A 576,716-nucleotide genomic window follows, 5' to 3' on the forward strand; every position below is an offset into this window, starting at 1 on the left:
CCTATTCTTTCTAAACACTCTCTTTAGTTGGGCGAGCTCTTTAGGTAAACCATCTAGGTCTGAGAGAGTGTGAGCTATGTGTACGAGTGTCGTAAGCACGGTGTCGTTTGCGACGGGTGACGACAACTTGACGCTTGCAAATACAAATAAGTGTGAGTGGACTTACGATAAACTGAATTCCCCAGAGAACCACCACTCTTCCGTCTAACCAAGACATTCGAGAAAGTCAGACCACAATCTTTCTCTATGTCTATGGTGAAGCGAATGGTGTTATGAACAGAGTTAAGGTGTTGACGAAACTCCGTCAATTTATCTTCTCCACGAGGCCACAATATGGAAACATCGCCCACGTACCCCCAAAACATAGTTGGTTTAAGCGCAGCTGATTCGAAGTTCTCCATAAAAAGGTTGGCCATCAAGGGAGACAGAGGGCTGTCCATGCGACCTAGTCAGTTTGTTCAAAATATCCTTGGTTGAACATAAAATAGGCTGAAGACAGAGCATGCCGAAATAAGCAATGATGTACGGTGACACCACAGCATGACAAAGTTACACAATTAGGATATTTATAGATATATACGCTTGTATGGAAACTGTCCTGACTAACACCAGCATATGAGCAGAAAAGTCTGTCCTTGATACAGTCTGATCGCGCCAAGGGAAACAACGCCGAATGCCGAATACAGCAGCGGCAGTCCCTATGGTGGGGTGAATAGCACACACTTGGAGGCTAGGAGAGGCTCTCGAAGCCGGAGAACTGAATGGTACTTTTTTTTTTCTTTTGTGGTAGGGTGTGGTACACCATCATCGGCGGATGGCGGCCTTACTGTCCTAGTGTAAGGGTAAAATTTTTCTGTCTTACAATGACATCATTGCAATGACATCATTGGAGTGTGCGTTGAAGGTGTGAAGGTGGGACTTGTAATCCCGTTCCACCCTCCGACGGTGAAAGTTCGAGCTTGCAAGCAAGAGGGAACACATCTGCTTAGGTAGTGATAATAGTGGTCACACTGTGGACATTACATACTGAGTGGCCATATTAAGACTGAGACGTTACTAGTGGTCGTACAAGTTCTATCCCTAGCCATAGTCCGAATCTGATTCCTCGAGGATGGTAAGAGGGACAGGATAGTGGTGCAGTGCTTTGGAGTCGTGTGCCAATGTGGTGAAAGCCAATGACTATGTCAACTTAGTCGTAGAGATGCCTTGCCTTCTCTCGAATGGACGACTTTAGAGTATTGGGATAATAAATCTAATAAAAATTATCGCAGAAAATACTAGGATTGTTTTTCTTGATTTATATCAATCTTTCTCCATGTTTGTCTATCTGTGGAGGTTAATAACCCTCGTGAGCGGAGAGGCATGCAGGCTCCACTGAAGCACATTATTCTGCAGGCGCCGGAGGGGCTGCATCCAGGAGGCATTAATTGTGGCCCCTGTGGGGGAGCCATAGGTGATGGAACGGCGGACAGCCGTCTGGTACAGTCGGAGCCTGGTATCTATGTTCAGTTTCCTACTGTCGAAGAGCGGGTACAATGCTTCTGTTCTTTTTGGGTGACGTATTCTGTAGGCCGATGGGAGAGCAATCTTTTTATCCATCTGGTCACCTAGATATTTGACATCTGGGGACCATGGGACCTGCACGCTTGCATAGTGATGTTGTGACGAAGGATTGGGCGCCGTCTGGTGAACTAGACCGCCGTAGTTTTGTCGGCATTGAGGGAAATCTTGTTCGAACGACACCAGGTCACTGTTGCGTCCACTTGCCTTTGGAGCCGAGCAATGAGCTGATCCATGTTACAGTAGGTCGTATAGAGCGCCACATCGTCGACGTACTGCTCCAGCTGGCAGTGTGGGATGACTCACATATCGTTAACATAAATGTTAAAGGGGATGGGAGACAACACAGAACCTTGAGAGGTACCCATCGACATGTGATGTAGGCTCGTGCGTTTTCCTTGCTGACTAACCAAGAAGGTTCTATTGAGGAGGAAATAATCCACGATCTTGATATAGATGTATGAGACGGTCGTCTGTCTCAGCATTTTGCACACGACATTGTCCTGCCAAATCTTGTTGTACACATTTTGCAGGTCGAGGAAAACAGCTGGCGTCGACATGGTGGAGTTAAAGGCCTTGCTGACATGTTCTGTGATCCTAAGAATTTGGAGTTCGACCTACAGGGAGGAAGCTAATCCGAACTGTTCCAGACAGATTGTCCGAGCCACCGCCAGAGGATGGGAAATGTGGTGGAGGATCAAAGGTTCTAGGATCTTTGCCATGGTATTCAGAAGGTTAAAGGACCTGTTGTTAGTAGGGACCATAGGATCCTTCGACGACTTGGGGATGGCAGTCAGTTTGATCTGCTTCCACCGTGGGGGGAAAAGGCCGGTTATTAGACAACAGTTCAGGGTGATGGTAAATAAGATCCGTGGCTTGCATGGGAGCCGGTAGAGGTGTTCATTTAACGTGCATCCAAACCTGGAGCCGACTGCCCACTGACTTGTACAGTTTATTTTCTTTATTGCAATTTCTTTCCCCTGCCCACCCTTCAGGGGAGAGCTGGCAGCAGCACAGTCCACCGCTCTTCAGCCAAATGGCTTTACAAAAATACAGAAAGGGGGATTCTTACATATAAAGGGGGGATAAAAAGAGGGACATAAAAAACACAGTAAATGGAAATGATGGGAGTGAAAATATACATTAATATGGGGACATGCACTGGGGGCAGTTGAAAAGTCTACATAAAGTTAAAAGAACACAGTTGGTAATTCAAAGTGCACTTAAAAACACTGGAGGCAAATACAAGTTAAAAGTCTGCCATAGGATAAAACTCAAACAGAGCGAGAAACATAAAAAAAACACTGGAAACGACAGAGCACTCATGAAGAATGAAAACCGCTGGTAGGGACCTGCCGCGGTTCTGGAGGTTGGAGAGGAGTGAAAAAGAGGGGAGAAAGGTGTGGTGGAGGGCTGGGGGAGGGGAGGAGGAAGAGGAAAAAATGGGGGGCAGGAGGCGCACCAAGAGGCAGGAGATGGGCGGGGCAGGTGATGAATAGTGAAGACAAGGCAGGAGGGAGTGCAGAGACACAGTAGGGGGGGGGGCATGGGAGAGGGAAGTAGTGGGGGAGGGGGAAAACCACTCAGGGGAAGGGGAGGGGAGAGGGAGCTCTGAGGAACAGGGGGGAGGAATGTCGGCTTAAGAGTTGGTAGGAGGGGTAGATGTCAAGTTGAAGCTCATGATCCAGGAGGGGTAGGTGCTGGAAGTTACATTGGGAAAGGAGGTGGAGGGTGTGGCGATGGAGAGAGGGCAGGACACAACAAGACGTGGCAATGGGCTGGGGGTGGATAGTTAGGGGGACAACAGAGGGTGGGGGGCATCAAATTGGGAGATGATATACAGGGTACAGATGTGTTCAAGGAAAAGAAGAAGGAGGGGGAAGGGGATGAGGTCGTAGAGGATGCGCGTGGGGGACGGAAGGCGGATACAGAACGTGAGGTGGAGTGCATGGCGTTCTAGGTCTTGGAGGGCTTTATAGAATCTGGGAGTGACGCTGGCCTAACAAAGGATGGGGTGGATCAAGGATTTGCAGGTGTGAAGGACAGTGGAAGAAAGCAGTCCCCATGTCCAGCTGGACAGGTGTTTCAGGAGGCAGACTGTGTTGTGGGCTTTGTGTTGGCTTGTAAGGAGATGGGGAGCCCAGGTGAGGTGGCAGTCAAGGGTGAGGCCAAGGTATTTTAGGGTAGAAATGAGGTGGATAGGTCGACTGTAAATGGTTAGGTAGAAATCATGGAGATGGAAGGAGCAGGTCGTACAGCCTATGGTGTTCGCCTGGGTCTCGGAGGGGTTGATACAAAGGAGCCACTGGTTGCACCAAGCGGTGATCTGGTCAAGGTGGGTTTGGAGGGTACGTTGGGACTGTTGAAGGGTAGGATACAGGGCCAGGAAGGCAGTGTCATCAGCAAATTGGAGGAGATTAACAGGTGGGGGAGGTTTGGGCATATCAGTAGTATACAGGAGATAGAGGAGAGGGGGAAGGACGGAGCATTGGGGCACGCCAGTGGAGGGATAGAAAGTACAGGAGTTGGAATTGTGGATAGTGACATAGGAGGGACGATGGGAGAGGAAGGAAGCAAAGAAACGGACGAAATTGATAGAGAAAGCACTGTTCTGAAGTTTGAAGAGGAGCCTGGGATGCCAGACACGGGCGTAGGCGTTCTGGAGGTCAAGGGAAACAAAGATAGTGGAATGACTGGAGTTGGGCTCCGAGCACTTTGGGACTTAACTTCTGTGGTCATCAGTCCCCTAGAACTTAGAAGTACTTAAACCTAACTAACCTAAGGACATCACACACATCCATGCCCGAGGCAGGATTCGAACCTGCGACCGTAGCGGTCACGCGGTTCCAGAATGAAGCGCCTAGAACCGCACGGCCACACCGGCCGGCAATGGGAGTTAAGTTGGAGGGAAAGAAGATGGATAAGGTTAAGGAGCTGGACGTTGGCCGAGAAGGAGGGCCAGAAGCCACACTGGGTAAGGGGAAGGAGATGGTGCTGGTTAAGGTGGCGGTGTATACGGCAGGAGAGGATGGTCTCGAAGACCTTACTGAACACGGAGGTAAGGCAGATGGGAGGATAGGAAGAGGTGTCAGAGGGGGGATTGTTGGGTTTAGGGAACAGAAGGACACGGGAAGTCTTCTGCAGGTCGTGGTAAAAGCCAGTGGAGACGTGGACTTTATATAGGGTTTCAAGGACAGCCAGGAAGGATGGGGGGGGGGGGGACTTGTGGAGCTCTGGCGCCGACCTATATAGTGGCCGGCGGCGGAATACTCGTGGCACTGTTTTAAGGTCACGTGTGTGGCGGACGCGAATAGGTCCCTTGGAAGTGGCAGCCTCGGCTAGCGCTCATACCGTCGCGTGAAGTCCGTCCGTTACTGCGGCTAGACGCTGAGGCGTGCAGGGGCCACGTAGGCTGCACGCGTGACTGAGGTGCCCGAAGGGTTGACGATCACTTTTGCGGAGATCTCCGATATACACTCCTGGAAATGGAAAAAAGAACACATTGACACCCGTGTGTCAGACCCACCATACTTGCTCCGGACACTGCGAGATAGCTGTACAAGCAATGATCACACGCACGGCACAGCGGACACACCAGGAACCGCGGTGTTGGCCGTCGAATGGCGCTAGCTGCGCAGCATTTGTGCACCGCCGCCGTCAGTGTCAGCCAGTTTGCCGTGGCATACGGAGCTCCATCGCAGTCTTTAACACTGGTAGCATGCCGCGACAGCGTGGACGTGAACCGTATGTGCAGTTGACGGACTTTGAGCGAGGGCGTATAGTGGGCATGCGGGAGGCCGGGTGGACGTACCGCCGAATTGCTCAACACGTGGGGCGTGAGGTCTCCACAGTACATCGATGTTGTCGCCAGTGGTCGGCGGAAGGTGCACGTGCCCGTCGACCTGGGACCGGACCGCAGCGACGCACGGATGCACGCCAAGACCGTAGGATCCTACGCAGTGCCGTAGGGGACCGCACCGCCACTTCCCAGCAAATTAGGGACACTGTTGCTCCTGGGGTATCGGCGAGGACCGTTCGCAACCGTCTCCATGAAGCTGGGCTACGGTCCCGCACACCGTTAGGCCGTCTTCCGCTCACGCCCCAACACCGTGCAGCCCGCCTCCAGTGGTGTCGCGACAGGCGTGAATGGAGGGACGAATGGAGACGTGTCGTCTTCAGCGATGAGAGTCGCTTCTGCCTTGGTGCCAATGATGGTCGTATGCGTGTTTGGCGCCGTGCAGGTGAGCGCCACAATCAGGACTGCATACGACCGAGGCACACAGGGCCAACACCCGGCATCATGGTGTGGGGAGCGATCTCCTACACTGGCCGTACACCACTGGTGATCGTCGAGGGGACACTGAATAGTGCACGGTACATCCAAACCGTCATCGAACCCATCGTTCTACCATTCCGAGACCGGCAAGTGAACTTGCTGTTCCAACAGGACAATGCACGTCCGCATGTATCCCGTGCCACCCAACGTGCTCTAGAAGGTGTAAGTCAACTACCCTGGCCAGCAAGATCTCCGGATCTGTCCCCCATTGAGCATGTTTGGGACTGGATGAAGCGTCGTCTCACGCGGTCTGCACGTCCAGCACGAACGCTGGTCCAACTGAGGCGCCAGGTGGAAATGGCATGGCAAGCCGTTCCACAGGACCACATCCAGCATCTCTACGATCGTCTCCATGGGAGAATAGCAGCCTGCATTGCTGCGAAAGGTGGATATACACTGTACTAGTGCCGACATTGTGCATGCTCTGTTGCCTGTGTCTATGTGCCTGTGGTTCTGTCAGTGTGATCATGTGATGTATCTGACCCCAGGAATGTGTCAATAAAGTTTCCCCTTCCTGGGACAATGAATTCACGGTGTTCTTATTTTAATTTCCAGGAGTGTAGCAGAAATATCACGTGATCAGTCTCTAAAATCGGTTTTTGAAGCAGCGCCATTGGCCTCGTTCTGGATAAGTGCTCGGGAAGAGTATCCAGCTATAGTCAAAACTGTACTGAGATACTTGATGGGCTTTTCGATAGTAAATCTGCGTGAACGAGTCTTTTCAACTTCACTTTAAAAACTAAGTACAGGAATAGATTGAGCATAGATAGTGATATGAGGCTAAAACTGACAGTTTTACTCCAGATGTTGATTCCCTCATGGGGGACAAATACTGTCAAGAATCCCAATGAATTCTTGTTAACAATGACCACAAGATTTTGAGTATTTGCATGTAGTTGTGACAACTAAGTTAATACAATGAAACTCTTTCCTCGATAAAAAATTGATATTTTCGAATCATCCTTCTGCAGTATTTGTTATGAAATAGGCCTACTGGATTATGCGCTTATGATATATATACAGGGTGTATAATAATTATGGCGTAAACGCATGCAGTTGAAAGTACACGCGGCGCGGGATTAGCCTAGCGGTCTGGGGTGCTGCAGTCATGGACTGTGCAGCTGATCCCGGCGTAGGTTCGAGTCCTCCCTCGGGCATGGGTGTGTGTGATTTTCCTTAGGATAATTTAGGTTAAGTAGTGTGTAAGCTTAGGGACAGATGACCTTAGCAGTTAAGTCCCATAACATTTCACACACATTTGAACATTTGAAAGTACACGATACTAGAAGCAAAAAAGTTTCAGTAAACATAGGGGCGAAAATGCATACGTTAAGACCTACGTGCAGTTTTCAACTTCGATACTGAGAAACAAATCTCTTCTATTGCAAGTTCTTTGCTTTCCATATTTTGGGAAGTGGTAGTACGGACAAAAATAGGAAAAAAAATGTCTAGCAAACATGTGCTCTAAAACGCATACCTTAAAAGTTACGAGCACTTGATCATTAGAAGAGTTGTGTTTCAAAGTAGCAAAGTTAAACAAGTGCTCATAGCTCTTAAGGAATGCATTTTAGAGCATATGTTTATTGGTCTGTTTTTTCTTGTTTTGGTCCGTACTACCAGTTCCCAAAATATGGAATGCAAAGAACTTGCAGTAGAAGAGATTTGTTTCACAGTATCGAAGATGAAAAATTGCTCGTAGCTCTTAAGGTATGCATTTTCGCCCCTATGTTTTCTGAGACTTTTTTTGGTTCTGGTATCGTGTACTTCCAACTGTATGCAGTTTACGCCATTAATTATGATACACATTGTATATATAGTATATGGTATATGTGTGTACTCATTTATTTACTTTACTTGTATATTTACGCTGAAGAGACAAAGAAGCTGATACATCTGCCTAATATCGTGCAGGACCCTCGCGAACACGCAGAAGTGCCGCAACACGACGTAGCATGGAGTCGACTAGTATCTGAAGTAATGCTGGAGGGAAGGGCTACCATGAATCCTGCAGGGCTGTCCATAAATACGTAGGAGTGCGAGGGGGCTGCGATCTCTTCTGAACAGCACGTTGCAAGGCATCACAGATATGCTCAATAATGTTCATGTCTGGAGAGTTTGGTGGTCAGCGGAAGTGCTTAAACTCAGAAGAGTGTTCGTGGAGCCAATACGTAGCAATTCTGGAGGTGTGGGGTGTCGCATTGTCCATCTGGAATTGCCCAAGCCGTCGGAATTTACAGTGTACATGAATGGATGTAGGTGATCAGACGGAATGCCTACGTGTTGCCCGTCAGAGTCGTATATAGACGTATCAGGGGTCCAATATCACTCCATCTGCACACGCCCCTCACCATTACAGAGCCTCCACCAGCCTGAACAGTGTCCTGTCGACATGGAGGGTCCATGGATTCATGAGGTTGTCTCCACACCGGCTCGATACAATTGAGACGAGACTCGTCCGACCAGGCAACATGTTTCCAGTCACCAGCACTCCAATATCGGTGTCGACGGGCCTAGGAGAGACGTAAAGCTTTGTGTCGTGCAGTCATCAACGGTTCAGGAGTGGGCCTTCGGCACCGAAAACCCGTATCGATGATGTTTCGTTGAATGGTTCGCACGCTGACACTTTTTGATGGTCCAGCATTAGAATCTGCAGCAATTTGCGGAAGGGTTGCACTTCTGTCACTTTGAACGATTATCTTCAGTCATCGTTGGCACCGTTCTTGCAGGATTTTTCCAGCCGTAGCGATGTCGGAGATTTGATGTTTTACCGGATTCCTGGTATTCAGGTATACTCGCGAAATGGTCATACGGGAAAATCGCCACTTCATCGCTACTGCGGAGAAGGTGTGTCCCATAGCTCGTGCGGTGACTGCAATACAACGTTCAAACTCACTTAAATTTTGATAACATGACAGTGTAGAAGCAGTAAGTGATCTAACAACTGCGCCAGACACTTGTCTTATATAGGTGTTGCCGACCGCAGCGCCGTATATTGCCTGTTTACATTACACTATATGTGAATACGTATGGCTATGCCAGTTTGTTTGGCGCTTCATTGTAGTTACTGGGTCTCTCTGAGTCTCTAAGCTCTTTCTCTCTCTCTCCTTTTGTTTCTTTCTTTCTTTTTCTTTTTTTCCAAAATAAGGGTATCCACATCTAAGAGTGCTGTTCTAGGTCATTTCGAACTTGTACAACTACACCTTTCTTTAGAATCAGGAAAATAAAACAAGGTATGTCATTAATTACAGCATTAGTGTCTGGGATACAGTATTCCTGTATCCGAGTCCTATTCAAGAAGAATGCTATTAACTCTCAACTCGTTTTTTAGTCTTCAGTGATGAGCTGTAATAATTCTAGCATGCCTATAGTTTGAGTTGTTTCCTTTGATCTAGTTCCGTTATTTAACACAACATTCAAATTACTAATTTCCCCTGTGATTTGATACGTTACTTTCCGCCCCACTACGATTAAGATCTACCGCAAAATAAGTGGAATAACTACATGTTATAAATGTCAGTGTAATTGTTGTGCTATCAGCCTGAGTACTGTCTGAATGCTTGAGAATAAGCATGTGCTGACACGAAAGAGAGTGAATGCGTCATTGTAATTTAATTCTTTTTCATATTTTGATTAACTGGCATTGGTTTGTTGTATCTTTGATGACAAGGATTTATCATCTGTCGTTGCTCTGTCGATGTCACTAGTTATTTCAGTTGACTGGGCTCACGAAGAATAGGTAGAGAAGTTTGATAATTTACTATTTGTTAGTTAATTTTGCTACATCATTATTATGGAGAGTGCAGCGTCGCGTGCTGTAGCAATCAGATTCCTTTTCTAATAATCGGATTGCCGTTTATCATAGAGAAAAGGCGGTACATATCGAAATATGTGTCTTCACAACTTTATTGAATCAAAAATACAGGCTGAACAAACTAAACATCGCGAAGTGGACCACCTTTGTTACGATGCGTGTAAGTTTCTGATTGTAAGTGCTATTACAGTTAAGACACGATCCAGGGATGCTAAATAAACTATTTTGTAGCTAACACCATGTATTAGAATAAGACAGAATGGAGAAGTGGATGCCAGCTCATTCAGAAATACTTTTTAATGAACAATTTGACTGTTTAGCAAGGAACGTTTCAACGACAGGAATTCTTCGAAATACACAGTCCAGTCACATTAATGTGACCACCGCCTACGTTCGACGTGAACATGCAATACCCACTCACAGACGGCATGTGGCAGCACTAGCAGTGGGGGATCTGTGAAGCGTGTCGGGGGACGCGGAAAACAGTGCAGTCTTTGTCGTGGTGGTAAATGGAGCGATTTATGTGACGACTAAAGGGACCTGATCACTTGCTTTCTGGCCAAGAGTGGAAGCATTTCGGAAACGGCTAAATTTGTAAACGATCCACGTGCCGCCGTGGTTAAAGTACACCGTGCATGGCAAAATGGCGGTATCTTCAAATGCTGCAGAACTGGCTCCTTCCACAACTTCAGGAGGACTCCGATGATTTCTTTTTCCAACAGGATGGAGCTCCACCACATTGGCAGAACAACATACGTCAGTTTCTCAGTGGCACTCTGCCTCATCGCTGGATAGGGCGCACAGGAACCGAGACATTGCCCAGTATTCGTGGCCTCCAAGATCGCCAGACATGACCCCATGTGATTTTTCCTTGAGGGAATATATGAAGGAAAGTGTGTTCCTCTCCCATTTACCTCGTGACGTAGAAGAAGTGAGGAACAGAATAACAGCCACCATTACCTCTGCCAAAGCAGATATATTAAGCAAAGTTTGTAACGAATTTAGTTATTGTCTAGATGTTGTTCGTGCTGCTGCTGATGAATACATAGAGCATTTGTAATAGCACTGCTAAAACTTTAAGATTTTGATCCCTTGTTTGTAGTATGTTTTCATCAATAAATATGGAGTTTTGAAATTAGGTCATTCTTTTTGAAACATCCTATACTGCGCGGTCCATTCGCCTGGATGGCGATATATCAGGACACGACCATCGAGCTGTTGAAACAAAAAACGCGATTCACCGAGCGTCTGACAAGTTTCCATCGATCCACTGCCCAATCTCGATTATCCTGTGCCCACTGCAATCGTGATCAACGATGTCGTTGGGTTATCATTGGAACACGTAGTGTCCGTCTGCTGCGTTCAACAGTACTCAACGAACGGTGTGCTGCGAAACACTTGAATCGGCACCAGCATTGTACTCTGCTATCACATCTGCTTTGCAGAATGGACAAACCTCCGATCCCGTGTTCTGTGATGAGGCGTGGACGTAGAAGCAAGCGAACAGTCAATCAGCTCCGCCGTTCCAGTGATCAACGTTCCCAGACGCCGGGCCATGAATCTGCCCTCCGTCAAAGTCACTTACATCAATGGATTTCCCAATTTGCAGTCGGTATCGTTGATAGAATAATTCACCAGTCATCTCTGACCCGCTTATATTCTTTCATTGTCACACCATGTGCCCTGAACGCTAACAGTTGGCATTCAAACTTAACAGTGAGCAGTGGTCATAACTTTTTAGCTCATAAGTGTGAATTATACGAGTATGTACATTCTATATCATATCATACTGCTCACATGATGTCGTCTGTAGTAAGGATGGCTGTTTTGTGTACTATATACCAAACTCAAATAATACTTATACTCTAATTCAGTAATAACAACAACATTTTTAAGAGTTTTCTAGCTGTTCTGATGCGGTTTGTCACATCTTGCTCTCCTGAGCCAACCTCTTCACCCCAGAGCAGCGCTTACATTCGTCGTCCTGTTTGATTTGCTGGATATATTCCATCCAGCGCAAAAAATGGGAATATGCTCATCTTTAATTAAAAGATTCTAACTGAAAATCTTCTTCAGCACCTTTAAACATTTTCCCAAAAATTTCGCATGCGGACATTTTTGCCCCTTTTTTGAATATGCAACTCATCTCTAACTCCCACAAGCTCTCTCACACCCACTAGTTTATCGCTGTAAGTCTCTCACACCCACCCACTCCCAGTTGCCAGTTGTCACTCACATATTCAGCCCAACTGATTGTCATGATCTCTTTGTGTGTCTCTGTCACTGATTCCTGTCTCACAATCACTGTATCCGTTCTGTCCTACCACTATTACCTCCTCTCACTGTCGCTGTCTAACTCTTGCTCTCTCTTATTATTACGACCTCATTAATTCCTTCCCACTCATGCTATCTATTCTTACAGCCACTATCTCCATCTTCATAGTTGTCACTGTCATAGATTACAACAGCTCTCACCTACTTCTAATTTCTCCTTTTCTTTATTCCTCTCCCACTGGCGCTATTTCCCTCATACTTTTCCCAGCACTGTTCTGTCACTGTCATCTACAGGGTGTTTCAAAAATGACCGGTATATTTGAAACGGCAATAGAAACTAAACGAGCAGCGATAGAAATACACCGTTTGTTGCAATATGCTTGGGACAACAGTACATTTTCAGGCAGACAAACTTTCGAAATTACAGTAGTTACAATTTTCAACAACAGATGGCGCTGCGGTCTGGGAAACTCTATAGTACGATATTTTCCACATATCCACCATGCGTAGCAATAATATGGCGTAGTCTCTGAATGAAATTACCCGAAACCTTTGACAACGTGTCTGGCGGAATGGCTTCACATGCAGATGAGATGTACTGCTTCAGCTGTTCAATTGTTTCTGGATTCTGGCGGTACACCTGGTCTTTCAAGTGTCCCCGCAGAAAGAAGTCACAGGGGTTCATGTCTGGCGAATAGGGAGGCCAATCCACGCCGCCTCCTGTATGTTTCGGATAGCCCAAAGCAATCACACGATCATCGAAATATTCATTCAGGAAATTAAAGACGTCGGCCGTGCGATGTGGCCGGGCACCATCTTGCATAAACCACGAGGTGTTCGCAGTGTCGTCTAAGGCAGTTTGTACCGCCACAAATTCACGAAGAATGTCCAGATAGCGTGATGCAGTAATCGTTTCGGATTTGAAAAATGGGCCAATGATTCCTTTGGAAGAAATGGCGGCCCAGACCAGTACTTTTTGAGGATGCAGGGACGATGGGACTGCAACATGGGGCTTTTCGGTTCCCCATATGCGCCAGTTCTGTTTATTGACGAAGCCGTCCAGGTAAAAATAAGCTTTGTCAGTAAACCAAATGCTGCCCACATGCATATCACCGTCATCAATCCTGTGCACTATATCGTTAGCGAATGTCTCTCGTGCAGCAATGGTAGCGGCGCTGAGGGGTTGCCGCGTTTGAATTTTGTATGGATAGAGGTGTAAACTCTGGCACATGAGACGATACGTGGACGTTGGCGTCATTTGGACCGCAGCTGCAACACGGCGAACGGAAACCCGAGGCCGCTGTTGGATCACCTGCTGCACTAGCTGCGCGTTGCCCTCTGTGGTTGCCGTACGCGGTCGCCCTACCTTTCCAGCACGTTCATCCGTCACGTTCCCAGTCCGTTGAAATTTTTTAAACAGATCCTTTATTGTATCGCTTTTCGGTCCTTTGGTTACATTAAACCTCCGTTGAAAACTTCGTCTTGTTGCAACAACACTGTGTTCTAGGCGGTGGAATTCCAACACCAGAAAAATCCTCTGTTCTAAGGAATAAATCATGTTGTCTACAGCACACTTGCACGTTGTGAACAGCACACGCTTACAGCAGAAAGACGACGTACAGAATGGCGCACCCACAGACTGCGTTGTCTTCTATATCTTTCACATCACTTGCAGCGCCATCTGTTGTTGAAAATTGTAACTACTGTAATTTCGAAAGTTTGTCCACCTGAAAATGTACTGTTGTCCCAAGCATATTGCAACAAACGGTGTATTTCTATCGCTGCTCGTTTAGTTTTTATTGCCGTTTCAAATATACCGGTCATTTTTGAAACATCCTGTATGTTTCACTGCCACTATTTCTGTCTCTTTCTCTCACGCTGTCATTCCCTCCTTCGCTCTTTCTATAAACACAATCACTGTCTACTATTTTCCAGTATTTATTATTTTACGCCTCTATGCCATTGCCATTGTCTTCTTCTCTCTCAGCATAAAAAAGTGTGAATATGTTCGCCAGCCAAAATTTTTAGGAAAAATGTTAGAGGTGCCGAGGAAGGTAGAATATGGCAGCTGGTACTCCACTTGTCGGTCAGTCTTTTAAATAAACAGGAACATATTTGCATTTTTTTTGTGCTGCGACAGGAGCTTCTTCCGCTGGTTCTCTTCTTTTCTCTGCTGCGGCGCTGCATGTAACGTGCAGGAAAAGAAATGTATAGGTTAGTAAATTTGGTTCGTTTAATTACGTGAAATTAAAATAACATAAAACTAATTTTACCCCTAAGAACAGATTTTACGTAAGGAAAAAGTTTTGCTTGTGCTTCAGTACTGCAATACAGGGTTCACACAACCCTTATGATGATAACGGAGACACTTTATAGCATATTTCTCCGTGCTATGCCACTTTATAAACTATGTTTTCGTCTCACGTCGAATTTTACGTGTGTGTTTTAAGTGTACACAAGTAGGGTAACTTTGAATCACTATATCTTAGAAACGGATAAATATGTCAAGAAAATTTTCAAGATTGTTCGAGATCGGGATCTTAGAAATAACTCGTAAAAATTACAGATATTTGCTGTGCATAGCCGTCCAGCAATCCGTGGCTCGGGTTTGCTATGAAAAAATGCTAAAGAACGCTTTTTTCAGGTTTTCTAAGGAACCGCCCACGAATCAGTGGTGCATCCATGTACCACCTGAGGCCTACCGTTGACCACACGAAATGCAAGAAGAACCAACCGATTTGCTCGATTTGTCTAAGCTGTAGGAAGAGAGTAATATTCATATTTGACCCTGTGCTGCAGGATAGTGACACAAGATCGGTCTGTTGGGTATACAAATGGTCCCTAGCCCGAGTGCTATCCAAAACACTTGACATTACTTTTATATCATCAACAGAATCCGACATACGAACCTCGGAGAAATCCAGTTTTTATGCGCGGCGTTTGGAATATATTGGGGAAAGAATACTGTTGCGTAGGTACCGATATCTGTCCTCTTCTACAACTTCCCTCCCCCCCCCCCCCCTCTCCGGCACCCTCAGGTGCTTCGGAAACTATTCCCTGATCTCTTAATATGTGTCCTATCACCCTGTCCCTTCTCCTAGTTATTTTTACATGTCCTATTTTCCTTGCTGATCCTGCGGATGACTTTGTTTAGCGTTTCATATCCATTATTCGATCATCAACAGTATCTGTTCTTTCGAGAACAGTTACTGTCTTCATATATATACACTCCTGGAAATTGAAATAAGAACACAGTGAATTCATTGTCCCAGGAAGGGGAAACTTTATTGACACATTCCTGGGGTCAGATACATCACATGATCACACTGACAGAACCACAAGCACATAGACACAGGCAACAGAGCATGCACAATGTCGGCACTAGTACAGTGTATATCCACCTTTCGCAGCAATGCAGGCTGCCATTCTCCCATGGAGACGATCGTAGAGATGCTGGATGTAGTCCTGTGGAACGGCTTGCCATGCCATTTCCATCTGGCGCCTCAGTTGGACCAGCGTTCGTGCTGGACGTGCAGACCGCGTGAGACGACGCTTCATCCAGTCCCAAACATGCTCAATGGGGGACAGATCCGGAGATCTTGCTGGCCAGGGTAGTTGACTTACACCTTCTAGAGCACGTTGGGTGGCACGGGATACATGCGGACGTGCATTGTCCTGTTGGAACAGCAAGTTCCCTTGCCGGTCTAGGAATGGTAGAACGATGGGTTCGATGACGGTTTGGATGTACCGTTCACTATTCAGTGTCCCCTCGACGATCACCAGTGGTGTACGGCCAGTGTAGGAGATCGCTCCCCACACCATGATGCCGGGTGTTGGCCCTGTGTGCCTCGGTCGTATGCAGTCCTGATTGTGGCGCTCACCTGCACGGCGCCAAACACGCATACGACCATCATTGGCACCAAGGCAGAAGCGACTCTCATCGCTGAAGACGACACGTCTCCATTCGTCCCTCCATTCACGCCTGTCGCGACACCACTGGAGGCGGGCTGCACGGTGTTGGGGCGTGAGCGGAAGACGGCCTAACGGTGTGCGGGACCGTAGCCCAGCTTCATGGAGACGGTTGCGAATGGTCCTCGCCGATACCCCAGGAGCAACAGTGTCCCTAATTTGCTGGGAAGTGGCGGTGCGGTCCCCTACGGCACTGCGTAGGATCCTACGGTCTTGGCGTGCATCCGTGCGTCGCTGCGGTCCGGTCCCAGGTCGACGGGCACGTGCACCTTCCGCCGACCACTGGCTAAAACATCGATGTACTGTGGAGACCTCACGCCCCACGTGTTGAGCAATTCGGCGGTACGTCCACCCGGCCTCCCGCATGCCCACTATACGCCCTCGCTCAAAGTCCGTCAACTGCACATACGGTTCACGTCCACGCTGTCGTGGCATGCTACCAGTGTTAAAGACTGCGATGGAGCTCCGTATGCCACGGCAAACTGGCTGACACTGACGGCGGCGGTGCACAAATGCTGCGCAGCTAGCGCCATTCGACGGCCAACACCGCGGTTCCTGGTGTGTCCGCTGTGCCGTGCGTGTGATCATTGCTTGTACAGCCCTCTCGCAGTGTCCGGAGCAAGTATGGTGGGTCTGACACACCGGTGTCAATGTGTTCTTTTTTCCATTTCCAGGAGTGTAGTTAAAGACTATCCAGCCATTGACCTTCGTCTGTGCGAATGCGCACAGGTTGCCCAAACTCTTCCGGGAATCGTCAAAGCGTGCGTGAGTAATGAGTGCATGGGCAGATGTCTATAAGGTACATTACTTATGTAGAATTGTGGACAGTTGGGAATGTGAGTCTCACGGGAAGCGTGCAAGGGATAAGCCCCTGCAGTCGCGCTATTGATCTGTGTCCTCGGTGGCTCAGATGGATAGAGCGTCTGCCATGTAAGCAGGAGATCCCGGGTTCGAGTCCCGGTCGGGGCACACATTTTCAGCTGTCCACATCGAAGTATATCAACATCACCTGTCAGCAGCTGAGTGTTTCAGTTAGTCATCATTTATTACAGGGAAAAGCTGCACGGTCATCAAGAGTATCTGTTCTTTCGAGAACAGTTACTGTCTTCATATATCCATTATTCGATCATTTGTGACTTTTCTCTCGAGAGAGTTTGTATATGAGAAATTTCAGAATTCGGCTGCTGATGCACCTAAGGATTTTCGTTCTGCTTCTCGCTTGGTCCACAGAGAGCGCAAGTGAACGTTGTACGCAGATCGTAGTACTACGCAGACACTGAGGGCGGCTGCAACGTTGTCCTGAGCAGCGAGGTTAAGTGGCGTCTGGCAGGCACTGAACTGGACGCGCCGTTCCGTGGTAGCCGGACCTGGCCAGTTGCAGGCTGTTCTCATTTCGCCAAATGCAGGCTCGTTTCTGACGAGGCTAATCTAAACAGCGCGTCTGGCTCTGATCAGCGTAGCCAATGACGTTCCTGGAACAAGCTCTGTCCATCACCGTTACGTAACATTTAATTCTGCACCGACAAAAGTGGAAAACTTTGACCGGACGCTACCAAGCTGATACTCTAATGTTGCCACGTCTATAGGATACGTTCATAAAATTTGAAGCTTATGTGAGTTTATTTTCAGTAGTTTCGGTAGGGAAGAAAAGTCATCCCTAGAGAAGAATGGTGTGACTACATAATTGTTACTGGGTGTGTCTAAAATTACTGGAATATTTCCGGTGGAGACCTCAACACAGCATGCCCAAAATACGTGCACCTGCAGTTTATTGCCATCTTTACGACTTTGAGAAAGGTCGGGTAATTATCGTGAGGGACACAAAAGCGTCGTGCGGACAGATCGCACAGGCAGTTGGCTGTTCTGCAATGGCTGCATAAGTGACTACCAAATGGACTCAGGACAGCAGTACGGTAAGAAGAATAGGCACAGGTCCGTCCAGAAGGGCTACATCACGAGAAGATCGTAGGATCGTTCTGCTGGTTCTGAGAAATAGGCGCATGGGGACAGCTGTAATCCGAGCAGAGGTTAGAGACAGCGTGTAATCAAGAATCATCGGTAAGATATTACTGGAAGCTGGGTTGAGGTTTCGAGTTACCATACATCGTTTACCGCTGACGCCTGACGCCTGACCTGCGTGATGTGATACTAAAGTCAACAGGGACTTGAATGCATTCTACAGCGCTGACCGGTTTGTTTGTAGCGTTCAGGTTGGTTCTAATGTGTACGTAGGTGATTTGGTGAAAGGTCACAGGAAGCAGCGATTCTCGAGACCCATACCTCTTCTATTTATGGGATCACGTTGTAGGCAGTTCCCGGGTTCCCGGGTTCGGTTCCCGGCGCGGTTAGGAATTTTCTCTGCCTCGTGATAACTGGGTGTTGTGTGATGTCCTTAGGTTAGTTAGGTTTAAGTAGTTCTAAGTTCTAGGGGACTGAAGACTATAGATGTTAAGTCCCATAGTGGTCAGAGCCATTTGAACCATTTCATAGGCAGTTATTCGACAACTAGCTGTTTATTCTCACGAGGCAATGGGCTCTATCGACAGGGGACGTCAAGCTGATTCCATATTTTCAGATTTCCAAAAGGCTTTTGACACCGTTCCTCACAAGCAATTAATTAAATTACGTGCCTATGGAGTGTCGTCCCAGTTGCGTGACTAGATTTGTGATTTGCTGCCGGAAATGTAACAGTTCTAAAAAATTGATGAAAAGTCTTTGAGCAGAACAGTAGTAATATCTGACGTCCGCCGAGAAAGTGTTAAAGGCTCTCTGTTTTTCCTGATCTGCATAAACGATATAGGACACAATCTGAACAGCCCTCTTAGATCGTTTGCAGATGATGCTACTATTTACCGTCATGTAATGTAATCGGATGACCCAAAACGAATTGCAGAATGATTTAGACAAGATATCTGGATGGTGCAAAAAGTGGCACTTGACTCTAAATCAAGAAAAGTATGAAGTCATCCACATGAGCACTAAAAGGAATCCTCTAAATTTCAGTTACATAGTAAGTAATACGAATCTAAAAGCTGCAAACTCAACTGAATATTTAAGGATTGTAATTACGAGTAACAAATTGGAACGATCACAAAGATATTGTTGTTGGGAAATCAAACCATAGATTGCGGTTTATTGGCAGAACACTTTGAAAATGTAAAAGGTTTACTAAATAGATTTCTTGCACTACGCTTGTCCGCCCTCTTCTGGAGTACTGCTGTGTGGTGTGGGATCCGCATCATATAAGGCTGATGGAGGACATTGAAAAAGTTCAAAGAAGGGCACCTCGTTTTGCGTTATCGCGAAGTAGGGGAGGGAGTGCCACAGATATGACACACGAATTGGGGTGACATTAAAACAAAGACGTTTTCGTTGTGGCAGGATCTTTTCATGAAATTTCATTCACCAGCTTTCTCCTCAAACCTCGAAAATATTTTGTTGCCGCCCACCTACATAGGGACGAATCATCATCATGATAAAATATGAGGAACCAGAGCTCGTACGGAAAGATTTAAGTGTTGTTCTTTCCCGCTCGCTGTTCGAGAGTGGAACGGCAGAGAACTAGCTTAAATGTGGTTCAATGAACCACAGAAGCACACGGAGGGAGTACGGCGGTGAACTTTCACGAAAACGGGAATAGCAACAGGACGGAAATGCAAAATTCTAACCACTTTCTGCAGCCGGTCTGGAACTCAAGGCAAACGAGGAATAATAGAGGGATTGGCAGGCGAAGCCTGCATCGTGATCCCCAGAAAAACGTAGTGGAAATCAAACTATCTAACCCTTCAAACAGGAACCGCAGCAGAAGTCCGCGTAGGATCTGACAAACGGCCGCTGCGGCCTTAGCCCAAAACATAGCCGCACATAATATCGGTACGGGCAACATTATCTTGTTAAAGTATGCGGACATAGGAGAATTTTTGCGTGAGAGGGAAGAGGTGATCGGCAGACACGATTTACACACCATCATGCTTTTTATCGTAGGTGACGTCGGGCTGGCGGGAATTATTGACAGTGCGAGCCACATTACGGCTTTATCAGAGAATGCATATAATAGACGCATAGAAAAGCACCCTTGGCCTGCTCTCAAAATCACTAAAACAAAAATAAAAGGTGCCTTGACCTTCAGACTCGACTGGTGGTTAACTAAATGGCTTTCAAATGGCTCTGAGCACTATGGGACTTAATATCTATGGTCATCAGTCCCCCAGATCTTAGAACTACTTAAACCCAACTAACCTAAGGACGTCACACAACACCCAGTCATCACGAGGCAGAGAAAATCCCTGACCCCTCCGGGAATCGAACCCGGGAACCCTGGCGTGGGAAGCGAGAACGCTAGGTGGTTAACTGCCAAGGTATATGCTAGAGAAAAACTTCTTAGTCGTCCCCGCTCCGTCTATCGAGATAGTGTTTAGAATAGACTTCCTAAATGAATAGCAAACCGTTTTGGATGAAGGAAGAGGTGAACTAACACTGCAGAAAGAGGGCGTGGCCAGATTGTCATTTGCAGATCGCGCTGTCCGGACACAGATCCCGATAGAGCGTTTAAACCAGAGATACACAACCAATGGGGAAGGAGCCGTAGGACCACCACGTCGATACGATAGTAGATCGACAGCATGCGGCGTGACACAAATTCGACAAGAGGTGCATAAAGCAATAGATTGCATGTTAAGCAACCTAGATAATTTCCTAACGCGCGACAAGGAGTCTTTGGGGACTCTGTTAAGAGAGAACCCCGGTGTAAACTTGCCAGAGACAGGTGCAATTACAAATTTCGAATGTGCGTTTCGGGTACGGGAGCATAAGAAACTTTTTGTGCCTCCCTAGACGATATCACTGACATACCGGCAGAAAGTCCACTTTGAGATTAAGAAAATTCTGGACGATGATGTTATCGAACCTGCGACCTCCACCTACGATAATCCAATCACTGTGGTTGAGAAACAAGACGGCTCGATTCGCTTTGGTACTAGATTCGCGCCAAATCAACTCGATAATTGAACTGGAAATGGATCGAGCGGAAAAACTAAAAGAACTGCCACAAATTTTCCATGGAGTTATTGTTTTCTCCACGACTGATCAAGCTTCTGGTAAATGTTATCAATTCAAACGGTTATCATTTGGTTGGAACGTCTCTTCGGCTGCTTTCATTAGAGTACTAGACAGAATCCTCAGTGACCTTATTAAGCGGGAGATCACCAGCTATGTGGACGATCTACTGATTGCTGAGCCGGCGTGGAGGCAACACAGCATGATGTCAGGGGAAATCCTCCATACATTCAGAGTGTGTATAATATTTCTGGCATTTTATTTCTGGCTTTGTAGCCTTCATATTCAGCTACAAGAAACTATTCTCAGAGCAGTTGAGAAGGCAGAAGTGGCAAAATGACGTAATGTGGTGTGAGGTTTCGATGGCAGATGGTTTATTCGGTAGAGGCATCGTGAAAAAGACCGTCTAAATTGTGGTCTTCTCCGCGATTGGCTACAGCGTTCGGAAGTTGCGCGCCAGTATGATAATCTTCTGTTATTAATATTAGGCAAACTAAACAGCGTCTTCACTTGCATTTCAAATTAAAGCATCTTTCAATAGCGTGCTATCATTCCATTATTTCACAAGTATTAATAACTAGCAGAATGATAAACGACTGCTAAACAAAATGGCAGATGAAGCACTTCGGAGATCTTCGGATCGCACCGAACTTGGATGGCGGGTGAAGGGGTTCGGCTGTAAGATCAGAGCTGGTTCGGCAGCATCAGAGGACAGACGTGTTGTCTGCCATGGTATCAGTTAAGACTTAATTTACAATGTCTAGTTTGTAAATGTGAGAGGCGGTGTCAAGACTTTATTAGCAATGTATGGTTATTAGGACAAGTAGTTGAGAACAGTGTGATAGTAATTACGAAAATACGCAGTTCATTATTTTGTTGAAGAATGGAAATTATTTGTGACTCTAAAGTGGGCAGTTTCTCTTGATATGCTAATAAAAAGCGAGAGGCGTCCCATATAAACAAAATAATTGAAAATTTAATTATTCACTTAACATTAGTTTCTCGCTAAGACTTTCTTGCAGCCTCAAGATTACCGTTTCACGACCTATACGCTGTCTTCTGTGCAGGGAACAACTACTACAGAAGACTCCAGGTTGGTGAACATTTATAAGAACTTATGCATTGCACTCAGGGCAGGGGAAGCAAATAGGCACCTCACGTGTACTGCAATCTTAGTACAAATGAGATCAGTGACACGTCATCTGTGGAAACACAGAGGAGGTATGAAGCAGAGAAGTCATTGAGGTAAGGGGTTTATCATATGCTCGTGTACATAATCACCCTCTCACCTACCCTCTCTTTTTTCAACGTGCTGTAGGTGGAGCCAAATCCACAGAATTGTATTTTGTTTGGAACTGTAGAAGATGTGGAGTTAATTTGTAATTAGAAATTGTGATGAACAAATTTTTTGGTTTTTGGAAGGATAATAAAGAAGATTGTACTCCTACAGGACCTCTCTTTCAGTTAGGAAAAATAGACAAAATTTTACAATGACAATGGGAACACACCACATAGTTCAGAGTCAGAGCAATGAAACTATCAGTCCCACTGTTCACAGTTACAGACACAATCAAAATTTCAACACACTGCTGTAATGCAGCTTCATTACTCCGTGCTTTTCGTATCATTTGTGTCACTACATTATGCCAGTCTTAGGATGTGAGTTTTTCAGTTACCTTCTTCGAAAGGGGTTCTTCAATCTATCTGAAGTATCTGACACTGAAGTTGATGGACACGCTGATCTTTTAACACAGTTATAGTAAAACACATGAAATAATTCGTAACTTGTCCATGCCAAAGGAAAGTCCACTAGAGTCGACAATAGAACAGTATAGTTTAATCAAGGATCCAAGCCAAGTTGCTATAAATGATAGCAAATCATCCACCTTAGTAATATGGTTGTTGTTGTTGTTGTGGTCTTCAGTCCTGAGACTGGTTTGATGCAGCTCTCCATGCTACTCTATCCTGTGCAAGCTTTTTCATCTCCCAGTACCTACTGCAACCTACATCCTTCTGAATCTGCTTAGTGTATTCATCTCTTGGTCTCCCTCTACGATTTTTACCCTCCACGCTGCCCTCCAATACTAAATTGGTGATCCCTTGATGCCTCAGAACATGTCCTACCAACCGATCCCTTCTTCTGGTCAAGTTGTGCCACAAACTTCTCTTCTCCCCAATCCTATTCAATACTTCCTCATTAGTTATGTGATCTACCCATCTAATCTTTAGCATTCTTCTGTAGCACCACATTTCGAAAGCTTCTATTCTCTTCTTATCCAAACTATTTATCGTCCATGTTTCACTTCCATACATGGCTACACTCCATACGAATACTTTCAGAAATGACTTCCTGACACTTAAATCTATACTGGATGTTAACAAATTTCTCTTCTTCAGAAACGCTTTCCTTGCCATTGCCAGCCTACATTTTATATCCTCTCTACTTCGACCATCATCAGTTATTTTGCTCCCCAAATAGCAAAACTCCTTTACTACTTTAAGTGCCTCATTTCCTAATCTAATTCCCTCAGCATCACCCGACTTAATTAGACTACATTCCATTATCCTTGTTTTGCTTTTGTTGATGTTCATCTTATATCCTCCTTTCAAGACACTGTCCATTCCATTCAACTGCTCTTCCAAGTCCTTTGCTGTCTCTGACAGAATTACAATATCATCAGCGAACCTCAAAGTTTTTATTTCTTCTCCATGAATTTTAATACCTACTCCGAATTTTTCTTTTGTTTCCTTGACTGCTTGCTCAATATACAGATTGAACAACATCGGGGAGAGGCTACAACCCTGTCTTACTCCCTTCCCAACCACTGCTTCCCTTTCATGTCCCTCGACTCTTATAACTGCCATCTGGTTTCTGTACAAATTGTAAATAGCCTTTCGCTCCCTGTATTTTACCCCTGCCACCTTTAGAATTTGAAAGAGTGGTACACATCCAAATTGCAGAAAACTGCAGGTTTTTACTCGATTGGTTTAGGTAATGATTTGAAGTGTTGTTGCATGGCTGATGCAGTTGCCATACACTGGCTGCATATTGTAGTTGAAGGCACTATTCTGAAATGTTGCTTCTAGCCCAGGTTGACAGTTGTATTGTGTAGATGTCAATGTCAGAACGTGAGTCCGGTCCGCCTTTAGACGAGCATACATGATTCCTCCTTGGACGAAAACGTTTATCTGGAGGTCGTGATGTACCATCAGCGGTGAGCTGGTGACAGTTAGCCCAGCCAAAAGCTGGCAGAAAGGCAAAAACTATAATTTCAAGCTGTGAACAGAGAGAAAGAAATTAGCAAAATTTTATAAAATGGACAATAATTAGACTTTTCATCCATAGACCGATACATAAACAGTAGTCTCCACACAGGAGAGAGTGATTAACAAACGCAGCACCGAATTTCAAAATGGCTCCAAGCACTATGGGACTTCACATCTGAGGTCATCAGTCCCGTAGACTTAGAACTACTTAATCCTAACTAACCTAAGGACATCACATACATCCATGCCCGAGGCAGGATTCGAACCTGCGACCGTAGCGGTAGCTCGGTTCCAGACTGTAGCGCCTAGAACCGCACGGCCACTCCGGCCGGCACCGAATTTCAGACTGGGGGAATGCGCATATCAACTTGCAGCAATAAAGACATTGACGTAATGTTTAAATGAATTGGCCAAATTTGTACAGCTGTATTTATAATTTGTTCGTAAGATCAGTATTAGAGGCCTAGTAGAACAACCACTACACTCCAACTTGTTTTAGAAAGTTAGGAGCATGAGTGGAAGTATCTATTTTCAACAGTCGTTCGAAAGGTAGTGTATTGTATTCTGTAATCAAATAAGCTAATGATTGGACAAGGGCTGTGTGCAGAGGAGAAGAAAAATTATCATTTGTAATAACGTTAATGAACAAAGGTAGCAATGTCTTCCGTACTTAATCGATAGCAGGTGTTTGGGCTTTACTTTGCTGAGTAACTGTTGATGCTCCTTCAGCCATTCTGGTGGTTTACCAAGTGGCCACTAGGCTATAACACTTTACACCACTTATTTTTAAAAGTGGGTTCTTTTTATTCATACTTTACACCAGCCACTAAATTATCTCCTTTCTTTGCTTCCATTTAATCAGGAACACATGTGTAAGATTACATATAATTATCCATTGTACAATTATTCACAATATGAATGTGAGTCATGTTGTTGAAAAAAACAGGCAACAACCAGTTCAAACAACAATAAATTTAAAATAAAACGAACAGCGGTTTGGTAACGGCGCTGTTTGTGTAAATAAATTGCATTATTAACAGTGACTGGTTCCTTTTTTCTTCTTTGCAAAAATCAGCTTGTATTTTGTAAAGAGATATGGTCTAAAAATGGCATTTTTTGACAAAATGGGAGGAAGAATGTTTTTGTTCCATTGCTATTAATACTGAGGCATTACGTTTTATTTTTACAATACAAGTGCAGAAATACAGCATTAGGCTTTTAATTCGTAGAGCTTTTCATATATTTTAAATTTTGTATTTTAAATTTTGGACCTCCAGAGGGAAGCACAGCTTGGTACAGATACAATGTGGCATCTAATAATGCATATTTGAAAACGTTTCCACAATTATTTTCTTGTGGTATGCGTCCACAGTTTCTATAAATTTATTGAAGGATTTCATCTTGCTTTCAGCTGTTAGAATTTTATTTTGCAGTTGGAATTTCGGCATTAAGCCATTTTCAAGCATCAGCAAAACTCAATACGACGTGACGAGAACAATATACAGTGGGATTAGCAGTAGATACAAGCAATTCTGTCGTTTTTGCCATCCATATGCCGTACTTCCAGGCAGAGATTACAATGTAATATACACATCCGCACATCAAAGGACAACTAGTCAGTGTTACTAGTCAGCATTCCATTTTATGTGCTGCGGTTCTGAGTGCAGACTTTTAGTTTGTGATATCTACAATTCACCCAAAATCGAAGCACATAAAATGGAATATTGACTAGTATCGCTGACTAGTTGCTCTTCGAGGTGCATATTACGTTGTTATCTCTGCTTAACATAAGCCTATATGTGAAAATCTTGTAAGTATGGTATACGAATGTCAAAAAACTACGAAATTGGTTGTAGCTACTGTTAATTCCACTTTAAGTTGTTCTCATTACGTTGTATTCTGTTTTGTAGATGTCTGAAAATGGCTTAGTGCCGAAACTGCAATCACAAAATGAAATTGCAACAGCTGAAAGCAAGATGAAATCCTCTAAAAAACTTCACCATTGTTCGGCACCTGGATCAAGTCTAGCGACTTGCAATACAGTACTGAGAACACAGTAACACTAAAAACGTGTTTCCTGAAAAATGGTTTTCCGTTTCCTCTCTTCAGATGTTGAAGTCGAAACACTAAATATGTGTTGTGACATGCAGGGACTACTGTAGAGTATTGAAACTCGATGTAGGGACTGTAAGTTGAACCTAAACATAAAGAAATACATCATAATGCGCTAACATAGGTGGCAAGATGCATTATTGGTCAGTAATATCATAGCCGATCAGGCAGTGGAAGCAGTCACAGTTATAAAAATATAATAACGGATGTGAGTCATCAGCGATTTTATGTGAAGGGAGGGCACACAACAAGTCATAGGAAAACCAGTTGCCTGATAGATTCATTGGAGGACACGCAAGGAACTGCAGTTCATCCACCAAGTATACAAAAATCTGGTTCAACAACTTCTTGAGCACTGCTGAAGGACCAGCAATACTTAGGATTAAAAGCCAAGATCGTATGTACATCTTGTCACTGATTTGGTTAAACAGTGGAAGAGCGTCATAGGGAATCATGCAGCAGCTGTAGTGGCAGAGGCTTCAAGAGAGGCGTCGTGCGTCACAGAGAGGTTGACTGTGAACATCAAGAGTGTGCACATTCCAAGAATGCACAATGTACATATTGTCTCTGTGCTGTCATAAGCTGTCGCCAGCACACCGGTTGGCAAAGATGTAGCAAGAAGACCGATAGCAGGCGCTGGATCCAGCGCTCCTATCAGAAGAAAGGCCAAAGACAGACTCGAAAGCAACGCGCCGCCAACGCCCTTTCGACCGCAAGTGTTTAGATCGCCGTTGCTGACCGGAGGGCTCAGTCTCACTCAGTCAATCTGTCCAGTCACTAGTGCAGGTCTCTAGCTGAGTCACTGGCTCACTAACTCGCATCCTAGTTTGGCGTCTGTCATTCATTGCATAGTGGTACTTTACCAGCTGTGAGGGTAACTTGGACTATTAGTGATGAGCTTGTACCAAAATACATGGACTCTTAAAGCTACGTAGCTCGCTGTTTATGTAAATAAAGAACCCTCTTAATACATGTGTGCAGTTGTGTTGTAGAAATAGGATACCAGCCACCGAACAACGTCCTCTCCCTTGATCCCTATGATACAAGACACTACAGTCTCCTCCCATTCAATACTAGATTCAAAAGAAATAAGGTTGCACACGTTATAGGGAACTATTTATGCCGCGCGGGATTAGCCGAGCTGTCTAGGGCGGTGCAGTCATGGACTGTGCGGCAGCTCCTGGTGGAGGTTCGAGTCCTCCCTCGGGCATGGGTGTGTGTGTTTGTCCTTAGGATAATTTAGGTTAAGTAGAGAGTAAGCTTAGGGACTGATGACCTTAGCAGTTAAGTCCCATAAGATTTCACATATATTTTTTGAACTATTTATCGTGATTTACTACTGTGCGATGGAATTCCAGTCTCGAAGTGTGTCTGAGCACAACGACCAGTTTCCAAATCGATCAGCATAGCGCCAATGGTCGAGCAGTTTACTGCAGACGTGTTCCTGACTTCCTGCAGAGGGCAGAAACGGCGAAGCTGTTACGCAGCCTAACAGAAAACGAAATGTATACATGTCTTGACACCTGGAAGGAACGAACGCAGATATGCCTGGACTCAAATAGATTTTAGCAGGAAACTCGTCATGTCAGGTACACTATCTGATGAGAAATATCCGAATACCGCTATGTAATACGAAGTTGAGCGCTGGATGTCACGAGAGGCGGAGGAGTCAGTATAAAAGGAGGTGGGGAGTATTGTGTTGTCAGTAGAGAAGCAGTAACAGGGAATGGGTCGGTAAATACAGCTCATTGACTTCCAGCATGGGCTAGTCATTGGATGTCACCCAAGTCACAAATCCATCAGGGACAATTCAGCCTCTCTAAAGCTGCCCAAGTCAACTGTTCGGGATGTGACTGAAGTGGAGACCCGGAGGAATAACGACAGCTAAATCAGGACCATGCCAGTCTCATGTACTGACGGACAGTGACCATCGGACGTTGCAGAGGGCTACCAGCATTTTATCTAGTACAATGATAGTTCGCAAGGAGTTAAAAAGAATAGGTGCAATGGTCGAGAAGCTCTTCATATGCCACATATTTCTGTAGTCAGTCCTAAGCGACCATTCAGGTGATGTGAAAAGCAACGCCACTAGACAGATGGCTGGGAACAAGTAATTTGGAGTGATGAATCACTCTATGCCTTACGTCAATCCGATGGAAGGGTCTGAGTTTGGTGAATGGAGAACATTATCTACCACCATGTGTAGTGCCACCAGTGACATACAGAGGAGAGTGTGTGTTGTGGAGGGTGCTTTTCGTGGTTTAAGAAACGACTAAATGTTGAATGATATGAACATATTTTACAGCATTCTGTAATGTAACCCGTACAGGAACAGTTTGATGACGCTATTTGTTTGTACCAGCATGGCAATGCACCGTGTCACAAAGCCTCGTCTCGAGGCAACGGTTGATGGACAACGACGTTATTGAAATGGACTGGCCTGCCGAGAGTCCCGACCTAAACGCAGTGGAACACCTTTGGGATGAGTTAGAACGTCGACTTAGGTCAGATCCTAGCATCCAACATCACTACTTTCACTGATTTCGGCTCCTGAGGAAGAATGGGTGGCCATTCCTCCTCAGACATTCAGGCACCTCATTGAAAGGGTCCCGAGAAGAGTTCAAACCATCACAAAGGTGGACACAGCCTCTATTAATTCAAAATGGTTCAAATGGCTCTGAGCACTATGGGACTTAACCTCTCAGGTCATCAGTCCCCCAGAACTTAGAACTACTTAAAACTAACTAATCTAAGGACATCACACACATCCATGCCCGAGGCAGGATTCGAACCTGCGACCGTAACGGTCGCGCGGTTCCAGACTGAAGCGCCTAGAACCGCTCGGCCACTCCGGCCGGCCTCTATTAATGTCCACTAGTAAGTGTCCGGATACTTTTTGATCAGACAGTACACGTTTTTCAGGAAAAGACCAAGAGGGTAAGTCAGGCAAATTAAAAAAACGCCGAAAGCCTTTCTTCCGACCCACCATTGGTGAATGGAAAAGTTGTGAAGGACAGGGAGGCACGGAGGCTCGTGGAGATTGCGATAGTGAGTCATTATGTATCGTCCACCTCACGTTAAAAATTTGATTGCGGGGTGTAAAAGTAGATATCGATAGACCATTCCATGACTTTTATTCTATCAGAGTGGGCAAAAGAGTGCGGAATCAACATGTTGACATAATTGCACAAAATGCGAACTGATAACTCATGTGAACGTCCACACAAAGGTCGAACAATGATGTTTGTAATTTTGTGTGTTTCAGCAGTCCTTTGTACCTTTTCATTTCAACCTAAAATCTGTAGTTGCCGCAGTATGCTGATGTTAGCTTGTCACGCCTGCTCGTTAAGAAGAGAGATGCTGCAGAAGTACGCATTTCCAGCGAGAAGATGTTGACAGTGGCTGATCATTAAACAGAATCAGCGCTTGTTTGGCGCGTGTGCATTTCTCAACAGCCGGCAGCTGCGGCTCGCGGAGGTCAAGGAGACGTTTGCGGTCCTCTGCTGCGCCAAGCGCGTCATTGTTGTCCGCCTCGCTTGCACATCACGCGTTCCGAAACGGGTGAAGGAGCTTTCTCTTAGCTTCTGCAAACTCTTTAGCCCAGCGATATCTTGCGCACTATGATTTTACGTCTGTGCTACAAACTCATAAGTTACGAGGGTGAGTCAAATGAAAACCTTAAATTTGTAATTATAAATCGAAATTTCGTGTCATTATCCTGTAAGTTGGTAAGAGTGCTACAAACAGCGGGCAGAATGGCCTGTTGGTGGCAGCATAGTGCAGATGCACACATACCGTCGCAGTATCAGTATAAAAATGGCCACCCCACTTGGCACTTGCACCAGGGAAGAACAGCGTTCTGTTATTCGGTTTCTGCGTAGTGAAGGTGTGAAACCTATTGCAATTCATCGACGAATGAAGGTTCAGTACGGTGATGCATGTTTGTCACAGCGGCAAGTCTACGAATGGAGTAGGAAGCTCGCAAATGGTGTGACTTCAGCGGAAGATGCCCTCGTCCAAGTCAGGCACGACGAGTTGTGACTCCACAGAACATTGCAGCAGTTGAAGCCATAGTGAAGGAAAACCGCGGAGCGACACTGAATGACATTGCAGCATGTTTACAGATCAGCCATGGGTCAGCACACCACATTGTGCATGGTGTGCTCCAGTTTCACAAAGTGTTTGCAAGATGGGTGCCACGGCAGCTGACTCCTGAAATGAGAGAACGGCGTGTTGATGCTTGTGAAGAATTTCTTCGGCGCTTTGAAAGAGAAGGTGGTGGCTTCCTTGCAAGAATCGTTACTGCGGACGAAACCTGGGTTCACTTCCACCAACTGGAAACGAAGAGAGTGAGCAAGGAATGGCGCCATTCCTCATCAGCAAAACCCAAGAACTTTCCAACAGAACCATCAGCAGGGAAGGTTATGCTGACTCTCTTTTGGAAAGAAAAAGGCGTCATTTTGGAGCGTTATATGCCTAGAGCGACCACTGTCACCAGTGCATCATGCACAGATCTCGTAAAAAATCATCTGCGGCCTGCAATCAAATCAAAGCAACGTGGATTGCTGTCAGCAGGTGCCCTATTGCAACATGACAATGCAAGGCCCACACTGCCCGTATAATAGTTGCAACAATCACAGACCTGCGTTTTGAGTGTCTTTCTCATCCACCATACTCACCAGACGTTGCCCCAAGTGATTTCCGTATGTCTGGACCACTCAAAGACGCAATGTGAGGAAAGAAGTTCCGTGCTGATGAAGAGGTACGCCACGCGGTGCACGAGTGGTTGCGCGGACTACCAAAAGAATTTTTTCTAAAGGAATTTATGCAGTTTGTAAGCGCTGGAGGACTTGCATTGAGCGTGGGGGAGATTAAAAGTGCTACAGCTTTGTACCACTTCTGCACAATAAATAATATTTAAAAACAGATTTAAGGTTTTCATTTGACTCATCCTTGTGCATTTACTCTCTGGAAATTTCGATTAATGTTCCTGCAGAGGCCTTATTGCCGTACCAAGCATTTGTTCTTGTTTTTTTAAATTTTTTTTTTTAGCGAGACATCAATGGTATAATAAAATGACAGTAAATTTTCCGATTTTGCGCTTGGTTTTAGACAGTAGTAATGGATTTACTGTTGTTTAATTTTAAATGGTTTCTGAGGCCGCAAACAAGCTAAGTTTGCCTCGCTATAAATCCACTCTTGTGTCCACGTTCTTCATTGCACATTTTGCAACAATTTTCAAAGTAAATAGTACGCTATTATATAAATATATAGACGAATGCTAGGGCGGCCATAAGATAGTCTCTAGGCGGGGCATCTAGACCTGGAGGCATGCAGTATTTTTAATGTTTTGGAAGACGAATGGCGACTTGTATCTAGCCATAAAAAGTCCCATTTCCGAACTTGCTAAAAACCTGCGTAATACAGACTTTTAAATAATTTTCTTGAAAGAGGAACACTTGATTACACTATATTTTTTGCAGTCTCTCAGAGCTAAGGGGGATTGCCCCCCTCCCTCTTTGTTCACTGGTATGGGCGCCCTTTCATGAGTGGGAAGGTCAGACAACAAAAACACAAAGGATGCATTCCTAAGAAAGCAGTGGCGGATATGGCTATGCTCTCTTGTGATGATGATTTAAGGCAGTTTTTTAAATAGAATTTCGACCAACCCAGGAGTAAGTACTGTACTGTCGAGAGATGTGTATCTTCTATTTCAACTGGAGGGAAGGTATTTTTATCTGGGAAGGCAAAATTTGGATTCACTGATGGTAGGATATACTTTTAGAGATTTGTTCAATGATTGATTTATTGTTCCACGATCACAATATGTCTACCATGACTGATCAGACGGAATGACGCAACCTGCTGTTTTAAATGGAGAAATGCACCAGTAAAATACCAATAAGGGTGGTAGTTACGTCCATTTTGTTTCGGTCCTGTTTGGAAGTTGCTATATATGATTCATAGTTATCTTGAAAGAACTGCACCTAAACTTTTAGTTTTATGAGGTATTTATTATGATGCTCTCAAGGATGTTTGTGTCTTACTGTTCAGAACTATACTGAAGAGCCAAAGAAACTGGTACACCTGCCCAATATCGTGTAGGGCCCCAACAAGCACGCAGAAGTGCCGAAACACGACGTGACATGGACTCAACTAATGTCTGAAGTAGTGCCGGAGGGAACTGACACCATGAATCCTGCAGGACTGTCCATAAAACCTTAAGAGTACGAGGGAATGGAGATCTCTTCTGAACAGCACGTTCAAGCCATCCCAAATATGCTCAATAATGTCGCCAGTGGAAGTGTTTAAACTCAAAAGAGTGTTCCTGGAGCTACTGTGTAACAATTCTGGATATGGGTTGTGTCACATTGTCCTACTGGAATTGTCCAAATCTGTCGGAATGCACAATGAACATGAATGGATGCAGGTGATCAGACAGGACGCTTACGTACGTGTCACGTGTCAGAGTCGTATCTAGATGTATCAGGGGTCACACATCAATATCAGTGAGACTGTAGACGCCCCACATCATTACAGAGCCTCCACCAGTTTGAACAGTCCCCTATTGACATGCGGGGTCTATGGATTCATGACGTTGTCTCCATATCCGTACACGTCCATCCGCTCGATACAATTTGAAACGAGACTCGTCCGACCAGACAACATGTTTACAATCATCAACAGTCTAATGTCGGAGTCGAAGGGCCCAGGCGATGAGTACATTTTTGTGTCGTGCTGTCATCAAGGATATACGAGTGGACCTTCGGCTCCGAAAGCCCATATCGATGATGATTCGTTGAATGGTTTCCACACTGACACTTGTTGATAGCCAAGCACTGAAATCTGCAGCAATTTGCGGAAGGGCTGCATTTCTGTCACGTTAAACGATTCTCTTCAGTTCTCGTTGGTCCCGTTCTTGCAGCATTTTCTTGAGCCGCAGCGATGTTGGAGATTTGATGTTTTACCGGATTCCTGATATTCACGGTACACTTGTGAAATGGTCTTACGGGAAAATCCCCACTTCATCGCAACGTCGGAGAAGTTGTGTTCCATCGCTCGTGCGCCGTTTATAACACCACGTTCAAAGTCATTTAAATCTCCATAACCTGCCATCGTAGCAGCAGTAACCGATCTAACAATTGCGCCAGACATTTGTTGTCTTATATAGGCGTTGCCGATCGCAGCGTTGTACTCTTCCTCTTTACGTATCTCTGTATTTGAATACGCATGCCATGCCTATACCAGTTTCTTTGGCGCTTCAGTGTATGTACTGCTCTGTTCTGTGTTCGTCTTTATCCAGGTGGGCTGAGTGCGGCGATGACAATTATGCGATTATGTTTACAGTGCGTAATTGCAGGACACTAGAAAGATACTGAATTGTTATGAATGAAGCGCAGCTACCCATAGGAGCCCAGTGTGGGGCCGGCCGGAGTGGCCGAGCGGTTCTAGACGCTACAGTCAGAAGTTAAGTCCCATAGTGCTCAGAGCCATTTGAACCAACCCAGTGTGGGCTGCAATTATTATCGTATGGCAGCGAAACTTGGTAGACAAGCTAATGCGTTAATGGGGAACCGATTTACTCTTAAAAAATTGATTCCAATTTTGGCCATCAGGTGTAAATATGGGGCTGCACAGCATCTCGTCGACATGTCCTGTGCTCATATTAAACATATCGTGTTAGCGGCGGTTAATAATAAAATTAACATAATGCCTTTTCACTTGTTTGACCTGTTCTTCCCAGGTTCCGTTCCTAGTCCGTTACATACGGAAACATTTCTGTACGTCTTACTTGCATTCACAGCGCCAGATTTGCAACTGATGGCAAAATTGGAACTAATTATTTCCAGCTTAAAACCGTTCCGCATTAGCGCATTAGAATATCTGCTACCATACGATAATTACGGCCCACACTGGACCTCCACGAGCAGCTTTGATTAGAACCACCCGGTATTAAATCCTTGCAAAACTAAATGGCATATACAGCCATGGAAATAAGTATTAGTACGGTAGGTGGTGACAAACTACGATGGTGTGTTGGGACAGTAAATCACCCACAGCGCCCATACGAGTAAGTACGATGATGTAGCGTCAGATAATCATGTTCTTAGTAATGAAGCTTCCTGTATGCCATGAAACTATTCTGGGAAAATAAAATATGTTACATTCCGCACGGTCTACGACAGGGCAAAATCTATTCATACAGCCGACTACTTTCAACCAAACAAACAAACGGCTGACGCAGCCCCTGAGTGCATGCCACATTTGTGTAGTCGTGTGGCGGCCGCGAAGCAACAGCACGTCGGACGTGGGTACCGTGGAACGGCAGAATGGGCCGCAAGGGGAAGGAAACGACAATTGAGGAACGAAACAATATCTTCAACACAAGTCGTATGCCCAAATTGCGAACATCATAGGACGAAGCCGAGTGACTGTGCAATCTATCATTAAGCGATATAAGGACAGACATGTAGTAATAAACAGTGAACGACACGGTCATCCACAGAAGCTTACAACAAGAGAGACCAGAATGCTACTAAGAATCATCAAGAAAAACCCGAAAACGACAGTGTCGGCACTATCCGCATATGTACATGACCACTTCCGAAAGGACATCACTCCAAGGGCAGTTCGTAATATTCTCAATCGTTCGGGCTACAGAACCAGGGTACCGAGACGAAAGCCCTACATCAGCAAAAAGAACAGGAACTGACGGATGGAATTCGCGAAACAGCATGTATCCAAGACAGCATACTTCTGGGATACTGTATTGTTTAGTGATGAAAGCAAATTTAATATCGTGCACAATGATGGTAGGATCTTGGTCTGGAGAAGACCGAATACAGACCTCGACCGAAACAACATTCAACCCACGGCGAAGCACGGAGGTGGTGGAGTGATGGTATGGGGCTGTATGTCAGCCTCCAGTGTCGAAAAATTAGTGCTTGTGGAAGGTACCATGGACAGATTTGTGTATATGAACGTTCTCAAACCGAACTTACAACAGAGTGTTGACGCCTTGGGTCTTCCTAGAAATTATTGCTTCCAACAGGACAATGATCCCAAACATCAGGCGCAAATTGTCCGGCTGTGGTTGCTCTACAACACTCCACACACTCTTAAAACACGAGATCAGAGTCCGGACCTGAATCCCATCGAACACTTGCGGAGTGAGTTGGAAACACGAGTGAGAAACCACGACATCCGTAGTAAGGCCTCTTTGATACAGGCTCTCCTTCGAGAATGGGAAGGTATCACTTCGGAAACTGCAAGAAAATTGGTCCATTCCATGCCACGGAGGTTGCGAGAAGTAATACATCGGAAGGGTATGCATACGAAGTATTAAACATGTTCTGGCTTTGTTAGAAGTGTCATTTTCTGTTGGTGTATGAATACTTAATTCCCAGCGCAGTAGAGAACTTGGCAGACGTTTTTGTATTTTGTTTTGTAAAGGCTTGTTCATTCTCGTTCTATATACCAGCATAGCTGCATTGCCGACTGGCCAATGTGTATAGTGCACATCCAATTAGTGTTTTTGGTTTTGTATTGTCAATAAAGGCAGTTTGCTTTTCCACGCTCTAGTGTATGAATACTTATTTCCATTACTGTAGGCGATATACGCGATGAGCTAAAACATAATGGTCACATCACTAACAGGGTATCGTTACAACTTTGGAAAGCAGCGATTCTGTGTGATATAAATTTGGCAGGCCTCCGCAGGTGTGCTACCAGATGTCTACACGCAGTTCTCGTAAATTACGAGCCAGTTGTTTGTGAGTGTGTAGCTAATGTCCGATAGCGTGCCAGATGTGCTCCCTCGGGTTCAGCTCAGGTGAATCTGGTGCCAAAGGGATTAATGTAAGTACACTATTACGCTCCTCAAATCATTATATCACATTCTGGCCTTGACACGAACAATTATCCTGTCAGATGTCGCTGCTGTCGGATAAGAAATCAAGCATGAAGGGAAGCAGGTGGTCGGCCGTAGTTCACAGCAGTCATGGTGCCTTCGATTATTACCACAGGTTCCATCAACCCTGGCGAGTACCCTCATAGCATAACATACTACCCTCGCCGGCCAGCGTCTGTGGCGTGGTGTACATATCGCGAAGCCATTCCTGAATGAGTGGCGTATCCGGACAAAACTACCGATATGATGTCACTAGCAATGTGATTTATCCCACCAACCAACACGTTTCCATTGATCCACACGGTCCAGTACCGACGATTCCGTGCCCACAGATATCGTCATTGACGATGAGGTTGGATCATGTGTGACTTATATGAAGGGCTTATTTCAATAGTGGTACAAGTCCACTTTTGTTCATTCAGAGATACAGAGTCCTGAAGTTAAATGAGCGCTGAAAAATCTGCAGTTGAGATACCAGAAATATTCAAGCATATGGCTTCTTGCTAGAGATTAACCTTTCTTTCTGTTTGTTTGGACCTACAATGTCAGAAGCATTATAGACAGAAAAGTGGATGCAATAGACTTGTACCACTATTGAAATAAGCCCTTCATATGTTGTATAAGCTGAGAGGCTGTGTAATTGAAACTCTGCTGTTGTAGACATTCTTTGTTTTATTCAGATCCCATCTGGCATATCGAATTTTGTTGTTGGGAAGTCATCTACATCTGAGAGTGTGTGTAAACGGCAAAAAAAAAAAAAAAAAAAAAAAAAAAAAAAAAATCGGACTCACTCCACGAGACCAAAGAAAACCCGAATAATTTGAATCTTATGATGTCAATACACCATCATAACACTAAACACAGAGATACAATCGACAAGCCACATACTGGAGTAGCAAAAGTCCACAACAGCTGTAAATATCCTGAGTATCTTGGCCTCAACATATTTCAACAAACTACCTAAAAATGCCCACTGAATGCCCCTGAATAAATTTAAAAGTAATAACAAAAGCGTGTTCTAGGCGCTCCAGTCCGGAGCCGCGCTGCTGTTACGGTCGCAGGTTCGAATCCTGCCTCGGGCATGGGTGTGTGTGATGTCCTTAGGTTAGTTAGGTTTAAATAGTTCTACGTTCTAGAGGACTGCTGACCACAGCAGTTGAGTCCTATAGTGCTCAGAGCCATTTAACAAAAGCGTGTAAAAAGTGAAACCTATACAGTAAAGGAACTTGAGGAATTTGAAATATTGTTAAAAGGGGAAAAAGGCAACCGAAAGCATAGGAAGACTGTATTTCTATCAAACTCAGTGAAAAATTTGTTAACAAAATGTCAGAAATAGAAAATATTTTTAATATTGAATTTAAGTGTTGCAGAGAAAATAGGATTCAGCTATTCATTAGAAAATGCAAGGCTATATATGGAAGAGGCAACACCTATGCAATTTGATAAAACTGAAATTCCACCCACCGCTCCTACTGACATTAGGAAAAACATAAATTGACTCAAAAGTAAAAGCTCACATGGAATTGACGGAATTTCCAACAGAGTACTAAAAGCTTTGCATGGGGGCTTAATTATTATTATATTTGAAAATCATTTTTTATTTTGGTGGCTGTATGTCCGATTACGCTGTGTCGTAAACGGTTGGCCCTGACTAGTTTTAGTACGCAATCTGACTGCATAGAACAACAACAAAGAATGAAATGAAAATTTCTTGTTAACAAAATTAATTAATTAAGCCCCCAGCAACTATAAAACCTACGAAACCAAAGCACAAGTGTAATTGTTCTGTGTGTGGGAGTGTGACTCAACGTACACATCTGGCACGGTTCTTCTTCAACAAGACAAGAAATTTCAAATACCATTTATACTGACGTGATAGAAAAAAAATTAGAAAGACTATAATTGCGCAAGAAACCCAGAATTACACTCTAATACAAGAACACACGCCAGATGCTTTGTTGACGGAACCTGTAATGACGCATTATTCAGGACGCTGAAATAATGAGAGAGAAAAGAAAAAAATTTTTTTTTACCTTCGTTTATATTGATGAAAAGCACTCTAAACATTACAATCTCTCCACACCGACTCGCCACTACGACATCTCAGCAAGCACTTACTACCACGAGTTCTCAACAAGCACTGACTACTACGAGTTCTCCCCAAGCACTGCCAGTGGAGGCGGCTGAATAATACTCTTTGGCGCAATCTCTGGCGCTGTGGCTCAGTGTAGCCACCTTTCAGCTTATTCCCAACAGATAAGTAGCATTCTCAGCCACATATGCAGTAGATCACTCAAAAATGGCATTTTTCCAGATAGACTGAAATATGCTATTGTTAAACTATTGTATAAAAAAGAGGATAGGCCTGATGCTAACAACTACCGCTCAATCTCACTTCTAACAGCTTTATTCAAAATTCAATAGTAACTTTACATATTTGTGAAAATGAAGTACTAACAAAATGCCAGTTTGGTTTTAAGAATAACTTTCCAACAGAAAATGCTATATATACTTCCACTGATCAAATATTAAATGCTCTGAATAACCAAACATCACTCATTGGGATTTTTTCTGATCTCTCAAAGGCTTTGACTGTGCATCATGAAATTCTCCTAGAGGAGCTTATGTATTGTGATACGAATGAGACAGTGTACAAATTGTTTAGTTCATATTTAACTAGAAGGGCACAGAAGGTTGAAATTAACAGTACAGATAATCTGCAAATATCAGCAGAGCCCTGCAACTGGGCAGATATCATCAATGGTGTCCCATAGGGTTGAGTCTTGGTCCCTTATTGTTCTTAATATATATTAATGACTTGCCACTCTATATTCATGAAGATGCAAAGTTAGTTCTTTTTGCTGATGATACTCACCAAACAAACAAGAATTAGCTGAGGAAATTGTAAATAATATCTTTCAGAAGATAATTAAATGGTTTTCTGCAAATGAATTCTCACTAAATTTTGGGAAAACACGGTATACAAAATTCTGTATAGTAAATGGCATAACATCATTAACAAATATTGACTTTGAATATAAGTCTGCTGCTAAGACAGAACGTTCAAAATTTCTTGGTGTGTGCATTGATGAGAAATTGAATTGTGAGAAACATAAAGATGATCTGCCGAAACTTACGTTCAACTACTTATGCTATTAGGGTTATTGCAAATTTTGGTGATAAACGTAGCAGTAAATTAGCCTACTATACCACTTTTAATTCACTCCTTTCCTACGGCATCATATTTTAGAGTAGTTCATCATTAAGAGAAAAAGTATTCATTGCACAAAAGAGTATAATCAGAATAATAGCTGGAGACCACCCGAGATCACCTTGCAGGCATTTATTTAAGGAACTCGGGATATTCATAGTAACTTCTCAGTACATATATTCATTTATGGAATTTGTTATTAATAACCCTCCCAAATTCAAAAATAATAGCGAACTGCATATCTACAACACTAGAAGAAAGGATGAACTTCACTATCGCGGGTTAAATCTGACTTTGGCAGAGAAATAGGTGAATTGTGATACCACAGAAATCTTTGGTCATTTGCCAAAAAGCATTAAAGGTCTGACAGACAGCATATCTACATTTAAAAGCAAATTAAAAGAATTTCTCAATGACGACTCTTTCTTCTTAATAGATGAATTTTGATGTGAAAAACTTGTGTTCCACATCATTACGAAACGCCGTATTCATGATCTGTGGAACAAGTATTAACGTAATGTAATGTATTTCATTGTGGCATACAGTATTAGGTTTGCAAAAGGTGATGGGTCTTTATAACAATGTACTTTTCTAAATTAGTTACTTATGTAAGATCCTCCTTGTAACGTAATGAGGTAACGATTCATGTAAAATCACTGTAATGTCGTAACTATAAGTGTATATAAAGTTTATATGGCGACACCGATTGCATTTGAATATGTTAAAAGGTGAATAAATATTCTGTTCTATTCAAGATAGGAACACAGAAGAGTTGACTGCTGTGAAACCCCACGTTCAAGAATGTACGCTGTGTGGTGTTCTCTAGAACACTTGTTCTTGCAGTATTGTACTTTGTTGGCAGGCCTGTGACACACGGCCGCCTATGATGTTTCCCAGAGTGGGTAAGCCTCCCACTTCCACATTCTGTGACGAGGCGTGAACCTCAAGCACTTTCGTACCTTCTCGTGATTTCATTGTTCTTCAACCATTTTCCACAAATACGTAAGTTGGTAGCACACAAATTGATAATTATGTGTAGAATTCTGGGAGGAGGGGGGGGGGGACTAATGTGATAAAGGCGAGATAGATTGCGACTGCTCTATTCCAAACCGATTTCTCTAGTTGAAAAGTGCTTCGTTTGTCACAACATAACCTCTATATAATGTTGATTGCGAGGCAGCGTAACAGACACTTTCATCCACTACATAAAACTACTTTCAATTTCTGTCCCTTTACATATCGATCTTCTTATTTGTATTTATTTATCAGCTTTCTTCCTGTGGTTCATATTTCGTCTTTGGTTAGTCTTTTAGAAATTATGCTTAGTTTTACTTGCACGATTGGAAGTCAGAACCACCTCTTTTTCGCCGTGACATAACAGGTTTTGTGGAGGAAATCTTCCGTCGACTGATATTGCAAAGCCTGATTTGAGAACAATGATCATCTCAATTTTGATACTTCATGAGAAAAACCTCTTGACGTAATTTTTGTATTTCAACCAAAGCACGAGATCAAGATATCTGCTTCCCTTCTTTTCCATAAGCGTATGTCAGCGGTTTCCAGAAGCGTATGTCACTGACATGAAAAGAACTTTAAGCGTCAGAAAGATTTTGACAGTTTACTAATGTGAAACTGAAATAACGCAAAAATAATTTTACATCTCACACTGGATTTTATATGCATACCAATTTTGCATGTGCTTCAGTACTACAACATGGGGTACCCAGAACCCTTCTGATGATAACTGGGACTCTGTACAGCATATTCTCCGTGCTAAGTCGCTTTATAAAGTACATTTTCACGTCACGCCGGATTTTACGTACGGTTTTTACGTGTACAGGTAGGGTAACTTGAACCTCTATATCGGAAACGGGTAAAGATATCAAGAAAATTTTCAAGGTCGTTCAAAGACGGAATCTTAGAAACATATTGCAAGAATTTCATCCATTTGCTGCACATAGCCGTCTTGGAACCCGTGACTCAGTTTTAGTACGTAAGAATGGTGAAAATCCTTTTTTTGGTTTTCTAAGGAACCACTCATGAACTAATGGTGTCTCCATAAGCCTCTTAAGCCCCACCATAGGTCGCATCAAATGCAAAAAGAACCAACCAATTTGCTCCGTTTGCCTAAGTAGGAGGAAGTGTGTAATGTTCACAGTGTGACCCTGTACTGTAGGATAGCGACATTAAGATGATCCTTCTATTGGTTTAGAAACGGTCCCTAGTCCAAGAGCTATCCAAAACATTTGACCCCACCATTCTGTCACCAATAGAACCTGAGGTTTGAGCCCCATAAGAACCCTGTTTGTATGTGTAGAATATAGTAGGTAGTACATGCTATTGCATGCGTAACGATCAAGTCCCAACTTATTCTGTTTGATAATTATTTTTGCAGTTTTCTGGTGATTTTTCTTCTTCACATTTTTAGCAGTTCCGTCTCCTGTTCAATTAGCGTATTTTAAACACGATTTACATGCTATCGGAAGCAGCAATTTGCATGGGACTCTCAATGTCATTTGGATACATTAGACAATCGATATAACTAGCCATCAAAATAACTTAAAATTACATGAAACTTGATTTGAGTTGTAACACACTTCGTAATTCTGATGTAAGGCTTGTCTGGAACCTTGGGAACGTCGTCACTAGGCACTGGAATAAACACATTAGCGTACGTTGAAGGGAAGCACTTCTGCAGTATGGTGAAGTCTTGACACACTTTGTAATTCTGACGTAAGGCTTGTTTGACGCTATTGGAATGTCGTCGTTGGCCACTGGAATAAAAGCGTTGTCCTCAGTTGAAAGGAGTCACATGGACAGCTGTGGTGATGTCTTGACACACGTTGTAATTCTGGTGTAAGGCCTCTCTGACTCTCATCCATGGCAATGTCGTCGCTAGTCACTGGAATAAAAGCATTAGCCTAAGTTGAAGGGGAGCAATCGGGCAGCTTAATACAGGTCGTAACTCTGATCTAAGGCTTATTTGACGCCTCTCGAATGTCGTCGCTGGCCATTGAATTAAAAGCGTTATCCTCTGTTGACGGGAGGCACTTGACACACGTTGTAATTCTGATGCAAGGCTTGCCTGACGCCATCGGTGCCCACTAGATTAAAAGCATTAGCCTCAGTTGAAGTGGGGCATTTGGGCAGCTGCGGGGAAATCTCGACACACGTTGTAATTCTGATGTAAGGCTTGCCTGATGCCGTGGAAACTTCATCGCTAGTCACTGGAATAAACTCGTGAGTCTCAGAGGAAGCGATATCGACAGCTTTAGGTAGCAGCCCCTTTGACAGCTGCATATGTTGATGGCATTATACTGTTTTTGGCTAGGGCGAAGATAGTAACAGTGAGACACTAGCTCCACAGACGATGAACATAGTGAAGAAATGTAAGATGACGTAAAAGAAATTATACAGATACTTACGGAAGAAGAAATTTAATTGTGATGGGAGGGGGGGGGGGGGGGCTGGAATTCGATAACAGGGAAAGGAAGAGAAGAAAAAATTGTAAATGAATACAGACTGGGTGAAAGGAATGAAACAGGGGCATAATTTAATCATTACTAACACAAGGTTTAAGTATCATGAAGAAGATTGTACACGTGGAAGAGATCTGGAGACACTGGAAAGTTCCAGATTGATTATATAATAGTAATATAGAGATGTCCGGAATTAGATTTTAATTGGGTAACTTCGAAAGATGAAATATTGAAGGCAGCAGAGGGTCATATAGGTAAAAAGAAAAGATCTAGTGGAAATCCTCGGATATCACAGGACGTATTGAATTAAAATGATGAAAAGAGACAGTATAGAAATGCAGCAAATGAAGCAGGCGAAAGGAAATCCAAACTTCTAAAAAGTGAAGGTGACAGTGAGTGCAAAATGGCTAAGCAGGAATGTCTATATAACAAATGTAAGTATATATAAGCATATGTAACTAGCGGAAAGACAGATATCCTCTACAGGAAAATTCAAGAGGCCTTTTGAGGAAAGAGAAGCAGCTGTATGAATGCCAAGACCTCTGATAGAATACAAATCCAAAACAAAGAAGAGAAAGCTGAAAGGTGGGAATATGCAGGGGGCTACACAAGGGAGATGAACGTGAAGGCAAATTATATAAATGGAAGATGAGGGGGAAACATGATATGCGAGAATAATTTGACAGAACACTGAAAGATCTAAGTCGAAACAGGGCCTTGAGAGTAGACGAAATTCCGTCAGAACTACTAATAGCCTCGGGAGAGCCAACTATGACAAAGCTCTTCCACATGATGTGCAAGATGTATGAGACAGGCGAAATACCCTCAGATTTCAAGGAGAGTGTTAACAATTTAAATTACAAACAAAGTTACTGAACTATCAGTTTAATAAGTCATGATTGCAAAATACTAACACGAATTCTTTAGAGGAGAATGGAGAAAATGTTAGGATCTCGGGGGAGATCAGTCTGGATTCCGAAGAAATTAACAAACAATACTACCCTACAACTTCTCGCAGAAGATGGTTTACGGAAAGGCAAACCTACGTTTACAGGATTTGTAGACTTAGAGAAAGCCTTTGACAATGCTGACGGGAATGCTATCTTTGAAAGTCTGATGGGAGCAAGAGTTAAATGCACCGAGTGATAGGCTACTTATAATTTGTACAGAAACCGGACGGGGGTTGTAAGAGTCGAGGGTCGTGAAAGGAAAGCAGTGATTGAGAGGCAGTGTTACAGGATGAAACGTCCCCATAGAAAAATTTATGAATGACTGTGCTGATAAACCTCTTACATTATTTGCTTTTCAAACAGCTGAGCAAAACTGAACGTACTCATGCATTACTCTCTTTACCTATTCTGATCAACACTAGACTGACACACAATATTTTTAGCGCAACACAATCTGACTTTCAATAATCCCTACAAAAGAATGGCCCTGACTAACATTAACCTATACCTTTCACAAATCACTTAGCTCACAAAAATCTTTGTTACTCGAACTACTGCAATACAGCGAGCGCCACTACTGCCAGCTAAATAAAAGATTCAAACTACTGAAGGCACTAACTACTGATAGCCATAGTTAGCAAATGAAAGATTTTGATAGAGAACAAACAATGTATTCACCTTAATAGTGTTCAAAAGCCATAATATACATAGCAGTTCATGGCATCCAGTCTTACAAATTTACTGTCTCTGATGGACACACGTCCAGATCATCCGCTCTCAAAACTCCGCCATCTCTCTCCCCACATCCACCACTGCTGGTGGCTCACCTCCAACTGCGCAACGCTACGCGCTGTTAACATCCAGCTGCCCAACACTACAATAACAAATTCCAACAATGCCACCCAGCCACAGACTGCACACAGCACAGCCAGTGATTTTCATACAGAGCGCTACGTGGCGGTGGCGTTACCAATATAAGAACCTAAACAGCCTACTTACAAGGGTTCTAGCTTATACTTGATGTCTGTACATTGAGCAAGCGAAATGGAAAACAAAGGAAAATTTGGAGTAGGAATTAAAGACCGCGGAGAATAAATAAAAAAACTTCTAGGTCTGCCGATGGCATTATTATTCTGCCAGAGACAAAGAAATTGGAAGAGAATGGACAGTGTTTGGAAAGGAGGCTACAAAATGAACATCAACAAAATCAAAACAAGGGTAATGAAATGTAGTCGAATTAAATCAGGTGATGCTAAGGTAATCAGATTAGTAAACGAGACGAAGTAGTAGATGGGTTTTGCTATTTTGGCAGCAAAATAACTGATGATGACCGAAGCAGAGAGGATGTAAAACGTAGACTGGCAAGAAACACGTTTCTGGAGATAACATCCGTAGAAATCGAAAGGTGTCTTGATAACAGGGGAAGGAGATGAAACGAAAGTCAGTATCTTCTTGAACAATACACGAATGACGCAAGTTGACTGACAAAAATATAGTGAGATAATTATTGACAACGAGTTCAGATTCAATGACAACACGTCACTGATCGATGTACAAAATTAAGTACAGGCAGCCCGACTCATCTGGGCCGGCCGATGTGGCCGAGTGGTTCTAGGCGTTTTAGTCCGGAACCGCGCTGGTGCTACGGTCGCAAGTTTGAATCCTGCTTCGGGCATGGCTGTGTGTGATGTCCTTAGGTTAGTTAGGTTTAAGTAGTTGTAAGTCTAGGGGACTGATGACCTCAAATATTAAGTCCCATAGTGCTTAGAGCCGTTTGAACCATTTCGGCTCTTCTGGCAATTCGACTCTGAGGTTCTAACAATCATCTGCAGAGGAGGATTATTATCTTTCTTGTCGTATGCGTCACCAATATGAATTAATGCTCTAACAAGACAGTACAACTGTAAGTACAAACTAGCACACCGATTAATTAATATCTGTATCGTCGTAGTCTACAGAACAGCTTGGATCCAAGCGGTGTGTATTCTATCGCACTACCAACAATAATGATTAAAACCAAAGAAACAGTGGCTGAATAAATAAATAGAAACAAAAGTAGAAAAACTTGACACACATCAGGAACTGCAAAAATTGTCATTATCAGGGTGATATTGTCGTCGTTAGCGAAAGTAATAATAGGAGACAGTGCTTGATGGAAGTATTCACTGAGGCGAGTAAAACTGAATAAGTAGTTTGGTAAGGAATATATATTTCAGTTAATGAGCAACCACCCTACCTAAATGCACATAACTTTTATAGTGAATGTTAAAACTATGAAGGAGAACTGTTTGCAATTGTAAAACTTGTCGACAAATGTAATATATTAGATGCCCTTCCAAACAACGCCATTAATACCCATCGATAATAAAACTGCACTATATTCATTGAGGAATCCAGAACTTTTAAGGTGAGCAGTTAAAAAAAATAAAATGCAAGTTTTAAATGTGCAATTGTCTTTCTGGCGAATTCGTTGGTTACCAGAACTCACATTTGAGCTGCAGCAGGAGATCCTTTCCAGTTCATAAATGCGCGAAGTTTGTAATCCGTTCTTGAGTTTGTGAATTACATACACAGTTTTTTATCTTTTTTATAGCTGAAAAGCTTCTCTCAAATGAGGCCCTGGATGCAGAAATAGTCATAATAAGTTGAGGAAGTTTTTCTGTTTCACAGTATGCAGTCTGTATTCCATTTGACGAAAAATTAAAAATAGCAACAACACTCTCATCACGCATTTTTCCGGGATTATACTGTGTACCTAATCACCATCTGTGATCTTAAACAGGAAAAAAACAAACAAGGAAATGACCCATAGCGATCTTTTATTCACTGTGTAAGTTCTGGGTAACATTGTTCAAATTGATCAAAATTAAGTGCCTCTAAATGTACCAAAAGTAACAAGTCCATGGTACTGAATCTATCTTGTAACTACCCCATCACCATGAGCGAAATCTTTCATTAGATTCTCACAACGTTTGTTTCGAAACTGAGCGCAGGTTAATGCCCTGGACATTTAGTTATTGGTTCATCCATATGTTGGCCAGGGTTGACTCTTTCCCAAATTCTTTCAAATGCATCACGTTTGGCTTCAAACATTTATTAATTCATTAATTTTTCTTACACATTAGCCAATGTTATAAGCTCAGACTCGCATATTTCATTTCTGGTACAGGTTTCTGCTGCACCATTGATTTATTTAATCGTAGTGATTACCTAGTTACACGACGAGCTCGTTTCGGTTTTTTGCCATTATCCAGCGTACCTGTGCTGATGGTACTTCTGAAAGAAGTGTAACGGTGTTCCATATGTCTGTATTAGTTTCTATGTCTACGTGTGCCACATTATGCTCGTGTCTTAGCTGGGCGGTCCATATTGCATCTTGATGCGTAAGTATCAATTACTTTTGTGCTCACTTTTATTTGTGTGATCTCGGTCACTCTATTCTTGGTAGCTATTTGACGGCTCCGACTCCAGAGATGCTATATGTTCACAACGGAAGTTATACTTCGCGGAAAGTCAGTGATTACGTTTAATTTTCAGAGATAGTAGTTTTTGGTTTTAACTAAATAATAAGAGCTGTATTGTTGTGCTTGTCTTAATAATTTACTCTTTTTCCTTTATAATGTCAGTAAAATTTTCCAAGTGTTTTTAAACGTAAAATATACATGTCTTGTGCGTCATTTCACGCATGCCCAGCTTGTGCTAGAGATCTGCTTGGGGAGGGGGGGTTACTGTCAGGGAACAGGACTGGCTATATTGCGGCCTGAGCTTTGTAAATGTGCTGGACGGCGGATATTTATTTTGGGGGGCACGCCTTCGCATGCTGGAGAGTCGCTACTTCCATCTGGCCTTTCGGTACTGTGTCGTACACTGGAATTCGCCCAGACCTGTTTCTTGCTGCCATGCTTGGTGGATGTGGTTACGTACACTGTTCTTAATTTTCCAGGTCCAGCGCAATAATAAAGAGTGAGCACCATGTCTTGTGTACAGTAAAGCGTCAACCGCAGTTCGTGGAAACGTCTGCGCTTTTGCTACTGAGTTTCGTTTGGTGTTCTTACCGTAAGATGGTCTGGCTTAGACCACTAACCGTTACTTTGGCCCATGCCCCTAACACTAGTAAGAATGTGCGCGAATTACACACAGATTCAGTTGTAAGAGGGCTTGCTTGCATTTTACCTGATTCTGTTTCGTGAGAACCTGATCAAGGAAGATCAGAAATGCAGATGACAAATGGGTGTTCATTGGACAAATATATTATACTAGAACAGCTTCAACACGATACCACAGTTCATCAAGAATAGTGACTGGCATTTGTGACGAGCCAGTTGCTAGGCCACCATTGACTAGACGTTTTCAATTGGTGAGAGATCTGGAGAATGTGCTGACCAGGGCAGTAGTCGAACATTTTTTGTATCCAGAAAGGCCCGTACAAGACCTGCAACATGCGGTCGTGCATTATCCTGCTGAAATGTAGGGTTTCGTAGGGATCGAATGAAGGGTAGAGCCACGGGTCGTAACACATCTGAAATGTAACGTCCACTGTTCAAAGTGCCGTCAATGCGAACAAGAGGTGACTCAGACGTGTAACCAATGGCACCCCATACCATCACCAGTATGGCGATGACGAATACACGCTTCCAATGTGCGTTCACCGCGATGTCGCCAAACACGGATGCGACCATCATGATGGTGTAAACAGAACCTGGATTCATCCGAAAAAATGACGTTTTTCCGATCGTGCATCCGGGTTCGTCGTTGAGTAGACCATCGCAGGCGCTCCCGTTTGTGATGCAGCGTCAAGGGTAACCGCAAACCATGGTCTCCGAGCTGATAGTCCATGCTGCTGGAAACGTCGTCGAACTGTTCGTGCAGATGGTTGTTGTCTTGCAAACGTCCCCATGTGTTGACTCAGAGATCGAGACGTGGCTGAACGATCCGTTACAGCCACGCGGATAAGATGCCTGTCATCTCGACTGCTTGTGATAGGAGGCCGTTGGGATCCAGCACGGCGTTCCGTATTACCCTCCTGAACCAACCGATTCCATATCGCTAATACATTATCACATTTCTTTGTCAAAGTTGATAAGTCAAATACTTTGTTGTTGTTGTGGTCTTCAGTCCTTAGACTGGTTTGATGCAGCTCTCCACGCTACTCTATCCTGTGCAAGCTTCTTCATCTCCCAGTACCTACTGCAACCTACATCTTTCTGAATCTGCTTGGTGTATTCATCTCTTGGTATACCTCTACGGTTTTTACCCTCGACGCTGCCCTCCAATGCTAAATTTGTGATCCCTTGATGCCTCAGAACATGTCCTACCAACCGATCCCTTCTTCTTGTCAAGTTGTACCACAAACTTCTCTTCTCCCCAGTTCTATTCAATACCTCCTCATTAGTTATGTGATCTACCTATCTAATCTTCTGCATTCTTCTGTAGCACCACATTTCGAAAGCTTCTATTCTCTTCTTGTGCGAACTATCTATCGTCCATGTTTCAATTCCATACATGGCTACACTCCATACAAATACTTTCAGAAACGACTTCCTGGCACTTAAATCTATACTCGATGTTAACAAATTCCTCTTCTTCAGAAACGCTTTCCTTCCCATTGCCAGTCTACATTTTATATCCTCTTTACTTCGACCATCATCATTTATTTTGCTCCCCAAATAGCAAAACTCCTTTACTACTTTAAGCATCTCATTTCCTAATCTAATACTCTCAGATTTCACCCAATTTAATTCGACTACATTCCATTATCCTCGTTTTGCTTTTGATGATGTTCATCTTAAATCCTCCTTTCAAGACACTCTCCATCCCGTTCAGTTGCTCTTCCAAGTCCTTTGCTGTCTTTGACAGAATTACAATGTCGTCGGCGAACCTCAAAGTTTTTATTTCTTCTCCATGGATTTTAAATCCTACTCTGAATTTTTCTTTTGTTTCCTTCACTGCTTGCTCAGTATAGAGATTAAATAACATCGGGGAGAGGCTACAACCCCATCTCACTCCCTTTCCAACCACTGCTTCCGTTTCATGCCCGTCGACTCTTATAACTGCCATCTGGTTTCTGTACAATTTGTAAATAGCCTTTCGCTACCTGTATTTTACCCCTGCCACCTTCAGAATTTGAAAGAGAGTAGTCCAGTCAACATTATCAAAAGCTTTCACAAAGTCTACAAATTTTAGAAACGTTGGTTTGCCTATCCTTAATCTATTTTCTAAGGTAAGTCGTAGGGTATGTATTGCCTCACGTATTCCAACATTTCTACAGAATCGAAACTGATCTTCCCCGAGGTCGGCTTCTACCAGTTTTTCCATTTGTCTGTAAAGAATTCGTGTTCGTATTTTGCAGCCGTGGCTTATTAAACTGATAGTTCGGTAATTTTTACATATGTCAACACCTGCTTTCTTTGGGATTGGAATTATTATATTCTTCTTGAAGTCTGAGGGTATTTAGAATGTCTCATTCATCTTGCTCACCACATGGCAGAGTTTTGTTAGGGCTGACTCTCCCAGGGCTATCAGTAGTTCTAATGGAATGTTGTCTACTCCCGTGGTCTTGTTTCGACTCAGGTCTTTCAGTGCTCTGTCGAACTCTTCACCCAGTATCGTATCTCCCATTTCATCTTCATCTACATCCTCTTCCATTTCCATAATATTGTCCTCAAGTACATCGCCCTTGTATAGACCCTCTATATACTCCTTCCACCTTTCTGCTTTCCCTTCTTTGCTTAGGACTGGGTTTCCATCTGAGCCCTTGATATTCATACAAGTGGCTCTCTTTTCTCCAAAGGTCTCTTTAATTTTCCTGTAGGCAGTATCTATCTTACCCCTAGTGACATAAGCCTCTACATCCTTACATTTGTCTTCTAGCCATCCCTGCTTAGCCTTTTTGCACTTCCTGTCGATCTCATTTTTGAGACGTTTGTATTCCCTTTTGCCTGCTTCATTTACTGCATTTTTATATTTTCTCCTTTCATCAATTAAATTCAATATTTCTTATGTTACCCAAGGATTTCTACTAGCCCTCGTCTTTTTACCTTCTTGATCCTCTGCTGCCTTCACTACTTCATCCCTCAGAGCTACCCATTCTTCTTCTACTATATTTCTTTCCCCCATTCCTGTCAATTGTTCCCTTATGCTCTCCCTGAAACTCTCTAAAACCTCTAGTTTACTCAGTTTATCCAGGTCCCATCTCCTTAAATTCCCACCTTTTTGCAGTTTCTTCAGTTTTAATCTACAGTTCATAACCAATAGATTGTGGTCAGAGTCCACATCTGGCCCTGGAAATTTAAATTTCTTACAATTTGAAACCTGGTTCCTAAATCTCTGTGTTACCATTATATAATCTATCTGATACCTTCTAGTATCTTTAGGATTCTTCCATGTATACAACCTTCTATTATGATTCTTGAACCAAGTGTTAGCTATGATTAAGTTATGCTCTGTGTAAAATTCTACCAGGCGGCTCCCTCTTTCATTTCTTAGCCCCAATCCATATTCACCTACTACTTTTCCTTCTCTCCCTTTTTCCTACTACCGAATTCCAGTCACCCATGACTATTTAATCTTCGTCTCCCTTCACTACCTGAATAATTTCTTTTATCTCATCATACATTTCATCAATTTCTTCATCATCTGCAGAGTTAGTTGGCATATAAACTTGTACTACTGTAGTAGGCGTGGTCTTCGTGTCTATCTTGGCCACAATAATGCGTTCACTATGCTGTTGGTAGTAGCTTACCCGCAGTCCTATTTTCCTATTCATTATTAAACCTACTCCTGCATTACCCCTATTTGATTTTGTATTTGTAACCCTGTATTCACCTGACCAAAAGTCTTGTTCCTCCTGCCACCGAACTTCACTAATTCCCACTATATCTAACTTCAACCTATCCATTTCCCTTTTTAAATTTTCTAACCTACCTGCCCGATTAAGGGATCTGACATTCCACGCTCCGATCCGTAGAACGCCAGTTTTCTTTCTCCTGATAACGACGTCCTCTTGAGTAGTCCCCGCCCGGAGATCCGAATGGGGGACTGTTTTACCTCCAGAATATTTTACCCAAGAGGACGCCATCATCATTTAACCATACAGTAAAGCTGTACGCCCTCGGGAAAAATTACGGCTGTAGTTTCCCCTTGCTTTCAGCCGTTTGCAGTACCAGCACAGCAAGGCCGTTTTGGTTAGTGTTGCAATTCCAGATCAGTCAATCATCCAGACTGTTGCCCCTGCAACTACTGAAAAGGCTGCTGCCCCTCATCAGGAAGCACACGTTTGTCTGGCCTCTCAACACATACCCCTCCGTTGTGGTTGCACCTACGGTACGGCCATGTGTATCGCCGAGGCACGCAAGCCTCCCCACCAACGGCAAGGTCCATGGTTCATAGGGGTAGGCATATAGCGTACCAAACATTTATTTCTCTTCAGATATCCCTCTTTCAGTGCTTTATAAATCGCTTTACATGTATCTGGAATTGTTTTGGTTAATGTGGTATTCGAGTGGTGTATTCACCCCGTTTACATGGAGCTCCCAACTCGGATTTCGTAGATCGATTTGCCAACACCGCTTCTGGTTGGTCATGTAAAGACTTCAAAATCGAATCTGGAGATCCGCTTCTGGTTGCCGGTTTTCCAATTCCGCAGTTGATTTTCGCTCCCATGCAAACGCAACCAGCTTTGAAACGTGCTCGGGCTGTCAGGTTTCGTCTTGTTTTTACAAATTTTTGGCTAATACGGACGCAGCGACTTTTCGTACAGCGAACGATTTCTATAAATATTAGACTGAAGCTGTTCACACCTCGTCTAACTTAAGATAAATAGCGATTGTGCTGACTAAATCACAAACTGTAACAATTGTTTTCCAGGCGCCATATTTAACTGGGCTAACAAATCCGCTTCAGGCCTATACATGTAAACGCGACAGCGAAAAACGGTTTCCGAAATTCGGTTTTCGTCTTCCGGTAGATGTGTCGCATGTAGAGGTAGTGATGGTTAAGCTGAAGTAGATCTCTCCTGTAACAGTAAATCGAATCACAGTGTTACAGTGAGCCTGTCTTCTGCCATATATCAATTCTCATCTAAGTATTCTGCTTTGTAATATCAGCAGACACTTTACTGACCAAATACTGAATTTCAGTCTTCCATTCGTGAGTAGTTTATATAAGATTTGACGACCTCCATTACAGCTCTCTGAACAAATTTTGCTGAATGCTTTCATAAGTAACAAATTTTGGCCGGCTCTGTGACCGAGTGGTTCTAGGCGCTTCAGTCCGGAACCGCAATGCTGCTGCGGTCGCAGGATCGAATCCTGCCTCGGGCATGACTGTGTGTGATGTCCTTAGGTTTAAGTAGTTCTAAGTTCTAGGGGACTGATGACCTCAGATGTTAAGTCCCGTAGTGCTTAGAGCCATTTGAACCATTTTTTTAACAAATTTTGCTGAATGCTTTCATTAGTAACAAAGTTTCCTGAATGCTTTTACTATCTAGAAGTAAAACCCACGGGTTCATCCAAGTATGTTTCCTTCTTTTCCGCCGCTTCTCTTCCAAATGCACATACAATCCAATTGTGGTACAAGCTACTGCAACGCACTGTAACAAGTCGCTGTTGTTGCTGTTCGCCATCTTGAACTCTGACAAAAAACATGATGACCGTGTAATACCTCTTTTTAGCAGCACGACAAAGATCTTTCTCAAAGAAATTTGACGAAAATTTGATCATAATTCTTTGTCAAAGAAGTACGATAGGGTAATACCGGCCTGAACGCAGACTGCAGAGTCGGGCAGAGCGGCACTACGCTCTGACGTAAGTACACTTCCAACAGCGGCGGCATAAGGAGCCTCTTGACGGCGTGTCCACTCCGACGTCTCTTATTCGTTGCTGCGTCTGGCAGCGATTGTCCCTATTTGCGGTTCCGTCGCGAGGGCCAACTTTGACGTACAACATCGTTCCTCGGACGACACCACACGGTTCAAAATGGGGGATGGTTGAGTGTGTTGACACTGCAAAGTGACTCGTCGAAATTAGGACTATCGATATTTTGAAAAATATCGGGAATCCGATATATCAATATTTAAAAAACTCATTATCGCGCTGGATATATCGAAAAATGTATCGCTATATCGACGGAAAAAATATCGAGGTACCGGCATATAAAAACATTGCCTGCACAGTGTAAATATAAATTTCCTTTACTTCATGTCTATGGTCACAAATTTTTAAGTTTCGCTCTGTAATGACCATCTTCAGATCTGTTTCATGAAAACATATCCTAATATACTGCCCGTTTTAGAACTGTATATTTAAGTATTGATTTATTATTAGATATTCTGTACATCAACAAGGTAGCAGCCTGACTATCCCACTTACAGCAAGAATTGAAAGGAAAACGACGCGCGTTCGCGCTTGGCGATAACCACTATGCTAACAGTGGTGACTGTATGTACACAGAAGCGCCAAAGAAACTGGTATAGGCATTCATATTCAAATACAGAGATATACAGGGTGTTTCAAAAATGACCGGTATATTTGAAACGGCAATAAAAACTAAACGAGCAGCGATAGAAATACACCGTTTGTTGCAATATGCTTGGGACAACAGTACATTTTCAGGCGGACAAACTTTCGAAATTACAGTAGTTACAATTTTCAACAACAGATGGCGCTGCAAGTGATGTGAAAGATATAGAAGACAACGCAGTCTGTGGGTGCGCCATTCTGTACGTCGTCTTTCTGTTGTAAGCGTGTGCTGTTCACAACGTGCAAGTGTGCTGTAGACAACATGGTTTATTCCTTAGAACAGAGGATTTTTCTGGTGTTGGAATTCCACCGCCTAGAACACAGTGTTGTTGCAACAAGACGAAGTTTTCAACGGAGGTTTAATGTAACCAAAGGACCAAAAAGCGATACAATAAAGGATCTGTTTGAAAAATTTCAATGGACTGGGAACGTGACGGATGAACGTGCTGGAAAGGTAGGGCGACCGCGTACGGCAACCACAGAGGGCAACGCGCAGCTAGTGCAGCAGGTGATCCAACAGTGGCCTCGGGTTTCCGTTCGCCATGTTGCAGCTGCGGTCCAAATGACGCCAACGTCCACGTATCGTCTCATGCGCCAGAGTTTACACCTCTATCCATACAAAATTCAAACGCGGCAACCCCTTAGCGCCGCTACCATTGCTGCACGAGAGACATTCGCTAACGATATAGTGCACAGGATTGATGACGGCGATATGCATGTGGGCAGCATTTGGTTTACTGACGAAGCTTATTTTTACCTGGACGGCTTCGTCAATAAACAGAACTGGCGCATATGGGGAACCGAAAAGCCCCATGTTGCAGTCCCACCGTCCCTGCATCCTCAAAAAGTACTGGTCTGGGCCGCCATTTCTTCCAAAGGAATCATTGGCCCATTTTTCAGATCCGAAACGATTACTGCATCACGCTATCTGGACATTCTTCGTGAATTTGTGGCGGTACAAACTGCGTTAGACGACACTGCGAACGCCTCGTGATTTATGCAAGATGGTGCCCGGCCACATCGCACGGCCGACGTCTTTAATTTCCTGAATGAATATTTCGATGATCGTGTGATTGCTTTGGGCTATCCGAAACATACAGGAGGCGGCGTGGATTGACCTCCCTATTCGCCGGACATGAACCCCTGTGACTTCTTTCTGTGGGCACACTTGAAAGACCAGGTGTACCGCCAGAATCCAGAAACAATTGAACAGCTGAAGCAGTACATCTCATCTGCATGTGAAGCCATTCCGCCAGACACGTTGTCAAAGGTTTCGGGTAATTTCATTCAGAGACTACGCCATATTATTGCTACGCATGGTGGATATGTGGAAAATATCGTACTATAGAGTTTCCCAGACCGCAGCGCCATCTGTTGTTGAAAATTGTAACTACTGTAATTTCGAAAGTTTGTCTGCCTGAAAATGTACTGTTGTCCCAAGCATATTGCAACAAACGGTGTATTTCTATCGCTGCTCGTTTAGTTTTTACTGCCGTTTCAAATATACCGGTCATTTTTGAAACACCCTGTATAAACAGGCAGAATACAGCGCTGCAGTCGGCAACGCCTGAATAAGACGGCAAGTGCGTGGCGCAGTTGTTGGATCGATTACTGCTGCTACAATGGCAGGTTATCAAGATTTAAGTCAGTTTGAACGTGGTCTTCTAGTCGGTGCACGAGCGATGGGACACGGCATCCCCGAGGTAGCGATGAAATAGGGATTTTCCCGTACGACCATTTCACGAGTTTACAGTGAATATCAGCAATCCGGTAAAACATCAAATCTCCGGCATCGCTACGGCAAGAAAAAGATCACGCAAGAACGGGACCAACGACGACCGAAGAGAATCGTTCAACGTGACAGAAGTGCAATCCTTCGGCAGATTTCAATTCTGGGCCATCAACAAGTGTCAGCGTGCGAACCTTTCGACGATATGGGCTTTGGCACCCGAAGGCCCAGTCGTGTACCTTTGATGACTGCACGACACAAAGCTTTGTGCCTCGCCTGCGCTCGTCCCGTCAACAATGGGACCTCGCGGGGTAGTCGTGTGGTCTGAGTTGGCTTGTCACGGTTCGCGCTGCTGCCCCGTCGGAGATTCGAGTCCTCCCTCGGACATTCGTGTGTGTTGTCCTTAGCGTAAGTTAGTTTAAGGTAGGTTAAGTAGTGTGTAAGCCTAGGGACTGATGACCTAACCAGTTTGGTCCCCTAGACCTTACCACAAATCTCCAGATCTCAGCATTAGGCTGTTGATCACTGGAAAGATGTTGCCCGGTCGAGCGAGTCTCGTTTCATATTTTATCGAGCGGATGGACGTTTATGGGTATGCAGACAACATCATGAATCCATGGGCCCTGCATGTCAGCAGGGGACTATTCAAGCTGGTGAAGATTCTGTAATGCTGTGGAGCGTGTGCAGTTGGAGTGATATGGCACCCATGATACGTCTAGATACGACTCTGACACGTGACACGTACATAAGCATCCTGTCTGATCACCTGCGCATCCATTAATGCTCATTGTGCATGCCGACCGATTCGGGCACTTCCAGCAGGGCAATGCGGCACCCCGCACTTCAGAACTGCTACAGAGTGCTTCCTGAAAAACTCTTCTGAATTTAAACACTTTCGCTGGCCACGAAACTCCCGAGACATGAGCATTATTGAGCATATCTGTGATGCTTTGCAATGTACCGTTTAGAAGAGATCTCTACCCTCTCATACTCTTACGTATTTATAGATAACCCTGGAGGATTCATGGTGTCAAATGCCTCCAGCATTACTTCAGACTTTAGTCGAATCTATGGCAGGTCGTGTTGCGGCCCTACTCAACATTAGGCAGGGGACCAGATTCTTTGGCTCTTCAGTGTAAGTGGCAGTGGCACAATAAAAGGTGTCCGATGTGTCCGACTTCGGTTTCGTCACATATCGGATTTTGGCAGAACAATTCTTGTCGACTTCCCTGTTTTTCATTTCTGCCAACGCCAGCTACCTAGTAGTTGCAGTGTCAAACCTGCGTGGTGAATTTGAACGTTGCAGTTTCGGTTGGTAGCGCCGACCGCCGATTATGTCAGCATTTCCCTCTCACACGTCTCCGCCTACCGCAGTGATCAATCTTGTAATTCAGATTTTTGTTCATCATTTTCAGCAACTGTTTCTGAAGAGTGCTGACGTGAAGAAACAGCACACTAGTCGCGTTAATTTTTTTTTAACGCAACTGGTGTTCTATTTCATTACATCGGAAATATTGTTATTCTATTCGCACCGCCATACCCCAGTGCAATCGGACTTCTTCTTTGTGCCACCGCCGGCCACGGTGGCCGTGCAGTTCTAGGCGCTTCAGTCCGGAACCGCGAGACTGCTACGGTGTGTGATGTCCTTAGGTTAGTTAGGTTTAAGTAGTTCTAAGTTCTACGGGACTGATGACCTCAGAAGTTAAGTCTTATAGTGCTCAGAGCCATTTCAACCATTTGTGCCATCTATATTTGCTACAGACTCTCATAGAGCGAGATTGGACGTGATGAAAGCCCAAAAGATAATTACTCTCCTTCATACAGTAAAAATAAAATTATATTCTTCTACAGTTTCAAAAGAACAATGCCAAACATTTACCGAAAATTTCCAAAAGAATATAATATACAACAAAAATGTATGCTCTCGATATTGCCATTTAGATATCGACATTCCTATACGTTGCGATACCGCCGTTATATATCGATATTTATAGAAAAAATCACTTTTATCGATATTTATCATCAGCCGTACTGAAAATACTGTATCAATACAAAGCATTAGATAAAACACTAAGTAGAATAGGGAAAATACGACGCATCACCTCCAGGCTGAGAGAATCTCAACTCCGGCTTGCCTCTCTTATATTCCTAACAGCCAAGGGGGCGACCCAACGGCGCAGCAGGAAATGTGATATCTTAAAGTGAGACGAGCCAGTTGTATAGCAACGAAATACATCCCTGACGAAAAGAGAAACAAGCAAGCAATGAATAGCTGACGATGACCAATTTAGAAGCCCAGATGGACATTAAGTGATTAACCCGGAGGACGGGGGAAGAGAAGGACGAAGAGGAGGAGGAGGTCTCCCGCTCTGGTTCCAAGCCCGCCGTTGCGACGCCACTGTGAGGAGGATGCGGACTTGCAGATAGAATGTCGGAGGTCGGGACGGCAGCAGCAGATGGCGGAAAGCCGATCCCGCGGCGAGCGCTGTGGCCGTGTCAAGGCCCAGGCGTGGCGCCGCTGTCGCAACAGGCCGCCCGCCCTAATTGGGCGCGCGATCCGCTCATTACGGCGTCTCCTCTGAATAACTCCGTGTGGTCGGGACCGGCCACTCTGCACGAAGGGCCGAGGCCGGCGGTGGACACACAGAAGGGCTGGATCGCTGGTCGAACGTCCTTTGGATGTGTGTCCGGCAACGCGCCGTTGCGACGGTAGATGGCGCTGGCTAATAAAAGTTCCTCTGACCACGTGCGGTGTGTTCCTCGTGTGTTGCAGGCTGCGTAACTGACGCAGCGTGCTGTAAGCAGCAGAATGGCACGGTATTAATATCGGGAACGAACTGAGATGGTGTTTGTGTAGGACCAAGCAGATGGAAACGGTCGAGAGGCAGAACCCGACCGTCCAAATCTGGGCCGGCCGGTGTGGCCGAGCGGTTGTAGGAGCTTCAGTCTGGAACCGCGCGACCGCTACGGTCGCAGGTTCGAATCCTGCCTCGGGCATGGATGTGTGTGAGGTCCTTAGGTTAGTTAGGTTTAAGTAGTTCTAAGTTGTAGGGTACTGATGACCTCAGATGTTAAGTCCCATAGTACTCGGAGCCATTTGAATCCAAATCTGGTGTACACATAGTCCAACGCCACCCTGCACGTTCGTCTGTCTGAAAGGACCCATGATCACAAAAACACCGAAAAGAATGTGAAATCTTTGGAGGACTTCACATGGGGTCGTGGCCAATATTAAACATGAATAAAATATGTTAATGTGACAGTGACGACTAACTACTACTACTGCTGAATCAAAAGCGATATTGTAAATAACTTGTATTTATTGTAAATTAGCTCTCGATATAAATTAGATCATATTGAACAAATCATGAATGAAAACAAATTAAACAAATTGTACACTGTTCTTAGATATACTACACTGGTAAGATTGGCTCTCAGCTCTTAAGTTGATGCGAAGTTAGATTTAATTATGCCCTTGGATAAGCAAATGGTAAATGCGATCTGACTGCGTTCCTATAATCTCTTTTGTGTCTGAAATAATACGTACTTCGGACACCACCACCAAGAAACAAACCAAACAACATGCAAAAAGACAAATAACCAATAACAAATCATAAGCAAAACTGCACGGATGCTCAGTGGATTGCAAGAACACGACCCAACAACTATTTCTGAACTTTACTGCCGCTGCTGCAAGTTTTACAATACCGTCTACCAGCGTGCTGGCTCTATCGATACTGCTGGGGCGACGACTGCAGCTGCCTAGTCGCTGAATTAAGATAAGTCTCTCAAATATCTTGAGCAGAATAAACTACTCAGAAACTGTTAATACCACAAGCCCTATATTTCCTCTAAATGGTATACAACGCTTTCAAGACTGGCTCAACAACATTTAAGGTGCAGCCCAGTGTGTCTTGTACTAACGTGCAATACCAGTATGATAGCTCTGTGCACTGGTTGACTACGTTCAATGGTGACTGCCAGCCTATAAGGCGGAATCAACTGCAATGATACTAGTAGTCAATGCAAAGCCTATCGTGGACGCCGATGTCCTACTGTAGCTGCAGACTCTAGGTCATACACAGCACAGTCTTCAGAATCTAAGTCGCTATCTCAGAGCGACCGAACTTTGCGACTGTCCGCTTTCACAGCACCAGACGCTCTCCACTCCTGCCTCGCTCTCTCACGATGCTCTTGCGACAATCTTGCCGCCAAACTCTAATCAGCCAATTCCGACGCTGCAAAGGCCTCCCACATCTCCCTCGTGGAGTGATACAATGTCTCCACCTATCAAAAAAATTTTCTGTTCAAACAGCGGGCGTTGACCCTCAGCGTTTCCCGCACTTTCTTATGAACTGCCGAATCAGAGCTCAGCCCATTTGCCGCTAAAACAGCGCGCGACCGGGCGGCGCCAGCGTGTACGTTGGACGCTTTCTGTCTGCTCGACATTTCCCCTCTCTCTCTCACCTGGCACCCGGCGGTGTTCCTTTTTTATGCTTGCCGGTCAGTGACCCCATCCCCTGGGACCCCTGGCCCCTGCACAATGCTCTTCCGGCGCTCGCCGGCCGTCGCCTCCCCGGCTGAGCCTGTCCACTCCTCGCCTCCACTGGCAAATTTGCTTTGCTTGCACCTACAGCATGCAACTAAATATTATCATTACCGAAGCCCGTATTATTTCAGACATGTGTTTAATCATCCCGTATCTCTCTTTCTAATCCACCTAATAAGACTAATTAACCATTATATGGGTTTATTTACTTCAAACATGCAGAATAATCTGCGAAATGAACGTCACCAATGAAAGCCACCTTTCATCTTGTGTTCGTTGTTGATGTCTGTGAGAGAACTTGTTTTGGTATAGCCATGTTGCCTCTCGTCCGTCACAGCCTACAACACACAAGGAGCACACAGCACGTGGTCAGAGGAACTGTCATTCGACAGCGCCATCTATCGTGGCAACGATGCACTTCTTGCAGTTTGTCGATTTTATTAACGTTTAAACTAAAACTAAACTAAACTCCTCCCGCATAGACCATGAAGACCCAAAGGTACCGACTGGCCGCCGTGTCATCCTCTGCCCACAGGCGTCACTGGATGCGGATATGGAGGGGCATCTGGCCAGCACACCGCTCTCCCGGCCGTATGTCAGTTTACGAGACCGGAGCCGCTACTGCTCAATCAAGTAGCTCCTCAGTTTGCCTCACAAGGGCTGAGTGCACCCCACTTGCCAACAGCGCTCGGCAGACCGGATGGTCACCCATCCAAGTGCTAGCCCACCCTACAGCGCTTAACTTCGGTGACCTGACGGGAACCGGCGTTACCACTGCACCGAGGCCGTTGGCTTTTATTAATGTTTACCCTTTATAAATTGTGAAATGCACATACAGTGCATTGAAGCAAGAATACTTTATAACTGAATATCTACGTCTATTAACCAATACACAGATCTTAGTTTCACCATATGCAGTTTCCTGAGTCCACCGAGAAATTTTCGTAATAGACACTCTTCAATCAAATGCTGCGTAGTTTGCACAGCGACTTCACAGTAGCACGTTGGGGAATCCTTGAACTCCCAGTCATACAAACAGACACAGCGCCTTCCATTCCGTCTGTGCAATCGATTCAGAGCTGTCCATATTTTTCTGGGAAGATCAAACCCATTTACACGTTTCGTAGGAACAGTAATGATGCGAGAATTTGCTCGAGCCAACTTCTGCCTAAATTTCTCTCCAGTCTTGCCACGCATCGAATACACTGAAGAGCCAAAGAAACTGGTACATCTGCCTAATATCGTGTACGGCCTCCGCGAGCACGCGGAAGTGCCGCAACACGACGTGGCATGGACTCGACTAATGTCTGAAGTTGTGCTGGAGGCAACTGACACCATGAACCCTGCACAGGACTGTCCATAAATCCATAAGAGTACCGGGGGGGGGGGGGGAGGAGGTCTCTTCTGGTCATCGGAAGTATTTAGAGTGAGAAGAGTGTTCCTGGGGCTACTCTGTAGCAGTTCTGGACGTGTGGAGTGTCGCATTCTCCTGCTGGAATTGCCTAAATCCGACGGAATGCACAATGAACATGAATGGATGCCGGTGATCAGACATGATGCTTACGTATGTGTCATGTGTAAGAGTCGTATCTAGACGTATCAGGGATCCCATATCACTCCAACTGCACACGCTTCACATCATTTCAGACTCGCTTGAACAGTCACCCACTGACAAGCAGGTTCCATGGATTTATGAGGTTGTCTCCATACCCGTACACGTCCATCCACTCGATACAATTTGAAACAAGATTCGTCCGACCACGCAACGTGTTTCCTGTCATCAACAGCCCAATTTCGGTGTCGAAGGGCCCAGGCGAGGCGTAAAGCTTTGTGTCGTGCAGTTATCAAGGGCACACGAGTGGGCCTTCGGCGCCGAAAGCCCATATCGATGATGTTTCGTTGAATGGTTCCCACACTGACACTTGTTGATAGCCCAGTACTGAAATCTGCTCCAATTTGCGGAAGGATTGCACTTCTGTTACGTTGAACGATTCTCTTCGGTCTTCGTTGGTCCCATTCTTGCAGGATCTTTTTCCGGCCGCAACGATGTTGGAGACATGATGTTTTACCGGATTCCTGATATTCACGGGAATCTCGTGAAATGGTCGTACGGGAAAATCCCTATTTCATCGCTACCTCGGAGATGCTGTGTCCTATCGCTCGTGCCCTGACTATAACACCAAGTTCAAATGCACTTAAATCTTGATAACCTGCCGTTGTAGCAGCAGCAATCGATCTTGTCTTATATAGGGGTTTCCGACCACAACGCCGTGTTCTCCCTGTTTACATATCTCAGTACTTGAATACACATGCCCACACCAGTTTCTTTGACGCTTCAGTGTGTAAGAGAGGCATCTTGCGTTATCCCAGGTGGCTTTCTGGATTTAAGTCTATTGAAAAGTATATTCTGTCGCTGGTTGTACAGAAGTGAGCTCTGATGAGTACTTTGGGAACTCTCTTCCAGTTGCTGCTTCTCGTCTAATTGTGGGGTGGATACTGGCAGGCATGGAAATGGTGTCGGTTTAGTAATGCCACTAATTTTTCTCACTGCATGAGTTAGCATCACATCAATTTTGTGTGCACGTGAAACGATTTCGCTTAGTGGAGCACAGTACTTTACCGTAGAGTAAACCAACGCCAGTGTATCAGTAGGAAGGTTGTCTGTGTTTGCACCTCATCCTGACCCAGTTACTTTTTTGATGATATCAGTTCTGGTGTTCACGTTTTTTGCTGTATTTTCTAAGTGGCTCTTAATAGCAAGAAGACGGTCCAAAATGACCGCCATGTATTTTGCGCATGGGTTATGTCCCAGAGGAACATTCTCAAATACCACATTAAATACGCGATCCGCATCACGGTTATTAAGGTGGGAAATATTTATCTCTGTTTTGGATGGGTTTGGCTTCAATCTCCATCTTTTGCAGTAATCACCCATTATGTTTAAATCTGTAGTAAAAGCTCTTCCGCTCTCTGGGTTTCCTGCTTGATAAGCTAATGATAGATCGTCAGCAAATCAGATTTTTCAGTGTTAGTAGTGTTGAGCATATCGCCAGTAAAAAGATTAAAAAGAGCTGGCGATAGCACAGAACCTTGCAGCAGTCCATCATTAAGCCCAGCCATCTAGTACAGTTTTCTCCAAGGAATACTTGGAATCGCCAGTTGCTTAACATGCTATCCATTAGATTAAACAGTATTTTGCATGATATGATTTCTGAAAATTTAGGTAGCAGGCCAAGGCGCCATACCGTATGCGGCCGCAAGATCAACAAATGCTACTGCAGTTTATAGTTTACGCGGCACTCTGCTTCGATAGAAGATGTAACCAATAGCTCCATAAAATAAATTGTTCCAAAACAGAGGCAATAACCGAGGCAATAGCGAACCACCAACAGCTATTGTGCCCATGACTTTTACCAGGCTATTTACGACCGTCCTCAGGATTAAGTAGCCAGGCCACGAAAAGCTCCATTTCCAAAAACAATTTTATTAGGCTGGTCTCCTGCAGAAATAAAATTTCACAGCATAGAATTTCTCAGAAAATATTTTTCAGTGTTAAACAAGAGAATAATATTTCATAAACAATGAAGCGCTCCAGACAGCTAAGCGAAATATGTAAACTTAGCCTCAAGTAAAATTAATGTTCTTCAGAATCTAAATTTGATAACAGGGAATTTGTTAAAAAACAAATCTCACTATTTAATAAAAAGAATAATAAGCAATGAAGACCTCGAATGACGAATTGATGTACTTCAGCACAATTCTGAAGCGTTGACATAAAAGCCTAGTGTACCCTTGGAATAGTAATTGTAATTATTCAGGATAACAAACAATACAGGACTATAACAGAGAGAGAAATACAATTTAAGAAACCAATTATATCGTTAAACACCAATTTATACAACCAGTAAGGTTTGGCAAAAAAAGAAGAATAAACTGGAGAGATATTATGAAACGTACTCCAGCTGAGATTGTAACTTAAAACATTAACCACTGTTCCCAGCAATAGCAGCCGACACAGGGGAAGATGAATATACAGGTAAAATATTAACAATGACAGACAGAAGTGTTAATTTTCAAATGAGACCCTAAGCAAGTTTAACACAAAGTTCTCACCGAATAATGTGATCGTCCTGGAAGAGTCATAGTACTTCATTGTCGTGCGCCAAACTTAATGAGCTTCAGCTAATTTCCATCTCTAGGTGCTCCGCTAACAGCTAGGCCTCGACTGCGGGAACGCATCAGAAGTAAAAACGCGCCAAGACTGGTTTGCTCACTCGGTCACAACATAGAGTCAACTGCTGTTCTTCATCAACATCTACAAGAGTACTCTGAAAATCACACTTAAGTGCCTAGCAGATGGTTCATCGAACCACCTTCACGGTAATTCTTTATCATTCCAATCTCAAACAGCGCGCGGAAAAATGGTTCAAATGGCTCTGAGCACTATGGGACTCAACTGCTGAGGTCATTAGTCCGCTAGAACTTAGAACTAGTTAAACCTAACTAACCAGAGGACATCACAAACATCCATGCCCGAGGCAGGATTCGAACCTGCGACCGTAGCGGTCTTGCGGTTCCAGACTGCAGCGCCTTTAACCGCACGGCCACTTCGGCCGGCAGCGCGCGGAAAAAAGACCACCTATATCTTTGCGTGCGTCTTCTCATTTCCCTTATTTTGTTACGATGATCGTTTCTCCCTATGTAGGTCGACGTCAACAAAATATTTTCGCATTCAGAGGAGAAATTAGATGTTGATGGAATTTCGTGAGAGGATTCCGCCGTAACGAAAAACGCCTTTGTTTTAATGTTCTCCTCGTTGAACATCTCCTTCTCTCCTACATCATGTTCAGATTCGAGTCCAGCAATCCAACTGTTCTCCTGCTAGAACGGGGAGCAAGATTTATTCACATAATCTGTGGAGAGTTTTAAAAATGTCCCATTGGACTGTAAAGATCCAAGAAAGACTGTTTCTTTTTCCAATTGAATCGATCGATGCCAGTCTCTATCTATGAATCGTCCGATACCAGGTGGGGTGATATTTGCGTGGTTTTTGCAGAGGAGGTTGGTATTTTTATTGTATTTATCCGTTACTAACATATCTTTATCGTTTTTTATATTTAAGGGAACATTCAGTATGCTTATTTGCAAGAATATGTTCAGTCAAGAAAGCTAAGCACCCCGGTATTTATTATGATCAGTTTAAGTAATAATGAATCGAATGTTGTGTCTCGTAAAAATAATGTAATGAAACAAGTTACTGCAGTAATACAATAATCTAATGAAACAAATTGTTGCATGAGTACAAAATTTTATAGACAATATCGAAAAAGTCAGAGAACATTTGTTTCGGTTTAAATATCCAAATATGTATCTTTGGTGTAAGATTGTCTTTGGATTTGTGCACGCGCCATGTAGGTGAGTAACTCAAAGTTGAAACTGTAGAAAGTTTTTACGAATGCAGATTGATATTTGTTAACGTCTGCATTGTGTAACAATACTTATTTTTACTGGTGTTTGAATGAAAGTTAACACAGTAAGTTGTCAAGTTAAAAGCTAAAACTATATTCCAGTCGTTAAAATGAGAAACCCGGACCTGATTAATGGAATGTTAGAATATATTATTGCTGACCATGAACTGTTGAATATAAGTATTTAAAAATTTCTTTTTACCGTTTCCAAGAATGATTGCCTACATCTACATCTACATCCATACTCCGCGAGCCACCTGACGGTGTGTGGTGGAGGGTACCCTGAGTACCTCAGTCAAGAAAGCTAAGCACCCTGGTATTTATTATGATCAGTTTAAGTAATAATGAATCGAGTGTTGTGTCTCGTAAAAATAATGTAATGAAACAAGTTACTGCAGTAATACAATAATCTAATGAAACAACTTGTTGCATGAGTACAAAATTTTATAGACAATATCGAAAAAGACAGAACATTTGTTATTGCCTATCGAAGTCGCGGGGGCAAACGATACATATCGAACGTGCGATTGTAAATCGATCATGCGAGTCTCGTGGCAGGTGTTACGATCAATTGTTTGTGATCGCCATTTTTATCCGTTTTCCGTCGTTCCTTTAGTTCGTCTACATTACATTTCCGCCCTAATTATTTGTGAATTGATTGGGAAACCCAGACGCTTTCTGTCGATAGCGAGTGTAATGTCTGGTGTTCCTGACGCTTCTTCCGCAGATTCTCTGATAGTACCAATTGGTGGAGCGAATAAAGTTGTAGAAGTAGACGAATCTCATATAGCTAGACGGAAGAACCAGAAAGGACGACCTTCCAAATGTGAAATAGATCACATATGGCTATTCGGTGGAATAGAAAGAGTGTCCCGGAAGTGTTTCGTTGTCAGAGTATTGTCCCGAGACAAGGTCACTTTAGTGGGTCTCATAAAACACTTCATATTGCATGGTACTAAAGTTATTTCAGACGGGTTTCAGTCTTACAAGACTCTGAAAGCTGAGAGGTTCGACCACGAATTCGTGAACCATTCTGTGGAGTTCGTGTCTTCGGATGACCCCAGTGTCCACACCCAGAATATTGAGCGGCTGTGGAAATCTGTTAAGTCTTCCATAAAAAGAGAAGAGCGTCCCGGACAAAAGGGTCGAACTGTACTGGTTTCAGTACCTATACTTCCACAACTTGCGTTTGCAGGGGAAAGTTAACGCATGCGACACTCTACCGATATTCTTGCGTGATATTGGCAGAGTCTACCCTGGCCATGGGAAAAAGGGAATTGTCCCTGTAGCATAATGATCGATTTACTATCGCACGTTCGATATGTATTGTTTGGACCCCGCAACCTCGATAGACAATCATTACTGGAAATTACCCTTTTTACCATCGGTACCATAAATAATCTATACCACTGCTAAAATAAGTGGTTTTCGTTTGATGTGCAATTTTGACTTCAAATTCAAGTTTGTGAGAGGTCCCTTTAGACGGTCCAGACGGCCTTTCGCTTTTGAGCTTACTATTGCACGGAGAGACCATATTCCGATCTTCCCCGTTGTAGCAGTTTCAGAAGGCCGAATTTAGTATTTCGACTGTCTCTCTAACACCTTCTGTTAAGGTGTCTGCAAGGGCAGTGAGCGTCTGATTTCGATCCGTTTACTGGCTTTACGTAAGACCAACAATTTTTAGGATTTCTTGCAGAGTTCTGTTCATGTACAACGCTCAAGGATGATACGTAGACGAGCAGGAGACCGCAGCCACTTTCAGCTATTGGAACACTGTTAGCAGTACGTATCTGATATCGGATTGCGATAAGTGAAAATTAGATTCTTTTATCTCTTGTAAGTCAGTGTCAGAATATAGCTCCAATTTCCTCAAATTATACCTTCTTTTATGAAATGAATGTGAGGGAAGACAAGTTAGGTGAACATTGTCCCCTGATTAAACAGTTTTAACGATATTTTTGGATGGTTAAGGAAGAAAGGCTTTTGGATTCCCTGGTGCAATTACTTGCTCACCGAGCTGCGGAGGATATAGAAGTGTTTCTCGATGCACTGTGGGAACGTGATGGTAGGGATGTACAGTAACTTGTAGAAATTTGCTGTTAATGCCTCATGAATAATGAGTTGCCCTCAGTGACAGTTCAGTATGCAGAGAATTGTGCATAGTTTACGTAATATTATATGCTTGGATTTAACATCTACTTGCTAGTGATTTACATATTATAAATAAATAATCGAACTTTGAATTGTATATCAGCATGCTTTTATTCTGGGTTTAGCCAAATGTTGGTTGACCTGCTTTTCTAATGTCCGTTCACTTTGCGGAGCAATATTTCTCCTCTCCCAAGTGGTTACTGTTTGCTGTATGTTTACTGAGACACATAGCAGCAAACATGTCTTTCATAAATGATGACCTCATCTATAAACAATGGGAGGGAAAAGTTCGTAGTTTTGAGAAATTTCACGGTAAAGTTTCAATAAAATCTCACAAATAACATATTCAAGCACACGCAGAACAATTTTTTAAGTTCAGGTAAGTCTTAGTTTTTAAATATAAGTACAGTAACGACAAATCTTTGAACTGGTAAATTGTACCCCAAATTTTATTCTTAATAATTCGTCAGGGGGTACTTAACATTGTTTACTTGCAACTGATTGCATTTAATGATGGTTAGGATTTACTTAACGCTGCTTAATTGGTAGGTGAATTAACGAAAAAATACTGCGCAACCTCCAAAAATACAGATTTAAAAGATCCGGATTGTTTCAGTATTTTGTATTAGGATTTGCAATAACTGCTTTTACAACAATGGAGTACAACAACCCCAACAATTTATCAATGATTCAGCAAAATATAAAATTAATATTAGCTTGGACCTTACTACAGCGCGTGAACAATGTTAAGAATAATCCTAACAGTTGTTTAGTCATCCTGTCAAGTAAATTCACGTAAATTATGATAAGCCACAAACATTGTGTACTTATTCGAATAAATATTCACATTAACCTAATCAGCAACTACTTTTGTGGTCTATTTGTTTTAGCGAACATGTTCAGGATCTTTATCTGAGTTTTAGTGATCTACATCATCCTGAAATTAGTATAAATCGCCTCTGAAAAGTGATTTCCTGGCACGAACGCCGCACTTTTTACTGCTGTTGGCAGCTATGTTTCTAGCACTTACTGCTGTTTACACTCACTGCCATTAGCGAGAATTTGAAATTAGAGATAGGGCTACCATTTCTCGGTTTATCGTGGAACTATCAACCAATATGAGTAAAGCACATCACGTACCCTGTTTTGCCTGCAGTAACTGTTCCTCATCGACTGTTGCTTACAGTTGTTTACGGCCAGGTCTTCAAATGTTCTAACAAGACGACATTTGATCTCTTTAGACATAGGCCAATAATGAGTTGTAGCAACTAATGACAATCAGTTTCTAGGGAATTCAGAGCACTTGAACTATCAGAGGCTGGAAAAACTTGATGATCTGTCGGGCGCATAATCTCTGAGCAACGCAAGTTCACGCGCTATTCATCAGCACGTGTGTTGTGGAGTCATAGACCGACAGTGGTTCACTTGGCTGCTGCAATACCAGGACTTCCGGCTCCTCGAGGCGTAATTGCGTTGTGGATTCCCGCAAAAGCGCCCGTCTTTTTCCTGCAGCGATTTTCCTTTCTGCCCGTCGTCAGATAGTTGGCTGTCATCCTGTTGAGATAGGCAACATTCCGCGAAACTCTGTGGCGTGACCGAGCGACCACTTTCCCGGGAAATATACGTTGTTACAGTACACGTAGCGTTGGGGAAAGAGTACATTGAATTCCGGACAGACGCTGGAGGCCCCGATGCGCCATCCCACAACGATTACGATGATGCATGTGCCACAGGAGTGATCTCAGGACGTCTCTCCGACTCTACTCCGCTTAGAATTACTTGACAGTTGACACTTCACACGTTGGAACTGGCTTCCTCCAGACAGAGCGCTCAACGTCACTCCCGAACCGTTCGCCTTCGTCAAACTGTCACAACGATTAGTCAGCTCACTTCCAATTCCTTGTCCGACATTATTTATTGATGTGTCTGGATCCCGAATCATGAATCTGGTAATTTTATTTCGTATTTAATCACAAACGGTAACCACATCAAAAACAACAAACACGCACAAGAACGCTAGTGAAATACACACGTTTCATAGACAGCGCTAACCAAACACTACTGGATCCTTCCGCACAGGAAGTGGTTTAGCGTCGCATATGCCATAACCATAGTCATAGAGGCCGGCTTACATTAGTTAAGCTTCGCACGACATTGCGTGAAGCCGATTTTTTGAAGGCTGTAATTCATCGTGAGACCAGGACACCACCGTCATAAATATTACCACTTAATCTGATTTTGTCCACTGTAAATGTTTTTTTTTAACTCCTTCGATTGTGAAAACGATGAGTTTGTTTATATCAACTTTCTACTACAATTCACGTTTTTCTTTTATTTGTTTTATTCGACGCCTTTTGGAAAACGATTCCCATTTTCAAGTGTGTATTTCTTTGTGCTGTGCCATTCTAATGTTTTCGCTGTGTGAGGTTCTGCTTTGTTTCGTTCACAGCAGTAAATAAAAAGGCGCAATTTTTTGCTAGTTCACGATTTTTCCGTGTAATTAGTGACGAAATTGGGAAAAACTTGTACTTAGAGTTTTCTTATGGTCCGTTTGTGCAGAGTCTCACACATGTTAAGCGTCATTACAACTTTCAGCGCACAGTACACATCGAGAATTACTTACATAAACAAATAGTTACAAGGGTGTTTTTAGATGTAGTTGACAGAGGTAATGCTACAGGTCCTCCACAGATATGGTTTTGTACAGAAAGTATTTACCTTAACAATATGAATTACAATTTACTTACATCTGTAGATCAGAAATCAAACCCTCGTGTACTCTGAGACATTTATTTACACTGAAGCGCCAAAGAAACTGGTATGGACATGCGTATTCAAATACTGAGATATGTAAACAGGCGCTGGCCGAAGTGGCCGTGCGGTTAAAGGCGCTGCAGTCTGGAACCGCAAGACTGCTACGGTCGCAGGTTCGAATCCTGCCTCGGGTATGGATGTTTGTGATGTCCTTAGGTTAGTTAGGTTTAACTAGTTCTCAGTTCTAGGGGACTAATGACCTCAGCAGTTGAGTCCCATAGTGCTCAGAGCCATTCGAACCATTTTGAGCCATATGTAAACAGGCAGAATACGGCGCTGCGGTCGGCAACATCTATATAAGACAACAAGTGTCTGGCGCAGTTGTTATATCGGATATTACTGCTACAATGGCAGGTTATCAAGATTTAAGTGAGTTTGAACGTCGGCGCACGAGCGATGGGACACAGCATTTCGTGGTAGCGATGAGGTGGGGATTTTCATGTAAGACCATTTCAGAAGTGTACTGTGAATATCAGGAATCCGGTATAACATCAAATCTCCAACATTGTTGCGGTCGGAACAAGATCATGCGAGAACGGCACCAATGACGACAGAAGTGCAACCTTTCCTCAAATTGCTGCAGATTTCATTGCTGGACCATCAACAAGTATCAGCGTGCGAACCATTCAACGAAACATAATAGGTATGGCCTTTGGGAGCCGAAGACCTACACGTATACCCTTGATGACTGCACGACACAATGCTTTACGCCTCGCCTGGGCCCGTCGACACCAACATTGGACTGTTGATGACTGGAGCATTTCGCTTGGCCGGACGAGTCTCGTTTCAAATTGTATCGAGCGGACGGACGTATGGGTATGGATACAACCTCATGAATCCATGGACCCTAAAAGTCAGCAGGGGACTGTTCAAGTTGGTGGAAGCTCATTAATGGTGGGGGCGTGTGCAGCTGGAGTAATATTGGACCCCTGATACGTCTAGATACGGCTCTGACAGGTGACACGTACGTTAGCATCCCGTCTGGTCACCGGCATCCATTCATGTCCATCGTCCATTCCGACAGACTTGGGCAATTCCAGCAGGACAGTGTGACACCCCACATATCCAGAATTGCTACAGAGTAGCTCCAGGAACACTCTTTTGAGTTTAAACACTTCCGCTGGCCACATTGTTGAGCATATTTGGGATGCCTTGCAACGTGCTGTCCAGAAGAGATCTTCATTCTCTCGTACGCTTACCGATTTATGGACAGTCCTGCACGATTCGTGGTGTCAGTTCCCTCCAGCACTACTTCAGGCATTAGTCGAGTCCATGCCACGTCTTATTGCGGCGCTTCTGCATGTTTGCAGGGGCCCTACACGATATTAGGCAGGTGTACCAGATTTTTTTTGGCTCTTCAGTGTAGTAGCCTTATACTCGGAAGTAACAATTCTACAGAAAATAAAGAATAAAAATCTAACTCTCAAAATCAGTTACTCTTCCATGGAATAAACAATGCACCTCACTGGTCGGTCTCTTGTTCAAAAATGGTTCAAATGGCTCTGAGCACTATGGGACAACTTCTAAGGTCATCAGTCCCCTAAAACTTAGAACTACTTAAAACTAACTAACATACGGACATCACACTCATCCATGCCCGAAGCAGGGTTCGAACTTGCTACCGTAGCGGTCGCGCAGTTCGAGACTGTAGCGCCTAGAACCGCTCGGCCACCCCGGCCGGCGGTCTCTTGTTCCCATACATGTATTTTATAATGGTGTTTATTTTTGTGTGCTACTAATTTTATTTAAGTATATTGTCGAAGCAGCTGAAGAAATTCATCGACTCACTTTCTCGTTTTACGTGTACCATTTTGTCTTCCTATTTTCCGTAATGTGTATATATCTCCAGTTGTTCTAGCGAATCCAGTTCATGCCCTTTATTTAGTTGGTGGAATACTTTGACATTTTGCTCTACTTTTGGAAATGGGTGTCCTCTACTGTGTGTGTGTGTGTGTGTGTGTGTGTGTGTGTGTGTGTGTGTGTGTGTGTGTGTGTGTGTGCGCGTGTGTGTGTCGCTACATCTATATCTACATGGTTACTCTGCAATTCACACTTAAGTGCCAGAGTGGCAGAGTGTTCATCGAACCATTTTCATATTACTTCTCTACCATTCCACTCTCGAATGGCGCGTGGGAAAAAGGAACACCTAAACCTTTCCGTTCGAGCTCTGATTTCTCTTATTTTATTGTGATGATCATTTCTCCCTACATAGGTGGGTGTCAACAAAATATTTTCGCATTCGGAAGAGAAAGTTGGTGATTGAAATTTCGTAAATAGATCTCGCCGCAAAGAAAACCGCTTTTGTTTCAGTGACTGCCACCCCAACTCGCGTATCATATCAGTGAGACTCTCACCCTTATTGCGCGATAACACGAAACGAGCTGCCCTTCTTTGCACTTTTTCGATGTCCTTCGTCAATCCTACCTGGTAAGGATCCCATACCGCGCAGCAATGTTCCAGCAGAGGACGGACAAGTGAAATGTAGGCTGTCTGTCTCTTTAGTGGGTTTGTCGCATCTTCTACTGCTGATGTTGTGTGTCCGTTGTGTGTGTACCTGGTGTTCAAATTTCAGCTTATTTGTCCTAGGTAGAACATGGAGCATTCCTGGAACGTTACTTTGTATATTACAGAGTCTGAGTGTGGGTCATGATTACACTTTTAATTATGTATTCGTCTTTTGTAGTTTATTTGATGTACAAAACCCAACTATTACTTGTTATGTTTGAGAATATTTGCTATCTTTTTCGATGTATTGCCAATGATGGTAGATATACATTTGTGTTTGTCTTTGTCTTATGTGGGGCACTTTGTGTTTGGGTCTTCCTTCACTTTGTTTTGGACTGTGTCAGCCATGGAAACAGTATAACCATTAGCAACTGGAATCTGTTTCACTATATTTATTTCTTGTTCCATGTTGGGTCACAGGTATTTTAGTTGCCCTATGTAGTAATGATCTGTATGCTGCCTGTTATGGATGTCTCGGCGAAATGAGGTTTCAGGGATTGTGGTAACGGTCATTGTATTTTTCCTGTCAATTTTGAATGTGCATGTGTTGTTGGCTCTAAATGGCTCTGAGCACTATGGGACTTAACATCGGAGGTCATCAGTCGCCTAGAACTTAGAACTACTTAAACCTAACTAACCTAAGGGCAGCACACAACACCCAGTCATCACGAGGCAGAGAAAATCCCTGACCCCGCCGGGAATCGAACCCGGGAACCCGGGCGCGGGAAGCGAGAACGCTACCGCACGACCACGAGCTGCGGACAACATGTGTTGCTGTTTCTGGTAATATTTAGGTCCGTTTAGTTAATGCTTTTGTTTTGATCGTGTTCCACTGTAAATACAATTTTCTCATGTAGATTACTGAAGCAGTTCGGAATGTCTGTTACTTCCGTGGCATCCCCTTTCACTGACAGTAGTGTGTCATCTACTTAACCCAATGTTATTGCGTAGCGCAATGGTTAGTACGTAATTCTGACAGGCAAAAGGTCGTACGTTCGAATCTCATTAGATGCTGCACATTTCTTTTTATTTCTAAATCTAAACAAAAGAGTTTGGTTATTATTTTTGTTCAGTTTAAATGATATATTTTTCTAATACTTCACCCCGACATTTTCATCATCATATTCACGTTTTTGTTTGCTCTTATTTTTCTTCCTACCATTCTTCTCTCATTCGGAATCTGCCTGTGTCACCCAAAATCTACATCCAAGTGCCAACACGGAGCTCAGCGGTTGGTAACGCAGCAGCTCATGCACCCAGTGATAGAGAGAAATAACCGTTTAATTTTAATGAATTTTTTCTGTCTTGTGTTTGATCATAAAGGCTATGTTTAATCACCGTGAACAAAGCAATCGTGATTTTAGTTCTACCGCAGACTGTCCACAGCCGTTTGCTCGGACACATTGCACATCACGAGTTTGTGGTGAGCTCAGGAGATGAGTTTAAATTCACGACTACAAAACGCGTTTGACTGCTGTATTTCAGTAATTGATCACTACAATGAGCCGTCTACAGAGCTTCTCGCATTTCCGTCATACCTAGCGACGGCCACTTGCTCCGCGTTACACATTAACAGCATTTGTGAAACTACCCGTCGCGTTTGTGTGTCACCTATAACGGAGCGGTAGCGCACAGACGATGTGGCGACAAAGTGGCGGCAAGTGACTGCCGTCAACCATCAAGTAATTTTAATCGGACTGTAGTTGCACGTCGACATCATATGTAGATACGCCGCGATATATCATTAGTTCCCGTCCAGAATCTTGCCCCCTCTTGTCGAATGAGCATTTAAGGACTGTAGTAGAGAAGGCGAGTGGTCGACATCGGTTTAATGGGAGCAAAGAAAGATCCCATACCATTTAGCTGCAATATAGCAGGTCAGCAACCGGAAGCAGTTAATTCCATAAATTATCTGGGAGTACGCATTAGGAGTGATTTAAAATGGAATGATCATATAATGTTGATCGTCGGTAAAGCAGATGCCAGACTGAGATTCATTGGAAGAATCCTAAGGAAATGCAATCCGAAAACAAAGGAAGTAGGTTACAGTACGCTTGTTCGCCCACTGCTTGAATACTGCTCAGCAGTGTGGGATCCGTACCAGATAGGGTTGATAGAAGAGATAGAGAAGATCCAACGGAGAGCAGCGCGCTTCGTTACAGGATCATTAAGTAATCGCGAAAGCGTTACGGAGATGATAGATAAACTCCAGTGAAAGACTCTGCAGGAGAGACGCTCAGTAGCTCGGTACGGACTTTTGTTAAAGTTTCGAGAACATACCTTCACCGAAGAGTCAAGCAGTATATTGCTCCCTCCTACGTATATCTCGCGAAGAGACCATGAGGATAAAATCAGAGAGATTAGAGCCCACACAGAAGCATACCGACAATCCCTCTTTCCACGAACAGTACGAGACTGGAATAGAAGGGAGAACCGATAGAGGTACTCAAGGTACCCTCCGCCACACACCGTCAGGTGGCTTGCGAAGTATGGATGTAGATGTAGAATTTTAGAAAACTGCGGTATATCTATAAAGGAGACCGCATAGAAGACACCAATACAACACATTCTTGAGTATTACTCCAGTGTATGGGATCCGTAGCAAATTGAATTAGAGGCAAACATCGAAGCAGTTCAAAGCTCGGCTATTATTACCGGTAGGCCTGAACAACATACAGGCTCTAGATACCGGCTCCTATGTTGATACCATATTTATCGACTTTCGAAAGGCATTCGACTCAGTTCCGCACTGTCGCTTGCTCCAAAAAGTGCGCGCTTACGGTCTATATGATGACATATGCGGGTGTATAAAAAGTTTTGTAACAGACAGAGAGCAGTATGTCGTCCTGAATGGGGTGACTTCAACAGAAAGAAGCGTAACTTCAGATGTGCCCCAGAGCAGCGTAATAGGTCCGCTGCTTTTTACGATTTACATAAACAATCTGGTTGATGATATTGACAGCGGTATTGGGCTGTTTGCCGATGATGCTGTAGTCTACAGGAAAGTAGTATCACACGAAAGTTGTGAACAAATCAATGAGGATTTGCAGAAAACAAATGCGTGGTGTAATGACTGGCAGTTATCTCTCAATATTAGTAAGTGTAACCTACTGCGTATAACAAGGCAAAAATCCCTATTAATGTACGAGTACAAAATAAATGCCCAGTCTTTGGAAGCGGTAACATCTGTCAAGTATCTGGGTCTGACTATTCGAAATGATCTCAAATGGAATGATCAGATTACACAAGTAAGTACTAAATGCATTAAAAACAAGATTTTCATCAAGCTGTATGAGCACTACCGCTGATTCACCGTAATCCTTGTAGTTTAATTTATGGGAAAGGCCATTGGAACATAAATCAGAATACAGCGTCCACATGGCAGCGTCCACAGGCCACTTCAACAACCGTGAAGATCCAGAACAGAAAGTGCCGAAATGCAGGAAGCAGAAAGTCCTCAGCAGAATGCTAGAAACTGAATGCCTTTGTCTCGCGTTCAACATGGCACACTTTCACCCACCTCTGCCTCACTTGCATCCCGTTGGTGGGCCAATTATACTTCCAAAGTATCAGCGACAGACATGCCTCCACTTTGCCAACCAAAGACTGTAGTATGCGTAGCAGTCGAGAACCTGAATAAAGAATGTCTTTGCAGTAGCTTACTTGCATAAAAGTAAGTAACTTGAAAGATGACTATTAAATAGAGTATCTCATTCATAAAATAAGGAAAATTTCGGTATTTTCTGTTCTTTCTTGGACAGTTTCCAGCCACTGGCTGGGTCTGTCGGGAACACAAGCCTCTCCATCGTGTTCTGTCTTTCCACCATTCCCCCTCTTCCACCTTCGTCCAGTTCTCTCCTCTTCTCGTCACACATTACTTCACTCCCTTCACCCATCTATCTCTTGGTCTTCCTCTGGGCCTCTTCCCCTCCAGTTGCAGATCAAACATCCTCTTTGGAATTCTTCCCTCATCCATTCTCTTCATGTGTCCATACCACTGCACTCTTGATTTTTCTATCCTGTCCTGTACTGGTTCCTCCTTTAGTCTTTCCCTCACATACACATTTCGCAATCTGTCTCGTCTTGTTACACTCAACCTGCTCCTCTGGAACTTCGTTTCACTAGCCTGTATTCTACTTTTGTCGCTTTTGTGCATTACCCATGTCTCACTTCCGTATGCCAATATGGGGACAAAGTAGGTTCGGTATATAATTCCCTTGGATTTCTGTGGCACCTCCTTGCTCCAAATAAGCCCCCTAATGCATTTGTAGAACTGCCCTGCTTTTCTGCACCTTTCATTTATTTCCATTGCGTTTCCCCCCTTACTTTCAATCATGCTTCCCAGGTACTTGAAGTTCTCTACCACTTGTAGTTTTTCCCCTCCACAAGTTATATCCACATTTGGCCTATTCTTCTTCCTTGTTGTGACAATTATTTCACTTTTCTTTGCAGAGAAATGCATTCCATATTGTGCTGCCGTTGCCTCCCATACATCTAACTGCTCTTGCACCTCCTTCTCGCAATTTCCCCATAACATCAGGTCATCGGCAAAAAGCACTGCTTTCATTTTAGGATCTCCAATTGCATCTGATACTTGCTGTAGGATTTCATCCATAACAATAATAAACAATAAAGGCGAAAGTGCACTTCCCTGTCGCAGCCCATTTTCCAGTTTGAACCATGCAGTACGTTCCCTCCCCACTTTCACACAACTCTCACTTCCCTCATACATTTTTCTGACTTTTCGTGTTATCTCTTCATCTATCCCTTTTGCGTTCAGCACATCCCAGAGCTTGTCCCTACAGATACTGTCATACGCCTTCTCAATATCTAAAAAGGCCATGATTAAGTCCTTCCCGTACTTATAGTGCCTTTCCTGCAGTTGCCTTACCGCAAATATGAGGTCCGTTGTTGATCTTCCCGGTCTGAAACCATACTGCTCCTCTTGCAGTCTACTTTCAATACTGCTTCTTATTCTCTTCTCCAGGATCTTTTCATAGATTTTTCCACAGTGGCATAGCAGGGTAATTCCTCTGTAGTTCTCACATCTCCTTTTATCCCCTTTCTTGAAGATCGGGACTATAATTCCTTTCTTCCAATCCTCAGGAATTCTGTTCTCCTTCCACACCACCCTCAGCACTCTGTATAGCCACTGGGTTCCTACTTCTCCTGCTGCTCGTATCATATCCAGTGTTACTTCGTCCCAACCTGGTGCCTTGCCCCCTTTCATCCTCTTTATGGCTTCTTCCACTTCATTCCAAGTTAGATCATCAATTTCCCCACTATTATAATCGTCTGCTGCCTTAGGCTCTCCAACGCTGTTAGTTACCCGCTTGGCGGCATTCAACAGATCTTCAAAGTAATCCTTCCAAATCTTTTTGAGCTCATGCATTTCCTTCACGACTCTTCCATTATTATCCATGATCCTCAGGCACTCGCTTCTGTCGTTCCTCTTATTTCTTACCATGGTGTAAAGTACTTTTTTGTTTCCTTCACTGTCCTCTTCTAACATTCTTGTCCATTTTTCCATCCACTTCTTCTTCTCCGCCCTTACTATGGTCTGTGCCGCTTTCTTGCTTTCCTTATATTTTACCCTAGCTTCCTCTGTTCGGGTCTGGAACCATTCTCTGATGGCTTTGTTCTTTCGAAGTACTGCCTCTTTACATATGTTGTTCCACCATGGGGTTTCCTTACTTCTCCTCTTTGTGCTAGTTCTTCCGCACACAGTCTCAGCTGCCTCAACTAGAGCCCTCTTAAAATCTCCCCATTCTTCTTCCACTGTTCTCTGATCTTCCTTTGGCAGCTTCTTCCTGATCAGTGTTTGGTACTGGGTCCTCCGTTCATCCTCTTTCAGCATCCATGTCTTCAACCTTTTCTCCTGTATATCTGTTGCCCTCCTATCTTTTTTCTCTCTCAGGGTGGCTACCAACAGCCGATGATCACTGTCTAAGGCCTCAGATGGAATGACCTTAACATCTGTGAGGCTGCTCATCATCTGCCTGTCCACTAGTACATAGTCTACTACTGAAGTCTGGGACCAGTCTCCACTGTACCAAGTTATTTTGTGGCTACTTCTCTTCTGTTCTTTCTGCTCTAGCAAATTTAATAGTCAGGCTTGTACATATGTACTCATCAAGCTGTTGTTGCTGTGGTCTTCAGTCCTGAGACTGGTTTGATGCAGCTCTCCATGCTACTCTATCCTGTGCAAGCTTTTTCATCTCCCAGTACCTACTGCAACCTACATCCTTCTGAATCTGCTTAGTGTATTCATCTCTTGGTCTCCCTCTACGATTTTTACCCTCCACGCTGCCCTCCAATACTAAATTGGTGATCCCTTGATGCCTCAGAACATGTCCCACCAACCGATCCCTTCTTCTGGTCAAGTTGTGCCACAAACTTCTCTTCACCCCAATCCTATTCAATACTTCCTCATTAGTTATGTGATCTACCCATCTAATCTTCAGCATTCTTCTGTAGCACCACATTTCGAAAGCTTCTATTCTCATCTTGTCCAAACTATTTATCGTCCATGTTTCACTTCCATACATGGCTACACTCCATACGAATACTTTCAGAAATGACTTCCTGACAGTTAAATCAATACTGGATGTTAACAAATTTCTCTTCTTCAGAAACGCTTTCCTTGCCTTTGCCAGCCTACATTTTATATCCTCTCTACTTCGACCATCATCAGTTATTTTGCTCCCCAAATAGCAAAACTCCTTTACTACTTTAAGTGCCTCATTTCCTAATCTAATTCCCTCAGCATCACCCGACTTAATTAGACTACATTCCATTATCCTTGTTTTGCTTTTGTTGATGTTCATCTTATATCCTCCTTTCAAGACACTGTCCATTCCATTCAACTGCTCTTCCAAGTCCTTTGCTGTCTCTGACAGAATTACAATGTCATCGGCGAACCTCAAAGTTTTTATTTCTTCTCCATGAATTTTAATACCTACTCCGAATTTTTCTTTTGTTTCCTTTACTGCTTGCTCAATATACATATTGAACAACATCGGGGAGAGGCTACAACCCTGTCTTACTCCCTTCCCAACCACTGCTTCCCTTTCATGTCCCTCGACTCTTATAACTGCCATCTGGTTTCTGTACAAATTGTAAATAGCCTTTCGCTCCCTGTATTTTACCCCTGCCACCTTTAGAATTTGAAAGAGAGTATTCCAGTCAACATTGTCAAAAGCTTTCACTAAGTCTACAAATGCTAGAAACGTAGGTTTGCCTTTCCTTAATCTTTCTTCTAAGATAAGTCGTAAGGTCAGTATTGCCTCACGTGTTCCAGTGTTTTTACGGAATCCAAACTGATCTTCCCCGAGGTTGGCTTCTACTAGTTTTTCCATTCGTCTGTAAAGAATTCGTGTTAGTATTTTGCAGCTGTGACTTATTAAGCTGATAGTTCGGTAATTTTCACATCTGTCAACACCTGCTTTCTTTGGGATTGGAATTATTATATTCTTCTTGAAGTCTGAGGGTATTTCGCCTGTTTCATACATCTTGCTCACCAGATGGTAGAGTTTTGTCAGGACTGGCTCTCCCACTGCCGTCAGTAGTTCCAATGGAATATTGTCTACTCCGGGGGCCTTGTTTCGACTCAGGTCTTTCAGTGCTCTGTCAAACTCTTCACGCAGTATCATATCTCCCATTTCATCTTCATCTACATCCTCTTCCATTTCCATAATATTGTCCTCAAGCACATCGCCCTTGTATAGACCCTCTATATACTCTTTCCACCTTTCTGCTTTCCCTTCTTTGCTTAGAACTGGGTTTCCATCTGAGCTCTTGATATTCATACAAGACGTTCTCTTATCTCCAAAGGTCTCTTTAATTTTGCTGTAGGCGGTATCTATCTTACCCCTAGTGAGATAGGCCTCTACATCCTTACATTTGTCCTCTAGCCATCCCTGCTTAGCCATTTTGTACTTCCTGTCGATCTCATTTTTGAGACGTTTGTATTCCTTTTTGCCTGTTTCACTTACTGCATTTTTATATTTTCTCCTTTCATCAATTAAATTCAATATTTCTTCTGTTACCCAAGGATTTCTACTAGCCCTCGTCTTTTTACCTACTTGATCCTCTGCTGCCTTCACTATTTCATCCCTCAAAGCTACCCATTCTTCTTCTACTGTATTTATTTCCCCCATTCCTTTCAATTGTTCGCTTATGCTCTCCCTGAATCTCTGTACAACCCCTGGTTCTTTTAGTTTACCCAGGTCCCATCTCCTTAAATTCCCACCTTTTTGCAGTTTCTTCAGTTTTAATCGACAGGTCATAACCAATAGATTGTGGTCAGACTCCACATCTGCCCCTGGAAATGTCTTTCAATTTAAAACCTGGTTCCTAAATCTCTGTCTTACCATTATATAATCTATCTGATACCTTTTAGTATCTCCAGGGTTCTTCCATGTATACTTCATCAAGCTATTGTGCGTTTTGTGGCGGACGTACATATTGTAGCAGTCTCAGTTAACATTCTTTGACGGTTCACGGGAGGATAGTTTATTGCTACCGCTCCGTATGGGGCCGTATTCTGTATTATTATTAGTAGTAGTAGAGGGTTTTTTTGGGCGCACGACAGCTAGGTCTTCAGTGTCCTGTATTATTAGCGTCGTGGTCTTTACACGAGATGTATGTTGCAGGAAGTGTCCAGTTTCTTGATTCATTTCGGAACGGGAACTCCGGTATTTTGAAAGTAAGGTTTCCAACCCCCCCATGAACCATGGACCTTGCCGTTGGTGGGGAGGCTTGCGTGCCTCAGCGATACAGATGGCCGTACCGTAGGTGCAACCACAACGGAGGGGTATCTGTTGAGAGGCAAGACAAACGTGTGGTTCCTGAAGAGGGGCAGCAGCCTTTTCAGTAGTTGCAGGGGCAACAGTCTGGATGATTGACTGATCTGGCCTTGTAACATTAACCAAAACGGCCTTGCTGTGTTGGTACTGCGAACGGCTGAAAGCAAGGGGAAACTACAGCCGTAATTTTTCACGAGGACATGCAGCTTTACTGTATGATTAAATGATGATGGCGTCCTCTTGGGTAAAATATTCCGGAGGTAAAATAGTCCCCCATTCGGATCTCCGGGCGGGGACTACTCAGGAGGACGTCGTTATCAGGAGAAAGAAAACTGGCGTTCTACGGATCGGAGCGTGGAATGTCAGATCCCTTAATCGGGCAGGTAGATTAGAAAACTTAAAAAGGGAAATGGATAGGTTAAAGTTAGATATAGTGGGAATTAGTGAAGTTCGGTGGCAGGAGGAACAAGACTTTTGGTCAGGTGATTACAGGGTTATAAATACAAAATCAAATAGGGGTAATGCAGGAGTAGGTTTAATAATGAATAAAAAAATAGGAGTGCGTGTAAGCTACTACAAACAGCATAGTGAACGCATTATTGTGGCCAAGATAGACACAAAGCCCATGCCTACTACAGTAGTACAAGTTTATATGCCAACTAGCTCTGCAGATGATGAAGAAATTGATGAAATGTATGACGAGATAAAAGAAATTATTCAGGTAGTGAAGGGAGACGAAAATTTAATAGTCATGGGTGACTGGAGAGAAGGAAACATAGTAGGTGAATATGGATTGGAGGGAAGAAATGAAAGAGGAAGCCGCCTTGTAGAATTTTGCACAGAGCATAACTTAATCATAGCTAACTCTTGGTTCAAGAATCATAAAAGAAGGTTGTATACCTGGAAGAATCCTGGAGATACTAAAAGGTATCAGATAGATTATATAATGGTAAGACAGAGATTTAGGAACCAGGTTTTAAATTGTAAGACATTTACAGGGGCAGATGTGGATTCTGACCACAATCTATTGGTTATGAACTGCAGATTGATACTGAAGAAACTGCAAAAAGGTGGGAATTTAAGGAGATGGGACCTGGATAAACTGAAAGAACCAGAGGTTGTATAGAGTTTCAGGGAGAGCATAAGGGAACAATTGACAGGAATGGGGGAAAGAAATACAGTAGAAGAAGAATGGGTAGCTCTGAGGGATGAAGTAGTGAAGGCAGCAGACGATCAAGTAGGTAAAAAGACGAGGGCTAATAGAAATCCTTGGGTAACAGAAGAAATATTGAATTTAATTGATGAAAGGAGAAAATATAAAAATGCAGTAAATGAAGCAGGCAAAAAGGAATACAAACGTCTCAAAAATGAGGTTGACAGGAAGTGCAAATGGCTAAGCAGGGATGGCTAGAGGACAAATGTAAGGATGTAGAGGCTTGTCTCACTAGGGGTAAGATAGATACTGCCTACAGGAAAATTAAAGAGACCTTTGGAGAGAAGAGAACCACTTGTATGAATATCAAGAGCTCAGATGGCTACCCAGTTCTAAGCAAAGAAGGGAAGGCAGAAAGGTGGAAGGAGTATATAGAGGGTTTATACAAGGGCGATGTACTTGAGGACAATATTATGGAAATGGAAGAGGATGTAGATGAAGACGAAATGGGAGATAAGATACTGCGTGAAGAGTTTGACGGAGCACTGAAAGACCTGAGTCGAAACAAGACCCCGGGAGTAGACAACATTCCATTAGAATTACTGATGGCCTTGGGAGAGCCAGTCATGACAAAACTCTACCATCTGGTGAGCAAGATGTATGATTATATTCAAGAAGAATATATTATATTCAAGAAGAATATAATAATTCCAATCCCAAAGAAAGCAGGTGTTGACGGATGTGAAAATTACCGAACTACCAGTTTAATAAGTCACAGCTGCAAAATACTAACGCGAATTCTTTACAGACGAATGGAAAAACTTATAGACGCGGACCTCGGGGAAGATCAGTTTGGATTCCGTAGAAATGTTGGAACACGTGAGGCAATACTAACCTTACGACTTATCTTAGAAGAAAGATTAAGAAAAGGCAAACCTACGTTTCTAGCATTTGTAGACTTAGAGAAAGCTTTTGACAATGTTAACTGGAATACTCTCTTCCAAATTCTGAAGGTGGCAGGGGTAAAATACAGGGAGCGAAAGGCTATTTACAATTTGTACAGAAACCAGATGGCAGTTATAAGAGTCGAGAGGCATGAAAGGGAAGCAGTGGTTGGGAAAGGAGTGAGACAGGGTTGTAGCCTGTCCCCGATGTTATTCAATCTGTATATTGAGCAAGCAGTAATGGAAACAAAAGAAAAATTCGGAGTAGGTATTAAAATTAATGGAGAAGAAGTAAAAACTTTGAGGTTCGCCGATGACATTGTAATTCTGTCAGAGACAGCAAAGGACTTGGAAGAGCAGTTGAACGGAATGAACAGTGTCTTGAAAGGGGGATATAAGATGAACATCAACAAAAGCAAAACAAGGATAGTGGAATGTAGTCAAATTAAATCGGGTGAAGCTGAGGGAATTAGATTAGGATATGAGACACTTAAAGTAGTAAAGGAGTTTTGCTATTTAGGGAGTATAATAACTGATGATGGTCGAAGTAGAGAGGAAATAAAATGTAAACTGGCAATGGCAAGGAAATCGTTTCTGAAGAAGAGAAATTTGTTAACATCGAGTATAGATTTAAGTGTCAGGAAGTCGTTTCTGAAAGTATTTGTATGGAGTGTAGCCATGTATGGAAGTGAAACATGGACGATAACTAGTTTGGACAAGAAGAGAATAGAAGCTTTCGAAATGTGGTGCTACAGAAGAATGCTGAAGATAAGGTGGGTAGATCTCGTAACTAATGAGGAGGTATTGAATAGGATTGGGGAGAAGAGAAGTTTGTGGCACAACTTGACTGGAAGAAGGGATCGGTTGGTAGGACATGTTCTGAGGCATCAAGGGATCACAAATTTAGCATTGGAGGGCAGCGTGGAGGGTAAAAATCGTAGAGGGAGACCAAGAGATGAATACACTAAGCAGATTCAGAAGGATGTAGGTTGCAGTAGGTACTGGGAGATGAAGAAGCTTGCACAGGGTAGAGTAGCATGGACAGCTGCATCAAACCAGTCTCAGGACTGAAGACTACAACAACAACAACAAGGTTTCCAAAATGCTTTATCTCTCTTGTAGCGCCTACCACTGCAGTTTGTTGAGTTTTATCATGCTGACTATACAAAGCCACGACAGAACAAATGTGATTTAGTACCTGCCCTCACTGCAGCTGAATTTACGAGGGCGAGTCAAATGAAAACCTTACATATTTTTTTAAAATGTTATTTATTGTGCAGAAGTGGTATAAAGCTGTATCACTTTTCGACATAAACTCCCCCCACGCTCAATGCCAGTCCTCCAGCGCTTACGAAGTGCGTAAATTCCTTTCGAAAAAATTCTTTTGGTAGTCCACCTAACCACTCATGCACCGCGTGGCGTACCTCTTCATCAGAACGGAACTTCTTTCCTCCCATTGGGTCTTTGAGTGGTCCCAACATATGGAAATCACTTGGAGCAAGGTCTGGTGAGTATGGTGGGTGAGGAAGTGGTTGGTCGATGTGAACCCAGGTTTCGTCCCCAGTAACGATTCTTGCAAGGAAACCATCACCTTCTCGTTGAAAGCGCCGAAGAAGTTCTTCACAAGCACCAACACGTCGTTCTCTCATTTCAGGAGTCAGCTGCCGTGGCACCCAACTTGCAGACATTTTGTGAAACTGGAGCACATCATGCACAATGTGGTGTGCTGACCCATGACTAATCTGTAAACATGCTGCAATGTCATTCAGTGTCACTCGGCGGTTTTCCTTCACTATGGCTTCAACTGCTGCATTGTTCTGAGGAGTCACAACTCGTTGTGCCTGACCTGGACGAGGAGCATCTTCCACTGAAGTCACACCATTTGCGAACTTCCTACTCCATTCGTAGACTTACTGCTGTGACAGACATGCATCACCGTACTGAACCTTCATTCGTCGATGAATTTCAATAAGTTTCACACCTTTACTACGCAAAAACCGAATAACAGAACGCTGTTCTTCCCAGGTGCAAGTCGTAAGTGGGGCGGCCATCTTTATACTGATACCGCGACGGTATGTGTGCATCTGCGCTATGCTGCCGCCTACAGGCCATTCTGCACGCTGTTTATAGCACGCTTGCCAACGGCGCGAAATTTCGATTTGTTATTACAAATTTAAGGTTTTCATTTGACTCACCCTCGTATGTTGTTGTTCCACCTTTAATCGCTAGGGACAGAAATTCCTAGAAACTTCAAGATTGAGACTGGTTTCAGTAACTTATCGCTGATCGCGTAGTCAAACGATATCGGATCTTTTTCTCTGTTTGCGTGAATCATACTGTAATTATTTACATTGACTTTGTACCAAGCCCCGATAATCTAGAGGTACCCACAGTAGGTTTATAACTGTCACCTTCTAGTATACGTCTGTGTCGTCTGTGAGACAATTAAAACCTGTGAGCCTCCCAACAGATAAAGATTGCGTACTGCATTGGGATTTGAGTCTGGCTCCTTGATTTCGTGGGCAATGATCTCAGAGACTGAACTGTCCCAGACAAGACTCAAAAGGAACCCCTTGTGTGCGAGATCGCAAGTTCAATCTCTAGTAAGACTCGTTTGAAAGTGTTGTGTTCATTGAGTTCTATTATTTTATTAAAATTGTCTATGTAATCCATATAAACTGTAGTTCCAGTTGTTACGGCTTTCTTTTAACTGGCACTTGTACTACTTCCCATGTTTAATACCTGTTGTAGTTGTCTCATCAAGTATTATTTTTATTTTACTTGGTTGACTTGTTTAATGCAAACTGCTGCATAGGCACAGTTTTGAGTACAGTGTTAATGTTTTTCCTGTTTGCTCCTTTCGTATTTGTGTATTGTTCAGCTTTTTTACCTTTTAAAATGCAGTACCATGACACTCTAAAAGATTGCATCTACTGTATTTTCCCTCACACTTCTCTGTTTTCCTGCATTTCTTCATTTCTGTTTATCTTATTGGTATTGCTTAAGTTCCTTATATATTCTGTAGTTACATTGATAATTTCTTTCTTCTTTTAATTGGTTTGTGTATCACTCTCCATGTTTTATACCTCCTGAGGTGGCCTTGTCAAGTATTGATGTTATTTTATTTTTTTAGTTTTATTTATTAATATAAACTGTTATGTAGGCTTGCTGATCCTGTTTTGTGTTAAATTTTTTTCCTGTTTACTCCGTTTTTATTTATTTGCTGTTAAGATTTTTAATTTTTACATTGCATTGCCACCACACTATCAAAGATGTTATTTACTGTACGTTTCTGCTTCAGTCTAGATGTGTAACTTCACTTCCAATGTTGTTTACAAACATTGTAACTCCTATGCTAATAATACCTAGTAAATGCCTGAAGATGGCCTTGTAAGCCGAAAGCCGGTTAATACAATAAAAGTAATACCGTAGAACAAAAGCAAACTAGCGCTTTTCGTTTATTATATGTTGTTCTACTAAGATCAGACGGAAGATTCAGCCGACGTGCCGTGTTAACAGTTATGACAGGAAAAATATTAGCTGCTAACGACTCACCGTGCGCATCAGCAGGGCGACGGAAAATGAGTGTCCGAGAGGTGCAGAGATCAATCTTTATGGGACGTACGTCACAAAATGAACATCGTCAGCGTCCAAGAAATGTGCGAAACAAGTCATTAAACTGACCGTGGACACCGAATGAAAAATAGTGCGCCATAGTGGTCACAAAGGTTCGCGCCATCAAGATCGAAAGCGAACTCCTTGGGAGTTATATAACTGTGCAGGTGGTTCAATTAGGTATCCACTCTTAAAGAATGCATATAGAAACATATTGGTGATGAGAAATGGCGGAATGTGATGGCATGCAAGCACACGGTCTGTCATGGAGCTTATCGTAGGGGGCAGAGCACCTCCAACTTCTCACAAAACAATAAATAACTTACCAGCCAATTCACCATCCAGATAAACAGTCGGCGTAATTGTGCGGAAAGCGTTAGGACACTGACGTTAGTTAATATTGATACAACTCTCTTAGTAGATCTCATTTCCAGGGTTGCTTTCATATGCATTGCCTCTTCAAATTACGACTGGTTGGAGTTGAAAACAAATGCCTTTCTGAAATGTTCAAATGTGTGTGAAATCTTATGGGACCTAACTGCTAAGGTCATCAGTCCCTACTCTTACACACTACTTAACTAAATTATCCTAAGGACAAACACACACACCCATGCCCGAGGGAGGACTCGAACCTCCGCGGGGACCAGCCGCACAGTCCATGGCTGCAGCGCCCCAGACCGCTCGGCTAATCACGCACGGCCAAATGCCTTACTGAACGATGGGATAAGCTTGCTTATCTCATCTACAAATTTGCGGGCTGATTCCGCAGTTTGCTGTGCATCGTCAAGGTGGCGTTTTGTTTGAACTTTATTATCTTTCGTCTTCCACTTCTGTAGCATTGTTTGAAGTTCTGCAACATCCATTGCTTCTCTTGAAATCGCTTAAATCTAGGTCGCGTGCAATTTGATGTGCATAACATAGTAGGTCACTATCATACACATCTTGCAAATTGTATTGAGCATCCTTGAAAGGCGCAAACACCAATGTTCGTCACAAGTAAGCCTTGTCCTCTGTTGAATATCTGTGGCTTTTCTTATGCAGTACACGGTCATAATGCTGCTGACTTATTCGAGGTCTGTTTGTAACTGTATTTTACTATGCTGCGTATGATCTTCCATGTACGTATGTATTTTTAGAACCCGCTCCTTAGACAACAATTGCCCTTTATTAAGTTTCGCTCGAGACAGAATTTGTGGCTCCCTGTTCGACGAGGATGATGAACTACATGGCTCGACAGCTATTGAAATATCACTTTCACTTAAAAAGCGCGTATCATCATTGTACTCCTTGGTAGATTGACCGCATACTCGAGCGTATACGACACTACACATTCCACTGACTCACCTGGCAGAAACGCTAATATTTCATCTTCCACTTCTTTCTCTTTCGGCGAAAGTCCTTGGGTTCCTTTCTGACGAAGTGTCAATTTCAATGCATATAATGCAGTGTTTGCTTTGTTTATCGTTGCTATTGCTCTGCTTTATATCAACATCTATAGCACTGTATCACTATAGCAGCGTTGTGAGTTACTCGACGACTAAGCAGTTCAACTACGCTCCGTAGCCTCAGGCTGTGCTCACCATTGGATGTCTTCAGACCCGCTCCAGGTTTCTATTGGCAGCTGATATTGTGTTTGCGTGGTAGACAATGTGTGCGGCGTCGAGTGCCATAAACATCATTGGCCCTTTTGTGACTTCGCGTTCAAGGAGTCCTTTGTAAGAACGATGAAAGTTTGTAAGTGGGCTGCGTCTGTGTTGGTACAGCTGGTTAGCGCTTTGCAGTGGATCTCTGACTGCGCTTTCTTTGTAAGAGACTCTGCGGCTGGTTGGACTCATTGGAAATTAATCGCCAGTAGTGTTGGGCAGTTGGAAGTTAGTCGCCAGCAGTGATGGAAGTACTGTTGGGCAGTTGGAGGTGAACAGCCAGCAGTGATGGATGTTACATGTGAGAAGTTAACATTGATGGAGGGTAGAGGTCTGAAGTATTAGAGTAGGCTAACGATCTGTACATGTTCAACTTGGAGATCGAATATTATTCGTGAATATATATACCTTTGTACTAGATGTCAATGACGATTTATACTCGCATTTGAACTGGATGTCACATTATTAAGGTAAAAAAAATACATTTGCAGTAAAATCTTTCCTTTGATAACTACATGCCTATTAGTAGTTAGTGGCTTTAGTAGTTAGAATCTTTCATTTAGCTGGCAGTACTGACGCTGTATTGCAATAGTTCGCGTAATGAAGATTTTTGTGAGGTAAGTGCTTAATGAAATCTATAGGTTATTGTTAAGATTTCTTTTTAGTCAGGGCCATTCTTTTGAATAAATTATTTGAAGTCAGGTTGTAATTTTTTTGAGCTGTCAGATTGCGTTGCGCTAGAATATTGTGGATCAGTGTTGACATGATAAGAAAAAGTAAAGGGAAAGTAGACTCAGAACGTTCAGTTTTACTCAGCTGTTTCAGTATCAAATAACGTAGAAGTTTCATCTTCTCAGTCATTCTGCAATTTAAGTACAGACACACTCATTTAAATAAAGAAGTTTCAAGTTTTGAAGTCTGGTGGCCGTTCTACACGTCACAGAGAACTGCAACCCAAATCATTGACATTCGATCGTGTCTTGTGTACTTCCGGTGCAGGGTTTATCAGAATAAGGTGGGAGAGTTGAGAGGCCGAATGCAGGCATACAGTGATATTCCCTTCTCCTCATACGAGAACAGATGAGGATAGAGATTAACTTATACACTATTTTTGGACACAAAGGCATATGACACTGAATAACGAAACCAATGTAAATGGGTTTGTTTCTGGAGAGCGGTCCACAATTCCTATTACATACAAACATCAAAAAAAGTTCTGCATCAGCCCGGTTCCCAGAAATTCTAAAGATAGATGTTGACTGCGGATATTGTATCACAGACACATTCCCTTTGACTATTCAGAAATGTCACTAAACCCGCCCAAAGATGTAAACAACCATGCTTGAGCAGCGCCTATTAGACGGAGGGAATCCGACAGCCGACCAGTTCCAGTCATTCCACCAGTAAGGAGGTACACGGCTCGTGTTGTCTGTAGTTCAACCATGCCTAGACGGTCAATACAGCGGTTCGATCGCGTTCGCATTGTTACTTTGTACCAGAAAGGGCTCTCAACAACGGGAGAGTCCAGGCGTCTCTGAGTGAACCAAAGCGATGTTGTTCGGACATGGAGGAGATACAGAGAGATAGGAACTGTCGATGACATGCCTCGCTCGGGCCGCCCAAGGGCTACTACTGCAGTGGATGACCGCTACCGACGAATTATGGCTCGGACGAACCCTGACAGCAACGCCATCATGTTGATAATGCTTTTCGTGGAGCCACAGGACGTCATGTTACGACTAAAACTGTGCGCAATAGGCTGCATGATGCGCAACTTCACTCCCGACGTCCATGGCGAGATCCGTCTTTGCAACTACGACACCATGCAGCGCGGTACAGATGGGCTCAACAACAGGCCGAATGGAGCGCTCAGAATTGCATCACGTCCTCTTCACTGATGAGTGTCGCATTTGCCTTCAACCAGACAATCGTCGGAGACATATTTGGAGGCAACCCGGCCATGCTGAACGCCTTAGACGCACTGTCCACTGAGTACAGCAAGGTGGAGGTTCCCTGCTATTTGGGGTGGCATTATGTGGGGCCGACATGCGCCGCTGATGGTCATGGAAGGCGCCGTAACTGCTGTACGATAAGTGAATGTCATCCTCCGACCGATAGTGCATCCATATCGGCAGCATATTGGCGAGGCATTCGTCTTCATGGACGACAATTCGTGCCACCATCGTGCACATCTTGTGAATGGCTTCCTTCAGGATAACGACATCGCTCGACTAGAGTGACCAGCAAGTTCTCCAGACATGAACCCTATCGAACATGCCTGGGATAGACTGAAAAGGGCTGTTTATGGACGACGTGACCCACCAAGCACTCTGAAGGATCTACGCCGAATCGCCGTTGAGGAGTGGGACAATCTGGACCAACAGTGCCTTGATGAACTTGTGGATAGTATGCCACAACTAACACAGGTATGCATTAATGCAAGAGGACGTTCTACTGGGTATTGGAGGTACTGGCGTGTACAACAATCTGGAGCAGCACCTCTGAAGGTTTCTCTGTATGGTGGGACAACATGCAATGTGTGGATTTCATGAGTAATAAAAAGGGCGGAAATGATGTTTATGTTGATCTCTATTCCAAGTTTCTGTACAGGTTCCGGAACTCTCGGAACTGAGCTGATGCAAAACGTTCTTTTGACGTGTGTATTTCTAGACGTTCCAGAGGTGACTTAAGAGAATATTTTGTAGTTGAGCATATTTTGAGAAAATATTCGTTTACATGTTACAAGGAAAAGAAAAGCCACTCACGAGTACATCTAATATTGATGTCCTTTAGGTAGTTAACTACAAAAGCAGTTGGAAAAGGCACTTACAGTTTACTATGCATGTTTACATTAATGTCCTGACACATTCAGTGAAAAGTAAGGGGAGGAGGATAAGTCATTTCTGCTGGACTCATAACCAATGCAAGGAAAGGAAGGAATGTTACCACTAAACCGAAGACGAAGTCATTAGAGTCGGGTCCAGGTCCCCATCGGGGGATGGCCGGAGGAGGAAATTGGCTGTCTCCTTTTCAAAGGAACCATCTATGCACTATCCTTGAGCGTTGTAGTGAAGCCACGGAAAAACTAAATCTGGTTGTGGTTGCAGTACACTGAGGTGACAAGTCATGGGAAAGCAATATGCACATAGTATCGCGTACACAAGATATAAAAGTGCAGTGCATTGGCGGAGTTGTCATTTGTACTGAGGTGATTCATGCAAAAATGTTCTAGACGTGATTATTGCCGCACGACCGGAATTAAGACTCTGGACGCGGAATAGTAGTTGGAGCTAGACGAATGAGGCATTCCATTTCGAGAATTGTTAGGGAATTCAATAATCCGAGGTCTGCAGTGTCAAGAGAATACCAAATTTCAGGCATTCCCCTTCACCGCGAACAAGGCAATGGACGATGGCCTTCACTTAAAAATCGAGGGCAGCGGCGTTTGCGTAGTGTTGTCACTGATAACAGACAAGCAACAATACGTGAAATAAATGCAGAAATAAATAAGGGTCGTACGAAGAACGTATCCGTTACGACAGTGCAGCGACATTTGGTGTTAATGTAATGGAGTATGGGAGCAGACAACAGCACGTCATCACCTGCAGAGCCTCTCCTGGGCTCGTGACCATATTGGATGGACCCTAGACGACTAGAGACTGTGACCTGGTCAGATGACTCCAGATTTCAGCTGATAAGAGCTGACAGTAGGATTCGAATGCGGCGCAGACCCCACGAAGCCATGGACCCAAGTTGTCAACAAGGCACTGTGCAAGGAGATGTGGACTGTATTTACATAGAATGGACTGGGTCCTCTGGTCCATCTGCACCGAACATTGACTAGAAATAGTTATGTTCGCCTACTGGGAACCATCTGCAGCCTATCATGGACTTCACGTTCCCAAACAATGATATGATTGTCATCCAATATGGATGACAATGTGCCTTGTCACCGGACCACAATTGTTCGTGATTGGTTTGAAGAGAATTCTGGACAGTTCGAGTGAATGATTTGGCCACCCAGATCGCCATACATGAATCCCATCGAATATTTATGGGACATTAACGAGTTTGTGCAGACAACACGCAATTATGAACGGCTATAGAAGCAGCATGACTAAATATTTCTGCAGGAGGCTTCCAACGACTTGTTGATTCCATGTGACGTCGAGTTTCTGCATTAGACCCGGTAAAAGGAGGTCCGACACAATATTAGTAGGTATCCCATGAGCTTTGTCACCTCAGTGTAAGTTACCACTGCGTCGCTACAACCGGTCCGTACAACGAGTTCTTCCTGCTTGTGCGCAGGAGTGTTGCAAACAAGAGTCGTCATGCACGCTTACAAGTAAAAGCCCGAAGCCGTTGAATCCCGGCATCTCGACTTATTCACCTTCCCGCGAACGTTGCGTTGAGGTATTCTCGAACGGGAATTGCAGAATATGCTGACGCGCCATTTGTGTTAAAACCAAGTTTCGTTACGAATGTTCAGCAGTACATCTTTTAAGAAATATGCCGTTGTTTCTTGCAGGAAAGTCTTGTATGCCTTACCCACTAGGTGAGGAAAGAGGCCACTACCACAACTGAAAAACAGGGATGCAATCAACGCAGTGCTCACTACGTCTCTTTCATGCTTCTAGTCATCTTGCAATTTTCTGTAGGTTTTCTTACAGCTATATCTAGTATACGAATAATTAAATAGTGAGATTATACTAAACTTAATTATTCAGTGGTTTTCGTATGCGACTGCGTTTAGCAATAGCACTAAATAGGAATGAATTATTCTTAGCTTGATAGAAAACGAAAGCGAAATACGAGGGTTGGAACTTTAATAGTGGCAACTATTGATTTACAGCTCGAACGAAGTAGAAACGTGTGTCAAAGTTTCACTGACCTTCAAAGTAGTGACCAGCATTCTGTATAACCCGTTGCCAGCTATGTGGAAGTCGTAGGATACTCTTAGCAGTGGCAGTTGTGTTGGCAGTTCGAGCGGCGCGGTCTATTGCCCGTCGAAATTTTAGCAGTTCTGAAGCGAATGCCGTAAAGTGTTTCCTTCAGTTTAGAAATCGAGTTGAACTCACGAGGGCTTAAGTCAGGGGAGTGCAATACGTGGTATAGCACTTAGCAGCTGCATCAGTCAAACAAATCAGTAACAGCTTGCACTGTACGTGCTTGAGCATTGTCCAGCAAAATGATGGTCAGGTCTTGCAGAAAGTGTCATCACTTCTGTTTCTAAACTTGTCGTAGGTTCTGTTCCTAAAATGAACAGCATAGAGACAGAAGTGATGACACTTTCTGCAGGACATGACCATCATTGGTCAAGCACGTACTGTGCATGCTATTGTTGATTTGTTCGACTGATGGGGCTGCTAAGTGCTATACCACCTACTGCACTCCCCTGACTTAAGCCCTCGTGAGTTCAACTCGATTTCTAAACTGAAGGAAACACTTTACGGCGTTTGTTTCAGAACTGCTACAAATTCGTGGGGAAACAGACCGCGCCGCTCGAACTGTCAACACAACTGGCACTGCTAAGGGTATCCTACGACTTTCACATCGCTGGCAGCGGGTTATACACAATGCTGGTGACTACTTTGAAGGTCAGTAAAACTTTGAAACACGTATCTATTTTGTACGAGCTGTAAATAAATAGTTGCCACTATTAAAGTTCCAACCCTCGTATTTGCAGATCTTGGAGCTATGTGCTTGGTAGGAGCTCGTACGAGTACTGTAGACGGAATAGGTTCCGCGACTTCGTTAATCGTCACTAGGTCCTTTTCATAAGTGCAATTTTTTATTGTGCAGTGCTGAAATTCTTCTGGTTCCGGTAAGCACCAGCAGATGGTTTGCCACTTCCCTTTTGGGATCGGCGAGTACAGTCAGAGACCGCAACATGAAGATAAACTAAGCGTGATAACTCACCTGCGGAGTTCTGAAACTGCTCTTCGTTATTCAGAAACGCTCTTAACAGACAGGAACAGCGTCATTTCGGAGAGATTGCTTCAACCAACGAGACAATGCGTGACACGTAAAGGAACGTACACAGAGATGCCGACAAGAAAAAAATGGCCCTGAGAACTATGGGACTTAACATCTGTGGTCATCAGTCCCCTATAACTTAGAACTACTTAAATCTAACTAACCTAAGGACATCACACACATCCATGCCCGAGGCAGGATTCGAACTTGCAACCGTAGCGGTCACGCGGTTCCAGACTGAAGCGCCTAGAACCGCTCGGCCACACCGGCCGGCTGCTGACAAGAGCTGGTGACTTATTTAATTATGCATTCTTTATATTATGAAGTATTATGGCATCAGCATCTGTATACAAGGACGAAGGCCGGCGGCACTGTAACGAGCCGCCCCTTCCCCCACAACTTCACACACACACACACACACACACACACACACACACACACACACACCTAGTTTTTTCGGTTCCGCGCCGCAATCGGCAGAAAGGGAACCCTTACAGTATCGGTTTGTTGATCGTCTGTCTGTCTGCCTGCCCGGCTGTCGAAAACCCTTTTTCACAGGAACGAATAGACGTACCGATTTGAAGTTTTTGCTACTATTGAAATCTATGGTCCATTGGAGGTATAAAAAACTGAAGCTGCAAGTACCTGATGGAGCCACACTTGCCTCATTCGACATACAAAACCTTTATTCATCAGTGCCAATAGATACCACACTACAAATAATTAATGCCAACCTACATAAACACAAAAAAATCCCCTCAACTCACATTAAATAACTAATGGACCTGCTTGAATTCACACTTTCACACAACTATTTTAAATTTAACAATAAAATCTAGAAACAAACAGATGGTCTGACAATGGGCTCAAATCCTTCCGGATTGTTAGCAGAAATACACTCCTGGAAATGGAAAAAAGAACACATTGACACCGGTGTGTCAGACCCACCATACTTGCTCCGGACACTGCGAGAGGGCTGTACAAGCAATGATCACACGCACGGCACAGCGGACACACCAGGAACCGCGGTGTTGGCCGTCGAATGGCGCTAGCTGCGCAGCACTTGTGCACCGCCGCCGTCAGTGTCAGCCAGTTTGCCGTGGCATACGGAGCTCCATCGCAGTCTTTAACACTGGTAGCATGCAGCGACAGCGTGGACGTGAACCGTATGTGCAGTTGACGGACTTTGAGCGAGGGCGTATAGTGGGCATGCGGGAGGCCGGGTGGACGTACCGCCGAATTACTCAACACGTGGGGCGTGAGGTCTCCACAGTACATCGATGTTGTCGCCAGTGGTCGGCGGAAGGTGCACGTGCCCGTCGACCTGGGACCGGACCGCAGCGACGCACGGATGCACGCCAAGACCGTAGGATCCTACGCAGTGCCGTAGGGGACTGCACCGCCACTTCCCAGCAAATTAGGGACACTGTTGCTCTTGGGGTATCGGCGAGGACCATTCGCAACCGTCTCCATGAAGCTGGGCTACGGTCCCGCACACCGTTAGGCCGTCTTCCGCTCACGCCCCAACATCGTGCAGCCCGCCTCCAGTGGTGTCGCGACAGGCGTGAATGGAGGGACGAATGGAGACGTGTCGTCTTCAGCGATGAGAGTCGCTTCTGCCTTGGTGCCAATGATGGTCGTATGCGTGTTTGGCGCCGTGCAGGTGAGCGCCACAATCAGGACTGCATACGACCGAGGCACACAGGGCCAACACCCGGCATCATGGTGTGGGGAGCGATCTCCTGCACTGGCCGTACACCACTGGTGATCGTCGAGGGGACACTGAATAGTGCACGGTACATCCAAACCGTCATCGAACCCATCGTTCTACCATTCCTAGACCGGCAAGGGAACTTGCTGTTCCAACAGGACAATGCACGTCCGCATGTATCCCGTGCCACCCAACGTGCTCTAGAAGGTGTAAGTCAACTACCCTGGCCAGCAAGATCTCCGGATCTGTCCCCCATTGAGCATGTTTGGGACTGGATGAAGCGTCGTCTCACGCGGTCTGCACGTCCAGCACGAACGCTGGTCCAACTGAGGCGCCAGGTGGAAATGGCATGGCAAGCCGTTCCACAGGACTACATCCAGCATCTCTACGATCGTCTCCATGGGAGAATAGCAGGCTGCATTGCTGCGAAAGGTGGATATACACTGTACTAGTGCCGACATTGTGCATGCTCTGTTGCCTGTGTCTATGTGCCTGTGGTTCTGTCAGTGTGATCATGTGATGTATCTGACCCCAGGAATGTGTCAATAAAGTTTTCCCTTCCTGGGACAATGAATTCACGGTGTTCTTATTTCAATTTCCAGGAGTGTATTTATTAGTAACCTAGAAGACAAAATCTTGAATTCCAATCACCACCTCCTCAAAAATATCATCTACTACTACAGATATGTAGATGATATCATAATTTTAATCAAAGGCACTAAAGATGACATCAGTGAGTTGAATCAGTTTTTCAACAACTCCCATGAAAGCATAAAATTCACAGTCGAACGCCAAAAAGATAACAGTATAAATTTCCTAGACCTTACCATTACAATAAAGAATAACAGACATCAGTTTGAAATTTATCGGAAGCCTACCACAACACATACTACAATCCACAACTCCTCTTGCTACCCCACAGCACACAAAATGGCAGCATACCGGTACATGATTAATAGAGCTATCCAACTACCACTCTCAGAAGATAAACGTGATCAAGAAATTGAAATAATAAAACAAACAGCTATTGAAAATGGCTATAACAACTCCATAATAGACACTCTATAACACTCAATAATGGCAAAGCAATCACAACACAAGAAACAAAAAGAAAATAATGTCTTGCATACAATCCCCTTTCTGGGTAACATTTCATACCAGATTGCTAATGTCTTCAAACGGAAAGGCATAAGTATATCCTTTACAACAGACAACAAGATTGGACAGAAGTTACCCCACAACATCAGCACACGAAACCCACTTCATCACACAGGTGTGTACAAAATTGAATGTTTGGACTGTGACTGCTTCTACATAGGCCAGACAGGCAGATCATTTGAGATTAGGTTCAAGGAACACAAGGCAGCACTAAAAAACAAAACATACCACACATCAGCAATAGCTACCCACCTACATGAAACAAAACACCATGTTAACAACACAAGTATTAGCATCCTACACATCCAACCAAAAGGCAGAAAACTAGACATCCTTGAAACACTCCAAATATACAAACACCAAATGAAACAACCAGAATCCATCTTAAATGACAAAAATGACAATATTTACAATAGTATCATCTCTGTTTTCAGCAACTGCCTACACTCTTAAAATACACACACACACACACACACACACACACACACACACACACACACACACACACACACACACACACGTGCACATATCCTAATATTTACCATAAATATTGACAGCCGCCAAGAGTACAAGAGATTGACCTCATTCACTGATAATCCATCACCCCAACAGCTTGTACCCCCTGTCAGCTTAAAACTGTATGTACATCATCTACTGGCACAAATGTATATCTATCTGCATATTTTTTAACATTAACCAGTGTATTACCCCAACCTTTAGGCAGCTAATATATGCAACATGTAATCTTAAGACTCCTTGCCATGTAAATGTTTGCTCTCATATAATCACTCCTTCCTCTCTCTCTCTCTCTCTCTCTCTCTTTCTTCAAAGAGTGTCATCTATGTATGATTTTACTGCTGTAGCCAATATGATCATTGTAATTGAAGCCTATAACATTTTACATAATTGTTTTTAGCAAGTATGAAGTTTAAGCCATTTTAACATTTCACCTGATTGCATAAACGAGTACGAATGTTTAGCTGTTTTAACCTTTCAAAATTGGATTTATATACCACCTGAAGTACACACACATATATTTGACACCTCAAAACAAACACCTCCAAATGGTTTAAACGATTATTCTGTAATAATGTTGTTACAATGTATATTCTTTGCACTTTGCGATTATGTCTTCTCTTCTGCTGTACGAACCTTGCACCCAGCTGATTCCAGACGCCATATTTGTTTACAAATGTGGCAGTATACATGTGAAGTGTTACGACAGAAAAAGGAACCTGTGACCACTGGAGGTACTCTAGTTTACTTATTAAAGTTTACCATTAAATATCAGTTTAATTTTTTTGTCAAAAGTTATCCAAAACCATATTCTGAAATAGTGTCTTGTTTCTCCACTAGGCAGTGCCACAAGTTCCTCCAAATGTCGTAACACAACATACACACATATGTAATACTAACTAATGTAAATCCACCCGATGATGGAGGTTTAAACCTTCGAAACGCGTCGTGGAAAAAATAAAACGGTGACTGGTAACAGTAAACTTGTTGTTTCATTTAATGTCAGTACAGTCACGGTAAAGCCTAACCTAAAAATGTTCGCATTTAAAGTTAAACTGAAGTTTCTAAGTCAATGTTACTATCATTTATGTCACATGTCGCAAACTCACTCATCAAACCCTATAGGCTACTTCCCGTTGGCCTAGAATCATGAAATTTGGCAAAAAGTAAGATTTCACGGTACAACCAAAGAAAAAATCCTAAAACTGTCAATTTGTAATTACATCATACGAAAAAAAATTTTTTTCTTTGCTGTCTGAGGGTCTGTATTTCCATCCTCCTTTGACCAGTTTTTTTCACTAGCGGGTGGACATATCAATTTGAAATTTATGTCCCATACAGAGGTCTACAGGCCCTAGGCGGTACAAAAATTGTAAGCCTCGAAGTGAATATAATCAAAAGATACGGCCATTTATATTACACATATTTTGATATTCAAAAACGCACTCCTCAAAACCTATAGGGTGTTGTCTGCTGATTTACAATAATGGAACTTGGACCTCAAACTTGAAATTTAACATTCTCGAAAGTTTTGGAACACCTGGGAGCGATATCTTGCCAGTATCAGTGAAGATAACAGCAAAAAATCGTTACTGCCCTCGATTAGTTTCATGTAACATAACTAGTAATTCCTCATCTGTTAAGGATTTAAGATTCAGTTGGGGTGACATTGTATATCCCTGGTTTGACAGCGAAAGACACATTAGTGAGGGACAGTTGGTGTATCTGTAACAGTTACATCTGAGGATGAGGGTAAAAGCCTCGAAGTCGATCATAGTGTAATAAAATGAATAGCATTTAACTGCAGACAGAGGGCAATTTATTTTTCAAATCAAATGTGTGTGAAATCTTATGGAACTTAACTGGTAAGGTCATCAGTCCTTAAGCTTACACACTACTTAACCTAAATTATCCTAAGGAGAAACACACACCCATGCCCGAGGGAGGACTCGAACCTCGGCCGGGACCAGCCGCACAGTTCATGACTGCAGCGCCTCAGACCGCTCGGCCAATCCCGTGAGGCTCCTAATTAGTCATATAATTGAAAGTGACTGAGTTAGCATTATGCAGTGTGAAGTGAGGAGACGATAAATCTTAAGAAGTATTTCCTTATGGCTGTAGTGTTATTTTGAACGGACAACCGAACCACAGTTTTAAGTGCTGAGGAGCCTGTGGGGTAGGGGATTGGAGGGTGGGGGCGGGGGGGGGGTGGGGTGGGGTGAGGGGGTGGGGGGAGTGAGTTGCGAAGCCATTGACTCGTTCCCTTCTTAGTCTGCAAAAGTGGTAGGGACAATAGTTACGGGTTGCAGATGCAATAATATATCAGCTGGAATACTCCCGTGTATTTCGTTTCCGCAAACACATGAGTAGCCGGTCGCTGTGGCCGAGCGGTTCTAAGCGCTGCAGTCTGGAACCACGCGGCTGCTACGGTGGCAAGTTCGAATTCTGCCTCGAGCATGGATGTGTGTGATGTTCTTAGGTTAGTTAGATCTAGGGGACTGATGACCTCAGATATTAAGTCCCATAGTGCTTAGAGGCATTTGAACCATTTTGAAACGCATAAGTTTTCCGAAAATCGAATGCTGTGAATATTACTGCAATACTGACTGGAGAAAGAGAAACTCCAAGATCAAGAGATATGATCACAATGAAATTTATTCCACGTATTAGGGACATGACACTGCACAAATCATCAAATTTACAAACCTGTACATGCACTGTGTCTCTGGAAATTTAGTACGGAGTAGCGGCACAGTGCGCTCCAATCAGAACCGTTAAGAGGTCATGGCGTGGACTCAAAGAGCGCCTGATGTGCTGGTGGGAAGTACTCTACCACGCGGTTTGTAGGCGCGTCCACACAGCATCAACTGTGCCTGCGGCAGAACCTGAACGAACAAGATGGCGACCGACTATATCCCAGAGATGTTCGACGGGCGACATGTCAGGCGAACGGGCTGGCCAGGTAAGCAGTGACACCCGTCGTTCTTCGAGGAAGGGTTGCACATTCCTTGCCGCATGCGGCTAGGCTTTGTCCTGCTGAAATAAGGCATGTGGATCGACCTGCAGGAGAAGCAATGCCTCAGGCTGTAAAACCTCGTTAGAGGCAATAGCGCCCCAAAGTATCACAATTTGTGTTTGTCCACATCTGTAGCTTCGCGCACACGTTGCCTGCGGTGTCGGCAAAACGCAGATGCTTACAAGCTGTGTGTACCCGATCACTTACGTCACTAAGACCAACAACCTTCTCTCCAATTACAGCTGCAGCATTTTAATTGAGACGTATATTGCGCTGGGCGGAGTTCTGAGTGCTGCAGAACGTTTTGGCTGAACCTTCGTTGGTAAGTTCAGTAATCGGTGCACTCATGCAGTGTGCTGAAAAAATAATAGTTCCACTTTCTGCCACCAGATTAAAATATGGCGCTTAAGTAATCAGAATAATCAAACACATGATAACGGTGGTTCTGGTACGTTTATTAGGATATGGTCACTAGTCACAACATGTGTTCAGTATGGTCTGATCAGCAACATGCTGCCTCAGTAACATACATTGGCGACAGTTGCTCAGAGCACATCTTATATAATCAGAGCGACATGTCACTGTATGGTGTACTTCAGCTGAGAAAGATTCCGGATACATCCCTGACAGACATGAGCTTTCAGGTATCCGCAAAACAGAAGTCGCATGGATTTGGGTCTGGTGATTTGGAAGACCACACATCTTCAAATTTCCTAGAGATGATGCGTTCATTACTGAAGGTATCTGGAAGCAAATATTTCACGTGGCAACCGACATATGGTGTCGCCCCACCTTGCATGAAAGTAGTGGTGTGGACACAGCTGCCTTTTTGCAAAGCTGGAATCACATCCTTATAACGTGCAGATGTCACATACTCACGAGGTGTCATTGCCTCGGAGGAGACTGTGAAACCGCACCACACCGTCACATAAGCTGGAAGTTACCTGTACAACATTCGGCGCAGTAGCACCCCTATGCGGCAGTTCCGTGCATTCACGGCACGGTGCTGAATAAAATTTGCCTCGTCTCCCATAAGAATATTTTCTGGCCACATGTCATCCATTTCCATAAGTGTCAGAAACGGAGGGCAAAGTCATGGCATTGAAAGCTAACTTGGGGCTTCATTTGATGCAGTTTTGAAGTGTTGACCAGGGGAGAGACAATTGGCGGAGACTGTTCTAGCATTGGCTGCAGAATTTGAATCATGCGCTGGCACGGTCGGCTATAACTACAGCAACTTCATCAACTGCTACCAGGGAATGAGCCGCCTCCCTTTCCTTGGAGCACCTCTTAACTCGTCTGTTTTTACAAATTGTTCGACCGTATTCTTTAGCCCATTTATTAACGTGGGGCCTCTTCGTCGGTGATATTCCCGCAATGCAGCGCTGATATTGCTGCCATTCTGATAAAACAACTTTACCGGCAACGCCGCGGCCATTTTTCTCAATAAACATTGCGTGTTGCATGGAAAACTTACATCTCCTTAAGGCTTTACACCAACAGTCACTTCAAAAAAGAAATCAACACGTGTTGCATAGCGCACTGACGTCATAAGAGGAAACACTTCATATTTTAACTGTTTACAGACCCATATTTTCAGCCAATGGTGGAAGGTGGAACTATTATTTTTCTGCATATTCCAAGAGTGCACCAATTAATGAACATACCTGCGAAGTTTCGGCTTCCTAAGATGGACACAGCCTGAACTGTAACACTCGGAAGACCGTCAGTTTAACTATAATAACCCTGTGTTATTATAAACAGGGATGGTTTATTAACGATTCGGCGTACGATTCAATTCGCTACCACACCCGTACACATATCCAGGCGGGAAGATGGCACTCCATCCTAATATGCCATCAACCGGCTCACACACCATCGTGGGGATCATGTCCTGCGCATTGCATAGCACAGCAAGTCATGTAACATGATTTTGTTTACGTTTCTGTGTCAACGCCTCAGTGTGACCGCACTTATAGTTCGTTATGGTTTTCATCCTGTGTCGAGGCGCGATTTGTTCTAAAGGTCTGTAAGCATGTATTCCACAGATTCTATAGATGAGTTCTTGGCGTTTATCGTGAAGATGGATTCGGTAACGGAGGAAAGACATGTTTCGTAGAAGGAGCTATGTTGAAAGGTCAAGCACGCTAATTTACGTACAGATTACGCGCTTGGGTACTTTGAAAGGAAGAGAGACAATGGTAGACCTTTGATACCAGTCAGTAGAATCATCGGTAGTATTTCAGAAGAGCTGCATTTCTGTCCAGTAACGTTGGGAAGACTGACAAATGAGAAGGCGACTGCAAATTAAGCCCGGAGCTCTTTTCTTGTCACACACAGAAAGGCATGGGAGAAATCGTGTCGAATGACAGACACTGTCAGCTTTGATAAAAAAGTAATTAGTAAGCATTTATCTGCATACTAGCTGTTACCCGCAGCTGCACTCGCATTTCAGTAGTTTCGTTATGATGAGTAAGCAAGCAAGTAACTTCTGGATGTTTAGTGCTGTAACAATGTGCATAGTGCCGGTAATAGGGACAAATGAATGTGTTTGTGTTGTTTTGCTGTAGGTAGAAACTTAGTTAAAATAATGAAATCCATAAAATTGTTTTTTTTTTCTTTTCAGTTATTTATTGCACAGTCTTAACTGAACACAGTTCTATAAATAAAGGTTATGGTCTTCTTTTGGAAGAACGTAAAGCTTTTGTGGATTGGACGCTGAAAGAAACAAGACGGAAAAAATCGGAACACAAGAAAATAATTAATGTGGAGTGACGAATTTTCGAGAATACGTTTGTCTAAGTGACATGTTCAAGTGATAAACAATAGAAGACCACCGGTTAATGTAAGTTCTAGGCAAACCATTGCAAATGGGAAATGCAGATACATTAATAGCCGGTGTAACCGCTAGAATGTTGAAAACATGGATGCAAACGTGTATGCATTGTGTTGTACAGGTGGCGGATGTTAGTTTGTGGGATGGAGTTCCATGCCTGTTGCACATGTTCGTTCATTACAGTGATGGCTGAAATTGTCATCCGGCGATATCCCATATGTGGTCGATTCGAGGGAGATCTGGTGATTGAGCAGGCCAAGACAGGATGCCAACACTCTGTATAGCACGTTGGGTTACAACAGAGGTATGTGGGCGAGCGTTATCCTGCTGGAAAACACCCCTCTGGAATGCAGTTCATAAATGGCAGCACAACAGATCGAATCACCAGATTGGCGCACAAATTTGCGGTCAGGCTGCGTGGGATAACCACAAGAGTGCTCCTACTGTCATACAAAATCGCACCCCAGACTATAACTTCAGGTGCATGTCCTGTGTGTCTAGCATGCAGACAGGTTGGTTGCAAATCCTCAACTGGTCTCCTTCTAAGCAATGCACGACCATCACTGGTCTTGACATCACTGAAGTCGCAAATGGCGGTGGTTTGGAGTCAGTGGAGCGCACGCTACGGGGCGTCTAGAACGGAGATTTCCTTGGAGTAACCGATTGTGTCTCTGTGTCTCTGTGATGACACCTGCTGCTCAAATTGCTGCTGCAGATGCAGTACCATGTTCCAGAGCCATACGCCGAACACAATGGTCTTCCCTGTCGGAAGTGCCTCGTGGCTGTCCACAGCCAGCTCCTCTTGCGAGCGTACATTCTCGTGACCATCGCTGCCCAGCAATCATGAACAGTGGGTACATTCCTGCCAAGTCCTTCTGCACTATCGCAGAAAGAACATCCAGCTTCTCGTAACCATATTATAGGACCTCGTTTTAACTCAGTGAGTGCCGATAATGGCTTCTTTGTCGTCTTAAAGACATTCTCGAGTGAAATCAACTCACCATATCCTATGTCAAAGGTAACTAACGCTCACGACCGTTACAGAGTGTATTTAAAGCAAATCTGATCTGCATCCCCAAAGTGGCGCTACTATTGCCATTATTGTGCGACTGGGGCGAAATTTGAATAGACATCATTTTTCAGGAGAAACACACTTACCAACTTTCGTTTGTTTTGCACAAATCCTTTTTGTTGTGGTTTTCTCCGTCAATGGAATTTGATGTCAGATGCAGCGTAAATTTCGTAATATTTCTACGTGCAATAACATTAGTTGCCCTCATGTGTCTGCATACTGGGTAAGCATAGCTTGTGTTGTGCGGCCCATTCCCTCCCCTCCCAAGTGTCCCAACGCACGACGCAACTGCCGAGTGGTGCGTGTGGAGGACTGTGGTCAGGAGCAAGCACCTATGCATTGTGCTACTGAGGTAGCTGTACACCGTACATCATGCACATTGTACAGCAAATTTAATAACTTTTTAACGAAGTTCATGTTCAGTGATGTAAAATAGTATGTTCCATTTCCTCCTTCACTCTCTCAGATATCCTTTTTTTTATCGCCTTCTAAAGTGGTCTATATTCTTCCTCAGGGTTCAAGTTATCTACATATCAAATTTCATCAAAATCTGTTCAGCGGTTTAGTTGTGAACTGGTAATAGAAAGAGTCACTTTCAAATTTACGAGGGTTGGAACATTAATAGTGGCAACTATTTATTTGCAGCTCGTACAAAAAAGATACGTGTTTCATAGTTTTACTGACCTTCAAAGTAGTCACCAGCATTGTGTATAACCCGTTGCCAGTGAAGTGTTTCCTTCAGTTCAGAAATCGAGTTGAACTCATGAGGGCTTAAGTCAGGGGAGTGCAGTAGGTGGTATAGCACTTAGCAGCCCAATCAGTCAAACAAATCAGTAAAAGCTTGCACTGTACGTGCTTGAACATTGTCCTGCAAAATGATGGTCAGGTCCTGCAGAAAGTGTCATCACTTCTGTCTCTAAGCTGGTGGTGGGTTGTGTTCCAAAAATGAACTGCATAGAGCCAGAAGTGATGACACCTTCTGCAGGACCTGACCATCATTTTTCAGGACAATGCTTAAGCACGTACAGTGCAAGTTGTTAATGATTTGTTTGACTGATGGGGCTGCTAAGTGTTATACCACCTACTGCACTCCCCTGACTTAAGCCCTAGTGTGTTCAACTCGATTTCTAAACTGAAGGAAACATTTCGGCGTTCGCTTCAGAACTGCTACAAATTCGTCGGGCAATAGACCGCGCCGCTCGAACTGCCAACATAACTGGCCCTGCTAAGGGTATCCTACGACTTTCACATCACTGGCAACGGGTTATACACAATGCTGGTGACTACTTTGTAGGTCAGTAAAACTTTGAAACACATATCTATTTTTTACGAGCTGTAAATAAATAGTTGCCACGATTAAAGTTCGCCGGCCGTTGTAGCCGAGCGGTTCTAGGAGCTTCACTCTGGCACCGCGCCAGCGCTACGATCGCAGGTTCGAATCCTGCCTCGGGCATGGATGTGTGTGATGTCCTTAGGTTGGTTAGATTTAAGTAGTTCTAAGTTCTAGGGGTCTGATGACCTCAGATGTTAAGTCGCATAGTGCTCAGAGCCATTTGAACCATTTGATTAAAGTTCCAACCCTCGTATATTATTAGTATGGAAGCCTTCATTATAGCAGAAAAATATAGCAGACACTTAGAAAGTTGATATTTTCACTGTGCTATGCGATTTGTTTGCAGGAAAAATGATAATCGTTTCCATGTTATCCAATGCCTACAAAAAATAGGGGAGGGGGTGCTTGTATACAGGTACAACCAAAACAAGAACAGATGTATAAGCATTTACATCTTCATAAAAAATCTGTGGAATTGGAGTATTTGTTGGGTTGTTATCATCCTTCTTCCTATATTAATTTTTCAAACGAAGAGAAGTGAATACACAGTTCGCGATTTACAACGCTGTACCCAGAACTCAAGGTTGTGCTGTGATTTGAAACCACGTGGAGGGCATGAATTAACGGTTCCATCGTTTCTGCGTTTAACTGTGATTAAGAGTTCTTAGCCTACTCTACAGGATGAAGAATAGCAGACTTAATTTGTAAGGTATACAGTATATGCAGCACATAGCTACTCTGATGACAAAATAAATGTGAGTACAAGCTGTTTGTGTAGACTAGAGGAACCTGTCTGTAGATTTTATGAACACTTACGTCTGATGATAGCCAGGGATACTATTAAGCCACACAATAGCTTCCATAAAATTATTCTGTGTTGTTTTACATAACGACGTTTTCATAAAATCAGAAAAATGCGTGCAAATTGACAACGACTGCGGAAACCTACGGACCAGTAATATTTATTAACTATTGGTGGAAGCATCTCCATAGCTTAAATAACGTCTTCATCGAGTTCGTCTAACAAAAGCTATAGTGGATGTTCTCCTTTTGCATGACTATGCAAGACCACAGACCAGTCGTTACCCAACCGGTCCTTGTGAAAATTGGATGGGAAGTCTTGCCTCATCCCTCAAACAGCCTTGGCTTTTGCACCATCAGACTCACATCTTTACAGGTCGCTAACAGAAGATCATTGTGGAGTTCTACTTCGAAGATGAGAAAAGTTGTGAAAACGTCGTTACGTCTACGGCTTACGGTGCAGGACTGTGTGTTTGACCAACCCAGAATACACGGTCTTGTTAAAAGACGCACAAAAACTGTAGAAACGGCGCAGATTATATTGAAAAGTTGTGTATTAATCGTCAATGTTATGGTTTTAAATCTATGTAGCTGCATTTGAAATTCTTGACAAATAAAAAAATGGGTGATATTTCTTTTTGACTGACCCTTGCACATGATTTCACGCTGCTTCAGTTGTATGCTATAGTTTATCAATCAGAGTGATAGATGTGGCGTGCCAGTGTCTCGGCAACCAATGACAGGTTGTTTTTAGTGGGTGAAATACACTGCTCAGCCAGAACAATATGACCACCTACCTAACAGCTGGTATGTCCACCTTTAGCACGGATAACAACGGCGACGTGTCGTAGCATGGAAGCAATGAGGCCTTGGTAGGTCGCTGGAGGGAGTTGGCACCACATCTGCACACACAAGTGACTTATTTCACGTGAATTCCGGGGAGTGGGGCGGCGAGCTGTGACGCCCTCTTCAGTCACACCCCAGATGTGTTCGATCGGGTCCAGATCTGATGAGTTGGGGTGAGGGGGGGAGGGGCAGCACATCAATTGGAACTCGCATTGTCTTCTTCGAACCACTCCATTACACTCCTAGCCTTTTGCCTTGGCACATTATCTTGTTGAAAAATGTCACTGCTGTCGGGAAACATGATGATCATGAAGAGGTGTACATGGTCTGCAACTATTTGTGACCGAGCGAGGTGGCGCAGTGGTAGCACACTGGACTCGCATTGGGGAGGACGACGGTTCAATCCCGCGTCCGGCCATCCTGATTTCGGTTTTCCGTGATTTCCCTAAATCGCTCCAGGCAAATGCTGGGATGGTTCCTTTGAAAGGGCACGGCCGACTTCCTTCCCCATCCTTCCCTAATCCGATGAGACCGATGACCTCGCTGTTTGGTCTCTTCCCCGAAACAATCCAAATCCAATACAACTATTTGTGATACTCCTTGGCCGTCATGGTGCCTTGCTTGATCTCCACTGGACCCATGGAATGGTCCCCAGAGCATAATGGAGACGCCACCAGCTTGCCTCCGTTCCGCAGTGCAGGTGTCAAGGAGTTGTTGGCATGGAAGATGACGGATTCGCACCTCCCATCGACTTGACGAAGAAGGTATCAGGATTGATGAAACCATGTAACGTTCTGCCACTGTGCCAACGTCCAGCGCTGATTGTCACGTGCCCATTTCAGTCGTAGTTGCTGATGTCGTGGTGCTAACATTCGCACATGCATGGGTCGTTGGCTGCGTAGACCCATCGTTAGGAGTGTTCGATGCACTGTGTGTCCAGACACACTTGCCCTTTGACCAGCACTAAAGTCTTATATTAGCTCCGTCACAGTTCGTCGCCTGTCCTGTTCTACCAGTCTGCCCAGCCTATAACGTCCGACGTATGTTAGAGGTGTAGCCACCCAACCCCACGACATCTGGACGTGGTTTTACCTTGGTTTGCCACGTTTTGAAGGCACTCCTCGAACATCCGACAAGTTATGCAGTTTCTGAAATGCTCTTGCAGAGCCTCCAGGTCACCATAATGTGCCTTCGATTACACTCAAATAGATCGCGCGCCTTCCACATTCTACACATGGACAGCAAGCTTACTGGTACTCCATGCACTGTGCTCGTGTGTCAATAGTAGTCATTCCTAGCCGGACGACGTTGCTATCGCCTGGACGGGCTAACATCGATAGTAGGCCGGTTGTCACAATGTTCTGGCTCATCAGAGCATGTGCAGAACGTGACGGGCGGGGAAATTGTCGAATTCTCTTTATATCTTGATAGGTCAGGAGAGCGGGGGTAAAATGCGGTTGAAACATGGTAGTCGAGGGAAGGCAGGATTCGGTTACGATTGTGGACGGGGCCGTAATCAGTTACTACTGGTTGCCTTTTACAGTTACACACAGTTATTTTTGAAACAGTAATTCCAGACTCAACAATACCACACGTTATTAATGAAGGAACAATCAAATGTGTAAATAATAGTGTTTTCAGTGCTTCACAATTTAGCAAATCACCATAAAATACAGATACAGATAATGTTAAAAAAAAGCCACTGTGATCACGGCTGAAGGCCTTACACGCCAAGAATGGCAATAAATTAAGAATGTTTAAAAACTCGCTGCAATTACAGCTTACAGGTATTGAAATATTAAAGTAAGTGGCCACAAACACAGCAGAAGGTATCAGACGCCAGGAATGACAGTAAATAAGGTTTCAAGGCTTACTGCTAAAAACAAATATCGAATTTTTTTAAGCAAATCACCACAATCACGGCTGAAGGCCTGACACGCCAGGAACGGCAATTATATAAAAAATTTAAAAACCTGCTGTAAAACAGCAAATACACGCAAAGGTTAATTAAAAGAAACAAGCAACTGACCACCGAGCGGGTGAAATAAGCTGACGGTAACGTTGTAACACAACCCTTACACTGCTAGATTTATACCAGAAGGCGACCGGAACTATTAACTAGACAAGCATAACATTTAATGTAGCCATTACGGGGTATGGTAATAAATAATACAATAATAAAACAGATGGACCAGTCACAGACGGTGCGCCAGGAATCGACCTCTGAGAAGGTTCGGCAACAAACACTTTCTCGAGCGATGAGATGGGCAGCCAAGGGTTGTATTCACTTCACAAGATGGTAACTCAGACTAGTGGCAGTCTAATGAATGACTAATGATAATCTTGTTGAAGCTACCTGACGTCCAATAAACCAAATGCAAGAATGGAATAACTCTCCAAATCCGGAACCGGCAGACTGCACTACGCCCCTAGAATACTGTGCTTAGAGCGCCCGGAACTACCACCAGAGTAGAAGAATCACAAACAGCCTACAATCAAGAAAGCTGTCAAAACTCCACGCCTTACCAGACAGCAGCGGCAAGTAACTCAGACTAGTGGCAGTCTAATGAATGACTAATGATAATCTTGTTGAAGCTACCTGACGTCCAATAAACCAAATGCAAGAATGGAACAACTCTCCAAATCCGGAACCGGCAGACTGCACTACGCCCCTAGAATACTGTGCTTAGAGCGCCCGGAATTACCACCAGAGTAGAAGAATCACAAACAGCCTACAATCAAGAAAGCTGTCAAAACTCCACGCCTTACCAGACAGCAGCGGCAAGGCGAGAAAACGTACACTGCCGTTACATACACTAACCCCCAGGGCAGGTAACTGGGGCGTTAGCGGCCACCGGGCAGGGAAAATACCGCTGGTTGAGCTTAACAAATTGTAACAAGCTGGACGCAGTAAATAGTAATAAGAAGTCGAGGAAAGCTTTCCCCAAGCACTTCACCCACTGCTCTTCGCCACAGCGACACTACAAGCAGCAACACGAACCCAGGTCACTGGAGAATCGCGAGATATCACAATGGTGGAGTTTTCTCTACTTGGGTTGAAATGCACTCATCTAGAAGCCTGCAGGATCTGGTTTTCGACGAGGTCGTGCACCCTCGTGAACACAATCCTTCCATCCGCAGTCCATGCACGCCGCCAGCGGTCCCGGCGTGTTCTGGCACTGCGCAGACCTGGCTCCTCCTGAGTCCCCAACCGAAGGGCCACACTCACACGACACGGAAAAACAACGAGGTCTCCGCAAAGATAGGGTAACGGTTACTACATATCGATAACCGCCGCTGCTGCCACTAGCGGACAGGCAACGCTTGCGAAACGAGTGGTGCTAGTCAAGGCGAGAAGAAGATAAACAACTGCAACCATGTCAACTAAAGGATACGGCCTGGCCTCCGACAGAGGGCGGAAACCTACAGACAACAGCAACGCGACCCGCAACACGGCTCAGCGGTTTTACTTTTCTTGTTGAAACATAACGTCACTTAAAGCTTGTAGATAGAGCAGAGCCACAGGTATTAACACTTTGTACAACGACCGTTTTCCGCATTGCCGGCTGTGCAAGCCATAAGTGATCGTGTTGTGTACCCATTGACACTCCATATCATTACTCTCGGTGCTGGGCGGTTATGACGATGACGAATTCAGTGTGGTTACGCTCGTTCTGCAGGGCACCTGCACGCACAGATACGTCCATCATGATGCTGTACGTAGAGCTGGAACTCATCTGGAAAGACGACATCGTGCCGCTCCAGTGCATCAAGTGTTGTTTGGTGCATCACTGTCAGGTACACACCTCTCTACTGCTGTAGCTAGGGAAGCCGTGGCAATGGTCGCCACGCAACCAGTACATGGTGATCCACATGTTGTCGCATCTTCCGTGTGGCTACGTGCCTTGTCGCAGAAAAGCACACGTCCTGACTCAGGTTACGTGACGTGTCTTTACCATCCTCTCGGCCGCTGTTCCCTTGACGCCATTTAGTATGATCTTCGTGGATGCATCCAATCTACATTCACACAGCAGTCCTGTTGAGCGATACAATGTAGTCTCGAAAGGCCATGATCCTGCCGCTGTCGAATTTCGAAACGTGTTGGTACATGTTTCTTCTTCTTACATGAGGAATAACATGATCTTCTTACAAACGAACCATAGTGAAATGCGATTTCTGAATGAGAAAACTGCGCACAATGTTTCGTTATACACAACGTAGATGGCCTTACTCCCACCTACTTTGTACGATTGCTCTGAAATGTTAGTCAGTTGCGTATCCAAGCATATAGTAAGTACGCTTCATGTCAAGCACATCCTTGTTACATGCCGTCTTCTAGGAGTCGCATGTTTACTGGTCACCGTCGTATCTTTTATACCTGAAAGTCAGCAGTACGCCTAAGCTAAAATGTTCACTTTCCTTTTCATGTCGATGACTTGAGCAAAGCATTTTTCCATGAATTCCTCGATGAAGTCCATTAGACACTAGAATAATAGTAGGATCTAGAGGAAATTCCAAGTTAATGTGTTTTCTGTAAAAGTGCAGACTTCATTTAACGGTAAAAATAATTTGTGATTGCAGCAGGCTGAAGTATTTACGAGTAAATACCTTCCCAGTACGATATGGTTTTAGCAAGTCAGACTGCACGACTTGTGAACAACGCTGCATACAGCATTAAGTTACCCATTGTTGAACACTGAAATCCACACAACTTTCTGGGGAGAGCAACCGTAGCTCAAAAACATTTTGAACAACACTCAATAACCAACCACTGAAATAAAAAATAAAAATTATGTCAATTAAAAAGACAAGAATGATGAGATTTGTTAGTAGCTTCCAGGAGCTGCTTGCGCCAAATATGCCTGTTAGCTATACAGTGGATATACGCACATTACGCGGAATTTTAAATTTTACCTCACTGATTTTATACAGCTGTTATCTACCAGATCTTATAATAATACAAAAGTGATTTCTGGTGTTCCCCAAGGTAGTGTTATAGGCCCTTTGCTGTTCCTTATCTATATAAACGATTTAGGAGACAATCTGAACAGCCGTCTTAGGTTGTTTTCAGATGATGTTGTCGTTTATCGATTAGTAAAGCCATCAGAAGATCCAAACTAATAGCAAAACGATTTAGAAAAGATATCTATATGGTGCAAAAATTGGCAGTTGGCCCTAAATAACGAAAACTGTGAGGTCACCCACATCAGTGCTAAAAGGAATTCGTTAAACTTCGGTTACACGATAAATCAGTCAAATATAAAGGCCGTAAAATCAACTAAATACCCAGGAATTACAATTACAAAAAGCTCCAATTGGAAAGAACACACAGAAAATATTGTGGGGAAGGCTAACTAAAGAGAGTGTTTTGTTGACAGAGCTACTAAAGAGGCTGCGTGCACTAGACTTGTCCGTCCTCTTTTAGAATACTGATGCACGGATTGACGGGGTACATCGAGAAAGTTCAAAGAAGGGCAGCACGTTTTCTATTATCGCGAAATAGGGGACAGAGAGTCACTGAGATGATACAGGATTTGGGGTGGACATCATTAAAACAAAGGCGTTTTTCGTTGCAGCGGAATATTCTCACCAAATTTCAATCACCAACTTTCTCCTCCGAATGCGAAAATATTTTGTTGCCATCGACCTAGATAAGCAGAATCGACCATCATAATAAAATAAAGGAAATCTGAGCTCGCACGGAAGGATATAGGTGTTCGTTTTTTCCGCGCGCTGTGCGAGATTGGATTAATAGAGAGTTATTATGAAAATGGCTCGACGAACCCTCTGCCAGGCACTTAAATGTGGTTTGCAGAGAATCCACGTGGATGTAGATGTATGAGGGTTCGAACTTCAATAGTGGCAACTATTTATTTACAGCTCGTACAAAAAAATGTGTTTCAAAGTTTTACTGGCCTTCAAAGTAGTCAGCAGCATTGTGTATAACCCGTTGCCAGCGATGTTGAAGTCGTAGGATACTCTTAGCAGTGCCAGTTCTGTTGACAGTTAGAGCGGCGCGGTCTATTGCCCGACGAATTTGTAGCAGTTCAGAAGCGAATGCCGTGAAGTGTTTCCGTCGGTTTAGAAATCGAATTGAATTTACGAGGGCTTAAGTCAGGGGAGTGCAGTAGGTGGTATAGCACTTAGCAGCCCCATCAGTCAAACAAATCAGTAACAGCTTGCACTGTACGTGCTTGAGCATTGTCTTGCAAAATGAAAGTCAGGTCCTGCTGAAAGTGTCATCACTTCTGTCTCTTTGCTGTTCATTTTTGGAACACAACCTACGACCAGCTTCTACCTTATTCCATCTTAAGCCTTCCAAAATTCTGATTCTAGCACTAGATCCCCAATCACTTCCCCGTCGACTCTTATTTTTTCTGCTATCACGTCATCGGACAAGTCCCTCATGAGGCATTCAATGTACTCTTTGCACCTCTCCGCCCTCTCTTCTGCATTTAACAGTGGAATTCCCACTGCACTCCTGATGTCACTGTCGTTGGTTTCAATTTCATCAAAGTTTGTTTTGAATTTTCTATATGTTGAGTCAATTCTTCCGAAAATCATTTATTTTCAGGTTTCTTCACATTTTTCTTGCAGCCATTTCGCCTTAGCTTCCTTGAAATTCCTGTTTATTTCATTCCTACGTGACTTGTGTTTCTGTATTCCTGAATTTCCGTGAAATTTTTTGTACTTTCTTCTTTCGTCGATCAACTGAGGCATTTCTTCTGTTAACTATGGTTTCTTCGCAGTTACCTTCCTATGTTTCTTCCCAACTTCTGTGATTGCCCTTATTAGAGATGTCCATGCCTCTTCAGCTGTGCTGCCTGATGAGCAGTTTCTATAGCCTCAGAGAATTTCAACTTATGTCTTCTTTCCTTAGTACGTCCCTATCCCACTTCTTGACTAGTATTTAAAACTTCAGCCTACTCTTCATCATACTAAATTGTGATCTTAGTCTGTATCGCCGGCCGCGGTGGTCTAGCGGTTCTAGGCGCTCAGTCCGGAACCACACGACTGCTACGGCCGCAGGTTCGAATCCTGCCTCGGGCATGGATGTGTGTGATGTCCTTAGGTTAGTTAGGTTTAAGTAGTTCTAAGTTCTAGGGGAGTGATGACCACAGATGTTAAGTTCCATAGTGCTCAGAGCCATTTGGACCATTTAGTCTGTATCTGCTTCTGAGTACACTTTACAATCCAATATCTAATTTGGGAATCTCTGCCTTGCCATGATGTGATATAACTGAAATTTTCCCATACCTCTCAGCCTTTTGCAAGTATACTTCCTCTTCTTGTGAGTCTTGAACAGAGTATTCGGTATTACTATCTGAAATTTATTGCAGGACACCATTAGTATTTCTCCTCTCTCAGTCGTACTACCAAGTCCATCTACGTTCATTAATGTGCGACGGTCACGTGCAACCTATTTACGATATATTAGACTGAGCTACCTTCAACAATCAAAACATCTCTAGAAATTGTTTTCAACAGCCTTGTTACCTTAGTTTGTATGCAGTTTGCAGCTAACTGATGTACACGATTTTCAGCCCTTACTATTCTGTTTTGCAACAAAAGGAATGCTATATTTACACTGATAGGTTGTGTTAGAACAGTCAGAAGATCTTGCAAATGTATCTTGATTTGACTTACGTTGAGATTCCCTTTACTGTTTCTGATGCACTGTGAATATTGGTCCACTACCTCATACTTGATTGAAATTGATCAGATCCCATTACTGTTCATTTATGAAAATATAAATTGTATACAAAACGTAATATTTTCAGGGCATTCATGCCAAGGACATAAATTGTTATGCAGTCACAGGTTAAAGTTATAGACAGAAGAAGCGCCTTTCTCTCTTTCTCTAGCAACTCTCTTCCAGGATACTTTCTCGTTGTCAGTATTCTGACTAATGGAATAATACAGGCAACGGTAGTCTTCAATTTATTCTACCAGTGTAAGTATGTTCAGTTATTGCCATGGTGGTACGTGAAATATCCAATACCTTCACAACCTCTCAGATAGTGTGCCTCATGCTGTAGTCGCACAACTTTCCCATCTTGAACTCACTTGCCAGGTGACGGCCGTACCAGATCGAACCACATCCCAGTAACACGGCGAGCCTAACCATCCCTGTGACGACAGGTGGCTCTCCCTCCTATACAGTACTACCTAGTTCCATTTCAGTTTCTTTCAACTACTCATGACTTTTAACAATAATTCTTTATCGTTATCTTGCATTAAAATCTTCTATTCAACCACCTGTATTTTTGGGTTCCCGTCCACCTACGTGGTGTCAGAACGATTGAGAAAGTAAAGGTAAAAGCATGCCTTCTTCATGCCACATTAAGTTCCTCTTTCTCTGTTACGGCCCTGCCGCTCCCTAGAATGAATAAGTACAGGACTATCACTATTCGAAGCTGCTTTATAGCCGGAAAAGTCTTTGTTTTAGCATTTACGATACCAACAGAAAAAGCAAATTTACTTCCAGAAAACAGCACAGAGGACAGCGCCGGAGCGTCGTGACGGTATGCTAATGAAATTTGGAAACTTGTGATAAGATCTTACGGGACCAAACTCCTGAGGTCATCGGTCCCTAAGCTTACACACTACTTAATCTAACTTAAAATAACTTACGCTAAGGACAACACACACACCCATGCCCGAGGGAGGACTCGAAACTCCGAAGGGAGGAGCCGCGAGGACTGTGACAAGGCGCCCTACACCTCGCGGCTACCCCGCGCGGCCGGTATGTTAATGACATGTGTATCCTAATGTTCTGTATTTCACAGAAAAGACATCGATTCCGAAGAATAAATGCTAACCGAATGAATGCCACCAGCATTATAACTGACTGTTTTAGAATACATTTTTATACCGAAAAACAACGATCGGTAACAGATTTTGTGTTCCAGTTAAATAATTTATTGCACCCAGTTACTTATATAATTAATTGACTGAGATTACTCGAATGTTGGTTAGTAAATAATTATTTATGATCGCCAGCTCATGCTTCAGCCAACTGCCTTGCCGCAGTGGTAACACCGGTTGCCGTCAGATCACCGAAGTTAAGCGCTGTCGGGCTGGGCTAGCACTTGGATGGGTGACCATCCGGTCTGCCGAGCGCTGTTGGCAAGCGGGGTGCACTCGGGCCTTATGAGGCAAACTGAGGAGCTACTTGATTGAGAAGTAGCAGCTCCGGTTTCGGAAACTGACATACGGCCGGGAGAGCGGTGTGCTGACCACATGCCCCTCCATATCCGCAGTCAGTGATACCTATGAGTTGAGGATGACACGGCTGCCGGTCAGTACCGTTGGGCCTTCATGGCCTGTTCGGCAGGAGTTTAGTTTAGTTTTAGCTCATGCTTGAGCAAAATTTATGAAAATACCTATGTCTGTTTGAAACTGCTGTTACGTAAAAAACACTGCAAAGTATTTTGGCGACAACAGTAACTACACAAGTGGAGATAAACACTTTAGAATCGGTGAAAACCTATATTGGTTAGCCACTAGCAAAAGTAACGCGGCATCAATAAGTAACATCACTCACAATAATGTTATCTGTCGCCGGCCGAAGTGGCCGTGCGGTTAAAGGCGCTGCCGTCTGGAACCGCAAGACCGTTACGGTCGCAGGTTCGAATCCTGCCTCGGGCATGGTTGTTTGTGATGTCCTTAGGTTAGTTAGGTTTAACTAGTTCTAAGTTCTAGGGGACTAATGACCTCAGCAGTTGAGTACTATAGTGCTCAGAGCCATTTGAACCATTTGTTATCTGTCGCCAGGTTTTGTCGAACAATACATACAACTAATTAATGTTCCATAATAAATTTCCTGGTAGTTATTCTCAACAATGGTTTGCAGATCGCAGCAAACACAATAAGAAACGCCGTAATCGCGAGACATAAGAGTACACAAAATATAAGCGGAATGCATAAAATATAATCAGTTTTGTTAACTGTTCTGCACCACTACACTTTGTCAGTAATTTCGAGTTACTTTCTTATTATGCACTGAATTCCTTGATCATTGCCGGCCGGTGTGGCCAAGCGGTTCTAGGCGCTTCAGTCTGGAACCACGCGACCGCTACGGTCGCATGTTCGAATCCTGCCTCGGGCATGGATGTGTGTGATGTCCTTAGGTTAGTTAGGTTTAAATAGTTCTAAGTTCTAGGGGACTGATGACCTCAGAAGTTAAGTCCCATAATGCTCAGAGCCATTTGAATCATTTTTTGATAGCAGAGTACAATGCTGGTGCCGATTCAAGTGTTTCGCAGCACACCGTTCGTTGAGTACTGTTGAACGCAGCAGACGGACACTACGTGTTCCAATGATAACCCAAGGATAGGAAATTAAAATTACTGTGGCTTAACTTCCTGCAGTACTACAGGATTAAATAGTGTTCATAAATGTTTCCCTTATGACCGATCTTAGTTCCGCCATATTTAATACTGCTATGTCTTGTTGGCCACAAACGGATTCTATTGGTTTTCCACAGTACTGCGCTTAGACCTCAATAGACAATAGACGCCTCTGAGTTACGCCCTGTGCCTTTCCCCATCTCGTGGTGAATCTGCGCCCTTTGTGGCATCCGGTCCTGGACGACAGGGTTCGTTTCACAATTCCTGAATGCTGACTCTTTCGGCCATATACTTAAATAAGAGCGAAACGCTCGTTAACTCACATGCTCTGGCAGGTGACCCTGAGAGTAGGTAAATGTAACATTCAGCGCACACACAGAAGAAATTCACTACCGCACAACTACACTGTTGACTAAGAATTACTGGAAACAGTAACTATCTTGAAGTATCTAGGAGTACTTATCCGTAGCGTCCTTAAGTGAAATGACAACGCACAAATAGTAGGAAAAGCAGATGACATATCGAAATTCATATGAACAATGTTAAGGAACTTTAATTCATCCAGAAAAGAAGTAGCTTACACGACTCTTGTTCGACCGATTCTTGAGTATTGTTCATCAATCTCGGACCCTTACCAGGTAGGACTGATTGAAGAAACAGAGAAGATCCAACGAAGAGCGGCGCGTTTAGTTACGGAATCGTTTAGGCGGCACTAGAGCGTTACTGATATTCTTAACAAACTCCATAGGCAGACGCTACAAGAGAGGCATTGTGCATCATTGAGAGATTTACTAACATTTCGAGAGATTACTTTCTGGAAGAGTCGGGCAGCATATTACTTCATCCAATATACGCCTCGCGAAATAACTACAGCTGAAAAATTCGTGAAATTAGAGCTAGTACAGACTCCTACGTACAATCATTCTTCCCTCGCGCCATCCGCGAATGGAATAGGGAAGGGAGTATCAGTTAGTAATACTAGAAGCACCCTCCACCAAACACCGTCAGGTGGCTTGCTGAGTAATGATGTGGATTTAGGTCTCTGTAAGGCTTGTCGCCACTATCGAGAATTCGGATAAACGAACAGTTTAGTTATTTGTAGTTATTTTGTTACTGGTTTATCAATGTCATCAAACACAGTAGGTACCTTCCCTGTCACCATTATTATAACCGAATTTCATGTTATTAAGAGAAATATTATTTGTTTTGAATGAGAAATACATTTGCCATTTAAAACTTGAAGTTAACTAATTCAAAACCGGAAGCAATGATGGGGAAGTGAAATTCATAGCTGTTGGTAAACCTGTCGAGGTATAAGATCGTCGTTCACGAAACTCTTCTGTTCCTAACGTTTCGTGCAGAACTGCGCTGGAGATATTCAGAGGCGTTGGTCCTTCCCTGAGTCGGTAACAAAGCCTTCATTCTGTCAACTGAAATTCATGATACATTGTAGCACATTTAATTGCACTGCATAATGATCAAGGTTCAAATGGTTCAAATGGCACTGAGCACTATGGGACTTAACATCTGAGGTCATCAGTCCCCTAGAACTTAGAACTGCTTAAACCTAACTAAACTAAGGACATCACACACATCCATGCCCGAGGCAGGATTCGAACCTGCTACCGTAGCGGTCGCGCGGTTCCAGACTGAAATGCCTAGAAACTCTCGGCCACCACGGCCAGCTCCTGTGAAGAGTCGTGGACATCCAACCATTTAGGGCCTAGTAGTAGTTTCACTGTCCTTCTACCTCTTTCCGTAGATGCTAACGACAGTAATCATGATCATTCTACCAGCTTCGCCGTTTTCGAGATACTCGTCCACAGGCTCTGCGTAATAATAATATTCCCTCTCCCAAAGTAGCTTATCTCAATGGATTTCCCCACTTGCAGCCCATATCTTCGCTGGTCTGATCCCTCGTCCGTGGCTGCTCAGCTTACATAGTGCAATATTCCTAAGAAACGCTTTGGATCTTGCTACGCAAAGTCCCTGACTTGGCCAGCGTTCGGGTAACACTCATTTGACAAAACTTCCTGCAAAGATGACTTGTTTTTGACATCACACACAATATCGACAACCGTAGGAACTCCTATCTACTTTCGTTAGCGTTCGATGCAGGCTCCTGTTACACGGGTAACAGCTCACAAGACTTCTTGCACACGTGACGCAATTCTGACTTCACACGCATTAATGAAGATTTATGAAAACACGTCGTTCATGGTACGATTTATTATAATCCAACGTCAGATAATGACTTATCGGCGGTTAAAGCTTTTATGAAGCCTAAGTTAAAAGCACAGAGGCTAAAATTCCTCAACGTCATCATGCTGCAGCCGATATGAGTGGAATTGCGAAGTGGAAGATTGCTGGTTGCTGGTTCATGTCATGGCACCTCCAAATTTTCTTCCCCTTTCTAAAAGATTATGTGCCTTCCTTATTAAGTTCTATAATTTTCGGTATTATGTACAGTACATATAAGAGTGCTGTCGCAGGAGTGAGTCGTCATTGTCAGTAACTTACAAATTAAGCGTGAAACACGCAAATCCAAGTAAATATTCGAAACACGTAGCTCATCTGATAAAACAAACTACCATTCAGAATAAAAAGCATGAAAAGGACTGACATGTTTGCAAAAGAATGGAAAGGAAATTTAATATCAGCCATTAATAAGTATAAAAGAAAATTTACGAGCTAATTCCTTAAGGACACTTATTTGCCAAACAATAATGTCTTCAATGAAAGTGCTCCTTTAACCACAAATATCAGGTTTTTCGTTATTTTATTACATCAAATCGCATCGATACCGACGCGTTTTCGAGAGATTCTCGATGTGCTGGTGTTTTGGAACCGTGTTTATTCATAGACCATACGTTAAGCGAGTTGCCGCTTGAATTCGTCTTCCAGAATAGCTAACCATCCTTTTCACCTGCAGACCAACTCCTGGAATTAGTTTTCAGAATTTCTGAAAATAAACGATATTGAGAAATCTTAACGAAAAGTGTTGAGTATACTGTATGTTTGAAATGGATTCAGTGCTGGCTGGTTTCAGCTTGTTTTTTGCTTGCAAATTAGCAAGTCGTCTCACATTCGTGGTTGATTACGACATATCAGGAAAAATAGTTAGTACACTTTTTCAGTAAGTTCCTGAATTAATTCTTGCAAACACTTTAATCTCTACCTTGTCCACAGTCCAGTCCACGCCAAAGTAGAACATTACACATTCATAAACAACGTAACTTCCAGGTTTACGTATCCTGCAGTAAAGAACCAGCGTAACCTCTAGTTCTCTCTATCTCGGGCGAATGTTATTGTTTTGAACGTCATGTTTGCCTCACGTAGTGTGAACCATACGATCACGGAAGTCTACAGTCCGTCTTCGATAGACGTCTAAATGACGTCACGCCTAGTCTTATGAGATGAGTGTTACCCTGCACGTTCCTACTACAGAATTTTTCAATACTGTTTTTGAATATTCCGTTACAAATATACATTATAGTTATTCAGTTAATGATCATTGCTCGTAAAATCCTCAAATACGTACTTTTACATCCAAAAAATGATATTAATATTGCAAAGAATAATCGCAGCAACAGTTAAGGGATGAAGGTGAATGGTGTACTCTCCTATAAGAATGCCGCTCTATGCTTTTCACTGCTACGTTTACGGTGCCCTACGTCCTCTGTGACCCACATATTATAACTTTACAGAAAGGTAACAAAATTACACAGTAATGACACGACGTAGCAATTTTACAAATGCAAAGTACTTGTCAGAATTTGAACTCGATATTTGATAGTGGCAACATATACTCACATCTGACCGCTTTTCACAAAGAACATTATCAGCATTTAATTCTCCCATATAAAGATATACATTCAGGGTGTTTCTAAATCCCTTAAGACACTGAAGGCGAGAAGTGAGTACAGCTTGGCATCAATTTGAATATGACCTCATTCTGGCAACAATGTTTACTTACCATAGTAAGATGACGTGTCCCACACCCTCCATATGCTGATTGTACGAGCAGCAATAGTTCACTGTGAGTCTCACAATCATTAAATTTGTTGTAAGCAACTATCTAGAGTGCTAATGCTGCCGGGTTTTAAAATACAAAGGAAATGAGCGTTTGGCGTCATTTGCCGGAGCGTTTGGCGTCATTACGGAGCAGGTACGGCCGCCTTGGTGCAGGTCTTATTATATTCGACGCCAGATTGGGCGACCTGCGCGCTAGATGGGGTTGAAGACAACACAACACCCACTCCCGGATCGGAGAAAATCCCCAACCCAGTCAGGGATCGAACCCAGGTCCCTTAGGACGGCACTCCGTCACGCTGACCATTCAGCTATCGGGGCGGACAATACAAAGGTAACAGAATGGGTTCCAATTTCCAGCAGTACGGGTTTGTAGTCGAGTTCTGTCCTTCGATTCTGCAGAAGGGAGTGATATGGGTCGGTAGGCGAAATAGTGTTCACGAAAGACAAATCAGGCGCCTGCGTCTTAGGGAAAAGCAGCGTGGCCTTATCAGAGGAGAGTGGACTTTGCAGCTACGACTCTGCTTCTGAGAACGGCCACGGAGCAGCGTCCAGCGGCCACGGCCAGCGCTGCGTCACCTCAACGGCGGCCGGAGCAGCGGAGGCGACCCGCGTTGTGCTGTACCACTGCGAGGGGCCTTCGTAGTAATCGTAGGCAGGCGCGGAGCTTCGGCGAAGTACACTGCGCCTCGCCTCGTGCTGATTCCAGAAAACTGTTAATATACGATAACACGCAGAGCCACGTTCATATTATTGACAAAGGCTGGGCACACGCGACTCCCATCCCTCATGTTAACTTACACCTGTAACGACAGGTGGGCCATCTAGTCACTAATTCAAAATTAAGATAAATTTGCCATATTAGGAATACAGTGGACCCTATAAGACAAGATAGATGTTAGCAAATAGAAAGAGAGAGAGAGAGAGAGAGAGAGAGAGAGAGAGAGAGAGAGGGAGCGAGGGAGATGCCAACTGTTTGTTGGTTGGGTTGGGTTTTTTGGGGAAGGAGACCAGACAGCGAGGTCATCGGTCTCATCGGATTAGGGAAGGACGGAGAAGGAAGTCGGCCGTGGAATTGCAAAGGAACCATCCCGGCATTTTCCTGGAGCGATGTAGGGAAAGCACGGAAAACATAAATCAGGATGGCCGGACGCGGGATTGAACCGTCGTCCTCCCGAATGCGAGTCCAGCGTAACTGTTTGTTTCAATATATAAAACCGTTCTGCCTTTCGCAATCTTTTCCATTACCTCTTGCTTGCATCTGGCTTCCTTGCCTACAGTTTGGTCGATTGATAGTAACCGGGCCAAATATCTCACGAAATAAGCATCAAACGAAAAAAACTACAAAGAACGAAACTTGTCTAGCTTGAAGGGTGAAACCAGATGGCGCTATGGTTGGCCCGCTAGATGGCGCTGCCATAGGTCAAACGGATATCAACTGCGTTTTTTAAAATAGGAACCCCCATTTTTTATTTCATATTCGTGTAGTGCGTAAGGAAATATGAATGTTTTAGTTGGACCACTTTCTTCGATTTGTGATAGATGGCGCTGTAATAGTCACAAACGTATAAGTACGTGGTATCACGTAACATTCCGCCAGTGCGGACGGTATTTGCTTCGTGATACATTACCCGTTTTAAAATGGACCGTTTACCAATTGCGGAAAAGGCCGATATCGTGTTGATGTATGGCTATTGTGATCAAAATGCCCAACGGGCGTGTGCTATGTATGCTGCTCGTTATCTTGGACATCATCCAAGTGTCCGGACCGTTCGTCAGATAGTTACGTTATTTAAGGAAACAGGAAATGTTCAGCCACATGTGAAACGTCAACCACGACCTGCAACAAATGATGATGCCCAAGTAGGTGTTTCAGCTGCTGTCGCGGCTAATCCGCACATCAGTAGCAGACAAATTGCGCGAGAATCGGGAGTCTCAAAAACGTCGGTGTTGAGAATGCTACATCAACATCGATTGCACCCGTACCATATGTCTATGCACCAGGAATTGCATGGCGACGGCTCTGAACGTCGCGTACAGTTCTGCCACTGGACACAAGAGAAATTACGAGACGATGACAGATTTTTTGCACGCGTTCTATTTGGCGACGAAGCGTCATTCACCAACAGCGGTAACGTAAACAGGCATAATATGCACTATTGGGCAACGGAAAGTCCACGATGGCTGCGACAAGTGGAACATCAGCGACCTTGGCGGGTTAATGTATGGTGCGGCATTATGGGAGGAAGGATAATTGGCCCCCATTTTATCGATGGCAATCTAAATGATGCAATGTATGCTGATTTCCTACGTAATGTTCTACCGATGTTACTACAAGATGTTTCACTGCATGACAGAATGGCGATGTACTTCCAACATGATGGATGTCCGGCACACAGCTCGCGTGCGGTTGAAGCGGCATTGAATAGCATATTTCATGACAGGTGGATTGGTCGTCAAAGCGCCATACCACGGTCCGCACTGACTTCCCCGGATTTCTTTCTGTGGGGAAAGTTGAAGGATATTTGCTATCGTGATACACCGACAACGCCTGACAACATGCGTCAGCGCATTGTCAATGCATGTGCGAACATTACGGAAGGCGAACTACTCGCTGTTGAGAGGAATGTCGTTACACGTATTGCCAAATGCATTGAGGTTGACGGACATCATTTTGAGCATTTATTGCATTAATGTGGTATTTACAAGTAATCACGCTGTAACAGCATGCGTTCTCAGAAATGATAAGTCCACAAAGGTACAAGTATCACATTGGAACAACCTACGTTCTGTATTTTAATTTTAAAAACCTACCTGTTACCAACTGTTGGTCTAAAATTGTGAGCCATATGTTTGTGACTATTACAGCGCCATCTATCACAAAGCGAAAAAAGTGGTCCAACTAAAACATTCATATTTCTTTATGTACTACACGAATATGTAATAAAAATGGGGGTTGCTATTAAAAAAAAAAAACGCAGTTTATATCCGTTTGACCTATGGCAGCGCCATCTAGCGGGCCAACCATAGCGCCATCTGGTTCCCCCCTTCAAGCTAGACGAGTTTCGTTCTTAGTAGTTTTTTCGTTTGATGCTTATTTCGTGAGATATTTGGACCACCCTGTATAAAACTGTTTTACCTTTCGCAATATTTTCCATTATATCTTGCTTGCATCTGGCTTCCTTACCAATAATATTGCTGAAATACCAAAGCTAGTCCGTATTTTCAATAGTTTTTTGTACACGTTGAACGTTTAATCATTTAGGGTGTTCACCTGTTGCACACACTGTAGTGCTCCGTCCCGCTCCTGATGTCAGCTATAACGTTCCTACCACGAATTATTTAGTGGATAAGGACTTTTATTTGTTATGCAGTGATCTGGCAAAAGTCATACACATGTACAGATGACGGTGGTATCACGTACAGAGAGTATAAAAGGGCAGTGCATTGGCCCAGCTGTCATCTGTACTCAGGTGATTCACGTGAAAAAGTTTCCGACATGATTGTGGCCGCACGACGGGAATTAACAGACTTTGAAAGCAGAATGGTAGTTGAGAGCTAGACGCATGGGATATTGAGTTTCCGAAATTGTTACGGAATGCAATATTCCGAGATCCGCAGTGTCAAGTGTGGCGAGAATACCAAATTTCAGGCATCACCTCTCACAACGGACTACGCAATGACCGATGGCCTTCACTTAACGACCGAGAGCAGCGGCGTTTGCGTAGAGTTGTCAGTACTAACAGACATGCAATACTTGGTGAAATAACCGCAGAAATCAATGTGGGACGTACGACGAACATATCCGGTGGGACAGTGTAGCGAATTTTGGGTTAATGGGCAATGGCAGCAAACGACCAACGCGAGTAACTTTGCTAACAGGACGACATCGCCGGCAGCGCTTCTCCTGGGCTCGTAATCATATCGGATGATCCGATGGACCCTAGACGACTGGGAAACCGTGCCCTGGTGGGATGAGTCGGGATTTCAGTTGGTAAGAGCTGATGGTAGGGTTCGAGTGTGGTGTAGAACCCACGAAGCCACGGACCCAACGTGTCAAGAAGACACTGTGGAAATTGGTTGTGGCTCCATAATGGTGTGGGCTGTGTTTGCATGGAAAGGGTTATGTTCAGCTGCTTGGAGACTAATTGCAGCCATTCGTGGACTTCATGTTCCCAAACAACTATGGAATTTTTATGGATGACAATGCGATATGTCACCGGGCCACAATTGTTTGCGATTCTGGACAAATCGAGCGAATGATTTGGCCATCCATGGAACATTTATGGGACAGAATCGAGATGACAGTTAGTGCACAAACTTCTGCACCAGCAATACTTTCGTAATTATAGATGGCTGTAGAGGCAGCATGGCTCAATATTGCTGTGGGGGACCCGAACGACTTGTTGAGTCACGACATGTCGGGTTGCAGCACTACGCCCGGAAAAACGAGCTCCGACATGATATTAGGAGGTACTCTATTACTTTCATCACTTCGGTGTATAACTGATGTGAGCGTGTGTTCCATGGTGTAGTGCACAATCGTAGTCTAATCCGAAACAAGAGGAATTCACATCAATTTTCATGTCATGAATTCTCCTTCCATTAACTCCAATTCTTCAATATCACTCCCCTTTCGCTAACAAGAAGAAGAATCAGGAATATGTTGGACGTAGAATGTTGAATTCCGTTCGTGGGTAGAAAGATTGCAATTTTATGAAACAAACAAAGTCTCAGTAAATCGATGTTGAAACATTTCGTTAATCTCTGGTTGCAATTTCTTCTTTCCTGCAAGTTTATGATTATAATTTCTCCCGATAAGTTTTTCCAGAATGAAGAAAGGTTCAAATAACTGTCTCCATTTGGAATCACTTTCCCAACTTAATTAAAATAAGGTTAAATATCAATGTTGAAATCAGATACGAAGTGCAGTAAAAGATAACTACGCCGCCAAGAATCGTAATAATGCATACTGAAATATCTCTCCCTTATTCGTTACAGATAAATTAAAGATCTGCAACTTTCAGAATTAGCTCATATAAATCCCTTATCAGAAACTGAAACCCATTAATAAGTCAATTTAGGACCATTGAGCCTAAATATTCGTGAACTGAATTCGAAACCTTTTATAACATTGTTCACTGACTCCCTTTGACTAGCATATTGTTATTAACAACGGCTAAATGAGCTGCAATTGCTCACAAAGCTTCATTTAAAGTTCAGTATACGACTGAACACTGATGTGCCTATTAATCATTCAAGTCCTTTCACAATTAACACTCATAGTTATTGTTATCACTGTCGGTCACACAAGTCCGCAATAAAATTTATCGTCAATTGTCTTCAAATGAAACTTTCTTAGACTTCACCTGCGCTCTCAGAAATTTCCTTAAAGGGCTTAAGAAAGCTTTCTTTAAATAGAAGCCCTCAAAATTACATACGGTACCTTCTTATTGCCGGCCAGGGTGGCCGAGCTGTTCTAGGCGCTACAGTCTGGAAACGCGCGACCGCTTAGGTTAGTCAGGTTTAAGTAGTTCTAAGTTCTAGGGGACTGATGACCTCAGAAGTTAAGTCCCATAGTGCTCAGAGACATTTTAACCATTTGAACAGCATTTTCCCATTTTCGAAAATCTGTATCTGTTGTCGATATACATCCCGAAACCATGATTTTTGGGTACCAAAAGTACCAACTGTGGGGACTGTAATTGCTATTCATGAAAAATCGTCGAAATTTTACCCTGTGTTCTTAAGATATCCTCGCGGAGCGTCGAATATCCTTATCAGTTACAGCCATCCAGACGTTCAATGTTATCGTACTTCTGCACGTAAAATATGCATGTAATATTCGCTACGAGAAGTAAATGTAGGTAACTGGCGGACTGAACACATAGCAAGAATTATAAGGTCATCACAAGGGTTTTGAGGTCACCAAGTCCCGATTTTAGTTGGCTTTTATTCACCAATATAATTTTATTTCACGCAGTCTCTATACAGGGTGAGTCACTAACTATTGCCACGTAGAATAACTCCGAAAGTATAATAGGAGCAGAAACGTTTGTGGGACAAAAGTTGCATGAGACAAAGGGTGCCATTATATGACGTTGGTGTTTTGTTGCTAGGTGGGGTCGCTTCAGAGATATGAAGATAAACTATGTTTTTTTTTTTAATGGGATGCTATAGTTTGGTACTTATTTTCTGATAGCGGCTATTTAGATGACTACAGTGATGTGTAACATTAAGGTCCTTGATGGTCAACGAAAGTCACAAAGGTGGCATGAGCGTCCATTTACAGAAGGCGTTCGAAGTGATGACCACTGGTATCAATACTGTGCTGCAACCTACTTATCATGGATTGAGTGGTATTCCTTATCATACTGGCGCTTATAGAAGCACATGCTCTGACTATTCTCTCTCGCATACCTTCAGGTGCAGTTGGAACATCTTTATAAACAGTGTTTTTTTACGAATTCCAGCAAGAAAAAATCCAGAGGCGTCAAGTCTGGCGAATGGGCTGGCCACGATTCATTTCCTCCGCGGCCAATCCAGCGATTTGGGAATTATCACTGCAACTCATTTCTAGGCATCAGCGAAAAATGTGTCGGACACCCATCGTGTTGATATCACATTCTGTCCTTGTTCCTAAAGGTATTTCTTCCAATAACAGACGTAATGTTTCTTGAAGGAATGTGGTGTACTTCCTACCATTTAGATTTACTTGGATGAAATAGGGGCCTATAATTCTGTCCTCCGAGCGGTTCTAGGCGCTTCAGTCTGGAACCGCGCGACTGCTACGGTCGCAGGTTCGAATCCTGCCTCGGGCATGGATGTGTGTGATGTCCTTTGGTTAGTTAGGTTTAATTAGTTCTAAGTTCTAAGGGACTGATGACCTCAGATGTTAAGTCCCATGGTGCTCAGAGCCAATTCTGTCCTCGAGAATCCCACACCATACAGTCACCGACCACGGTTTTTGGTGTTTAACTTTCCGCAGCCAACATGGATTTCCAGTTGCCCAATAATGTATGTTAAACAAATTAACGTTTCCATGGTTCGTGAGTGTAGCTTCGTCAGTAAAACAAATCAAATTAATAAATGTGTCACCCCTCTGAATCTGAAGTTGAGCCCATCGGCAGAATACAATGCGACGAATACAATACACACCAGTTAATTCTTGGCGGAGACTGATATGGTAAGAATGATATTTATGGCGATGCAGAACACGAACTACACTACTCTGGCTCATGTAAGATTCCCTTGCGATTTGGCACGAACTAACAAAAAAATGGTTCAAATGGTTCTGAGCACTATGCGACTTAACTTCTGAGGTCATCAGTCACCTACAACTTAGAACTAATTAAACCTAACTAACCTAAGGACATCACACACATCCATGCCCGAGGCAGGATTCGAACCTGCGACCGTAGTGGTCGCTCGATTCCAGACTGTAGCGCCTAGAACTGCACGGCCACTCCGGCCGGTACACGAACTAACACAAGGATCTCGAACCACAATGGCAGGAGTACCAATTTCCTTTTCCTCGTTAGTAAGTTTCCTTTGCCGGATATGTTTCCGATGCGTTAAATACCCAGTTGTTTTCAATTTATCATACACATATTTAAGTGTATGACGTGTAGGGTGAATACGTTGAGGATATCTTTCAGCGTATAAGTCTTTAGCTCTCACTGAATTTCATTGGCATTCTCCGTAAATGAGAAGCATATCGACTTGTTCTTCGAAGGAATACATCGTTCACATTCGATTGACTCGACGATACTAGTCTTACCGTTCTTATTAGTGTCGCATTGCGAAACCGTCGACTGTTGTTTACATGTCAATGGCACGTTAGATGGATACACCGTATTCGGAATATTTATTATTTGCACGATATATGAGAGAGAATTGTCAGAGCATGTACTTCGATAAGTGCCGAAGTGATAAAGAATACCACTCAATCCATGATAAAAAGATTGCAGCACTGCATTGATACCAATGGTTATCACTTCGAACACCTTCTGTAAATGAAATTACAATTAAATCAATACCATTAGCTGCTGACAGGTGTTGAAATACATCAGCAGGGACAGTTGAAAATGTGTGTCCCGACTGGGTCTCGAAGCCGGGATCTCCTGCTTGCATGGCAGACGCTCTATCCATCTGAGCCACCGAGGGCACAGAGGATAGTAAGACTGCAGGGACTTATCGCCGGCACGCTCCCCGTGAGACCCACATTCCCAACTTAAGAGTCCACACAGTACATTCGTAGAGCCTCTGCCATTATACGCATTACTCGCGGCAGACAATCCACTGAGTCCCGTCATCTTCATACCTTCTGGAAAGGGACGTTCATGCCACCTTTTTGACTTTCGTTGACCTTCAAATACCTTCCTGTTACACATCATTGGATTCGTCTCGATAGCCGCTATCAGAAAATAAGTACCAAACTATAGCATCCCATTTAAAAAGAAAACAAAGTTGACCTTCATATCTCAGACGCGACCCCACCTAGTAACAAAAAACCAACGTCATATTATCACTCCCGTTGTCCCATGCAACATTTGTCCCACAAACTTTTCAGTTACTATCATGCTTTCGGAGTTATTATAGGTGGCAACAGTTAGTGACTCACTCTATATAATGGGCACTTCACACCTGTACGTATATGGCTTAAGTGGTACTGCAGTGACATAAAATGGGCTAAAAAGTCATAAGAGGACTGAAAAGAACTTAAAACGCCTGCCAAAAATTAGGTAAAACTGGAAAGCTGCAAATTCAATAAAATATTTCTAATAACATTTTTTTCTCTTTACTCCTGGTATACAATACTTTTTTACAAATAACTTATTAAATAATGTAATGCCACAGTGTTCACTCATATCTCACTATCAGTCACTGCGCACACTATACACACATTGTTTCATAACACTTCACTCACTACACACAAACACACACACACACACACACACACACACACACACCACTGGTGATCTCTGGGCCGTTTTCTGTGCCACCACTTCCCATTTGCTATCCTGAGAAACCGAGTCAGCACCCCTCTACAATAAGTGAGATGTTGAGCTCAGAAAGAGGAAGAGATGTTAGTATTGGGAAATGCATAGATTGGGGGTAAGTTTGTCAAGAAAAGGAAAAAAACATATTGTGAAGATGTTATGTGGAATGTTGCATGTCTTATAATCATTATTATTATTTATTTGTGTAACTTTTTTTTTACCAAACCCCTACTCTGTTTTATCTAAGTAATCCTTCAATGTATAAAATGTATTGAATAACAGATGCTTTTTAGCTACCCTTTTAAATAAGTGTATTTTTGCAATTTCTTTTATCTCTTTTGATAATTTATTGTACAGATTTATTCCTTGGTAGAAACTGCTGTTTTGACTTTTTTGTTTATTTTTTCTTGGAAAATGTAAGTTGAGTCTAGCTCGTGTTCCATGGTCATGGACAGAACTGTTTGTGCAGTAATTACCAATGTTATTTTTGATGTGTACAACTGACTGGTAAACGTATTCACACGGAGCAGTTAAAATTCCCAGTGTTTTGAACAGATCTTTACAATGAGCGCGACTACCATTTTTGGTTATGATTTTTACAGCTCTTTTCTGGAGTTTGAAAACTGTGTTAATATTTAGTGCATTTGTTCCCGAAAAAAATAATGCCATAGTTAAGAATTGAGTGTACATGTTAATAATATGTAACTAAAAGATACTGCATATTACACACTGATGATAGGATTCCAAGGGCATAACATGCTGATGACATTCTGTTTGCAAGTACCTTTGTGTGTTCACACCACTTCAACTGAGAAGCAATATTCATTCCTAGAAATTTTGCATTTATTACACAGTCTATAGAGGTGCCATCTACATTTAATTTAACACGGTCATTTTCCCCTCTTCAAACTGAAATTCAAGGCATTAGTTTTCTTTATGTTCAATGTCACTTTATTGCTTATTGACCAATCATATACTTCCTTGAGAGCTTCATTTGCTGTCTCGGCAAGGAGTTCTCTTGTTTTCTCATTGACTATAATATTGCTGACATCAGCGAAAAGAATTTTTTCACCATGAGTAACACTACTGGGAAAGTCATTGATGTATATCAGGAATAGTCTTGGTACTAATATGCTACCTATATGCCGTGTAGCTGCCGAAGGGAACTAATTTGAAGCGTACAGTACTGTTGTTTGAAACGAAAAGCTTTGGTAGATAAAAAATCAGTCTCATTACTTTTCTCATACACACTCTATGTGCCAAAGTTTATGAACGTGTAAAGGTGTATAAATAATCTCCCAAAACTTTACTGACCTATAGAATTCGTTTTATATAAGCAACACTTCCTGTTGTAGCCAGGGAAAGAAGGAAACCTTCCGCACTTTTCTGTCAGAGTCCAGTAAGGAGGAGTAGAAAGGGGAAATATTTCGGTGGAGTTTAAAGGTAGGCCCTTTGCAATTGACAGAGATAGTTTTCACAAGATGAAAGGAATGCCTCCATTGGTTTGAAAAAGCCCTGACGTGAAGCCCAAAAGGACACAAGTGGGGGATAGTCTGCTACGAAAGACGCAAGACCGAAAAGGGGACCTGCAAGACTCTAACATTGCAATTTTCGATGTAAATCAATTATCAATTTTGAGACGTATCATGCAGCGAGAACTAAATTTTATGGGTGATACAAAAAACATTGTATGCCAGAGAACGGATTATTACTCATCCAGTGTTTGCGATATATACACTCCTGGAAATGGAAAAAAGAACACATTGACACCGGTGTGTCAGACCCACCATACTTGCTCCGGACACTGCGAGAGGGCTGTACAAGCAATGATCACACGCACGGCACAGCGGACACACCAGGAACCGCAGTGTTGGCCGTCTAATGGCGCTAGCTGCGCAGCATTTGTGCACCGCCGCCGTCAGTGTCAGCCAGTTTGCCGTGGCATACCGAGCTCCATCGCAGTCTTTAACACTGGTAGCATGCCGCGACAGCGTGGACGTGAACCGTATGTGCAGTTGACGGACTTTGAGCGAGGGCGTATAGTGGGCATGCGGGAGGCCGGGTGGACGTACCGCCGAATTGCTCAACACGTGGGGCGTGCGGTCTCCACAGTACATCGATGTTGTCGCCAGTGGTCGGCGGAAGGTGCACGTGCCCGTCGACCTCGGACCGGACCGCAGCGACGCACGGATGCACGCCAAGACCGTAGGATCCTACGCAGTGCCGTAGGGGACCGCACTGCCACTTCCCAGCAAATTAGGGACACTGTTGCTCCTGGGGTATCGGCGAGGACCATTCGCAACCGTCTCCATGAAGCTGGGCTACGGTCCCGCACACCGTTAGGCCGTCTTCCGCTCACGCCCCAACATCGTGCAGCCCGCCTCCAGTGGTGTCGCGACAGGCGTGAATGGAGGGACGAATGGAGATGTGTCGTCTTCAGCGATGAGAGTCGCTTCTGCCTTGGTGCCAATGATGGTCGTATGCGTGTTTGGCGCCGTGCAGATGAGCGCCACAATCAGGACTGCATACGACCGAGGCACACAGGGCCAACACCCGGCATCATGGTGTGGGGAGCGATCTCCTACACTGGCCGTACACCACTGGTGATCGTCGAGGGGACACTGAATAGTGCACGGTACATCCAAACCGTCATCGAACCCATCGTTCTACCATTCCTAGACCGGCAAGGGAACTTGCTGTTCCAACAGGACAATGCACGTCCGCATGTATCCCGTGCCACCCAACGTGCTCTAGAAGGTGTAAGTCAACTACCCTGGCCAGCAAGATCTCCGGATCTGTCCCCCATTGAGCATGTTTGGGACTGGATGAAGCGTCGTCTCACGCGGTCTGCACGTCCAGCACGAACGCTGGTCCAACTGAGGCGCCAGGGGGAAATGGCATGGCAAGCCGTTAAACAGGACTACATCCAGCATCTCTACGATCGTCTCCATGGGAGAATAGCAGCCTGCATTGCTGCGAAAGGTGGATATACACTGTACTAGTGCCGACATTGTGCATGCTCTGTTGCCTGTGTCTATGTGCCTGTGGTTCTGTCAGTGTGATCATGTGATGTATCTGACCCCAGGAATGTGTCAATAAAGTTTCCCCTTCCTGGGACAATGAATTCACGGTGTTCTTATTTCAATTTCCAGGAGTGTACATTACTTCGATACTTAACGCAACAAGCCATTATACACCAATTGCTAGAGGCAAGTATTGCCTCACTGTGGTAAGCTACATTTGGCTAAGCTTTTAGGTTTGGCGGAATCATGGGAAATAACTTCTACAAATGTATAAGCGTTTTGTAAAAGTAAAAATACCAGACTCCAGATACCAAGGAGCTTGGGGTGGGAGGGGGGAAGGAGAAGCAAGTGCCCATGCACGGAGAACAACAATTCCAAACCGAGCGAGGTGGCGCAGTGGTTAGACACTGGACTCGCATTCGGGAGGACGACGGTTCAATCCCACGTCCGGCCATCCTGATTTAGGTTTTCCGTGATTTCCCTAAATCGCTCTAGGCAAATGCCTTTCAAAGGGCACGGCCGACTTCCTTCCCCGCCCTTCCCTAATCCGATGAGACCGATGACCTCGCTGTCTGGTCTCCTTCCCCAAACAACCAACCAACCAACAATTCCAATAATGTATAGATATTTGACCATCAGCACATAAGAGATTATGATAATCTTCTTTTTCATTCGTGCAATCTCCAGTCCTCTTAACAACTTCTCGTAAGTGATCTTTGCCGCTCCTTGACCAAATTTTTATCCCCATGGTTTTCCTGTTGCAATGAAGTTGTGCAGTTATCCCGGCAGCAGTGTCTTTATCGTCAACATTCCGACCCACAATTTTATTGCACAATATTATTGGGCATTCTGGGTGGAACGTCAATAACATTGGACAGTATTATTCTGCAGTACTATTGACTGTCTAGAGGCCGCTTTAGAAGACTGTTAGAGGACGCTGATGGGCTTCCTGGCGACTCAGCATGTGACATGCGGTAGGTGTTTGCTTGGCGCCAGGCCAACGAGAAGCGATCAGTATTTACGGTGCCGCGGAGAGGTTCGGGTATTCCCAGCGACAAGCGGCTAAGAGCTGTTTTGTCAGCACAGAGCACCAGGAGAGGCGGGGTGTGGGCGTTGTTCTGGCCAGCGCAGCCCATCTCAAGGGCGCCATCAAACTGCTGAACTGTCTCCCAGCCCATTTCCTTTTGGTGCGGCTGCGTCTGAACGAGTGTGCAAGAGACCTAACTGTCGTCCTTTCAGTAATAGTTATAATCTCTTTGATTTCTTTCCTTCTTCTCCACAATAAAATGCTGATGCCTGGCAAACAAATACAGTACAAAACTATTTTATTGCATTTTCCAGCCTCAGTTCACAGAAAATAATTTCATTACAGGTTTCGATTACTTAGCGTGTCACCAACAGATGACATGTTTACAAGGAAACAAAATGGGGGAACTAAATTCCATATTGCTAATTAAAATAACATCTATACATAACTACACTCACCTGAATACATTACATAGTTAGTCATCAACCGAGCAGGTTGGAGAGGCGCTGACAGTGCGATCTGAAGTTGGAACTGGGGGCTACGGTTAACAACGGAATTATATAAAGTTGGCAACCCTTCAACCACAAATACGAGGGTTATTAAGAAATGAAGGTCCGACTTCTTATAAAGCATTAGACCATTACAAATTTTTTCAAGAAACTGTTTCTACCAGGTGTACCGGTATGAAATTAGCGTTAAGATACAAATGTGTCGATAGGGAACATTTGTTGTGAACGAGCCTTAATTTGTGTTTCTTTGGTTGGTATGACATCTGTCAAAGATATTTAGTATACATCAAGTCATGGAACAAACAACATCATATGTTTTCATTGTGTTAACAATGCCGAATTTTGTACCAGAAAGTGATGATTTGCGGAAAGCATTAACTTTTTGTTTTCATTTGAGAGAATGTTCTGTAGAGTCGCATCGAATGCTTGTCGAGGCATATGGTGTTCGTGCTCCATCAGAAGCAACATGCAAAAGATGGTTTCAACGGTTCAGGATAATGATTTTGTTGTAAGAAATGAAGAACGTGGAAGACCACCAAAAAAGTTCGAAAACGCCGAATTACAAGCAATATTGGATGAAGATGATACTTTGAGTCAGAAGCAAATGGCAGCAATGATAAATGTTGCACAACAAACAATTTCTGACCGTTTGAAAGCTATGGGAAAGATCCAAAAGTGTGGAAAATGGGTACCACATGAACTGAATGGAAGACTGATGGAAAACCGAAAAACCATTTGTCAAATTTTGCTTCAAAAACGTGAAAGAAATTCAGTTTTGCATCGAATTGTTACTGGCGATGAAAAACGGATTTATTTTAAGAATCCTAAACGGGAAAAATCATGGGTTAATCCGGGACAACCATCAATTTCGACTGCAAAACCAGATCGATTCGGCAAGAAGACAATGCTCTGTGTTTGGTGGGATCAGAAAGGTGTGGTGTATCATGAGCTTCTAAAACTCGATAAAACTGAATACTAATCGCTACAGACAACAAATGATCAATTTGAACTATGCATTGATCGAAAAAAGACCTGAATGAGCAAGAAAACATGGCAAAGTAATTTTTTCACACGACAATGCACCTGCACACAAAGCAAAACTGGTTCAAGATACAATAAAAACACTTGGCTGGGAGCTGCTACCCCACCCACCGTATTCACCAGACTTGGCCCCTTTCGACTAGCATTTGTTTTCATCAATGGGACGCGCATTGGCTGAGGAACACTTCGATTCCTACGAAGAAGTCGAAAATTGGGTGTCTGATTGGTTTGCTTCAAAAGACGAATATTTCTATTGGCGTGGTGTCCAAAAATTGCCAGAAAGGTGGTCGAAATGTATAGAAAGCAATGTTCAGAACTTTGAATAAAATGTTTTTACTTTTCAATTCAAAATTAGTGTTTCATTTTCACAAAAAACGGTCATTTCATACCGGTACACCTTTAATTCTTATACGTTTCTCTCTATTTTTCTGCATTGTCTCCATATTTCTTCAACATTTGTCATAACGTTCTACAAGCTTTTGTACCTCTAAGTCATAGCCGCCTGCCGTCTTTGAGGATACCCAGTTTTTAACTGCTTCTTTCACCTCATCGCCTGTTGTGAAGCGATTGCCGCCGAGAAACACATCTAGGTAGCGGAAAAAGCAAACATCGCTCGGTGCCATGTCTGGACTGTGTGATGGGCGCACAATGGTCCCACGCCAAAGATCTGATCAGGTTTCGGGTGTGAATAGCAGAATGGGGTCTGGGATGCATGCAGCAACAAAACTCCACACGGCAGAAGGTCACGTCGTTTATTCTGTTTAGAACGTCGAAATTTAGTCTGGGTAGCGCGGTAAGTGGCTTCGTTTACTGTTGATCCTTGCTGCATAAACTCGACTAACTAGACTCCATGTCTGTCCCAAAACACGGAAGCCATAACCTTGCTGATAAGATTGCCTTCTTGATCTTGATTTTGACTGGAGATGTGTGACAGTATCCCATTGTCTGACGTTTAGGCTTAGAGATCCTGCGAGAAACCCACGTCTCCTTCCCTTTGACAATGTTTTCTAAAAACTGACCATCTTTCTTGTGACATCTGTCCAAAAAGCAAAAGCATAAACCATTGTTTTCATTTTATGTTTCTCATTAAGTTTCGCCGGCCAGAGTGGCCGAGCGGTTCTAGGCGCTTCAGTCAGGAACCGCGCGACCGCTACGGTCGCAGGTTCAAATCCTGCCTCGGGCATGGCTGTGTGTGATATCTTTAGGTTAGTTAGGTTTAAGTAGTTCTAAGTTCTAGGGGACTGATGACCTCAGATGTTAAGTCCCATAGTGCTCAGAGCCATTTGAACCATTAAGCTTCCTGGGAACTCACCATGGGCAAAATTTGCGAAATTGCAACTTATCAAAGACACTTTTGTGCGAAGTTTTTTAACCTACGTTCGGGAATTCAAATGCTTAAATTGAGACAGTGAGTCGCCGGTCTTCACGAAACTTTTCGTCCGCGGCTTTGACCAAATATCGCGGTTCATAATGGATACTTAGCTGTCCATCCTTGAGAGCTTCCACCCACTTACCCAATTTGCTGTCACTCATGATGTTGGGCTCATACACTTCACTTATCTGTCGATGAATTTCAGCTGCCGCAATGGTCCTTGCTTTCCAATTGTTCTAGACACTCTGAATGGACACTGTAAAGAGCACACTGCGACCATACAAATGCAAATGGCGTTGTTTAAAGAGCAAACAACGCCAGAAATCTGTGCGCATGCGCGTATTAAAGATCGCACTAGTCACGAGGGTGGCCTTCTGCCGATTTTCTTCTTCTACTAAGCGCTTCAGTTTGGAACCGCGCGACTGCTACGGTCGCAGGTTCGAATCCTGCCTCGGGCATGGATGTGTGTGATATCCTTAGGTTAGTTAGGTTTAAGTAGTTCTAAGTTCTAGGGGACTGATGACCTCAGATGTTAAGTCCCATAGTGCTCAGAGCCATTTGAACCATTTTTTCATTAAGAGTCATTCTTTTTTTGTATATCTATGTTTTGATGGATGGGAAAACATTTGTTGTAGTGTGATCTATATTTTCAATTAATTAAAGCGCAAATATTCCAAAAGATAAAAATTTATTTTGCGAGCACATTCTGCTGTCCTTGTTAGTATCTATGACCGCTTTTCAGAGAACTGGGGAAACCGCACTTAAAATCAATCTTTTTTTGCTGTATTTTTTTTTGGGGGGGGGGGGGGAGGGGGTCAATGAATGAAACATTTAGTAGTTAAAATGATAGAACTGTTTTAAAAACAGGATTGTAGAAAATTAATTATAAGGTTTTTTTGTCTTGGTAGGAGCAGGAAACAGGTGGGGAGTCAGTTGGTTTAAAATGGGAAAACCTGACCAGTGTAAAAACGGATGGAGCCCCTGCGCTACAAGTAATACGCACTGGAATCCTGGGTTACGTCAGGTCAAAAATGGCTGAAATCGGCTGTTCCTTATTCGCGGCAGTTCATTGTCTGATGCACCAGGAAGCGCTCTGTGCACGCTCTGTGCGAAGATTGTCAACATAAAAAATCTTATGGACACAGTTGTTCGAACAGTTAATTATGTTCGCTCGTGAGGACTCCCACATCGCCAGTTCAAAGAATTTCTGGCTGAAATCGAAGCGGAATACCCGGACATCCCCTACCACGCCAAAGTAAGATGGCCGAGGAGAGGAAAGGGGCATCACCGATTTTTCTCCTAGAAATCAGTTCCTTTTTGGACATGAGAGGACGTCCAGAAGAATTACTTCGTGACCCTAAGTGGGTGGCGAATTTGATTTTTTGTGACATGGCGAGTCATTTAAATACTATAAACATTTCACTCCAAGGCGAAAATCACTCTGTTGTTGATTTAATGCAGACGATTCAAGCATTTAAAAAAAAAAAAAAAAACTTATGTTGTGGAAACCCCAGTTGCGCGAGGAGAGTTATGGACACTTCTCTGCATTAGACAGCGTAAAGGAAGATGTGGAGTTTTCAGATTATGTTCAAATAATTTGCGAATTACAAGAAGAGTTTAAAAACAGATTTTTGGATGTAAATGATCTTCAGCCGGGCCTAGATATCTCTGTTCGTCCGTTTTCCCTTCGGGCAGGGGACGTCTCACAAGCGTTTCAACTACAGCTGATTCACCCGCAGCGCTAAATCCGCCTGAGGGAACGCTTTGGTATGTGTAAAACTTTGGATGACTTTTACAGCTGTTTTCCATGAGAGAAGTATCCTTTACACAAGCACGCGGCGAAAGTTCTCTCAGTGTCTGGTTCCACGTATGTTTGTGAGCGCTTTTTCTCTGTTTTAAAGCTTGCTAAAACTAAGAACCATTCACTACTTAGCGATAAACATTTGATTAATTCCTTGAATTTAGCAGTCTCCCGGAATATTGTACCAGACCTAGACAAAATCATTTCCTCAAAAAGAAAAACGTGTAAAATGTTAATTGTCTTCTTTAACAATGTTGACTGTAAGGATGAAAGGTCTTTATAACCGTAATTCTATTTTTTAAAACTTTTCAAACTTGATCAATTGAAATTATTGCGTACAAAACAGCAAACTAAGGTTCAAAAAATGGCTCTGAACACCATGGGACCCAACTGCTGAGGTCATTAGTCCCCTAGAACTTAGAACTAGTTAAACCTAACTAACCTAAGGACATCACAAACATCCATGCCCGAGGCAGGATTCGAACCTGCGACCGTAGCGGTCTTGCGGTTCCAGACTGCAGCGCCTTTAACCGCACGGTCACTTCGGCCGGCAGCAAACTAAGGATCCGATGTCTAAACGCTGAAAAGGAATACAAAAAGCTGTAGGACGAAGTACAACAAAAAACTTTACTTGTAACTACTAATAGTAAGAATGAGACTCTATATCCCTTACGTAAAATTATTTCTAAAATAGAAGATTTATGACAGTAGTTCATCTAAGAAATTCAAATATCTTTCAGAAGACGCCTACTGTACGTATGACGAGTCTGTATGTGCAATACTAATAGAATCAACCTGTGGGTCGTAAAACTACTAAGTTGTTCTTCGATTCTCATTTTGGATATTGTTTTCTAAAGCTCTGCTTAGTAATTCTGACACTCGAACACTAGTTGTTACCTAAACAGTAAATAGTTTGCTTGTTTTACCGCTCATCGACCTCTTTCACGGAGCTGTGCTTCCGCTCTCATATTGTTTACGTTGGATCTGACTGCGGAACAGTCCAGCGCTGAGCAGTTCTGTGCGGTCTCAGTCCCTCCGCAGCTTTCTCTCTCGCTCTCTCTCTCTCGCTCCTATGCCGGCACTAGCGACACACGGTCGCGTACGGGGCGCCGAAGTACACTGCTTTGCGCCCGCGGAACGCGGACGCGCCCGTCTGGCTCAATTTTTGGATGAGCCTGATTAACTTGAAACTGTAATTATTGCTACGCACAGCCATTTCACAATTCCGTAATCCTCAGAGTACACTGTCCATTGTCACAACTGTGCCATTCTGTAATACACTCCTGGAAATGGAAAAAAGAACACATTGACACCGGTGTGTCAGACCCACCATACTTGCTCCGGACACTGCGAGAGGGCTGTACAAGCAATGATCACACGCACGGCACAGCGGACACACCAGGGACCGCGGTGTTGGCCGTCGAATGGCGCTAGCTGCGCAGCATTTGTGCACCGCCGCCGTCAGTGTCAGCCAGTTTGCCGTGGCATACGGAGCTCCATCGCAGTCTTTAACACTGGTAGCATGCCGCGACAGCGTGGACGTGAACCGTATGTGCAGTTGACGGACTTTGAGCGAGGGCGTATAGTGGGCATGCGGGAGGCCGGGTGGACGTACCGCCGAATTGCTCAACACGTGGGGCGTGAGGTCTCCACAGTACATCGATGTTGTCGCCAGTGGTCGGCGGAAGGTGCACGTGCCCGTCGACCTGGGACCGGACCGCAGCGACGCACGGATGCACGCCAAGACCGTAGGATCCTACGCAGTGCCGTAGGGGACCGCACCGCCACTTCCCAGCAAATTAGGGACACTGTTGCTCCTGGGGTATCGGCGAGGACCATTCGCAACCGTCTCCATGAAGCTGGGCTACGGTCCCGCACACCGTTAGGCCGTCTTCCGCTCACGCCCCAACACCGTGCAGCCCGCCTCCAGTGGTGTCGCGACAGGCGTGAATGGAGGGACGAATGGAGACGTGTCGTCTTCAGCGATGAGAGTCGCTTCTGCCTTGGTGCCAATGATGGTCGTATGCGTGTTTGGCGCCGTGCAGGTGAGCGCCACAATCAGGACTGCATACGACCGAGGCACACAGGGCCAACATCCGGCATCATGGTGTGGGGAGCGATCTCCTACACTGGCCGTACACCACTGGTGATCGTCGAGGGGACACTGAATAGTGCACGGTACATCCAAACCGTCATCGAACCCATCGTTCTACCATTCCTAGACCGGCAAGGGAACTTGCTGTTCCAACAGGACAATGCACGTCCGCATGTATCCCGTGCCACCCAACGTGCTCTAGAAGGTGTAAGTCAACTACCCTGGCCAGCAAGATCTCCGGATCTGTCCCCCATTGAGCATGTTTGGGACTGGATGAAGCGTCGTCTCACGCGGTCTGCACGTCCAGCACGAACGCTGGTCCAACTGAGGCGCCAGGTGGAAATGGCATGGCAAGCCATTCCACAGGACTACATCCAGCATCTCTACGATCGTCTCCATGGGAGAATAGCAGCCTGCATTGCTGCGAAAGGTGGATATGCACTGTACTAGTGCCGACATTGTGCATGCTCTGTTGCCTGTGTCTATGTGCCTGTGGTTCTGTCAGTGTGATCATGTGATGTATCTGACCCCAGGAATGTGTCAATAAAGTTTCCCCTTCCTGGGACAATGAATTCACGGTGTTCTTATTTCAATTTCCAGGAGTGTAGTTCCAACATTTGGTATGCCCTTCTGTATACTCTTTCTTTCAGCATAAAAAGTAAGTCTGCAGTGCATGAGTCTGCGAGATGCGGGGCAGGTGCGCTGGGGAATTCCGTTGCACAAATCAACGGTTGATCCATGTAATAGCAATGATTCCAGAACTATAAGAAGAACTGTTAAAGCATATAAGTCACAGGCCTCACCAGCAGAGGTACTGTCTATTCATAGTAAGCAAGTTTCACCAGCAAATAAAAACACGAAAGTTTCAACGTGGCCGGCCGAAGGGGCCGTGCGGTTCTAGGCGCTGCAGTCTGGAACCGCGAGACCGCTACGGTCGCAGGATCGAATCCTGCCTCGGGCATGGATGTGTGTGGTGTCCTTAGGTTAGTTAGGTTTAACTAGTTCTAAGTTCTAGGGGACTAATGACCTCAGAAGTTGAGTCCCATAGTGCTCAGAGCCATTTGAACCATTTTTTCAACGTGTTTGACTTGATACATAAATTAGAAGTAGTACATTAATGAGGAGAGCCAAAGAACATCGCTGCCTTTACTAAGTGAGCGAGCTGTTCGTGGAACTACAGTGGCAGACGCTATATGATAGGCATTGCGCATCACGAATAGGTTTACTATTGAAATTTCTAGAGAGTATTCCAGGAAGAGTAGGGTACATATAACCTCGTTCCGTATGCATCTCGTGAAATGGTCTTGATGGGAAAATGAGAGGAATCAGACATCATATGGAGGCTTACCGACAGAAGTTCTTGGCACTTACCTTTCACGAACGGAACAGAAAACTGGGTCATGCACTGCTATCGGAAGTACACTCTCCCACAAATCGAAACGGGACTTGCGGCGCATAGATGCAGATGTAGAAGAGCCTATACCAACTTCAGAGTATTACAGGCTCGTAAGAACAAAATAAAGACAAGTCAGAAGCCAACAAATATTAACGTGCTTGCTACTAGGTAGCAATTACCGAAAGTGTGCACGTCAGATCTTACAGGAAAATCTAGGTGTAGGATCTGTTTGTAATGACCTTTTCATCGAAGACAAGCCAAATCCTAACCTTCGATCATTTTTTTTATAATTTCGAAAGAGATCATTTCAGTTATCTGTGAAAATATACACAAAAGCCGAAGAAACTGCTATAGGCGTGGGTATTCAAATACAGAGATATGTAAAGAGGCAGACTACGGCGCTGCAGTCGGCAACGCCTATATAAGACAGCAAGCGTCTGGCGTAGTTGTTAGATGGGTTACCGATGCTACAATGGCAGCTTATCGAGATTTAAGTGAGTTTGAACGTGGTGTTACAGTCGGCGCACGAGCAATGGGACACAGCATCTCCGAGGTAGCGATGAAATGGGGATTTCCTCGTACGACCATTTCCCGAGTGTACCGTGAATATCAGGAATTCGGTACAACATCAAATCTCCGACATCGCTGAGGCCGGAAAAAGATCCTGCAAGAACGGGACCAACGACGACTGAAGACACATGACAGAAGTGCACCTCTTCTCCATATTGCTGTAGATATCAATGCTGGGTCATCAGCAAGTGTCAGTGTGCGAAGCATTGAACGAAACATTATCGACATGGGCTTTCGGGGCGCCGAAGGCCCGCTCGTGTACCTTTCATGAGTGCGGGACACAAAGCCTTACACCTCGCCTAGGCCCGTCAACACCGACATTGGAAAATGGCTCTGAGCACTATGGGACTTAACTTCTATGGTCATCAGTCCCCTAGAACTCAGAACTACTTAAACCTAACTAACCTAAGGACATCACACCACACCCAGTCATCACGAGGCAGAGAAAATCCCTGACCCCGCCGGGAATCAAACCCGGGAACCCGGCCGTGGGAAACGAGAACGCTACCGCATGACCACGAGCTGCGGACACCGACATTGGACTATTGATGACTGGAAACATGTTGCCTGGTCGGACGATTCTCGTTTCAAGTTGTATCGAACGGATGGACGTGTACGGGTAAGGTGACAACCTCATAAATCCATGGACCCTGCATATCAGCAGGAGACTGTTCAAGCTGGTGGAGGATCTGTAATAGTGTGGAGCGTGTGCAGTTCAAGTGATACGGGATCCCTGATACGTATAGATAAGGCTGACAAGTGAGACTTAGGTAAGCAACGTGTCTGATCCACCTGCATCCATGCCCATTGTGCATTCCGACAGACGAGTGCAATTTCAGCAGGACAATGCGACACCCCACACGTACAGAATTGCTACAGAGTGGCTCCCGGAACACTCTTCAGAGTTTAAACACTTTCGCTGGCCACCAAACTCCTCAGATGTGAACATTATTGAGCATATCTGGGATGCGTTGCAACGTGCTGTTCAGAAGAGATCTCCACCCCCTCATATGCTTATCGATTTACGGTCAGTCCTGCAGGACTCATGGTGTCAGTTCCCTCCATTTCCCTCCAGCACTACTTCAGACATTAGTCGAGTCGATGTCACGTCGTGTTGCGGCACTTCTGCCTGCTCGAGGGGGGCTCTACACGATATTAGGCAGGTGTACCAGTTTCTTTGGCTCTTCAGTGTCACTCACTAACAACTATTTCTTTCTCTGATAATGTTATTTCTGCTGTATCGGGGGGCCTAGCCGTACTCTGCCAGCAACCCACGTTACAGTGAAGTTACACAGGCAGCCGGCTTCCTAGCTGTCACACTCATGGCCTGCCCCACTGCACACGGCCACCTGGCAGTGAGCAAAGCACAAGCAGAGGTCGCTTGTCCCGTGACAGGATCCTAGATCGACTGTATCCTTGATGCTGAGGGCTGTACTTATACGGATGCCGGACCCTAGGAAGCTAGTTCGCACGGCATGAACTACCTGAACCAGGCACCGAATGCTTATGCATTTCTTCAATCATAGACCCACTTTGGAGCCACTGAAATGACGACGGAAAGCTTCGTGTTAGTATTTTTGCGAGGGAATTTGTCTTCGTTTGCGATACACTGGACTTACTATGTTATCGTCGTACTGGAATCTTAAACAGTTGGGACTGCCCTGTCAGGATTTGAACTTTTTTCGCAGAGATCTTTGTTTTATTACTAGTTACTAACATTTTCCAACAGTATTTTTTTAAAAGAAGCCTTATTGATACAATACAGTAATAATTATACAACATAGCCGATTAACTAAACTAATTTGAGCCGGCCGGGGTGGCCGAGCGGTTCTAGGCGCTACAGTCTGAAACCGCGCGACCGCTACGGTTTCAGGTTCGAATCCTGCCTCGGGCATGGATGTGTGTGATGTCCTTAGGTTAGTTAGGTTTAAGTAGTTCTAAGTTCTAGGGGACTGATGACCTCAGAAGTTAAGTCCCATAGTGCTCAGAGCCATTTGAACCATTTGAACCTAAACTAATTAGTGCGCCTGATAATTAATACAACAACAATTGCAGCTATTTACTTTTATTAGTGGCTATTACTATTGCTATGGACAAGGTAATTGCAAATCTATACGAAGTCTAATTCTGCAGCATTACAGGTGTGCCAGAAGTATTACAAACCTACTATTGCTGACCTGCCCACCGAGCTAATCCCAGTTGGGCGTGACGCTGGCTCAAAATTTCAACAGTGGTTGCTTTATGAAACTTCCTGGCAGATTGAAACTATGTGCCGGACCGAGACTCGAACTCGGGATCGTTGCCTTTCGCGGGCAAGTGCTCTTCGCAGAAGAGCTTCTGTGAAGTTTGGAAGGTAGGAGACGAGGTACTGGCAGAATTGAAGCTGTGAGGACGGGTCATAAGTCGTGTTCGTGTAGCTCACATGGTAGAGCACTTGCCCGCGAAAGGCGAAGTTCCCGAGTTCGAGTCTCGCTCCGGCACACAGTTTTAATCTGCCAGGAAGTTTCATATCACCGTACACTCCACTGCAGAGTAAAAACTTCGTTCTGGAGTGTTTGTTTTAGTTCTAGAGGCCTTGTGCCTCCGGATTATATTCATGTTAATTTTTCCTTGTGATCGGCTGCGCCAAACTTACAACATTCGCGCACTTGTCATATTTCTGTTTTTGTCTTTAAATTGGCTCCTCCGGGATTAGAAATTTTTTCATTATGATCTTGGACTGTAACTGGTTCTTTTTAGACTTTGTTTCTGCACTAGCTGTACTACGAACTTTTAATCCAGAAATTTGTTTACTCCATTACTAGTCCTTCTGCCTGAAGTACTGTTTTGTGTTCAAGCCAGTAGAGTTTATTTTGCTCGCGCCTAATTCAGGATTCACTAACAAGAAGAGAGTTCGTGTTCTTTTAATTAATATGAATTTAGTGATCATTGTATACCTTGGGCCTTTACTTCTTAATTTTAATTTTATTTGCGAATGGTGGAGGGAATAACGATACTCGACAAGCTGCTGTGATCTTTCTATCGTTGTAAACTGGCTGGCCGAGCGATTCTAGGCGCTTCAGTCCGGAACCGCACGACCGCTACGGTCGCAGATTCGAATCCTGCCTCGGGGCCGCATGGGATTAGCCGAGCAGTCTAGGGCGCTGCAGTCATGACTGTGCGGCTGGTCCCGGCAGAGGTTCGAGTCCTCCCTCGGCCATGGGTGTGTGTGTTTGTCCTTAGGGTAATTCAGGTTAAGTAGTGTGTAAGCTTAGTGACTGATGACCTTAGCAGTTAAGATTTCACACACATTTGAACCTCCCTCGGGCATGGATGCGTGCAATGTCCTTAGATTAGTTAGGTTTAAGTAGTCCTAAGTTCTAGGGCACTGATGACCTCAGATTTTAAGTCCCATAGTGCTGAGAGCCATTTGAACCATTTGTAAACTGGCGAGCTTTACATAAGAGAGATTAATAAATGCTACGGGATTCAAAAAGTAAGTTACACATTGTTATCGCACCGCAAGTAACTTTTATTGGATGCTGCACAACACTTCAGAGTGACATAGATACGTGACACAATTCTTCAGCATAGACACCAAATCTCTGTAAGCAACGGTCGGAAAGTTCTGCCAGTCACTCATTTCCTCGACTATAAAAATTCGGTACTTCGTCACGTAGCCATAAAAACCGCTGCGTGAACTTCATCATCGTTGGAAAATTTCTTTCTCCCACATATTCTTTCAGCATTCAGAAAAGATGTAAATCGCGTGGCGCAGGATCGGGACTTACCTGGTCAGCACCATCCACGTTTGTGCACCCTTTGTCAAATTGTGGGCACTACTTCACTACGATTGGGTGCGATACTGCGTAAGGTCCATATACTGCCAGAACTGTACGGTGAATCTGCGGGCTGTTTAAACGTTTTACCACACGTACCACACTGCGCCGCATACTACTCTAGGATTACGTTTTCAATGCCTAGCAAATTCACTTCCACACTGTTATTCGTTATTCGTACCGCACCAGAACTGTGTCTGGACCGTGTCGTCTCTTTTGAGAGTGCGCCAGTATTGTTGCACAGTAGTCTTGGCGTTGGACAACATGTGTGACTTACATTCTGTAGTTCCTACGTACAAAATTGTTAAGGCTTTCGTGGCCACTTGTTGACAAACTGCGTATTGGCTTCTGTCTCGGGTTCTTCGGCCGACGTTCGTCTAATGATTTTTCTGACATTTCGCCAGCACGAGTGGCTGGCATTGTCAAAGCTTCACCCTCCATTGCCGGTGGTGAACTGGAGCCGAGCTCGCGGCCGCAGACTATATGTACCTGGCGCAGCCAACGTCCGAGGGCTTCTCAGCGGTCATTTCCGGCGCGGTTCTCCTCTTGCTACCTGCGACGGTCGTTCGCTGCAGTACGGGCAGCCAGGATCCGTTTACCTTAAGGCTTTCCTCTTTCTTGTTGAAACCCAAAAACACGCGAACAGTTTCAACAAGAAAGAGGAAAGCCTTAAGGTAAACGGATCCTGGCTGCCCGTACTGCAGCGAACGACCGTCGCAGGTAGCAAGAGGAGAACCGCGCCGGAAATGACCGCGGAGAAGCCCTCGGACGTTGGCGCGCCAGGTACATATAGTCTGCGGCCGCGAGCTCGGCTCCAGTTCACCACCGTCAATGGAGGGTGAAGCTTTGACAATGCCAGCCACTCGTGCTGGCGAAACGTCAGAAAAATCATTAGATGAACGCCGGCCGAAGAACCCGAGACAGAAGCCAATAGACAGTTTGTCAGTTCCTACGTAGCTTGACTCTAGGACCGCGTACCTCTACGCGTAGCATGACCATTGTATTGTAGCGTCAGCAGCTGTAGCTGGGTGGACATTTCTACGGCACTCTCGCGCCAACTGAAAGAGATCTTGGTGAAACGCACGGCTCTTCGACGATTTTTTCCTGTCTCTTCTATTAATATTACCTAACTGAGGTTCCCGAATACGAGCAGTACACGATTATAAATGGTATGAGGAAGAATTACTTTAGATTTTTTCAATGACAGTCTTTCATACACTTCTGCCACAACCAGTTTTATGTGACTGTTTTATCTTACATGGGTCTAGACGCATACCGCTCTATTTTTTACGTTTGTGATAATCACCAGTAACTGATTTCCAGCGCTGTAGCCAAACAACAATTGATCGCCGCACGGTCTCAGGCGCCTTGCCACGGTTCGCGCGGCTCCTCCCGTCGGAGGTTCGAATCTTCCCTCGGGCGTGGGTGTGTGTGCTGTCCTTAGCGTAAGGTAGTTGAAGTTAGATTAAGTAGTGTGTAAGCCTAGGGACCGATGACCTCAGCAGTTTGGTCCCATAAGACCTTACCACAAATTTCCAATTTAAAAACGGATGGAGCCCCTGCGCTACAAGGGATGCGCACTGAATTCCTGGGTTACGTCAGGTCAAAATCGGCTGAAGTCGGATGTTCCTTTTCGCGGCAGTCCATTGTCTGATACTATAGGAGACGTTCTGTGCGAAGAATGTCAACATAAAAAATGTTATGGACACAGTTGTTCAAACTGTTAATTATCTTCGTTCGTGTGGACTTACACAACGCCAATTCAAAAATTTTCTGGCTGTTATCGAAGCGGAATACCCGGACATCCCCTACCACGCCGAAGTAAGGTGGCTGAGCACGGGGAAGTAGCTTCATCGATTTTGCTCCTTGAAATCAGTACCTTTTTGGAAATGAGACGACGTCCAGAGGAATTCCTTCGTGATTCTAAGTGGGTGACGAATTTTTTTGAGTCACATAGATGGTCACTTAAATACTTTGAACATTTCATTCCAAGGCGAAAATCACTCTGTTGTTGATTTAGTGCAGATGATTCAAGCATTTCAAAAAACTTATTTTGTGGAAAAAACAGTTGCGCGAGGAGATATGGACACTTCCCTGCATTAGACAGCGTTAAAGAAGATGTAGATTTTTCAGATTATGTTCAAATAACCTACGAATTACAAGAAGAGTTTGAAAGATTTTTTGAGATAAATGATTTTCAGCCGGGCTTAGATATATCTGTTCTCCCGTTTTCCCTTCGGGCAGAGGACGTCTCACGAGTGTTTCAACTACAGTAGGTTGACCTGCAGCGCTATATTCGCCTGAAGGAACGCTTTCTTTTGGGTAAAACTTTGGATGACTGTTACAGCTGTTTTCCATGAGAGAAGTATCCTTTACTGAAGCACGTAGCCAAAGTTCTCTCAGTGTCTGGTTCCACGTATGTTTGTGAGTGCTTTTTCTCTGTTTAAAGCTTGCTAAAACTAAGAACCGTTCACTACTTAGCGATAAAAATTTGATTAATTCGTTGAGGTTAGCAGTCTCCCGGAATATTGTACCAAACCTAGACAAAATCATTTCCGCGAAAAAGAAAAATGTGCAAAATTTTAATTCTCTTCTTTACAAAGTTGACTGTAAGGATTCCATTTTTTTAAAAGTTTTCAAACTTGTAACCTCCCCGCGGAAATTGTGTAAGACTAACAAAGTTAATAAAAATGGAGCCACGAAGCAATATCGTCCCCAGAGAAATATTTAAATAAAAAATAATAAATGGGAGCCAAGTGCAACCTCCCCACAGTGATATCTAATGACAATGACAATCAATCTGTAAGAATCGCAATCTGACCCAAGTGTAAGCTGCCTACAAAAATGAAAGACATAAAAATGTTCCAAAGTCAGTTCCCCACAAAAATGAAAGGTAATTCAATGATAATGAAATTTCAGTGACAAAGAAAACTCAATTAGACCGAAAAGTCGATCTTTGGCCCTGTTCTTACCTCAGTAAAATTGCATCTGCTCTTATTTTTCGCCATAGCTTGGAGGAAATGCATCGTAAAAATTCTTTGAACTTAAGTAAATTTTTTCTTTAAGGAAATGCATGGGAAATTTTCTTTCAATAAAATGTTTGTTTTGTTAAAATCCTTGGTTTGAAAACAAAATTATTATTGGGGCACTTGTTGAAAATTAATTACAATAAATATACATTACATTATCTGATGTGCGCAATGCAGCTTCATTACCTTATTTAACAATATACCTCATTCAGCATCTTGACCAGAGACCCATGTCGACGCCCGCGGACTCCTCACACACACCAACGACCGGCTACAACTCGCAACTGTACTAGACTACTACATGCTCTCGCGACTCGCTACGTACAACAACTGCCGACTCCTTACATGCATACCCTGCATACACACGTGTTTCAAACTTGATCAATTAATATTATTCTCCAGGATAGCCACCAAACCTCTGTAAACGACGGTCGGTAAGTTCTTGGAACTTACCACAAATTTCCAAAATACAATTGATGATTCCGGCTGTTTACACGCAGTGCTTTCCTTATTCTGTGAACTACTGCCATTCTCTGCAATAAGTGTCAAGCGTCTGCAATTTACCGCAATATTCACCCGTTGCGACTTCCCCATACGTACGTCGTCGTCCGCGAACGGCGTCATCATGCTTACCACCGCTTTTCACACGTCCAGTGGAAACTCACCTTCGTGACCTTTCCTAGAAACTTGTAGGACAGCCATCGAGTGCATAACTCGCAGTGCCCCAAGAATATTTTCTGCGATGGTCTGCTATGACTAGAAAATGCCTTCTCTCAACACTTTCTGCGTAAACGTTACTAGGAAAAGCAAAGCTTTTTTTAGTGTGCATTCGCATGCCATGAGGACATAAAACAATTCTGTAGGAATTTTGACCATGAGATCTACCAGTTTACTCAGCAATGCTAGGTGCGGTATGTGCCGGAGTTAGCTTTATGTGTGTTTCCTCCTTCCCTCGTTCAATTTCTGGAAGGGTGACAATCAGTATTTCTGGGTGCATGACAAAATTTCTCCACTATTATAGAAAGTAATATATATCTTTATCCTGGAAATGAAGTAATATGTTTCTTGCGTCATTTCAGAAATGTATTTCACGGAACGCTAAGAGTAAATGTTTCCAGGATGGCCTAAATGTTTCTAACTGACGAACAATATTCAAAAATCATTTGAACCAGAATTTCACCATTTCTACCAGACACCAATACTCTACTAGATTTCTTGATGAACTTTCTTGCTTTCGCCGGCCGCGGTGGTCTCGCGGTTAAGGCGCTCAGTCCGGAACCGCGCGACTGCTACGGTCGCAGGTTCGAATCCTGCCTCGGGAAAGGATGTGTGTGATGTCCTTAGGTTAGTTAGGTTTAAGTAGTTCTAAGTTCTAGGGGACTGATGACCACAGAAGTTAAGTCCCATAGTGCTCAGAGCCATCTGAACCATTTTTTTTCTTGCTTTCATCACCATCGTCGCTGTAGTAGCATCACCACCATCGTTAATACCTCTATTTCATCCACATCTACACAAATACCCCGCAAGCCACCGTACGCTGCGGGGCGGACGGTACTCTGTACCACAAGTAGTCGTTTCGTTTCTTTTCCTGTTCCACTCGTTGAGAGAGCGAGGAAAAAACGACTGTCTATGTGCCTCCGTATGAACCCTAATTTCTCGTGTCTTATCTTCGTGGTCGTTGCATGGAATGCATGCTGGCGGCAGTAGGATCGTTCTGCAGTCGGCTTCAAATGCCGCTTCTCTAAGTGAATGCCTTCTTCCCTCCAGGGATTCCCACCTGAGCTCCAGAAGTATATCCGTAACACTTGCACACTGATTAAACCTACCAGTAACAAATCTAGCACCTCGCCTCTGAATTACTTCGATGTCTTCTTCACATCCGACCTGGTGTGGGTCCCAAAGACTCGAGCAATACTCAAGAACAGGTCGCATTAGCGTCCTTTACAGATAAACTACACTTTCCTAAAATTCCCCCAATAAATCGAAGTCGGCCATTCGCTTTCCTTGCCACAATGCTCACAAGATCGTTCCATTTCATATCGCTTCTCAACGGTACGCCCAGACGACGTGTCTGTATCAAGCAGGACACTAATTATGCAGTATTCGAACATTACAGTTTTGTTTTTCCTATTCACCAGCTTTAACTTACATTTTTCTACATTAAGCGCCAGCTGCCATTCATCACAGCAACTAGAAATTTTGTCTAGATTATCTTGTTTCAACCTATAGTCAATTATCTTCCACACCTTCTGGTACACTATAGCATCATCAGAGAACAACCGTAAGCTGTTGCCCATCCTGTCTGCCAGATCATTTATGTATACAGAAAATAGCAACGGTCCTACCACACTTCCCTGGGGCACTCCTGGTGTTACCCCTGACTCCGATGAACACTCACCGTCGAGGACAGCATACTGTGTTCTATTATTTGCAAAGTTTTCTAACCAGTCATATATGTGGGAGCCTGTTCTGTATGCACGTACCTTCGTTAACAGCCTGCAGCAGGTTACCGTGTCGAATGCTTTTCGGAAAACTAGAAATATGGAATCTGCCTGCTGCCCTTCATCCATAGTTTGCATTATATACCGTGAGAAAAGAGCAAGGTGGATTTCGCACGAGAGATGGTTTGTAAAGCCGTGCTGATTCATGGACATGGGCTTCTCGGTCTCTAGGAAATTTATTACATTCATACTCAGAATATGCTCTATAACTCTGCAGATAACCGATTTTAACGATATTGGTCTGTAATTTTGCGGGTTCGTTTTTTTATCCTTCTTATGTACAGGAGTCAACTGCGCTTCTTTCCAGTCGCTTGGCACTTTGCGCTGGTCTAGAGATTAGCGATAAATGCAAACTAAGTAAGAGGCCAGTGACTCAGAGTACTGTTTGTAAAAACGAGCCGGGATTCCATCCGGACCTGGCAACTTATTTGTTTTCAACTCATTTAGTTGTTTCTCTACGCCAGGGATGCTTATTACTATGTCATCCATAAGGGACTCTGTGCTATGGTCAAACGACGGTACGTTTGTACGATTCTCCTGCGTGAACGATTTCTTAAACGTGGACTTCAAGACTTCAGCCTTCCATCTGCTGTCCGCTGCTGCGAAACCACACTCGTCAACGAATGACTGGATGGAAGCCTTAGACCCGCTTAGCGATTTTACAAAGGACCTGGTGACACTCCTCAAAGTGTAATCAAAGGCTTAACACACATGTCTGGGGTATGGGAAGGTCAAAGATAAAGGCCATAAATTCAACTAAATACCTAGGAATTACAATTACGAACACTAAATTGACACACAGAAAATGTTGTGGGGAAGGCGAACCAAAGACTACGATTTATTGTCAGAACACTTAGAAGATGCAACAAGTCTACTAAAGAGACCGCCTACACTACGCTTGTCCGTCCTCTTTTGGAGTACTGCTGCGCGGCCTGGGGTCCTAAACAGACAGGATTAAAAGAGAACATCAAGGAAGTTAAAAGGATAGCAGCACGTTTTGTATTATCGCGAAATAGGGGAGAGAGTGTCACGGACATGATAGAGAATTTGGGATGGACACTGTTAAAGCAAAGGCGTTTTTTGTTGCGGCGAAATCTTCTCACGAAATTTCAATCACCAACTTTCTGCTCCGAATGCGAAAATATTTTATTGACGCCGAACTGCATAGGGAGCAACGATTATCGTAATAAAATAAGAGAAATCAGAGCTCGCACGAAAAAGGTATAGATGTTCGTTTTTCCCGTGCGCTTTTCGAGAGTGGAATAATTGAGAATTATTGTGAAGGGACTGATGACCGTAGATGTTAAGTCCCATAGTGCTCAGAGCCATTGTAAGGTGGTTAGATGAAACCTCTGTCAGGCACTTGAAGTGTGATTCGCGGAATATCCATGTAGATGTAGATGTCACTCTAGATTTTCGAGGTACTTGTCCGGCGATGCGATTTGTACTATTTCGCAAGACTGCATCTACATATATACTCCGCTAGCCACCAAACGGTGTGTGGCGGAGGGCACAATTCGCGCCAAAGTCATATTCCCCCCCCATCTGTTGAGGGACTGCATCGCTTCAGGATTCTACCAATAAACCGCAATCTAGAGTTCGCCTTACCCGTTGTTGTATAATCTGATCATTCCATTTGAGTTCATTTCGAATAGTCACACCCAGATACTTGACGGATGTTACCGCTTCAAAGACTGGGCATTTATTTTGTACTCGTACATTAATGGGAATTTTCGCCTTGTTATATGCAGTAGGTTACACTTACTAATATTGAGAGATAACTGCCAGTTATTACAGCACGTATTTATTTTCTGCATATCCTCATTGACTTGTTCACGAGTTTCGAGTGATACTGCTTTCCTGTAGACGACAGCATCATCGACAAACAGTCTAATGCCACTGTGAATACCATCAACCAGATTCTTTATGTAAATCGTAAAAAGCAACGGACATATTACACTGCCCTGGGGCATACCTGAAGTTATGCTTGTTTCTGTTGAAATCACCCCGTTCAAGACGATACACTGCTCTCTGTCTGTTAGAAAACTATCTATCCAACCGCTTATGTCATCGGATAGGCCGTAAGCGCGCACTTTTTGGAGCAAGCGACAGTGCGGAAATGAGTCGAACGCCTTTCGAAAGACGAGAAATATGGCATCAACCTGGGAGCCTGTATCTAGAACCTGTTGTATATCATGCACAAAGAGGGCTAGCTGTGTCTCGCATGACCGCTGTTTCCTAAAACCGTGCTGGTTTTGCGGATGAGCTTCTCAGAGTCTAGAAAGGTCATTATGTCTGAACACAAAATACGTTCCATGATTCTACAACAAATCGATGTCAATGAAATTGTCCGGTAATTATGTGCATCTGATTTTCTACCCTTTTTATAGATTGCTATGACGTGGGCCTTCTTCGAGTCCCTGGAACTTTCCACTGTTCCAACGATCTCTGACAGATGATGGATATGAATGGTGCTATATTTGTAGCATAGTCAACATAAAATTTTACAGGGATACCGTCTGGGCCAGATGCCTTCTTGGCGTCTAAGGATCTTAACTGTTTTACAATCCCAGATACACTAAACACTATATCAGTCATCCTTGCGTTTGTTCGATAATTCAAAGGGGGAATGGTGCTGCAATTCTCTACATAAACGAGTTTTTGAAAACTACTGTTTGTCACGCCGTCAGTAAAGTGCACTATCCGTTCGGAAGTATCCGGACACCCCTATTTAATGCGGAATTGATTACCAAATGCCACGAGAGGCACACCCGCCAGCATAAAACGTGGCGAGAATACTGGTCATCAGTAGAGAAGCAGTAACAGACGAATGAGTTGGTCAAGAGAACTCACTGACTTCGAACGCAGACTACTCACTGTATGTCACGTGAGTAACGAATCCATCGGAGACAAAATGGCTTCAAATGGCTCTGAGCACTATGCGACTTAACTTCTGAGGTCATCAGTCCCCTAGACTTAGAACTACTAAAACCTAACTAACCTGAGGACATCACACACATCCATGCCCGAGGCAGGATTCGAGCCTGCGACCGTAGCAGCAGCGCGGTTCCAGACTGAAGCGCCTAGAACCGCTCGGCAACCGCGGCCGGCGACGAGGTAGACTTCGCGTACTGACGGAAAGTGACTGTCGAACTTTGCGGCGAGTGGTTGTAAGAAATAGCACGAAATCAGCGGAAGGAATCACGCGTGAGTTCCAGAGTGGCTGTTCAGCTAGCGCAGTAACCCTGTGGCGGAAGTTAAAAGGGTTGGGGCTCAGTCGTCGAGCATATCCTTACAAGCTGCCCATTTCTGTAGTCGATGCTAACAAGGAGAGCTCCCTAGCGGTGGGATCGACTTTCTGATACAATCGATACGGTGTAGTACATTACACTGCAACCATTCACCCTAGTGGGCCCCCGTTGACGAGTAATCTACAAGATAATTTTCTTGTTGTGGTCTATAAGTTTAAACACAGGAATAATCTACAGACGGGTTGCATAGCGTAATGGTTAAAGTACAAACCTCGTATCCGGAAGGTTGTCGGCTCAAATCAGATACATTCAAAAATTTTAATTTCAAATCTTTATCAAAGTGACTTCTATCACTAATTTTATTCAGTTAATCACTTAACAAGCAGTTTCTTTTATTTGCATTCGTCACTTCACTGTAATAAAAGTGTCCGCCTGCTTAGCTGGGCAGTAACGTGCTTGTCTCTTATGCAAGCGGGCCCGGGTTCGATTCCCGGGCGGGTTGGAGATATTCTCCGCTCGGGGACTGGGTGTTGTGTTGTCCTGATCATTATTTCATCCTCATCACCGGGGTTCAAGTCACCCAATGTGACGTCGAATAAAATAAGACATGCACTTGGCGGCCGAACTTCCCCGAATAGGGGCCTCCCGGCCAACGTTCATTTCCATTTTTTTTTTCTGTAATAAAAGTTTTAACTTCTTCAATTCCCTTTTTCCTTCCTACCATTCCTTTTGCCCTTGGACTCTTCGTGTATTTGAATTTAATCGTTTTTATTTATCTGTCACAATGTTTAAACATTTGCAAATGCCGATCCGTCGGTTAAAAAACAAAAAATTGACTTGTATAGACAGTGCAGTGGTGTCAAGAATGTATTTTTGTTACAAGATGTACATCTTTCTCGATGGCAGCCGTTATACAGACATTTAAAATATAAATTCTTATTGCGCTACGGACAAAATAACGTGTGCGATGATTTAAACTAAAGCAGCAATTATAAGTAAAATGAAATTCAAACAAAATGATAAACAGAAATAATGAAATCAATAATTTGAGCAAAAATGTAAGACGACAAAATGGAAGGCAGTTAAATCAAAATTTATACATAACAATAATGAAAGTCACATGAACAAGGATTTCAAGTGGAAATAGACATGCAAGAAAAACGAGAGAAAATGATGTATTTCGTACGATGATTAAGATGACGTGACAAAGGAATAGAAAAGAATTGCATTTAGATCAATTATTAACTGAATGAAAATAATCATTAAGGCCATTTCAATAAAGATTTAAAAACAAAAAAAATTTGACAGCACCCATCAAGATTTAGACGCATATCCTTTAGCATATGATCTCAATACCTTAAACATAAAGCCATGCAGCCAGTCTGTAAACTGTTACAATTTTTAACGTTATACAGCATCACGTGAAGTTCTGACATTTTTCGTTGATTATTCGCAAACGTGGACCCACCAGGGTCAGTGGCTGAAGGATGTGATTTTTGGACCTTAACCTGCATCACCGTATAGATTGCTTCAAAAAGTCCATCCCACCGCTGGGGACCTCTGCTTGTGAGCCAAGCTTGAGGTGGCGCAAGCAGCGACGCCAACGGACAATGGATGACGGAAAAGGAGTGATTTGGAGTGATGATTCACGCTGTACCCCGAAGCATTCCAGTAAAAGGGTTAGAGTTTGGTGAATGCATGGAGAGCATTACCTCCCATCATGTGTAGTGCTTACTGCCAATTACAGGGGCTGCCAGGGGCATGGATGTGTGTGATGTCCTTAGGTTAGTTAGGTTTAAGTAGTTCTAAGTCTAGGGGACTGATGACCTTAGATGTTAAGTACCATAGAGCTCAGAGCCATTTGAACCATTTTTTTTCTGGTGAATAAAACTGGTCCCCTGTATTGCTGCTTTGATTCTTGCTCTGCCCCTGAGGCGAAACGGAGAACCAACATCTTATTGGGCCGTTAGTTAATCTAGGCACCCTACCCAATTACCGTGACTGATCGTGCCGTTACGACAGGAGTTCAGGTATAAGCAAAGGTTCATCCATTTTAACATATTAATAATATAGTTTATTCATTCCAAAACCAAATACCCCTCCAAATTAACCACTATCTATATATTCTTCAGAATAGCAAACCGATATCCTTCAGAGAAGAAAATCGTTACTCACAAAATATCAAGCCAAGATGTCTTTAACATCACAGTAACTGTGCAGTTCACAGATACTGGCTAATATCTTTAAGAATGCATACCTTGCCAAAACTCAGAAAAAAATCTCACAGTGTCTCAAAAACATTAAAACAGTTTCCCCACATGTAATTACAGTAGACTGTCAACACAAATTTTCAAACAAGATGTAAGAGGTCCATGACTCAGGAATTTATTGCTAGCGCACTGGAGCACATGTAATTTCGATGGATTGCTCAGGCGCTGCCTGCGATATGTAAGCTATAAGAGAATCTCAGACCAGAGAGCAGTGTTGACTGCAGTAGGAACTGTGTAGCAGTAGTAGTAGCTATCAGTAGTGTGTATGAAGTTGGCTGGGCCGGTCGTGGGGAGCGATGGCGGTGCCTGAGGGTTATAGTATAAGGTAAAAGCAGCCTCGCGCATATATACTATTGTTATATCAAGTCCCAAAAAATGTTTTTAAAAAATCTCTTAGTAATAATCTTTGTTACAAAAATTAACTTTTGAGAATCATTCATCTCAATTTAAAGAAAATGCTGATTTCTCCAATCCGTGGTCATCCCGATTATTGTAAAGAAAAATCAGTTGTTTCTTTTTATACATGACAAATCTAGTGGCCAGCATTGCACTGAGCTGTACCAGAAAAATTTCTTATAGGAGCAGATATATACGCGTTATACGGCGACATTATTGAGGTAAGAATTTACAATTTTATTGAGAGATTAGTCACGTTATTATTGTGAGATTACGGAATTTGTCTGTTGGGAGTTTACAAAGAAGCATAAAATCATTTGTTTCTTTTTATACATGACAAATCTATCGGCCAGCATTGCACTAAGCTGTGCCAGAAAAATTTCTTATAGGAGCAAATATATACGCGTTATCCGGCGACATTATTGAGGTAAGAATTTACAATTTTATTGAGAGATTAGTCACGTTATTATTGTGAGATTACGGAATTTATCTGTCGGGAGGTTACAAAGAAGCATAACAATTTTACAAAAAATGCAAAACTTTCGGTAAAGACTGTTCGGTCCTGTTAATGAAAATAATATAACCATTCAGTAGAACAGTAATAAGTTTACAAAAAACGACAGGCTGGCTTAAAGGTAATTTGATCTGTTGAAGACGCATCAGCCTTTACGTCATACATTCTACATATGCTGAACATCTCTTCACGACCTGTGGGGCTACTGATGTCCGCTTTCATTATAACATATCTCAACTTCAAAGTATACCTTTAAACATAGTGCAGTCCGTTTCCTGAAATTTGCATACTTCAGACAGAGGCTGATTGTAGATCATCCACGAGCAAGAACTAACAGTAGCGCTTACTGCGAGAATTAACGTTTAAATCTCGTCCAGAATGGTAAAAAACTCTTCTAAAGTCAGGTGCGGTAGTTCAGATAAATCACAATTAAGTTCAGTGAGACATGCAGTCTCGCCCCAAAATATCTACAGTGGAGACTCAGCCGACACGCAAGCCTTACATTAGCTGCGACAGTAAAATCATAGACCACAATTTTACCTGGTGGCACAAACAGAAAACAAAATATTCAGCATTAATGAACAAGACAGGCACCGCAATGTTCGTAACATCATCCCGGACGAACCACCGTAATCCTTGTATATCTCTAAGCAAATGGCAGAATAGTGGTTGAAAAGCAACATTCTTGTCCATCCGACGAAGCAGATATGCAGATTAAGAAACGAATGCATAACTGCAGAAAAAAAATCAAGCGAAAAAAAGGCAGTGCCTGACAAGAACCTCAAGACTTTTTGTAAATCAAGAAGCGGACCTACTGGAATGACTCAGAATCCTGCAACTAGTTTTCTAATTCAATTAAGTGAAGTCATTTTGAAATTAACTACGGGAGATAATTTTCTCAAAATTGACTATGAACCTGTTGTTGATAAAAGAATCCTTGTGTTCGGATGTGTAGAAGCGGAGAAAATCCCATGTAGAAATGGAACTGTCCACGTGGACATGACGTTTGATAGTTATTTGAAACAACTGAGACAACTGTACACTATACACACTGTCATCGGAAGCACAGCAGGATAGACGAAGCTATTTCCTGTTTTATTCGCTTTGGTCCCAGACAAAAGTCAAAATACACATGAAAGTTTTTTTTTCTGGATTGAAAAGTAAGATGTCTAGTCGATCAACGAAATCTTCACTGCTAGACTTTGAAATAGCCACAATTAAAGCTATGACAACAATGTTTTCTGAAACATCGCTTTCAGGCTGCAATTTTCACTTCAACCATCGTCCGTGGAAGAAAATACAAGAATTGCAATTAACAGAAGAATACAGGAATATAGAAGTAACCAGACTCCAGAATGAGATTTTCACTCTGCAGGGGAGTGTGCACTGATATGAAACTTCCTGACAGATTAAAACTGTGTGCCAGACCGAGACTCGAACTCGGGACCTTTTCCTTTTGTAGGCAAGTGCTCTAGCGTCTGAGCTACCCAAACACGGCTCATGCCCCCTCCTCACTACTTTACATCTGCCAGTACCTCGTCTCCTACCTCCAAACTTCACAGAAGCTCTCCTGCGAAAGGCAAAGGTCCCGAGTTCGAGTCTCGGTTCGGCACACAGTTTTAATCTGCCAGGAAGTTTCAGTAAACAGATTGTTTTGCCACATGTGTGCTTCAGTGACATATATTCCATCAAACAGTGTTGTGCAATGTTTTTAACCAGGGTATAAGACCACGGGAATGCTGTGGAATTTCGTCATATGAAACTTAACTCCTCAATACATCAGAAACACCAGAACTTTTAAAATGAAATGTCGTGACTGACTCATCATCAGCCAAGCCACGTCGCAAAGGACAGATACCTAAAATTTGCAGATGGTTTCGGTCTTACACTGTAGGGATCGTTTATGAAGGGATTTTTCGAAATTCCACCCCTAAGGGGGTGAAGTACAGGATGACTAAGAAGGTTAGCAATTGGTTTCTCGGTCAGAAATAAAAAAAAAAAAATATGTGTTTCAGTATTTTTGGAAATTAAGCCGCTAAGGGGGTAAAATAAAGGGTGAAAGTTTTTTGAAGTTGAATAATTATTAAAGTACTATTAAAGCATTTGTAAACCTAAGTCTACGAAAACTGCTATTTGACTTCTCGGCTAGAAATAAAAAAGTACGTGTTTCAATGTTTTTGAAACTCAATCCCTAAGGGGTAAAATAGGGGATGAAAATTCCTATCGAAATATTTATTTACGTAAGCATTTTTGAAATAAAATCTCTGAAAATTTGTGTGTGGTTTCTCAGTTAGAAATAAAAAGCTACCTATTTCAAAGTATTTTTTTTTTTTGGGAAATTCAGGCCCTTAGGGGGGTAAAATAGGGGATGAAAATTTTTATGAAAATATTTCATTATATTAAAACCTTTTTAAAGCTAAACTTTTGAAAACTGGTATTTGTCTTCCAAAGAGATATATGTCGGAGGAGGATAGTGTCTTTGGAAATATCACAGGATTAACGAAGACCTCCTATTTCAGCTACCAGAATCGCTTTTTGACAGAAATGCCATTCGGGAAAGACCATGATTCTGTGGCAGTATTAATATGGAAAGCTTAGAAGATGTTGCAATTTGTGAATAACATAAAAATTCAACTAAACAAAAAAAACATCTGCGCTTGCCATACAGTCTATGCGTGCGAAGCAGCGGGCGCTAAGCTAGTGAGAGCATAAAGATTCGGGTGATGCAAGAAGGTTTTTTTAAAATCTCTGGCATTCTTACCAAAAACTGATCTAGAAATTTAAATTCATAAAATAATTCAGCAATGTTGGACAGAGAAAAAAGGAAAAACTAAAAAAAAATGTAAACTCGCGTATGTAGTACGTGCATAGCCTGAATAAAATGTGAAGGGAGGCTCTTATTACAAAACGGTCGGCCAAGCCAAAACCACTGTTGTTACTTTCTTTGACGGTCGGAAAACCCACAGCTAAAATACTTGTGGTCGAAGACATCAGTTTGAGTTCGCAGGTCGCAAACCAATGGTCGTTAAGCCCACGACGCCGAATTGCAGCCTTATTGACCTCTCAGGGATGCAAATAAACACTTGAAGGAATTCTACGTGGATTTTATAAAATAATCCGACGTGGAAGCCAATAGGGAAATTGTAACCCATAGTGTGATGAGCCACAGCACGAAACAGTCTGCGAACGATGTGACAGTTCCCATGCTACACGCGAGCCGCTGCACAGGGCCTTATGACTCGCAAGAGTAGAAATTTTGGGGCCCTGCAGCAAGACTGCCTGTAGTTCGGTAGGTGAGGCTGCAAATCGAACCCGTCAATGATAAAGACGATATGATGGGTGATCCTGCTCGGACAATCAGGACAAAAATGGGGGAAAATGTATAAAACTGCCAAGCAGGGGCAGGGTAATGATCAGGCCGTGAGAGAAGGACCCAGTCATTTGCATGCTGCTTCGCACAAAGTTTTGTAATTTTATCTTTTTGAGGCATGTTAGCCTATTGTACACTTATTTTCAGACTGTGAGCCAGATCGCTGTGTTTGCTCCGATGCATATTGTCACTTTGTGACATCCTCATTCTCCATACCAGATTAAATGGACTTCGTTACGCTCCGATGCCTGATTGTTCAAGTATCAAACTGTGTTCCTTATGTGACCTCATCTTCCAAATATTACGTTGTTACCGCTGTGAGCTAATCACTGCAGACAATAGACACCGTGCACGCAGATAACAAACGGCTGCCGTTCAGACTACTCTCTAGAGGCGTTAGCTCTGCTGCGTCACCGGAAGAGGGTAGGAGTTAAGCTTCAGAGAGCATCATCTCTGAAGTGCGGGAAACGGAAGATGAAGATTGCCGGCTGTCTTCCAGCAGCCACGCGACATCACAGGAAATCAATGCGTCACACTGACATTTCACCATCCACATACATCTGCATGTAACACCGACTCCTTCAAATGGTGACGTGAAGTAGCTAATACACGCCAGCCCCCCTCCCCTCCACACACAATTATTTACCCCTTGTCAGATTACTAAGTCGTATCGCTGCCCAGTCAAATCGGTTCTGAGAGTATATTTGCATTGTTTATCTGCAAATTACAATGGTAATAAACCTTTTTTGTATTATAGACGTGGAACACTGCAACTGTTATGGATAAAGGTTTCCAGAAATTACTGCAGTACACTGCCGCACTCCGTTTAAAGAATTCAAATAAATCAAGCTTTGCCACCCACCTAGCACAAAATTACAGACTTAAAAACAAACCTTCATATTCTATGCAGTGCAGACAAACAAATGAAGATGGTCTTCCTGAAACAAGTTTCCACTCATAACAAGAAATCATCCACAACATCGTGAACGAACAAATTGACTTAGCTAAAGACGCACTTTTTCAGAATTTTAAAGAAACTTTATACTTCAAAAACTAAACAACCCAGGGGAAAAAACTACACACACAAACACGCACGCACGCACGCACGTGCACACGCACGCACGCACACGCACGCACACGCACAAACCCACCCTCTCCCCCACATAGAACCCTCCAAAATGCCAACATAACTTAATATTTGATTAAAACAACCCACATGCAAAGCTCTAATAATTAATTCATAACTAATGGTCAACGTTTATTAAGCAAAAAGCAGTACGCCAAACGTAATTTCAATACTAAAATTGTTGATGAAATATCATCCTAAACTCTTAGTTTTATATATTTTGTAAACAGCACAAGTCAGTTTTGCACCGTGAATAAATCTTATTTTTGTAACAATGAAGTCAACGGTCTTGCCGCCGCGGTAACACCAATTCGCGGCAGATCACTGAAGTTAAGCGCTGTCGGGCTGGCCTATCATTTGGTTGGGTGACCATCCGGTCTGCCTAGCGCTGTTGGCAAGCACGGTGCACTGAGCCCTTGTGAGGCAAACTGAGGAGCTACCTAATTGAGAAGCAGCGTCTCCAGTCTCGTTAACTGACATACGGCTGGGAGAGCGGTGTGCTGACCAGATACCCCTCCATATCCGCATCCAGTGATACCTTCGAGCCGAGGATGATACGGCGGCCGGTCGGTACCGCTGGGCCTTCATCGCCTGTTCGGACGGAGTTTAGTTAGTAACAACGAATATACTGTAAATCGATACACACAGCGTGTTTATAAGAGGAGTTCAAGTTTCAAAACATTGTAGAAAGGGGACCACCACTCATAATGTCCGCCCAGCTAGCCGTGATGTCTAACGCGCTTCTTCCCGAGTGGGAAGTGGAACATGTCCGGCGGATCAGCGTCGAGGTCCGGTGTGCCGACCAACCTGTGGACGGTTTTTAAGAGGGCTTTCCATCTACCTCGGCGAATGTGGGCTGGTTCCCCTTATTTCGTATCAGTTACATTATGTCGGCGATTGCTGATCAAACACTGTCCCCACGTATGCGTTCACGATAATTACTCTATCACGCAAACATTTGCGGTTACACTCGTCTGGTATGAGACGTTCCTGTGGGGATCCACTGGGGGCCGAACCGCACAATAGCCGTGGGTTCGGTGTGGGGCGGCGGTGGGGTGGATGGACTGCTGTGGCCTGTTGTAGGGTTGTGAACCACTGAGGGCTACGGCGGGGACGAAGCCTCTCCATCGTTTCTAGGTTCCCAGTTCAATACACAGTACACACACCACTCAATTATTGAAAGAGGGGGAACCGACATGGAAAAAAAACTAATGAAAATTTTACCCATACATGGTGCTGCAAGCGTCTTAACATGAACGGTAAATGAGGTCGGCTACAAATGACAGTTCAATTTCGGTACGACAGCTATGGTTTGAATTGCATATCACAACACCAATACTGTTCAATGTGCATAACTGTACAAGTTCGGCAGTCAACAGTTAGGTAAGCACATCCACCACGGCAAGGTCGTATCACATTGGATGAGAAAAACCGGTTTTTAACTATCCTGAGGCCAAAAATCACATAAAAAGCAAAATGACGTCGATTTTTAACTGTCCTGAGGCCAAGCATCGCATAAAAAGTGAATGACATCGGTTTCTAACTGTCGTGGGACTGACGCAAGATATGTTAAATATGGAGTCCACCGTTTTCTGTCACAAGCTGAAATCGAGAGACAGCACGTTCCACAACGGATCGGAGTGTCTCAGGGGACACGTCAGAATGCGTTGCGCCACGCGTGCGTTCAATTCAGCTAAGTTCGTGATTGGAGCACTGAATACAGCACCTTTCAGATCATCCCAGGTGATCCGGACGGCCAGTCTGTAGGGCAACGATGGCTCATAATTGTAGCGTTTCCGAAATGTCTCTGCAGCAACTGCTTCACTGGATGTGCAGCGTACATAGGAGCACCGTTTTGCATAACGGTGATCCTTCTCACTCATCCACATTGTTGAAGGGTAGGAATGACGTTGGTGCGCAACAGACTGTCATAGCGTTTACCAGTGATGGTACAGGTAACAGCATCTGCAGGACTAATCTCCTCGAACGAATACGATGTGGAAAGGGAACCACCACTCACAATGTCCGTCCGGCTAGCCGCGCGGTCTAGCGCTGCTTCCCGAGTGGGAAGGCGTGCCGGTCCCCGGCACGAATCCGTCTGGCGGATTAGTGTCCAAGTCCCGTTTGCCGGCCAGCCTTTGCAGAATGAAGTGGTATCGGGTGACGTGCGTGCGGATTTTCCGTTGTCCATAAACTGCAATTCTGCGTATTCCCATGTCCTTGGAGATGAAAATGGGCTTCTTTTGTCCACAGAGTATTCCATGTCCATTCATTGTTTACTTTCATGCGAGCAACATATTCCAGAGCGAACGTTTGTTTTGCTGGGAAGTCAGCGGGAAGCAACTCCTGAACCTGGGTGATTTTGCATGGATACTAATGCAGGATGTTTCGTAGAATTTTATACACCATGCTCATAGGTACGTCCAACATTCGCCCAACTCCCCGTGCCCTGTATGTTTACACGCCACAGCTCGACCCCTCCTGCAGTGTTGTAGCCGCATGTCGGCAGTCGTCCGATTGACTTCTTCCCTCCCTCTGATGGTTGGTTGGTTGTTTGGGAAAGGAGACCAGACAGCGAGGTCATCGGTCTCATCGGATTAGGGAAGGACGGGGAAGGAAGTCGGCCCTGCCCTTTGAAAGGAACCATCCCGGCATTTGCCTGGAGCGATTTAGGGAAATCACGGAAAACCTAAATCAGGATGGCCGGACGCGGGATTGAACCGTCGTCCTCCCGAATGCGAGTCCAGTGTCTACCCCTCCCTCTGAGACAATGCACTTAAAAGGAACCTATGTTTTTGAATTTTATAATGTTTTGCCCAGACCCATGGCAGATAGTGACCAATACCTTTTTCCAAACTCCCTGAGTGTGCGGAACTTCAATAGTACTACTGGCGTACAGTCACCATTCCTGTCAAAGAGCCTTACCAGCAGTGCGCGATCTTTCATGGAGACAGTGACGTTGGACGTCTCAGACCAATCTAAGGAACAGCTGGGTGTCTATTGGTGTGCATATTCTAATGCTTATAGTGCTATCTATTGGTCAAATTTTCATTAAGTTTCTTTTTTCCCATGACGTTTCCCATAGCGTCGATAATATGCTGTTCAAATTTGGCATTATTCTGAGCAGTGCTTCTCTTTCTACAACTTTCTGAAGCTGGAAATTTATAATCTTCACCCTGAACTTACTGTCACAAATGTCAAAAGCGAGTTCTGAGCAAAGAAATTTTCTGCACCAACACAAATCTTTGAACGCAACTTTGCTCTTGCTGTTTGCTTTATTTATATTCTGTAAAACACACGGGAGTTGTTACCCGTCACAAAGTTGGTGAAGTGCTATAAAATTTAACATTTCTGGAAAACATACTTTATATTTTCGAGAATAATGTGTCACCAAGAATAAACTAAAGGATACTAATAACTGTAAGTAAGGCATATAAGTCGATCTCGTAATATGAATAGTTCTTACCGCATTCAGTGCTTAAGTGTTTCGTTTTTACGTTTTGCCATAGCTACACGACCTCCACAATGCTCGAACATGCAATAAATGTGTACCATCTGACGATGAACGCCTAGGTAATTCTAAACCAGTCATGGGAAATAAAAATTGAAGAATTACAAAAAGCGACTGTTTGTAGTAATTTCTGGACACTTTCATAATTATAATAGTAAACGTAAAGAATTCCATGCACTTATCAGTACTGATTTACTGCAACATAAACTGTAAAAATCCGGAATGGGTTAAACCTACCAATACCGGATGTCAGCTTTGACCAATGATATACGATGATGTGGCGTGTGACGGCGTACAAGCGCAAAAGTGTATAAAACATAAAAGTGACATTATCTTGCTTGTATATTATTTTTTGGAATGTAGTTTGTGGTGTCAGAATGATGTGTAACGTAGTTCGAGGTCCAGTTTAGACTGAGGAAAGCTTCTGTGAAGTTTGGAAAGTAGCAGACGAGGTACTGGCGGAAGTAAGGCTGTGAGGACGGGGCGTGAGTTGTGCTTGGGTAGCTCACTTGGTAGAGCACTTGCCCGCGAAAAGCAAAGGTCCCGAGTTCGAGTCTCGGTCCAGCACACAGCTTTAATCTGCCAGGAAGTTTCATATCAACGCACACTCCGCTGCAGAGTGAAAATCTCATTCTGGAAGTTTCATATTTCCGAGTGCCGTAGAAACAATACTGTTTCGAGGATAAAATTGAAACTTGACTTAAATTTCTTCAGAATACGTGTTAACACCAAAAGACCAAGTTTCATCAGCATCATCGCCATCGCTGTTCCTAGCGGAGAAAATCTGACCTTCTCTGATAGAACCATGTGAGTAAAAAGACATTTAATCACCGTGCTGGCATAAGCTGCAATAAAAGCATCAGTTAAAAACGTGCTCTGACTTACTCTAAATATAAATTGCAGGGGATCGGATGATGTCTACATTTTGTTGCACCCACTTCCCAACCCCTCGCCCCACACTCCACATCCCAATGCATATTCCGTGACTTTCATGATAAAACTGCCACTTGCTCGTAGAGGAACTGGAAAATGCAGTAAGTGTCGGCACCCAGACTGATGCCATATTCCTGTCCTGGAGGATTGCCATTTCGAGTGCATCGTGCACAAATATCATTGTACATGCTGTTGTGCTAATTCCGCTGGAAGGCCGACAGACGACTACAGCTGGAAGCACTGTTGAAGAATTGTGGGCACTGTGGGGATGAAACAGTACTGCGATGTACTTCAAAGGACACAAGCTGACGAACACAAACGTAAAACGAGTACTTTCAGTCCCAATCATTTCACCTCATGACTATGTAAGCTTTCTAAATGAAAATGCTGAACATTTTTTTTCAAAATCTTTCTCCTCGAGTAACATGGATATCGCATTCAGTTGCTGAGCACTACTCACTGCTGGTTGGCATGAGCTGCGCTTGTGAACAGTGTCGTGAAATAAAACTTTAAACTAAGTGAAATTTTGAATTTGAATTCATGAAAATAGATCTGATTAATTTCCAAAAGAAACTAATAGTGTACTTCGTGAAAATTATTTAACTGTAACTTAGAACTGAAGTATGTAATGAAAGTTGCCTAACATGAAGTGCAAATTTTTAGTTCAAATATCCACGAAATAAAATACTCGTGAATTCGGTAGAAAATAACTGTTTGATATTACCTACACTCTTCAATTAAAACTAATCTGCTTAACAAAGATGTAGGCAGAGAGGGGGGAGGGGGGTCCAGGGTGTCCAGACCCCCCCCCCCCCAAATAACCTAAATGAAATTACGCACTACCTAGTTGCTGTGTAGTGAAATTGAAAGATACTTTTGATTTTCAGTCATATGACGAAAAAGGGATATGCAGTATCGATAGTCAGCAAGTCCAACTATAGATTCAAACTATCCATAGCACTATCGACTATCGCACATCCCTATTTTAGCCAAGACCAAATTGTAGGCCTTACTTGAGCTCAGTTGCTGTTTTATTAATCAGTGCAGTTATTACATGCAGCTGAATTTAATGTAAGTGCTAACATTTATTGTTCTTGTGCTGTGTGCTGTTGTGATAGTTTCTAATTATTCATAAGTTTGAACAAAAGAAGAAGGAAAACAATTTTGTTTCGACCGCTAGCGTTCTAGTAAGTTAGAAATATGTAGCCACTGCTATAATAGCCTAATTATCTAGCTATCAAAGTTTAATGTCAGCATTGGAATCGTTATTTGGAGGCTTGTGAAACTTTGGGATTGCAGTATTTCAGTATTTCACGAGGCAGCGGAGTGGTAAATATCTTACAAATAACACTTAATTAAAATCAATGCATAAAAATACCCTTGGATTCGTCTGTATCGCCCAAAAATCGCGTTGATCAACAAAAGTATGTCGCAAACGATGACGGTTCCATTTATTTAAAAAATTTCGTCAATTTTCTATAATCAGTAGCCCAAATGGCAAAATATCACCCAATCATCCACCTGTGGTGTACCCAATTATGAAAACCAGTTCCGATGCGGAGCGGTAGGGACGGGTTTGTGGATAGCAGAAGGGGTGTGTGATGGCACCACATTCTATAGTTCGTTCGTTTGTAAAAGATTCAGTTTTGAGTGAACAGTGAGCACGTAAAGATGCGCAGGAAATAGCGCCTCCCGCCAAGTATCAGGGCCTGGTTAGAGATTTCGCCTGTGCCATGCAGCCCACATAACTGTCGAGCAGTTCCTTCTTTATGACAATTCTCGGTCGCACACTGTAGGGGCAATGAAGAAGCTCCTGTAGCGTTTCCGATGAGAAGTGTTTGATCACCCTCAATACAGTCCGTCCCCGGTAGCTGAGTGGTCAGCGCGACAGACTGTCAATCCTAAGGGCCCGGGTTCGATTCCCGGCTGGGTCGGAGATTTTCTCCGCTCGGGACTGGGTGTTGTGTTGTCCTAATCATCATAATTTCATCCCCATCGACGCGCATGTCGCCGAAGTGGCGTCGAATCGAAAGACTTGCATCAGGCGAGCGGTCTACCCGACGGGAGGCCCTCGTCACACGACATGTATGTACCCACAATACAGTGCGTAATTGGCTCCCCCTGACTCTCATCGACAAGAACCGCTGGCTATGAAGAGAAAATTTTTCCACAGACAACGAGCTGCAGTCTAGTGCAGATAACTGGCCGAAAGCACAGGCATCTGCTTTCTATGACGAGGGTATTGGAAAGTTGATACAACACTACGACAAAACTCGAAGTTGGAGCGGCAACTATGTAGAGAAGTAGGTGGAAGGTGTACCTAACTGTTGCAAATAAAACGTTTCGCGACCGATCGGAGCTTACTTTCTGGACAACCCTCGCATTTACGCTCTTGGCTCTTGTAAAAGTGTGTGTGTGTGTTTATTTGTGTATTCCATATCTCCTCCTGAGCCACTGGATCGATTTCAACCACGTGCCCATCAAAATGTACAAGAAAATCTAGTGTACCTTCACACGATAATAGATCTCATATTATATAATTATTCAGAAAATGTGTGGGCACACAGATCTAACGGCTATTAGGTAAAACATAGGAACAGTGGTAATAAAAATACATACTTGAAAAACGCGCACACCTGAGGGTAAGAGCAAGAAAGTGTATAGGCCAGAAATGAAGGACAAAGAAATAAATGTATCGTAGTTCATGTAAAATAAAAGGAAAAGGAATTGAGTCTACTTCAAGTCAAAAGTCTCAGTCAGTCTGTTGTGATATTTTATCCTAGCGTCATGTACAACTCTAATGTACTGATCTGCTTTCTAACGTCTGTACTGTATGCATACTTCATGGGTTTTATTTACCCTGTAACCTCATGCTTTTCTTATAATATCTTTTATCTTATTGTACCTGCCAAAAACATTACGTTTCCATACTAATACGTTTCATGTAATTTTTCCTGCCAAACACATCATATTAAAACTTCCTTCAACCATTTCGTTGCCACCTCATCATAAACATATAATATAAACATTATTCTACCTGCCTGTACTCATTTATACTTCCACCTTGAATCAACATCTTTGTTAACTAAATCATATACGCAATTTTATTCGACATGCCTACTCACACATGTTACTACTTCTATTCCTCTGTACTCAATTCTTTCACATTTCTAGGTGCACCTGCTACATTCTCGATTTCTTGTCTTCTTATATCCATTTTTCATATCTCTCTTATTACTCATGACATTTATTTTATGTACAACACCTAACAGTAAATGCTTTCCTAAATGAGCTTTCATAAAACTATGGGCGCCGTGATATACAAATATTTCCAAAAAAGTTTCATCAGAAAAGCAATGCAGCCACATTCAAGCTATTTTATTTTATGCATATGCATCAAAAAATCGTCATCGTTAACAAGTAAACAAAATGAAGTACACATTTTTAGGATAAGGCAAATCATACACAAAAAGATTCATTATAAATACAATGCAGCAACTAAAGCAAAGTTTGTTATCACAAAAATGTAATATACCAGTGTCATCACAAAATGGCAATAACAAGTCGGCGTTAAAAGGTATTTTGGTGCACCAATAAATGTATTATGCAAAAGTTAACATAAGGCAATGACTGTGTTATGCAATAGTCACATTATGCAACAAAATTATATACATTTCGCAACATTACCCAAATCCATGGCAAGGAAATTAATTTACAAGTGCTAAAAATGTAAATAACGGAAACATAATTATGAATTGGTAGCATACTTTTCATTAAAATACTCATTTTACCAAAAGAAAACATCTGTATTTCAATCAATAATCTTCTCATTCATATTTCCCATCTTTGTCTAGTGTCATCTTAAAGTAGCCAAAAAAAAATTCATTCAAGGTGCATTTCCAAGTGCAAATATGTCCCATAAATCTGGAATATATGCATTACAGCCACATTCGTTTTAATATATGTGTATCTGTCTTTATATAACCTGAAACAAAAAGGTGTATAGTTAGTTACATGATCAATAGATTGCAGTGCAATAAAGCAGCTGGGGTGGATGAAATTAAGTCGGAACTCATCAAATACAGTGGAATGTCAGGTCTTAAATGGCTACACAGGATAATTGAAATGGCCTGGGAGTCGGGACAGGTTCCATCAGACCGGACAAAAGCAGTAATCACACCAATCTTTAAACATGGAAACAGAAAAGATTGTAACAACTACAGAGGTTGTGGGTAAAATCTTCTCAGGTATTGTTGACAGGAAAATGCGAGTATTAGTTGAGGACCAATTGGATGAAAATCAGTGTGGGTTTACGCCTCTTAGAGGTTGTCAGGACCTTGCGGCAAATAATGGAGAAGTGTTATGAGTGGAACAGGGAATTGTATCTATGCTTTATAGATCTACACTGCTGGCCACCGTAAATGCAACACCCTGAAGGAAGCATCCGAATCGAGTGAAATTTACACCATGAGTTTGCAGCGATGAGATATGCAACTGATTAGAATTTCAGCGCAGACGCACATCACGCGCGCCTGTGGCTTGGCGATTTCGACGAGTGTTCGTTCGGCACGTGTGTTTACGTTGTGGTTGTTTCACAAGACGATCAGTTATGCCTCGTAGACAACAGCGAACATCTTTTGATCAAGTATCCGAGTTCGACAGAGGAAGGATAGTGGCTTACCGAGATTGTGGATTATCATACAGAGAAATCGCTAGTCGTGTTGGACGAAACCAAACAACTGTAATGCGGATATGTGACAGTTGGATGCAGGAGGGTACGACGGACCGACGTGGTCGATCGCATTCACCTCGGTGCACCACTGCACGTGCTGATAGGCAAATTGTGCGCATGGCAGTGACGGATCGCTCAGTGACATCCCGAACCATAGCACAGCACATTGCGTCTGTAACGCATCATCCAGTGTCTGCGCGTACCATTCGACGCCGTTTACAGCAGAGTGGTCTGTCCGCAAGACGTCCATTGCTTCGTCTACCATTGACGCAGAACCACAGACGTCTCTGTCGCCAATGGTGTGATGACAGACGGATGTGGACGGCAGAATGGAATGACGTTGTCTTTACTGACGAGGCACGCTTCTGTGCAGCACCACGATGGTTAGATTCGAGTGTGGAGACACCGTGGAGAGAGGATGCTGGACAGCTGCATTATGTACCGCCACACTGGTCTTGCACCGGGTATTATGGTATGGGGCGGTATTGGATATTACTCTCGCACGCCTCTAGTACGCATTGCCGGTACTTTAAATAGCCGGCGCTACATATCCGAGGTGCTGGAGCCAGTTGTCCTTCCTTAACTTCAGGGCTCGGCCACAGCCATATTTCAACAGGATAATGTGCGACCACACGTGGCACGCATTGTCCAAAGGTTCTTCGTCAATAACCAGATTGAATTGCTTCCCTGGCCGGCTCGCTCTCCGGATCTTTCGCCGATAGAAAACATGTGGTCCATGGTTGCCCAACGAGTGACCCAGATTACATCCCCAGCTGCCACACCAGATGATCTTTGGCAACGTGTGGAAGCTGCTTGGGCTGCTGTACCCCAGGAACACATCCAACGTCTCTTTGACTCAATGCCGAGACGTGTGGCAGCGGTGATCTCCAACAATGGCGGCTACTCTGGCTACTGATTCTGGCAGGAACCACATGTCACAGACGTCTGTAAACGTAATCATTTGATACTTGGTCAACATGTTATCTACAAAATAAATTTTGTTGTGCTACCTCTTGTCTTTCATGGTGTTGCATTTACGGTGGCCAGCAGTGTAGAAAAGGCATATGACCGGGTTCCTAAGAGGAAGTTATTGTCTGTTCTATGAGATAATGGAATAGGAGGCAATCTTTTGCAAGCAATTAAAGGTCTTTACATGGATAGTCAGGCAGCAGTTAGAGTTGACGGTAAATTGAGTTCATGGTTCAGAGTAATTTCAGGGGTAAGACAAGGCTGCAACCTGTCTCCACTGTTGTTCATATTATTTATGGATCATATGTTGAAAACAATAGACTGGCTGAGTGAGATTAAGATATGTGAACACAAAACAAGCAGTCTTACATATGCGGATGACTTAGTTGTGATGGCAGATTCGATTGAAAGTTTGCAAAGTAATATTTCAGAGCTAAATCAGAAATGTAAGGACTATGGTATGAAGATTAGCATCTCCAAAACGAAAGTAATGTCAGTGGGAAAGAAATATAAACGGATTGAGTGCCAAATAGGAGGAACAAAGTTAGAACAGGTGGACGGTTTCAATTACTTAGGATGCATATTCTCACAGGATGGCAACATAGTGAAAGAACTGGAAGCGAGGTGTAGCAAAGCTAATGCAGTGAGCGCTCAGCTACGATCTACTCTCTTCTGCAAGAAGGAAGTCAGTACCAAGACTAAGCTATTTGTGCACCGTTCAATCTTTCGACCAACTTTGTTGTATGGGAGCGAAAGCTAGGTGGATTCAGGTTACCTTATCAACAAGGCTGAGGTTACGGATATGAAAGTAGCTAGGATGATTGCAGGTACTAGTAGATGGGAACAATGGCAGGAGGGTGTTCACAATGAGGAAATCAAAGAAAAACTGGGAATGAACTCTATAGATGTAGCAGTCAGGGCGAACAGGCTTAGATGGTGGGGTCATGTTACATGCATGGGAGAAGCATGGTTACCCAAGAGACTCATGAGTTCAGCAGTAGAGGATAGGAGGAGTCGGGGCAGACCAAGGAGAAGGTACTTGGATTCGGTTAAGAATGATTTTGAAGTAACAGGTGTAACATCAGAAGAGGCACCAATGTTAGCACTGAATAGAGGATCATGGAGGGATTTTATAAGGGGGCTATGCTCCAGACTGAACGCTGAAAGGCATAATCAGTCTTAAATGATGATGATGATGATAATGATGAAGGTGATGAGTTAGTTACAAAAGAAAAAGTATGTACTTTAACAGAACAGTGCTTTCATATGTCACATACAGTAAAGGAAAAAAAAGAACATCATAAAGAATATAATAAGTCAGAAATGTATGCCATACCAGTAACAATTCAAGGCAGTTTTCAACACGATCTTACATGATCAAAATATAAATATCACTATTCTGGAAATGATTTAATACGTGTTATATGATGTAGTCCTTTGGTTGGTATTGTTTCCATTTCTACTGCATTGTCATGTACTATTCGACGAATTCTGTATGGTCCATTGTACACTGTAACCTCCCCACAAAAATTTACAAGACAGAAATATTATTTATGAATGCCGATGGACATTGCGCTAAGTGTAACTTGCCCACAATGAAATGTACTGACAATGGCAACAAAAATGTGAAATTCGCAATCTGACTCAAATATAAATTCCTCACAAAAAATTAAAGTCTATTCAGTGATAAGAAAATTCAATTAAACCGAAACATCGGTCTTTGGCCCTGTGTAAATCAATCAGAATTAAAGTCTTACCTCAGAATAACTGGATGTCAAATTTCTGCTCTTATTTCTGCGCACGGCTTGGAGGAACTGCATTGCAAATAATAATATTCCTTTTTTCTGTGAATTTACTGAAATTTTTCTTCAAAAGAAGTGGAATGAAATGGGAAGTGCAACGAAATCTTTAGTTCAATAAAAAATAAATTTTTTTGAAAAATGCTTTTGAAATCAAAATTATTATTGGGGGGACTTGTTAGAGATTGATTACAATAAATAAGTTTTACATTGTCTAATGATTATATTAATTAACAATATACCTCATTCAGCATCTTGACCAGTGTTGCCGACAGACTACATCACACAACCGCACTGGGCTGCTACTACTGACCGACCGCTCTGCATGACGACTACTGACTGAGTACTGCTCTGCAACTAAACAGAGCTACAGACTCGCAACGACTGCTGACAGACTCGCAACGACTACTTGACAGACTCGCAACGACAGACTGACTGACTGAGAACCGCTCGCAACACTCGCGCGGTCAAGCGCATACTCTCTGGTCACAGATGCTACAATGCCTCGCCATCGCTGCTATGTTACATACGTGTTTCATAACCCTCCACTGGGGGGGCAAAAATTTGGCAGCGATGGTGAGTCATTTGGACTTGCCAAGCGCGGCAAAATTTTTCTTTAATTAACAAAATTCTACAACTTACAGAATATTTAAATGTTGTGCACACGCACTAAGTACAAAAGACAAAATGTGAGTACAAAACATAGTAGCAAATCAGAAAAATGTATATACAAATTATTTGACAGATAACAAAGTGCACAGGCACTGAGAAGAAAAAAAAAATTCTTTAGCATATTCAGAACAAATAAACAGACTGGTAAAAAATATTATGTTGACAAGTGACATGAGTGCACATGCACTGTAGTTCAGAAAATAAAAAAATGTATATACAATATAGAAGACAAGAGTGTACATATACTGTACTTCAGAACAAATCGAAAAATGTCTTTAGCATTTTCGCAATAAATAAACATAATGGCAAGAAAATCATGTCCAAAGTGCACATGCACTGAAAAATGTCTTTAGTATTTTCACAACAAATAAACATAATGGCAAACATCATGTCGACCAGTGACATAAGTGTACTCGCACTGGAGTTCAGGAATCGAAAAAAAATGTATAACCTACGAACAGAAATGATGTTACCAAAAAAATGATTTTCATTATGTGACAAGAATTAGGATAGGAAAGGGAAGGATTGCATCATGGTTGTAGCACTTTAGATTGCACACAGCTGTTCTGAAAGTCCATATCTTTCCACAGAAGTACAACACCAAGTGACACAACTTGAAGTTCTTTTCCCATCAGAATTTATCAGTGTAGCCAAGACACTGAACTGTCGTAGTAATGTTCCATGTTTTCATTTTGGCAGTACATTAGGTACACCAAACAGTGGGACCATAATAACGTCTTCATTGCTCACGGTGGTGGACAGCATGTCGTGTCAACACCACGCTCTTACAAGGCACACCAACGTAGAATTAGTGCAAAAACCAAATATAGTGCTCCATGATCACTAGGATAAACAGGACAAATGGACATTGCAGTAATTCAAGGTAGTTAGCTTATGAGGTGAAGGACATCAAGTCACATAATATTGACAATTACAGACTTAATTAGCAGTTTGTGGCATTCATAGCCCAGTTATTGAACATTTCTGTACCAAGTATGTAGTATTACAGAAAAATGTTCATTAATTGTTTTACATAGAATCAGTAGCCTTCTTTTCCTAGTTACAAAATGTAGCATGGTTAATTAATCATTTGTCATTCCAATATAGTAAGAATCATTAGCCTTCTCCTGATTACAAAGCATTATGAAACAATCACATTCTTTTCCAGTTACAGAGTATAATTAAGAATCATTAACCTTCTCCTAATTACAGTTAATTAATCATTTGTCATTCCAATAATAATCATTAGCCTTTTCCTAATTACAGGTAATTAATCATTTGTCGTTAATTAATCATTTGTCATTCCAATATAGTAAGAATCATTAGCCTTCTCCTGATTACAAAGCATTATGAAACAGTCACATTCATTTCCAATAACAAAGTATGAACATTGAAAACAAGAGCTAATTAATGGCATAATTAATAACATAATTCGTTGATTGACATTAATTATTGGCACTCAGTGGCCAGCAAGTATTGAATAGAATAAAACATAGTTCATCATTCAGTATTATTCAGATCATTACAAAGTCATTATTAAAATCAGTTAATTACAATCATAGCATTAATAATCGTGGGCATTATAAGTAGTCTCATTACAATAAACAGTGTTTCTCCTTCAGTAGTATTTAGATCATTACAAAGTCATTATTAAAATCAGTTAATTACAATCATAGCATTAATAATCGTGGGCATTATAAGTAGTCTCATTACAATAAAACATTGTTCCTCATTCAGTAGTATTCAGATCATTACAAAGTCATTATTAAAATCAGTTAATTACAATCATAGCATTAATAATCGTGGGCATTATAAGTAGTCTCATTACAATAAACAGTGGCAGTTATTAGCTGGTGACAAAGCATTATTTTATATATATATATATTTTTTTTTTGTCTCATTAGGAAGTCATTACTCAAGTGACATACTATTCAGAGTTGATCAGTATTATTCAGAATTATCATAAACTAATGACATTATGTGGGACTGGCAATACATTTTTTTGGTAGCAATGCATTGCGTTGGGATCGATAATTAATTGCTGAAACATAACACTATTTGCTTTTGACCTATTGCAGCAAATGAGGATAGGTAACGTCATTCGTCATGAGTCAGCTGTAGCAAGATTATGTAACAAGGCAGTACATGTGATCACATTTATAAACGATAGACACAAATGGGTAAAAATATAAAAATGCAAGTACTAGAACAGGTATAATAAGTAACAGGTTTAGTAAGTATCAACAAAAACGGATTATTGACCTGAAAGAAGAAACGCACACTATGCTGAAAAGTAGTGAACTTCGAATTAACAGGTAGTGAAATGTGTATAAAATGTGTTCCATAGCTGTCCTTTCCAAAATTTTCCGTCATTCTACTATGCAATATAACACCTGCTGTCAAAACAAACTGCAACAAATACTTAAATAACTACGTAGCATAAATACATAACTTCAACACTATCCTCATCTGTAAAGAAAAAACTTCATTATCAATCACTTCATTATCCATATTATCATAACTTCATTATCATCATCACCTGTAAAGAAAAAAAAAACTTCATTATTCATAACAGCATATCCTTCATCATCATACATCAGTATTCATTATCATCTGCAAAAAATCTCTTCATTACTCATTATACAACTATTCCTTATCTCTAGCATATTTCATCACTAAAACTAAGATGTGTAGTTCTCTCTGACAGCCTGCATCAATCACCTTGTATTCTGAAAGAAAAAATTAGTTAAGACTGCTATTCTACGATGAGTATAGTATATTCTTGTTAATGCTTGTTAATCCTGATCCATTTACTCTTCCTCATAAAGTTATTGCATCTTCTATCGTTTATTCCGTAGGTGAAATTCCATTTCTGTTGAATTTATTTCTTACACGCACCATTTCTTTCTGAAATTGATGAACAAAGATTAATGTCCTGCATTTAAATCATATACCCACTAGATAATGACTGGTTTATGGTGACATAATTAACCATACAGCATAACATGACAGAAAACGTAATATGTCAAAAACATTGACAGTGTTCAAAGCCAAAAAGTACAGAGAATATCACAATGCAGCAGCAAAAGAAAAATGTAAAACAATCACGATGTTGAGATGTCATAAGGCAAAAAATATGTCAAAGTCAACTGGTGTGTGTTATATCTTAACTATTTCACAATACATACAAACAAAACTGGAGTACAATCATATACACAAAAAAGTGGAAAATGTGCACGGTCTGATGTGTAACGACAAGAAAAGCGACCTGCTAACCTTACCTTGCCGGGCACTTGCCAAGAAAAAATACGATAATCATCAGTAATTAGTCAGGTGAATTAATTGCATTAGTAAATGACATCATAGTGTGTTGAATCATACAGTGGTTTCACTCAATAAACGGTTTAATGTTTGAGATATGGTGATTGCCTTTCGATTTTCTGGTTCTCAAAGTTTCGACGTGTACAACATTGGGGTGAGGGATGCTGCGAATCCGATATGGACCTGCGTATAGAAGTTCAAATTTACTGCACTTACCTTTTAATTTACTGGATAAATAGTGTGTACGTATCAATATCTTCTGTCCAACGTGAAAGTCGCGGCGTGTACAAACCTGTTTTTGCTGTCTTCTCCGGCGCTCTGCGGCACGTTTGATGTCGTTCAGCGCAATGTCAATTAATTCGTGGTGACGTAGGCGACGACTTTTGGGAAATTTTACTAATTCTTTAATTTTGTTTGGTGGTTCAACGTTTTTCAGTATAACAGACGGAGATAGCATAGTGGATTCATTTGGAATGGAATTAATTACATCTTGGAATGAGAGTATGTGTGTATCCCAATCAATATGTCTTTTGTGGCAGTATATTCGGCACAGCTTACCAATTTCTTTCATTAATCTTTCACAGGGGTTCGAAGAAGCGTGGTACTTGGATATATAAATCGGAGAAATGTTTCTGGCTCGTAACATGCGTGTCCATATGCTACTACGAAATTGAGATCCATTGTCAGAAATTACTTTCATTACATGCCCTACTTGAAATAGAAAATGTTTTACAAATGCTTTCGAAACAGTTTTAGCAGTAGCTTTGCGTAACGGAGTGAAAGTAACAAATTTTGAAGTGAGCTCAACAGCGACAAAGATGTAGCAAAAACCTCTGTTAGTTCTGGGAATCGGACCAAAAATATCTACAGCAGCCATGTGTCTTAATTTAACAGGTATAATGGGATATAATGGAGGAATATGTGAAGTGGTGTCTGATTTAGCTTTCTGGCAAATTTTACAAGACGCTAAAACTCGTCGTATACGTTTCTCCATGTTGGTAAAATAACAGTTCTGTCTCAGTATAAGAAAACATTTTCGTGCTCCGTAATGTGCGTAACTTAAATGAGTGTACCAGATTAGTTTGTTAACCAGTTCGTCAGGAATGCATAATAACCAATTGTTGCTTTCAGGATGAGAGCGGCGAAACAGAATGTCATTGCGTACAGTGTAATGGTTTCTAATCGTTACATTATTCATATCTAGCCAAAGGTGTTTAATTTCTTTCCACACATTGTCCTTATTTTGCTCCTTTGCTATGTCCTGTAATGACGATGAAATAAAGTTTTCAAATGCAACTTGCTGAATGTACATGACACTGAAATTTGTTTTGCAGAAGTTGGTTGCTACGTCTTGCTGATTGTTGCCGAGAGAACGCGATAGTGCGTCTGCTATAACATTTTGTGTGCCGGGAATGTGGACAATCGTAAAATTAAATTCTTGTAAATATAGTTTCCATCTACTTAACCTGTATCGTACGTGCTGTTATTTACGGGAGAATATTGTGGCATATCCACTATATGAACTGCTTTGTTATTTCTTACTGACGTGTTACGCTATGGATGACACCTATTGTCTGTTTCATTCGTGATAATATGTTGTTGCTGATGTTCTTGCTGCTGAAAGGATCGACTGTTATGAAATGTACGCTGAAAATTGTGCTCATCATTCTTTTTACGTCTGTCATGATAGTAATTTCTATACGGCGCATTGCGATACGAGTTGAAATGGTGTGTTGTCTGTACGTAGTTATTTCTTTGCTGCCATGCGTTACTATTTGTTGGAGCTGGGACTATACGTGCACGCGGCGAAACATTAAAGCCTGGTTGACCTTGTAGACTGCATTGTTGGTTAGGTATGCTAAGCGGTTGACTTTCATGCTATTGTGGTGGAAAACGTCTATTGTTACCAAAATGTGGTTGCGACTGCCGAAAATTTTGTACATACTGATGATTACGATTTTATCTGTTAATAAAGTTACGGCGGTAGTTGTCATTACGGGAGTGCCTGCCGAAAATTGTCACATTCGGTAAAAGATTTGTCATATCGGGTTTTCAGTACAATATTTCTTAATTCTAGATAGAGCAATAGTTAAAGAGCTGTTTTGATAGATATATAGGATAGTAGAAGAGAAGGCAGCAGTGCAGAAAACTAAAGATGCAACAGCACTACTACAGCTCGGGGCCCTATGCTCGCTACGGCACATATTCATTAAAGCGTAATGAATCCCCTGAGGTCAATCACGCACTGCAAATAAACTTCAGCTTTTGTGTTATACGCAATGGCGCTACAAATTCAGAAATAAATTGCTGTCTGCATGCTAATTCTAGTTTCTTCATTATAGGCAATGCTGTTGTAAATACAAAAATACATTGTCGCCTCAGGTTCAAAGCTAGCTTCTGCATTACAGGCAGTAGCGGTGAAAGCATAAAAACAAATTGTCGTATACAGCGCAAATCGTGTATCTGTGTTCTGCCATTATTAAATTCCTTACACTTCCTTACAAATGCAAACTGCTTATTATCAACGTTCTCGTCACTGAATTTGAGAACACGTTCGGGTTTGCGTGAGAATTTGTTTGTCTGTGTCATTTCGTACTTCAAGTTACGTAGCTTTTCAGATTTTAAGTCGCGTGTCTTTTCGGATTCTAATTCGCGTATTCTCTGTAAATTGTTCACATGATACGCGCTGCGTGACTCTGACAAATGTTCGTAACGTGGCGGATTCTGTGACGTATTGGTGACTGAAATAATTGTTAATTCTGTTACTTTAATACTTTCGTCAATTTGGTTGTTGTGTCGTTCACTTTTATTAACAACTTCCGTATTAACAGTGTGTAAAACTTCCACTGACTCTAAATTAACTTCGTCGCGAATCTGTACTGCGTTTTTAGGGCATTGTTTGGTGACTGCATTAATCCCGTCTTTATGTGATTCTGTTGTGTCTACACGTGTGCTACTTAATTCTTGTGCAACAGTGCCAACTTCTTCATTACTGTTATTAGCACAAGTCTTAGTATCTACACGTAATTGTACTTTATTGTCCCGACATTGCACGGTAATATCTGTATTCTGTTCACTAACTTGTTTATTCTGTTCTTTAAGATCGTCTTGTTTTTCGTTTGTGAGTTCGAAACTTTTATCAATTGTTTCGCTAGGTTGTCTGAAATGGTTGTCGAAAATTTCATCAAGTTGTTGTTTGAGTTTTTCGTTATCTTGTTTGATCTGTTCACTCCGTTGTCTGATCTGTTCACTAAGTTGTTTGAGATTTTCGTTATTTTTATCAAATTTTTCATTAAGCTGTTTGAAATTTTGCCGCAAAAATGCCATAATCGGATCCGATTCAAAATTACCATTTCTATTCTCTGTGCTGTTCAATAGTGGATCTGGAACTTTCTCGCTTACTGTAACCATTTGGTTATTCTGAGATTTAGAAAAAAGTTTGTCAGTCGAATGTACACTGTCAGACATTATTTCGGAATTAAATAAATCCGTCCTACTTTCAGTACATTGTTCATTTTCACTAGACAAATTTGTCTGTACGTTACTTGAATTTTCCAAATCGGGTGTGTTACGCTCGGCAGCGCTCATTACAATAGAGCGTCCCGCGTCATCAATTGTCGTCAAATTAACAGACGAGACAATTGAGTTCGTTTGTTCATCATTAATATAAAAGTCATCACTAGTGGTTGTAATGCACTGATTGTTAGTGAACACAGGATTGTCATCACTACACTGTTTGTCACAATTACTATCGGTCACGCTGTTTAAGTCGGTAATTTCATTCAAAATACCTCGCGATACACTATTCAGAGTCTTTCGCGGCATTTTTACAATAGTCACAATTTTTCACAAAATAAATAAGCAAAATGCAAAAGCAACACACAAATACAACAGAGCAACGAATTGCCGTTGACCTGTAGAAAGAAAGTCACAAGTTAATAAAAGCGTTGCGCCAAATCCTAATTATATCTAAGCAAATAAGAGCAGATATCTGACTGTTGTTCAAAAGATTCTCAACGAAATTCGATCCTGGACTGGGTGTCGCCAAGTGTAACCTCCCCACCGTAATTTTACAAGAAAGACAATACTCAATAGAAATGGGAGCCAAGTGTAACCTCCCCATAAAAATTTGAAAGAAAGAAATATGACAATATTTAATTATGAATGCTAATGGACACTGCTCTAAGCGTAACCTGCCCACAATGAAATGTACCGACAATGACAAAAAAAAATGTGAAATTCGCAATCTGACTCAAATATAAATTCCTCACAAAAAATTAAAGTCTATTCAGTGATAAGAAAATTCAATTAAACCGAAACATCGGTCTTTGGCCCTGTGTAAATCAATCAGAATTAAAGTCTTACCTCAGAATAACTGGATGTCAAATTTCTGCTCTTATTTCTGCGCACGGCTTGGAGGAACTGCATTGCAAATAATAATATTCCTTTTTTCTGTGAATTTACTGAAATTTTTCTTCAAAAGAAGTGGAATGAAATGGGAAGTGCAACGAAATCTTTAGTTCAATAAAAAATAAATTTTTTTGAAAAATGCTTTTGAAATCAAAATTATTATTGGGGGGACTTGTTAGAGATTGATTACAATAAATAAGTTTTACATTGTCTAATGATTATATTAATTAACAATATACCTCATTCAGCATCTTGACCAGTGTTGCCGACAGACTACATCACACAACCGCACTGGGCTGCTACTACTGACCGACCGCTCTGCATGACGACTACTGACTGAGTACTGCTCTGCAACTAAACAGAGCTACAGACTCGCAACGACTGCTGACAGACTCGCAACGACTACTTGACAGACTCGCAACGACAGACTGACTGACTGAGAACCGCTCGCAACACTCGCGCGGTCAAGCGCATACTCTCTGGTCACAGATGCTACAATGCCTCGCCATCGCTGCTATGTTACATACGTGTTTCAACACCAAGAAAAATTTATGACTTTGATGCTAATTTTTTGTTATTAAGGGATGGGATTTCCAAATACTTTCTGACCAATGTATAGATTTTTGATATTTACCTTAGCATGTCTCGACTTTCTCCTTCGCTCTGCAGCTTATTTGAGGTTACTTACCTTTCTGTGAAGTAGTTTGCATGAGTTAGGCAGCGATGTTTACATTTGTTTCTATAATATCGTCAGCTGCCGGCGTTGCTAGTCAGTGCTGTGCGTTATTTCCACGCTGCTGATTCTTCGCCGGATTAAGCAGAGTAACTTCAGCTATCTCAATGTGTCACGAAGACCTTGATCTACTAGCGTTTTGCCAATGTTGACTTGGTTTTGTCTCTTGTTCTTTTGATAATACGAGGTGCGACACTTAAGTAATGAGACTGATGCGAAAAAAAATGTTGCTTACTGTTTTATTCACGTTTAGTGTTGTCTCTCTTCTGATTGCACATACTTTTTCCAGCGCTTCTGCTATTGATGGTAACATTTCTGGAACTCATCTTCTGTAATATCCTCCAAGACCCTCGTCACAGGTTTTTATACATCTTGTGTTGTTTGAAAATGGTGTCCCTTGACCGCCGTTTTGACTCTTGGAAATAGAAAAAAGTCGCACGGAGCGATATCTGGTGAATAAGGTGGCTGTGGTAGTGCTGAAATTTGTTTTGAGGTTAAAAATTGCTGTACTGACAGAGCAGTATGGGATGGCACATTATCGTGATGCAGAATCCAATCATCAGCAATGTTGGTACGGACACGAAGAACATTTTTACGAAGTCTTTCTAAAATTTCTTTGTAGTAATATTGGTTAACTGTTTGTCCAGGAGGCACACATTCTTTATGAACAACTCCCTTGGAATCAAAGAAGCACAGATGCATGCATTTCCCTTTTGACTTAGACATACGAGCTTTTTTTGGTCTGGGTGATCCCTTCGAGCACCATTGCGAACTTTGGCGTTTTGTCTCTGGTTCTTACTGAAAAAAACAACTTCCATCGTCAATGATAACACGGCTCAACAATTCTGGATTGATTTCCATTTGCACTAACAGATCGGCTGCCACATTTTTCCGTGTTTCTCGCTGTTGTGGTGTGAGATTTTTGGGGACCATTTTTGCACAAATCTTTCTCATACCAAGATCTTCATTTATTATTAGATGAACCGTTTCTCGATTGATGTTCAGTTCTTCTGCAATCATTTTCACGGATAATCTTCGATCAGGTCGTCAGAATGTACGAGTTCACGCAACCTGGCCAAGTTGACAACTGTCCATCAGGTTGATGGTCGTCCACTGCAGTCTTCTTCTTCAACATTCGTTCTGCCTTCACTAAGTATTGTACGCCAACGAAAAACTTGAGCTCTTGACATAACCTCCTCTCCAAAAGACTTCTAAAGCCTGCTGTAAGTTGTCGTCGCGTTTTAACCCAATTTAACGCAAAAAGAAATGTCATACCGTTGCGCAATATTATGCGGTTCCATTTCCATTACGAGAGACACAAACACATGTTAACGTATTACAGCACAACTCACGACTGAGCAGTTGCATCGATGTGCCGCATGGACTAGAAGCAACTTATAGACAAAGGTCAAAGATATTGTGCCTACGCAAGCCTGAAGGGTTGCCACATCTTGCAAAGAAAATCAGTCTCATTACTTTATTGTCGCAGCTCGTAGTGCCCATTTTCATGACTGTCTCTGTAGTTTCTGTTTTGTAATGAGTTCTGTGGGCTTGATCTATCATAACAGTATCTGTTAGTACACGAGTTATGACTGCAGTTCTTCTGATTAGGTTGATAGTATCTGTGTTCGTTTTAGTAGTGTGTTCTGTCGATTACCGTGATCAAGCCAGAAATTGCTTATTTATGTTCTTTTTCTGGTGTTGATTGACTTTAGTTTGACTTTCTTTAAAATTCTTATGTGCATGATATTCTGTTGTGACTAAGAATGGTACAGAAAGTGTGACATCAGTATCAATGTCTGTGGACAAATTCGTCATCTTTTTCGTCAAACCTTCTACATTCTTTGTTAACATATTAAGTTGTTCTTTTTGTTCAGTTTTAAAGCGTCTACCTGTTCACTAACTGTTTCAACAGTGATATTACGGTGGTCGTGATGTTCTGTGTGTTGCGAGACTACTGCACTCGGAAGCGTGGCATTTATTATTGTAACCCTTCTTATCGTTCTGCTATTTTGTCGGAAACTGGCATTCTGAGCCCGTGGCTGTGTACGAAATATAGGTTGACTCTTACATAGAAGACAACAGGAGGCACCCAATTTTTACAATGCTATTTATTTTTTGAAATGGCACCGATACCAGTTTCGAACCGAAAGGTCCATCTTTAGACAATCAGCTCACCTTAAGATACATTTTACATTAGCTTTCACTTTTTGTTTCCTCAACTGTCGAAATTTCCTTGGGGTGGTGGTACCCTACAACCGAAACAAAAAGTGAGACGATGTCTTTTAACTTTAATTCCGCCGCAAAACGATTTTAAGTGATGTAAACTAATTATTAAAGGGATGATATTTTCGTTACTTACGATGAAAAATCCGCGCCATTACGTCCAGTTCCGACCTGCTTGTGACCATGCAGCAACGAAAACTGTATGATGCACTTTTTATTTGTATATGTATACGCGTGACCTGAAGCACCACTCAAACACCAAGAAGTTTCACCACAGGGAAGTATGTATACAAAGATGGCGATATTACTACCATCACAATGCCAAAGACTTCCACTCCCAGAGATATTTAGATTTATATAATACACACCAAAAAAAGTTTTGCGTCACCCCGGTTCCCAGAACTCCTGAAGATATATGTTGACTGTGGATATTGTATCACAGATACAGTCCCTTTGACTGTTCAGATATGTCACTAAACCCGCCGAAAAATGTAAACAACCATGCATGCGCAGCGTCTATTAGACGGAGGGGGTCTGACAGCCGATCACTTCCAGTCACTCACCCAGGAAGGAGGTACTAGGCTCGTGTTGCCTTTAGTTTAACCATGCCTAGATGGTCAGTACCTCGGTTCTATCGCGTCCGCGTTCTTACTTTGTGCCAGGAGGGGCTCTTAACAAGGAAAGTGTCCAGGCGTCTCGGATTGAACCAAAGTGTGTTGTTCGAACATGGAGGAAATACAGACAGGAACTGTCGATGACATGCCTCGCTCGGGCCACCCAAGGGCTACTACTGCAGTGGATGAACGCTGCCTACGGGTTATGGCTCGGAGGAACCCTGACAGCAAATCAACCATGTTGAATGATGCTTTTCGTGCAGCCTCAGGACGTCGTGTTACGAGTAAAACTGTGCGCAATAGGCAGCATGATGCGCAACTTCACTCCACGCGTCCATGGTGAGGTCCATCTTTGCAACCACGACGCCATGCAGCGCGGTACAGATCGGCCCAACAACATGCGTAATGCACCGCTTAGGATTAGCATCACGTTCTCTTCACCGATGAGTGTCGTATATGACTTCTACCAGACAATCGTCGGAGACATGTTTGAAGGCAGCCCGGTCAGGTGACCGCCTTAGACACACTGTCCAGCGAGTGCAGCAAGGTCGAGGCTCCCTTATGTTTGTGGGTTGCATTATGTAGACCGACGTACGCCGCTGGTGGTCATGGAAGGGACCGTAACTGCTGTAGGATACGTGAATGCGATCTTCCGACGGATAGTGCAACCATATCGGCAGCATATTGGCGACACATTCGTCTTCATAGACGACAATTCGCGCATCCATTGTGCATTCCTTGTGAATAACTTCCTTCAGGATAACGACATCGCTCGACTAGAGTGGCCAGAATATTCTCCAGACATGAACCCTATCGAACATGCCTGCGATAGATTGAAAAGGGCTGTTTATGGGCGACGTGACCCACCAACCACTCTGAGGGATCTACGACGAATCGCCGTTGAGGAATGGCACAATCTGGCCAAACAGTGCCCTGATGAACTTGTGGATAGTAAGCCACGACGAATACAGGCATGCATCAATGCAAGAGAGTGTGCTACTGGTATTTGGGTACCGGGCTGTATAGCAATCTGGACCACCACCTCTGAAGATCTCGCTGTATGGTGGTACAACATGCAATGTGTGGTTATCATGAGCCAAAAAAAGGGCGGAAGTTTTGCATCACATCGGTTCCGAGAGTTCCGGAACCGAGGTGATGCAAAACTTTTTTTGATGTGTGTATATGTATGTGATAATAGGAATTTACAAATTACTAATATTCCCATACTTAGTATTTATATTAAAAGAGAACTGATTAAAATTAAGATAAACAAATGAAGCAGTCAGTTTATTACAAAGTGTTTTAATACAAATAGTAAGCATGGGAACATTAGTAACCTGTTAATTTCTGTTGTCACATACAGGTACATATATCGAAATATCTGTGAGAGTGTAAGTCTTTGGCATTGTTATGGTTGTAATATCGCCATCTTTGTATACATATTTCCATGGGTGAAACTTCTTGGTGTTTGAGTGGTGCTTCAGATTGTGTGTATACATACACATAAAAAAGTGCATCATACAGTTTTCGCTGCTTCGTGATCACAAGTAGTCAACACTGGAACGTAATGGTGCAGATTTTTCGTCGTAAGTAATCAAAACATGCCCCCGTTAATAATTTGTTTACGTCACTTAAAATCGTTGTGAGGCACAATTAAAGTTTAGGGCACCACCACCACAAGGAAATTTCATCCATTGAGAAAACAAAAAATGAAAGCTAATGTAAAATGTATCTTAACGTGGAGTAGCCGTCTGAAGATGAACCCGTTGCTTCGAAGCCGGTAACGGCGCTTTTTAAATAAATAAATGGCATTGTAAAAAGTGGCTTGTTGCTGTTATCTTCTGTGTAAAAATAAACCTATACTTTATCGTTCTGTTGTGCGGTTTGTTTTTGAGTTTTAATCGGATTTATTTCATTACCTTAAATTCAGCATTTCCCTTAGATACAGTTTTATTTCACGGCACTGTTAACATCGTAACACAGGGCCGACCAACAATCAGTACCGCTCAGCATCTGAACACGATATCTGAAGTGTAAGTTACAAAAGGAAAGTGTTTTTGAAAAAAGAATATTCAACATTTTCATTTACAGATAAATTTTTGTAGGAAGCTTACACATGTCGCCTTTATTCGCCTAGGATAGTTCTCTGGTTTTTTTGTGAGTGTGCTTCTACTGGAACACAGGTTCCCAAATGCAAATCAACCCTACATTTGTATTTACTAACATTTGTGTTTCTCTTTCAGCTATTTCAATTTTGCCTTTTTTGTGAGTGATTATATTTTTTTTCGTCCAAAGATTTTTAATGTGAAGATCTTTGTTACAAAGGTACATAATAGTACATACCACAGGAAATATTTCAATGTCACTTAATTTTTTTCGAAGATATTTCTATTGCATAAATGATTTCATTAGTTTCGGTTATTCCTCGCTTCCCTTACGTACAGGAAGTTAAGATGCGAAAGCACTAATCTCCCCTCTCTTGATACCGAGTACACCCCACTACAAGGACCTAAACGTCTGTAGTTCTGAACTCCTAACGGTGAATTGTGCGAACTGCTCGTGATCGGAAACCTAAACTGTTCCGATTGTTCTCTTAGTTCAGTTCAGGCTCCAGTCCTGAACTGGGCGAACTGCGGCGGATCGGAAGACTGAATCTGTTCAGTTGGTTCACCTAGATCAGTCAGTTTCGAGTACCGATCCTCCCCTACCAAGGCCGTTCTTGAAACTTACTACGTATTTTTACGCCTTATTTACCCCGTATCTAAATATTTCTTTCCCACATTAAGAATTACATTTTGTGAAGTATTAAATAGGACTAAATTTTTCCGTTTTCCAGAAAAAGTAAGTAAATGCTCTTGTTGACGATGGGAATAATTTAACCTTTAGTGGTTCCTACTATCCAGGTTCCAAAGTAAAAAGATTTGGGTAGCAACTGAAAGAGCTCAGAGAAGGTTCTATGTACAAAAAAAAGTTCTTAGAAACAGGCGAGCTGGGTTTGTTCCTAAAGGTCATTCAGTTTCTATAGGCAATACAATTTTGCTTCTGATTTATTAGTTTAAGACTGCTCCTCTTTATTAGTGCCCTTGTTTTTTTGGTACTTTCACGATAAAAACGAATTATTCACTGTAGTTCGTTTGGACTAGTTTATCGAACAATTTCAATGATAAGAACTATCTCAGAAGATGCCGTTCCGTAAAAAGAACGACTTTTCCCATCACTGCTGTTAAAATGGTTGTTGTTGTTGTTGTTGTGGTCTTCAGTCCTGAGACTGGTTTGATGCAGCTCTCCATGCTACTCTATCCTGTGCAAGCTTTTTCATCTCCCAGTACCTACTGTAACCTACATCCTTCTGAATCTGCTTAGTGTATTCATCTCTTGGTCTCCCTCTACGATTTTTACCTTCCACGCTGCCCTCCAATGCTAAATTTATGATCCCTTGATGCCTCAGGACATGTCCTACCAACCGATCCCTTCTTCTAGTCAAGTTGTGCCACAAACGTCTCTTCTCCCCAATCCTATTCAATACCTCCTCATTAGTTACGTGATCTACCCACCTAATCTTCAACATTCTTCTGTAGCACCACATTTCGAAAGCTTCTATTCTCTTCTTTTCCAAACTATTTATCGTCCATGTTTCACTTCCATACATGGCTACACTCCATACAAATACTTTCAGGAACGACTTCCTGACATTTAAATCTATACTCGATGTTAACAAATTTTTCTTCTTCAGAAACACTTTCCTTGCCATTGCCAGTCTACATTTTATATCCCCTCTACTTCGACCATCATCAGTTATTTTGCTCCCCAAATAGCAAAACTCCTTTACTACTTTAAGTGTCTCATTTCCTAATCTAATTCCCTCAGCATCACCCGACTTCATTCGACTACATTCCATTATCCTCGTTTTGCTTTTGTTGATGTTCATCTTATATCCTCCTTTCAAGACACTGTCCATTCCATTCAACTGCTCTTCCAAGTCCTTTGCTGTCTCTGACAGAATTACAATGTCATCGGCGAACCTCAAAGACTTTATTTCTTCTCCCTGGATTTTAATACCTACTCCAAATTTTTCTTTTGTTTCCTTTACTGCTTGCTCAATATACAGATTGAATAACATCGGGGAGAGGCTACAACCCTGTCTCACTCCCTTCCCAACCATTGCTTCCCTTTCACGCCCCTCGACTCTTATTACTGCCATCTGGTTTCTGTACAAATTATAAATAGCCTTCCGCTCCCTGTATTTTACCCCTGCCACCTTTAGAATTTGAAAGAGAGTATTCCAGTCAACATTGTCAAAAGCTTTCTCTAAGTCTACAAATGCTAGAAACGTAGGTTTGCCTTTCCTTAATCTTTCAGTATTGCTTCACGTGTTCCAGTGTTTCTACGGAATCCAAACCGATCTTCCCCGAGGTCGGCTTCTACCAGTTTTTTCCATTCGTCTGTAAATAATTCGCATTAGCATTTTGCAGCTGTGACTTATTAAACTGATAGCTCGGTAATTTTCACATCTGCCAACACCTGCTTTCTTTGGGATTGGAATTATTATATTCTTCTTGAAGTCTGAGGGTATTTCGCCTGTCTCGTACATCTTGCACACCAGATAGTAGAGTTTTGTCAGGACTGGCTCTCCCACTGCTGTCAGTAGTTCTAATTGAATGTTGTCTACTCCTGGGGCCTTGTTTCGACTCAGGTCTTTCAGTGCTCTATCAAACTCTTCACGCAGTATCATATCTCCCATTTCATCTTCATCTACATCCTCTTCCATTTCCATAATATTGTCCTCAAGTACATCGCCCTTGTATAGACCCTCTATATACTCCTTCCACCTTTCTGCTTTCCCCTCTTTGCTTAGAACTGGGTTTCCATCTGAGCTCTTGATATTCATACAAGTGGCTCTCTTTTCTCCATAGGTCTCTTTAATTTTTCTGTAGGCAGTATCTATCTTACCCCTAGTGAGATAAGCCTCTACATCCTTACATTTGTCCTCTAGTCATGCCTGCTTAGCCATTTTGCACTTCCTGTCGATCTCATTTTTGAGACGTTTGTATTCCTTTTTGCCTGCTTCATTTACTGCATTTTTATATTTTCTCCTTTCATCAATTAAATTCCATATTTCTTCTGTTACCCAAGGATTTCTACTAGCCCTCGTCTTTTTACCTACTTGATCCTCTGCTGCCTTCACTACTTCATCCGTCAGAGCTACCCACTCTTCTTCTACTGTATTTCTTTCCCCCATTCTTGTCAATTGTTCCCTTATGCTCTCCCTGAAACTCTGTACAACCTCTAGTTTAGTCAGTTTATCCATGTCCCACCTCCTTAAATTCCCACCTTTTTGCAATTTCTTCAGTTTTAATCTACAGTTCATAACCAATAGATTGTGGTCAGAGTCCAGATCTGCCCCTGGAAATGTCCTACAATTTAAAACCTGGTTCCTAAATCTCTGTCTTACCATTATATAATCTATCTGATACCTTTTAGTATCTCCAGGATTCTTCCATGTATACAACCTTCTTTTTTGATTCTTGAACCAAGTGTTAGCTATGATTAAGTTATGCTCTGTGTAAAATTCTAACAGACGGCTTCCTCTTTCATTTCTTAGCCCCAATCCATATTCACCTACTATGTTTCCTTCTCTCCCTTTTCCTACTGTCGAATTCCAGTCACCCACGACTATTAAATTTTCGTCTCCCTTCACTACCTGAATAATTTCTTTTATCTCATCATACATTTCTTCAATTTCTTCGTCATCTGCAGAGCTAGTTGGCATATAAACTTGTACTACTGTAGTAGGCGTGGGCTTCGTGTCTATCTTGGCCACTATAATACGTTCACTATGCTGTTTGTAGTAGCTTACCCGCACTCCTATTTTTTTATTCATTATTAAACCTACTCCTGCGTTACCCCTATTTGATTTTGTATTTATAACCCTGTATTCACCTGACCAGAAGTCTTGTTCCTCCTGCCACCGAACTTCACTAATTCCCACTATATCTAACTTTAACCTATCCATTGCCCTTTCTAACTTTTCTAACCTACCTGCCCGATTAAGGGATCTGACATTCCACGCTCCGATCCGTAGAATGCCAGTTTTCTTTCTCCTGATAACGACGTCCTCTTGAGTAGTCCCCGCCCGGAGATCCGAATGGGGGACTATTTTACCTCCGGAATATTTTACCCAAGAGGACGTCATCATCATTAACCATACAGTAAAGCTGCATGCCCTCGGGAAAAATTACGGCTGTAGTTTCCCCTTGCTTTCAGCCGTTCGCAGTACCACAACAGCAAGGCCGTTTTGGTTAGTGTTACAAGGCCAGATGAGTCAATCATCCAGACTGTTGCCGCTGCAACCACTGAAAAGGCTGCTGCCCCTCTTCAGGAACCACACGTTTGTCTGGCCTCTCAACAGATACCCCTCCGTTGTGGTTACACCTACGGTACGGCTACCTGTATCATTGAGGCACGGAAGCCTCCCCACCAACGGCAAGGTCCATGGTTCATGGGAGGAAGTGGTTGTATGCTGTTTAAATGTAAAGACTGACTTGACAACCGCCACCTCTGATTCATTAGATGCATAATATTAAAATTTCCAATAGAAGAAATGAGCCTACGTAACTCATCTGAAAGATTTTACATATGGTCCAGGTAATTGTCGACATAATGAAAGCATACTGTAATATCGTTGCCTGCCGACCACAATATCGATAGTCGCCTCTCTCTCGTGAGCGGAGCGTGGCGTACGTGTCTGTGTATGTGTAGTGCCAGAGTCGCGGCCTGCATAAACGCAAATTGCTCCATTTTGGTAAAAAACGGAAAAAAACTTTCACCACAAAAGCTATGTTTTACAGCAGTTTCAACAGTATCAGTGATACACTGTAGCGCCAAAGAAACGGATATAGGCATGCGTATCAAAGTTCAGTGATATGTACACAGGTAGAATACAGCACTGCGGTCGGCAACGCCTGTGGCAGACAAGTGTCTGGTGCAGCTGTTAGATCGGTTACTGCTGCTACAATGGCAGGTTATCAAGATTTAAGTGAGTTTGAACGTGGTGTTATAGTCGTCGCACGAGCAATGGGACACAGTATCTCCGAGGTAGCGATGAAGTCGGGATTATACCGTACGACCATTTCACGAGAGTACCGTGAATATCAGGAATCCGGTAAAACATCAAATCTCCGACATTGCTACGGCCGGAATAAGATCCTTCAAGAACGGGACCAACGACGACTGAATACAATCGTACAATGTGTCAGAAGTGTAGCCCTTCCGCAAATTGCTGCAGATTTCAATGTTGAGCCATCGACAAGTGTCAGCGTGTGAACATTTCAACGAAACACTATCTATATGGGCTATCGGAGCCGGAGGCTCACTCGTGTATCCTTGATGACTGCCGACACAAAGCTTTATATCTCGCCCGCGCCCGTCAACACCGACATTGGATTGTTGATGACTGGAAACATGTTGCCTGGTCGGACGACTCTCGTTTCAAGTTGTATCGAGCTGATGGCCGTGTACGGGTGTGGACACAACCTCATGAATCCATAGAACCTGCATGTCAACAGGGGACTGTTAAAGCTGGTGGAGGCTCTGTAACAGTGTGAGGCGTGTGCAGTTGGAGTGATATGGGACCCCTGATACGTCTAGATACGACTCTGACAGATGACACTTACTTAATCATCCTGTCTGATCACCTGCATCCATTAATGTCCATTGTGCATTCCGACGGACTTGGGCAACTGCGGTAGGACAATTCGACATCCCACACGTCCAGAATTGCTACAGAGTAGCTCCAGGAACACTCTTCTGAGTTTAAACACTACCGTTGGCCACCAAACTTCCCAGACATGAACATTATTGAGCATAGCTGGGATACCTTGCAACCTACTGTTCAGAAGATATCTCCACCTCTCGTACTGTTACGGCTTTATGGACAGCCCAGCAGGATTGATGGAGCCAGTTTCCTCCTGCACAACTTCAGACGTCGTGTTGCGGCAGTTCTGCTTGCTCACAGGGGCCATGCAAGATATTATGCAGGTGTACCAGTTTCTTTGCCTCATCAGTATATATTATGAAAGATAACTTCTGCACTCGTATGGCGTGCCATAGAGATAGCAGTTAACGGCGTTGCAACGGCTACGGAGCCAACAACCGTCGACTTGATCATCATTCAGTGAGCAATCTGACTGAAAGAGAGTTAAGATCCATGTAAGTAAATTTTACGATTGGAGAGACTTTGCTCGCATATCGAGCCCAGAGTTCATAAGTCAGCCGCGCCGCGAAACAGTTATACGTGCATTCGTAAAAATCACTAGTAGCATTGTTAGGATGTTCCATGGTTAATTTAGAGAACTGTGCTGACAATTAAAACTATGTGAACACTGATTTTGTGTGACTGTGGTGGTAACCAAACGGGCTAATCGGCACGACAACGAGTTTCAGAGTACTGCTAGTGGACAACGTAGCTCAAATACAAAGTATAACTTAAATTCACTGTTTGATGAAACCAGTTATGAAAAGAGCACATTATTGTGTTTTGCAGGAAGCATATATTTGGATCTTCACTGGATACTGTGGGCCTCACTGTGTAGTTGTATGCTTCCTTAAACTGCCGACAGCTGATTAACAGTTAGAGGATAAAACTTCAGTGGGCGGTTGGAACAACAAGAAAATAAGCCCCTTGGGGAAACGGGTACGTGAGATCTAGGCACACAGTCATAAAATATTCCGGTCCACGTGCCTGCGTTGCGTAACACTGTACTGTGTGCAGCAGTTGCATATGATGTTCTCCCGAGTCGCTTACAGCAAGTAGTGTAGTATAGCGCTTCTATAGGTGCATGATCCGATGTCCTAATTCACTACCGATTACGCAGTATCGCCTCTGTCTAAATATGTCATAACTATACACCGCCGGCCGCGGTGGTCTCGCAGTTCTAGGCGCGCAGTCCGGAACCGCGCGACTGCTACGGTCGCAGGTTCGAATCCTGCCTCGGGCATGGATGTGTGTCCTGTCCTTAGGTTAGTTAGGTTTAAGTAGTTCTAAGTTCTAGGGGACTGATGACCACAGATGTTAAGTCCCATAGTGCTCAGAGCCATTTGACAAAATCTACCGTCTTGTAGGCATTTCACCCCCGGATATTAGATGAAGAGCGGCGGCAGAGGTTGAGAAGAAAACCCAAGAAAATGATTCAGGGCCTCCCATGTCGGAAGCGAAGCATATTGTCTTAAGCTGAAGTAGAGAAAGAGTTTTCTTCGAACAGTTGAAGCCATTACATCACCACCTTCCGCTCGCCGGATAGGAGTGTGACGAAACAAGACAACTGGAAGTAATAACCAAAACGTAAGGGAAGGACCCGCTGATGGTTTTCAGTACCCTACCAGACATGAAAGACTTTGAACAGACTGCTAACCGGAATGACAAGATGCAAACTAACCTTGAAGCGGAGGCGCTACATTACTGAAGACGCAACCTGTGAATGTGGAGAAATTCAAGATAGTCAGCACCTCTTGGTCTGCCCGAAGTTGCCTGATGCCTGCACGCTGGGGGTAAAAAGTTCCAGCAACAAAGACTGTCGAATTTTGGGGAATCCAAATTAATTTGACATGTACAAAGTCTTATGTACACAGTGTGGTCCATTGATAGCGACCGGCCCAAATTTCTCACGAAATAAGAATTAAACGAAGAAACTACAAAGAACGAAACTCGTCTAGCTTGAAGGGGGAAACCGGATGGCGCTATGGTTGGCCAGGTAGATGGCGCTGCCATAGGTCAAACGGATATCAGCTGCGTTTTTTAAAATAGGAACTCCCATTTTTATTACATATTCGTGTAGTACGTAAATAAATATGAATGTTTTAGTCGGACCACTTTTTTCACTATGTGATGGATGGCGTTGTAATAGTCACAAACGTATAAGTACGTGGTATCACGTAACATTCCGCCAGTGCGGACGGTATTTGCTTCGTGATACATTACCCGTGTTAAAATGGACCGTTTACCAATTGCGGAAAAGGTCGATATCGTGTTGATGTATGGTTATTGTGATCAAAATGCCAACGGGCCTGTGCTATGTAGGCTGCTCGGTATGCTGGACGACATCATCCAAGTGTCCGGACCGTTCGCCGGATAGTTACGTTACTTAAGGAGACAGGAAGTGTTCAGCCACATGTGAAACGTCAACCACGACCTGCAACAAATGACGATGGCCAAGTAGGTGTTTTAGCTGCTGTCGCGGCTAATCTGCACAGCAGTAGCAGACAAATTGCGCGAGAATCGGGAATCTCAAAAACGTCGGTGTTGAGAATGCTACATCAACATCGATTGCACCCGTACAATATTTCTATGCACCAGGAATTGCTTGGCGACGACTTTGAACGTCGTGTACAGTTCTGCCACTGGGCACAAAAGAAATTCCGGGACGATGACAGATTTTTTGCACGCGTTCTATTTAGCAACGAAGCGTCATTCACCAACAGCGGTAACGTAAACTGGCATAATATGCGGTATTGGGCAACGGAAAATCCACAATCGCTGCGACAAGTGGAACATCAGCGACCTTCGCGGGTTAATGTATGGTGCGGCATTATGGGAGGAAGGATAATTGGCCTCCATTTTATCGATGGCAATCTAAATGGTGCAATGTATGCTGATTTCCTACGTAATGTTCTAACGATGTTACTATCAGATGTTTCACTGCATGACAGAATGGCGATGTACTTCCAACATGATGGATGTCCGGCATATAGCTCGCGTGCGGTTGAAACGCTATTGAATAGCATATTTCATGACAGGTGGATTGGTCGTCGAAGCACCATACTATGGCCCGCACGTTCACCAGATCTGACGTCCCCGGAATTCTTTCTGTGGGGAAAGTTGAAGGATATTTGCTATCATGATGCACCGACAACGCTTGACAACATGCGTCAGCGCATTGCCAATGCATGTGCGAACATTACGGAAGGCGAACTACTCGCTGTTGAGAGGAATGTCGTTACACGTATTGTCAAATGCATTGAGCTTGATGGACATCATTTTGAGCATTTATTGCATTAATGTGGTATTTACAGGTAATCACGCTGTAACAGCATGCGTTCTCGGAAATGATAAGATCACAAAGGTACATTGGAACAACCGAAATAAAATGTTCAAACGTACCTACGTTCTGTATTTTAATTTAAAAAACCTACCTGTTACCAACTGTTGGTCTAAAATTGTGAGCCATATGTTTGTGACTATTACTGCGCCATCTATCACAAAGCGAAAAAGTGGTCCAACTAAAACATTCATATTTCTTTACGTACTACACAAACATGTAATAAAAATGGGTGTTCTTATTTTAAAAAAACGCAGTTGATATCCGTTTGACCTATGGCAGCGCCATCTAGCGGGCCAACCATAGCGCCATCTGGTTTCCCCCTTCAAGCTAGACAAGTTTCGTTCTTTGTAGTTTTTTCGTTTGACGCTTATTTCGTGAGATATTTGGCCCGGTCACTATCAATGGACCACCCTGTATATTGTAGACAAGTTTTGAATTTGTAAGTAACTGTACTATCGTCGATACAAAAATAGTAATAATTGTCACCACCATCGATGGGATACGCACACTCTCCATCATAATGTAACTTGCTTAATACAGATATAAACTATCTGATCAACAGTATCCAGATACCTGTTAGGGGTTGGGCTGTGTCCACTCTCCGCCTTTATGGCGGCTTGAACTCCTCTGCGTACGCTTCCAATGAGGTGTTTCAATGTCTGTGGAGGAACTGTAGCCCATTCTTCCTAAGAGCCGAAATCAAAGAAGGCAGTCAGAACTTTGGGGTATTGAGCGAAGTCGACGTTCTGACTCGCCCATAGATGTTCCATTGGGTCCACATCGGGATTTTGGGCAGGACAGTCCATTTTAGGAACGTTGTTATAAGGAAACTGTATCTTCACAGCTGCTGCTTTATGACAGGGTGCTTTGCCATGTTGATAAAAACAATCATAAACTGTCAAATGTTCCTCAGCTGTCCACAGTACACAACGCGGTAAAATGTTGACATATTTTCCGTATATAGCGTTTTCCTAAGCGCCGTAAGGGGTCTACACAGCAATCACGAAAAACGCTTCCTTACCATAACACCACTCCACCGTACTTCATTGTAGGTGCCTTACATGATGTCAGGTAATGTTCTCCAGGCATTTGCCAAACCCAAATTCTTCCATAGGATTACCGCTCGGTATAGCGTGATTCATCACACAAAATCACTCGTTTCCAGACCGACCTTGTGGCCGAGCGGTTCTAGGCGCTACAGTATGGAACCGCGCGACCGCTACGATCGCAGGTTCGAATCTTGCCTCGGGAATGGATGTGTGTGATGTCTTTAGGTTAGTTAGGTTTAAGTAGTTCTAAGTTCTAGGAGACTGATGACCTCAGAAGTTAAGTCCCATAGTGCTGAGAGCCATTTGAACCATTTTTAGGAAAGTGCTGTACCACCTCTCTTTCGAAGAAAATTTCAGAGCCGCACCGTGAACCGGTAAAATCATGGCCACGATTTTCTGGGACACTAAAGGAGTTATTCTGTTTGACGTTTTCCATAATGCTGCAACGATCAACTCTGAAGAGTATTGTGCTACCCTGGAAACTGAAGAAAAACTTCAGTGTGTTTGTAGCTACGAAAATGCGAACTAATTTCAGCTTCTCCATGACAACGCAAGGCCTCACTCAAGTCTGAGCGCCCGAGAGGAGCTCACAAAACATCATTCGACTGATCTCCTTCGTCAACCCTGCAGCCTGGATCTCGCACCTTCAGACTTACGTTTGTTTGGCCCACTGAAGGACGCACTCTGCAGGAAGAAGTACGTGGACCATGGGGATGTTATTGGTGCAGCAAGGGGTTGTCTCCGACGTCGACTAGTACAGTGGTACCTTGCAGGCACATAGGTCCTCCCAATAAGGTGGCATAAAGAGATCGTACTGAATGGAATGTTGAAAAATAGGGTTTCGTAGCAAAGGATACCGGTCAGGCCCAACGGTTATGATTGGTATCTGTGTCATTACTAGGCGTATAGGCGTTATTGGATGCGGATATGGAAGGGCATGTGGTCAGCACATCGCTCTCCCGTCTGTTTTCGTGCCGGAGCCGCTCTTTCTCGATCAAGTAGCTTCCCAACTGGCCTTACAAGGTTTGAGTGCGCCTTGCTTGGCAACAACACTCGGCAGACACAGATACACCCCTCTAAGTCCTTGCCAATCCCGGCAGCGCTTGACCTTAGGTGACCTAACGGGAACTGCAGCTAGTGTGACGTCCCTTGTCGTTCAGGTTCCTCGGCGGTACATGACCTAACGGGAACTGCAGCTAGTGTGACGTCCCTTGTCACTCAGGTTCCTCGGCGGTTCATGTACCTCTACTAATTGAATTTCATTTCCTGTTGGTGCAAATGTATTACCCGCAAGTACATTTCTCCCATCTGTCAACGGTATAGGTCTGGTAGATCCAGAAGACGTACCTGTAGTATTAGTGTTTGTCCAACCTACATTATTCATCTGATACGTTCCCCAATTTGATTTATTCAGTGGCTCCATAGGAGCGCAATTAATCCTACGGCCATCGTCGCAACATGGATTGTTTGACGACTGCCGACCCACAAACTTTCTTTTCCTATTTGTATTTACACCGTTCACCTGTTGAAAACCTCCTGCTCCTGGTATTTGGTTATTATTTCCTACGAAATTCCCTATAGAGTATTTGTAATTCATATTCCAATTTTGATTATTCTTTTGTGCACGACCCACATGTCCACTACTGTTCTTAGAATTATTGTTACTTCGGTTAAAGTCTGGAGAGTGACTATTACTTTGATTACTATTATTCCATTGATCGCTCCACACATTATTCCTAGAATAATAATTACTATTTTTATTCGGCCATTGTCTCGCATCTTCCATCAGCATGTCGATCGAATCGATTACTGACAGAAATCGTTCTACACCACTATCGGGTACATGTATAAGTTTCTCTCTGATATTAAAAGGTAATCTGCCTTTTAATATTCTAATAACTTCCCTACTAGAAATCGGTTCAGTCCAATAACGTGTCTTGTTGAAATAACGTTCAAAATATTGTCTCAATGTTTCTTTCTTTGAATTGTAAAATTCAGGCTGATAAACCTCTTTACGTAATCTCTCTTGTCTACTTATTGGCCAATATTTTGCTAGAAATTGTTTTTCAAATTCGGAACATGTATTGCAGGTTTCGCTTTTATCAGCGGCCCACAATGCTGCTTCTCCCACAATTTTTGATACTATGAATTGTAGTTTGTCATACTCTGTCCAACTACGTGGAAATATACTTTGGGATTAATGTCGTTCTTTTCACTCGAAAAAATAGGAAATTGTCTACTTTTTATAATACTATGTACTACCTTCAATGATGTAATACAACTTCTTTGAACATAAGGATCATCCTCTTAATCCGATTGGCTGTTTGCTTCCCATGGCTCACCTGTATACGCGCTATGTTGTACTCGCGGACGTTTTCTCTCGCAATTAGTTTTCGTATGCCTACCTATTTGTTCATTTTCCGGCTTAATATTACTGCTTGATTGTTGCTCTAAATCATTAACACGTCTAATTAATCCCTCTATTTTTTCTGTAACACTGTAATGATTCTTAGTCAAGTTGTTAACCCTTTCCAATACGACCCCAAACTGTTCCGAAAAATTACATTTTCATGGATTTTGTCTATACGGTCAATAATTTTAACTTATTTTTCTCGATTACCTAATCTGGATTATATATTATCAATTTTATTACCAACGTTAACCGGCTGATGAGTAAACTTGTCCTCCCAATCAGCGATCATTTTAGCCTGTTGTGCAAATTTATTTTCTAAGGCACGTTGTTGATCCCTAAATTTGGCATGCTGCTCCATTATCCTAGCATCGATGGCAGATAATCTATTTTCTAACATCTCCTGCTGTTCAGATAATTTAGTATTTAAATCACCCTACATATTTAGCTTTGATAGTATAGCACTAAGTACATCCAGATTTCCTGAACCAGTTTGTGTAACATTCATCATGCATTCATCGCCTGCTTCCTCCTTGGGATCAAAATTATCATCATCTAGTTCCATAACCTTACTTTCCATTCCAGAACCAGATACGCTGGGACTAATAATTTGGTTCGACTCTGTAAACGATTCTCCTCCTAGGTTAAAGATTGTTCTGTTAATCTCCTCATGTTCAGATAATTCACTTAATTTATCACCAGATTCTGGAATGTTATTCTCAAAATTGCTACGTAAGCTCCTGCTTCGCTTTGACATGAAGGAAAATCTTGTTAACTACGGTTTACTACAATTGAAGGGTTTGGTGCAAGAAGGAGGCAGCTCCACTTTATGCAGTTTGTGGCAAATTAAAAGAAACGTTTTAAAAATTCAGTTTTCACCAAAACGAAAAAATTGGCAGCCTTGTTTTAGGTTTTGGGGTATCTAATACTACTGACGAAAATACAAACAAATGCATGCACTCAGGTACGTGCAATAGAGTTTTGAATTTTGGAGCTGCCTCCGTTTTGCTCCAAAGTGAATGAAAAACTCTTTGTAGGACCATTTCCTTCATAATTAACCATATTTCAGTTTAAAAAACATTTATTAATAAAGAAAGTACAACATTATTGGCATAATACATTAATTCTACAGTTCTTCTTCAGTCTTCTAGCTCCTCTTCAGTCACCTCAGGCCGTTAAAAGCATTAATAATACGATGCCTTGCTTCGACGTCAAAGCCGGCCGGTATGGCCGAGCGGTTCTAGGCGCTTCAGTCTGGAACTGCGCGACCGCTACGGTCGCAGGTTCGAATCCTGCCTCGGGCATGGATGTGTGTGGTGTCCTTAGGTTAGTTAGGTTTAAGTAGTTCTAAGTTCTAGAGGACTGATGACCTCAGATGTTAAGTCCCATAGTGCTCAGAGCCATTTTTTTTTCAACGTCAAAGGTAGTGAAACACTTGTATTTGCAACTGAAATCATTACCTGTAGCCCGCGAGGCATGTTTTTTTCACTCGTGCTCTAGTGCTTCTTTGGAAGTCAACCTTCCGCTGTTTTCTTATGTTCCATGCCCATTGTTCCTTGTGCGATCCTTTTTTTCCTCTTCAGTGGTCCAACAACTGTGTCTCTGCTTCTTGAATCTTCTTCTGAATCACTAGAAGTCTCATCATCAGCAGGCCGTAGTTTTCTGAAGAGTCACAATTAAACGCTCTTTCCTCTTCTGATTCACTCATATTGACAGAAACCGTGAAATCAAATGACGATGAAGTCACAAAACAGATCGTAAACCTGATAAAAAATATCCCTCACAGAGAACGGGTGATGTTTACACCGGTCTGCTGAACAATATATAACACAACCTGGCTTCTTGCTATTGTTTGGGGGAAGAAGCTCCCGGAGCTGCCTCTATTTTCATGCAAACTCGGAGTACAGGCAGCTCCAACTGTTGTATTTTTCTGAAACTAGTGGGTGGAGCTGCCTCTCTTGCACCAAACGAAGGGGCTTTTTTTGTGTGTGATAGAATGTTCAACTCAATAGAGCCAAAAAGTGGAGCTGCCTCCTTGCGCCAAACCCCTCAATTACAATGTTCAAACGACACTACATATACTCCTACTTGACACAAGCACAATGAAAATCTCACTATTACCAATATGGTAAAATAATGAAAACTACGGTACCTGAATAATCACTTATTTTGATTTGTGCTTACTGTTCATCGTGTATTTGGGATTGTTGCAGCTTCGCCCACGTCCCTGCCGGCAGCTCTCGAACAGTTGTCCGATGCGTTGCGTCGCTCCGTCTGAAGATATCTCGTAGTCGCGAAGCGTTGACCCCCACGTGGCAGTCGCAGAGGCGTCGAGCTCCGCACCTTCTCTCTGCCGGCGTCGTCGGTGTGAAGCGCCAAACGGTGTGTAGTCCGGCGTCGTAGGTGCCGACTGCTGTGACGTTCCTTCCCTCCTTCTACACTCGCCGGGAACAGACATGACTCGTAACGATGTTCGTCCCCGTCGGTGTGACGAGGAACAGCACCTATAACTCTCGTAAGAACACAACTCCCCTCGGTGTTTACAAATATTCTGCTATCTGTCCGCAACAGTCTCCTCAGTTTGTGCAAACTGGTAAACTGCAATCGTTTATTTTTTTTAATGCCCAGTTAGTTCCGTGATGAAATAAAATCTTTTTTCTTGATTTCATCATTACGATCGTTTTTTACATAATACATAGCGAGGATGGAAATTTACTGTCTACTATTCCGTTGCTATGCCGTTGCTACGGCCAGTTATTAACAACGGTCCGACGTAACTCTAGAGATAACTTACGTCGGAGTAAATGTTTAGCTTGAGGAACTATACCAGCAGCCCAACATAGCAGGAGCTGTGCAGTGGGCCGGCCATGTGGCCTGGATGGAGAATCACAGATGGCCTCGGAAGCTCCTGGATTTCACACCTACGGGAAAGAGACCGCCAGGGAGACCCAAGAAGCGTTGGAGGGATGGACTCCATGAAGATTTAAACCAAGTGTCAATAGATGTGGACGGATGGCGGATAGCAGCAATGGACAGAATACAGTGGAGGAGGAAACTTTTAGATGCGTGCGGTCCACTGGGCCCGATCACGTAGTAGTAGTAGTAGTTTAATGCGCCGTAATACTGGTTTAAACTAATCACTCTTCACTGTCCATTATTCATGTACTCACTTAGTCACTTAAAATGTTTAAAGAGTTAGGCGACACGTAAGATTTATCTTTTGATTCAGATCTTATTGTTTTTTCTGTAATTAATTGTTTGTTCCTACAACACACGCACACCGATAAGTCATTCAAGATTAACTTCTGTTCAGTTCATTAATCGTGACGCTGACGGCAAGTTTTGACTAATCGGCGTACTTGTCTTTCTTCACGTCTTCGTTTTATTGTGTCCTACTCAATACCACGAATTGTTTTCTGTCGTTGATCCATTGCCCTCAAGGTTTGTAACTGTTCATCAGTACGAAGGCTAAGTCCGATAAACCAATATGACTCAATTGAAGTCTAACACTCGTCTTACTATACCGTCGCGTTGAGAACGGCACAGGTTAACTTTCATCAGTCGTAAGCCTAAGCAAGACTTCAGTCTCTACCTCACAAATTATCAAACTTCCAAAACTGAAACAATCTAACAGCGTTTGCGTCCAGACAACTCTCGGAAAAGTACTGTAGAGTGACTAAAGAGCAACCAACTGAACATTTCCATATCCGAGTTGCACTGTAGTCGCATTGAATTTCCTTTTCGCTGCGGCTACAACTCTCTTCCATGGTAAATGTTATCTTTGACTGAATTACTTTCTTGGATTTAACCTTCGTTCATATCATTTTGAATTTATTCTATAGATGTTTGATAGAGAATCTAGGATAATTCTTTCCTTTTATCTCCCCTTTCTGTGTGCTATAATATGTAAATGAATAATATAGGTGTTAATCAAAATATTACCAATTTAGATTTTATCGTCAGTAGTTGCCGTCGCTGTCAAGATGACTCACTTCCCTACTTTAAATTCCCACAAAGTTTGTTAATTGGGGTTTTCTCTCCTTGGGGCCTTACACAAGGCCGTTGGCTGGGGAATAATATGGTGTATTGGAATCCTGAATAAAACCAGCCTGCTTTCAGAAATAAATGTGCTGCATTACTTATTGAGTCAACGACATTGCCAGAGTAGTAAGACCAGTTCCCGTCAGATCACCGAAGTTAAGTGTTGTCGGGTTTGGCTGGCACTTAGGACGGTTACCGTCCGAGTCTGCCGAGCGCTGTTGGGGAGCAGGATGCCCTTGTGAGGCCAATTGAGGAGCTACTTGACTGAGAAGTAATAGCCCCATGTCCTGACACCATCAAACCACCTTTCCTTAAGGCCCTCCCCCAACCAGCAATCTCCCACCTCACAGCCATCCTAAACAACTGCCTTCCTGCACAGTATTTCCTTCCACCTGGAAGGTCGCAAAAGTAATTTCAATCCCCAAACCCAACAAAGAGAATGTATCCCTCAAAACTATCGTCCCATTTCACTGCTAAATCAGCTGTCCAAATTACTCGAAATCCTCATACAAAATTCGCTCCTACAGTTCCTATCGGCAAACAACATCCTTATCCCCGAGCACAGCACAGCGCAGCAAGCCATTCGTCTGTTGGAGCACATCTGCACAGAGAAGGGCTGGGGTAACAGCACCGCTGCCATTTTCCTGGACATAGAAAAGGCGTTCGACCGGGTTTGGCATGGCAGCCTGCTATACAAACTGTCTAAGATGAACTGCCCACTCCATCTGATAAAAATAGTCAAATCGTTCTTGGTAGAAAGAAAATTCTACTCCGTAGTAGACACTGCAACCAGTGTTCTAAAACCCATAGAAGCAGCTGTCCCACAGGGATCTGTGCTTGGCCCCCTCCTATACTTCCTGTACACGAATGATCTGCCGAAAGAGCTGGGCAGTAACATTGCCCTGTATACAAATGATACTGCACTGTACCACAGTGGCGGGAACATAAACTATCTAGCCTACAGCCTACAACGCCACCTAGATAAAGTGACGAAGTGGTGCAATCTGTGGAAGATAAAGATAAATGCAAATGCCAGACAATTCTAAAAGGCAGGGGACTTACAGTACCTGCCAAACTCAAAATTTGGAAGAGAGTCATCCTGTCATTCTCTACGGCTCTGAAGCGTGGAGCATGGCAGCAGACACCAACCTCAAGCAGCTTAAAATTCTCCAAAACAAAACCTTCTGAATCGTTACAGACGCTCCGTGGTTGTCGAGCAATGAGGAGATCAGAGCAATGCTAGGACAGCCATCATTCTCTCATCTCATTAAGCAGAAATCATTAAAATTCTATTAAACATCCAACGCATCACCACATCAACTCATCAACTCTCTGGGAATGGATCACAACCCTGACCAGAGAGCACCAATCACTACCATCCACCGCCAATTCAGGCGCTAGTAATAAGAAACTCGTAAGCAAACATACAATCATATCTTCATAGCCACTACCATCATCTACCCAGCGGACAACCGACGCCTAGCCGATACCGCATAACCCCCGAATGCGCATCAACAAGGATCATTTCGAAAGACAGAGCATTTTTCAAGGACGCTGGCTCTTCATACGCATCATGGGTATAGGCCCAGCCATTTCATGTTGAGAAGTAATGGGACCGGTCACGAAAACTGACAACGGTCGCGAGAGTAATGTGCTGACCACATGCCCTTCCGTATCCGCATCCGATGGCGCCCACAGATTGACAATATATATAAATGACCTAGTAGATAGCGTCGGAAGTTCCATGTGGCTTTTCGCGGATGATGCTGTAGTATACAGAGAAGTTGCAGCATTAGAAAATTGCAGCGAACTGCAGGAAGATCTGCAGCGGATAGGCACTTGGTGCAGGGAGTGGCAACTGACCCTTAACATAGACAAATGCAGTGTATTGCGAATACATAGAAAGAAGGATCCTTTATTGTATGATTATATGATAGCGGAACAAACACTGGTAGCAGTTACTTCTGTAAAATATATGGGAGTATGCGTGAGGAACGATTTGAAGTGGAATAATCATATAAAATTAATTGTTGGTAAAGCAGGTGCCATGTTGAGATTCATTGGGAGAGTCCTTAGAAAATGTAGTCCATCAACAAAGGAGGTGGCTTACAAAACACTCGTTCGACCTATACTTGAGTATTGCTCATCAGTGTGGGATCCGTACCAGGTCGGGTTGACAGAGGAGGTGGAGAAGATCCAAAGAAGAGCGGCGCGTTTCGTCACAGGGTAATTTGGTAATCGTGATAGCGTTACGGAGATGTTTAGCAAACTCAAGTGGCACACTCTGCAAGAGAGGCGCTCTGTATCGCGGTGTAGCTTGGTCTCCAGCTTTCGAGAGGATGCGTTTCTGGTCGAGGTATCGAATATATTGCTTCCCCCTACTTACACCTCCCGAGGAGATCACGAATGTAAAATTAGAGAGATTCGAGCGCGCACGGAGGCTTTCCGGCAGTCGTTCTTCCCGCGAGCCATACGCGACTGGAACAGGAAAGAGAGGTAATGAGAGTGGCACGTAAAGTGCCCTCCGCTACACACCGCTGGGTGGCTTGCGGAGTATAAATGTAGATGTAGATGTAGAACACCGACGTTGGACTGTTGACGACTGGAAACATGTTGCCTGGTTGGACGACTTTCGTTTCAAATTGTATCGAGCTGATGGCCGTGAACGGGTGTCGACACAACCTCATGAATCCATAGAACCTGCATGTCAACAGGGGACTGTTAAAGCTGGTGGAGGCTCTGTAACAGTGTGAGGCGTGTGCAGTTGGAGTGATATGGGACCCCTGATACGTCTAGATACGACTCTGACAGATGACACGTACTTAATCATCCTGTCTGATCACCTGCATCCATTAATGTCCATTGTGCATTCCGACGGACTTGGGCAACTGCAGTAGGACAATTCGACATCCCACACGTCCAGAATTGCTACAGAGTAGCTCCAGGAACACTCTTCTGAGTTTAAACACTACCGTTGGCCACCAAACTTCCCAGACATGAACATTATTGAGCATAGCTGGGATACCTTGCAACATACTGTTCAGAAGATACCTCCACCCTCTCGTACTGTTACGGCTTTATGGACAGCCCTGCAGGATTGATGGTGTCAGTTTCCTCCAGCACAACTTCAGACGTCGTGTTGCGGCAGTTCTGCTTGCTCACAGGGGCCCTGCAAGATATTATGCAGGTGTACCAGTTTCTTTGCCTCATCAGTATATATTATGAAAGATAACTTCTGCACTCGTATGGCGTGCCATAGAGGTAGCAGTTAACGGCGTTGCAACGGTTACGGAGCCAACAACCGTCGACTTGATCATCATTCAGTGAGCAATCTGACTGAAAGAGAGTTAAGGTCCATGTAAGTAAATTTTACGATTGGAGAGACTTTGCTCGCATATCGAGCCCAGAGTTCAAAAGTCAGCCGCGCCGCGAAACAGTTATACGTGCATTCGTAAAAATCATTAGTAGCATTGTTAGGATGTTCCATCGTTAATTTAGAGAAGTGTGCCGACAATTAAAACTCTCTGAACACTGATTTTGTGTGACTGTGGTGGTTATTTATTTATTTAATCGTATAGTGATCTTATACAATATACAGTTGATATAAGGCAAATGATTTTATACAATATACATATGATATTAGACAAGGTTAAACCTTAAAGTCCGCGTTTTTCAACCAGTTTATTAAGCTGGGTGTGAGAGTGAGCAAGTCATCGGGAATTCCGGGGTATGAATGGACAGCGTTGGACTAAATGTTCAATTGTCTGTTCTTCTTGATTACATTCACACATTGGTGAACTGATTCGAGCGCGGACGGAGGCTTTCCGGCAACTGTTCTTCCCGCGAACCATGTTGTTGTTGTTGTTGTGGCCTTCAGTCCTGAGACTGGTTTGATGCAGCTCTCCATGCTACTCTATCCTGTGCAAGCTTCTTCATCTCCCAGTACCTACTGCAGCCTACGTCCTTCCGAATCTGCTTAGTGTATTCATCTCTTGGTCTCCCTCTACGATTTTTACCCTCCACGCTGCCCTCCAATACTAAATTGGTGATCCCTGGATGCCTCAGGACATGTCCTACCTACCGATCCCTTCTTCTAGTCAAGTTGTGCCACAAACTTCTCTTCTCCCCAATCCTATTCAATACCTCCTCATTAGTTACGTGATCTACCCACCTAATCTTCAACATTCTTCTGTAGCACCACATTTCGAAAGCTTCTATTCTCTTCTTGTCCAAACTATTTATCGTCCATGTTTCACTTCCATACATGGCTACACTCCATACAAATACTTTCAGGAACGACTTCCTGACATTTAAATCTATACTCGATGTTAACAAATTTTTCTTCTTCAGAAACGCTTTCCTTGCCATTGCCGGTCTACATTTTATATCATCTCTACTTCGACCATCATCAGTTATTTTGCTCCCCAAATAGCAAAACTCCTTTACTACTTTAAGTGTCTCATTTCCTAATCTAATTCCCTCAGCATCACCCGACTTATTTCGACTACATTCCATTATCCTCGTTTTGCTTTTGTTGATGTTCCTCTTATACCCTCCTTTCATACGCGGCTGGAACAGGAAATGGAGGTAATGACAGTGGCACGTAAAGTGCCCTCCGCCACACACCGTTGGGTGGCTTGCGGAGTATAAATGTAGATGTAGATGTAGGATGACATGACGGCCGGTCGGTTCCGTTGGGCTTTCAGGGCCTGATTGGACGGTGTTCGTTTATTACGTGCTGAACGCTCCTGGTATACTGGCGGGTCCACCTCTCGCGAAATCTAGTGGTCATTTCCGCGACGTCCGGATACTTTTGATCGGATAGGGTAGACTAGTGAAGACGGTAGGTGTGCGGCGTCGCCGGCGGCAGCTGTGGGCGGTGGTGGGGGCGCGCGGTTATAAGGCGCGAGGCGGCGGCGGCGGCCCAGCACAGCAGCATGAAGTTCCCGGTGCGAGGGCTGGTGGCGCGCTGGCGGTCGCTGGTGTTGCTGCTGTGCCCGCTGGTGCTGCTGCCGCTGGCCGTCTCCAGCTACTCGGTGAGTCGCCGGCGCGGCTTCCTCGGCCACCTACTGCTGTTGTCGCGCGTCTGCGATGTTTCCGCCCAACTCCGTCTCGCCCGTTGGCAGTAGCTGTCTAGTGTTTCACAGATACCCCGTGCGAGTGCGAGAACTTCGTACGTCACCAGTGCTACAACTGACCGCTGCTTTCTTATCTTTGTCCACCGTAAACGATAGAGCGTACAGACCAGTTTTCCTCCAGAGTGCATCTACGACTGACATACAAGGTGTTTCAAAATACGTGTTACACACTTCTAGAGGTTTCAGAGCGACTTAGTAGATCAAATGTCACATAGGAACCGATGCCCGGAAACGTAGAGAGCGTCAAAGTTATAGGCACCGCCGCCTGTAAATCATATATAAACGGGCTGTTTCCGTGATGATGTTACAGACTTTCTAAGATGGCGGAGAGGGATAAACGTATCAATTTGAGGTAAGGGTCCCTGTACCCCAAACGAACGTGTCGAAGATTCGAAAGTTGTACAGGCCACACCAATATTCAGGAAAGGTAATAGCAGTAATCGACATAATTACAGGCCCAAGCCGGCCAGAGTGACCGAGCTGCTCTAGGCGCTACAGTCTGGAACCGCGCGACCCCTACGGTCGCAGGTTTGAATCCTGCCTCGGGCATGGATGTGTGTGATGTCCTTCGGTTATTTAGGTTTAAGTAGTTTCTAAGTCTAGGGGACTGATGACGTCAGAAGTTAAGTCCCTTAGTGCTCAGAGCCAATTACAGGCCCATATCATTAACGTCGATATGCAGGACGAAATGGTTCAAATGGCTCTGAGCACTATGGGACTTAACATCTATGGTCATCAGTCCCCTAGAACTTAGAACTACTTAAACCTAACTAACCTAAGGACAGCACACAACACCCAGCCATCACGAGGCAGAGAAAATCCCTGACCCCGCCGGGAATCGAACCCGGGAACCCGGGCGTGGGAAGCGAGAACGCTACCGCACGACCACGAGATGCGGGCGATATGCAGGACGATTTTGGAACATATATTGTGTTCGAATATTATGAATTACCGCGAAGAAAACGGTCTATTGACACACAGTCAATATGGATTTAGAAAACATCTTTCTTGTGACACACAACTAGCTCTTTATTCGTATGAAGTGCTCAGTGCTATTAACAGTGGGTTTCGATTCCGTATTTCTGGATTTCTGGAAGGCTTTTGACACTGTACCACACAAGCGGCTTGTAGTGAAATTGCGTATTTATGGAATATCGTCTTAGTTATATGAATGGATTTGTGATTTCCTGTCAGAGGGGTCACAGTTCGTAGTAACTGATGGAAAGTCATCGAGTAAAACAGAAATGATTTCTGGCGTTCCCCCAGGTAGTATTATAGGCCCTTTGCTGTTCCTTATCTATATTAACGATATGGGAGACAATCTGAGTAGCCGTCTTAAGTTGTTTGCAGATGACGCTGTCGTTTATCGACTGCTAAAGTCATCAGGAGATCAAAACAAATTGCAAAACGATTTAGAGAAGTTATCTGAATGCTGTGAAAATTGGTAGTTGACCCTAAATAACGAAAAGTGTGAGATAAACCACATGAGTGCTAAAAGGAATTCGTTAAACTTCGGTTACACGATAAATCAGTCAAATCTAAAGGCCGTAAATTCAACTAAATACCTAGGAATTAAAATTACGAAAAACTTAAATTGGAAGAAACACATAGAAAATATTGTGAGGAAGGCTAACCAAAGACTACGTTTATTGGCAGGACACTTAGAAAATGTAAGAGACCTACTAAGGAGACTGCCGACACTACGCTTGTCCGTCCTCTTTTAGAATATTGCTGCGCGGTGTGGGATCCTTACCAGGTAGGACTGACGGAGTACATCGAAAAAGTTCAAAGAAGGGCACCACGTTTTGTATTATCGCGAAATATGGGAGAGAGTGTCACTGAAATGATATAGGGTTTGGCCTGGACATCATTAAAACAAAGGCGTTTTTCGTTGCGACGAAATCTTCTCACGAATTTCCAACCACAAACTTTCTCCTCCGAATGCGAAAATATTTGTTTGACGCCGACCTTCATGGGGAGAAACGATGACCACGATAAAATAAGGGAAATCAGAGCTCGTATGGAAAGATATAAGTGCTCGTTCTTTCCGCTCCCTATACGAGATTGGAATAATAGAGAATTGTGAAGATGGTTCGATGAACACTCTGCCAGGCATTTAAATGTGATTTGCAGAGTAACCATGTAGATGTAGATGTAGAAAGTTATAGGCGAACGCCGTTCTGATACATGTTCTGGTACCATTGTTGCTGAAATTGTAGGGTTGAGGTGATATTATGGACCAAAACAAGGAAAAAATATCCAGCAAACATGGGGTCTAAACTGAATCCCTGAGAGCTATGAGCACTTTTTCATCTTCGCTACTGTCAAACCCATCTACCTATTGAAAAAGTGCTCATAGTTCTTAATTTGTGCATTTTAGGGCCCATGTATACAGGGCATTTTTCCTTATTTTGGTCCATGTTTTTCACCTCTGGAGGTAGTCTACCTATAATCTTAGCAACAACACTACCAGTACGAGTATTCCACTGTCAGAGGTATCAGAACGGTTTTCACTTATAACTTTCAAAAATTCTACTCGTTCATTTCCTGTAGAGGTACCCTTACCTCAAATTTATACATTTATACCTCTACATCATGCTAGAAAGTTTGTAACGTCATCACAGAAACACCCTTTACATAAATACATTTACAGTTGGCGGCGCCTGTAACTTCGACGCTATATAGCATAGTCGGATGACGTTTCCGGACATTGGTTCCTATGTAAAACTCGATCTACCTAGTCCCTTCTACAACCTCTGGAACTGTGTAACATCAATTGTGGAATACCCTGTAGTAATTGCTGTTGTACTCGGTGATGACCTGCGAACACATTTAAGACCAGCGTATGCAGCACTTGGCGAAGTGGTTACTGGGAAATGCACATCCATAAATGTCCGCTGCAGTATTTTGCATACTGCAGAAACAAAAGGTCATTTGCCTTCAAGGACTGGCTTCTTGGTAAGACTGCAGGTGTACACTAACATGACGCGACGTTTATCTTAATAACATTGGTGTTTTGATTTAGAAATACCTTTTCGTAGTTGCGATGAAAATATTGCTCTTGCTGTAACACATACGAACAGCAGTGTTCGCAACTGATTTCACTCCACTAAGATCCTCTGTTACAGCAGCCATATGTAGTATATGTGGGTTAAAACAGTCTTGCTTGTAACTCAGCGTTTTATTAACTACTCGTTCCGACTTCGTGGGACATCTTTAGATTATTCATAGCGATAACAAAATAAATAAAAATTAGAGTATGCTTCTAGCCTGAACGATTTTGAATGTGAATGAGAAACTGTTATTGAACTTAAAATTTTCGTTTCGCAACATATTAAAGAAACCCGGTCTGAAGCACGCGTCAAATCAGATAAACCCCCTGAAACATTTTCCTTTTCCGCCATATTAAAAACCATAAAACAGCTCTGTGGTAGACTAAAGCGCGCGTCGAATCAGATGAAACTGCAGAAACCTCGTCAAAAACAACTAATGAAATATCGTGTAAGCGCGGGATGGATACTAAATAAATAATCAAACTGATTGAGGCGTAAATTAATATAATCGTACCAACAGGACAGAATGGTGCAGTGGTGGAAACACACAAAGAAGAAAACTCTGTCACAGAGCAGTTTTTATGGTTCTTAAAATGTTGGAAAAGGTTAGGATTCAGATGGTTTATTTGATTTGACGCGTGCTTCGGTCTATCACGCAGCGGTTTTACGGTTTTTAGTATATTCCAAAAGGAAAATTTTAAGGTCAGTACCAGTTCATTCACATTTACAATCGTGCAAGGTAGGACCATAACCTTTTTTTCTGATTTTGTGCGTTTATTTCATCCACCTGGTTCTTTTAGCTAAATTAAGGAGTTACAAAACCGAATAGACTTAGGAAACCGCCCATTAAAGTGTAAATATACAGATTTGTACATTATTGACGTTATTATGTGCGCTATGGGCTGGTAGTAATCGTTGCATATCAAAAGAACATTGTAATACTTTTTGTATCTATTCAGTTTTAGAACCACAAATGGCTCTTGTAGCAGCCATGTAAAATATATTTCTAAATTTAAAAAGACAGCACTACAAAAGACGATTGCTTACAAGCATTTTCACAAAGAAGCAGAGATCATGTTGGCGTTTGATTTCTGCTTGGGTCAAATTTAATGTGTGAAGCGCTGATATTCGACTTGGCTCTACATGAGAGAGAAAGTTATTCATTTACGCTAAACCGTCTTCCCTGATTGATATTTTCATGCAAGTACGTGCTGTGTTCCAAAATCATGATTGAAAAGGGGGGAAATATCGAACAAGCTTAGTTGCGAATTAATTTCTTATGTTTAGACGTCAGAACAGCACGCAGTAACCTTGCAGTTACTAAAGCAGGAATTATGTGATCCGGATGGGTATCGGACAGGCGTTATTTCTATGCACTACGCCTAGAATGCTAGTGAATGATCTCTCTTAGTTACAGCCATACACCATCTACATAATTCAGTGAAAGCGAGTGCTAGAGAAATAATTAGAATTCGTAATTTCCCGATTTTTGTCTAGCACCAGATATATAAGCTAGCTACATTTCGAGGTTATAACACTACCAGAATAATTCTCTGTTCCAGAATGTTTCACGGAACGCCTGAGTACACTCATTTAAATTTTCATAACAGAATAAATCACGTAATACAGCAGGAGCCAAACATGTTGGGTCGTAGCAAACATAAGTACTAACAAGCCAGAAAGTAGTGTCTGTTGCTATTTCTGTCTTCATGTAATTCGGACAGTTTCATTATGCCATTGGTGCAGAATTATCGGTTACTCAGTTGTTGCCCGACAGGTTGCGTTTACAGAATGTCTGACAATGTTGTGAAATTAAGACGGTGTATCGCGAGAGACTTCACACTACTGAAAGCGTATTCCTCATTTCCATACTCGACCGTTTACGCATTGCTTTCGTGGATGCTGCACTCGGTGCGAGTCCCAGTCTTAGATGGGTGCGTCGTTTAACTATGCTGCAAGGAGGAAGTCGCGGTTTGTTGATTCGTACAAGTCGCACTGCTTGCTCCCCAGTGCGTGACGATGGCGACAACATTTAGCGCACCGACGCCGGAAATCCCTACAATCGCAGCGCAACAACGAGTCGACAGCGCTGCTTGTTGTCCATTCCGCGAATCTTTCGCAACTTCGCGAGGTGGAAGGAGACAAATTGTTATGGAACGATGCCACTCAAATCTGTTCAATGAGAAGAAAACTGTAAATGACCCGTCACCGAGATTCACCGAGGTTTATTTTCTTTCGGCATTCGCTTGTAGATTCCTTGCATAAGGGTGCCACAACAAATTCGGGGCGATTTATGGAAACTTTAAGCAAGAATGTAAATCATCTTCTACAAGTTAATAGAACGAAATAAACGTTTGTTAGCGCTCTTTTTCTTTTGCAGCATAAAGCAACAACTCACAATTTCTCAATTTCTTTCTGATCACCGTAGAAAGAAAGATCAGAGGCGGTGAACAAACTTGTATTACGCTAGGAAGTGACAGGAAATTGTCATTTGCATAATCACCTAAAGATACTTTAAAACATACACACACACACACACACACACACACACACACACACACACACAGTTTGGTCTCTCATATCACAAAAACACGTTCAACAGTATCTAATAGCCGGCGGTTCTAGGCGCTTTAGTCCGGAACCGCGCTGCTGCTATGGTCGCAGGTTCGAATCCTGCCTCGGGCATGGATGTGTGTGATGTCCTTAGGTTAGTTAGGTTTAAGTAGTTCTAAGTCTAGGGGAGTGATGACCTCAGATGTTAAGTCCCATAGTGCTTAGAGCCATTTGAACCATTAAAGTATCTAAAAACAGTCAACATTTGGCAACACCATCCAAAAGATAACATCAAGGAAACAGATGCTCGTTTCCTAGTTCTGTGATAATGAAATTTCGTATGGCAGAAACACAAGAAGAATAGCTAATAAGCCGGCGGGAGTGGCCGAGCAGTTCTAGGCACTACAGTCTGGAACCGCTCGACCGCTACGGTCTCAGGTTCGAATCCTGCCTCGAGCATGGATGTGTGTGATGTACTTAGGTTAGTTAGGTTTAAGTAGTTCTAAGTTCTAGGGGACTGATGACATCAGAAGTTAAGTCTCATAGTGCTCAGAGCCATTTGAACCAAGGCGCTTGAGACTGCAAGGCTACCAAGCGCGGCACGCAAAATCAGAAAGCGAACTGAAATCTATTCATTCACTCAGTGACCTTACTGGCACCGAATTGGAAGCTAACAGAGACATGGTCGAAATACTGAGTTCGGTCTTTCAAAATTGTTTCACCGCGGAAGATCGTAGAAGTGGCAGGTATTGAGAAAATCATGGCGGAATAGAAAAGCGACCACAGTCGTTTGGCAGTGAAAAGACCTCAGGACCAGATGAGGTACCTGTAAGATTCTACAAAAATTATGCTCCCCTTATAACAGCAGTTTATTGTAGATCGCTGGAGGAATGAAGACTTCCTAGCGACAGCAAAAAAGCGCAGGTGATTCCCGTTTTCTAGAAGAGTCGTAGAATAGATGCACATAATTATAAGCCAATGACACTTTTGCAGAAAGAATATCTCCTCTATAAAAATCATGATGGAGTCCACAAACAGAGAGCTTGCGAGGCTCAGCCCGTTCTATTCCTCCATGAGACTCCTAGCGCTGTAAACTGCGGCCCTCAGGTTGATGTCGTGATCCATGACTTCGGGAGGGCATTTGACACCGTCCCGTACTGCCATTTAGTCAAAAAACTATGAGCTTGCCAAGTATCGGACCAGATTTGCGACTGGATGCAAGATTTCCTTGCAGAGAGACGTCAACTTGTGGCTCTTATTTTAAAAAAATCGTCAGATGTAAAGGTAATTTCCAGAACAGCCCAAGGATGCCTGATAGGACCGTTACAGTTTACAATGTATAGAAATCACCTAACAGAGACTGTCGCATGCTCCTTAAGACTGTTCGCAGATGATGCGACTGTCTATAAGAAAGTGCAACGTCACAGTATCAATTTGCAGAATGACCAGCAGATGGTTGGTGGATGTGCAGGCTTTAGCTGTCGACCCTGAACGTAAATAAATGTAACGTACTGCGCGTACAGAGGAAAAGCAACCCACTACTGTACAACTAGACCACTGATGACAATATGCTGCCGGCCGGGGTGGCCGAGCGGTTCTAGGCGCTACAGTCTAGAACCGCGCGACCGCTACGGTCGCAGGTTCGAATCCTGTCTCGGGCTTGGGTGTGTGTGATGTCCTTAGGATAGTTAGGTTTAAGTAGTTCTAAGTTTTGGGAGACTGATGACCTCAGAGCCATTTGAACCATTTGACAAGTTGCTGGAAACAATATCTACCGTAAAATACCTAGAAGTAACTATCCAGAATGACCTTATGTATAATGACCACATAAAACAAATAGGAGGAAAGCAGATGCCACTCTGAGATTCATAGGTAGAATCTTAAGGGAATGTAGCCCACAAAGGAAATAGTTTACAAGACGCTTATTTGACAGATTCTTGGTTCTTCTTAACGAATCTGGGATCCTTACCAGGTAGGACTGACAGAGGAGATGGAGAAGACCCAAGGAAGAGCGGCGCTTTTCGACACAGCATCCTTTAGCCGACGCGAAAATGTTACAGAGATGTTCAACAAAATTCTATGGCAGGCATTGCAAGAGATGCATTGCGTATCACGGAGAAATTTACCATTGAAATTTCGAGAGAATACTTTCCCGGGAGAGTCGTACAACGTATTTCTCCGTCCCACATACATTTCGCTAAATGACAACGACGAGAAAATACGAGAAAGTGGAGCTAATACAGAGGCTTACCGACAATCAGTCTTCCCACGCGCCATTCACGAGTGGAACAGGAAAGGAGGGGGAGGGTTAGTTAGTGGTACCAGAAGTACTCTCCTCTAGTTACAGAGTATGATGTACACGTGCATGACTCATTATTTGCGTAAAAATATCGTGGGGGTAATACGTCCCAACTATTCTTGGGAGTGTGTAGGTGGAGGTGAAAAGAAGTAACATTCGAAAATATATAACGGCCGATATTAACACCAAATCCACACTGATGACCGTCACGATCACTCTAGAATTATGGGTAATTGGGAGTTCCAAATGGTTCAAATGGCTCTAAGCACTATGGGACTTAACATATGGAGTCACCAGCCCCTAGACTTAGATCTACTTAAACCTAACTAACCTAAGGACATCACACACATCCATGCCCGAGGCAGGATTCGAACCTGCGACCGTAGCAGCAGCGCGGTTCCGGACTGAAGTGCCTAGCACCGCTCGGCCACAACGGCCGGCAGGTAGGGGGTGGGAAAAGGGGGGGGGGGGAGGGGAAGCGCTATACAGTGAAGGAATTTCTAATAAATTTTGTACAAGTCTCACTCACTACTGCGAAAAATTAACTGTGGGGCAGCAAGACACCGCTACCATACCTATAGCTAAGGGTTTTGGGATCTGAAGTCGTGACAGGACTGTTCAATGGAACCAGGCTCGCTATGAAATATCTCATGCCAAAAGTTACCAAAACGACAGTTCTCAATGGCGAGTCGAAGGGAGAAGATGTGTTGATTCCACGTATTCTCAGCATTTACTTCGGCATCTATTTGATTTCAAACGACGTCAGTTATCCGTTGTATCCTCAGTGACCATCAACAAGGCACAAGGCTAATCGCTTCAAGTGTGTGGATTAAATCTGGAAAATCCAAACGTTTCACATGGTCAATTACACAGGATGTTGGGGACATAAGTGCAGATATTTTGATCATTGGCGCCGCACTAAGCACCCACTCTAGTGTGTTAGTTGTTTTTTCTCTGTGTGTAACACTGTTTCCGCAGGCACGTCGTATGGCACGTAACCTGATGTTTTTTGCACAGTTGTAACTGCTGTAACTGCACAACCAAGAGGACTACACCTTTAAATAAAGACTAACCGTTTTGCGTCCATGCATCCACACTTCAACACTTGACCTGCTTCCCTGGGGCAAATAAGCATTAACTGATTGCTCTTGCCACACACACTTGGAGATACTAACCGGCCTAAAAACATAGTACTCCTAATAGCTATTCCTGATGAGGTAAATACTGATGTAATGTTATTCAGCCACCAATAAAAAATCTGCACTTACACTCTAACACCCTGTATGTGCATGCTCACGAATGGGTCAGCCTAAAACGTTTTTTCGCAAAAGAAATATCGTTGTCCAAAAGCACTTGCTTAATTTTTTTCAGATTTATTTTATTGCACAAAGAATCATTGTCTCTAATTGATTTTGAACATGTAAATGTGTCTGCTTTTTATGTGTGTACTTACGTGGAAAGGAAAAGAGGCATTGCAGCGTGTACCGGGCACAGCTGGTACAGCGGTACAAAAAAATCGAGACTGAGCACAGTACTGATGAGCTATTTCTTCAAAACAAGAGGTTTAGGAGATACGACAAAAGAAAATAATCAATGCCGCAAATTTGTGCACCAGTTAGCGACTGTCTCCTTCAAAATAGTACTCACGTGAGTCAAGGTACGCCTGTGTTCGGTCCTTCCGATTATCAAAACATTTGTGAAGGACAGTTTTCGTGAGGCTGTGCGGTAGCTACTTCTTTAATACCTCTCAAGGCATCACTAAAACACATCAGTAGTAAACTGCTCGTCCACTGCTAATGAGCTGAGCGATTTTGATAAAACTTGCCCCAGTATACGGATACAATCTCGCACAGATACAGCACGAGTAATAGTTCTTTAATATTGTTAGCAGTCTGACTTACTTTGCATCAAGGCAGTACAACTGTCAAATGCGATACGCAGACAGTGATACACGTGTTCACATACCAGCGAACACCAGATAGTGGTCTCTAAGCGTACGAAACCTTACAAATTGCCGCACGGGGCAGGTGCGCGGTCTAGGGCGTCTTGTCACGGTTCGCGCGGCTGCCCCCGTCGGAGGTTCGAGTCCTCCCTCGGGCATGGGTTTGTGTGTCGTCCTCAGCGTAATTTAGTTTAAGTTAGATTAAATAGTGTGTAAGCTTAGGGACCGATGACCTAAGCAGTTTGGTCCCATGAGACCTTACCACAAATTTCCAAATTTCCTTACAAATTACACATTTTGTATCTGAACTGCCAGTAATATTAATGTTCTGAAGGCATTACTTGACTCATGCTATTGGAAAGCATCAATATTGTTATTCATTGTTTTGTCCCATAGTATCGCTATCTTGTGCTTCATTTGAAGTCCAGATTACCACGCATTGTACTCTGCTTAGGACTTCTTTTGGCTCCTGTACCGCTCTTCGTTTTCGTAATGCAGTGAAAGTTTCCCTATGTACGACCTATTTGGCAAACACATCGCAAAGACACCCGCTCCCCCCTTCTAGGTAAAGCAAAAGTGCTTAGAACCTTTCTCGTAACGAAACCGGAGTGAGATGGCATAACAGCTAAGCAGTATAATGTAGTAGTAATCGCCAGGTTCAGTTGTGGTTTCTATTTCAGACCGAAAATCTGTTGTCTTTTCTACTTTCTCCTGTCTGTTAGTACAATCTAAACGACGATTAGAAATAATTTTCCGCTAATGATATTCTTTTCTTGTCGGACACTCGTGTAGCTCATGTGAACATGGAAGCATCTCTCTGGACAAAATCTGCGCGTAGAGCGACTGCAGCTGCTGAATCTTGCGTCTCACGTTTGTTCCTTTACGAAGTTTCGTCAGACTTGTAAAATAACAATTTCTTCGCCACCAAGGTTTTATTTACATCCGTTGCGAAACTTCGTCACTCGACGGCTACGTCTAAGAAACTTTGCGCACTGTCTTTTTAGATGCACATAATTATGAACTTCGCCGGCCGCGGTGGTCTAGCGGTTCTAGGCGCTCAGTCCGGAACCGCGCGACTGCTACGGTCGCAGGTTCGAATCCTGCCTCGGGCATGGATGTTTGTGATGTCCTTAGGTTAGTTAGGTTTAAGTAGTTCTAAGTTCTAGGGGACTGATGACCACAGATGTTAAGTCCCATAGTGCTCAGAGCCGATTATGAACTTCGTTGTAACAATCACTTATTCTCGTTTCGCTGATCCTGTGCTTCGTCAAAATTCGGTATATCAACCGAAGTCTGTTTTAGTTGATTGTTACGTCCGATTTAATAATTCCCATTGCTCACACAGCTGCCACTGGAATGGAAACATCCCTCTGACAACATGGAAGCTGTTGCTAAGGACATTTTCGAAGTTCCAGTAAGTAGCTACTTAGCTCTCAACGGGAAGCTGATTAGGGACTTCTGGTTTTATCTAGCAACCGTCGGATCATAGTTACCTAAGCACGTCCAGTGGACGACGGGTCAACTTTGGTCTTTCGTATCTTTTCCTTATCGCCCTCTATCTCTTCCAGGGACCCCTCGGTGAACTCTGAATATGTACCGTGACACCACAAAGGTTACTCATTCTGATTCGTTTAAGATATTAACTAAATATTAAGCAAATCGAAACATTTACAGAAAAACTGAAAGTGCTTATATACATTGAGCAGACAGTAAGCACTTAACAGGTTTACAGGCACGCTGAGGATACAAGATATTTTCGTGCCGTGCCTTAACCCACTTTGTAAATCAGACTGAAATCTCTTGTCCTTCCATGAATGTTTACTCTTTTTATATCTGTATCTACATTTATACACCGCATTCCACCTATCGGAGTGCGGTGGAGGATACATGATTGTAACTATAATTTCCCCTCTTTTATATCAGCAGTCTGAGAACACAGGGAATTGTAAGAAATAACAACAAAGCTCCTTTTATTCACTTTAATATTAATAAATAACATTTAAACACGAGCTCCGTGATTTTAAATGCATAATTTGATGCGCTTTGTAAGATTAAAGTGAACTCGATGGAGCAGTCTGTATTGCCGTCAATTGTAGCACACTTACTGATAATGTGACCTGTCAGGTGGTTTAAATTTGTAGTCGTCATCGAGTAAACTCCTCTTTCAGCATACCCCAGAAAAAGAAATTAAAGGGAGAAAGGTCTGGCTAACTTGGGGACCACTCTTCATGACCGCTTCTTCCAATTCAGTGAAGAAAATTGTCAATCAGCCAATCTCCAACAGCTACAGCAAGATGGGCTGCGGCCCCAGCCAATCTCTAACAGCTGCAGCAAGATGGGCTGGGACCCCATCCTGCTGAAACCAGTCTGGAAGTCCCTCATCCAAGCGCTCAGTTTGAGGCATCAATTAGTGTCTCAGCATGTTTGGATAAGTGTCACTTCTTACATTTTCATCAAAGAAGATAGGTCGTAGCACATGAGCTTTCGACAAACCACACCACACCGTCACCTTTTGGCAGCCCTCTCTTCCAGGGGTTAAACAAACCTGTGACCATTCTGTCTTCTGTGGACATTCTGGAAAATGGTACCGTATACATAATACGTCTGTACACTTTAATATTTATAGATGAAAAACAGTATATCTTTATAAAACTGGAGCACAATTTACCTTTAAGCACGTCAATAAATAGTAGTCAGTACCAAGTATCCCATCAAATTAGCGAGCATGGCAAAGCGTATGCAGCTGTCATAGAATGTACTTTTTATGTCTATCGTCAGATTTTTGCTATGTATACAAAATTCTACTTTCGGTTTACTATGCTACCAAACTCACCAAGTTGATGGACGCGTATATGTTCGAGATCATATCTTGAAGTTTACAGAAATAGTCGGTCTGTACCAGCCAGGTCAGCTGAGAGCGCTCCGCTGCCTCCTGGACCCCGGTAGGCGCGCCGGCCCCAGATCGAATCCGCCGGTGGATGAACGACGAGTGAGGTGTGCCGGTGAGCCTGGATGTGGTTTTTAGGCGGTTTTCCGCATCCCCTGCGTGAATACCGGGTTGGTTCCCACGTCCCGCCTCAGTTACACGACTCGCAGAAATTTGAAAACGTTCGCACTATTTCATGGCTTACAATACACGCAGACAGTTGGGATACACTGCTTCCGTCCCATAGGGTGCGGGGTGGCGACAGGAAGGGCATCTGGCCACCCTCTGACACTAATCGCCTAATCCGCAGTAACTCGGCCAACCTAGTGTTGAAATGGGACAAAGGTCCTAAGGAAATGATGATACACGCGAATGTTTGTTCATTCATAGCTTGCATGTATTTGCTATTTCTTACAGGAATTATACCTCGAGTTTTGTTCAACTACAAGCGTATAATAGACAGAGAAATTATAAATTTGAGGAAACCTTTATATTACTCACCGAGTTAGTTGAAAAGGCATGACACAGCAGCACAAACTCAAAACTAGAAATGCTGTTTCCATGGTTATATGTTTGAGTGTACACGTAATCCTATCCCCGCAAGATCTGTAATTATGAAGGAGATATTCCAGTGTATTGTACTAGAAATGAGTAAGAAATTCAGAAGTGGATGCCGAATTGAGTGATATTGCGTCATAGCGTATTTCGTCACTTGTAAGTACCTCTCGGTGTTTTTGGCGTTACTGTTGCCGTTACGAAGCTACCGTAGAGATGGTGTCAGAACGCTGTTTATTGTTGAACTAACAGTGACGGCTTACGGCGAGCGCCCGTGATCGACATGTGGGAAGGTCGACGAGCAAGGGTGTGTCTATCCTTTATAAGAGAGTAAAGGCAACATTTGCTTGGAGTGATGTATGCTACACGTCGGAGGGATTGTCTGTCATGGGACTCGTGTGATCTTGTAGTCTAACGCAAGGGAAAAACGCTGAGTTATTTAGCGGGAGGACGAATGTAAATGAATGATTGTGACACAACTGCGCCGTCTAGCTCACTCTAGGACACGAATTCGGGTTCCTGCCTTTCGTGGACAAATAGTGAGCTACCCGAGTACTTCTCAAGCATCGAGAAACAATTCCGAAAAGCATATTGTTCCTCACAAAAAATAATTTCAGGATTATGTATGTTGCGAAGCGAAAGAGTCTTCCAGAATACAGAACCAGAGCCTGTGTCTCAGCTATTCAGTGACATCTTGTGCCAATTTTCTTTGTTATCTGTATGTATCGACCCTGAGGATCAGCCGCCGGGCATATAGTCTAGATTCAGTAACTGCTCTCTTGAGCTTTCTGTATCTGGCTATAACTGATCCTAAGTTGTCCTGAGTCTTTCACGATATGCAGGAGTAGTCATTTCAGATATTAGTCAACGGGTGTTGTAGGAGCCGCTTATGTCTGAGAGACACGTGGGTCACGATGAAGACTCGGAATAGACAGCATGAGGTATACCTCTGAAGTTTCTGAGAACTACCCGATCCCAGTGTGAGAAGTGGACTTACTCTGGCAGCTGTGCGGCAGAAATGACGAGTACGCATCCTCAGTGGCGACTGATCACGTGCGGTGAGCAACATCTTGCCAAATTCTAGTACGAGTAGCACGGATTGCGCAGAGAATGATGGAGAACCTGGGGTAAACTGGCCCGGAGGTGGATACTTCTGGTCAACACGTATCCCGCGTCTAAATTCAGTGAAAGAATACTTCTAGGAACAAATCCGGAACGAACCAAGACCAACTGGAAGTGAAATAACGTAGTACCCCATTTGCTTCCGAGATCTGGGACACAGACGTGCCCTCTCGGCCTTTTTACCATCACTGACAACTTTCGAAACAGTCACTTATTTTGCACATTCTAAATGCTAGACATATTGCAAAGATGTTTGTGTACGGGGCAATCGATCACTGGAAGTAGCGCGGTCTTGACGACCTTATAACGTATGTCTCAGGTGAAACACTTGGCGAGCGGTAGGGCTAAACGCGACCGCGTATTTCGCTGCGAACTGATCGTTTGAATGACTCAGTCTGAGACTATTCTAGGGTTTCATGTCAGTGTGGTCCTAATTCAGATGCGCTACCATGGATGAGTAACATATAAAGTTGTCCGCCGCGGTAGCTGCGCCTTCAGCGTGGCGGATTGTTAATTGAAGGGGCCCATATTCGATTCCGGCCCGGTCGGCGATTTTATCCTCTCGGGGACTGATGCTTTGTTGTCCTTACAGTCTCATTGTCATAACTGACGTTCCATTGTTGAAATGTCTGTATAAGTAAGCCCCGCAAACGTTACATTGAGTCACCTTCCGTTTATCATTCTCACATTACAGTTTACAAATGCATGGTAAGATTCTTGCTAGCATTTGGAAGCTCAGCGTATCACCTGCAGCTCTTCCAGATCTTTAATGTGCATCTGTCTGTTGCCATATTTAACGTTCGTTGCATAGTGAACTGCTCAGTTTTCGAGGACTGTCTCAGAATCGGATTTCCATTAGTTCATTCGACTACTAGGGTCATCGAATTCGTAACATACTCGCCTAGTAAAATTGTTTCAACTTTCTTTTGCGGTGATTCGTTATTCTACATGTTCACACTTGGACTATTCTATGCTTTATTATAGCAACGACCGTGTATTAGATGAAATTATAATCATTTGAATCAAAATTTATGAGGTTTATTCACAATTCCACGCCACTATTAAATTTATGCATAAATATTCTTACACTTTCACAATTTTGTGTGTATGTGGAAACTTCCATCGAAGTACAATATGTAACTTTAGAGACATTCTGCGTTCAGTAGGAATGCCATAGTACACTGACGTGACAAGAACCACGGATATCTTCTAATATCGTGTCGGAACTCCTTTTGCCCGACATAGTGCAGTACCTTGACGTGGCATGGACTCAATAGGTAGCTGGAAGTCCCGGCAGATTAGATTTAGATTAGATTAGATTAATACTAGTTCCATGGATCATGAATACGATATTTCGTAATGATGTGGAACGAGTCGAATTTTCTAATACATGACATAATTAGGTTAATTTAACAACATACTTAAGTTAATATAACAACTTTATTTTTTGTGTGTGTTTTTTGTTTTTCTTTATTTTTTCTTTATTTTTATTTTTATTTTTTTATTTTTTATTTTTTAAATATTTTTTCTTTTTTTTCTTAATTTATATCTAAAAATTCCTCTATGGAGTAGAAGGACTTGTCATTCAGAAATTCTTTTAATTTCTTCTTAAATACTTGTTGGTTATCTGTCAGACTTTTGATACTATTTGGTAAGTGACCAAAGACTTTAGTGCCAGTATAATTCACCCCTTTCTGTGCCGAAGTTAGATTTAATCTTGAATAGTGAAGATCATCCTTTCTCCTAGTATTGTAGTTATGCACACTGCTATTACTTTTGAATTGGGTTTGGTTGTTAATAACAAATTTCATAAGAGAGTATATATACTGAGAAGCTACTGTGAATATCCCTAGATCCTTAAATAAATGTCTGCAGGATGATCTTGGGTGGACTCCAGCTATTATTCTGATTACACGCTTTTGTGCAATAAATACTTTATTCCTCAGTGATGAATTCCCCCAAAATATGATGCCATATGAAAGCAATGAGTGAAAATAGGCGTAGTAAGCTAATTTACTAAGATGTTTATCACCAAAATTTGCAATGACCCTTATTGCATAAGTAGCTGAACTCAAACGTTTCACCAGATCATCAGAAATACTGAGCCATGTTATCTCTATAGCCATTAAGAATTCCGAAGGTATTGCCGGTACAGGATTTTGCATACGAACTGACCTCTCGATTATATCACATAAATGTTCGATGGTATTCATATCGGGCGATCTGGATGGCCAAATCATTCGTTCGAATTTTCCAGAAAATTCTTCAAACTAATCGAGAACACTTGTGGCCCGGTGACATGGGGCATTGTCATCCATAAAAATTTCATCTTTGTTTAGAAAGAGGAAGTCCATGAATGGCTGCAGATGGTCTCCGAGTAGACGAACGTAACCATTTCCAATTAATGGTCAGTTCAATCGGACCAGAAGCCCCTTGCCATTCCACGCAACCGCAGCCCACACCGTTATGGAGCTACTACCAGTTCGGAATGTGTTTTCTTGGCATCTTGGGTCCATGGCATCGTGGGTTCTGCGCCACACTCTAACCATACCATCAGCTCTTAACCAACTGAAATTGAGACTCATCGAGGCCACGGTTTTCCAGTCGTCTAGGGTCCAATCGATAAAGTCACGGTCCAGGAGAGGCGCTGCAGGCGATGACGTGCTGTTACCAAAGGCACTCGCATCGGTCGTCTGCTGCCATAGCCCATTAACGCCACATTTTGCCCCACTGCCCTAACAGATACGTTAGTCGGACGCCCCACATTGATTTCTGCAGTTATTCCAAGCAGTGTTGCTTGTCGGTTACCACTGACAACTTGATACACATGCAGCTGCCCTCGGTCGTTAACTGAAGGCCGTCGGCCTCTGCGTTGTCTGTGGTGAGAGGTAATGCCTGAAATGTGGTATTCTCGGAAGACTATTGACACTGAGGATCTCAGAATTCTGCATTCCCTAACAATTTCCGAAATAGAATGTTCCATACATCTAGCTCCAGCTACCACTCAGGGCTCAAAGTCTGTTAAATTCCGTCGTGCGGCCATAGTAACATTGGAAACCATTTCACTTGAATCGTCTGAGTTCACATGACAGCTCCGCCAATGCACTGCCCTTTTATACCCTGTGTACGCGATACTGTCGCCATCTGTATATTTGCAGCTCCTATCGAAAGACTTTTCTCACCTCACTGTAAATCGAATGCATCGCTCGAGAAGTAATGGTCAGCGTTTTCTGAGATGTAAAATAATTGATGAATACTGACTGCCTAGAAAAGGGTGAAACAATAATTGGTGAATAATACGCAAGTCTCCTGATCTAAGTGTACGAAAAAATACGTTTAAAGAGCGCTAGATGGAAAAAGGAGAAAAGATATTTCATCAGATTAATGCACCTGTTCAAAAATGTGCAGTGGCAATAGCAAAACACAAATCTGAAGTATGATTTGTTGGAATAGTCTCATAATGACCACACTTAACCCTGACTTGAACTCTACCTTCTCCCACATCTAAAGAGCTTCACGGCTGTCAATCGCGTTTGGGTCCAATGATTAGTTGACAGCATTGGTAGATGGATTTGTGGTACAGCTTTCAGAATCATTCTTCAGAGATTAAAACTATTCTCTGAAAAAAGAAGAAAGGTTGACATAGAAAATACACTGTATCTAAACGAAGTCCCACCTATAAAAATAAAGTGATATGTGATCTACAATTAGACTGTCGCTGCCTTGGCAGTACCCCTTCTTCGCTGCCACACACACACACACACACACACACACACACACACACACACAGATATATTTATATATACAGGATGTTGCAAAAAGGTACGGCCAATCTTTCAGGAAAAATTCCTCACACACAAATAAAGAAAAGATGTTATGTAAACATGTGTCCGGAAACGCTTAATTTCCATGTTAGAGCTCATTTTAGTTTCGTCAGTAACGTGATCAAATTGTAAATTTTCACAATCAACATGTATGGGCTGACGAGAATCCGCACGCAATTGTGCAATCACGTCATCAACACAGATTTTCTGTGAACGTTTGGGCAGACATTGTTGGTGATGTCTTGATTGGGCCCCATGTTCTTCCACCTACGCTCAATGGAGCACGTTATCATGATTTCATACGGGATACTCTACCTGTGCTGCTAGAACATGTGCCTTTACAAGTACGACATAACATGTGGTTCATGCACGATGGAGCTCCTGCACATTTCAGTAGAAGTGTTCGTACGCTTCTCAACAACAGATTCGGTGACCGATGGATTGGTAAAGGCGGACCAATTCCATGGCCTCCACACTCTCCTGATCTCAACCCTCTTGACTTTCATTCATGGGGGCATTTGAAAGCTCTTGTCTACTCAACCCCGGTACCAAATGTAGAGACTCTTCGTGCTCGTATTGTGGACGGCTGTGATACAATACGCCATTCTCCAGGGCTGCATCAGCGCATCAGGGATTCTATGCGACGGAGGGTGGATGCATGTATCCTCGCTAACGGAAGACATTTTGAACATTTCCTGTAACAAAATGTTTGAACTCACGCTGGTACGTTCTGTTGCTGTGTGTTTCCATTCCATGATTAATGTGATTTGAAGAGAAGTAATAAAATGAGCTCTAACATGGAAAGTAAGCGTTTCCGGACACATGTCCACATAACATATTTTCTTTCTTTGTGTGTGAGGAATGTTTCCTGAAAGTTTGGCCGTACCTTTTTGTAATACCCTGTATATACTACTGGCCATAAAAATTGCTACACCACGAAGATGACGTGCTACAGACGCGAAATTTAACCGACAGGAAGAAGATGCCGTGATATGTAAATGATTAGCTTTTCAAAGCATTCACACAAGATTGGCGCCGGTAGTGGACACCTACAACGTGCTGCCATGAGGTAAGTTTCCAACCGATTTCTCATACACAAACAGCATTTGATCGGCGTTGCCTGGTGAAACGTTGTTGTGATGCCTCGTGTAAGGAGGAGAAATGCGTACCATCACGTTTCCGACTTTGATAAAGGTCGGATTGTAGCCTATCGCGATTGCGGTTTATCGTATCGCGACATTGCTGCTCGTGTTGGTCGAGATCCAATGACTGTCAGCAGAATATGGAATCTGTGGGTTCAGGAGGGTAATAAGGAACGCCGTGCTGGATCCCAACGGCCTCGTATAACTAGCAGTCGAGATGCCAGGCATCTTATCCGCATGGCTGTAACGGATCGTGCAGCCACGTCTCAATCCCTGAGTCAACAGATGGGGACGTTTGCAAGACAACAACCATCTGCACGAACAGTTCGACGATGTATGCAGCAGCATGGACTATCAGCTCGGAGACCGTGGCTGCGGTTACCCTTGACGCTGCATCACAGACAGTAGTGCCTGCGATGGTGCACTCGACGACGAACCTGGGTGCACGAATGGCAAAACGTCATTTTTTCGGATGTATCCAGGTTCTGTTTACAGCATCATGATGGTCGTATCCGTGTTTGGCGACATCGCGGTGAACGCGCATTGGAAGCGTGTATCCGTCATCGCCATACTGGCTTATCACTCGGCGTGATGGTATGGAGTACCATTGGTTACACCTCTCGGTCACCTCTTGTTCGTATTGACGGCACTTTGAACAGTGGACGTTACATTTCAGATGTGTTACGACCAGTGGCTCTACCCTTCATTCGATCCCTGCGAAATCCTACATTTCAGCAGGATAATGCACGACCGCACGTTGCAGGTCCTGTACGGGCCTTTCTGGATACAGAAAATGTTCGACTGCTGCCATGGCCAGCACATTCTCCAGATCTCTCGCCAATTGGAAACGTCTGGTCAATGGTGGCCGAGCAACTGGCTCGTCACAATTCGCCAGTCACTACTCTCGATGAACTGTGGTATCGTGTTCAAGCTGCATGGGCAGCTGTACCTGTACACGCCATCCAAGCTCTGTTTGACTCAATGTCCAGGCGTATCAAGGCCGTTATTACGGCGAGAGGTGGTTTTCTGAATACTGATTTCTCAGGATCTATGCACCCAAACTGCATGAAAATGTAATCACATGTCAGTTCTAGTACAATATATTTGTCCAATGAATACCCGTTCATCATCTGCATTTCTTCTTGGTGCAGCAATTTTAATGGCCAGTAGTGTATATGTATAAGATTGATAAGTTCTACAGTTCAGAGAGAAAATATACTGTCAGTTAACAGGGAAAAAGTATGTTTTCACCCGGGAGAAAGTGTATTTTTAATCGGCGAGGAAATGGGCCGCAAATGGGGAAATACAGTGACGTAGGCAAGTTCTACAAAGGACATATTATTATGGCCCGATGCCTGGAAGCGAACACCTCGGGAACTGCGAAGCTGGTCGGCTATTTGAGTGCTACTATCGTATCGGTGGAACGCGGTTGATGCGCGGTGGACCACAAGGGGTAGGCGGCAAGGTGTTGAACGCCCATGACTCATTGCAGAATGTGGATGTCGAAGGCTTGCCCGATCTGGTAAAAAAGGATAGGCAACTGTTTATGACAAATTCAACGACGGAGTCAGTGCAGCTGCAAGTGACACTGCTGGACATAGGGCTCCGCAGCAGGCGATTCCTGCTTGTTCCATGCAAACCCAACGACATCGGCAGTTACCAGTGGGCAAGCGATAATCGAAATTAGACTGTGGATCAATGTACACGTGTCCCCTAGTAGGATGAATCACGTTTTTCGTTTCACACCAGGCCATTGGTTGTGTACAGATGCTTTCATGCGACCTGTGGTAGTAATCTAAGGCACACACAAAAGTTGAATAAAAGACACCGTTAAGGCCTTGAAGGCCCAACTGTACCGACCGGCCGCCGTGTCATCCTCAGCGCTTAGGCGTCACCAGATGCGAATACAGAAGGGCATGTGGTCCGCACACCGCTTTCCCGGCTGTTGTCAGTTTTCGTGACCGGTGACGCTACTTCTCAGTCAAGCAGCTCCTCAACTGGCCTCACAAGGGCTGAGAGCATCTCGCTTGCCAACAGCACTTGGCTGACCCAGACAGCGACCCATCCAAGTTCTTGCGAAGCCCGACAGCACTTAACTTCGGTGATCTGGCGGAAACCTGTGTTACCACTGCGACAAGGTGGTTGGCCCAACTGTGAAATAAGTGAACGTCAATATGGGCCACCTGCATCTGTTCATGATTCCAGTCTTTCCCGCCGGCCGTGGTGGCCTAGCGGTTAAAGGCGCTACAGTCTGGCACCGCGCGGCCGCTACGGTCGCAGGTTCGAATCCTGCCTCGGGCATGGATGTATGTGATGTCCTTAGGTTAGTTAGGTTTAAGTAGTTCTAAGTTCTAGGGGACTGATGACCTTAGAAGTTAAGTCCCATAGTGCTCAGAGCCATTTGAACCAGCCAGTCTTTCCCAATGGGGATGGCACTTTCCAGCAGGTTAATTGTCCGCATCACAATGCTACATCGTGGTACAGTAGTTTGTGAAGCATGATAGTGAACTCAGGCTGGTATCTTAGCTACCAAATTCACTTCAACTTAACCCGCTGGAACACATTTGGGACGCTATCGGTCGAAAGCTTCGCGTCCACAAGTCTCAGGCCAGCTATTTACGGGAATTGCGTGACCTGTGTTTAGATATCTTGTGCCACATGCTTCTGGAAAACCCTACCACTGCTTGTCGTGCGACACAGAATTGCTGCTGCATTGCGTTCCGAAGGTGGACCAGCAGCCTCTGCAATATCTGGTCATAATGTTTTCGCTCAACGAAGTATTTATTGGGAGAGGCGCCTTAAGACGTGGGCACACAATGGGATTCTCCTTTTCAGTTTAGTCAAGTTATAGCATTTACTGAGATGTTCGCAATATACTTCAAATCTTACTACACTCATGTTCATAAATTAAGGATAATGCTGATACATGGTGAAATAACACTCTGGTGGGCGGTTTGCAGGTTTAAATTACCTCAGGGTATGACCATGCGGTGCATTTGACCTGCGGTCGCAGCATGGTGGCGCTGGCAGCGGTCCATATACTCAGAGGTGTGTTGGTGCATGTCAGAGTACGGTGCAGCGAGTAAGTGTGCAGACGTTTTCAGACGTTCTAATGGTAACTATGTGTTGAAAATGGCCCAAAGAACACATATTGACGACGTTGTGAGGGGTAGAATACCAGGGCGACTGGAGGCTGGTCAAACACAGCAGGTCGTAGCCCGGGCCCTCCGTGTGCCACAAAGTGTTATCTCAAGATTATGGCAACGATTCCAGCAGATAGGAAACATGTCCAGGCGCTACAGTACGGGACGTTCATAGTCTATGACACAACAAGAAGACCGATATCTCACCATCAGTGCCCGCAGACGGTCAAGGAGTACTGCAGGTAGCCTTGCTCGGGATCTTACCGCAGTCACTGGAACAGTTGTCTCCAGACACACGGTCTACAGACGACTAAACAGACATGGTTTACTCGCCCGGAGACCTGCAAGGTGCATTGCACTGACCCCTGGTCACAGGAGAGCCTGTAAAGCGTGGTGTCAAGAACATTGTACATTGTCATTGGAACAGTGGTCCCAGGTTATTTTCAAGGACGAGTCCAGGTATAGTCTGAACAGTGATTCTCGCCGGGTGTTCATCTGGCGTGAACCAGGAACCAGATACCAACCCCTTAAAGTCCTTAAAGGGACCTTTGAGAAGGTGGTGTGGGGTGGGATTATAACTGGTGCACGTACACCCCTGAATGTCTTTGACAGAGGAACCGTAAAAGGTCATGTGTATCAGGTCGTCATTTTGCACCAGTGTGTCCGCCTTTTCAGAGGTGCAGTGGGTCCCACCTTCCTCCTGATGGATTATAACGCACGGCCTCACCGAGCTGCCATCGTGGAGGAGTACCCTGAAACAGAAGATATCAGGCGAATGGCGTGGCCTGCCTGTTCTACAGAACACGTCTGGGATGCTCTCGGTCGACGTATCGCTGCACGTCTTCAAACCCCTACGACACTTCAGGAGCTCCGACAGGCACTGGTGCAAGAAAGGGAAGCTATATGCCAGCAGCTGCTCGACCACCTGATCCAGAGTATGCCAACCCGTTGTGCGGCCTGTGTACGTGTGCATGGTGATCATATCCCAATTGATGTCGGGGTACATGCGCAGGAAACAGTGGCGTTTTGCAGCATTGCATTGCACTGACCCCTGGTCACAGGAGAGCCTGTAAAGCCTGATGTCAAGAACATTGTACATTGTCATTGGAACAGTGGTCCCAGGTTATTTTCAGGGACGAGTCCAGGTATAGTCTGAACAGTGATTCTCGCCGGGTGTTCATCTGGCGTGAACCAGGAACCAGATATCTGGGGAAGTTTTCTCAACTTATCACCAATACCGTGGGCTTACAGATCTGAGCCGTGTGTGTTCCCGATGTGACTATGCTATTAGCGCCAGTTTTGTGTAGTGCCACGTTGTGTGGCACCAGATTCTGCAATCACCCTTAATTTATGAGCATTAGTGTAGTTCAACAACCACGAGGGAAATAAAATTTAGAAAAACAGCTACACATTTATTAAAATTACTTCTAGAGAAGCGCCCAACATATTAAAAACATAACTCTGTCATTTACTGGTTATCGCAGTTGCTTCCACATATCGTTGGGAAGCCCAGCAGTGTTAGATAATTGGAAGTTTACTGTACATATTTGGAGTAGCAGATTATCTTGTTGAGAAATAATGTAGTTTAATTACCGGATTTAAGAGATATGAGGCACAATACTGCATGACGAGAAGATGAGTAGCGCCATCCCTGTTTACGTCAAACAGATGCTGAGGCACACCGCGCTTTATCTCGTGTAATTGCCGAGAGTATTTAGTGGACGACGATTCCACGTGAGTTCACCCTTCAGTACTCGCGTCGCATGGTAAATAACTGCAGAAGTTCGCTTCATATACTACTATTCTAAGCACAAGCCGCCACCGGAGTGATAAACTTGCACGAATTAAAAAAAAAAAAATCTATAAGTTCGAGCCTGCAAGGCTGCAGTAATTCACATTCGTGAAATATCGTTCGTATGAAACACTGGATCTTTATTCAGACGAAGTAACGAGTGCTATCGATAGGGGATCTCAAGTTCATTTCTAGAAGCTTTTCGAATCCGTTTCTCACAAACTGCTTCTAAGAAAATTGAGACCCTGTGGAGTATCGTCTCAGCTATGCAACTGAGTTTGTGATTTACAGAAAAGGTAACAGTTCGTAATAACTGACGAGAAATCATGTAGTACAACCGAAGTTACGCCTGGAGTTCGCAAAGAAGCTTTATAGGCCCCCTGCAGCTCTTAATTTATATCGAAGATTTAATAGACAATCTGAGCATCCCTCTTCGAATGTTCACAGAAGGTTCTGTCGTTTACCGTCTACTGAAGACACCATAAGGCAAAATTCGTGTTACAAATGTTTCAGACATTTGGTGGGAAAAGTGTCAATTGAACCTTTGAACCTGAACAATAGCAAGTGTGATGTCTTCCACATGCGCACCAAAAAAGAACTCCGTTAAATTATGATTTACACCTAAATCATACAAATTAAGAAGCTGTTGATTCAATTAAATACTTAGTGATTGTAATTACATACGACTTAAATTATAAGCATCACATAGAAAATGACGGGAAGCTGAACCAAAGACTGAGTCTTATTGACAGAACACTTAGAAGTTGCAAAAAATCTACTAAAAACATTGTCTACACTACGCTTGTCCGCCCACTTCTGGATTGTCATTAGGCGATATTGCATCCTTACCAGGTAGAATTAATGGGGGACATCAAAAAAGTTCAAGGAAGTACTGCTTGTTTTGTGCAAACGTAAAATAGTGTAGAGAGACTCATACGATTAGTGAGTTAGGGTGGAATCATTGAAATAAAGGCCTTTCTCTTTGCGTTGATACATTTAAACCTAACTGCAGTCATCCAATGACCAACTTTTTTGACACAGAGGGAAATGACCAACGTAATGAAATGAGAGAAATAAAGTCTCTCACAGAAAGATTTTGGTGTTTATTTTTCACAGGTTCTGTTCGAGAGTGGTTCGGTAGAGAAATTGTAGATAGTAGTTCTACGAACCCTCTGGCAAACACTTAATCGTGAATTGCCTAATAATCATCTACATTAGGAACAGAAGGTATGAGTAACAATCACTTGCTATGTATCATATGTAGCAGTAAAGATTGATACGAAACGCTTATGGCCGGGAGTCTCGATATGGGGACGTTCGGCCGCCGACTTGCAATTCCTTTCAGCTGATGTCACACTTGGGCGACTTGCGTGTCGATGATAATGAGGACAAAATCTCCGACCCGCCTCGTATCGAACACGAGTCCGCTGTATGCCAATCAGACGCGCTGACTGCTCGGCTAAGGGAACAGTCGACGGACGGACGCAATTTAAGTGACTCTTCGAATTGTCATCGACGGCGCTGTAACTGCTGTGGGCTTCATAACAATACAATGTTCAGAACACTGAAGTAGAATGTTTTGGAACAACGTAATTTTTTCTGGGTTGCATTTGTTCCCAACACCTATCTTCATGGGAAGTAACCTTTGCAGTGGGCATACCCAAATTGAACTGATGGTTATTAGAGGTCCGTTGTTATATGGAAGAGTCCCAGTTTTTTGCTTTGTGATAGCAGTCTGATTTTGATATCTGTGAAATGTATTGCCTGTGCCTGTGAGTACCTGTGAGTGTTATGTTGTATTATTAAGAGAAGAGAAGGTGGCTACTACTTCTTTCTACGAGACACTGCGACTGCAAAGGTGTATAGAGATGACTTCATAATGCTTATATACATGGTTACACTTGGGCAGTACGTAATGGTGTTCTCCTGTAAGACGACAACGTTCGACCTCACAATTCTCTCGTAGTGCACCAATGCCTTCAACAGTAAAGTACTGTACAGGTTGGTCTCACCACGTCAGTCTCATAGCGCAGGAGTGTACTATTGCCAGAAGCTAGTTGCTGTTCTCTTCCATCCCTTCCTCTCGCTTTATCCTCTCTCACAACAATGTCTCTATGTCAACAGCTTTACAAAAAGAACTGCATTAACTTCCTATGACCCTTATGTGAAATTTTCCACCATCTTTAGTACGGATAGGGATTGTAACTGCTGTGTGCGGATGTGAGCTGAGATGATGACGTTTTGCTCTCAGCTCCAGGCTGTGATGGCTTCAGTTGCATGGCTTGACGCTGCAGTGGATTAACGTCGCTGTTGTGGGCTGGCGGCGGGGATCCAATGGATGTCCAGCATGATACACAAATCCGCCGATCGGCCTGCACCAGTAGCCTGCCCGGTTACTGCTCACATTGAAGATGACCCCTCGCCCGTGGTCAAGTGCGAGGTCGCCACTTGGCCTGGCAGGCAGCGAAAGACTTCCCTGGGGGCCGAAAGTAAGGTCTCCCTGGTCAGTCTGAAAAAACAGATTCCAGCCGCTGTCACTGACTGACACTGTCTCTCAGTCAGATGCAGTCGCCTGTCCTGTTTCAGAGGAAACCCCTCGCCTGCAAGAACTGTGCAGTAACAGAGAGTGGGGTTATTGGTAGTTGGGAGCTCCAATGTCATGTGCATTATGGGGCTCCTTGGGGACATGGCTGCCAAGGAGGGGAAGAAAGCCAAGTGCAGTTCATGTGCATACTGGATGCAGTCCTTCCAGATGTGGAACAGATCTGTCCGGATGCCTTGAAGAATACAGGGTGCAGCCAGATGGTGGCTCACATTGGTATCAGTGATGTATGTCGCTTCGCTTCGGAAGAGATTCTCTCTTGTTTCGAGCGGCTATCAGAAATCGTAAAGGCTGCCAGTCTTGCTTCTGAGATGAAAGCAGAGCTCACTATATGCAGCATAGTCGACAGGACCGATTGCACACCTCTGGTACAGAGCCGAGTGGAGGGTCTGAATCAGAGACTAAGACGGTGCAGGCTGCAGGTTCCTCGACTTGGGCCATAGGGTGGTGGGGTTTCAGGTTCCACTAAATAGGTCAGGAGTCCATTACACGCAGGAGGCGGCTACACAGGTAGTAGGAGCATTGTGGTGTGGACTGCGTGGTTTTTTAGGTTACAGGGTCTTGGAGAAACACAAAACAGCTTCAGTCTCAAAAGGTGCAAGTTGAACACAGGAAGAACGTAGATCTAGGAACCATTGGTATAACAGTTGTAAATTTTCGTAGTTGTGTTGGTAAAGTACCAGAGATCCAAGCGATAATACAAAACATTGATGCTGAAATCGTTATAGGCACTGAAAGCTGGCTAAAGCCGTAGATAAGTCAACCGAAATTTTTGCGAAGGACCTAACGTTGTTTAGAAAGGATAAGCTAAATACTGTTGGAGGTGGCGAATTTGTCACTGTTAAACCTAGTTTATCTTGTAGCGAAACGGAAGCAGATAGTACCTGTGAGTAGTATGGGCAGGGGTCATTCTTGGTAACCGGAAAAAAATGGATCCTTTTACCGACCTCTCAACTCAGCTGATACAATTGCTGAAAGGTTCAAAGAAAACTTGAGTTTAATTTCAAACATATATCCAACTTATATAATTATAGTTGGTGGTGACTTTAATTTACCCTTGATATGTTGGTGTAAATACATGTTTAAATCCGAAGGTACGTTTAAAACATCAGTAAACTCTTGACCCCTTAGCAACAAATAATCCTGAGCTAATAATGAGCATCAAAACGGATACAGGGATTAGTGAACACAGGGTTGTCTTAGCGAGCCAAACTGAATATTGTAACCCCCTAATCTAAAAAAAAAAAAGCAGATAAAAATTCCCTTGACACCTTCCTTAGAGACAATCTTCACTCCTTCCAAATTAACAATGTAAGCGTGGACCAGATGTGACCTGAATTCAAAGAAATAGTGTCGACCACAATGGAGAGATTTATACCAAATAAATTAACTAACAACGGAGCTGATACTCCTAGGTAGACAAAACAAGTCAGAACACCGTTGAAGAAGCAACGAAAAAAGCGTGCCACATTCAAAAGAACACAAAATCTCCTAGATTGACGATCTGTTACAGAAGCTCGAAATTTAGCGTGGACTTCAGTGCGACATCCTTATAATAGTTTCCTCAACGAAAGTTTGTCTCGAAACCTGGCAGAAAATCCAAGGAGATTCCGATCATATCGGAGGTAAGCTAGCTACAAGACACAGTCCAATACCCTCCCTGCGCCATAGAAATGGAAATACTATAGATGACAGTGCTGATAAAGGCAGAGTTACTAAACACAGTCTTCCGGAATTCCTTCACCAAAAGAGATGAAGTAACTGTTCCAGAATTAGAATCACGAACAGCTGCCAATGTGAGTAACTTAGAAGTAGGTATCCTCGAAGTATTGAAGCAACTTAAATCACTCAATAACATCAACGCCGATACGCAGCAGAATTATGGAACACACTGTGTTCGAACATTATGAATTACCTCGAAGAGAACGGTCTACTGACACATAAGCAATATGGATTTACATCGTTCTTGTGAAACACAACTACCTGTTTACTGGTACGAAGTGCTGAGAGCTATCGACAAAGGATTTCAAATTGATTGCATATTACTAGATTTCCAGAAGGCTTTTGACACCGTACCTCATAAGAGGCTTGTAATCAAATTGTGTGCTTATGGAATACCGTCTCAGTTAGGCGACTGGATTCATGATTTCCTGTCAGAGAGGTCACATTTCATGGTATTGGTGCAAAGCTATCGAGTAAAATAGAAGTGATTTTTGGCATTTGCCAAGATAGTGTCATAGGGCATCTGTTGTTCCTTATCTATATAAACGATTTAGGAAACAATATGAACAGCCATCTTAGGTTTTTTGCAGATGATGCTGTCATTTGACGTATAGTAAAGTGATCAGAAGACCAAAACCAGCTGCAAAACAATTTAGGTAAGAAATCTTCATGGTGCTAATATTGGTAATGACTCTGAATAATGAAAAGTGTGAGGTCATCCACATGCGTAGCAAAAGGAATCCGCTAAGCTTCGGTCACACGATAAATCAATCAAAACCAAAGGTCGTAAAGTCAATTAAATACCTAGGAATTACAGTTTCGAACAACTTAAATTGACAAGAACACACAGAAAATGTTGTAGGAGAAGACGAAACAATGACTGCGTTTTATTGGCAGAACAATTAGAAGATGCAACGCATCTACTACAGACACTGCCTCTTTTGGAGTACTGCTGCGTGGTGCGGGATACTTACTAGATAGGATTACCAGAGCACATCGCGAAAGTTCAAAGAAGAGCAATACATTTTGTATTACTGAGAAATAGGGAAGAGAGTGTCATGAATATGATACAGGATTTGTGGTGGACATAATTAAAACAAAGGCGTTTCACGTTGCGGCAAAATCTTCTCACGAAATTTCAATCAACAACTTTCTCCTCCGAATACGAAAATATTTTGTCGGCGCCGACATACATAGGGAGAAACGATCATCATAATGAAGTAAGGGAAATAAGAGATCGCACTGAAAGATATAGATGTTCGTTTTTTTTCGCGCACCGTTCGAGATTGGAATAATAGATATTTATTGTGAAGGTGGCTCGATGAACCCTCTGCCAGGCACTTTTTTAAAGAGTGAAATGCAGAGCATCCGTGTAGATGTTGACGTACCATCTGGTGGTATCCAAGTTCCCTTGCGAACGCTCTTTCCAGAAAATTAAGCGTTTATAATCTTTAGGTTGGCTCCACGTGCACAGCTAAGCAGTTTCACTCCATTAGCTTTATTTTCCGTAGGTTTTCAGTTCCAGCTGTTCACTTCCAAATGATCTCCACCAGACTTAAGCATTAGCGTCACTAAGAGAGAGCTCCATATCATATCCTGGTGTCTTAATAATTAATTATTAGTGACCTTATAAATGGGGGCAGGGGTATTGCTCAATTTCTGCTTGGAATGCTACTTCCTCATTGATCAAACAACAGAGGGACAGTTAATGTTACTTGCTCACTCGTTGTAACTAATATTCAGTAACGATATGCAGAGGCGTCGGTTATGTTTGGGAGTGCGCTGGCGCTAGTTGATTATGGTGTGTGTGTGTGTGTGTGTGTGTGTGTGTGTGTGTGTGTGTGTCTTTCAGCATATGCCGTATTACTGTTCGTGGTCGGCGTAGACGTGCCTGCCGAAGATTTAAATTTCCTTGCAGAGCTCTCACGTTGCACTTAAGACTTGAAAATGATTGGTTCGCGGGGAGAACATAAAAATTGACTGGTTTCAGGGAACGTGCCGAAGTTGGTAACAGCAACACATTCGTGTATCCATTATTGGGTGTTCCCGGTGTCAAAACAAAAAAGGAAGTAGCAGCAGTCCCTTTACGACAAGTATATGAGGAAGAGGCCCGCATCGATTTGTCGGTAACATCGTGATGTTGGTCGAGCAAGAGCCTTACGCATAGCGGCTGATGTCTCGGTGGCAGCCCCGCATCTAACGGGCAGCGTCCATCCAATCTCCGCGACAACGGGCGCGACTCATCTCTTCCGGCCAGTTAGCGGCCAGAATTCGCCCACAATGGCACCAGCGTAGCGGCCACGGCCTAATCTCTTAACTCTCTGACCGCGCTCACGTGTCCACTACACTTCCGCTCGCTGCAACCTGTTTGCAAGGCGCTACACAGCCCGTGAGCCGTTTGTTACCCCTTGACAATAACAGTATCAGATTGAACCTGCGGAATTCAGAATTTCGATGCCGAGGTCGGTGGAGACGGAACATAAGCTCAATTTGAGAAGCTTCTGACGGAGAACCTCAGTAGAGTCATCGCCTGGAATCTAGGGAAATCCAGCAGACCTAATTGAGGATGAAAGGACTGTGATTTGCGCCAAACAGATGCGAATTAAATTTCTTAAACACCACTCTTGGCGGCGTAAAGGTTGGGTTGGCAAGAGGTTGTACAACACAAGAAAAACATTCTTACAGATGCATGAGCCAATGGTGCCAATGGCTCTGAGCACTATGGGACTTAACATCTGTGGTCATCAGTCCCCTAGAACTTAGAACTACTTAAACCTAACTAACCTAAGGACATCACACACATCCATGCCCGAGGCGGGATTCGAACCTGCGACCGTAGCAGTCTCGCGGTTCCGGACTGAGCGCCTAGAACCGCACAGATGCATGAGATTCACAGTATACACAAGTCAAATTCACTACATGGCCAAATGATAAAAACAAAACGCGTTCGGTGATACGTCACACTATGCACCCAACGGTACAAAAATGCACGGATAACTGGGCAACGTCATACTCATTTTCTGTACATGAATTAACCAGTGCGTATATCTGAAAGCATTCGAATACGGCATCAGTACAGCCGAACACAAGTATGGACATTACGGAAGGGAGACTTTAAAGTAACCATATGTGACAAGGTCTGCTACTAGCGAGGTTTATATGAAGCATGAACGTCATCTAGGATCGCATGCTATAACGATAAAGGAAATGTTAGGGACTTCTAATGTGAATTGTACGAAATCAAAGAACAATGTCAACTACCTGGAGAGGACTTGCGTTGCAGTTTAGGTATACACTGTAGATCAATGACAGAACAATCGCACAAGACTCGACAGAAATCGATTTACATGGTTTTGTTGGTGGTCGGTACAAATAACAGCGTGTTACGGTGCATAGTGTGACACCGAGGTGTCATCTATGGATACGATGGATATATGAAAAACAATATTTATCTGAGCGTATTGTAACGACAATAAAATTCGGTGAAGATGATTTCGTGAACTGGAGTCTGTTTATTGGACTGTGATATAATCAGTAGTTTTACCCGATGTCAGACTGATGCAGGTGTTCATCGAAACGTCTTAAACTACGGCATACTTAGCAAAGTCCACCTCTGTAGCGAGAGCCAATGATCGTTTACATGCTTCGAGATTTCCGCACAGCTCGTTGTATCATGTTTGAGCAATGGACCGGGCCATCAAGTACGATGGCACAACACAGTCTCTCATGAAGAAACTTTATTGTACGAATCATTGCCAGATACTGTGCTTTTCTGAGGTGCTATATCCCTGTCTGTAAAAATGTTACGCATTTGTTTCTGATTGCTAAAATTATCGAGTCTCATGTCGCCTTGAAACAAACATTCGGGTGAATTCTTTTTCTCACATCAGTGAGTGGATGTTCGTCGTTTTCAGGCATCCTCTCGTCGCTTTCTCAGTTGTTGGATATGCCCATGTTCCTGATTTCACTATCTTCTATATTCGTAAATCGTCCACCCGGACTGTGTGTTGAATGCGTGTCACTCGATAGCTTCTTTCTACATCGCAAGATTCCTTTCCAAACGTTTCGTACGTTCCTTTCACAGAGTTTCAAGTGTTTCTTAGGTCCTTCTTACTGCTGCCGTAGATAGCTGGCAATCGCACATCTCATTCTTGATGTCACTACAACTGTCTTAGGAAATGATCCCAAGCGACCCAAAATGTGATACAGAGCGAGGCGGCATAATTGTAAAGGTGGACTTAACTTCAGGGAGCAGAAGTGTTCAGATTCTCGCCAGACCACCCTAATTTTAGTTTATCGTGTTTTCCCCTGAATCATTTAAGGTTGGTAACGGAATGGTTTTTAAGGCAAGAACACTCCCCTCCATCTACACCCCTGACCACAATCTGATCTTTCTTCCTTCTTCAGTGTGAATTTATGGTCTAATCTTCCTCCCTTCTTTCCTCTGACATATTATACAGTTATATAATAGTCCTAGTAGTAACCGATTCGTTACCATAAGCCATTTTTCTTAATACCCTGCCTCTAGAAGAGATTGTCAAGGTACATTAAATTTTTTATACTGTGGAGTTCAACAAGGGTTTGCAGCTCATTATCTGTATTCAAAGATACTAAATGGCAGGAATACATGATAAACGTTGATATAAAAATATTCATTGTTACTGTTGATATTTTAGATTAGTCTTCTATGTTAAAAAGCTCCAGTATTTCCGTGGACCGTAGACTTCGTTATTCTCGCAGAGCTGTCTTAAATTTTCTCAGACAATTCCCTTTCTCTAGAGTCTGCTTGCTGTTCATCAAACAGATTATAATAGCATACCTTCTTCATTTCTCCGTTAGCTTCTTATTTATTCAGTAGCCCTTATATCTGTTTCGTGTTTGCGGCGAGTTGTTCTTTCAGTCGAACTCTGCTGATCGTTCGGAACATAAAACACGATAAACGAAAATCAAACAACTTCGATCTTGGACAAGCGAAAAAAAAGAGAGAGACAGAGAACATGGTACATATGAACCATAAGTGTTACCACCATCTGGTGTGTACCTCAGAGATTGCTTTGTGAATGATTTCGAGGATATTAACTTTTAGCTTGTAAATTTTGAAATTTACCCAGAAAAAACTGATGAAACTAACAAAGTTTTCAAAAAATATAGCGAATACGAGTATATGGCACTTCTCTCTCGAAAAAACTTTCTTGCTCAAAGCTCTTTAAGACACATGAAGTTCTACCGTTCACACTACGATATAATGTGCTTGCTGCCACTAACTGCCTTAAAATCAAAGATTTTATTAGAAGTGTGAAATATCTGATAAAATTCAAAGCGGAATGAATGTGATTGTAAGTAGCCTGTTTATATGTTGGCAGCGCGATAGACTGCATTAATAACTCTGGCAGCGCTGTGCGCCCTCTGTAAGAGACTCTGTGGCTGGTCGGACTCGCAGTTGGAGGTGAGCAGCCAGCAGTGATGGCAGTTGGTAGTGAATATTCCTTCTAGATCGCAAGATTCCTTTCCAGACATTTCGTACACTTCTTTCACAGAGTTTCAAGTGCGTTTCTTAGGTCCTTCTTACTGCTGTCGTAAATAGCTGGCAATCGCACATCTCATTCTTGATGTCACTACACCTGTCTTAGGAAATCATCTCAAGCGAGCCAAAGTGTGATACAGAGCGAGAATGATGGCAGTTGGAGGTGAATAGCCAGCAGTGATGGAGGTTGGAAGTTTATAGTTAGCACTGATGGAGGTTAGGGCTCTGGTTAGCGCGAGCGGACGGTCTGGACGTGTCCGTCATAGAAATTTAAAATTATCGACGATTATATAATTTTTTGCAACCGGATGTCACGGACGATTACATAATTTTTTGAACTGATTGTCACATTATTAAGGTGAAATTTGCTAAATACAGGGTGTTACAAAAAGGTACGGCCTAACTTTCAGGAAACATTCCTCACACACAAAGAAAGAAAATATGTTATGTGGACATGTGTCCGGAAACGCTTACGTTCCATGTTAGAGCTCATTTTATTGCTTCTCTTCAAATCACATAAATCATGGAATGGAAACACACAGCAACAGAACGTACCAGCGTGACTTCAAACACTTTGTTACAGGAAATGTTCAAAATGTCCTCCGTTAGCGAGGATACATGCATCCACCCTCCGTCGCATGGAATCCCTGATGCGCTGATGCAGCCCTGGAGAATGGCGTATGGTATCACAGCCGTCCACAATACGAGCACGAAGAGTCTCTACATTTGGTACCGGGGTTGCGTAGACGAGAGCTTTCAAATGCCCCCATAAATGAAAGTCAAGAGGGTTGAGGTCAGGAGAGCGTGGAGGCCATGGAGTTGGTCCGCCTCTACCAATCCATCGGTCACCGAATCTGTTGTTGAGAAGCGTACGAACACTTCGACTGAAATGTGCAGGAGCTCCATCGTGCATGAACGACATGTTGTGTCGTACTTGTAAAGGCACATGTTCTAGCAGCACAGGTAGAGTATCCCGTATGAAATCTTGGCGGTGAATCGAGGAAGTACAGTACATACTGACGAAACTAATATGAGCTCTAAAATGGAAATTAAGCGTTTCCGGACACATGTACACATAACATCTTTTCTATATTTATGTGTGGGGAATGTTTCCTGAAAGTTTGGCCGTACCTTTTTGTAACACCCTGTATATTGTTTGATCTGCAACAAAATCTTTCCCTTGCTAACCGCATGCCTATTGGTACTTAGAACCTACAGTACTTAGAATCTTTTATTTAGCTGGCTGTATTGGTGTCTGCTGTACCGCTGTAGTTCGTGTAATGAAGATTTTCTGTGAGGTAAGTGTGTTATGAAAAAAATTGTTCAAATGGCTCTGAGCACTATGGGACTTAACTTCTGAGGTCATAAGTCCCCTAGAACTTAGAACAACTTAAACCTAACTAACCTAAGGACATCACACACACATCCATGTCCGAGGCAAGATTCGAACCTGCGACCTTAGCGGTCGCGCGGTTCCAGACTGTAGCGCCTAGAACCTCTCGGCCGGCTGTTATGAAATGAATAGGTTATCGTTAGGATTTCTTCTAATTCAGGGCCATTCTTTGGTGTTAATTATTTGAGCAGTCTGATTGTATTTAAGTTGTATTTGTCAGGAATAATTCTGTAGGTCGTATATGAAATGATAAAGACAAGCAACGTGTCAGTACCTCAGTTTCACTCAGCAGTTTCAGAATTAAATTAAGAAGTTTCGTGTTCCCAGTTATTCAGCTTGAGTAAAAAATTTAATAAAGGAGTTTCGTGATGACCACTGCATGCTGAAAAGTGCTGTGGTGGAGCTTCCTGTCCAGACTGCTGATCTACTGTTTGTGACGACGCAAGATGCGAGAGCCAGCTGATCAATTACCAGTCTCACTGGAGCATGACCGGCGAGCTCTCACTTTCCAGGAACTGGACAGCGGCCCTTTCTTCGCACAGGTGGGGGAAAGTGTATCAACTGCTTGCCTTTCTATTTGGAGGAACCCACCTCTCATTGCTTAGAAAAGGTTGTGAAGATAGTATGCGGTGAAGTAACACACTAATCGTTTTTCCGTGCTCGCTCGTTGAAAGGAAACGATGAAAAATGAAAGCAGAGCAAGTAAGTGATTTGTTTTTACGTATAAACTGTTCTCGTGAATTACTCTATACACTACTGGCCATTAAAATTGCTGCACCAAGAAGAAATGCAGATGATAAACGGGTATTCTTTGGACAAATATATTATACTAGAACTGACATGTGATTGCATTTTGACGCAATTTGGGTGCATAGGTCCTGACAATTCAGTACCCAGAACAAGCACCACTGGCCGTAATAACGGTCTTGATACGCCTGGGCACTGAGTCAAACAGAGCTTGGATGCCGTGTACAGGCACAGCTGCCCATGCAGCTTCAACACGATACCACAGTTCATCAAGAGTAGTGACTGGCGTATTGTGACGAGCTAGCTGCTCGGCGGCCATTGACCAGACGTTTTCAGTTGGTGAGAGATCTGGAGAATGTGCTGGCCAGAGCAGCAGTCGAACATTTTCTGTATCCAGAAAGGCCCGTGCGAAACCTACAACAAGAGGTCGTGCATTATCCTGCTGAAATGTAGGGTTTTGCAGGGATCGAATGAAGGGTAGAGCCACGTGTCGTAACACATCTGAAATGTTATGCCCACTGTTCAAAGCGCTGTCAATGAAAACAAGATGTGACAGAGACGTGTAACCAATGGCACCCCATACCATCACGCCGGGTGATACGTCAGTATGGCGATGACGAATGTACGCTTCCAATGTGCGTTCACAGCGATGTCGTCAAACACGGAGCGACCATCATGATGCTGTAAACAGAATCTGGATTCATCCGAAAAAATGACGTTTTGCCATTCGTGCACCCACGTTCGTCGTTGAGTACACCATCGAGGGAGCTCCTGTCAAGGGTAACCGCAGCCATGGTCTCCGAGCTCATAGCCCATGCTGCTGCAAACGTCGTCGAACCGTTCGTGCAGATGATTGTTGTCTTGCAAACGTCCCTATCTGTTGACTCAGGGATCGAGACGTGGCTGTACGATACGTTACAGCCATGCGGATAAGATGCCTGTCATCTCGACTGCTACTGTACGAGGCCGTTGGGATCCAGCACTGCGTTCCGCATTTCCCTCCTGAACCCACCGATTCCATATTCTGCTAACAGTCATTGGATCTCGACCAACGCGAGCAGCAATGTCGCGATACGATAAACCACAATCGCGATAGGCTACAATCCGATCTTTATCAAAGTTGGAAAATGATGGTACGCCTTTCTCCTCCTTACACGAGGCATCACAAAAATGTTTCACCAGGCAACGCCGGTCAACTGCTGATTGTTATGAGAAATCGGTTGGAAACTTTCCTCATGTCAGCACGTGGTAGGTGTCACCACCGGCGCCAACCTTGTGTGAATGCTCTGAAAAGCTAATCATTTGCATATCACAGCATCTTCTTCCTGTCTGTTAAATTTCGCTTCTGTAGCACGTCATCTTCGTGGTGTAGCGATTTTAATGGCCAGTAGTGTATAAAGCTACTCCATACACGCACCAATTACACTCACCTGCACTATACAAATATACATACGACACGACTCTCAGACAACCGCCAGGATAGGAGTCAATGTATGCGAAGAAAGAACACCCTTTATCTCAGGTGGCTGAACCCACCCGCTGAGATATCCTGACCACCAGTACCACACGACATTTTGCATGGCAAGAAATCATTTTGACGGCTGCATGAGATAGCGCCGATCCCTATTATTGCTATAAGCTTAATTTCATTTCTGCATCGTCTCACCAACGTTGTTCCTAGCGTCAGTGTGCGTAGAAAGAGATTCCTAGTAGTGGGTGATCAACGCTTGTAATCGCACCTACTAATTCCTCTTGTGTCGCTGCGTCGTAACTCCACTGAAATCTCTGATGTGGTGTCGTGTAATTTCTGATTATTAATGTTCACCAAGTTTTTCTTGATCATACTTTGTTACGATCTCAAACATTCAACAGAATATTCACGCTACTTAAGCTTAACGCTAGCACGTAGCGGATCGCCGCCTTACGACGCAGAACATTATCACCGTCTGGAGTGCCGTCGTAAAACCACACTTTTGCCTTGGCACTTTACGCCCGGCCACAACTTCCTTGTAATGAATTCCGTCCTAAGGCGCGACATGTGCCTGATCAGTAAACAGCACACTTTCCGCAGAAATCAACAGAATGCCGTAGCCCAGCCTCCCCTACCAGGAGAAGGTAGATCAGATTCAACAACTGCCGTCTCCTAGACGCAAGCAGACAGGTTCACTGTACTTTACGGTTTTGTTGTTACGGGCCAGTTGTTATTGACTTCTCGCATTATTCTAAACTTTGATACTAAAAGTCTTCAATAGTGCTAAATCCATCATTCAAAGGGAAATGAATCGAGCGTGTGGGGGGAGGGTGCATGGCGGGGGAGGATAGAGTTAATATTCGGTTTCTTCACTCATTGTGTTCACTTCTCGGATAGATGTAATACGAAAAAATGAGATGAAGAAATCGAGATTAGTTGTTAGATCCTTAACTGGGTTAATAGTATTATTGGCACTATCGGCCAGTGAAAATATTTGTGTAGAAAATAAGTCATGTTGTGGGCACAGAGTGTTCTGAGGGAACAAAATTGAACCTGACGATGCCATTGAGATCATTAGTGATGGAGAGCTACTTCAGATGGACTAGATACGGAAGGGACTGGAACGTGCCATATTTACCGTATCATCCCGAATACGACTGCGATAATTTGAAGGAAACTCAGAATGCATTTACCACTGCGCCAACCCACTCGCTCGGTAGTTCAAACTCTTCTATGCAGTATAATTTATACGACTACATCTGTAATTTGATGTAGGGTCAAGCAAAACCAGGATCGTCTCCGTAATGGCCGATAAAAATTGGTGCAATACAAATAATCGGCAAGTAATTATGCCACGAGGATTAGGTCTTTTTTACGACAGTATTTCTGCACATAGAGCCATTGCCACAGGTTTCTAGACCAGTTGATAAAAGAATGCAAACTCACCTTGCAGAAATTTATGTTCCTGTACTCATGACACGGGTTAGAGCTCTTGAAAATATTATTGACTTTTTCTCCCTCAGAATTTCAACGCGATTTTTTTCCGGGTCGTTTGTTTTGTTACGATTTCTTTCAATACACTGCAGCCCCTGAGTCGGAAAATAGTTACACAAGTAAAGTCGACGTTCAACTATAGATGTGTACGTCGTACCATCTTACAAATGCATTTCAGACTGTAAATAAGTAATTGAGAGGAAAGTAAGAGCACTCAAATATACACACATAAAAAAAATTGCATCACCTCGGTTCCGAGAGTTCCGGAACCAGTACAGAGATCAACATAAACATCATTTCCGCCCTTTTTATTGCTCATGAAAACCACACATTGCATGTTGTACCACCTCACAGCGGGACCTTCAGAGGTGGTGGTCCAGATTGCTGTACACACCGGTACCTCTAATACCCAGTAGCGCGTCCTCTTGCATTGATGCTTGCCTGTATTCGTCGTGGGATATTACCCACAAGTTCATCAAGGCACTGTTGCTCCAGATTGTCCCACTCCTCAAACAGCGATTCGGCGTAGATCCCTCACAGTGGTTGGTGGGTCACGTTGTCCATAAACAGCCCTTTTCAATCTATCCCAGGCATGTTCGATAGGATCCATGCCTGGAGAGCATGCTGGCCACTCTAGTCGAGCGATGTAGTTATCCTCAAGGAAGTCATTCACAAGATGTGCACGATGGTGGCGCCCATGAAGACGAATGCCTCGCCAGAATGCTGCCGATATGGTTGCACTATCGGTCGGAGGACGGCATTCACGTATCGTACAGCCGTTACGGCGTCTTCCATGACCACCAGCGGCGTACGTCAGCCCCACATAATGCCACGCCAAAACAGCAGCTCCACCTTGCTGCACTCGCTGGACAGTGTGTCTAATGTGTTCAGCCTGACAGGGTTGCCTCCAAACACGTCTCCGACGATTGCCTGGTTGAAGGCCTATGCGGCACTCATCGCTGAAGAGAACGTGATGCCAATCCTGAGCGGTCCATTTGCCATGTTGTTGGGCCCATCGGTACGGCGCTGCATGGTGTCGTGGTTGAAAAGCTGGATCTCGCCATGAACGTCGCGAGTGAAGTTGCGCACAGTTTGAGTCGTAACACGACGTCCTGTGGCTGCACGAAAAGCATTATTCACCATGGTGGCGTTGCTGTCACTGTTCCTCTGAACCATAATCCATAGGTAGAGGTCATCCACTATAGCAGTAGCCCTTGGGTGGCCTGAGCGAGGTATGTCTTCGACGACAGTTCCTGTCTCTTTATATCTCCTCCATGTCCGAACAACATCGCTTTGGTTCACTCCGACACTTCCTTTGTTGAGAGCCCTTCCTGGCACAAAGTAACAATGCGGACGCGATCGAACCGCGGTATCGACCGTCTAGGCATGGTTGAAGCACAGGCAACACGAGCCGTGTACCTCCTTCCTGGTGGAATGACTGGAACTGATCGGCTATCGAACCCCCTCCGTCTAATAGGCGCCGCTGATGCATGATTGTTTATATTTTTGGGCGGGTTTAGTAACATCTCTGAACAGTCAAAGGGACTGTGTCTGTGATACAATATCCATAGTTAACATCTATCTTCAGGAGTTCTGGTAACTGGGGTGATGCAATACTGTCTTTGATATACACTCCTGGAAATGGAAAAAAGAACACATTGACACCGGTGTGTCAGACCCACCATACTTGCTCCGGACACTGCGAGAGGGCTGTACAAGCAATGATCACACGCACGGCACAGCGGACACACCAGGAACCGCGGTGTTGGCCGTCGAATGGCGCTAGCTGCGCAGCATTTGTGCACCGCCGCCGTCAGTGTCGGCCAGTTTGCCGTGGCATACGGAGCTCCATCGCAGTCTTTAACACTGGTAGCATGCCGCGACAGCGTGGACGTGAACCGTATGTGCAGTTGACGGTTTTTGAGCGAGGGCGTATAGTGGGCACGCGGGAGGCCGGGTGGACGTACCGCCGAATTGCTCAACACGTGGGGCGTGAGGTCTCCACAGTACATCGATGTTGTCGCCAGTGGTCGGCGGAAGGTGCACGTGCCCGTCGACCTGGGACCGGACCGCAGCGACGCACGGATGCACGCCAAGACCGTAGGATCCTACGCAGTGCCGTAGGGGACCGCACCGCCACTTCCCAGCAAATTAGGGACACTGTTGCTCCTGGGGTATCGGCGAGGACCATTCGCAACCGTCTCCATGAAGCTGGGCTACGGTCCCGCACACCGTTAGGCCGTCTTCCGCTCACGCCCCAACATCGTGCAGCCCGCCTCCAGTGGTGTCGCGACAGGCGTGAATGGAGGGACGAATGGAGACGTGTCGTCTTCAGCGATGAGAGTCGCTTCTGCCTTGGTGCCAATGATGGTGTTATGCGTGTTTGGCGCCGTGCAGGTGAGCGCCACAATCAGGACTGCATACGACCGAGGCACACAGGGCCAACACCCGGCATCATGGTGTGGGGAGCGATCTCCTACACTGGCCGTACACCACTGGTGATCGTCGAGGGGACACTGAATAGTGCACGGTACATCCAAACCGTCATCGAACCCATCGTTCTACCATTCCTAGACCGGCAAGGGAACTTGCTGTTCCAACAGGACAATGCACGTCCGCATGTATCCCGTGCCACCCAACGTGCTCTAGAAGGTGTAAGTCAACTACCCTGGCCAGCAAGATCTCTGGATCTGTCCCCCATTGAGCATGTTTGGGACTGGATGAAGCGTCGTCTCACGCGGTCTGCACGTCCAGCACGAACGCTGGTCCAACTGAGGCGCCAGGTGGAAATGGCATGGCAAGCCGTTCCACAGGACTACATCCAGCATCTCTACGATCGTCTCCATGGGAGAATAGCAGCCTGCATTGCTGCGAAAGGTGGATATACACTGTACTAGTGCCGACATTGTGCATGCTCTGTTGCCTGTGTCTATGTGCCTGTGGTTCTGTCAGTGTGATCATGTGATGTATCTGACCCCAGGAATGTGTCAATAAAGTTTCCCCTTCCTGGGACAATGAATTCACGGTGTTCTTATTTCAATTTCCAGGAGTGTATATATATGTGTGTGTGAGTGTGTACTTAAATACCATTTATGAGTACAACGTAGCACACTTATTCTTCAGTATTTCATGTTTTTGCTCGTTTATACTCAGTACCCCGCTTATTAAATGTACAAAAACACTATTTTTCCAACTTCGTGGGATAATAAAATATAAGAAAACGTAAGAGTAAGACACTACGAATGTTAAGTTCTAGTAATGTAAATGTCATTGTGGGACACACATTATTACATCAGTAATGAATCAACATTTACAACATCAGCATTAGAACAGAAACTGCTTCTTTCGAGGAGAGTCTGACGATTGATCAACCATTTTGAATCATCTTATAATCCTAATCACGAGATCTCCAGCTCTCTTCTTCAATTCAAAATGGCTCTGAGCACTATGGGACTGGCTGTGGTCATCAGTCCCCTAGAACTTAGAACTACTTAAACCTAACTAACCTGAGGACATCACACACATCCATGCCCGAGGCAGGATTCGAACCTGCGACCGTCTTCAATTCAGAATACACTAATTTCTGCACATAGTTCCCAAGGAGAGCAGTCTGTTATTGTCAAAGTTTTGGATCTGATGGACAGTCAACATATTCTGTAGGCTACTTGCAAAATAACGGAGGAGCCCCATCTTGCAATTTCTCATCTGACGTTGACTGTATTAATCTGCTGTATCAATCTTTGGATTTGTTAAATTTATTTATTTATTTTTTTTTTTAGGCTTTGTATGTAAATTTATATCACCTGTAAAGAACATAATGCCGGCCGGGGTGGCCAAGCGGCTCTAGGCGTTACAGTCTGGCATCGCGCGACCGCTACGGTCGCAGGTTCGAATCCTGCCTCGGGCATGGATGTGTGTGATGTCCTTAGGTTAGTTAGATTTAAGTAGTTCTAAGTTCTAGGGGACTGATGACCTTAGAAGTTAAGTCGCATAGTGCTCAGAGCCATTTGAACCAAAGAGCATAATACGAACGAGGTGGCGCTGTGATGAAGGTGCTAAACTCCCATTTGTAATTCCCAACTCCTCATCCAGATTTAGATTGTGATTTGCCTATTTCGATTAAAATGAATTCCGGAATGGGTCTTTTGAAAAGAAATCAGTCCCCGTGTTTGTCCCATCTAGCCTTGTGTTCCATTTTAATCCATCTCGTTTTTGAGGGTATGTTAAATCTTCCTGTTTTCATTCATAAACAGCATAATAACTGGTGACAAAACATAAGATGCATCAACGCTATCTTCAGTGTATCTCTCTAAACGTTTAAGCTATAACGCAATAGTAATCTATACGAGGACTGAAATAACAATCTCGTATTCTCTGGAAAGTGTATCCAGAATGCCAACTTCTTGAGTGTACCATTAGCCATTAGCAAAACCGTGACACCAAAAGGTCACTTTGTAGAAGCACTTAATTCAAAAATCACAGAACGTTGGCTTTTGAGACGATTGACAGAGCTACCGCAGTGTTAATGCTCTGGATTCTGGACGACCGAGGTTTAAACCGGTCTCCGGCAAACTTGGTTTAAAAAACTATATAGTCAGAGCAACCACAACTGCGAATATGCATCTTGGCAATTAGAAAATGGCTTCAGCCGTATGAAATTCCTTTATTGGCTTCACGGCCGATTTCGTGGCATTACAGCCACATCTTCAAGTGAATATCTACACTGAAGCGCCAAGGAAACGGGTATTGGCATGTGTATTCAAATACAAAATGGTTCAAATGGCTCTGAGCACTATGCGACTTAACTTCTGAGGTCATCAGTCGCCTAGAACTTAGAACTAATTAAACCTAACTAACCTAAGGACATCACACACATCCATGCCCGAGGCAGGATTCGAACCTGCGACCGTAGCGGTCGCTCGGCTCCAGACAATAGCGCCCAGAACCGCACGGCCACTCTGGCCGGCTGGGCTTTAGGAACCGAGGGCCCTTTCGTGCACACGTGATACTGAACGACACAAAGCTTTACGCCTCGCCCGTGGCCGTCAACACCGACTTGACTGTTGATAACTGCCGGCCGTTGTGGCCGAGCGGTTCTAGGCGCTTCACTCTGGAACCGCGCTGCTGCTACGGTCGCATGGATGTGTGTGATGTCCTCAGGTTAGTTAGGTTTAAGTAGTTGTAAGTCTAGGGGACTGATGACCTCAGATGTTAAGTCCCATAGTGCTTAGAGCCATTTGAACCATTTTGTTGATGACTGGAAACATGTTGCGTGGTCGGACGAGTCTCGTTTCAAATTGTATCCAGCGGACGGACGTGTACGGGTATGGAGACAACCTAATGAATGCGTGGACGCTGCATGTCAGCAGGGGACTGTTCTGCAGTGGTGTGGGTGTGTGCAGTTGCAGTGATATATTGGATCCTGATACGGCTAGATACGACTCAGGCAGGTGACACGTACGTGAGCATCCTGTCTGATCACCTGCATCCATTCATGTCCACTGTGCATGGCGATGGACTTGGACAATTCCTGCAGGACAATGTGACACCCCACACGTTCAACATTGCTACTGAGTGGGTCCGCTGGCCACCAAACTCCCGAGACATGAACATTATTGAGTATATCTGAGATGCCTTGCAACGTGCTGTTCAGAAGAGATCTCCACCCCCTCGTACTCTTACGGATTTATGGACAGCCCTGCAGGATTCATGGCGTCAGTTCCCTCCAGCACTACCTCAAACATTAGCAGAGTCCATGCGACGTCGTGTTCACGGGTGCCCTACACGATATTAGGCAGGTGTACCAGTTACTTTGGCTCTTCGGTGTAGTTATAAACTTATAACCATTACATTTGCCCTCTACTATAACGGTATATCTCAAACATAGCTGTAATGGGAGGTTAACCACATACCCCAGGTCATATGACAAGCAACACTGGGTATGCATGGGAGACCCAACATTCGTCGTCGATTTAGAATGAAAACTAAACAGCTAATGAGAGGGCACATCGAAAATATAGAAGCTGCAAAATAACGATCCTATCCCCATTTAATTGGAAAACTTACAATAAAATGTTGATCAACAATCGACAAAACCCGTGAACATTATGTAGTTAAATATCAAATTGAAATAGGATTAAACGGAACAGCTCACTGAAAGCTATAACCAGATGTTGTAACTTTCAACTAGTTCGAAAGATAAATTGTGGGAACCAGTGATAGGTTCAATATTTGATTTCCATTGTAGAAAATACAGTACCTAGATACAAAATTTCACTGCTGACGGTAGGAAGAAATAATAAAAACGATGAAACCTGATTCAGCTTTTGCGTATTTTCGCCAGACAATTTCGGACTAAACAAAAGCGCCTTGCCCATCTAAGCTAGTTCCCTGCCTCTAATGACCTCGATTTTGATGTGTCGCTGATCTCTAATCTTCCTTTAGTCATTTCATTTGGTTAAGTCAGAAAAAATTCAGAATTAGAATTCTCCTCACCTCAGCATTACCATTCGGAGACCAAAGACGTGCTACTCTAGATAACTAACTGGGTTAAGGCCGGATTCCGGGCAAACGTGAATCCCAGAACAATTGGTCGCTTAAGATTTGTTGTGGTCTGCAACTGGTTCCGCGTGGCTAGGCGCAAGGTGTCTTTTCAAGATTTATTTTAGGGCATTGGTATCTGTGGTGGGAATCATTTATAGTCAGTAGTGTATGATCTTTCATCGGTAGTCTATCTACTTATTCTTACTGTTACTTTAATGCCCGGTCGTCGAAGACGATGTGAAATGGTTGGTGTCATTTCACCGCAGTGAACTTGGAATTCTTTCTTCACTTTATTGCTGTTTTATAACAGTAATATCACCACCATAATTTATTTGCAACAACGGTACTTAAAGATTCTTCCACCAAACTGCATCTACTTTTATAACTTATACTGTTTTCAAAGTAGGCTATGTATTGCAAGTCCTTGTAATGAATGAGAAATTTGTATCCGTCACAGTATTCCAACCACACTCACTGGATCTGCACAGGGGTGGAACAGGAATTCGGTTGAGGTCTTTTCAAAATAACTACGCCAGGATTCATTTAAAGTCATTTAGAAATGCGAATGGAAAAAATGTAAAACTGAAATTCTATACAGCACCTCTATAGACGTAGTTTCACCTAGGAATATTGACCACAGAACAAATACTTCATTTGTTCCGTGTTCGGTGTCATGCGTAAAAACTAATAATGAATTTCTGCGAGTAATTTACAGCCTTCTTGTACTGCTGCTCTGCGTTGTTCTCAGTCTTCCCTTCATCTTCTAGAGGCAGTTCTAGAATTGTAAAGGGCGCCTTCCCTCTTCCAGGCGCCCGCACCATACGAGTCTACATCTTTGCAAACTGTCCACGATGTCCCTGATCTTTATTTTATCTTTTATGATTATGTTTGTTTTACTGGATGATGCACATAAGACTTTCATCTCAAATAACTGTAGCATCATTAATAATAGTTTTAATATCTTTTCACCTTTACGGAAAGTGAACAAGAGTACACAAAAATCGCATTTTCACTATATCGTTAAGACCACAGACATTAACTACGTTTTCTAAATTGTTCTATAGTGTTTTTAGGCGCTATAATAAGAAACTGTAGAAAAAACATACAGTGATACAGCTCTTTTGCAGATGTAACAAGAAATTACAGCGTAAAAGTGCGATAAATATGGGGATTATTTGTTAATGTTGCGGCCATGGCAAGCCGCTAGAAAGTTAACTCAAACTCACTTCTCCGTCGTGAGTGTCATAAACATCAAGTATAGTTTGAAAACTGCGCATCCAGTTGTTGTCTACAATAGTTCTGAATATAAAACTCATCAACTGGTTGTTACTTTGAAGAGTTTGCTTTTTGATGTGTCGGTTATACATAATTTTAGTGTCATAATAATTGATTTTAGGGTCAGCTTTCAAACTTGCTTCCATAAGTTCTTCCAGTATTTCTTGAAGTTTACCTGCGCCTGAGGCAAGCGATATAATACCATCAGGATTCCGACAAAGTTGGTTTCACTGGAATAGTGTCCAACTTTTTCGTAAATTACAGTTTGGATTTCAGGAGGATTCGTTAACTGGTCGTTCATATACACATTCACTCATCAAATTTTACAAGCGTTAAATAATAATAATAAAAGAGGACTATTTGGTAATATCTGTGGCCTATACAAGGTATTTGACTGTGAAAAACCAATACATTGTTGGGAAAAATTCATGTTTTATTGAATTAAAGTTGTGATTCAAGTCACGCTTAACAGAAAGAAAGTGAAATGTTATGCTACATGATGTAACAACTATAGCAGGATATAGTTTTTCTAATCCAAATGGGGTGAGGGGAAGAGGGGGGGGGGGAGGGGGAATAGTATGGTGGGACCCACTGATGGTATTCCGTAAGGTTTAACATTAGATTCATGTTCTTTCTCAAATGTGTACGGAACCTTACAGTACATATACATCCATAAGAATTAATTCCTCCTGCGGATGACACAAGTATTCTAATGAAGCAGAAAAAATCTGCAAATAGTTTGCTTTTAAAAATTATTGAATTGTCTCTGCAAAATTTAAGAGTAAAATGCAGTAGGGACACGTATTCAATTCTGCACATCTACCAGTACAAAACCAACGCTGCATCCGATAATCCCAATATTAGAAGAAAAAATTGGCCAGTTCCGAGTAGGACTTGCGCACTGAGGCTTTCATACAAACTTATATATGTATCCAGTATGGACACTTCATACAATCCAGAAATCGAGAATCTCGATTTTTTTCCTGTTTCCGACGGTGACACTGCAGAAATATCGGTCCCAGGAATTCCAAGACTTTCTAGAATGATTTGATTTCAACTTCGAAGTCGGATGACAAATTGAAAAATAATTTATGTCGTGTTGTATAGTTACAGATTATCCATAGATAGATAAACACTCTTCAAGACACTGGAAGAAATGAAGATGGACAACAAAACCAGGAAGCTAATCCATGAAACACCAACAAATACAACATTCAAAGTGAAATTTATGGAAGAGATCTCGGAACCATTCGAAATCAAGACAGGAGTGAGGAACAGAGATGGGCTGTCATCCATTCTATTTAATTCGGTTTTGTAGAAAATAATCAGAACATAGGACAAAGGAGTGAAAGGGGTGAAGATGGGGAGACACAAGGATAGAATCGTCAACATGTCTGGCGTTTGCCGGTGATATAGCCATCATAACAAATAACAGAAAAGAAACCAGGAAGCTCTAGAGACACTACATGAAATCCCATTGAGAAACAGAGCTACAAATCTCATATGAAAAAACGCAATACATGGACACAAAATCCACAGACAGATACCCACTGGTAACGAAGTGTAGACAGATAACTAAACCAGATAGCATCAAATACCTGGGAGAGATTATACAGAAAACAGGACTGAACGCAACATCCAATGGAGAAAGGATCACAAGACTACAAAAAGCACACAAACTTAAAATGAACCATTACAACAAAGGAAGTATTTCCATCAATGCCAAATTACGACACCACAGTACAGTAGTCTTACCAGAGGTCTTGTATGCATCAGAAACAACAGTAATCAAGGGAAGAACGAAAATTAAGGAGATGGAAAAACAAGAGAGAAAATAATCAGAAAGATCTACAGGCCAGTTCAGAAAGAGGGTATCTGGATAAAGAGACTGACAAAAGAACTGTACCAACAGACAGAGACGATTACAGACAACATCAGGGCGAAGTTCTACGGACATATACATAGGATGAACGAAAACAGATTGACCAAGAAAATTTTTAACATAGTGATAACTAATACAGTGAAAACCATCTAGGTAAAGGAAACCATGGAAGACCTCAAGAAAGTGAACGTCTCCGCAGAAGATATGACAGACAGGAAAAAATACACAACAAAAAACAGAAATTGCAGCAAGCGCCCACAGAGGAGAAAACAGGATAGAAGTGGACAGAAGAGAGGAAGAAGAAACACAGTAAATATATGAGAGGCTTTTGAGTGACAAAAGAAAAGGAGACAAAAAGAGTCATTAAAATTTATTGTTTTTTCTCTCTTTAATGGGGGATTAATGTTAATAGTAATAGTTACAGATTAACAGTTTTCTGATTTTTGTCGTTTACTTGTTCTGTGGAATCTCGATTCTTGTCAAATTTCATGGTTGCAGGACAGGGGGAGGAACTCCCATTACCAGACGGGCCGGAGACTGACATATGGGCACCTGCAATTCACTTTGGGGGTGACAGTGCTGCATGAGTCAGGCAAAGGAGTTTGGCCTATCGTGGGCGGGTGCGATTGGGGGGGTGTGGGCGTGGAGTGGGGGCTGGTCCCGCCAAGGAATGCGTCCGCGGTGGGCGTGCCAAACCCATCGTAAGCCATATTGTTTTTTAATGGACTTGTAGTCCGAGGTGATATGTTACAGTACAGCATCACCGGTCTATAGCGGTCTAACTGTGTTGGTGGGGCAGTAAATTTCCACAGGGCAGTGACTGCGTCACTGCAATTCACTTTGGAGGTGTGGCGGTGGGACTTGTAGTCCCGTACCACCCTCTGACGGTGATAGTACTACATGAGTCAGGCAGAAAAATTTTGCCTAACATGGGCAGGTGAAGGTGTGGCGGTGGGACTTTTAGTCCCGTACCGGCGTTTTTGCTGTGGTAAGCCATATTCTACCAAATCTTTTATATTTTACTCAATTATACTGAATACCTGCGAGAGAGCAAACCTAGACTCGAAAGGAAAAATGTGGCTTATGGTAAGGTCATAGATCAGAGAAGAATTTTTACTTCGAAATTTTCTGCTTAATTAGTGCAAAAGTATAATCGATTACGTGACTTCTTCTGTAAACAGTCATCATACAGCCCTATTTAGATACAAATTAAGTTAATAACCTGTATATACAACTCCTGACATATCGTACAAGCATCCAATGGAACAGTGACTGACAGTACAATGGCGTTTCGCATACGAGGCCAACTCACGAAATTCCGGAACTTTGACCACAAAATTTTTCTACACCTACCCTTTACTTATTGAAGATGGCCTCCTTCGAAATACTCTCCTCCACAATAGATTGCGGGCTTTGAAATAGAAAATGTGGTGATTGGCCCTCAACTACGTACCCTCAGACTCAGTCTACCGGCCATTAAAATTGCTACACCATGAAGATGACGACAGGAAGACAGGAAGAAGATGCTGTGATATGCAAATGATTAGCTTTTCAGAGCATTCACACAATGTTGGCGCTGCTAGCGACACAGACAACTTCCTGAGATGAGGAAAGTTTCCAACCGATTTCTCATACACAAACAGCATTTGACCGGCGTTGCCTGGTGAAACGTCGTTGTGATGCCTCGTGTAAGGAGGAGAAATGCATACCGTCACGTTTACGACTTTGATAAAGGTCGGATTGTAGCCTATCGCGATTGCGGTTTATCGTGTCGCGACATTGCTGCTCGCGTTGGTCGAGATCCAATGACTGTTAGCAGAATATGGAATCGGTGGGTTCAGGAGGATAATACGGAACGCCATCCTGGATCCCAACGGCCTCGTATCACTAGCAGTCGAGATGACAGGCATCTTATCCGCATAGCTGTAACGGATCGTGCAGCCACGTCTCGATCCCTGGGTCAACAGATGGGGACGTTTGCAAGACAACGACCATCTGCACGAACAGTTCGACGACGTTTGCAGCAGCATGGACTATCAGCTTGGAGACCATGGCTGTGGTTACCCTTGACGCTGCATCACAGACAGGAGCGCCCGCGATGGTGTACTCAAGGACGAACCTGGGTGCACGAATAGCAAAACGTCATTTTTTCAGATGAATCCAGGTTCTGTTTAGAGCATCATGATGGTCACATCCGTGTTTGGCGACATCGCGGTGGAAGGACATTGGAAGCGTGTATTGGTCATCGCCATACTGGCGTATCACCCGGCGTGATGGTATGGTATGCTGTTGGTTACACGTCACGGTCGCCTCTTGTTCGCATTGACGGCACTTTGAACAGTGGACGTTACGTTACAGATGTGTTACGACCTGTGTCTCTATGCTTTATTTGATCCCTGGGAAACCCTACATTTCAGCAGGATAATGCACGACCGCATGTTGCAGGTCCTGTATGGGCCTTTGTGGATACAGAAAATGTTCGACTGCTGCCCTGGCTAGCATATTCTCTAGATCTCTCACCAACTGAAAACGTCTGGTCAATGGTGGCCGAGCAACTGGCTCGTCACAATACGCCAGTCAATGATGAACTGTGGTATCGTGTTGAAACTGCATGGGCAATTTGTCGAATGAATACCCATTTATCATTTGCATTTCTTCTTGGTGTAGCAATTTTAATGGCCAGTAGTGTATTAAAAGTTTGTGCTGGTTTCATTGTATAGGGGCTGGGATACGTAGTTGCCGCATTAAAAGCCAAATACTGTTGAGTCTACAGTATAGAATTTGAATATACACATGAATCGAATCGTCGAAGGTTCCTATCACTCGGCAATTGCGAATTTTGAACGTAACATAGACATTTATAAATGAAAGATTGCAATTACATAAATTCTGCAGGTACTATTTTAACTACTTTACATGATGAGTACGATAACAGAAGTACCTTTAAGAATGCCCTTTATTACTGTGAAACATTTATTGGAGTCGATGGTCCAGCAATTAAATAAAATGTAAGTAGTCCACCGTCTTTGGCACTCCCGGCATGTCTCCTTCATCGACACAGCGTTATCATGGAATTCCCAGACCCCGCCTAACGTTCGGCACCACGAGGCCGCCGCTGAGCCGTGGACCGCCGAGAGGCCCCATCGTGGCCATGCCAACTCCGAACTTAGAATATTTTCAGAGGGCCACAACTCGCCCATTACCTCACCAGATACACCGCTCCCAGCGCCGTTTCCAGTTCTGGAAGCAGCCTTGGTACGCCTCTCTCTGGATCACGGGATCACGCGAAACGCTATCTACTAACTTTCTTTCATCTCATTTATGGCTGCAAATAACGGAGTTTTCAACTTTAGAAATAAGAAAAAGTTCACATGTGCCAGGCCTCGAAAGTACGGAGGATGACAGCATACTTTTTTTAAATTTTTCCAATAATCATGCACCAACAAAAATGAATGTGCGAGTGCGTTATTGTTATGCAAAAGCCATGAATTGTCTCGCCACGTTTCAGGCCGTATTTCCTTCTTAAATTTTCTCACAGGCGCCACAACACGTAACGATAGTACCATCGATTAACAGTTTGTCCCTGTGGCACGAATTCACGATGAATTAGTAGTTCAAACTCAAAGAAAATTATCAGCATGGCTTCCACATTTGACCGGATCTGACGAGCCTTTTTTGGCCTTGGAGAACCTTTCCCAACTCACTGGCAAGACTGAACCCTGGTCTCAACATCATGGCTGTAGTCCTATGGCCCACTACCAGTTACGATTCTGTTAAGGAACATCTCATTCTCATTTGCGAGATAAAAAACTCTTCACAGATTGTGAGGCGAAGGTCTTTCAGGTCTTTACTGATGAGCTGGGAAACGGACTTGGCGGTAAAACGACACATTCCAAGATGCGGTGCTAGAATTTCATAACATGATCCAACTGAAACGTCACACTCTTCTGCAATGTCTCGGACAGTGAGTCTTCGATTGGCACGCACAATTTCGTTGACGTTCCTGGCATGAGCATCGTCGATAGACGTCGAAGGGCTTCCTTAACGATGGTCATCATTCACTTCCGTCCAGCTATTTTTAAACCTTGTGAACTATTCCTTACACCGAGTGCGGCTTAAGCACTCATCACCGTAGGCGTCCCGCATCATTTGGTGTGTCTCTTTGAAGGTTTTCTTGAGCTTCACGCAAAATTTAATGCGGAAGCAGTGCTCCTCTAACTATGCCATCTCGAAATTCGCAAACTGTGCGACACGACGTTCTACTCAATACAGCACTGAAAAACAACTAACAGACATAGAACAATGAAACTTTCGGCAGTTACACATTAAACAAAGGCGTGCGCAGAGATGCCAACCGCATTTCGTTCCAACACAAGACTGGCGCGAAATTACAAATGTTCCGGAATTTTTTGAACAGACCTCGTATATTCCATTCTTCTTTTTGTCACTGTGACTTCTCCCTTTTACAGTTCCAGTCGCAAATTGTTCGCGGGAATAATGACTTTAGATAAGCCTCTAATCTCCCTGGTTTTATTTTCATGGTCTTCTCGCGAGATATAAGTAGGAGAAAGCAATATACTGGTAAACTCTTCTAGGAACGTTCGCTCTCGGAACTTAAACAGTGCATCACATCGCGATACAGAACACCTCTCTTGCAGCGTGTGCCACTGGAGATAGACTGAATGAACCTGTGACAAAACGCGTGGCTCTGCTGCAGAACTTCTCTATTTCCTCTATCAAAGCTGCCTGGGACGCATCTCAGATTGACTAGCTGTATTCAGATACTGGTAGAAGGAGTGCTTTGCAAGTGGACTACATTTGTTGAGCATTTTTCCAATAAATCTTAGGAATGGCGGTTATCGCTGAAACAGCAGGTTTTTGGTTATATCTGTTTTTTTTCCTTCAATGAAATTTTAATCTGACTGTTAAAACGGCTCAAAATACTCTGTTTTTGAAATAACCGATATTTGGTTTTTTATTCCTATTATTTCCAGTAATAAACGTAGAAATCGGACAAAGATTGAAAAAATTTAACTCTCTGTTATACATTCTTAAGCATTTTCTTATGATTTCATCCACCAGACACTACGGACTTCTTCTACAGACTATTTCACCGTTAATTAAATTTTGTAAATAATTTTCAAAATTTGATTTTCATTTAAATTTCTAGCGTTTGCAGTAGTGTGTGTTTCAGAATCTAGATCTTCCCCATTAGTTCCAGCTAACCGATTTCAATTATTTCTAAGCGCGGTTTTCGACATTCGTCTTCATTTCGCCTTCTCGCGTAGGTAGTACCATCCACACTTCTGTTGCAAGAAGGTATGAGTCGTAAATCTGCAACCACATTAATGATTTTCCTCGTCCAGTTCATAAGATCATGCAGGTGCATCCACCGATGAGCCAAAACCCCGCGATACTGAAAGCCGCCTGATGTCTGTAGGCAAGGGACGCGCTAAGAGCTGTATACAGAGTAGTATGTTGCAAGAATGTTGCAGGATAGGCTGGGCTGAGAGATAATTGTTCAGAAAAAATTCGATAGTTGCGCTGTTTCCGAGTTGGTTATAGTTGTAATTAGTCAATCAACGTTGCGCGCGCAAATTCAAGCGCACCGCCAGAGACTGTGTCGCGAAACGTGTTCTTTGTTTGGTTCCCTAAAACCGACCAGGAGAGCGATACAAAAACTGGACATGGGATGGTAGTAAGAATCAAACCCGAGCCAAAGGCTGAGCAGTCTCATCCGCTATCATTTACGCTATGAGATTAAGAGACTATGACACCAACTGCATCTTCACAAGCTGAGACATGGTCGCGAATAAAACAGTGTCCCGAATATAGAATACATTTCCTTTACTTTACGTCTAAGGTCACAAATTTTTTGTCGTCAGACTACTGGTTTCGGCCCATAATGACCATCTTCAGATCTGTTTTATAAAAACATGTCCTAAAGTAGCAATTTTGTGTTTCACATTTGCCGACGCCACTACGGCTCCAGTACATTAGGACGTGTTTTTTACAAAACAGATCTGAAGATGGTAATTATAGACCGAAACCGTTAGTCTGATGACAAAATATTTGTGACCATGGACGCAAAGTAAAGGAAATTTATACTAACTGTATCTGGCGGCCCGGTTACGTTTGCGCGCGCAACTGTCTGATTAGCTAACTTCAATGCCAATCAACCCGAAAACGGCGCAATGCGTCGAATTTTTTCTTAACAATTATTTCTCAGGGCAATCTATCCTGCAACACCCTTACAACCTTATCGGAGTGTTTCTGAGCGCCCTGTGTAAGTGCAGCGCAGAGGAATGGGGAATTATTCTAGCGACTATATGGGCCGCAAATGGAGGAATCCACTGACATGAGCTACTTTGTTAAAGGGTAGATTGCTATGGCCTGGCGACTGGGAATGAGCATAGTCAGAAAAACCAACGAAGCTGGTCAACTGTACACGAGCTACTGCCAAGAACATACAGGGTGTTTCACTAAATGTGTTTGCCTCTGTAAGTTACGAAGTAATAGGCGACGGAAATATTTATTGCGGTAGGTCACCATAAGAAACGTTACACTGTCTGCGGAGCTATGAACATAGTTTATTGTGTTATTATCCAAAGAGTTATAGCAAAAAGATACAATTTTTTTAAATGGAACAACAGTTGTTTCTATCATGCACTGGAATCAGTAACACCAGCTGTGTATGGAGAGAAGTCTTCCGAAGTAAGAGTGATTTCAGGTGTGCCGCAGGGGAGTGTCATAGGACTGTTGCTATTCACAATATACATAAATGACCTTGTGGATGACATCGGAAGTTCACTGAGGCTTTTTGCAGATGATGCAGTGGTGTATCGAGAGGTTGTAACAATGGAAAATTGTACTGAAATGCAGGAGGATCTGCAGCGAATTGACGCATGGTGCAGGGAATGGCAATTCAATCTCAATGTAGACAAATGTAATGTGCTGCGAATACATAGAAAGATAGATCCCTTATCATTTAGCTTCAAAATAGCAGGTCAGCAACTGGAAGCAGTTAATACCATAAATTATCTGGGAGTACGCATTAGGAGTGATTTAAAATGGAATGCTCATATAAAGTTGATCGTCGGTAAAGCAGATGCCAGACTGAGATTCATTGGAAGAATCCTAAGGAAATGCAATCCGAAAACAAAGGAAGTAGCTTACAGTACGCTTGTTCGCCCACTGCTTGAATACTGCTCAGCAGTGTGGGATCCGTACCAGATTGGGTTGATAGAAGAGATAGAGAAGATCCAACGGAGAGCAGCGCGCTTCGTTACAGGATCATTTAGTAATCGCGAAAGCGTTACGGAGATGATAGATAAACTAGAGTGGAAGACTCTGTAGGAGAGACGCTCAGTAGCTCGGTACGGGCTTTTGTTGAAGTTTCGAGAACATACCTTCACCGAAGAGTCAAGCAGTATATTGCTCCCTCCTACGTATATCTCGCGAAGAGACCATGAGGATAAAATCAGAGAGATTAGAACCCACACAGAAGCATACCGACAATCCTTCTTTCCACGAACAATACGAGACTGGAATAGATGGGAGAACCGATAGAGATACTCAGGGTGCCCTCCGCCACATACCGTCAGGTGGTTTGCGGAGTATGGATGTAGATGTAGATGTATACATCAATTTAAATTACATTCCTATCACTTTTAGTTTGGGAGCTACAGCCCTTCAAAGTTTCAGGGACAGATATCACACGCTGTACATAGTACATGGCAGTGTGGTGGGTGATGGATGTTCTGGCGGTGGGAAGTTGATTTAAATGAGATGTTCAAATGTGTGTCCATGTTCCAGAATGCACAACGCAATGCACCTTCTAAAGGATCTGCGGACGAGATGTAACATCGCCGGTGTCACGGAGCAACATGCGTCCTCGTTGCGCCGTTTTAGATCATCTCGGGATGTGGGCTCAGTGACGATCCTTTAGATATCCCCACCAAAAGAAACCTAATGGTGTTAGATCGGGCGACCTTGCAGGCCATGAATGAGGACCATGGCGCCCCAACTACCTTCCTGCAAATCTGTTGTTTAGTTCTTCCACAACAGCACGCGCAGAATGGTCTAGGTGACCATTATGCTGAATCCACATATGGACTCCCGTGTGTAGACACACATGTTCAAGGAGACCGCCCAAACTGTCGACTATAAACGCGCGATATAACTCACCTGTCAGTGTACCTGGAAAGTGGTGTGGACCGATGATTTCATCCCCAAGGATTCCACAACATACACTAATAGACCACCCACGTTGACGGTCGACAGGTCGTACCAACCGAGGATTGTCTGCGGCCCAGTAGTGCACATTATGGCCTTTCACTGCACCATAATTTGTGAACGTAGACTCATCAGAGAACATAACACCTTGTAAAGACTCCAGCGTGAAATTACGCATGGCCCATTCATAGAATGTAACTCTCGCACGGAAATCGATCCCATGCAGCTCCTGGGTCAGTGACAGGCGGTACGGGTGAAACCTGTGGCCGTGTACTATATGCCACACAGATGTGAGACTGACACCATTGACTGCAGCAACGGCTCGTAAGCTGACATGTGGATCATGGTGTACTGCAGCTAAAACAAACACCGCTGTCTCCTCACTTCTCTCAGTTCTTCGTCTGTTACTGTGGCGCATTACCAAGCTGCCTGTCCCCCGAAGTCGTTGTTCGGCACGTAAGAACGTAATGGCTGCCGGAGCTCTTCACCTACGATATCTCAAGGCGTACGCCACGGCTGCTTCAGTGGCATCGTGTCGGCACTCGCCGAGAATCAGCAACATGTCAACGTACTCGTTGTTCGTGTATGCCATCTCCATCCGATGTCAGTAACTGTGGTACATTGAGCCCCGTTTGTTTGTGTGGCTCGAACTGTCGGGTATACGGCCGTGTGCGACGACAGTCGGCAGTCTAACAGAGCATCGAGGAATCTTCTCGCTCCGTGACAACGGCGACATTACAACTCGGCCGCACCACATTTAGAAGGCGCATTGCGTTATGCGCAGCGTGTTTGATATCTGCCCCTGAAACTTTGGAGGGTTGTAGCTCCCAAACTAAAAGTGATAGGAATGTAACTTAAGTTGATGTATACACGGCTGGTGTTACTGTTTCCAGTGCATGATAGAAACAACTATTGTCCCATTTAAAAAACTGTATCCTTTTGCTGTAAATCTTTGGATAATAACGCAATAAACTTGTGTCCATAGCTCCGCAGGCAGTGTAACCTACCGCAATAATATTTCCGTCGCCTGTTACTTCGTAACTTACAGAGGCAAGCACATTTAGCGAAACACCCTGTGTATGGAAAGAGCCTGCAAGAGATGAAACAGCGAGTCGGCGACCAGGTGTCGGACGTTCAGGCCGCGCCAGAGAACGTGGGATAGACGGAGATACGTGGCAGACCTGATGACGCAGTACAGTGGTGTAGCAGGTACAAGTATTTCGGAGCACACACTGCTGAACAAGGATCTCCGCAGTGGACGACACCCAACGTCTTCCATATTGATACAACGATGACATCAGTTATGTTTACAGTGGACGTCGGATTATCGCGATTGGACCGTGGATCAATGCAAACGTGACGCTCCGTCAGATAAATTACGATTCTTATTACACCAGGTCGATCGTCGAGTGGGGATACGTCGTTATCTCGGCGAACTGTTGTCCGAAACATGAATCACTCCACGATCGCTGAGCTGTGGGAGCAGTATTATGCCGTGGGAAACATACACCTGGGCTGCCATGGGCCCTGTGGTAGTAATCGACATGACAGCTGTGACCACGTGGACATCCCTTTACGCATCACGTCCTCCCCGATGGCGACGTCTTCTTCCAGCAGAACAGCTGCTCGTGTCGCGAGACCACGGTCGTGCTACAATTGTTTGAAGAGGGTGATATTAAATTCACGATGATGTCTTGGCCACTGCGCACTGTGGAAGAATTATCCGAATGGTTCGGAAATCGGTACCTATGATGTGCATGTGCAGACAAACAAATGATTAGAATTTCAGCAAATTTGGATGATTAATTCAACAGAAAGAGCTTCACAAATTGAGCAAGTCAATAACGCGTTGATCCATCTCTGGTCCTTATGCAAGCAGTTATTCCTCCTCATATTGAGTCCTAGAGTTGTTGGATTTCGTCCTGAGGGATATCGTGCCAAATCCTGACCAGTTGGCGCGTTAGATCGTCAAAAAATTCCGAGCTAGTTGGAGAGCCCTGCCCATAGTACTCAAAACTAACTCAATTGGGGATATATCCGGCGACCTTGTTGGCCAAGGTTGGGTTTGGTAAGCACGAAAACAAGCAGTAGAAACTCTCGAATATCGTCGATGTATCGCTGTGCTGTAAGGGAGCCGCGGATGACAAAGGGCTCTAACATGAAATGGCATCACAGACCGTCACTTCTGATTGTCAGGCCATATGGCGGGTGACAACCAGGTTGGTCTCCCACTGCTGTCCAGGCTGTCTCCAGACACGTCTTCATTGATCACTGGGGCACAATTCGAAGCGAGACTCATCACTGAAGACAATTTTACACTTTTCAGTACTATTCCAGGCCGAATGTGCCCTATACCATTGCAAAAGAACTTAATGATGTATAGAGATCAACGGTGAACTGTGCCTCTTTCTGTGAACCGCCTATTAATGGTCATAGTGGACACTGGAGCACCAGTTGCACGTCGGATAGGCGATAATGATGAATCCGGGGCTCTGAGCGTCTCTCTGACGACTGTTCGGTCCTCACTTTCTGTCTTCTCTGTAAGTCGACCGCTTTCTTCTTTGACGCTGTGTTCGGCCATGGTCCAGCCATTCCTGCCAACATCGTAGAACAGTGGTCTCGCTCTTCTTCAAATGTGGAGTGATTCACCGGTTACTCCAACCGGCTTCTTTACGCCCACTATACATCCTCTCCTAAATGCTGACATCTGTGTATATTGTTCACCAGCCTGTCTGCGAGGCACTGGTACTGTCCCACTGAGAACTCGCATGCAGTGTCACACATCCACCCATCAGCATCCAAAGTTTACAGTTTTGTGACGATTTGCATATTTCCCTCTTGGCGCGTCTTTTTTTACCGTAGAGTGTATCAATGACACTATAGAGTGCCAATTCTACATCCACAAACCAGCGACCCGTACACGTGCCACATACCTCCAGAAGTTATCAAGAACTTTTCGAATCCATATAACGCAGAATTTCTGTTGTATTGTGTTCCAAATGCGGACCAACAACCTATTAAGCAAAATGTCGTAGTGTTCTTGCCATCAGTGTGTCTCAAACGGACGTGAAGAAGAGCAGCTTTGTAGCGACTCGTTTTGCTTTTTGAAACTGTTCAAAGGTGACATCGCCATCTTAGTATTCGTTTGTTAAAATATCACAGAATTAGTAACCTTTACTTATTTGTGCTTTGTCATTTTAAATTTCGGCGAAGACTTTAAGTTTATTTAAATTCTGTGAAGATTTGGATGGTTTCCAAATTTCTTATACGCTGTTGCCGTATCTCATTTTCCAAGCAACAGATGCCTCTGCGATACGTACCAATTCTAAATCTAGTGTTGTCTCCCATCTATCTCTAATCACACTCACTCTTAGCCATTGTTAAGCACCTCTACAATCCTGTACCTAATTTATCAACACTGATTCCTCTGTAACTTTTACAATTCTTCAGGTTCCACTTTTTAGTATAGGCTTGAGCAAAATAATTCTAGTCGTAAGATGTTAGTATATATCTTTCAGTAAATAAAAAATAAACTGTTAAGCTACCAACGGAAAATGTTCCTACTGGAGCGCAAAAAAAAGGCGAATATTCTGCTGTTTGAAAGACTGACTGAAAAGTGACGTATCATCTGCCTCATTCTATCATCCTCCAAAAATTTTGTCATGCGAACATATAGCGCCCTTTTTAACATGCAACTCATCTCTCATTCCCATAAGGTCTCCTAAATGTTAATCCTCACACTCACTTGACCATCGCTGTAGCGCTATTACCCACCCACTCTACTTGCCCTTTCTCACTCACTCATTCAGCCCAACTTATTGTCATTATTCATTTGTGTCTCTCTAGCTCTTGTTTCACAGCAACTGTCTCCTTCGTTCTGTCCTTCTACTATATACTGTCTTCCTCCTATTCTCTCTTACTGCTGGTATTTCACTCCTTCCCACTGCTTCTTTCTCTTCTCACTGTCACTATCTCTCTCTTCCTCCTTGTCATTGTCGTAGACCCTGTCTCACTATTACTGGCTCTCATCCACTTCCACTTTTTCTTTATTCTGCCCCCACTGGCGCTGTCTCCTTCTCTCTCAACATAAAAAATCTCGAATATGATCCCAGGCAAAATTTTTTAAGGTGCTGAGGGAGGTGGAATGAGGTAGCTGGCACCCTACATGCAAGTCCTTTAAAAATGAGCATATTCGCCTTTTTTGCGCTCCGTTAGTATCACTTTTCCGCTGGTTCTCTTCTCTTCCCTGCCACAGCAGGGCATGCATATCAAAAGAACTTTATGCGTGAGTAAAATTTTGATAGTTTACTTATGCGAAGCTGAAATAAACCAAAATTACATTTTGTATCTCATACCAGATTTTTCGTGCACAAAAATTTTGCATGTGCTTCAGTACTACAACACGGGGTTCCCAGAATCCTTTGATGATGATTGAGACACTTTACAGCATATTTATCAGTGATACGTCACTTCATAAATCACGTTTTCCAAACACACCGTGTTATACGTGCCTATTTCACTTGTGTAGGTAGGATAACTATCAACTTCTGTATCTCGGAAACGGATAAGGATATCAAGAAAACTTTCATCGTTGCTTCAGATCGGGATATTAGGAATAAATTATAAGAATTTCAGTCGTTTGTTTTGCATAGTCGTCTTGGAATCTGCGGCTCGGTTTTTCTACGAAAAAATTGTAAAAAAACCTTTTTGTTTTTTTTAGGAACCGCCCATGAACTAATGGTGTCTCCATAAGCCCCTTAAGACCTACCGTAGACCACATCAAATGCAAAAAGAACCAATCGATGTGCTTCGTTTGCGTGAGCAGGAGGAAGTGTGCAATATTCGCACTTTGTCCTTGTACTGTAGGATAGTGGCACTAAACGACACTTCTGTTGGATGTCCTCCGTTTTTTAAGCGCGGTATTTTGGTGTACATTAGGTAACGCATGCAGTCGCATATGTACCGATATTTGTCATCTCTAAGACGATGGTTGTCAATCTCTGGAAGATCGGTCATACCTGAAACCTAATTATTAACCAGTTTGGGTGAGGTACCTCAGTGATGAATCCGAACTGGAATACTGTATCGACCTGTGGTTTTCGTAACTCACTTTTACGAGAATGTAGCAAAACTTCCTCCAACTACGTCACGGTCCACTCCGTCCCTCGACCTTGTCAAACTCCCTCTCTAATGACCTCGATGGCCACGGGGCATTACACGTTAAAAGCAAAAAAAAAAGGGACCGATGAAAGTCTCCACTTTGCGTAATCGCGCTCCTTTAGGAGCAGATTAAGAAACTGTTTGAATTAAATATCAGATACATTCCATGACTTTACAACTATAGGAATGAGTCCCTTTTATGAAAACTTATACTCATTTCATGGTGGCGCATGTTGGCCCAACAATCTTTTGACAAAAATTATCAATTTATGAAAATGGCTAAAACTTTTTCTTTAAAAAAAGGCTTTTTTCTTGCACATTATGAATTAAAAAATGATGACCTTATAATATAAATCACATGCAAACTGTGTTTCGCAGGCACTTTCATCACTGGAACAATCAGTGCAATCAGCGATGATCAAATGTCGCATCAATTTATTTTTAGTTATTCTTTTCTCACAGTTGCTTAGACGAAAAACAGAAGGAAAGTACCAATACTAACAAACAAGGAAGCCAACAGCTGACAAAAACAATCCGAATCGCAATCCAAAGCAGAAGTCCGTAACAACAATGTGGCAGCCGGCTGGTGTGGCCGAGCGGTTCTAGGTGCTTCAGTCTGGAACCGCGCGACCGCAACGGTCGCAGGTTCGAATCCTGCCTCGGGCATGGATGCGTGTGATGTCCTTAGGTTAGTTAGGTTTAAGTAGTTCTAAGTTCTAGGGGACTGATGACCTCAGATGTTAGGTCCCATAATGCTCAGAGCCGTTTTTGAGCAATGTGGCAGCGTCCCCAAGATCGATGGCAAAATGCCGCGAGAGTGAAAGCATACTGACTCGACAATAACTTGAATAGAAAGAAACATCTTCAAACAATCGCAAGTTTCAGGTCACTAGAAACAAATGAGAAATGGGTGTGAGTTCATCTGCCTTAACTGTGACGATTCTAAAAATCCGTCCGCATAGTATTTCACAAATCGCTACGTTTCTAAATATGGTTCAAATGGCTCTGAGCTCTATGGGACTTAACATCGGAGGTCATCAGTCCCCTAGAACTTAGAACTACTTATACCTAACTAACCTAAGGACATCACACACATCGATGCCCGAGGCAGGATTCGAACCTGCGACCGTAGCAGTTGCGAGGTTCCGAACTGAAGTGCCTAGAACCTCTCGACCACCGCGGCCGGCCGCTACGTTTCTGAGAGTTATACATATATTATGTGTACACTAACAACTTAATGGGAGCAGTTGAAAATTGCGTCCTGATCATACCAATGCGGAGACCGTAAACAACATGAACATCGGCAATAGACCAACGATCCTCGTTATTCGGTCGCCGAGGTATCATTAAAAGTTACAGCTTCTTATGTGCTGCAAAGATTAATTACTGAATAAAATATATTAATATTCAAGGAAGAAATGGTACATTATGCTTTAGATTTGCGACTCCCTTGGAACGCATTTCCAGCCGTAAGTCCATAGTAGTCTGTCAGGGATCGTTTGTCGCCATTTAGCAAAATCACCCTGTACAGAATTATAGAGTAAGAACAACAACGAGCCTATAACAAACAAATCGACCAGGGCAAAGAGTCGAGTGGAAAACGTAATAATTTTTGCCAATAATGTATGGAGGTGCGTGAGACGCGGTCAATGTGTGACAGACTGACCAAGGAAATTCTTTACTGAATTACGAGCGATAACAAGGGTCAAAGACGATGACGCAATGGAAGGTGGGTAATGATAGCAGAAAACAAACAGAAGTAAGACGGATATGTATCGCTGACTGCAGTAACGCCCAGTACGACCTAGAACGTTATTCAGTAGTGCATGTCAAATGTCAGTTGACGACGATGATGACGACGACGATGATGACGACGACGATGATGATGATGACAACGACGATGACGACGACGACGAAGACGACGACGACGACGATGACGACGATGATGATGATGACGACGACGACGACGATGTTGACGACGACGACGACGATGATGACGACGACGACGATGACAACAACGACGATGACGACGACGACGACGATGACGACGACGACGACGATGATGACGACGACAACGATGATGACGACGACGATGATGACGACGACGATGATGACGACGACGATGATGACGACGGCGATGATGACGATGACGACGACGATGACGACGATGGGTTTGGTAGTGATGAATGCAACACGAAGTGGAAACTTAAAATACTTACACATCTCGAATCCTAAAATGTGTCTCTTTAGCTGCCAGCAGTACATAATCCTATCCTGAAGAAGATTGGAGCACTTTTCCTCTCATTCTACGTCTGCTCTGCACCCTGCCAGTCGCCATACGGTGTGTGGCGGAGGGAACGTGCGGTACTACTACCATCCCGCTATCATTTCTCTTTCTCTTGAATTCAGTGTTGATTCTATTTCAGTTAGCATCGGTTTTCCGTCTTGAACTTACTGTAATTTAATTAAAGAGAATTACACAAGACTCATTTCGCTTTTATTTATAAAGCGTCAGTATTACAATCTGTAATACTGTTTAGAGTGAGAAACACATATAACTTCATTTTACAAAGGTAAGTGTAAATAACACAAATGCAGTGTAAGAAATACTGCAGAAAGGCAAAAACTGCCAAGTGTATATGTGAAACGAAGTCTTGCGTCGTTAACCGTTGCTAGCAAGAAGGGAAGAAGCACTGATTTGGAGAATATGTAAACAAATACCAATTACCAAGGAAGATTCATAAATAAAAGCGAAACTGCAGTAAGCTCAGGACGGAAAACCAATAATAAATGATTTTAACAGCCCGTGCGGAAGATGACCATGCAAACAAACGTATTGATTGTGTTTCATTTCTAGCAAGAAGAGAAAGAGGAATTACTTTAATGGCTGAGGTGGAAATCGGCGTAATCAGTGATTGCTGGCTCGGTACTAACAGAGCGATTCAGGACCGCGAGAAGAAATATCATGCAATACTTCTTCAAAAAGTATCTGACTTCGCTACTGGAATTTATAGGAAATGCAGACTTTTTTAGTGGGCATGCTATTTGCATTCAGGGCTGCAGCAATCAATAGCATCACCGTATCAGTAAAGTCCAACTTAGCTTGACACTCACCCATAAAAGGGCTGCAGGAACATTTAAAAATAAAATTAGGGCAGGAAACAATGATAACACTAATGGAAAATATTGTATCTTTCAAATAATAACTATTACCGGTAATCTAATAAATACAAAGAAAATACGAGAGCACCATTTGCTGGTAGTTTAAACACAGAAGGCCGGCTGGGAAAAGCTCATGGAGGTAGAAAACTGGTCACAAACTTGAAGCCGATGTCCGCCATCTTAACTAGCCCAAAACATTAGGTTCACCGCATAAATACTCCCACCCCCCCAATAATTTAAGAAAATTATTAGTTATATTATGCTTTGTAAAATCAAAAAGTTATGTTTGAATTTTTTATTTTCCTTGTTTTATGATAGGTACCTTTAAAAATACATTCAGTAATGAGTTTAAAAAATAATTACAATGCTAGTAAGCAAGTTAACTGAAAACGAGTGATGTGAATCATGATAGTGTTAAGGTGCTGCAGGCACACTTAGAATTTGTCCCAATGCGCGAACCTTGGGGTAAAGTCTGGCGCCGGCGCGCCAACGCTGCGACCGCGGCGACATCAAAAGGACTGGAGCAGAAGCGCCTGGAACCCTCCGCCTCACGTCGCCATGACGTTTCGAGACATTACGACGCCGCGGCTGTATAAAGAACACCTTGCTATCGCAGTCATTCAGTGTGGATAGTTTCGTTCAGTGCATGCTGCAGACGTGTTTAGTGTTCTGACATTAGTGTCTAGTGGAATATTTTACATGACTATATTTTATTCATTTAATTTAGTCTGTTAGTGTATTGTGAACTAAGTTTGGAATGGATAAATTTGTTGCCAAAAAGGCGCGCTCGGAAGTTGATGATACTGGAAGTCAACCTCCACCAATTATTGTGTCATCTATTGCTTCGTCGTCTTCACGCGAGAACCGTTCACAGCCGAAACCTGGACAATCCGGTAAGTCATGATCACTTCAGATGTCCTGGTTGATCAAATATACATGGCTAGAATATGAAGCATTTACCGAAAAAGTATTTTGCAATACCTGCAAAGAGGCAGATGCTAAAAATCTATTACAATTTTCTGCAAAAAGGAAGATGCATTTACTGTCGTAGGGTTTTCTAACTGGAAAAAGGCTTTGGAAAATTGAGTCTTCATGAAAATACGTTTACGCATAAAGAATGTGTTCTGAAACTAAATTCTATCACTAACCGAAGTGTGGCCTCCCAACTGAATGAACAGTTAGGTAGTGATATGAAGAAAGGCCGTTTAGCTCTTGAGAGAATTTTTACTACCGTGCAATTAGTGTGCATTAGGACATAAACTCAAATACTTTTCAATTGTTGGAACTCTGAAAGAATGACATACCTGAGTTTAAAGATTGGTTAGGGCGTCAGGGTATAAGTTGATGTTCCACGATATTCAAAATGAAATCATTGATCGACTAGGAAAGTCTGTGTTGAGAAAGGTATTGGCTTCAGTAAAGAAGACTGAACATTTTTCTATTATGGTTGACGAAACAAGTGATTCTTTGATTCACGAACAAGTGTCATTTTGTATTCGTACTGTCGATGATTCCTTAATCTTGAACGAAAACTTTATTGGCTTATACGAGACCTCCAACACTGAATCATTATTTTAAAAGACGTTTTTGCTCGTCTTGATTTGTCAATGGATAACTTAAGAGGACAGTGCTATGATGGTTCCTCGAATATGAGAGGTAAGTTCAAAGGACTAAAAAGAGTTAGTTTTGGATGTACAACAAAAAGCACATTATGTGCACTGCACTGCCCACGGTTTAGACTTGGCAATTGCAGACAGTCTCCGCCATCTTGCGTCTATGAGGGATATTATGGCTTTAGCCAAGAACTTAATAAACACCGTAAGGGAATCCAACGAAAGGATGGGACTTTTCAGAAGCATATGCTGTGAGAGCGCCAACGACCAAGCTGGTCTACAATCCCTTTGTCCGACTCGAAGGACTATGCGAGCTTCTATTATCTTCAGAATGTTGAAAAACATTGAAGAACTTCTAGTGTTTTTTGAAACATTTTCTACAGAGGGCAAAACAGAGGCAGATTACAAAGCTGCAGGCTGCCTTGAGTCAATGTTACAATTCAAGACTTATTTCTTTTTACGTCTTTAATGCCATGCATTGAACCCAGAAGAGGATGTCAATGAAAAAATTCAATGCCCTCACTTAAGTGTTGCTGATCAGTAAAAAAATATGAGGGCTTGATTTGTATATTGAATGGAAGTGATAGTTTTGAACACGTTTGGGAATTGTGTTTAAAAGAAAAACCTCCACAAGTTGATGATCCTTCGCTTCCTGGGAACAGAAGTACACCAAAGAAGTATGAAAACGACGAAGGCAGCTCACCACACACTTCCAAAACCCAAAAGGATTACTACAAATCTATTTACATTGAAGTTTGTGAAACGGTGCAATCTTGCATTACTGAGAAGTTTCCTTCAACTGGACTCTCACAGGTCATTGCAGTTGAACAAGAGTGCTTGTTTTTAGTAAACAGAGGTGAAACAAATTTGGAAAAATGAACTGAGTTTTTGAAAAATGACCTAGACATTGAGAAACAGACCTTACACTTGAATATGTTAGCCGATATCGCTAATAAAAAACAACTGGTCTTAAAAAACATGCGTGATGTAAGAAGTACATTACAGAAGAGCCTGCAGTCGGAGAAATTTCATGTGAAGTAGTGAAGTGCATTAAGCTTCTCCAAGTAGTTCCAACCACGACAGCAACAGCAGAACGGTCATTTAGCGTCCTTAGACGTCAGAAGTCATATATCCGATCAACAATGGGACAGAAGCGATTGAACAACTTGGCTGTTCTTCATGCCCGCAGAGATTTTTTGGATGAATTTGGATATCCGATCAGTCAAAAACGACTTCATATTCAGTAATCCAGTCAGACGGTCAACATTTGCACATTTCTAAAGACACATCTAGCCCTAATAATGGCATTTAGAGCAATATTAAAAATCTTTATAAAATAGAGAATTAAATACATACATAAAGGTAAATTTTCAGTTTCGAATAACTATTCTGCACACACCAGTTGCAATGCCGACACACTTCGTCCAACACGAGCAGCAATAGCCCAGGCGGATGCAGCACATTCTCTCAAGCCAATAATGTGCTGTTTTTCAAACACACTGATTTGACGGTACGGTTCTCTCATACGTCTGCGGGACATCCTGCACGTCTGCTCAAGTCTCACTGATCTGTTACCTTTAGTTTATAGCAACAACGTGAGCCGCACGCACTTTTTACGGGTTGGTTGTGTTGTGCCGCGACATGTTTCTAATGCTTATCATTTCTGCAGAACATACTAATGTACATGACCTGTGATATGAACTACGTATCTCTAGTCGTTCAAGATGTTCTGTTTTTTCTGAACCTGAATGTATTTTTAAACTCGTGCTCTTTAGTGTCGAGGTAGTGTCTGTGAAATATGAAGAATCTATTTTGATATGAAAATACGTAAATCTCGGTGCAGGGCAGAAAAAAACTACGGGTAAATTTAATTTTGAATGGAAATATGACAAGCTCACGCTACACCATGGGAAATCCAGACTAGCCGGTACATCAAACAATTCATCTGTGAGAAAGCAACACGTTTTCAATGAAATTTACGTATGCCATCTGGCTGCAAATCAAATGACTCACAAGGGGAGGCCGCCAATTGTGAAATTCAGAATCGATTCATACTGCGCATAATAAAAGCTCATGGCCAGAGGTGCAATGTGGCAAAGCACCAAGATGCACTTCTCAGCCGTTGTCGAGAAAATCGACACTTAAAAGAAACCGTTGCGGTGAAATACTCTCGACGAATAATTATTTTCTACAGCGTCGTCGCGCAGCGGTAAGCGCTCGGGTTCGTAAATCCGAAGGTCGCCGAATCGAATCTCGCGCCATGCAATTTTTTTATTATTAGTTTTTTGTAATTCAAATATATATAAGTATTAATGAATTGCTTATGCATGGTGGATCGCTGTCCAATCGTACCGCCTCTATTTTTCCGTATTTTTTAACAGTGTGTACCAAAGCTCTCCCGTCCGCACTGATTTTCGACAATGTTATATGTTGCGCTAGGGACCGCATCTACCTTCTTTCGAAGTTAGCAGGCAACTACGGTGTTATGCGGCGGCTCGTTTCGGCCCATTCAACGTCTGTCATTCAAGTGTAACGAGCGAGTAACGGAGTTTATATTTCATTCCTGCCACAGCAAATTTGTGTTCTTGGGGTCTCTATTCTAATTCGAACGTTTGACTTACGCTATACGTATTCGTTTCGGAATATCGTTTCTACGTCTTCCGTTAACTACAAGTGGTTAACATTATGAAGACAATTAATAACATTTGTGAAATACAACTTTGTTTGCGGAAAACATAATGATGTTCGAAGTCGCCAGTTTTTCCACGACAAACGACTTTCAACAACTTATTATATGCATAATTGTTGCAACTGATTGCGGGGAATTATATATATATATATATATATATATATATATTTGAATTATAAAAACAAATACTAAAAAAAAAGGTTGCATGGCGCGAGATTCGATCCGGCGACCTTCGGATTACGAACTCGAGCGCTTACCGCTGCGCCACGACGCTGTAGAGAATTATTAATCGTCGAGAGTATTTCACCGCAACGGTTTCTTTTAACTGTCGATTTTCTCGACAACGGCTGAGAAGTGCATCTTGGTGCTTTGCCACATTACACCTCTGGCCATGAGCTTTTATTATGCGCAGTATGAATCGAATCTGAATTTCACAATTGGCGGCCTCCCCTTGTCAGATCATAATATTAGCCCTGAATACTGTTAATCTTAATCTTTAGCCTTGCAAACAATCACTGTACCAGAACTATTATTGCAATCACAGAGCATATGAAAACAAAAATTAACGCATCTGACTTTCTGATAAAATTACTTGAAAATTCATAAGATAGTACTTTAGAGAAATCTTCTACTGGTATTAAGCATCAGAACGGATACCGCTATTACTTTCACAAAGACATTCTAACAATCACTTTGCCTTGCAGTGGGCATGAACTTTGATGGTAATTAAATTTATTGGTCTAGCTGTGAACACGCTCGTCTGCTCTGCAACTTGTGACTGACAAAAATCAAATTTCATTTACCGTACTGCAATGTGCAACGCAAGACGGTATCTTACCAGTTTCCATAAAATTTTTCAGTACACAATTTGCGATGTACAATCCAATATGCAAGCACAGTCACAAACGTAAAAATGAAAATGGGCAACTAATTTTAACAGATTATAAATGAGAACAAGGAATACAAGTTTAACTATGCTTCATTAAGCCATCACAACAAGACACCTTTTCATAAAGTTCTCACACCTAGACAAGTTAGCAAAAATATTTCTTAGTAACTCTTATTGTACAATTGTCTACCTTGACATTTGTTTCAACTATAAGATAAAACCATAAGTTGCATTATAAAATTTCTACAGCAAGCTACAACCGTACGCAACGTTCTAACAATAAAAAAGCTGCACAGTTAAAAATATAAATAAAACTGGATTAACTTAAAAAGTTAGCTTTTATCATTCTTCCATTAATACACTACTGGCCATTAAAATTGATACACCAAGAAGAAATGCACATGATAAACGGGTATTCATTGGACAAATATATTATACTAGAATTGACATGGGCTTAAATTTTCACGCAATTTGGGTGTATAGATCCTGAGAAATCAGTACCCAGAACAACCACCTCTGCCCGAAATAACTGCCTTGATACGCCTGGACATTGAGTCAAACAGAGCTTTGATGGCGTGTACAGGTACAGCTGCCCATGCAACTTCAACACGATACTACGGTTCATCAAGAGTAGCTACTGGCGTATTGTGACGAGCCAGTTGCTCGGCCACCAGTGACCAGACGTTTTCAATTGGTGAGACATCTGGAGAATGTGCTGGCCAGGGCAGCAGTCGAACATTTTCTGTATCCAGAAAGGCCCATACAGGACCTGCAACATGCGGTCGTGCATTATCCTACTGAAATGTAGGGTTTCGCAGGGATCGAATGAAGGGTAGAGCCACGGGTCGTAACACATGAAATGTAACGTTCAAAGTTCAAAGTGCCGTCAATGCAAACAAGAGGTGACCGAGACGTGTAACCAATGGCACCCCATACCGTCACCCCAGGTGATACGCCAGTATGGCGATGACGAATACACGCTTTCAATGTGCGTTCACCGCGATGTCGCCAAACACGGATGCGACCATCATGCTGTTATACACAGAACCTGGATTCATCCGAAAAAATGACGTTTTGCCATTCGTGCACCCAGGGTCGTCGTTGAGTACACGATCACAGGCGCTCCTGTCTGTGAAGCAGCGTCAAGGGTAACCGCAGCCATGGTCTCCGAGCTGACAGTCCATGCTGCTGCATGCGTCGTCGAACTGTTCGTGCAGATGGTTGTTGTCTTGCAAACGTCCCCATCTGTTGACTCACGGATCGAGACGTGGCTGCACGATCCGTTACAGCCATGCGGATATGTCTGTCATCTCGACTGCTAGTGATACGAGGCCGTTGGGATCCAGGATGGCGTTCCGTATTACCCTCAAGAACCCACCAATTCCATATTCTGCAAACAGTCATTGGATCTCGACCAACGCGATCAGCGATGTCGCGATACGATAAACCGCAATCGCGATAGGCTACAATCCGACCTTTATCGAAGTCGGAAACGTGATGGTACGCATTTCTCCTCCTTACACGAGGCATCACAACAATGCCGGTCAACTGCTGTTTGTGTATGAGAAATCGGTTGGAAACTTTCCTCATGTCAGCACGTTGTACGTGTCGCCACCGGCGCCAACCTTGTGTGAATGCTCTGAAAAGCTAATCGTTTGCATATCACAGCATCTTCTTCCTGTCGGTTAAATTTCGCGTCTGTAACACGTCATGTTCGTGGTGTAGCAATTTTTTATGGCCAGTAGTGTATAATTTCGTATGATCAATATCCTCCACTACACTTCCTTCTTGTTCCGAACCAAGTACATTGCCAGACTGTCCAACACACACTACTGCTCTATTCAAATGAAGTAACGTCTCTGATCCGCATCGATGGTCTAAAACACAGTCTTACAAATAATACCATTATGTCTATGTTACAGAGGTTGAATACATTTATTAAATTCGCAGCTTTTCTTAATATGCAAGTATAAATACAAAAAACGCTAAATACGGCATTTACCTCCACAAACACTGAAATCAGCATGATATTTGCTCGATCTGCTTCTGGCAGCCAGTCTCATCACTGGATTCATGACCTTGTCAGCCAGCTACAGCAAAGGACATGCAACCGAGCTATCACGTACTGTATATCTAATTGCTACCGTCCTGTTAGGTCCCTGGCTAGCCACAACCTCGTAATTCATGATATATTCGGAGAAAATAGTCAAATATTTGTGACAACCATGATTATTAACTTGTAATGGTCAGTCAAGTGAAAACGAGACAGATGGGTAAAAAGTAAGTAAAAAGTTTTTGTTTCAAAAACAATCGCCTTAAATGTTAATACAAATATCCCACTGTGGGACAAGACGGGCAATACCTTCACGGAAAAATATCTGCGGTTGTCTACAAAAACCTGTTTGTCCAAAGCAAATCGTCACCCGCGAATGTCTTTGTTCAGGGCTCCAGAAGCATGGAAATCGCATGGGGTGAGATCGGGACAGTACGGAGGGTGTTTAACCCTTTGACCACCAATTTTAATTCAAAAATGTTAATTTAAGGTTATTTTAATTAATGTCTTAATCGGAAGTAACAACACGAAAAGAATATTTCCCTCTATTTCGTTTTCCACGGAGGTTGGTGTGGGGGGGAGGGGGGGGGGCGGGAGGTAGGACATCCAGGATTATTCGTAAGTACCTCCAGGGTTTCAGAAGACGAGTACGCAAAACTACAAGACACATTGAAAACGGAATCACGTCAGTAGACACACCATCTCTCCAAGTTTGTAAATCAGACTACAGGTGCTCCATACAGACTTTGTTTGTGATGTGGCAAGCGTCAATTCTTGGTTGAAAGTCGTTGACACGATGTGTCTGGGAAGGCGCGAAGGCACCCCCCTTTCCGAGTCTGGTAACTGGGTTGCCTATCAGCAGGTGTGAACTAATTTGACGTGTAAATACGGTAATGAACCTTGCGGATAGCACAAGCTACAGATGCAATCTGTAATGTGAGAATTCTGCTAACCATTAGTAAGCTTCCCTTTGTCAGTGGGACATTGATAGATAATAATAACAAGCAACAAATTGCAATTGGTTCTCTGATAATCTATCGTAGGACACATAAGTTCCGTTAATAGTCAAAGGGTTAAGCAGTAAGGTCTTTCCAGCGACAACTTTGCAGAGTACTCGAAACAACCTTGTCAACATGTGGTCTGGCACAGTTTCCTTCGAGTATACTGCAGAACTTTCGCTGGGGACTTCTTACACAGCCTCCATACCGTCCCGATCTCTCCCCATACGATTTCCATGTTTTTGGACTCTGAAGAAAGACGTTGGTGGCTTTCAATCTGCTTCGGAGGCAGAGCTGCATCTTTGGGTACAATCACTTTTCCGTAGGCAACCGCATACATTTTTGCTTTAAAGGCATTTACCATCTTACCTCACAGTGGGATAAATGTCTTAACCGTTACAGCGGTTACTTTTCTGATAATAAACAGTTTAACTTATTTTTCCCCAACGGTCCCTTTTTCATTTGACTGCCCCTTGCTCGTTTTTCCCGTAGCAATTTAAGCTGTGCTAGTAGGTCTCAGCCTTACCACAATACCAGCCACATGTCCTGTGCTATGATTGGATGATGAGGTCAACTGTCTGTGCTGTGATTGGCTGAGACGAGCAAACAGAGCAGCTGCCATACCGATTTCAGTGTCTGAGAAGCTAACGTGCCGTAATTAGCGGTTTTTCTATTTGTACTTCAGTATTACGAAATTATACAGTTTCATTAGCACACCACATTAAAGAGCTCTGCAAAAGGAGCCATTTGTGGTACGGCTTGTTGTCCTAAGGTCTAGGGAATGCGACATCAGTCTGTAACACCTCTAATCAGTCTGGTTCCAGAAAAATTTTCCCATTCAATGCCCAGTCCTCGCCAACAGCTTCACTATTTACAGTGAGAATTTTGCATAATCGATCTCTCTCGCACAATCTTCCTCCACATGGCCAGTACGCAATCCCTATTCACGCTGGCGATCCTCCACAGGATCTAGGGACTGCGGCATCAGTCTATAAAACCTCTAATCAAATTGGTTCCAGAAACATTTGCCCATTTAATGCCCAGTTCTCGTCAATAACTTCATCATTTACAGTGGACTTCTTGCATAATGGATCTCTCTCGCACAGTCTCCCACCACATGGCCAGTACGCAATCCCTACTCACGCCAGCGATCCTCCAGTGGATCTCTCTCTCTCTCTCTCTCTCTACTCTTACTCGCGACTACCAGTAAAATCTTTGGTCTACAAAATTACTGTGGCCAGCTCATATTTATCAAACATAACTCTACCCCTCTAGCAAATTAGAGTAACAATATGATTTAAAACGCAAACAGTTCTTTTAAACTATGGTGTGAGGAAATGAGGATCTGTATAGTTACACTCTCCACCTATGTATGTGCAATATATTGCATTTATTAACGTTCATGGTCGAGTTCCAGTCCCTATGACAATTGCAGATTACTTAACAACTGCGCAATCAGCTACATACATGACGTGACAAAAGTCATGCGACAGCAATACACACGTATACAGATGTCGGGAGCATCGCGTAAACAAGATATAAAGAGCAGCGCATTGGTGTAGCTGTCATCTGTACTCAGCTGATTCATGTGGAAAGCTTTCCGACGGGAATTAACAGACTTGGAACGCGGAATAGCAGTCGGAGCTCCTCGCATGGGACATTCCATTTCGAAAATCGTTAGAGAATTCAATATTCCGTGATCCACATTGTCAAGAGTGTGCCGAGAATATCGAATTTCAGGCATTACCTGTCACCATGGAAACGCAGTGGCCGACGGCCTTCACTTGACCGAGAGCGGCGGAATTTGGGTAGAGTTGTCAGTGCTAACAGGCAAGTAACACTCCCTGAAATAACCGCACAAACCAACGAGGGATGTACGACGAACGTATCCGTTAGGACAGCGTGGCGACACTGGACGTTAATGGCCTTTGGCTGCAGGCGAGAGACGCAAGTGTCTTTGCTAATAGCATGGCATCTCCTGCAGCGCCTCTCCTGGGCTTGTGTCTATATCGGTTGCATCCTAGACGACTGAGAAACAGTGGCGTGCTCAGAAGAGTCCCGATTTCAGTTGGTAAGGACTGATGGTAGTGTTCGAATGTGGCGCAGAACCCACGAAGCTCTGGATCCAAGTTGTGAACCAGGAACTGTGCAAGCAGCTGCTGGCTCCATAACGGAATGGGCTGTCTTTACATGTGATGGACTGGATCCTCTGGTCCAAGCGAACCGATCACTGATGGGTATCGCTATGTTCGGCTACCTGGAGACCATTTTCAGCCATTCGTGAATTTTATGTACCCAAACAACGATGGAATTTTTATGGATGAAAATGTGACATGTCACCGGGTCACAGTTGTTCACGATTCGTTTGAAGTACATTCTGGATTATTCGAGCGAATGATTTGTCCACCCATATAACACGACATGAATCCCATCGAATATTTATGGAACAAAATCGAGACGTCAATTCATGCACAAAATCCTGCACTTGCACGACTTTTGCAATTATGGTCGGCTATAGAGGCAGCATGGCTCGATATTTCTACTGGAGACTTCCAACGACTTCTTGAGTCCCTGCGACGTCGAGGTGCTCCACTACGCCGGGAAAAGGAGATCCGACACGATATTAGAAGGTATGCCATGATTTTCTTCACCCCAATGTAATCTCTGGTATACGAAGTTACTGTGGTCAGTATACAACTGTCAAATATAACTCTGCACTTCTTGCAAATTGCAGTTGCAATTTCAGTTTACGATAGCAAAAAGAATTTTTTTACACTGATGTGACGGATTGGGGACCTGTATAGTTACAGTCTCCAGCCAGGTATGTGCAGTGCAGTCCGTTTACCAACGGCAGGGTCAATCGCCAGTCTCTGCGACAATCGCAGGCTACGTGGGACAACTGCTAATATCCTATAGGACCACCTTTTGCCCGGCCTTGTGCAGCTACTCGACATAGCATGGATCCAACAACTCGTTGGAAGTCACCTGCAGAAATGTTAAGCATGGTGCTTCAATAGCCGTCCACAATTTCGAACGTGTTGGTGCAGGATTTTGTACACGAACCGATTTCTACACTACTGGCCATTAAAAATGCTACACCAAGAAGAAATGCAGATGATAAATGGGTATTCATTGGACAAATATATTACACTAGAACTGAAATGTGATTACATTTTCACGCAATTTGGGTGCATAGATCCTCAGAAATCAGTGCCCAGAACAACCACCTCTGGCCGTAATAACGGTCTTGATGCACCTGGGATTGAGTCAAACAGAGCTTAGATGGCATGTACACGTACAGCAGCCCATGCAGCTTAAACACGATACCACAGTTCATCAAGAGTAGTGACTAGCGTATTGTGACGAGCCAGTTGCTCGGCCACCATTGATCAGACGTTTTCAATTGGTGAGAGATCTGGAGAATGTGCTGGCCAGGGCAGCAGTCGAACGTTTTCTGTATCCACAAAGGCCCGTACAGGACCTGCAACATGCGGTCGTGCATTATCCTGCTAAAATGTAGGGTTTCGCAGGGCTCGAATGAAGGGTAGAGCAACGGGTCGTAACACATCTGAAATGTAACGTCCAAAGTTCAAAGTGCCGTCAATGAGAACAAGAGGTGACCGAGGCGTGTAACCAATGCCACCGCAAACCATCACGCCGGGTGCTACGCCAGTATGGCGATGACGAATACACGCTTCTAATGTGCGTTCACCACGATGTCGCCAAACGTGGATGCGACCATCATGATGCTGTAAACAGAACCTGGATTCATCCGAAAAAATAACTTTTGTCATTCGTGCACCCAGGTTCGTCGTTGAGTACACCATCGCAGGCGTTCCTGTCTGTGATGTAGCGTCAAGGGTAACCGCAGCCATCGTCTCCGAGCTGATAGTCCATGCTGCTGCAAACGTCGTCGAACTGTTCGTGCAGATGGTTGTTGTCTTGCAAACGTCCCCATCTGTTGACTCAGGGATCGAGACGTGGCTGCACGATCCGTTACAGTCATGCGGATAAGATGCCTGTCATCTCGACTGCTAGTGATACGAGGCCGTTGGGATCCAGCACGGCGTTCCGTATTACCCTCCTGAATCCACCGATACCATATTATGCTAACAGTCATTGAATCTCGACCAACGTGAGCAGCAATGTCGCGACACGATAAACCGCAATCGCGGTAGGCTACAATCCGACCTTTACCAAAGTTGAAAACCTGATGGTAAGCATTTATCCTTCTTACACGAGGCATGACAACAACTTTTCACCAGGAAACGTCGGTCAACTGCTGTTTGTGTATGATAAATCGGTTGGAAACTTTCCTCAGGTCAGCATGTTGTAGGTGTCGCCACCGGCGCCAACCTTGTGTGGATGCTCTATAAAGGTAATCATTTGCATATCACATCATCTTCTTCCTGTCGGTTAAATTTCGCGTCTGTAGCACGTCATCTTCGTGGTGTAGCAATTTTAATGGCCAGTAGTGTAGATTATCTCCCTCAAATGTGAACATTTGTGGCCTGGAGGCGTAGCACATTGTCATCCATCGATGTTTGGGAACATTAAGTCCATAAATGGCTAGAAATGGTCTCGAATTAACCGAACATAACCATTTCCAGTCAACAATCGATTCATTTGGACCAGAAGAGCTGAGCCGTGCGTGGCTCGTGTTCGTGCCATCTCTTACTTAACATCCTGTTTTTGCCGTACTGCCACCTCGTTATGTTAGTTTCAATGACTGGTGTCACTGAGCTGCTGCTTTGCCTGCCCGTGAGCGGTAGCAGCAGCGCTTATCGATATAAGCCCTCCGTATTATCTTTGCTGGACTGCTATTACTTCCCGATCGTCTTGTATCTACCAGTCAGTTGGAACATGCCAGCAGTTAGTTCGGACCTGGCAGTGTTTGAGTTGGCACGTGGCACAAGTTCAGTTGGGGCGCGGCAGCAGTGAGGTCCGGACCGCCACGGCTCGCCCGACGGTTGCCGACACACATGATTGGAGTGGCGACGACTTTGGTTGGTCGTCGGTCGGTCGTCTTGCCGGACGACGTGTATTTGGCCGGCGATCGCTTATGGGTTGGCTGTGTGTGCCGACTCGTGATTCGTACCTGTTATTGTACAGACACTGCCGTTAGCATTGTCTAGCTCTTCGTGCAAGTGTTCTTGAAACTGTGTGTAGTTTTGTGTGATTTTGACTGACAAGTTATTTTAAATGTTGTCGCCACACTGTCTCTGAGGAGTCGGTCGGTTGGCATGGAGCAGTGAGGAATTCTCGGCGGGGCGTGGTTTAGCCAGGGCCTGATGGCGGTCTCTACGCGGTGTCGGAGAGTCTGGTGCCGTTCCCATTGCTACGAGGTCCGTGGCGCACTTATCCTGGACACGAAAGTTGAGTTTGTATTTAATTTACCAGCAAGTCAAGACTGTTCACATTGTGCCATTTGGTTCTCGTTGTTGGTTGTTGGGACATTCCCGCGAGCAACAACGTGTGGTTCGAGTTGGCGGAGGTTTAGCCACCGTCCGGTGGAGTCTAACTGTATTTCCATATTTGCAATTGAAGTGCACCAGCGGAATTTTCTGCCTTGTGGCCGTTAACGTTCCGGTTACCTGCCCTGGCCGTTGACGTAAATTTAGGCAGTGTCCTTTCCTCACCGTGTTGTCGCTGTCCAACATAGTGTGTATACTTGGTTGTGGGCGTCCATGCCTTTTACGTTTGCATTGAACTCCCGATTGTGTGCTAGTCAAGTGGAGTGTAAGCTACCTTGTCAGTGGGTCTGTTGACTGTCTGTTGGTTAGGTTGTCGTCGGATCGAGAATGGTTGGGCCGACTGCTTGTCTCACCTAAGTGAACGTTAATATTTCAAGTGCTGTTAGTTGCACTGCATTTTCTTATTTTCTGCTGTGTGTATTTGTATGGCTCATAGCCGATGGTTTTGAATTAAAGTCGACTTGTTTTTAGTGGTGATTTAAGTTATGGGCCTTCAGCCGTTTTAAGATTAGAAGTTTCTTGCTTGCCAGGTGTTAGATTGTTTGGGCCTTCAACCTGATTAATATACTGTTTAAAGATAAAGCCTTGGCCCTTCTGCCTACTAAAAATGATTTTAGTTGTGTTTTAAGTCATGGGCCTTCAGCCGTTTTAAAAGTACTTGTCAAGTGTTAGACTGTTTGGGGCATTCAGCCTCGTTTAAGATAAGGCTTTGTTGTTTAAATTTATTTTACCTTGAGTTTTAAGTCATGGGGCCTTCAGCCGTTTTTAAATTAAGGATCTTTGTCTTCGAGCATCAGACTCTTTGCGGCCTTCAGCCTAATTGAAGATAAGGCCTTTTGCCTTGTGTTTTTTTTATTTAATTTTACCTTGATTCTTAAATCCTTCAACAGTCCTTAAATTAAGGTTGTTGCTTTTCAAGTGTTAGATTTTTGGGCCTTCAGCCAAATTATACCACTTACTTAACGTGAGGTCTTCTGCCTTCCAAATATTCTTTTTGGGGTCTGGATTTTGAGTTAATGGCTTTCAGCCTTTTTTTAAAAATTAAAGTGGTTGTGCCCGTAAGGGATAAAACGGTGTGGCGTATTCAGCCGATAACTAAGTTCAAGAATCTGTACTGTAAGGTTTGGTCAAATAAATAAAGTTATATGTGTTCGAGTGTAACTGACAGCCGTTCATTTTGGCCCCTTTCCACAATTCCAACTACCTGTCCTGTCCTGCGGGTTTAGCAGGGGTTTCAGACCTACTCCACTTCATATAAACACAGCCCACGCCGTTAAAGAACCACCACCAGCTTGCACAGTGCCTTGTTGACAACTTGGTAAGAACTTCGGTCCTTGGCTTCGTAAGATCTGCGTCACACGCGAAGCCCACCATTAGTTGTTACCAAATGAAATCGGGACTCATCTCAACCTAACCACGGTTTTGCAACCGATGTGGCGAGACGCGCTGCAGGCGATGTCGTGCCTTGGCAATCGCGTCGGTCGTCCGCTGTCATAGCCCATTAACACCAAATTTCACCGCACTGTCCCAACTGATACGTTCATCTACGCCCCGCCTTAATTTCTGCGGTTATTTCACGCAGTGTTGCTTGTCCGTTAGCACTGACATCTCTACGAAAACTCCGCACTCTCGGTCGTAAAGTGAACGGCATCGGCCACTACGTTGTCCGTGGTGAGAGGTAATGCCTGAAATTTGGTGGTACTGTGACACTGAGGATCTCGGAATATTGACTTCCCTAACGGATTCCGAAATGTAATGTTCCACGCGTCTAGCTCTAACTACCATTCGGCGTTCGAAATCAACAAATTCCCGTCCTACGGTCATAAGCACGTCGGAGACCTTTTCAAATGAATCACCTGAGTACAAAACACAACTCCGCCATTGCGTTGCCCTTTTATACCTTCTGTACGCGATACTACCGCCATCTACATATTTGCTAGTATCCTTTGATACCTTTCACCACAATGTAGAGTAGCTTCAGAGAGACACGAAACATTGGGAACCACTGGCATTAAAAGTATATAAGTGGACAACCGACGGCAATGGGCTCGTCGTTTCGCTTTAAGCCTGAAAATAACAATCTGTGCAGTCGAATTTTTTTAATGTCAGTGGAAGTACAGTGAACTATCAACCACGAGCTGAGGTAATCGTCTTGGGGTTGAAGCTCTTTTCTTCCGTGTTTGCTTTAACAATATGTGTCTTTTTGGATAGGGTCCGCCTTTAGCAAAACACATTTTTTGTTTTTTAACCCAAACATGTTTCACTGCAGTTGCAGCTTCTTCAGTGGGCCTTTATCTTCCATCTGTTAAAGATTAAGAGTGTTCTTTGCTGTTTGTATACATGTAGCTATTAGTTTTTAAATCGTACTTACAGATATTTGAAAAAAAAAACACATAAATTACGAATTCATAGCTTTTTACCACATGGTGTGGTTTTTCTGATGTGTTGTGTTTCTACAGTGCCCGTTTTTTGCACAGTTTGTCATCTGCAACCACTTATACCTTAAAGTAGACAAACTGTTTAAGCCAAAATTACGATTTGAAAGGCTTGTTATTTCTGTTTCTGAGATTATTTAATTCTATGTATGTGTCTATTTACATAATGTTTCACTTACGTTTTCCTTTTAATCATCTTCATCACTGTCGAACACTGTATATTGATTGATTGGCGACTCCATGGAGTGTCCTGTGCACCACGACCAGATAATGGGTATACTTGGAAGGAGAGACAGCATTGGTCGTATTTTTTGTTTTATTAACCGCAAAATCGATTTTCGGTCACTTAGTGACCATCTTCAGTGCTGCAATATATAATTTAAATTGGTAGGCACTGGTGTCAACAAGCTTACAGTGATCACATAAACTGAGGCCGCTGTTTACCCACTGTATATTGAGTTGTCACTGTCGCTGTAACTGTTTCACTGCTTTTCCAGCTGTAAAAAACAAACATGGCGGGCAGTGGAACAATTGAAGGTGTAAAAACAAGATGGCTGACAGTGGAACAGTTGAAGGTGTTCATTTCAGAGGTGTTAGTGATTCTTTTTTCCTTTGTCTCTCTCTCTCTCCTTTTCTCTCTCTGTCTCTCTCTCTCTCTCTCTCTCTCTCTCTCACACACACACACACACACACACACACACACACACACACACACACACACAAAGGTAAAAAGAATCACTAACACCTCTGAAAGATTGATAACAACCGCCAGGAACACCTTCAACTGTTCCACTGTCAGCCATCTTGTTTTTACACCTTCAATTGTTCCACTGCCCGCCATGTTTGTTTTTACAGCTGGAAAAGCAGTGAAACAGTTACAGCGACAGTGACAACTCAATGTACAGTGTTAGACAGTGATGAAGATGATTAAAAGGAAAACGTAAGTGAAACATTATGTAAATAGACACTACATAGAATTAAATAATTTCAGAAACAGAAATAACAAGCCTTTCAGATCGTAATTTTGGCTTAAACAATTTGTCTACTTTAAGGTATAAGTGGTTGCAGATGACAAACTGTGCAAAAAACGGGCACTGTAGAAACACAACACATCAGAAAAACCACACCATGTGGTAAAAAGCTATGAATTCGTAATTTATGTGTTTTTTTTTTTCAAATATCTGTAAGTACGATTTGAAAACTAATAGCTACATGTATACAAACAGCAAAGAACACTCTTAATCTTTAACAGATGGATAATAAAAGCCCATTGAAGACGCTGCAACTGCAGTGAAACATGTTTGGGTTAAAAAACAAAAAATGTGTTTTGCTAAAGGCAGACCCTATCCAAAAACATACATACACGAGCTGTGGATCTGCCTTGTACGGCCTTGTACTGTTTAACAGTCTGATCCGGGTCAGCAGGCTTCACCGTGAGTGGTTATCAAGAGAGCAGCATCTTCGTTGCGGTAATGTAATCAGGCAGTGTCCACGCCGGCTTTGCCAAGGCAACGAGTGGCGACGCGAATGTAAAAATGCGCGGGGCTGTTGCGAAACGGAGAAGAGCGACGGGTCCCGCGGCGGCAGCTGTCTGCGGCCGGGACGCCGCCGTCGCCTGGAGACGCCGCTCGTTGGCCGCATTAGGACGCGTTGATCCCCGACCCCGCCTTGCGACACAGCGGCCGCCGGCGCGACGCCCGTCTGGACACACCCCCACCGTGACGTCGCCTTCCGACGGACCCGCCTCGCAGGCCCGTCTCGTCGAGTGCTACGCGAAAACGCGCAATCCCTGTGTGGTCGCCATTCTCGTTGTCGTAATCCACAGATCGGACTGTGCAATCATCAATTATTTTTTGATGACTGCTTTGAAGGCCTATCGATTCCCCTACGTGAACCTACACTGCTTCTGTATAGCTAGAGTTGTAAAACTAATGTAGGCTACCACACACTATAGTTTTCCTAGCAGCTTTGGTCATGAAGATCTTAAGCGCCTTACCTGCACGTTAGGTGTGTTGCGTATCTATCAGGCACTACCTCAACGCGATCGCTTTGTTTGCGAATATTATCACTGTCTTGCTAGATTCCCCTAGAAACCGGAAACTATTAACCATCTATAAACTCAGCCAAAATTTGTAAATGGCCACATAACCTACAGAACATCTGTTACATAAAAATAAACAGTTGTTGTTGTTGTGGTCTTCAGTCCTGAGACTGGTTTGGTACAGCTCTCCATGCTACTCTATCCTGTGCAAGCTTCTTCATCTCCCAGTACCTACTGCAACCTACATCCTTCTGAATCTGCTTAGTGTATTCATCTCTTGGTCTCCCTCTACGATTTTTACCCTCCACGCTGCCCTCCAATACTAAATTGGTGATCCCTTGATGCCTCAGAACATGTCCTACCAACCGATCCCTTCTTCTGGTCAAGTTGTGCCACAAACTTCTCTTCTCCCCAATCCTATTCAATACTTCCTCATTAGTTATGTGATCTACCCATCTAATCTTCAGCATTCTTCTGTAGCACCACATTTCGAAAGCTTCTATTCTCTTCTTGTCCAAACTATTTATCGTCCATGTTTCACTTCCATACGTGGCTACACTCCATACGAATACTTTCAGAAATGACTTCCTGACACTTAAATCAATACTGGATGTTAACAAATTTCTCTTCTTCAGAAACGCTTTCCTTGCCATTGCCAGTCTACGTTTTATATCCTCTCTACTTCGACCATCATCAGTTATTTTGCTCCCCAAATAGCAAAACTCCTTTACTACTTTAAGTGCCTCATTTCCTAATCTAATTCCCTCAGCATCACCCAACTTAATTAGACTACATTCCATTATCCTTGTTTTGCTTTTGTTGATGTTCATCTTATATCCTCCTTTCAAGACACTGTCCATTCCATTCAACTGCTCTTCCAAGTCCTTTGCTGTCTCTGACAGAATTACAATGTCATCGGCGAACCTCAAAGTTTTTATTTCTTCTCCATGAATTTTAATACCTACTCCGAATTTTTCTTTTGTTTCCTTTACTGCTTGCTCAATATACAGATTGAACAACATCGGGGAGAGGCTACAACCCTGTCTTACTCCCTTCCCAACCACTGCTTCCCTTTCATGTCCCTCGACTCTTATAACTGCCATCTGGTTTCTGTACAAATTGTAAATAGCCTTTCGCTCCCTGTATTTTACCCCTGCCACCTTTAGAACTTGAAAGAGAGTATTCCAGTCAACATTGTCAAAAGCTTTCTCTAAGTCTACAAATGCTAGAAACGTAGGTTTGCCTTTCCTTAATCTTTCTTCTAAGATAAGTCGTAAGGTCAGTATTGCCTCACGTGTTCCAGTGTTTCTACGGAATCCAAACTGATCTTCCCCGAGGTTGGCTTCTACTAGTTTTTCCATTCGTCTGTAAAGAATTCGTGTTAGTATTTTGCAGCTGTGACTTATTAAGCTGATAGTTCGGTAATTTTCACATCTGTCAACACCTGCTTTCTTTGGGATTGGAATTATTATATTCTTCTTGAAGTCTGAGGGTATTTCGCCTGTTTCATACATCTTGCTCACCAGATGGTAGAGTTTTGTCAGGACTGGCTCTCCCACGGCCGTCAGTAGTTCCAATGGAATATTGTCTACTCCGGGGGCCTTGTTTCGACTCACGTCTTTCAGTGCTCTGTCAAACTCTTCACGCAGTATCATATCTCCCATTTCATCTTCATCTACATCCTCTTCCATTTCCATAATATTGTCCTCAAGTACATCGCCCTTGTATAGACCCTCTATATACTCCTTCCACCTTTCTGCTTTCCCTTCTTTGCTTAGAACTGGGTTTCCATCTGAGCTCTTGATATTCATACAAGTCGTTCTCTTATCTCCAAAGGTCTCTTTAATTTTCCTGTAGGCGGTATCTATCTTACCCCTAGTGAGATAGGCCTCTACATCCTTACATTTGTCCTCTAGCCATCCCTGCTTAGCCATTTTGCACTTCCTGTCGATCTCATTTTTGAGACGTTTGTATTCCTTTTTGCCTGTTTCACTTACTGCATTTTTATATTTTCTCCTTTCATCAATTAAATTCAATATTTCTTCTGTTACCCAAGGATTTCTACTAGCCCTCGACTTTTTTCCTACTTGATCCTCTGCTGCCTTCACTACTTCATCCCTCAAAGCTACCCATTCTTCTTCTACTGTATTTATTTCCCCCATTCCTGTCAATTGCTCCCTTATGCTCTCCCTGAATCTCTGTACAACCTCTGGTTCTTTTAGTTTATCCAGGTCCCATCTCCTTAAATTCCCACCTTTTTGCAGTTTCTTCAGTTTTAATCTACAGGTCATAACCAATAGATTGTGGTCAGAGTCCACATCTGCCCCTGGAAATGTCTTACAATTTAAAACCTGGTTCCTAAATCTCTGTCTTACCATTATATAATCTATCTGATACCTTTTAGTATCTCCAGGGTTCTTCCATGTATACAACCTTCTTTCATGATTCTTAAACCAAGTGTTAGTTATGATTATGTTGTGCTCTGTGCAAAATTCTACCAGGCGGCTTCCTCTTTCATTTCTGTCCCCCAATCCATATTCACCTACTATGTTTCCTTTTCTCCCTTTTCCTACACTCGTATTCCAGTCACCCATGACTATTAAATTTTCGTCTCCCTTCACAATCTGAATAATTTCTTTTATTTCATCATACATTTCTTCAATTTCTTCGTCATCTGCAGAGCTAGTTGGCATATAAACTTGTACTACTGTAGTAGGTGTGGGCTTCGTATCTATCTTGGCCACAATAATGCGTTCACTATGCTGTTTGTAGTAGCTTACCCGCATTCCTATTTTCCTATTCATTATTAAACCTACTCCTGCTTTACCCCTATTTGATTTTGTGTTTATAACCCTGTAGTCACCTGACCAGAAGTCTTGTTCCTCCTGCCACCGAACTTCACTAATTCCCACTATATCTAACTTCAACCTATCCATTTCTCTTTTTAAATTTTCTAACCTACCTGCCCGATTAAGGGCAGTATGTATAGCTAAACTGAAACTGCCGATATTTAATTGGGCTTTTATTCGAAAATTGTTGATTTGTAACATGAAACAGAGGGATGCTGTAGCACAAATACAAAAACAATTCAGATTTGTAAGACGCAATTTCCTCGAAAAAAGTAAAATTTAAGAAAACGCACAGTAAAAACATACCAAATAACTCTTCAATACTGCGTCTAGCTTATATATGAGGTTCATTCAAATAAAATGTCAATGTCTTGTGACTAGGACCTCCCGTCGGGTAGACCGTTCGCTGGGTGTAAGTCTTTCGATTTGACGCCACTTAGACGACCTGGGCGTCGACTGGGATGAAACGATGATGATTAGGACAACACAACACCCAGTTCCTGAGCGGAGAAAAATCTCCGACCCAGCTGGGAAGCGAACCCGGTCTCTTAGGATTGACATTTTGTCGCGCTGGCCACTCAGCTACCGGGCTTGGACTTCATTCAAATGAAACCTGGTCAGTGCTTCTACCTTTGCCTTACACGTAAGGTGGCACCACGTAACTGAAGGTGTGGTGGCGCCATCTACAGAGAGTGACGCGTGCGCGCCGTTTGATGTTGCATAGCGTCAGTGTGGTTTCACGCCGAAGAGAAGGTGGTCACACAAGTTACCGTCCACTACCGAACATGCAGGCGAGCGAACGGGAACAACGAGGAGTTATTCGATTTTTTTCTGCGGAGGGAGTTGGAGGCCGTGAAATGTATCGACGGATGCAGGCTGTGTACGGAGAGTACAGTCTGAGTCGTTCAAGTTTTGTGGAATGGCTCAAACGATTCCTCGAGGGGCGCGAGTCACTGGAAGACGATGTTCATCCTGGACAGGCACACCGGAAATGGGTGCGGAAGTGAATGCTATAGTCTTCGACAACCGCGGAATCAACATTTGAACTTTCGAAAAAACTGTGCGCAGTGAGTTGCCCACCAGCTGATCGCCGAACAGCGTAATACTCGAACGGCACTGTCTCTGAGTCATCTGCAACGTTATCACAAGGAGGAATACGGCTTTCTGTCGTGTATTGTCACAGGTGACGAAATATGGAGTCACCATTTTGAACCGGAAAGCAAGCGTCAGAGCAAGCGCTGGAAACTGGCGACTTCACCATCTCCAAAGAAATCCAAGACCGTGCACACCAGTTCTGGTAAGGTCGTGATATCCTTTTTTGACCACAAGGGCCTACTGCTTGTCGAGTTCCTGGAACGGCGAACCGCCATCAATGCCCAGCGTTATCAAGCCACTTTACAGAACCTTAGACGAGCCATCAAGTCGAAACGCTGAGACATGTTTTCAATGGTGTTATCCTCCTACATGATAATGCCCACCCACACACGCCCAATGCGGTACAGACAAAATTGCAGCAGTTTCCGTGGGAAACGCTGGAGCATCCACGGTGCAGTCTCGACCTTTCACCGTGTGACTTCAATGTGTTTGAACTTCCAAAACAAGAACTTTTAACATTGCAGCGCGTCAGCAATCGTGAGTAATTTAATGATTATAAAGAATCCGCCTCGATTGCAAATAGAAACCGGATGTTGACCTAGGTTTCGGCGTGGATAACCACGCCTTCTTCGGAACACACTTGGGCAGTTTGTAGTTTTAGTGTGTTCCGAAGAAGGCTTGGTTATCCGCGCCGAAACCAAGGTCAACATCTGGTTTCTATTTGCAATCGAGGCGGATTCTTTATTATCATTATTCTAAAACAAGCTATTCGAGGGCATCGATTCGCAACGAGTGACGAAGTATATGACTGGGTCCAGGCCTGGATCCGACAGCAACCTACTAGCTTCTTCAAGGATGGAATCGACCGGCTAGCGTTGCAATGGGATAAATGTGCCAACAGTTTTGGCGACTATTTTTGAATATGTGTACTGCGTATAACTATATTTTTGAGTTAATAAAATCGTTACCGTTACTTTACACTAGTGACCGGGCTTCATTTGTATGCCTCCTAAAAAACATGTTTTTGTTATTCATAATCAACTTTCACACTTATCAATAATAGCAGGAAATTCATGACTTTGACCATGATGAATAACGTTCTACTGACACAAAAACAATAATAACATAGATTCTTTATGTTTGTCGATGTAAACTGTACTTGAATCAAAAAAATTGCTTTGGTTACATAGAAACACAGAAGTTATGCAATCAACTAATTTTTATTACTTATAAAATGCAATTTATAATGTGAAAGGATATAGAATGCACAATGGACTAACATCGAACAACGTGTGGTTCTGATTATGTGCAAAATGAACAAACAAACAAAGGAGATGTCGACAACTCCCAGTTTCTCTCTCACACATTCATTTGTGTTTCTTTCCCTACCAATGCTACCATTACTACAGGTAATTCTACCATTTACTACGTCATCTATTTATTGTACAAAACGACCGAGCCGCAGTTTTGCTAGAGCGCAACTGTAGTAATAGCCTGTCATGTGAAACTCAGCTTCCTCTATCCCTTCAAGGGCTCGACAGGTCTGCAGATAGCGGAGTCCGGGAGATGCTGTATCTTTTGACTACCACAAAGCGTTCCACACTGTTCTGCACGGAACGTCGACAGACTGAGCTGAAGACTTGCTGGATAACAGATCTCAGTATATCGTTCTTGAGACAGAAGAAGAGTCGACAGTCACGTCTGGCGTACCACGGGGAAGTGTGACGAGGCAGTTAGTGTCAACGACGTAGATAATTCATCCAACTGAGAGAGTTTGTAGCTCTCTGAACTTCATAGCCGACAACAAATGGGTCGGGAAACAGAACAGAGTGGAAAACACAATAAGGACTACGGTTTCAATGAAACACAGGTGAGCGAATGGGTGGTAGGAGGACCAAGGAAGTTCTTCACTGGATTCTAAGATTTAAACCAGGCCTGGCCTACACAGAAGTGTAAATAGTCTCAGAATGTACGCGGTCAGCTGTGGAATGTAGAACCGATGTACACTCCAAACCCAAAACTCTATTAGCAGCGACAGGGACCAAACCCATACCTTTTTCTATTTTCTACTATCTCTCAACTAGTAGAAGCCAACCTCGGGGAAGATCAGTTTGGATTCCGTAGAAACAGTGGAACACGTGAGACAATACTGACCTTACGACTTATCTTAGAAGCTAGATTAAGGAAAGGCAAACCTACGTTTCTAGCATTTGTAGACTTAGAGAAAGCTTTTGACAATGTTGACTGGAATACTCTCTTTCAAATTCTAAAGGTGGCAGGGGTAAAATACAGGGAGCGAAAGGCTATTTACAATTTGTACAGAAACCAAAGGGCAGTTATAAGAGTCGAGGGACATGAAAGGGAAGCAGTGGTTGGGAAGGGAGTAAGACAGGGTTGTAGCCTCTCCCCGAGGTTGTTCAATCTGTATATTGAGCAAGCAGTAAAGGAAACAAAAGAAAAATTCGGAGTAGGTATTAAAATTCATGGAGAAGAAATAAAAACTTTGAGGTTCGCCGATGACATTGTAATTCTGTCAGAGACAGCAAAGGACTTGGAAGAGCAGTTGAATGGAATGGACAGTGTCTTGAAAGGAGGATATAAGATGAACATCAACAAACGCAAAACAAGGATAATGGAATGTAGTCTAATTAAGTCGGGTGATGCTGAGGGAATTAGATTAGGAAATGAGACACTTAAAGTAGTAAAGGAGTTTTGCTATTTGGGGAGCAAAATAACTGATGATGGTCGAAGTAGAGAGGATATAAAATGTAGGCTGGCAATGGCAAGGAAAGCGTTTCTGAAGAAGAGAAATTTGTTAACATCCAGTATTGATTTAAGTGTCAGGAAGTCATTTCTGAAAGTATTCGTATGGAGTGTAGCCATGTATGGAAGTGAAACATGGACGATAAATAGTTTGGACAAGAAGCGAATAGAAGCTTTCGAAATGTGGTGCTACAGAAGAATGCTGAAGATTAGATGGGTAGATCACATAACTAATGAGGAAGTATTGAATAGGATTGGGGAGAAGAGAAGTTTGTGGCACAACTTGACCAGAAGAAGGGATCGGTTGGTAGGACATGTTCTGAGGCATCAAGGGATCACCAATTTAGTATTGGAGGGCAGCGTGGAGGGTAAAAATCGTAGAGGGAGACCAAGAGATGAATACACTAAGCAGATTCAGAAGGATGTAGGTTGCAGTAGGTACTGGGAGATGAAAAAGCTTGCACAGGATACAGTAGCATGGAGAGTTGCATCAAACCAGTCTCAGGACTGAAGACCACAACAACAACAACTATCTCTCTTCTCTTAATTTTAGTTACATTTCTAACTTTTCCAAGGATTATTGATCAGTATTCAGGGATATGACAGGAATGATTAATCGAAGCAAAAAAATTCCAGTAATGATGAGTTCTAAACTGCACACCTTAACAGCTATGAAAAAATGGCTCTGAGCACTATGGGACTCAACTGCTGAGGTCATTAGTCCCCTAGAACTTAGAACTAGTTAAACCTAACTAACCTAAGAACATCACAAACATCCATGCCCGAGGCAGGATTCGAACCTGCGACCGTAGCGGTCTTGCGGTTCCAGACTGCAGCGCCTTTAACCGCACGGCCACTTCGGCCGGCTAACAGCTATGAGCAATGGTTCAAGCAGAAGAGATTTGTTTCTTAGTAAGAAAGACGAACAAGTGCTAGTAGCTCGTAAGGTACGCACTTTTGAGCCCGTCTTTACTGGGCATTTATCTTGTTCTTGCCAATACTACTATATCTCTAAATACGGGAACCAAAAATATTGCAGTAGAAGAGTTTCGTTTTAGAGTATCGAACACGAATCAGTGCTCAAGTATGCATTCTAGAGCCCATGCTTACTAGACCTCTTTGCTTCGAATGATAATTTCTGTCATACCCCTGAATATGGACCATTCCTCCTGAGACACCCTGCATTTTTTGTTTAAGTAGTAGTAGACTGCTTAATATTTCAGCAGCTGAACTATTGTTTTTCAAATTATTATTGCACATTCAAATCATATTGTATATTTGAAATTAGTGTAGAACCATATAAGAACTAACTGTAATAGGCACACACACACTAGCCCATACCCATCCAATTCCGGTTGCCATCCTCTCACTCACTCATTCAGCCCAACTCATTGTCATTCTTTCTTTGTGCCTCTCTGTCCCTGCCTCACAGCCACAGCCTCCTTCGTTCTGTCCTACTTCTCTCTCCTCTCACTGCCACTATCTTTCTCTTGGTCTGTCTTGCTGCTACTAGCTCATTCTCTCTTTCCCACTCTTCTCACTGCCACTGCCTCGTTGTCATTGTCACAGATTCTGTCTGTCATTACCACTGGATTTCACCTACTTCCACTTTATCCTCTTCATTCCTCTCCCACTGGTTCTTTCCCTAGCAGCGTTCTGTAACTGTAACTGACTTGGCAGAAAATCCTAAGAAATTTTGGTCTTATGTCAAAGCGGTAGGTGAATCAAAACAAAATGTCCAGACACTCTGTGACCAAAATGGTACTGAAACAGAGGATGACAGACTAAAGGCCGAAATACTAAATGTCTTTTTCCAAAGTTGTTTCACAGAGGAAGATTGCACTGTAGTTCCTTCTCTAGATTGTCGCACAGATGACAAAATGGTAGATATCGAAATAGACGACAGAGGGATAGAGAAACAATTAAAATCGCTCAAAAGAGGAAAGGCCTCTGGACCTGATAGGATACCAGTTCAATTTTACACAGAGTACGCGAAGGAACTTGCCCCCCTTCTTGCAGCGGTGTACCGTAGGTCTCTAGAAGAGCGTAGCGTTCCAAAGGATTGGAAAAGGGCACAAGTCATCCCCGTTTTCAAGAAGGGACGTCGAGCAGATGTGCAGAACTATAGACCTATATCTCTAACGTCGATCAGTTGTAGAATTTTGGAACACGTATTATGTTCGAGTATAATGACTTTTCTGGAGACTAGAAATCTACTCTGTAGGAATCAGCATGGGTTTCGAAAAAGACGGTCATGTGAAACCCAGCTCGCGCCATTCGTCCAAGAGACTCAGAGGGCCATAGACACGGGTTCACAGGTAGATGCCGTGTTTCTTGACTTCCGCAAGGCGTTCGATACAGTTCCCCACAGTCGTTTAATGAACAAAGTAAGAGCATATGGACTATCAGACCAATTGTGTGATTGGATTGAGGAGTTCCTAGATAACAGGACGCAGCATGTCATTCTCAATGGAGAGAAGTCTTCCGAAGTAAGAGTGATTTCAGGTGTGCCGCAGGGGAGTGTCATAGGACCGTTGCTATTCACAATATACATAAATGACCTTGTGGATGACATCGGAAGTTCACTGAGGCTTTTTGCAGATGATGCTGTGGTGTATCGAGAGGTTGTAACAATGGAAAATTGTACTGAAATGCAGGAGGATCTGCAGCGAATTGACGCATGGTGCAGGGAATGGCAATTGAATCTCAATGTAGACAAGTGTAATGTGCTGCGAATACACAGAAAGATAGATCCTTTATCATTTAGCTACAAAATAGCAGGTCAGCAACTGGAAGCAGTTAATACCATAAATTATCTGGGAGTACGCATTAAGGGTGATTTAAAATGGAATGATCATATAATGTTGATCGTCGGTAAAGCAGATGCCAGACTGAGATTCATTGGAAGAATCCTAAGGAAATGCAATCCGAAAACAAAGGAAGTAGGTTACAGTACGCTTGTTCGCCCACTGCTTGAATACTGCTCAGCAGTGTGGGATCCGTACCAGATAGGGTTGATAGAAGATATAGAGAAGATCCAACGGAGAGCAGCGCGCTTCGTTACAGGATCATTTAGTAATCGCGAAAGCGTTACGGAGATGATTGATAAACTCCAGTGGAAGACTCTGCAGGAGAGACGCTCAGTAGCTCTGTACGGGCTTTTGTCAAAGTTTCGAGAACATATCTTCACCCAAGAGTCAAGCAGTGTATTGCTCCCTCCTACGTATATCTCGCGAAGAGACCATGAGGATAAAATCAGAGAGATTAGAGCCCACACAGAGGCATACCGACAATCCTTCTTTCCACGAACAATACGAGACTGGAATAGAAGGGAGAACCGATAGAGGTACTCAAGGTACCCTCCGCCACACACCGTCAGGTGGCTTGCGGAGTATGGATGTAGATGTAGATGTAGATGTAGAACTATGTTGCACTGCCACTATGTCCTCCTCTCTCACACACACTGCCATTGTCTCCTTCGCTCTTTCTATGCAACAAAGACTGTCTTATCCTCCAGTAGTTATTTATTTTCCGTCTCTTACACGTTGTAACTTCACTTTCGGCATAAAAAAGCGCGAATATTTTCATAGTCCAAAATTTATGGAAAAATGTTTTAACCCATTGAATGTCAAGGTAACGATCTATCGTCACCCCCTACTGACGCTAATACTGTCAAGGTGTCGATTCGTCGGCACTCTGCTTCGTCTTGTTTCGCTTACAGAATCGGGTGCTTGATGGTGTTGGCATGCTGATTACAGATTCTCTTTGCCTCGAGCTACGTGTAGGTCGATAGCCACTGCTATAACTTCCAGGTGACTCTCAACACAAATAAATATAATACGCTGTCAAGCTGTATTGGTGTGACCACCTGTCGAAAGCAGCGCGGTCCGTTACGAGACGTGCAGGAAAAGAGTCAGTGAGGTTCTGGAAGGTACCGACAGGGATGTGGAGTCAAGCCGACTCCAGTGCTATGGCCAGCTGCTCGAGGTTTCATGGTTGAAGACCCATGGCACGAACAGCCTGACCGCTGGAAGACGCCAATGTGGCGAGGTAAAACAAACTGCACACAGGGGTGGACGTGGTCCCCCAAGGACAGATGGACACATACTTGTGTTGATCCTTGTGCCTTCTAGAATGACGATATCATCTAGACGATGCCACGAAAACATTCCACAAACCACAAAGCATCCAGGGTGTTTGCTTTCAGATGTTTCACGCAGTACACGTCGACGGCCAACGTTCGCTGGAGCATAAAACTTGATTCGTGTGAAAAGGCCACCTGTCGCTACTGAGTGAGGGTCCAGCTGCGGTAATGACGTGCAAATTCCAGCCATCGGCGCCGATGGACAGCAGTCAGCATGGGTGCATGAACCAAGTGCCTGCTGCGGAGAACCATATGCAGCAGATTCTCTGAAATGTCGTTGAGGAGGCACTGTTGTAGCACTATTGTTCACCTGAGCAGTCGTTAGCTCAACAGTTGCACGTCTATTCGCCCAGACATATCTCCGCAGTCGCCATCTGAGGTCCACGGCGCACCACGATTTCCTCGGTGCTTGTTTTGGACAGTGCCTTGTTACGATGCACTGTATACTTCAACCACGGCGGCACGCGAACGGTTTGCGAACTAAGCTGTTTCGGAAGTACTTCCAACCTTAGACAAATATACACCCATACGTGTAAGTTACCAATAATGTTTTTTTCTCCTTATCCTCAATTGGAATAGGGAAGGCAGTGGGGGAGGGAAGTGGAGGGGATAAGGGTTCTTCTAAAAGACACCGCCGGTGGTAGTCAGTGTACAGATCTAGATGGTCTTACAGGCCTTCTTATGACCTTTACTTCCTAATCTACTAAACCTCTACGTATTCTTTAAAAAAAAAAAAAAATAAACATGCCACCATGGTTCATATATCTTGCTGAATTCTAGATTCCCTTAGCTAGGGGAGTGAACTGGTCTGGTAAAAAAACCACCAACCCTTCTACAGGCCACAAGTGGCACATCGGGACCATCCGACCGCCGTGTCATCCTCAGAGGAGGATGCGTATAGGAGGGGCATGGGGTCAGCACACCGCTCTCCCGGTCGTTATGATGGTATTCTTGACCGAAGCCGCTAGTATTCGGCCGAGTAGCTCCTCAATTGGCATCACGAGGCTGAGTGCAACCCGAAAAATGGCAACAGCGCATGGCGGCCACGATGGTCACCCATCTAAGTGTCGACCACGCCCGACAGCGCTTAACTTCGGTGATCTCACGGGAGCCGGTGTATCCACTGCCGCAAGGCCGTTGCTCTTGTAAAAAAGACAGCTTGAAATTTCTCTAAAGTCAGTACCGCCATTAGACTGTTGTTTATTTACAGTGTTACATTTACACATACACAATCATGATTTCGGCATCAAAGTGCCATTATCAAGTGTTTCAAGTGTTATAAATTACCTGGGATGGCATACTGTCGTATTAAAATACACTATTAGACACAATGTCTGAAAGTCGATGTTTCAGGCAGAGCCTACTGCTTTGTTTCATTACTGTGTGCACCGTCTTCACTGAATTAAGTCAAGATGGTGTAAACAGTAATGAAACAAAGCAGTAGGCTCTGCCTGAAACATCGACTTTCAGACATTGTGTCTAACAGTGTATTTTAATACGACAGTATGCCATCCCAGGTAATTTATAACACTTGAAACACTTGATAATGGCACTTTGAAGCTGAAACCATGATTGTGTAAGTGTAAATGTTACACTGTAAATAAACAACAGTCTAATGGCGGTACTGACTTTAAAGAAATATATTATGACTGTGGCCTCGCATTATGAAAAAATTATTACAGCTTGAAATATTTCTGTAGTACTACAAAAAATTAAGAAGTTTGAGAGCCCTATGCTGAAAATTGCATTAAGCTACGGGAAGTATTTTTCGAATGACTTTTAACATTTCCAGTTAGCTTTAGCTCATCTGATATTTTACTTTTCTCTGCCTCGTGATGACTGGGTGTTATGTGATCTACATCTACATCTACATTGATACTCCGCAAGCCACCCAACGGTGTGTGGCGGAGGGCACTTTACGTGCCACTGTCATTACCTCCCTTTCCTGTTCCAGTCGCGTATGGTTCGCGGGAAGAACGACTGTTTGAAAGCCTCCGTGCGCGCTCTAATCTCTCTAATTTTACATTCGTGATCTCCTCGGGAAGTATAAGTAGGGGGAAGCAATATATTCGATACCTCATCCAGAAACGCACCCTCTCGAAACCTGGCGAGCAAGCTACACCGCGATGCAGAGCGCCTCTCTTGCAGAGTCTGCCACTTGAGTTTATTAAACATCTCCGTAACGCTATCACGGTTACCAAATAACCCGGTGACGAAACGCGCCGCTCTTCTTTGGATCTTCTCTATCTCCTCCGTCAACCCGACCTGGTACGGATCCCACACTGATGAGCAATACTCAAGTATAGGTCGAACGAGTGTTTTGTAAGCCACCTCCTTTGTTGATGGACTACATTTTCTAAGCACTCTCCCAATGAATCTCAACCTGGTACCCGCCTTACCAACAATTAATTTTATATGATCATTCCACTTCAAATCGTTCCGTACGCATACTCCCAGATATTTTACAGAAGTAACTGCTACCAGTGTTTGTTCCGCTATCATATAATCATACAATAAAGGATCCTTCTTTCTATGTATTCGCAATACATTACATTTGTCTATGTTAAGGGTCAGTTGCCACTCCCTGCACCAAGTGCCTATCCGCTGCAGATCTTCCTGTATTTCGCTACAATTTTCTAATGCAGCAACTTCTCTGTATACTACAGCATCATCCGCGAAAAGCCGCATGGAACTTCCGACACTATCTACTAAGTCATTTATATATATTGTGAAAAGCAATGGTCCCATAACACTCCCCTGTGGCACGCCAGAGGTTACTTTAACGTCTGTAGACGTCTCTCCATTGATAACAACATGCTGTGTTCTGTTTGCTAAAAACTCTTCAATCCAGCCACACAGCTGGTCCGATATTCCGTAGGCTCTTACTTTGTTTATCAGGCGACAGTGCGGAACTGTATCGAACGCCTTCCGGAAGTCAAGAAAAATAGCATCTACCTGGGAGCCTGTATCTAATATTTTCTGGGTCTCATGAACAAATAAGGCGAGTTGGGTCTCACACGATCGCTGTTTCCGGAATCCATGTTGATTCCTACATAGTAGATTCTGGGTTTCCAGAAATGACATGATACGCGAGCAAAAAACATGTTTTAAAATTCTACAAGAGATCGACGTAAGAGATATAGGTCTATAGTTTTGCGCATCTGCTCGACGACCCTTCTTGAAGACTGGGACTATCTGTGCTCTTTTCCAATCATTTGGAACCCTCCGTTCCTCTAGAGACTTGCGGTACACGGCTGTTAGAAGGGGGGCAAGATCTTTCGCGTACTCTGTGTAGAATCGAATCGGTATCCCGTCAGGTCCAGTGGACTTTCCTCTATTGAGTGATTCCAGTTGCTTTTCTATTCCTTGGACACTTATTTCGATGTCAGCCATTTTTTCGTTTGTGCGAGGATTTAGAGAAGGAACTGCAGTGCGGTCTTCCTCTGTGAAACAGCTTTGGAAAAAGGTGTTTAGTATTTCAGCTTTACGCGTGTCATCCTCTGTTTCAATGCCATCATCATCCCGTAGTGTCTGGATATGCTGTTTCGAGCCACTTACTGATTTAACGTAAGACCAGAACTTCCTAGGATTTTCTGTCAAGTCGGTACATAGAATTTTACTTTCGAATTCAATGAACGCTTCACGCATAGCCCTCCTTACGCTAACTTTGACATCGTTTAGCTTCTGTTTGTCTGAGAGGTTTTGGCTGCGTTTAAACTTGGAGTGGAGCTCTCTTTGCTTTCGCAGTAGTTTCCTAACTTTGTTGTTGTACCACGGTGGGTGATGTCCTTAGGTTAGTTAGGTTTAAGTAGTTCCAAGTTATAGGGGACTGATGACCATAGATGTTAAGTCCCATAGTGCTCAGAGCCATTTTTTTAATATTTTACTTCTATAAAAACATGAAGTCGCCAAGATTTAGTCGCCATGCGGTGAATGGTCAACTTGAGCGTTTTCTACCATATTTGAGTGGTGTCCGTTAGACTGATAATAGCGACAATCGATATATGTGCTGAACCTGAATTTCACATATCATTCTTTGAGCAATTAAAGACGGAGCCATGTTGGGAAAAACATTAATAGTTGTCCGTTATTCAACGACATGTCGTCATGCAAACGTCACAACAATGTAATATAAACTTCTTCCCAGCTGAGAGATAATGGCTGAATGTTGAGTGAATGACTGCGATAGCTTCGATGAACTGCGAACTGACCTGTACAGGTTCTTACGGATGCTTAAACGGAATGACCTTTTATATGCGAGCTAAGGACTGAAATGTTAGTTCATTTCCATAAAAAATTAAAAAAGACAATGGTAGCTCATTATGTATACCGGTCGCACGCTTGTCGTTGTTGGAAACAGAGCAATACTCGCGCAACTGAAGGTCGGGCAAACGACTTACTGTTGCCCGTACAGATTTAGACCTTTATGTGCAAGAGCGATTGGGTATTCCACTGCGGCCAAATGAATGATAGCAAAGCGAGTGTGACAGCGGTCAGTGGCACAACCGTCATTAGCGCTCCTGTCCTTGCGAATTTCGTTGCCTGTTTGCGGTTCTGGTCTTCCAAGGACGTGACGTCCGCTAGTAATTTGGGTAGGGGTCAGACGTCGAGGAATGTCTCACCCGTTCCGCCCTTCCGTCAAGGTTGCAGCGTCATTCGTTTGAGAGGATCATTCCGTGGAGTGGCCGTTTGCGCAATTCAGTTTAGGCGGCGCAAGCACAAAAAGACGCGGCATAAGCACTTTCTCGAAAGGCGTCAACGACACTGCGAACGCCTTCTCCTCGCTTGAGGCGGTACCAGTCTACACTACCCCGTTGTCGAACATTTTACTGCAGAAATAGGAAAATATTTAGCGAAACAGTACGCACACATTAGTATGTCACCGTTTTATCAGTAAAAGATTGAAATCACTTCCATCGTCAGAAAAGTTCCAGGACAGGTATTTTTATCTCTAAGTTTGCTATACTAAAAAGGAACAAATGTTGTTTTTATGTTGCCTGATATGTATGCGTCCTTCAAATAACCTTGCGCATGTTTCTACACAAACTCACTGGGTGGCAGGGCCGTGCTTAGGAACACTGCTTGGGTTCTTGGGGCATTAGTTACGGTGACACAATGCCTGCTAACTGTGAGCAAAAGGTGAACATTAAGTTCTGCTTTAAGTTCAGGGAAACCCCTAGCAGAACGTGGACAGTGATTAAGCAGGCCTTTGTAGGCGGCAACTTTCAAGAAGTCGTATTTCGAGTGTCATAAAATATTTCGTGAAGGCAGAGATTCACTGCAAGACGATCCCAGAGCTGGTGACCCGTCTACAGCACATAGCGTGCAAGCGTGGAGGCTATAAGGCAGCTATTGCAAGAAGACCTGCGTGCGATAACAGAAAATCTTAATTTGAATCGTGATGCGTGAAATGAGATTTTACGCGAAGTTTTAAGGAAACGGAAACTTAATGCAAAATTTGTCCCTCCCACACTAACAGACGAACAGAAAGAAGAAAGACGAAGAATTTCGCTGAACTAATGGATAGAGGGAAGGGGGTGAGACAGGGTAGTAGTCTATCCCCGATGTTATTCAATCTGTATATTGAGCAAGCAGTAAAGGAAACAAAAAAAAAATCGGAGTTGGCATTAAAATCCATGGAGAAGAAATAAAAACTTTGAGGTTCACCGATGACATTGTTATTCTGTCAGAGAGAGCAAATGATCTGGAAGAGCAGCTGAACGGAATGGACAGTGTCTTGAAAGGAGGATATAAGATGAACATCAACAAAAGCAAAACGAGAATAATGGAATGTAGTCGAATTAAATCGGGTGATGCTGAGGGAATTAGATTAGGAAATATGACGCTTAAAGTAGTAAATCAGTTTTGCTATTTGGGGAGCAAAATAACTGATGATGTCGAAGTAGAGAGGATATAAAATGTAGACTGGCAATGGCAAGGAAAGCGTTTCTGAAGAAGGGAAATTTGTTAACATCCAGTATAGATTTAAATGTCAGGAAGTCGTTTCTGAAAGTATTTGTATGGAGTGTAGCCATGTATGGAAGTGAAACATGGACGATAAATAGTTTAGACAAGAAGAGAATAGAAGCTTTCGAAATGTGGTGCTACGGAAGAATGCTGAAGATTAGTTGGGCAGATCACATAACTAATGAGGAGGTGTTGAATGGAATTAGAGAGAAGAGAAATTTGTGGCACAAATTGACTAGAAGAAGGGTTCGGTTGGTAGGGCATATTCTGAGGCATCAAGGGATCACCAATTTAGTATTGGAGGGCAGCGTGGAGGGTAAAAATCGTAGAGGGAGACCAAGAGATGAATACACTAAGCAGATTCAGAAGGATGTAGGTGGCAGTAGGTACTGGGAGATGAAGGAGCTTGCACAGGATAGAGTAGCAAACCAGTATCTGGACTGAAGACCACAACAACACAATGGATAGAGCCAGACGTGATCCCACATTTCTGTCAAAGATTATTGCTGAGGATGAAAGTTGGTGCTACCAGTATGACCCTCATACGAAGTGTCTCAAAGTGCTGAATGGCGGAATCCTAGATGACCAATCTAGTTGCTAAGTAGGGTTTCAATTTTTTTAAAAGACCTTTCCTGGAACTTTTCTAACGTAGGGAGTATTTACTATTAGACACTTTTGCGAAGTTATGTTCTTCATTTTCACAGAATGAGTTTGTTTTATGCCCTATTTGGCTCAGTATATAAGCTACTGGAATTCCCATCAAATAAGATAGAAGATGAGGGGCTCCGACACCATTGACATAAAACTATCAGATCTTGCCAACTGTAGGACTCGCAACGTCGAAATCCTTGGATATGTTCCCCAAAACTCAAGAATGTAGTTTTAAAGCACAGTAAAATAACACATAACCGACTGCGTTAATCCAACCGCAGTAAAATGAAAAGTAACGGTGTCATCAAACCGAAGGTTGATCTGAATGGTAAGAGCCTTTAGTAAGTGTATTATGATCGAAGGTCTTATGTCCTAATCATCCTCCGACCTGGATAATGGTCGATCAACTATTTGTTTAAACCTATGCTATTCAATATGAAATTTATTCCTCTCTGCATATTGGCATAAATTATTGCGATAGGTGACAACGGAGGGCCGAAAAAAATGCTAGGCTCAATTTTAGATCGTGCCTGGATCTTTCTAATCACAAAATACACTTAATATGAAATATTTTGAACAATCTGCAATAATTTGGAGCTATTCATTTGACCAAACTTAAAAGTTTAAAATGTCGTCGCAATCTACTCACTAAGAGCTACAATTTTTTGTTAAAGGTTTGACACAAAAAGTCAAGTATTACAGTTAGAAACTGTGTATGTGTCCTGAGGCAGCATAATTCACAGCGTGCAAATTACCGAGAGTATTCTCATCCCGTATTTGGGGATGAATGTAGGTAGTTACACATAATTTCAAATCTTTTCGAAACTTTTTCTCGCTGACACCCCCACAAAATAATGAAAAAGAAAACATTTGTCGCTTACTACATTTTCACTGTTCACACAGTAAAACTTCAACATCGAGAATGGCGTTTTAATTCGTTACCTTTTTTTATAACAACTATTCGACACATATTTTGCAGACAGTATCCACATCTACCACTGAATGTACCTGCAAAATTATACAATTGTGCGACTCACAAGCCAGGACATATGACGTCATAAACAGAGAGATATTTGAAACAGAGCCCAAATTACCCTGACTGTACTCCACTGTTTGATAATCAAAGAGCTTAGCGTCTACCAACATACTTTAAACGTAATTTCAAACCGTTTCTAAATCTTTTCTCTTTTACATGCTTAACGTAAAACATTTAACACACTAATTTATTTTTAAAATAATCAGAAGTTCGTAGCTGTTTTATACACGGGAGTTCGATACTCTAAAGAATCGGGAGTTTATTGGTCTAAAAGAAAAGTGACAGCACTGTACCATTCATTTTGTCTATAGATTTCAGCTGTTTATAACAATTAAAAATATTATTACCTTAATGTCACCTTAAATTTTATATGACATGTGGAAAAAAAGGGATTGCACTATAGTAAAACTTAAGGTCATTTTGCTAAACTGATTCTACAAGCTAATTCTGAGAAAAATATTATAAAGAGAAGAAATTGAGGAAGCACTTTAATAAGATGTGGTAATCCTACAGCGACATTTTGTGATATCGTACGGTGCACAATTTCACTATGTACGATAGTAGCAGTCGTGCTACACACCGTTGGGTGGCTTGCGGAGTATAAATGTAGATGTAGATGTACCACTCAACATCAGACCACAACACAAGGGGCCTAGTAGGAAAACAGTCCAATATAGCATATACCACTCTGCAGCATAAATATTCACAGATATGTTAAATACAGTATAGATCGCGTGCGTTCTGGATTAAAAAGAAAAAATGAACTAATATAAAAGGATTCGGAAGTTATGGACGTTGCAGCATCTTGCTGAAGAGATGTACATGACAGGCCACTATGTCCGTATAACATGGACGACGGAAAACCGCGGAAGTATCCGAGTTCAATTTCAGACCATGTAAGTTTGCTACCTTAGAAATGTTCCCTGCAACTACGGTACACCGTGCTCGTGTACAATGCCTTCTGCGTGTGTCAGCATGAACGTCTCATCCAGGCAACGTTCTTTGATCATTCGTGCGTCTTATAGTGTTATTCTCTCAGCTACGCTAATTCTTGCCCGATAGTTTTTGGGTATCGGATGGCTGATTTCGGTACTAACGAAGAAATGCTTCTGATCATAAGACTGGTCAAATGAAACAGTACTGAAATGTGAATGAGTTACCGCCTCGTGCGCACTATAGAGGGTGTCCCAGGAGCAATGGTCAACAGTCAGGAATATAACAGGAAAGATCATTCGAAGCAATAAATTCTATTAAAATGGGCTCTAAAATACTAGGAGCACTTATTCACCTTCGATTCTGTGGAACACGTCTCTTCTACTGCAAGCTCTTTGCTTTTCATGTTTGGGGAGGAGGTAGTATCGACCAAGTGGAAGAGATGAGTTTCACAGCAAGATATGTACTTGAGAGCCCACGTTTACTGGGAATCTTTATGTTTTGGCCCATGCTAGCATCTCTCGAAATATGGAAAGCAAAGAACTTGCAGTAGCAAAGATTTGTTTCACAACGTCGAAAATGAAGTGTTCATAGCTCTTAAGTTGTGCACATGCTTTTTACTTCCGATTATCGTTCCGATCATATCCCTCAATATTGATCATTCCTCCTAGAACGCCCTGTATGTTGCTACAGTCCATGGTAGCCGCTGCAGTACTCTACGTACACTGTAATGATTGTGGGAGCACACTCATAATGTACTTTAAAAATGAAATCTCTTCAAGTGAACTATACCGAAGCAACCTAAAAGTTGCACAGAATTAGTGCACACCAATTATTAAGAAGATAATTATACAGGGTGAACATTAATAAAATTGATAAACTGCAGAGAGGGATTGCTGACTGGAAATGGAGGGGAAAAAAATCCTATGAAAATGTGTCCGGAATGGGCAATGTGCGTGCAACGACAACAAATCATCCTGGAACAGAGTACATCTACATCTACATGGTTACTCTGCAAATCACATTTAACTGCCTGCCAGAGGGTTCATCGAACCACTTCTCTATTATTCCAATCTCGTATAGCGCTCGAAAAGAATGAACACCTATATCTTTCCGTACGAACTCTGATTTCCCTTATTTTATCGTGGTGATCGTTCCTCTCTATGTAGGTCGGTGTCAACAAAATATTTTCGCATTCGGAGGAGAAAGTTGGTGATTGGGATTTCGTGAGAAGATTCAGTCGCAACGAAAAACGCCTTTCTTTTTATGATGTCCAGCCAAATCCTGTATCATTTCCGTGACACTCTCTCCCATATTTCGCGATAATACAAAACGTGCTGCCCTTCTTTGAACTTTTTCGATGTACTCCGTCAGTCCTATCTGGTAAGGATCGCACACCGCGCAGCGGTATTCTAAAAGAGGACGGACAAGCGTAGTGTAGGCAGTCTCCTTAGTAGGTCTGTTACATTTTCTAAGTGTCCTGCCAATAAAACGCCGTCTTTGGTTAGCCTTTCCCACTACATTTTCTATGTCTTCCTTCAAATTTAAGTTCTTCATAATTGTAATACCTAGGTATTTAGTTGAATTTACGGCCTTTAGATTAGACTGATTTATAGTGAAATCGAAGTTTCAAATGATTCAAATGGCTCTGAGCACTATGGAACTTAACATCTGAGGTCATCAGTCCCCTAGAACTTAGAACTATTTAAACGTAACTAACCTAAGGACATCACACACATCCATGCCCGAGGCAGGATTCGAACCTGCGACCGTAGCCGTCGCGCGGTTCCGGACTGAAGCGCCTAGAACCGCTCGGCCACAACGGCCGGCTAAACCGAAGTTTAACGAGTTCCTTTTAGCGCTCATATGGATGACCTCATACTTTTCGTTCCTTAGGGTCAACTGCCACTTTTCGGACCAGTACAGCGTTACATCGCAGCCATATCACAACAGATGTTCAAAGCGGCCTCAATGGGATTGCAAGTGATAATGATGGTAGAGGTTGTCATGCAGAAGATACATAATTGGACTTTGGCTAGCACCAAGTTGGCGGGTCACTTGCCTGGAGCTTGTACTAGGATCGTCTCAATATCCTGTAGCACCTGGTCCTCGAAATCTGTTATCCGACAGTCGCCGCCTCCCTGCACTTTCGTCTGTCTGAAAGGATCGTGACGACACAAACGCCGAAAAAGGGCTTGAAATGTTATCTGGTGATGTAGTTGGTGTCTGTGAAGGTACTTATTTTGGTATAGCCGTGCTGCCTTTCGACCGTTTCCATGTGCTTGGTAGTACACAAACACTATCTCGGCTTGTTCGCGACATAAATACCGGACCATTCTGCTGTTCGCTGCGTCAGTCACATAACCTGAAACACGCAAGGAACACACGGCGCATGGTCAAAGGAAGTGTCATTCGTCAGCGCCATATATCGTGGCATCGATGCGTTTCCAAACACCAGCTCTTAGGACATCTTTTCCTCAATTTTCAATGAGGAATACGTCTCAGCCGCTTGTCAGTTTTATTAATGTTCACCGTGTACAGCGTCTTTCTCCTCCTCACGTGTTCTCTTCTTCATTGGAATTTTTAATACTTCTTTTGTTCGATGTTTTTCTTGTTTCGTAGGGAATTTGTATTTGATAGCTTTTCACGAGTCGTATGATATCACTACGCTCATAAATGACGTAGAAGATTGCGTCCGCTACGCATTACTACATACTGTCGCAATGCTACACAGCTGGGGCAATTACAAGAAAGGTTATCACACTGATAAACCGGTTTTTCCATGGTTTTACGAGTCTCGCGATGTACATGTTTCGTACGTGAAGAACCGTGTATTTTGAACCGTTTTCTCTACAGACTATCTGTGTTGGACAAACTGCAGCAACAGTTCTCTTCACTTCTGGAAAATCCATCTACGCCGTCTGCAACCGCAAGAGTGTTCGCACGTGCCTGCTTGATGTGTGCCACAACGACAATGAGAAGACTACGTAGGCGGGAGAGATTCTCTTGCAGGAAGTGTCAAACTGTTGCTGCCTGCGTTCAGAGTAGTGCTGGGACGCCAGCTGCAGGTGTTTTCATGCCAACAGGTTACACAATATAGCAGATGCAGACTCTGAAACAGCATCGAGGAAACTGTAGCGAACAGCGTACATGCGTCTACTGAGTTTATGAGCGAGAGCGGTTATTTCAGCAGCCACCAAAGTGTATCTCAACGTCGTCACATTCCAGCCCCAGAAGGCCGGTGTGGCCGAGCAGTTCTAGGCGCTACAGTCTGGAACCGCGCGACCACTACGGTCACAGGATCGAATCCTGCCTCGGGCATGGATGTGCGTGATGTCCTTAGGTTAGTTAGGTTTAAGTAGTTCTAAGTTCTAGGGGACTGATGACCTCAGATGTTAAGTCCCATAGTGCTCAGAGCCATTTGAACCATTTGTGGTGTCACTGCCAGACACCACACTTGCTAGGTGGTAGCCTTTAAATCGGCCGTGGTCCGGTAGTATCCGTCGGACCCGCGTGTTGCCACCATCAGTGATTGCAGACCGAGCGCCGCCACACGGCAGGTCTAGAGAGACGTCCTAGCACTCGCCCCAGTTGTACAGCCGACTTTGCTAGCGATGGTTCACTGACAAATTACGCTCTCATTTGCCGAGACGATAGTTAGCATAGCTTTCAGCTACGTCATTTGCTACAACCTAGCAAGGCGCCATTATCAATTGCTATTTATCTTGTGATGCATGTACCGTCAGACCGATGTTCACCAATTATGGATTAAAGTTAAGTATTCCAGCAGCTTCGTACTTTATTTGCTAGTCTCAATTACTTTACCTGTTCCAGACCTCACGCCAGCCTGCGTGAGCTTAAACGCGTGCCTTTCGGCTACCTCGTAGTGGCTTGGCTGTCTCGCCAAGTCACAACACCATTCCAACCCGTTTCCCTTGTCTACTTCGCTCTCATAAGAGCTCTCATTTCCACACTATGTGGGATCTGGGAGACAGTGTTCCTAGTAACCTCGGACTTCTCGCATGTGATGCATTTGTTTACACTCAAGTTCAAAAAATGATTCAAAAGGCTCTTCGAACTATGGGACTTAACTTCTGAGGTCATCAGTCCCCTAGAACTTGAACTACTTAAACCTAACTAACCTAAGGACATCACACACATCCATGCCCGAGGCAGGATTCGAACCTGCTACCTTAGCGGTCGCGCGGTTCCAGACTGCAGCGCCTAGAACCGCTCGGCCAACCCGGCCGGCTTTACACTGAAGTACTGTCTGAAAAAATACCCAGTCAAATCTTCATAAGGTTTCAATGTGATATGGAGATTGTCAGCTTACTTGGAAAGCTCAGGAATGTAAAACTTTGCCCTTTCAGAAAAACTTAGAATCCTTTGAATACAATATCTGTAACTCATGCAGTCTATCAACTCTTGGGATGATCACACAGGTGCAGTCGGAGGTAGAGCACGTGGTACATTTCGGTTCATTTATATAATGCTGGGAAAGTGCAATTAGTCCACAGAGGAGATTGCTTACAAAACTCTCGAATCAGCCACCCTGGAATATCGCTCAAGTCTGTGAGACACATGTCAAAATGCAGGGGATACTGAACGTAAGCAAAGAAAGGCAGTTCGCATTGTCACACGTTTGTTTGTCTCTCTGGAGAGGGTCACAGAAATGCTGAAAAATAAGTTCTGGGTCGGCCCCTGCGGGTAGGTGCCAACTAACCTGCCACGCGGGGTAGCCGTGCGGTCTTAGCCGCCTTGCCACGGTTCACGCGGCTCCTCCCCCCCCCCCCCCCGTGCCCTTCGTGTCGGAGGTTCGAGTCCTCCCTTGGGCATGGGTGTGTGTGTTGTCCGTTGCGTAAGTTAGTTAAAGTTAGATTAAGTAGTGTGTAAGCCTAGGGACCGATGACCTCATTAGTTTGGTCTCATAGAACTTGCCACAAATTTCCAACTACCCTGTGAAAGGTTACTTTCAAAGTTTCGAAAACAGTGTTAAAGGGGTATCTAGGAATATACAGCTCCCTTACCACTTTGCTCGTAAATACATTGAATGATTCTCCCTTCCTGGCATCTTAACCACAGTCGTCAAATGACGCTATCGGCGAGATGCAAGAAAGCATAACTCAAGCTGACTACAGTCTCTAATCTACCGATGATTCTAATATTAACCAGATCTTTTTGCTGTGGCACCCTAGGAATCAAATACGGTGTGCCGAACGCAAGCAGCGTGCACCCAGATTCACTCAGCTTGGTATTCCATTGCTGCCAGAGACGTTTTCCGTGGTCATCGGGGCTTAGTTCGAAGCAGGACTTATCACTGAATGCAGCTCTACTCCAGTCAATGAGATTCTCAACCGAAGACAAGTCTGGAGACGTCCTTTGCGATACTAACCTGACTATCGCTCGCCTTACAGCCCTACAACCAGGAGTGATGGTCTGCAGTGCTATTTCTTTCCATAGCAGAATCCCTTTGGTTGTCATCTGCGGCACCATTACAGTACAGTGGTACGTCGACGATATTCTACGCCCCATTTTGTTGCCCTTCATGGCAAGCCATCCTGAGCTTACATTTCACCAAGACAATGCTTTCTACTGCTTCGTGTTTGCCAAACCCTACCTTGGCCAACATGGTCGCTGGATGTCTCCCAAATTGAGAATTTTTGAACATTAAGGGCAGGGTCCTCAACCAGCTCCGGATTTTGACGATCTAACGCACCAACTGGACTGAATTTGGTACCATATCCCTTAGAAGGACTTACAACAACTCTACCAATCGATTGTGTTTGCATAAGGGCCAGAGGTGGACCAACGCGTTATTGACTTGATCGGTATGTGAAGCTCTTTCTTTTGAATAAATCATACAATTTTTCTGAAATTGTAAACTTTTGTTTTCCTGTACATGTACATCACATCTACCGATTTCCGCCCCATTCGGATAATTCTTTTGTGGAGTGTCGGTTTCTTTGCTCTAGAGTGTATAAAGGGGACAGCGTACAGAACACTTTTACGACCCACTCTTGAGTACTGCTAGAGTATTTGGGATCCCCACCAGCCAGGATTAAGGGATACAATGAAGAAAATCAGAATATTATTTGCTATTTATGCTACCTGTAGGTGCAGATATAAGGTCTGAGGTATTACGGAAATATCACGTGAACTCAAATGATAATCCCTGTAGGGAAGAAGACGTTTTTCTCGCGAAACACTATTGAGTAAGTTTATAGAACCGGCATTTTCAGACTGACGCATATCTCGCTTAATGACACCAAAGACAAGGTTCAAATGGTTCAAATGGCTCTGAGCACTATGGGACTTAACTTCTGAGGTCATCAGTCCCGTAGAACTTAGAACTACTTAAACGTAACTAACCTAAGGACATCACACACATCCATGCCCGAGGCAGGATTCGAACCTGCGACCGTAGCGGTCGCGCGGTTCCAGACTGAAGCGCCTAGAACCGCTCGGCCACACCGGCCGGCAAAAGACAAGGTAAGAGAAATTATGGCTCTTACGGAAACACATAGATAGTCCGTTCCCTCGGTCCGTTTGCAAGCGGAACAGGAAAGGGGATCACTAACAGCAGTGCAAGGCACACCGACTACAACTCTATGGTGCCTTGCAGAGTATGTAGGCACAACAAGCACAAAAAATGACAAGCAGTTTCTCTGGAATCTTGAACAGATTGTGCTATTTCCACTCTTTAGTTTTTGTGTACCAGTTTATGTGTTCGCACCCTTCGGACACCATGCCACAGATAAGAAGCCTCATAACGTTGCGCGGCGGACGCACCAGCAGCCTTGGCGGTCGCGAACGATTTGCTAGTGAAGCTGATTGCCCGGTGTGTGATAGCGGTTACTCAATGGCAGGCGCGGTCACTGTGTCTGTTTAGGTTGGACGCCGGCCAAAGGCGATCCCTCGGACTCGGGCACACGCCGTGCAAGCGGCGGCCCCGTCCTTTGGACAGCAGAGATAGCTGCGGCCAGGGTCCTTGTGCCGTTGCATCAGCCCACTATAAGAGTTCCTCCAGTCACCGGTTGCACGTACAGGGCTATTACAAATGATTGAAGCGATTTCGTAAATTCACTGTAGCTCCATTCATTGACATATGGTCACGACACACTACAGATACGTAGAAAAACTCATAAAGTTTTGTTCGGCTGAAGCCGCACTTCAGGTTTCTACCGCCAGAGCGCTCGAGAGCGCAGTGAGACAAAATGGCGACAGGAGCCGAGAAAGCGTATGTCGTGCTTGAAATGCACTCACATCAGTCAGTCATAACAGTGCAACGACACTTCAGGACGAAGTTCAACAAAGATCCACCAACTGCTAACTCCATTCGGCGATGATATGCGCAGTTTAAAGCTTCTGGATGCCTCACGGTTTAAAATTTACGGCCCCTTTTTCTTCTGTGAAAAAAACGTTACACGACACGTGTATCTGGACATGCTGGAAAATTGGCGCATGCCACAACTGAAGACCGACAGCGCCGACTTCATCTTTCAACTGGATGGGGTTCCATCGCACTTCCATCATGATGTTCGGCATTTCTTAAACAGGAGATTGGAAAACCGATGGATCGGTCGTGGTGGAGATCATGATCAGCAATTCATGTCATGGCCTCCACGCTCTCCCGACTTAACCCCATGCGATTTCTTTTTGGGGGTTACGTGAAAGATTCAGTGTTTAAACCTCCTCTACCAAGAAACGTGCCAGAACTGCGAGCTCGCATCAACAATGCTTTCGAACTCATTGATGGGGACATGCTGCGCCGAGTGTGGGAGGAACTTGATTATCGGCTTGATGTCTGCTGAATCACTAAAGGGGCACATATCGAACATTTGTGAATGCCTAAAAAAACTTTTTGAGTTTTTGTATGTGTGTACAAAGCATTGTGAAAATATCTCAAATAATAAAATTATTGTAGAACTGTGAAATCGCTTCAATCATTTGTAATAACCCTGTATCAAATCGCCAGAGCCATAATTTTGTAGATACGATTTTGCAGCTGGTGTTGTGACGTCGTCGATGTTAAAAAGTAAGCAAAAATCCATAAGAGGCATCTATTATTCCAAAAGAAGAAAATTGGGTAGGAGTATATATTGATCGAGCAAACTTTGAGATTACCTATGTTCATTGTTTGGCATATAATTCGAGGCTTCGAGTGTAGTTTCTACAGTTGACAAATCCCTGGGCTACCTTAACTGATTGTTGTTTTGTGAATGCTTACGGGTCAATGGCTTTCATAACGGGTGGTTATAACTGAAGTGCAGCTACACACAGGGGTCCAATGTGGGCAGTAATTATCGTATAGCTGCGAAACTTGGCAGATATTCTAAAGCGTTAATGCAGGACCCATTTACACTGGACCAGTAGTTCCTGTGTTGGCCACCAGGTGCAAACCGGGCGCTGTGAATGCAAGAAAGACGTATAGGAATGTTTCCATTTGCAATGGATTATTAACAGGACGGGTGAAGAGGTCAAACAAGTGAGAAAGGCATACTGTTGATTTTATTATTAAGCATAGCTTACTCAGTTTGTTCAGTATGATCACCGGAGACGTCGACGAGATGCTGCATTCGTATAATCACTTGATCAGCAATTGCTCGCAGCAGTTCCGTTGGAATCTGAGCAAAGTATTCCTTTATATTAGCCTTCAGATCAGGTAGAGACCCAGCGTGACCCTCGTAAACGCGTTGTTTTGGATATCACCAGCGCCAAAAGTCACATGAATCCATATCACTGCCGCGCGATATTAGCCGAGCGGTTTGCGTCGCTGCAGTCATGGACTGTGCGGCTGGTCCCGGCGGAGGTTCGAGTCCTCCCTCGGGCATGGGTATGTGTGTTTGTCCCTAGCATAATTTAGGTTAAGTAGGGGTGTTGCCTGATCTTGCATGAAAACAGTAGTTTGCACAGAGTTGCGCTCTTCCAAAATAGGAATCACATACAGAACAAGGAGTTCTCGATAATATACAGACGTCACAGTACACCTGAAAGACCCTCTGGGTGTATTCCCATCAAAGAAGAGCGGACCGAGAATAAAGGTGCTTGTGAATCCACACCACACAGACATATATGGCTCGCATTCGGGAGGACGACGGTTCAATCCCGTCTCCAGCCATCCTGATTTAGGTTTTCCGTGATTTCCCTAAATCGTTTCAGGCAAATGCCGGGATGGTTCCTTTGAAAGGGCACGGCCGATTTCCTTCCCAATCCTTCCCTAACCCGAGCTTGCGCTCCGTCTCTAATGACCTCGTTGTCGACGGGACGTTAAACACTAACCACCACCACCACCACATACATGGCGACTGAAATGGCTCTTGGCGCACAACAAGCGGTTTAACAGTACCCTAGATTCGGCAGTTCTGTATATTCATTGCACAATGTTGTGAAAAGTGTGTCTCATCATCCCGTATAATATTGCCCGGCCACATGTAGTCAACTTCCACCCTTGCCAGAAAACGAAGAGCAAATTTAGAACGCTGCTGCGGATCACGAAGTTTCAGTTGGTGCACCGTCTGGATCTTGAACGGGTACCAGTGTATTATAGACTGCAAACTTCCCGTACTGTTGACCATGGGATGGAAATCCTCGTAACACTGCACTTGCACTACCTGGGCATGTGCCGCATGGTAGTTACAGCTACAGAAACCTCGTCAGTAACTTCAACCGTGATAGGACGCCCTGCTCTCTCACGTGCCACACCAAGCTCAGCAGTGTTTGCGAATTTTATGATCATCTTCTTTAACTCATTTAATGACGTCGGGCACATCCTCAGACGTTTCATTCGGCGTTACTCTCTCAAAGGAGCACTGTAATTGCTGCCGTTCACATAAAACAGTTTCACTAAGTCTCTATTCTCGATCGCCATTATGTTCTCCCACGTAATGGCTAGTCATCTGACGGCGTGGATGTCATAGCGTCATACCAACAGTGTACAGCGCCAGGTTTGCACCTGATAGCCAAAATTGGAACTACTTTTTTCGGTGTAAATAGGTTCCACATTAACGCATTAGCATATCTATCAAGTTTCGCTGCCATAAGATAATTACAGCCAACACTGCACCTCCGTGAGGAGCTGCACTTAAGCTGTAGCCATCCGGTGTGTTTTCTGAGCTGCTCTTTAATGGTTGAATAACAAACAAAAATTTTACGTAATGTTTGTTTATCATTATTACTCTCCGTCAGCCGCGCGGGCTTGCCTCGCGGTCTATGGGGCAGTGCCACTGTTCGCGCGGCTCCCCCCGTCCGAGATTCGAGTCCTTCCTCGGGCATGGGCGTGTGTTTTGTCCTTAGCGTAAGTTAGTTTAAGTATAGTGTGTAAGCCTAGGGACCGATGATCTAAGCAGTTTGGTCCCATACGACCTTACCACCACAAACTCTCTGGCACAAAATAAAAACATTTATCTGCCCCGTTTCGGTGTAACTGTCATTAGTGTTGCCACCACACTATTACACAGAAAAGAAGATACACTGTGTCGTCTGTAGCTGTGAAACCAAACCACCGGCTGTAGCTCCCTTCTTTCTGTTAATAACTGCCGCATCACAGTAATATACTGCCCTCCGCCGGCTGAGGTGACTATGGTAACTTGTGACGTAGTTTTTATGGCGCCAGCCATTCCATACGTCTAAAGTAAATCAAATTATCTTTTATACTACTTCAGATGACACTGAAGACCAATTCTAAACAAGGTTTATGGATCGAAATAAATTTCTGGGACACTCATAACTTGCTGATTCTGTGCGCATGGTAGTCACGTTTATGATTCATTGATTGAACCGGCTTATCATGGGAATAGAAGGGTCATAAACATACAAAAACTACAATCACTACAAAAAGCTAAAATAACAACTGAACAAAACGTGAGTGGTGTACATATCAAATGATTGCATTCGATTAGTAGTATACAAATCTGGAATTTTACCAAGATGAAAAAAATGGCTCTGAGCACTATGCGACTTAACTTCTGAGGTCATCAGTCGCCTAGAACTTAGAACTAATTAAAACTAACTAACCTAAGGACATCACACACACCCATGCCCGAAGCAGGATTCGAACCTGCGACGTAGCGGTCACGCGGTTCCAGACTGAAGCGCCTTTAACCGCACGGCCACACCGGCCGGCTTTACCAAGATGAAGTACTTCCTAAGCTATCTACGCATTTTTACCGACGTTTTAATAAATTAATATTAATACGTTAAAAAAGTTACTTGTATCGAGGTATTTCACGTCAAACATCGACTGAGAGACCTCTGTGACTTCAGGATGTTTTTTAAGGAAAGTGTCAAAAAGTTAGCTGAGCAGTGCTATCGTATCTGAAATACTTCTTCCGATTAATATCACTTCAGTTGTAAGTAGGTTGTTTAGGTTTTTTTATTGGTAACGCCACCTCTGTATGAAAATCACTGGCTGTGCTGTGTGCAGTCTGTGTCTGCTTTGCATTGTTGTAATACTCGCCATTGTAGTGTTGGGCAGCGGCAGCTGGATGTGAACAGCGCGTAGCGTTGCGCAGTTGGAGGTGAGCCGCCAGCAGTGGTGGATGTGGGGAGAGAGATGGCGGAGTTTTGAAATTTGTCATGAACTGCTATATTTATATATGATGATATCAAGGCAAATACATTGTTTGTTCTCTATTAATATCTTTCATTTGCTAACTATCCCTATCAGTAGTTAGTGCCTTCCATAGTTTGAATCTTTTATTTAGCTGGCAGTAGTGGCGCTCGCTGTATTGCAGTAGCTTGAGCAGCGAAGATTTTTGTGAGGTAAGTGATTTGTGAAAGGTATAGTTTAATGTTAGTCAGGGCCATTCTTTTGTAGGGAATTTTGAAAGTCAGATTGCGTTGCGCTAACAAAATATTGTGTGTCAGTTTAAGCACAGTCATGTAGAATTGTTCTAAGGGGACGTTTCACAGTCAGTTCGACACATGCACACGCTTTGTTTAAGCAGTTCACATTTTAACAGACTCGTTTCGGGCGGATATGTTCCCATCTCCAAAGAATCAGATTCTACAAAATAGGCAGTACAGTACTGACATTAAAAATTTAATAATTTTGAAGTCAGTGTATATGTTAAAACAGTCGCACTGACTTGTCTTTTTCTTACTTCATTAGCATTCCTCTTTAGTAGTCACCAATTTCTCGGCAAGCTCACTCTTGCTTCGAAGGAAGGAAGGTTACAGGTCATTAGAGACGGAGCATAAGTTCGGAACGTTTCAAGGTTGCCCGGAGCGATTTAGGGGAACCACGGAAAACCTAGACAGGATGGCTGGTCGCGAATTTGAACCGTCGTCCTCCCGAATGCGGGTCCAGTGTGCTAACCACTGCGCCACCTTGCTCGGTGCGCTTGTTTCAATCCGTAGAGCGTCCTCCATCGCTGACATGTGTGCTAGGACCAGAGGCAAAATTGTCCATCTCAGGTTGGGAACATTTCTTTGTGAAAAGCGTCTATTTAAATTGGAATGGCATTAACGAATAGTGTGAACACTTATCAAATAATAGCCAGTGTTGTCGTTCGAGATGTTCTTGTTATTAACAGCTTCGTATATTCCTTGATCTAGTTCTTAATTAATATAACTTTCTTTCTACAAATTACTCTAAAACAATGTAAACGAGAATGTACGCTAAAATACATACAAATCAGAGAGATGGAAGTTTTTTGTACGCGCAGTTACAGAAGACCGTCGGTAAACTTTCATAATGATGAAAAAGGACCAAGCAAAATGGAACCTGGAGCCCAAAGGAAATTTTACGGTAATAGTGATAGCGGAAATAGTGTTTCCAGCAACATTCTTCAGTGTGGTTGCAATACACAGCAGTGCTGAGGTACGGTGGGGCAATTTGTCGAAGAAGCAGGCTGTTACAGGCAGTTGACAAGTGTTTCCGGTATTGTCCCAAAAAGGGTGGAGAGTTTTTCGCATGGCCAGGCCATTCTACCTTGTTTTTTTTTTCTTTTGTACATGTGCTATCGTCCGAAGAATGAAGTGCCTCGCTACGGAACATATGTAAAAACAGTCGCTGCCCGAAGCAACAACGATTGAGAGATGGTGGCGTGGACACACCCAGAAGAGTCTCCATACGCCACTGGATCAGCTCGCTTTCTTATGGCAAAGTGGATGGCCGCTCAGCCCAGTCAGCCATCGTCGATGCCGACAGCATCATTTCTATATCCAGCAGTGCGACAGTTGTCTTAAGACAGGTCTCTGCATAAAAGTTTATATTCAATTGTACTCTACGAGAAGAGACTAGGATTTTGTTCTGTATCAAGTGATAAATTAACGTTCCGTGACAGTAATGAATGCTCGTGACATGGGTTGTAACAGAGTTAAGTGTTTCCTCTTGTTCTAGTTGTAATAAAGTAAATATGCTGTAGTATCACCTCGGCCCCACCAGGAATAAACTAAGAATCCACCACTGTCCGGGCCAGTGCTATTTCCTCCGGCAAAACAGTAAATGCTGCCCTCTCACTTTCAAGAATATTATTTCACTTCCGTTCGATAAATGGCAAGCGGGTACGGAAAGATACTCGAACTGTTGCTTGTCTACAGGCACGTCCAACGACAGAACCATGAATTTTCATCTACAGCCAGAGTTACAGAACGCAGGAGGTAATACAAGGTGTGGCTAAATGGATAGGAGACTGCAGTTATATGTAAAGAAATTTTAATAACAATATTATAATTAAATGAAGTTGTATTGTTCCAGAAACCTTTTCAAGTCTCTATGATGTACACTATTGACCATTAAAATTGCTACACCACGAAGATGACGTGCTACAAACGCGAAATTTAACCGACAGGAAGAAGATGCTGTGATATGCAAATGGTTAGCTTTTCAGAGCGTTGACGCAAGATTGGCGCCGGTGGCAACACCTAAAACGTGCTGACACGAGGAAAGTTTCCGACCGATTTCTCGTACACAAACAGCAGTTGACAGGCATTGGCGAGTGAAACGTTGTTGTGATGCCTCGTATGAGGAGAAATACGTACCATCACGTTTCCGACTTTGATAAAGGTCGGATTGTAGCCTATCGCCATTGCGGTTTATCGTATCGCGACGTTGCTGCTCGCATTGGTCGAGATTCAATGACTGTTAGCAGAATATGGAATAGGTGGGTTCAGGAGGGTAATACGGAACGCCGTGCTGGATCTCAACTGCATCGTATCACTAGCAGTCAAGATGAAAGGTATCCTATCCGCATGGCTGTAATGGATCGTGCAGCCACGTCTCGATCCCTGAGTCAACAAATGGGGACGTTTGCAAGACAACAACCATCTGCACGAACAGTTCGACGACGTTTGCAGCAGCATGGACTATCAGATCGGAGACCAGGGCTACGATTACCGTTGACGCTGCATCACAGACAGGAACGCCTGCGATGGTGTACTCAACGACGAACCTGGGTGCACCAATGGCAAAACGTCATTTTTTCTAATGAATGCAGGTTCTGTTTACAGCATCGTGATGGTCGCATCCGTGTTTGACGACATCGCGGTGAACGCACATTGGAAGCGTGTATTCGTCATCGCCATACTGGCATATCACCCGGCGTGTTGGTATGGGGTGCCACTGGTTACACGTCTCGGTCACCTCTTGTTCACATTGACGGTACTTTGAACAGTGGACGTTACATTTCAGATGTATTACGACCCGTGGCTCTACCCTTCATTCGATCCCTGCGAAACCCTACGTTTCAGCAGGATAATGCACGACCGCATGTTGCAGGTCCTGTACGGGCCTTTGTAGATACAGAAAATGTTCGACTGCTGCCCTGGCCAGCACATTCTCCAGATCTCTCACCAATTGAAAACGTCTGGTGAATGCTGGCCGAGCAAGTGGCTCGTTACAATATGCCAGTCACTACTCTTGATCAACTGTGGTATCGTATTAAAGCTGTACCTGCACACGCCATCGAAGCTCTGTTTGACGCAATGCCCACGCGTATCAAGGCCGTTATTACGGCCAGAGGTGGTTGTTCCGGGTACTGATTTCTCAGGATCTATGGACCCAAACTGCGTGAAAATGTAATCACATATCATTTCTAGTATAATGTATTTGTGCAATGAATACCCGTTTATCATCTGCATTTCTTCTTGGTGTAGCAATTTTAATGGCCAGTAGCGTAAATATGCAGACTGAAGTGACGAATGAAAATTTATACCAAGGCCGGGCTTTGACACAGGTCACCCTCTCACTAGCAAACCCGCTAATCACTACACCACAGTGGCTTTCCACAAGCACGTGGGCCACCCTGGCACGACTCCCTCGTCAGTTCAATTTTCCTTTTATGCCTCAGCCCACCTGGCATTCCCCCTGAACTCGAAAATCACTGCAAAGGCTCTCCAACTGTATCGGAATAGCACCTGAGCATCAGACGAACCGAGGGATCCTACGTGATACGGCACATGAAACTGTACAGCTCCCGCTTTGATCAACGCATCCAGGCCTGGGTTCCGGCAGCATCTCTCGTTTCGTCCGATACGGAGGTGCTGTTCCAATACAACTGGAAACCCTCTGCAGTGCTGTTCGAGTTTAGGGGGAATGCCAAGTGGGCTGAGGCGTGAACGGGAATGGGAATTTGGATGGAGCAGGGAGCCGCGCGGTGACAGTCCGTGCAGTTGTGCAAAGCCACTGTCTCAGCGTGGCGTAGTGGGACGCGCATCTGGCTAATGAGCAGGAGGTCTGGGTTTGGATCCTAGCCTTGGTACAAATTTTCATTTGTCTCTTTATTTTGCATATACACGGTCATTTGTTCCACCGTGTACAAACTCTAGGATGAGAGGATACGGAACAAAAATGATCTAGTGAACTTATGTCAGGAAATGCATGGTTTCCATGCTAGATACCATTTATTCAATCATTCACTGTTACAGAGGCTGCGGTCTAATACGCACTGTATCATGTAGCAAAAGTTACAGTATGTGCTGAAAATGTTTTCCATGTGCCTCGACCCATGCATGTACGCGCCATAGCAAGTTCTGTGTCACGAGTTCACATAATCCAGGCTGCATCCGAACAGTCTCAAATGCAGCATGAATACGCTGCTCCAGTGTTTCCTCATCGAAAATGGGCTCTGCATACACGATACTTTTAAGATGGCACCATAGTCAGAAACTGCACGGGTTGAGATCCGGTGAACGAGCAGACCATGCAACTGAACTCCTTCGTCCGATCCATCGACCAGGGAAGACACGATTGAGATGCGTCCGGACGTTAACGGCGGATTCGTCTCGAGCGCCATCATTTAGCAGCCGTCCACCCCGATAGCTGAATGGTCAGTGCGACGGACTGCCGTCCTAAGGGGCCCGGGTTCGATTCCCTGCTGGGTCGGTTATTTTCTCAGCTCAGGGACTGGGTGTTGTGTTGTCTTCATCATCATTTGTCCCCATCCGGCGCACAGGCCGCCCAATGTGGCGTCGGATGTAATAAGACCTGCACCAAGGCGGCCGGACCTGCCCCGTAAGGGGCCTCCCGGCCAATGACGCCAAACGCTCATTTCCATTTCCATTTAGCAGCCACATAGCCCTTCGAATCATCAGTGGCACCTCTTCCAACAGGGGAGGCAAAGTCACCCTCAAGAATCGCCGATAGTTCCGGCCTCTTAGGCGACGTGGAAGGACGACTGGCCTCAAAATACGGCCGCCAATTAACCCGGCCCACCCATTCCGGCTGCACCGATACTGAGGATTCGCTGTCACCACACCATGGGGGTTTTGCATACTATTCCACAGATGACTGTTATGAAAGTTGAAGATACCATTCCGTGTAACGGTGGCGTCATCTACAAATAGAATGAATAACACAAATCCCTGAATCGTGGTTGCCTGGCGAAGAAAACAATGACGAAACGGCTCCCGAAGTCGAAAGTCTGTCGCTAGTAAACTCTGCACACGCTGTAAGTCATAAGGTCAGTAACAGTTGTCATTGAGAATGTTCCATACGGTCGTCTGGCTGACCCTGTACTGGCGGGCCAGCTGCCTAGTACTGACACGGCGGTCGCCTTCCGCAGTGTTAATCACATTTTCCTCCGAGTCTGGTGTCTGAACATTTCGGGTACGTCCTCCATGACTTCCTGCTTCCTGAAACGACCCCTTCTTAGCCAAAAGGCGAAACGCTGTTGCAAACACTGAATGCTGGGTAGTTGTCGGCGGGGATGGGTCTCCTGATACAATCTTGCTGCACGCCGCCGTTTGCCATTTGCCTTTCCTTAGATACACACCCTGTCGGCAAGTTCTCCATTAGAATACAGAACCATTGTGTACAACGCTGTATCACATCCACTACAACGTGAGTCAGCAAGAGAAGTGAATCGGACACAACATTACCAATTATTATGGCAGGAGGTAGCACTAGGGCATGACGTATCAGGAACAGCACCACCGTCTAGGAGGCTCTTAGCACTATGGGACTTAACATCTGAGGTCATCAGTCCCCTAGAACCTAGAACTACTTAAACCTAACTAACCTAAGGACATCACACACATCCATGCCACAGGCAGGATTCGGACCTGCAACCGTTGCAGTTGCGCGGTTGCGGACTGAAGCGCCTAGAACCGCTCGGCCACCGCGGCCGGCCCCCTATGAGGAAACCATGCACACTGTAGCTGTGGCTCTACAGTACAGCGCGTATTAGACCGCAGTGTCTGTAACAATATGATTAAGAAAATGTTCTCTAGCATGGAAACCATGCATTTCCGGGCATAAGTTTTTTAGACCTTTTTTTCCCGTATCCTCTCATCGATCAATCCCTAGAGTTTGTACACGGAAGAAAAAATGGCCCTATATATGTCATAAATATTATAATTAATGTTCATGTGGAACAATATAAGTATACACTATTGCCATTGACATTGCTACACTAATTCAAATGCGCAAGAAGGGAATGGATGGCTTCAGTGTAGAAACTCCTGGGTTGCTGACGGATTCAGTGCCATAAAGCAGCTCCTCGTGGATTTTGGGAATTCCTTATCGACACTTCAATGACAGTGGCACGTATGGTGATCCGACAATTCGTCCGTGTGAGTGATAGGGAACCATATTTGTATTCTACGTAGTGAACCTTCTAAACACTTTTTAAGCTTCATCATGGTAGTGGATTGGCAGTAGTGAGTAATGATTGTATTTTACACGTTCTAAACATTTTTATACTTCATCATGTGTGTTTCGGTGTTGGTGGGTAGCAACTTGTTAGTTGTCTTTTTTATTAAGGTCGTTGTACACATTACGTTTCTCTTCCCATAACTCTAGTCGTAGTTGCATCACATCTATAAAACTGATAGACTTCTCACTTATTGGTCCTCCACAATAAAATATTAATATAAAAATTTCGTTGTTATTTCAAACTATGTTAATGAACTCATTGAGTAATTCTACCAAAGAGTTGCAAATGCCTGATACGAAGAGAGAAATCGACGGGAAGTGCACTTCGAGGAGATACAGCAAATTTCTGTATGAATCAATGGTAGCCAGAATCGAAGGGTGATCGACAAGACGGTTGTAACCTAATACAGACTTTCATACTCTGTGGTCATGACAACTCTTGGACCAGTTGCTTTTGAGATATTTTCTAGATTGTGTTTCAACATTCTGGAAAAGGTCAGCATCCGTTTACGAGACAGTTTTTGAAGCAGTTCGCTTACTTTAAGAAAGAAAAAAAGGAACACTGCATCTTCCATGCCCGATTTCTATTTTTCCTCTTAACCTGTTTTCTTATTGAATGCAAGAGCAGTAGAGTCACGCTCACTTCCACTAGACTCGCTCTCATCTATTTCGCGGCAGTGCGGCAGTACACATCTGAACCGGAACTGTATGGCTAGCAGTGGTTGGAAATGTCGCCTACTATACGGCTACAATTTGTGTGCACAGCAGTGCCGCCGGGCTATATTGTCGGCAATATGTAATTTCTGTGGCCTTCTAAACTCTCTTTAACAAGCTACACTTCGGACACGCCTAACTGTACTGAGGGGGCGCTGTGGTTGGGAGTGGACTCCCGTTAAGGTGGATAGTAGTTCAGATCCTTACAGGGGCATCTAGATCCAGATTTAGGTATCGTGTGACTTCCATTACTCACGTAAGGCCAATGCTGGGAAACTCCTCTAACAAGGACGTGGCCCATTTGTTGCTCCATCCTGTCCAATTCGAGATCGCCTCTAATGACCGCGTAGTCGATGGCACTTTAAACTCGAAATTTATTTCTCCGTCTCTAACCACTAGCTGATACAAAGTAAACTATATGAGATTACGCGACTTCAGTAAGGGGCTGTTTCACTATCACGTACTTGGATGTTGGTTCTTCTTAAAATAAAATAAACGGCTCGGCCCTTTCATCCTGCATTAGATGCGCGCCGACTGACCGTCCATTCCTTCATCCTATATCCGAGGTGTCTTTTCTAAGGTGCTTTGCCCGCCGCTAGTGGTCTGGCGGTAGTGTTCTCGCTTCCCGAGCACGGGGTCCCGGGTTCGATTCCCGTCGGGGTTAGGGATTTTTTCCTGCCTAAAGATGACTGGATGTCGTTGTTGTGGTGTTCATCATTCATACCCATTACCGTCGGGGGAAGGCAATGGCAAACAACCTCCGCAAGGACCTTGCCTAGTACAGCGGTGCGGGTCTCCCACATCGTCCCCAACGCTTCCCATCATCATTGCAAGCAGCATTACGTGAGAAATGGTCAGCAAATTGCTTCCTCTTTAATTTCGGCTTTCGGAAGCAGAGCCACTACTTCTTCTTCCAGTAGTTCCTCGTTTATCCTTCTGGAACCAGACCCAACTTCTCCACGTTGCAATCAAACAAACTGCCACCACAGCAAAGTAGGACGATATCTCTAAAAATTAAAATGATAACATTAGTATAATGAGCAGAAGATAACACGAAAATACATTACTTATTAAAGTACATTACTTTCTTAGAACGCAAAGACACGTAATTCAACGAAACTATCGTTGGGAGTATAATCATGACTTGATTTCTTACATGTAGGATTTACAAAAGAAAAGAACAGGAGCATGTAAACGCAAACTGCTGTTTATAACTAAAGAGTTCACGAATACAAATATAGATTTCTACGGGAACGATATCTCTGGGAAAATATTTCAGCCAGGTCCTACCGCACGAGCTTCGAAACGTAATGTTAGCTACAAAGCAAAGAGGGAAACCAATGGTTCAAGACAGTATAGTGACGGAGAGCGTCAGAGAAAAGTAAAGTTACAGCTCGCCGTGCCGCTGAATGGTAGCGATAAAGAAAATGGTGACTGCAAAGGACACTACCGTCTGTAGAAGGAAATTTAGGATCTGACGTCCTGTCGACATGGAGATAATAATCCTATTGCATCAGGCTGGGGAATTTAACCGGCTATGGTCTTGTAAAAGGCACCATCGTGGCATTCATCTACAGTGATTTCGAAGAAACTACAGAATATCGTAGCTGCAGATATTGCAAGGACACATCGCGGCATTCGTTTGCAGTGATTTTGAAGAAATGACTGAATATCGTAGCTGCAGATGTTCAACGTGCACTTAAGCAAGAAATAGTTCCTGAAAGGCTTGAGTATGCAGTTGTGAAACCTCTGCACGAGAAGGGAGATAAGGCAGGTACGGCAAATTACCGGCCAGTCTCACTACTCACAAATTTTTCTAAGGTTTTAGAGAAACTAATGCATATCAGGATTGTTAAGTACCTCAGTGAGCATAATATCATGAAACAAAAATCAGTTTGGATTCTATGAACAGAAGATACAATATTTGTATTTGCTGCAAATGTTTTGGAGTCCATCAACAAAAAGATAAAGATGTTTGGAGAATTTTGCGATCTATCAAAAGCGTTTAACAGTGTTAGTTACCAAATACTTTTACACAAAGCTACATGACTAGATATAAGTGGTGTAGCAGGGAAATGTCTTGATTCATATATATCAAATACAAAACAGAAAGTTATACCGAATAGTCTAGTGGTGTCTCAGCATCATCGGAATGGTGTATCATCACATGTGGAGTGCCTCAGGGCTCCTTTCTGGATCCCCTAGTTTTTATTATTTTTGTTAATGATCTACCTCTTTGTACAGAATATTATAAATTCGCCATATTTTCTTATGATATTGCGCTACTTATTGATAGCTCAGTAGCCGGTCGTCGTGGTCGAGCGGTTCTAGGCGCTTCAGTCCGGAACCGCACTGCTACTACGGTCGCAGGTTCGAATCCTGCCTCGGGCATGGATGTGTGTGATGTCCTTAGGTTAGTTAGGTTTAAGTAGTTCTATGTCTAGGGGACTGATGACCTACGATGTTAAGTCCCATTGGAACCATTGGATAGCTCAGTAGACAAAATTGAGGTGCCAGCTAATAAGGTTCTGGATATTCTGAACTGGTTTAACATAAATGGTCTTTCTGACAAACTATATTCAGTTTCACACAGCACCTAATGATGAAGAAACAGGAGAAGCTCTATGCAGACATCAGGAGTGGATCGTTCAAAACACCTGGGCTTACATACTAATAGCGAACTAAGCTAGTCCAGCCACATCCTCGATCTGTGCAGAAGACTGAAATCTGCAACTTACGCTTTACGCATTGCCTGCTCTTATAGAAATACGGAAAACAATAAATTAGCTTATTATTGTTATTTACATGCCATTATGGCAAATGGAATCATACTTTGGGGAAATCAACCACTTACTAGAAAAGTTCGATGTACACAGAAAACAGCCATAAGAATCAAGAGTAGCACCCATATGTGGAAATCTTTTTGAGGAACCTGAAACCTTCAAATATATATATATATATATATATATATATATATATATATATATATATATATATATAGAGAGAGAGAGAGAGAGAGAGAGAGAGAGAGAGAGAGAGAGAGAGAGAGAGAGTGAGAGTGAGAGAGAGTCCCTTGAGCGTTTCAAGGGGGTAAAAAGCCCCTTTTCAAGCCTAACAGTGTGTATCATAGTTATGATGCTAGAAGAAAAGAGGGTATCCACTGTGAACATGTAGTCCTGAGTATGGTTCAGAAGGGGGTCCACTTCAGTAGCTGTAAGATTTCTAATGCCCTCCCTTTACAGATTAAGTGTTTAGAAGATGATGGGCTCTTGTATTAAAAAAAGCTTAAACCAGTTCTTATTGCAAGGGTCATTTTACACCATAGAATACTCCCGAACCACAATGAATGGTACCCATGTACCTGTAACTCTCATACACATTCCTAAATCTTTATTTGTGACTTTGTCTATTTGTTAGTGTAATCGTATTTATTTTTCTATAAAACATTTTCTGTAATATTTTATTAACTGAAATATTTATTTTTCTATAGTAGAAGCTAAGTTGGGGATACTTTAGTATGAAATTGATTAGTACTATAACATAATATCATAACAAATTTATAAAACTGACACGTTCCATATTCTAGATATATTTACAAAAAAATGGCTCTGAGTACTATGGGACTTAACACCTGAGGTCATCAGTCCCCTAGAACTTAGAACTACTTAAACCTAACTAACCTAAGAACATCACACACATCCATGCCCGAGGCAGGATTCGAACCTGCGACCGTAGCGGTCGCTCGGTTCCAGACTAAAACGCCTAGAACCGCTCGGCCACAACGGCCGGCGATATATTTACAACAGGAACCACCAGAACACGAAATAAATAACCAAATAAAAATAAAATGAAATTTGTAACTCACTTCTCCCGAAAGTATAGATCACTGCATAAACTCATACAGTCACCATTTCTATATGATACGATAGGATAAAAAAAAAAGAAGACACCCCAACGAGCTACGCACCTCTCTCACCAACTGAATGTATGGGAGGCTCCTTAGCAACACTTCTGAGAATCAGAACATGCAGCTGCACAAAATATTTTAGTGTGTGATGGATGAAGAAGCTCTCTCCGAGCGGTCACTGCTATTTAGATTTCAATATATGTTTGAAACTCCATTCGCTGAGTTCATTTATCAAGACTACGGCGTACCGGATGGTGGGGTCCATGTTTAGACATGCCATCAAGCACATGTTTGGCACGTGACTTCTGGCGTGGCTCGTGACTTCACCAATCCCAACCTGCGGCGGATACTTCCGCAAGAGATTATGGCTGGCATAGATCTTTATTGGTGGAGCGCGGCAGATGGTGACCCTGAACAAGGCCGAACGTTAACTGTCTCCATGGCTGACAGACGCAACACAATCAGCGACGATTGATTGGCATCCCAGAAGTTCGGTCACAGAAACTTTCCGTAACTCAGGTCACAAACAGATAAATGAAGTACTGTGTTTAATGTGTCACGCAAGAAGTAACTGTCAGTCTTCCAATCTAGGCCCCTAGTCGGACTTAATAACCCAAAACATATAACAGCATCAGACTGCAATACTCGTTTACTTTTCGCGAATCTTTTTCTCACTGAGGCATTTCAACAGGAGTTACGCCACTTTCATTCAAATGAATGGCATCGATACGACTGGACGTGAACCTAGGGACGTCTGATGCGTTCTCAAGTCATATCTTGGTGTATCTGTTGCAACTGACGCTCCAAATTCCTTGAACTATACCCCAGGCGAAGTTGTCTTCCATTTGGTCTCAGACACGTTCGTGAATGACCGGCTGGAGCCCTTAGCAGTACGAAGTGTCACGTAATTAGCTCCTGGAAGCCAAGAGTACACATGCAGTTATCCCACTGGAAGGTTGAACTCGGAAGTTCCTCTAGCAAAGATTTGACTACCATCTTGTACCCAAAAGTAACCACATAACATCCACTGGTCGATCCTCTTACAAGCCCTACACGCTACTGATAGGATTTGACTCATAAAAATTACCCTCTAGGTCGAACTGGTCAGACACCTGAAAAGGAGTACCTTTAGCCACTGGCCAGCAGACTTTTCCACCGACAGACCAACCTCTAAGGGGAACCATATAGAACTGGTGCCACCACGGCAGGCCTCAAGTTTAAATGATACAATTGCAGCATCTTCACGGAGTGTATCACGTAACTGTCAGTTATGCAGTGATGCATGTGTGAGGGGCTGCAGGTATCAGTCGTCCAGGTCTATACATTGGCGAATTCAAGTCACCAGATTGAAAAAAAAGTGTCCAAATCATTTCCAAGTTCCAAACCGACATCATGACTCCTCGGATCCTAAGCGTTTTAGGGACCAAGTATGATTACATAAACACTGATGTCTTCGAGAGTCTGGGAGGTGGATAAAGTCCCATAGACCTCCTCCCAAAAGTTAGCCCCATTTGACCTCATGGATCAGTCAGACCTAGTGGTGTGGCAAAATTGTCTGCTTTGCTCCTGCCCAGTTCAGAGAGAATTGGAGAAGGGCATTATCACCGTGTCAGAGAGCTTGGAACAAGTAACAGGGCCAAAACAAGTCTCTGTACTAAGTCCCCATTAGCTTCCCCTAGGCCACATGATAGTTATTTCAGGCATCAAGACATTTTAATTCACTACTACCCCACAAGGTGCAAGCAGTTCCAAGTGACGTCCACAATCTGCGTCCAGTAACCCGCCTCATTGTTCAAGGTAACGCAATCCCAGTTCCGTGTATGCTGAGACGACACCAGAAATAGCAAGCTCATTACATGAATCCAAGGACGGTCACTACCTTTCCCAGTAAAAACGACTCCAGAAAATACAAGACTTGATAAGAGAAGATCATGAAATATGCAGATATGAAGGTTTACTGACGGATCAACAACACAACTTTCCACTTTCCCGTAGTCATTTCTATTCCGAAACACTTTTGACATCGCGGAACACCATTTATACAGTGAGGTGACAAAAGTCATAGGATATCTCCTAAAATTGTGTCGGACCTCTTGTCTCCCGCCGTAGTAGAGCGACTCGACATGGCATGAACCCAGCAAGTCGTTGGAAGTCTCCTGCAGAAATACTGAGCCACGCTACCACTACAGCCATTCAAAATTACGGAAGTGTTGTCAGCGCAAGATTTTGTGCACAAACTGACCTCCTCATCATGTATCATAAATATTCGATGGGGTTCACGAAGGGCAATTTGGGTGGCCAAATCATCAACTCGAACTGGCTAGAACGTTCTTCAAACCAATCGCTAACAATTGTACCCGATGACATGACATCGTTGTTTGAGAACATGAAGTCCATAAATGGCTGAAAATTATCTCCAGCTAGCTGAACATAACTACACTCCTGGAAATGGAAAAAAGAACACATTGACACCGGTGTGTCAGACCCACCATACTTGCTCCGGACACTGCGAGAGGGCTGTACAAGCAATGATCACACGCACGGCACAGCGGACACACCAGGAACCGCGGTGTTGGCCGTCGAATGGCGCTAGCTGCGCAGCATTTGTGCACCGCCGCCGTCAGTGTCAGCCAGTTTGCCGTGGCATACGGAGCTCCATCGCAGTCTTTAACACTGGTAGCATGCCGCGACAGCGTGGACGTGAACCGTATGTGCAGTTGACGGACTTTGAGCGAGGGCGTATAGTGGGCATGCGGGAGGTCGGGTGGACGTACCGCCGAATTGCTCAACACGTGGGGCGTGAGGTCTCCACAGTACATCGATGTTGTCGCCAGTGGTCGGCGGAAGGTGCACGTGCCTGTCGACCTGGGACCGGACCGCAGCGACGCACGGATGCACGCCAAGACCGTAGGATCCTACGCAGTGCCGTAGGGGACCGCACCGCCACTTCCCAGCAAATTAGGGACACTGTTGCTCCTGGGGTATCGGCGAGGACCATTCGCAACCGTCTCCATGAAGCTGGGCTACGGTCCCGCACACCGTTAGGCCGTCTTCCGCTCACGCCCCAACATCGTGCAGCCCGCCTCCAGTGGTGTCGCGACAGGCGTGAATGGAGGGACGAATGGAGACGTGTCGTCTTCAGCGATGAGAGTCGCTTCTGCCTTGGTGCCAATGATGGTCGTATGCATGTTTGGCGCCGTGCAGGTGAGCGCCACAATCAGGACTGCATACGACCGAGGCACACAGGGCCAACACCCGGCATCATGGTGTGGGGAGCGATCTCCTACACTGGCCGTACACCACTGGTGATCGTCGAGGGGACACTGAATAGTGCACGGTACATCCAAACCGTCATCGAACCCATCGTTCTACCATTCCTAGACCGGCAAGGGAACTTGCTGTTCCAACAGGACAATGCACGTCCGCATGTATCCCGTGCCACCCAACGTGCTCTAGAAGGTGTAAGTCAACTACCCTGGCCAGCAAGATCTCCGGATCTGTCCCCCATTGAGCATGTTTGGGACTGGATGAAGCGTCGTCTCACGCGGTCTGCACGTCCAGCACGAACGCTGGTCCAACTGAGGCGCCAGGTGGAAATGGCATGGCAAGCCGTTCCACAGGACTACATCCAGCATCTCTACGATCGTCTCCATGGGAGAATAGCAGCCTGCATTGCTGCGAAAGGTGGATATACACTGTACTAGTGCCGACATTGTGCATGCTCTGTTACCTGTGTCTATGTGCCTGTGGTTCTGTCAGTGTGATCATGTGATGTATCTGACCCCAGGAATGTGTCAATAAAGTTTCCCCTTCCTGGGACAATGAATTCACGGTGTTCTTATTTCAATTTCCAGGAGTGTATTTCGAGTCAATGATCGGTTCAGTTGGACCAGAGGACCCAGTCTGTTCCATTATTCCGTGTAAACACAGCCCACATCAGTTGGCACAGTGCTTTGTTGACAACTTTGGGCCACGGCATTGTGAGATCTGCACCACACTCGTGCCCCACCGTCAGCTCTTACGAATTGAAACCGGGAGTCATCTGACCAGGCCACAGTTTTCCAGTCGTCTAGGTTGCAACCGATGTAGTCACGAGCCCAGGGGAAGCACTGTAGGCGATGTCGTGCTGTTAGCAAAGATACTCGCCTCGGTCGTCAGCTGCCATGGCCCACTAAAGCCCAATGTCGTCACACTGTCCTAATGAATACGTTCGTCGTACTTTTCCGCATTGATTTCTGCGGTTATTTCACGCAGTGTTGCTTGTCTCTTAGCACTGACAACACTACGCAAACGCCGCTGCTTTCGGTCATTAAGTGAACGTCGTCGGCCACTGCGTTGTCCGTGGTGACAGGTAATGCCTGATATTTGGTATTCTCGGCACATTCTTGACACAGTGGATCTCGTAATATTGAATTACCTAACGGTTCCCGAAATGGAATGTCTCATGCGCCAAGCTGCAACTACCAAGTTTGTCAATTGCCGTCGAGTGACCATAATCACCGCGGAAATATTTTCACCTGAATCATGTGAGTACAAATGACAGCTCCGCCTATGCACTGGCTTTTTATACCTTGTGCACGCGACACTACCGCTGTCTGTGTATGTGCATATCGCTACCCCAGGATCTCTATCACTTCAGTGTACGTATATTAGTGAAATTGCGTCAGATGTATCTCAAGGATATCAACAAAAGCCTCTACGACATCAACAGTTCCCGAGACGAAATCTACGTTTTGTAAGGTTGTGTAGGGGAAATGCAGCTATCAGCTGTAATACATAGGGTTCTTTCCGTTACGATCATCTTTTTTTTTTTTATCTAAAGTCAGGATCCTCGTTAGATACATTGCCCTTGTACAAAGGTCAGTATAGACTGGAAACACGATCTCATAGAAGGAAGCATGACACGTAAACACACTGACTTGGCATCGCGCCTTTTGCAATGCTGAGTCACAAGTACGGGAGACATAATCGCAAATTCTGTACCAGAGTTCAGTAATACAAAGATAGCACTCACAGTGCGCATATCGGAAAATTTCTTTCCATTCAACAGCGCAAACTCGTGAGTTCTAATGGAAGAGACTGAGAGAGGGTAAGAGGGAGGGAGGGGGTGGTATTGTCAATTTTGTTGCGCGCATCGTGGGCAGAGTACGCGTTTAAGACAGTTGCTACCACTTGATTTAATCAGCTTCGTCTGAGGTGACGTTTCCATAATACTGATGTCATTTCTAGTAACATCGAACCCATATTTCTTGACTGTTTAACACTTAAGTTGTGTAGCATTGCCGTAAGTAATTTTATTTAGTATCATGTCGAGTGCTACTCTCATTCCGTGTTAATAACTACGAACTCGAATTCAGCACCTTTTCGTTTTTAAGGGATCACAGCGATGGTTTGCATTGGTTTGCTATACTAACATGAACAGACACAGCTGGTGCGAAACCTCTCTGTCGAATGCCTGAACTTGTAGTTTTGTACGTTCATGTTCCATTCTCCTCGTATACTTATACTGACAAAAGTCATGAGTTTGGTGCTAACATATCAAGCTGTACCTGCTAACCAACGGTTGCACGGACTCACAACAAAAAGTGCGTTGAGCGGCGATTAAGCCTTTAGTTTATGCTGGGAGATAAGCAAACATATACGACAGGGCTGTCTAGATCGAAGCGTCTGAGTTGAAGCACTTTAGACAATATACTATTGCATTCATATGCCCTTTCGTTACCCGCGGTCTTCTGCACTCTTTTCCGAGAATGTTTTGTTCTGTGGCACGTAATCAGGCTTCATTTATCCTGTTAAGAAACACGAGAAGAGTGGTCTGTGCATCAAACATAACGCATCTTATTAGCAGACAGCATTATAATTTGGTTTTGTTATATTGGATTAGTAATACAGATATATCAAAGATACCATAACGGTTCCAAAACTGTACAAGATGTACCAAATTAATGTTTAAACTATTTGAACGCATACAGCGAGGCAATCATTTTTCACTGCAATAAATTCATAAACTAAATGGAACTAAACTTTATGACAGTCGTTTTACATTAATTTGCAGGATACAGAAAGAATAGCTACCGCAATGTAATCAATGACAACAACACGTAAATAGACTGCCAATTTTCGTTCAAAATGGCTCTGAGCACTATGGGACTTAACTACTGAGGTCATCAGTCCCCTAGAACTTAGAACTACTTAAACCTAACTAACCTAAGGACATCACACACATCCATGCCCGAGGCAGGATTCGAACCTGCGACCGTAGCGGTCACGCGGTTCCAAACTGACGCGCTTAGAACCGCACGGCCACACCGGCCGGCACCAATTTTCGTGTCTCATATTGAATACGCCTTTCATGTGCAATATGGCACAATCAACTAATATGAGGAATATTAACTCGTTTTTGAATGGGAGAGTATATCCCTAGCACGTTGGAATAAGTAATCAATATTAAGCCTTCAAACAATGGTTCAAATGGCTCTGAGCACTATGGGACTTAACATCTGTGGTCATCAGTCCCCTAGAACTTAGAACTACTTAAACCTAACTAACCTAAGGACATCACACACATCCATGCCCGAGGCAGGATTCGAACCTGCGACCGTAGCGGTCACACGGCTCCAGACTGAAGCGCCTAGAACCGCACGGCTACACCGGCCGGCAAGCCTTCATGGCGCAGATTTGCACATCTGAAAAGCAGAGTTTGAACTGGATTTTTCTGTGCTCTCAGTCAGAACTTAACTTTTCCGATTTCTTTGCTTATTTGAATAGAATGGGGAAGAAGAATTGGCATCAGTATGAGCTAGTTTTCCAAATATACAGCTTACCAAAAAATATAAGTAAAATATTTTTTAAACATTTTTCCGTATTTCTTGACCAGACCTAAGTATGAAAATAATTATGAATGATCTTTTATGAATAGTGCGGAACGAAGAGTTAATGTCTTGCATCTACAGCTCTATGAAGACCCTGAAATTTGTATGTTCATCTTAGGAGAAGTCAAGAAAGTTGGAAGTTCAGCACACCTATTTCCCCATATTATGTGCCTGACGTAATTCTACTGTATCAAGTATTTCAAACAGGTAGTAAAGAAAAAGGGAATCAATTTCCGAAAAAGGGTGTTTATTAACAGCAGGCTCGTTTTCTAAGGTAACGACGAGGCGACTTTTTTAAGTAAGTATTGTTTTGAAATACAAATAAAAAAAGTTGACTTTTATGAGCAATTTTATTTTTGCATGAAATCCTGCAATTTAATCTACTTCTCTACCTCATTTCCACAAATATTAAGGCACTTATCATATTGTAGAATCGGATTTGAGCACCATCCTTGTAGAAAACTGCTGCCTCAGGATAACTTTCGATAATTTAAAAGTTCTCTTGTTGTTGTTGTTGTTGTTGTTGTTGTTGTTGTGATGGTCTTCAGTCTAAAGACTGATTTGATGCAGCTCTCCATGCTACTCTATCCTGTGCAAGCCTCTTCTTCTCCAAGTAACTGCTGCAACCTACATCCTTCTCAATCTGCTTAGTGTATTCATCTCGTGGTTTCCCTCTACGATTTTTACCTCTACGCTTCCCTCCAGTACTAAATTGGTGATCCTTTGATGCCTCAGAACGTGTCCTACTTACCGATCTCTTCTTCTAGTCAAGGTCTGCCACAAATTTTTCTTCTCCCCAATTCTGTTCAGTACCTCCTCATTAGTTACGTGATCTACCCATCGAATCTTTAGCATTCTTCTGAAGCACCACGTTTCAAAAGCTTCGGTTCTCTGCTTGCCTAAACTGTTTATCGTCCATGTTTCACATCCATACATGGCTACACTCCATACAAATACTTTCAGGAAAGACTTCCTGACACTTAAATCTATATTAGACGTTAACAAATTTCTCTTCTTCAGAAACGCTTTCCTTGACGTAACAATTGCACAAAACACACTTCTTGTCACTTAAGAGCGTTGGAATGGTACGGAAATGGGTGACAGTTTTTCAAGATGGCCGTATGAATGTGCATGACGATTTGGTGCAGGAAGTTGATGACAAAATGAGAAGATCTACGCATTACAATTTCGACTTTATGTGATGAATTTCCTCAAGTGTCAAGAAGTGTACTTCGTGCAACTGTTACAGAGCATTTAAATTATCGAAATTTATGCTAAGGTGGCAGATTTCTACGAGGGTGAGGATAGTATTCAAAGCTGGTTGTAAGATACGATAAGTGTCTTAATATTGGTGGGAATTATGTAGAAGAGTAGATTAAAGTGCAGGCTTTCATCTAAAAAAAAAAATTGCTAAGAAAAGCCTACTTCTTTTGTCTTTTTTTCGAAGTGATACTTTAAAAACATGCGTCATATCTACATTCACCTCAGTATAGTTAAGGCAAAAACAGATGGAGGAGCAATGCCTAATATTTGCCGGAGAATACGTAAGTGAGCTTCCTGTGGAAGGTTATTCGGGATTGCGGCAGCTTATCTGAACCGGTCTGAGCAGACGGCAATAAAACTGAAGCCCCCGACGAACGGTTGGGTGAATCCGACAAACCGACTGACGCGGTAGCCACCGCCGGCGCAGATAAGGGAGATCTGCTCCTTATCTCGGTCCGAGGCAGTGCAGGGAGTGATGCCTGGGTCAAAAGGCGACAGCCCCGGGAAACGCGAGCTGGCAGGAAAGAGCCGCTCCCTCTAATCCAGAGGCCACACTCGCTAGAAATTACAGAGCTGACATTCAAGCAGCAGAGAAGACACAGCCCTTAAACACACCGCACGAAAACTCGACGTCCTCAGGAAGCATAACGCTTGATACCGTGCCACACCACCCCTAGCCTTGGCGAGGAAGAAAACCGCGAAATTTCTTCCGCTATGCGGTACCCATATGAAGCAATCGCCGATGATCAGTTCCCTTTTAGCTACCAAACATCAGAAATGTTGACTGCCACACTTCAGCTGCCGTGTCGCAAGAATCCCCCACTCGTACTAAACCTCCAGAAATATTCTCTGTCTTTTAATCTCCAATGCCTCGCATTCGAAGTCAATGTGATGCGGTTTCCCCACCCACACCACACATTCTACATTTTGGGTCTTCTTCTATTGTCCCCATTGTATGTAGATGCCCGCATCTCGTGGTCGTGCGGTAGCGTTCTAGCTTCCCACGCCCGGGTTCCTGGGTTCGATTCCCGGCGGGGTCAGGGATTTTCTCTGCCTCGTGATGGCTGGGTGTTGTGTGCTGTCCTTAGGTCAGTTAGGTTTAAGTAGTTCTAAGTTCTAGGGGACTGATGACCATAGCTGTTAAGTCCCATAGCACTCAGAGCCTTTTTTTTGTGTGTAGATGTTTTTTGAAATTCCTATGGCCTGGCAATAGTCCAACCATGAGTTTCATTTCTGTCCTGTTGAAGCTCAGGATTGAAAGACTTCTCTTAGAACATAACTTCGGCATCAATACTTTGTCATGTTTTTGCTTTTGGACACTAGCCCAATATTCTACATGCTGTCTCCTTGTCCAGTCTCATAGTTTTATTTTGATCGTCGTCTTGGTGATTGTCAGGACAGGTTCCGGTCCAATAAATGGTGTCATCGCCCCTATCCTGGCCCACCTATCGGCTTACTCATTACCATTAATCCCTGAGTGACCAGAGACCCACAATAGGTTTACCCTATTGCTTTCCCCTGGCTCCACAAGGCCTTTGTGGCATTCTGCCACGATCTTTGATCTTGTTGCAGAGGCTGCCAGTGCTTTCAGGGCTGCTTGTCTTTCTCAATAAATGAAAATGCTTCGACCTCTGTAGCACCTCTGCGAAGTCTCCTCCACGCACACCCTGCTAGCAGATATTTTTGCTCGAAACAAAGTGGCCGTCTTCCCTAGAGAGATTGCATTCTCCAGCCTTGGCTGCACCCCGTATACCAAGCCCTCAACACCTTGGTCTGCTTTCAACCCTCAGTGAACCAGACTATGTCCCCAGTATGGTGTCGAAATTTGTTCTCCCAGAGCTCTCCCAATTACTACATTGAAAGGCTTGGTGAAACAGCTGGGAGCTATCATATAGTCGACCGGCATTTTCCCAACCATACCTATGTCTATCTCACTCAGTATTTTAGTGTGAGATGCTGGATACCCCAGTGAATTTTTGCCAGTCTTAAACCTGTGTGCTCCAGCTGCTGCCTCCATCTTTACCCACAGGTGTAATGGGGGCATGTCCAGCATGGTTTTCATCCCAGCAGTGGGTGTGCTGCTAACTCTGCCTGTAATGGCTAAGCTGGATGAACCAGACCTGAAGAAATTGTGCCTCGCAAAGCACTGGTTAAGGACCTCGTTGCACTGGTCAAGGGCACTGGTTGGCTTTACTAGACATATATGGAACGATAGCGCACAGTAAACTCTGTTTCGGTGCAGACAGCAGCGGGCTTGACCTATGTCTTTGCTTCCCTGATAAAATCAATCAATCAGTCAATCAAACCCCCAGAAATGTCTCAGTTTAGCCTGTGAGTCCGTAGATGGTAGTATAAGGCGGGTACACTGTAACTGGCCAGACTTTGCCATCCGAGTTTTGCGATAAAAATGGTTCAAATGGCTCTGAGCACTATGGGACTTAACATCTGCGATCATCAGTCCCCTAGAACTTAGAACTACTTAAACCTAACTAACCTAAGGACATCACACACATCCATGCCCGAGGCAGGATTCGAACCTGCGACCGTAGCAGTCGCGCGGTTCCGGACTGAGCGCCTAGAACCGCTAGACCACCGCGGCCGGCTTTTGCAATAATTAAGCCAGTCCTTGAGCTGACTTAGGTAGGAATTCTTCCTACCTGTAACGTGGAGACGCTCTCGCAGTTTTACGTCCCCTTGCAGGGGCCTAGCAGCGCCGTCGGATTCTGAAAGTACAATACTACTGTCTATGTTTTACATAATGAAGTTGGGGGAACTTTTTTGTAGAAATAATTTTTACACGGGATGCTAATATAGAGCGTTTATTTAAGAAACGCTGTAAAATAAACTTGTTTACACTGATTACAAGCTAACTATTAACGGTACGAGTGGATGGTCTACGTGACTAGATCCAGGCATTCCATCGACGGCTGCCGACTATGGCGTCCAGTCTGTTAACTATACCTCGTATAAGATCGCACATCTTCATTTGTGACAAAGTTATTCATTTATCGATTAATATCCTGTCATTGTAAAACTACTGAAAGATATTTTTTATGGGTCGTAGATCCTCCTAATGTCTGAGTGGCAAATTACAAACATTTATTAGTAACAATTACTCGATTCGGACCAGAACAAATGTACTTTCCCTAAATATCTCTTTGCCGACGTCACAGAGATTTCTGCATCGGCATCTCATCCCCCTGGCTTTGAAAGCGGCAGAAAGCCAACCACCTCTACTAGCCAGTGTGGAAACCTACCGCTTGCTGCTTACTCCATACGTACCGCAGCGGTGATACACTCACTACACACATGTGAAATTGCAAATCTCGTAGTAAAGCAAAATGCGCTCTTATCTGCAAATAAGAGGTACTTTACATTGTGAACACATCTTTTGTCGTGTAGAAGAGAGCACACTCGTCATGAAGATGAGGGTCGCATGGAATCCCAACTCAGTTTTACAAAGACTACTACTCTGTGGCACTGCCCCCTTACTTAGCTTGCATTAATCGCGAATCTCTTGTCCAGCGCAAAGTCCCAAGCGACTGGAAAAAAGCACAAGTAACTCCCACATACAGGGTGAGTCATAGCTATTGCCACCAAGAATAACTCCGAAAGTACGATAGTAACTGAAAAGTTTGTGGCACAAATGTTGCATGGGACAATGATGTCCATAATTTGACGTTGGTTTTTTGTTGCTAGGTGGGGTCGCGTCAGAGATATGGTCAACATTGATTTTTTTAATGGGATGCTATAGTTTGGTACTTATTTTCTGATAGCGGCTTTCGAGACGAATCCAATGATGTGTAACAGTAAGGTCTTTGAAGGTCAACGAAAGTCAAGAAGGTGGCATGAACGTCCGTTTACAGAAGGTGTTCGATATGATGACCATTGGTATCAATGCACTGCTGCAATCTTCTTATCATGGACTGAGTGGTATCCTTATCACTTCGGCATTTATCGAAGCACATGCTCTGATAATTTTCTCTCGTATATCGTGCAAATAGTGAATATTCGCTGAATACAGCGTATTCATGTAACGTGTCATTGACATGTAAGCACCATTCGGCGGTTCGCAATACAACACTAATAGGACCGGTAAGACTAGTATCATCGAATCAAGCGAATGTGAATGATGTATTCCTTCAAAGAATAAGTCGATATGCTTCTCACTTAAAGAGAATGCCAACGAAATTCAGTGAGAGCTAGAGACTTATACGCTGAAAGATATCCTCAACGTACTCACCCTAGACGTCGTACCTTTAAATATATTTATGATAAATTGAGAACAACTGGATCTTTAACGCATCGGAAACATATCCGGCAAAGGAAAGTTACTAACGGGGAAACGGAAATTGGTACTCTTGCCACTGTGATTCGAGATCCTCGTGTTAGTTCGCGTCAAATCGCAAGGGAATCTGGCATGAGCCAGAGTAGTGTTGTTCGTGTTCTGCATCGCCATAAATATCATCCTTACCAATATCAGTCTCCACCAAGAATTAACAGGTACGGATTGCATGCGTTGCACTGAATTCTGCCGATGGACTCAACTTCAGATGCAGCGGATTGACACATTTATTAATTTGATTTTATTTACTGACGAGACTACATTCACGAATCATGGAGATGTTAATTTGCATAACATGCTTTGTTGGACAACTGAAAATCCATGTTAGCTGCGGCAAATTGAACTCCAAAAACCGTGGTCGGTGAATGTATGGTGCGGGATTTTGGAGGACAGAATTATAGGCCCCTATTTCAGCGAAGGAAATCTAAATGGTGCGAAGTACACCACATTCCTGCAAGAAACATTAGGTCTGTTATTGGAAGAAATCCCTTTAGTAACAAGGAACATAATGTAGTATCAACACGATGGGTGTCCGGCACATTTTGGCTGATGGCTAGAAATGAGTTGCAGAGACACTTTCCAAATCGTTGGATCGGTCGCAGAGGAGATGTGTCGTGGCCGGCTCGTTCACCAGACTTGACACCTCTGGATTTTTTCTTGAGGGGATTCGTAAAAGACATTGTTTATAAAGACGTTCCAACTACACCTGAAGATATGCGAGACAGAATTTTCAGAGCAAGTGCTTCTATAAGTGCCGATGTGATAAGGAATACCACTCAATCCATGATAAGAAGATTGTAGCGCTACATTGATACCAATGGTCATCACTTCGGACAACTTCTGTAAATGGACGTTCATGCCACCTTTGACACCTTCGTTGACCTTCAAAGTCCTTACTGTTACACATAATTGGATTCGTCTCGATAGCCGCTATCAGAAAATAAGCACCAAACTATAGCATCCCATTTTTTAAAAAAAGTTGGTCTTCATATCTCTGAAGCGACCCCACCTAGCAACAAAAAGATCAACATTATATTGTGACCCCCGTTGTCCCATGCAACTTTTTTCGCACAAACTTTTCAGCTCCTATCATACTTTTGGAGTTATTCTTGGTGGCAATAGTTAGTGACTCGTCCTGTATAAGAAGGGTAAAAGGACGGACCCGCAAAATTACAGATCAATATCATTAACATCAGTTTGCTGAAGAATTCTTGAACATACTCTCTGTTCGAGTGTAATAAATTTCCTTCAGATGGAGGAACTTCTGTCTGCGGATCAACACGGTTTTAGAGAGCATCGCTCATGCGAAACTCAACTTTCCCCTTTCTCACATACATGATACCCTGCGAACTATGGATGAAGGGCAACGGACAAATTCCATGTTCCTGAATTTCCGAAAATCGTTTGGCACTGCTGACTGCTAACGGAAGTAAGAGCATGTGGAACAGGTTCTGAGATATCAGTGGCTCGAAGACTTCTCAAGTGCCAGAACGTTATATGTTGTCCTCGATGGCGATTGTTCATCAGAAACAAGGGTATGATTGGGAGTGCCCCAGGGAAGTGTGAGAGGACCGCTGTTGATCTCTATACATAAATGATTTGGCAGACAGAATCCAGCAGTCTGCGATTGTTTGCTGATAATGCTGTGGTGTTCGGGAACTGACGTCGTTGAGTGTTTGTAGGAAGATACAAGATGGTTTAGAAGTTAGACAAAGTTTCTAGTTGCTGTAAGGAATGACAGCTAGTTCTAAATGTAGAAAAACTTAAGTTTATGCGGATGAGTAGAAAAAACGATCCCGTAATGTTCGAATATAGCATTAGTAGTGCGCTGTTTGGGTAACGTTGCAAAGCGATATGAAATGGAACGAGCATGTAAGGATATTGGTATGGAAGGCGAATGTCGACATCAGTTTATTGGGAAATTTTAGGAAAGTGTTCATCTGTAAAGGAGGTCGCATGTAGGAGGCTAGTGTAACCCATTCTTGAGTACTGCTCCAGTACTTGGGATCCTCACCAGGTCGGATCAGAGGAAGACATCGAAGCAGTTCAGAGGCGGGCTGCTAGATTTGTTACCGACAGGTTCGAACAACACGCAGGTATTACGGAGATGCTTCATGAACGCAAATGAATATCCTTGGAGTGAAGAAGACGTTCTTTTTGAGGAACACTGTAGAGAAAATTTAGAGAACCGGCACTGGAAGCTGACCACAGTTCGATTCTATCGTCGCCAACGCACATTTCCCGTAATGACCACGAAGATTAGATGAGAGAAATTAGGGTTTGTACGGAGGCGTGCAGACAGTAGTTTTTCCCTCGCTCTGTTTGCGAGCGGAACAGGAAAGGAAATGAGTAGTAACGGGACAGGGTGCCCTCTGTCATGCGCCGGGCGATGGCTTGCAGAGTATGAATGTAGATATAAGTAGGTGACTAATTTTCTGCACAGTAGGCTTATTAATTGAATTAAAGTCATTGAAACGAAATTATTAGAATCAATAAAGTTGATATTACTGAAGGTGCTTTGACACGAAATTGTGTGACTGAAAACCGTTCAGAAACACTGAACCTGCAATGTAATGACTGTGTAGCGACAAATCAAAATTTGTGCTAGAGCAGAAATGAAACCCGCATCTCTCATACTTATCGCGAGCAGTCGGCTTAACACTTCGTCTACCTGAACACGCCTCCAGGTCAAAACACAGCCTTTACATTGCTGGCTCAACATGTCATTGCATTTCATTCAGTTCATCTTCGAGTCCATTCATTCCAGATCCGTGACTTTAAGTCAGTTGACCCTGATGATGGAGACGTGTGACGTGTTTCCGAATGCTGTCTTCCAAACGTCCTCGCTTCAATATACGTTTCATTCACGTTTTCATAAGGTACGTTGAGGCAGGTGGTTAGGTAGTTAGATGCTCCATAGATCATTTGAACGATTTTTTTTCATCGAAATATTGTGGAAGGAGTCAGTTTATAGTATATGGTATGTATACATGTTTAGTTCTAACATTAATGGACGTAATACTTTCCAGTTCTTCTCATACAATTAGAATAAAAATTATTTTTTTACGGACTATAAGCCTTTAAATAAAAATTGTCCCATGATATAGAAGGGGTTGTCCAGAAGACATGATTTTAGGTTACATTTAAAACTTGCTTTTCTACCTGTTAGACATTTTATATCATTAGGCAATGGATGAACAATTTTTGTTGATACATACTAAACTCCCTTTCGATCCAGAGACAGCTTTAATAGGGCTAAGAACGATAATTATTTCTTTCAAGGCTGTAGGCAACGACGTCAGTATTCCTCTCAAATTATAATTATTTAGGACGAATTTCATTACTGAATATATATTACATCGTGAAGGTGCAGTTAAAATTCCTAATTACTTGAATAGGTACCTAAATGATGACTGCGGTTGAAAACCACATTCTTACTACTCGCTTTTGGGCTATCAGTAGGTTCTAAGTGATGTCGTACCGGTGTCCCAGAAAATTATGACGTAAAACATCATCGACAAAATCAGAGAAATTAGAGTTCATATGGTTGTTCATGGTCAGTCATCTGCTAGTCTGGCAAACACAAGAATAGACTACAGTGCTATAAAAAGAATTAAATGAAATGGTCATAGACTGTACACACTGTCTTTTGCATTCTGGAAGTCACCCGTAAAAGAGTTGGACTTCACTGTTGTGTTTATACATTTTATGACAGCGTCGTTTCAGAGCTAATATTTTGCCTGTTTTATACGAATTAAAAGATAATTATTTGTCTTCTGTAGATACAAGCAGACTGAGGCGAGTGCATTCAGAAGCCTGTGAATGCTGCATGCGTTCGTAGGAGCTGCTTGAACGTGATCGTACTGTGGATTTTCCCCTAGCAGTGCGCAGCTCCAGAGAAGTTCGTGGTCACTGCCCCTTAGCGGTAGCGCGGAAGCTTTCCGGCGGCGAGATAAGAACTGAGGGACGCGCGCGTGGTCGTCATTAATATCGTACGCTGGGAGACACTCGCCAGGCTAGAGCCACGTTTCAAGTCTGTCCGCGGTTCAAGGCCCGATCTTCCGGCGGCAGCGTCTGCCCCATATTCACCGCAGCCTTGTACACTGCCCTCTGATCCAGAACTACATCACAACGTCACTGTCATTCCAGCAGTGCCAGCAGATAGTGTCTCCATAAAGGCGCTCACAAGTCGTCAGCAAATTACATGTTTCGTACATACGCAAGATTACTGGGCAAAGTATTAGTCATTTCCTTAAAAGACCACACCAGTCATTTTGGAAGGCGCTGTACAATGTGTAGAAATGCTACCAGGTAGTCGCGTGCTATCGCTGATTTCATCAAACAATGGAAAATCCGGAAAGGGATAACGACAATATTATGAACAGGATAGATTGATACTCACCACATACGGGGTACCGCAAATCTTTTTGGTCAGACTGAGACACATGATAGTGGGTCCACAAAGAGACAGGGAATCAGTGGTTCGAAATGCATATTTTTTGTCTTATAGACGTACACAGCGTACACCGCATAACAACAATGCAGCTCATAGTAATTGTTCAAAGTGACGACCGCCAGTCTCAATGCATGGTAACGGCGAAAGAAGTTCTGCCACACTCTCTCAAAGATCCATGGTGTTTGTTGTATCAGGACACAGGGAGCTTGGACCCTAGCAATCAGGTATTCATCTGGTCCTGCGCAACGTTTTGCCGTAACCCGAGGGGAAAAAAATCCAAAGGTGTGAGATGCGGCGATCTCACTCGCCCTGGGACACGACCTCCACTGCCAATCCCACGATGAGGTTACGTTTTGATCGGATGCTCGCCGACTTTAACATCGAAGTGGTCTGGTGGGTGCATGTTATTTTGAAATCACATCGTTTCACAGATAACAAGAGGTAGAGTCTCCAAGAACTGTGACAGCACATCTAGCTGGAACGCCGGGTAACCTTTACCATTCAAACGAGAGGTACCAAAGAAAGTCCAATTAGGTGATCCCGGACAATGCCCGCCCACGCGTTGAAAGAGAATCGTTTCTGGTGGCCACCGACGTGGGTGATGTGGAGCTCTCACTCCAGACGTAATTGTCGCGGCTGTTGGAAACATCAGCACTGGAGTTTTGAATAATTAATACCAGCTACGTTGTTGTTATGCAGTGTACACTGTGTGTGTCAACAACGCAATAAACATGCATTTCCAACCATTGGTGTCCTATCTCAATATAATCGGTTGTAGATCGAAAATCACCTGTTTCAATAGACCCACAAGGGCTGAGGTGCCCTTCCAGGAAACGCTGAGTCGCAGACAGGCACAACAACAAAACATCTGTTATACATCTGAGCTTTTGGCCGAAAGCAACTGCTGTACGCAGCCGGGCTCAATGGTCAGACACAGTGGTGATGTGTGTATGAGTTGTGCTTTTGTCAATGTGTGTGTTTTCCACATTAGAAGAAGGCCTTTTGGCCGAAAGCTTAAATATATAGGAGTCTTTTTGTTGCGCCTGTCTGCGAGTAAGTCTCCGCTACTCGGTGTGTAGCAATATATCCTTTTCATAATATTGTCACCATCGCTGATGTACGAGGTGCGACAGTAAAGTAATGAGACTGATGTGGGAAAAAAATGTTGCTTACCGTTTTAGTCAAGTTTAGTGTTGTCTCCTTCAAAGTAGTTCCCTTCTGATTGTACACATTTCTTCCAGCGCTTCTGCCATTGATGGTAACATTTCTGGCACTCAACTTCTGTAATATCCTCCAAGACCCTCGTCACAGCTTTTTGGACATCTTGTGTTGTTTGAAAATGGTGTTCCTTGACTGCCGTTTTGACTCTTGGAAATAGAAAAAAGGCGCACAGAGCGATATCTGGTGAATAAGGAGGCTGTGGTACTACTGAAATTTGTTTTGAGGTTAAAAATTTCTGTACTGAGAGCAGTATGGGATGGAACATTATCGTGATGCAATTATCAGCAATGTTGGCACGGACACAAAGAACTCTTTTACGAAGTCTTTCTAAAATTTCTTTGTAGTAATATTGGTTAACTGTTTGTCGTATGAGTTCATGCACCCTGGCCAAGTTGACATCCGTCCATGAGGTTGATGGTCGTCCACTGCAGTCTTCATCATTTAACATTCGTTCTGCCTTCATTAAACATTTTATGCCAAGAAAAACTTGAGCTCTTGACATAACCTCATCTCCAAAAGCCTTCTGAGCTTACCGTAAATTGTCATCGCGTTTTCACCCAATTTAACGCAAAAAGAAATGGCATACCGTCGCGCAATATTATGCGGTTCCATTTCCGTGACGAGAGACACAAACACGTGTTAACTTATTACAGCACAACACACGATTGAGCAGTTGCATCGATGTGCTGCGTGGACTAGTAGCAGCTTATAGACCAAGGTCAAAGATATTGTGCCTATGCAAGCCTGCAGGGTTGCCACATCTTGCAAAGAAAATCAGTCTCATTACTTTATTGTCGCACGTCATATGCCATAGCAGAGAAACGATGTCTATGTGCCAGTCGGCTTTACGGAATAAGAGCAGTAAAATGGGTCGACATGAAGAAGTGACAGAATAGCAGAAAGAAGCTATCGTATTTAAACGTGCCCATAAGTACACACCGAAGGAGATAGCGCTGTGCCACCACTCTGGACTCGCACTCAGTAGAACGACGGTTCAAATCTCCAGTGAGCCATCCAGATTTAGGATTTCCGTAATTTCCCTAAATCGCTACGGGAGAATGCTGGGATGGATCCTTTGTAAAGCGAACGGCCAATTTCCTTACCTTCACCACCCCGAGTTTTGGATGGGAGAGACTGGCCATTTAAAACCGAAGCCGGTACGTAAATTTGCCATAGCAGTCGCACTAAAATTTTTGGTCTTTAAGTTAAACTCTTTTAGAAAACGAGTAAGGTTTATTTGTAAAATTTCCATTGCTTCGAAACGTCGAGTTATTATAGAAAATGGGAAAGCAACCACTGCTACTTTAATAACAACATTGTCAGTTAGAAACTTCAACAGACACAAGACTTAAGAGGTGGTATAGCGTTGTGAGACAATAATGGACCTCATTAAACGTATTCGCAATTGCGAATAATGACAACCATCAGCTGTAGAATGGAATGACTACAGTGAAAATTTGTGCTGCACTGGGACTCGAACCCGGAAACTTATCGTGAGCTGTCGCCTTACCATCCTTTTTTATCTCAATTTGTTCGTAACTGATTGTTGTACTTGTTCGGAACGGACGTCCCATGACGCTCTTGTTCAAGTTCATCGTTGATCCATTCACTATGTTTTTCATTTTTTTATTACAGAGGGCATCTAATCCTCTGACCGAATTCGTTGAGCTACCGTGCCAGCACCGTTTGGCTAGCCGTGCACGACTCAGCCAGACCCAAACTTCCGCATGCCGTCAAGCATGTGTCTACGACCTGTACTCGTACATCCATTATGTATATTCCCGTACAGGTTGTACGTTGTACTTGAAAGTCGCTTGCCCGGTATCGGCAGATAAATACGACATTGCAGTGCCTGTGTTATTCCGATTACGATGCAAAGTTCCTTTGGACATGAGTTGTGCACGGGTAGCCAAATGGTAAGGCGACCGCTCGCAATAAGCGGTAAATCCGGGTTCGAGTCCCGGCGTGGCACAAATTTTCACTGTCGTCATTCCATTCTACAGCTGATGGTTGTCATTATTCGGTATTGCGAATATATTTAATGTATTTCGTAACGGCTGTAGTCACCGCAACGCCTGTTCCTTTGGACATGCATGATGTCCAAAGGAACTTTGCATCGTTATCAGAATAACACACTGCAATATCGTACAATAATGAATGTGTTGCCGTGTGGCGTCGTCTTTTGGACGATGAACATGCACGTACAGTGTGGAAGACTTACCCCCATCTGGTGTAAACGGTAGCTTCTCGAAGCCGTCGCCGGACATTGGTTGTATTACGGAATGACACCATCCCCAGTCAGGAAATTCTTTACGAAGTGCTGTATCAATAAAGTACAACGATTCATTCGCTGAAGGAGGCACAAGAAACTTGTGATATCATATAACAAGGAAATATCCACAATGTTCCCTGGAAGAGAAGGTAAATTTGAAATACTTATAATTTCATTTACTTACTACAAATAATAACAATAAAAAAACCGAAAATCGGTTCTTTTAGAGCGGTTTTAACAGTCTGTTTAACGTGGAAGTGAAAAAAAGGTATAACAGAAAACCGATTGTTACAGTGATAAACGCCATTCCTAGCCTGAGTTTGTGTTCCGTCTTCAAATGACCCCGTAGTCGATATGCCGTTAACTACGGATCTACCCCCCTTCCTTCCCATGAGCACACTTTGGACGGACTTGCCCGATTTGTCGGTGTGTAGCAGCGCACTATCCAATGTGTCTACAAGGAATGGTATACCATTTTCGACCATATAACTCGGCATAAGAACAGTTGTCGTAAAGAGATCTTATCTGACACTGACCGGTGGCGAGTGCTAAGCTTTTTCACTGGCAGTCTGTTTCGGACTGAGTAAAATTGCCACAGTCAATGAATGCAAGTCTTCTCAACCAGTTGCCCAGTAAATACCGCAAAAGGAACTGCATGCAGCTGACATTTGGAACTGGGTACTTTGGAAAAGACCAGCAGCACGTAAAGCTGTCTTGAGTGCATTAGACAAAACAGGTTCTGAACATTGACCAAATGGTTCAAATGGCTCTAAGCACCATGGGACTTAACATCTAGGCCGGCCGCTGTGGCCGATCGGCTCTAGGCGCTTCAGTCCGGAACCGCGCGACCGCTACGGTCGCAGGTTCAAATCCTCCCTCGGGCATGGATGTGTGTGATGTCCTTAGGTTAGTTAGGTTTAAGTAGTTCTAAGTTCTAGGGAACTGATGACCTCAGATGTTAAGTCCCATAGTGCTCAGAGCTATTTTAACCATTTGAAATTAACATCTGAGGTCATCAGCCCCCTTCACTTAGAACTACTTAAACCTGACTAACCTAAGGATATCACCCACATCCATGCCCGAGGCATGAGTCTAACCTGCAACCGTAGCAGTAGCGCGGTTCCGGACTGAAGCGCCTAGAACCGCTCGGCCACAAAGGTCGGCTATGGCGGCCAGAGCCAGAATGCAGTCCCCAAAGTGCTTCTCCAGGACATCAAACACTCTCCACTTTCATGGGATAGAGCTTCGTCTTGCATGAACCACATCTTGTCGGAATCAGTGTCACTTTGGATAATGTGGATGAAATTATCTTCCAAAACCTTCACGTACCTTATAGATCTTATAGTTAGAGACATTTGAGTCTCATCTTTATCTACGGTGATGATGGAAGCTGAAAAAATGAATCAAAATTTGTAACACGGCCGGCACTTGGCCCGGGTCTCCTTGCTCACTAGGCAGGAGACCCGGGTTGAAGTCCCGGCCATGGCAAAAATTTCGATCCATTGCATCAGCTTCCATCACTTTCACGTACCGTTCGGTAGTCACCGCTACATCAAGGAATACCGCATCGATTATTCAGTGACTGGACACTGCACACCACACAGTCACCCGCTAAGGGTGAAGAGATTTCTCGATTGCGAAATGCGGATTCTCAGTCCCGCAAATGCGCCAATATTGCTTATTGACGAACCCATCCAAATGAAAGTGGGCTTCATCGCTAAACCAACCATACTAATTCCCATCCTGCCCCGCGGCCAACCGTGCAATTTGAACGTCCTAACGCCAACCGTTCAGAAGCTATGACGATTTTGTTTGTGGAGCGACTTCTTTTGAAAATGGGTATTCTCTTGTGTTCTGCGCTCAATCGATGCACCTTATTTTTAGAGTAGACATTTTATTACTTCGAAAGTGCACATGACTCACTACCGGTTACCGATTCTTCATTTCTGATATTTAGATTACTTCGAAGATACTCGAGATAAAGTAGTGAAGTGGTCTATGTCATGTCAGTAATATCTTTATCTGCTTTGTCTGAGATACTTTTGTCGAACAAGAGCCGCTACTGCTCAGTACATGCGATGATAAAGACTCGCTTGATGCTAACACCGCCGGATCCTTGGTTAAACTGTAACCTGCCTCTGGCGTCAATAAAGCGTTAAACTTGGCGCTTGCTGTAGTTAAATCCTCTGAAGACGTGCACAGGTAGCGCCATCCACAGCTCCTTGTTTGTGACCAGATTAGCAGATCTTCTTTATACGCTGGTACACTTGCGCGATGGCGTGCGCAGGGCCACTGCTGAGCAACAGAACAGTTATTGGAACATACCTGAGCGAACCCACTGAAGAGTGGGTCCTTTTCTGGAAATGCTGCTCCTACGCGCTCACACAAAGCGAACTTTCAGCAAGTAAACTGGTGATGTCATGCTGTTACTGTCAGGGACGTAAGTGTTCTGCGTTTCACAATGCCAAGGACGTCACATGGAGCATAGAGAAATACGAGGTGCGACAATAAAGTAATGAGAGTGATGTGAAAAAAAATGTTGCTTGCCATTTTAGTCATGTTTAGTGTTGTCTCCTTCAAAGTAGTTCCCTTCTGATTGCACACACTTTTTCCAGCGCTTCTGCCACTGATGGTAACATTTCTGGAACTCATCTTCTGTAATATCCTCCAAGACCCTCGTCATAGCTTTTTGGACATCTTATGTTGTTTGAAAATGGTGTCCCTTGACCGCCGTTATGACTCTTGGAAATAGAAAAAAGTCGCACGGAGCGATATCTGGTGAATAAGGTGGATGTGGTAGAACTGAAATTTGTTTTGAGGTTAAAAATAGCTGTACTGACAGAACAGTATGGGATGGCACATGGTTCCATTTCTGTGACAAGAGACACAAACACGTGGCGTTAACTTATTACAGCACAACTCACGACTGAGCTGTTGCATCGATGTGCTGCTTGGACTAGAAGCAGCTTATAGGCCAAGGTCAAAGATACTGTTTACTTTTTAATACATTATGAGAGTGACAGTGATCAATGTGTTACAAATATTTACTATTAAAAACAGTCTTGATAACGATTTATTTGTTAAGGTGACCAGTTTCGACCACTACTGTGGTCATATTCAGACCATTGGGTAGGAACCTCTTTCTGCTGGAGAATCACTACTGATAGTGATTCTCCAGCAGAAAGAGTTTCCTACTCAATGGTCTGAAGATGACCATAGTAGTGGTCGAAACCGGTCACCTTAATAAATAAATCGTGATCAAGACTGTTTTTAATAGTAAACAAAGATATTGTGCCTAAGGAAGCCTGCAGGGTTGCCACATCTGGCAAAGAAAATCAGTCTCATTACTTTATTGTCGCACCTCATACATCACGGTATTTGTAAATAAAAACACCATGAAAAAATTATCAGGAACGAATGAGTTTCAGTCCCGATTGGACATGTAGTGACAAAAAAATAAATGTATTCAACATTACAGCAATAGAAGACCTACATGTCCAATAGTCAATATTTGGTGAAGGTAACAAGCGCTGTAAAAACATTCATCGCACGTAATCGATAGGACTCCTTTGGATTGTCATTGTGTTTAGATTCTATCCGACTCATACAATCAGACACATTTCCAAGTAAACGAGTCGTAAGCAAACCGACGACAAACGAATACGTGGGCGAGCAGTAATATATTAGAATACAGCTCTAGGAATGTGGTTGAGGTAGAATGTCACATCATGTTTATAAGTTCAGGTCATAGCACAGATGTAGCAGCTCGCTAATTTCCTTCTAGCACTCGATATCAAGCTCTGCAGGGTGTCTCAAACATTTTGGGTCAAACTGAAATGGGTGATAGTGGATCCACTACCGGTTATATTGAGATATGGAACCATGGTCGGAATTGCATATTTATTGTTTTGTGGACATACACAGCGCACAGAGTATAACAACGAAATAATTCACGGTAACTGCGCAAAGTGACGACCGCCGGTGTCAGTGTATGTACAGCAATTGCGCGTGAAGTTCTGCTGCACTCTCTCAAGACCCCTGGTGTCTGTTGTACCCCAGGTGACAGGCAGCTTGGACCCCAGCAAGCAGGTCATCATTTGCTCCTCCGTGGGCTTCATACACAAACGTTTCGGCGTAACCCCAGAGGAAAAAAATCCAGACGTGTGAGATCCGGCGATCGCACTGGCCATGGGACACAACCCCCTGTTCCAGTCCAGCCATGATGGTACATGTTGATTGAAGTGCTCGCGGACGTCAACAAAATGGTTCAAATGGCTCTGAGCACTATGGGACTTAACATCTATGGTCATCAGTCCCCTAGAACTTAGAACTACTGAAACCTAACTAACCTAAGGACGTCACACACCACCCAGTCATCACGAGGCAGAGAAAATCCCTGACCCCGCCGGGAATCGAACCCGGGAACCCGGGCATGGGAAGCGAGAACGCTACCGCACGACAACGAGATGCGGACGGACGTCAACACCAAAGTTGGCTGGTGAGTGCAGCATCATGTTGAAACCACATCCTTTCATGGACAACAAGGGGTACTGTCTCCAATAACTGTGGCAGCAAATCTCGCAGGAACACCAGGTAACACGGACCAGTCAAACGGGCAATGGTCTTGAACAATGCGCACTCATTATTGCGCCACCGATGTGTGTGGCGCAGGGGTTACCCTCACTCCATACATGACTGAAACTCCGTCACGGGTGAATGAGGCCTATTCTGTGAACAATATAAACTGTACGAAGTTCGGTACTACGGCACTGCGATTTATGAATCGGGTGGATACCAGTTCCACCAATACTCTCCATACTGTATCCTTCGAAGTGTGCGTTTCACAGCTAAGTTGTGGGTGCTTATTGTTAGGTGGTCGGCCACAAAGTCCTCCTCAAAGTCTGGTATGTGGATATGTCTTTGGCGAGAAACTTGGCCGGCTCTCTGTGGCGTGAACAACCCAGTCTCTCGTAAGTTGGTATCCACGGAGATAAGCTTCTTCCAGTTAGGATAACGCCTTTTGTGTAAGCGTTTTCTGTACATTGGTGCTGTTTTACGGGAACTACATCCTGCCACATCGTAAATTAAAAGTATATCTGCCACCTTCTGTCACGAGTAACGTTCCACTTTTCACTGCGCGTCATGCTCTGTACACAGTGACACACCTCACCATGGACACATCACAAGCCGCCTGATGCAGTGGAGAACTGTCATCACATGACACATACGCCGTGGGCTAAGTTGTGTACAGTGTATGTGCTTGGTGGTCAAGGGCATACGCTGTTTACCACCTGCTGCCCTTTCCAATGTACGAGGGGCGTTTGAAAAGTCCATATAAATATAAAAACTACTTATGTGTTTGGGGTAAACCTTTTTTATTTTCCGACATACTCTCCTTTTAGACTTATACACTTCGTCCAACGCTGTTCTAATTTGTTGATCCCTTTTGAATAGCAAAAATTGTCCAAGTCCGCAAAATAGCTATTAGTTGCTGCAATCACCTCCTCGCTTGAAAAAAATCTTTGTCCCACCAGCCATTTCTTCAAATTGGGGAACAATTAGTATTCCGAGGGAGCCAAATCTGGAGAATAGGGGGCATGTGAAACGAGCCAGAATCCAATTTCCATTAATTTTGCGACCACAACTGCTGAGGTGAGTGCTGGTGCATTGTCGTGATGGAAAAGGGCTTTTTTGCGGCCAAATCGCAGGCGTTTTTCTTGCAGCTTGGTTTTCAAACGGTCCAGTAACAATGAATAAAATTCACCTGTAATAGTTTTACACTTTTCCAGATAGTCGATGACGATTATCCCTTGCGAATCCCAAAAGACAGTCGCCATAACCTTTACGGCCGAAGGAATGGTCTTCGCCTATTTTGGTGTAGATTCTCCCTTGGTAACCCATTGTTTAGATTGTTGTTTGGTCTCAGGAGTATAGTAATGTATCCATATTTCATCCACAGTGACGGAACGACGCTTAAAGAACCTGAGGATTCTTCCTGAACAGCTTCAAACCATCCTTGCAACATTTCACACGATTCCGTTTTTGGTCAAGCTTGAGCAATCGCGGAACCCATCTTGCGGATAGCTTTCTCATGTCCAAATGTTTATGCAAAATATTATGTACCCATTCATTCTAGATGCCCACAACACTAGCAATCTCACGCACCTTAACTCTTCTGTCATCCATCCCCATATCATGGATTTTATCAATGATTTCTGGAGTTGTAACCTCCACAGGGCGTCCAGAACGTTCAGCATCACTTGTGCCCATATGACCACTCCAAAAATTATGAAACCACTTATAAACTGTTCTAATCGAAGGTGCAGAGTCACCATAACGTTTATCAAGCCTCTAGTCTCCAGAGGCGTTTTGCCTTTCATAGCCGGCCGGTGTAGCCGTGCGGTTCTAGGCGCTTCAGTCTGGAACCTCGTGACCGCTACGGTCGCAGGTTCGAATCCTGCCTCGGGCATGGATGTGTGTGATGTCCTTAGGTTAGTTAGGTTTAATTAGTTCTAAGTTCTAGGCGACTGATGACCTCAGAAGTTAAGTCGCATAGTGCTCAGAGCCATTTGAACCATTTTTTTGCCTTTCATAAAGTAATCTTTAATCACCACACGAAATTTTTTTTCGTCCATTTTTTGACAATCAGTCGACGTCTTTGATTCACACGAGTGCCAAACACAAAGAAATAGACCACTATGGCTGAAACTTGGTGTGCGTTCTTTCCTAAGATGCTACTAACTATACATGACCTCGATACGAGCCGGTGGTGCCATCTCTCGGGCTTTGCAAAGACTTTTCAAACGCCCCTAGTACAACAGACACTCGGGATCTCTAGGAGAAAGCGGCAGAAATTCATGCGCCTTTGCAGTACATGCACTGAGACTGATGGTCATCACATAACACAATAAATATGCATTTCAGATAATTGGTTCTGTATCTCTATACAATCGGTTATGGCCCACTATCACCTGTTTCAATTTGACCCAAAGACTTTGAGATACTGTGTATAGTCATCACTACAGCTCATATGAGGCGCCTGTATTCAATATTGGGGTCATATCTATTATCCATGAACCATGGACCTTGCCGTTGGTGGGGAGGCTTGCGTGCCTCAGCGATACAGATGGCCGTACCGTAGGTGCAACCACAACGGAGGGGTATCTGTTGAGAGGCCAGACAAACATGTGGTTCCTGAAGAGGGGCAGCAGCCTTTTCAGTAGTTGCAGGGGCAACAGTCTGGATGATTGACTGATCTGGCCTTGTAACATTAACCAAAACGGCCTTACTGTGCTGGTACTGCGAACGGCTGAAAGCAAGGGGAAACTACAGCCGTAATTTTTCCCGAGGACATGCAGCTTTACTGTATGATTAAATGATGATGGCGTCCTCTTGGGTAAAATATTCCGGAGGTAAAATAGTCCCCCATTCGGATCTCCGGGCGGGGACTACTCAAGAGGATGTCGTTATCAGGAGAAAGAAGACTGGCGTTCTACGGATCGGAGCGTGGAATGTCAGATCCCTTAATCGGGCAGGTAGGTTAGAAAATTTAAAAAGGGAAATGGATAGGTTAAAGTTAGATATAGTGGGAATTAGTGAAGTTCGGTGGCAGGAGGAGCAAGACTTTTGGTCAGGTGATTACAGGGTTATAAATACAAAATCAAATAGGGGTAATGCAGGAGTAGGTTTAATAATGAATAAAAAAATGGGAGTGCGGGTTAGCTACTACAAACAGCATAGTGAACGCATTATTGTGGACAAGATAGACACAAAGCCCATGCCTACTACAGTAGTACAAGTTTATATGCCAACTAGCTCTGCAGATGATGAAGAAATAGATGAAATGTATGACGAGATAAAAGAAATTATTCAGGTAGTGAAGGGAGACGAAAATTTAATAGTCATGGGTGACTGGAATTCGTCAGTAGGAAATGGGAGAGAAGGAAACATAGTAGGTGAATATGGATTTGGGGGAAGAAATGAAAGAGGAAGCCGCCTTGTAGAATTTTGCACAGAGCATAACTTAATCATAGCTAACACTTGGTTCAAGGATCATGAAAGAAGGTTGTATACCTGGAAGAATCCTGGAGATACTAAAAGGTATCAGATAGATTACATAATGGTAAGACAGAGATTTAGGAACCAGGTTTTAAATTGTAAGACATTTCCAGGGGCAGATGTGGATTCTGACCACAATCTATTGGTTATGAACTGCAGATTGAAACTGAAGAAACTGCAAAAAGGCGGGAATTTAAGGAGATGGGACCTGGATAAACTGAAAGAACCAGCGGTGGTACAGAGTTTCAGGGAGAGCATAATGGAACAATTGACAGGAATGGGGGAAAGAAATACAGTAGAAGAAGAATGGGTATCTCTGAGGGATGAAGTAGTGAAGGCAGCAGACGATCAAGTAGGTAAAAAGACGAGGGCTAATAGAAATCCTTGGGTAACAGAAGAAATATTGAATTTAATTGATGAAAGGAGAAAATATAAAAATGCAGTAAATGAAGCAGGCAAAAAGGAATACAAACGTCTCAAAAATGAGATCGACAGGAAGTGCAAAATGGCCAAGCAGGGATGGCTAGAGGACAAATGTAAGGATGTAGGGGCTTGTCTCACTAGGGGTAAGATAGATACTGCCTACAGGAAAATTAAAGAGACCTTTGGAGATAAGAGAACCACTTGTATGAATATTAAGAGCTCAGATGGAAACCCAGTTCTAAGCAAAGAAGGGAAGGCAGAAAGGTGGAAGGAGTATATAGAGGGTTTATACAAGGGCGATGTACTTGAGGACAATATTATGGAAATGGAAGAGGATGTAGATGAAGATGAAATGGGAGATAAGATACTGCGTGAAGAGTTTGACAGAGCACTGAAAGACCTGAGTCGAAACAAGGCCCCGGGAGTAGACAACATTCCATTAGAACTACTGATGGCCTTGGGAGAGGCAGTCATGACAAAACTCTACCATCTGGTGAGCAAGATGTATGAGACAGGCGAAATACCCACAGACTTCAAGAAGAATATAATAATTCCAATCCCAAAGAAAGCAGGTGTTGACAGGTGTGAAAATTACCGAACAATCAGTTTAATAAGTCACATCTGCAAAATACTAACGCGAATTCTTTACAGACGAATGGAAAAACTGGTAGAAGCGGACCTCGGGGAAGATCAGTTTGGATTCCGTAGAAATGTTGGAACACGTGAGGCAATAGTAACCTTACGACTTATCTTAGAAGAAAGATTAAGAAAAGGCAAACCTACGTTTCTAGCATTTGTAGACTTAGAGAAAGCTTTTGACAACGTTAACTGGAATACTCTCTTTCAAATTCTGAAGGTGGCAGGGGTAAAATACAGGGAGCGAAAGGCTATTTACAATTTGTACAGAAACCAGATGGCAGTTATAAGAGTCGAGGGGCATGAAAGGGAAGCAGTGGTTGGGAAAGGAGTGAGACAGGGTTGTAGCCTCTCCCCGATGTTATTCAATCTGTATATTGAGCAAGCAGTAAAGGAAACAAAAGAAAAATTCGGAGTAGGTATTAAAATCCATGGAGAAGAAATAAAAACTTTGAGGTTCGCCGATGACATTGTAATTCTGTCAGAGACAGCAAAGGACTTGGAAGAGCAGTTGAACGGAATGGACAGTGTCTTGAAAGGAGGATAGAAGATGAACATCAACAACAGCAAAACGAGGATAATGGAATGTAGTCAAATTAAATCGGGTGATGCTGAGGGGATTAGATTAGGAAATGAGACACTTAAAGTAGTAAAGGAGTTTTGCTATTTAGGAAGTAAAATAACTGATGATGGTCGAAGTAGAGATGATATAAAATGTAGACTGGCAATGGCAAGGAAATCGTTTCTGAAGAAGAGAAATTTGTTAACATCGAGTATAGATTTAAGTGTCAGGAAGTCGTTTCTGAAAGTATTTGTATGGAGTGTAGCCATGTATGGAAGTGAAACATGGACGATAACCAGTTTGGACAAGAAGAGAATAGAAGCTTTCGAAATGTGGTGCTACAGAAGAATGCTGAAGATAAGGTGGGTAGATCACGTAACTAATGAGGAGGTATTGAATAGGATTGGGGAGAAGAGAAGTTTGTGGCGCAACTTGACTAGAAGAAGGGATCGGTTGGCAGGGCATGCTTTGAGGCATCAAGGGATCACAAATTTAGCATTGGAGGGCAGCGTGGAGGGTAAAAATCGTAGAGGGAGACCAAGAGATGACTACACTAAGCAGATTCAGAAGGATGTAGGTTGCAGTAGGTACTGGGAGATGAAGAAGCTTGCACAGGATAGAGTAGCATGGAGAGCTGCATCAAACCAGTCTCAGGACTGAAGACCACAACAACAACAATCTATTGGTCCATAGTACCTGTCTCGTCCTCTTTGGCACAGATTTGACGCACACGCATTACAGTACTAGAGTTATGCTTGACACTGTTTACAAGTTTAGGAAATGAGAAGTGATAATAATGCAGACAGACCGTTCATCTCTCTGAGTTAGCCTACATTGCGCGCTTTTGCGTCTCCAAAGCATCCAGTATTCATCGCTAAAGACTTTCGTTCACAACGTGGGCGCTCCTGTGCAGTTCTTTGTGTATAGGGTGTTAAAAACAGTGTACAGTATTCCACATTTTGAAAAGTGGTTGTACCGACCGAAACAAGAAATAAGACCAGTAAACAAGACTTGTAAGATTCCTTGTTGCTCATCTCTGTCTCTCCGAAGTTTACTCGATGTTTTTCATTGGCACAGTATCTAGAAAGATGATCCATGCTTGAAGGAAAGATATTCAGGAATTTAAATTTTCTTACGCATCAACTATAAAATGAATAATTGCAAAACTTTTCTCTTAAATATTTCCGTCTTTTATTACTTCGTTTTGAACACAAAATACTGAACTAAAGAACTTTGCTATGAATCACAACCATGCCTTTCTCAACAAAAACTACCAAAAACACACCAAAAAGACAAAAAAATCAGTGATTTATTTCGGTGCACAAAGGACGTTCTTGTTAGCTGCAACAGGCAGAAGACGCGCTTTCTTGCTGTTGCAAATTTTAGCGATTCAGATCGAGAGAAACTCACGCTCCAATGTCCTTCTTCGGCGCGCCTATGCACAATTGTGCCTAGAAACAGCTAAGTGAAAAATCCGTACAATACGCACGTTTATTTGTATATAAACGTCAACTTCGGAATCTTACTTTGTGTGAGACCGCGTGTTTTTGTATTGGAAGTTCTAGATTCACTTATTTTACTCTTGAAGATACACTCCTGGAAACGGAAAAAAGAACACATTGACACCGGTGTGTCAGACCCACCATACTTGCTCCGGACACTGCGAGAGGGCTGTACAAGCAATGATCACACGCACGGCACAGTGGACACACCAGGAACCGCGGTGTTGGCCGTCGAATGGCGCTAGCTGCGCAGCATTTGTGCACCGCCGCCGTCAGTGTCAGCCAGTTTGCCGTGGCATACGGAGCTCCATCGCAGTCTTTAACACTGGTAGCATGCCGCGACAGCGTGGACGTGAACCGTATGTGCAGTTGACGGACTTTGAGCGAGAGCGTATAGTGGGCATGCGGGAGGCCGGGTGGACGTACCGCCGAATTGCTCAACACGTGGGGCGTGAGGTCTCCACAGTACATCGATGTTGTCGCCAGTGGTCGGCGGAAGGTGCACGTGCCCGTCGACCTGGGACCGGACCGCAGCGACGCACGGATGCACGCCAAGACCGTAGGATCCTACACAGTGCCGTAGGGGACCGCACCGCCACTTCCCAGCAAATTAGGGACACTGTTGCTCCTGGGGTATCGGCGAGGACCATTCGCAACCGTCTCCATGAAGCTCACACACCGTTAGGCCGTCTTCCGCTCACGCCCCAACATCGTGCAGCCCGCCTCCAGTGGTGTCGCCACAGGCGTGAATGGAGGGACGAATGGAGACGTGTCGTCTTCAGCGATGAGAGTCGCTTCTGCCTTGGTGCCAATGATGGTCGTATGCGTGTTTGGCGCCGTGCAGGTGAGCGCCACAATCAGGACTGCATACGACCGAGGCACACAGGGCCAACACCCGGCATCATGGTGTGGGGAGCGATCTCCTACACTGGCCGTACACCACTGGTGATCGTCGAGGGGACACTGAATAGTGCACGGTACATCCAAACCGTCATCGAACCCATCGTTCTACCATTCCTAGACCGGCAAGGGAACTTGCTGTTCCAACAGGACAATGCACGTCCGCATGTATCCCGTGCCACCCAACGTGCTCTAGAAGGTGTAAGTCAACTACCCTGGCCAGCAAGATCTCCGGATCTGTCCCCCATTGAGCATGTTTGGGACTGGATGAAGCGTCGTCTCACGCGGTCTGCACGTCCAGCACGAACGCTGGTTCAACTGAGGCGCCAGGTGGAAATGGCATGGCAAGCCGTTCCACAGGACTACATCCAGCATCTCTACGATCGTCTCCATGGGAGAATAGCAGCCTGCATTGCTGCGAAAGGTGGATATACACTGTACTAGTGCCGACATTGTGCATGCTCTGTTGCCTGTGTCTATGTGCCTGTGGTTCTGTCAGTGTGATCATGTGATATATCTGACCCCAGGAATGTGTCAATAAAGTTTCCCCTTCCTGGGACAATGAATTCACGGTGTTCTTATTTCAGTTTCCAGGAGTGTATATGTCAACTATCCCGACAAAGTCTATTACCAAAATTTCAACAACCGCGTTTAAAAGATGACTCTAGGAATATATTACCACCCCGTACGTAACACTCACGTAAGAATCGTGAGGATAAGATTAACATAACTACTGCACGCACAGAGGCATCGAAACAATCATTCTTCCTGCTCTCCATGCATGAACGTAACGGAAAGAAACCCTAGTAACTGATACATTAGGACGTACCCTCTGCTATGCATCTCACGGTGGTTTGCAGAGTATATGGAGCCGCGAGACCGCTGCGGTCGCAGCTTCGAATCCTGCCTCGGGCATGGATGTGTGTGATGTCCTTAGGTTAGCTACGTTTAAGTAGTTCTAAGTTCTAGGGGACTGATGACCTTAGAAGTTAAGTCCCATAGTGCTCAGAGCCATTTGAACCATTTGCAGAGTATAGCTGTATATGTAGTAGTTACCATGGATCTATACAAGTATAGATATTTTGTATGTAACTAACAGTTTTGATACATCATATTACAAATATTTTAAATGGTGATAAAAACTGTAGAAATTAATGATTACTGAAGTATTTAAAAATGCAAATGTCGTGTGACTAGGGCCTCCCATCGGGTAAACAGTTCGTCGGTGTAAGTCTTTCGATGTGACGCCGCTTCGGCGACTTGCGCGTCGATGGGGACGAAATGACGATGATTAGAACAACACAACACCCCGTCCCTGAGCGGAGAAAATCTTCGACCAAGCCGGAAATCGAACCCAGGCCCTTAGGATTGACATTCTGTCGCGCTGACCACGTGTGTATATATATATATATATATATATATATATATATATCGTCGTTGATCGTTGCGGATGCCACATGGCCTCCGTTAAAGTTAGTTTGCTAATACTTCTACTCAGTTTTTTTTATTACAGAGGCCAACCAGCTCTCTGACCGAGCACGATGAGCTACCGTGCCGGCTAACCACTTACCTACCTGGGGCGGGTTTTTAAAAATATGAAATATGTTTAACACATTATATTCATTTCAATCGTCTGAAACAAATTTTCATTACAAGTGTTTGCATTTGAATACGAGGAACTTATTCTTTACTGTCTGTAAAAATTTAAGTGATAATCAAAATTTTCTGTTGTGTGAAAAATGTTGTTGGATTAGTTACTGACTTTATTGAACGTATTGAGTTGCACACTAAAGCTAAAAATGTGACACTGACCGATTCAAATGGTTCAAACGGCTCTGCGCACTATGGGACGTAACATCTGAGGTCATCACCCCCTAGAACTTAGAACTACTTAAACCTAACTAACCTAAGGACATCACACACATCCATGCCCGAAGCAGGATTCGAACTGCGACCGTAGCGGTCGCGCGATTCCAGACTGAAGCGCCTAGAACTGCTCGGCCACAACGACCGGCTGACCAATTCCATTACATCCGTTATTAATGTCTTGATTTAGCATTTCCTAATTTTGACTCGGTACATAGATAGTACTAAACATAGACCGTACCACGTGCTGAATGAACGACCATTGGTATGGTAGGCGTTTAAGGCCAAGCGTGGTTTCCTTACATCACTTGAGGTGAAACATCCGAATGACTTTATTAAAAGGACTATGGCCGATTTCCCCATCCTTGTTGAATCCGAACTTGTGCTCTGTTTCTAATGGCACTGACATCGACGGAACGTTAAGCCTGGAGGTTCCTTCTACCCTTCGACGAGGTGATGCTGCATCGGACGTGCAATACAGGGCAAAAACTCTATTGTATGATGATTTGGTCATTTCCATGTAAGTTTAGCGCTGTTAACCGGAGCTTGTGGACACCGACGGAAAAAGGGGAAAAAAAAGTTGTAGCTGTTTCGTTCCTCCACCCTTGCCGTAACCGACCTGGTGCGCTAAATCACAAAAAAGAACAAGAAAGGACCGATAGAGTTTGAGTCTCACGCTCCGGCGGTGACCTGCTTCGGTCAACTGGCTCTCCGCCCGCAGCGCGTGTCGGAGCAGACGGGCCGTGTTTTGACAGTGAGCGGTCGCTGCTTGGCCCCCCTCAACGAGAGCATCCTTGGACGGGCGGCCGTGACCTCGGCTACACACCAACCACTTGGCCGTCGCCTTCCGGCTCTCGCCATCCACATCTCTGGGTTTGGAGGCTGTCGACACCGCCCACTGGTGTTCGCATAGTGACCGACACGAGCTATATGTTCTGTACTCTATGGCCAGGAGATGGTATACTGCGTTCATCGAAATAACAAACCTGACCTAAATACTTCACCATGTATTCTTCCGCGTTTGCTAGAATCTCATTGGATTTCGTATCACGTGGATCGGAAGCCAAGCTGTGTCCAGTACAGTCAAGTATGATAATAAGGATACGTTTTATGCTGTGTTACACGCACATACTTATGTGAGCAGTTGCAATTCAGACAGCAGAGAAACAATATAGCTTCGAATGGCATTTAATTTTTAACGAGAATGAAATAATATTCTGCAAAACTCTAGCTTTACCGCAAGCTTCTTAGGTGACCAGATGGAAAGCATACACTACTGGCCGTTAAAATTGCTACACCAAGAAGAAATGCAGATGATAAACGGGTATTCATTGGAAAATATATTATACTAGAACTGACATGTGATTACATTTTCACGCAATTTTGGTGCATAGATCCTGAGAAATCAGTACCCAGAACAGCCACCTGTGGTTGTAATAACTGCCTTGATACGGCTTGGCATTGAGTCAAACAGAGCTTGGATGGCGTGTACAGGTACAGCTGCACATGCAGCTTCAACACGATACCACAGTTCATCAAGAGTAGTGACAGACGTATTGTGACGAGCCAGTTGCTCGGCCACCATTGACCAGACGTTTTCAGTTGGTGAGAGATCTGGAGAATGTGCTGGCCAGATCAGCAGTCAACCATTTTCTGTGTCCAGAAAGGACCGTACAAGACCTGCAACATGCGGTCGTGCATTATCCTGCTGAAATGTAGGGTTTCGCAAGGATAATATGAAGGCTAGAGCCACGGGTCGTAACACATTTGAAATGTAACGTCCTCTGTTCAAAGTGCCGTCAGTGAGAACAAGAAGTGATCGAGACGTGTAACCAATGGCACCCCATACCATCACGCCGGGTGACACGCCAGTACGGCGATGACGAGTACACACTTCCAATGTGCGTTCACCACGATGTCGCCAAACACGGATGCGACCATCGTGATGCTGTAAACAGAACCTGGATTCATCCGAAAAAATGACGTTTTGCCATTCGTGCACCCAGGTTAGTCGTTGAGTACACCATCGCAGGCGCTCCTGTCTGTGATGCAGCATCAAGGGTAACCGCAGCCATGATCTCCGAGCTGACAGTCCATGCTGCTGCAAACGTCGTCGAACTGTTCGTGCAGATGGTTGTTGTCTTGCAAACGTCCCCATCTGTTGACTCAGGGATCGAGAGGTGACTGCACGATCCGTTACAGCCATGCGGACAAGATGCCTGTCATCTCGACTGCTAGTGATTCGAGGCCGTTAGGATCCAGCACGGCGTTCCGTATTACCCTCCTGAACCCACCGATTCCATATTCTAACAGTCACTGAATCTCGACCAACGCGAGCAGCAATGTCGCGATACGATAAACCGCAATCGCGATAGGCTACAATTCGACCTTTATCAAAGTCGAAAACGTGATGATACGCATTTCCCCTCCTTACACGAGGCATCACAACAACGTTTCACCAGGCAAAGCCGGTCAACTGCTGTTTGTGTATGAGAAATCGGTTGGAAACTTTCCTCATGACAGCTCGTTGTAGGTGTCGCCACTGGCGCCAGCCTTGTGTGAATGCTCTGAAAAGCTAATCATTTGCATATCACAGCATCGTCTTCCTGTCGGTTAAATTTCGCGTCTGTAGCACGTCATCTTCGTGGTGTAGCAATTTTAATGGCGAGTAGTGTACTTATAGTATGTCGTCTGGTAATCTCTTAGCTCCTTCCTTATCCGAATCCGAAAAATACATTTCAGTTCTGGACTTGTAATCTGCTACGTTGATAACAAGTCGATCAACATAACAGAATCCACGAAGCCACCCACGTTCTATATCCCGCCAGCTTTCGGCAGTGACATGTGAAAAGCTGCGTGCATTAATTCCAGTACGTATGGCAGCTTAATAGTCTTTTTATTTCTCGCGACAAATCCCTAAATTGGCTCCAGATCAGTTCTGTTGGGTTCATATTGTAATGGTACAGTGGCAAATGCAAAAATGCAGCATTTTTATGCTGTGCTCGATGCTGTGAAAATTATTCTGGTTCGTGTGAGACTACGTCTGTGGTATAAAACAATGGACATAATCCAAACAAAGAGTGTTCGTTTTTTCATTTTTGTCCTAAAATATTAAATTTTTACGTTTTCTTAATTTAAGTAATCGTTATTAACAGTCTTTCATTAAAAATCGACAATTTAGAATTTATTTTTGAAACGAAAACAGGAATTTCACGTGCAATATGTAATTATAAACAAAAAGATGTGCATTATTCATAAAAAGAGATGAAGAATTTTACAGTTACGAGATGCAGGTATTTCAAATTTAACGATAAAAAGGATGAACAAGGCGAGATTTGAACCAGCAATCCATGAACTGCACCAGCTAATCAATTTGTTCCGCTAGACATCCAGTGTGTATTTCTACTACGCCGGCCGCTGTGCCCGAGTGGTTCTAGACTCATCAGTCTGGAACCGCGCTGCTGCTACGGTCACAGGTTCGAATCCTGCCTCGGACATGGATGTGTGTGATGTTCTTAGGTTAGTTAGGTTTTGTTAGTTTTAACTCTAGAGGACTGATGACCTCAGTTGTTAAGTCCCATAGTGCTTAGAGCTATTTGAACCATTGCTATTTCAGCTGTATCAAATCCAGTCCGTCGAAAAACTTCAAAGCCGATTTTTTTTCTTTAAGAACAACCTATTTCTCGTCACTTTTTAACCGTGTTCCACACGCGTGTTTCACTACGGAGCAGGAAGCAGCCTCAGTTATTTCCATATTGCGTATTAACAGTGCGACAGTCAGAGCACAACAGTAAAGAGACCGTGACTGTACACGACTTTTTAAATAAAAACTACATAGCTAAAGCGTGATTAAGAAAAACGCTGATGGCTGCTAATACGTTAGAATATCTTAAAGTTCCATTTAACGTAACTTATTAATAAGATATCTAATACGTCAGTAAGGTCTACTTCCAAAAGCGTAGCGCTTAGTCTCTTTCTCTTCAAACCAACCAACCAAGACCGCAACAACACCAGTCTGCGTGTACTACGGCTTCTCAACAATGATCGCATTTGTATTGGTTTACGTCAGGTTTACTCTTATGTTGAGCAAAGTATACGGTAGACACTGATCACTGTTCAAACCAGATGTCGAACTGCAGCTGTTTTATTGCGCTATCAAAACATCTCACAACTTCGGTACTTCGTCATTTACAGCATGACAACCATCAAATGTCAAATAAAATACACTGCCCGACAAAAAAAGTGAAGCATCCACAGGACACGGTCTGGTGCCACTCTAGCTTCGCACACGCACAAGCCATCGGCGAGTATGTAAACGAAGAGAGTTTGAATTTCCAGTGACTGGAGAAAGACCACCAAAGGGCATTAGTGTTCAAAAATGGCCCTGAGCTCTATGGGACTTGACATCTGAGGTCATCAGACCCCTAGACTTAGAACTAGTTATACCTAACTAACCTAAGGACATCATACACATCTATGCCCGAGGCGGGATTCGAACCTGCGAGCGTAGCAGCAGCGCGAATCCGGACTGAAGCGCCTAGAAGCGCTCGGCTACAGCGGCCGGCGGCATTAGTGTTGTTCGTATTTAGTGTTGTTCCAGGTATTGGTAGGGTATATAATTGGAGAGAACAGCGTCAGATGTTTGGTGATCACTCTGAAAGTGTTGAGCGCCACTGACAAGGGATTTCAAACTGATTCAGTATTTCTAGATTTCCAGCACTGTGCCTCACAGGCGGCTTGTAATCAAATCGCGTACTTATGGAGTATCGTCTCAGTTATGCGACTAGATTCATGATTTCTTGTCAGAGAGGTTACAGTTCGTAGGAACTGACGGAAAGCCATCGAGTAAAACAGAAGTGATTTCTGGCGTTCCCCAAGGAAGTGTTATAGGTCCTCCGATGTTCCTTACATACATAAACGATTTAGGAGACAATCTGAGCAGCCGTCATAGGTTGTTTGCAGATGCTGTCGTTTATCGTCAAGTAAATCGCCAGAAGATCAAAAAAGATTGCAAAACAATTTAGAAAAGATATCTGTATGGTGCATAAATTGGCAATTGAACTTAAGTAATGAAAAGTGTGAGGTCATCCACTAGGTGCTAAAGGGAATCCATTAACCTTGGTTACACTATAAATCGGCTGCCAGAGTGACCGAGCGGTTCTTGGCGCTTCAGTCCGGAACCGCGCTGCTGCTACGGTCGCAGGTTCGAATCCTGTCTCTGGCATGGATGTGTGTGAAGTCCTTAGGTTAGTCAGGTTTAAGTAGTTCTAAGTCTAGGGGACTGATGACCTCAGATGTTAAGCCCCATAGTGCTTAGAGCCATTTTTGAACACCACAAATCAATCAAATCTAGAGGCCGTAAGTTCATCTAAACACCCAAGAAACGCAGTTACGAACATTTGAAATTGGAAAGAACACATAGAAAATATTGTGGGGAATGCGAACCGAAGACTGCGATTTATTGGCAGAACACGTAGAAAATGTAACAGATCTACCAAAGAGACGCCTACACTTGTTCGTCCTCGTTTAGAATACTGCTGCACGGTGTGGTATTCTTACTCCTTACCGGAGTGCATCGAGAAAGTTAAAAGAAGAGCAGCTCGTTTTGTATTATCGAGAAACAGCGGAGAGTGTGTAACGGGCATGATACAGGATTTGGGTGTACATCATTAAAACAAAGGCGTTTCTCGTAGCAGTGGGATCTTCTCGCGAAATTTCAGTGACGAACTTTCTCCTCCGAATGCGAAAATAATTTGTTGACACCGACCTACACTGGGAGAAATGATCACAATAAAATAAGGGAAATCAGATCTCGCACGGAAAGATAAACATGTTCGTTTTTTCCGCGCATTATTCGAGGGTGGAATAACAGAGAACTGCTGTGAATGTGGTTCGATGAACCCCCTGTCATGCACGTAAGTGTGATTTGCAGAATATTCATGCAGTTGTAGATGTAGATGCAGGAAGACACGGAGACGCCACGCACTGATCAGAGACAGCGTAATCAGCATCTGACCGAATTTGAAACGAGCCTCATTATTGGCCTGCATTTGGTCGGTTGCTGGAATCGTGCAATATCCACACTTGTGAGGCGTTCGGATGTGACAGTGTCCCTTTTTTGGACCGCATGGGAACATGAGGGCAGGCATATTCGTCGTCAATGTTCCCGTCGACGACGTCTGGCGACCACAAGGCAGGATTGCCGTATCGTGCACCAAGCACTTCGCAAACCGTTCACGTCTGCTCCTGCCATCCGTAAACGGGTAATGAACTCCCAGCAATACTGTCTGTGATCCCCGCACCGTTGGCCTGGGACCAGCACCAGCCTGACTATGTAACTACCGTCCCGTGCCTAGGCTGCCGTTACCGCCACAGCACAAACGACTCCGTCTGGAGTGGCGGCAACACTGGGAAGCCGATGAATGGTGTTGCAGTGTACTGAGTGGTGAATCTTCGGCTAGTATGGCGGCGACCTGGGGAGAGGTCATGTCCTCGCAGTGTTTTGGACTGGCACAGTGGTGTTACTTCGTCGCTTCATGGCACGCGAAGCCATCGGCTATCACTTCCGGTCACAGCTGGCAGTAACTGAGGGAACTTTGACGACACAACGGTACATCACGGACATACTGCCTCCTCATGTATTACCTCTCATGAGACAGTGTTCTGGTGCCACTTTTCACTGGACAATGCTCTTCCACGCGAGGTACGTGTTTCTATTAGGGCTGTTGATACTATGTCGATGTATCAATACTTTTACAAGAAATATCGATGCATATCGGCGGTATGCTTTCCCCCGATATAGCTATATCAATACGGTATACTGACATTTTTATTATATATTACGTTTTTTCACAATTTTCGGAAAATATTCGAAGCTCTACTTTTGAAATTGTAGTAGGACATAATATTACTTACTACTTACTACCTTTTGAGCTTTCATCACTTCCAGTCTTTCTCTTTAACTTTCTGGAGCAAGTAAGCGGTATTTTCAACCTCTACTCTTCACGAGCGTTTGTTGGACAGCGAAGCCTTCATTCAGAACTACCCATGGGATGCCGTAGTGCATCTCCTCTGCGGAAGGAAGGCGGTTCAAATCCAGGTCCGGCCAGCAAGGTCTGAGTTTGCCGTTGTTTCTCTAAATCGCTTAAGGCGAATGCCAGGTTGGTTCCATTGAAACGGACATTGCCGATTTTCTTTCCCAGCCTTCCCCAACAGCAACTTGTGCTCTGTCCACATTGTTCGGGAGACGACTGAATTTTTTACTCGCTTTTTACGAGTTACACGTAATTAATTCTTTGGCTACTGTATTTATCGATTTCTGACGAATAGCATGGCGTTTGTTTTCTCGGCAACGGAAACCTTGGTTTGCTCGACAGCGGAATGTATGAGTAAAACCCAAGTGGAAAAAAAAAAAAACATGATCAGTTGTTTGATACGTTTGTCGATGTCCGATTCACGCTACTTTTGAAATGACACTACAGAAATGTCATCATTTTTATTGATCTTGAAACAGCTCATTTAGTTCTTCTCTAGAAATCTGGAGCATCCGTTGTCATAGCCTCATGGGACGCATTGTGGGAATGTACACTGCCTGACAAAAATAGTGAAGCTTTCAGAAGTGGAGGCGAAAGCGAAATGAAACTTTATAGTTTAAGGGGGTATGTGATGTTAAAAAATGGTTCGAATGCCTCTGAGCACTATGGGACTTAACTGCTGTGGTCATCAGTCCCCTAGAACTTAGAACTACTTAAACCTAGCTAATCTAAGGACATCACACACATCCATGCCCGAGGCAGGATTCGAACCTGCGACCTTAGCGGTAGCGCGGTTCCAGACTGTAGCGCCTAGAACCGCTCGGCCACTCCGGCCGGCTATGTGATGTTCTTTCAGTGCTTACAGCATGAGTGAAATCTTCAAAGAAATTGACAGTACGAGGCCACCTGATGTTGCACTCCCTCTGCCTAGTTGGATGCACTGATTCGGTCGCGAAGGATGCCACTCCACGTGGGTGGAGTTGACGCCCGAAGTAGTTCCACTCGTGTTCTATCAGTGACGTATCTGGGGACCGAGGTACCTGCGGAAGTACCTCAGTATCAGGCTGACAGTTCATAGAAACTAGGACAGTTGATATTTTTAAAAATTTCGGTGATCCAATATATTGATATTTAAAAAAATATCATTATCTGCTGTCGATATATCGAAGAAAAATATCTATATATATATAGGCGGAGAAAATATCGATGTATCTGCCTATAAAAATATCGGTTGCACATTGAAAATATATTGCCGGTTTTAGAGCTGGATATTCAAGTATTGATTTATTATTAGATATTCTGTAAATCAACCAGCTATCATTACTAGTAGATGATTTTTTTGTAGGGGTAAGCAACAGGGAGAGACGGGTAATATACAATTTGGGCAAAAGCCAAGAGGGAGTAATAAGAGTGGAAGACCAAGAACGAAGTGCTCGGTTTAAAAAGGGTGGAAGACAAGTATGTAGTCTTTCGCCCCTACTGTTCAATCTGTACGTCAAAGAAGCAATGATGGAAATAAAAGCAATGTTCAGGAGTAGAATTAAAATTCATGGTGAAAGGATATCAATGACACGATTCGCTGATGACATTGCTATCCTGAGAGAAAGCGCAGAAGAATTATATGATCTATTGAATGGAATGAACACTCTAACGAATACAGAATCTGGAAAGTGTAAATCGAAGAAAGGCGAAAGCAGCGATAAGTAGCAGAAATGAGAACAGCGAGAAACTTAACATTGGGATTGATGGTCACAAAGTAGATGAAGTTAAGGGATTCTGCTATCTAGGCAGCAATATAACCCATGACGGACGGAGCAAGGAGGACATCAAAAGCAGACTAGCTCTGGCCAAAGTGGCATTTCTGGCCCAGAGAAGTCTGCTAGTATCAAACATAGGCCTTAATTTGAGGAAGAAATTTCTGAGAATGTACGTCTGGAGTACAGCATTGTATGCTGATGAAATATGGTCTGTGGTAAAACCGGAACAGAAGAGAATTGAAGCATTTGAGATGTGGTGCTACAGAGGTATGTTGAAAATTAGGTGGACTGATAATATAAGGAAGGAGGGGGTTCTGCGCAGAATCGGAGAGGAAAGGAATATATGGAAAACACAGAAAAAGAGAAGGAACAAGATGATAGGACACCTGTTAAGACATCAGGATACGACTTCCATGGTACTAGAGGGAGCTGTAGAGGGCAAAACACTGTAGGGGAAGACAACAAAAAATTGAGGACAGAGGTTGCAAGTGCTACTCTGATGTGAAGAAATTGGCACAGGAGAGGAATTTGTGGCGGGCCGCATCAAATCAGTTTGATGACTCAAAAAAAGAGTAAATCATAGGGTAATCTCGTAGCGATTGTTAGAAGCGACTTTCGATTGCATTTGCTAGAGAAGAACATCAACAACATTTAGCTAGTAACCATAAGCGTGAGCTACAATTTTAATGATGTCCAACTTATTCTGCTAGATTGGCCTTGAGAGACAGAGAGTCGAATAGCGCGGTAAAGCATTGCGTGAAGAGCAGCCATTTTTTGCTGTTTGCGATGAACAGAAGAGCAATGAATAATAGAATCAGTCGTCGTTTATTTCTTAAATATATTAAAGTGAGCTTTACTGTCCTGTAACGTAATCTGTAACTGTCCTGTAACGTAATCTCAGTTTGGATTCCGTAGAAATGTTGGAAAACGTGAGGCAATACTGACCCTACGACTTATCTTAGAAGAAAGATTAAGGAAAGGCAAACCTTCGTTTCTAGCATTTGTAGACTTATAGAAAGCTTTTGACAATGTTGACTGGAATACTCTCTTTTAAATTCTGAAGGTAGCAGGGGTAAAATACAGGGAGCGAAAGGCTATTTGCAATTTGTACAGAAACCAGATGGCAGTTATAAGAGTCGAGGGACATGAAAGGGAAGCAGTGGTTGGGAAGGGAGTGAGACAGGATTGTAGCCTCTCCCTGATGTTATTCAATCTGTATACTTACCAAGCAGTAAAGGAAACAAAAGAAAAATTCGGAGTAGGTATTAAAATCCATGGAGAAGAAATAAAAACTTTGAGGTTCGCCGATGACATCGTAATTCTGTCAGAGACAGAAAAGGACGTGGAAGAGCAGTTGAACGGAATGGACAGTGTCTTGAAAGGAGGATATAAGATGAACATCAACAAATGCAAAACGAGGATAATGGAATGTAGTCGAATTAAGTCGGGTGATGCTGAGGGAATTAGATTAGGAAATGAGACACTTAAAGTAGTAAAGGAGTTTTGCTATTTGGGGAGCAAAATAACTGATGATGGTCGAAGTAGAGAGGATATAAAATGTAGACTGGCAATGGCAAGGAAAGCGTTTCTGAAGAAGAGAAATTTGTTAACATCGAGTATCGATTTAAGTGTCAGGAAGTCATTTCTGAAAGTATTTGTATGGAGTGTAACCTTGTAAGGAAGTGAAACATGGACGATAAATAGTTTGGACAAGAAGAGAATTGAAGCTTTCGAAATGTGGTGCTACAGAAGAATGCTGAAGATTAGATGGGTAGATCACATAACTAATGAGGAAGTGTTGAATAGGATTGGGGAGAAGAGAAGTTTGTGGCACAACTTGACCAGAAGAAGAGATCGGTTGGTAGGACATGTTCTGAGGCATCAAGGGATCACCAATTTAGTATTGGAGGGCAGCGTGGAGGGTAAAAATCGTAGACGGAGACCAAGAGATGACTACACTAAGCAGATTCAGAAGGATGTAGGTTGCAGTAGGTACTGGGAGATGAAGAAGCTTGCACAGGATAGAGTAGCATGGAGAGCTGCATCAAACCAGTCTCAGGACTGAAGACCACAACAACAACAACAACGTAATTTCCAAATCCAAAAATGAGAGAGTAAACCCAGAGTGGTGTTCTGTCGTACACTGACTCTTGGGATGCATTTTGTTAGTCTTGTCGAAGAAGCTGCAGCTGGGCAACGGTCCAGTTATACAAAAATATGATGTCACTGCCTGCCGTGGTGGTCTAGCGGTTCTAGGCGCTCAGTCCGGAACCGCGCGACTGCTACGGTCGCAGGTTCGAATCCTGCCTCGGGCATGGATTTGTGTGATGTCCTTAGGTTAGTTAGGTTTAAGTAGTTCTAGGTCTAGGGGACTGATGACCACAGTAGTTAAGTCCCACAGTGCTCAGAGCCATTTGAACCATTTTATGATGTCACTGGTTTCTCATATGCACTACAGAGTGAAAAAATTATTATTAGTTTCGGACTCTTGTTTGTTTTCGGTATCATAACTGATAATGAGCACGTAAGACCCCGAAATCGATCGTGATTTAGGTATTAAAAAGAAAGAAAGAACCTTGTGAATGAAGATATATTTTCGACCTCTACTATAATTTCCAGTTGCAGATGTTCCTCCAGTAGGATTACTCCTGAAGAGATACGGGTAATTGCCACAAGAGGCGGCCCATCATCAGCCACATGACATCAGCTGCCGGATAAAAGCTTTCTCCACACATCCCCATGCATTACGGGCTTCAGCTGTGCTTATGGATGAGTATTTTTAAATGTCATCCACCGGTTAGGAACTCTCGGTCATTTCGCATCTCCTGGGACCCACCAAATTACTTCCTCGGTCCATCTGCGATCCATACCTCTAGCTACAAGCCTTACTACCTTAATGATCACAAGAATTGTACGTGCAGCTAAACTGAGACATGCGCCTGAAGGCAGAACGTAGACATGGAACAGGATTGTGAATAAAGTATGCAGATTTGAGCTGAATATTTCAGTGCAGCCACGAGTTTTGGAACTACGCTTGACGCTGTAGCAGGTGATACGGCGAGCGGCGTAGCTAGTTCGCCGCTCATCGCTGCCATTACATGATTGCCGTCGAAGGGGGGACGTGTCTAATTCCTCTCATCCCGTCACTGATTTCGCTGTACACCATTAACAGTGACCACCGCCCGTCATCGAGGCTGCAGACTAAAACGACCTCGCTAGTCTCTCCTGACAATAGCTCAACGAGGCGATACCTCTGGAAAAAGGGTGGTACCTAACACATCAATAGAAAGATAATGATCATAAGAGACAATAAACTGCATAAACTGCAGAATATTAATGACAAAAAGAAGGATACTAGTTTAACCCCTTCATTACCGAGGTTAGATTCTACGAGTGTATAGTTTGTATTGACGGTCAGTGCATTGTCCTGAGAAAAAATGAGACTGAAATGCTATTTTTTTTTAAGAAAAAGAGTGGTGTGACTTACCAGAATTTTAGAACGTGTTGAAAAGTGAATACTATTTATGTTATACCTGTATAGTAACTGAAATACGTGCAACACTCGCTTTAAACTCGACACTGAACACCTGACAGTTATGAAAAGAATGCCGCTGGAATGTGGAAGTTTAAGTCATTGCTGAATATAGTCCCGATGCTACATCGAAAAAAAATATATTGCTGTACTGTTGAGATGTAATAAACAGTCTCTCATTCGTTATTGTACAGACTGGTCCGAAAGTCCTGTCACCTGACCCCCCCCCCCCTCTCTCTCTCACACACACACACACACACACACACACACACACACACACACACACACACACACACACTATTTTGGTCATGGTGGTATGTATTGATTTATTTATTCATTTCTAACTTGTCATAGCAGATGCGTGACAAACGTTGATACATTACGTTCCAACCTGTTTAGCGATAACTTCAGTATGGCCACCATCATTGACGAGGCACAAACTGATGAGGGGACCAGGTCCTGTGTGAAATTTCCCAAAGCGTAGGCAGTGTGATTTCCTTTAATGCCTCCCTAACAGCTTGCTTCAGTTCGTCAATTGTCTAGTACCGCTGTTTTGCGACATGTTGCTCATTTATTCCCCACAGGGAATTGTAGCATGATGTCAGATCTGGACTCCTCGGAGGCCACTCGATCGGCGCTGGCAGATGCACTAATCCTCTCCCAAACCCCCTCTGGGCTGACACTTGAGCCAAGAATTCTCGGAGAGCGAAGTGGTGGGCAGAAGCTCCATCTTGTTGCAACCAACTGTCGCCAAAAATATTCAGCCTCAGGAGCTCTGCAATGAACCATTCAAGCAACATTTGCAAGTAGGTATGTTGATTCAGTGAACTGTCAAAGAAATAGGCTCTGGGATGTGCCTACTGGACACTGCAGCCCAGTTCATAGCATATGGGGGCCTATTCTCAAACCCTTCACAATGATATGAGTTTTCCTTGGTTCAGAAAAAAATATGCCTTTTCCGACAAGATCGATAAATTGGCCTGAGAAGAAAACTTTGACCCTCTGTGGGAGCGTCACACACACACACACACTCACACACACACACACACACACACACACACACACACACACACACATCAAGCAATCTTGAGCAAGCTTCATGTTTTCGCCGCATGTCTTCATCACTCAACTCAGTTACAATATACACTCTTGATGTTCACAATTTCAGATAAATTTGAGAGTGTGAAATTAATAGCATCTGCTTATCAACATGTTTATACAACTACAGCTATTGTCGATGATAATAATAATAATAATATGCATAACTTATCTGACAAAAGAAAGAATTTTTTATGGAATTTTGTTCTTTTGTACATAATTAAGTACAGTTTAGAGCAAGATCGAAACTGTAAACTTTCGCAGCTCTCCGTTTCGCATTTTTGTGTAAGTGGGAGTTTTCATGGTTTTGCTTTTTTTCGGACAAATGTACAAGATCCCAACAGATTCATTAGTCCAGATAGCTGTTCTCTTGTAGTACGCTTATTTGATTACGTCACTTTCTCAATCAACGAATCTGGTCTCGGAGGCCATAGTACATTTGCGGCTAACTTTTCTTGGTAATTTACTTATCTGTTCCCAAAATGAGATTTTCAGCCTGCAGCGGAGTGAGCGCTGTCATGAAACTTCCGGACAGATTAGACCTGTGTGCCGGACCGAGACTTGAACTCGGGACCTTTGCCTTTCGCGGTCAAATGCCTACCCACTGAACTACCCAGGCACGTCTCAAGATACCTCCTCAAAGATTTACTTTTCTGTTAGCATACACGAAAGCCGATGCCCGCACAGTAAACAACCGACTCCAGACACAAACTGCCGTTTTATGATGGAAATGATTAAACACATCTACCAACATGACCACTTGACTAGAATACCAACGAGGCGCTGAGATCCATAAGTCCGCAGCTCGTGGTCGTGCGGTAGCGTTCTCGCTTCCCGCGCCCGGGTTCCCGGGTTCGATTCCCGGCGGGGTCAGGGATTTTCTCTGCCTCGTGATGACTGGGTGTTGTGTGCTGTCCTTAGGTTAGTTAGGTTTAAGTAGTTCTGAGTTCTAGGGGACTGATGACCATAGATGTTAAGTCCCATAGTGCTCGGAGCCATTTGAACCATTTGAGATCCATAAGGGCCTAAAGCATGCAAACACATCGTCGTCGATCCCACATATAAGTGCATATCAGACAAACCAGTGAGACAGTTTTTCGTGAATTTTCATACATACAATGTGGGCTTACAGCACAGATGAACTTGAACCACCATAAAATCAACAGATTTCAGAAGCATGAATAAATTCTAAAATCTCAGAATCTACTGTGATGTGCTTAAGGCCATTATGGTTCTCAGCGCCTCATATGGATTACTGTGTAATAAAGTTCAAAACTTAATATACTATAAATCATTTAGAAACCCACAAAATAGGTTTTTCTGTCAGTATAACTATAACATATACTGACGTCTGATCTAATTTCACCATATAGTGGGTGATCTGGCATATCTGAGGAATGTGCGGTGATAAAAGTCTACCACAATGTGCTGCCATATGGTGCTGCCACATGGTGGCACTGACGTAAACTTGCAGTTGTGCACATCATGAATCGTGCACGTTGTTTATCAAATCCGTATGTATTCGGCCCATACGGCAGTTATATCACGCGAGATGCACATGCGCAAAAGCTTCTTAAAATGTGGTCAACTGAAGGTGTGCTCGCGACTCCGATGCCAAGTTTCACAGAGTCTAGAGCAGAGGTAGCGCCGTAGATTTAAGTGCCATGTATTTACGTTACATTTAACAGCATTCAAAGAAAAATATCCATTAAATCCGTAAGGTGTAAAAACTTAGGGTATTCACGTGCTCTTGTACTCTTATACAGTAGCAACCACTGCTCATTTAAGGATTTTGGCCTAACAGATTTTAATTCCAAATCTTTCTCCATGTGTGTCGGCACAGTCGCTTTGGGAATTTCAAGTGCAGCAGATCTTTTGATTTTATGGAAGATCTGATCGCCGAATCCGCCACTGCTGTACATGTTTCTTGTCTTGGTAATGGTCGACCGGTCCCTCTTCCCATCCAAAATGGATCAGGTTCTGAAGAGCTTCTGTTGCCATCGCATTATCGTTCACTTTGGTGACGCTGTTTTATGGAATCGTACCGCAAAATCCCGTTGCATATCTCTTTTGGTTTTCCTGGTGTGTGCACATTCATGACCCCATACACTTGTCAGAATACGTTCTTTCACGCTGTAGCTATTTGTGTCCGCCATCCAAAGGAGTGAAAAGATATATGGAGTATAAATACACATCATGGGCAAAAACGAGCGGTGGGGGGTGACAGGACTTTCGGACCTTACTGTAGAATATATTAGCATAGTACAGCAATTTCTAAACATGTTATTGTCCAGAATTACTAAAAACAAACTGAAATTACCTTTATTTCTGGAAGACGTGCTGACACCATGATAAACAGTTTTCTTTAAGATGGTGCTGCGACCCAGTGGAACATGCAGATAGGAAAGCCAGTGAAGCACTGAAAACACAAGAAGAGAAAGCATATGCTACAATCAGGCACGACGAGTTTGGATTCTTCCATGAATTCACAAAAAATATACAGTTTGGATGTATCATGTACTTTACTTGAGGACTGAGGAAGATAAGGACTGAATCATGGAAAGAGACTGAGAGTCAGCCTGTTAACTTCTGACACAGATTCTTCCGTAAGATTATTAAGCGAGCAATTTGTGGATGGTGTAGTCCCACATCCGTTATTACGTGATCCGTAATTTGTTTATAGTAGTAGTTTTCGCCATTGTACATTGCAGGGACCATTATTATTTTATGAAAGCTCACTTCAGTTTTCTAATAAACGAGTAAAGATAATCAAGCATCATACATAAGTAAAGGGGGCCTACACAGAGAGATCGTTGTATACCTGCTCTTTGTCAGCCTGTAACACCTCCTTCTGCTCGGGTAATGATCGCAACGTATCATTACGCCACGAAGCACAGCGATGGAACTGTTCGTTCAGTACATCCTACGCATTCGTGCCTGATGTGCTAACAAAAATATCCGCCAATGATTGATAAATTGCAGATTGTGGAGATCGAGAGACAGCTAAAGGCTCTTGATGTAAGTAGCGTCAAACAAACGAGCGCCCTATTAAAACTGCCTAAATCGGAATTCAGCTGGAGCAGGACCGCTTTTATTTACCCACAAATAAAGGAAGTAGCGCGTCGTTGTTACCAATACGAAGTACAGGATGTATCAAAAAGAATCACTCGATTTAAAGAAAATCGTGTTATGTTATTTGAGATATGTGCGTGAACAACGTACTGTTGGAAGAATGTGAGACTGGTTTTTGAACACTCCCCCACCCTGTTACATCTCAACCGGCCTGCAAAATCACTTGACTTGATCCCCGTAGAAACTCTGTGGGACATGGAATAGCGGGTAAAACGAAGCCATCAGCATCTCCACAATCTGGTGGAATTGCGCGATCAAGTACTCAGCGAGTGGCTAACCTGTATGCGACGTACCTGCACAACCTTGTGGACTCACTTCCCAACCGAATACAGGCGGCTACCTACACCTACATCTACATCTGCATGGATTCTCGGCAAATCACATTTAAGTGCCTGGCAGAGGATTCATCGAACTACCTTCACTCTAATTCTCTATTATTACAATCTCGTACAGCGCGCGGAAGAAACGAAGAGCTATATCTTTCCGTGCGAGCTCTAATTTCCCTTATGTTATTATGATGATCGTTTCTCCCTATGCAGATTGGGGTCAACAAAATATTTTCGCATTCGGAGGAGAAAGTTGGTGATTGAAATTTCGTGAGAAGATTCCTCTGCAACGAAAAACGTCTTTGTTTCAATGTTGTCCACACAAATCCTGTTTCATTTCAGTGACACTCTCTCCCATATTTAGCGGTAATAGAAAACGTGTTGCCCTTCTTTGAACTTTTCCGATGTCCTCCGTCAGTTCTGTGCGGATCCCACATCGTACAGCAATACTCGAGACGGACAAGCGTAGATGTGAACAGTCTCTTTAGTGGATCTGTTGCATTTTTTAAGCGTTCTTCCAATAAATCGCAGTCTTTGCTTTGATTTCTTCACACATTATCTATGTGATCGTTCCACTTTACGTTACTCGCAGTTGCAAGCCCTAAGTATTTAGTTGGAATTACAGTCTTTAGATTTGTGTATTCATCGTGTAACCGAAATTTAACGGATTGCTTTTACTACTCGGGTGAATGATTTCACACTTTTCTCACCAAACAGATACCTTGTCTAAATCATTCTGCTGTTGGTTTTGATCATCTGATAACTTTAATAGACGGTAAATGACAGCATCATCTGCAAAAAATGTAAGAGGGTTGTTCCGACTGTCTCCTAAAATGTGTATGTAGATCAGGAACACCATAGGGCACTTCGTTGGGGAGTGCCAGATATTACTTCTGTTTTACTCGGTGACTTTCCGTCATTTATTATGAACTGGCCTTTGTGACAGTGAATCACGAATCCACTCACACAAGGGGACGATACTTAATAGGCACCGAATTTGATTGGAAGACTCTTGTGAGGAACAATGTCAAAAGGCTTCTGGAAATCTTGTAATATGGTATCAGTTTGACAAACCCTATCTACAGCACTCACAACTTCTTGGGAACGAAGAGCGACAGTTAAAACTTTACGATTACTCGTCGTAAGTCTTGGCGTTGTGAAATGATCATGCTGGCATTCGTTTGAAGTGAGTTAGGGGAACCATTAACTCTGAAGCCAGGCGAATCCCGCTTCTTGCCACCGCAAATCTAGTGCCTTACTACTGCTGCACGTGACTTGGTACGTCATTGGTTTGACTTAACGTTTCACAACCACGTGACGGATGATCCACACCCCTTCTGTTCCGACTCGCATAGAATTTTGTTCATTACCGATCACATTGGTCAATATCACAGTATATACCGTTTCCACATTTTCTTCACTATCGTCACTGACGAAATTAAACAGCATACTAAGATTCTTAAATCGTTAGGCCGCCATATTTTCGTCAAGAGATCATTCCGGGAGCAACTGCAGCAGCGAAACAAGCTATAAACGGGGTTTTCACGGCCTAGTAATCTCCTCAGTTCTATTATTTCGATAACAGTTAGTAAAAGTGAATGTTTGCGTTATAGCCAGGAATAACATCGTTCTACGGTTTATTGACAGAACACTGATACAGTAGAATACTGTTACCAAGCGCCAAGTTGTAGATGAACACTTTATGGATGTTATGTAAACATATGGTGGCTATAACATTGTCGAGGAAGTGCACGTGAAATACAGAACTGCTGTGGAAATCACAAGTCCGTTGACATTCTAAGCCTAGTGAGCGTTGAAGTCCAAGTTCCAGTATATCATTCGGATTCGAAGACCAGAGCGCAGTCGCATCAACGTCAATCAGCAGATCCGCCGCAGCGTAGCACTCCCTAGTTGTGGAGTAGAACATAGCACGATGAGAACTGGCTTGTATACGTCTGTAGCTGTGTTAAATAAGGCATCATCTTCACCATCACGCCTAATCCAGCGGCGCGGAAGTTCGTCGTTCAGGTATGGCGAATATCGGTACTCAAGTGAGGTGGTGCCCCAACTTTTTGGAAGACGAAATTCTCGAAATCAGAAGTCAATTGTGGAAACAGCCACAACTGCAACATATCAAGGCAGGAGGTACGCATCACGGAAGAAAAACGGCCCTTACAGCTTCGTCTGTGACACTGCATAGAAAACATTAGTCTTCGCCGAAACTCGTTCATTCGCCGCAGTTTCATGAGGATTTTGGGTACCCCACACTCTCAAACTGTGACGATTAAAATTTCCAGATAAATGGAACGCTGCTTTGTCGCTGAATACTAGCTTGAATATGAAATGTTCATCCTTACGTGCTTACTGCCATGTGATGCAGAATTGAAGACGCCAGCCACAATCTTCCGGATGTAATTGTTGCACGAGCTGCAAGAAACGTAATCGCCGTTGCAAAATCTTCCATACGGTTCGATGTGGTATTCCAAGTTCGTGGCTTGCGCGGACCGTTGACTTTTTTGCACTGCATACGAAACTTTCCCTCGCCCTCCCCACAGCTGCATCTGGCATGCTTGGTTGACCGTTACTTTTCTGTTTACAGAGACAACCAGTGTCCCTAAACTGTAGATACCAACATACAATGTTTTGTTTAGATGGCGGTACTTTCCCATGTTTCCTTCTGAATGTACACTCCTGGAAATTGAAATAAGAACACCGTGAATTCATTGTCCCAAGAAGGGGAAACTTTATTGACACATTCCTGGGGTCAGATACATCACATGATCACACTGACAGAACCACAGGCACATAGACACAGGCAACAGAGCATGCACAATGTCGGCACTAGTACAGTGTATATCCACCTTTCGCAGCAATGCAGGCTGCTATTCTCCCATGGAGACGATCGTAGAGATGCTGGATGTAGTCCTGTGGAACGGCTTGCCATGCCATTTCCACCTGGCGCCTCAGTTGGACCAGCGTTCGTGCTGGACGTGCAGACCGCGTGAGACGACGCTTCATCCAGTCCCAAACATGCTCAATGGGGGACAGATCCGGAGATCTTGCTGGCCAGGGTAGTTGACTTACACCTTCTAGAGCACGTTGGGTGGCACGGGATACATGCGGACGTGCATTGTCCTGTTGGAACAGCAAGTTCCCTTGCCGGTCTAGGAATGGTAGAACGATGGGTTCGATGACGGTTTGGATGTACCGTTCACTATTCAGTGTCCCCTCGACGATCACCAGTGGTGTACGGCCAGTGTAGGAGATCGCTCCCCACGCCATGATGCCGGGTGTTGGCCCTGTGTGCCTCAGTCATATGCAGTCCTGATTGTGGCGCTCACCTGCACGGCGCCAAACACGCATACGACCATCATTGGCACCAAGGCAGAAGCGACTCTCATCGCTGAAGACGACACGTCTCCATTCGTCCCTCCATTCACGCCTGCCGCGACACCACTGGAGGCGGGCTGCACGATGTTGGGGCGTGAGCGGAAGACGGCCTAACGGTGTGCGGGAACGTAGCCCAGCTTCATGGAGACGGTTGCGAATGGTCCTCGCCGATACCCCAGGAGCAACAGTGTCCCTAATTTGCTGGGAAGTGGCGGTGCGGTCCCCTACGGCACTGCGTAGGATCCTACGGTCTTGGCGTGCATCCGTGCGTCGCTGCGGTCCGGTCCCAGGTCGACGGGCACGTGCACCTTCCGCCGACCACTGGCGACAACATCGATGTACTGTGGAGACCTCACGCCCCACGTGTTGAGCAATTCGGCGGTACGTCCACCCGGCCTCCCGCATGCCCACTATACGCCCTCGCTCAAAGTCCGTCAACTGCACATACGGTTCACGTCCACGCTGTCGCGGCATGCTACCAGTGTTGAAGACTGCGATGGAGCTCCGTATGCCACGGCAAACTGGCTGACACTGACGGCGGCGGTGCACAAATGCTGCGCAGCTAGCGCCATTCGACGGCCAACACCGCGGTTCCTGGTGTGTCCGCTGTGCCGTGCGTGTGATCATTGCTTGTACAGCCCTCTCGCAGTGTCCGGAGCAAGTATGGTCGGTCTGACACACCGGTGTCAATGTGTTCTCTTTTCCATTTCCAGGAGTGTATTTTGTACTGATGTAACAGATAAACAAGTTGTGTATTCCAACACACAAAAACTCTTTTCTTGCATTGTTTCTGTTTAATCAAGGCATTGCGATGGTAACGCCAACCGGTGGGTACTGTGCGAACTCGGTGAGCTTGCGGTTCTGTTCATGCACCAGTCGCATTTGTATATGTAATTCTTTGGAAAACATAGAACTTTGAAAACGAATGACTCATGTATCGTAGCCCTGCATAATTCATAATCAGTAATAAGATGTATGAATGCAAGTTGTCTGTTCTTTCGGACATGTCCAAAAGAACAGACACCACGCAGCTATGATGTACACTGAAGCGCCAAAGAAACTGGTACAGCCATGTGTATTCATATACAGAGATGTGTAAACAGGCAGAATATGGCGCTGCGGTCGGCAACGGCTATACAGGGTGTTACAAAAAGGTACGGCCAAAATTTCAGGAAACATTCCTCACACACAAATAAAGGAAAGATGTTATGTGGACATGTGTCCGGATACGCTTACTTTCCATGTTAGAGCTCATTTTATTACTTCTCTTCAAATCACATTAATCATGGAATGGAAACACACAGCAACAGAACGTACCAGCGTGGCTTCAAACACTTTGTTAGAGGAAGCGTTCAAAATGTCCTCCGTTAGCGAGGATACATGCATCCACCCTCCGTCGCATGGAATCCCTGATGCGCTGATGCATCCCTGGAGAACGGCGTGTTGTATCACAGCCGTCCACAATACGAGCACGAAGAGTCTCTACGTTTGGTACCGGGGTTGCGTAGACGAGAGCTTTCAAATGCCCCCATAAATGAAAGTCAAGAGGGTTGAGGTCAGGAGAGCGTGGAGGCCATGGAATTGGTCCGTCTCTACCAATCCATCGGTCACCGAATCTGTTGTTGAGAAGCGTACGAACACTTCGATTGAAATGTGCAGGAGCTTCATCGTGCATGAACCACATGTTGTGTCGTACTTGTAAAGGCACATGTTCTAGCAGCACAGGTAGAGTATCCCGTATGAAATTATGATAACGTGCTCTATTGACCTTAGGTGGAAGAACATGAGGCTCAATCAAGACATCACCAACAATGCCTGCCCAAACGTTCACAGAAAATCTGTGTTGATGACGTGATTGCACAATTGCGTGCGGATTCTCGTCAGCCCACACATGTTGATTGTGAAAATTTACAATTTGATCACGTTGGAATAACGAAACTAAAATGGGCTCTAACATGGAAATCAAGCGTTTCCGGACACATGTCCACATAACATCTTTTCTTTATTTGTGTGTGAGGATTGTTTCCTGAAAGTTTGGCCCTACCTTTTTGTAACACCCTGTATAAGACAAGTGTCTGGCGCAGTTGCTAGATCGGTTACTGCTGCTACAATGGCAGATTATCAAGATCTAAGTGAGTTTGAACGTGGTGTTACAGTCGCCGCTCGAGCGGTGGGACACAGAATCTCCGAGGTAGCGATAAAGTAGAGATTTTTCCGTACGACCATTTCACGAGTGTACCATGAATATCAGGAATCCGGTGAAACATCAAATCTCTGACATCGCTGCGGCCGGAAAAAGATCCTGCAAAAAAGGGTTCAAAAATGGTTCAAATGGCTCTGAGCACTATGGGACTTAACATCTGAGGTCATCAGTCCCCTAGAACTTAGAACTACTTAAACTTAACTAACCGAAGGACATCACACACATCCATGCCCGAGGCAGGATTCGAACCTGCGACCGTTGCGGTCACGCGGTTCCAGACTGAAGCGCCTAGAACCGCTCGGCCACACAGCCGGCCTGCAAGAAAGGGACAAACGACGCCTGAAGAGAATCGTTCAACGTGACAGAAGTGCAACCTTCCGCAAATTGCTGCAGATTTCAATGCTGGGCCATCAACAAGTGTCAGCGTGCGAACCATTCAACGAAACATCATCGCTGTGGGATTTCGGAGTCGAAGGCCCACTCGTGTACCCTTGATGACTGCACGATACAAAGCTTTACGCCTCGCCTGGGCCCGTCAACACCGACATTGGACTGTTGATGACTGGAAACATGTTGCCTGGTCGGACGAGTCTCGTTTCAAATTGTATCGAGCGGATGGACTGTACAGGCATGGAGACAAAATACATCTTGTTACAACTCGGACAGGTGACACGTCCGTAAGCAACCTGTCTGATCACCTGCATCCATTCATGTCCATTGTGCAGGACAATGCGACACCCCACACGTCCAGAATTGCTACAGAGTGGCTCCAGGAACTCTCTTCTGAGTTGAAACACTATCGCTGGCCACCATATTCCCCAGACATGAACATCATTGAGCATATCTGGGATGCCTTGCAACGTGCTGTTGAGAAGAGATCTCCAACTCTTACGGATTTATGGACAGCCCTGCAGGATTCATGGTGTCAAATCCCTCCAGCATTACTTCATACATTAGTCGAGTCCATGTCACGTCGTGTTGCGGCACTTCTGCGTGCTCGCGGGGGCCCTACTCGGTATTAGGCAGGTGTACCAGTTTCTTTGGCTCTTCGGCGTATATTATGTAAACTGATGATGGAGAGGGGGAGGAAGGACTTGATGAGGAATCGGCGGCGACGAGTGAAAAAGTGTTCCGGACCGAGACTCGAACGCCATCTGGACACAGTGTTTATCGCAAATGCGCTCTCCGGGCCACACAGAGTCCCATCTAACCCCACTTATGCGCAGTCCCCGTCCATGTCGCCCATGCTCGCTAACTTCAGATTCCCCCGGAGATCGAACGTTGATGGGCAACCGTACTGGGGGTTGTGGATTCATTCCCCATCAACTCGAAATCAGTTATACGAAAGCGTGGTCTGTTAACGCAACTGCCTAGTAAGCAGAAGATCCTCGGTTCGAGTCCTGATCCGTCACACATTTTACTCATCGCCACTGATTCCGCATAAAGTGCCAACGCAGCTGTTATCGTCAGTTCCTTCGCTTTCCTTTCTCGCCCCTCCACCTTCAGGTTGCATAACGATAAAACAGTTCACACAGAAAAAAGCTAGGATGTCGCACGTAGGAGGCAGGAGCATGGTAACAGGAACGCAGAGAGAGCTAATTACATTTCTCAGTGCAGCCAAGAATACGGCACAGAAAGAGGACACGTGTTAAGCAACTTCCTCAATTCAGACATGACAGATAGAAGAGTCCCGCTAATTAAAGGAGTTTATTACGATGCAGGCAAATATGGTCCAAGGACGACGAAATTAAGCCACCCTGCGGTCGCAGTCAAAGCAGTAGGCAACTGCGTCTCCTAGGAAGGCAATGTCACTTCTACGTCTGTGCGTAATCTGACACCAGTGTACATGTTTCACTACTGTGGGATGTTGCCTCATGTAAGGACATTCACTATACCAACTGGTTCAAAAAAAAAAAAAAAAAAAAAAATGGCTCTGAGCATTACGGGACTTAACTTCTGAGGTCATCAGTCCACTAGAACTTAGAACTACTTAAACCTAACTAACCTAAGGACATCACACACACCCATTCCCGAGGCAGGATTCGAACATGCGACCGTAGCAATCGCACGGTTCCAGACTATAGCGCCTAGAACCGCTCGGCCACCCGGGCCGGCCCAATTGGTTCGTCCTGTTTTTTATTTTCATTTAGTCACCTGAAATGTCAAAGGAAAAGATGACAGTATATTTAAAGACCGTCTTTGCTACTATGAAATGATAGTTCTTTCATAGACACTTCATTCGAGAGAGAGCTCGAGAAAATGGGTACTATCCTTCTGAGCGGCGACATTGCTTGATTTTCTTTCATTTGTGGCTGACTCTTCGTAATACCAGTTTACGACTCATTAAAAGCAATGTCTGTGTTTAAACTTCAAACAACCATAACTAAATGGGACTTTTTAAAAGAAAAGTGACAACATGCATTGACGTCAGTTTTCTTTTAAAGAAATTTGACGTTCCTGATTGAAGAAATATTTCGAGTTAATTCGTCATTGTTCGTAAAGAAACTGCCGACATGCCAAGTAAGTTTTTATTTTTTTAGGGAACAAAATTACAGGGTGTCCCATAAAGAATGACCAGATTTTAGCTTGCAATAATATTTAGACAAATGTCATTAGGTAACTGAAACAGCGCTAGATGGAATCATAATGGTCTAGAGTTTCAGAAAAAATCCGCTAGATGTCGCTACGAGCTTTGACCTCAACTTTGGATAGGGCGTACAGGACCGCGAGAACAGGCTTTACACTCTTGGCCTCCTAGGTCCCCTGACTTAACACCATGTGATTTCTTCCTGTGGGGATATGTTAAACAATATGTTAACGTTCCTCCCTTACGTCGTGACACTGATGAACTAAAAAGCAGAATATCAGCTGCTGTAGCTTCAATGACAGAAGACACCTTACGCTCAGTTTGGGATGAATTCGGCTATCGGCTAGATGTCGTCCGTGCAGCCAATGGAGGATATATTGAACACTTAGGATGGAATTTTATAAACTTCTGTCTTTTCTCAGTAATTTAGTATGCAATTTGTTGGTGTTAAGCCCATCTTCCTGATAAATAATTCTACTAAAAATCGGGTCATTCTTTTTGGGACACCCTGTATTGTGACTAGCCGAGTGGAGCGCTAAGCGTGATTTCCGGGTCAACGAAATCGCTGCGGTTGATTAAAAAACTGGTTTTGAAAATAGCGGTTTTACCTGCTACCTTATAGAACTAATGTCCACATTCAGACCGCGAAGGCTTGCAGGTATCTGTAATCATTGAATTATCTCCGGATGAATGTGAGGTGCGATCTTCGTGGGTGTAACTCGCGATCTAAAGAAAAGTAGGCACTATCTGTTCTCTTAAATATGTACCGCTGGCTGAATAGCCAGGTTATTCCACATTAAGAAGCGCGTATCGTTGCAGCCTGTGGAGCGCAAGCCGTCCAGCAGTTGATCAAACGCTAGACTGGAAGTCTGACGCACTGCCTTCGGTCTCGTCATTTTTTCCAAGTCTTCTCAAAACGTTTGTATCGCTACAGTGAATTATGTTTTTTAAGCACCAATAGTAATAATAATAAAAATAGTAATAATGACAATGTTAATCACAGTGTCACATTCGTGGATGTATATATTAAGAAATTGTGATGAAATGAACATTCATTCACCTACAACGTGCGACAACGAAGTAATGAGACGGATGTGAAAAAAATGTTGCTTACCGTTTTAGCCAATTTTAGTGTTGTCTCCTTCAAAGTAGTTTCCTTCTGATTGCATACACTTTTTCCAGCGCTTCTGCCTTTGATGCTAACATTTCTGGAACTCATCTTCTGTAATATCCTCCAAGACCCTCGTGACAGCTCTTTGGATATCTTGTGTTGTTTGTAAATGGTGTTCCTTGACCGCCATTTTGACTCTTGGAAATAGAAAAATGTCGCACGGAGCGATATCTGGAGAATAAGGTGGCTGTGGTAGTACCGAAATTTGTTTTGAGATCAAAAATTGCTGTACTGACAGATCAGTATGGGATGCAGAATCCAACTATCAGCAATGTTGGCACGGACATGAAGGACTCTTTTACAAAGTCTTTCTAAAATCTCTTTGTAGTAATATTGGTTAACTGTTTGCCCAGGAGGCACCCACTCTTTATGAACAATTTCCTTGGAATCAAAGAAGCACACAAGCATGCATTTCACTTTTGACTTTGACATGCGAGCTTTTTTTGGTCTGGGTGATCCCTTTGAGCACCATTGCGAACTTTGGCGTTTTGTCTGTGGATGGTACTGAAAAAACCATCTTTCATCACCAGTGATAACACAGCTTAACAATTCTGGATAGATTTCCGTTTGCTCTCAGATCAGTTGCCACATTTCCGTGACGAGAGACACAAATATGTGTTAACTTATTACAGCACAACTCACATCTGAGCAGTTGCATCAATGTGCCACTTGGACTAGAAGCAGCTTGTAGACCAACATCAAAGATATTGTGCCTTCACAAGCCTGCAGGTTTGCCACATCTTGCAAAGAAAATCAGTCTCATTACTTTATTGTTGCACCTCGTATACATTCATGTGCGTTTTCAAAAGTTGTCAGAGAGAAATCATCAAATTAATACACTGTCAAGTCATATTAATGTGACAACCTATCAAAAGCCTGAATAACCACCTATTGCAGCACGGACAGTTGTGAGACGTGCAGAATAGAGTGAATTATGTTCTGGAAGGTACCTACAGGGCTGTGGAGTCATCCCAGTTTCAGTGCCATGGCCAATTGCTCTAGGTTTCTCGAATGAGGATCTGTGGTGCGTTCAGTCCGATTGAGGTGGTCCCACAGATTCTCTATTGGGTTTAAATCCGGGGAGTTTGGTGGCCAGAGGATTGCGCTAAACTCTTTGAACCATGCAAACACTGCGATCTTTGTGACACATTGCACTGCCCAACCGGTAGATGCTGCCCTGTCGAGGAAAAACAATTACTATATATTGGGGTGGGTGGACTTGGTTCTCAAGGATGGATGGCTAGTTGTGTTGATTCATTGTGCTTCCCAGAATGACGAGATCACCCAGGGAATGCCACGAAAATATTCCTCAAATCATAACGCTCCCTCGCCCGGCCTGGATCCTTGCGACGATTGTTGCACGGTGTTGGTTTACTGACGTTTCAGGCCGTACATGCTAACGGCCATCTGCCTGATACATCCTAAAACGTCATTCACCTGCTAAGGACACCTGTCGCCATTCACTGGGCTTCTAGTTGCCGTATTGGCGTGCAAATTCCAGCCTTCATCGCCCATGAACAACAGTCAGCATGGATGCATGAACCAAGCGCCTCCTTCGAGGCCCATAAGCAGCAACGTTCGCTGAAGGGTCGTTGATGACGATCATGATGATGATGTTTGATTTTTGTGGGAACTGACGGTTGTTGAAGACGCACTGCTTGTAGTCCCTTGGTTCTTCTGGGTGATACACTACAGTTGCCTCTGCGCCGGCTTTGAACAACGCCATTTGGCTTTGGACGGTATATGTACTTTAACCATGGTAGCAAGGGAACAGTTTCAAGCTTAGCCGTTTCGGAAGGGCTTACACTCTTGGCCCGAAAACCAATGATCATGCTCTTTTGGATGTCAGATAAATCGCTCTGTTTCGGCATCACGACAGCGACACACGTCTATGAGTGGTAATTGCACGTTGAATCGGGCGCGGAGGGGGCGAGCTTTAAGTCCTGGTATGTACAGTTTGTTAACAACGTCCAGAACGAGGGTTTCCTTGTTCTGGGTCGACTGAAGCCTGTGAAAGTTGGTCGGGTTCGATCCACGAGTGTTTTGTGTCCGGCAGCCGTCAAAATTGTCGCGCAATGTCCAACCAATAGCAATACGTGTACACTAGCGCCAGAACTGGATTGTCCAGGTGTTGAGCTTCGGTAGGCGGATCATGCTTCCTCCGCTTCCTATACCCCGCTGAAACTACTTTCAGGACGTCAACAAACTAAATGTGTGTGCAGTCACTTAACTGCCATAATTTAGAAACGTAGTTCTACACAACTAAGAAAAACTAAAAACTTGTTAAATTATCTGAGGGAAAGAATATGCTAGATCGATGCTGTTGTCATTAAGATATTTCCATTACCGTTACAAGAACTTCAAATACGTGACATTTCACGAGGAAAATACTGAAACTGTTACAATCTGTTCAGTGTGTCCCTATGCATGGTTTATTTATCAGAAATGATTCACGTAACGAGGCATTATGGTTCGGTTAAGAATGAAGCACTGCAAAATTAGCACAAAGTATCGTTTCACAGACCTGGGACAGCCACAATGGTACTTCTTTCAGCGGCAGGTATCGAACTGAGAAAGAGATCAATTATGATTAGGTTGCACCAGATAAAAATAACTTGGCACATAGGAAACGATCTTCAAAATTAGCTAACAATCGCGCCTGTACTATCCTTCAGTTCATAATTGGCGCCATATATTGTCTACGATATTAGAAAACTGAAATTTGACTGCTATCTTTCGGACCTACAACAACAATTATAGGTATTTCTAAACAAATATATATATATATATATATATATATATATATATATATATATATATATATATATATATATATAATGTATTGTCTAAGTGAACAACAGATATGCCAAGCGCTAATATTTATGAGTTATACGTATTTTGCTACAGAATTTTGTAGTGAAGTTATTACCTTACTACACGTGCAGCAAAACTTGAAATCATCCCTAGAAACTACCACTAAACAATTGACGCTGACGTCGCCCTGCTGTCAATAAGGCATTTTTGTTTTGCCTTCGAGATGTCATCGTAATAACATGTAAAATCGCTCAGGCTAGGGGAAACAAATTACCGGTACCAGGATTTGTCATTAGGGTGCACCCTTTGCATTAGACTAATCGAAGCAAAATAGTCAAAATTAGAGAATAGCTCATGTTTATCGAAATCTGAATCAACATTGTTTATGTTTTGGATAGCCTGCTGTATAAGTTAGGGCCTACTTATTTTGTAAATGATCTAATTGAACATGTGAGCCTCTAAAAATCTGTTATATTACATTTTTTTATTACCTTTTACTACCATTTCGTCATTCACCAGCCATAGCTGGACAGATAATGTTAATTTTACAGTAACATTACCACATTAAAATTAATAAAAAAACTGCAATTTAAACTATGATACTAAAGAGAGTACTGTAAAACATATATAGGTGTATAAGAAGTAGATTATAATATTAAGACAATCATGTGGTAAAATAGCAGAGTTGTTGCTGTTTTCCTTGGCACTGAATTGCAGCTCAGTTAGACTCTGCTCTATCACCACAGAAGTATTTTTCTTTACTGTACAAAGGATGCTCTTTTAGTATACACGAAATTTTAGTTCTAAATTGTTTGAGCTGTAATTACTGAATATCCTTAGGTAGAGTATTAAATAACTTTAGGGCCATCATTGGGAAGCTGTTCTGTGTCTTTTAATTGACATCTTGGCCTATCTAGGCCCTATACTGTATTTGTAGCAAGTGCTGTATTGGGGTCTCTTGATTTGTTTCTGTGTGAACAAGCCAGTTGAAAATATATTGACTGAAAACAGATGGAACTCCTAATCTGGAAATAATTAGTTTGGAACGGTCAGTTTTTGTTTTTCCAAGGTAATGATCCTTGTTGCTTTCTTTTGTATCAAAAGCACATTCTTGCAGCCTGCAGAATGGCCTGCAGTAACAGCCTGTAGCTGATATGACTGTGGAATACTGTTAATAGGTACGGTACTGGTGTGGTATAAAACTTTTTATTTTCCTCAAGAACTACAGGACCTGTGAGATTTTGGAACATAGGCCTACATGTTTAGTGCATAGGTTAACTTGGTATGAATGAAAAAGGCCAGAAGCTTAACAGCTGCTGTGTCACCCAGTGCTCTAGTATCATTCCCCACTTTTTAGAATAAAGTTGTGTCATCTGCAAACTGCAAGTTATGCCCATTGGATACATATAATTAAAAAACAACAAGGGCCCTATTACGGACTCCTGTAGCTTGCCATGTATTAACTTCATTTCAACTGATTCTGCTCTGATTCTGCTCCTTGAACTGATACAGTGTGTAGTCTGTTATTTAGGCAGGCTTTGATAATTTGTAGAACAACAGCCACAGTACCATGTGATTTTAGCTTGCTGAGACTGGCCTTATGTGTGATACAATTAAATGCCTTACTAAGGTCACAGAGTACCAATGCTATCGACTACCTGTCTTCAAAACCCTGACTGTTACTTGTAACTAAGTCAAGTACTGCTGTTGTAGTTGACTTGCCTTTCCAAAAGCCATGCTGTGTATCATAAAAGAGGTTATTTCCTTCAAAATAAATTAATAGCTGATCTTTCATTATGTCTTCCATCACCTTGGCTAGCACTGGTGTTATAGATATAGGATAGATATAGGTCTGTAGCTTGATGTAGTTTACCTTTTTTGTAAACTGGTACTGTGTGTGCTACTTTATGGAAGTCTGGAAATTCCATGGCAGGGAGGCATTTATTTATTACTGCTGGCCATGGGTGAGCTATTATGCAAACTACAGTTGTCAATATAGTTCAGGACATGCCGTAAATAGCAGGGGTCCCTGAGTATTTGTTGTCTTTTACTATTTTTATTATGTCTTTTGGATACACACTCATCCACATGACAATGCTAAATTTATTTCCAAATTTCGTAGCAACTACAGGATCTGTTCTGAAGTTATGAATTTCACCTGCTGTGCTTTTTACTGTGTTTATAAAATATTCATTAAATTCATCTGGACTGCAAGAATTGGAGCAAGAGGTGGACGTTTGCCTATATTCATTAATCAGATCCAATGTTGCATTGCAAGGATTGTGAGCTTATTCAATAAACCCAGCATTGCTTTCCTTCTTTGCTTTCTTTACTTCTTTTCTGTACTTCCTTTCAGCCTGTAGGTAATTGCAGAATAGTCTGTCCTTGATGCCAATATCTTCAGTGTATTTGACTTTTTCATTAGGTGTTGAACTATGCATTTTATTTTAGCTGATCTAAAGGTACACCAGCTCTTTCATTTGACAGTTTTGTGTGTGTATTTTGATTTGGAAATTGGATGTCTCGTGGGTTTTAGTGGAAAATTTTCATCAGATCTGACTTTAAGAATCTGGAACATGGAACTGAATGTATTATTTGGTGCCAATTCTTCACACATTTGATGCCGGTCTTCAGAAGACACCGCAGTTTTCAAATCATCTAAATTTTTATTTGTAATAACCCTACTTCTGAAAACGTAATTTGGATGCCAGCTGGGAATTTGTTGAGTACTTACTGAGTTTGTCCATAGCTTCTTGATTACTGCACTGTGACCAGCAAGCATAGGGTTGACCACACTTTCTCTGTAGTCCTAACTGTTTAGGTTTGTAACAACTGTATCAAGACAGACATCTCCTCTTGGTGGTAGATAACTTGCCACAAATAGTCCATAGCTTCATATTAAGTTCATAAAAATTCTCTCTTTGTTACTGTCATCCCCAGTTTGGATGTTGAAGTCTCCACACAAGGCAATTTTTGCTCCTAGGTGCACTAAATGAGACAGACAGCTTTCCAGTTTGTTGGTGAAGTTTTCAAAATTGCCATTTGGGGAACAGTGCTCAGAAACAATGACACTGGCAATTTTAGAGTGTAGAAACTGTAAAGACAACTGCAGAATTCTATGTCAAAACTTTCCGAGTGGTTTAACAAAAGCAAAATAGGTTGCAGTAAGTGTACAAGCAGAAAATAAGCTAGCTATATGTTTCAAATTTAATAATTTATTTCGTCCATATGATCAAAACTGTTTACAAAGAAAGGCTGAAAAACTTAATTATGGAAAATATGTTACAAATTTCAGGGATCTGTTGGTTCAGCAGCACTTGAAATGGGATAAATATGTATGCACCTTGTCGAAGAATCTCTGTGTGCTATGGTATGGGTATTGCGCGTTAGTTTATTAAAAATAAACAGTTATGCAGGCATAGACCAACATTCATTACTTCACATTCAAGTTGTCATGACAGAAAATTGGGTGCACCATACTGTGACTAAATTTTTTGATAACTTACCCTGTGATATAAAATATCTGACAGACAGCAAAGTGAAATTTGAAAACAAACAGAAAAAGATTTTCCTTGACAACTCCTTCTATTCTGTAGAAGAATTTCTATTACTGTAATGTATAAAAGTTGGTGGGTTGCAATTACTGACATCTGGATGTTTAATAATAATAATACTAAAACTTATAAATGTTCAGCATGTAGCCATATTTACAAATAAAATTGCAGTGCAAATGTAAAATGACTCATTCCACATAATAAAGGTTCATCAAGAAAATGATCCGTGGAACATGAAACTAACTAACATACTATGCACAGTTCCATTCACTGCTTCACTATGAAGTCATTTTCTGTGAAAACTTGTTACATTATGCCCTATTAATCTGTCCAGTATTATCTGTACAGTCTATGCTGTATAATAGTATTAGATCAACAAATATAAAATACAAGTACTTAGACAATATGCACAGTAAAAATTGTGATTTCAGTCATGTAGTATGTATAAATCACATGCATTTATTCTCGGTTTACATTTTATCATATGCTATTTATTTACACATAAGTAACTGACTAAGCACTACTACTTAAGAGGTCTTGTATTGTGTAGCAGGAAGAGCAAGAAAGAAATAATTACAGTGTTGTCATCTGTCTGCAAGACAGAAACTGAATTTAGCAGAAAATCATTTTAAACTTTCAAATGGCCCACCGAGTATGCAACTGAAGGCAGCATTTTCTCACTTGCAGGAGTCACGATGTGGCTTTGTTGTGCTTGTGATGGCCGTCTACTGGATGACAGAAGTTCTCCCACTGCCCATAACTTCACTGTTGCCTGTCGTCTTGTATCCAATGCTGGGCATACTCAGTTCCAATGATGTCTGCATTCAGTACCTGAAAGAAACCAACATGATGTTTGTAGGTAAGTATGCACATACAGCCGAGTAGTTGCTTGTGTTTCTGATTGCTTTTCTTGACTCGTCTAAAGGCAACTATCATTCATATCTCAAACTATGCCACAGCAAATCTACAATTAAATTAGCTCTGAAGAAAGACTTTAAATGAAAACTGAAAAAATTTCTGTTTTCCTAACATTAAGAAAAAAAAAAAAAAAACTCCACAAGCAGGCCCGAAGGACCATATGATGCTGGATGCTGAGTGGCTGCTGTATCATCTGTCATCTTCTGCCCAACACTGTCATTCAGATGCAGTATGGAAGGGCTGTTGTCAATTTTCCAGGCCTTGCAGCCACTACTTCTCATTCAAGCAGCTCCTCAATGGCTGGCTGGACCCTATTCCATTCATACCCCCAAGGAAAAATCTCTGGCGTATTAAGAACTGGACCTGGGTCCTTGGCATGGCAATCAGATGCACTGACCACTCGTCTGCAGAGGCAGATACTCTGAACTCAAATACATTTCACAAAATGTCTGCTTCCATGTAGGATCATTCAGAGTTTGTAAGGGATCCACCTCAGTCACACTGTAGAGTCTTAACCACTGCTGGATGACAGTCCTCACTGATTTCTGAGGACTCTGTGGGAAGCTTTTATACACTTAGTTGACTTGAAACTGACTTTCAGTGCATCTTTCCTCTTTAGCACAAATGCATTTTCTGCTGCAAATATATTTATATTACATTTTTATTGAGATATCTGAAGGCATATTATCTGAATGCCAAGTTAAAACACAAGAACATTCTCTCTTTGTGTTTATGGAAGCACACAGCTACAGTTAGTAATGACACCATATTCTCCAATAAGAAAAACGTATACATGCTTCTCTAGATAACTATACAATTCAGTGGCAGTATCATAATTTCTAACTTCCCTCTTTTAAATTGTGGTAAGATTATGCAACAGTGTTGGTGATAATATACTTTTATTAAATCATCAAATAATTTATAATCATCCTATTCTTTGTATTTATAGCTACATCCAAATTCCATTAGACAACATGGTGTGCTTTGTGTAGTGCACTTCATACCAGTTGTATCTAAACCTTATCCCATTTGCTCACAGATAACATGTGGCAAGAATGATTACTTTAAAATCCTGTACAGTCATTAATCTTTCTAATTTTATTACTGTATTCTCTACATAATATCGCATGGTTGCGATGGTTGCAGGTAATATTAAGAGAGCTTTTAATAGTATCCACAAATGCTGTAAAGAGCAACTATGTTGACATGTGAGTGTACAAATTCCATAGTCATTGGAAGGCCTCAACACAAATTTTAGTTGGCAACTTAAGAGGATATGCTTATTGTTCATTTTTTTTAACTGCCTCTGTGTCTTTTAAGACACAAGTGCAAAGCACACAATTTTTCTTCTTTCATTCTTTCTTATTTATTTTTTATGGATTTGTTGATTCCATTTTGATTGTATCAAAAGCAAAATTCACTTAATAAAACTACAAAATTATGAGACTGATTGCTGAACAGTACTTACTTTCAGGAGGCACAATATTTAGTATTGTTGACAAACACATATAAAAGTGCATGATACAATCATGGCCTTCAGATCCTCCAGTTCATTATTTGGAGAGGAGGGAGGGACAGGTTGGAGAAGGTTGAAAAAGGCAGGGTAGTTCACTCTTACCCAGGATGAGAGGATCTCACCTCTCATGACGGTGAGGGTACACAACGATCTTGCCCTGCTATCCACACAACAGGTAAGTCCCTCTCATCCTGGATAAGAGTGAATTACTCTGCCTTTTTTAACCTTCCCCAACATATCCCTCCTATTCTCCTCAAATAATGAATTAATCATTCTGAATGCTAGAATAGTTTCATGCACTTCTGTGTGTGTCTTTTAGCAGCACTAAGGAGGAAATGAAGTGAAATTTCGTAGGTTGAAAAGATATGTCATGTTACTTCAATTACTACAAAATTGAGTCAAATTTACAAAGAACTTGGCAGTATGAGTTCACTTATTGATATGATGTTACACCCCACCTGGTCTGGATGTATAGGTGTGACCAAAAAGTAATGGGAATTTTTTAATTTCATGGGCTTTATACATCTGATTTTCAAAATATTTTTTTACCTTGTTGGTACACATGGTCCAGTTGTATGTTTGCTTTTTCAGCTGTTTTGAATATTTAGTTTACTATTGACAGCCAAAAAGGTTATACATGCTTTCAAGCACTAGGTGAGTTTTTTCTTTCGGAAAAGATGGATCAAAATATTTGCATTAAATGTTGCTTTAAAAATGTAATAAATGGCAGCACTGCATTTGAAATGTTGACTGTGGGTTTTGGTGAATCTGCTATGGGTAAGACAAGAGTTTACAAGTGGTGTAAATCTTACAAAGAGTGTCGAGATGTCGCTGAAGATAATGACAACCCTGGACACACTAACATGTCAGTTACTGACAGCGATGCAGAAGAAGTAAAAAGTTGGTTCTGGAAAATTGCTGAATCATCATCAGAGAGTTTGCTGATTATTTTGGCACATACTTTGGCTCATGCCAAGCAGTTTTTTCAGATGTTTTGGTCAAGCAATGTGTAGCAGCAAAGTTTGCTCTGAAATTTTTGGATTTCAACCAAAAATGACATTGCATAGGCGTCACTCAAGAATTATTGGATGAAGTTGACAATGATCCAGAAATAGTAAAGAAAATTATAAAATGTGACAAAACATGGGTGTACTGGTATAACATTGAAATCAAGACCCAATCGTTCCAATGGAAACTGCCTGAAGAGTCAAGACCTAAAAAAATCTGGCTAGCTTGATGAGATTTGAAGGTTCTTCTCAATTTTTTCCTCCATTACAATATGATAATGCATCATGAATTGCTGTATTACAGTTGTACAGCCAATGACAAATACTACCTTCAAGTTACGTGCTGTTTGTATCAGAACTGCAGCAAAACCATTTGTGGAAATTGCACCACAATCATGCTCCCACTCACACCTAAATGCTTGTTCATGATTTTTTGCAAAAAACAAAACCATTATGTTGCCTCAGTCACTGTATTCACTGGAAATGGAACTCTGCAACTTCTTTTGATTCCTGAGGCTGAAGAGAACCATGAAAGGACACCACTTTTCCACCATTTATGAGATTAAAAACAAAATTGCCGAAGGAGCTAAACACAATAATGAAAAGTAAGTTCCAGAAATGCTTCCAAGTGTGGAAAAAGCACTGGCACAAGTCTCGTATCTGAGGGGGATTACTTTGTAGGCTAGGAAATTTATGTTGATGAATAAATAAAGATTCATTAAGAAAAACAGAAATTCCCATTACTTTCTGATCACACCCTGTATGCACTGATTTTGTTGGGAAGGATATCATAAAACTGTTGTGTCTTCTCCTTAAGTAAGCCGGCCCACAACTGTTGTAACTGGTCCCTGATATCCTGGATGCTGCCGCTGAGACAGAGTTGATGTTTGAGCTTATCTTACATGTTCCATCAGGGCTTACCATAGGAGTACCTCAACATCATGCAGATAGTTCATAGAGACACCTGCCCTGTGGAAAAATGGCATTACAATACTGTTGCATTTCATGAGGATGTACAATGTCTGTGATGTACCATTGTTTGCATCAGAGTTGCCTCGATCACAACTAGCCATGACATTCAGCCATACCAAATTGCCCCTGACATCATGACGCCAGCAGAAACAGTCCTGTGCCTCTCCAAAACACTGGAAGAATGAGACCTCTACCCAGGTCACCACCACTATCACTAGTGGTCATCATCTGCAGTAATGTGGATCTAGGATTCACCACTGAACACAGTACAATGCCATTCATTAGCAGATTGCATGTCCTGTCAAGTCACCACTCCAAATGCAACCATTTGTATTGTGGTGCTAATGGCAGCCTAAGTGTGGCAAAATAATTACATTGTCTAGCTACTGCTAGCCTCTGACCAATCATGCAGAATGACACAAGATGTTGCATGTGCCATGTGTAGGCATTCCTTAAAGTTCCCATGGCCTGTCATCAGTCTTTCCATTAGTTTAATCTGTCTCCTTTTCAAACCCAGTGTTACAGAACTTCTCTTGAAACATGCATTCAACATCATTAGCTTGTCATGTTTCTGTATTTGGAGCTTACAAGTGGACCATACCTACTCATCACCACTGAATTTGTCCAAATTTATTGTAGATGTAGGGCTTGCCCAGAAATCTGGTAGCTCTGGATGGCCAAATGTTTAGAAAAAACACCATTTTTGCTGTGATACGGGCAAGGCATGAGCCTTTTATGGTAGCCCACTTCAAAGAGAGCAGTTGATGGAGTGACAGAACTACTGAGCAGTAATCCCAAGGTGCTGGGATCGGGTCCCTGCACAGAGACATTTTCTACTTTTACACTGCTTACATTGCAAATCAACTGAGATAATTCTCAATTATTGTACTTATTAACATTTTCATAAAGAGTATGAAGAGGAACAGCAAGGGAAAATTTAAGTTTGGAAATAAATTTCGAGGAAGGAATTCTAAGACAAGGTCGCGCGCAGGTTCAGACGTGCCAGACCGGTTAGGACACGTACCAGACAGTTGCGCAACAACTAGCAGGGTATGGTATAAAAGACATGGAGAAACATTTTTGCTCACAGTTGATTCCCATTCTGTTGGTGGGAAAGAACATTTTATTAAAACTGTCCTGTCTATTTGGAACGTTACGGAATGTTGTGTGTCGGAGGAACCATTTGCTAGAGGTAATTGTACACACATTCATGCATATTTAAAGCTAGCAGAGTCAAAATTATGTATTTTTATTATTTTACAGTTGATGATTTACACATGTTGGGGTAATATTCAGCACAAAGACAGGGGAAGCAGTAAATTTCTCAGCATCTTGCACACATTGTAGACATTGCATTTTTACAATTACCTGGTTGTTTTAAAGTTTCTCATCAAAAACAGACTTGGTTTATATTCATAAAAAGTTCTCTCTCGTCACACAGCTCAACAGTAAACCATATGTAAAGCATCATTTCTCTAAATATTGGTGAGGATAGCTGGTGATGCACAGTGAAATGTATTTTGATGCAGTATTCTCAGGATATGATTCTTTGTGGCCCTCATTGAGATAAGAGCATTTATGAAGTTTTCTGATAAGAAAGAATTCTCTTATCTCATCAAGAGCCACAAGCAACACTGCATCAAAATACATTTCACTGTGCATCACCAGTTATCCTCACCAATATTTGGAGAAAATATGCCTTACACTTGGTTTACTGTTGAGGCATCACAAGGTTTCATTAGCCTTGTGCATTTGGGGGGATCTTGTTACTACTACACAATAGCAGTTCTCCTTCATCCTGAAAAATTTGTCATACAATTGTGGATTTGTTTGTCCTCTCCATGAATCGATAAACAGAAAAAATTTGTTCTCCTGGCCGGAGGGTGTATTCATGTCAAATGCAAAATATTGAGCACTATTTCAGTTTATTTTTACTGTAAGTAACATAAGAGATTAAAATTTAAAAAAAGTCCACTCAGCAACTTGATCTCACAACTTTCGACTCACTGTTCACACTTTCCACTGTGCCAGCCACTGCCTGGAAACTACATAATCAAAATGGTTCATGCCCCACCTGATCCCACCAAAAATGCTGCTTTTTTTCTAAACTCTTGGCTATCTGGAGCTTCTACTTCTGTCACATTCATTTCTAGCTACGAACTGGATGAAATTTGTGATGATGAGCAGGTGCAGTCCTTTTATTAGTCAAATATTCTTTGTGTGCCTCTTATTCTAGCTGCATAATGTTGTTGTTACCATTAGCCTAGTGATAGGTTAGGTTCCAGTCTAACAGATTGAGGTATCGCACCTGTCCTAGCCAGCCTATCAGCTTGTTCATTGCCACTGATTCCTTAGTGACCAGGGACCCACAGCAGGTTTACATTGTTGTTTTTCACTTGCCTTACAAGGGCTTCATGGCACTCTGCAATGATCTTTGATCTCACTGCAGGGGCTGATAGAGCTTTCAGAGCTGCTAGGCTGTCTCAATGAATGTAGAGGCACAATCCATGTAGCACTTGTGGAAATTCTCCTCTGCATACACTCCGATAGCAGATATTTCCTCCTGGAATATGTAGCAAGTTTCCCTAGAGAGGCTACTCTCTCTAGTCTAGGCTGTACCCTTTACACCCAGGCTGTCTTTTTGATCTGTCAGTAAACCAGACTATGTTTTCTGAGTGGTATCAAGGTTCATTCTTCCACTGCTACCTATTTCTAATTATTACCTTGAAAGGTTTATTGAAACAGCCAAAGTTGTTGTATAGTCTTCTGGCTTTTCCCTGACCACTCCTATATTCACCACATTTACTATATTGATGAGGGGGGGGGGGGGGGGTCTGCATTTTCAGTAAGTTTCTAATTATTTCCAGATTTTGTATGTCCCTGCTGCTGCCTCCATTGTAACTCAAAGGTGTCATGGGAGCATGTCCAGAATAGTCCCCATCCCAGAAGTGGGCATGCTGCTAATTCCATCTGTTATGGCTAAGCAGGCCAACCTCTGCACCTAACCATGCTCCTTAGCAGCCATGTACTGTTGTACTTAATTCCAGCATGCTGTAGCCCCAAAACATGTCATAGGTATCATTACAGCAGTATATATCCAGTACATGCTCCTGGGGCTTAGACCCATTTTTACCAAAGGCCCTTCTAGTGCACATAAACAAATCATTCGCTTTGGAACATACGTTCTTTATGTGTGGGGTCCAAGATAATTTTGCATCCAAGATTACCTCTAGATACTTCACCTTCCCTGTACTGGTAGAGTTTTGTCAAAGAGCTTGAGATTTCAGTATGTGTCCTGGATATGTATCCTCATGAACATACTGCAACAGTTTTATTGGTGACTCTTAGAGTCTGTTTCCTGCACCAGTTTTGCACAATGTTCAATGTACACTGTGCCATTATTCTAATGATGCTAGCAAATTTGCTAAATATTATTATGACTACATCATCTGTGGAACCTTGGCAGATATGACCACTAGTATTTAATTGTCTGAGGAATTCAGTCCCCACTAGGTTCCACAGTAGTGGCGACAGAATGCCTTCTTGTAGACATCCTCTGGTGGTGTTCATCACATGATGGCTTATATCAGTTACTCAGCATGGTATTAATCCACTTACATATAGTGGTGTTAATGCCTTGTTCTTCTGCAGCTTTAACCGTGGATTCAAAGTCTATATTGCTAAAAGCCCATTCAATGTCCAGGCAGAAGCAGAGCAATTTCCTGCAAGTGTAGTGCTTTTTCCAACTTCCCAACAAGTTGATGAAGTGCTTTTTCATGATTTGCCTGGTTGATATGCATGTTGGGTTACATGCAGAGTATCCTCAGTTAACTTCCCTTCACTAACATGCACATTAACCAGATTTTCTAATGGTTTTAGGAGGAAGTAGGACAGGCTGATTGGTCTCATATCCTTAGCCTTGGTATGATCAGTTTTCCCTGTCTTCAGAATGGAAACAACCTTCACTGTCCTCCAACATTAGGAATGACTACAACTGCTAGACTGACTAAAAATTCTTCATAGGATTATAATCAGTCTTTCTCCTGCTTGTTTCAGTAGATCTGTAAAGATTCCATCAGGGCCTGGTGACATGAACAATTGAAGTGTTCCCACCAACCATTGGATTTTTAAAATTTTTTTCACATACCTTCTCTGGCAGATCCACAATTCTCCGTTTGATTATCTGTAAACCAGTGGCCTCTCAGAGACTGCTTGGTCTGTGTTGTCTGCCAGAGTGCATCGAGGGAAAGGAATCTTGAGGAGCATATCCAGTATCTCATGTGCTGTCCTTGCACACCTTAGAGTGCCTGCTGGGTTGGTTTATATTGAAGATTTTACAAAGTCTGGCACATGTAGCTGTACCTTCTACCACCTCACAGGATATCTTCCAGGATGATAGTTTCACTTGCTTAATCACAACATTGTGTTTGGCAAGGGCCTCCTAATATTTTTTGTCCATTGTCCTTTGCTTTTTGCGGTATTAAACAGTCTTCTTACCTGCTTTCTTTGCAATTCCAGGCTGTTGTTCCACCAAGGTATCACTTGGTGATAGGACAGTTTTCTGAGTACAACATCATAATGGCAGATGTCACTTCATCTGCTATTTTCTCAAGTTCTTCTAGATTCCATATTGAGTTTCTGACTTCTGATAAGTGTGAGTTTAGGTCTTTCCTATACGAGTCACATTTTGTTTTCCTTGGATTCCTGTAATCTGAGGTCTATTTAGTACCCATTTCAATCTCAAAGTAAATATACAGGAGATATAATTGGATAGATAAAAAAAATCCACTCACCAAGCAGAAGTAGAAGAAAACAAAAAAGAAAAAGAAAGAGTTAAGGAATTGTGCAAGCTTTTGGAGCCAGTGGCTCCTTCATCTTGCAGAAGGGTTGAAGGGGAAAGAACAAGGATGAAGGAAAAGGACTGGTGAGGTTTAGGAAATGAGAAGAGTTATGGAAAATCATCCAGAATTCCGGGTCAGGGCAGACTTACTGGACAGTTTGAGGATGGGAGGCTGAGTGTTGGGACATTTGATGAGATTTGACAATTTGAGAGCTTAAAGGTGGAAGACAGGGTAATAAGTAAGACATAGATTACTGACAAAACATAGTACAAGCATTAATAAGAGCAGAAAGGTAAGAGCATTATATATGGTAGACATGTGTGGAGGGGGGAGGGGAATTGACAAGTCAGAAAATAAGATACTCAAGACTAAAAGGAAGTGAAGAAAGGAATAGTTACTGAAAATAAATGCTGAGACTGAAGAAATTAACATAAATTAAGACAGGATTGGTGGTGAGAACCAAGGACATGTTGTAAAGCCAGTTCTCACATGTGTAGTTCTGAGAAACTGGTGTCAGGGGGGAGAATACAGATGGCACTTTGTGGTGGAACGGGCACTGAAGTCACAAACTACGCTGGTGGGGACTGGTGGCGCGTTGTGAGTAACTGATGCTGGTGACAGATGTCAGCTGGCAGCTTACAGGGCCTGGTATTCTGTAATGGTCCATGAGGGAGAGGGGTCAACGAGAAGTGAGGTCATGTCTAGGAGACATAGGTTGGTTGGTTGGTTGGTTTGGGGAAGGAGACCAGACAGCGTGGTCATCGGTCTCATCGGATTAGGGAAGGATGGGGAAGGAAGTCGGCCGTGCCCTTTCAGAGGAACCATCCCGGCATTTGCCTGGAGTGATTTAGGGAAATCACGGAAAACCTAAATCAGCATGGCCGGACGCGGGATTGAACCGTCGTCCTCCCGAATGCGAGTCCAGTGTCTAACCACTGCGCCACCTCGCTCGGTGAGACATAGGAAGCGAACATTATCCAAATATTTGGAGTTTTAACTGCAAACCACAAATGGAATACACATTTGAAGAAATTTTCATGTGATGATCGATTTTTTTAATGAAGTTACTATGGTAAAAATGACTATTTTTGAATAATTGTGCATGACATGTACTATTTAATGAGATTTTGCATGATAAAATTGAATATACACACATACATCAATGTTATGGGTTTAGGAGGTATGCATGAAACTTCAGCATTGATTTTTTTTGGAAACTAGGGGCCAGGCATGCAAAGCTGCTAGCCAGGTACTCAAAACAGGTCTCTCTACAATACACACAAGATTCATCAAAATCTATATTTAAGAGGTCTGATGTTTGCCTTGAGAGAACCATCTAAACTGTGTGCTATCATATTTTCATTGTTTGTGTATCATATTGGGAACCATTCCAGCATGGCAAACTGTCTAAAAAAAAAACACACACTCTGGTTGTCTGGTGTATACCAGACCCATTGTCATTAATCCATTACATGGATTTGGTCCAGGTCTGACCTGCCTCTCTGTCTTGCAAGCTAGCGTGTTATACATAAAGCTATATGGGCAACTGTTCATGGCAGCATTATGAAGTAGTGTTTTGTAATTTGTAACAATAAGATTCCAGTTTCAGTTATACAGATCATCATCTCTATGCGTCACTTTTGCTTTCGTAGAAACGCAAAATACATTTACATGTCTATTTCTTTTATGTGCTGTATATCAAGTGAGAGTCTGTATGCAAGGTGGGGATCAAATTTAACCAGTCCAGTACTCCTTGTGGGGAAGTGACAAGCTATAGTGCACACTATAGTAAACAGTGGTATTATTGCTAATTTGCCTTATGTCATCTTAAATTATGTAGATATAAATATTTCTGTAGAATAAATTTTCTGTGTCTTCATCTACTTGACTATTCTGTTGACAGGTGGTCTCATTGTTGCCATTGCAATGGAACACTGTAATCTTCACAAAAGGATAGCTCTGAAGACCATCCTCATTATCGGAACAAGCCCACGCAGGTGAGTCCTTTGTTATTGTTTTAGGCATTTCTGACTTTGTTCCTCAACAGGGTTAAAATTCCCTTATAAAAATAATTAGTTAATATTTACTTGATAATCATCTTGATCTCATCTACAAATTTACTACCAATCAAAAGAATGTTTCATGTTGTCAGTTATTTATACTTTTGTCCTGAAAATCATATTTTTACATGATGAGGCTATCACTATATAAATTGTCAGTAAATGATGCTGATAAGTACTCCAACCATGATATATTGTATTGCAACTCTTGTGTCTCTACACCATCAATTTTCAAAAAATAAAAAGCAGAACAATTGCACTGTATGATCATAATTTATTTATTTGGTGGCTTACTGCATCTATAAGTCTATAAAACACGTTTTTTAGATGTTTGTAATGTCATTAGAGCATTTAAAAGATTACTATCAAAATGCTTGAAGGAGCCTACTATCCAAAAAATGTACTTTGTATTTGTAAAGTTATGTTGCAGATCTTTGTTTTAATAAAGAGATCCCATAGTTTTCTGTTCATAATATTCAAAATGTACTCACTAAATATGTGTAGGTTTTCCAGCAGGTTGTGCAGGGAAAGAAAAGGCTGACAACACACAAGTCATTCTGTAGCAGTGACTTTCCATTCCAAGAAAGCATAATTGTTGACAACATATTGCCCACCTCACATGTTAGCTATGTATAAAGCCTTACCTAGTTCTCAGACAGTGGTTATATTATGCATCAGATCTTCTGAGCTGATATAAACACACTACCTAAGAATAAATCTGAAATTACACATTATTTAGAAATGATGCTATTTTGCTGCATTTGTCTGTCTGTAGTACAAATGATGAAGGTCTCACAATGCTACATAGTGTTTTTTGACTTTATCATGTTACCTAATCGGATTTATTTAAGTACAATGCTACTTACACAGACACTTTGTTACACTTTTGAGCTACAGTATGATGATATCTGTTCAGGTTAACACTTGGCTTCATGCTGACCACCATGGTCCTATCCATGTGGATCTCAAACACAGCCACTACAGCAATGATGACACCAATTGTTCAAGCAGTTTTGGAGGAACTGAAAGCTGTAAGTCAAGTAACTACATGAGTCTGTACTAGCGAGATCCAGAAACAAATTATTCATAGTTCTTTTTTTTAGTTCTAAAACTGTTTTGGTTGTACTCACAGATGAATTAACTGCCTATCTTGACTGCTTATCATGGCTGCAGACAGTATCATATATTATTAAATATGGACTCATTGTATCTTTCAGAAGCAGACTTTCCAGTACTCCAAGTAAAATGTAAAAGTAAACGGCATAGGATTAAGATTTAATGTGAAGTCTTTGTATTTTAAAGAGCTGCCAACTTATTTTTAGGTATGTAATAACACATTGTGGAGAACACAGTACCAGCATGAGTGTCTAACTAGGTATACAGCATTTTTAGGGTTCCATACCTCTGTTGGTATAAATGGAACCTTCGTAGGATCACTTTGTTATCTGTCCATCTGTCAGTCCGTCTGTCTGTTTGCCCGGCTGTTAAGATCCCTTTTGCCAAGGAACAGGTAGACATATCATACAAAGGTCTGCAGTCCCTCGGTGCAAGTCACCAAAATGGTGCCCAATAGAATGACTTGCACCGGGCCACTGAGCCACACAAGATTGTTATTATTATCTACATATATAAACAAGTTTGTAAGGAGCCCTCAGAGTATGAGTCCTACTTGCACTTGTCCGGTATTCTGAACACTATATTTGCTATTTCCTTATATGAGGGCTTAAGAGAGGCAGACATTAGTACACTGATGTCCATAATAACTGCTGGACCATAAAACAGTCAATACCTAAGCATGAAATTGAAGTTACTTGTAACTGATATTGATGGAAATAAATGATAATGTTTCATAACAGTACGCACAACCACTGCCACAGTACTAATATTTTGTAGTATTGAGATGAGATGAAGTAGGTGATGCTATATCTTGTGACAAATAGGAAATATGATGTTTGATGTATCAGAGGTACTGGTAATCAACCTGCTTTGAACCAATTCACATTTCATTGGTACTTATCCATGAGTTAGATTAGATTAGATTAGTTTTTCATTCCATAGATCCATGCTGAGGAGATCCTCGTGGATGTGGAACATGTCTTTTTTTTTTTTTAAAAAAAAGCTGAAATAACAATACTAATAGTATGAATATGTACAATACATCATTTGTTTCTATTAAAAAATTCGTCATTGGAGTAGAAGGAGTTAGGCACTAGTAAGTCTTTCAGGCTCCTTTTAAACTGAGCAGTTGCCAAGTGACCAAAGCCTCATATATGCAGGTATTGTCTGTCTCATAGTTAGCAGTTGTGTAGGCTGGAAAATAAATGTTCCCAGGTTTTCTACAGAGAATACAAACCATCGGATTGGGAATTATCTAGTTGGGAGGAATTTGGTATCAGTACTCTGTATAGTGGATTTATGAGAGCTTGTGGTATTATGGCCATCATGCATTCTGTAAAACCTCTCAAAGCACATATCAGCTCACATTGCTTAACCACTGACATACTGAGCTACAAGCGGTGATGCTACAGATATTGGCGTGCATGTCACATTGTGGGAAAATCAGATATATCGTTAAGACAGCAGAATGTCGTTATTCAAAAACTGGTAGTTTTGAGTTCATATTTCTACACATTAAGGAATGTATCTTGAATTAGATGAAAAATCTGATATCTCAACACTGATATGCTTAGCTCTTCTGTAGAAAGGTATGAAAACCTCATATCTTGTAACAGTCAAATCTTAAGGTATCAAACCTCAGAGGAAAGTTTCTGCTTGGAAATTTATCACTCTTCATTCACTGTTGTGCCAATTTAATATTAATAGGCCTACCAGTGCTTCAAAACCAACTATAAAGTCTTAATCTCAAGGTTCATATTTTGTGATTTCAGACAAGGAATTTCCCATAGCAGCAGAAGTAGCTAGTAACATTCAAACACTACTTGATACACTTAAAGTAAAATTCCATGGGGTTCAGGTGGATAAAAGGTTAAAATGGAGGCAACACATAGATAAAGTAATGAAGACTTATCTCTCACTGTGCTAACCAAATGACAAACATTTGTTTCTTTTGTGTATTTTACCTTCTTGTTATGTTAAGGAATTGTCTTCTGTGGCAACATACCTATAGTAAAGACTGTGTTCATTAAGCACAAGCAAGCAGTAAGAATATTATTCAAAGGACATAACAAAACATCTTGAAGAAACCTTTTTAAGGATCATGAAATTCTTACAATCATTTCCCAATGCATTTACTCTGTAGTGAATCTTGTTGATACATCTAGATCTACATCTACATGATTACCCTGCAATTCACAATTAAGTGCATAGTTGAGGGTTTAACAACCATCCTTAAGCTACTTCTCTGCAATTCCATTCTCAAACAGCATGCAGGAAAGATGAACTTTTAAAATCTTTCCATTACAGAAGCTCTGATTTCTCGTATTTTATTATGATGATCGTTACTCCCTATGTAGGTGGGTACTAACAAACTATTTTCACACTCTGAGGAGAAAATTGGTGACTGAAATTGCATGAAAAGCTCCTGCCACAGTGAAAAAATGGCTTTGTTTTAACGACTGCCACCCCCAATTTGTGTTTCATATCCATGGCACTCTCTCCTTTATTTCACGACAATACAAAATGAGTTGCCCTTCTTTGAACTTTTTGATGTCTTCTGTCTATCCTGTCTGATGTGGATCCCACACCACACAACAGTACTCCAGAAGAGGGCGCATGAGTATAGTGTAAGCAGCCTCTTTAGTAGACCTGTTACATTTTCTAAGTGTTCTGCCAATAAATCACACTCTTTGGTTTGCTTTCTCCACACCATTATCTATGTACCTGTTCCAATTTAAGTTGATCAAACCGTCCATGGGTGTACTGCTGGTTCATAGTGTCCAACGGACAGAATATTTCAGTGATCAGACATGTTGCCATCATTGGGTGCACTGATGAACTGAGCTCCCAATGGTGTGTGATCAACTATGGCACTATGAAGCAGCAGAACACCCATGGACTGTTCAATCAACAAATATGCCGGAAGAAACTGAAGAATCACACCAATTTAAATTATTTGTAATTGCAATCCCTAAGTATTTAGTTGAGTTTAAAACCTTTAGATTTGTGAGATTTATCGTGTGACTGAAATTTAGCAGTTTCCTTTTAGTACTCATGTGGGTGACTACAAACATTTCTTTATTTAGAGTCAATTGCTACTTTCTACACCATACAGATATCTTGTCTAAATCATGTTGCATTTCAGTTTGTTCATCTGATGACTTTACAAGATGGTAAATGACAGCATCACCTGCAAACAATATGAGAGGGCTACTCAGATTGTCTGCTAAATCATTTATGTAGATCAGGAACATCAGAGAGCCTTTAACACTTCCTCGGGGAATGCCAGATATTACTTCTGCTTTACCTGATGACTTTTCATCAGTTATAATGAACTATGACCTTTGTGATAGGAAATCACAAATCAAGTTGCACAACTGAGACAGTACTCCAGACACACACACTTTAATTATAAGTTGCTTGTGAGGATTGGTGTCAAAAGCCATCTGTAAATCTGTAGATATGGAATCAGTTTGGATCCCCTGTGATAGCACTAATTACTTCATGAGAATAAAGAGCTTGTTGTGTTTCACAAGAATGATTTTCTGCTGATAATAAAAATCAGTTTCAGCTGAACTGTGATGCACACAGTACATGGAACAAAAACAATGTTCATATAGACTTCAGCTCCTTATCTAGGGTTCATAGCAAAGTTATGTATTCTGCTGCAAAGGTATGCAACAGGTTCCCATCTAATCTACAGCAGGAAACTGGAAATACCTATCAGTTAAAAATAAAATTGAAAAGTGCCTCATTAACTAATCCTTCTGCTAATTGGATGGATATCTAGATTCATGGGTGAAAAGTTAGCAAGTAGCATTGTTCATTGTAAAGCAGCATGACAAGTAGTAAAAGTAGAAAGAACAGAAGTTAAAGGTGTAAGTAACTATTTTATTTGAAAACAGCAAAGTAGCCAAGTAAATTTTAAACTGCAAGTAAGTGATGAGCAGCAGCTATTTAGTATAACTGAGCTCTTTTTTCCTCAGAGTAGTAGTATTCTTTTTAATTTACTTCATTAAATTTAGCTGGCATAATCATGAATAACACTGAGCAGTTTACTAGTAATATTTTATAGTTAATATACTGTACAAATTGAGTTTTTGTGATTTGCTTGTATTTTTAATGTATACCTTGACTTGTTCCACATCCTTGCAGGTCCTCCTTCTGATGTGCTCTACAGAACACAATGAATAAATGACTATCATAATGTTTGGGTTGTCAGGTACAGAAAACGATCATTACCAAGAAATCTGAGTGCGCTGTGCACACATTCTAACAGATCATTTTTGAATGTGTAGTGAGAATGAATGTTGTCCTGACACACATAGCAAGGGGAATCCAAATTTATCTCCATTCATGTTGAGTGTTACACTTCAGGAAAATGTACTATGTTTCTTCAGTTAAAAACTGTTTGAACCAATAGCATATCCAAAAGTTGCTCCTCAAGTTCATGTACATAGCAATTAACCAAAAGTGTGATACTGAGTTGAGTTCTTTTCAGAAAATATCTACGCGATTTCTTTTTTTTTTTTCATCCACACAGTCATCTCTGAAAAGAAAGAACTGCATTTCACATGAACACTGTTTGCTAAATCTTTTGTAGTACTTGGACAGAAGATGTTTTTGTCTCCAGAAATACCATTACATTCGAACAAATAGAAGACAGCCAGGTGTCTTTTTTTTTCTCAAAGTATCTTAAATTTGTTTGTCTGATACATTCACTGATTCTGGGTGTTTTGATAAATTAATTAAGCTTCTGTGTTAAGAGAAATAACTGCATTAAATTTTGAAACGTGTTTTTGCAGCATGAAGATGTAGAGGCAAGACAAACTTCTCAGGTTGCAGCCATTGCAGATTCAGAGGAAGCCAGCGGGGTATATGATCCTGAAACTCGCCGGAAGTCAACTGTGCTGAAGAGTGATCTTGAGTGAGTTCAAATTCAGCATAATAATGAACACAATAACTTATAAGTACATTAAATGTTGAATGGTATCAGTTTTAGTGTAGTGATAATGCAGAAAACAAATACAGTGTATTTCTAACATAACTGTAAATATAATAGATTTACTTCTGTTTCTGAATAATGTTTATTTGTAAGTATTATGGGTTGAAGGCAGTTTGTGGAAGTGATTATCAATCTAATGCAACAACCTGATTTGAAACACATCATCTTTGTGAAGCAATAATAGTTATTTGTCCATTTCATTAATAATAACCGTGGTATCAGCAGAATACTATGCTACAAGGTGTTTCAAAAATGACCGGTATATTTGAAACGGCAATAAAAGCTAAACGAGCAGCAATAGAAATACACCATTTGTTGCAATATGCTTGGGACAACAGTACATTTTCAGGCGGACAAACTTTCGAAATTACAGTAGTTACAATTTTCAACAACAGATGGCGCTGCAAGTGATGTGAAAGATATAGAAGACAACGCAGTCTGTGGGTGCGCCATTCTGTACGTCATCTTTCTGCTATAAGCATGTGCTGTTCACAACGTGCAAGTGTGCTGTAGACAACATGGTTTATTCCTTAGAACAGAGGATTTTTCTGGTGTTGGAATTCCACCGCCTAGAACACAGTGTTGTTGCAACAAGACGAAGTTTTCAACAGAGCTTTAATGTAACCAAAGGACCGAAAAGCGATACAATAAAGGATCTGTTTGAAAACTTTCAACGGACTGGGAACGTGACGGATGAACGTGCTGGAAAGGTAGGGCGACCGCGTACGGCAACCACAGAGGGCAACGCGCAGCTAGTGCACCAGGTGATCCAACAGCGGCCTCAGGTTTCCGTTCGCCGTGTTGCAGCTGCGGTCCAAATGACGCCAACGTCCACGTATCATCTCATGCGCCAGAGTTTACACCTCTATCCATACAAAATTCAAACGCGGCAACCCCTCAGCACCGCTACCATTGCTGCACGAGAGACATTCGCTAACGATATAGTGCACAGGATTGATGACGGCGATATGCATGTGGGCAGCATTTGGTTTACTGACGAAGCTTATTTTTACCTGGACGGCTTCGTCAATAAACAGAACTGGCGCATATGGGGAACCGAAAAGCCCCATGTTGCAGTCCCATCGTTCCTGCATCCTCAAAAAGTACTGGTCTGGGCCGCCATTTCTTCCAAAGGAATCATTGGCCCATTTTTCAGATCCGAAACGATTACTGCATCACGCTATCTGGACATTCTTCGTGAATTTGTGGCGGTACAAACTGCCTTAGACGACACTGCGAACACCTCGTGGTTTATGCAAGATGGTGCCAGGCCACATCGCACGGCCAACGTCTTTAATTTCCTGAATGAATATTTCGATGATCGTCTGATTGCTTTGGGCTATCCGAAACATACAGGAGGCGGCATGGATTGGCCTCCCTATTCGCCAGACATGAACCCTGTGACTTCTTTCTGTGGGGACACTTGAAAGACCAGGTGTCCCGCCAGAATCCAGAAACAATTGAACAGCTGAAGCAGTACATCTCATCTGCATGTGAAACCATTCCACCAGACACGTTGTCAAAGGTTTCGGGTAATTTCATTCAGAGACTATGCCATATTATTGCTACACATGGTGGATATGTGGAAAATATCGTACTATAGAGTTTCCCAGACCGCAGCGCCATCTGTTGTTGAAAATTGTAACTACTGTAATTTTGAAAGTTTGTCTGCCTGAAAATGTACTGTTGTCCCAAGCATATTGCAACAAACAGTGTATTTCTATCGCTGCTCGTTTAGTTTTTATTGCCGTTTCAAATATACCGGTCATTTTTGAAACACCCTGTATGATCTTTCTTCATTTTTTCCACTGTGATTGACATTTGTTATTAAAATGAAGGAAGCTAGCTTACAGTATGTTAAGAAGAGTTTTTTGAATTGATCTTAGTTAGTCAAAGGTAGATGAAGAAAATGAAAAATGTCTCCGACTTTCTATTAAGGCAGGTTACTGGGGCATATATTGAGGTCAGCAATGTCGGACATCTCTATTTGCACCTACATAGATACTCAACAAGCCATCGTATGGTGTGCGGTAGAGGGTACCCTGTACCATTGCTAGTCATTTCCTTCCCTGCTCTACTTGCAAATAGAGCAATGGAAAGACAACTGTCTATATGCCTCTCTATGAGCCCTAATATCTCAAATCTAATCCTCATGGTCCTTATGTGCAGTGTATGTAGGTGGCAGTAGAATCATTTAGCACTCAGCCTCAAATGCTGGTGCTCTAAATGTTTTGAGTAGTGTTCCCCAAAAAGAAGGCTGCCTTCCCTCCAGGCATTCCCATTTGAGTCCCTGAAGCATCTCCATAATACTTATGTGTTGTTCAAACCAACTGGTAAAAAACCTAGCAGCCCATCTCCAAATTGCTTCGATGTCCTCCTTCAATCTGACCTAGCATGAATCTGAAACCCTCAAGCAGTATTGAAGGATAGGTCACACCAGTGTCCTATATGCAGTCCCCTTAACAGATAAGCCACACTTTCCTAGAATTCTCCCAACAACCTGAAGTCAACCATTCACCTTTCCTACCCCAATCTTCATATGTTCACTCCATGTCATATTGCTTTGCAACATTACGCCAAGATATTTGAAGGATATAACTGTGTCAGGCAGGACACTACTAATGCTGTATCTGAACATTACAGGTTTGTTTTTCCTCCTCATCTCCATTAACTCACATTTTTCCACATTTAGAGCTAGTTGATGGTGGTAGTTGTTGTATACTTCACACATAGATCTTTTCACAGGTGCATGAATCTCTACTAACCTTTACTTATCATCATTTGTGCATTCTCTTTTTAACCAAGAGTGCAACAGCCTCTGCTTCCACAGCATCCTCCATATTTTGTTATTAAACCATTATGCGTCTTTTCCATCCTTTATCCACTTGCTAATCGTAACTCTCCAGACCACAATTTACAATCTGCTTGAACTTTGCCCATAATTCCTCTACATCCATCATACTGGAACTAAGTGATGTCAAGTCACTCTCCAAATGAGATGAACAACTGCTTATCTTCTCTATCTAGCAGAAACACGCTCCTAGCCTTCTTGACTGAATTAGAACTTGAGCAACCATAGTTTCTGTAATGATATCATGATCACTAATCCCCATTTCTGTACTGACTTTGTTGATAAGATCTAGCCTGTTTGTAGCTACAAGGTCTAAGACATTTCCATTTTGTGTGGTCTGCCAAGCTAGCTGCTGAAGATAGTTTTCAGAAATCATGTTTAAATATATTTCATACGACTGTCCATATGCATCTGTACCTCGCCCCCTCCCCGTAATGAATCCATAGACATCCCAGTCTATTCTTGGTAGGTTAAAGTCACCTCCAACTGGTATAGCATGATCTGGGTATTTACTTGCTACTGACTGTAGATTTTCTTTGAATGACTCTAGAACTGTCACAGCAAAGTCGGGTCACCGGTAAAACAACCAACAATTAACTTAGTTTCACCTAGCCTGTTATAAGTGACTTCACTGGTGCACTCCACTTTGACATCAATAGAGACAATATTTTTGCCAACTGCAATGAATACTCCCTCTCCTATGGCCTCTTATCTGTCTATCTGATATACGTTCCGTTACTCGCTAAGTATCTCATAGCTTTTGACTTGGCGTTTCATATGTGATGATAGTATAAATAACACATGTTAAGATATTCTCAGTGAATAGTTATAATGAGTGAAAATAAACCCTCTGTGTCTGGTTTTTCTGAATATTGAGTGGATTTGAGGTGCCATGATTACTTAGAACTCGGTCAATACTTCAAAGAATCTGTTTCTATAACTACATGTGCACTCAGTATCCATGGTCAGGGGTTGCGGCATCCAAATATCATACGAGTATTTCCACCAAGTACATATTAATCTGCTTTTTGAGATGGAGTATAGAGGGTTGGTTATTGCGACCTTGTCACATGAACAATGAATGTTCCTAGGAGAGTATTTGGTCTAGTCTGGGTACAACACCTGTTTGGGATTTATGGATGCCACATGCCCAAAGAAATGTTTCGACTGGACTGATAACGCCACACTATTAAACAGTGCTTCTTAAATAGCATGGATCATGATTTCATTATAATTGATTAGTTATTCTGGTATAGTAATATGTACACATTTTAAATTACTTTGCACTTACTAAAGTAAAAGTGCTGTTCCATAATTAGATGAAAATGCCCTAATTAAAGTCAGCATGTCATTTATGTATGATTTTACAAGCAGATGGAAATAGCTATTAAAACTTCTTTGCCATCCCAAATCACTTAAACATTTCTGAGTATACACACTTCATGGGCAATCACTTGCTAATCTTCTTTCTCAGTTAACATAACAACTGGACCTTGTCTTGTCACCTCCTGGAATCTGGGGTACAGGACTTTTATTCATTGCAGAATTTTCTTGGATTTTGATCACTGGTTGTCTGCAATTTTACTAAGGCATATATTTAACATTAATCAGTACTGCAACAGTTTTGCCGCTGTCCTGCAGTCGAGATAGATGCAAACCTTTACAGAACATTGCCAACATCAAATTTACAATCTTCTCTCTGCCCCTTTCTGACACAGTCATTACAAAGCAGAGAAGGGGCTGTCCATTATCCTGGAGCTTGGTGTCTGTTGTCAATCCCCAGCAAAAATATGTATGACTGCAGCATACATGCCTGGCATTCTCCATTTCCCACAAGGACAGCACTCCTCCACCTGCAGAACATAATGACAAAAGTAGTGTACTGCCTGCGTATGGGCAAAGGAGACCCATGATGGCTTGCTGAGTCAGTATTCTTTTTTACATGGCAGAGGTACTGCAGTGGACTCTGGAGATCATTGTCAGGTTATACTGTTGACGTGTACATCTGTACATCATATATGCAACCAAACGCATCAGTGGGAAAAATACTATGTTATGCACTAGAAAAGAGAAAACATATAAAATTTTTAGATCAAAGATGTTTTCTCCAGGAATTTGGACTTTCTCAACTCTGTGTGGTGCAACATAGCACAACATGTAGTCACTGAGTTATGAATTCTGCAGTTCAGCTGTTATCAGTGCTACACATCACAACATGCAGTCATTGAGTTATGAATTCTGCAGTCCAGTTGTCATCATTGTAGGATAATGTGTCAAACCTGAAAGATAAGGACTACTTGTTTAAATCTTGAAATTTGCATCAGTGTCAGAGTTATTTTGGGAGGTAGCCCATCTTTATCCAGTCGTATATGGCCCTGGGATTCACTTTAATCAAAGAACCTGAAAACATATAGCTTTCAAAACACATTTTGTCCAACTTTAGTTATACCAATCAACAATGAAAAGTAGAGGCATGAAAGTGAGGCAATAAATACATTGACATAAGTGGATGTGATGTTTTGTAAGCAAACATAGTGCTATAGCATCAAAGTTGAATAAGGGATTTTTCAAGTTTATTTCCAGCTTCTTCACTTAAAGTAATATATTTTATGTATATATTTTTATACAAACCAGTATATTTTTAATATTGTCTCCAATGTCAGTCTGACATATTATGTGAACACAAATCAATCCGCTGAATATTTTGTGGTTTTATTTCCTAGTTCATTGGACAGCCTGGATTTCATCATATGAAAGTGCTGTTTTCCACTATTTAAATCAAAAGGATGGCAGTGTATCCATAAGGATAATATAAAAGAGTGCACTTTGCACATATTACTGAAATTTGATAGCTGTTTAGGTATTTTACCTTAATGTACTGAGCCAACAACTATCACTCATTTAAGAATCAACTTTCTGTCAAATTTAGTTATTGGGGCATGGCACAATCTCAAGCTCATTGAGTCACTTATATAAGAAAATTGCCACTTTAGTATCTTGCCCCCTCTTCAATAAATTTCTACAGATGTTCATACTGATGTGAATGGGGCTTTGTTCATCTCTGTATTTAAAAAACGAATTGATGTGTATATCCAATATTACATGCAAGCTACATCTCAGACACCAAGTTAAAAAAAAAAATAAATAAATAAATATATAAGGAGTCAGGGGAAGGGCAGTGGGACGACAAGGAGGAGGAGGGAGAGAGAGAGAGAGAGAGAGAGAGAGAGAGAACAAAATGATGATACTAATGTTATCATATTATTTGAAGCATTTATTATATTACATTGAGTATATTATGTACAAAGCTATGAAATACTTGCAAGACTTCTCTATCTCAGAAATTTTTTTTGTTTACTTTCATTTAGAATACCATAAAAGTAGTCATTGTGTATAACACGTATTAGCCATATTTTTTTCGTGATGACTTAGCATTAAAAAAACCAAATCATTTGAAAAGTTTGTTCTTCAACAGTAAACTGAAGCGCCCAGATAAGGAAACCATCTGCTACTTCCTTGGCATTGCCTATGCCTCTAACCTTGGAGGTACAGGAACTCTTACAGGAACTGGAACAAATCTTACCTTCAAGGGCATTTTCCACAGGTAAGTTCCTGTTAATGGTACAGAATATTTTCTCTCTTCTCATTTAATTCAATGTGTAAAGTCATCGCTGATTAGTCATTTTTAGCTAAAAGAAATAATCATCTGCAGCCTTAACTTCAAGTGGTCTCGTAATTGACATTTCAAAAATGTCTTCTCATTTCAAACTGATTTTAATGTTTGTTTACTCCGCAGTATAGGACTTCAACAATATTGTGGTGTGTTACAGCCTTTTCCCTGAAGCTGAAGGCATAAATTTTGCAAGCTGGATGATTTTCTGTGTTCCATTGATGCTTCTGTCTGTCACTGCTGCATGGATGTGGCTTAATGTCCTCTACATGGGGTTGTTCAGGTGAGTGTAAATATTACAGTGGAAAATATTTGTATTAGAGTATGGAAAAGGAAAATTTATGTTGATCGTAGTGTATTACGTTAGTTCTTTGTGTGTGTGTGTGTGTGTGTGTGTGTGTGTGTGTGTGTGAAGAAAAAGAAGAAATATCATGTATACGATCTCCAGTTTGAATTTTAAGTAGTTCAATTAATGTATTATTGCTCTAAAACAATCAAAGTATCATACATTTCATCCTAGATTTTCTGTCATATTTGTTGTTGCAGAAAACAAACAGATCATGGAAAGAAGAAAGGAGAAGAACATGCTAAGGCTGTCCGTCAAGTTATCCATCAGTCATACAGTGAACTAGGTCCTATGACATATCACGAAGGCTCTGTGTTGTTTCTTTTTGTTGCCATTGTGTTGTTGTGGTTCTTCCGTGAACCTGAATTTATACCTGGCTGGGCCAAGTATATCTCCAATGTGTAAGTATTTTGAATATTCATATGTTTTTCAAATAGCTGAAAGCATGCACAAAACAGAATAAAAACTTTGTTAGCTTCTGGAATAAATCCTTTGGCAAAATAAAGCTCACACTCACACCCACCCACCCACCCACACACTCACTCACACACACACACACACACACACACACACACACACACACACACACAAGTGCATGTATATTATGCCAGCTAGAAACACAATGCCTTTACTGCAGTTCGGCAGATGGACTGGGTTTGGATTGTGTTGGATGAGGTGGTTAGAGGAAGAAAGAGGCAAGAAACAGAAGAGGGAGCTGGAAACCAGTAGCTAGCAGCTTAAGGGGAGGCAACAGGTGTTCAGGATAAGAATGCAGGAGGGAGGGGAAGCAGGGACACAGACTGGCACACAATACACGGGTACTGTTGCCAGTGAGGTGCAGCATATGATGAAGATGTGTGGAGGCATGGAATGGGAGAGGACAACAGAACAGAGGAAGGAGAAACTGTTATGCAGAGAGTGAGGGGGCAGTGGGTTAGTGCAGACTGAGGCCAGGAGGATTATGGGAGCAAAGGATGTGTTCGAGGATAATTCCCGTCTGTGTATTTGAGAAAAGCCGGTGCTGGAGAGAAGGTCCAGATAGCAAGGGTTGTGAAGCAGCCACTGAATTCAGGCAATCTGGGCTCAGCATCATGTTGTACCAATGGGCGGACCATTTTTTTCTTGGTCACAGGCTGGAGATGGCCATTAATTTTGGTGAACATATTGTTGGTGGTCTACCCAAATAAAATGTTGTGCAGTGACTGCAGTAGAGCTGGCATGTGATATGGCTGCTTTTCCAGGTGGCTCTGGTTCTGTGGGATAGGATAATCCTGTGACAGAACTGGAGTAGAAACAGGCAGATTTTTCATCTAGGTCTTCCACAGGAATATGACCCTTATGGCAAAGTGTTGGGAGTGAGAGTGGGATAGGGGTGGACAAGATTGTTGTGTAGGTTGGGTGTGTGGCAGAATATCTTTGTTGGAAGTGTGTGAAAGGACTTGGGTAGAATGACCCTCATTTTTGGGCATGATGGTAGATAATCAAAGCACCGGTAAAGGGTCTAGTTCAGTTGCTCCAGTTGGGGCGATATTTGGTGATGAGTGTCACTCCTGTGCAGTTGATTCTTGGGAGCGATGGGAGGGGTGAGTCAGAATATGGCAAGGGAAATCTGTTTGTGGACTAAATTTGGGGTGTAGTTGCTGTCTGCGAAGGTCTTTATGAGACCTTCAGTTTACAAGGGAAAGGAATTCTTGTCGATGTAGATGTGACATCCACAGAAGTAACATTGTGCCAGCAGAGCTCTCTGAATTACTACCAGTAACGACCTGAAGTAGATAATCAAAGCACCGGTAAAGGGTCTATTTCAGTTGCTCCAGTTGGGGCGATATTTGGTGATGAGTGTCACTCCTGTGCAGTTGATTCTTGGGAGTGATGGGAGGGGTGAGTGAGAATATGGCAAGGGAAATCTGTTTGTGGACTAAATTTGGGGTGTAGTTGCTGTCTGCGAAGGTCTTTATGAGACCTTCAGTTTACAAGGGAAAGGAATTCTCGTTGATGTAGATGTGACATCCACAGAAGTAACATTGTGCCAGCAGAGCTCTCTGAATTACTACCAGTAACGACCTGAAGTCATACCTAATAGCTCCCCTCACCATGATGCTAGGAGTAACACCACTGTGCCTCTCCATAACATTGGAAAAGTGGGTCATCCTCCTAAGCCGCTGCCATACTCACTGACATGTTGTCGATGTTGTTGACCAGAACATCAAAATGAGTATGTCTCCCATCATGTTCACATGCAAACCAACTTCAGGTGACTGCCACATCTGAATGCCCCAAATATCTGAATAGTGCATCATGTGACCACCCAGCCAAATGGAGACTCACAATATTGCTATCTCACACAAGTATGCGGCACCTCCATGTCCTTCTATCTCTACGTCTACATCTACATCCATACTCTGCAAACCACTGTGACATGCGTGACTGAGGGTATGTCCCATAGTTTCCGTTATTATGGTTTTTTTCTCTTATATTCATATATGGAGCACAGGAAAAATGATTGTTTAAATGCATCCATATGTGCTGTAGTTAACTAATCTGGTCCCTAAGGGAGTGGTACATAGGAGGCTGTAGTATATTGCTAGAGTTATCATTTAAATCTGATTCTTGAAACTTTGTAATTAAGTTTTCTCAGAATAGTTTATGTCTATCTTCAAGAGTCTGCCAGTTTAGTTTTTTCAGCATCTCTGTTACACTCTCACATGGACCTAACAAACCTGTGACCATTTGTGCTGCCCTTCACAGCATACATCCAATATCCCGTGTTAGTCCTATTGGGTATTGGTCCCACACACTTGAGCAATATTCTATGATGGGATGCACAAATGATTTGTAAGCAATCTTCTTTTTAGACTAATTGCATTTTCCCAGTGTATTCTGCCAATAAACTGACATCTGCTATCTTCTTTAGCCATGACTGAGCCTCTGTGATCGTTCCATTTCATATCTCTGTACAGTGTCACAACCAGGCATTTGTATGAGTCGACAGATTCCAGCTCTTACTCACTGATATTATAATCACAGTATGCTACATTTTTCATTTTGCGAAATGCATAATTCTACATTTAAAGCAAGTTGATACTCTTTGCCCCACTTTGAAATCTTATCAAGATCTGACTGAATATTTTTGCAGCTCATTTCAAACAGTTCTTCATCATAGATAGCTGCATCAAATGTGAAAATTCTGAATTACTACTACTATTTTCCACAAGGTCATTAAAATACAACATGAACAGGAAGGACCACAATGCAGTTCCCTTGGAACGCTCTAAGTTACGTTTACTTCTGTTGATGACTCTCCACCCAAGGTAGCTTGCTGCATCCCACCTACCAAAAAATCCTCTGTCCAGTCACAAAGCTCACTTGAAACCCCATATGATTGTAGTTTCATTAACAAGCACGGATGTAGTCCTGCGTCAAATGGTTTTTGGAAATCAAGAAATTCTGTGTATACCTGACTTCCTTGATCCAAAGCTTTCAGTATATCATCTCCTTCACAGTGATCACTCAACATCTGATGCTGTTCATGCCTCTTATATCCTGTCAGGGCTGGAAACATTACCAAACACAAACAACTCTAATGCACTCTGGTAACAATTCTACATGTCACAGAGAATTTCAGCTCTACTCATTTATGTACCTGCTAGTACTGTCTATGTGTACAAAGTGATATTGCTCCATGGACAGTATGAGTCCCATTCAAAGAATTCTAGGTATGTGGTCATTTCATCTCATAAAAGATAAGGGGTGATCAAAATGTTTCCATTTGAGGGCATTGTTGCAGTGATTATGCAGTATGATGCATCCATGATGTGAGTATACAAGCATCAATGTACAGGCAAGGAATTAGTGTGGTATTCATGTCTTTCTGATATGTGTGCAGTAAATGCAGAAATGTGAACTGTGGTGACATCATTATTGATTCCAAAGAGGACCAACATGCTGTTATACACTGTGGTGACAAAAGTCATTGGATAGCAATATTCACTTATACAGATGGTAGTAGTATTGCATACACATTGTATAAAAGGACAGCTCACTGGTTGAGCTGTCATTTGTATTCAGGTGATACACATGAAAAGATTTCCAACATTATTAAGGCTGGATGATGAGAATTAACAGACTTTGAACACAGAATGATAGTTGAAGCTAGACACATGGGAAATTGTTTGGGAATTCAATATTCTGAGATCCACAGTGTCAAGAGTGTGCCGAGAATACCATGTTTCAGATATTGCCTATCACAATGGGCAACACAGTGGGCAATGACAGCGAGCAATGGCGTTTGCTTAGAGTTGTCAGTGCTAACAGGCAAGCAACACTGCATGACATAACCATAGAAACTGATGCGAGATGTACACTGAACGTACCTATTAGGACAGTACAGTGAAATTTGGCATTAATGGGCTATGGCAGCAGATGATCAATGCAAGTGCCTGTGGTAACAACAGTTGTAGAACCTCTTCAGGGCTCATGACCATATCGGTTGGACCTCAGATGACAGGAAAACCATGGCCTGGTCAGATGAGTCCCAATTTCAGTTGCTAAGAGCTGATGCTACAGTTTGAGTTTGGTGCAGACTCCACGAAGCCATGGATCCAGGTTGTCAACAAGGCACTGTGCAAGCTGGTGGTGGCGCCATAAGAGAATGGGCTGTGTTTACATGGAATGGACTGATTCCTCTGGTCCAGTTGAACTAATCATTGACGATTTGCAGCCATTCATGGACTTCATATTCCCAAACAATGATGGAATTTTTATGAATGACAGTGTGCCACATCACCAGGCCACAGCTGTTCACAGCTACTTTGAAACACACTCTGGACAATCAAGTGAATGATTTGGCCACCAAGATTGCCCGAAATGAATCCCATTGAACATTTATTAGACATAATTGTCAGTTTATGCACTAAATGATGCACTGGCATTACTTTCGGACAGCTATAGAGGCTGCATGGCTCAGTATTTCTGCAGGGGAATCCAATGAGTCCATGCCACCTTGAACTGCTGCACTACACCAGCAAAAGGAGGTCTGACATGATATTAGGAGGAGTCCCATGACTTTTGTCACCCCAGTGCACTTTATTGGCTGCAGAAGGACAAACACCAGCAGACATTCATTGGAGAATGAAGAATGTGTACGAGGCAGCATGTCAGTTGAAAACTACCATTGTGGAATGGTGTGCCAAGTTCCATGCTGCTGCTTCATGTCCCCATATTGTGAACATCATCATGCCAACTCAAGTGTAAGACACTGAAGATTTGCCCTGAGGAAGGCCACATTGAAGATTTCTTTGAATTATGTTTATTTGTTTTTAGTTTTCCATCTGAAAACTAAGAAATTTAATACTGAAAGTTTCCTCTGATCATTTTTTACACGATCACCTGCATTTTATGTTGAGCTATTACTGTCTGTTTAGACATGACACTTGCATTGCTTGTAATGCATTGAATGAAATATAAAATGTAAATTGACTGCATAATACATTTCCAAGTATAACTGTTAATGTTAGATGTGACACACTACATTATGTGAAAACAAAAATAATCAATTATTGATAATATAATGTAAATGGACAGATAAAAAGATCTACTCACCAAGCACTGAATATCAAGAGCTCTGATGGAAACCCAGTTCTAAGCAAAGAAGGGAAAGCAGAAAGGTGGAAGGAGTATACAGGGGGTCTATACAAGGGAGATGTTCTTGAGGACAGTATTATGGAAATGGAAGTGGATGTAGATGGAAGATATGATGCTGTGTGAAGAGTTTGACAGAGAACTGAAAGACCTAAGTCAAAACAAGGCCCCAAGAGTAGACAACATTCCATTAGCACTACTGATAGCCTTGGGAGAGCCAGCTCTGAAAATACTCTACCATCTGGTGAGCAAGATGTATGAGACAGGCGAAATACCCTCAGACTTCAAGAAGAATATAATAATTCCAATCCCAAAGAAAGCAGGGGTTGACAGATGTGAAAATTACCAAACTATCAGTTTAAAAAGCCACGGCTGCAAAATACTCACACGAATTCTTTACAGACGAATGGAAAAACTGATGGAAGCCGACCTTGGGGAAGATCAGTTTGGACTCCGTAGAACTATTAGTTTAAAAAGCCACGGCTGCAAAATACTCACACGAATTCTTTACAGACGAATGGAAAAACTGATGGAAGCTGACCTTGGGGAAGATCAGTTTGGACTCCGTAGAAATGTTGGAACAAGTGAGGCAATACTGACCCTACGATTTATCTTAGAAAATAGATTAAGGAAAGGCAAATCCACGTTTCTAGCATTTGTAAACTTAGAGAAAGCTTTTGACAATGTTGACTGGAATACTCTCTTTCAAATTCTGAAGGTGGCAGGGGTAAAATACAGGGAGCAAAACGCTATTTACAGTTTGTACAGAAACCAGATGGCAGTTATAAGAGTCGAAGGACATGAAAGGGAAGCAGTGGTTGGGAAGGGAGTGAGACAGGGTTGTAGCCTATCCCCCATGTTATTCAATCTGTATATTGAGCAAGCAGTAAAGGAAACAAAAGAAAAATATGGAGTAGGAATTAAAATCCATGGAGAAGAAATAAAAACTTTGAGGTTTGCCAATGACATTGTAATTGTGTCATAGACAGCAAAGGACCTGGAAGAGCAGCTGAACGGAATGGACAGTGTCTTTAAAGGAGGATATAAGATGAACATCAACAAAAGCAAAATGAGGATAATGGAATGTAGTCGAATTAAATTGGGTGATGCTGAGGGTATTAGATTAGGAAATGAGACGCTTAAAGTAGTAAATGAGTTTTGCTATTCGGGGAACAAAATAACTGTTGATGGTCGAAGTAGAGAGGATATAAAATGTAGACTGGCAATGGCAAGCAAAGCGTTTCTGAAGAAGAGAAATTTGTTAACATCGAGTATAGATTTAGGTGTCAGGTAGTCTTTTCTGAAGGTATTTGTATGGAGTGCAGCCATGTATGGAAGTGAAACGTGGACAATAAATAGTTTAGACAAAAAGAGAATAGAAGCTTTCGAAATGTGGTGCTACAGAAGGATGCTGAAGATTAGATGGGTAGATCACATAACTAATGAGGAGGTGTTGGATAGAATTGGGGAGAAGAGAAATTTGTGGCACAACTTGACTAGAAGCAGGGACTGGTTGGTAGGGCATATTCTGAGGCATCAAGGGATCACCAATTTAGTATTGGAGGGCAGTGTGGAGGGAAAAATCATAGAGGGAGACCAAGAGATGAATACACCAAACAGATTTAGAAGGATGTAGGTTGCAGTAGGTACTGGGAGATGAAGAAGCTTGCACAAGATAGAGCAGCATGGAGAGCTGCATCAAACCAGTCTCAGGACTGAAGACCACAACAACAACGACGACTCACCAAGTGGCAGCATGGGAACACACACACACAAAAGGATTAGACTTTCACAAGCTTTTGGAGCCAGTGGTTGCTTCTTCTGGTGGAAGAGTTGAAGGGGAAGGAAAAGAGGTGAAGGAAAAGGACTGGAGAGGTTTAGGGAAAGGTGTACAGTTTAGAAAAGTCACCCAGAATCCCGGGTGAGGGGTGGCCTACCAGATGGGATGAGAAGGAAAGACTGATTATTCGGGACTGCACCGGATGAGATTTGAAATCCTAAGAGCTTAAAGGTGGAAGACAGGGTGATATGCAAGACAGAGATTACTACTAAAACATCGTACATGAATTAATAAGAGTGAAGAGTCAAGTGCGTTGTAAGTAACAGAGGTGGGAGGGGGGGACAGCGAAAAACAGACAAGTCAGAAAATGAAAGAGGTAGAAAACTGAAATGAAGTGAAGGAAGGAGTAGTTACCATGACTAAATACTGAGATGGATGGAATTACTGTAAATTAAGACCAGCTGAGTGCAAAAACCAAGGACATGTTGTAGTGTTAGTTCCCACTTGCAGAGTTGTGAGAAACTGGTGTCTGGGGGAATATCTGGTGTCTATGGTAAAACAGGCACCAAGGTCATGACTGCCATGTTGTACAGCATACTTTGCAACAGGATATTGTGTGTTGCCTGTATACACCCACTGCCTATGTCCATTCATCCTGACTGATAACTGGGCAGTAGTCATGCCGATATAAAAGGCTGAACAGTGTTTACATAGTGTCTGGTATATGACGTATGTCGTTTGATAGGTAGCTCTCCCTATGATAGTATATGTTTTGCCAGCTACAGGGCTGGTATAGGTGGTGGCAGGAGGTTGCATAGGGCAAGTCTTACACTGGGGATGGTCACAGGCATAGGGGCCATAGGGTAGGGATATGGGTGCAGAAGAAACATAGTGTCTGACAAGGATATTGGGGAGGTTGGACTACATAATGTGTAATAAACAACTGGTTGCAACAAAATGTCTGTTTTGTACCATTTTCAGTTCTTATTACTGGTATATCCATTTAAGAATGACTTCAGAATTAAATTTCTCTTGAACTGCAAGTGATTGAAATCATTGTTTGCACTTCCTCTAGTAGTTTCTCATTTTGGTTCACTCATTCTTGCCGTTTGGTTTCAGTTTCTTTGCTAAGTACAATTACACCAATTCTATGATTCTTTCTTTTCCTGATCTATGAACAGTGAGACTTGGATATGGAAATTCAAAAATTTGTATATCAAGAATGTGAAGGTCATTTTCATTAGCATTGCTTTCTAATCTGTATTAATTCACTCTCTAAAATAAAATTATTAGTTGACATAAAATGGAGTACATTTATCTTCTATCATTTTTCAGGGAAATTGAAGATGCAACACCTGCCATGCTCATTGTGTTTCTTCTTTTCTGTCTGCCAGCTAATCTCAATTTCTTGAAGCTGAACAAATCTGGTAAGTAAACACATATATGTAAGTTCATTCAACATATCAAAGTCAAGTTTTGGTAGAAGATAAGCATGTCATTGTGTTGTGCTTCTTTTCCACAGTTAAATGTTTAATAAGTAATCTACATTTTCATTTTTATATAGTTCAGTAAGTTTTGTAATCAAAAAGTTGTTTAGTTTTATGTATAAAACAGAACATTACAAAATATAGTACTTGGGATGATGTTATTTTTCAGGTATGATAAATCATATTACAAATCTTATGTAGTTATCTTCAATATGGCACCCATTTATACACTGCTATCAGTAAAAGGTGTCTCATGTTGTCTCCTTGCTTTCAGCCATTTCCCCTAATGAGTTGTTCATCGGAGTTCAGTGCACTGCCAAACTGTGCTTACCCACAAACTGGACCACTCAGTTGCTTCATATGCTGTGCAGCTGATGGGTTTACAGCTTTTTCATCACTCATGATAATTAAATTCCCCCTCCCCTTACCATCACACAACACCGGCTCCTCTGATCTGTGCAGGTCTAACTGTCACTACAGCACACACTCCATTTCCACAATCTTTCTGGCTTAAACCTCTGCTACTTTCCATCTCCAACCTCCCTTCCCAGTCTTACCTACTTCCCATTTTATTTCCCTGACTCTTTTCTGTTTTTTAATTTCAATCCCATTCCTCCCCCATTCCATCTTTGTACCCCCATGTTTTTTATCACTTGCTCTATCCTCTCACTTATGTTAGTGTTACCAGTGTTAAGAGACACCTTATCACTGCTGCTGAGAGCCGTCTATCACCTCATATCCCATCAGTCAATACTGTCCTACCACTTTCTTGTCTGACACACATTCCCACATTGTAGCAATCTCATTCCTTTCTTCCTAATATAACTGAATAAAAGTAGAAATCAAACAATGGCACATCCAGGATGGAATGTAACAATATTATGAGAAGGAAAGTTGCTACTCACCATATAGCGGAGATGCTGAGTCACAGATAGGTACAACAAAAAAACTTTCACAATTAAAGCTTCCAGCCATTGGCCTTTATCGACAATGGACACATACACACACACACATTCATGCAAATGCAACTCACACACATGACTGCAGTCTCAGGCAACTGTGGCTTCAAGTTGCCTGAGAATGCAGTCATGTGTGTGAGTTGCGTTTTCGTGAGTGATTGTGAAAGTCTTTTTGCTGTGCCTATCAGTGACTCAGAATCTCTGCTATATGGTAAGTAGCAGCTTTCCTCCTCACAATGTTGAATAAAGATAGGATGGATATCTGCTAAAACTGTGGCAATATTTTAGAAACCATGGCTGAGAAAACTGGACTCTACAAGGATTAGAGGGGGAAAAAAGATTATTGATTTCCTTCTTATCTGCAACATGGTTTGTACACGGTCAGTACGGCACATGTCAATCTTCCTCTTACCTCTCAGTTATGAACTACATATGATCTAGTTCTCTTATATACTGAGTGACAAAAGTCATGGAATACCTCCCAATATCGTGTCGGGCCTCCTTTTGCTGGTTTAGTGCAGCATCTTGACATGACAAGGACTCAACAAGTTGTTGGAAGTCGCCTGCAGAAATATTGAGCCATGCTGCCTCTGTAGCCAATGCAGAATTTTGTGCATGAACTGACCTCTCAATTATATTCCATAATTGTTGGATGGTATTCATGTTGGGTGATCTCAGTGGCCAAATCATTGGCCTAAATTGTACAGAAAGTTCTTCAAACCAATTGCGAACAGTTGTGGCCTGGTGACATGGCACATTGCCCTCCATAAAAATTTCATCATTGTTTGGAAACATGAAATCCATGAATGGCTGTAAATGGTCTACAAGTAGCTGAACATAACAATTTCCAATCAATGATCAGTTCAGTTGGACCAGAGGACCCAGTTCTTTCCCTGTAAAGTCAGCCCATACCACTATGGAGCCACCACCAGCTTGCACAATGTCTTGTTGACAGCTTGGGTCCATAGCTTCATTGCATCTGCACCATACTTGAACCTCACCATCAACTCTTACCAACTAAAACCAGATCTCATCTGACCCGGTTATGGTTTTCCACTCATCAGTGATCCACCCATGTGGCCACAAGCCCAGGTGAGGCACTGCAGGTGAAGTCATACTGTTTACAAAGGCACTCACATTGGTCATCTTCTGTCACAGCCCATTAATGCCAAATTTTGCTGTACTGTCCTAATGGATATGTGAGCTGTATGTTCCATACTGATTTCTCAAACAATGGAAAATCCAGGATGGAATGCAACAGTCTTTTTGCTGTGCCTATCTGTGACTCAGCATCTCCGCTCTATGATGAGTAACCACATTGATTTCTGTAGTTTTTTCATGCAGTATTGCTTGTGTATTAGCACTGAGAACTCTATGCAAATGCCACTGTTCTGAGACGTTAAGTGCAGGCTGTTGGGCACCGCATTGTCCATGGTGAGAGATAATGCCTGAAATTTGGTATACTCAGCACACTGTGGTTCTTGGAATATTGAATTCCCTAATGAGTTCTGAAATGGAATATTCCATGCATCTAGCTCCGACTATCACTCCACATTCAAAGTCTGTTAGTTCCTGTCATGTAGCTATAATCATGTTAGAAACCTTTTCACATGAATCACCTGAGTACAAATGGCAGCTCCACCAATGCACTCACTTTTATACCTTGTACATCTGTATATGTGCATATCACTATCCCATGACTTCTGTCATTTCAGTGTACATACAATAGCATAAGAAAAAGATAGATTGCTGCTCACTGTAAAAATGACATATTGAGTTGCAGACAGGCACCACAGAAAGACACTTAGACATACACACACACATATTGATTCACACAAGCAACAACACCTCACGAACACATGACCACCAACTGCAGCAGCTCGGACCAGAATGCAACTGTCATGTAGAGTAGAAGCAGCAGTCTGGAGTGGGTGGAGAGGGGAAAGGAATAGCATGGTGCATGTGGACAGAGAGAAGAGTGCTTTCTTATAGGGCGTGCAGAGACTAGACTGCCAACAGATGCAGTGTTGGAAGGCTTTGGAGCAAGGAGGAGAGGAGGAAATGGGGAGTGAAGAAGGAGAGGAGTGGGGAAGTGAAAAGACTGGTGGGTGCATTGGCAGAGGGTGGCATACAAAGAGGGTTGGAGACAAGAATAGGGAGGAAGTAATAGGACAAATGGGATGGAAACTGCTGGATGGAAGGTGTGGGCACAGTAGTTTACTGTAGGTTAAGGCAGGGATAATTCAGGAGCGAAGAATGCGATGTATGGGTAACCTCATCTGTGCAGTTGAGAAAGACTACTGGTGGAGGGGAGGATCCAGAGACCTTGGGTAGTGAAGCAGCAGATCAAGCATGTCATGTTCAGCTGCATGTTGTGCCAAAGGGTGGTCTACTTTGCTCTTGGCCATAGTTTGGCAGTGGTCATTCTTCCTCGTGGATAGCTGGTTGGAAGTCATACCAATATATAAAACTGTGCAGTGATTTTTATATTGATATGATTACCAACCAGCTGTCCACTGGGATGAATGTCCCATGCTACTCTATCCTGTGCAAGCTTCTTCATCTCCCAGTACTTACTGCAACCTACATCCTTCTGAATCTGCTTAGTGTATTCATCTCTTGGTCTCCCTCTATGATTTTTACCCTCCACACTGCCCTCCAATGCTAAATTTGTGATCCCTTGATGCCTCAGAACATGTCCTACTATGCCAAACTATGGCCAAGAGCAAAGAACCCCCCTGTGGCACAACAGGCAGCTGAACATGATATGCTTGATTTCAGTGTCTGCTTCACTACATGAGTCATCTGGGTCCTACTCTCCACTGCCAGCTTTTCTGAAATGAACAGATGGGAGTTATCCTTGCAACACAATCTTCACTCCCTGAAATTATTCCACCTCAACTTACAGTAACCTACTATCCCCATACCCTCTACCAACAATTTCCAGCCCCTTTGTCCTACCCCCTCCTCCCTATTCTCGTCTTTCACCCTCTTTGCATGCTGCCCTCTACCAACAGACCCACCTGTCTTTCCTCTTCCCCACTCCTCTTCTTTTTCACTCCCCATTTCCTCCCTCCCTGCCCTAAAGCCTCCCAACACTGCACCTGTTGGCAGTCTAATCTCAGCAAGCTCTGTCAGGCTACGCTCTTTTTTCCCTCCATCTATATCGTGCTTTCCCTTTCTCTTCCCCACCCTCTCAATTCTGTGTGTCATTTGCATTCCTATCTGAGGTACCAGAGATTGTGGTCATATGTGTATGATGTATGCTTGCTTGTGTGAATGAATATGTATGTGTTTCCTTTTCTGACAAAGGCTTTGGCAAAAGCTAATGTGTAAGTATCTTGTTGTCGCGCCTGTCTGTAACTCAACATGTCACCTTTACGGTGAGTAGCAATCTATCTTTTCCTTATATTGTTGGTATTCCAACCTGGGTTTTCCATTGTTTGTTATATATACAGTTCAGTTAACTGTTTCAATATGTATTTTCATAGAAAACAGATCACTCACCAATACTGATCATCGAGAAAATGTCCAAAATATTTTTTGCTGGGTGCAATTATCCCACCCACACAACACGAAAGTAGCGCAAACTGAAAACACAAATAACTGAAATATGTGTTTTTGCATTCACAGGTGATGCATCTCCAGCGCTGCTTCACTGGAAAGCTGTGCATGAAAAGGTTCCATGGGGGCTTGTCTTGCTGCTTGGTAAGAAAGTTGTTATAGGTAGTAAAATGATTGGACCAAACTACTTAAGCATATCTTTATATATTATCTGTCCATTGGCTCATGGACAGTACAGCATACTACAATATTGGACTTGACAACCCTATGGTTATAGTGTATTTATTTTCATTCATACCTGTAAGGGCATTCATGTACACAGTTATGTAAGATAACACAATTTCACATTTAATTTATAAATAGTGAACTGAAACAAATATTATTATTACTTGTTACCAGAAAATTCTCTTACTAAATAGATGGAGTGGTACTCTAGCTATGTCTCTCTCTCTCTCTCTCTCTCTCTCTCTTTTTACATCTCTCATAGATTATAATATAGAGTTACGGAGTTGATTGTACAGTTTTATCCCTATGTGATGGACTGATGGTTCTTTTTAGTATCTTGTTAATGTTTGTCAGTCAGGAAAATACCGTATTTACTCGAATCTAAGCCGCACTTTTTTTCTGGTTTTTGTAATCCAAAAAACCGCAGGCGGCTCCCCGCCACAACTAACTTCTGTCGTCGAATATGTGTAGCGCTACGCAGGCATGCTTCACAGCCACAAAGACAAATACTGGCACCAAAACCTCTGCGTCAGTAAATAAATAAAAAAAAAAGGTGGAAGACGAGGTTTTTTTTCTCCGCCCCGAGTTTCGACCACTGCATTTTCATACATTATCCAACGAAGTAAATACAAATTCCGTATTGTTCCTCTTCGAACGTAGCAGCATTTCAATGTACTACGAAAATCCGACTGGCAAGACTGTTTGGGATATTTGTCAATATGGCCAGCTCTGCTTTCTGAATTTTTTCCTAAATGTGAGAAGAAATGGTTGCTAATAGGTACTTTTATGAATTGTGAATCACATGCAGTATTCTCTTCACCATAAGAATAATACGAATATAAACATTTTGCCATGTATTCTTTCGTGTTTGCTGCTATCTCATTTAAATCCTGTCCGCCTAATAAACTACGAAACAAGAGTGAGACAACAGCAGACGCGGAAGAATATACATACCATGTCATGTTTATATTCGTATTATTCTTATGCCTAATAGTGATACAGTCAGAAATGAAGCACGGCAATTGACTAGATTTTTAAATCTAAGATGACTCTAATTTCTGTGCATAATGTAATGTACTAAAGAGGCGTCTGCAAAGATTTTCAAACGGAAAAAATTTTCGCTAAATTCTCGTTCAGAACATCTTCTATCATACGCAGTCTATTATTTGGTTCTTGTTAATCATTATCAAAGAAAGCAGCAGTGTAAGTAGCAACGAATAGCAGTCTCTTGCCATTGTTTCGCTAGTGAGACGATTTCTCTCTCTCTCTCTCTCTCTCTCTCTCTTTTTTTTTTTTTTTTTTTTTTTTTTTTTTTTTTTTTTTTTTTTTTTTTTTTTTTTTTTTTTAATTGTAAGCGGCGGTAGCGTGCACATAAGCAAGCCATGCCGCAAGCAGCAACAGGCCGTAAACCCTCATTTTCAGAATGCGACAAACAATGCATGACACAGTAAAGTAATGCATTTTCAGCTTTGAGTGATGGAAACACCTATAACACAGAGAAACTGCACTTGTCAGATCAAAGAAAAATAAGCAATCAATTCAAACCAAACGAAGCATGTGAAAAAGGAAGGGCACCTGTATAAATATGGACGGAGCACCTGACGCATAACAACGGCTACCTGGTAAAGCTTAACTGCTAAGCTTACGACTCGAACCAAACTACTACAGCCGTATCGTCGTTCATTCAACCTAAATTGTGTCTCATATGTCAATGGACCAACTTTGTTTCGATTTGGAAGTGCAGCCTAAAACTTTTCTTTCCCCTTGAATTTCGAGTCTCATTTTTCAGGTGCGGCTTAGATTCGAGTGCGGCTTAAATTCGAGTAAATACGGTAATGATTACCTTCTTGATGTCTTGTTCAATCTTGTGAATAATTGATTTTATTTTCATATTTTCCTTATTAATTTCATTGTGATGTTTCCAAGTTGTACATACAGGGCAGTGGTAGTATGTTTAACATGTTGACTAACACGTGGCTCATCAGCAGACACAGCAGAGCCCACTAGCAGCTACAAACTCCATTCTGTTCAGTTCAGCATCTTTGGATGGCATGTTTGAAATACATTCACCGTGACATGCAGCTTGTTGCTGAAACAGATACTGTGGAAGAATGTGGCCCGTAAATGTGATCTTGGAATGGTGACATATCATTAGTTTAGACTTGGTCACAGTTGTGGGTTCTTACAGTTATTCTGTAGATTTCTCCCATTATTATGCATTAATTTGTGTTTCTTGATTGAATTGATGCTGCTGATAGAAAAATGGGTACAATATTTTGTTTGACATTCTTTAGAAACCAACAAATATTTTGATAGTCTCTTAGTTCTGTATCAGGAAACACAGATGGCCACTGCCTGACAGTTACATGAGGGAAGATAATGGAAATAGAAAAGTGTAAAAGTGTCACCAGGAGTGTTACTCATGGATGATATGAAATTGTGAAATGATTGAAGGAGGTAGTCACATTCTGTGAAACCTATAATATATGGTTCTGCCCACTTTGTTATTCACAGATACACTGACTGCTGCATACCTGCATCCTCAGTTCTACTCACCTCCTCAATAAATTGTATATTCCATACATGATCATTTCCTTTCTTTTCATTTATAGTTTACCTGTTAGTTATAACTAGCTTTTATTTATAATTCCTGTTGTCAGATAACCAACTTGCAGCAGTCAGTGCCCACATGGCATACCATGTTCACATGATACAGTGAGATGTGGTGTACCTTTCTTTTTTCCGAACTTTGATGTAAAGGACAGATATAAACAGAGATGGATTAAAACAACTTTGTGTGATTTTCAAATTTTTTGCTAATGTTTGTTGGTGATGTTTGGTTTGTGGGGTTCTCAACTGTGTGGTTATCAGCGTCCATACGTATTCCCAATCTTTGCTCAGTCCAGTCTCACCACTTTCATGAATGATGATGAAATGATGAGGACAACACAAACACCAATATCCTGGGCAGAGAAAATTCCCAACCTGACCAGGAATCAAACCCAGGACCCTGTGATCCAGAGGCAGCAATGCTAGGCACTAGACCATGAGCTGCAGACTTTTGCTAATGTGAATTGCCTGGGCTGTATTAGCCTTCTCTGGTCTGGCAATGCGGCCACTGGTGGACACACTGTATTAGGTATGAGGCTCTGCTGTGTCTGCAGATGGCCTCGTGGCAGTCAATGTGTTAATTTTTTAAACAAAGGCCTTTGTGAATGTGGAATGGAGTTCCCAGTAATTATTATGACGGCTCTCTTTTTTAATTGTGGAAGTACTTTGTGGTGCCCAAAAGTTATCCTAAAATATGATTCTGTTGGGGTTTGGTGTGTTGTTTGGAGAAGGAGACCAGACAGTGAGGTCATCGGTCTCATTAGATTAGGGAAGGTTGGGGAAGGAAGTCAGACATTCCCTTTCAAAGGAACCATCCCAGCATTTGCCTGTAACGATTTAAGGAAATCACAGAAAACCTAAACCAGGATGGCTGGACGCAGGATTGAACTGTCATCCTCCCGAAGCCACTGCGCTCCTCACTCAGCATATGATTCTGTATTATAGTTGTGAATGAAAGTGTGCATAGTACACTTTCATAATTGCCTACTCATATGTGCTACTTTTCAGGCTCTTTAGAGTATTGTTCAACTTTGAGTTAACATGTTACTCTGGGCAGCAGTCAGAACTCTTTCCTTAAGAAAGTGAACTCAAATTATAAACTGTGTTCTGAAAGACTACAATTATTCATTTTTCTTCTTCTTCTGCTACTATTACTACTGCTACTAATCCTACTATTGCAACTGAAGAAGAAGAAGAAGAAGGAGAAGAATAGAAGCAATAGTAATAGCAGTATTTTATTTTTTTCCGTTTGAAGATCACTTCATTCATTGATGTTCCTGTTTTCCATTTATCTTGATACTTCCCTTTGGTTTCCTGTTGGATGCTATTATCCTTTATTCTATCTTTTTATCCTTTGTTCTCCACTCCCTCCTAAAATGAACTCAAAAGATTTCATGCCAACCTTCTGAATTCATTGTGTTTTGGTTTTTTACACTTGCTTTTGCATCTTTGTCTCACATGAATTTCTCTACATTCATTCATTCATTTGATTTGTCCCTTAGATTATTCTCATAAAATGCTTGTACATATGAGATATGTTAATATGATGAAGTGATAGTGGGTGATTTGTGAGATAACAATTGAGTACTGCAATTATTGAAACTATGTGGTACAAGATTTGAACTACACTTCCAGTAAGTATATGTGACACAAAATGATTGTCATTTGATTTTTCTGGTGTCTGAATTGCGTAAATGAAATGTGAAATTTGCGTATGGCATTTTTGGCTGGGAGACCTCATCTGTGATGGTAGACAGCTGATGCAAGTCTTTCTATTTGATGCCACTTTGGTGACTTACTTGTTAACAACAATGAGAGCACCTAGGTCTGAACAGGGAAAATTCCCAACCTGGCTGCAAACCAAACATGGGGCCCCATGATTGAGAGTCAACATATGAGTTAAAAGGAAAATCCAGGATGGAATGTAACGACATTATAAGAAGGAATTGAGTTATACATAGCTAAGCAACTACATGTTATACCTAAGTGCTGCATATTTTGAAGGTAATAGAATTTAGTATGCCAGATTTTGTTCAACATCAGATTTTAAAAGAATGTCAAACTTCTATAGTTGAATCTCCATAAACTCTTTAACAGGATAAAGACAATTTTCTATAACTAGAAGATTTAGTTTGTGTTTAAAACTTGCCAAAACTCACGTAGTTTCTGTTCTTGTTGGAGGCTGTCATATGTATGAGGTCTGTTCAAAAAATTCTAGAACATTCGTAATTTCACACCAATGTTGTGTTGGAGCAAAATGTGGTTGGCATTCCTGAATGTCCTGTGTTTAATGTGTGACTGCCAGACGTTTCATTGCTGTTTGTTTGTTACTTATTGTTCAGTGCTCTATTGAGTAAAATATTTTGTCACACAGTTTGCAAATTTCCAGATGGTAGAATTACAGGAGCAACATGACTGCATTGAATTTTGTGTGAAACTCAAAAAGGTCTTTACAGAGATACACCAAATGATGCAGGAAGCCTACAGTGACGAGAGCTTAAGCCATACTCAGTGTTACAAACGGTTCACATGTTTTAAAAATGGACAGACAGAAGTTGAAGATGACCCTCATTCAGGACACCCTCCAACATCTACCAATGATACTCATGTCAGGAATGTCAATGAAATTGTGTATGCCAATCAAAGACTGGCTGTCTGAGAGATTGCAGAAGAATGTAACATTTCAGGGCCAGGACCTTGCAATCTGTGAAGAGCTTTTGGATCATGCAAATGAGAATGAGATGTGAATCTATGGTTATGATGTTACAACCAAGGTTCAGTCTTCACAATGGGTTGGAAATTGGAAAAGGTTCCACAAGACCAAAAAAAGTTTGTCAGGTCAGGTCATATGTCAAAGCCATTCTGATTTTTTTTTTTTTTTTTTTTTTTTTTAAGGATTTGTGGAAATTGCCTGAAATGTGGCAAGACAATTCCTGGCTCTTGCATCACAGTAACACACCTGCACATTCATACCTGTTGGTGCTTGACTATTGCACAAAAAACGAAATCACTGTGCTGGCTCATCCTCCTTACTCCCCAGACCTGACCCCTGAAGACTTTTTTTATTTCCAAAGTTGAAAAGCCTGTTGAAAGGACAAAGATTTGCAGTGATAGACAAGACAAAAGAAAATTCGCAGACAGCACTTCATGTGGTCCAGCAAGAGGCATACAAAGACTGTTTCCGGAAGTGGAAATGGTTTTGGGAGCAATGTATCAGTTCTGGAGGAGAGTGTTTTGAAGGAGAGCATACACAATAAGTAAATGGTTAGCATAGAAAAATTTTGTGGATGAAGTTATGGAATTTTTTGAACAAATACTTTACAATATCAGCATACAGTTTTGTTTTACATGTTATTATTTGTAACTGACTGTTTTTTTTGTATTGTGTGCATGAAAACCTTCATTTATGTGCCAGTTCTCTAAATTTTGTCCTTTGGGCAAATTAATTCCAGTATGTATTTAGAAGGAAGTGGTAAAATGTTGTGCTTTCTACAGAGTGGTCTGCAATGGTCAAGCTTTCCTTAAAAGAATATTTGCCTTATGGATTGTTTCTGGATTTTAAATGTTGTTTGAGATTCACTGCCATTGCCCAGCTCTGAATTGACTGAATGGGGTTCTTACTGCTATTATACAGGTGGCCTGCATTTTGTCACAGTATAACTTCAATAGTTAGGAAAGTAACTACAATTAAAACTCCCTAAGACATATGAGTATCTTGACTCTAGATGATAACCCCCTTTTCTTTTAACAAACCAATTCTTATTTATTTTTTCCATAGTTCTTCTTTCAGCTTTCCCTGCTTTTTACAAATTTTGTTTCAATAAAATAATGTAACTAACTGCAAATTCCCAAAAGCAATACTGAACACATTTTTATGCTACAACAACAAACTTAAGAAATAAATAGTAAGTACTGAAGACAAGTTCTGACATGTTTTGAGAGTATTTATAGCTTACTTTCTCATAAATTATGGTCTTTTAATTACAATAGTTCCACAACTAGAATACAAATCTTAGCAAAATTGTATATTTTCATAAACAGGAAAATAATAGATATTAAACACTAATAATGTATTTTTAAAATAATTTAATTTCTGGATTAGAAATATCTGACCATGAAAATGTTGAATGTCAGTAACTTTTGAGTGAATAAGTTTTCTGACAAACTAAGATGTTTGCATAATAGAAGACAATGAGAACTTTCTAATAAGGTCTGTTCAAGTTAATTCAAATATATGAAATGTATTCAGAGTTGTGAACATGACCAACCATCAGTTGTATAAGGGAATGATGCCAATGAAAATTAGTGTCAGACTGGGATTTCAACCCATGTTTCCCACTTCACGCAAGCAATCACCTTAACTGCTTTGGCTGCCTGTGCATGACTCATGACCAGACTCAAACTTCCATATGTCATCGTTTCTGCACCACAACCTTACTTCTACACACATTACGTAATTCCCACACAGGGGAGAACATTTTAGTTGAAAGTCACTGCCTAGTATTGGCGGATAAATATGATACTGCAGTGCCTGAGTTGTTAAGAAAGATTCAGTGTTCCTTTGGATATGCATGCATGTCTGAAGGAGCATTGCACCATTCTTCTTAACAGCACAAGCACTGCAATATTGTATTAATTCAAATAGTCATTAGTCATACAGAAATGTTATGCACCATCTTGGTTACAGTATCTGTTTTTAATTATTTTTAAACAAAAATGTTGTTATTGAAATTAATTACATAATGACAATCTGCAAAGTGTTAACTAAGAACTGAATAATAAAGTCCTGCCTAATACATAAAATAAAGAGAATGCAAACACTCGCCTAAAGATGACAGGTATGTGGCACGTAGAAACATATGGAAGTACACTGTTTCCTACTGCATCACCTTACCTTTTCCCTTCTGTCCCCACGTTTCTTTCCCTGTACAGACCATGTACTGCCTTCTCCTACAACTTCCCCAAACCCCCTCCCCCTCAGTGCATGCATATGCTCCCTCTCCCCCCCACTCCCCATCCCTTTTCCACCACTCTCCCTTTCTCTTTCACTTGCTATCCCCCCCCCCCCCCCCCCCCCCCCCCGTCCTCCCTTCATGTTCTTTCCCTTCCTTTCTCCTCCCCCCTCTCCTCACACTCTATCTCTTGTCTGCTCTACTCTCTGATCGCCTTTCATTTCGTCGTGCAGGCGCTGATACATCTGTCAAAAGACCTGCCTCATACAATCCTGCTACTCCTTTCTCACTTTGTGCATCCTTGTCTATCCCTTGCCCGCCTTCATCTACTGAGGCAACTGCCCTCGATAATCGACAATGAACAGCCAGTCTCAACATGCCTACAAGTGTGAGCATTTGGATATCCCTGTTGTTGTGTGAATGAATGTGAATGTGTGTACTTTTTCTAGAGAGAGAGAGAGAGAGAGAGAGAGAGAGAGAGAGAGAGAGAGAGAGCAAGAGCACAAGAGCAAGAATATGGAAGCTAGTGTAAATACTGCATTCTGTTGATTGTTTCTATGCACCACACATCAGTCAATTATAGGTGATTGCCTTTATTTTACATATTATTCCATTTAGAAATTTCCATTGTTCTTACACAAAGTTCTGCCTAACTGTTTAAATAAAACTCAAAATTTTTCATTTCTACGTGTTCTCAATTGCATGCCTGACTGGATGTATAAAAGAAAACATGGTTACTAATTAAATGAATATCTTCTATTTTTGCTTTTAATTGTTATCCATATACCAAAAGAAATTATAGGATGATGAACCCTGTTTTTGGAAAAGATTGTACTTACTAATATGTGATACAGTAACCAAAATAAATTTGCACATTAATTAATGTAGAAGGACCATAAATCCTGGTTTTGGCAGGACAGTCCCGGTTTTCACATTAATGTTTCTGAAAAACAAGTTTCCTAGAAGTAGAATATTATAGAAATAAATATTTTCACTGCATTTGGTTTATATTGTCATATGCCTAAAGGAAGAGTAAGAGGTATGTTGAAAAGAAAAGCAGGTAGTACCTACCTTGTAGGTTATGAATTAAGGAACAATTTTGGATGTAGTTAGTGATGTTGATGTCTTTGGCCCAAAATGGTGTCAGTAATTATAAGTCAAACAGCATCAATGAGCCACTTTGACCAACACCATTCTGCTACACTTGGTATGGAGACATCACTGTATTCCTGCAATTCTTCTGTTGCAGTTCCCCATACTGTTGTGTGAATACAAGGATTTAAATTTAAGACCAGTGTGATTTTCAACTAGGTTTTTGAATTCAACAGATTTGTTGACGACTTCTCCTTTATGCCGAAAGAAATAGGCTTGACACCATCTGCTGTAATCATCTACAAAGATCACAAAAGTTCTCTCATTGGCCCTTATACATCAGAGACAATTCCAGCGAGATCAGCTCACTGAATTTCAGACCTGTCGCATTCGTTTATGAGCATTTTGATGATACCTAACTGGTTCAAGTACCCTAATCGAGCATGCAGGGTTTGCATATGAGTTCTCATAACTTTCAATTTGGCAAGGTCATGCACGTTTGGGCAATTTTCTTGTAAATAAAACAAGTTACCAGCTCTGTCTGCAATCATTTTGATTTCACCATTACAATCTTGTATGATTACATGAGATTTTTCAAATGTCACTGTGTGGCTATTGTCCACAACCTTTGCCACTGAAATGAGATTGGGTCTGACTTTTGGCACATCTAAAATATTTTTCAGCATTTTGGAGTTGGTGCCACTGGCTGTTGTTGTGATGTATTTGTCATCCTTAGTGGTTACTTATATAGCATTGTCGTCTGCAAGCAATACACTATATTGCATTTCTGTCATGTGTGTGAACACTATTGGATCATTCAACATGTGTGATGTTATGACATGTGGACACCTGAACATGTACTGGCCACAAAATGTATCCACATATCACCCCAACCATGCTATCAGTTATATTGAATAGGCCGATATTTAATGTCAACTCTTCTGAATAATTATTCTCTATATTTCAAACAATGGAAACTCCAGGTAGGGATATCAACAATGTAGGAAAAGACAGATTTCTACTTACCATAAAGAAGACACGTCAAATTGCAGGCAGGCACGATTAAAATGCACTCATATGTAGCCTTCAACCACAGCATTCATCAGTAAAGAAAGACACACACACACACACACACACACACACACACACACACACACACACACACACACACACACACACAAAAGAAAAAAAAAATCAAGCACACCTCACACAGTCCGGCCCGAGATGCTGGAGTTGGTGGTCGTGTGTGCACGAGGTGTGTGTGTGTGTGTACTACATGTGAATGTCTTTTAATTGTACCTGTCTGCAGCTTGTCGTGTCTTCTTTACAGTAAGTAGCAATCTATCTCTATATTTTGCTTGTTCATATTTTCAAAAAGCACAAACGAGCACTAATAGCTTGTACTCCCTTATAAAGATTCATGTTGGAAATATAAATTTCAAGCTACTTTTCATATTTGGATATACTGTAGTTAGTATCTGTTGTCAAAACAACCAGAGATGCTTGCAAGTATTACTAAACAATAAAGTGCCCAACAGTGTAAGCACAATTCTGAGTCACGTAATGCATCTGTCAAAATATTTCACCTTTCACTATTAAACTTTCAATAAACTTTAAAAACTGTCAATAATTCTCATATTAACTTCAACTATCCCCACTGTTTAAAAAATACTCATTCACATTCATGAGAACAAGTTAATCACATCATTATGCAAAAAAAACCTGAGCAGTCATATGATTTTCCAATGTGTCTTGATTGCATATTGTATAACCCTTTACCTACCCTTTTAGGTGATTAGGATCTTGATTCAGTTTTGATAACCAGATTCAAGCAAACACACTTCCAAAACAAAAATGTTCACCAGCAGCTTTTTTTTCTTTTCACTATAATTTTCCTCTCCACTGGTTTTCTGATAATTCTTCACAATCACACATAGTATGGTATTCATTTCCATCCAGTGTCTGACTTCAATGGAATACAGACATGAACTGAACAAAATTACAGTAGTAACAAGTTCTTTTTCGTATTGACAATGTTATAATTTATTCTATGTCGAATCTGCTGGCCCAGTGACTTCATCCTCTGACATGGCACGGTTGTCAGCTCGGCGCGTACAGTGACCAACATCCAGAGTTGCCATTACCATGCTGCTGCAAGTCCACCATCATTGTTTCAGTGTCCTCAAATGCATAGAACATAAGAACACAAAAACACTACACACAGTACATCTTTTACATAATTTTAACTTATTACGTGTATGAATATTAACCACGAAACTCACTGACTACATGCCACTTCATATATTGCAGTATTCTTACTGAAAGATCATACTTGTAAAAGTGTTCTTGAAGAAAGGCAGTGCTGATCAGCAAAAAATGTGCAATATTCACTCAAGAATATCAGCACATACCCACCCCCCCACCCCCTAACACCTTCTAGTGGTTTGATATATGATTGCATCATAATTCAGTTTTCACTAATACACAAAGAGTGATTTAGCATCATCATTATTGTACATTTTCGGTGTAGTGCTATATTGTACACGTAAACAAATTAACGCTTGGCATGGTGGCTGATGGAAGCGACTGCAAAGGCATTTCCCATTTACAGCTGCTCCCATCAGCCAGCACACCAAGTGTCAACTTTGTTTGCATGATTAATACATTCAATAGCCTTTCTGTGTCCAACAATTCCATCTTTCCAGTATTAATTCAAACGTCCCCTTACTATATTAACAATTGTAATTTGCTACCCTTAAATAAAGAGTGCATTAAGTTTCTACATATAAGTTGTGTACCATTATTTATGAATCTTTTTTTAAATTTTTTGTAGGCATCTAATTGCCTTTGTCTAACCAGTTTATCAGTACAGACAGTTTCATGTGTTTGAGTTTTTAAGTTTACAGTCACTGCAATATCTTATCAGTTAATAATCTTATATTTTCTTTCTTTAGTTGAGATCAGTGCTTCATTTCTCAAGTGATGCAACAGTGAAGCATTTGTAATTACTCACAATATCTAACCTTCTAAGGCTGTATTGATTACAAAATAATCTCACCTATACTTTGATCCATAAAAATCCTGTTATTTTCTTATTGTATTATTATCTCTAGGCATACTAAATAGCATCTATCATCTTCCAGAAAATTTTATAGTATGGTAACTTGTATACCAGACTACTAAAGGCTATGAATTCTAGATTGTTCCGGTTCTCTTTCATGATTGATAGTACTTATATTAACCCTTGTTATATTCCTTTTAAAACTAAGATACTGTTGCTATATCACTATTTTACTATACTGTGACCTGAAGTAGCATACTCAGCAGTAGGCATCCCTGTATCATTATCCAATGAAAAGGAGAGTAGCATGCAAAACAATTATTCTTACTCACTGAGATGAAGCTCCTCCCACAATACTTTTGTCCTAAGGTTTGGCCACTCATGCCTATAAATCCTCTCATCCCTAACTATCCTTCCATTTATTTATATATTAAAATAATAATCCTCATTGTTCACACCTTTCATAAGTAAACTAAATCTTCTGAGACTAATTTCATTATCCCTACTGATCGCTACTTGTCCCTGGACATTTATCATACTTTGGATATGCCTTACTGTATATGCTTTCTTTCAGCACTGTTTAGTGAATCTATAAATATAGTAATATATAAAACAAAGATGAGGTGACTTACCGAACGAAAGCGCTGGCAGGTCGATAGACACACAAACAAACACAAACATACACACAAAATTCAAGCTTTCGCAACAAACTGTTGCCTCATCAGGAAAGAGGGAAGGAGAGGGGAAGACAAAAGGAAGCGGGTTTTAAGGGAGAGGGTAAGGAGTCATTCCAGTCCCGGGAGCGGAAAGACTTACCTTAGGGGGAAAAAAGGACAGGTATACACTCGCACACACGCACATATCCATCCACACATCTAATTGTCTTTGTCTAACCAGTTTATCAGTACAGACAGTTTCATGTGTTTGAGTTTTTAAGTTTACAGTCACTGCAATATCTTATCAGCTAATAATGTATGTGTGGTATGTGTGGATGGATATGTGCGTGTGTGCGAGTGTATACCTGTCATTTTTTTCCCCCTAAGGTAAGTCTTTCCGCTCCCGGGACTGGAATGACTCCTTACCCTCTCCCTTAAAACCCACTTCCTTTCGTCTTCCCCTCTCCTTCCCTCTTTCCTGATGAGGCAACAGTTTGTTGTGAAAGCTTGAATTTTGTGTGTATGTTTGTGTTTGTTTTTGTGTCTATCGACCTGCCAGCACTTTCGTTCGGTAAGTCACCTCATCTTTGTTTTATATATAATTTTTCCCACGTGGAATGTTTCCCTCTATTATATTGATATAAATATAGTAACTCCTTCATATTCATTATCCTTTAAGTCAGAACCTCTTATTTTATACCCCAACGCTCATCAGAATATAAATTGCTATTTGGAATTTCTTATACCCAAGGAGTTTAAATTATTTGGTGGAATTGTGATCTGGATTACTTTGTATACCTTTTCCTGAACATTCTTCACATCTGGGGTTAAGTTAGTCCTTCCTTTAAGGAATTTTAGTAAGCAGTTTTACACAGAGTGGTCTATTACATCTTGTGTCCTTAACTTTTCCCCAGCTTCTAATATATTTTTCTCTTTTTTTTTTTTTTTTTGAAGTGAAATACTTTATACTCCGGTCTACCTCCTTGCTCTCTTTTGACAGTGAGAAGTGTCAAGTTGTTAGTATCTTCCAGTGTGTTTAACCAATTTACATTGTATTTTCTGACATGCTCTATTTTGTACAAGCCTTTAATCTTTCTTATCTTAGGATCTCTAAGTTTCAATGTTTTCGGGTTTGTCAATTACTTTCCATGGAACATTGATTCTTTAAAAAAAATTACTGATTTTCCTCTTGAGTTTTGAACTACATCCCTGAGCTATTTTAACATTTACTTTATGTCTCTTTAACCAACTTTTCGCCTTGAAATAAGGTTTTGTCTAAATTGTTTTTTTGCTTTTGGTGTCCTCGGGACCATAATAACTTAGCTAATGATGGTTCCCCTATAATCTTTTGGCCCAGGATTTCAAAAGGTAATAAACCTGTGTGAAGGTGTGGTAGTTCATTCAGTAAGGTTTCGAATTCACCAATCATTTGGGACCACTTGCTGTGTTCTTTGTTAAGTATATTCTACAAAGGCATCTGATTTATTTCATAATTCTCACTGCTGGATTACTGGATGGGTGGTACACCAGACCATTCACGTGTTTTACATTATAATTATCCAAGAATTTTTTACATAATTGTCCACAGAACTGATTACTATTACCAGGTAATAACCTTTTCGGTACCTGATACTTAACGGAGTAATCATTCTTAAGACATTAAATTATTTCTTTAGCTGTAGCCAACTTTAAAAGAAATACTTCTACAAATTTTGACCAGCAGTCTAACACTACAAAAATATAAGACATGCCACCTTTTCCATTCATTAATGGACCGTAAAAGTCAATGCCAGTGAGATCCCACATTCCTTTAGGTATTAGCAGGTAAAGTGTAAATTTATATGGAGTACTTGTATCTTTAGCTTTCTGACATATTTTGCAGTGCCTGATGTTGCATCTAACAACCCTGCCCATACCATGTTCATAGTAGAATTTATTAATATGTTGCAGACACTTTTTTATACCAAACTGAGAGTATCTTTCATGTACGTAAGTAACTAGATCATCTAGTGCATGCATGGGGACACAAATTCGCCACCTCTTCTCCTCAATTTGGCTGCACCAATACGATGTCCTCTTGAACAGCGATCAGTGGTCTTTCTTTTCTTTAGCTATACCATCCTTTTCCAATAGATCTTGCATCCTGTTAGATACTTGTCTTTGTTCTGTTCCCCCATAATAGTATCAGCTGACTTCTTTTCATACCACTTTGCACTCTGTGATTTAAAAAAATAAATATATATTTCTTAACCTCTCTCTTCTAACATAGGTAAGCTTTCTGATTCCATGGGTAACCTAGAGATAGCATCTGTAACAATATTCTCACTTCCCTTACATATCTTATTTCAAAATCAGATTCCTCTGAAAAGAAAATCCAGCACATTAATCTTGGATGTAATGACTTGCTTTTCATTAGGAATGTGAATGCATGATGGTTTGTATAAATTTTGGTCTTTCTACCTGATAATAGATATCTAAATCTTTTAAAACAGCCTTCACTCTCCTTTCTTAATTTATTAACTGATTCATCTATATGACCTACAACTTGGTTGAGTTTATTATCTACATAATTTTTAATCTATTCAATACCGACATCGCATTCTTGTCTGACAGTAATCTTAAAATTAGGAAACTCTTCAGTTGTTTGATTTATTTGGGTCTGCATATTATCCTTTTCCTTCCTAGAATCACTAATATGTTTCTCTAGTTGTCTGTTCACAGACACTGTCTTGGTTCCCAAATTTATGATTCCTGTCATTACTTCCTAAAGCTCATTCTTAAACACTTCTTTCATTCCATCAGTCGTAGCATTCTCCAGTGCACAACTACAATCAAAGTGTTTTTAATCGTATCATCCATAGTGCCACTTTTAATGGCCGTTGCATCCCTACGGGCAGCACTATGATGGGTCAAAGCATTCTTAATTTTATCATCTATGGCATTACTCTGGGCTGTCAAAGCATTCTCTATGGCACTTTTAATCTTAACATCCATGGTAAACAAAGATTCCTTGATAGTGCTTGCCCGTTCAGTCATAGATCCCCATGTGTCAACCATTTCTTATTGCATTAATTAAGTGCTGATTATGAATTCCCTTCTCTTTGAATAATTACAATAAATATTAGGGGTTAACTGTTTAGTTATATCCTGACTTTACATTTATTCTATGTATTTAATTTAATTACTTAAACAGTTAACTCTTTAGCTTGTCATCTAGAAGTTATAAACTGCCTAACACTCAAACTGAGATCACCAATGCAAAACACTATTAGTTATTGTTCACTAAACTCACAGAGTTTCTTTCACTTAATCATGTTGGATATCGTTGCGGTGATACACTCTGTCAAAGGCAGCAGACCAGCAATGGCTGCGCGTCATATCAGTGTGCTGGCAGGCTGCTACACATTCCCAGATGTATCAGCTATAATTAATACCAGTTTCTCTGCAGACAACTCTATGATGCTGCTAGGCTGTTGGTCAGGTGGCTCATAGGCACCTATGCTCACCATCACCAGAACCTGTAAGAAACTAACCCCATTTTTTCTTTATCCCCAGGGCCTCTTCTTCTTTTCTTGTGTTTTTGTCTTCTTACTTGGTCTTTGTCTTCTTTCTTGCCCCTTCTTTCTTCTCTGTCATCATATTTTCTTCTTAATTTCAATTGTAAGGTTTGTTCGAGAGTTAATTTTGTTTTCACTTTATTTTTGTGCCCATATTTTCTTCATTTCTAGTCCTCTCTGGCCATACTGCTACCACATACCATTATCAATAATCCAATATTCTTTCGGCCAGGTCCTACGATCTCGGTCACCACTTATGACACACAGACATCTCGACACATACTGGCCATAGAAATTTATCCACATATCAGGCTGACTATGTTATCAATTATATTGAATGGGCCAATATTTAATGTTGTCTCTTCTGAAGAAGTATTCTCTATATTTTGCAGGTTTGTATTTTCAAAAGGGCAAATGAGAACTATTAGCTTTTACTCTCTTGTAATGATTAGTGATGGAAATATCAATTTCAAGCTACTTTTCATATTCGGATATATTGTGGTTAGTTTCTGATGTCAAGACAACCAGAGATGCTTGTGTGCAGTAGCATTAAGCATATATCTGATTTGCATACTGTACCAGTAAAAATATTTCTCTTTTCACTATTAAACATTCAATAAACTTTAAAAACTGTCAAGAATTTTCAGATTAACTTAAGCTCTTCCCACCGTTTTTTTTTTTTTTTTTTTTTTTTTTTTAATTTAAAAAAAAATAAAAAAAACCTCACTCTCAATCATGAGAACAAATTAATCACAACTTTAAGAAAAAGAAAGGAAAAAAAATACATAGCAGTTGTCTGATTTTCCAGTGTTTTTGGTTGCATATTGTTTAACCCTTTATCTCTCCTATTTAGCTGATTCAGTTTTGATAACCAATTTCAAGCAAGCACTTTTCCAAAATAAAAATCTTCAACAGCAGGTTTTTTCTCTTCACAATAATTATCTTCTCCATTGCTTTATTGATGGTTTATTCTCAATCAAACATAGAATGGTATACATTTCTATTCAGTGACTGCCTTCAATGGAATACAGACATGAACTGAACACAATTACAATAGTAACGAGTTCTTTTTCATATTAACAATGTTATAATTTATTCTGAGTCGAATCTTCTGGCCCAGCTATTTCACCCTTTGGCGTGGCAGCTCAGCACGTACAGCAACCAACTTTCAAAACTGCTTACCATGCTGCTGCGAGTCCACTGTCATTGTTTCATCATTCTCGAATACACGGAACATCAGCACACAAAAAACACTACACACAGTACATCTTTTACATAATTTTAACCTATTATATTTATGAATATTAATCAAGAAACTCATTAACTAAATGCTACATCAGATACTATAGTATTCTTATCACAAGATCATACATCGAACAGTGTTCATGAAGGAAGGCAGTGTTGATCAACAAAAAATGTGTGATATTCCCTCAAAAATATCAGCACAATGTGCAACCACTGTCTATGCACCAAATGATGTTGAAGCCACAAAGCTTCAGAGGAGGCTCACTCATAGAGAAACAGCAATGAGCTTCATCGACATTATTTAAGCTGGAACACTTAGTTTCTTCTTGCTCTGATTTGTTGCTGTCCCTCACATCACTTTTTGACTTGTTCACAAAACATTACACTACTTTAATAACTACAGTGGCACTCACACTTTCACTGTCTTTCTGAATCCTAGCATTGTGTTCTTCGAAGATTTTTACTTTCAGCATTTCGACATCTGGTAGATTGTCATGGCATTCAGTAGAAAATCTGAAACTGTCATAACTATTTGGAAGACTGTAGAGCAGCATTATTAACTATAGGTCACCATTTATGTTGACATCCACTGCTTGTAACTTGTTCACAGCATCAAAGAATTTAGAAACATGTTGTGCCACACCATTAATAGGTTGCATTTTGTGAAGTGTGAGGCATTTGAGCAGTGTTGCTTTGTAGATTAGTCCTCTGGATGCATAGATTGATTAAGGTTTAAGCCATACATAATGTGAGGTAGTGCAGTTCTGCACTTGCTTCAACACAGTGGCATTGCTTTTTTGTCTGCCACTAGCCACTAGCCATACTTTGCATGTAACTTCTGCAGCGGAGAACACTTCACATGTGTTAGCTGCTACTGATTGCAGTAAGTCTCCAGATACATAGCCTCAAGTGTTGGATGTGACGAGTAGCACTTCAACTTGCATTCTCCATGTGTTGCAGTTATCATGTGTTAGTGTTTCTAATCAAACTCTGTGTGCAGTAGTCATATGTGCCATATTTATCATGTAAACAAACTTGTTAATTTCCACACTTTTAAGTTTATGAGTTTGAGTTTCCTTATAATAAAAAAATTTAGATTTTTCTGATTGCCTAAGCTGTTGGGATGTAGTTTGATAAGGTAGGTATGACACTTAATCACAGGACAATTTTATTCATAACTCACGGCATGGAGAATAACACAGAATTAAGAAGGACAACGGAAGGTTTACCAGAAGACAGATAAATTGACTTGAAAACATGTGCATAGCATTGTCTATAGACACAAAAGACATTACATGGTAGTAAAATTTGAATCTCAACAAGAAGTAATATTGGTAGTAATGGAATGTGAATTGGTAAAGTTTCTATGTCAAAAAACATATTGTGGAAGTCAGGACTTGAATATTCTTGTGGCATCTCCTTCAGTGCATTGAGGATATTTACAGTTACATGTCAGATAACATCCTTACTGATGATGTTTAAAGCAAGCAACAGAAATATTTTTAAGCAAATTGTGACATTCACATTCATGGCTGAAGGCAAATAATAATAATAATAATAATAATAATAATACATTTCATTAAGGATTAATGAATATGACAAAATTATAAAACAGGGATTCAGCTTTTAGAAATTTAACGTTTTCAAGACTAAGCCTCCCCCTCTCATCCATCTGCAACTGCTGAGTTCTGTCAATCATCTAACATTACCAAGTTTTAAACTAACAAATGTGAGTGGCATTTCCTTCGCAATCACATTTTGTGCAACAAAGTGCTAAACAAATGAAAATGGTACAAAATTTATTCAGAAATGATCAATATGTTTCATCTCATTTTCTCTAGGAATGAATTGAGATTATAAAATGCTTTTGTGTTGCCAGCCAAGAGGTCTCATTTAAATGCCCAACATTTTGATTTTCACAAAAATTGAAAAACTGAGAAACACATCTGTTGAAATGTCAGACCTTTGATGAGCTCATCTAGCTGGAAATATGAAAACCTTATGTTTATTAATAAGTGGACACATTTATTCTGCAATCAGATACAGCCAAACAGCTGTTTAGACACGGCCAAGTGCTGTAGAAATTGTGTTTGTTTGGATGTTTCCATTATTGTCTGAACTGTTGAATGTAGTTTATTTCTGTGTAATTCCTTTTTTCACATGAAAATCCTAGAATATGGCATTAGGGTTACACAAGATTTCAATTCATGTGACCAGTATATATTTCCACTGGGGCTTACCATATATGAACTGAGTGTAAGAAAGAAGAAAATATTTGGAAAGTTTGTTGTTCATAACAATACATCATTAGGAAGGATTTCTTACATGAATTGTCTAGTGTTTCCTGAACATTGCAAATTACACTGTTTAATGAGACTGGAAAACTTTTAACTGCTGCTACTTAGTCAAAGAAGAAATAGTTTTGTATGTCAGTAGCTTTCTATCTACAGACAAGTTTTATTTCTGGAATCAATTTACTAGTGTTTTGGTTGTGTATCAGCCTATCTGTGACCACAGTACTGACAGCTTTAACATGCCAATTTTTAAGCTTTGTGCTGTAACAAACCAAACTGCAATAGTTCATGGTACCACCATTCGTAAAAGCTCATATAGTTGGGACCAATACGTGAGGCATAAAGACTACAGTGTCCACCAGTGGAGACGTTGAGTCACAGACAGCCTCAGTGAAAAACACTGCAAAACATTTTTGTCAAAAGCTTAAAAATCCTTCTTTCAACCTAGGAAACACACACATTCTCACAAGCGCACCACCCACACATATGACCACTGTCTCCTGGCACTTGTCCCTGCTATAGTGTCTGTCGGAAGTGTGTTTCTCTTTGAGTAATTCCAGTAGACAAAAACCTCTACTCACTCCCCATGTACTGTAAATACTTGGCATTCATCATGCTTTTTGCACTTGAAACTGTGTCTGTTTTGCCTCCAATTTTTTAAGTACAAGCCATAAAATTTTGAGAATATTTTATAATGTGTTTGTTAACAGGTGGAGGATTTGCAATGGCAGCTGGCACTAAGGCATCTGGACTAAATCAGTTACTTGGTGAAACATTGGTTGCACTTGAAGTTCTCCCACGAGAAGTGATTCTCATTATAGTTTGCACAGCCACAACTTTTCTCACAGAAGTCTCATCAAATACTGCAATTGCTAATATTGTTACACCTGTACTTGCAGAAATGGTGAGTAAGAAAAACCTTTTTACAGTTTTTAAATATGATTAAATATTGATTGTTTGTGCTTCTTAGATTCACATAATTCTGTACTCTCTCAGTACTGACAAGAGATCAATTCTGCTTCAACGCACCCTTGAGGCTGTGTAGTAGAACCTGCCAAACTTTCTCTAGGCTTCTACATCACTGTGTTGCACATCATATAGCGTTCTCCCTATTCTGTCCTAGCTTTGCTATCATTGCCCCTGATCTGTTTCCCAGGATTCTTACTTCTGATTTTTTATTTTTTTTAGTTAGTGTCTTAGCTTTTCTTTATTTTTTAATCACTGTTGTTATATGGGGGGGGGGAGACAGTAAATGGCTTTTCTAGAATTCAAGTTGTGGCGATACTGTTGGTTGAATAGAGGGAGAGTGGGCATGGTTTATAGTGACCAACGGGAAGTTTGTATTCAATTGTTCAGTTGCGATAATTCAGCGGACACATGAGGAGTGCTCATTTTGTGTTGAAGTGGATTTCTCGAATTCCCACTTGATCATTGCAGTGCAGCACGCTTTTCATTTGCAATTTGCTGTATCCCTCACGGATGTGTTCCTGAATGCAATCAATTTTAAATTTTGTAAATGCATTCAGAACAGCAGGTGATGTTTCATCTGTATGAATAGAACCTGAGAGAAGCGTTACAATACCACAAAATGTCAAACGAGTTAGAATGGCAACACTGCAATCTCCAAAACACTCAACTAGGAAACATGCACTTGTTCTTGGCATTTCAAGATGTTCTGGAGAGAACCTTGAATCTTCATAACGAACTGAATAGTCACCTGTATAAAATGTGCCTGGTCCAGCTACTGTCAGTATGGGATTATGTAACATGAAGAACATCTTGTGAAGACATTCTTACAACCATATCCCGTGACACAAATGTGTTCTTCCCTGATGAGGCATATTTTCACCTCAGTGGGTGTGTAAACAAACAGAATGTGCAGTACTGAAGCAGCACAAACCCAAGACAAATTCACCAGAGACCCCTCCACTCAGACCACTTCACTGTGTGATGCACTATATCATGAATAGGCATCATTGGCCATTACTTTTTCCAGGAAAATCATCATGCTCTAACTGTGAATTTGTATCATTACTTAACCATACTGCAACAGTTCTTCCAGCCAGCTTTGAAGGCAATGCAATTACAGCATACCTGTTTTCAACAAGACAGTGCCACTGCACACACGGCTGGCATAACCATGAATTTTTTTAGGCAAATGTTTCCTGGACGGCTTATCTCTCAGATGGGGGATCTCAACTGGCCCACATGATCAGTGGACTTAGCCCCATGTGATTTTTTTCTTTGGATTACCTGAAATCAAAGGTGTTTTACAACCTTCCCAACACCCTGGAAGACCTACAGAACAGTATTGAGGCTGAAACTGCAAGAATAGCTGAAGACATGTTTGAAAGAATGCATGATTACTTCAGAAAAAGACTGCAGCAGTGTGTGGATTGTGAAGGTAGTCATCTGACAGATATACTGTTCAAATAAACCATGTAGTTAGAAACATCCATTATTGTCCAATATGATAAAAATAAAAATGTAATTTTCTAAGTGTTCATTATTTTTTTTTAATTTCATTCCCAAATCAGCAATTTACTGTGCTACACCCTGTATGACATTATCTTCTGGGACAGTGCTGCTATTTAATGCAAAATTACGCAAAAACAATACTGAGTTAAGAAGATAACAGCATATCTTGTGGAGGCCTCCTGACAGAGTATGGCACTCTTACACTTATTTCCCAGAACATAAATTCCTAAACAACATTAAATGAATTTTTCACTTTACAGAACATGACAACAATATTAAACTTTCCTGATGTTCTGCAAAATATGTGTTCCCTATTTAACATGAGTTCTTAATATTATTTTTTGCATGGGATATTTAGATTAGAGTAACTGCTGATAAGTATTAGCTGCACAATAAGTAGCAATATTCAATAAAACAAGCTTCTGTTAACATATATTTAGATAACTGTTTTTCTCTGCTAAACATTTGTAAATTTTACCCTGAGATGGAATAACGGTAACATGTAGTAGTGACACAGATCAGTATAATTTCACACCAGGCTACTGTTGCCAGTCAGAGAGTTATCTCACTGTGGCAGCCCCTGTCACTGGTGAAGTATCTGCATATTAATTTTGTCACATAGATGTTAAACTGGTAATAGAGGTGAAAAACAAGATGTTTCATACAAGTCTAAAATCAGTAGCCTAATTTATTTATTTATTCATTAATTCATTTCAAAGCAGCAGCTTTCCTGTTAATTTTAATTCATTAAATTTAAGGTGGATAAATTTGTATATTTTATAGAAGTTGTCTTTCTCTCTCTCCCGTTTTTTTTTTTAGATCTATAACTTATCCATCCCCCACCTATCGCCGTCCTGCATGAACCGTGGACCTTGCCATTGGTGTGGAGGCTTGCATGCCCCAGCAATACAGACAGCCATACCATTGGTGCAACCACAACGGAGGAGTATCTGTTGAGAGGGCAGACAAACGTGTGGTTCCTGAAGAGGGCAGCAGCATTTTCTGTAGTTGCAGGGACAACAATCTGGATGATTGACTGATCTGGCCTTGTAACATTAACCAAAACAGTCTTGCTGTGCTGGTACTGTGAATGGCTGAAAGCAATGGGAAACTACAGCCGTAATTTTTTTTCCCCGAGGGCATGCAGCTTTACCGTATGGTTAAATGATGATAACGTCCTCTTGGATAAAATATTCTGGAGGTAAAATAGTTTCCCATTCAGATCTTTGGGTGGGGACTACTCATGAGGACATCATTATCAGGAGAAAGAAAACTGGCATTCTATGGATCGGAGTGTGAAATGTCAGATCCCTTAATCGGGTAGGTAGGTTAGACAGGTTTAAAAGGGAAATGGGTAGGTTAAAGTTAAATATAGTAGGAAGTAGTGGAGTTTGGTGGCAGGAGGAACAAGACTTTTGGTCAGGTGATTACAGGGTTATAAATACAAAATCACATAAGAGTAATCCAGGAGTAGGTTTAGTAATGAATAAAAAAATAGGGGTGCGGGTAAATTACTATGAACAGCATAGTGAACGCATTATTACAGCCAAGATAGGCTCGAAGCCCACACCTACCACATTAGTACAAGTTTATATGCCAACTAGTTCTGCAGATGAGAAAGAGATCGAAAAAGTGTATGATGAGATAAAAGAAATTATTCGGATAGTGAAGGAGACAAATATTTAAAAGTCATGGTGCACTGGAATTCGATAGTAGGAAAAAGAAGAGAGGGAAAAGTAGAGGTGAATGTGTAATAGGGGTAAGGAATGAAAGAGGAAGCTGCCTGGTAGAATTTTGGACAGAGAATGACTTAATCATAGCTAATACTTGGTTTAAGAGTCATGAAAGGAGGTTGTATACGTGGAAGAGGCCTGGAGACAAAGGAAGGTTTCAGATAGATTCTGTAACAGTAGGGCAGAGATTAAGGAACCAGGTTTTTAATTGTAAGACATTTCCAGGGGCAGATGTAGACTCTGACCACAATCTATTGGTTATGAACTGTAGATTAAAACTGAAGAAACTGCAAAAAGGTGGGAATTTAAGGAGATGCAACCTGGATAAACTGAAAGAAACAGAAGTTGTAGAGAGTTTCAGAGAGAGTGTGAAGGAATGATTGACAAGAACAGGGAAAGAAATACAGTAGAAAAAGAATGGGTAGCTTTGAGAGATGAAGTAGTGAAGGTAGCAAGCATCACATTGGTAAAAAGATGAGGGCTGGAAGAAATCCTTGGATAACAGAGGAGATACTGAATTTAATTGATGAAAGGAGAAAATATAAAAATGCAGTAAATGAAGCAGGCAAAAAGCAATACAAACGTCTCAAAAATGAGATCAACAGGAAGTGCAAAGTGGCTAAGCAGGGATGGCTAGAGCACAAATGTAAGGATGTAGAAGCAAATATCACTAGGGGTAAGATAGATACTGCCTACAGGAAAATTAAAGAGACCTTTGGATAAAAGAGAACCACTTGTATTAACATCAAGAGCTCAGATGGAAACCCAGTTCTAAGTAAAGAAGGAAACGTAGGAAGGTGGAAGGAGAATATATAGAGGGTCTATACAAAAGCGATGTACTTGAGGGCAATATTATGGGAATGGGAGAGGACGTAGCTGAAGATGAAGTGGGAGATATAATACTGTGTGAAGAATTTGACAGAGCACTGAAAGACCCCAGAAGTAGACAACATTCCATAATAAATACTGATAGCCTTGGGAGAACCAGCCCTGACAAAACCCTACCATCTCGTGAGCAAAATGTATGAGACAGGTAAAATACCAGCAGACTTCAAGAAGAATATAATAATTGCAATCCCAAAGAAAGCAGTTGTTGACAGGTGTGAAAATTACTGAACTATCAGTTTAATAAGTCACGGTTGCAAAATACTGACACAAATTCTTTACAGATGAATGGAAAACTGGTAGAAGCTGACCTTGGGGAAGATCAGTTTGGATTCTGTAGAAATATTGGAACACGTGAGGCAATACTGACCTTATGATTTATCTTAGAAGATAGATTAAGGAAAGACAGACCTATGTCTCTAGCATTTGTAGACTTAGAGAAAGATTTTGACAATGTTGACTGGAATGCTCTCTTTCAAATTGTGAAGGTGGCAGAGGTCAAATAAAGGGATCAAAGGGCTACTTATAGTTTGTACAGAAACCAGATGGCAGTTATAAGAGTCGAGGAACGTGAAAGGGAAGCAGTGGTTGGGAAGGGAGTGAGACAGGGTTGTAACTATCCCTGGTGTTATTCAATCTGTATATTGAGCAAGCAGTAAAGGAAACAAAAGAAAAATTTGTAGTAGGAATTAAAATTCATGGAGAAGAAATAAAAACTTTGAGGTTTGCTGATGACATTGTAATTCTGTCAGAGACAGCAAAGGACCTGGAAGAGCAGTTGAATGGAATGGACAGTGTCTTGAAAGGAGAGGAGGATGAGAGATGAATGTCAACAGAAGCAAAAAGAGGATAATGGAATGTAGTCTAATTAAATCAGGTGATGCTGAGGGAATTAGATTAGGAAATGAGACACTTAAAAGAGCAAATGAGTTTTACCATTTGGAAAGCAAAATAGCTGATGATGGTGGAAGTAGAGAGGATATAAAATGTAGATTGGCAATGGCAAGGAAAGCGTTTCTGAAGAAGAGAAATTTGTTAACATCTAGGATAGATTTAAGTGTTGAGAAATCTTTTCTGAAAGTATTAGTATGGAGTGTAGCCACATATGGAAGGGAAACATGGATGATAAATAGTTTAGACAAGAAGAGAATAGAAGCTTTAGAAGTGTGATGCTATAGAAGAATGCTGAAGATTAAATGGGTAGATCACATAACTAATGAGGAGGTACTAAATAGAATTTGGGAGAAGAGGAATTTGTGGCACAACTTGACTAGAAGAAGGAATTGGTTGGTAGGACATGTTCTGAGGCATCAAGGTATCACCAGTTTAGTATTGGAGGGCAGCTTGGAGGGTAAAAATCATAGAGGGAGACCAAGAGATGAATACAGTAAACAGATTCAAAGCGATGTAGTGTGCAGTAGTTACTTGGAGATGAAGAAGCTTGCACAGGATAGAGTAGCATGGAGAGCTACATCAAACCACTCTCTGGACTGAAGACCACAACAACAACAACAATAACTTAACATCATTCCACATCTCTGAAGGTTTTCTGCCATGATGGAGATGACAAATGATTGATTAACTCATTCATGCACATTCCTTCTTTTTTTTCTCTCAGGGTAGCTTTTTTCACATAAAATGTCCCCAAAAGCAGTCGGTATGTTACATTCATTCCTCTTTTCCAGGCTAAGGCAATGGAGATCCATCCCCTCTATTTTATGATGCCAGCTGTACTGTGTTGTTCATTCGCCTTCATGTTGCCTGTTGCCACTCCACCTAATGCCATTGTGATGGCAGCATCAAACATGAGGTCATCCGATATGGTAAGTATGGGACTGTTGTTTCTCAATACTTCAGCCATTTATAGAGTACAAGTCAATTACACATAAGATATTTTTAATATTTCCGTATTTTGTAAAAGTGAAAGATAATAAGATGTTTAAATTCATTATAAAATCCACCACTTTAAGTATCTCATATACATTCTCTCATAAAATTTCAGTATCTCTAATTATTTATATAATTTTTTATCTACTGCCTTTATTTCAACACTCATAAAATCATGTTCATTTCTTCTCTCTCCATTCATCATTATCCCAGTGTTTACACTGCTTGCATTAATTTAAATTCCATTCTCGCACAATTTCTGTTGAGGTCCACATCTTTTCAAGAGCTGATATGTTCTCTTTAGTTTTGATATAGTTTACTAATAATATCTGAGAACTGCCCATGAAATAAAGATTTTTCCAGAGCTTGTAACGCATTTGTTTCCTTTATTGTCAGCATCATGCACCACAATTTAGAGCTCAATTGCAGTTATGTTGTGTTCAGAAAGTGAATTAAGAAGCTAATGTTCTGATTCGTATCCTGCACATTGAAGGTGAAATAGTTGCTGATTTTCATGACCAACTTATTTTTTGTTTATAACAGAAATGCCATGAATACTCAGAATATGTTAAAACAATATCAGGAATTTTAAGAGGGAAGAAAGTATACCAATGATATTATGAGGAGCATTCAAAAGAAAGGGTACCGAATAACATAGTGGGTATAAATGAAGTCTTTATTCAGAAGTAACCACCAGAGGCCTGAGTCTAACTATCCCAATTTCTCACAAGCCGGAGGAACTCACGGGGTGACATGTCCAGGCTGTAGGGTGGGTGCTCAAGCTGTTCCCACTTGAACTTGGCTGTTACACTCTATGTGGCTCTACACTGATGTTGATGCACATTTATCGTGGAGCAGCATTACCGCCTCCATGAATAGCCCAATCCATTAGCTGTTAATGGACATATGACAGGTGACAGTCAGGTTGGTATCCCACTGTTGTCCAGTGCATCTCCAGACTCATCTTCAGCCTGGAATCTCAGTGAATGAAGTAGAATTGTTGTCAGTGATGAGTCCCGATGACTGTCAAAGATGTGTCTGAAGATGCTTCGGATGGTGGTGGAGTACCAACCTGATTGTCAGCCACCATATGGCTCGACAACAAGGGTGCCATTTCTTTTCATAGCAGGACTCCCTTGGCTGTCATCTGCAGACCCTTACATCAAATCCTACCTTAGCCAGCAAGGTCACAGGATGTCTCCCCAGTGGGAACGCATTTGGAGCATTATGAGCAAGGCCCTCCAATCATATCAGGATTTTGATAATCTAACATGCCAGTGGTCTTGCGGTAGCATACTCGCTTCCCGCACACAGGGTCCCGGGTTCGATTCCCAGTGGGGTCAGTGATTTTCCCTACCTTGAGATGATGAGTGTTGTTGTGTTGTCTTCATCATCATCATTCATCCCCATTACGGTCGGAGGAAGGCAATGGCAAACCACCTCCGCTACGACCTTGCCTAGTCGGCGGTGTGAGTTTCCCACATTGTTCCCTACGCTCCTCGGAGTATGGGACCTCATCATCATCATCAACATGCCAGTTGGAGAGAATTTGATATGATATCCCTAAGAAGGACACCCAGCAACTCTATCAATCTATGCCAAACTGTGTAACTGCCTGCATAAGGGCTAGAGGTGGATCAATACATTATGGACATGCTCAATTTGTGAAGCTCTTTCCCTTGAATAGATCATCCAGTTTTTCTGAAATTGTAAGCATTTGACTGTCTGTACATGTGCATCACATATACTGATTTATGTTCCATTTGGATAATTCCTTTGTAGTGTGTGTGTGTGTGTGTGTGTGTGTGTGTGTGTATTTTACAGTGTATATCACGAATTCAGTTATGTTGTCCATTACAGTATGCTGATGCAAAGATATCATTTATTACGTGTTTTCTCCAAAACAGGTTCTAAACCTCTCTCCCTTTACCCTTCCCACAGAATATAAAATAAATTTAAACTCGTATAGATACTATGTAATCAGTTTTCAGTATCTTGATATAATGTTCTTATTTTCATGATCTTGCCATAAAACTGTATCATTTCATATATCCTACTGCTCTACACACTGTCTGGGTGGACTTCTAAGTATCAGTCAACTCTTCATAAAGAACCTTTGTCCAATGTGAACTTTAATGCTGTGTTTATGCAGAGCATTGTACATAGCAAATCTCTCTTATATCGAAGAGCTTTCTTTAAGTTGAGCCCCTGGTCCATTACAAATGTGGATGCTTAATTCCACAACAGTTATAGCTATCTCCAGAATTTTGTAATGTAAGGATATATTCACTTAAGTTTGTAATGTCTGGGAACTTTCCTGTGAGCAGCATCTACAATAATATTGGATCTTGCTGCAAGACAGAATATCTTGTGATAATAATCAATAAAAATATTGCACATCATAGCACACTCATTTGGGTTGATGGCTTCCTTTGCTTTAGGCATTAATTCAGGTCTCACTTCATTGGTTGTATGATATATATGTTCAGACACAATTCTTGGATGCGACAAGGTGTCTTGTACACTCATTGTGCTGTATTGGACACCAGTGCCAGTAGCTCTTCACCACGGACAATATTGAAGTGACAAATCCAACCCACTCTCTCAGAATCATGAACAGTTGATCCCTGAATTAATCACCTTTAAGTGAAAACAATTACATCACAATGCTCCTGGTTCGATACAGTGTATCTGTAATAATAAGAATATTAAATATTTTTACCAAATGAGAAAGTTGATAAATTCATGCACACTTATGGTGCAGTCATGATTCTGTATTTGTGATAGTAAGATAATGAGTGTTTGTTTGTGCTTGTTAAATGGGTTGAATTAAAAAAGCTTCATTTCAAGGTCATCACTTTTTCAGTCTATTTGCCCCAGTCACCTAGCCTTCCTCGTATTTCTTCTGGTAGTCTTTGACATGGATGTAAATAATTCCCTACGTAACAACATATCTGTAGTAAGGTGAAGGGTATTGTGTCTCAGTTAATACCGTCTAGTTTTGTTGTTAATAAGGTTTGGTCTTTGGTGCACCATGACTGTTGTCAGAGAATGGTATTACAAAACTCATTTCCTTGATTTAAGAGTTTCTGCTACCATCTCCAAGTTTTTGTGAACATAGAGGGCACATTTTCTCAAATGTTCCATCTTTCCTTTATATAATTATAAATTTATACTGAAACTTTTGGGCTCTTTTACTCTCAACACACTTCTCTTGTTAAATGAGTCATTAGAAAATCTAGGCAGCTTGGCTCTCATAGTCTTTAGTGTGTTAGAACTTCCTGGAAATCCAAGTATATCATTTGGAGTTTGTGTTCTTGTATTATTTGGGTTCATTTTGGATTTTGATCACATGTAAGGAAATTTAGCAATTACTCGAAGAGCTCACTGAGAAAGGGAGGAGGGAGGGTTCTTTTATTTGATTTTTAATGAGACATTATCCAACAGGACAAAGTTAATTTTTTCACAGAATCTAGTTCATTAACTGTGAATTTAAGAGACAGTATAGCTACTCCAAGACTAAATTATTCAATCTGACAATGAATTAACATTCACAGATGCAAGAAAAATGTCAAGCATCAGTGGAGGTCATGAATTTACTTTCTTTTTCCGATCAAGCACTAGCACATATGTCCATATTTATCAGTTCTATATCTATGTGAGCAGAATGAATTATTTGACAAATGTAAGGAGGACTCCCTAAATGCTACTGTATTTACACAAATTAAGATTTAACATTTTGGATGCATTGTTTTCATTATATTTGCAAAAAGAAATTTTCTGATAATTATATATAAGTCTAAACTTGTCAGGTATTCTCTTAATATTTGTATGCTTTTTCAGATGAAGGCTGGTCTGGGTATGAACGTTATCTGCATCATACTAGTATCAATACTATTTCCAACATTTGGTTCAGCTGTCTATGGCTTGGATACATTCCCTGATTGGGCAAGAGGAACAAATATAACAACAAGCGTGTAGCAGTTTGAAGACTGTTGCAATCTTGCTGTATCATCAGACTGAGCCATGAATGCATTTGTCTGAAACTAATCAGGAAAAATTATGTTCCTCAAAAGAATTCTTTTTTGTTTGCTGCAGCTGCAAATGTTCTTGCAAAAAGGAAACCAGATAATTTGTGATCAGGTATTATTGTACTAAAAGTACAATCCTCTGTGCAGCTAACATAATCAGTATTTATTCAGTCTATTTATTGAAACCAAATATCTGGACAGAGTAACTTTGTGCTAGTACATACCATAGGTGACATATGACTAGAATGCAGAAAGGCAGTTAAGCACAGTATGTACGATTAGCTGATAATGTGTTTAAAAGTGTGTACCAGTGGTGTCAGCAACTGTGATGTACTTTATAAACAATGAACATTGGACTATCACCAGATTCTTGTTGTGAAACAAAGAAATACTGAATGAAGTTCAAGTCCAAATCCATATGCAGTTGGGAGTGGAATAAGATGCATAGTTTAAAAATAACCAACAGCAATTAACCAAAGTATGACTAATTGCTCAAAATGACTGCTATGTTAACAACAGCAGGAAGATTTCAGAAGATACACAGTACTTGTGAATGCCATGAAATATTTGAGAACAATGTCCTGATACTTTTAAAGTAAAATATTAGTTCCTTACTTTTTCTTACTGCAAAACTGCCAAGGATTTCATAACATGCTACTCTGTATCACAACATATTACATCACCAACCTTCACTCAGATGTAGCAATGCAAGTTTTAATTGTGATAAGTACATTTCCATTAAACATATATTTTTTGTTTCATTCAAATTTCATTACATAAAAACACAAACATTATCCATTATGTTACAATGAGATTAAAGTGTTTCAAGATAGCTCAAGTGAAATAGATATATATGGAGTGAAGCAAGAAAACAGAGAATTGCTATTGTACAAAAAAGGAAAACGAGTATGTTGTTAAAATTATTTGTTTAAATGAAAATTGCATTATGACATGAGTACAAAGGAAGTTAAAAAAAGGTATTCCATATTTTGAGAAGTGGTAGTATGGGGAAAAAAATGAGGACACATACCTCTGCTGTTTTTCATGGCTGCAGAAAACATTTGTTAATGCTTTTACTGTCAACAATATACACATTTCTGGGTAACTGCAGCACTTACATGAAATCAATTTGTGTTTTGATAAGTCTCTGAAAAACTTTTACATTAATTTTATCTTTGGACTTGCCAGCATAATGGGGGGGGGGGGGGGAGAAGGGGGGTTGTTTTGGGGAAGGAGACCAGACAGCGAGGTCATCAGTCTCATCGGATTAGGGAAGGACGGGGAAGGAAGTCGGCCATGCCCTTTGAAAGGAACCATCCCGGCATTTGCCCGGAAGGATTTAGGGAAATCACGGAAAACCTAAATCAGGACGGCTGGACACGGGATTGAACCATCGTCCTCCCCCAGCAGAATGGAAGGTAGTTTCTAATAACAAATGTTTTGCAGTAGAAGATGTGTTTCACAGCAGCAAAGATGAAGAAGTACCCATAGCTCTTGAGGTATGCATTTTAGAGCATATGTTTACTGGATATTTTTGTCTTGTTTTTGTTCATACTACCACATCTCAGAAAATGGAATTTTGTTAAGATCCTGTATATATACTAAGTATGTTTAAAATTATGTTGTCCATTTACTTCAAAGCAAAACCTCAGACTGTAAGTGGAGTGCCTCATGCTGCCACTGTCAACTCTGAAGCTAAATACACACTGCAATTTGTAATAAAGTTTCCTTCTGAAAATCGTTTGTCATTACTTGGTTACATGCTTAACTGGCTGTATGTGTAATTTGATGAGATTACTAACTGTGCTTTGTGCCAAAGATTTCTTAAGTCAAATTTTTATTAACACTTTCTGCTATATCATAAATTACACTTTTATATGCACTTATTGGATGACTCAACAATGGTGTAAATTGTTTACAAGACAATTGATTTATTTCAGTCATTGTAATTTATGTACCTGTATGTTTCATGTAAAGTTAGGAGTATACTTCACTGCACTATTTAAATTTTCATGTCTAAAAGTGACACCAGTGGCATAATGCTGTCATATGTAGATGGTGTCACATGGTGGTCTCAATTGTAAAACACAAGTACAAATCTTGTTCACAGTCAAATAAAAACTGTTCAGAATATCTGATTTGCCCTTAATCTTTAATACTTGAAAAATGATACATGTACAATAAATTTTAAGAGAAGAAACCATTCTGTATGAGACATGTGATGACATTATTGAAGCATAAAACTCTGATCTATTTCTAAATATGTTTTCCAGTGTGATAGATTACTACTCTCACTACATAGAAGAGGCACTGAGCAGTGAACTGTTGTCAAAACAAAAATACACACACACACACACACACACACACACACACACGTGGCCACTCTTGTCAATGGGAGCTTAGGCGAGTAGCAATCTTGGTTGGGGTGGGCAGTGGAGGCACAAAAGAGACAAGCTGTGGGGTGGGGGACAGGGATAATAGGGAATGCAGCATCACTGGGGGAGGGAGGGGGGGAGGCAGTGGTGTGTTGTTGTGGTCTTCAGTGCAGAGACTGATTTAATGCAGCTCTCCATGCTACTCTATCCTGTGCAAGCTTCTTCATTTCCAAGTAACTACTGCACCCTACATCCTGCTGAATCTGCTTAGTGCATTCATCTCTTGGTCTCTCTCTATGATTTTTACCCTCCACACTGCCCTCCAATACCTAATTGGTGATCCCTTGATGCCTCATAACATGCCCTACCAACCGATCCTGCTCTAGATAAATTGTGCCACAAATTTATCTTATCCCCAATTCCATTCAGTACCTCTTCATTAGTTACATGATCTACCCATCCAATCTTCAACATTCTTCTGTAGCACCACATTTCGAAAGCTTCTATTCTCTTCTTGTCTAAACTATTTATCGTCCACAATTCACATCCACACATTGCTAGTACAAATACTCTGAGAAAAGACTTCCTGACACTTAAATCAATACTTGATGTTAACAGTGGTAGAGGAGAGAAATAGCCAAGTGGAAAAAAATTACTCGGGTGTGCATGTTTGATACTGAAGTGAGATTGATGCAGACAGAGAGACTAGCAAAGGTTGAGGCCAGGGGGTAGGTGAGGAGGGAGGGAGAGAATATGTTATAGGAATAAAGAATATGTTACAGGGAGAGTTCCCATATGTGAAGTTCAGAAATGTTGGTGGGGAGAAACCAGACAGCTTGGGCTGTGAAGCAATCATTGAAGCAGAGCATACTGTGTTGCCTGCTATGCAACAATTGTCTCTCAGCCACAATTTGGCCAGTCGGAATACAGACAGCTTATTAATAGTCATACCCACACAAAATGCCACATACTGGTTGCAGGTAAGTTGGAAGACTTTTGGTAGGGTAAGAAATGCTCATGACAGGACTGAAGGAGGTTGTAGTGCATGACGTATATTGTTGCTATCCTGTGCAAGTCTGTATACCCTACATTCACTTCTGTCTGCTTGCTGTTCCGAAACCTTTTTCTCTGTCTACAATTTTTACCCAATACTTCCCTCCTTTATGACATTGATGGTTGCCAGAATCCTCAGTGTGTGTCCTGTCATCTGACTCCTTCTTATAATCAAGTTGAGCATTGGGCACAGAATATAGTATTAAAGCTCAACCTATACAAAATCCAAGCAGTACTGCCTGGTCATTCTAGGCTCATTAGCTGAAAGCATCAGGATTTCCTACGACCTTTAATCCTAAAGGGAACAAACATCAATTTCTCTCCTTCAGAAAAGAGACTATGAAAGTCAAAACTGGACTGAGCATGCAACTGTGATGAGCAAGAAGGCATCAGCATCTCCCCATGCCCTACAAAAATATACAAAGCTCTTTCCTTTTGACCTGATTACAGTGATGTTATCCTATAAGGTCTTTTTCAGGATAGCTCGTGGCACCTGGAATTGGTTATGAATGCCATGTTCAACATATCTGTGACATTCATCTCTTACATCATATTTCACCATTATATGCATACCTTTCCTGATTGTATGCAGAGATTTCCATGCACTCTGTCTCCTCTCTTGTCTTATCAACACACACTGACCCTCATATCGCTCTTTGACCTCAATGCTCTTGTCTGAACAATGTGAGAGAAACACCTGTTCCCATCAAAGCAAAATCATTTCTACCCCACTTCCTCACTCAGTCACTTTCTCAAAACCTCATTTATATTAGAGAGCTGAGTAACATCTTCAGTTTCAAAACAGACAATCAAATCATTTTATTTCTTTTCATCATATTGTACTTATCATTATTTCATAGGTAACTATGATGTAAAAAAAAAAAAGGTGTGGCACACCTATGTGATGATGAGAGGGCCTGAAGGCCTTATCTGATCAGGTTAAATAAACAAATTCATGTACTCCCTAATTCAGTTCAGTATCTCTTTATCAGTTATATAGACTACCTATCTAATCTTCGGCTTCTTTTGTAGCATAGTGTTTCTGAAACTTTTATTCTCTTATCTTTTGTAATGTTTACTGTCCACTCTTCATCATTGTGTGAAGTTACAGACAAATACTTCCAGAAAAAACTAATTAGCACTTAAATTTGTATCACATATTAATCTATTTACCTTTTTAAGGAAAGATTTTCTTGCTATTACTCATCTACATTCTATATGTTTTCCATATCTACAGTTCTCAATTAGTTTGACACCCAAGTAACAAACCATGTATACTACTTTCAATATTGCATTTCCTAATTTAATGCCTGCAGCAGAACTCGATTTAATTCAACTACAGTCAATTACCCTTGTTTTTTTATGTTGATATTCACCTTATAAAATATTTTCAAGGCATGATTCAATCCATTCAGTCTAGTCCTTTGCAGTCTCTGTCATCAGTAAACCTCAGATTTTTTAGTTTCTACTCCCTGAACTTTAATTCTCTTTCCAAATTTCTCCTTTTGATTTATTTTATTTATTTATTTATTATTTCGAATTCCATGGACCCATATAGTGATGAAACACAAGGATGTGGAATGAATGGGTTTACGTTATTATATAGATACAATAAACAGTGTACAATAAAATAATGTACATTACTGAAAATATCTTAAGGTAATAAAATAAAAGTATATTTATACAGTGACCATCATATACCAGGAAGACAAATAATGGCTAGCACATTAGAAATTGAAAGTCTCAAAACATAAATGCAAATGTCAATACTAGTTTACAAAAACAGTCACTGGTTAATCCTCATATACGCGTCAAGAGAATAAAATGACTTATCCATAAGATGTTTTCTTCATTTAGATTTAAATGCAGGTGGATCATTAATGTGGACTTCAATATCTGACAGAAGTGAATTGAAAACTTTTGTGGCAGAATAGCAAACACCTTTTTGTGCAAGACTTAGATGTTTAAGATCCACATGTAAATCATTTTTAGACATTGTATTGTGATCATTCCTGCACTATTAGATGTAAAGAGAGAATGGTTATCACAGACAAAAACCATCACAGGAAATAAATATTGAGAAGTAGTGGTTAATATTTGGAGCTTCTGGAACAGGTTTCTGCAAGAATATCATGGCTGAACACCAATCATGATTCTAACTGCTCTCTTTTGTGCAATAAAGATTTTTTGGCTAAAGGCTGATTACCCCAAAAAATTATACCCTATGACGTTATAGAGTAAAAATAGCCAAAATAAGCAGCTTTTATAGCATTGATATCACCAACAGGAGTAATTATACGCTGGGCATAAGTTGCCACACTGAGTCTTTTTTGAAGGTGTTTACCCAGACAAATTTAACTTGCTATCAATTAGAATGCCCAGGAACATCGCATATTCACAAAGTAATATATTTTGGTTATCACAGTTCAAGTGGATTACTTCATGTTCTTATCAACATGTATGAAACTGCATATATTGAGTTTTTTCCGTATTTATATTTAATCTGCTTCACTTAAACCAGTGTTAAGATGTGTATAAATACAGCATTACATCTATTTTCTAATTCATCAGTTGTTTGGGTTTCAAGCAGAATAGTAGTATCACCAGCAAAAAGAGTAAATTTGCTCTCAGTGTTTGTACAATGTGGGAGATCGTTGATGAAGATAAAAACAGTAAAGGTCCCAAAATGGAGCCTTGTGGCAGTCCACATTTTAATGTGCCCCAGTCAGATGAAGCAGGACAGCCATCAGTCCATCAAGTATCAGCTTCTGCTTCTTATTGTGTGGATACGATTCAATTCACATCCCAGTGCTGCCATTTAAACCATAAAAATTAGCTTTCCCTAAGAGTATATTGTGGCCTACACAGTCAATAGACTTTGACAAGTTACAGAAAACTCCAATAGGTGACATTCTGTTATTTATTGACTCAAAAATTTCATTTTCTACAGAGAAAATAGCCTGTTCTGTTGATCTGGTGATTTTACTATAGCAAACTTTAATCTCTCTGGGTCAACACCTTGCTGCAAACATTCATTGAGAATGTAACATAGGACTTGACATGTATAACCACTACAGTACTTTATAATTTTGGATGAAATGTTGTCAGTGCCTGTGGCATATTTATTTTTTAAGGCTTTGATTATATTTTTACCTTCACTAATAGTCACTGGAGCTATACAAATAGGGTCACATAAGTTGTGGTCACCTTGCCGTGAAAAATGAATGGCCATATTTAATTAGACCTCATTTTCCACTACAGTTAAGAAGTGACTGTTAAATATGTTAGAAATTGTTACATGATTATGTATCACCTTGTCATTGTAGCTTATATCTATGGTATTTTCATTCTTATTGTTCTTGCCACACTCTCTATTTATGTTATTACAAGTTGATTTTATTTTGTTCCTGGAGTTATCAATTTCAGATTTAATATGTAAGCTTCAGGATTTATTTATCACTCTTTTTAAAACTTCACAGTACAATTTATGATATTATCTTTCAAGGGGGAGGGGGGGGGGGGGGGTGTAGAATGCTATTAATGAGGCACCTAATTCTCTCTTAGTCTTGCAAGAAATTGTAATTCCTTTGTGATTCTTGAGTTTCTCCTGGTGTATTTGATAATCAAAATATCCACGGGTGTACTGCCGGTCTACAGTTTCCAACGGGCACTGTAGACACTGTAGACCGGCAGTACACCCATGGATATTTTGATTATGTAATTCTTTTGATAATCCATGGTTTCCTGGAAGAAACCTTAATGTTTTTCCTCACAATTCTTTTTGGAAAAGTCATTTTTCTTTTCAAATATAGAGATAAATTCATTAAGAAAATATTAAATTTGTCATTTGCATTGGTTATCCTATACACTGAATCCCAATCAATCTGTGACAATTGGTGATTAAAGGATGAAAGTGATTCAGTGTTTGTAACTCTAAAGGACTGGTAGGTGTGGGAAACTTTGTTAATTTCCATTAAATGTACAGATCAAATAACAATGGTGACAGGCTGTAATCCTTTCTCACTTCTTTCTCAATTACTGCCTCCCTTTCAGCCGGTTTGACTCTTATAACTACATTCTGGATTTTGTACAATGTGCCTTTGATAATTCCAGAAATCAAAGGAGTGTATTCCTATCAGTATCGTCAAATGATTTTTATAAATGTATAGTTTTTGTACATGTAGGTTTCTTCTGTTAACTCTTATCTTCTACGTTATGTTGTAGAGCCAGTTTTGCCTCTATACTCCAAATTAACCCACACACACACACACACACACACACACACACACACACACACACACACGGAGGTTACATATCACTCCAAAATTTATTTTAATGGTATAATAAATTAATTATATTTGATCTTGCTTTAGCAGCAGCAGTAGTTTTTGCATATTCTCACTTCATATCTGTTGTACTTTGTACAGTTTAAAAATTCTGCCACTGAATAGAAGCAGTGATCTAATAATAATGCCCTTAGGGATTTGTGAAACGAGAGAGTGAAGAAATAACTTTAATTTTATGTAGCAGACTATTGTACATTTGTATTGCACTAGTTGTACTGGAGGTTTTAAAGGCTGTTGACATTACTGACTGAGCATTGAGTTTGTCTCTTTGCCTGGTATTATGTTCATGTACATTACAGTTTTTATTTATCTCTTTGATATTTTTCCTCACCTATTTATAATTTTCTAGAATAAAAAGACTGGGGAGAGGGAGGGTAGAAGACTTCTGAAAGAGGGCCCTACATGAGTCAGCCAGTTTTGCATGGTGCATTGTTCTTATAGCTCTTTTTTGGATCAGGACGATTACCGAGCTAGCAGCTGTGCTATTCTAGAATATAATTCCATACTGTTGAATACTGTGGAACCAGGTAAAGTATGCAGTTCTAAAACTGTGGAAGCTTGCATTGTGTGCAAGTAAGCTTCAGCTGTAGCATACTTTTTTCAGTGTCGTATTCATTTTTGTTATATGTGTCTGCCATTTAAAATCTTTTTGAAGCCATATGTCTACTATTTTTGTTTCCAGTGAGGGTGTAATTCCAGTGGCGTTTATTGTCAAAGAAGTGTTGCAGGCTTGCCCTTTCAAACAGAAGTTAAGCACATTTGTTTTTGAAAGTGTTTATTCTTAGTTTATTTCCTCCAAACCAGTCATTTAGCTAGTCTGTCGCTTTATTTATGTTTTCTTGTAACTGTGTTTGTTTAATATTTAGTTGCTATTCTATGCTTGCATCTGGGTCATTTATATATAGAAGGAAATGAATAGGCTCAGGAATGGATCCTTGAGGGACTCCAGTTTTGATTATTCCTGCATATCATACGTATGTTCTAGTGCTATCATTTAGTTCATAAGTTATTACTACTTTTGTTTCTGATTTGTCAAGTATGAGGAGAACCATTTTAATGCAATGCCTCTAGTACAAAACTTTTGGGGTTTATCCAACAGGATTCTCTGGTCCAAAATTTCAAAAGCTTTGCTTAGGTCTAAGAAAATACGGGCAACATTTTGTTTATTATCCAGTGTTTCTAGCGCATTTTGTGAGAAACTGTGTATAGCACTGGTGGTAGATTTATTTTTCCGAAAATCATGTTGGACATCAGTGAGGATTTTGTTCTTATTCAGAAATTACATTAATCTGTTTTTTTGATTATTTCAATGAGTTTGGCAAAAAGTGATAATAATGAGACTGGTCTTCAGTTTTCCAAATTTGCTCTGTCACCTTTTTTATGAATACGGATCACTTTGGCAATTTTAAGACAGTCAGGAAAGGTTCCAATTGAGAAAGATGAATTGATTATCTCTGGAAGGAGTGTTCCAAGATTTATAATACATTTCTTTATGAGGAAGTATGGAATACTATCAATTTCTGAGGATGTTTTTCTGAAGGTTTTTGCAATGTAAATGATTTCATTCGGAGATGTGTCATAGAGATAGATCGAGTGGAGACAAGAATTTACTTTATTCTGTTGGTTAATTGGGCTATATTTCTTATTATTAATTATTAGATTTTTTTGTATTGTCTACATAGTACTGCCTGAAGAGATTTGCCTTCTGCTGTGGGTCAGTAATTGCTTTGTTGTCACAGTTCAGTGTGATATTTTCTGCTTTATTACTTTCCAGATTGCTTTGCTTTCATTTTCTGACTCTGATATAAACATATCATTGGCCATTATTTTTGTCTGATGTATGACTTTTCTATGCACCTGAATATATTTTGTGATATAACTGTTAAGGAGAGGAGATATGGTTGTGATTTTTTCTGTAACTGAGCAATTTTCTTTTTGTGTTACCTGAGACATTTATGCCTCTTGTTATCCATGACTTTCATTTTAGATTTGTGTTCTTTACCACCCGAGCTTTGAGAGGAAATACTGTTTCAAAATAATAGCTGAAGAAGTCAGAGAACTTTTCAGACTTCTTGTTTGTGTCATGCAACCGAGAAACTTCTTCCTACCTATCTCTTGGTGACAAGTGGTTTAAAGTTTCTATGATTTGTATGTTAAAACTTCTTCCAGTCAAAGTCCTTTTATGGATTTTTCTGGATAGTAAACAGACTGAGAGGGTTAAGCTTCATGATCACTAAAATTTGTATTCACACATTTTGCTGTACAGGGTGTGTTAACAAATATTTGGTCCACAGTAGTGGCAAAAGTTTTTGTAATTCTTGTTGGGATTGTAATTGTTTGTTTTAAATTGAAAGTATCTATTAGGTTGAGCAACAGTTCTTTCCTCCTGCTTGTTGCAAGAAAGTCAGTGTTGAAATCCCCACACAGTACTATTGATTTCTTGCCTACATGTATCCTGTTTAGTAATGTTTCAAGTTATTGATAAATGCCTCAAAATTCCCATTTTAAGAGTCATAGATGCACATGACAACTGTATTTGCACCACTGATTTCTACAACTGTTACTTCAAAGTCTCTTTCTGTATTGAAGTACTGAAAACCATCAATAGTTTTGAATTTCAATCCACTTTTAATTAAAATAGCAGTACCTCCATTTTTGTATTTTCTTCTACAGAAGTACGAGGGTCACTCCAAAAGAAATGCATACTATTTTTTTTGAATCCATCTTCTATTCTACATGTTTGAAAGTGTTACAGTGTGTAGATACATCCTTTAGGAACAATATTTTCATTTCTCCACATTATTTCCATCCCTCTCAACTGCCTTACGCCATCTTGGAACCAACTTGTTGGAGCCACTGTTTGGCAGCGCGCACAAGGGAGTCATCATCTTCAAACCTTGTTCCACGAAGAGAGTCTTTCAGTTTTCCAAAGAGATGATAGTCACATGGAGCCAGGTCAGGACTGTAAGGCGGGTGTTTCAGTGTTGTCCATCTAAGTTTTGTGATCACTTCCATGGTTTTTTGACTGACATGTGGTCGTGCATTGTTGTGCAACAGCAAAAGATCCTGCTTCTGCCGATGTGGTTGAACACGACTCAGTTGAGCTTGAAGTTTCTTCAGTGTCATCACATATGCATCAGAATTTATGGTGGTTCCACTTGGCATGATGTCTACAAGCAGGAGTCCTTCAGAATCGAAAAACACCATAGCCATAACTTTTCCAGCAGGTGTGGTTTTGAATTTTTTTTTTTCTTGGGTGAATTTTCATGATGCCACTCTATTGACTGCCTCTTCATCTCTGGTGAAAAATGATGGAGCCATGTTTCATCATCTGTCACAATTCCTCCAAGAAATTCACCTCCACCATTCTTGTACTTTTCCAAAAGTTCGCTGCATATCATTTTTCTTGTTTCTTTATGAGCCACTGTCAACATCCTGGGAACCCACCTGGCACAAACCTTTTTTAGCGCCAACACTTTCAGTATTCTGCAAACATGTCCTTCCCCTATCCCAACGTAGCATGACAATTCATTCACTGTGATATGTCTGTCAGCAGTCACCAATTCGTTAACTCTCTGCGCATTGTCTGGAGTGTGTTCAGTACGAGGCATGCCACTGCAAGGACAATCATCAATATTGCCGTGCCCGCTTTCATCACGTAACCTGCTTGCCCACCAACTAACTGTACTGTGATCAACAGCAGTATCTCCATACACCTTTTTCAACCTCTTATGGATGTTTCCCACTGTCTTGTTTTCACAGCACAGGAATTCTATGACAGCATGTTGCTTCTGACGAACGTCAAGTGTAGCAGCCATCTTGAAGACATGCTGTGATGGCACCACTCACAGAAACAGGTTGAACTAAGTTTGAAAACAAGTGGGAAGGACATATCTACACACTGTAAAACTTTCACACATGCAGAATGAAAACTGTATTTTTACAAAAATAGTGTGCATTTCCTTTGGAGTGACCCTTGTAGTTTGCAAGTGTGTAGCATGGTATTGTAAATGAAGCTATCTGATCTGCCTTTAACCAGTGTTCCAAGAAACTTAGAACACTGACAAAATGCAGTTTAGTGTTTAGCAAAACCCCAATGTCTGAAACCTTGTTTGTGACTGACTGGACATTCTGGTGGTGTATGGAGAGCTACATGAACTCAATATTTCATTGAATCTCCACCCGCACTTTGATTGGTGTCCTGGTGTAATTCTGAAATCACTCCTACCTTACACATTGCACTGCATAAGTGTCCTCTACCTCACGATTTTTCTCTTAGCATGTCACAACACCCTGGTTGGTTGGCGTCCATAACATTGCACATTGGTCCACTCTCAGGCCAGTACTTATTGTACAGTGGTTTTTACCTACAAAACATAGTTTCGTCTAAGACTACTAATACACATAACCATCTCAACACATAGTATAAAATTGTTCTCCCCATGCTATACTCTTTAATTAATTATATTTTAACTATTCAAAGGAAATTAACAGAACATTTAACTCTTAAACTGCAAGAAAATTTGCATTTTCTTTTAAAGTGTTTAACTACTTCAGCAAAATTATGCATTGCTATTGAAAGCATACACTGAAATCACTTAATTAGGTTAAATTCTGATTATTCCCTATCCACTAATTCTATTCTCAAAACTTGACAACTATGGCAAAGTCTTCATGACAGCTTTTACCAGGTTCCATAAATATGCTTAACTTTATGATTTCTTCTTCAAAAATTTTTAAGAAGTCTTTTACAATAGAAAATAATACACAAAATTCATAACTTGAGTATGACTTCAAAATCACATAAGATATTAAATTCAAATTCATATAACTATAATTTGCAATTTATTTGTCTCTTATTACATTACTTACCTCAGTTTTGTTCGGAGGGGTCCTGTCCATAAAAAATCATCGGTGCATGTGCTTGGGGTCTCCTTTTGTCTCCTTTACTTCTGAATGCTTTCTGCTCCTAGGATGTTCATCCATGTGGCTCCCCCCCCCCCCCCCCCTTTTTTTTTTTTTTTTTTTTTTTTTTTTTTTTTTTTACCACATCATTTCCACAGATTTTCTTAGATTGCTCAGAGTCGTTGGCTGCTTCCATTTGATGGTTTTTTGTCTCATCTGGCACAGAGATAAATGGTCCACTTCCAGCCTTGAGAGACATCACTCTGTACCACACACTGCTTGTTTATAGAATTAGACACAACATGTTTGTCATTGAGAGGTATGGCTACCGAGATATCATGCTTCAGGTGTAAATTACTTATCATGTGGAAATACAATTTATTCAAAACAACATAAAGAATTAATCACATCATGTAATTGTAAACTGTAAAGAACATTTATACATCAATCACTTGTTCAAAGTTTAAAGAAACATGAATAACCAAGGAGTTCACATTGCGTTTACAATTTAACAGAAGATTTAATCCTCTAACATCACCATCCAAATACCAAACACTTAAATTTGAAATTTTCAGGAGACTTCACTGGAACAACAAGCCAATGAGTATCACCAAGAAATAATTTCATGAATTGGGAATATACATAGAAATTAATTTTTTAATAATATACTTAACTTTTGGGGTGCTGAGTAATCAAGTCCAAGATTTATCTACATAAATTAACAACCTGACAGTGACCTGTGTTTGATCTTCTATGTATTGTTTCCTGTTGCACCAGTTAGATAAATTCCTCATTTTTACTTTTAAAATTGTGGCAAAACAAATGAATACAAACACATTCTACAATGTATATGTAACAAAGCTGTACTCCTCTGACATCTGCAGCCTCTGGTGTATGTATAAAATTGTGACAGTGCAATTTTACAAATCCATAACTGCAACATTTATCTTAATAAACTGATAATTAAAAGTTCTGAGTTTACAAATTGTCAAGTAGAGCATTAGGCTTTGAAACTGTATGAGAAAATTTGACATAAGTTAAATTTTGATTGATGTTTATTTTCAAACAAATTATTTTCAGTTAACAATTACATTTAATAAACTTTACTTTTCTTATTAATGATGGCATTATTTTAAATAGTAACATTTCCACAAATTCTTGTATTGATGTTGAGCATTTTACAACAGTTGCTCTCAAAATATAAAATTTGAATATGATGTTAAACAGAAAGAGGATTTCGTATTACAAATTTAAAATACTAACAAAGAGATAGAGGGGCTGGCCAGTACTTACCTCAGCTCAGTACAGCTGATGTTGTTGTTGTTGTGGTCTTCAGTCCTGAGACTGGTTTGATGCAGCTCTCCATGCTACTCTATCCTGTGCAAGCTTTTTCATCTCCCAGTACCTACTGCAACCTACATCCTTCTGAATCTGCTTAGTGTATTCATCTCTTGGTCTCCCTCTACGATTTTTACCCTCCACGCTGCCCTCCAATACTAAATTGGTGATCCCTTGATGCCTCAGAACATGTCCTACCAACCGATCCCTTCTTCTGGTCAAGTTGTGCCACAAACTTCTCTTCTCCCCAATCCTATTCAATACTTCCTCATTAGTTATGTGATCTACCCATCTAATCTTCAGCATTCTTCTGTAGCACCACATTTCGAAAGCTTCTATTCTCTTCTTGTCCAAACTATTTATCGTCCATGTTTCACTTCCATACATGGCTACACTCCATACGAATACTTTCAGAAATGACTTCCTGACACTTAAATCTATACTGGATGTTAACAAATTTCTCTTCTTCAGAAACGCTTTCCTTGCCATTGCCAGCCTACATTTTATATCCTCTCTACTTCGACCATCATCAGTTATTTTGCTCCCCAAATAGCAAAACTCCTTTACTACTTTAAGTGCCTCATTTCCTAATCTAATTCCCTCAGCATCACCCGACTTAATGAGACTACATTCCATTATCCTTGTTTTGCTTTTGTTGATGTTCATCTTATATCCTCCTTTCAAGACACTGTCCATTCCATTCAACTGCTCTTCCAAGTCCTTTGCTGTCTCTGACAGAATTACAATGTCATCGGCGAACCTCAAAGTTTTTATTTCTTCTCCATGAATTTTAATACCTACTCCGAATTTTTCTTTTGTTTCCTTTACTGCTTGCTCAATATACAGATTGAACAACATCGGGGAGAGGCTACAACCCTGTCTTACTCCCTTCCCAACCACTGCTTCCCTTTCATGTCCCTCGACTCTTATAACTGCCATCTGGTTTCTGTACAAATTGTAAATAGCCTTTCGCTCCCTGTATTTTACCCCTGCCACCTTTAGAATTTGAAAGAGAGTATTCCAGTCAACATTGTCAAAAGCTTTCTCTAAGTCTACAAATGCTAGAAACGTAGGTTTGCCTTTCCTTAATCTTTCTTCTAAGATAAGTCTTAAGGTCAGTATTGCCTCACGTGTTCCAGTGTTTCTACGGAATCCAAACTGATCTTCCCCGAGGTTGGCTTCTACTAGTTTTTCCATTCGTCTGTAAAGAATTCGTGTTAGTATTTTGCAGCTGTGACTTATTAAGCTGATAGTTCGGTAATTTTCACATCTGTCAACACCTGCTTTCTTTGGGATTGGAATTATTATATTCTTCTTGAAGTCTGAGGGTATTTCGCCTGTTTCATACATCTTGCTCACCAGATGGTAGAGTTTTGTCAGGACTGGCTCTCCCACGGCCGTCAGTAGTTCCAATGGAATATTGTCTACTCCGGGGGCCTTGTTTCGACTCAGGGCTTTCAGTGCTCTGTCAAACTCTTCACGCAGTATCATATCTCCCTTTTCATCTTCATCTACATCCTCTTCCATTTCCATAATATTGTCCTCAAGTACATCGCCCTTGTATAGACCCTCTATATACTCCTTCCACCTTTCTGCTTTCCCTTCTTTGCTTAGAACTGGGTTTCCATCTGAGGTCTTGATATTCATACAAGTCGTTCTCTTATCTCCAAAGGTCTCTTTAATTTTCCTGTAGGCGGTATCTATCTTACCCCTAGTGAGATAGGCCTCTACATCCTTACATTTGTCCTCTAGCCATCCCTGCTTAGCCATTTTGCACTTCCTGTCGATCTCATTTTTGAGACGTTTGTATTCCTTTTTGCCTGTTTCACTTACTGCATTTTTATATTTTCTCCTTTCATCAATTAAATTCGATATTTCTTCTGTTACCCAAGGATTTCTACTAGCCCTCGTCTTTTTACCTACTTGATCCTCTGCTGCCTTCACTACTTCATCCCTCAAAGCTACCCATTCTTCTTCTACTGTATTTATTTCCTCCATTCCTGTCAATTGCTCCCTTATGCTCTCCCTGAATCTCTGTACAACCTCTGGTTCTTTTAGTTTATCCAGGTCCCATCTCCTTAAATTCCCACCTTTTTGCAGTTTCTTCAGTTTTAATCTACAGGTCATAACCAATAGATTGTGGTCAGAGTCCACATCTGCCCCTGGAAATGTCTTACAATTTAAAACCTGGTTCCTAAATCTCTGTCTTACCATTATATAATCTATCTGATACCTTTTAGTATCGCCAGGGTTCTTCCATGTATACAACCTTCTTTCATGATTCTTAAACCAAGTGTTAGTTATGATTATGTTGTGCTCTGTGCAAAATTCGACCAGGCGGCTTCCTCTTTCATTTCTGTCCCCCAATCCATATTCACCTACTATGTTTCCTTCTCTCCCTTTTCCTACACTCGAATTCCAGTCACCCATGACTATTAAATTTTCGTCTCCCTTCACAATCTGAATAATTTCTTTTATTTCATCATACATTTCTTCAATTTCTTCGTCATCTGCAGAGCTAGTTGGCATATAAACTTGTACTACTGTAGTAGGCGTGGGCTTTGTATCTATCTTGGCCACAATAATGTGTTCACTATGCTGTTTGTAGTAGCTTACCCGCATTCCTATTTTCCTATTCATTATTAAACCTACTCCTGCATTACCCCTATTTGATTTTGTGTTTATAACCCTGTAGTCACCTGACCAGAAGTCTTGTTCCTCCTGCCACCGAACTTCACTAATTCCCACTATATCTAACTTTAACCTATCCATTTCCCTTTTTAAATTTTCTAACCTACCTGCCCGATTAAGGGATCTGACATTCCACGCTCCGATCCGTAGAACGCCAGTTTTCTTTCTCCTGATAACGACATCCTCTTGAGTAGTCCCCGCCCGGAGATCCGAATGGGGGACTATTTTACCTCCGGAATATTTTACCCAAGAGGACGCCATCATCATGTAATCATACAGTAAAGCTGCATGCCCTCGGGAAAAATTACGGCTGTAGTTTCCCCTTGCTTTCAGCCGTTCGCAGTACCAACACAGCAAGGCCGTTTTGGTTATTGTTACAAGGCCAGATCAGTCAATCATCCAGACTGTTGCCCTTGCAACTACTGAAAAGGCTGCTGCCCCTCTTCAGGAACCACACGTTTGTCTGGCCTCTCAACAGATACCCCTCCGTTGTGGTTGGACCTACGGTACGGCTATCTGTATCGCTGAGGCACGCAAGCCTCCCCACCAACGGCAAGGTCCATGGTTCATGGGGGGGTACAGCTGATAGATACACATAAAACAGAACTGAAAATTTACATTCCTAGCTTTCGGAACTTTGTTCCTTCATCAGGGAGGAGAGAGGGGACCTAGGAACCTGCTACACCGTATGTGCCATTTGGCTTCTCCCACCCAACACCAGTCCCTCTGAACTGCGGAGATGGGAACTTGCACTCCAACACATCCTTTCATCCCGCCATCCCCCTGGACTGAACCTACGTTAAACAACCTCACTCCCATTCACTCTTCAGTCTTCTCCTCTTTCCCTTTCCTCTGTAGCCATTCACGCATCTTTTCATCCTACATAGTTGTGTTTATCTTTATACTATATACCTCTTTACTTCTGTATGCATCCTCTTTGGTTTGAAGCTGGCACAGTACTTACAGTAGAATATCTTTGGCTTCCCTCTGACAACCATGCCTCCATCCTTGCTACCCTCCCTGTTTACCTTTCCCTGTTGCTTCATAACATGGGTTGTGAGTAACTGAATCCATTTTCCCTTCTTCCCTTTTTTCCCCTCTCTCCTCCCTGATGAAGGAACAAAGTTCCGAAAGCTAGGAATGTAAATTTTCAGTTCTGTTTTATGTGTATCTATCGGCTGTACTGAGCTGAGGTAAGTACTGGCCAGCCCCTCTATCTCTTTGTTAGTATTTGTTTCACATCTTATATGAGATTTTCCATTAATCATTTAAATTTAAAATACTTATCTACTTTTGAGTTTGGCAGAATCTGTACTCCCTTATAACGTTAACCCTTGCAATACTTTACATTTTAAAATTGCAAAAGAAAATATTTATTGTTTTTAATCATTTCTCCTATGAGATGCCATATGTTTTCAATTTTTCAGTTAAATTTAATCCAAAAATTTAAATCTTAGTAATAGATGTTACTTTCCTCCCCCTCCCCTCCCCCCCCCCCCCCCCCCTCCTCCTGTGAATATCGTGTTCAATATTTTCAGGTTCAGGGCGTTATTTACATGTAAATAGCTCTTGAAAGAAAAAGTAGACAACTATGTACAGTGGTCATGAAGTTAGTGGTACACATTATTGAAAGTGCACTGATGTTCCTAAGAGTGTTTTGAAAGATATTTTCAGGTTCTGGAACCGACTTATACATCAGGAACTCTTTAAAAAGTGTGTTGTATATATAATTCAATGACAACTAATGTGTTTTTTTTAGACGGTAGGAATAAAGTACCCCCTTTGGTGCTGCACATTATGAAAAGTACCGTGGTATTGCTAGAGTTAAATAGTGAATGAGTAGGTGTTAACGGCAAGTATGAATCATTTCTGTACTTGAAATCTGGTACTGAATTCTTCATTAAATATAAGGATTGAGTGCAACAGTACATTGTCCACATCCCTCCCATCCCAAGTGTCAATGATTTTTGAGATCCAAGTGTATGTGATGCCTAAAACAAGTCATAACTCGAGGTTTACCTGGGTGCACAGATTGTGGTGGTGGAAGACTTCAAGTGCATCCAGCATTCTCATGGAATCACACATAGGTCTTGGTGTCAGCTGTTGTCCCTGAAAATGTGAGTTTCAGATGGAGTAACTGCTGGATTAGGTCTGCTGATGGATACAATAATGGAAGAGCCATTGATGTTAACATCAAATGTTCTGCTGTGGCTTGCTAATACTATGTATGGAACATCATATGGTGGTTGGAGAAGTTTTTGAATGATATTATATTTGACAAATATCTGTTTGCATGACTGTTAGTCGTCATGAAGCATGATCACTGGTTAGAATGTTCTTTTGAAATAGCTGGATGGAGCTTTTGAATCTGCAAATGTTGATGTTGTGCAAAGTCTGAGGCATTAGTGAGTGATATTGTTTGACATTTTTGTGAATAATTCTCCAGGTAACCAGAGAATTTGTACACACAATAGTAATTCAGCTGTCATCACATTGAGGTCTTCTTTAGAAGCCATTTGGAAACATTGTAGAATGATAAGGAGGCTGACACTCCAAAGCTCTGTGGTATGGTATCCAAATGACACTTTTAACTGTCAATGGGGCTGTACCACAAGCAATATAGCACTTTGTATGAGCATGGTATTTGAATACATCAGAGCTGTAGGCCTGTCATTGTTTTGAGTTCGTCATGTCCTTCATGGGTATTGGCATGTGCTATGAAATCACATAAAGTTCCTTTGCAGTGGTGTCAGTATGAGATAGTGGATCTGCTGGGCCATTCTGCTCACTATCAATATTTAGTTAGGGGTGTTGTGGAGCCCCTTAGGCAGATAGCATTCAGGACTGGAAGGAAAGTAAATGTGCACTCGGTATGTCTGCTGTGGGAGGGAGGGGGAGCAGGTGCAGGGACCTCATCTAAGATGTGGAGATGGCCTTGCCTGCAGGTATCAATCACGCAGGCTGCAGTCGTCTGCAAGTTGTGGCTGATGTCAGCACTAACAACGACTGTTGACTGGGTTCTGAGGCCATCCTCTGTTCATACAGGCAGCTGGTGGAGGAAAGAAGGCTACTGGCCTTGTGTGGGGTGTGCAAGCAGAGTTCAAAATCTGCAGCATTGTTCTGAGAGATGATAAAGGTACTTTCGTTTGGAACCAAGTGGAGGATCTCAGCCAAAGGATTCATCAACTCTGTGACAGTCTTGGCTAAAGATTTCTAGACCTACATTATTGGTTGGAGATTTGTAGGACTCCATTTGATGGATCAGGGGTGCACTATACAAAGGAAGCAGCTACTCAGGTGGCAGAGTACTTGTGGAGTGCATGTGAGGGTTTTTTAGGCTAGGCATTAGTTTGTGGTACTCTGATGAGCACTCACTGGTCAGTATGCAGCAAGGGAAGTCACACCACTTTCAGAGTAAAGACACTTAGACTGTCAAAATTTTAGCTGTAAATTGTCAAAGTATTTTTAACAGAGTTCCCAAATTTACTGCCCTAAAGGAAAGTTCTCATGCTCAAATTATTCATGGGACCGAGAGCTGGCTGAAATCCAAAGTGGAAAGCTCTGAGATATTTAATGAGTCATGGAATGTATATGAGAAAGACAGATTAGAGGCTATAAGGGGGAGGGGGGGGGGGGGAGAGGTGAGTGTTCATTGCAGTTGACAAAAATATTATCTCTATTATGGTCATAGTTGACTGTGGCATTGAAGTTAGCTGTTCACGTGTCATAGGTCGTCTAGGTTAAACCAAGTTAATCGATGGAGTTTCTACCAGTCACCTGATAAGGAAAGTCTACATTCAGTAGCACATAAAAATTCAGATCACACAATACTAGTTGGAGGTGACCTTAACATACCAAGTATAGACTGGGATGTCTATGGATTCATTTGAGCGGGTGCAAGCAGACAATCATGCTAGTTCAGTGGACCGCAAACAATGGAAATGTCTTAGACCTTATAGCTACAAATAGGCCAGCGTGAGTACATAAATGGGAATGTCACTATAGCAACTGTGGTTATAAAAGTTAATAAATCAGTTAAGAAGGCTAGAAGAGTGTGCTAGATAGAGCAGATAAGCAGTTGTTAGCACCTCACTTGACATCACTTAGTTCCAGTAAGATGGATGTAATGGGATTATGGGCAAAGGTGAAGCAGGTGGTAAATTGTGGTATGGAGGGTGATTAGTAAGTGGCTAAAGAATGGAAAAAACCCACCATGGTTTAATAATGAAATTTGGAGGATGCTGAGGAAGCAGAGGCTGTTGCACTCTGGGTTCAAAAGAGAGCACACACAAATGATGACAAGCAAAGATTAGTAGAGATTCATGTACCTGTGAAAAGATCTATGTGCAAAGCATACAACAGCTACCACTGTCATACCTTAACGAAAGATCTGGCAGAGAACCCAAGGAAATTCTGGTCCTATTTAAAATTGCCCACTGTGCCTAATGCTTCCATCCAGTCAATTGTTGACCAGTCTGGTGTAGCAGTTGAAGATAACAAAACAAAACCCAAAGTTTTAAATTTTGCATTCAAGAAATCATTCACTCAGGAGGAATGCACAAACAGACTCCCTTAAGTAATAAGCATCCCTGGTGTAGCAAGACAGCAGCAAGAGTTGAAAATGAGTAAGTCACCTGGTCCTTATGGAATCCCAGTTCAGTTTTACAAAAAGTACTCTACAGCATTAGCCCCTTATTTAGCTTTCGTTTATCATGATTCTCTTACGCAGAAAAAAGTCCCAAGCAACAGGAAAAAGTGCAGGTGACTCCTGTATGTAAGAAGGGCAAATGAACGGACCCACAAAATTACAGATCAATATCTCTAACATCAATTTGTTGCAGAATCCTTGAACATATTGCTAATTCAAACATAATAAATTTTCTTGGATCAAGAAGCTTACGTTGACAAATAAACATAGCTTTAGAAGGCATTGCTCATATGAATCTCAGCTTGCCCTTTTCTCACATGGTATACTGTGACCTATGGATGAAGGAGAACAGGTAAATTCCATATTTCTGGATTTCCAGAAAGCATTTGACACAGTGCCCCATTGCAGGCCATTAATGAAGGTACAAGGATATGGAAAAGGTTCATAGGTATGTGAGTGGCTCAAAGATCTCTTAAGTCACTGAAGACCATGTGTTGTCATCAGTGGTGAGTATTCATCAGTGGCAAGAGTATCATCAGGAATTCCCAGGGAAGTGTGATAGGATTGCTATTATTCTCTATGTATATAAATGATTTGGATTTGGTGGACAGGGAAAGCAGCAATCTGAGGTTGTTGGCTGATGATGCTGTGATGTACAGTAAGGTGTCAAAGTAGAGCAACTGTAGAAGGCTACAAGATGATGTAGATAAAATTTCTAGTTGGTTTGATGAAAGGCAGCTAGCTCTAAATGTAGGAAAAGGTAAGTTAATGTGGCTGATTAGGAAAAACAAACCCATAACATTCAGATACAGCATTAGTGTTCTGCTTGACACAGTCATGTTGCTTAAATATCTGGGCGTAATGTTGCAAAGCAATATGAAATGGAATGAGCATGTGGTGTCTGAGGTAGGCAAGGTAAATGGCTGACTTCAGTTTATTGGGAGAATTTTAAGAAAGTATGGTGCATCTGTAAAGGAGATCGCATATAGGATGCTAGTGTGACCTATTCTTGAACGCTGCTTAAGTGTTTGGGATACATACCAGGTTGGATTAAAGGAGGATATCAAAGCAATTCAGAGGTGGACTGCTAGATTTGTTAGCAGTAGGTTCAAATGACACAAAAATGTTATAGAGATGCTTTGGGAATTCAAATGGCAATCCCTGGATGGAAGGCAATGTTCTTTTCAGGGAACTCTATTGAGAAAATTTAGAGAACAGGCATTCAAAAGTGACAGTGGACTGTTCCTACTGCTCCAAAATTGTATAGCACATAAGGAGCATGAACATAAGATTTGAGTAATTAGGGCTCATATGGAGTCATACAGAAATTCGTTTTTCTCTCCCTCTATAAGTGAGTCAAACAAGAACAGAAATGACTAATAGTGGCACAGAGTACCCTCCACCACACATGTATACTGGCTTGTGGATAACTGTGTAGATGTATATGTAATTATCCATAGTAAATTGTGGAATGAAGTACAAATGCAACAACTGGCATGGTGATGCCTTGTTGGGCTCCTGGCAAAAGTGAACAAGAGTGACTTATGGTCTGTTAAGAGTGAAATATCTCCCATCAAGCATGTACAAGAACTTTTTGATTGAAACATATGCCATGTAGAGCTCACGGTCATATGTTGACCAATTTGCTTTTGATGATTATAATTTTTTACTAAATGAAGGTAGAGGGTGTTGTACACACTGCTGTAATACAACTGCTATGGCAGTTGATGATGTGTCCACCATCAGAGAGGTGTACCAGGAAGGAGAAGCCTCTATAGTAGCTCATACTCTGGTGAAGAACACTTTCTTTCCATCAGTCTACTGTAGTGTGTTTCCAAGTATAGGAGAAGTTTTTAGGAATTAGTTGAGAGCTACTGCCAGCATTGCATGATTACACAAAAAATGCCAATAACAATTTTTCAGGCCCAAATAATGTCATAATTCACTATTGCAATTGGCTGAGGAAATGGAGAAATAGCTTTTAGTCAGTCTGGAGACAGCAGGATTCCCTGTGTGTTGATAAGGTTCCCCAAGAATTTTACTTTTGTTGTACCAAAGCCACATTTTGATGGGTTAATCATTAAGCCCCGCTTTCATGGCATAGTGAACAGTTGCTGGATGTGTGCTAAATGCTCTGCCACACTATATGACATACAAACACAACATCAATATAAATGTAACGGAACTCTAAGTCTCTAGATATTTGATCCACAAAGTTCTGGAAATTCTGGGCAGTATTGCACAATCTGAATGACATTTGCACAAATTCACAAAGTTCGAATGGAGCACAAATTTGCTGGGGCACGAAATGGTCATGACTTCAGGGTACTGATGAACCAAGTAGTAATATGATGAATCACCAGCAGTCACTCTGATTCAGCATGGTTGGCATGGTATAGGCATGCTTGAGCAGACAACTGTATATTATAGAGTGAAATGATTCCCTTAGTTTACATACACATAAATAGGTGAGATTTTCTGTTGGAGTTTACTGTAAAATTTTAAAGAAAGGGAATCCACTTCACAGGCATAAAAATGGTAATGCATAATTACTTTTTAATTTCTCTTTGCTGGCATAAGAAAATAATAATAATAATAATAATAATACTGACTTTTTTCCTTTAATAAGATCAGTGTTATTTATATTCACTACCAGAGAAAAATGGAAACTAAATCCAGGTCAAAATGATCATTGTTGCTTTATGGCCCACTTGGTGATGAATAATTAATTGTACACATATTTAATGTGCATACAAAGATAATTACTTTGTATAAAGTTAATTGGATTTTGTGAAAATATGCAGGTTCGAATTTCAGAGGTAAAGAATTAATGATAGAGTGCCTACCTCACTGAATCAGTGTGTCACCAGGCAAATCACTTCAAACTGAAAATAAATCGCTAAAAATATTCAATTCATACAAATAAACAGAAAACTTAAAGTTACATTAGTTCACAAATAAAAAAGCAGTTTGGCAGGAAGTGAACAAATTATTACTAGTTAAAAGCTTACAATGGAGACACTTACATCTGTACCATGCCACTGCCAAGAAAGGAAGAAAAAGAGAAAATATGTCAGGCCTATTACAGCTTAAGATTAATTATAAATTGTGAAACAAAGATTATTACCACATGAGAGTTACAGAGATTGATCTGTAAACAGTTATTACCCCTGTTTTACAAGTACAGTTAAAGGAAATAAATTATCACTGTTCACTCAATACAGTTTTGTGAGCTTCTAAGTATTTTTACTTATATAACATGAGAGTTTTTATGTGCAATCAATATGCAGAAAGAGTACTTCACAGTTTTCTCAAAAGGGACTTTATACAATTCCCTAGAATGATGAAAGCAGTGTTCATTAAGACAACATAACTTTCAGCATTTGACTGTCTATGATGCATTCATTTTTATGGGAGGTCTTGTAAAGACAATGTAAAAATTAGTCATTTGTTCACTTTAATTGATTATATGATGTCTGTGGTAAAAAGAATTTTTGACTGAACAATGTTCGTTGATGTTTAAAAGTGGATTTGCTAAATGAACATTAGTGTTAGATGCTGTTAGTGGCATGTCAACGAACTCTTTAAATTAGACAGAAATCAGATCAAATTTACTCTAGATAATTTTAGATCATAGTGTTGTGTTAACATCTGGATTGATTAATTAATGCTTAGGACTCTGTTTAACACGTTTTTACTCCCACATTCAGGTAAAGTCTGCAGGAAACCTGAGCTAAAACCAGAACTACTCTTCAGACATTAAAATTGTTCATAATTATAAATGATGATGGCATCCTCTTGGGTAAAATATTCCAGAGGTAAAATAGTCCCCCATTCGGATCTCTGGACGGGGACTACTCAAGAGGATGTCGTTATCAGGAGAAAGAAAACTGGCGTTTTACGGATCGGAGTGTGGAATGTCAGATCCCTTAATCAGGCAGGTAGGTTAGAAAATTTAAAAAGGGAAATGGATAGGTTAAAGTTAGATATAGTGGGAATTAGCGAAGTTTGGTGGCAGGAGGAACAAGACTTCTGGTCAGGTGACTACAGGGTTATAAACACAAAATCAAATAGGGGTAAAGCAGGAGTAGGTTTAATAATGAATAGGAAAATAGGAATGCGGGTAAGCTACTACAAACAGCATAGTGAATGCATTATTGTGGCCAAGATAGATACGAAGCCCACACCTACTAAAGTAGTATAAGTTTATATGCCAACTAGCTCTGCAGATGACGAAGAAATTGATGAAATGTATGATGAAATAAAAGAAATTATTCAGATAGTGAAGGGTGATGAAAATTTAATAGTCATGGGTGACTGGAATTCGAGTGTAGGAAAAGGGAGAGAAGGAAACATAGTAGGTGAATATGGATTGGGGCTAAGAAATGAAAGAGGAAGCCGCCTGGTAGAATTTTGCACAGAGCACAACATAATCATAGCTTACACTTGGATTAAGAATCATGAAAGAAGGTTGTATACATGGAAGAACCCTGGAGATACTAAAAGGTATCAGATAGATTATATAATGGTAAGACAGAGATTTAGGAACCAGGTTTTAAATTGTAAGACATTTCCAGGGGCAGATGTGGACTCTGACCACAATCTATTGGTTATGACCTGTAGATTAAAACTGAAGAAACTGCAAAAAGGTGGGAATTTAAGGAGATGGGACCTGGATAAACTGACTAAACCAGAGGTTGTACAGAGTTTCAGGGAGAGCATAAGGGAACAATTGACAGGAATGGGGGAAAGAAATACAGTAGAAGAAGAATGGGTAGCTTTGAGGGATGAAGTAGTGAAGGCAGCAGAGGATCAAGTAGGTAAAAAGACGAGGGCTAGTAGAAATCCTTGGGTAACAGAAGAAATATTGAATTTACTTGATGAAAGGAGAAAATATAAAAATGCAGTAAATGAAGCAGGCAAAAAGGAATACAAGCGTCTCAAAAATGAGATCGATAGAAAGTGCAAAATGGCTAAGCAGGGATGGCTAGAGGACAAATGTAAGGATGTAGAGGCTTATCTCACTAGGTGTAAGATAGATACTGCCTACAGGAAAATTAAAGAGGCCTTTGGAGATAAGAGAATGACTTATATCAATATCAAGAGCTCAGATGAAAACCCAGTTCTAAGCAAAGAAGGGAAAGCAGAAAGGTGGAAGGAGTATATAGAGGGTCTATACAAGGGCGATTTACTTGAGGACAATATTATGGAAATGGAAGAGGATGTAGATGAAGATGAAATGGGAGATACGATACTGCGTGAAGAGGAGTAGACAACATTCCACTAGAACTACTGATAACCTTGGGAAAGCCAGTCCTGACAAAACTCTACCATCTGTTGAGCAAGATGTATGAAACAGGCGAAATACCCTCAGACTTCAAGAAGAATATAATAATTACAATCCCAAAGAAAGCAGGTGTTGACAGATGTGAAAATTACCGAACTATCAGTTTAATAAGTCACAGCAGCAAAATACTAACATGAATTCTTTACAGACGAATGGAAAAACTAGTAGAAGCCAACATCAGGGAAGATCAGTTTGGATTCCGTAGAAACACTGGAACACGTGAGGCAATATTGACCTTATGACTTATCTTAGAAGAAAGATTAAGGAAAGGCAAACCTACATTTCTAGCATTTGTAGACTTAGAGAAAGCTTTTGACAATGTTGACTGGAATACTCTCTTTCAAATTCTAAAGGTGGCAGGGGTAAAATACAGGGAGCAAAAGGCTATTTACAATTTGTACAGAAACCAGATGGCAGTTATAAGAGTCGAGGGACATGAAAGGGAAGCAGTGGTTGGGAAGGGAGTAAGACAGGGTTATAGCCTCTCCCCGATGTTATTCAATCTGTATATTGAGCAAGCAGTAAAGGAAACAAAAGAAAAATTCAGAGTAGGTATTAAAATCCATGGAGAAGAAATAAAAACTTTGAGATTCACCGATGACATTGTAATTCTGTCAGAGACAGCAAAGGACTTGGAAGAGCAGTTGAATGGAATGGACAGTGTCTTGAAAGGAGGATATAAGATGAACATCAACAAAAGCAAAACGAGGATAATGGAATGTAGTCGAATTAAGTCGGGTGATGCTGAGGGAATTAGATTAGGAAATGAGACACTTAAAGTAGTAAAGGAGTTTTGCTATTTGGGGAGCAAAATAACTGATTATGGTCAAAGTAGAGAGGATATAAAATGTAAACTGGCAATGGCAAGGAAAGCGTTTCTGCAGAAGAGAAATTTGTTAACATCGAGTATAGATTTAAGTGTCAGGAAGTCATTTCTGAAAGTATTTGTATGGAGTGTAGCCATGTATGGAAGTGAAACATGGACGATAAATAGTTTGGACAAGAAGAGAATAGAAGCTTTTGAAATGTGGTGCTACAGAAGAATGCTGAGGATTAGATGGGTAGATCATATAACTAATGAGGAAGTATTAAATAGGATTGAGGAGAAGAGAAGTTTGTGGCACAACTTGACCAGAAGAAGGGATCGGTTGGTAGGACATGTTCTGAGGCATCAAGGGATCACCAATTTAGTATTGGAGGGCAGCGTAGAGGGTAAAAATCGTAGAGGGAGACCAAGAGATGAATATACTAAGCAGATTCAGAAGGATGTAGGTTGCAGTAGGTACTGGGAGATGAAAAAGCTTGCACAGGATAGAGTAGCATGGAGAGCTGCATCAAACCAGTCTCAGGACTGAAGACCATAACAACAACAACAACAACAATTATAAATAACATGAATCAGGAGGTGAATGCCAAATAAGGTTAGGAAAGTATATAATATACAACAAATTCGATGTTTTGGAATTTAGTACTAGTATGTGGCTTTTAGACAAAGTTAGTATGCTTCAAACAGTATTAGCAACTGTACAGATATTCTGGTGAATACTATCTTCAATCACTTTAAAATTTCATCTGTTAGCATGAAACGTACATGTCTACTTGTGTCTGTATATGTGCGGATGGATATGTGTGTGTGTGTGTGTGTGTGTGTGCGAGTTTATACCTGTCCCTTTTTCCACTTAAGGTAAGTCTTTCTGCTCCTGGGATTGGAATGACTCCTTACCCTCTCCCTTAAAACCCACATCTTTTCGTCTTTCCCTCTCCTTCCCTCTTTCCTGATGAAGCAACTGTGGGTTGCGAGAGCTTGATGTTTGTGTGTGTGTTTGTGTGTTTTTTTATTGTGTCTACCTACCAGCACTTTCCCGTTTGGTAAGTCACAGCATCTTTTTTTAATATATTTTTCCCATGTGGAATGTTTCTTTCTATTAAAAGAATCACATGTTGGCAAGTATCTTAAATAGTTTGTTTTCATTTTTAAAATTTAACATTGTGATTAGTTATTGTCGATGTACAGTCTTCCATGTTGAAGTATGATGAATTGGACCCCTTGTAGGAAGGAGGCATCAGTCTTCATTATCAGGATCTGTTGCAGAAAGGTAGGGATCCAGACAGCTACATTGATGAAGTGGTAAGTATTCAAAGGCCTCCGGATAAATTGGTTCATTTCCAGGAGGCATCATACACAGATAACATAAAACAGCTTTATAGGGTTTGGTGCATAAGTTCCTAGTGTTTCCCCATAAGTTTGATAAACACAATAGACACATATAACAGATACTTTATTCATGAATTATATAGTCTCCTTCACTATTTACAATGCTGGGGTAACTTTTCGATTCCACAACTGTAGAAATCACTTGGTTTTGATGTGAAGAACTCATCCAGCCATGTTCAGAGCACATTTTCATCCAGAAAAGAGTTCCTTGAAGTTCGTTTGTTAGAGAGCAGAAAATATGAAAATCTGAGGGTGCAAGATCAGGTGAATAAAGTGGATGCAGAATGGCTTCCAAACCAAATCCTGTATAGTATTTTTGTCAGTCTAGCAGAATACAGGCGGGCATTATCAAGGCATAGCATCACTTTATGCAGTCTTCCTGGCCATTGTTCTTGGTCTGCATCTGCAAGACATCTCAGTTGCTCAAAACAAATGTCAGCAGTGTTGGTTACACCTCGGGGAAGCAATTTGTGGTACACCACACCATTGCTGGTCCACCTGATGCATAACATTATCTTTTGTAGATGCACATAGGTCTTTGTACAGGGTGTTGCTACTTTGTTTGGACTCAATCATTCCTTTCTTTTTGTTATGTTAGCATGAAGACGCCATTCCTTGTCACCAGTAATGATATAGGATAGGAATTGTTGGTGTTATTCATGAGCCAAATAATGATGAGTAAGCAGAAATGCATATATGCTCACCCACAGATTTCTGTGATTTTGGTATAGAGCATGCAGTAATTATAAGCACGATCTTTGAATCTTCCCCATTGCAGACAAATGTTACACGATAGTGGAATGATCACAGTTAATTACATTTGCCAATTCTCAAATACACTGATATGGATCATTGTGGACTAATGCTACCTCCATAAAATGAGAAAATCATTTTCTTGCCCTGCTCTATCCAGTATCATTATCCTCAATCACAGTTCAAATGTTTCTGGCTGCCACCACAACTGTTGCCCCTCTATTGAACTCAAACAGAAAAATATATCACAAATGCTCCAATTTCTCTATTTGGCACTCCATTTTCTAGCATCCACAGCTCCATTCACTATCTCCAAATGATGAAGTACAATATGTAAACTCAAATAGCAATAATAAACTAAAAATAAAAAATGACAATCAACAAATAAACCCATAGCAGCTGGAATACCAAGATGTAAAACAAAAATACTACCAACTTATGCACTAACCTAATACATTTGTATCACTGACACATAATGTAAGTCCTATATTAGGCTGTCCTGAAATAAAACTGTTATTAGCACATAAACAGAATTCACATGAGAACATAAATTAATTGTTAGTCATTAGAGTACATTAAATATATCTGTGATTTTTTTTGTGGTCTCTTTCTTTCTTTTCATTTTTAGATGTGCAGATCAGTTCACAGTCCTTGAACTGCAGATTTTGAATATTGGTTCACTTATTGTCTGTTTATCTGACCTTTAGAATATTTCACAGGTAAGTATTTTAGATGTTAATTTCCACTACACATGCTGAAGAAATGTCTCTTTATTCCAGAATTTTAAATTTGGTCACATGCAGTTTATACCATTAATGGTCACACACCCAGCATTCCACCTTGACAATCCAATACAGTGTAGACAGTGCTGTTGGATACAGCAAACAGGGAAACTGGATGTTTACTTGCTCAGCTGCAGTGGCCTGGTGTGTGCTTGCATTATACTTACATGAGGGTTAATTTAGTTTGTCTGTAGATGAGGTCTGAAACAGGATCAAACTTGAATAACGCAAGTGAGATATCACAGTTTATTCATACATGTACAGGGTGACACATGAAATGTGTTATCAAATGTTTTTTTCACAATTTATGGCGCACATTGGATATCCCACTGGGATCTCTACAGCAGTACCAGCAGAGCTTGGAAAAACAAATGAGTTACGAAATGATATGTAATTCACAATACTGCTGCTAGGAGACAATAAGCAGCAATGACTGACAATGGAAGACTGACAACACAGCAACGATCAGCAATTGTGTTACTTTTTCATAAAATGAAAAGCCTTGTTGTGACTCAGAGGCATTTTCGACAATAGCTTAACACACGATGGGTCCATTACAAGAAGACCATCCACAGGTTGTATGATAAATTTGTACAGGAAGGAACAGTATTGGAAGTGAAGCGACCTTGACCTAAGCCTGTTTGTTTGCCAGAGAATATTGAAGCAGTACGAGTTGCTGTACAGAGAAGTTCTGGGAAATCGTGTAGAAAGGCAGCAGTGCAACTGGGAATATCGAGACGCTCCATTCAGCGCATTCTTAAAAGTGACGTCCATATGTACCCATACAAGATGACCTGTGCACAGAAGCTCACTGAAGAACACAAGCAGCAGAGACTACTGTTTGCTCAGTAGGCAGAGGATAGGGAAGAAACTCTCAACAATGTTTGGTTTTCAGACGAGGCACATTTTCATTTAGACAGTGTGGTTAACAAACAAAATGAACGCTTTTGTGCCACTGAAAACCCACAAGTGCTTCATGAATGACAACATTATACTCTGAGGATTACAGCAAGGGCAGCAATTTCCAGTCGCGGATTTATTGGACCCTTTTTCTTTGAAGAAACTGTGAACAGCGAGCGTTATTTGAGCAAGCTTCGCAAAAGCTTCATTCCACAGCTTCTTGCTACTGCCTTGGCCTTCAACACACAGTGGTTCATGCAAGATGGAGCAAGGTCGCATGCTGCAAACACTGTGTTGGAGTTTTTACATGAGCATTTCGACAAGCGGATCATTTCACTCAGGTTTTCAGGTCACTTCAATGATGGACAAAATTGACCCCCCAATAGTCAAGACCTCAATCCATGTGACTTTTTCCTTTGGGGGTACCTAGAGGAAAAAATTTTCCCGAAACGTCCACATGATTTAATGCAGCTCAGAAGACTTATTCTTGAAGCTTGCAGTGAAATTACGGAAGACATGTGCCGTAGGGTAATCACTAACTTCAGTGTTCGTTTGAAGGAAGTTAGGAAATGAAATGGTGGACATATTGAGTATGTGCTGAGTTAGAACAAATCTCCATGGATGGCTCTTCATTGTAGTATATGTTTCTTTCAGATTGTATTGACAATAAAGTTTATATTCAAAAACAAAATGGTAACACATTTCGTGCACCACCCTGTACTTCATTTGTTGTCCATAGCAACACTTGCTATCAACATTTGGAAGAGTCTCTTTAATGAGTCACTTTGCGAAGCCTAACTCAAAGCACTTCTATACAAAGTTTGTATTATGACAGTCTTTTATTTCCTTTTTACATAAACAGACATTTTAAATATTCATGTATTTTTTTAAATAAATAGAGAATACTCTCAGAAATATTTACACACTTCATAGGGAACAATACCTTTAGTTGCTTTTTTGGTTGATTCAGGATATAGAACCAAACAATGAGGTCATTGATCCCATCAGATTAGAAAAGGATGGGGAATGAAGCCGTCCATCCGCTTTCAAAGAAACCATCCTGGCATTTGCCTGAAGTGATTTAGAGAAATCGCAGAAAACCTAAATCAGGATGTCTGGATGTAGGTTTGAACCATCGTCGTCCTGAATGTGAGTCCAGTGTGCTAACCACTGTGCCACCTTATTCGGTAATTTTAACACATTTATAAAAATGTGACATTTTGGCCTGAATTTGTATGGACATGCCAGAGTTAGTGGTCATGTGTGCTTGTGAATATGAATGGTGTGTGTTCCTCTGTTTGTCTTTCACTGATGAAGGCTGTGGCTGAAAGCTTTGTGAAAGCGTCTTTTAATTGTGGCTGTCTGCAGCTTAATGTGTCTTCTTTGTGGTATGTAGCAACCTCTCCTTCCCTACATTGTTGATGTATGTAGAGAAACATAACATCCTTTCCATCAGCATCTATTCATGCATTTCTAGATGAACACGTGAATATGTTGATGGTTTGCACACTGTCCTGAAAATTTTTTTTATTATACCATTAATTTTCACCCTTCAGTGCACCAGTGACAATTATCATCATAGACATATTTCTCCATAGTGTTGTAATGAGCTCTAAACACCACAGTTCTATTTTCATTTAACAGAATAAGATTCTTGTAAAGAATATGCCCTTTCTTATTGCTGTTTACATATATACAAATACAGTAGACATGAAGAGGATTTGTCAGCTACTGGCTTCAGTGTCTTGCAGCTTAACTACGCTTTTCTGATCATATGGCTTTAAAAATGATGATAAGGAATAAGAACAACAAGAAATACACAGTCACTGAAAAATATGTACAAAGAAGACTTATTAATGCCAACAACATAAGGGTATTTAATAGTGTGCTAGAAAGGGTGCAGTGGGGCATAGAACAAACTAATGATGTAGACAAAAAGTATGACAGTTTTCTCACTAATTATAAATATTGCTACAATGAAGGATTCCTATTAAAAAGAATTAAAGTCAGTGAGAAGACAAACACATGGATAACACAAGGGATTAAAAAATCAGCAACCACCCTTAGAAACCTAAGAAAACATGCTAAAATAAATGCAACAATAAAACCACACTATAGGAAATATAGAAGGGTCTAAAGGAAAGTTTTACAGGCAGCAAAAAGGCAAATCAATGATTCATACATTAATAATGGAAGCAATACATCAAAATCGATTTGGAAGGTTATAAACAATAGCATAGGAAAATGTAAAACCAAGATCCATAACTTCAAAATTAAAAGTGAGGGTAAAATGATAGAAGATGCTCAACAGGTAGCCAATATATTCAATGAACATTAAGTGAACATAGCACTGAACCTAATTAAAAGTCTGTGCAATTCAAACAACAAAAACATAAAAGTACCAACTTGTGAAAAGACAATATTTCTGTACCCAGTAACAGAATGTGAAGTTACAAATCCTATTAATAAACTAAAAAATAAAATGTCTTGTGGTATTGATGGAATTCCAGACAAGGTAATCAACCATAGTTCTACCAGTATAGATAGTCACCTAACTGACATTATTAATACTTCTTTCAGGATAGAGCTGTTCCCATCAAAACTAAAACTCTCCATAATAAAGCCACTTCACAAAAAGGATAGTACAACTGACATAAATAATTACAGGCCAGTGTCATTATTTTCAGGTTTCTCTAAAGTAATTGAAAGAGTAATGTATGAAAGGCTAGCTGACTTCCTGAATAAAAATAAAATACTGACTAATGCTCAAAATGGGTTTAGAAAGAACAGACCACAGAAAGGGCAATCTTTCAATTCATGAAAATGGTTCTAAATGCCTTGGACAAGAACGAATTAAGCTGTGGAATATTCTTAGATTTATCTAAAGCATTTGATTTAATCAGCCATGACTTATTGCTTATGAAACTAGAATGTTATGGGGTCCAGGGACTTGCCTTCAAATGGTTCAAGTATTATTTCTCTAATAAACAACAGAAAGTACAAATATGTCATGAAGGCAAAAAGTATCTTTCAGATTAAAAAAAAAAAAAAACTAGCTATGGACTGCCCCAAGGTTCCGTGTTAGGCCTTTTGTTGTTCTTGGTGTACATAAACAATTTGCCAAACCAGCTGACAGTTGCAGAAACAGTGATTTTCGCTGATGACATTAGCATTTTTATAAAAGGATACACAGAGGATGATCTACAGCAGAGTGTCTCTAGGACAATAAACGAGACAGGAAAATTGTTTAGTGATAATGTGTTGATTATAAATTAGGATAAAATGGTATTGATGAATTTAGTAATATTAAAAGTAAAGCTAGAAGAAGAGTAAAAGCTGAGTTAGGGAACTATGTTATTGCACAAGCTCCATATACAAAATTCCTTGGTATATGGGTGGATGAGCACTTGAGATGGTAATAGCATGTAAAGAATTAAGTAAATGCTGCTGTGTGCTAAGAATGCTTCGGGAATGCTGCAACACTGAGTCATTGCTGTGTGCCTATTATGCTTACATGAACAGTTTGCTTAGATATGGTGTGATCTTCTGGGGAAATACAGGTACAGCAAAACAAGCTTTCAAACTTCAAAAAAGGGCTATTAGAATAATGAAATGGGTTCCCTGCAGAGTGTCATGCAGGGAAATATTTAAAGAATTTAAAATAATGACTCTTCCTAGCTTATAAATCTATGAATGTGTATGCTTTCTGAAAACTCACCAGGAATTTTCAACATTAAATAATCGGGTTCATAACCATGAAACAAGGAACAGGGATGATTTTTCACAGACATACCCACAAAGGAGCTCTCTACCAAAAAAGTGTAAACTACCAGCCCAAAATACTTTTTAGTGCATTGCCTTCTACAATAAAGAAAATTAAAGAATTTCATAAATTCAAGGTAGAGCTTAAACAATTTTTACTAACATGTAGTTTTTATAGCATTGAAGAATATCTGAATATGGAAATGTAATATTATTTATATATACTGATATAAAATATTTGTATTTATTATCCAAGTTTCTGAAACAAATTAAAAATAAGAAACTATATTGTAATTGACTACATCCATACAATGTATATTGTTAAAGGATGAATAAAGAGATGGATTGATTGATTGATTGCTTATATAGTTTTCAGTAGATAGGAGACAGTTTTTGCTTCAGTATAATTAGATTAGACAACATTAATGCCTGTCCCATAGATCATGAATACAACACTCTGTGATAATGTGGAACATGCCAGTTTAACAAAAGGTTTCTTTACATGCCATAATTCAAGTTTTATTATTAATATTATTGGTTGTAAGAGTACTAATTTACATCTAAATTTCACCTATTGATGATGCCATACAAAAGCAGTGAATGAAAATAGTCATCACAAGCTAATTTATTTTTATGTTTATTACCAAAATCTGCAACAACTCTAATAGCATAAGTAGCCGAACTTAAACGTTTCAGCTTATCATATCATCAATGTGTTGCTTCCAATTTAGTCTCTCATCAATGGAACCAACTAAAAATTTAGAGTGTTCTCCCTTAGCTACATACTTCTGTTCAAACTCTGTATTTATTAATGATGTCATGCCATTTACCATACAGAATTACGCATACTGTGTTTTATCAAAATTTAATAAGAGTGCATTTGCAGAGAACCACTTAATAATTTTCTAAAAAACATTATTTACAATTTCCTCAGCTAATTATTGTTTTTTCAGTGTAATTACAACTCTTGGATCAGCAGCAAAAAGAACTAGCTCTGCACCTTTGTGAATATAGAGTGGCAAGTCAGTCATATACAGGGTGTCCCAGCTATCTCGTCCACCCAAAATATCTCTGGAACAATAACAGCTATTGGAAAATGACTTTCACCGGTATCAATGTAGGGCTGGGGCACATGAATGTACATATTTGGAAACATTCTAAAACGAAAGCATATTTGTTTTTTAACACAAACTTATGTTTTTTTAAATGGACCTCCTATATTTTTTCTTCAGCAATCCATAGCATGACAAAGCACATACACAATGGCGTTGATTGCATCACAATATTCCCATTACATCCCGAGATATTGAGACGCGAAGTTGACGCTTGAAACACCCAACATGCGCTGCTAGCACACGTCCTGAGGCTCAGGTGTGAACCCCATGCTGCCCGTAATCGCGATGTGATTGACATGTATAATCACACCTCCATACTTATCAAGAGGTCCGAAATGAATAATACGGTCTGCTGCCATCAACTCTCATAAGCACATAATGATTTCCCTCTTGCACGTTTTACGTATCTACGTACACAATATGAACCAGTACCGATTGGTGTACACCCATCAGGTTGTCTTATTTATCCTGCACACCCAAAATAAGGTTCATCTAATGCGTTATATGACCCATTGTGCCTGTCACGCAGGGCCTGGCTCTACCTAGTCAAGTGTCCAATGTAGTTCCCACTACTGCCACAGTTACCACTTCGCCTTGTTTATGATTTGCGACCCATACAAACTCCTGTACTCCACCACCCTCCGAGCATCCCATTTGTTGTTGCTTTGGCGTGCAGTACACCGCTTGCCAGTGTAGTCGTGCATCAGAGTAATCTAGTGACAGCATGGAGGAAGTACACATTGTGAATAAACGTTGTGTTGTGGAACTTATACTGTACGGTATAATATACACACATGAAGATATGGTAGAAATGCTGCTGATCTGTGGAGAATGTGCGTTGACAGGAAATACGTTATGAGATTGCTTGTTTGTTGATAGTACTGTTAGCAAACATTATGATTATTAAGTAAATATGTCTGTTTTCTACCCTACTCTACATACCTGTACTGTACCCTGTTGTAGGTGGACGAAATGCTGGTCAGGCAGAACGACTGTACAGAAGACGATTCCCTGACAAGCCATCGCCTTCGCGCCGGATGTTTGGTCGTCTCACATATCGTTTACGTGAAACGGGAAGCTTAAATCCAAGACCTCGACATCGTCCTAGAACACGCACAGATGAACGTGCTGAAGTTGCTGTGCTCGCTACCATAGCTGTAAATCCTCAAATCAGCACACATCAAATTGAACGTGAAGTTGGTGTGTCAAAATCAAGTGCACAGTGTTTTCTTAAACATCATAAATTTCATCCTTACCATGTTAATTTACACCAGGATCTTCATGGAAATGACTTCCGCAATAGGGTAACATTTTGTCGGTGGGCTCAGCAAAAACTTCTGACTAATCGAAATTTTTTTGCAGATGTTCTCTTTACCGACGAGGCATCATTCTCAAACAAAGGAATTGTCAATATGAGGAATATGTATTATTGGTCCACAGACAATCCAAAATGACTCCATCAGGTAGAGCATCAACGTCCGTGGAAAGTTAATGTTTGGTGTGGAATTATTGGAGATACCATTATCGGACCTTTCATTATAAATGGCATCCAAATTGGCAGACAATACTCCAGTTTTGTACAACACAATCTTCCTGTTCTCTTGGACTCCATACCTCTGAACCGGAGAATGGTCATGTGGTATCAGCATGATGGATGCCCTGCACATAATGCCTTACGAGCATGACAACTTCTGAACCGTAAGTTCCCTGGTAGGTGGATTGGACGAGGTGGCCCAGTTAGGTGGCCTGCTCGATCTCTGGACCTTACACCACTGGATTATTTTCTTTGGGGAGCAGTGAAGGATGCTATTTACCAACATGAACCAACAACACCAGAGGACATGCAGCAATGCATTATTGATGCTTGTACAGCCATCAAAGAGGAAACAGTAGCATGAAGTAGGGCATCCTTCATCCGCAGAGTGACCCAATATATGCAAGTCAATGGGCATCACTTTGAGCATGAGATGTGAACCCTGTGTTTAGTATGTAGTGCTGATATCACAGTGGAAGTTTCTACAAAGGGCCATTTTACCCAGTGATGTTAAGAAACATTTGTTTGCAACAATCTGTCATTTAACGCATTAGATAAACATAACATTGATAATTATGTGATAATAAAACTAATTGGTTAAACATGTTTACATTCATCTTCTATGTCCTATCTGAACTACCCAAATCAAAACATTTTCACCTAAACAACGGTAAAATTTTTAGTCCACTTGCTCGTTCCACTAAAACCATCAACATGAATTTTACTATTACGAGTGAATGATTAACTGTCACTTGCGCTAGATCTACAGTAAAGTAAAGTTTTAACGTTGAACGGCATTACCTTTTTAGTAACGGATTAACGATAAGCGAAGTTAACTTTGCGACTAACATTGCGGTACACAGATATGTTACAGAACCGCATCACCCCTAGCCTATGGGATAAATACCTGCTGGAATGTACGACGTTAATGCAGGATGGCAGCAGACCGTATTATTCGTTTCGGACCTCTTGCTAAGTATGGAAGCGTGATTACGCATCTCAATCACATCGTGATTACAGGCAGCATGGGGTTCACGCCTGAGCCTCAGGACGTGCGCTAGCAGCGCATGTCAGGTGTTTCAAGCGTCAACTTTGCGTCTTAATATCTCGGGACGTAATGGGAATATTGCGATGCGATCAATGCCATTGTGTATGTGCTTTGTCATGCTATGGATTGCTGAAGAAAAAATATGGGAGGTCCATTTAAAAAAACATAAGTTTGTGTTAAAAAACACATATTCTTTCGTTTTAGAATGTTTCCAAATATGTACATTCATGGGCCCCAGCCCTACATTGATACCGGTGAAAGTCATTTTCCAATAGGTGTTATTGTTCCAGAGATATTTTGGGTGGACAAGATAGCTGGGGAGCCCAAGATTGAGCATTGTCAGACCCCATTCTTGAGACCTCTCCAGTTGAGGAAGATGCTGATTTTTGTGCATTATGTGAACTATTTATTTGAAACATCTGTACTCTTGCAGTTAAATATGAATTAAACCATTTGTGCACTGTACCACACATAACACAATACTTAACTTATCTAGAAAAATTCCATGATTTACACAATCAAAAGCCTTTGAGAAATAACAGAAAATCACAATTAGTGACGTTCGGTTATTCAGAGCATCTAATATTTGATCAGTGAATGCTTATTTAGTGTTTTCTGTTGAAAAGCTTTTGTGAAAATCAGATTGGCTTTTTGTTAGTACTTTATTTTTACAAATATGGGTAGGTACTCTTGAATACATTCCTTTTCCAAAAATTTTGGACAAAGCTGTCAGACGTGAGACTGGTCAAAGTTGTTGGCATCAGACCTATGCCCCTCTTTATGTAATGGTTTAACAATAGTATATTTCAATGTGTCAGGAAAAATGCCCTGTTTTGGTTAGCTACTACATGTCACTTAGAATCTTATTTACCTGTTGGGAACAATCTTTTACTACTTTGTTGGAGACGCCATCAATTCCGTGTGAGCTTTTACTTTTGAGTGAGTTTATTTTTCTCCTAACTTCAGAAGGAGAGGTGGGTAGAATTCAGTTTTATCAAATTGCATAGATATTGCCTTTTCCATATATAGCCTTCCTTTCTTAATAAACATCTGGATCCTATTTTCCCCACAACATTTAAAAAATAATTAATAAAAATATTTTCAACCTCTGACGTTTTTTTAATACACTTTTCATTCAGTTTGATGGTAGTACAGTCTTCTTGTGCACTTAGTTGCCCTGTTTTACTTTCAAAAATATTCCAAATTGTTTGAAATTTTATTATCAGAGTTGCTAATCTCAGACATAATACACATTCTTCTGAACTTTTTAATAACTTTCCATAATATGGTACAGATATTTTATAATATTTGACTGTTGCTGGGTCATTGCCCTTTCTTGCTATTACATAAATTCTCTTTTCCAGTTACTCTTACCTTTTTATTATGCTATGGCTTTAATATGGTTTCCTATAATTATATATCATTCTTTTCTTAGGGAAACTGTGTTAAAAATACCCATACAATACATGCATATATGTACATGAGTATAGGTCATTCTAATCTCTATAGTAGGCCTATACTTATATTCTTTGTACTGTCACATAAATGATATAGATAGATTTTTCCTTTTAATGCTTACAAGGGAGATGACTTCTATATAGATCAAGATTTCTATGCACATTAGGACAAATGTGTGTGTGAACAGAAATTAATGTTACTATAGGTATTTTGTTATGTCTTTGTGTGAATTGTTGTTGTGATCCTCAGTCCAAAGACTGGTTTGATGCAGCTCTCCATGCTACCCTATACTGTGACGCTTCTTAATTTCCAAATAAATCTGCAACCTATACTACCTACATCCTTCTGAATCTGCTTACTTTTATTCTTCTCTTGGCCTTCCTCTCCAATTATTATCTACCCAACTCTCCTCCCCCCCCCCTTCCCCCCTCCACCCCCTCCACACACACACACACACACACACACACACACACACACACACACACACACACACACACACACACACACACAAACACTCTTCCCTCCAACACTAAATTGGTGATAGCCTTGATGTCTCAGAATGCGTTCTGTCAACTGATCCCTTCTTTTAATCAAGTTATGCCACAACTTTCTTGTTTCCCCAATTCTATTCAATACCAGTACCCCCTGTAATGGGACAACCTACTCTGACATTACCTTTTTTTTATAGAAATAATCGATATCATGTATACTATCGATTCTTACATAGGTGAACATTATATCAGCTGTCTAACTGAATGAACTTCATATGATTTTGTATGCAGTGTGTTATGTTTTGGGCTAAAATATGTAAAAAGAAATTAATGTGTTACAATTGATTTGTATTAACAGTTAAAATTACTCTTCTTTTAAAAATAATTGAAATTATGAAATTTCTGGCATACTTAAAATTCATGTTATTAATTGCTCAATCTAATGCAAATTATTAAATTTATTTCTGGTAATAAATAAATAAATTTCTAAAATAATAATATATCTTAGCAAAGATTCTTCTTTTATCAAGAAAGTTTGTAAACTCTTTTGCTTTGTAAACTGTTTGGAATATTTTGAATACAGCAGAATGTTCAGTAGTAGTGGGAATGCCTCTGATGGGAGTAGACAAATTTCTAATCTTGCCAACAACAATGTGAATTCATGTTGTGAAGTGGAATTGTAAAGTCGGTATGAAATAAAAGAATGGGATAAAATAAAAATATATTCATAACAACAGACAAATCTTCATCAGTTATAGTGGGCTTCCCCACATTCCTATTGCCTCATTCATTATTAAACCCACTCCTGAAATTTCCTCTATGTGATTTTGTATTTATATCCCTGTATTCACATGACCAGAAGTCCTGCTCCTCCTTCCACTGAACTTCATTAATTCCCACTATATCCAACTTAACCAATCCATTTCCCTCTTTAAATTTTCTAACCTACTGCATGATTAAGGGATCTTACTTTCACATTCTGATTGATGATGACCTCCTCCTAAGTAGCCCCACCCAGTGATCCAAATGGGGGACTATTTTACTTCTGGATTACTTTGCCAAGAGGACATTATCATCATTTATCCATACAGTAGAGCTCCATACCCATGGGAAAAATACAGTGATAGTTTCCCCTTGCTTTCAGCCATTTGTTGTACAAGCACAGCAAGGCTGTTGTGGTTGGTGTTACAAGGCCAGATCAGTTAATTATTCAGGCTGTTGCTCCTACAGCTACTGAACAGCCTGTTGCCCTCTCCAGGAGCCACACATTGTCTGGCCTCTTAACACATACCCTTTCATTGTTGCTGCACCTGCAGGGCAGCTGTCTGGTGAGGGTAGAGTCCCCTAACTTTGTTTCATTCGCAGAAGGCTAACAATTAGCTCCCTTCACATGGTACTGTAACTATTTGCAGTGGGCCGGAATACATTGGTTGACATTTATTATTTTCTTTTTCAAAAGGGATGACATTTGGTGGGTCCTCGATTATATATGATCCCCTACATGAAATTCTTGAGTATGTTTTAACTTCTTATAATGGTAAAATTACAGCATTTTCTGTTAATGTGATTAGAGCTCCAAGGAGCTTTCCTTCCTTGGGAGTCAGGGAGAGAGTCTAACCATTTGTTTCTTTCTAATTATCTAAAATATAATTCAGTTGATGTGTACTGTGTGGAGAAGTGTGCAAAATTATTGATTATATGCTCAAGCTGTCCAAAATGCAAGACCCAGAATGTTTGCTGATTGATACTGTAAGAGCAAATGAATCAATTAAATTCTCTAAAGATGCTGACCATAAAATTTGCCTCTGGATTCAGTTCTGACATTGAAATTTGCCTAGCCTGCTGTTCTCTTAGGACTGCTTTTCATCTTGAGCTGGTGAAGTTAGAAGTATTGTCTGACAATAGTGCATCAGGCTCATCAATCCTTCATATGTAATCATCTGTAATTCTTTTAACAATACATAATCCATCATAGTTTTCATGGCATACAAACTGATATGTTTATAGAAGATCTCATAAAGTGCAACTAAGTGTTTTACTCCACCCCCAGCATGAATTAAGCAGAAAGGGATGTCAACTGACATAATTTGTGGTGGTTTAGTTGGCAATATTGAATGTAACTACATTCAGCAGCATTTGTTTGATGGTTTACTCTTCTGACAGATCATGCAAGTTCTTAAAAGTTGTTGCAGTCTTCTACATACGTTTGGAAAGTAGCAAGAGAGATTGATTTTCTTTGAACATTTTCTAGCATCATAATGCCCCTTTCATAATGAATATACTGCATTAGACTAACTTGACAGACTGTGGAAGTCATACACACCAAAAATCAGATTGATGATTATAGCTATAGAACAATACATTATTTAGATTCGATAGTGTTGTGGTAGTTTATCAGTTTTATTCAGTAGCAGTAACTGTTGAACCTTCTTCCATGTTTGGTTAGCATCTGCAAGAGTTTCAACACTTCTACACATGTCTAAGTAGTGTTGCCTACATGTGTTTCTTTCACAAGTCAGATTTGGTAGCCTGAAGCTTGCTAAACTAGTTCTAAAAATTCTGGAGGCCCTTGGGGAAGATGGGGTAAGGTCACCATTTTACATTCTCCACTACCATGGATCATTTCAAGGCCATATTCTTGTAATAATAAGGACCAGTGTTCTAGGTGGACATTCAAGATTTTGCCACTTGAAAGAAAACTAAAGTCTGATGGTCACAAAAGACTCTGACATGAATACGATAAATATAACAATGAAATTTTATAAAAGCCCAAACAATTTCTAAAATTTCTATTTAAGGGGCAGATTATGCTCTTCTGCACTCAGGATACAGCTAGTAATTCCTATGACACAAATATTAAGGTTTGCCTTGATCTTCACTAATTTGGAATGAAAAAGCTTCCAAGCCACAGCATAAAGCATCTGTTGCAAGACAGAAGTCCTTATACATATCAGGTTGGTGCAAAAGTTGAGAATTCACAAAGTCTTGCTTAATAGAGTCAAAAGCTGCATAAGTCTTTTGACCAAAACCACTTGGTATTGGACTGATTTTGTCACTATCTGTCACTGTTCCTGAAGGACAGATTATGTATGCACGAAATTTTATCTTATCCTTATAAAAATGTTGATTTTTGGAGATTTTCAGCAATTCCTGACTTTAAAAATGTCTGTAACATTTTTGTCTACTAAGACAAGGTATTCTATCAAGTAGAGTTGCAGCAAGTAAATCATACACATACATGGTTACCTTATCTAACAATTCAGATCCAAGCACAGTGTCTAGTGCAGTAATAAAGTCATCTGAACTGTCATTTAAGCCAAAGAGTGAAAGACAAAACTGGGAACTCCTGCCTGTGAAACTGAATTTTGTTTATTTTGAAGATTCCTCCATTAATAAGACCTGCCAGTAGGAATATCTCAGAGGTATACTAGTTAATAATTTTACCCCATGAAACTTTGTATTTGTCCATTGACATTCTCAGGCCTAGTATGAACAGGAACAATAATTTGATTAATAACTGTAGCATCAAGCACTAGGTGACCATTACCACCAAACTTAGCTATGGCTAATAACAGACTACAGTATCATTATAATTATGGCTTGGTGATCTTCCAAGACAACATTTTGCATATTTTTTTAGTAACAGACTCTTGCTTGAACCACAGAATGGCCCCACAGAGGGCTCACAACTCTTTTGTGAGTATGTGCCTGGCTACTTCGAGGTCCCAGCCTTTGCAACACTACTTCCTTATCTATACTTTTGCTACCCCTTTCACCCCTCTGCCTTTGCATCAGATGGTCTTTGAGATGTAGAGCCTGCTTGGACCTGGTAAATGATTTAGGACTCTAGTTTTCTGTTTCACTTTTGATGTTCTCTACACCTTTTCATTAACAGATATATGGTCCCCATTGCTGGGTTTGACCTGCCACCACCTTTCCAAATTTTTTGAAGTGCCAAATCATACAGGAAAGTCATCCAAGGTGGTGTCTGTTCCACCTTTGTGCCTTTCCATGTTAGTACCCTTCCTTTTCAGTGAGGTGGTATGCACAAATCCTAGTGTGGTAGGATCCTGTTGTGTGGGAGGGCCATCAAGTGCACTGTCGTAGCCCCCTGATCACACAGGAAACATACTTTTGGTGGCTGAGCAGAAACTGTGCCATGTATGCCAAGGACAGATGTGGATTATTTTTTGGCGACAAAGTCTTTATTCTTTGTAGAGAGTATAGAGAACAAGTTTGAGGATGTTGTAGCCATCACCAAAATGAAGACTGGGTCAGTTTTGATTAAAACAGTATCCCCTGCCCAGTCACAAGTATTGATTGCTTGTGGCAAGCTGGGTAGCATTCTGGTGATTATCACTCCCGATAATAGTCTGAACATGGTCCAAGGCATCATTTTCTGTCAAGACCTCTGCCTGCAGTCTGAAAATGAGCTACATATCAGCTTGGAATGATGGGGTGTACACCTTGGCTATTGCATCTGTAGGAGTCCAAAGGACAATAGGGTTGCTACCAAACCCTTCCTCTTCATCTTTGAGGATGATTCATTGCCTGTAAAGGTCAAGGTGATGGTATACTGGTGTGACATGAAACTGTATGTTCGCCATCCCCCCCCCCCCCCCCCCCCCCCACCACCACCCACCCAATGAGAAGCTATAAATGTATGAAATTCAGGCACATGTCTTCCCATTGGCTCTGGACAGATTGACATACCAATAGGCCAAGAAAAAAATATGAGTGTCTAATTTTTCACACATGATAATGTTGTACACTATGGCCATGATGACATTGCCCTGTCTGCTTATGGTCTGCTGATCGTACACTTCTCCACTGTCGATCCTACAGTGAGTCCTCAGGGCTGCTCAAATGCTGGACCCCCTGATGGTCAGGGGCTCTCCTTTTGCTACTTGCCCCAAATCCACTTTGGGAGCAATGGCTCCCCATGCAACATGGATGCCAGTCCTCATCCCCCAGCCAGAGACTCATCATCCTTGTCAGGAAGGGGGCCCTCGAGACACTCCCCTCCAAGGTTTCTGCCAGTCTGCAACCGGATATCAGCCAGTGGCTGAAGGAGCCACAGGTTGCTGGTTCTAGGGCTTCACAATCTTTTTCAGTCCCTGAAACTAAATTAGGGCAGCCCTCCCAATCATACAAACCCCTTAAGGAAAAGAAAGACAGAAGGAAGTCTTCCAAGACAAAGGAAATTCCGGTGGTCCCTATGGTGCCGGTTCACACATGTTCCACTTCTGTGGCCACAGCAGCAATCCTGGTTGCCCCTGAGGCTCCAGATTGCACCACACAGAGCGTTTCAGAATCTGCTTGTATTTTTATTTACTTATTTGGTCATGTTGATTACATATTATACAACCAGTGTACAAGTAATATAGGACAAGTCAATTGATACAATACGGTAGTACATGAACATGTATACATCCCATTGCACAGAAATTTGTTTATTTACCAAGAACAATTACTTGCATGCAATATTAAAAACAGCATTATGCCAAAACAGTTTAAGGACTGTTTAAAACAGTAGAATAAGTGATAGAGCATATTTTTATGCTACTGACATATATAAGCAGGTAAATTTGCTTCATGGTCATGGTTTGGACTGAATACAAATTTTAACTGCATTCCTTAAGAAGAGGTTTAAGTGAATGCTGAAGAATGTGGGATACATGGGAGTTCACATTTTCTCATAATTACATAGATAAATTTACATTTTATCATCACAATTTCAGTTAAACTGCATATAATCTTTAAGGGAGTGCTTTTCTTAGGCAGTTTCCCTCACTCTTATACCTTATAACTCTAAGTATTAATTCATTTTATAGAAAGTTTGTTAGATGAGGAATAATTTCATTTTCCATTTGAAAACCTGTACGTTATTTATTTCCTTTTTTATATTGATAGGGAGCTTATTGAAGACCTTTATACCTGACTCAGTAACTCCCCTATGTACTTTAGTGAGAGTTGCAGAGCCTTGGTGAAAATTTTTCACCTGCCTTGTGTCATGGTTGTGGATGTCACAATTTTTCTGAAACAATTCCCTGTTGTTGGCTACAAATATCATCAGTGAGTATATATACTGACTTGTGATGGTAAGTATCCTGAGAGATTTGAGGAGACCTCTGCAAGATGCCCCATTAGGGACCTCACATATTAGTCTCACTGCTTGTTTTTGTACTCTGAGGACTTTTACAACACTTGCCGCATTTTGCCAGAAGATTACCGGTATGCCATAGGAGAGAACAGAATGGAGATATGCAAAATATGACAACAACATTCTTTCTCTGTCCTCTTACTGATGGAGAGCTCTTAGTGCAAAATACGATAAGCTAAGTTGCTTGACCAGCTGATCAATTTGTTCTTTCCATCTTAGGTGACTGTCTAGATAGACAGGAATTTTGTATGTGTGGTTTCATTAATTTTTTGATTGTTAACATGTATTTCAGGAACTTTATTTTTTATTTTTTGTCAGAAACTGTATCATATTGGTTTTTGAAAGATTTAAGGTTAGGCTATTTGCAGTGAACCATTTGTGTACTTGAGTAGAGACTGTCATAGCTGTATCCTGCATTGTGAGGTTGGCTCCTCTTACGAGGATACTTGTATCGGCAGCAAACGTTACATTTTTTGCTCTGTTATTAATTGTGATTGGTAAATCATTAATGTAGATCAGGAAAATTAGTGGCCCAAGAATTGAGGCCTGTGGGACTCCATAGTTTATATTTCCCCAGTCTGATTTTAATGCTGTACCTGTCCCCCTTAAGATAATCCTTTGCTTCCCGTTCTGTAAGTATGATTCTATCCAAGTCAAAGATTCGTCTTTAATGCCATAATGTGTAAGCTTTTTTAAGAGTGTGTTGTGACCTACACAATCAAATGCCTTGGCAAGGTCACAAAATATCCACATTGGATACCTTTTGTAATTTAATTCACCTAAAATTTAATCTGTTAGGTTAAATATAGCTCTGTCTGTGGAGGAGCTCTTATGAAATCCGAACTGTGTAGGAGTCAGTAAGCCATTTTGTGTAGTGTGTCTATAAATCCTATCATACACTATTCTCTCAAATACCTATGAGAACACTGGCAGAAGAGAGATGGGCTGATAGTTGGATATTTCATCTCTTGCTCCACTTTTTGGATTGGCATCACTACTGTATGTTTGAATCTACCTGGGAACACACCAGTTCCCATAGATTGGTTGCACAAATAGCACAATATATAACTGATTAAGTAATGATTTTAAAATCCTACATGATATGCCATCATATCCACAAGAATCTGAGGTGTGTTTTTTTTTTTTTTTTTTTTTTTTTTTTCTTTTTTTTTTTTTTTTTTTAAGTAGTTGTACTTCTGAAATGAAGTGTTACTTTAGATGTTGTTTGCATGTGGTTAAGTAGTTCAATAGCTTCTGTGTGAGACTATTTATTATGGTTCTGTTTTTTCAGCTATAGTGAGGAAAAAAATTGTTGAAATCTGAGGCTGCAACTTCGTGGTTATTATTGTCAGGTTTTATGTTCCTATTTGTCTCACTTTTTATGAAGTGCCATATGGTTTTTATTTTATTGTTTGAGTTGGCAATTTTTGTGCATAGTGCAACTGTTTGGCCTTCTTGATTACAGTATTTCTTGTACTGTAACTTTACTGCTTGGTCTGTACTAGTCCTCTGCTGTACATACAAATCTCTCTTTTTGTTACATGATATTTTTATGCCAGTAGTTAGCCACTCTTTCCTTTTACTACAGGTTGGTTTGATTTTAATCTGTCTTTAGGGGAAAGAAGCTTCAAAATGTTTAAGGAATAAGTTCAGGAAAGAGTTGAACTTCTCAATCACTGTGTCAGCCTGGTATACTTCCTCCCATTGTTCATGGCATAAACTATTTCTGAAAAAGCAAGTAGATTCAGCACTTATTGTTCTACCATGTTTAACCTGGCTAAAATGGCTATGTGTTGTTTTTCAGCTGGCAAGTTTTAGGGTTGTCATTTGACCATCGTGATCAGACAGACCGTTTGTTACTACCCGTGTCATCACTCCATTGTAATTTGTGGGATCTAGGAACAGATTATCAATCAGGGTCTTGCTGTGCCCATATACTCTTGCTGGGAATGAGATCACAGGGAGCAGATTGAAAGTTAACAGTAGTGATTCTAATAGTTTCTGATTGTTATTTTTTGTGAGTAAGTTTATGTTAAAGTCACCACATATGATGACATTACTATTGTTTCTATAAAGTTTAGTAAGAACTGTTTCTAGCTGAGAGATAAATTTTTGAATGTTTCCCATAGGTGTCCTGTAAACTATTACTATGATCAGGAACTGTGTTTCAAGCTCTAATTTGACTGCACAACATTCAAAGTGCTGTTCAATACAGTATTTAGATACATCTGTAACTTGTGACCTAATAGTTTTGTGTGTGTACATTGCTGCTCTGCCTTGTCTTAAGTTGCTCCGAAAGTAGGAAGAACCAACTTTATAACTATTTAAATGTAGCTGATTAATTTATGTAGCTTCCAAGTGATGTTCAGTTAAGCAGAGCACACCAGGAATAATTCCATCTGTGTCAGCTGTTTCTTGCAAAGAAATCAGCAACTCTTTTTTTTATTCAAAAGACTTCTTATATTTTGATGAAATAGTTTTAAACAATATAGCGTATCAATTGTATTTTTAACTGGTTCCTTAATGTTTGTTTTCACACAAGTTAAATTATCAAAAGGTACAACATTTACACTGTGCTCTCTTCTGTTCTTTAGCCTAAAAAATGGCTTATTGGAGTTTGACTATTACTGGAATGTGTTGCTGTGGAAAAAAATCACTATTTTTCTTTTCTGTGGTTGGTGATGAAACACATTTTGTCATTATTGTAGAATTTGTAGTAAAACTATTGCCTGTGCTTCTTTCAATTAGTTTTTGTGCTGGAGAGCTTTCCCCAAGACTGTTCAAATGAAGCCCATGTGAGGTATGAAATTTTCGACCAACACCACTTACATCTAGAACATTTACATTTTTAAACTGTTTACATATGTTTGAAAGCTGTTCATATGCAAGTTTGATCTCTCTATTCACACAAGATGACTGATGTAAGTCATACCTCTGTGGATTGTGTACATATATTACATTTGCGTGTCCTAGATAACTCAAGCACCTCTTTAGTTCTTGGTAGGCTACTGATGTTTCCTTACGCTTTACGTCATTAGAGCTACCGATTAGTTCAATGAAATCCTCAGATGACAACTTACCAATTTCCTCTGAATGTATATATATACATATTTGAGAGAGAGATGCTCCAGGTTTGATGAATCCTGTTGCCTTCACAGTTTCAGTAACTTCATTTATATGAGAAGCAATCTCTCGTCTGTGACTATTGGCAAGAATCACAAGCTTCCTCGGAATACTATAATGTGATTCATGTTGACAGATGGTTTTTGGAACAGGAACAGCAGCAGCACACAGAATTTGAAGATCTCCATGTTGAAGTTCAGAATCGGTAGTGTTTTCCAGAAGAGTTACTGCAGCATTTGATGATTGAGAACATTCTGTATGTTGATATCATACCATCTCACTCAGTGTCAACAGATGACTCTGGGACATAGACTGCCTCCTTGGTCTCCTCATTCCCTCTCAGTATAATGGCAGTAGCATTCTCCAGAGGAATTGTAGCAGTTTTATCGAGCACCTGGGTAAGCTATGACATCTCCCAAGCTCCTCTCCTGCTTTCTGCATTGGCCTTCAGGAAACTTGTTTTCAAGCAATGCCCTTTATGGCTACTGGGGATATTTTAAGAATTGTGCCAATTATGATAGAGTGTCGAGTGGAGTTTGCACATACACTCTGGACTCTGTATAGCTAACTTGTGCCTCTTCATACACCTTTGCAGGTTGGGGATGTTTGGGTAAGGACATTTCAGGATTTTACCATCTGCATTGTACCGGGTGATCAAAAAGTCAGTATAAATTTGAAAACTTAATAAACCACAGAATAATGTAGATAGAGAGATAAAAATTGACACATATCTTGGAATGACATGAGGTTTTATTAGAACCAAAAAAAGAAACAATGTATTGCTAGATGCTTGAAAGATCTCTTGCGTGAGTCGTTTGGTGATGATCATGTGCTCAGCCGCCACTTTGGTCATGCTTGACCTCCCAGGTCCCCAGACCTCAGTCCATGAAATTATTGGCTTTGGGGTTACCTGAAGTCATAAGTGTATCGTGATTGACTGACATCTCTAGGGATGCTGAAAGACAACATCTGACGCCAATGCCTCACCATAACTCCGGACATGCTTTACAGTGCTGTTCACAACATTATTCCTTGACTGCAGCTATTGTTGAGGAATGATGGTGGACATATTGAGCATTTCCTGTAAATAACATCATCTTTGCTTTGTCTTACTTTGTTATGCTAATTATTACTATTCTGATCAGATGAAGCGCCATCTGTCGGACATTTTTTTAATGTTTGTATTTTTTTGGTTATAATAAAACCCCATGTCATTCCAAGCATGTGTGTCAATTTGTACCTCTCTATCTACATTATTCCATGATTTATTCAGTTTTCAAATTTATTCTGCCTTTTTGATGACCCGGTATATCTTTCTCCCAATGGTGGAGTGCCTCAGAACTCATTGTCTGCATTGGTTTCCCAGATTCCCCCATCTTTCCTAATCTTAGGTGACTTCAATGCCCATAACCCTTTGTGGGGTGGAACTATGATCACAGGCCATAGTAAATTCATCAGAACTTACTGGCTTACTGGTGTCTCCAAACACTTCACTGAGGCACATGGAACTTACTCAGTCATTGATCTTTCTATTTGCAGCCCTGGTCTTTCCTCATCCATCCACTGGAGGGTCCACAGTGGCTTGTCTGGTAGTGACCACTTGCAAATATTCCTGTCCCTCTCTTGGGATGCCTATAATGTTGACTGGGATGCTTTCACCTCTGTCATTCTGAACTCCCCACTAAGTGGAGGAGGCATTGACAAGGCTGCCCAGAATGCAACAGCAGCCATTCTATCAGCAGCTGATGATTCTTCAGGACCCCCTGTCAGTAGGTATTACCTTACTGGACTTTGGAAATCATGAACCCCATTGGAGAACATAGGTAGGCTCTTGTAAAGGGACACCCTCCTCTAGTATTACTTTTCCTCAACAGAAGTAGGCGATACCAAACACGATGTATTTTATTTCAGGCTAACATGCATATAAAGAAATGGCTTTATTTTCATTGTTACAATAAATATGTACTAGCTCTGTATGTAAAGTTACAATCACTTAAAATTCCTTATAATTACACAATCTGACAATGGATTCATTTATAAAATAATGATATAAATTGGTGGAGATTCATTTGTCAAGAAAATTTGTAAACTTTGGATTAGTAGTGGGCGTGCCTTTGATGTTATCAGACATGTTTTTATTTTTGGCAACAACAATGTAGTTTTCAGTTTTTAAAGTGGAAATTGTAAAGATAGTGTGATATAGAAAAATGTGAGAGAATAAAATTAACTATTCAGGCAATTCTTCAGAAGTTATTAAATCTACTGGAACCATGAGAACCTATGATACCAAAAATTTCAGCTTCAAGAATCAACCCCTAGATGTGAAGAGTTGGAGCCAACAATGAGAAAATAAGATAAGTAAAAAAAGTTTATTATAAATCTGACTCCTCTCAAAGCTTATTACAAGAGTTTATTATGAAGTCAGTGACAATCAACAAATGAGGGAGGGGTAGATTACAAGTGGTGGCATCATCCAGGATCAATTGACTGATAATGAAGTTTTGTCTGTTGCAGAAGGTCTGTTGCAGGAGAAAGAAGAGTGAATTGTGTCATTTGCAGTTTATGTGTAAATGAATTCCCAATCACCCAAAGAAAGAAGATTGAGGACCGCTCAACAAATTCATATCAACAGTGATGAGGTACTTCCAACAGTGACAGACCAGATCAAGTGAAAGTGGACTTTACAACTACGATTAGGGACATCAAAAAGAAAAGATGAGTACAAGCTATTTGTGAAATTAATTTGTTTGTGGACTCGCTTGCTTGTTAACAAAATGGATAGAGATGAGGGTAGTAATGATGTAGAAGTGAAAGCTGTAGGACTTAGTCAGGATGTGTTTGAACCAAGTGAAATCATAGTCAGCAAAGAAACAGTAGAAATGAATATTTTGCAGTTAATTTTGGCAAAGCTAGAGGAAATGAAGACATATAACAATAGTAAATTTTGTGCAGTTAATGATCAGTTAACCAAAAAATTTACTTAACTACAAGGACAATTAAATGGCCTGAAAACTGAAAGCAATAGTAAAATGGATAGAGTACAACACCAAATAGACCAACTTAGTAATCAGGTTTCAGAGCTAAAAAATGGGTTGTCAGAAGGGTTAAGAAGTGTGAATGAAAAAGTTGATGCCTTAGAAAATAAAATTATCATTTTAGAAATTTGAGTTAATTGTCAAATCGACAAGACAGTCAAAGAATGTTAATGATGTCAGAGTTGAACAGAAGACCATAATGGAAATAATGGAACAAAACATCACTAGTCTAGATCAAAAAATTTTAAATGTTGAAAACAATACGCAAACTAATGTAAATGTTTTATATCAGAAAACTTCAGAAGTTCAGGAAAATTGCGTTCACAAAAATCTGTATTCAAACAGTTGTATTACATGGTCCAACATTCCATCAAAAGTTTTGCATCAGACAATTTACATCCAGTGGATTTTCTGCACCACTGTAGAGATAGTTTTGGGTCAGGCATGAGTGACAAGCAAAAAATTAAATTTGTTAAAAGATGTCTTGAAGTTGAAGCTCTATCATGGGTAAATTTAAAGTTAAGTCAGTGGGAAACATATCAAAGTTTTGAGAAAAGTTTTTTAAGTAAATTTTGGTCAGAAGCTGAACAGGTGAGAATTAAAAGTGAATTTCTGAATGGTTCTAATTATAGGAATAGGGATGGTACTCTGAAAGAATTTTATAAAAACCAACTTAAGAAATTAACACAACTTGACAAACCATTTGATGAAAAGACATTGATTGACGCACTTAAAATGAGCTCACCAAAAGGTTGCAGTGGGATTTGGTATACAGACCTGATGATTGTCTTGAACAATTTTTACGATATGTTGACAGGCTGGATGGAACAGTAAAAGAAGTATGTACCATAACAACTGGAATGATAGAAATCACAATGGGAATAACTACAGAAACAGAGGTAATGGTAATTTCTATCAGGATCATAATGTTAATAGAGACAGAAATTTTGAACATCATCAGGTTAGGAATAATGGGGATAACCACAGGAAATTTAATAGGAGAAACAATCATATAACTAATGACCCAGTAAATGGCAGCCTGCCTCAATGAAGGTCCACAGTTTTGGGGTGAGGAAACACAAGCACATGACCCCCAGTTTACACTTGCAATTAGACAATAATAACAGTGTTAATGATATGGCACAGCTATCTGAAGTTGAGAAGAAGAAATATCAGATTTCTCATTAATGTTTTGATCGAAAGTTTTGGGATACTACATTTAATCACAAACCAGAATGTGAGAATAGTGAGAATTTTGATGTAGTATGTACTAATTATTTCTTCTCTTGGTCGGAAAACAGTGTTATTGATGTATGTAATCAGGTGATGATTGTATTGGTTCTGAACTAGGTGGTATTTTTGATGTAGATCTGAATGAGAGCTGTGAAATAACTGAGGTTGGTAAGTCTGAGTCTGGTAGCTTATTGCAAATGAATGTAGGTGAGGTAAATGACATTGATGGAGATGAGACCTGTGTTGTTAATGATGTTGCTGTGGAATTTAAGGTCAATGAAGTTTCAGAGCTATTTGTGAATGATGTTGACAATACAGATAAGGTAAGTGATGTATGTGATGATGTAAGTGAGAGTCATGGTATACCTGTCCAGTCAAAGCAGTTATTCATTAATGTCATATATAGTAATGATCCAAACAGTAAAGGCGAGATATCTGTAAGCCTAGAGATTAAAGGAGAGAACTTTATGAAGTTTGTTTGGGATCAGATTGATGATAGCATAGATTATTGTGCATTCTGGAATAGGTTAGCTGTGGTTAGTCAAAATTTGTATCCAAATTGGTGGAATGGAGTGAAAGATGGTCTAAGTAGGAAACATAATTTAGACAGTAATATATTTTGTATTGCTTTTGTAATAAGTGATGTTAATTGTGCTATGGAATCCATTTGTTGTGTTCAATCTTTATATGATAACATGAGTAACCAAAGTAATGCTATGATACCAGTGAAGCTGATAAAACCCTGTAAAGACAGTGTGGAGGTAGCACTTGCTGAAATTGAAAGTAAACTTTTACATGAATTGTCTAATAATATAGATGATGATTCAGATTTTGTATAACCTTACATTAAGATTAAGATTTATCAGTGGGATGATACATGTAGCCTGGTTTGTGGTATATCAGAACAATTTAGAGACAAGATTAAGTATAGTATTAATTTTGTGGAAATGCCTATAGTAGGTGTAAAGATAAGAGGAGCTACAGGTAAGCAAAGAAAATTGGTAAAATCTCAGGAACTGTTAAGGTTTGGTATAGAAGACAAAACCTTTGAACATGGATGCATGATGACTCCTAGTCTCGAAGAAAATATGCACTACATTTGCAGATTCATAAAACTAGATAATTGTGTTTTGTTTGTCATAAATTTATTATGTAAGATGATCTGATTTCTAAAGTTTTGTTTTATCTATTGACTGTGTTAAAATCAATGATACATTATATAATTACTTACATTTTGTAATAGATTTGTGCTTTAGAATTTGATACATATATGCAATGAGACTAAATGAATAGATCAATTTTCAATTTTTAAAAGGGACAATGTTCATAATTTGTACTGTAATAATTAGGAATAGTACCTTAGTATACCTGTGTGTATCAACTTGTTAGTTTATTTTTTCATTGCACTCAAATCTGTTTATTAAAGATCCATATGTGAACACTTTTTAATCCTATCTGGCGTAAATCCTACATAATTGCTTTTGCAGTATAAATAGGGAGAGTGTATGCCATGCGATGTGAAGATGGCATTGAACAGCATATTTAATACACAAAACAATGTTTCTGGATTTGATGTGAATGTTAGACAGGAAGTTACCTATCGTTGGAATGTGTGATGAGAACTCTAGGGAGGGAACTGAAAGCTGTAGGCAGATCCACTCCCCACACTGTTGTATGGCTGTATCCTGCTGGACCAGTCAACTTACAAGAGATCATAGGTGCTGGGTAATGTACTCAATCATCTGTCAACTACATCAGTGTGGTGTCTGAGGTTTGTAAATTGTTAGTCAAGACTGCAAAAGACAGTATTATTCCACATGAATGTATGTTTGCTTAGATAGTGGTATTGACTTCCCAATACATTATATAACTTTAAATCAACATTTTTTATCAATTGTAAATGAATCTTCTAGGCCATGATGTATGTAGATTACTTCGTATGGACAATTAGCAAATAGCGTGGAAGGCATTTTTTGTTGCTGTTGTGGTCTTCAGTCCAGAGACTGGTTTCATGCAGCTCCCCATGCTACTCTATCCTGTGTAAGATTCTTCATCTCCAAGTAGCTACTGCAACCTACAGCTTTCTGAATCTGCTTAGTGTATTCATCTCTTGGTTCAAATGGCTCTGAGCACTATCGGACTTAACTTCTAAGGTCATCAGTCCCCTAGAACTTAGAACTACTTAAACCTAACTAACCTAAGGACATCACACTCATCCATGCCCGAGGCAGGATTCGAACCTGTGACCGTAGTAGTCACGCGGTTCCACACTGTAGCACCTAGAACCGCTCGGCCACCCCCATCTCTTGGTCTCCCTCTATGACTTTTACCATCCAAGCTTCCGTCCAATACTAAATTGGTGATCCCTTGATGCCTCAGAATGTGTCCTATCAACCAATCTCTTCTTCTAGTCAAGTCATGCCACAAATTCCTCCTCTCCCCAATTCTATTCAGTACCTCCTCATCAGTTACATGATCTACCCATCAATCTTCAACATTTTTCTGTAGTATCGCATTTCAAAAGCTTCTATTCTCTTCTTGTCTAAACTATTTATTGTCCATGTTTCACTTCCATACATGGCTACACTCCATACAAATACTTTCAGAAAAGACTTCCTGACTCTTAAATATGTACTCGATGTTAAAAAATTTCTCTTCTTCAGAAACACTTTCCTTGCCATTGCCAGTATACATTTTATATCCTCTCTACTTTGACCATCATTTTGCTCCCCAAATAGCAAAACACATCTACTACTTTAAGTATCTTGTTTCCTAATTTAATTCCCTCAGCATCACCTGATTTATTTCACCTACATTCCATTATCCTCATTCTGCTTTTGTTGAAGTTCATCTTATATCCTCCTTTCAAGACGCTGCCCATTCCATTCAACTGCTCTTCCAAATCCTTTGCTGTCTCTGGCAGAATTACAATGTCACTGGCAAACCTCAAACTTTTTATTTCTTCTCCATGGATTTTAGTTCCTACTCCAAATTTTTCATTCGTTTCCTTTACTGCTTGCTCAATATACAAATTGAATAACATTGGGGATAGGCTACAACCCTGTCTCACTCCCTTCCCAACCACTGTTTCCCTTTTATGCCCCTCAACTGTTATAACTGCCTTCTGGTTTCTGTAGAAATTGTAAATAGCTTTTTGCTACCAGTATTTGACCCCTGCCATCTTCAGAATTTGAAAGAGACATTTACTACAAGGTGTACAATTTTGCTTCCACTGTTTTTTCCCCAACATTTGAGGCTTTAATAAAACAGATTGGTTACATACACAACATTCAAAGTATTTTCCATCACTGGCCACTACTTTCTCCCATCTTTTGGGCAGTGTATGAATCCCATGTTGAAAAAATTGTTCATCTTTAGAAGCGATCCATGAATCAATCCAATTTGTGACTTCTTCATGAGGTCAGAAGTGTTGGTCAGCCAGGCCATGCGCCATTGATCTAAACAGGTGATAGTCAGATGGAGAAATGTCTGGAGAATACGGCGGGTGGGATAGGACTTCCCATTTTAACGTTTACAAGTACATTTTGACCTCTTATGCAATGTGGGGTTAAGTGTTGTCATGCTGAAAAATCACTTTATCGTGCCACTCGCTGTATTGTGGCCGCTTGTCTTTTAACGCTCTGCTCAAATGCATTAACTGCATTTGATAATGAGCACCTGTGATTGTTTCATTTGGTTTTAACACCTCATGACGCCGAGTTGGTCCCACCAAATGCAGAGCATGATCTTGGGGTTGCGAATACTCGGTTTGGCTGTCAGCGTGGAAGCATGGCCAAGATATCCCCCAGATTTTTTGCATTTAGGGTTATCTTAATGAACCCATTTTTCATCACAATGTGATGCAGAAATTCCTTTCGTTTTTGCCTCTGAAGCAACTGTTCACAAACACACAAACGCCGTTCAATGTCTCTTGGTTTCAGCTCACATGGGACACAATTTCCTTCTTTCTGAATCATTCCCATGGTCTTGAGACATTTGGAAATGGCTTGCTGTGTCAGTCCCACTAATCATGCCAAATTTTCTTGAGTTTGATGTGAGCCTTCACTCAACAATGTCTCCAATTCTGCATCTTCGAAAACATTCTCTCTTCCACCACTATGCAGGTCTACGACATTAAAATCACCATTTTTGAAGCATTGAAACCACTCACAACACATTCTTTTACTAATAGCATCCTTACCATATGTACTTGAGACTCAGCCACTGTTTTCTTCATATTGAAACAAATCAGTGACACCTTCCGCAAATGATGAGAATTAGGCTCATAAGCTGACATTTTCAATCAAGGAGAACTTTATGATGCACACACAAATTGACTAATGTTTGAATGAGGTTATGTTTACTGATGTCCAAACTAACTGCCTGATGTTTGCGGTCTGTTTCTTTCGACCGCTACTTACCATTGTCACCACATATTGGCAAACGGCGGAAACAAAGTTGTACACCTTGTAGTATAGAGAAGACATTTACTAGTATAGAAAATATAACAAGATGTATACATGTCTGCTTTCATATACTGATTTTTGCCCTCAAGCTACTGGATCATGTCATCATTCAAGGCAATTTATGGCTCTGTTTAACTGTATTTATCCTGAGTATTGCAGTATTGTATCTGACTGGAACTTGAGTTGTGGGCAAGCTCAGGCTTAACTCTGTTTTGGGTATCCCTGGTCATCACAACTGTGTGTGTATTCAAGGATAGCATGCAACTATTGATTAAGGCTAGATGCTTCTTGTAATTACTCTTTACATATGATTGAACTTATTGATATGATTATGAACTTTATTCATTTTGTTGTGTTGAAACATTTTTTACTGGTTTGTACCCAGTGTGGTTTGGATTCATGGGTCAGTCCCCACACTGTAAACTTAAGGCCTAATATTTTTCCATTATTTTATCTTTTCATGAGTCAACATATCCTTAAATAGTCTGGTTTCTGTGGCTGATTGATTTTGCACTATAATCCTACTCATGATTGAGTATATTCTTCTGGTCTGTACCCATCGTTGAGAGTTTTTCATGTCAGCTTACTTGTCATACACTTTCCTTTTGAAGATTTTGAAGGTGTAATTTTATGGATGTAAACTTGCAATTTATAATTCTAGTAATTGACATGGTCTCTGTACTTATTTCTATAGTTCGGTGTTGTAATGTTGTAGTTTGTAGTTCCACAGATCTGAAAATCTGAATACCATGTCCTATATATGTACAAATTATGAATTGTATAGTAGCTATTTTTCTTATGTTTTCTGTAATATGTTACATATCAGATACTTCAATATAATAGAGGGAAACATTCCACGTGGGAAAAATATATCTAAAAACACAGATGATGTGACTTACCGAACGAAAGTGCTGGCAGGTCGATAGACACACAAACAAACACAAACATACACACAAAATTCAAGCTTTCGCAACAAACTGTTGCCTCATCAGGAAAGAGGGAAGGAGAGGAAAAGACGAAAGGATGTGGGTTTTAAGGGAGAGGGTAAGGAGTCATTCCAATCCCAGGAGCGGAAAGACTTACCTTAGGGGGAAAAAAGGAAAAAAGGACAGGTATACACTCGCACACACACACATATCCATCTGCACATACACAGACACAAACAGACATTTGTAAAGGCTTCTATACATCTGTATTCTATCTTTTGGCATTATTTTGTACACCGTTTGGCAAACAAAATATTGTAACAGAAGTAGGCAATACCAAAAAAATATTTACTATTTTTTAAACAGGTTAATATTATCTCAACAGTTTCTCTAAAAGAATTGCATATGATTTTGTACATGATGTATTATATTTCAGGTTAAAAATGTATAAAAAGAAATTACTATATTTTCGTTGTTACAATTGATATGTACTAACTCTGTATGTACAGTTAAAATTACTCTTTCTTTTTTTTTACAAATATTTGAAATTACAAAGTACCTGGCACACTTAAAATTCCTTATAATTGTGCAATCTGATGATATTTATTATGTTTACTTCTAGATTCATTTATAAAATAATGATATAAATTGGTGGAGATTCATTTCTCAAGAAAATTTGTAAACTCCTTGGAATATTGTTAGTACTGCAGAATGGATTGGTAGTGGGCATGCCTCTGATGTGATCGTACGTATTTTTATTTCTGGTAATAATAATGTAGTTTTCAGTTTTTAAAGTGGGAATTGTAAAGATAGTGTGATATAGAAAAATGTGAGAGAATAAAATTAACTATTCAGGCAATTCTTCAGAAGTTATCTCATCAATTTGAACCATGAGAATCTATGATATAAAAAATTTCAGCATCAAGAATCAACCGCTAGAGGTGAAGAGCTGGAGCCAACTAAAAGGAAAGAAGATAAGTAAAAAAGTTGATTATAAATCTTACTCCTCTCAAAGCTTATTAAAAAAGTTTATTATGAAGTCAGTGACAATCAACAAATGAGGGAGGGGTAGATTACATTCTCCAACACCATAAGTGGCATCCATCAACTGAACATCACATTGGCTTTAAAAATGGCTCCATGGCTGCGTCTGCTACTTATTGTAATGACAGAAGTAAGACTGGTGGGAACAACGCATTGGTACCACTGGACCTTTCGTGTCCTTAAACAGCCGACTGAGAGTTGTACCTATCTTTCACTACATGCCATCTGGAGCCTGTAATACCAAAACCCATTTTGTGATCCTGTATCCTACTCCAATCTCATCTCCACTCTCCCACAGAGGACATATATGTAATATTAGTAATTTACACCAATTTAAACTGTTGCCTTGACTTTGTTTTCATTGTGTCTCACCAATATACAGAATGAAGGAAACATGTTTCTGGTTACCTGGATTCAAATACACCAAAGATTCTTTGTGCAGCAACTTACAAATTTACTATTGTTTTGACATTCTTTACATTTGGCCTCACCAGTACATAGAATGAAGGAAAGATGTTGGATTAAAAACAAATGTACCATTATAATTTGTACACAATACAAACTACAGGCACATGGTAGGAATAAAATTGCTATTGTAATTATGGGGTTATTAATGATGAAAGTTCCAAGATTTCAAGTCATCAAGAGACAGCTATTTTTATGTTTTTTAAATCAGAAATTATTTGTATTCCTAAGAGAAATATGACATCATGATTTTTCAGTCAGAATCAAAGATGCTCATGTTCTAATTGGTGTTAATTAATAGAACTATAATTACAACTACCAAAACTGTAAAATTTTACTTGTACTAAATGTACTTAATTGAATCTTGGCCATTCATTCAATAAAACTAATCACTCTGTTTACCTGAGAATGATAGGAATATTTTACTTTAAGTTAGTAAAATAATATATGCAAATTAACGAATTATGTTGGTGCAATGATAAAACATTTTATTTATAATCTTAATAGAAACAGATTCTTTCCTGTCTTTGTATGAAATTATTCACTGTTATTCCATGTAACTTTCTATGTTATTTGGGAAGATGTATGTAAAAACTTTAATTGTTAAATATGAAAAATTGAATATGTAACAATAACAGTAACTGTCTGAAATCATATAAATAGAGGCAATTTCTACGCCACCATACGTCAGTCTGAAACCAGTCTGAGATCAGTCTTACATCAGTCTTAAGTCAGTCTTGGATCGAATTTTGTATTGATGGCATGTAGTCAGGCTTTGTATGTTCGCTGCTGAACATACAGAATGCAAAATAAAATTCTCTGCAACCAAGAAGCTCTAAAACTTATTTAAACCATTACATGATTCCCATGTGATGATGCAGTAACATCAAGATGAACCTATAGCAGCATCAAGAAGCAGCACCCCAGATTACACACGTTACATATTATTCTTTTGGTGGAGGATATTCATAAAAGACGTGATGTATTGAACATCATTATTCTTGTGCTGAGCAACGATACACATCCCAAATTTCATCATAAAAATATTTTTCATCACATTACATTGCAATGTGGTGAAAGGAGCTGGGATGTGTATAAAACTGCATTGTATGCTAATGGTTATTAAATTTCAGGTGAAATAGTTGTTTACAATATGCTAGGCCACATAACAGTATTGGGATGTGAATAGAAACAAGGACCTGTATGGAAACAGTAGATGGTTGAGTCAATGGACTAACACCAGCAGCAAGAAGCAAGCAGCATGGATTATCAGATGAATACCAAAACATTATTTACGTAACAGAGTAATAAAACAGCTAACTTTTAGGCAAAAATAATTGCATGTGACATATTTTGAAAATGTTATAGCAAAGATAGTTTTTGGAAGTGCTTTTTTTATCATCTAGTCGAGTTGTCCTAAATTAGTTACAATTTGGAGAAGCAACACATTTTCTGTATGTGGCCAAGGTGGAATCGCAACAAGATTGAGTCGGCAGTGGCATGCATCGAAACCGAATCTAAACACTCAAGGCACAATAATTCATCAAGTAGTATAATTTCACCTTTCCATGGATTTCAACAGTCGGAAGACATATTAGAAAAATTTTCTGATTTACTAGATAGTAAACTGTTAGAGCAAAATAAAAAGTATAGAGAGGACACCGAAAATAATTTTAGAAAAATAGACAATATTCTAATAAAAATGGACAAGAAACTAGAAGCAATTAGGGAAGATGTTAATAAGGCAAATAGGCAAATAAGCAGTGTAAATGAAAGAGTAGACAATGTAGAATCTGAAGTGGATTGTTTGGAGAACTTTGCTGTTACTGAACTACAGTTAGTCAACAAATGTGTTGATGTAATCAACGAATGAGTAAAAAGAACAGAAAACATTGTCATTGAAGTATTCGACAGACAAAAATCAGAGTTACATAACATACAAAATTATACTGGAATCAAAAATAATTTCATTGATCATAAACTAAAATTAAATTCCATACTTGTTTTAGGGAAAATCTCTTCAGTAAACAGCAAAGTGAATGAAGTATCAAATACTCTTCAAACAGCCAACTTTAAAGTTGAAAATCTAGAGACTAATATGTTTAGTAGTAGATATAGTGTTAATGACATGTTTCAAAACAATTGCAATAATGTTATGAAACTTTTTGTGGGTAATTTTAAACTACACCTGTCGATTATTTGTACCAGTGCAAGGACAGATTTGCACCATGCATGCCAGAACACATGAAAGTGAAATTTGCTGAATGATTTTTAGGTTGAGAAGCTTTATCCTGGGCTAACCAACATGTTAACCCAACAATGACATTTGCAGAGGTTGAAAAATTATTTTTAAACAAATTTTGGTCATAAAGTAAGCAAGTGCAAATAAAATCAGAATTCTGAATGGAGGCAGATTTTGCAAAGGAGATATGCGAATGCAAGAATTTTGTGAAAATCAGCTTAGGACTTTAGCACACTTAGATAAACCACTTGATGAATTAATCCAAATTGACATGCTTAAGCAGTGTTTATCTGGCCGTGTTCAGTGGAGTTATGTTTATGGACCACAGGACACTATTGAGGAGCTTCTGAAATATGTAGTTTAGTAAGCTTATTTTGTGATGATGGATTTTCAGTATCGTCTGAAAAAGATGTGGAGGAAAGTAAGGCTCATATATCTAAGTTAAACTATATTTGTGTGCCCGCTGACAAGTTCTAGTACTTTTGATAGTGATTGTGATGTGGAGACGTGTAGTCGAAGTAGAGGCTCATATAGGTGCATATGATGTTGCTAATGAGTATTTTGAGACTATTGATGCTGATGCTGATGTTGTATTTTATGATGAATTAGATGTTATGGTTTATGTGGAAGTACTAGACAATGATATGAGTAGTAGAACAGTAGGATATGACGATTTGGAATCGGAAAACAGACACATGAAAATCAGTTGACACCCACTGAGGTCAGTGAGATTCTACATTGTTGTTACAGTAAGGAGGATCAAGATAAGCTAATTAGTAATAAGATACTGAAAGTATTGGAAGAGAATGAGGAGTCTGTAGGAAAAGGTGATTGCTGGGATAGTATTAAACACACACACACTCACTAGTTATAAGCTACCTTTAAGTACTTTACAATCTAAGCTAGGAAATGAGCTTCAAGTAAATCCTAATTTAAATTGTAGGGATACTGAAGATGATTTATTGGCAGAAGAAGATGGAAATAATAAGCACGAAATACTCAGCAGTGCTTATATTGAAATATCTATAGGCAACGGGAAGGGAGTTCGTCTATTGGACACTTGTAGCCCAGTAAGTGGTGTGCCTGGTAAATTAAGAGATAGATTAAAGAACACTGAACACTACACTGAATGTCCAATTACCAGAGTTAAAATAAAAGGAGCCACTGGGGAAGTTAATAAATTAATCAGTAGGCAAGCATTAATTTCATTTACTGTCAGTAATGTTGTATTTGAGCAAGGATGTCTGGTAATAATTGACCTGAATGAGCACATGTTGTTAGGGATGGACTGGATACTGAAAGTTAATGATAGGTTTGATTGGTTAAATATGAAGTTAAATTTTATCGATCCAAAATCTGGTGTTCATGGCAAAACTAAATTATACATAATGTTTTATGAGAATTGTAGCAATAATTTAAGAGGAGTAGAAGTATTTGATGACAGAAACTATTTAGATGAAGATAATGATTATTTTGATAAACAGGTGGATAGTGAAGATTTTTCTCAATTAGTATTGGATAAAGTTAACCCAGCAGACAATTTAAGTAGTAATGAAAAGAGTGACTTGGAGGGATTCCTGTGGGAATACAATAGCGTTTTCAGTGACAAGCCAGGCATAGTAAAAGACTACTCATGTAAGTTAAAACTGAGACCACATGCACCATTTTTCATTAAGCCATATATTGCACCTATTTGTAAGAGGAAGTTTGTTGAGAAGGAGTTGGAGAATTTGCATATTCTATTGATTTCAATGATTCAATTATTATTTACTGTATTTTGAGTATAATGAATCCCATTTCTCCTGGGTGAATCTGGTGTTGTCTTTGAAAGCTTTTGATTAATATGATTTAGTAGTATTTTGCTTGCTCTTGTCCTACGGTGACAATAGTCTTATTAGTGGATTCTGGCTGCATGCTTACAGATGACCACAGTCTTGATTAAATATATGCATTGGCTGATTAGTCAGAGGAAGGCATCAGTCAGATAGGAGATATTTTGGTTGGATGCTCTGGCTGGACATCGACTGTTTCTTTGACACACCAATTATGCATGGAGTTTAAACTATGTTTCCGTATGTCAAGTGTATTACTCTGATTTGAATTATGCATGTGGTTGAATCTATATTTGATTCTGTATATCCTTTGTGTTATGTTTTCTGTATTGGTTGTTAGCATTCATCATATATGTTCTTTAGTACTTTGATGTTCAACATTGTCATGTAGTATTTTGACACTCATGTTGAACTGCTTTTGTCAGGATATGTTCTCACATCAATGTCACAACATCAGTGGCATATATCATTTTTGTCATTGTCTTTTTTCAACTACCTGTTCAGGATATTATTGAATACTTACATTGCTTTTCCTATTGAATCATTTAAGTGCCAACATATGTACTTATCTTCAAACAACCATTCATATTAAAATGGCATGAAATAATTAGATGGTGATTGAACTTCACCACAAGAAAATTTTCACCACGTTTTATTACAGTATGAACATGATGAACATGAATAATTTTACTTATCCGTAAGATGTTTCCATATTTGACATGGGTTGTTATCATTGTTGATGCTACACTGTATCACTGAACTTTTGTGCTCCAAATACTAACTTCTGCTTCTCTTATAGTAGTAGGCGATGTTTGTTTGGAACTTGAAGTTCCACATTGTGTTGATTCGTGTATTTGCTTACTTATTTCTTATGGATTTTGAGATTTGTACTAATTTATTATGAGCTTTCTTACTGGTTAGTACCTGACAGTTTGGATTTTTCAGGTTGGTTCGCAAACGTAAGACTCAAACATTTTCAATTTGGTTTGAGGTGTTTCATGCCAAACTCTAGTTTCATTTAGTTTTGCTTACTATACAGGGTGAATCACTTACTAATGCCACCAAGAATGACTTCAAAAGTATGACAGTGGCTGAAAAGTTTGTGGGAAAAATTTGCATGGGACAACAGTGGTCATAATATGACATTGGTTTTTTGTTGCTAGGTGGGGTTGCATCAGAGATACAAAGATCAACTTTGTTTTTTTAAATGGGATGCTGTAGTTTGGTACTTACTTTCTGATAGCAGCTATCAAGATGAATCCAATGATGTGTAACAGTAAGGTCTTTGAAGGTCAATGAAGGTCACAAAGGTGGCATGAACGTCCATTTAAAGAAGGTGTTTGAAGTGATGGCCATTGGTATCAATGCAGTGCTACAATCTTCTTATCTTGGATTGAGTGATATTCCTTATCACATCAGCACTTATCGAAGTGCATGCTCTGACAATGCTCTCTCGTATATCTTGTGGTGTAGTTGGAATGTTTTTATAAACAATGTCTTTTATGAATTCCAACAAGAAAAAAACCAGAGGTGTCAAGACTGGCGAATGAGCCGGCTATGACACATCTCCTCTGCATCCAATCGAATGATTTGGGAATTGTCACTGAAACTCATTTCTAGCCATCAGAGAAAAATTTGTCGGAGACACATCGTCTTGATACTTCATTCTGTTCCTTGTTCCTAAAGGTACGTCTTCCAATAACAGACCTAATGTTTCTTGCAGAAATTTGGTGTATTTCCTACCATTAAGATTTCCTTCAATTAAATAGGGGCCTATAATTCTGTCCTCCAGAATCCCACACCATACATTCACCGACCACGGGTTTTGGTGTGCAACTTAACGCAGCCAACATGAATATTCAGTTGCCCAATAATGCGTGGTATGAAAATTGACATTTCCATGGTTCATGAGTGTAGCCTCATCAGTAAATAAAATCAAATTAATAAATGTGTCATCCCTCTGAATCTGAAGTTGAGCCCATCAGCAGAATTCAATGTGGTGCATACAGTCCATACCAGTCAATTCTTGGTGGAGACTGATGTGGTAAGGACAATATTTATGGTGATTCAGAACACAAACAACACTACTCTGGCAGATTCCCTTGTGATTTGATGTGAACTAACATGAGGATCTCCAACCACAATGGCAAGAGTACCAATTTCCAGTTCCTCATTAGTAACTTTCCTTTGCCGGATATGTTTCTGATTTGTTAAAGACCCAGTTGTTCTCAGTTTATCATACACATATTTAAATGTACAATGTGTAGGGTGAGTATGTTGAGGATATCTTTCAGCATGTAAATCTCTAGCAATCACTGAATTCGTTGGAATTCTCTGTAAATGAGAAGCATATTGACTTGTTATTTGGAGGAATATATCATTCACATTCACTTGATTCCACAATACTTGTCTTACCATTATATTAGTGTTGTATTGCAAAGCCATCGAATGGTGTTTACATGTCAGTGACATGTTAGATGGATACGCCATATTCAGAGAATATTTACTGTTTGCACAATACACGAGAGAGAATTGTCAGAGCATGTGCTTCGATAAGTGCTGAAGTGATAAGAAATACCACACGATCCATGATAAGAAGACTGCAGCAATGCATTGATACCAATGGTCATCACTTCAAACACCTTCTGTAAATGGATGTTGATGCCATCTTTTTGACCCTTGTTGACCTTCAAAGACCTTACTGTTACACATCATTGGATTCATCTTGATAGCCACTTTCAAAAAATAAGTACCAAACTATAGCATCCCACTAAAAAAAAAACCAAGCTGATCTTCATATCTCTGATGCGATCCCACCTGGCAACAAAAAGCCATCATAATATGACCACCATTGTCCCATGCAAATTTCTCCCACAAATGCTTCAGCTGCTATCATACTTTCAAAGTTATTTTAGTTGGCAATAGTTAGTGGCTCACTCTGCATTATCCATTTGATCTGTTTTTCACTTGTGATGTCATGATTTTGGACTTCTTGTATATAAATTAATGTTTTTCTGTGATTTGATGTAGGATAAGCCTTGGATCTGATAAGTTCCTCAGGGACACAAATCTACACTGTGTGCTATGAGACTGAATTTTGCATTGTCACACTGTATCGTGTTCACAGAATAACTTATTACATTGTGCAGTTCACCATACTCCTGAATTGGCAGTTACACTGCGATTAGATTAATTAACATTTATGGGATGTATGTATATATGAGTAAACTATTGATGATTTTGTGCTGATGCAAATTTGAAATGAACTGAGGAAGGAGTTGGAACAAAATGATTTGAAATGGAGTATGATAAAACACAACACTTTATACTGATATAGTGGTTACTGCATTTGATAAACTTGTGGCGGTTATCGACCACAAGCAATCAACCGACTCATCTTTGAACTAATTTCATTGGGGAAACTGTGTAGGTTAGTATTTGCCATGTTGTTGAATCAAGCGACTGTGGATTTTTAATGTGTCACTTTGTGTAGCTATTTCTAACAATAATAAAAGTATTCAATCAATTAAGTGGTATGTTTCAGTTCTACAACCTCTATACGACCCAACTACCTCACTGATGACCCTGAAGTTTTGTGTTTTCGTATGCTTCTGATACAACTCAGTGTATAAACAATGTGGCTGAACAACAACGCAAGTGTGCCTACGATTCCGCTGTCCAGTGTAAGTGCGAGTGAATCGTCACGAACGGCTCCAGGACAACTACCGTATACGCCGCATCCTACGTTTGCATCTCTTATGAATTATTACGCTCCACAGCCGCAGCTTGCAACAGCCACTTGTGTTGTGACAATGTCACCTGACAGTGTTCGCGTGAAACAAGACATCGACGATGCATCACGTGCTGTGTATTCTGTGTTACCTATGTCGTATGGCACACAGGCCACGCAATACGACCAGATCGCCCGCTCATTTTTTCCGGCGACACCGGCCATTCCTGCCACGCCTACCACAGCATACGCTGATCATATTCGGACTGTTCCATGTTTTCAGCAGCACCGGCTGTTTCATCTGCGCCGGCAACACACCAAACGTCTTCCATGCCAACCGTGTCGTGTCACTTCGCACCTTCAGCTGCCATGCCAGACGTCACATCTCGCTCTGAGCCGGATACCACTTTCTAGGCCCCTGCCTTTTCTCCAGTTGCACAGCCAGCCATCAAAGCTCCCAAAACTGCCACCATTCAATTGTGACAATCCTGTGACTTGGTCTGCTCTAGTCGAGCACGTGTTTGAACTTAATGGTGTTATCTCAGATAACGCACGTTACTCCAGTTTGATTACTCATCTACACGATGAGCTTGAGCTGGTGAGTGATATAATTAATTCACCATCACCTCCGCCATGCTATATTTCGGCGAAGAAAATTATTGTGGAATGTTTAGCATGCACTACAGATGAGGCGCTGCAGCGAATCATCCATGTCGAGCAAATTCAAGACAGATCACCGTCTCAGCTGTGGCGCCGACTATGCTCAATGGTCAACCAGCAAATCCTGTCGGATACCGCCCTGTGGGCCATTTGGTCAGTCCAATTACCATATGACATCCAAATGCAACTGCTCGCCCTCTCAACGGCACCTTTGGACGAGCACGTACGGATCGCTGACAGCATGCATCGGCTGTATTCACACAGACATCTCATCCCTGCAAGCCATGTTCACATGGCGCCAATGGGTGGCACACCTGCAAGTGTCAGTGCCTCACCAGCGCCACCTAGGATTGGCCGCACGAACTCCAACGCATCGCGTGAGCTGACAGCGTCCCCACCTGGGAGCCACATGGGAAAACTACTAGTGCTGCCTGTCCCCACCACAGCTAGCACTCCCACCACTGGCACCCTGCACAGCCCTGCGATGGAGGCGGGAACTCCTCGCCCGGCTGCCCCTCCCACTCATCAGCTGTGCAGGTTCCATGCAACACACGGCGATGCCACCCGCAAATGCCGCGAGGCACTTTAGGCGCCTCGTCTCGTGCCGCCTCATCAGGGCATCTCCAACGCACAAAACATTCTACACACGATGCCAGCTGTGCACCCGGCCATCTGTACATTCTCAATGAACACTCCAAACTCCACTTTCTCGTGGATACAGGCGTGGACTCCGGCGTTCTGCCACGAACACTTGCTCTGTCGACCTTGCTACCTACCGTTCCCACACTCAGTGCAGCGAATAATTCCAATATCAGTGTTCACGGAACAGTCGAGATTCAGCTTCAGCTCGCACCCGACATGCTGTTCCCGTGGAAGTTTTACATTGCAGATATCGATGAGCCGCTGCTTGGTTTTGATTTCCTCCGACATTATGGACTTTCTTCAGACCTACAGTCTGCAGCACTGGTGCACCACACTTCTGGCACACGCATCCCTGGCTCCTTCGCTCCACGTGTTACAACTCTGCCTCTTAGTTATGATTCATTCATCAATGTTTCTGCCGATTGCTCCTACCTGTCGGCTCAACTCGTCGCCTCCATCGCTGAAGTCAACCACCAACATCGTGAAATAGATGCTATTCGTAATGACAACAACAGACTGCAACAATCGGTTGCAGATGCATCATGTGAGCTGGCGCGTGCATGCAGTGTGATTGCCAAACTCATGCACGTTTCCGCACCTGTCACGGACTCTACTGATGAACTCCAGCTCGAGTTATTCCCTCGCTCTCATGTTGAGCAACCTGCTCACGTCGAGCTGACACACGACCCCGCCTCATCACAGGTCACAGCCACGGACTGCAGATCTCTTCCTGCGATGGCACTTCGCACGAAGGCCCCCACCGACCATGCCTTCGCAGCTCCTGTCAGGGCTGCGGGTGATTCGACACCCTCCCATCTCCCCCACGTCGCGGTGATTTCAAACGGCACGTGCCACAGACTGAATACTACTGAAGGACTGCCAGTTCGCCACAAAGCCAGGCGCCTGTCGGCCCACAAACTTTGCCAGGCAAAAGCTATCATACAGAACCTATTAGATGCTGGCATTGTTCATCCGTCCTCCAGCAACTGGTCTTCTCCAATTCACTTGGCTTCCAAGAAAGACAGTTCGTACTGCTTATGTGGAGATTACCGCAAATTAAATGCACGCACCATCATTGACAATTACCCGATTCCGCATATTCAGGACTTTGCACAACAACTACACGGTGCACGCATTTTCAGCATTATTGAATGGAAAAAAGTGTACCATCAGATCCCTATGCACACTGATGACTTCCCAAAAACGGCTATTATCACCCCCTTCAGCCTCTATGAATACTGTACCGTGCCATATGACCTCAAAAACGCTGCGCAGACCTGGCAACGCTTTATTGACTCACTCCCTCTCCCACTGCCTTTTTGCTACGCATATCTCAATGATGTCCTTGTTTTCTCAGCGTCCGAAACAGAACATGAAGAACATTTGTCACGTGTGCTACAAATTCTTTCAGACAAAGGCGTTTGATTAACAAGGATAAAAACCAGTTCTGCCACTCTCGTGTGACATTTCTTAGTCATGAGGTCACCCTCGATGGTATATGGCCTATATTCAAGTGTGTCGCCATTATTAACGGACTGCCACTTCCGGAAACATACCGTGACCTTCATCATTTCTTAGAATGGAGAACTTTTTCCACCGACACATCCCGCTCCCAGCTTCACTCCAGGCACCGCTCACAGATGCGTTGGCAGGCAAGAACACTTCAGACGCATGCAAAGTATTTTGGTCCGAGGATATGACACGTGTGTTTGACAATCCCCAAGTCCGCGCTGACCAACGCGGTTACACTCGCGCACCCACTTGCCGCCGTGTGCTTTACTCCATCGAGCAGTTTTTGATATCCTCCACGACCTAGCCCACGCTGGCATTTGGGCTATGACATGCCTTGTAACCAAACGTTTTCTTTGGCCCAATGTTAAGTGTGACTGTCGTGACTGGTTCCGTGCGTGCATACCCTGTCAGCGCAGTAAAGTCGAACGTCACACCCAGCCGCCACTCGGACAATTCAATGTTCCTAAGGGTCGCTTCCGCCATGTCCACCTCAACATCGTTGGTCCCCTCCCCCCTTCTGAGGGCTACAGATATGTTTTGTCTATGATTGACCATACCAGCAGATGGGTGGAAGCTGTACCACTTATTAACATTTCAGCTGCCGCGGTGGCTCGCGCCTTTGTCCAAACATGGCTCGCCTGCTTCGCCTGTCCATCCGCTATTACTATGGACCAGGGCCAGCAGTTTGAGTCCGTCCTTATCGCCAGTCTTTGTCAACTATGGGGTGTCAATAAATTCCATACAACCGCTTATCATCCGCAAGCTAACGGTTTAGTCGAACGCTGCCACAGAACACTAAAAGCAGCCCTCACGTGCCATATGGAACAGTGGTCGGAGGGCCTTCCCTGGGTGCTTTTAGGTGTGCGATCAGCCTTCAAAGAGGACCTGCAAGCATCATTAACAAAAGTGCTCTATGGCGAGTCACTTGTTCTTCCTTGCGAGTTCGTTGAGGATTCACATCCCCCTTCATTGGACAAGCTCCCCAACTAGGTCAAGCATGTTCGCACGTGTATTTCACGCATCCGTATACCCCCTCCGTGTGCACACATGGTCCCACGCATTTTCATACACAAAGACTTGGCTCAATGCGAGCATGTAATGCTCCGGGACGACACTGTGCGAGCCGCTTTACAGCCTCCCTACACAGGACCTTACAAGGTACTGTCTCGCTCCCTAAACACGTTCCAAATCTCCATCAATGGACAACCACACACTGTGCCCATGAACCATTTAAAGCCGGCATGGACCATCTCGGAAGCAGTATTTGTTATTCCATATGACTTCACCACTCCAGTCGGGTGTACTCACCCGAGTGACAACAGTGTTCTAAGTGATGTGCCGTGTGACGCCCACACTCCAAGTGAGTGTTCCGACTCAGGTCATAGTGTCCCGTGTGACATTTCTCCCCCTCAGCGTGACACAGCTATGCCCCCCTTTAGGTCGAGTGATTGTGTCTCACCTGCACCATCACCTTTCGGCAGCTCCTCCATCGAGCGTCTACATCACAGTCAACGTCTCCATGTATACAGCCGACGATCTAGCAGTCCAGGTCCGTGAGGGTTCCCTTTGCATCCTCCACGCCCCTCCCCACTCTCTCAATGATTCACATCCCTCTGTTACACTGCTCAGACATCTCTCCCTTCCTCCTGAAGCCGATGTTGATAACATTACATCATTCATCGTCACGGCCGGTACCCTCACTGTCACCATCCCCATGCGTCCCTCTTCCTCAACATCACTGTCTCCCTCTCCCCTCCCCATGTCCAGAGCAGGTCGTCAGCTTCGGCCTCCTCTCTGGCATAGGGACTATACCTTTTTCTCACCTATCTGTCCCCCCCTCATGGATCCGGATACCTCACCGATTACACCGTGCTCCGCACTACTGGCGGGGGGCTCTGTGGTGGTTATCGACCACAAGCAATCAACCAACTCATCTTTGAACTAACTTCATTGGAAAAATTGTGTAGTTTAGTGTTCGCCATGTTGTCGAATCAAGCAACTGTGGATTTTTACTGTGTCACTTCATATAACTATTTCTAGCAACAATAAAAGTACTCAATCAATTAAGTGGTATGTTTCTGTTCTACAACCTCTATACGACCCAACTACCACAAACTCATAAAGGTAAGAGTCACATTAGTTGTGATGAACACAATAACACATACCTAGTATTAAAATCATATATGCCTGGTAAAATTTTGTTATGGTAGTAGATATTTTTCATACACACTAATTGTCAAATTGTTTTGTTAGTTTTAATAGTCATGATTATATTCCCTTAATTTTAGCCAGAGATTAGCAGAGCTTTGTCTCTCTGCAATAGTCAAACCTCTTTGGGGGCATTGTAACACCACAACTCTTTTTGGGATCCTGTATCCTACTCCAGTCTGATCTCCACTCTCCTGAAGAGGGCATATATGTAATATTAGTAATTTATGCCAATTTAAACTGTTGCTTTGACTTTGTCCACATTGTGTCTCACCAATATATAGAATGGAAGAAGCATGTTTGTGGTTATCTCGATTCAAATACACCAAAGATCCTTAGTGCAGCAACTTAGTAATTTACACTAGTGTTTTGACATTGTTTACACTGGGCCTCACAAGTATATAGAATGAAGGAAGCATGTTGGATTAAAAATAAATGTACCATCATAATTACACACAGTACAAACTACAGGCACATAGTAGGAATAAAACTGCTATTGTAATAATGGAGTAATTAACAGTTAAAAATCAGGAGACAGCAATTTTTTATGTTTTAAAAATCAGAAATTATTTGTATTCCTAAAAGAAATATGATATGATGATTTTTCAGTCAGAATCAAACATGCTTATATTCTAATTGGTGGTAGTTAATAGAACTGTAATTATGACTTTATAGAAATATAAAATTTTACTCGTACAAAATTTAGTTAATTGAATCTGGGCCTTTCATTCAATACAATTAATCACTCTGTTCACCTGAAAATGACAGGAATATTTTACTCTAAGTTAGGAAAATAATATATGCCAATTAATGAAATGTATTATTGCAATGATAAAACATTTAATTTATGGTCTTAAAAGATCTTTTCTGTTTTTGTATGAAATTAGTCACTATTATCCCATGTAATTATCTATGTAATTTGGGAAGATGTAGTAAAATCTTTAAATGTCAAATATTTAAAATTCAATATGTAACAATAACAGTAATTGTTTGAAGTCATAGAAATAGAGATGATTTCTACAACGCCAAAAGTCAGTCTGAAGTCAGTCTGAGATCACACTTACATCAGTCGTAAGCCAGTCTTGGACCGAGCTTTGCACCACCAGCATGTAGTCAGGCTTTGTATTTTTGCTGCCAAATGTATATTTGCGATATAAAATTGTCTGTGAACAAGAAGTTCTGAAACTTATTTAAACCATTGCATGATTCCCATGATGCAGTAACATCAAGATGAACCTATGGCAGCAACAAGAATTAGCACCCCAGATTGCACAAGATATGTATTATTTTTTTGGTGGAGGATATCGATAAAATAATGTTTCTCTTGTGTTAAGCAATGATACACATCCCAAATATCACCACAAAACATTTTCACCATGTCATATTACAAGACCCATAACACTCCATTCAGAGATTAGGATTTCTTCACAGTCCTAGCTCTTTGTCCTGATCCAGCCCCAGAGCCAGACCACATCCCCAAACAAATGCCCAAATACCCTATCAGTGCATTGTCAAAATCATCTCCTTACCATCTTTGACCATATCTGGAGTGAGGGTGAGTTCCCATCTCAGTGGCGGGAAAGCATCATCGTCCCAGTACTGAAACCAGGTAAGCATCCCCTAGTGATCAACAGCTATCAACCAATTAGTCTCACCAATGTTCATTGTAAGTTGCTCAAATGCAAGATGAGCCAGTTGGCTCCTTGAGTCTTGGGGTGTTCTGGCTCTGTCCCAGGGCAGTTTTTGCCAAGGCCATTCCACTGCTGATAATTTGGTTTGCCTGGAGTCTGCCATCCAGGCAGCTTTTGACCTATGCCAACAACTTATTGCTGTCTTCTTCAACCTACAATAGGCTTATAACATCACATGTTGACACCAACCCTTGCTACCTTACATGATTGGGGTCTCTGGGGCCTGCTTCCAATTTTTGTCCTGAACGTCTTGTCACATCATATGGTTCAAATGGCTTTAAGCACTATGGGACTTAACATCTAAGGTCATCAGTCCCATAGACTTAGAACTACTTAAACCTAAGGACATCACACACATCCATGCACGAGGCAGTATTTGAACCTGCGACTATAGCAGCAGCGCGGATCCGCTCGGCCACACTGGCCGGTGTCACATCATACTCTCCAGGTTTGAAATGATGTATCCCACAGTACTCCCCATGCCCAAGATAACGGGGTCCCACAGGGCTCTGTATTAAGTGCCCCTCACTTTCTAGTGACCATCAACAGTTTAGTAGCAGCTTTGGAGTCTTCAGTCTCGCCCTCCTTGTATTCTGGCAATTTCTGCTTGTGCTATTGCTCCTCTATGATAGGTGTTGCCGAACACTGATTGCAGGACACCATTCAAATGGTGCAATTATGGGTTCTCACCAACAGCTTTCAGTTTTCCACCACCAGATTTGTGTCACGTACTTCTGTCACCATTGTAGTGTTCATCCACGTCCATAACTTTACCTCAATGACCAATTACGCAATGTAGTGGTGACTTATCACTTTTTGGGACTGGTCTTCAATGCCCAGCTGATGTGGCTTCCCCAACTTCATAAACTTAAGCAAAGGTGCTGGCTACACCTTAATACACTTCACTGGCTCAGTAACACCAGCTGGGGTGGAGACCACATGACCCTTCTGTAGCTTTACAAAGCACTGATCCTGTTTCATCTTGATTATGGGAGTCTGGCATATGGTACATCATTTCCCTCAGCACTGTGATCATTAAACATGATACATCACTATGAGGTCCAGCTTGCAACAGGAGCCTTCAAAACTAGCCCTGCAAACAGCCTACTCATGGAGGCAGCGGCCCCTCACTATAGACCAAGCGCCAACAACAGCTATGGTACTCAATTACACTATATATATTTCCAACTCTCCTAAGCATACGAACTACTGTGTCCTTTTTCCTAATAGGGATATCCATCTTCCACAATTGAGACCAGAACTGAGGTCACCATTGCTGGTCGATTACAATGTCTCTGCTCTGAACTCAAACTTCCGCCACTGTCGCCTCTTGTCAGGGAGCTATCACTTGTACCCTGACCTCAGATCTGTCTCGATTTATCCTTTGGACTGAAGAATTCAGCTGAACAGTTCCTGGCTGTCCTCAGTGCAGTTCTGCGTTTTGAAGTGGTATACACTGATGGCTTAACAGTTGATGGATGAACTAGTTTTGCATACACAGATGCAAGGTGCAGTCAAGTTTGTTTCTTGCCAAATGGATGCAGTATCTTCACTGCTGAGTTGGTGGCCATTGAATGAGCCCTTAGCCATGCTTGTTCTTGCATCAGCAAGATGCTTCTAATCTGCAGTGACTCTCTGAGGGGCCTTCAGGCTATAGACAAGTGCAATCCTCATCACCCATTAGTCATGATTATCCTTAGTCATGACCATCATTAGTCACAACTGTCCATTATCTTGTTTCATACTTCCATCAAGATGCATGGCCAGATGTCTTTGTTTGTACACCTGGACATGTTGGGAACTCAGGGAATGAACATGCCAATTGCTTGACAAAGATGGCTATCAGGATGCTGATTTTGGAAATGGAAGTCCCAGAACTGGACCTTCAGACAACTCTACACCATCAATTGTTGGAGGCCTGGATCTCAGGATTGTCTGCATTGGACTTCTCATACAAAATGAGAGCAATAAAGGAGACCACGACCATGTGGCAGTCTTCCCTTCACACTTCTTGCATGAAATCTACTGTCCTTTGTTGCATGGCCACACCTGGCTGACCCACAGCCACATTCTCCAATGTGAGGACCAGCCTTAATGTCAATGTGGTGGCTACCTGATGGTGCCTCACAATCTCTAGACTGCACAGATTTGGCTACTTTGTAATGATCTCTTAACCTTCTTGACACACTGCCTCTGGTGCTAGTGGAAGATGCCAAAGTGGCAACAACTGAGATCTGTCTCAATTTATCATTTGGAGAGATTTAGTTGATGCCATGGTGATGCCATGGTGCTTTGCCACCTGTTCCTGGCTGTCTTCAATACATTTCCAGGTTTTTAAGTGGTATACACTAACACCTGTGAGGATGGTTCTACTCTTCTCTGTGAGGTGGGGCACTTTGGCATCACTGACTACCTGAGGGGTTGAGAGGTACCCCTCACCCGTTCAGCTCGAGGTTCTCATGGCAGCCATTCTCAGTGGCCTGCTCCCTTTAATTCCAACAACCAACCAATCATAGAATGGAGTAAAGTGTGTGAAAGTAAGTTTTGTGAGGAATTACTTCCATAAGGTATTCATAACCTTTGATGAAGGCTGATTTTTTTGCATATAAATCTGCATATTTCAGTAATAAATTAAGCAGTTCAGCTTGTTGCTGAGAATTGAGAATACTTTGACTCTGACACTTTTGATAGTAATGTGGTCTTTATTGGAGTTCATGCATGATTTCTAAAATCAGGATTTCACCTACTGTGATGATTATTATTTTTATCCCACTGATTTCCCCTGCTACCAAAGTATTCAAGATTGTATCAGTACATCTTGGTGTGAGATCAGTTTGTCCCAGAGCTGAATTTTGTTCAAATATTTTTTGAAGTATGTACATAGGCTACTTTGTTGGTTGTCGAAGGGACCAGATTAAAAACTCATTTCCTAAGCCTTTCCTGTACACAAAAGACCAATTCTTGGACAGGAAAGCCTCCTCACACTGTTCATTTGTTTGACAAAACTCCTCAGTTTGTATCACAATTTCACCCTAGAAGGTGAACTGTATTTTTTATAAATCAGTTCAGCTCTTAGGTACAACTACATTAAATGATTTGGTGTGTACTCTTTTTATCAGTAGAAAAAACTTGAAACTGTCTGGATTTTATAAGTTTCTTCTATCAGAACTGATGACAGAGTAGGAGCTGCCTCATCCTGTAAGATACACGGTTAAGTGACAGGCTCCTACAACTAATTTTGTCTCTGTTTACCAAGTCAGAATGACTCGGAACATTGTATTACCTGTCCCAGTACTAAGGTGTGGTGACTCACACACTACTTCTTAAACAGTGGACAACTCTCCCCTCATCACATTGATTTGTGCAGCTACATTGTTATTTAACTCAGATCAATACAGACTGAATCATCTCATTCCAATAATTCTCCAGCATTAGTCTGTTGTATAACAACTTTTAATTCAGAGTCCAGCGTTTCATTAATCTGTGTACCCTTTTCAGATGTTTGCATTGTAAATTCATAAGAAAAGTTTTGGCTTTGTCCTTCAAACTATCCCTTTAATTTTTCCTCCTGCTCAGCAACTTATTTACTTTTTCTGTTAGCTATTGATCAGTTCCTTTTAGGCTAGATTTTTCTGACTGCAGCGGACTTGCTTCATTAGATAAAGTCTTTATAACTTTAGGAATAGCATTCAGCTTGGACTAAATGTCATCCATCCTGGACATAAAGGAATTCTAAGTGAATTGAAAGTTGTCCTGTCTAGAGTGAATTGCATCCATTTTGCTTTTAAAATTGTCCTGAATGTTGTCCATTGGGGGCTTAAAATCATCCTGTTTTAATGATAAGCTATTGTAATTTGTCTTTGTCATTGCTTCTATACTGATATATATTCCACAAAAGGTTCCACATGTGGCTACTTTGCAGAATTAACTCACCACCTTCAATTTCTGGTTCCATTTTGCTAGCTGAAGATTCCATATTGTCTCCTGCCAGATCAGTAAATTGGTTGCTATTGGCTTGTGATTCTTGATCACTATTTTCTACCTATTCCATATTATAATTTTACCAATATTTACCATACCACAGAGGACTTAAGTTATTTTAATAGCTTTTGTATATCCATCTCAATGAATAATGTGCCAACAATATCAGCTCAAAGAATAAATCTTCAACAGGAATTATTGATTTGCCAACACAAGACAGCAGCTCAATTCTGTGTTGTTCACACTGCACACAAAGTCAGCAATCTTATTAGTGATAAGTTCATGAATAATTTAATTAAATCATAAACCTGAACATTGGTTTTAAGATTGTTCCAAAATAACATTGATTTTTCTGTTTGCTTTTATTATTTCTTACTGGCTTTGTTTCTTCATGTCCAATTTTCTTGTTTCACCACACAATGTCTGTAAACATCAAAAAGAAGAATACAGTTTGATATTATATGACACCAAAATTTGTAAACACAGAAAAGTTCACAAAATACTTTTCATGTTGTGTCACTCTGGGAGGCAGTTGAAATGGTTCCCTTAGTTTACATATATGTAAGTAGTTGAGATTTACTCTCGGAATTTATTGTAAAATTTTAAAGAAAGGAAATCCACTTCAAAGGTGGTAAAAAAAGGGAAAGGTTAATTATTTGTTAATTTCTTCTAGCAACATAATAACAATACTGATTTCTTTTCATATAATAAAGTCAATGTTATTGATTTTTGCCACTACAGAAAGGGAAAATTAAATCTAGGCCAAAATGGTCATTGTTAGTTGGCAGTCTGATTGTATCACCAGACAAATAGCTTCCAACTGAAAATAAATGGTCAAAACTCTTTTAATTCAAACAAATAAAACAGGAATACTGAACTATAGATTAGTTCACAAATAAAAATGCAGTTTAACAGAAGTGAACCCATTATTATTGGTTAAAAGCTTTCTATGGAGACTCTTACATCTGCACCGTGCCACAGCCAAGAGAAGAAAAAAAGATAAAGTAACATCATTCCTTTTCACAGCTTAAAAAGATTAATTACAACTTCATGGAACAAAAATTATTATCATGTAGGAATTACAGGGACAGACCTTTGAACAATTTTTACCCCTTTTTAAAAGTGTAGTTAAAGGAAATTTTCATTCAATACAGTTTTATGATCTTCTAAATATTTTTATTTACATAATGTCAGAATTGTTATGTCACAGTTTTCTCAAAAGTGGCATTATAAGAGTCAAGCAGGCATTGTTTGTGAAGCTCTGGGAGGAGCCCATAAAAAGACCTGCCCCAGCAGTGGACTATAGCAAGTGAGCAAAAATTAATCTCCATGTCAGAAGTTGAAGTCTAGGTGTAAGGTGACACTGGTCTTGATGGAAGATCCAGTCACAGCTTACAGCAGTTTGTAGTGAAGGACAAGGTGGAGGATAAACAGAAATGTCAGCACCTGTATTACTGAGGAGTTGTTCAACAGCTCACCAGTTTGACACCAGCTGCTGTTGCTACTGTTTTCCAGCAGTGTTTTCCTTGTTGCAAGGTGGTCAACCTGCCAACCTGTACCTCTAAATATTCTATGATACCAGAACATACAGAATGTCCCAGGAAGAATGGTTGCTCTTCAGGGATATGACAGGAATGATCATTTGAGGCAAAAGTCTAGTAAACATGGGCTCTAACATGCATACCTTACGACTGTAATCATTTATCTTGGCTACCATCAAACACATCACTTCTACTGAACAAGTGCTCACAGCTCCCTTAAAGTACATATTTTAGAGCCTATGTTTACTAGACTTTCTTTCTTCTTTTGTTCCATTTTACCTCCTCCCAAATGTGAAAAGCAAAGAGTTTGCGGTTGAAGAGATTTGCTTCACAGTATCGCAGATGAAGAAGTGTTCATAGCTTTTAAAATAGTCCATGTATGCAAGATTTTTTTGCTTCAATTGATCATTCCTGACATGTCCCTGAATATTTATATTCCTCCTACGACACACTGTATTCTCCCTGGTTGGTACCAGCTGCTGTTGCCACTGTTTTCCAGCAGTGATTTCCTTGTTGCAAGGTGGTCATCACCCTTATTGAAGATCATCACTGTCACAACATACATGTGGAACCATATTTGTAGTGTCTCACCTTCTTAGATAATTCAGTCACTTGTACTTTCAGTGCTACCAAAGGCCTCTCTGCCCTGGCAGAGATGGTTCCAGCACAGACGGTTAGGTACATCTTGACTAATTGGTTTGAGCAAGAGCATCAAGGCCACTAGTTCAAACTGTCATAATTTTTTGTGTTCAGTGCTTGGTGGCAAAGCAATGATGTCATGTTCTTCCATAGCATGTTCCCTGTCAAGGGAAACCACCATATAACAACATTCAACTTCATCCAAGATGATGTGAGATAAGACAAATAGGTTCTTAAGTTTGTGAACCACAATACTGGATTATCCAATCAATAGGATGGGAAGGTTCACTGAAACTTGACTACAGATAACACTTGGTCTCACAAAGACTGTGCTTGCAAGTTTTCATATGTTTGTCATGGTAGGCTTCGATTACATGACACAGTTGTCCATGAGTAGTTCTGTGTGAGACAGCTGATGTGAAAACTTATGCAAGACACATTTTACCATTCTGTTGCATTCTTCAATTTATAGTGTGTTGTGATTGTTCTGGTATTAACTTCAAGTTTCTTCCATTTGTACAGCATTTCTATATACCCTTCCAGCTTTCAGCTTGTCCTTCTTTGCTTCATACTCGCTTCCCACCTGAGACTTTGCTATTACACTGCTCCTTTTACAGTGTTCATAGATTTTCTTAATGTTTCTGTACATGGTTTGTATATTTCCTATAATGCTGCAAGCTTCTACAGTTTTACATTTCTCTTTCCTTTAGCCATTTCTGCTTCGTAGTTTCACACTCCATGTTAATTTCATTTTTTAGACACCAATGTTCCCTTTTTCTTGCTTCATTTACTGAGTTTTTATATTTTCTCTAATTATCAGTTAAATTCAGTATGTTATATGTTATCCAAGGATTTCTACTGGGCTACATGCTGAATGAATCTCGCATGCTGGAATAACATTTCAAAGTTAATGTTGAAAATTAGGTGGATGTATAAGATAAGAAAAAGGAGGTTCTTAACACAACTGGCAAGGAAAGGAACATGTCAACACTGCCAAGAAGGAGGGACAGTATGAAAAGACATATGTTAAAACATAAAGGAATAACTTTCGTATTAGTACAGAGTGCCGCAGAGGTTATAACCTTAGGGAAAACTGCAGAGGGTATAAACTGTAGGGGAAGACAGAGATTGTAATATAGCTTTATCATAATTACAATTTCATAAGATACAGTATAATAGTTATTCAAATGCAACCCAAAACAAATAGAAAAAGTCACCAACTAATTATTTAACATATTTTCACAGTGAAAAATACTTACTACATGAACTGAAAATATAGCAGATAATAAAATATAGATGTTGACTTCAAAAGCTTCACTTTCATTACGAATCATGTTTGCAGGTTCTTTGATAATTTTTTCAAGGTCATATTGTATTAATAAATGTCTAAATGCAACATAATTAACTGATTAGTGCAAACTAATGGAGAGTGGACAGAAATGGCAATAAGAGTTAGCTTTGACAAATTGGCAGAATAGATGAAGACAGATGGGCTTAACATTGGCAATACAATAGCTACAATGTGTTTATGTTGTTTGCATTATCACTTTATCTCTGCTCATTTATTGGGGTAAAGAAAGTGTGTTTTTAGCATTAAAGTGCAACATGAATACAAATTTTTGAGATTATGTAATGACTGTAACAATGAACATATTTATTGCACACTATTTATATGGGGATTTTCCATTGTACTTAAAGGAAAGAGTGATATTAAAGATCACAGAAAAATTCCTGAACATAGGAATGCTATTAATGCTATTGCTTCATGAAATATAAGAGATTTTTTAAAGCCAAAGGTGGGAATAACAATGATCTGGAGTGTGCTCCTAAAGAGGTTACATTTTCATACCTCATTGCTCGACATGAATTCAGTTTCAAAACATGAGAATGCACAGCTAAACTGGTTAAAAAGTTATGTCATCAAGAGTTTTCTTCTGCTAGAACAAAAACTGAGGCAATAATTGTTAATGTTATGTGAACACTTATATTTGATAATGTATTGCGTTCATTGAAATATGTTAATTATGTAACAGTAATGATGGATAGCTCAAACAGAAGTGGCATAAAACTTGTTCTAGTTGTAAGATATTTCAGTCTGAAGGAGAGAATATGATTCAAACTTTTAAATTTTGATGAAGTGTCATGTGAAACTGCTCAAAATTTGACTCAGTATCTTTTGCAGTGACTGAAAAAACATAAGCTTGAAGAAAAATTTGTTTGTTATAGTGCTAATGCCATTAAAAGGAATTTTAGTGATGTGAAGAGAAAGGGGAATGAAAATGTGCTCAGAGAAGTTTGAAGTGATTTCGACAGATCTATCTTAGGAATTCATTGTTCAGCCCACACTACACACAGTTCAGTGCAAATAATCATGCCAAGTGAAAAACACATGTTATTAAATAAATGTTAATGTTTCAGCAAACTGTTAAGACTTTCAAGTCATTTAAACAAATTATCTTGGCTTGGACCCAGAAATACAGTGCTGTGTTCTGATTTGGACTAAAAAAACATGGGAACCCTAATGATAGAGGCAGCAGAGAAAATAAATATAGAAATATGCGCCATATAGTGGGAAGTTGCAAACAGGCACAACAAAAAGATTGCTAACCAAGTAAGCTTTCCACCAAAAGGCACTATTCTGAACTAGACAACACACACACACACACACACACACACACACACACACACACACACACACACACACATGACCCCATGACCACTGCTTCTGGCTGTTGAGACTGCAAGCAACAGTGCATGATGAAATGAAATGTCTTTTGGCTAGGGCCTGTGCTCACCTGGTGCTAGAGTTTTTAGTTAATGTCATTAGCACCCATTCCCTGAGCAGAGGAAATCTTTGACCTGGCTGGGAATTGAACATGGGTCCCTCACACAGCATTCTGCCACAATGACCACTCAACTGTAGAGGCAGATAGTGTATGACAGGAGAAGCAATCTGAGTGATGGGCATACAGAAGAGGCTGGGGGTAGTAAAGTGCTGCTTGTGGGAACACACAGGGATGAGGTCGGGAGAGGGTAGGGCATCTGGATATAGTCGGGAGGTTAAAGGTTAGATGGATGGTGGGGGGAGGCAGGAGGAGTAGAAAATGGGAGAAGTAAAAGACTGTGGATGCATAGGTGGAACAGAAGACTGTGTGGTGCTGGAGTGGGAACAGGGAAGGGGAGAGGTGGTTGGAGGACAGTGACTAACAAGGCTGAGGCCAGGAAGGTTATGGAAATGTAAGATATGTTTCGGGGAGAGTTTCCACCTGCATAATTCAGAAAAGCTGGTATTGATAGGAAGGATCCAGATAGCACAGATTGTGAAGCAGTCATTGAAATGAAGAATGTTGTGTTGGGCAGTGTGCTTAGCAGTTGGGTGGTCCTTCTGTTTCTTGGTCACAGTTTGGTGGTGGCCATTCATGCAGACAGAAAGCTTGTTGGTTGTTGTGCCCATGTACAATGCAGCACAGTGGTTGAAGCTTAGCTTGTAGATCCCATGACTGGTTTTGCAGATAGCCCTGACTTTGATGGGATAGGAGATGCTTATGACTGGACTGGAGTAGGCATTGATGGGAGGATGTATGGGACAGATCTTACATCTAGGTCTACTACAGGGATATGAACTGCGAGGGAAGAGATTGGGAGCGGGGGCTGAGTAGTGATGGACGAGGATATTGTGTAGGTTTGGTGGGTGGTGGAATACCAAAATGGGAGGGGCGGGAAGGACAGTGGGTAGGACATTCCTCATTTCAGGGCACGATGAGAGGTAGTCAGAATCCTGGAGTGAATGTGATACAGTTGCTCCAGTCCTGGATGGTACTGCGTCACAAGGGGTATGCTCCTCTGTGGCCAGAAGGTGGGACTTTGGAAGGTGGTGGGTGACTGGAGAGACAAGACACAGGAGATCTGCTTCTGTACAAGGCCAGGAGAGTAATTAGTGTCTGTGAAGGCTTTAGTGAGATCCTTGGTATACTTTGAGAGGAACTGCTTGCCACTATAGATGCAAAGGCCATGGTGAGGCTGTATGGAAGTACTTCCTGGCACCTAATGGGGGCAAGCTGTCAAAGTAGAGGTATTGCTGGTGACTGGTAAGTTTGATTGATTTGGACAGAGGTATTGATGTAGCCAAGTTTGGGGTTGAGGTCAATATCAAGGAAGGTGGGAAGGTGGCTTGTTGCATTTGGGAGTACCAGGTGAAGCAAATGGGGGGGGGGGGGGGGAGATGTTGGTGTTCTGGTGGAATGAAGATAGAGTGTCCTCACCCTCGATCCAGATCACAAGACATCATCAATGGCTCTGAAACAGCTGAGTGGCCTGGAATTCTGAGTGGTTAGGAATGATTCCTCTAGATGGCTCATTAGCAGGTTGACACAGAATGGGGTCATCATGCAGGTGTCCATTGCTGTACCCTATATATGTTTGTAGGTGAAGCCTTCAAAGGAGAAATAATTGTGGATGAAGATATAGTTTGTCATGGTGACCAGGAAGGAGGTTGCAGGTTTGAAATCTGTAGGGTGTTGGGAAAGGTAGAGTTCAATAATGGCAAGGTCATGGACATTAGGGATGTTAGAAAGGTGGCATCAACAGTGATGAGCAGGGCACCATGTCCTCTACAGAAAGAACCACAATCCACCACCTAAAAACTGATCCTGACCTTATAATCATACCTGCTGACAAAGGATCCATCACTGTGGTTTTGAATTATGAGAATCACTGGTGGAAAGACTCTGCAGCTGTCAGATTTGTCCACCTACAAATCCTGCCATAGTGACCCCATTCCAAAAATCCAGCCAGATCTCCAGTCTCTCCTCAAATCCTCAGGTCCATCCCAGCATGTCTCCCTAGAGTATCTCTCTCCTCACTCCTACCACTCCCTGCACTCCTATCTTCTACATGCTTCCTAAGGTACATAAACCCAACCACCCAGTATACTCCATTGTGGCCTTCCTCCACCAACTCTCCACAGTTTCTGTTCCTTTATCACACCCTGTGTGTCACTATTGATACCACCTCCCTTTATGCTAATATCCATAATACCCATGGTCTTCTTGCTGTTGAACCCTACTTTTCCCAACACCCAACAGATTCTGAACCTACAACCTCCTTCCTGGTCACCATGACCAATTATACTCTCACTCACAATTACTTCACCTTTGAATTCATCACCTACAAACAAATATTGGGCACTTCAATGGGCACCCTCATTGACGCTATCCTATGCAACCTACTCATGGGCCATGTAGAGGAATCCTTCCTAACCACTCAGAACCCCAGACCCCTTACCTCATTCAGATTCATTAATGTCATCTTCTTGATCTCAATGAAGGGTAAGGACACACTATCCATTTTCCTCCAGAACCTCAATGCATTCTTCCCCATTTGCTTTACCTATTACTCCTCAACCCAACAAGCTACCTTCCTCAATGTTGATCTCCACCTCAAATCTAGCTACATCAGTACCTCCATCCATATCAAGCCAACCAATCAATAGCAGTACCTCCAATCTGACTGCTGGTACCCATTCATACCAAGAAGTCCTTCCATACAGCCTAGTCACCAATGGCCACTGCATCTGTAGTGATGTGTAGTCCCTCTTGAAATATGCCAAGGCTCTCACTGAGACATTTACAGACCATTATCGCTCTCCCAATCTTGTACAGAAACAGATTTCCCATATCTTGTCTCTCCAGTCACCCACCACCTCCCAAGGACCGACCATCCAGTCACAGAGGAGCATTCCCCTAGTGTCTCAGTACCACCCAGGACTGAAGCAACTTAATCACATTCTTGAGTAGGCTTCTGACTACCTCTTGTTGTGCCCTGAAATGAGGAATGTCCTACCCACTATCCTTCCCACCCCTCCCACACTGGTATTCCTATCCACTATCCTTCCCACCCATTTCACAGTGGCATTCCAACTTATAAATCCCTGCTCAACTCCCACTCACAACCCCTTGCCTCATGTCTCATATCGCTGTAATAGATCTAGATGCAACACCTGTCCCATACATCTTCCCGCCACCACCACCACCTACTCCAGTCCTGTCACAAGCATCACCTGTCCCTTCAAAGGCAGGGCTACCTGTGAAACCAGACATATGATGTCTGTTGTTGTGTGCATCTGCAAATCAACATCTCCACTATATGGTGAGAAGTAATCTATCCTTTTCATAATAATGTCATTATTCCATCCTGGATTCTCCATTGCTTTAAAACAGAAATAATGTTACAACAGCTTGAAGCCTTGTGCTTGACAAACATCATTACCAGCAAAATTATAGAATCTGGAGGTGCTTGTAATTGTTTGTAACATGTGAAATATCTGTCTCTTCATGATATTTGCATATGCTTAGTGTAACCAATGATGTTACAAGGAAGAATATGAATTTTATTGCTGCTCATTTCAATCACGGCAATTTAATTTGTCTTCTTAGGTTGCTGCCAGAGCACACACTTGAAAATCACCACATATTCAGAAAATAATAGGCAAACATTTATTTCATCATTCATTTACTAATCAGAAGGAAAATCACAAAATGGAAGACACTCACTTCTCATAGACCATGCATTTATGTGTAAATAACATCAAACATTGCAAAATATATTTGTATTACATTCCTAATAAATTCTCAGAATGTGTTGAAACACAAAGATGAAAAGAAATTAGCATATATGGGGACACAACCTGCTTCCTTTGACTCTGTAATTCACATTCTTATCCACTATGCTATGCTGGGGACATGACCTTTTCATCTTTCGTGTCAGTTGACATAATATCTCTTTAAGGCTTATATTGTTGATGCATCATTAACTAACATTTAATTATAAGGGTGACGTATTATGATAAATTTTCAAGTTATGATTGTCCTGAAATGGCATACTGCAAGTTATAGTAGACAACAGCTAAATACACTCCTGGAAATTGAAATAAGAACACCGTGAATTCATTGTCCCAGGAAGGGGAAACTTTATTGACACATTCCTGGGGTCAGATACATCACATGATCACACTGACAGAACCACAGGCACACAGACACAGGCAACAGAGCATGCACAATGTCGGCACTAGTACAGTGTATATCCACCTTTTGCAGCAATGCAGGCTGCTATTCTCCCATGGAGACGATCGTAGAGATGCTGGATGTAGTCCTGTGGAACGGCTTGCCATGCCATTTCCACCTGGCGCCTCAGTTGGACCAGCGTTCGTGCTGGACGTGCAGACCGCGTGAGACGACGCTTCATCCAGTCCCAAACATGCTCAATGGGGGACAGATCCAGAGATCTTGCTGGCCAGGGTAGTTGACTTACACCTTCTAGAGCACGTTGGGTGGCACGGGATACATGCGGACGTGCATTGTCCTGTTGGAACAGCAAGTTCCCTTGCCAGTCTAGGAATGGTAGAACGATGGGTTCAATGACGGTTTGGATGTACCGTGCACTATTCAGTGTCCCCTCGACGATCACCAGTGGTGTACGGCCATTGTAGGAGATCGCTCCCCACACCATGATGCCGGGTGTGGGCCCTGTGTGCCTCGTTCGTATGCAGTCCTGATTGTGGTGCTCACCTGCACGGCGCCAAACACGCATACGACCATCATTGGCACCAAGGCAGAAGTGACTCTCATCGCTGAAGACGACATGTCTCCATTCGTCCCTCCATTCACACCTGTCGCGACACCACTGTAGGCGGGCTGCACGATGTTGGGGCGTGAGCGGAAGACGGCCTAACGGTGTGCGGGACCGTAGCCCAGCTTCATGGAGATGGTTGCGAATGGTCCTCGCTGATCCCCAGGAGCAACAGTGTCCCTAATTTGATGGGAAGTGGCGGTGCGGTCCTCTACGACACTGCGTAGGATCCTACGGTCTTGGCGTGCATCCGTGCGTCGCTGCGGTCCGGTCCCAGGTCGACAGGCACGTGCACCTTCCGCCGAACACTGGCGACAACATCGATGTACTGTGGAGACCTCACGCCCCACGTGTTGAGCAATTCGGCGGTACGTCCACCCGGCCTCCCGCATGCCCACTATACGCCCTCGCTCAAAGTCCGTCAAATGCACATACGGTTCACGTCCACGCTGTCGCGGCATGCTACCAGTGTTAAAGACTGCGATGGAGCTCCATATGCCATGGCAAACTGGCTGACACTGACGGCGGCGGTGCACAAATGCTGTGCAGCTAGCGCCATTTGACGGCCAACACCGCGGTTCCTGGTGTGTCCACTGTGCCGTGCATGTGATCATTGCTTGTGCAGCCCTCTCGCAGTGTCCGGAGCAAGTATGGTGGGTCTGACACACCGGTGTCAATGTGTTCTTTTTTCCATTTCCAGGAGTGTATATCAAAAGTATGGTGTCTGCCTCATGAAGTGACACATCATTTTGATATCACTTCTGTCTGAGTGATTCTGAGTGAGCATTACAAAGATAGTACTTGTGCAGTGTAATAGTCTATGGCCTTGCAAAGTGGTATAATTCTGCCATTAATGTATACTGTACTCAACAACCACATAAGATAAAAAGTGAGTATGTCCATCTGCTGTTGCTGTATATACAATTGTAAGCCCCCCCTCCCCTCAAATAGTAAAAAACAAATGTCATGCAAACACAAAATAGGTCAGTTTGAATCCAACCAAAATACCAAATGTAACAAATTTATTGCATCATCAAGTCATTAAAAATCAACACAATCCCTAGCACAAAACTCCACATTACATAATCAGCAAATCAGTCATCATAACAAATCATATTTTCCAATTTAAATCATAACACATGGAAAACCATTAAGTATTCATAGCTTGATATTAATCCTAGCACAATATGGTCTGAAGCATCCAATCCCAGATAGCACAGTAAGCTGGTTTCAAACTTGTTTCCAGATGTAAAGTTCAAGTATATAAGCTTGATCAAAGCTGGAATATTCAGGCCTGTTAGTTGGATTCAAGCTTGAAACAAACATCAAAGTTGGCAGAGTTTAAGCTATATTTCAAGCTTGACTTATCAAGTTTGGCTCCAGCTATATCTACACACGTGGAATACAGCCTGGTATTTACAGCTTGTTTTAAGCTATATAATTATTAATCTGAATTTATTGAACCTAATTAATTAAATAAATATCAGAATGGAAATGGTGTAAAAAAAATTATCAAGACATGTATGTTTAAAATTTTTTATTTTCAAAGTGTTTAAAGTTGTTTTATTTTAAAATTTAATTATTCTGAAGCCCCTCCGGCCCCAGCACATAGACCAGAGCAGGATCAAATATCTGTGACTTCTGCCGGTATAATGATCCTGTAACAGGTAAAAGAAAATGTTTGCCATACCTAAACATAAAAAATGTAAAAAGTTGAAACTGATCAAGCTAAATATAATTTATGCCCCAGATTAGCAAAATAACTTCAAAATCACTGTTGTAGTAAGAATCATAAACTAGTATAAATGTCACTGAGTAAGCTGCCGCTTCTGGTGACTTCATTCAAAAGAGTTTTTAAAGTAATTTGAAATAACTTTTTGTTTGAAATTTTTAAAGTAAAGATGACACTTGGGTTATTTTGCGACGACTTCATGAAGAAGCCACACATCACTATTTCTAACAGTTTCAGGGTCATTTAATCTGAATTATAAAGAAACAATTACTTGAAATCATATACACCTCATACTGTAAGCTTATAAGGAAACTACTGTTTAGAAAAATGTAGACTTTTATTCTATCCACAATTATTTTTTGGTGAATAAAACTGAATCAAAATGAAATAAAAGATGAAATCGAAATGAATTTAAGAAATTACCAGTTCAGTGGAACTGAAATGTAAAAGAACAAAAAATGTTCTCCTTGTCATATTTTAATATTGCCTTTTATTAGATTTGAGCCACATTACAAATAACAATAAAAGTGAGGCGTTGCAGTATTATTTCACCTAGGAAACAACAAAATTAAGAGCCAACACCGATCGTAGTTTAGTGTAATCTTACCATGAGGTTTGACTTCTGTTTTTTGACTGTTGAAGCCAGTGTCCTATATTGGTTTTAAACTGTTCTTTGGTTGTCGAAGGAAATATTTTTCTGACTGAACCTGAAAACATAAATCAGTTTATCATTAAAAGTAGTGGAACGTGTTAGAGATTTACACTGGAACAAAAATTACTTATACAATGTTGAAATCATAAAGCCACTGTATCAGGCCAGCCTGTAAACTATTGATTTTCACCAACTAGGATTGTGCACATAGCATTGTGAAAATGCTCTTCTCAAATAAGCCATTATTTCTCTCCTGTAAACATCTGATTAATAACAACCAACCCATTGAACATCAATGAAACATAACTACTTTCCTGGTAATACTAAAAATATGAATTAATCAGTTGTTTTCTTAACTTAAATGAAATATCAAAATAATATGATCAAATAAAAACAAATTTTTCTCCATAAGATAAACATTGCAACTTTTAAGGCCAATGGGGTGGATCCACAAAGTCGAATCTGACCAAATTTCACAAAAACCATCCCAATGCTAAGCTATATTCTTCCCGCAAATTTAATTCTTTTGAGGCCTATATTAAGGTATTATTTATCTTTTTTGGGAAGGTTATATGGATGGTGTTATGCATCACTAGTCGAAGCACCATATGTCATACATGACACAATGGAACCTAAAGTCTGCGTTCCCTTAAAATATATGTATTTATTAATGTTTCTCAACTTTTTGTACCAAAGAAGGGTTAGTGTTCTTTATCTTAGTAGAAAAATCTCACCGCAAGTACCTACTTAACAGTACTAAATGCGCTCACATCAGAAATGTTAAATAATGGCACTTGGTCTCATGATGCATAACACTGTCCATATATTTGTGTTTATATATTAGTGTTTAAAACATTTTGAAGTAACAAATTTGATGTTTGCATTTGGAAAAGATGTGCACGATATATAAACCAAACCAGCATATTTTTGGCAAATTTTTAAGTCTTTGCTTAGTTTGAATTGCTGCACAAAGCAAGGTTGAACAGAAAGCTCTTTTCTTTTCTTTCATCTTGTCGTTTGGAGGCCTTCCTGTTCATGAAAACTTCATTCCTATCTCTGACGTCAGGCATCGTTTCATACAATTGAACATTAACAATTTTGCATCTTTACCACCAAGGGTTGCAAGTAACTTCACCTGAAAAAATAAACTTTCTTTATGAAGCTGTTATATCATCAAGATTCTTCATGAAACATGAAAAAAAAAAAAAAATAAATTTCAAATTTAAAGGCACTGCATCCATCAAAAGAGCCAAATACTGATATATCATCAGCATTATGAATTGTCCATGAAAATTGTGTGTTATATACTTCTGCCCATATAATGATTGAAAAGTTTGTACAAAATGAAGAAGAAGACTTTTGGCATATTCCTGGAGTTGATAACAGAATTTTTTGCTGAGGAGTATGGTCATGGCAATATGGAGGGATAAAATGTTGTTATGAATTTCTTTCTGTTCAGGCAACAAAATATCGTACAATACAAGTGGTCCAGTATAAAGCAAAAACTGCCTAAATTCTGTAGCTTTCCATCTTTTCACTTCATCAAGACCTCGGGGTTTTCTACAAAATTCTACTGGAATGCTTGCTTTTAGAGATAATAAATTAGAACTTATACTATCAATAATCCTACTAGGTAGTTGTAAAGGGGCAGGTCCAAACATACAAACATAAATCATTGTTCTCATTACCCCTAAACACACTAAGTGCATATAGTCAAGTGGGAAAGATGATACCATATGCAGACTAGGGATAGTGGTCAATGGGGTGTCACCAGTATTGAATTCTGTGTCTTCTTGGTTGATAGACCCCTCACGGGTTCGAGGCATTCTGTCAAATATAGGAAGAGTCATCCTATTATCAAAGAAAGACCCTTCCTGTTTACATCTGGTGCACGAGAAATATCCGTTGTGACCTTTAATGCCTAAAATAAAAGCTTTGGCAGGGGCATCACAACAAATTCCCTTGACCCTGACAACTATATTTTTGTCATTACAAATTAAACCATTCCTGATTAGGCCAACAATTTCTTCTACAAAACCATTCAGAAATTCAAAACAACTACTGGGTTTCTTTAATCCAAAATAAATGCCAGTAGGAAAAACAGTTGATGACAAGGATGGAATATTTAATACAGATCCTAAAATTGACCATAGCTCGCCACTATTACTGTGAAATAAAGGTAATCCGTCAATTCCAATCATTAAATCAATATGCTGTAAAGAACTGAAAATATGTTGTGCACTAGTGAACATTTTCTTTAACTGGTTTGAAATACCTATGTGGCAGCACTGGCCAGGGATTACATTTTTTACTTGAACACATCTTGGAGTCTCTAGAATAGTTCTTGCGCCTGAGGGAAGAGATTTAAAGCAGTCATGTGATCGAAGAATACACAACAAAGCTGTCAATGCCACATTTGTAATGCTGAACTGAACAGACCAGTTAGCTAATTCAGATTTGAGCTCTTCCCTTTGAAACTTGGAGTCAAAGCAGTCATCACTGTCTGAACCGTCTGATAAAGGATATTGATCCAACAACTCAAAAACCTGGTTCGATGTTGAGGCCCTATCATTACTTTCAGAAGGTTCACTATTAAATGATGATCCACTGGCACTATTACAAGATGATGGTTGAAGTTGAATCCCAGGATTTGGATCATTGGAAACATTTCTCTCACCAGCCACAGCAGAGTGCCCTACACTTTTCTCAGAAAGCTTCAACAGCTGTTTCCATTTCCCCTCCCGAGAAAGAGAATTGAACAGTTTCCTGTTTGACATTCCTAAAACAAAACAGAATAATTTAGTTGGGATTGACAAAATAAGGAAAATTACATATGGTAGTAATGGATGTCTCAGGGAAGGAAAAATACAGTTATTATTATTGAGCATTCATAATCTGAATTTGTTGGTGAAAATTTAATATTGATTTTTTTAGGTTAAACGATGGAATATTAATTTGGATTACTATTTAATACAGGCCTCTAAAGAATCCATACTTGAAAAAATAAAATTAAAAAAGTCTCTTAAGCATATATAAATTTGTTTATTAACTTCCATGCAGTAAATGAAGCAGGCAAAAAGGAATACAAACGTCTCAAAAATGAGATCGACAGGAAGTGCAAAATGGCTAAGCAGGGATGACTAGAGGAAAAATGTAAGGATGTAGAGGCTTGTCTCACCAGGGGTAAGATAGACACTGCCTACAGGAAAATTAAAGAGACCTTTGGAGAAAAGAGAACCATTTGTATGAATATCAAGAGCTCAGATGGAAACCCAGTTCTAAGCAAAGAAGGGAAAGCAGAAAGGTGGAAGGAGTATATAGAGGGTGAGGACAATATTATGGAAATGGAAGAGGATGTAGATGAAGATGAAATGGGAGATATGATACTGCATGAAGAGTTTGACAGAGCAGTGAGAGAGCTGAGTCGAAACAAGGCCCCGGGAGTAGACAACATTCCATTAGAACTACTGACAGCCTTGGGAGAGCCAGTCCTGACAAATCTCTACCATCTGGTGAGCAAGATATATGAGACAGGCGAAATACCCTCAGACATCAAGAAGAATATAATAATTACAATCCCAAACAAAGCAGGTGTTGACAGATGTCAAAATTACCGAACTATCAGTTTAATAAGACACGGCTGCAAAATACTAACACGAATTCTTTACAGACGAATGGAAAAACTAGTAGAAGCCGACCTCGGGGAAGATCAGTTTTGATTCTGTAGAAATATAGGAACACGTGAGGCAATATTGACCCTACGACTTATCTTAGAAGCTAGATTAAGGAAAGGCAAACCTACATTTCTAGCATTTGTAGACTTAGAGAAAGCTTTTGACAATGTTGACTGGAATACTCTCTTTCAAATTCTGAAGGTGGCAGGGGTAAAATACAGGGAGCGAAAGGCTATTTACAATTTGTACAGAAACCAGATGGCAGTTATAAGAGTCGAGGGACATGAAAGGGAAGTAGTGATTGGGAAGGGAGTGAGACAGGGTTGTAGCCTCTCCCCGATGTTATTCAATCTGTATATTGAGCATGCAGTGAAGGAAACAAAAGAAAAATTTGGAGTAGGTATTAAAATCCATGGAGAAGAAATAAAAACTTTGAGGTTTGCCGATGACATTATAATTCTGTCAGCGACAGCAAAGGACTTGGAAGAGCAGTTGAACGGAATGGATAGTGTCTCAAAAGGAGGATATAAGATGAACATCAACAAAAGTAAAATGAGGATAATAGAATGTAGTCGAATTAAGTCGGGCCATGCTGAGGGAATTAGATTAGGAAATGAGACACTTAAGGTAGTAAAGGAGTTTTGCTATTTGGGGAGCAAAATAACTGATGATCGTCGAAGTAGAGAGGATATAAAATGTAGACTGGCAATGGGAAGGAAAGCGTTTCTGAAGAAGAGAAATTTGTTAACACCGAGTATAGATTTAAGTGTCAGGAAGTCATTTCTGAAAGTATTTGTATGGAGTGTAGCCATGTATGGAAGTGAAACATGGACGATAAATAGTTTGGACAAGAAGAGAATAGAAGCTTTTGAAATGTGGTGCTACAGAAGAATGCTGAAGATTAGATGGGTAGATCACATAACTAATGAGGAGGTATTGAATAGGATTGGGGAGAAGAGAAATTTGTGGCACAACTTGACTATAAGAAGATATCGATTAGGACATGTTCTGAGACATCAAGGGATCACCAATTTAGTATTGGAGGGCAGCGTGGAGGGTAAAAATCGTAGAGGGAGACCAAGAGATGAATACACTAAGCAGATTCAGAAGGATTTAGGTTGCAGTTGTTACTGGGAGATGAAGCAGCTTGCACAGGATAGAGTAGCATGGAGAGCTGCATCAAACCAGTCTCAGGACTGAAGACCACAACAACAACAACTTCCATGCTTTCATTGAAAATTTTAGGGCAATGCCAGCATTACGGGTGGAACATTTGTACTAATTTATGCTAGTATTTTCATGTTTACATTTAGGAATCTTAAGTTATTTGAAGTGAAGTTACTGTTTTAAGCAACAAATTGATACTCTTGATTCCAAAAAAATACAATGTTCAAATATACATACGGAACTGTCTGTAATGCAATACATAATACCAGTGTTATGGGTAGGACAAAACTGACACAGAACTGAACAATTTTGACATCCAAACAATATTTCTGCTTTGATAGTGTCCACAATTCAGCCAAGCCACATACAAATGAAGTTTACATTCCTCTATTAAAGAAACATGTTGCTATTAAAAAAAGAATTAAGTTGCACCAGTGCATGTCACTATATATAACTGTATAGTTACGGGCGGGACAAATTGTATGTTGTATGATTTGCATAGAATATTAAATTGCGATATGTAGTGCAACTAAACACACACTATTTAAGCTAAATACAACATTAAAAAGGTACAAACATTCACATTAAACTCAGATTTTTTTAAGTTCTAGTCAAATGAGAAGTGTCACCTGTTGTTCATAAATGTTGGAATACAGTAAGCTTTCTCAACAGTACTACAATCATTCTCAATAGATTCATCCTTCACAGTGCAGCCCAGATCCAAAATTTGCCACTACTTTCCATGAAAAGTAATGTTACACTTATTATGAATATGCTTAACTTTTGCCAAGCATGAGTACAAGAAATTTTGTGTCCATCATCACAGAAAGAATTAACAGCTTCAACAAAATCTCTCAAGACTGATGGCATAATAACAGACTGCAACTCTGATTTTACTGTTGCCCCAACTTTAAGACTTCTTTGACTTGAATTTCTTGAGTATTTTTACTTTGTGCAAGAGTGTCATACTAACGGTAAGAAATTTCATATTACCACAATTAAAGAGCAGTCAAAGCTATGTAAATAAAAAAGACTGACACCTATGTAGTGACTGGTTCTTGATGTACTTTTTCACGTTCACCATGTCATTACTATTTGTATTCGCAAAGAAACTTTTCACACTTAATGATTATTCATTCATGGTGTGGCATGCGCGAGTACTTACAAGTAAACAAATATAATAGGATATATATAAAAAGGCGAGATTTTAAAAAGGTAAAATAACATTAAGTTTTAATTTATTGGTGCCACGTACTAGAGAGCTAGTTTAAAATGACCTCTTTTTGCTAAACAACTTGTAATATGTATTCTTAGCTGGTAATCCATTTCACTTTCATCCAGGCTCAATTTTTCTACATAAAATAATATGATATTTCTTTATGTTACGTAATAATATTTAACATTTGTAATATTAACGTACCACTAGAGAAAAATACACCAACATATCTGTAATACACTATACATCCTCTTCAGACCCAGTAGAGCAGTAAGGCAGGAGACGCCACACACTTACCGAACTATTTTCCAGTATAAAACAAATTTCACAACAGTCAACAATCATTAACATGTGTCACAAAGGTAAAATGGCCATAAACCTAGCAGAGTCAGTGCAAGGCTTATAAATGCTTGTGGTGCTTCCCCTGGACGTCTATGGAAGCTATGTTGCGAGCGCATCTGCTGTACAGCCTTCCAGGGAAATTACAGTTTATTTCAAGCTTGGGAAAATTATTTTAATTCAAGATAAATTTTGACAGCTTGATGTAAACTGTGTAACATGTTGATTTTTCAATCTTGAATTTTCAACTCAACCTAAACTTAATATCCACCTTGAAATAAGCTTGAGTGCTAGCTGGGATAAACATTAGGATAGTTGCTACTCACCACATGGCAGAGATGCTGAATCACAGATAGGCACAATAAAACGACTATCAGAAAGTGACACACACACACACACACACACACACACACACACACACACACACACACACATGGCTACAGTCTCTGGCAGAAAAAGCCAGACTGCATGTTGTCTATTTTCAACAAAGCCCTTGCTGGCTGAAAGCTCACTTTCCTTTCCGACAGTCCTTTTATTGTTCTTATCTGTGAGTCAGCATCTTTGCTATACAGTGAGTAGCAACTATCCTTTTCATAACATTGTTACATTCCATCCTGGATTTTCGATTGTTTAAATAACCAGTAGGTATTCATACTGAGGCATAAATCTTTGCATAAACCACAAATAGCAAGACCATAATTTCATTTAACGAATAAAGTAAAAGAAAAGTCTGTCAATTCTTCCTTGGAGACAAATCTGTGTACATCACTGTTGTTTCTCTATGATACATGAATCTATCTGATGGTTTTTTGACTTTTTTAATTAATTCATCCTGTGATATTGCTTCCATTATGAACCTGTAATCATACACAATCATACTTTTATATGTTACAATCTAATTCTCTCTGAAGTTAACCATCAAATCAAAACTATGTACCTTTTGTACAGAGAGAAACATAGCTCTAGTTTTAAATATTTCAGTTGTTTTTTCCCTTAATATAATTTACAGGTTGAAATTGAAAATTTTTTCATGTGAATCAATCAATCAAACAAATCAACACAACTTACTACATTACCATGAAGTTCCTTTGAATTACTTTTAAACTCTTTACAAAAATCAAACAATGGGGAATTCACACTCAGTGTGGCTTCAGCTACCAGAGGCTGCAGTCATGTGTGTATGAATGTCTGTGTGTGTGTGTGTGTGTGTGTGTGTGTGTGTGTGTGTGTGTGTGTGTGTGTGTGCCATCTACACTCCTGGAAATTGAAATAAGAACACCGTGAATTCATTGTCCCAGGAAGGGGAAACTTTATTGACACATTCCTGGGGTCAGATACATCACATGATCACACTGACAGAACCACAGGCACATAGACACAGGCAACAGAGCATGCACAATGTCGGCACTAGTACAGTGTATATCCACCTTTCGCAGCAATGCAGGCTGCTATTCTCCCATGGAGACGATCGTAGAGATGCTGGATGTAGTCCTGTGGAACGGCTTGCCATGCCATTTCCACCTGGCGCCTCAGTTGGACCAGCGTTCGTGCTGGACGTGCAGACCGCGTGAGACGACGCTTCATCCAGTCCCAAACATGCTCAATGGGGGACAGATCCGGAGATCTTGCTGGCCAGGGTAGTTGACTTACACCTTCTAGAGCACGTTGGGTGGCACGGGATACATGCGGACGTGCATTGTCCTGTTGGAACAGCAAGTTCCCTTGCCGGTCTAGGAATGGTAGAACGATGGGTTCGATGACGGTTTGGATGTACCGTGCACTATTCAGTGTCCCCTCGACGATCACCAGTGGTGTACGGCCAGTGTAGGAGATCGCTCCCCACACCATGATGCCGGGTGTTGGCCCTGTGTGCCTCGGTCGTATGCAGTCCTGATTGTGGCACTCACCTGCATGGCGCCAAACACGCATACGACCATCATTGGCACCAAGGCAGAAGCGAGTCTCATTGCTGAAGACGACACGTCTCCATTCGTCCCTCCATTCACGCCTGTCGCGACACCACTGGAGGCGGGCAGCACGATGTTGGGGCGTGAGCGGAAGACGGCCTAACGGTGTGCGGGACCGTAGCCCAGCTTCATGGAGACGGTTGCGAATGGTCCTCGCCGATACCCCAGGAGCAACAGTGTCCCTAATTTGCTGGGAAGTGGCGGTGCGGTCCCCTACGGCACTGCGTAGGATCCTACGGGCTTGGCGTGCATCCGTGCGTCGCTGCGGTCCGGTCCCAGGTCGACGGGCACGTGCACCTTCCGCCGACCACTGGCGACAACATCGATGTACTGTGGAGACCTCACGCCCCACGTGTTGAGCAATTCGGCGGTACGTCCACCCAGCCTCCCGCATGCCCACTATACGCCCTCGCTCAAAGTCCGTCAACTGCACATAGGGTTCACGTCCACGCTGTCGCGGCATGCTACCAGTGTTAAAGATTGCGATGGAGCTCCGTATGCCACGGCAAACTGGCTGACACTGACGGCGGCGGTGCACAAATGCTGCGCAGCTAGCGCCATTCGACGGCCAACACCGCGGTTCCTGGTGTGTCCGCTGTGCCGTGCGTGTGATCATTGCTTGTACAGCCCTCTCGCAGTGTCCGGAGCAAGTATGGTGGGTCTGACACACCGGTGTCAATGTGTTCTTTTTTCCATTTCCAGGAGTGTATTTCCAACAAAGGCCTTGTTGGCTGAAAGCTTACATTGTGACATTTTTTTTGTTGTGCCTATCTGTGACTCAGTATCTCCGCTATACGATGACGTGTCTGTGAAATGACACGTCATATACCAGCTACTATGCAAACACTGTTCAGCATTCTACATTGGCATGACCACCACCAAATTATAAATTAGGATGAGTGGGCATAGGCAAAAAGTTGAGTGGGCATAGGCAAAAAGTGTATACTAGCAACTCACAATATCCTGTTGCAAAGTATGCTCTACAACATGATATTCATAAGCTTGGCACCTGTTTCACCACACGCACAATCTGGATCCTTTCCCCAGACACCAGTTTCTCAGAATTCCACAAGTGGGAACTAGTACTGCAACATGTCCTTGGTTCTTGCCACCCAACTGGTTTTACTGTACATTAATTTCTTTTGTCTCAGTATTCCTTCACTGTAACTACACTTTGCTTTACTTTTCTACATTTGTGATTGTCTTTTCTGTCTATTTTTCAGCACCCCACCTCACACTTCTGTTACACACAATGCACTTAGCTTTTCATTCTTATTAAGTCATGCATGATGTTTTAGCAGTAATCTCTGTCTGCTTGTTGTACTGTCTTACACCTTTAAGCTTTCAGGTTTTCAAATCTCAACTGATTCAGTCCCCAAAATCAGTCTTTCCATCTCATCCCATACGGTAAGTCTCCCCTGACACATGGTTCTGGGTGACTTTCCTGAAATCTACCCCTTTTCCTAGACCTCTCCAGTCCTTTTTCTTCACCCTTCTTACTCCCCTTTCAACCCTTCTGCCTGAAGAAGGAGCCACTGGCTCTGAAAGCTTGTCAGTTACAACCGTCTTTTATGTTTGTGTTCTGCCACCACTTGGTGAGTAGATTTTTTATGTATCCAATTAAATAATTTTGTCAATAATTTTTTTTTCATTGTTATACAACATTGTAAGTGTTAGAGAACCTTGCAAAGAGAAATAAAAAACTAACTACATCATTATAGAGAAATGTTTAATATTTCCTGGTATTATTGTTTTACTTTTAATTATTTCAATCCATAATTTATTTTATCATCTGTAGAACAATATACTTGGTATGGATGTCATCAATACTTTGCACAGTGCTTCTTATATTTAATCCTAAATCAACAGAGCACTAATCTTCAGACTG

At 41.9% G+C, this 576,716-nt stretch overlaps 1 protein-coding gene, 1 non-coding gene and 1 pseudogene across 2 annotated transcripts; all 3 read left to right on the forward strand.

The window, feature by feature from the left end:
• The first annotated feature begins 16,845 nt into the window (after window positions 1-16,845).
• Window positions 16,846-16,919, forward strand: Trnat-ugu (transfer RNA threonine (anticodon UGU)). The gene has a single exon. It is a non-coding gene; the product is annotated as a tRNA-Thr (tRNA).
• Window positions 16,920-118,108: 101,189 nt separating this feature from the next.
• LOC126420142 (5S ribosomal RNA) lies at window positions 118,109-118,226 on the forward strand (annotated as a pseudogene).
• Window positions 118,227-213,021: 94,795 nt separating this feature from the next.
• Window positions 213,022-475,764, forward strand: LOC126418846 (protein I'm not dead yet-like). The gene is made up of 13 exons (XM_050085833.1): window positions 213,022-213,141; window positions 406,811-406,982; window positions 417,281-417,374; window positions 418,354-418,468; window positions 423,359-423,480; window positions 429,885-430,013; window positions 430,240-430,362; window positions 430,626-430,826; window positions 439,181-439,272; window positions 443,925-443,999; window positions 464,258-464,451; window positions 470,329-470,466; window positions 474,374-475,764. Exons 1-13 carry the CDS (start codon window positions 213,043-213,045, stop codon window positions 474,509-474,511), a joined length of 1,692 nt encoding a protein of 563 aa, XP_049941790.1. The 5' UTR covers window positions 213,022-213,042; the 3' UTR covers window positions 474,512-475,764.
• Window positions 475,765-576,716: the final 100,952 nt, after the last annotated feature.

Source organism: Schistocerca serialis, chromosome 9 (assembly GCF_023864345.2).
Source record: "Schistocerca serialis cubense isolate TAMUIC-IGC-003099 chromosome 9, iqSchSeri2.2, whole genome shotgun sequence".
Taxonomy (NCBI): domain Eukaryota; kingdom Metazoa; phylum Arthropoda; class Insecta; order Orthoptera; family Acrididae; genus Schistocerca; species Schistocerca serialis.

Excerpts from the sequence above, each read along its gene's own strand:
- LOC126418846 (XM_050085833.1), top strand. The coding sequence starts at position 213,043 with ATGAAGTTCCCGGTGCGAGGGCTGGTGGCGCGCTGGCGGTCGCTGGTG. Across the intron at positions 213,142-406,810 it reads TGGCCGTCTCCAGCTACTCG|GAGTCACGATGTGGCTTTGT; the intron begins GTGAGTCGCCGG and ends TCTCACTTGCAG. Across the intron at positions 439,273-443,924 it reads CTTGAAGCTGAACAAATCTG|GTGATGCATCTCCAGCGCTG; the intron begins GTAAGTAAACAC and ends TTGCATTCACAG.